This window comes from Schistocerca americana, chromosome 6 (assembly GCF_021461395.2).
Source record: "Schistocerca americana isolate TAMUIC-IGC-003095 chromosome 6, iqSchAmer2.1, whole genome shotgun sequence".
Classification (NCBI taxonomy): domain Eukaryota; kingdom Metazoa; phylum Arthropoda; class Insecta; order Orthoptera; family Acrididae; genus Schistocerca; species Schistocerca americana.
The window spans coordinates 319,538,792-320,115,507 of record NC_060124.1 but is presented as its reverse complement, the minus strand read 5'-3'; the positions used below and the strand labels follow the sequence as shown (position 1 = coordinate 320,115,507).

General features: G+C 39.7%; 1 protein-coding gene across 1 annotated transcript; it reads left to right on the top strand.

Annotated features, from left to right (window-relative positions):
* The first annotated feature begins 94,617 nt into the window (after positions 1–94,617).
* LOC124620111 (WD repeat-containing protein on Y chromosome) lies at positions 94,618–574,892 on the top strand. Its single transcript, XM_047146781.1, has 19 exons — positions 94,618–94,653; positions 95,728–95,907; positions 119,813–119,924; positions 135,769–135,902; positions 174,307–174,505; positions 205,730–205,935; positions 270,531–270,590; positions 271,817–272,017; positions 284,210–284,454; positions 356,211–356,468; positions 369,082–369,101; positions 381,313–381,397; positions 395,077–395,154; positions 401,248–401,633; positions 444,331–444,571; positions 513,355–513,526; positions 555,541–555,744; positions 565,387–565,558; positions 574,780–574,892. Exons 1-18 carry the CDS (start codon positions 94,618–94,620, stop codon positions 565,477–565,479), a joined length of 2,910 nt encoding a protein of 969 aa, XP_047002737.1. The 3' UTR covers positions 565,480–565,558; positions 574,780–574,892.
* The last annotated feature ends 1,824 nt before the right edge of the window (positions 574,893–576,716 follow it).

The window sequence follows — 576,716 nt, the reverse complement described above, 5'->3', positions numbered from 1 at the left end:
TCTAATTAATTATTGCGTCCTTTGAGTGGTAAAAGGAAGAGAGAGAGGGAAACAAAAAGGAATACGCTAGCTGTCCAAATAAAGGTCACATCTTGCGGACTATCAGCGAGGCGCGATGTGTTTTACGAGGGGTCGCGCTACAGCATCAATGTAGACTTCGTTTAAAACGAAGAATTATTACCGATAATAATTAGATCGGAAGTTGTTTTGAGAAAGCATATGATTCTGAACTGACTTTTAATTAACTATTACGAAAGATAATCAGTTCGCGTGAGAAAAGACAAATTTCGGGAATTAGATTTGTTTGTATGGTTGCATAGCAACGTATCAACAGTTTTGGGTTACGTGTAGCTGGAACGGAGTTATAAGTTGAAAATCCCATACACATACAGGTAAACACTATAAAAATTGGCATTAATTATGATTGAGTTCCGAATGAATGTGATCTTTTTTTTTGCCTTATCGGGAGCTCAGTAAAAAAGTTACATGAAAAGACAATTCATGTGTTGCGTCTCATTTCAGTAGAAGACCAACTGTAGAAACTACAGTTTCACATCGATTTTATCACTTTTTTCCAAAAGAGTGACATTTTTTTTTGTTTCCTGCCGTACTCGAAAGAGGGCTATAAATTGGAAGTGAAATGATAATTATATGGACACCCTAGCTGCAAACAAGCGTTGATATACTCCTTTGAGGACATGTTTAAAATGTGTGCCCCGACCTCTATTCGAACCCGGGATCTCCTGCTTAAATGGCAGACGTTCTATCCATATGAGCCACCGAGGGCACAGAGGATAGTGCGCCTGCAGGGACTTATCCCTTGCACGTTCCCCGTGAGACCCACATTCCCAACATTCGTAGTGCGCCTAATAGACGTTTGCCATGTAAGCAGGAGATCCCGTGTTCGAGTCCAGGTCGGGGCACACATTTTCAAAATGTCCCGTATGGAGTATATCAACGCCTGTTTGCCGCTAGGGTGTCCACCTAATTATCATTTCATTCTAGCGAAGCTGCATGATCATCAACGGTAACTATTCTTTCGGGAACAGATACTACCTTCATATATAAATTGGAAGTTCTTAATGTTTTGTTTTATATCATGATTTCGAAAAGATAAAAGGATTTTTCCCTTCCCCACTTCCTCGAAATATGACCCTGAGAATTTGCCGAGCGCGTAAAGAAGAAAGAAGAGAGAACCAAACAAACCACAACCACTACCGACGGCGACGACGAAGAAGACAAGAGGAGGAGAGGATACAATAGTCAATCCTTATTTTAGGCCTCAATGTCATCAAGACAGTAGCCCACATTTTACACTCACGGAAGAAGTCCGGAATGTGAGAGGTTCGAGAAAATTATCGACCGGCAGAGTGACCGGTCCTGCAATACGGACAATCTGAGATGTAACTGCCTTTGCTCTAAACTGAGTGGCTGTTTCTTCCTGCTAGCCCTTCATTCTACTAATAATACTAACTTACCTAGCTGGATCCTGTATCAGCGAATCAACGAATTCCATCTCTGGATTCCTGGGAATAGAATCGCGTTGGAACTTCAGTTCACAGGAGTCGTCGAGAAACGGGGTAATTTCTTCCGGAACATTTGCCACGTTTAGGCTCCCAGTGACCTGTGAATGGTTTGACCTTAGCATTACCGACTCAGCTATAAAGGCATCTTTCTAACACATAGATAGCCTTAGACATAGACTTAACTTTCTTAAACATATTATATGTGAAGTAAGCATCCCTAGGTATAGATTGTAATAAAGGTGAAGAACGGTGTTACAGTGAGATATCACATAAGCAAGAAAACTGAGAGGTACAGAAATGTATAGGCATAGAAAGTTTTTAGGGGGCTCAAACATCAGAATAATGTGTAGGTTGAAGTCACTACTGGGAAGACAACAAGGAATAATTATTCGGGCACTAGAAACTAAAAATTGTTAAGATATGCTCGAGTTACAATGTAAACGGTTATTGCTCATGCAGTGCTTGGTGCACACGATGATACAAAATAATTGGACCACGCGCATGAATGAAACCAGTTAATAGAATGATGATAAAAAATGTGACGCATTGTCAGTGGTCTATCTGATATGTAATGATTGTCATGGTTTTTCGTTTACTACAATATAGGACAAATAGATGTACAGCAAATACATACTATAGTACGCAGTCAAATGTCAACAAGGGAGCTTGCTATCAAAAAAATTGATTCACGTTTTTATTACTACTCTGAATCATGCGATAAAGTTACATGAGACGTACAATATTCGTTATATAGTTTGGAGTTAGTTATGAGACATTTGTCATTTACCCTGGTAATTAATTATTCTTTACAATATAAGTATTTAGTCACATATAAAACGTTCATGCGCCTTTCACGCTGTCGTATCATAGTACTGAACTTGTATTATTGCTCTGAAGTTATTAATGTTTTTTTTTTTCTTAACTCACTCCAACAACTTTACATCCTCTTCTTCCTACATACGTTGTTGTTCTTATTAATTGATTTTCTGTTATACGGCTGATCTCTTATGCTTCATCTCTAAGAAACGGAACTACTTCCTAATGCATTACTAGTATTCACCTTGCGATAACTTACATCTCATAAATATTTTTTTTGTAATAAATGTCTTCTAATTAATTTCATATCACGATTTTTGTAGTAATCCAGTTCTAGTACTTGTTCATCTTGCAATATTCCTATGTTGTCAGCTGGAACTATTTTGCATACATTTATATGCGTCATTGTCAAGTCATTCCAGCTGATAAGTGTGAGGAGCGTTTTTAGATATACCGGAACTATCCCATAACGCCTCATTCTATGAAGTTTTAGAATTACTTATAGGAGTTCATATGACCAATGTAACACGATCAATCAGAGAGTAGTTAATCTAAAATGTATTATCCGACGTCTACCTAACAGCCTAATTGTCGAAAGGCAGCATAATATGCAGAAGGTTCTGTAGTGATTTATGTCTTATTTCTTTTATAAATTGCTATCCAATAAAGATACCGTAACATACTTTCGGTATTAATAATGATCGATGCCGGTGTGGGCATACAGATGGGATGGCATCTGATTCAGTTCTCCTGGTAACTGTCAGAAACTGTAGCGAGATGTCTGCGCCATCCTTCATTCGCTCTTTCCTTCTGGCTTGTGCCATTAAATACACGTGGCCTTTGCCAACTGCTCTTATGCTCTTACAGTCTTTTATACTCTTGCAGTCTACTCGTCCACATAGTCTGCATTAAGAACCTAATTACAAAATCACGCGAGTCTCAACATGAAAACATCTTTGACAGTATCATAATAGGGCAAAACAGACTCCACGAAAGTGTAACTGAAGCATTTAGTGTATGTGGTATGTTCGAAGGTAGATGAAATCGTTCCCGTGGAATGCCTTTGAGTATTTCATAGAAAGTTTTATAACTTCATTTGGAACCTTTTTGACGTCACATTTATCCTGCTGAATTTTTACGAGGCACGAGTTCAGTATGCTTGTAACGGGTACGATGGTTTATCGTATCCGTTACAAGCATACTGAACTCATGTAACAGTCGTTACGCTTCTGTCGTGTATGTTCGGTGGCACGTTCACCGTATAGTCAGACAATCGTTGTTGTGTTGTATTTGTTTCCGTCTGCTATATCTCTCCTCAACTGCTGCAAAACATGTTACTTTATGGTATTAATAATCATTTATTTCCAGCTCTTGCTTTCACATCCCCAGACATCTCTATAACCGATTTAAGGGATCTGCTCACATGAAAGATGTACCTAACGTCATTTACACAATTATAGAAGTGCATCGCAGTTTTTCCCTCTAATGCTGATACGTCTTCGCAATAATATCTCTGTTTAGTGTGTGTTGTTGAGATGAGTTCGTGCATCTGCGGTCTATATTTACAATACAGTTAGACATGTAGCCGACGTCGCCTATTCTTGCCAGAAAATGCCTAAAGGAGCGATTCACAGGTCATCTTAAGCTCACATGCAAGCAACAAAACAATTATCTTTCATGCAGTCGTATGCTTCAGTAAAGTCTTAGATCCTTCTGAAAGAGGCAAGCTAAACAAAGATTTAATTTCGAAAGATGCTGCAACGTGGAGATGTGGTGAGTTGGTTAAGACAAAGGACCTCAAATCAGTACATACTCTGTTAATTTCACTTTTGCCACCCGGATGTAAGTCTTCCACTGTTATCTTAACACTGTTATCTTCGTAGTTACGTTAAAAATGAGGCAACCGGTTTCAGTCTCCCTCGGCCCGCAATTCTAAATCGGATTAGAGTATAACGCCTTCGTCGCAGACCTAAAGTCAGTTGTTAATTTTACACGTTCGCCCTGAACTTACGACCCCGATGGGCAGATGAGGGTCTGACCAGAAATAAAGCTCCTTCAGTTGTGACTCGACAAGACCATCGTCTGTGATCGGTGCATCGCAAGTGCTATTAGACTGCCGCATGTCGCGCTAGTGGCAGTACGAACTCATGGCAATTTTACAACTGAAGCTTATTGTCTCTCAGTAGTACTATTGCGTTTGTTGTTAAGTTTACCTTACAGTCTTGTAACCAATGGACGTAGTATTACTGGATTGTAATAAAGTGAATCTTTTGTATAGTTCTTCAGTTAGACCTGACAGTCAGCTGAATTTTAGGGTCTTGAAGGCATGTCTGGAGAGCGAGAGACCCGAAAATACATAAATAAATAAATCTCGTAGAGTGGGTTCAATGCATGTTATCAGAGGTGTAACTGGCTTTTCTCCGCTGTCTCCCTGTGAGGCAGTGTCTACTTGCTAGCTACTCATGTTAGTAATGATACTGACTTACCTCAGTACGGCCCTCCTGCGGCGCATCGAGCAATTCTATCTCTGGTTTCTTCGGGAATATTTCAGGTTGAACACTCAGTTGGCAAGTGTGGTCCTCAAAAAGTGGAATCTCTTCAGCCACATCTTCCTCACCGAAGTCCCAATTGAAGTCAATCTGTGAGAGGTTTGAGTTTATTAAGCAATCAAGTCTTAATTGTAGGCTGTAATGAACAGGAAGTACAGTCCTTTTAATGTATGTTGAAATTGTGCAGATATGGGCAGGTTTGAATAAAAGAAGCAGGTCATTGCCCTTGCAGTGGGTAGGGCACATGATGATATAAAACGATTACGCCATGCAGAAGAATGAAACCATTAAGCAGTATGATGATCTGAAAACATAATGCATTATGTGCAGTCAGTATTGTATATAATGTTATATTATTACTTCATACTCGTTTCGTGCTCTCCTACTATATTATAAGAGGTTGTACAATTCCTCTAAACTTAGTAATACCGTATTTTTGATTAATTTAAGCCAGTTATATTAGAGTCACTTCGTCATACACATATTGTTATTCATCTTCCTTTATGTCTAGTCTTTCCTTTCCACAGTAATATGCTTGCGTACAACCTTAGATTTACCTTAGGGTCTTGCAACTAATAGAGGGTAGTATTATTGGTCTGTAACAGAATGAATCCCTTTCACTGTCCTTCATGTAAATAAGAGTGTCAATTGCGGTCTCTCTTATCTTGAAAACATTTATGGAGCTTGAGCGTTTCTCGATAATATTGTTTGTATAATGGCTGATTCTGCAATGTGAGCCATCTAAGATACAAACTAGGCGTTCTTCCCTCTCGCCCTGTCTGGTTGTTCCTTCCTGCTTACTTTTCCAGGTATTAATGATATGGACTTACGTCAAGGATATCCTCCTGTTTCTTCTCTCGTCTCTTCCGTCGATTGCGAGGTGGTCCATTCAGCTTGCACTCGTGGACAGCAGAAGGTGGAATTTCTTCGGCCACATTTTTCACCTCGAAACGCCCGACAACGCGTACCTGTGTATGTTTTATTTTTACCTTCACTGATTCAGGCAAGAAGTCATGTATCTGTCCGATATAATAGTTTACATATCTGACCTATAACAATTAAACAGGTAACTGTGAAAATATGCTAAGTTTAAAATAGATGAAGTAGATTACTGTCGATATAGTGTGACGTACGACATGACTAAACCACAAGAAGAAACTTATGATCTAAAAACGCGATGAATTGTCTATAGTCCGTTTGGTATGTATCGTCTGTGGAGCTTTTTTTTATTACTTACCACAGTACAGAAACAAAATATGAAGTGCAAGTAATAAGAAATTACGCAGGGAAGTTCAAGGAAGAGTATTTACAAACAAAAATGTAAAAAATCACGTTTAAAGTTCTTTGATGCCGCCCAGTCAACTTCTAATTCCGATTCTGGAATACTGCAGAGGGACTCTACGACAGCATGGTCAGTCTTTTGCTTAAGAATCGTCACACTAAGAATCTTCGTTCCAGTTATTTATTTCCTTATCAGCTATTCTTCAAGTTTCTAAACCTTCTCCTGCATGGGGTCTTGGTAAGAGCCACTCACACTGGAACTGTAATCTACGTCACATCGCTCTGGCATCCTGTACATTTTTCCACAGCGGATTCGTACTACTTCCTCAAATTACTGCATACCAATTAAAAGTCATATTTCGTCTTCTTTTTTAAGCTGATGGCATGCGCTTTTACCGGTTTATAGGTGCTTAGTTTTTTGCATAGGTATTCAAACTAACACTACGCCCGTATCTTGTGTACTGGACACTGAGCTAGCACTTCGAAAGCGAGAAATTGGAGGACTGATTCTAATTTAACCTTGGTTTTATATTTGGCGAAGGACGAACGCCGTAGAGAAGTATTGCGCGTCAGACGAGTGATATATTCCGAACCCCCCGACAATTTTACAGGGGAAGCTTACTACCCTAGTACTATCACTGCGTTTCACCTCGCATTTAGCTTAGGTTCTTGTGACAAGTGCACGGTACTATTACTGAATTGTAATAAAATGCATTTCTTAATTAGTCCTTCGTGTACGAGTAAAAATGAAAGGGTTATCCGGCAGAGGTAATGATATGTAAAGCATACATTTTGAAATTTATTTGGTCGTTCATCGCTCTCACTCTTTCCTACCCTATTTTCGTGCTTACTTTACGTGGTACTACCGATAACGTCTTACCTCGGCACAGCCGTCCTTCGGCGTAAAGTCCACAGTCTTCCCTCCATACTTGATGAGACTGGCGGATTCAGGAGTCCATTGGCAAGGAAATATCTCGAAGACAGACGGAACATCTCTCACCCTCCTCTTTCTCAAGCGACCATACACCGGAAGATGTGGGGTGGTTTATTTTTACCATTACGATTCACGTGGGATGGCATAAATGTTGTTGTTGTTGTGGTCTTCAGTCCTGAGACTGGTTTGATGCAGCTCTCCATGCTGTTCTATCCTGTGCAAGCTTCTTCATCTCCCAGTACCTACTGCAACCTACATCCTTCTGAATCTGCTTAGTGTATTCATCTCTTGGTCTCCCCCTACGATTTTTACCCTCCACGCTGCCCTCCAATACTAAATTGGTGATACCTTGATGCCTCAGAACATGTCCTACCAACCGATCCCTTCTTCTGGTCAAGTTGTGCCACAAACTCCTCTTCTCCCCAATCCTATTCAGTACCTCCTCATTAGTTATGTGATCTACCCATCTAATCTTCAGCATTCTTCTGTAGCACCACATTTCGAAAGCTTCTATTCTCTTCTTGTCCAAACTATTTACCGTCCATGTTTCACTTCCATACATGGCTACACTCCATACAAATACTTTCAGAAATGACTTCCTCACACTTAAATCTATACTCGATGTTAACAAATTTCTCTTCTTCAGAAACGCTTTCCTTGCCATTGCCAGTCTACATTTTATATCCTCTCTACTTCGACCATCATCAGTTATTTTGCTCCCCAAATAGCAAAACTCCTTTACTACTTTAAGTGTCTCATTTCCTAATCTAATACCCTCAACATCACCCGACTTAATTCGACTACATTCCATTATCCTCGTTTTGCCTTTGTTGATGTTCATCTTATATCCTCCCTTCAAGACACCATCCATTCCGTTCAACTGCTCTTCCAAGTCCTTTGCTGTCTCTGACAGAATTACAATGTCATCGGCGAACCTCAAAGTTTTTATTTCTTCTCCATGGATTTTAATACCTACTCCGAATTTTTCTTTTGTTTCCTTTACTGCTTGCTCAATATACAGATTGAAGAACATCGGGGAGAGGCTACAACCCTGTCTTACTCCCTTCCCAACCACTGCTTCCCTTTCATGTCCCTCGACTCTTATAACTGCCATCTGGTTTCTGTAGCATAAATGTAACATGCGAATATTCTAGACACTTGACTTACCATCCTGGAACAGATTTTATATAACATAAGCAGTCCATAACTGTAGCGTTTAAAGAGTGTGAAGTATGGTGCTACAGATGGCATTTATAAATTAAGACATCAAAAAAGGTAGAGATCTGAGAGCTACAAGAATGACAAGGTGGGAGAAGATTTTTATGGAAAATGTGGCTACTGCTAAGGCGTCTTATAATAGGTAACATGGCACTTGAAAGCAAAAATTGTACGTATACAGAGAGTTAAGAACATGTGAAGCAAATGTGCACAAATATATACGGCCAGAGGCCGTATCACGAGAAGAAGAAAGTGCGGAAAGAAGTTCCCATTCAGTAAAAGGTTCGTTGTGAGATTCTGACTGACAAGGGGTAAAACGTAAGGCGGAAGCTTCGGCCCACTGTTTCTGGTGAAGGAAACCAGCTGGATAGCAGGCTGATGATGATGCTGTTGCAAAATGTGTCGCAAGATGTTCCGCGAGAATCAACGGGTCCGTGTAAAGACAATCCAGGAGGTGAATGCCCGGAAGGGTAGACTGCTGATGGCAACCTTGGAGAGAGCGAAGTGTAGCCCATACCCATGACAGAGGGACAGTAGAACCGAGGGAAGAAACAAAGCGTTCCCAACACATCCGTTTGCTCTGTTTGATTAAGTAGCGGGCATCAGCGTGAAGGCGTTTAAAGATAATAAGACAGGCAACGGATGGGTGCCTCTTAAGGTGTTGCAACGCTCGACGGCGATCACGGATGGCAAAAGCAATGGCCGTACTCCACCACGGGACTTGCCGGCGGTGAAATGGTCCAGAACAGCGCGTTATATCAAGGCTAGCAGCACAAACAATCGCGTCAGACACGTCACGTAGGACGTCATCAATACAGCCAGACAAAGAGAGAGAAAAAACGACCTGTGCAGTATATAGAGGCCAATCGGCGCTTTGGAAAGACCAATGAGGTATCTTGTCCATCAGCGAGCGGGAAGGGAGCGAGAAAATCAACGGGAAATGGTCACTATCGCAAAAGTCGTCGTCTGGTGACCAGTGTAATGAAGGGAGGAGAGAGGGAGAAGAAAGAGGAAGATCAATGGCAGAAAAGGTACCATGACCGGCACTGAAATGAGTAGGGGAGCCATCATTAAGAAGGCACAAGTCGTGGTCTGCAAGAAAGTGGTCTATGAGAAGATCCCGACTAGATGGAAATGCACAGCCCCACAAGGGATGATGAGCATTAAAAACCCCGAGAAGGAGGAAGGGAGGAGGAAGTTGCTGAAGAAGGGCAGTTAGGGCAGCAGGTGTAAGAGTCTTGTCATGAGGGAGATAAAGATTGCAAATTATGACCCAAGAGTCCAGGTGGACCCTAACAGGAACTGCTTCCATTGTAGTTTGAAGAGGAATCCATGTACTAGCAACGTCCGTACAGACCAACGTACAAATTCCACTAGAGGCCCGCAGGGGCCAACCTGATTCCGACTGAAATCACGGAACACATGGCAGGTCGGTGAGCGATCATCAGTAATATGATATTCCTGCAAAACCACACAATCTGCAGAGTAAAACGAAATACGGGATGTCGACTCCGGAATGTGAGGGTAATATCCATTACAATTCCATTCGATAGCCACAGAACGATGATTCAAATTGGGGGATAACAGGCTAAAGCAGTCATGCCGCCGGGTCACCATCCGTCACCAACAAGGAGGGGGCGACATCCATGAAAAGCAGGTCAGAGACAGGTTGCGAAGATGGGGACAGAACCTCTGGCTACACCAGTGGCTCCTCGTCCCTGGACTTACGTTTCTTCTTCTTTTCTGTTTGAGATCGAGGAGGGCTATGCTGCAAAAAGGAGCCAGCTGCAGCAAGATCTGGAACAGAAAGAGAGCGGGCGACCTGGGGCCCCACAGACTGTGGTTCTTGTGGTCGCCGTGTGACAGCAGACCTTTGGCCTGGAAGGTGCTGGAGTCCCTGGAGGGGCGCCCTTGACCAGCAGACACCGAAGAAGTGGGACACTTCTCCATAGGGGAGGGGGAGCGGCGCCCAGAGGGGGGGGGGGACCACAGGGGAGGGGGAGGAGAGGGGTGCGGGACTGGGGTAAGGAAGAGGGAGGAAGGGGTGAAGATGTATCTAAAGCATAGCTTGATGTCATTGACACAGGATGCAGACCCGTGTACTTCTTATGAGCCTCAGTGTAGATCAGAAGATCAAGGGACTTATACTCCTCTATCTCCTTTTCCTTCTTATAAACTGTGCAATCTGGTGAACGTGGAGAATGATTGTCATGACAATTAACACACACAGGAGGGGGAACACAGGAACTCCCCTCATGGAGGGGTTGTCCACAGTCACCACAGAGAAGGGTCTGCGAACAATGGGAAGACGTGTCCAAAATGCAGGCACTTCAAACATCTCATAGCCAGTTTTGATCAACAACAAACCCGACCGCATCTTGCTCATAGAGTCCACTTTGCCAAACTTGTCCTCAATGTCTTCCACAAAAAACAAAGGTTTGGTATTGGTAAAAGTATCCACATCAGTCCTAGTGCAAACCAGATAGCGGGGGAAAGGTTTCGCCCCTAGCTGACGAGCCTGACCCTCCTCCCAGGAGGATAGCCATGGAAGGGAAGGCCAGAGAGGCAGAGGAAGCAGCGCGAAAAGAATCCTTTTCATTCAAAGAGACGGCCGTAGAAGAATGGTAGGAGTTGTAGATCGGTAAGCGTTTCATTTGCATAGCATCCGCCCTGATACCACCCACTCCGATCAGGGACTCTCTCCAGGGCGCCACCCAACCACAGCAAGGGCCGTCTGGTACAGTGGCTATTGCTGGGAGTCCCGATGCTCCACGACGACAAGCAGCCAATCCTAGGCTTACATGAAGAGGTCACAGCTCAGGTATCAGAAGTGTGATCCCTGTGTTTTCAGGGGGCTCAACCAAAAGGTTACATAGCGACCCCACTACACGGGCTGGCTACCGTGCTGGGAACGAAAAGGTGGAAGGAACTAACAGGGCACACGTTGGAGACACTAGGTAAGGTGCTCTTCCCAAATGGCTCACACTACTGAATAGAAATTTAGTAATGGAAGTCAAACCTCAGAGGGGGACTAGAGAACTCCAAAAGCATGAGGTAATTACGCAACAAAACCAAACTGCAAAGCCAACATAACCAGAAGGATAGCGGGGCCAACATAAACAAGGACACCAAGAGAGGTAGAGGAGAGCGCGAAGGGGAAGGAGCAAGGGCAGGAGAGGAGGGGAAGGGAAAGGAAATGCAGCCCGGGAAAGAAGGAAGGCTGCAATAGGTCGGGGCCCCCTGCTCGCCACACACGTACTCACGAAAGGACCGTGTGCCCCCTGGGAGAAAATGACATATGTATGATATCTGTACAGTGTTTGGTTCTTGTGCAATAAATAACTGTAAATTTTCCTAGACTTTATGTACAATCTGTATGTAGCCACATATGATACACTGAGACTCATTACACGCCGTTCTATATAGGTATCTGAAAGTGAGTAGTTGCTTCAAATTTATTGATTCCAGCTTTCGTTTATCAGTTCAGACCCTTAATATTATCTCTCTATGTACATTGTCATTTTTATAATTGTTCTGTGATGCGTCGTTTCTTTAGACTTGGTGCCTCCCTAAGCATGCGCACTTTTCTGCTAGTTACAGAACTGCTTTCTTATCCCTAACACTTTATTAATATTTTTAGTGACTGTTCTGTTATATGCCGTTTCCTTAGTCTTGGTGCCTCCATAAGCATGCATACTTTCCTCTCAGTTACAGAATTGCTTTCTCACGAGTAACTCGTTATCAGGTTGTGAGTAAAATCTTTGTTCCAAAGTTGATTCTTCTTGTTTCGTTATAAAAATGGAAATGATCGTATGGCATTGTTGGCCGGGAGGCCATTCGGGGGAGCTCGGCCGCCGTATTGCAAGTCCATTTTAGTTGACGCCACTTCGGCGACTTGCGGGTCAATGATGATGAAAATGATGATGGACACACAACACCTAGTCCCCTGCCGGGAATCAAACCCGGGCCCCTTGCGTGCTAGGCAGTAGCGCCATCGCTACGCTACGGAGGCGAACGTTTGGATATAGTTCCAGCTATTGAGCCTCAGTGAAAAAATTCTGTATTTGTCCATCGAACTATGTACCCGCTATATCAGATGAAACAACTTCCACGTATTGGTAAGCGCCGGTTCATTCAGCTAAATGATCCCTATTCATAAGCCGAAGGAGCGTTCTTATCTATATGCCACAAACAGTTAGCCAATAGAAACTTTTAATTTCCATAGCATTTCGTATAATCTATGTTCTGCCCCCCCCCCCCCCCCCCTCCACCCGTCCTCCCCATCGGTAAACTCTAAGGCTAGGCAGTAATTCAATTTCACTCACCCACTTCTCCCGAAGGCCCCATTTGCTGATGAGTTGACGATGCCATCATACAAAATCCACAAAGTAGGTGTGGGGATACATGTTGATTGAAACAGTCAATGTCTTATTTGCGATAAAACACTCGTGTCGTGTCTACCACCCTAAGGTAAGATACGGCAATTCTGAAAACTGACCGCTTCGTCAAAATTGTTAAATGACACACTTGCACTGTTTACGATGCTGATGTCGAAACGGCATACAAGAAATGGTTGTCTGAGACGTAGTTAAGCCGTTCATCGTGGGTAAACGCCTATAAACCTTGCACAGCGCTGATTCGCTGTCTTCAGACTTCGTGCTTTGAAATTCGTGCCTCACTGTTTGATGCGTGTCGTTAGGAATGAGCGCCATTTGCACAAGGTTTCCTGTTTATTTTCATCCTTGAGTCATCATCGCCCCATCGTTCCCCTTGACTAATGTCGAAAAAAGGAACTCTACTGTAAGCAACGTCATCAGATTTCCGGGTCGCCTCACAGATCTGTCTCAGCCTGACAAGAGAATTCACCTAATGCTACCTACAGTCTCCCATTAAACAATTCTGTGTCGAAGGCAGCTTCCTACAGTAGTGAGCAGAGAAAGAAAATTCCATACGTCTCGTTACAGTTTGCTATCCGATACTGATTTCTCCATATGATGGCCATTTTTCTTAATTGAGTAACGTCGGTATTCCTGATGCCAGAACAGGGATTGGATCTCGTTTGGACCACACTTTAACTCGACCAGAACATGTACAAAGAAGCAAGCGCTACATTTCATTCACTCGAATGATTTCCGACTGCAGCTCTCTCGATTTACCCCATACAGTTCGTGTCTGCTACCATTAGCTCTTATTACTTCCTCCTCATCTCCTCGGGTATTAGCCAAAACTGGTGTTGGTGAACCCGTCTTTGCCTTGGTCTTCCTACAAGTCTTCTTCCTTCGCGTTCATAATTTCTAGCATTTCAGGGGAGTCTTCCACTCTCCTTTCTTTCTAGGTATTTGTTCCACTTTCTTCTATAATCTAAAATTTTATCACCAAGACCAAAAAATTTTAGGCACTTCCCTCTCTAATAACTTGAGGGGCAGATGCCTCGGCCGCAGTGGCCGAGCGGTTCTAGGCGCTTCAGTCTGGAACCGCGCGACCACTATGGTCGCAGGTTCGAATCCTGCCTCGGGCATGGATGTGTGTGATGTATTTCAGTTAGTTAGGTTTAATTAGTTCTAAGTCTAGGGGACTGATGACCTCAGATGTTAAGCCCCATAGTGCTTAGAACCATTTGAACCATTTGAACTTCAATTCTTGAGCATAAATACGGATTCCTTGCTCTTTGGTAATCGCCCAAGTCTCGAAACCGTAGAGCAGTGTGGAGACTACTAAATTTTACTACAATTTAATTTCAAAGCCTTTCCTAGATTTTTTAAAATGTTTCTCACGATTTTTCCACATATTCGCCTGAATTTAATAAGCTTAATTTCTGTATGTTTGCTATACCTGTATGCCTCCTCACGTCCTAGGTAGTTGAAGTAGTTTACTTGTTCTAAAAATCTTCCGATCAATCACTACTTTGGTTCTAATGGGATTTTTTCGCATTAAGGCCACTGCCGCACTTTTCCTGTTGAGATCGCCATGTCAAATATCGGAATCACGTGTTTCAGTAAGTAAGTTCCTTTCGGAAGGTCATTTTCCTTATATCCTAGGATCACTCCATCGTCGGCTCGCAGTAAGTTACACTCCTGGAAATTGAAATAAGAACACCGTGAATTCATTGTCCCAGGAAGGGGAAACTTTATTGACACATTCCTGGGGTCAGATACATCACATGATCACACTGACAGAACCACAGGCACATAGACACAGGCAACAGAGCATGCACAATGTCGGCACTAGTACAGTGTATATCCACCTTTCGCAGCAATGCAGGCTGCTATTCTCCCATGGAGACGATCGTAGAGATGCTGGATGTAGTCCTGTGGAACGGCTTGCCATGCCATTTCCACCTGGCGCCTCAGTTGGACCAGCGTTCGTGCTGGACGTGCAGACCGCGTGAGACGACGCTTCATCCAGTCCCAAACATGCTCAATGGGGGACAGATCCGGAGATCTTGCTGGCCAGGGTAGTTGACTTACACCTTCTAGAGCACGTTGGTTGGCACGGGATACATGCGGACGTGCATTGTCCTGTTGGGACAGCAAGTTCCCTTGCCGGTCTAGGAATGGTAGAACGATGGGTTCGATGACGGTTTGGATGTACCGTGCACTATTCAGTGTCCCCTCGACGATCACCAGTGGTGTACGGCCAGTGTAGGAGATCGCTCCCCACACCATGATGCCAGGTGTTGGCCCTGTGTGCCTCGGTCGTATGCAGTCCTGATTGTGGCGCTCACCTGCACGGCGCCAAACACGCATACGACCATCATTGGCACCAAGGCAGAAGCGACTCTCATCGCTGAAGACGACACGTCTCCATTCGTCCCTCCATTCACGCCTGTCGCGACACCACTGGAGGCGGGCTGCACGATGTTGGGGCGTGAGCGGAAGACGGCCTAACGGTGTGCGGGACCGTAGCCCAGCTTCATGGAGACGGTTGCGAATGGTCCTCGCCGATACCCCAGGAGCAACAGTGTCCCTAATTTGCTGGGAAGTGGCGGTGCGGTCCCCTACGGCACTGCGTAGGATCCTACGGTCTTGGCGTGCATCCGTGCGTCGCTGCGGTCCGGTCCCAGGTCGACGGGCACGTGCACCTTCCGCCGACCACTGGCGACAACATCGATGTACTGTGGAGACCTCACGCCCCACGTGTTGAGCAATTCGGCGGTACGTCCACCCGGCCTCCCGCATGCCCACTATACGCCCTCGCTCAAAGTCCGTCAACTGCACATACGGTTCACGTCCACGCTGTCGCGGCATGCTACCAGTGTTAAAGACTGCGATGGAGCTCCGTATGCCACGGCAAACTGGCTGACACTGACGGCGGCGGTGCACAAATGCTGCGCAGCTAGCGCCATTCGACGGCCAACACCGCGGTTCCTGGTGTGTCCGCTGTGCCGTGCGTGTGATCATTGCTTGTACAGCCCTCTCGCAGTGTCCGGAGCAAGTATGGTGTGTCTGACACACCGGTGTCAATGTGTTCTTTTTTCCATTTCCAGGAGTGTATTTAAAAGAGTCATATTCTCTAAATACAAACCTTTTTGAAACACTGATCTCCAGATGTGCATTAATTCATGTGCGCAATTGTTAAATAAATCTGGGGAGATACAGAAAACTCATTGTTCTCCGTTGTTGGTATCAAATATACAAGTCGTAAAGAACACCATCAAACAAAAATGCAGAGAGGCTAAGGATTCGTGAATAAGTATTACGTACGAATTAGGAACAGGTGTAAAAAAATGGAATAACTGAAAAAGCATATAGAAATGTTAAGAAACTACATTCAAACCAGGGAAGAGAATATCTCTGATAAGAGATAGACAAAGAAAACGTTACAGAGTGGGATGTGGATGGGCAGCAGGTGGAGGGAATATCTCGACGAACTCAACGAAGGGAAAGAGTTCACCAAGGTTGAAGAACACACCGAAGAAAGACAAGAAGTGCTGTCGAGCTGACGAAGAAGGTCCACGAATGATGAAACCAGATTTACTACGTACTGATCGACCTCAGACCAAATACAGCTTCTGGACCAGATGAGCTGCCAGATAATATCTGGCACAGTTATGGGAACAAAAAGCAGTTCAGACAAGAATAGAGCACTATCTTTTGAAATTTTGGTGTTACAGAAGAATTCTGAAGATTAGGTAAGTAGATCGCATAACTAATGGTGAGGTTGTGAACCAGTTTGAAGAGAAAAATTTACGGTACGACTTGATTATTGGAAGGAATCGGTTGATAGGACACATTCCAAGAAATCAACGAATACTCAGTATTATAATGTAGGGATGCGCGAAGGAGTAAAAATGATAGAGGGAGACCAAGTGATGAATACAGTAAGACGGTTCAAATGGAAGTAAGTTGCAGCAGCGATTAGATGATGAAGAGGCTGGCGCAGGATAGAGTAGCGCGGAGAGCTGCATGAAATCAGTCGTCGGACAGAGGCCCACAACAACAACAACTGCCACGTCAATGGGGAGCTAATTTCAAACGCTGAAAAAAGATTCGTCTACATGATTTAAAACAAATGGACTAAAATACGAAGTAGAACTAGGTCTTAAATTAAACAAAATTTAGGCCAAATACAGGGACAAGAGAAGCCATCATAGTAGTCAGGAGCCATCCTGCAGAGAAGGTTTAAATGATGTAGGAATTTTCGTGTAATCATTATTTGCCGAGAAAAGGCACTTCACAGTGTTAGCTGGAACAAATTCTGCAAGATCTTTTAAGATACACACTTGGACATGTAAGTCAAATGATCATTATCAAACATATACAAAAAACAAAGACAGATAGTAATGGAAATTGATGTATATCCCAAATTCAAGATGTGGTAAGAAGAGGTGACCATTATTTCTGTAATTATTTAACCATTTCATCACAAAACTCTGTGCAATGTCAAGGGAAGAACATCTTGAGTTAAAGTAGAGGGAACTCCTGCCCTGCAGAGGATTTACAGATGATATTTCATCAAAGGCAAGTAGTGAAAACCATGTGGAAAATACACTTTTTAACTTTTCAACAATTATAAGAGAGGTTGAAGATGAATAAATAGTCAAAAAGCGAAAATATTGAAAAGACAAGCCAGAAGAGAGGACGCCTCACATCGTAAATAATATAAAGAAAACAAATATATTGCATGAATGTTATTTAGTGATCTTAATAGCTGAAGGCATCCCACGAACGGTTTTCGATAAAAAGTACATTCGCTGAACAAAGCAAGTTCTAGAAAAAAACTTGTTTACTATCGAAGAGAAAAGAAAATTAAGTCAAGGCGTTCCTCTGTAGCCGATTAGGATAGAAGAGGAACAAAAGGAATAGAAACTCTTTGTTAAGGCGGTCACTAGTGTGTGCTCCTATACAGCTGTTCAGGCTTTCTATTCTGGAAGACATACAGAAGGCATTTATAACTGATGTGACGGGGAAATGTCTGTAGAAGGCTGATGAACTGCTAGACAGGTAGACAAATGAGTCAAGATGTTCTGAAAGAATCAATGACCAGAGAAAGCTCATAGCAACTACCCAAAACAGAAAATCAAATGTTGTAGGTCATTTTATGAGACAAAACAAGTTTTCAACATGTTGGAAGGAACGAGCTGGAAAGAAATTCGAGTGGAGGTAAAAAAAAAATCAAGTAGACGAAAATTCAAAGGTTATAATAAAGCGCCAAAGTTATCAATAAATGAAAGGGACAACACAAAATAGGGAAGAATGATAAGAGTGGCGTGGTATAGTCTTTAGAAGATGACTGTAAGGAGCTTGGAAGATATTCTGCTAATTGTTCATTTCCCTTTACTGCCTCAGTTTCACCTCACCAAAGAAAGTATTTGCTTCATCCACCGCCCAACAGTTGAATAGCTAGAAATCACTATCAATTCTCAGCCTATGCCCCCAGGGTATAACGGATGTCATCGTCGCCAGTAATCGTGAGGAGACGCTTTTACGCAAAGATCTGATAAATGAGCCCACATATCAATCCTTGAGGACACCATCCCTTTAAGATTATAATTTCCTTACAGTTTTCTACATTGATTCTGCTGCTATCGTCCCACTGTGATACCGTATGGTATTGGCGAATGAGGTGAAACCGAAGGCTCTTTAGGAACATACACATTGCAAGCCAGAAAACGCCTGCTACGTCAAACATTATGTAAGTAAAATATGTTGTTGTTGTTGTTGTGGTCTTCAGTCCTCATATTCGTTTGATGCAGCTCTCCATGGTACTCTATCCTCTTCATCTCCGAGTAACTACCGCAACGTACTTCCTTCTGAATCTGCTTACTGTATTCATCTGTTGGTCTCCCCCACGCATCCCTCCAGTAGTAATTTGGTGATCCCTAAATGTCTCAAAAAGTGTCCTGCCAACCAATCCCTTCTTCTACACAGTTTGTGCCACAAACTTCTTTTCTTCCCAGTTCTATTCAGTACCACCTCATTAGTTACGCGATCTACCTATCTAATCTTCAACAATCCTCTGTAGCACCACATTTCGAAAGCTTCTGTTCTCTTTATGTCTAAATTGTTTGTTGTCCACGTTTCATTTCTGTACATGGCTACGCTTCATACAAATACTTTCGGAATAGACTTCCTGACACTTAAATCTATACTCGATGTTGACAAATACGTCTTCTTCAGAAACGGTTTTCTTGCCGTTGGCAGTCTACATTTTATATCCTCTCTGCTTCGACCATCATCAGTTAATTTGCTTCCCAAATAGTAAACCTCATCTGCTACTTTAAGTGTCTAATTTCTAATTGATTCCCTCAGCATCACTTGATTTAATTCGAGTACATTCCATTATCCTCGTTTTGCTTTTGTTGAAGTTCATGTTATATCCTCCTTTCAGGACACTGTCCATTCTGTTCAACTGCTCTTCCAAATCCTTTGCTGTCTCTGATAGAATTACAATGTCATCGATAATCCTCAAAGTTTTTACTTCTTCTCCCTCGATTTTAATTCCTACTCCAATGTTTTCTTTTGTTTCCTTTACTGCTTGCTCAATATACAGATTGAATAACGTTGGGGATAGACTGCAACCCTTTCTCACTCCCTTGTCAACCGCTGCTTCCCTTTCATACCCCTCGACCCTTATAACTGCCATCTTTTTTCTGCACAAACTTTAAAAAGCTTCTCAATCCCTGTATTTTACCCCTATCGCCTTTAGAATTTGAGAGAAAGCTTTCCCTAAGTCTACAAATGCTAGAAACGTAGGTTGGCCTTTTCTCAACCTATTTTCTATGAGAAGTCGTATAGTCAGTATTGCCTTGCGTATTCCTATATTTCTCCGGAATCCAAACTGATCCTCCCCGAGGTCGACTTCTACCAGTTTTTCCTTTCTTCTGTAAAGAATTCGTGTTTGTATTTTGCCACCGAGACTTATTAAACTGATAGTTCGGACATTTTCCCGTCTGTCAGCTCCTGTTTTCTTTGCAATTGTAATTATTATATTCTTCTTGAAGTCTGAGGATGTCTCGTCTGTGTCATACATCGGATGTCTCGTCTGTGTCATACATCTTGCTCACCAGATGCAACAGTTTTGTCACGATTTGCTTTACCAAGGCTATCAGTAGTTGTAATGGAATGTTGTCTACTCCTATAGTCTTCTTTAGACATAGGTGTTTCAGTGCTCTGTCAAATTCTTCACGCAGTATCAGATTTCCCGTCACATCTTCATTTACATCCTCTTCCATATACATAAAATCACCCTCAAGTGCATCCCCCTTGTATAGATCAATTGTATACTCCTAAGTTTCTGCTTTCTCTTCTTTGTTTAGGACTGATTTTCCATCTGAGCTCTTGATATTCATACAGGTCGTTCTCTTTTCTCCAAAGATCTCTCTAATTTTCCTGTAGCTGACGTCTATCTATTTCCTAGGGATGTATGCTTCTACATCCATACATTTGTCCCTTAGCCATTCCTCCTTAGCCATTTAGCACTTCGCGTCAGTCTCATTTTTTAGACGTTCGTGTTCCCTCTCGCCTGCTTCAGTTGCTGCAGTTTATATTTTCTCCTTTCATTAATTAAATTCAATATTTCTTGTGTTACCCTAGGATTTCTACTAGCCCTCCTCTTTTTATCCAGTTCATCCTCTTCTGCCTTCACTATTTTCATCTCTCAAACCTACCCATGCCTCTTCTGCTGTATTACTTTCCCCTGTTTTTGTCAGTCGTTCACCAATGCTGCCCTGAAACACACTCAACTCTCGAACAACACATATCTGTGTTTAAATGTTCAGTAAACACAGATCCTCATTAGTGACGTCACGAACTGAATGCTCTGTCCCATAGCTCTGGTTAAGGTCATGGTCTCAGAAATGGTAAAACAAGTGACACTCTTCACAGATCCACGCTGGGAAGTTTACTGATGATGTAAATAAGCGTAGACGTATTACAGTCTACTGCGCCCCTATTTTATGACTGCTTAGTTTGCAATGGTGTGACTCGTCTGGGTTGCGCGTACTAATGGAAACTGACGTATCCGTTACAAGATATAAGATTTTCCTAAATAACTGAGCCGTTCGTCAATTGCTACTCCTACATATTGTCAAAAGGAGCGGCGTTTAATCCTAGTAGACTGATATGTTTACGGTTTGACCCAAATACCTTTAACAATATGGGCTAAATGTAATTTTCGGTTGGCTTCTGACGTACCTTCTTATACTATTTCTCAAAGACAGCATACTGCTGTCCACGTCGTTGTAAGCGATTGTAACATTCTGTATAGAAACTGCCTCCTAGTACAGCGAACTTCTTTCCTCATACCGTTAATGTCTGCATTCATGTCTGAAGGAAACTGTAATGTAATATACAGACACTGTGTAAATACAGACATTATGTAAATGATTGTTATATTTGCCTCGAAGGGATAACATGTCGATTGCAGAAATTTTTGTCTCCCTTTGCGTGAATCACAAAATACGAACATAGAAAATATGCACTTTACTTGATATATGGAAGTTTTGGTCGGTCAGATTGCGTACACGTATAGCCGAGATTATTATGGCGGCCACTCGCGATAAGTGATAAATCTGGAATCGAGCCCTGATCGGTCACAGATTTTCATGTGTCTCTACTAAAATATACAGCTGACGACAAACCGTATTCCGAAACTGTGAATTATTTCGTAATGTTAATATTCTGTTTTCATCATTTCAGTTTACTAGCTTACTTCCAACCATTAGTGTTGTTACTGTTTGTTATCAATTTTTATGAGTTCTTATGTAAGCGGGTATAGTTATGACGCTGATTTGAAGACCACAAGGAAATGAAGGAACCTAATGGGGCTTATGGGGCTGACGGATACGGAGGCATCTGCTTGCAAGCTGGGAACGTGTCTCGATCCACATTTATTTCACTGTCGCTATACATGCGATTACAAAACGGTGCGGTCAGTGTGCGCTAAACGCAGAGATATCGTTTGATGATGGCTTGTTTACAAAAATGAGTAGTTAAGACAGTTTTGCCAAGTCCAGAAGCTTATACAGTGGGATTCAGTATGTTGTTATGGCAGTGACCGTATGAAGTTGGATGTGACTGGTAGTTATCCTCATTGTGGCGTTTGCCGTACACCTCGGATTTTCTCAATGCTCACCTTGTCCATGTCCACTTCTCCTTCATCGTAGACATCCCTCGAACGTCTTTTCTTTGATTCGTCCCTTCTATCACGTGTCTTCTTCCTACAGGGAAGACACATGCAGCAAAATATGCTACATAGCACCTGCGAAGACAAAAGAACATTACAACACATGTGATTCAGGGTTTACACATTAAGACGGGAAAATGATGTCGGCTCAACCTTTTACTGCGGAGCAGTCAGAGACTTTGGAATTTTTTGTGGTCTGTGTCTAACAAGGACTTGACCCATTTCTCAGTTTGTTGGACAAATACACTAAAACTATAAAACATGTCGTAGTACATGACTTATTTTCCGAACGTAAAGTAAATAAATTATGAACTGCGCGTAATGCTGCATGTTGGGTGAGACTACGGATAAGTACAATGTCGAACAGTGGAGGTACCCAAAATCTGTCGGTTAATGTCACATGGAGAGTGGTGGAGGCTCACAGACCGCACCCCTGCTTTCTTTATCCCAGGTGAACAGGGTGTCATTCTTGTACTGTCATAAGGAAGGAACACCAGTTGTGTTCAGGCCGTCCACGACGAATGACAGCTGCAATAAATACACACATAACATCTGCATTATCATTTTAACAAATGAGGTACAGTTCAATATCGATGCGACGAGAGATCTAAGAAATGGGACTGCAAGCATTACTACCTACCACGGTTTTCGAGGTCCTCCGGTGGAGCGTTCGGTCAGCTATAGACAAAAAGAGAGCCTGCCAAGAGAAGTTATATCCAAATATATCTGCAGATTGTGTTTCCGAAACGACGTTCGCATTAGACAGACGTATCAGCTGTAGAAGGGTCTTTGTTACCAGGTCGAGTAGACCAGAGTGGAAAGGCGGTGTCACTGTCCTATTATGGAAAGAAGTAACTTTTCGGAGGCACAGATCAGTTCCCCTGTTGTAAGATTGTAGATATCGGAAGCACGAATAATATTACGTTGTGTTTACCCTGTTATCAGTGCATTACTCTCCGCAAAGCTACATAAGCGAACTGGAGTGCAATAGACTCTTGGTACAACTTGAACAACCTCTGGTGTTCTATGGGGATCTCAACCCTCACACGTCGCTAGTTGGGGAAATTCGTACCAGAGAAAAAGCTCCTATCGGTGCACAAAAAGTCAAATATGATCCTGTTTTAAATGACTCTAATTGAATTTTGGGGTACCAGGTGCCTCATTCTACTTTCCTGAGCATCTTTAAAATTTTCCCAAAGAATTTTGCATGCGAGCGTATTTACGCTATTTTTAACATGCAACTCATCTAACATTTCCACACGCTCTACTAAATGCAACTCGCTCATATACACTAGTCCATCGGCGTAAGCACTCATATACTTCTGCTCCACTTACCCATTCTCACTCATTGATACAGCCCAACTCAATGTCAATATCTCTTTGTGTCTCTCTACCACTGTCTCCCGTCTCGCAGCCATAGTCTCCTTCGTTCTGCCTTGCTACCACTGTTTTCCCTCACTATCGTTGTCTCCTTCATGCTCTCTCTTACTACCACCGTCTCATTCATGCCTTTCGACAGCTACTGCCGCTTCTCACTGTCGCTACCTCTCTCCTATTCGTTGTCATAGTCATAGAAACTGTCTCTCTTTATCACAGGCTATCACCCACTTCAACTTTACTCCTGCCCCACTCCTTCATTCTTTTCCTAGCACTGTCAACTATGTTCCAGTGCCTCTGTTTCACTCTCTTTCTCTCACACTACAATTGTCTCCTTCGCTCTTTCTATACCACAACCACATTTCACTATCTTGCAGTATTTATTACTTATTTATTTCTTTCCCACTGTATCATTCTCTCTATGCATAAAAGAGGCGCGCGCGAATATGTTCTCAGTCGAAAAATTTTGGGAAAATTTTTGAAGGTGCTGAGGAAGGTAGAATGATGCAGCTGGAGCTCCACTTTTGAGTCCGAGTCTCTTAGACAGTAGCATGTTCGCCATTTTTGTCCATCAACAATGTTCCGCTATTTCCGCCTGCCACAGCTGGGCACGTCATTCGTATGAAGAGAATTTTAATGTCAGTTATTTTAATGTCAGTAATATTTTGGTAGATTACTTATATGACACTGAAACAACGCACATCTGATTTTACACCTCAGACAGAATGTAATGTGCACAAAAATTTCCGTGTGCTTCAGTACTACAACATGGGGTTCCCAGAATTCCTCTGATTCTAATGAAGACACGTTACAGCATGTTCATCCGTGCTATGCCATTTTACAAACTACGTTTTCGGCTCACACCGAATTATGCACCTTAGTTACAGATTAACAACTCTATGATGAAGTGGAATACGTAGTCCTCACAAGTGACTGCGCAGCGTCAACTAGCGCCCAAGCAGTGTAAGATCTCCTTATCTTGAGAGGACAACATGCACTGCTGGAAGATGAATAGAGATATTAAGATGTCCGATTTGCCGAGTACAATAAGAAAACTTAGAAATCGTAACTAGATCTCTGACCAGATGTTATATGTGTTTGACAACTAAATTTTTCTTACCACTACGGTCCCGCTATATTAGTCTGGCCATATCCTGTGATCTATGTTTCAGCAGAAAGAGCAAGAGAAAATGTTGAAATCTTCGATGAACTTGTAAGAGGTTCACCGCACTGCTGGAGCAAATGTAATTTCGGTGTATTGCTCACGCGCTGCCTGCGACAGAAAATATCTTTGCTAAAATAGAGTGGCAGGTCAGAGCAGTCTCGGCAGTAGTTGCAGTCGATGGCTGCTACAGTGCAGTTGTAGTCTGTCGCTGGTACAGCGCAGTTCATAGCCACGTATTGTAAGGTAAATTTTATTATTTTTGTTGGCATACGTGTAGTTATTCACTTGTCTGGGATGTTAATATGAATTTGTTTCAATCTTTTTGCGATTCGTCAGCACCAGTTGGCCCAGATTTGTAATATTCAATTTTTCATATAATGGATTGCAGATCTTTATCAATAATGTAAAAGATTTTCAGAATATAATATTTACCAGTTTACAAAAAAAGGAAGGAATAATTTTTCCTGAAGTCATTACCAGTCCCGATCCAGTCATTTACACTACTGGCCATTAAAATTGCTACACCAAGAAGATGACGTGCTATAGACGCGAAATTTAACCGCCAGGAAGAAGATGCTGTGATATGCAAATGATTAGCTTTTCAGAGCATTCACACAAGGTTGGCGCCGGTGGCGACACCTACAACGTGCTGACATGAGGAAAGTTTCCAATCGATTTATCATACACCAACTGCTACGGTCTCAGGTTCGAATCCTGTCTCAGGCATGGATATGTGTGATGTCCTTAGGTTAGTTAGGTTTAAGTAGTTCTAAGTTCTAGGGGACTGATCACCACAGATGTTAAGTCCCATAGTACTCAGAGCCATTTGTACCAATCATACACAAACAGCAGTTGACCGGCGTTGCCCGGTGAGACGTTGTTGTGATGCCTCGTGTAAGGAGGAGAAATGCGTACCATCACGTTTCCGACTTTGATAAAGATCGGATTGTTGCCTATCGCGATTGCGGTTTATTGTATCGGAACATTGCTGCTCGCGTTGGTCTAGATCCAATGACTGTTAGCAGAATATGGAATGGGTGTGTTCAGGAGGGTAATACGGAACGCCGTGCTGGATCCGAACGGCCTCGTGTGACATGCATCTTATCTGCATGTCTGTAACGGATCGTGCAGCCACGTCTCGATCCCTGAGTCAACAGATGGGGACGTTTGCAAGACAACAACCATCTGCACGAACAGTTCGACGACGTTTGCAGCAGCAGGGACTATCAGCTCGGAGACCATGGCTGTGGTTACCCCCGACGCTGCATCACAGACAGGAGCGCCTGTGATGGTGTACTCAACAACGAACCTGGGTGCACGAACGGCCAAACGCCATTTTTTCGGATGAATCCAGGTTCTGTTTACAGCATCATGATGGTCGCATCCGTGTTTGGCGACATCGCGGTGAACGCACACTGGAAGCGTGTATTCATCATCGCCATACTGGCGTATCGCCGGCCGCGGTGGTCTAGCGGTTCTAGGCGCTCAGTCTGGAACCGCACGACTGTTACGGTCGCAGGTTCGAATCCTGCCTCGGGCATGGATGTGTGTGATGTCCTTAGGTTAGTTAGGTTTAAGTAGTTCTAAGTTCTAGGGGACTGATGTCCACAGATGTTAAGTCCTATAGTGCTCAGAGCCATTTGAGCCATTTGAACTGGCGTATCAACCGGCTGCCCTGGCCAGCACATTCTCCAGATCTCTCACGAATTGACGTCTGGTCAATGGTGGCCGAGCAACTGGCTCGTCACAATACGCCAGTCACTACTCTTGATGAACTGTGGTAGCGTGTTGAAGCTGCATGGGCAGCTGTAACTGTACACGCCATCCAAGCTCCAGTTGTCCAGTATTAGTAGACAGGCCAGCATTGCACTAAGCTGTTCCATTCTCCAGCAGATATATAGACAGCGTTATCCGGCGACATCATCATGAGGTAAGAATTTTTCAGTTTTTTCAGATTGATTTCAGAGGGCCATGGTGTAGCGCTGCTTACGTCAAAATTTATCAGTTTTCGTGAGTTAAGATATTAAAAAAAATTATCATTTTTATTTTTATACGGAAAGGTTACAAACTGTCCTTGGAGTGGATCATATTCACTATCCTACGCTGTGTAACACGCCAAATCGTGCACTGACACATCTCTACGATCTTTCAACGGTATCTGGATGAGACCTTTCTTCCTCATTGAACAATTCAATAGAGATTCCAGCCCCGTGTCCTAAAGCAATGACCGGAAGTACAACGTCGGCTTGAGCTACAAGAACCATCGAAATTTCTTTTAAAACCCGTTGGGGGTGATGGTTGCGATCGGAGTATTTGCTTTCAGAAAACTAGTATGGGTTTCCATACGGTAAAGAAACACTAACAATGTTTATATTACACACCCTGAAATTTTTCTAGCGTTCCACAATAAGCAACATTTTGCAGCAGCATTTATCGACACTAATAGTGCGTACGACAGTGTCTAAATTCCGCTTCTACTACAAAATTTAAGTGATATGTGTATTCCAAAGAAGTTTGTTTGGTATTCAGACCTTCCTAAAATACAATACTATGTGTGTAGGATTTCAGAACAAATTGCTCGTACAACCTCATGAGGACTGCCTTAGTTTTCTATACCCAGCCTTCATCTGTTTCAAACCACACACGAGATATCGAATACAGACAACATCATTCCACCAGATGTTGAAACTCTCCGCTTTTCAGATGATTTATACCATTTTTCTATACACCAGGATCTTGAATCTCTGTGGCTAACAGTAAACAGAGCCGTTTAAGCATTGACACGCTGGTTTAATACTAATGACCTAACAGTGTCAACTGAGAATTGTTCGGTAGTTCTCTTCAACCGCAGAGGGTTACGACTGCCTAATTAGTCATTTTATTAGGAAGTCTCTCATTCGCGTATGTGACTGAAGTGAGATTGTTACGTGTGATATTTGGAAGGCGCTTAAAATGGGCTATCACATAACTGTTGTAACCAGGAAACAGCATTAGCACAATGAGATCTGTAGCTGGAAATTTGTGCGGTGCAGACTCGGCATTCTCTTGAACATGTACTAGGATTCCTCCACTCAGCCATCGATTATGGATACTACTTCTATCACAACATTGCCAAAGGTACACTTCGGTAACTTGACCTAGTACAGTTCTGTTGCCTGCGGCTATGCTTTGGAGCAGTGCGATCGATTGTGACAAATAACTTACTAGTGCAAGCTGTTGAATCTCGGCTGTATAAACAACATTTTCGCCACACACCGTGTTACATGTGCGAATCTTACATGTACAAGTAGGATAACTTTGGGCCTCTGTATCTCGGAAAATGATTGAGATATGAAAACACCTTTCAAAATTGTCTGAGATCATATCTTGGGACTATATCGTAAAGAATTCAGTCATCTGCTGTGCATATCCATCTTGGAATCCGCAGCTCGGGTTTGATATAAAAAAATTGTGGAAAAAACATTTTTGGGGAGTTTTCTGACAAACAACCCATGAATTAAAGGTGTCTCCATAAGCACCTTAATGCTCACCGTAAACCAAATCAAACGCAAAATAGACCAAACGATTTACTCCATTTGTCTCTGTAAGACGAAGTGTGTAATATTCGTATTTTGACCTCGTATTTAGCATTGCGACACTAAGACGATGGTAGTGCTGAGTAAACAATATAGAAGAACATAGCACTTAACGAACAAATCTGTTCGTTAACTTCTTTGTACTTATATAATGACGACATGCTGAAGTTGTAATTGTGCCCTAATTATACGAATATTCAAGAATTTAATTTTTCCATTGAAGATGGTCACACAGTGACTAAAATCGATTTGTTGTAATAGATGACTTAGAACCTCATACGACCGCTGCTGCTGATTTTGTTGTTTACATATTCTTAACTCTCAACTATGGCTGTCCTATCCCGCTGTCTCTTACCCACAAACGCAGCTCTGTTGAGGCCCTCACAGTATGCTCGTCACCATATACCAATGTTTCTGCTTAACACTGCATTACGCTTTAGGATCAGATCATTTCCCTACTGTTCTCACAAAAAACCGACAGCAAGAGACGTGAAATTCTTTCCTTACAGTCACTGGAACACCAACAAAGGAAACAGACAACCTTTCAGAAAATAGTGGAAAATACAGTAGCCGTGGTGATACAATCGGGTCGGGTCTAGCGCACTATCTCACCAGACGTTCTTCAGGGTATTGAATGTGACCGACCTCTCTATTCCAAAATCGATATGTCTCTTCATTACAGCTTGACAACTGTGTGACAAGGTAGAATACGGAATGTTCACAAGTGATTGCGCAACGTCGACTAGCGCTTAAGCAATACGAGGTCTCCTTACCTTGGATAGACAATCTGTACTGCTGGAAGACAGATCCTAGAACTAACGAGTTGTAAAAAAAGTAAAAACTACTTAACAAGATAATTGTGAAACGATAAATAGAGATATTATGATGTCTTATGTGTGACAAACAAGGAAACTCTGAAATCGTAACTGGAACTCGGATCAGGGAGACCTTGTTAGATGTTGTGCTTGACCACTAAGTACTTGCCGAGAAAATTTATTGGCATAGAGCCAAGGCAGTAAAACAGTAGATTAATCACCCTTCTCCGGGGAATAATAGAGATTCTTCTGCTTCTAATATCCGCATTCGAAATGTGGCGTTTTTGCTCTCTATTAGTTTAAGCATTAGAGTCGGTGTGCGTCATCTACCGTTGGATTCAAACTGATACATACATAGGCCCATTTGGAATAGAACACCTATACCAGTTCGTATACCTCGAAATTCTCAATTACAGTTATACAGAAATAGCTTTTTATAATCAGTTCAAGTGTCCTTACTGGACGCATATTGTTCGTATGTATACTGATGGCTTGTGATTCCAGGAGATTTCAGCAGTACGACACGCATTTCTTGTCCCGAAGCTGAAATATTGCAAGCAGTTTCGTCTGCCTCTATGTTTTTCAATTTTTAGGGCGGAGACGATATAGATTCGGGAGACTCTCAAATCTGGTCGTCCTTCAGGGCTCCGGAACATTCTGTTGCTTCACGCTCCAAAATCATATACGGACGTAGTCAACACTGACTACGGATCAGTAGAACGACTATTGAGGTACTGGAAATTATGTGACAACATAAGGGAAGAGGTACGAGAATCTCCTTCCTGTGGTCCCAAGATCATTTCGGATTAGTTTACAATGACAAGGCAGAACAGGTGGCTCAGATTTCATGCTACGTTTGAGGAAACTGGCCATGGAAGAATGTGCAGGGCATTGGGGCCTCTCAGTATACCATAGAGGTCAATACTACACTGCCATACAAGCACTAATGACAAGCTAAATCTGGTTTCGAAAATTTCACGAAAGCATGAAGCCGATAACTGTATCAACCATCTTTCAATGCATTCAAACGTACGTCGGCTAGGTTCAAGTGTTACCCTTCCAGTGACTGGCAGAAAATAGAAGCAGGAGATGTAAGCAATTTGCTATTTTCCTACAATTACATCGAAACACAGCCTAACCATTTGCTGGAAAATCTTGAAGGTGTCCCTTCCTTAAAGTGCTCCGGTTTTATTGTATCATGAAAATCTTAAAATATCCTTCTCAATTGCTACGAAGCATATCCTCTGCATCCAAGGTTTATTTATTTTTTCCAGGTATGGGAATTAACCGAACTAGCTGTGCCTAACTTTAGGATGTACTTTACACCATGCGTTTTCGGTTCATCACTCATTTCCGTCTCTGAAATGTCCCAGTACGTTTCGGTGCCTGACTGAAGAAAGCTGTTTATCGCAGTGTTACCATGGTATGGAGGAGTAAAATAATTCCAGCTTGTATGTGTGTATATGCCCTAAGCTATAGAATAAGAGATTGTTTATTTGCTGACAACAATAAAAAGATACATTTTTTCGAGGAACCAGAGCGTTCTGAAAAGTAATGCTTCCCTATTTTTTATACTGTTCTCAATATCGGTTGACTTTTCCGCTTCACTGACAAGTTGCAATAGTCTGACGCTACAGTACTCTAAATTCTATCGTGTAACATGGCTGTGTGTAAAGTAACTATGTCGATGCCTGAGAAACAGGATCGCAGAAAACGTGAAGTACTTATTCGAAGAGGATGGAACACAGAAGAACGATGCGATATCTGCAACAGTCTGCCTACAGTCACGACTGGGTCCCATAAGATTTCCATCTGTTTCCGAAACTTAAATATTACCTTCGAGAACTTCACTTTGATAGTAATGGGAAGGTGCAAGCAGAGGTGAGGTTGTGGCTCCGTCAGCAAAGCGAAATATTCTGCAGTGACGGTAACAACAAACAAATGTCTCGTTGCGATAAATACGTTCGTCACTACAGTGACAATGAAGAGAAATAAATATGTAGGCATGAAGAATAAAGATGCAGAACGTTAATAACGTACATCTTATTTAAGAAGCTTTAAGAGTTTCAGATAAAAATTTCGGAGTCATTACGTTTCTGCAAGCTCCCGTAGCATTGGGTACACATTCGGCAACGACCTATACATTCATATTTAGAATAGAGAAGAGAGTGAGGAAGAAGTGGTGGAGTGTGATGACAAAAGTGGTGCATTCCGAATGAGAAAATGCCCCAGAATACCAAACCCTGAGCCAACAGTAACAGTAAAGGTGTTCCATGCAATGTTTCGTGTCCACCTGAGATACTGAATAAAACCGGGAAAAATGGATTCAGATGTGCGTTACTTGGATGTAGGGGTTTCAAATTATGCAGTGATTTAAATAAATTTCGTTCACAGAAGAAAGGACCTGCTTCTTGAAGTTCCATAAAAAATAGCAGAGTGCACCGTATACGCATCGACTTCAGAAAGGAAGCTACACTAATCGTCCCACGATAAGACAACTACGCAACAACAGTGCCGAATTGCCAGAGCAGAGTGCATGTTCTGGCTATCCTGCAGGCACAGATCCGCTGCGTAAAGCACAATAGCTGAGTCACAGTGTGAGAGTGAAATGGCGCGCCCACTGGAGAGGTGCTCCAAAGTTGAGCTGCGCGGAACAGTACGAGCCGTGTGAGCAAGACGCCTAAATTGCGCACAAGCTGACGTTGAATTCTGGAGGTATGTAGACAAAATGCGATGTCGCGCCACGCCTTATTGAATTGTTTTCATCAATTTGACCAGTGCTGATCAGACGTAGGCAGCTCTCATTAAAAAGGAAGGCCATCGATGTCGACATCAGCCACACGCCCCAATATCCAGGCTATCGACTTACTAAGCAGTCGTAATTTTTCGGTGATGAAGACATTGACATGGCGGTTGTGGTAACGAGCGGATTTCTATCGTCGAGTAATTGAACGACTGAGAGAAGGCTCCGAGGGTTGTTTACAGAGACTTTGTGAGGATGTAGCAAAACTGTCTCGTGTACTTGTGTCAGTTTGAAGTGTAAGGGAGCTTTCAATAAAAGTTACTTGACCTATCATAAAAATACGCAACTTGCATTTTGAGTGCTCCTGGTACGAAATATTTTCTCATCCTGTTTTCAGATGTGATAATAAGCTAATATTTTGTGGTACAGACACAAATAAATCAATGTATTTCAGTCGTCAGTTTATAAATAAATTGCAGCAACATGTCCGCAGAAACATGTCGTTACTAGGATGAAAAACGTGTGCGAGCCCTGATGTAGTGTATACCCTAAGCTTCCTAATATTTTGGTTAATCACAAGAATCTTTGTAGTTTAGTATTTCAGTCTTATTTCATCCCAGAACACAACGTTGGGCACCAATATAAAATTTTCACTCACAAACTCAAAACTTAGCTCTGAAGACGATATACAACTTTTTTTGTATTTACGTGAGGTAATAACGTGTTTTTATGAAACTTGGTGTATTATCTGTGGTTAAGAAATCATGATAATATCGTGTGTATGCTTCTCATTCTCTCCTGAGTTCTGTTTTGTATATTCTGTCCGTAGTTGGTAGGTGAAGATTCTACATCTATAAACATTCGCCGTAAGTGAAAATTGTAAAATAATTTAAAATCGTTGTACCCACTACTTACAATCTGCTTTCTCAGGACGTATTATTTTGCATTTGTACCAAGCTTTTAGCAGCATGACTCAATAAACCCAAGACAAATAACATTAGTAATAAAACTCATACAAAGTAAAGCCACGGTGCGTGTTGGCTGTTCTATTCGCGCCTTTTTCAAATAAATCCACATTTGCCCACCCTCCGCCCCAGATCTTTTCAGCCTGTTTGGCAGCTTAATATTCGATTACTGTTCTTTTATGAAGATCCGTTGGGTCATGAAATGAAACCCACGGTGATACTCAAAAATAAATTATTTGCAACAGTTGGCTAGACCTTCCAGGTACTTGTCTACGTAGTCTTCGTTCAGCCTTAGTCAATTGTCATAGCGTTATACTGAATTTCCAATACCCTCGACATAGAAGGCAACTGCCTGCGTTTCCCGAAAATTCTATACTCTTATATGCAGTCGTTGTCTGTACCAGAATGTGGCCTTCGTGGACAGCGGTTGATGTGAGCAGAAATGAAACTTAAGAGGGAGCCATTTCGGGCCCTAGGAGGGGGGGGGGGGGGGGGGGGGGAGAAGTGGGGCTGATCAAACGCTTTCCATCGAAAACACTGCAGGAGTATCTCCATTGCTCCTGCAGTGTGTGGCTAGAAGTGTCATGAAATAGGAAATGCCTGACAGTTGCGTTAGGTGAGCAGCATGTAATCAGACGAGATCACTCTGCAAGCACTTATACTTGGCGGGAGACGCTATTTTCTATGCATTTTTATGCTCTCTCTGGGCTCAGAACTAAAAGCAGCGACATGACGCGATCGACGCACATAGCCGGGACACTGCCTCAGACATCTGACCAAGGTTTCACCGGATTTCCGCTGTGGTTTAGACTTCGCAGACCTCGCAGATCTTAATAAAGGAATAACCTTCATAAGAGAGGACTACCTGGAACTAATTAGCTACGACGTATATTCTTAATGTGGACGAATAGGAAGAACAGGACATGTTGACAGGTTAACGTGCTGGAGTTTCTTATGATTCGAGCTCTTCAGCGAACTCAACTGAGATTTATTTCACTTCCTTCAGTCACCTCAGGCGGATTTCAGAATGATGCACCTGAGACGCGTATCATCCATTTTGTGGCACATCTTAGTCCAATCTCATCGTCAACGAGATGTCAATGCCATCTTTTCGTTTCTGCTACCTTGCGATTCACCGCATAGGCTGAAGTTCCAACGCAGCTCTAGATATCCTTTTAATCTGCTGACAAAATTTAGGATTCTTAATCGATAGTTTTGCGTCCTTGTGATCAAGTCTAAATCTTCCTAATTCGTACCTAGATCCTACGAAAATCACCCAGTATTTTAATTGGAAACGTAGACTGAAGTATATTAGTAATGCCGCATACAATAAATGTTTCACAGGTAACATCCATTTCCACCCGTTTATTTCAGTTTATGACGTCTCCCTAAAGAGTGAACGTATTCTATTATCAAAACGCTAAACAGCTAACTTCACTACATTAGTCACAAATTTCGATTAGTTTTTCAACGATAAATACATAGGGAACAAACAATGTGCACCTGAGCACAGAATGCTGCAGAAGCAGAATACGGTGGCGTTGCCACGCGCTTTTTATGGCCGTAGATCTTTTAATATACATGTACAAGAGACTTAAACGCATTTAACTGTTTGTGTTCCATATATACCTGTTTTGTTACTGATGCTTCGTTGTGTCCGAACAAATCAATAAATATCGAATTTCAGGAACATAGAATTAAAGAAAAATCTAAACTGTGTTGTTATTCGTAGTACTTAGCTAGAAAATACTATGAAAGGAAGATTACATTTAAATTATTTCACTGAGCATGTCAACCTGTATAAAATACACAAATTAAAAAAAGTTTTGCCTTACCTCGGTTCCGAGCGTTCCGGAACCTGTACAGAAAATTGGAATATAGATCAACATAAACATCATTTCCGCCCTTTTTATTGCTCATGAAAACCAAACACTGCTTGTTTTACCACCATACAGCGAGACCTTCAGAGGTGGTGGTCGAAACTGCTGTACACTTCAGTACCAGTAGCACGTCCTCTTGCATTGATGCTTCCCTGTACTCGTCGTGGCATACTCTCCACAAGTTCATCAAGGCACTGTTGGTCCTGATTGTCCCACTCCTCAGCAACGTAGATCCCTCAGAGTGGCTGGTGGGTCACGTCGTACATAAGCAGCCCTTTCCAATCTATCCCACGCATGTTCGATAGGGTTCATGTCTGGATGTCTGGAGAACATACTGGCCACAATTGTCGAGCGATGTCGTTATCCTGAAGGAAGTCATTCACAAGACGTGCACGATGGGGGCGTGAATTGTCCTCCATGTGCCAATATGCTGCCGATATGGTTGCACAATCGATCGGAGGACGGCATTCACGTATCGTACAGCCGTTACGGCGCCTTCCATGACCACCAGCGGCGTACGTTGGCCCCACATAATGCCACCCCAAAACACCAGGAGACCACCTTGCTGCAATCGTTGGACAGTGTGTCTAAGGTGTTCAGCCTGACCGGGTTGCCTCGAAACACGTCTCCGACGGTTGTCTGGTTGAAGGCTTATGCGACACTCATCGGTGAAGAGAACTGGATGCCAATCCTGAGCGGTCGATTCGGCATGTTGTTGGGCCCATCTGTACCGCTCTCCATGGTGTACTGGTTGCAAAGATGGACCACACCATAGACGTCGGGAGTGAAATTGCACATAATTCAGCCTATTTTGCACAGTTTGAGCCGTAACACGACGTCCTGTGGCTGCACGAAAAGCGTTACTCAACATGGTGGCGTTGCTGTCATGGTTCCAGCGAGCCATAATCCGTAGGTAGCGGTCATCCACAGCACTAGTAGCCCTTGGGCGGCCTGAACGAGGCAGGTCATCGACAGCTCCCGTCTCTCCATATCTCCTCCATGTCCGAACAATATCGCTTTGGTTCACTCCGAGACACCTGTTGAGAGCGCTTCCTGCCTCAAAGTAACAATGCGGGCGCGATCGAACCGTGGTATTGACCATCTAGGCATGGCTGAACTACACACAACACGAGCCGTGTACCTCCTTCCTGGAGGAATGACTGGAACTGATCGGCTATCGGACCCCCTCCATGTAATTGGCGCTGCTCATGCCTGGTTGTTTACATCTTTGTGCGGATTTAGTGACACCTCTGAACAGTCAAACGGCCTGTGTCTGCGATACAGCATCCACAGTCATCGTCTATCTTCAGGAGTTCTGGGAATCGCGGTGATGGAAACTTTTTTTTTAGTGTCTGTATTTCGAAGCACTTCAAGTAAATGACAATCTTATTGCTAAGCTGATCGTGACATCAGTATGAACGTAGTTACTGCGTAACGCTTCAGTTGTGTCTCCCACGATATATGATTCTAAGCAGCGGAGCCGGCCGGAGTGGCCGAGCGGTTGTAAGCGCTTTAGTCTGGAACCGCGCTACCGCTACGGTCGCAGGTTCGAATCCTGCCTCGAGCATGGATGTGTGGGATGTCCTTAGGTTAGTTAGGTTTAAGTAGTTCTAAGTCCTAGGGGACTGATGACCTCAGCTGTTAAGTCCTATAGTGCTCAGAGCCATTTGAACCAGTTTTTCTAAATAGCGAAAACACAAAATTCTGGTATTTTGAGTTAAGAATGATGATTTAAAGCAGTGATATTTTTTGTTTTCTATTCACTCCTACCTTCTTGCGGATTTAATACAAATTATTCGTAGTAAAAAAAAAAAACTTTTGGCATGCTCTTTTTACTACTGCAGTGAGACATTCACATTACATGTGATTCGAGAACCTTTGGATCGCATTCAGTCATTCCTGATTTTCAAAAGTTTAATTTGATTGACAGCGGAGATAAGGCAATCTGTTTGCGTAGCATATACGGCAAAAAACTTATCTCTGATGGCGGTAGGTCGGAGAACTACGGATGAACTATTTAACAGACTATGTAGGTTCACTACTGTTGGGAGAAACATGAACACACCAGAGACGGAGACATAAGAGTTAAAATTTAGCAGCTTGTACTCCCAATTACTGCATCTGTGTACTTGTAAAACTAGTTTCACGTGAATTAGCGCAAATAGCATACGATGCTCAAATCGGCAGTTTGGTGGAAGCCAACAGGCCCAAGTTAAGACTGCCGCAAGTGTTACTCCTTTGGAGACGTGTGAGTTCATCAAAAATCTCCTTAAATATTGAAATCTTATATTCGGTAGTTGGGTTGACGATATTGAAATCTAAATGGTAAATTATAAGGAGAAAACCAAAATAATGAATTCGATTTTCAGAATATGTTTCACCATGGATGATCGTAATACGGTTCCCTCCTTTCAATCGTTGCACTAACGGCTAATGAGCAGTTTCGAGACAAGTTATCACGAAAAATAAAATCAACTAAAATTGCTCATCAGAAGAAACGCATCGGGAGCGGATGAGTCGCTGAGACATTCTATACAGACTAAGCGAAGAACTTGCGACCCTGCAAGTGCCACTTTATTGTAGATCGCCGGAGCAACTGAGGGTACCGGCGGTCTGGAAAAGAAGCGCAGGTCATTCCTGTTTTCGAGACGGATCGTCGGCATAATTGTATGCCTATATTGTAACGACATTCTGTTGTAGAATAATGGAACATGTTTTGTGTTCACGCATTACGAAGTTTTTGCAGAAAGAAAATTCAAAAAGAATCTCTTGAAAACACAGATCTTTATCAACTTAGTCGTTAAAGTCGTATGTTATGAGGCTACACAGAGGCGAATCTACTGACTGTAGGACTGTTGCAATGCCAAAAGACAGCACGCGAAATGGAGAAATTTATGCGGAGAATTGATTAGAAGCACAGGAACATGTAGGACCTAAAAATCCTATTAATCATAACATACTGCGTATAAACAATTGAGGATGTAAGTTATTGTTCGATTATGGTATTGGCGATCAGTCAACGGAAACTGAAGTGACGATAAAATACCTGGGATTAACAGTCAGAAGCGACCTGAAATCGAATGATGACTTAAGACTGATTGTAGGAATAGCAGAAAATTGGAAATTTGTGGTAAGGTCTTAAGAGACCAAACTGCTGAGGTCCCTAGGCTTACACACTACTTAATCTACCTTAAACTAACTTACTCACACACCCATGTCCGAGGGAGGACGCGAACCTCTGACGGGATAGCCGCGCGGACCGTAACAAGACGCCCAAGACAGTGCGGCTACCTCGAGCGGCTAGGAATAGCAGATGCCAAGCTGAGATTCATTAGAAGATTCTTGGGCAAATATAATTAACCCATGAAAAAGCACTTAAAATATTTTTCGACCAATTATTAATTAATACTGATTAGTCTTGACCCTTTACCAGCTTGGAGTAATAGGTAAGTTGGAAGAGATCCAACGGAGGTGGGTAGGTGTCGTCACAGGATTGTTTAGTAGGCGTGAGAGCATTATGGAAACGCTCAACTCCAGTGGCAGACGCTACAGGAGTTGTGCACCACGGAGAAGCAATTCCGAGAGAGTAAGTTCCGAAGAGAAGTGAGCAGCATATTACACTATTGGCGATTAAAATTGCTACACCAAGAAGAAATGCAGATGGTAAACGGGTATTCATTGGACAAATATATTATACTAGAACTGACATGTGATTGCATTTTCGCGCAATTTGGGTCCATAGATCCTGAGAAATCAGTACCCAGAACAACCACCTCTGGCCGTAATAACAGCCTTGATACACCTGGGCATTGAGTCAAACAGAGCTTGGATGGCGTGTACAGGTACAGCTGCCCGTGCAGTTTCAACACGATACCACAGTTCATCAAGAGTAGTGACTGGCGTATTGTGACGAGCCAGTTGCTCGGCCACCGTTGACCAGACGTTTTCAGTTGGTGAGAGATTTGGAGAATGTGCTTGCCAGAGCAGCAGTTGAACATTTTCCGTATCCACAAAGGCCCGTACAGGACCTGTGACATGCGGTCGTGCATTATCCAGCTGAAATGTAGGGTTTCGCAGGGATCGAATGAAGGGTAAAGGCACGGGTCGTAACACATCTGAAATGTAACATCCACTGTTCAAAGTACCATCAATGTGAACAAGAGGTGACCGAGACGTGTAACCAATGGCACCCCATACCACCACGCCTGGTGATACGCCAGTATGGCGATGACAAATACACGCTTCCAATGTGCGTTCACCACGATGTCGCCAAACACGGTTGCGGCCATCATGATGCTGCAAACAGAACCTGGATTCATCCGAAAATTTGACCTTTTTGTCATTCGTGCGCCCAGGTTCGTCGTTCAGTACACCATCACCGGCGCTCCTGTCTGTGATGCAGCGTCAAGGGTGCCCGCAGCCATAGTCGTCGAACTGTTCGTGCAGATGGTTGTTGTCTTGCAAACGTCCCCATGAGTTGACTCAGGGATCGAGACGTGGCTGCACGATCCGTTACAGCCATGCGGATAAGATGCCTGTCATCTCGACTGCTAGTAATACAAGGCCGTTGGGATCCAGCACGGCGTTCCGTATTACCTTCCTGAACCCATCGATTCCATATTCTGCTAACGGTCATTGGATCTCGGCCTACGCGAGCAGCAATGTCGCGATACGATAAACCGCAATCGTGATTGGCTACAATCCGACCTTTATCCAAGTCGGAAACGTGATGGTACGCATTTCTCAGCCTTACACGAGGCATCACAACAACGTTTCACCAGGCAACGCCGGTCAACTGCTGTTTGCGTATGAGAAATCGGTTGGAAGCTTCCCTCATGTCACCACGTTGTAGGTGTCGCCACCGGCGCCAACCCTCTGTGAATGCTCTGAAAAGCTAATCATTTGCATATCGCAGCATCTTCTTCCCGTCGGTTAAATTTCGCGTATGTAGCACGCCATCTTCGTGGCGTAGCAATTTTAATGGCCAGTAGTGTATTTCCTCCCTTATAGCTTTCGCGAAATTTCAATGTCATGAAGCTCAGTAACTAGAGCCCTTACGGTAGTGTCTTTTTACTCGATCTAAGTATCGCTCGCGAATACAACAGGAAAGTTAGGAAGGCAGAAGAACTCTCCACCACACACCTTAAGGTGGCTGCGGAGTATATGTTTCTGTCTACGGGAATACGCGATTCACATTGGAGACTGCCCGTCCCACATACTATGTGCTCAGGAAATATCTGTAAACCTTCTAAATTACTTTGATGGACCTCGGATTAGAGCCGCATATGTCTGACTAGGACGTTTGAGATCACAGCATTCAACAGTAGTAGTTTATATAGTTCATGAACACAGTACGGGGTTTTACATGGACGTTGATGATGGCTGAGTACAGAGATTATTGGTGACTTACCTCCATCGGCTTCATGGTTTTCTATCTCTGATATCTGCCTTTCTTCACTAATAAACCACTTCTAGCGAAGCTAAGCGGGTTACTTCTGTTTTCGCGAGATTCGCTTTACAATACCAACGATAAGCACGTTAATGGTTCTGTTTACCAGGCAGACTAATGCTAGGCAACACACGCATCACGTCCCAAGATGTTCCATTGTTGTGAGCCTCGCCTGTGAACAGTGCTAAAGATTTGCCATCTCTTGTGAAAATTGTCTTTCTCACCTTAGGCGATTTGTTTATCACTATCATGGTTATCCATGGGCTCTGAGCACTATGGGACTTAACATCTTAAGTCATCGGTCCCCTAGAACTTAGAACTACTTAAACCTAACTAACCTAAGGACATCACAAACCTCCATGCCCGAGGCAGGATTGGAACCTGTGACCGTAGCAGTCCCGCGGTTCCGGACTGAAGCGCCTAGAACCGCACGGCCATCGCGGCCGGCCATAGTTATCCATTACAACAATCCTCATTCGCAAAGAAAATAACAGTAACAATTTATTTCTTCAGCGCCGGAAACCTTGAACGTAATTTCGAATTCATCAAAAAGTGCAAAATAAATGAATAGTAGAGACCTTGAGCAAATCACACATTTTTCACAGTAACTTTGACTAGAACCGTTCCTTGGTTTATACTATTATGATCATATCGAAACGTTTGCATATTTTGATATTTTGGCAACAACGAGCACGAAATATGATTGCAGGAACCATTCGCTTTGAAATTTGTAAATTTATGCACCAAAGCAATGAGGCAATGTATAGTTCGTTGCCGTGTATGGACATTTATTTCCAGTTTTGGAAAAAACAAACGACACTGAATGGGCCATATTTCATAGACGACTGATTGTGAGGCGTAAATGTCATGTTCAGAAGAGTGGACGGCAGCGCATTATGACGATATCTTCAACGTGTTAACGAATTAACCAAGAATTATTACATGCTGTTGTTTCTAGATAAGGCTGACTGGCACAGGCTCTGAGAACTATGGGACTTAACTTCTGAGGTCATCAGTCCCCTAGAACTTAGAACTAGTCAAACCTAACTAACCTAAGGACATCACACACATCCATGCCCGAGGCAGGATTCGAACCTGCGACCGTAGCGGTCACGCGGTTCCAGACTGTAGCGCCTAGAACCGCTTGGCCACTCCGGCCGGCTGCTGACTGGCACAGTTTGGGCGTATAAAGTACTAAATAGCAGAGCTCCCTGTGAAATACCCTTCTTAGAAAATACCATGTTCACACTGGATTGAAGGCTTTAAACGTGAAACGTCTACTAATGCAAAAGTGCAAAAGGTGGAAGGTTCATGCGCCCCTTTCTAGACCAGCGCAGTGCGTGGAAGGTACGGAAAAAATGAGGAGGAAGAAAACAAAGAAGACTGGGTTAAAAAAGGCTGAGAACGGAGTAACTGAATTAATAGGGAAATTTAATATTAAGCGAAAAGGAATGTATCAGGGTGAAAGATGCATAATACGTATCATACCAGAAATTACACCTGTACCCAAAGGTTGACAGTAATCGAGAATTGACATAACGATTTGAATTGGATGTCTGAATAGCTACAAAATTACCTGAACTTAATCGCCTGATGTTTAGCTCACAAATACATCCAAGTACGTAACGAACCACGTTCATAATTCACAAATACGCATTAAAGAAAAGAAATTTCTCCCCTTAACAACGTAACAATTAATATGGTATGCTGTTATCCACCGTGATTTTCTAGTGATGTGTCAGCTTTTCGGTCAATATTTCTCAGATTCGGAGATGTAGTTGTCATTTCAGCTTGTGAATAGTTTTCAATACATAAATCTTATCTCTCATCGCTTTTCGATGTGAATAGATATTATCCCAACGGAAAGTAACAATAAAATACCATGCAGCAAGTACGGCCAATCGTAACTGTTATACCGTAGCCAAGGTAGCCCCTGAGGGCCGGCAACCAAATAACACCACAGAGGACGAGGGTGTCTATTCCCAAAGGCGTACCCAAAAGCACCATGGTAAACACCGGCTATTTACACACAAGAGAATGGAAAAAGTCATTCCGAGCAGTACTTCCTGCAGGGGGAGCTCGAGCCACGGCCTGCAGGAAGTATCACTACGCCGAAACCTGATTGGCTGGAGACAGCTATTTAGGGGCTAGAACCAGGACCACAGTTCAGTTCACGCCGGATGCCGACCTCGTGCACTGCAACTGCCGAAGTTTACGTCTTCGTCTCGGAATTGTACTGTTACTAGTGTGTGTGTGTGTGTGTGTGTGTGTGCGTGTGTGTGTGTGTGTGTGTGTGCTACAACGAACCGTTGTGGAAAATAAGAAGTGAACTTTTGTTTGCCTCAGTCAGGGGACTTTTTTTCCTTATTGTTACCTTTCGTTTGTATGTTCAGTCATCAACCTTGTGAACTTACATCAATAAAAGTTGTGTTGTGAAAAATTGCGAATTGTCAGTCACAACATTATCAAGGAAAATTGTGCTTGTGAGAGCAGTATCTCACTTTTGTAGGCACCTCTAGACGTCAGCTTCTCTGCTGTGGCGAACCACTCTTCTGTGGCTAACCAACAAAGATGTACAGCTATGGAGGATAATGCCTTCCTCTACCAGGTCCCAATCATGACCAGCCCTCTATCTTGATATCAACATCGACGAAAAGAAAATTTTTCACGCACATATAATAAACGTCTGCCATAGAGGCAATAAAATGCTGAATGAAAGAGAAACTATTGCCAAAGAACATACCGCAAAACAATCTTAATCGCTATTGTGGGCTACAGGTTGAGCATTTGGGCTCATAGTACCAGAAAGGTTAACACAGCACTAGTTCTACGGCGAAACAGAGAAGTGTACTATTGCACCTAAAAAGCACGTGTAGATCAACACCATCTGAGGTGCTGCTGGTGATACTCGGCTTGCTATTTCTATATCCAACCATATGAAAGGCAGGTCCGCAATATTGGTTGAAAAAGGGTGAACATGATAAGCTAAAGAAGATACTGGGCATAAAAGCCACATCGAATAAGGAAATAAAGGCATGCACTGATTGAGAATGACAAGAAATCTGGGATGAGGCAGAAACAGGGAGGCGAACTTACCAGTTCCTTCGTAACATGAAAGGAAGTACCAGAGTGTCATACTTCCTTCCGACCAAAGGAGCTATACATTACCTGTACGGACATAGTTCATTCCTTACTGAAAGTACTACAACGCACGACATACTCATACACTAGTAAATGTGGAGTAATCGGCACCTGAGTCATAGCAACTAAGAATGTGCCATCGGAATTGATGTTACAGACGAGGAGAGGAACGTCTATGTTAATACAACAGTCTGTAACGTAATAAGGAATGAGGAATTGTGGCATCAGCTGAGTTCATTGAATCTAAAATATCGGTTTGTGAACTTCAAGCCTACATGGCAGAGAGACAATAAAGAAGAAGCCACACATTATTATAACGAGACGCAGTACGTCAGTAGATCAGCCTATGACAACTTTCTAGAAGCAGTGAGGAGATGAACCTCGAGGAAGACCCTAACAGCTACCTCCCAATCTCTGCGCCTTTGGTGATGCAGTAGCACAGCCACTTTGAATCTTGAGCTGTACCTCTGCGCCCCATGTAAGAGCTATCCAGACAAATAAGAAATGTAGCTTGGTTTTACCACACACATAGTAGCGTATTCTGCATACATAAATTACCAACTTTATGGTTCATCAATGCAGCACAGTGTAATAGACAAGTATTTCGGATGAAGATAGAGCTGTTTGACATATTTCCTGATGGTAGTAAGTACACTTCTTTTCTCTTTTTTACCTCCTTTTCTTTTTATGTAGGTATTTTATGTAGATTTTTCCACTTAAACATAATAATGCTTAGTTATATTAACACATCAGAAATTATGTTCTATATTATGTGCTATATTCATACCAATTCGTGTGCTACATGTGGTCAGTGGTGTGTCAACACAGCATGGAATTCAACTTTTACACAATGACACATCAGGTAACCAACATCGACAGTTGCACTGAACATTTATTTGGCACATTTAAACAAGACAAATAACAAATAAAATCATCAACACATTTTTTAAAATTAGCACACATCATTAAAATTACCATTTAGATGATAGCAAGTTACTTCAAAATTTAAACATTCATAAACCACGGCACTTATTGCCTATTACACATTTAGTGAAATTAGTTAAAAATTATTTACTCAAAAACTATGATCAACTTGAAGAACAATTTAGTAAAATTTAACGTGAAATTTCTTTATTGCAGTGACTGGTATTACCAAAGTAATTCAGAGTACAGCCAACAACAAATCAGATACCATGGCACACAACAACGTTACTTAAATGGCAGGCACCCTACAATGTAGGATATAAAATATAAAATTTCATGTGACCAAGCAACCTCGTGGGATTCAACAAACTACGCCCAGAAGCGGACGCCCGCTCACTCAGCTGTTACCAATACAGGCTCGGCATTGACCCCCAACAGGAGCAGCAACGGTCACGAATAGCCACGAAAAATCCCAGAACTAGTGGGTATCTACAACAGACTGACATCTGCCTTAAGTAACTAGAAACAATAATTCATCAGAGCACATCATCTGTAGAATTAATCAACCTATTAATGAACATCAGCTAAGCAGTACAAATCTATTATCTTATGTGCTCAAGACCAATTATGCATTAAGCCGCGAGCGAACTAGATACACGGCCAGCCGGCACGCTGGGGCAAAGGGGGCGGAAAATACACAACAACACAACCAGGAAGCAACCCAGGACCCCGCACCCGCTACCAAGACAAACAGCAAAAGTCCCGATAAAACGAAATCAAAATGCAAGTAACTGGCGCTCAGGCTAACGGTATATCGAGTTCCAAGTCCTAGCTAAGGTAGCGTCGATGAATTGTAGAGATTGTCAGGAAGAATGTTGAGGCATCTTGAAGAATGGACCCCGTGGAGTTGAGTGTTAGCAGCATGGAGCACCTACAACGGCGGCGATTCAGTTATTTTGGTTGTAGCCTGTCGGGTTGTCCCTCTTCCTGGATCATATTCTTTATTCTTTGGATATACTGTTCTCTTGATTAAATTGTAGTCATCGCTAAGGATCTTGCAGCCGCTGAGTTTATCGATCAACTTGGGGATCAGGTAGATAAATTACAGATAGAGGTAAATAAGCTCAGAGCGGCGGAGGGGGAGCAGTCACATGCAAGTCCACCAACCCTGGATGACACTGCGGCGGGGTTGCTTACCCTATTTTCAGAGAAACAGGTGAATATGCATTCATATTTTCTGACAGTTTGGCCACAGCCGCCAAATTGGGGGTACTGAGTAAGGAGCATTTATTATGTGTTGCCAGATTGAAGTTAACAAGAGATGCGAGAGCACATATTAGTGTAATGAGAATCTGAGGGAGACTAAAACATTTGAGGATTTTCAGGATGTGTTAATAGAGAAATATCGGAAGAAGAACACTGCAAGATATTGTCGGGAACAACTTACTAGGGTTTTTCGTAAGCAGGTGACTCAACTGAAAGTTTCGCCGACCGTAATCGTAAAATAAATGTAGGTACCTATGAGCTCACGGATGATGAAATAAAGCAGTGACAGACCTTTTTCTGACCGGCTATGTGGGAGAGAAATTATGTAAAATATTGTTGCATACCGGTTCTCAGGTATCGGTTGCAAGTAAGCGAGTATTTCGAGGAAACAAGTTAAGTGCTTCACGCTGGGCGGTAAGTGGCGCAGGTGGAGGGCGTGTAAATTCACTCGATGCTGGAGTGCCGTGTTCCGAGTGGGAGAGATTAAATGCCAAGTGGATACAGAAGATCTTCCCAATGGTTAGCGGTAGTTACTATACGATTCTCGAACTTGGTTTTCTGGTTGCACGACGCGCAATAATGTAACTGGAATGGCGTTCAGTAGAACTGGTTGGATGTTGGACTTGCATAGGCTCCGCAGCGTGCACACCGTTAAAGTTTCAAGGTCCGCCCCTTGGCAAGGGAAAACCAATTAAACTGCGACAAAGGCCCCTTAAGGTCAATTCGCGCGATCGCAGGCAGAAAGGCACAGGAAATACAGTCTTCATTGATGTTGGTACTGACCTTCCATAAAACAAGGTTGTATATCGTTGAACCTTTGAAAGATAACGAAGTATTAGATGCAGTTAGTTGTTTTATACGACGCAGCGTGTCATGCGTTTGCGAGATAGACGGCACGAGAGTAGTGCCAGGTAATATTGATAATTTTGGTCCCGAGGAGCAAAGTTGTCGCAGGATACACTATTTGCGAATTTAGAAGTGTTTGATGAGGATGAACTACACGGTGATTTTTTTTACAGCACATTATACAATAACGGTGGGGGGGGGGGGGGAGGGGGCTGTCGACTTGTCAGCGCTATGGGGTAAGGTAGCACATCTGGAAGCACATTGTACATCATTAGTGGAAAAACTGTTGAGTGAGTACGTGGAATTATTTAACCCTTCGCGTCCCACTCGCAGCACCCCTTGTTCAGCACCAAATACCTGCTGGAAGTGAAGCACACGTCTACATACGACCTTATCGAGCTCCAAGACATTTAAAGCCAATTATGGAACAGTTTATCTACATCTACATTTATACTCCGCAAGCCACGCAACGGTGTGTGGCGGAGGGCACTATACGTGCCACTGTCATTACCTCCCTTTCCTGTTCCAGTAGCGTATGGTTCGCGGGAAGAACGACTGCCGGAAAGCCTCCGTGCGCGCTCGAATCTCTCTAATTTTACATTCGTGATCTCCTCGGGAGTTATAAGTAGGGGAAAGCGATATATTCGATACCCCATCCAGAAACACACCCTCTCGAAACCTGAACAGCAAGCTACACCGCGATGCAGAGAGCCTTTCTTGCAGGGTCTGCCACTTGAGTTTTCTAAACATCTCCGTAACGCTATCACGCTTACCAAATAACCCTGTGACGAAACGCGCCGCTCTCCTTTGGATCTTTTCTATCTCCTCTGTCAACCCGACCTGGTAAGGATCCCACAATGATGATCAATACTCAAGTATAGGTCGAACGAGTGTTTTGTAAGCCACCTCCTTTGTTGATGGACTACATTTTCTAAGGACTCTCCCAATGAATCTCAACCTGGCACCCGCCTTACCAACAATTAATTTTATATGATCATTCCACTTCAAATCGTTCCGTACGCATACTCCCAGATATTTTACAGAAGTAACTGCTAACAGTGTTTGTTCTGCTATCATATAATCATAGAGGATATTTCTTTCTATGTATTCGCAATACATTACATTTGTCTATGTTAAGGGTCAGTTGCCCCCAAGTGCCTATCCGCTGCAGATCTTCCTGCATTTCGCTGCAATTTTCTAGTGCTGCAACTTCTCTGTATACTACAGCATCATCCGCGAGAAGCCGCATGGAACTTCCGACACTATCTACTAGGTCATTTACATATATTGTGTAAAGCAATGGTCCCATAACACTCCCCTATGGCACGCCAGAGGTTACTTTAACGTCTGTAGACGTCTCTCCATTGAGAACAACATGCTGTGTTCTGTTTGCTAAAAACTCTTCCATCCAGCCACACAGCTGGTCTGATAATCCGTAGGCTCTTACTTTGCTTATCAGGCGACAGTCCGGAACTGTATCGAACGCCTTCCGGGAGTCAAGGAAAATGGCATTTACCTGGGAGCCTGTATCTAGTATTTTCTGTGTCTCATGAACAAATAAAGCGAGTTGGGTCTCACACGATCGTTGTTTCCGGAATCCATGTTGATTCCTACAGAGTAGCTTCTGGGTTTCCAGAAATGACGTGATACGCGAGCAAAAAACATGTTCTAAAATTCTACAACAGATCGATGTCAGAGATATAGGTCTATAGTTTTGCGCATCTGCTCGACGTCTCTTCTTGAAAACTGGGTCTAGATGTGCTCTTTTCCAATCATTTGGAACCTTCCGTTCCTCTAGAGGCTTGCGGTACACGGCTGTTGGAACGGGGGCAAATTCTTTCGCGTACTCTGTGTAGAATCGAATTGGTATCCCGTCAGGTCCAGTTGTTTTTCTATTCCTTGGACACTTATTTCGATGTCAGCCATTTTTTCGTTCGTGCGAGGATTCAGAGGAGGAACTGCAGTGTGGCCTTCCTCTGTGAAACAGCTTTGGAAAAAGGTGTTTAGTATTTCAGCTTTACGCGTGTCATCTTCTGTTTCAATGCCATTTTCATCCCAGAGTGTCTGGATATGATGTTTCGATCCACTTACTGATTTAACGTAAGACCAGAACTTCCTAGGATCTTCTGTCAAGTCGGTACATAGAATTTTACTTTCGAATTCACTGAACGCATCACGCACAGCCCTCCTTACGCTAACTTTGACATCGTTTAGCTTCTATTTGTCTGAGAGATTTTGGCTGCGTTTAAATTTGCAGAGAAGCTCTCTTTGCTTTTGCAGTAGTTTCCTAACTTTGTTGAACCACGGTGGTTTTTTCCCTCACAGTTTTACGCGGCACGTACCTGTCTAAAACGCATTTTACGATTGCCTTCAACTTTTTCCATAAACACTCAACATTGTCAGTGTCGGAACAGAAATTTTCGTTTTGATCTGTTAGGTAGTCTGAAATCTGCCTCCTATTAGTCTTGCTGAACAGATAAACCTTCCTCCCTTTTTTTATATTCCTATTTACTTCCATATTCAGGGATGCTGCAACGGCCTTATGATCACTGATTCCCTGTTCTGCGATTACAGAGTCGAAAAGTTCGGTTCTGTTTGTTATCAGTAGGTCCAAGATGTTATCTTCACGAGTCGATTCTCTGTTTAATTGCTCGAGGTAGTTTTCGGATGGTGCTTCAGACCTCAGCATACAACATTACTACCTTCTCTGGAAGGGAATGGTCAGTTTCAACTCGTGGTTAATGAGAGCAGTGGCCGAGCGGTTCTAGGTGCTCCAGTCCGGAACCGAGCGAGTGCTACGGTCGCAGGTTCGAATCCTGCCTCGGGCATGGATGTGTGTTACGTCCTTCGGTTAGTTAGGTTTAAGTAGTTCTAAGTTCTAGGGTACTGATGACCTCAGATGTTAAGTCCCATAGTGTTCAGAGCCAATTGAACCAGCCATTACTGAGAGCACTAAATGGCTACAAACTTATAATCAAAACTTAGCGAGGAAAGTGAAAGGGATAAAAAAGGTTTATCAGAAAAATTAGAAAGGGTACCTGGTCAGGATGCAGTCACCTAAACTCAAGGGCGTATTTCGAGTCATGCTGCATTACTACAGAGCTTAGATGAGAACTGAGTCCTACTATGTGGAAAGGAAAGACAAACATTAAGGAAGAAGTTAACCAAACAGTTAGCAAGGCTGATGCTTGTGGTTGTTACATTTGTGATGAATTACCTGGTTTTGATTACAAGCATTCCCTATCGGTCAAAAGTTTAAAGTTCTTAGAAATTTAGTAAATTGTATTCATCCACGTGCATGATTGGATCAATCTGATTTTTCACTCTCATCCAATTGTCCTGGTAATTGTAAGACTGAATTTGTGAGTGGGGTGATTTCGATGATGAACCTGAAATGCGACTGTATGACTTAGCGTATAATTGCGCATCACATGAAGTTTATTTATTATTATTGTTATTATTATTATTAAGTAGTATTCTGCCTAGTGGTAGGTCCATGTCTTCGTACGGAGAATTTCTGATTCCACTGTTCCCTGTCTTCAGCATCTTCCTTCAGTCTGTTGTATCTCCTTCCAACTTTCATGTCGTCCAGATGTTGAATTCTTCTTCTTCCTCGTCCTGCGTTTCCTCTGAGTTTCCCTTCGATGACATCATGTATGAGTCGCTCGTGTATAAGTACATGTCCAATTCAGTTGGCCTTTCTCTGAAGAATTGTACGCAGAATACTTCTCTTCTCCCCTACTCTTCGCAGCACATCGTCATTTTTTATGCGATCTGTCCACTTGATCTTTTCCATTCTCCTGTAGCACCATATTTCAAAGCTCTCTAAGTATTTTTTCTCCTTCTTTCTCATGGTCCATGTCTCTGCCCCATACAGTGCAATGCTCCTAATGTAGCAAGTTTATTGCTATGTATTTCTTTGTACATGCTGGTCAGAGGCAGAACAAACAGAGTAAAGTGTGGTATATTACCTATGAAAAACTTTAACCAGTCTGGCTTCATAGACGTTGCTCGGTTCCTTAAGCGTATGATGTCGATGAAACTTCCCTCAGGGCAGTGTCAAATCATTGTTGCTGGTTGGAGTGAGTATAATCTCAGAAGAGTTCCAAGACTTAGTGCAAGAGATACACTCGTGGTGAACGGGATGGTGGTTGATATAATGATAATGTTTTGTCCCTTTAATCCGAGGTCACAGGGAAACGGAAAGTATGATTGTGCGTGACATAATTCGCTCGAGGCTCGACATGGCAGTAACAGATGATGTTCTTGGTTGGATTTCCCTGTTAGAAATGAAGGTGGTAATTTTAGGAGCGAACGGAATCTTAGGAATGTGTGACGGTATAAACCATCCTTTGCGGCTTCACTGCTCAGTGTGGTGTACTAGAGATTTTTATTTTTTAGGTAATTGCTTCATTTTGTGTGCAACCAAGTAACTGATACGTATTCATTAACAGTGTTGTATGTGCCATAATTCATTCCGTTGCTGAGTTCTTCTGTGTACTATTATTTTAATGCCACTATGTGTAAAGATGGAGCAATGTTTTTCACATGATAACTTAATCTGGATGTCTTATCGTAGAATTATTTCTTCATGTGCGCTACGTTATTATTGTTTCTTATGATGCTGAAGTTGAACGAAATACTGTGGGAGCCTAGTGTAACAGTACGGGAGAATGAATTTTCTGTGTAATGTGAAATTTAATTAATTATTTAATACGTTGGTAATGGATATTTCTGAATGGTGAATTATATAGTTAATTGATGCAGGATGATTTTGATTGGGTCTTGCCCCATGACAAGGGCCATGAGTGAAGATCTTTAGATGATGCGAGATTTATTATTTGGTATAGGTATGTGTAGGCATGGAGTGATATGTTGTGAGGGTTTGCAGTTTTTTTGTTCTGAATGAATGGTTGTTCAACACTTTAGATACGGTTCTTTTTTATCTATGTATGTTGGTGAGTTCAATTCGTGAGGATTGCAGTTTTATTATTCTGAATGAATGGTTGTTCAGCACTTTAGATGTTTTTTTTTATCTGCATGTGTTGATGAATGAAATTTGGTTTTGCATTTAGTGTAGCTTGAGTAACATGTGCCTATCGTACAGAGGATATTTTGCCTATCACTGATAAACTGTTATGAGTACACTGAGAGAATGCCTGTAAATATGAGGTGAGGATCAGGTTAAACGAACTCTGTCGAAACAGATGCTGAAACAATGTGACGTTGTGCTTTCACTTACTTTATAGGGTAAAGTATCATATTTATTCTGAATGCATACTGGAGAATTGATGACAGATGAAGTATAGCGACTACAGAAAGTTATGGGTGATTGAGAGACAACTACAGTTTGATGAGATGGGACTAAGCAGATAACCATCCCTCGCTGACCATTCTTTGCTGCGGAGGTGGTAATTATTTTGGAAAAGATCAGGTATAGATTTAGTAAATAAAAAGTGAGAAATATCAAGGTACATTTTGTTAAGATAGAGATTCTTGGGCATTCTTTTTGAAGTTGATTGTATGTGGAAGGCTAAGTGATTACATATTTTGTGTTTGAATAATGTTATGTCATTTCGTGGTGTTTGAGTTGGAGAATCAGTATGTCAGTCTGTACGTACGAATGTGAACTGACAGTGCGTTGATGATGATGAATAGTGATGTTGTAACACTTAAATGAGGGCTGTAATAGCATTTGTCCAAAATTTAATCTGCCTTTTTAGTCACACATCCATTCACAGGGTTGCACAATGTAACATTTAAATGAGGGGAGTTGCATTCTTTTGAAATTCACTGATTTTTAACGGCATTTTCACCGTGCAGGGGATAACAGTGTAACATTTCGGAGGGTAATGGGAGAAATGTTATCTGTAACAATTAGTGCCTCCTCGAATTTCCGGAGAAAACAATCAGCGTCCACTGTCTGTAAGCGCACTTTGTGTTAAACGTTCTGTGCTGTGAGCCCATTTCTTTATGCCGTGGGTTTTAGGTTGGAAGCAGAAAAACGATAGCTCCCAATGGTTAGCGATGTGGAATGTAAGATGTCCCCTATGACTTCTTTCTTATTAATTCGATAAAAGGAGTTGTAATTATTTAAAATGTTTCTGAATTGTGGACCATGTTAGGTTCGTTCGTTATGTACAGGGTGTTTAAAAATGAGTTATGCAAATGTAACCTTTAATTGTGAAAAAGGTGAATAACTTACAGAATTGTCTGATATAGAACTGAATCCAGTATATCTTCAAATTTTATTTACAAAAGTTCACTGTGGATACCTTTTGTAATTCTACTGCCGAATTTGTTCAATTGCTGCGTCAGAGACTACTAGCGGACGCTGCTCTGACTTCCTATGTCAAACACAATCAGTTTCGGTGAAATGATTATATCAGTCTTTGAAATGGTGGATTGCGATATTCGGTCCTCAATTGTCTCTAACTGTAGTAGCGGTATGGATTCATGAAACTGTAAGCAACGGTGTACATGCTCTGCATCGTTATGCGACTCCATGACGGCTGTTGGAATAACTTAGAGAGCCTGTATACAGAGACCATATAGGCTCTCTAGAATAACCTACTCAGTCATGGCACCTAGCGGAAACGTCGGAAACTAGGAGTGTTAAGCTGGAATAACACTTGAAGATATATTCCAATGAATGCTCTATCAAACTTTTCCGTAAGTTATTTACCCTCTTCACAATTACAGGTTACCTTTGTATAACTAATTTATAAATGCCCCGTATAAAAGGTGAGGGAATAGAGGGTATTTAGTCAGTAATAAAGGTGAAGCGAGCGTATAACTTCGTCGAGTGTCTACTTACAACTTCCTTATTCGTGTTAACGAACAGTCGCAGCTTCGGATCGAGCCCTGTTTGGGGTAAATTTTTTAATTTATTTTTCAAAATACAGTGCAACGCACCTCCCCCCCCCCTTCCTGCATGAATATCAAGAACTCAGATGGAAACCCAGTTCTAAGCAAAGAAGGGAAAGCAGAAAGGTTGAAGGAGTCTATAAAGGGTCTATACAAGGGCGATGTACTTGAGGACAATATTATGGAAATGGAAGAACATGTAGATGAAGACGAAATGGGAGATATGATACTGCGTGAAGAGTTTGACAGAGCACTGAAAGATCTAAGTCGAAACAAGGCCCCGGGAGTAGACAACATTCCATTAGAACTACTAACAGCCTTGGGAGAGCCAGCCCTGACGAAACTCTACCGTCTGGTGAGCAAGATGTATGAGACATGCGAAATACCCTCAGACTTCAAGAGGAATATATTAATTCCAATCCCAAAGAAAGCAGGTGTTGACAGGTGTGAAAATTACCGAACTATCAGTTTAATAAGTCACGGCTGCAAAATACTAACAAGAATTCTTTACAGACGAATGGAAAAACTGATAGTAGCCGACCTCGGAGAAGATCAGTTTGGATTACATGTTGGAAGACGTGAGGCAATACTGACTCTAAGACTTATCTTAGAAGATAGATTAAGGAAAGGCAAACCTACGTTTCTAGCATTTGTAAACTTAGAGAAAGCTTTTGACAATGTTGACTGGAATAATCTATTTCAAATTTTGAAGGTGGCAGGGGTAATACACAGGGAGCGAAAGGATATTTACAATTTGTACAGAAACCGCGTGGCAGTTATAAAAGTTGAGGGGTATGAAAGGGAAGCAGTGCTTGGGAAGGGAGTGAGACAGGGTATTAGCCTATCCCCGATGTTATTCAATCTGTATATTGAGCAAGCAGTAAAGGAAACAAAAGAAAAATTTGGAGTATGAAATAAAATCCATGGAGAAGAAATAAAAACTCTGAGATGCGCCGATGACATTGTAATTCTGTCAGAGAAAGCAAAGGACCTGGAAGAGCAGTTGAACAGAATGGACAGTGTCTTGAAAAGAGGATATAAGATGAATATCAACAAAAGCAAAACGAGGATAATGAAATGTAGACGAATTAAATCGGGTGATGCTGAGAGAATTAGTGAGTTTTGGTATTTGGGGAGCAAAATAACTAATGATGGTCGAAGTAGAGAGGATAAGAAGAGAAATTTGTTAATATTGAGTATAGATTTAAATGTCAAGAAGTCGAAACTTCCGAAATGTGGTGCTACAGAAGAATGCTGAAGATTAGGTGGGTAGATCACATAATTAATGAGGAGGTATTGAATAGAATTGGGGAGAAGAGGAGCTTGTGGCACAACTTGACTAGAAGAAGGGATCGGTTGGCAGGACATGTTCTGAGACATCGAGGGATCACCAATTTAGTATTGGAGGGTAGCGTGGAGGGTAAAAATCGCAGAGCGAGACCAATAAATGAATACACTAAGCAGATTCAGAAGGATGTAGGTTGCAGTAGGTACTGGGAGATGAAGAAGCTTGCACAGGATAGAGTAGCATGGAGAGCTGCATCAAACGAGTCTCTGGACTGATGACCACAACAACAACAACAACAACAATACGACGGTTGCTCGTCATTAGCCAGTAATAGTACCCTGACTTGCACGACATGCGGTTTTTCTCCTATCCCTAATTCTGTAAGATCTGTGCTAATGCGAAAACTTGAAAACAAACTTTAAGCTGTTTGCAGTTGGTGAGAAGCCAACAGGTTCACCCATCGTAACAAGTATGACAAAGAATTATACATAATCATCATTACCGCAAAAGTACAAATGATATATATGTAAGGACGCAAGGTTTCATGGCTGACATTTAGTTTGTGGGCTTAAGGCTTTGGTCCAAGGTACAGTTCTCTGCTGAACGTTTCGTCTTTCACTGATGGAGACAACATCAAAGGCTTTAACCACTCAGAGCAGTTACAGACACAAAAAAGCTAAGAAGGCAGAACTCTTTATACGAAGAACGATTCGCCACTTTTTTCAGACGGAAATTACGTACCAAAATAAAATACACCTTATACTATTTTTCAGCTTAGTCGTCACCGGCATTGAGACATTTGTCGCAATCTGCAATCAGTTTCAAGAAATCACTCTAGTAAAACTCGGTGCCCTGCGACGTAAAGAATTGTCGCGTAGTCAGAAACGTTGTTTTCATTTGTGGATGCAAAGGAATGCCCACATCGACCTTCATCATCCACACCCTGCCTTCCTTCTCTGAACATGCAACACCAGCGACCAACAACTTGACGGGACATGATGTCTTCGCCATACACGGTCTGTAGGCGTTTATGCATGACGTACACACTAGTCTCACGTGTCCATTCACACTCGAGCCATTGGCGACCACGTTGTCAGTACCCATCCGCCTGCCATCATGATTTGTACTCGAATGATCTTAGGCACGCCGGTCTGGTGCTACTCTCTCTTCTTTCGTACTCTGCTCATGGACATTCCGTCTCCAACGACGCCCTTTCAGTCGACGATTGTACTGGGTCACGCCTAGTCAGTTACCAGTAAAAGTGGTCGCGTTAACATGTTTTCAAATGGCTCCAGTGCGGACATGGGTTCCGTTTCAAAATATTACTACTCACTCCCCTCTACAAGTCATAGAAGTTTCTAAAGAGGATCTCCGAACGCCCTGTATAAAGGACCACGCTTCCTACTCACGTAGCTATTCTAATTCAGTTTCAAATCAAAAATTGTTCATTTGTAACGTGAAATAGAGGGATGTTGTAGTAAAGATAAAAAAACAGTGTTGCGCTAGACAACGCAATTTCCTCAACAAAGAGGAAAAATAAGAAAAGCACACAAGAAAAATATATCAAATATCGCTTCAATACTTCGTCGAACTTATATAAAACATGTTTCTGTTGTTCATAAATAACTTTTTCATTTATCAACAATAACAGCAAACTCTTGCTTTTTATCATGATGAAGAATGTTCTACTCAACAGTAATAACTAAAAGTTTACCGTGGTGCCAGCTGTAAATTTCCAGTCGATGTAATTGAGGGGTGGGGTTTCCCTCGGATAGCTATCGGTTTCGCTAGGAAGTCGGTACCTGGATAATTTGGAGGTCTGATTGTTCCTATAATTTCCGAGAACAGGATGAAAATTTGAGTTTTCAACAAGACAGTGCGTTTTCGCATTGGGACCCGCATGTAAAAGCACCTGTTCGACCATGGGTCAGCCGTAAGAGGTGTACCAAGCTCGCATTGCATCATACGTCCACAAGGCCATCTGGTCTCACGGTACGTGCTTTTTTATTTTGACTTTATTTTATTTTTGTGTTATTTTTAAGGGGGGGGGGGGGGGATTTGTGAAAGACTCCGCCTATGTGCTCGCCCTTCCAACAACTTTGGAGTGTGACTCAGCATGGTAACAGCAGTGATTGCTGTTAACTCCAGTCAAGCTGTCAAAGTGTGGAACGAGTTTGACTATCGCCTGGATGTTTGTCGCGTGTCCAGTAGAAAACACACTGGACACTTATGAAAGATATAAACAAAACTTTTATTCCAAACGTAACCCTAAAAAGTATCCATACGATATATTGTGCATGCGTGTTAAAGACATACCACTGTAAAATGAGATGATTCTTTTGAGAACAAAAATATTATTATCCTACGTGTACGTTAAAATTCATCCTAAGTTCCTGTCTAAATTCATACAGAAAAGAAAATCTTGTGAAACTGTATGAATCTTTTTGAGCCCCCTTCTACCTTTTGAAATTTTCTTGTGAACTTTTCTGAAAAGTCTTCTTTGCTTCCCTAAATTGCGAAAATCTTCTGTTATTGCATACTCTTAATGTCCTTCTTCTCTTCACGAACTACAATTTTCTCTTGAACTTCGTTACCTTTCATCTCTGTATATACGTCGAGTTCCGGGGTGTTCAATTACAATTAAATCAGATTATAATTTTATCATATTTAAACTAATAATTCTCCATCCTACAGGGTTTTGAACCGGCTTGTTAACTACACCGTTTTCAAATTCGCACTGAAATGTTCCAAATCAATTAATTTAGATTTTTGCGTGACAGATTTTCTACTTACTAGCTACAGTATCGGATTTTATGCTACATTTTTACTAGTCTTTAGTCTCTATCGATTCCAAACTGGGTTGAGAAGGACACATTTTCTTTTTTTACAGTAGACTATAATACTGTAAATCTTCTTCTTAATTCCATTTTATCTTTCGAGTTTGATTTCAATTCCTCTTTTTCTTAAAGAATGTATTTAGAACGTCATCCGCAGAGTGTAATGCGAAGTTTCCTATACAAGGCAAAATTTTCCCTTCGTCGCCAATTTTACATTAAATCACTTATTGTAGTGCAATCTATTGTTTTAATAGCTCTTGTTAACATCCTACAATAATGATTAGCTATGTCACCTGGTCGTGAGACTGTTGAAGTGGAAACATACCCCAGAAAAACATTACGGATTTTGAAAACTGTTCTTGGTACTTCGTCTCACATATGTTTGATTAGAATAACATTATTTTTTATTTTTCTTGTGCGTATTAAACCGTAACTCTGAATGTTGTACAACCATTCCAAATCCCATTCCTTCAGCGTTAGTACCCGTGTCACTGTGGCTCCGATGTGAGATTACTGACCCCTTTACTTCGATCCATCATAAGTGTTCCAGATGTACATTTGAGTATATACGACTATATCACAATTAACACTTACGAACTTGGCAGAGGGTACTTTGAAGCACCTTCATACTACTTCTCCCGCCGTTCCACTCTCTAATATCGTGTGGGAAAAATGAACACTTAAATCTTTCTGTACTTGTTCTGAATTGTCTTTCGATAATCATTTCTCCCTACCTAGGTTGGCGACCATAAGATATTTTGACATTCAAAAGAGAAAGTTGGAGAAATTTCGTGAAAAGATCTCGCCCCAACGAAAAACGCGTTTGTCCCAACTCCCTCATCATGTACTTGACACTCTCTCCTCTATTTAGCGATAATACAAAGCGAGCTGCCCTTCTTCAAAATTTTTGGATTTCCTCCATCTTACCTGATAGGGATCGCATACAGCACAGCAACACTCTGGCGAAACGTAGGTAGGCGGTCTTTTCAGTAGAGCTGTTGCTTCTTCCACACGTTATGCCAATAAAACGTAATCTCTAGTTTGCCTTCCCCACAATGTTATCTATGTGATCTACCAAATTTAAGTTGTTAGTAATTGTAATTCCTAGGTGTTTAGCCTTTAAACCTTCTTTAAGTCTTCTAAATCGTTCTCTTGCCTCGCTGATTAGTAAATAAATGGTTTGGATGGCTATCAAACAACTTGAAGCATCACAGCTGCATAGTTTTATTTTGTTTAAATTTATTTTATCTCAGGCACATTTACGACTATCAGCTCGAGTATGAATTGAAAAATATACAAGTCTTTAACACCAGTTCAGCGTTTTATGTAGGCTTCATTCAGTCTAAAGTTAGTCTACAAGCGGCAGTCATAGTCGTAACAGTGAGTATCCTCACTGAACGCATATCTCGGAGCCATATTATAACTACACTCGATGGTTGCCAGTCCTCGACAGCTGCTAGCTTTGTGCGCTTCTGATATTTGGGGCTTTTGTAAAGAAGCTATACTACATAAAAGTGACAAAAATTTCTGATACTATCTTATGATGAGTAATTTTGAACGTGCAATTTGACCATCCATGTTCGCCAAGAATTTTCTGGAAATATGAAATCCCTAATTTGTATATTTCATAAACTAACATGTCATTCTGGTGAAGTTATGCATTTTCAGATTCAGAGAAATGGCTGCTACAAACTGTGGCACTGAATTTAGGAAAGAATAGCTTTTATAAATTGTGAATTTCTAAATGTGACAATTTCAAATAAGGATAACGTTTGAAATATTAAGTATTTACTGAAGATAAAGCCTTTTTCAGAAAGAGGAGAGTGGGGGTTTTGAAACAATGTATGCTGATCTGAAAACAATCAGGGGTTAGAATTTTCAAGTGCACATGATTCATGGTTATCATGAATGTTGTAAATATATTTAAATAAAATATATCTACTGAAACCAATTATCCCGTTACCATCAGTGGCGTGTAAATTACTTTGTGAATAATAAAGTTTAGAAAGTATCGTCACAGATAAGAATGGGGAGGTCAGATAGGCACAGTACATTTATCGCGTGTATAAAGAGCCGAGAAAAAAAGGGAAAAAATATTGGTATCAGGAATAGCATAAGAAGAAACAGGAGGCCTCCCACCTTACTTTGTTACATCGTGAATTACAGTTTGGAAACTGCGGCACTTTGATCAGTTGATACTCAATTCTGCAGCCAATTGGCCAACGTTTTCCACTGCCTCAGTGCTGCCACTCTAGGTTAGCGTCTGCTGGCGTAGTACCCTACGCCGAATAATTCATTCCTTATTTGACATATCAACGTGTTCCCCAATGAAAACATGGAAAAGCCTGGAAGACTGGACACAGTGTGACCTGTGAAAATACAACTTCATCTGCCTCTGCACTATTTGATCGTAAGTATTCAGACACGATATGTAATGCGGAGTTGACCATTAGATGCGACGAGAGGGGCACTCAACAGCATAAAAACTGGCGGGGAGCAGCATTGAGTTTGTCAGTATAGAAGCGGTAACAGCAGAATGACACAATCTAAAGGCCTCACAGATTTCAAACGTGTCCTAGTCATTCGATGACAACTGAGTAACAGATCCATCGGGGACATTTTAACACTTCTAAAGCTGTCCTAGTTTCCTGTTCTTCTTCTTCTTCTTCTTCTTTTTTTTTTTTTTAAAAAAAACAGATATCCAATAGCCGTACATTTATTAAATAATTTTATAGCGCTATCAGTTTCAATGCCTCATCGGCACCATTCCAGGCCCTTGGGCTTGATTCCCTCTGATGGACATCTTCTATTGATAGAAATTTCGGCTGTCATTGTCATCAGCTTAATTTTACTATTAACAAATCTATTAAAGTGTCCCATCACGTGGTACAATATATCAAGCTTCTGTGATCACATCCCTGTATGTGAGAGGCAATGTCGTGACTGACTGACTCACTGACTCATCAAGGCCCAGCCCAAACCCTGGTAAGGACAGAAACTTGAAATTTCGAGAATGTGTGGATTTTATACCGTAGGCGTCGCTTAAGAAGGGATTTTTTTTTTTTTTTGAAATTCAAAACCTAAGGGGATGAAGTTTAAAAAAATGTCGCTATTAAGTCAGTTTTGAAGTTAGACCTACGAAAATTGGTATCTGGTTTCTCGGTTAGAAATAAAGAAGTTCGTGTTTCAGCATTTTTGAAAATTTAATCTTGTAGTGCAGAAATAGCCGGTGAAAGATTTTCTTGAAACTATGTCAGTATTAAAGAACCACTAAAGTATTTTTAAAGTTACATCTACGAACATTAGTAATTGATTTCTCGGTTACAAACAAAAAATGCGTGTTTCAGTGTGTCTGGAAACTGAACCCCTAAGGGGGTGAAATAGGGGATCAGATTTTTTTATGAAAATACTTTATCGCGAAAAAATGTTTAAAGCTAAATCCAAAAAGCTTTAAATTCGCGTGCTGAGTTAGAAATAAAAAAAAACTGTTTCACTGTTTTTGGACTTTCAACTCCTATGGGGGTGAAACGGAGGATGAAAGTCCTTACGGAAATATTTCACTGTGCATTCATTTTTTGAAGCTAAATCTTTGAAAATTGGTTTTTGGCTTCTGGGTTAGAGACGAAAAATTACATGTTTCCCTGTTTTTGGAAGTTGAATTCCAAAGGTGGTGAAATAAGGTCATACTGATTCACTGACTAATCATTGCCTGGCCCAAACAGCTAAGAATAGGAACTTGAAAACTGGAGAGGGTTTGGATCTTACACCGTAGGCATCATTTACGAAGGAATTGTCCAAAACTACACTCCTAAGGTGGTGAAATAGTGGACGGAAGGCTTTTTGAAACTAGGTCGCTATTAAGGGAATTTTGAAGCCAGCTCTACGAAAACTTGTATCTGGTTTCTCAATCAGAAAATAAAACATACATGTTTCAGCATTTTTGGAAATTCAACCTCTAAGAGGGTAAAATAGTGGATGAAAGTTCGTTTGAAAATAAATAATTGCTAAAGAACTACTAAAGGATTTTTGGGCTACATCTACGGCAATTGGTTCTGGTAGAAATAGAAAAATACGTGTTCAGTGTGTCTGGAAATTAAGACCTTACGGAATTGCAATAGGGGATGAAAAATATAAATATAAAGAAATATTTGTTATGGGATGAAAATTGGTATGGAAATTTCTCCACAAGAACGCAAAAGGCATGATTAAAAAAAACTCCAGCAACCAGAATCGCGTTTTGGTCAGAAGCACATTCCGAAAAACCATGATTATATGGCCTTAATTACGAGTAGCATGAAAAGCTTAGGTGTTGCAGTTTGTGAACAACATAAAAATTTGATTAAACGAAAACAAAAAAATCTCTAGAGGCCATACAGTCTACGCTAGAGAAGCAGAGGGTGCTAGGCTAGTCTTGTATAAAAGGAACTAGGTAGCTGCGGCCGGTCTGTGACTTGCAGAAAACAGATATCCAGCAGCCATATATTCATGGAAAAATTTCATTACGATACCAGTTTCGGTGTTACAGTGGCTCTTTGGCACCATCCATCCTCCGTCAATCCTATCTGGTAAGAATTAGATCTCTGGAAGGAATGATTTTGTCCATCTCTCTTTGACAACCCAATGGAAACGTACGGCTATGGCGAATGCATGGAAAACGTTTCTCGCCAACATGTGTAGTGCCAACATTGAAGTACAGAGCAGGTGATGTTACGATATGGGGGTGTCAGGCTGAGGTGCACTTATTGAACTTAAGAACACGCTAAATGCGAAAGGATATGAAACCTTTTACAGCCTTCGTACAGCGTAAAGTAGAGAACAGCTCGAGGACGGTGACTATTTACACTGAAGCGCCCAAGAAACTGGTACAAAAAGTGTTCAAATGTGTGTGAGAAACCTTATGGGACTTAATTGCTAAGGTCATCAGTCCCTAAGCTTGCACACTACTTAACCTCAATTATCCTAAGGACAAACACACACACTCATGCCCGAGGGAGGACTCGAACCTCCGCCGGGACCAGCCGCACAGTCCATGACTGCAGCGCCTTATACAAACTTGTACAGGCATGCGTATTGAATACAGAGAAATGTAAACAGGCAGAATACGGCGCTGCGGTCGGCGACGCCTGTATAAGGCAAGAAGTGTCGGACGCAGTTGTCAGATCGATTACTGCTGCTACAATGGCACGTTATCAAGATTTAAGTGAGTTTGAACTGGTGTTATACTCGGCGCGCGAGCGATGGGACACGATATCTCCGAGGTAGAGAAAAAGTTGGGATTTTCCCTTACAACCGTTTTACGAATGTACCGCGAATGTAAAACATAAAATCGCCGACATCGCTGCGGCCGGAAAAAGATCCTGCAAGAACGGGACCAACGACGATTGAAGAGCATCATTCCACGTGACAGGAGTGCACCCCTTCGGCAAATTGGTGCAGATTTCAATGCTGGGCCATCACCGAGTATCAGAGTGCAAACTATTCAACGAAACATCATCGATACGGACTTTCGTAGCCGAAGGGCCACTCATGTACCCTTGATGACTGCACGACACAAAGCCTCGCCTGGGCCCATCAACACCGAAATTGGACTGCTGATGACTGGAAACATGTTTTCTGCCCGGACGAGTCTCGCTCCAAATTGTATCGACCAGATTAACGTCCACGGGTGTAGAGACAACCTCATGAATCCATGGACCCTGCATGTCAACAGGGGACTATTCAAGCTAGTGAATGTTGTGTAATGGCGTGGGACATGTGTAGTTGGAATGATATGGGAACTCTGATACGTCTAGGTACGACTCTGACGGGTGACACGTATGTAAGCATCCTGTCTGATCACCTACATCCATTCATATCCATTGTTCATTCCGACGGATTTGGGCAAATCCATCAGGAAAATGCGACATTCCACATGTCCAGCATTGTTACAGAGTGGCTTCAGGAACACTCTTCTGCGTTTAAACATTTCCACTGGCCACCAAACTCCCCAGACATGAACATTATTGAGCATATCTGGGACGCCTTTCAACGTGCTGTTCAGAAGAGACCTCCACACCCCGTACGCTTACGGGTTGCAGGACTCATGGTGTTAGTTCCCTCCAGCACTACTTCAGACATTAGTCGAATCCATTCGACGTCGTGCTGCGGCAATTCTGTATGCTCGCGGGCGCCTTACACGATACTAGACATGTGTACCTGTTTCTTTGACCCTTCAGTGTATATCATCTATACAAAGTACCGTATCATAAAACAGCATCTATGTGGCAATAGTTTGCAGAGAATAACTATCCTGAAACGGACTGATCTGCCCAGACTACCGACCAGAATTCAAAGATACGTCTTTGAGATAAATTAGAAAGTCGTTTTCGCTCCAGTTCCCAGCGTTGAACACCAGTATCTTCCCTCGTACTGACTCCTGAGGAAGAATGGACTGCCAGTCCTCCACAGACATTCAGACACCTCATTGAAAGTGTCCCCAGCATAGGAGAGGTTGACATAAAGGTGAGAGTGGACATATCCCATGTGTCTAGATACTTCTGGGTCAGGAAGCGCATATTCCATAACTGTGTGCTGGACAGCAGTTTTGGTACCACTACCACTTTCCGTTTCGCGTTAAATCATGAATGGCATTGGAAAGAACAACTGTCTGTTTCTGTAAGAGTCTAGTTGCGTTATTGTGATAACCCTTACGTTCTACGTCAACGTGCAATAACCACACGCAGACTGTATGTGATAGCACAGCCAGTGGAGGGTATATTATGTGAGTCGAGAAGAAATGGAATAAAGTCCACTCGTTGTCGCAATGCGGAAAAGGAGTGATTTATCTGACATCCAAAAGGGATGATCGTTGTCTTTTGGGCCAAGGGTGAAAGCATTTCCGAAACGACTAAGACTGTAAACTGTTCGCATGCCGCTGTCGTTAAAGTAGACTGTGCATGGCAATATGGCACTATACAAAACTGGCGACTAGACACCTGTGGTCCATCACTGGGCATATGTGGTAGGAGTGTACATCAGCTGCGGAGATGTCTACTGGTGAATAGACGTGCGACCGTTGGGCAACTGACCACCCAGATAAACGAAGGGGCTGACAACAGTGTCTCCTCAACGAACGTTCAGAGACCTTTGCTGCGAATGGGTCTCTACAGCAGGTGCGTGGTTCCTGTACCCATGCTGACTGCTGGAAATGCACGCCAACACCGCAATTGGACTTCCGGTGAGTGGCGAAAGGGGACCGTTTCAGATGAATCACGTTTTAAGCTTCATTGGACAAACGGCCATTGGCGTGTACGACGTGAAACGTCTGAAAGCGAACACTCTGCAGGGATTATTGTCTGGAGAATGTTTTCGTGGCATTCCCTAGGTGATCTCGTCATTTTGCAAGCCCACTGGATCAACGCAAGTATACATCTATGCTTGAGGACTACGTCCACCCCCTCACCCGCCACCCACAACATTCAGTTTGGAATTTCTCAGCACGATGAAATCTAAAAACGGGACAATGCGACGTGCTACACAGGTCGCAGCAGCATATTTGCGTGGTTCGAAGAGCACCAAGATGAGTTTACCATAATCTGGTGGAAACCAAACTACTCGGATTAAATCTCATTGGAGAATCTGTGGGACCACCTCGATCCATCTCTTCGTGCCCTGGATCCTCAACCGAGAAACCTAGGGCATCTGGTCACGGCACTTGAGTCCGTATGGCCCCACATTCCTGTAGATACTTTCCAGAACCTCACTGACTGTCTTCCTGCGCATCTCGCAGGTTGGTTATTCTGGCTTTGACAGATGGTCACGCTAACAAGAGTTGACAGTGTATCTATGACCTCCAATTTCTGTAATTTTTCTAATCGTGGTGATTTCACAAGATATGTGTGGAAGGAAGTAATATGTCGACCGATTCATCTTAAAACTGGCGCTATCGTAGTTTCGACAGCAAACCTCTGCTTGATGCGGAACGCCTTTCTTCTAGCGTCTGCCGCTGGAGTTTGTTGGTCATCTCTGTAACGCTGTCCCACTTTCTAAAATATCCTGTGACGAAACATGCACTTGTTCGTTGGATCTTCTATATATGTTTCATTACTACAACAATGTGAAGGCTCCAGAAGGTTGAGCAATACTCAAGAATTGATATTACAAGTGCATTAATGTAGTGCCTGTTTCTGAGAGTGCCTGTCTAGTTAGATGCATCGAGCAACACAGACACTGTCAAAAACACACATTGACTAATGTATTTCATACCAAAGCAAGGGAAACCTTACTAGCAAAATAAATACGAGGCTTGGAACTTTAATAGTGGTAACTATTTATTTACAGCTCGTACAAAATAGATACGTGTTTCAAAGTTTTACTGACCTTCAAAGTAGTCACCAGCATTGTGTTTAAAGTATACTCTTAGCAGTGCCAGTTGTGTTGATAGTTCGAGCGGCGCGGTCTCTTGCCCGACGAACTTGTACCAGTTCTTAATCGAATGCCATGAAGTGTTTCCTTCAGTTTAGAAATCGAGTTGAACTTACGAGGGCTGCAAGCCAATGCTCTAGCACGTACAGCGCTAACTGTTACTGATTTGTTTGACTGATGGGGCTGCTAAATATAGTGCTATACCACCTACTGCACTCCCCTGACTTAAGCACTCGTAAGTTCAACTCGATTTCTAAACTGAAGGAAACACTTCACGGCATTCGCTTCAGAACTGCTACAAATTCGTCGAGCAAGAGACCGCGCCGCTCAAACTGTCAACACAACTGGCGCAGCTAAGGGTATCCTACGACTTCCACATCGCTGGCAACGGGTTATACACAATGCTGGTGACTACTCTGAAGGTCAGTAAAACTTTGAAACACGTTTCTATTTTCTACGAGCTGTAAATAAATAATTGCCACTATTAAAGTTCCTACCATTGTATCAGTCTTTCTCTGTGCTGGAATCATATAGCCTAATTGTGCGAGCACTATAGAAAGCAGACAGTGGGACATATAGAGATCTGAATCGGTCCTGGAAGCGTGCTTGAATAGCCGAACGGAAGAGTTATTTGAATTAGCATTTAGACTCCGTCTTGGTCTTCGTTGAACTGCAACGTCTTCAATTATGGTGAAAGCAGGCGAATTGTCTTAATAAGGACTCGTAGAAGAAACGCTACTGGTGGGCGGTGATACAGCCGCACATTTTGATATTTTGATACTGAAATTTTGGAGATTGACTGATACATTTGCACTCAGACATGAAAACCTTTCATCCAGGAGACAAGGTTTTGCGAAAGTTCGCGGACGCCCACTGTGACCTGCAAGAGTGGAAAATGTAGTAGCGTCAACTCCCAATAATGTAAAATACAATGTTTTCTTTTATGGTACTGCAGAGACTACTGTTTGTAAAGTTGAAGATCTGCTTTTGTATTATGAAAACAGAGAAAAATATGGAAAACCAATAAAGCGCAAAGGTTTTACCCAGGCCTTAGCACAGATTCAGAGAAGAGAACCTCCACCTCCAAATATGCCAGGTAGTATTCCAACTACACAACGTGCAGATGGTGAAAGTGAAGGTGAAGGAGTTTTGGTCGTTGATGAAGCACCGAGAACTTCTGTTCAAAGCCATCAGTGACTGGTACTGCAGAGGACAAGAAGCGTCCTGTGAAGCGTAAACGTGTGACTGAAATTGGTCGTGATGAACAGGAAACAAAACGAACAAAGCGTCAGAGTACTTCAGGTAACCGGAAGTGTATGAACAAAGAGCCTCTGCGCACTCCAGAGACTGTCGGAATACAGCCTTCTCCTTAAAGAGCAGAGATTGTAAGTAAATCTGGCCGTAAAATTAAACCAAAAAAGTTTGCAGATGACGATGACGATGACGCTGCTGCATTGGAAGAAGGTGTCATTCAAACCACCAAGCTTGCTGCTGACGAAGGATCTTCTCAAGAACAAAAGCCTTCAGTGAAAATTGAGGAAAGTATTGCAGAAATAGAAAGTGGTGCAAAAGAGCTTAAGAAAACTCTGAAAAAGAAGCAGTCGGTGAGGGCAAATGCTCCATCAGGTCAACCTGTTTGCATCCGTATAAATACAGATGAAGAGAAAGCTCTCGAAGGTGCCCTTAAATTGAAGGATTTAATAGAAGCAGGTGATATTATTCCGAATGCAAACATACCTTCAAGAATCAGAAAATACACATGGCCAACTGTTAATTGAAGCCGGCCGCGGTGGTCTCGCGGTTCTAGGCGCGCAGTCCGGAACCGTGCGACTGCTACGGTCGCAGGTTCGAATCCTGCCTCGGGCATGGATGTGTGTGATGTCCTTAGGTTAGTTAGGTTTAAGTAGTTCTAAGTTCTAGGGGACTGATAACCACAGCAGTTGAGTCCCATAGTGCTCAGAGCCATTTTTGTTAATTGAACGCCGGAAGAGTAAAATTAAATGGCTCGAAACAGAACTTCGCTTTGCAATAAAAGGATGTGTACGTTTATTGAGTGCAGATCCTGACAAATGTTTGCAACATTTAGATGAACTCACTGGTCTGTCTATCGATCCCTTGATGCTCCTCAAGCAACTGACTTTAGTAGAAACCATCAGCAGACTTCGTCATTATGTAGGAAATTTAGACAAGTGGAATTTCTCAGAGCAACAAAAAGCACAGTTCTATCCCAAGACAGCCACAATAATAAATAAAGCAGCCTACATTTACAGCCAGTTTGAATCGCTTTTTACTGTTCCTGATAATCAGTCATTTTGCGGTTCTTTTACAGAACTCAACCAAAAATTTCATCAGGTTACGACAGCATTCCCTAGAGTGTGTCCATTCCTTCATTCAGGATTCAAAATAATCAGAAGATTGAAAATCAGCTCAGAGAGCAAGTCTTCTGTTTATGTGTTAAATACTTGATTCTTCTTATATACTGATGACCCTCGTATACATGCTACTTATAAACAGTATTAATTGTTACATGAAAAACACTTGCGAGGTGCGAAAAAAATGTAAAAAGCAACTGTTTTCGTAGAGAATGTTTTAACAATCTTTTGTAGCTCTTTAAATTTGTATGAGCTGTTTTTTATGTCCAGCTGTCCCATCAGTTAAGAATAGAATATGATGTTTTGCATACTCTGTTGTATACTTAGTGAAGAAATAATGGATAGGTGATTGTTTCGTAAAATAATATGAATTTTGTCCCATCTTGATAATCAATAAAGATCTGTATCTATATGTATCTAAACTCTAAACTTTGGTTTCAGATAATCATATGCAGTGTGCAGAAACTTTCTTCTTGTCCTACACTTTGATGCATGATTTTTAATGTTCACATTAATGTTCACATTAATGTTCACTCCATTCCAGCCTGACAACAGGCTTTTGCTAGCAAACCCTATGACATGTTTTATTTGTTAAAGCAGTCAATCTTACCTGGATGAGATAAGTGATTGACAGCGAATTGTTTACCAAAACGCCGCCTAGGTTGTGCCTTCTCTTCTATTCCGACCACTGTCGTTATATCAGTTGTGGTAACCTGTCAGTTGTAGACTGTAATACGTAGCTAGTGAGTAATGGAGAGCGTGTTGAGATTCAGAACTGAACTGCACATTTCTTGCCGCCGTAATCATATTACATGTGTGGGTGTAGTATGAATCTGCCATTCCTCCTATCAGTTTATTTTGACTCAAGTATAAATATAAATTTACATTGTTTCCTAACCACACAGTAAATATGCTGAAACTACATAAATACTTACAAAGACCTAAGCATAGCGACAATACAATAAACCTTAGTTCTGAAAGGAAAAAAAAAACAAAAAACGGTTAAAGCAACCACTCACGATAAGTGAGAAATCTGTCTTCGAGTTCCGATCTACAACAAGTTTTCATATTTTCCCAGTAAACTATGAAGCTGTTATGATACTTTATTCGTAATTTGCGAGTACATATCATGGTATTACAAGGGTTTAATAAGCTAGTTCTTTCACATTTGAATTACATTTCTGAACCTCAGCTTGACTTCTGTTTTTGCTACTGTTACCTTCATGTTGTCATTCCGCTTTAAGTGACTCCGAACTGTTACCACTAAGTTTTATACGCTAGTTATTATTTCCACTGATCTGTCACCAACAGCATAGTCTAGCAGTGACGGATCTCTACGTCTATTTATATCCAATAATGTAGAATGATTCATGTTCAGGTCCGATTACATGCCCTTGCACCCCCGTAGGTCTTTCTCCATTTAGCTACAGTCCGCCCCCGGTAGCTAAGTGGTCAGGACGACAGAATGTCAATCCTAAGGGCCTGCTCAGGGACTGGGTATTGTGTTGTCCTCATCATCATCATTTCATCCCCATCGACGCGCAAGTCGCCGAAGTGGCGTCAAATCGAAAGACTTGCACCAGGCGAACGGTCTACCCGACGGGAGGCCTTAGTCACATGACATTTTGTTGAGTTCTATCTGCATTCGTCTCACAACATGTCAGCCACATTGCCTATTCAATTAAACTCAACAACAAAACCCATAAATTGGAGACTTCTATAAGCTGCAGACTATCGAGGAACATATTGTTCAGTTTCCAGTGCTATGGAGATTGCAAATATCCAGTGTAAGTTTTCACCTCAAAAGGTAAAACTCGGTTTGAAAATAGCGATTATCCTTGAGGATCTAAAGTCGAATATACAACGATATTATGAAAAGTGCATGTAAACAAGAGTCACAACCAATTTGCTTAAGTACTGCAAAGTCTTGCACTATACTGTTGAAGGTCCCCACAGAGACAAAACACGCGCTAGGAATTCAAGCTTTCTGACGCAACACCTCGTCCTGTGTACGGCTCAGGCTTCCTGCACCGCTGACGTAAATACAGAGAGCTGTATTTCACACTTGGAGATAAGCAAATCGTAAAAATTGCTCCACATCTTTCTCTAGTTTGTTGAAGTAAACTGACGTCCAGCAACCACCTGGCTGAGAAGTTTTCTGTTTGCTCGTTACGCGTATCTCATAAACGTCACCACCAAAGATGCAGTCTCATATTCTCGACATACTGTCGCTTGTAACAGCGATCAGTGCGTTTTTTAGAAATAATATATGTTTCAGTCTACAGTTGCAACCCTTTTATTTTGCCTACTGGTTAGTACGAGCGAGGTACAAAAAAAAAAAAAAAAAAAAAAAAAAAACGGATAAGATTTCCATGGGCGGAGCTTGAGGCGTACGCATTTCTACCGCTAGGAGTGTACTGTAGCACAGCCCATTACAAGTTCAGTGCCGTCTGTGTTGTCGACCTGGCTTATTCTGGAGGGTAGAGGGTGCGGTTTACGAGTCATTCAAGAGAAACGTACAAAAGTGATATTAAATGTGTTCTATCTCGTAAACTATTCGGAATAGGACATACGTCCATATGTAGAGCCACCACGTAACTTTTGTGCGAAAATAAGATACAGAAGACTATTCTTCCAGTGTCATCGGAAAGTAACCATATTTCCATCTAAATATGCTCTGCCACTAAACATGGCAGATGATTCCAATTTTCCTTCTTGCATATGCTAAAAGTGACTTATACTAAAAGCAGCTTACAGAGAAGCCGTTATTGCTTATCAGCAACACGGAATTCTCGAGTAACTAAGATTTTATTACCACCCGGTGATCAAGTAATCAGAGAGGTCACCCTTAGTGAATTCTTAGAACTGAACATAAATGAAAAGTTTCTCAGACATACCTCAATCAGGACCTTGTGTAGAAATTTCATGTCGCTTAACAATGAAACTCGAAAGATTTCCGATTTCTCTAATTTCACTCTATGGTCAGCCATGATATCGCTTAAAATATCTATACTTTCACGATATTGCTAGCCCAGAAAAAGTCGGGCGGAACGTTTTGTGCTGTCAATTCGCCAGTTTCGCGCAAGCCTTTCTTCAAGGGTCTTAGAATATTATAACTCTGTCAGCCTGTATAAATACTCCCTTATGGGATTAGTTGCTAATGAATTTATTTTAAAGGAACTGCAACTTTCGTTCAGTGAATACTTGATGTTTAAACGATTCTTAGTCGGATAATATTTTACTAACCATTGTACACTAAAGTACACTATTCAGTAAGCTACATTTTCAGTAGCCTTCTTGGAGAATTGAAAATTTACAGAGGCTAACCCTGGATTTCTAAGCGGATATTCAAATTATTCCTTGTGATACACTCCTTTCATGTTGTATGGGAGTCACACGCGGCCTTCTCTTATAATCCGCTATTCACTTGTAGATCTTTTGAAAAATCTTTTGTTTAACAACTTTAAAAATATTCTTTCTTTTTTGTAACTTTTATCAACATGGTATTAATTGTATAGTGATCTATTACACGTCCAAGTATTTTGCGTTCGCATCGACCCACGGAACCTGTGCAAAACAAATCAACATAATTCTAAGAATAAATATAATAGTTTCCGAAGTTGGGACAGTCTCTGGATTTTACACCATCTGATTCATTGTGAGTAGAATTACATATTCTTATATATGTGGGCGGCAACAAGTTATAGGTAACTAGTCTTTCAAGAAAAGCCCAAGATGGTGCAAGACGCAAAATTCGACGTAACCCCGTTAACTGCAGCGTAAGCAATACATTACTTCTGTTTTAATTTTTAGCGGTGCTACTGATGTTGGCATAATATTGCATTATACTGGTGACTTTTTTCAGTTATCAGGAGTCCCTAGCAGCCCGATATGAGATCGAAGCAGAATCATTTGAAAGAATTACGACTTTATCAAATCGGATAAGCAAAGAGACAATCGAGCAGATGTACAATGAATTTAAGGTAATTATCTGCCCCTCTCACAAAACTATGAGTACTTCTCTCTTAGTATTTTATTGAGCCAAAGCTTTCACTTTCACTTGTCGCAGATGGCGCCTGACGAACGGATGAGTAAAGCTGTTTTCAGAGAGACATTTGAGAGGGTCACAGACATCACAATGGATGATGAAGAGTACCACGTATTGTTCATGAAGGTAAGATGACTGTGGATCATGACTGTCATTCCAGTGTCTAAATGGTTATTAATTTTGCAGGGCTATATGCGAGTATGAGAATCACAGAAATATTAATAAGATAATTTACATTTTAAATGTCAAGTTCTAAAATCGTTAAAATTCATGTACTCCTTTTATAATAGTTTATCATCATCTTTAATAATAATTTAATTAACTGTTGAAGAGTGAATACCCCCACCCAGGGAGTATCTTAACTCAACTTAAGTAGACATGGTCCTATTGCACTGTGCAATGTAGCTTGCATCTTTTCTGTTTAAGATTTGCACCGCGAAAAAGGAGTTGCTGGCGCTCACGAATAGCGCGCATTGCTTAGGCGATAGTTTCCAAGAATGATTGTCTATCGAACGCGTGGGCTCCTAAAAATATATATCGAACGTGCGACTCGATGTCGACCACACGACTCAGGTGGCGCGAGTTATGGATATTCACTAGAACAACGACGAAAGACGAACGTTTATTCAGTTATAGTTATTAACAAATGAAAGTACGAGTAGTAACTTTACTTACTTTACTCGTCAGCCACGTCTTATTCAGGCGGTATTGCTCGTGTTGTGTAAGCCTCCAGCAGCAATTCTTTTTTCTATAACCTGGGTACACTCTTGCTATGTCATCAGAGATAGCAGGAGAGTATCAATAGGGTTAATTTTTCCAGGCAACCTCAAGTTGCAGAAATATAGATATCGGAAGAGATGTAACTTTCCACGCTATATAAACGAGGAATTAGATTTCGTCATATAACGCTCTAGGAACTCGAAACTGCAACGCTTTCGCTTATTGATATTCACACCGAAAACGATAAAATATGTTCCCCTGGCAAAGCACTCCACGTTTGCCATAATTCGCACCACCACAATCGTATGGTCGACATCGAGTCGCACGTTCGATATATATCGTTGGGAGCCCACGCGTTCGACAGGCAATCATTCTTGAAAATTACCGTTTAGGCTATCTACAGAGAATGGACAACATCTAACATATGCACAATATTTATTCATTACTAAGGTGTTGGGCCACCACTGGCTTTGAGAACAGCTGCAGTTCTTTGCGTAATAGGTTTACAACGGAATGTTGTTCACATTCTTGTACCAAAACATCCGTCATTTGCTTCAACGATGCTGGTGCTGGAAATTTACTCCCCACTCTTTGCTCTGATGCTCCCGATAACGGTTGAGTCATGTAGAACCGTCTGGGTGTGTGTATGGGCGTATTATCACCTTGCAATGTGGTAGTGTTTGGCAGTAATATGCTAGCGACAGTAAGGACTCCACTATAGAGGTTGTCGAGATATTCACTCGCAGTAATCCGGCCAGTGAGGGTAATGATAGGGCTGGGTGAATATCACGATATAGCCGCCAAAACCGTAACGGGACCTGTCCCGTTCCTGACTGTAGGAAACAGGCGGGCTAGATGGTAGGCTCCTTCTGGGGTTCTCTACACATACATCCGGCCGTTTGTAGGAAACAACGTAAACGATGATTCATCGAACCATATCCCATTCTTCCTGTTTATCAAGTTTCAGGTTTTATAATCATGGCACAACTTCTTTCGCAGGTCCGCGCTGGCGTCTGTTATTAAAGGTTCTACAATTGCAGCCCTTCTGTGAGTGTTAGCCTTGTGAAGTTCCCGCCATACTGTTTTTGTCGACACAATTTTACTCAAGTGAATTTTGGTCTCTGCAGTCGCTTTTGTAGTTGGTTATTGGGAGAATTTAAAGAAGGTGTGGTTTATCTGTAAAGGAGACCGCATGTAGGACGCTAGTACGACTGTACTGCTCGAGTGTTTGGTATCCGCACAAGGTCGGATTAAAAGAAGACACCGAAGCAATTCAGAGGCGGGCTGCTAGATTTGCTACCGGTTGGTTCCAGCAACACGCAAGTATTATTGAGAAATTTAGGAAATTAAAAAGGGAATCCCTGGAGGGAAGGTGACTTTCGTTTCAAGGAAGACTATCGAGAAAATTTAGAGAACGGGCATTTGAAGCTGACAGCACAAGGACCACGACGACAAGAGAAATTATGGCTTGTACCGAGGCATATAGACAATCCTTTTTCCCTCGCTCTATTTCCGAGTGGAACAGGAAAGGAAATGACTAGTTGTGTTACAGGGTACCCTGCGCCACGCAGTATTACTGTAGATGTAGATGTATACGTAGTTTAATGTTGTCCAGCCACAGTTCTTCTTTTTACTCGTCGACCTCTGTCAGTCATGTTCGGGTTACGCCCACTTTCCTGTTCGCCGATGATGTTTCACCATGTCTTGTGAATTCTGTCATTACCGTGGATACTATCGTTCGTGAAACTTTAAATAATTCAGCCGTCTTCTACGATAACGTTGGAAGCTGAAAAAGTGAATTAAAATTTGCGCTGCGGCCGGGACTCGAACCGAGGTCATCTTGCTTACTAGACAGATATGCTAACCATTACACCACTACCCAATTCAATACTCTCCTCAACACAAACTCCAATTCACATCTTCCCTTATATTGTCACTTTTACGAGGGCATCGGAATAGCACCCCAGCATTGGACGTAATGGAGAAAATTTAATTTAATTTAATTTTAGAGCTATACGATCACATGTAATACAGCACTTCCCCATTACGTCCAATGCTGGGGTGGTATTTCAATGTCGGAGAGCCCTGGTAATAGTGTTAATACAAAGGGAGATGTGAATTAGAGTTTGTGTTGGGGAGGGTATTTGACTTGGCGACTTGGGTAGTCCGTGCAGCTGTGTTAACTATAATGCTGTGATAATGTAATGGTCTGTCTGCGTGCCTAGTAAGCTAGAAGAGCTGAGTTCGAATCCTGGCCGCGATACAAATTTTAATTAACTTCTTCAGCTTCCAACGTTATCGCAGATAAATTAGAGACTTAAATGTCTCAGGGAAAATTTAAATTAAGATCAGCCGTTTTCGTCACATATGCTCCCGCTAAGTGCGCACCAACAAAGTTGCTCTTTAAAAAAAAAAAAAAAAAAAAATTGTGAGGTCACAGTTTTACCGATTGCTTGATCTAATCATCACAGAACAAAGTGTATAATACACTGAAAGATATTCTGTAAGATTGGCACGTCAGCTGTGCGAACACCACGTGGAAAACAGACCTGCAGTCACCCTGTCGGCGTTACACGTAGATGTGTACAAAATCTCTATTGGAACAGCGCTGTGACGGACGCTGCACTACAGTATATGAACTTCAAGAGTTTCATATCAGAAACTGCGTCGGTTTTTCCCTGGTTTCTTCTCCGACATAGCCTTGTAATTAAACTAAGTAAATATATGTTATAACGTGAAATACTGGAACAAAACTACTCCACGATTATTGAGCATGTAAAATTGTTTTCTCAATGTATTCTCCCTCACCTCAGGGATTCATCTTTTCTTGCAATAAAAATTCAGTTATATGCAAATATCAACAGATATTTCACTTCTGAAATCAAGTAATAGGGCTCCTCCAGAAACAATAATTTATTTTTCGAGTATTTTAGTAATTTTCCGGCTTCACTTATCCTTCAAAACGTTCTGGCTGCACACGAAACCCACATTATTCGACGAAATGGAGCATCTCCTGAGACATTGTTCATTAAATCAGGAAATATGTCAAAGATCTTTTATTTTCCTGCTTTTCCAGGCCTTTAGGAACATTAAACACGAAAAATTTGTATGGCTTTTATATCCCTCTCTAAATATTATGTCAGTGTGCTATTTATTTAATCATACCATAAGAAAATTACCTCGTAATTTTTCTTCCTACGTTGCTTAATCTGTGGAACATTGAATTAATTAAAACAAGTTTCAGAGATTATTTAAGTTCAAAATTATTTTGGAAATAGCTATATTTGTATAAATGAGCAAAATGATTCTGTAAATACTTGTATAATTGTCCAAAATGATCCTGCAGGTCTTTGAAATAAAAATCCTGGAAACTCGACAGTCTAGTTAGAATGATAAGTAATACTAAACATTTTCGAGTCACAGAGTGAATGAAAATTTATTCTTCACCACAGAAAAGCTATGTGCGAATATGAATCAGTAAAGCGTTACAAAATGTCATACAGATACGTAACACACAGTAATACAGTGCAGGATACTGAGATGTTTGTCTTACTGTAGAAACAAAGCTATTTCTGTGTATCAGGTGAAGGAAGTTCTGCACAAACCGCAACGCGAAACTCACCGAAGTGAAAATATGCTCACTTCTAAGTTTGTGGAACATTTTGTTGAAATAAATTTGGACATTTTCATAAAACATAACAAGCATGCTGCATAAGAAAGATGAACTTCTCATACAGCTAAATGTAACTGAAACATCGAAAGATAGTTCTACAGCTGTATTATGAGCAACAAAACATTATTTGGAAATCACAGAAATTGAACAGATGCCCCTAAAAGGATAATGGTCAGTATTAAAATACTGCAGACATGGTGTAGTGAAAGGAGAAGCGACTATATACGTAAAAAGTGGAACAATATTCTTGGCCATAGTCATAAATGAGTACTGCACATAAGTTATTTTAGTTCTCACAGATAATTTTTTTTAAACTTCACCAGGTAATTAAAGCGCTAATAATACTTAGCAGAAATAGCTAGGAAGTCATGGTATGTGCCTATTTAAATACTAATTTCATCTTGAATAATACTGATTGTGTGAAAGTACCTGTTGACGGCATTGTTGTCCAGCTTTGGCTTGTTCCCCGTAGTAATATTCCCAACTAGAACAGAACATAGAGCATATTATTAATCATTGCTGCATTAATTCCAACTGTCTTTCATGAAACATCTGTGGACTCCATGGTCATAAGGCAGCAAACCCATCCTCATCAGTTATGTTTAGCTAAAACTGTGAGAAGGTACAAATACTCAGAACCATAAATGCTGACTCAGCTACACCATTCAGAGAGAATTTACTATATGAACGATGGGAGGCAGTTTCCTAAGGACCACAGGAGATGAGAATTAAGATGCTCTCCAAGAAATATTCTTACAATGCTATGAATCCACTTTTCCTTTAAAACATTTCAGAGATAACTGAAGTGAAAACAGAAAATAAGTTGTGACATTTTCAGTCTTTGCCGACGTATCTGTTGCAAATACACTTCTCATGTTTGCCGCCTAATCATATTGTGCAGATCCCATAATATTTCGTACATGCAACTGTTCTAAATCTTCGGGAGGTGGTAGTTGCTGTTGTCACTGCTGCAAGACGCGACTGATGATAGTCGAGAGACGACATCGAAATTTATCGGGCCAGGAGCAGGCGTTACGCGTGCTCGGCAAGATGCTTCGCCGGCCTCTGTGGCCGAGCGGTTCTAGGCGCTTCAGTCTGGAACAACGCGACCGCTACAGTCACAGGTTCGAATCCTGCCTCGGGCATGGATGTGTGTGATCTCCTTTGGTTAGTTAGGCTTAAGTAGTTCTAAGTTCTAGGGGACTGATGACCTCAGATGTTAAGTCCCATAGTGCTCAGAACCATTTGAACCATTTTTGATTGTTGGATTAGAAATACGTTGACGTGAGCAAATGTTGAAACGATGCCACAACATTTTTCTCAAACTTACTGCTGATAAGCTCTAACGAGTCCTGCAGAGATACATTCGTAAATAAAGATACAACGTCAAAAGTAATCAAAAGATCAGATGGTTGCAGCGTAAGTGTCTTCAGGCGTCCTAAGGAGTACTCCGACTTTCGGATATAATAGTCACATTTGCCTACGAGAAGTTCTAACAGCAGAGTAAGATATTTAGCCAGGAACTAGGAAGGATCTCCAGTGTTGCTCACTGCTGGGCTAAGAGGAGGCCTATCCTTATCTATCTTCGGTAGGACGTACAGTCCTGGGGCAACTGCAGGAGCAGGCCCTTAAATGCTTTAGTCGATATAGAAGTCTTCTTGTGAATGAATGTTTTTCTCTTCACTTGTGATAAGCAAGGTCATCGAGCAGCAACAGTAAGACAGTCCTGCCTACCGCAAGCTAAGCTGGCAGCATAGCGCACGCGCGGGGGACCTTCCTGCGGCTCCCAACAAGAGGAACTAAGAACGCTGCTTTCCTCCAACTGCGAGCATCTTTCTGCGCGCGCGTAATGCCTGCTCCTGACCTGATAAATTTCGATACCGCCGCGCGATTATCATTAGACGCGTTTTGCACCATTGACAACAGAAAGTGATACCATCTGAAGATGTTGAACAGTTGTGTGTACGAAATATTGAGGGATTTGCACAATATGACTCGACGGCAAATCCGAGAAGTGCATCTGCAGAGAAGGAGACGCTAGCATAATTTCACTAAAAAAAGCTAACATGCATCTGGAAGACATCAGGTAGAAAATCAGAAATCCCACCATATTGCAGGGTGTTACAAAAAGGTACGGCCAAACTTCCAGGAAACATTCCTCACGCACAAATAAAGAAAAAATGTTATGTGGACATGTGTCCGGAAACGCTTAATTTCCATGTTAGAGCTCATTTTAGTTTCGTCAGTATGTACTGTACTTCCTCGATTCACCACCAGTTGGCCCAGTTGAAGGAAGGTAATGTTGACTTCGGTGCTTGTGTTGACATGCGACTCATGCTCTACAGTACTAGCATCAAGCACATCAGTACGTAGCATCAACAGGTTATTGTTCATCACGAACGTGGTTTTGCAGTCAGTGCAATGTTTACAAATGCGGAGTTGGCAGATGCCCATTTGATGTATGGATTAGCACGGGGCAATAGCAGTGGCGCGGTACGTTTGTATCGAGACAGATTTCCAGAACGAAGGTGTCCCGACAGGAAGACGTTCGAAGCAACTGATCGCCGTCTTAGGGAGCACGGAACATTTCAGCCTATGACTCGCGACTGGGGAAGACCTAGAACGACGAGGACACCTGCAATGGACGAGGCAATTCTTCGTGCAGTTGACGATAACCCTAATGTCAGCGTCAGAGAAGTTGCTGCTGTACAAAGTAACGTTGACCACGTCACTGTATGGAGAGTACTACGGGAGAACCAGTTGTTTCCGTACCATGTACAGCGTGTGCAGGCACTATCAGCAGCTGATTGGCCTCCACAGGTACACTTCTGCGAATGGTTCATCCAACAATATGTCAATCCTCATTTCAGTGCAAATGTTCTCTTTACGGATGAGGCTTCATTCCAACGTGATCAGATTGTAAATTTTCACAATCAAAATGTGTGGGCTGACGAGAATCCGCACGGAATTGTGCAGTCACGTCATCAACACAGATTTTCTGTGAACGTTTGGGCAGGCATTGTTGGTGATGTCTTGATTGGGCCCGACGTTCTTCCACCTACGCTCAATGGAGCACGTTATAATGATTTCATACGAGATACTCCACCTGTGCTGCTAGAACATGTGCCTTTACAAGTACGACACAACATTTGGTTCATGCACGATGGAGCTCCTGTACATTTCAGTCGAAGTGTTCGTACGCTTCTCAACAACAGATTCGGTGACCGATGGATTGGTAGAGGCGGACCAATTCCATGGCCTCCACGCTCTCCTGACCTCAACCCTCTTGACTTTCATTTATGGGGGCATTTGAAAGCTCTTGTCTACGCACCCGGGTACCAAATGTAGAGAATCTTCGTGCGCGTATTGTGGACGGCTGTGATACAATACGCCATTCTCCAGGGCTGCATCAGCGCATCAGGGATTCCATGCGACGGGAGATGGATGCATGTATCCTCGCTAACGGCTAACGGAGGACATTTTGAACATTTCCTGTAACAAAGTGTTTGAAGTCACACTGGTACGTTCTGTTGCTGTGTGTTTCCATTCCATGATTAATGTGATTTGAAGAGAAGTAATAAAATGAGCTCTAACATGGAAAGTAAACGGTTCTGGACACATGTCCACATAACGTATTTTCTTTCTTTGTGTGTGAGGAATGTTTCCTGAAAGTTTGGCCGTACCTCTTTGTAACACCCTGTATAAGGAACTAAAAGATTACCTTAATAATCATTCCTATATGTTATCAGAATCTTTGGACACAGTTATGTAACTTCCAGTTCACACTATTGCTCATATTAACCAGCTTTTTATTCCAGAGTGTAGACAGATGATTATGATCTTTAAAATAAATGCTTAGCATGAAATAGTAGATAAACATAGCAGCTGGATATTGCAAAAGGAATGCAGTGAAAATTTTTTTCCAAACCATGATTTATTATTTGTGTACTTGAATCCTTAGATCCAGAGAGCTGGGAAGAATTGAAACAAGCCCTGGTCAGAACAGCAAAGGAAACTGTTCCGTTTCTGAAACCGAAGAAGCATGCTTGGTGGATTAGTTATTGTGAGGCAATGGTGAAGCAAAGACAGTATGCGTGTCAGAGATGGAATGCCAAGAAAAATGAAGCTAACATAACTAACTTCCTAGATGCTAGAAAACATGCTGCAAATACCGGGTGATCAAAAAGTCAGTATAAATTTGAAAACTGAATAAATCACGGAATAATGTAGATAGAGAGGTACAAATTGACACACATGCTTGGAATGGCATGGGGTTTTATTAGAACCAAAAAAATACAAACGTTCAAAAAATGCCCGACAGACGGCGCTTCATCTGATCAGAATAGCAATAATTAGCATAACAAAGTAAGACAAAGCAAAGATGATGTTCTTTACAGGAAATGCTCAATATGTCCACCACCATTCCTCAACAATAGCTGTAGTCGAGGAATAATGTTGTGAACAGAACTGTAAAGCATGTCCGGAGTTATGGTGAGGCATTGGCGTCGGATGTTGTCTTTCAGCATCCCTAGAGATGTCGGTCGATCACTATACACTTGCGACTTCGGGTAACCACAAAGCCAATAATCGCACGGACTGAGGTCTGGGGACCTGGGAGCCCAAGCATGACGAAAGTGGCGGCTGAGCACACGATCATCACCAAACGACCCGCGCAAGAGATCTTTCACGTGTGTAGCAATACTTTTTTTTGTTTTTGTTTTTTTGGTTCTAATAAAACCCCATGGCATTCCAAGCATGTGTGTCAGTTTTTACCTCTCAATCTACATTATTCCGTGGTTTATTAAGTTTTCAAATTTATACTGACTTTTTGATCACCCGGTATCATACAGGGAGTGAAGCGTACATTTGAGAAAATGCAGTTGGCACAAGTTGAACAAGACTTCCAGAAGACAAATACACGAAACTTCTATAGCATTATTAATGCCAATCTCACTAAGTACAATCCTCCAAGCCTACATTTCAAAGCTCCAAAAGGGAAGCTAGCTCACAATGATAAAGACAACTGCCAGATATTAGCGAATTACTTTACAGCTCCCTGAATTGTGAATTTCCAAACTCCACATTTCCCTTTACTGATATGTAGAAGTACACCCAAATTCATCACCACCAACGAAAGAGGAAATCAAGCTGATTATTCACTCACTTAAAAACAACAAAGCACAAGGGGAAGATTCTATAATTGCTGAGCTTTGGAAATATGCAGTGGATAAGGCAGTAGATAAACTAACAGAAATTATTAGCCAAATTTGGGAAACTAAAAGACTCCCACGTGGGTGGACTTTCGCTCTAATTCATCCTCTTCATAAGAAAGGCGACAGAACACAGGTAAATAACTATCGTGGTGTAACTCTTCAGGCTTTCCCGGCGATCTAATGACATCTTGGGTTGTCGGGTGTTCTGCCGGATATCAGCGTCGTACTTGCACGATATTTCGGTCACGTAGCTCGAGACCTTCATCAGGTGCGACCTGAGACTGCTCCTCGAGTGGATCTGGTCCAGTATTTATGCCTATGGACTTCCCCCTCCACCAACGGCTGCAGGCGCTTCCTCTGTGGTCCGCGCCCATTCCCTGTGACCTGCTGGAGCGTTGCTGCTCCGTTTTCCGTCCGCTGCGGTTCTAGGTGTTCCCTCTGCGGTCCGCGCCCACCAAACCCGCTCCTGGGGGTTTCATCTACGGTCTGGGGTACCAGGCGTTCCCCCTGCGGTCCGCGCCCGCTCACCACGACCTGTTGGAGCGTTGCCGCTCCGTTTTTCATCTGCTGCGGCTCTGGATGTTCCCTCTGCGGTCCGCGCCCACCAGTCCCACTTCTGGGTGTTCCATCTTCGGTCTGGTGCTCCTGGCAGTCCGTCAGGGGCTCGTTTACCATCTCCATGTCTCTGGCTCTTCTGTTTGTGTAGTGTTGCAGCTGGCCCCATTGCTCCTTTAACAATTCCAGAGCCGGATCCCAGGCTCTGCTTAGCTGGTACCCTGTGTCACGATTCATAAGATCGTCAGCCATTTTAATCTCAATCGATTCTCTTATGACACTGTCCCAAAATCTGGGTGTTTGTGCTAGAATCTTGGTATCCTCATACTTCATGGCATGATCTAGCTCTAGACAGTGTTCAGCAATGGCTGACTTAGTCACCTGTCTTAATCTAGTGTGCCTCTGATGTTCTTTGCACCTGATCTCCACAGTTCTTGTCGTCTGGCCAATGTAGGACATGCCACATTGGCAAGGTATATTGTAAATCCCTGGTTTTCGTAACCCCAGGTCGTCTTTGACACTCCCCAGCAGTCCCCCGATCTTGTTGGATGGACAGAAAACACACTTGATATTGTGTTTACGCAGGATCCTACTGATTCTGGCAGAAATAGAGCCAGCATAGGGCAGATATGCCACCCTCCTTGCTTCATCTTGGTCTTCTTCAGGAACCTGTGGTATAGTGGCTGGTCGGAGTGCCCTCTCAATTTGTCTGTCCATGTATCCATTCTTGGAGAAAACTGTTTTGAGACGTTCTATCTCTATGGGTAGATTCTCTTGGTCTGATAGGGCACGTGCTCTGTGGACCAAAGTCTTCAGAACCCCATTCTTCTGTGCAGGGTGGTGACAACTGCTGGCCTGCAGATATAAATCAGTGTGTGTAGGTTTTCGGTACACACTGTGGCCAATTGATCCATCTGCTTTCCTCTGGACTAGTACATCCAGAAATGACAGCTGGCCATTCTTCTCCAGTTCCATGGTGAACTTGATATTAGGGTGGCATGAGTTAAGATGTTCAAGAAACTCATTGAGCCTGTCCATCCCATGTGGCCAGATCACGAAGGTGTCATCCACATACCTAAAGAAGCATGTGGGTTTAAATGTGGCTGTCTCCAATGCCCTCTCCTCAAAACTCTCCATAAACATGTTGGCAACCACAGGGGACAGTGGGCTGCCCATAGTTACACCTTCATTTTGCTCGTAATATTGGTTTCTGTACAGGAAATACGTGGATGTCACTGACATTTATATCTGCAGGCCAGCAGTTGTCACCACCCTGCACAGAAGAATGGGGTTCTGAAGACTTTGGTCCACAGAGCACGTGCCCTATCAGACCAAGAGAATCTACCCATAGAGATAGAACGTCTCAAAACAGTTTTCTCCAAGAATGGATACATGGACAGACAAATTGAGAGGGCACTCCGACCAGCCACTATACCACAGGTTCCTGAAGAAGACCAAGATGAAGCAAGGAGGGTGGCATATCTGCCCTATGCTGGCTCTATTTCTGCCAGAATCAGTAGGATCCTGCGTAAACACAATATCAAGTGTGTTTTCTGTCCATCCAACAAGATCGGGGGACTGCTGGGGAGTGTCAAAGACGACCTGGGGTTACGAAAACCAGGGATTTACAATATACCTTGCCAATGTGGCATGTCCTACATTGGCCAGACGACAAGAACTGTGGAGATCAGGTGCAAAGAACATCAGAGGCACACTAGATTAAGACAGGTGACTAAGTCAGCCATTGCTGAACACTGTCTAGAGCTAGATCATGCCATGAAGTATGAGGATACCAAGATTCTAGCACAAACACCCAGATTTTGGGACAGTGTCATAAGAGAATCGATTGAGATTAAAATGGCTGACGATCTTATGAATCGTGACACAGGGTACCAGCTAAGCAGAGCCTGGGATCCGGCTCTGGAATTGTTAAAGGAGCAATGGGGCCAGCTGCAACACTACACAAACAGAAGAGCCAGAGACATGGAGATGGTAAACGAGCCCCTGACGGACTGCCAGGAGCACCAGACCGAAGATGGAACACCCAGAAGTGGGACTGGTGGGCGCGGACCGCAGAGGGAACATCCAGAGCCGCAGCAGATGAAAAACGGAGCGGCAACGCTCCAACAGGTCGTGGTGAGCGGGCGCGGACCGCAGGGGGAACGCCTGGTACCTCAGACCGTAGATGAAACCCCCAGGAGCGGGTTTGGTGGGCGCGGACCGCAGAGGGAACACCTAGAACCGCAGCGGACGGAAAACGGAGCAGCAACGCTCCAGCAGGTCACAGGGAATGGGCGCGGACCACAGAGGAAGCGCCTGCAGCCGTTGGTGGAGGGGGAAGTCCATAGGCATAAATACTGGACCAGATCCACTCGAGGAGCAGTCTCAGGTCGCACCTGATGAAGGTCTCGAGCTACGTGACCGAAATATCGTGCAAGTACGACGCTGATATCCAGCAGAACACCCGACAACCCAAAACTATCGTGGTATCTCTCTCATATCAACAACCTATAAGATTCTGTCGAACGCTCTGCAGGCTAGGACAGAGAACAGCTAGACTCACAGCTGGGTGAGTATCAAGGAGGGGCGATCATGCGTCGAACAGGCAATGAACCTCAAATCCATCCTTTCATACCTGAAGCTCAGGAATAAAAATTTTGTTGTGACCTTTTTGGATTTCAAACAGGCTCGATTGATCATAAAACCATGATCAGAATTCTACAAGAAATTGGCCTAGACAAGAAGACCAAAGCGATAAACCAGTAAACACTAACCAACACAACCTCAAAAGTGAAATTTAGAGGAGAAACATCAGAAACTTTTCAAATAAAGACAGTGTGAGGCAAGAAGATGGGCCCTCACCTCTGCCCGCATCTCGTGGTCGTGCGGTAGCGTTATCGCTTCCCACGCCCGGGTTCCCGGGTTCGATTCCCGGCGGGGTCAGGGATTTTCTCTGCCTCGTGATGGCTGGGTGTTGTGTGCTGTCCTTAGGTTAGTTAGGTTTAAGTAGTTCTAAGTTCTAGGGGACTTATGACCACAGCAGTTGAGTCCCATAGTGCTCAGAGCCATTTTGAACCCTCACCTCTGCTCTTCAAATGTGCCCTCGAGAAGGTGATTCGTGAGTGGCGCAAAGAACTGGAAAACCATGGAATTAAAAATGGTGTCAGACTGAGTTACAAGAAACAAAATCTTGAAATCGATTGTGTAGCTTTTGCAGATGATCTTGCATTTTTTTCTGATTCCATGGAAACAGCTGAGAGATTAATGAGCCTAACGTAAAAGCACAGAAGACTAGCCTCCAAAATTCATTTGAGGAAACCGAGTTTATAACGAACATAAATTTACCACCAAGGGGACTTGCAGTGGATCAATGCAAAATTAAGCGAGCTGAAAAGTTTAAATATCTCGGACAATGGATAACAGCCACCTTATCGGAGAAAGAAGCCTTCGTATCACGCATGGACAAAATGGAAATAGCATTCTATTTAACCAAAAACATTTACAACAAAAGATCAGTATCGTTTGATGCAAAGTTAAGACATTACTGTAGTGTTATCCGTCCGGAGGTCTTTTACGCTTCTGAATTGCCCAGTAATGAACAAAAAAGACCTAATCTGAAAACTGGAGACCAAGAAAAGGAAGATTTTGAGAAAGATCTTAGGTCTCATCAAAGAGAATTCCCACATAGAGATGGTAACCGATACCATCCAGAAAAGAAGGATTATGTTTTATGGACCAGAATGAGCCCTGGAAGACTCACCAATCGTACGGTAACCTACTATAAGGAGAAGAAACCAAATTGGCCTGGTTCACAGAGGTGGAGAAAGATCTTAAAGAAGTGGGGATCACCCATGATGATATCTTGGAGCGGGTCCCACTCAAGGAGAAACTTATGGCGGGGCAGGGTTTCCAAGAAAAGCCAAAACCAAAAACAGGAAAGACTTGCACCCAGGAGAGGAAGGAGCAATACCGCGAACGAATGCGGGAGCACTGGGCAAACATCTAAACACGTAAGGCAAGACAGTTGAAACAACACCGTCCAAAGATGGCATATACGAAATGAATGAATGAAATAACTTCACATGAATAGCCTACAGAATCTCCTTATGGCTGTTAACGTACATTTTTATTTGCTCAGGGCCATGAGGTTTATGAAACATGACGTATCAATGAACGAATCAAGACAATAACAAAGAGCACATAGAATTTTACTTAAAAGACAAATGGTTCAAATGGCTCTAAGCACTATGGGACTGAACGTCTGAGATCATCAGTCCCCTAGACTTAGAACTACTTAAACCTAACTAACCTAAGGACATCACACATATCCATGCCCGACGCAGGATTCGAACCTGCGACCGCATCAGCAGCGCGGTTCAGGACTGAAGTGCCTAGAACCGCTCGACTACAGCGGCCGGCTACTTAAAATACAGCTTTATAAGAAAACCAGTCAGAAAATCCAACGCTTGAAATTGTGCTCTTATGAAATATTGTCTCAGTTATGTGATTGGATTCGTGATTTCCTGTCAGAGAAGTCACAGATCGTAGTAACTGACGGAAAGTCATCGAGTAAAACAGAAGTGATTTTTTGCGTCCTCCAAGGTAGTTTTATAGGGCGTATGCTATTCCTCATCTATATAAACAATTTAGGAGACAATCTGAGCAGCCGTCTTAATTTGTTTGCAGATGATACTGTGTTTTATTGACTAGTAAAGTCATCAGAAGGTCAAAACAAATTGCAAAACGATTTAAAAAAGTTATCTGTATGGTGCGAAAATTGGCAACTGACCCTAAATAACGAAAAGTGTGTGGTCATCCACATGAGTGGTAAAAGGAATGCGTTAAACTTCGGTTACACGAAAAATCAGTCAAATCTAAAGGCCGTAAATTCAACTAAAGGACATCACACACATCCATGCCCGAGGCAGGATTCGAACCTGCGACCGTAGCGGTCGCGCGGTTCCAGACTGAAGCGCCTAGAACCGCTCGGCCACACTGGCCGGCAAAATTGGAAGGAACACATGGAAAATGTCGTGGCGAAGGTTAACAAAAGACTGCTTTTTATCGGCAGGACTGTTAGAAAATGTAACAAACTGCCTACACTACGCCTGTTCGTTCTATTTTAGAATAATGCTGCGCAGTGTGGGATCCTTACCAGATGAGATTGACGGAGTACATCGAGAAAGTCCAAAGAAGGGCAGCACGTTTTGTATTATCGCGAAATAGCATAGAGAGTGTCACTGAAATGGTACATGATTTGTGGTGGGCATCATTTAAAAAAAGGCCTTTTTCGTTGCGACGGAATCTTCTCACGAAATTTTTATCACCAACTTTCTCCTCCGAATATTTTGTTGACGCCGATCTACATAGGGAGAGACGATCACCATAATAAAACAACATATATCAGAGTTCACATTTCCTGAGCATCCATGTTCTCTTCACAGCAGCTGCAGTTGACCCAGTGAACTCTAGTTATGGAACATTATACAAAAAGAATTAATAATTAAACAGTTGTTTCCTGGCATTCTAACTATGTATTCACAAAAAGGTCATAAATAAGAAAACATTAAGTGCTTTTCAAATAGCACTATCTGCAGTAGAATGGCAGGCTGGATTACAGGAAACTGCCCACGTGAAAGACAGGCCACGGCGCGTACGTCATACCACGTGACACAGCAGGTTTTACGACTGCCACCAGCCGTCTCCGGCAGGGAGCCAGTAACTGTTTCAGACGAGTTTAATAATTATTAACTGCGCGTTTAAATGCACATAAGTTCTCGATAGCACACGAAAAAATTTAGGACCTATAGTAGGTCCATTTACATTTAAATATTGATTCCCTGTGGACCCTACATGGAGTCGAGCGTTCGCGAAGGGTCGTAGACAAGTGTACTGGTGTGACGTTAGAAGTTCGTTGCAGGGCCTGTATATCTGTCAGCCCTGAAAAAACGAGGCCGCCCAACAAAATCGCCACATCACTCCGACGTCATTTCCAAACGGCCCATCCCGGGACTGCCAGCCGACTGGTATGAAACAGCGTTCCAATATGGCGTTATTTTTGTATTTCAGTTAGACTGTTAACTACGTTTCGGTTACAATTTATGGGCAAACACCAACTGCATCAAAAAAAGAACTAATATTCAACTACAAGTTAATTTCAACACTTAAACACGGGTAACTGAGGGTTCGCCAAGTGAATGCGGGGTGCCGCTACATTTCGTTGTATCCAGTTCACTGCGAGGTCCACGAGAAAGACAGGCTGCAGCCCGTTAACGTGACGTCAGCAACTCGGTCCTACCTAGTGGCTCACGAGATCGCCCGTGTCGAGGTTTGCTATTGTGGTTGTGATTCATGGTGACCAGTAACTGCTTTTCTATGCTAGTTTTCAGTGAATTGCACTCTATAATGTGAGTTACTTCTACCAAATTTTTTCTCGTCTGCCTCGGGTCCACTGCTAGTAACGTCATGTTCCAATACGACCTCTGTTCGTAGGTCTGATATGTAGAACGCATTGACTGTGCACTGCAGCTGCGTCACAGTATTTAAATGTACGCAGTGGTGCTAACTTGGGGCAAAATGTATTATATTGCGCGTTGTTGATAATATTTTGCTCATGTCTTGTTACTGCAGCCACTGCTTACAACACAATCGCATTTTTACATCTATATACATTTGCCGGCCAGGGTGGCCGAGCGGTTCTAGGCGCTACAGTCTGGAACAGCACGACCACTACGGTCGCAAGTTCGAATCCTGCGTCGGGCATGGATGTGTGTGATGTCCTTAGGAAAGTTAGGTTTAAGTAGTTCTAAGTTCTAAGGGACTTATGACCTCAACAGTTGAGTGCCATAGTGCTCAGAGCCATTTTGAAAGATGTGAAAATTACGCTGCAAAAAATCTGGACTGTTGAAAGGATGTTTCAGTGTTTCCCAACCAAATCGCTGAAGTGCATCCTTCGTCTGTTTGGCAGTGTGGGGGTGGCCATCATAGTGCAACACTATTATTTCTCCGACAGCCCTAGTGCTCAGAGCCATCTATATTCATTCATTGCAAACCGCTGTAAAGTGCGTGGTGCTGCTCATTATATCAGTTTAGGGCTTCTTGCCGTTGCATTCACGTATGGAGTGCAGGAAGAATGATTACTATGTGCGTCTGTGCACGCTATAATTAGTCTAATAATGTGTTCGCGGTCCCAAGTGGACCGATGTGTACGGTGTTGTATAATATTCCTAGATTCCTCGAGTACAGCTGGTTTTTGAGACTCTGTAACAAGGGCTTCGCGGGATAGTTGGCGTCTACCATTAAGCACCTGCCTTTTCAGGTTCTTAAAAATTTCCATGACGCTCTCCCATTGGTCAATCTAACCTGTGGTCATCTGACACATTTCAGAAATACTTGAAACTACAGTAAGGTCCGATTCCGTCCGTCTTTTTTGACCGATGAAGTCATATTCCGAGTGAAGGCGATCGTTTACCATAGTTACTAAGGCACTCACAGATAACTGTAACAGGCTGATTGCACTCTTCAAGATGGCGACCACAAGATAGATCGTTATGCCCATAAACAAAGGTAAAAACACGCGATAGGGACAAAGTTTTAAAAAATGTTAATGAAACTAAGACCGTTCCTCAGCAACCAAAAATTTGAAAAATAGGACACACAAATTCATCTGGAGTAAACGGAACGAAAATATATAGAGTAAATACAAAATCTGAATCGAATAATTCGTTTGACCTATACAGATCAAAGACAACGATACCAGACAACCGCTCACCACATCAACGACGATAAAAGAGAAATGACATATACGAATTTGTCTAGAATAAACGGAGCATAAAAATACAAAAAGTACACAACTGAAATCGGATTTTTCCCTTGACATATATTGCTGAAACGACGGGATACCAGACACTCCTCCACAAAGCAGCAGCCTTATCGAATAATAAGGCATGAAAATTCTTCCAAAACGATGCAAACGAAAATGTTAAAAATAAAAAATTACACAGGCGTCGTACGCTGCTCCTATATAGCTCAAACGAAAAGAACGATAACAGGTACCCGATCCTAAACCCCCTCCCAAAAATAAACCACGTAAAAGAAAAAATTGCACAATAGAATGCCTCGAAAATAAAAAAAGAAAAGAAATCGCACAGTTTGAATCGAATTATTCATTTGACTTATATAGCTCAAACGAAAACAGGGAAACCATACACCACTCCAAAAACGTAATTAATCAAAACACACACACACACACACACACACACACACACACACACACACAATGTCCTCCAGAGTAAACCGAAAGAAAAAATATGCAAAAAGATTAAAAGTGCAATACAAACGAAATCAGTAACTGAAAAACCAAAAGAAGAAAAAAAAGTAAGAACCAAGGAATCAATCCCATTTAACTAATCAGTACTATAAACCACATTACAAAATACATATCCAAGGCAAGGATGAGCCACCTGTAACAGCAATACGACATCTAAAAGAGCAACCGCTTTTATATAACAACGACTCATCGACATTACATTTTAGGAAAAACAACGAATTCTTCATCTACGTCTACATCATTACTCTGCTATTCACAATAAATATATTGTAGGAAAGAAACTAAAATTCTCAATAACATTAATATTAATTTCAGTCGCGACCATTTGGGCAATGCACGTATGTCCCCTGATGTTCATCTTATATCCTCCTTTGAAGACACTGTCCATTCCGTTCAACTGCTCTTCCAGGTCCTTTGCTGTCTCTGACAGAATTACAAAGTCATCGGCAAACATACTTCACATACTCGATATTTATTGCCTAAAAATATTGTGTCAGTATGTCACGAGGAAGTGCAAGACCAAGAACTGCATAATATTATTGCATGAAATTTATGTCCGGAACGAATCAGTTGGAACTCTGCCTAGGGACGTGTCAGTGATTTAGAGCTTGCATGTACTGCGATTGCAAAATACAAGCAGAAATTGTGCGGAACTGTCGTAATACGTCTGAAAACTTCCAGTAAACATTTCAGTTGACAACAGGATAATTCATTGCAGTATAGATCTGTAAACCACAACAACTGATTAGAAATTAAACAAGCGCAGTGTGTAATTTATGATGTACATATGCTGTTTTCTATGTATTTCTCTATTGTAACAGTTGCTTACTGGTTATTAATTGAAAGGTTATGTGATTTTGTTGTGACTTCGGTGTGGCAACTGTTGCAATGAAAAAAAAACCACGTATGCTGACCTTATCTTGTTTGCCAATTCTGAAAATTGCTGCAAGTGAAATAAACGCTTCTGCTTACTGTCTTCACACCATGAAGTTCAGTTTCCTCCAGTATTGTGGACAAGGGAGTATCTGGCGTTTCCCTTACAATCAGGAATTTTGTTTCAGAAAGTACAGAATAATGCAGTAATATACAGGGTGATACAGAAAAACGGAAGCATTTATACAGTCCAATAAGACTAGAAGGGATGAAGGAAAGAAATTTCATTCATAGTAATTGAAACCTTACAACTTTGCCATTTACGAAACATTGATGGCATTTACCATTTTTTAAAAATTACGCCCTTTAGATGGTGTCCTTCGGTACGAATATATTCGTGAAATCTGAGATTCCTCATTGACTGCTGCACCATCTCAGCTGGGATGCTGAGAATTTCATCCTGAATTCTCTGTTTTAACTCATCCAGGGTTCTTGGTCGAGTCATGTAGGCTTTGCTATTGAGGTTGCCCCACAAGAAAAAATCATAAACGGGTAAATCTGGCAATCTAGCGGCCCAGGGAATGTTACCGAATTATTTCAAACATTCCTGTTATTCTGTGTCACCCTGTACAACCTATAGTACACTCCCTGATCCTTTGTCACTTACTTTTTCAGTTCTTTGCGGACATTGGCTCGAAGTGAATTGAATTGCTCTCGGTCTCAGTCCCTGCCCTTTATTAAGCAATACTACTTTTCACGGTAGAATACTCAGTAATGCGAAATAAATATCGAATGTTTCAAAGTGAATATCGGGATTTTCAGGTTTTGTTGCATTTATACATTCAGCTTACAATTATAAATCTATTATCTAGTGACAGAGCAACTCAAAAAGAGTTGTACACTAAGCATGTACACACAAATGCACTATTTTCTGTGTCTTCCATTAGAAAACGCTAGTAGCAAAGATGGCGACTAGTGAACACAGAGAGCTTTTTGTGTTTTACAGTTTGCAAGAACTGAATTTGTTGTTATAGTACAACACGCATTCTCTGTTAAGTTTCACTATAATCCTCGAGGTGATATAAGATACATAGATGGCATCGTAAGTTCGAAGGGAGGAGTACGGGGCGATCAAGAGTGACTAAAAAACGTATTGAACGAGTAAGAGAGTCTTTCACACGGAGCCCAAATAATCAGCTCGATAGGCTAGTCGTGAATTAGAAGTTCCAGTGAAGTCTGTGTGGAAACTTTTAAGTAAACGCTTACAGCTACAGCCTTATCGTTTACAGTTGTTACAAGCCCTAAAGCCTACAGACTATGTACCAACTTGCTAACAATAAGGTGCTGTATGGTGATGAAGATTTTCTGGATAGTGTCTTCTTCAGTGATGAACCGACAGTTCATGTAAGTGGAAGTGTGAACACACACAATGTGCGGATCTGATGGTGAGCAAATGCCTACAAGGCAGTACAGTTGTAACAAGACTCCCCAAAATTGAATGTTTTTTGTGTCATATGCCAGCAGAAAGTTTATGGGCCTTTCTTTTTCTTTGAAACAACTGTGACTGGTGTTTTTTATGTTGATGAACTAGACCTATGGCTCTTTCGTCAAATGGAAGAAGCTGAATCACATAACTTTATTTGGTCGGAAAATGGTGCGCAACTTGACTGGCATGACTCAACACACGACTGGTTAAACGACGTTGCACTCAACTGGTGCATTAGCCACTAGAGGCTGGATGACAGAGCTTGTTTCACATGGCCTCCATGTGCACCGATCTGACGCCATGCGATTTTGACCTTTGGGAAATCATAAAGGATCATGTGTATGTGCCTCCACTCCAGCTGGTCTATCTGGCGTAGCAAACATGACGGAAGCAGCTGCTCCAACAATTACACAGTTTGGAAAAAAAAAAACTCGGCTATCGACTTGATGTGGTCTACGTGATGAATGGGGCTCACATTGAACAATTCTAAGAAAAGGTGATGGAGTTGCTCTTTCATTTGATGTACAATTTATAATTGTAAACTGAATATAATAAGTGCTACTAAGACTTAAAATCCCGATATTTATTTTGAAACACGTGGTATTAAGCATGTGAGGGCCCCTTTTTGTAGATAATTGTATCAGCTCCGAGAAGTCTGAGGTTCCTAGCTAACAATACTGTTTGCCATTAATTTACAACGAGAACACCAACACAGTTCCCTGGAATTCGCCTCAAGTTACAGCCACTTCGGTCAGAAACTCCTTTCAAGTTGACATTCTTCTTCCGCTCTATCAAGAAATCCTCATCCCACATACAAATTTCGTTTGATACCCAATATGATTGCACTTTCGCTAGTAAATATTGAGCTGAAATCAAGAGATCTGCGCCAGGATCAGTGACTGACAGTCAAACATAAAGATTGAATGTTGTCGGTTCGCCGTTAGGCACAAGTGTAATATTGATCCGGTAGCAATTACTACTGCTACACAGTCTAATACATACAGCCACGACACTCTGTGGTGCGAAAATTGTTCCCATTTGACAACTGGAGCAACACCAGCCTTACAAATGGTGAGAAAGCAGACACATGCGTCGTGGCGATAATGTTTGTTTTTAATTATTTTCAATTTAATTGACGGAATAATTGTTATCTTTTTGCTTTCCATGCAATAAGTTACCAAGAGACTTGAACTATCGTGAGATACATGTAAAAACAGCTGAATCACACTGATTCAGTGACATAAGCTACAACTCATTCATGAAGAAATATTTTGGAATATGTCTGTATTCCAGCTTACTCCACTGAAAGCTAGGGAATGTAAACACATACCATATGTGAGAAGCATATATCCCTGTTGTTATTTTGATAGGCACTTACCTTTTTTTATCGAGTCCAATGATTCGCCCTTTCTTGCACTTCACTCAACTTTCTAATTCACGAATATTTTTGTAAATGTAATTACTTTTGCTTCAAAAGTGTGTTGAGGATTCTTACCGTTTGTGGCTTAGATTTAGCTACAACTGTGGAACTGGTTTTTTCTGAATTGGGAAACAGTTTTATTGCTTTCGGCGAGCTATAATCTCGGCCGTGTGGTTCTCCCTCAAGCTACATTTGTAGTGGCTTACTTTATATGTTTGCAGGTGTTATGTTCCATATCGGTTTCCTACGCTCCTCACTCACTGATTTCGCTGAAAGTGTAGCGAAAAAAAATCTGCTTTGTTGGGTCTTCCTGCTACAGATCATGTCTTCTGAGTTTACTAGAAATTTTTTATTATTGAATGGAAGCGACACTATTCAGTAAATTTCTGTACGCTACAAGGGAATCATAAATAAACTGCTCCGTAATGCTCCATTTCATGTATACAAGAGTCCTTAAGAAACTAAATAATCACGTATGTTGTGCATTGTTTCAGTTATTGCCCATTTTTATGGTACCACATACACTCCCTATGGTAAAAAAATTATGTTACAATTCAATAAAAAAGTTAGTATTCGCACTCATTCGATATTGTATTCATAAGTGTCGCTTGCTGGCCGCTTGAGGCGCTGCTGTAGCTGTGGGTAACAGAAACGAAACGGAGCTTCATGATTGTTATGTTAGACTGTGACAGCTACGTAGCAGGACGGGTGCAATTGCGCGTGTGCAGAAGTCAGATTTTTCTCCTTTCTGCACATTACATTACTGCTGATAAGCCAGGCATAAGGGGCTCCGTTCATTACGCAAGCGCTCTTACATATTGAAGAGAGTAACTTTTCTGTTGTTCTTTGTCTTTCTGTTCTCTCGAGTCTTCCTTCTATTTCACGTTAATAATACCTAATTTGGGCTGTGGCTTCTCGTGAAAACTATGTTCAGAAAACTAATCATATTTTGTCCAAAGACAAAGAAACATGTTATCTGGCGGTTCAGATCTGTAGAAGAAATGATAATATTAACACTAAAAATGTTACTATCTGTAACGTAATTTTAAAGAGGGCGATTATTTACCTGATCTCCAGGCCGAATTATTGAATTATTCCATAAACAAAGACCTTAAAGTAGCCTGCAGTGCCTATGTTGCACCATATTAAAGCCAGTTGTGCTGTTGTTACATCCTCTAAGGTATCATAAAGAAATAAGAGTATGAAAGTTAGGGAAACTCTTAAAAATACGCTCAACACACAAGGTTGACTGCCACCGAAGGATAAAAAAGTAGAGCAAAGCACACAAACAGAAAAAGACTGTATCGATCCCTATCAACCTTAAGGGATTGGGGGGGGGGGGCGAGAATTACCATCCTTTGTCTAAGAGTATTGGTGAGGTTACCAACCTCAATGCAGTAATCTTGGCTATGTACTTCTGCACTAAGTTTGTTGTTTCCATATTTATTGATCACACTCTAGAGAGTAAATTTGATGCTTCTGTGATTATCTTCCTGTAAAGCAGTAGACTGTGATTACTTGTTTTGCTGGCACAGATGGATGAGAAGCGCGATAACTACATCGACTGGGATGAATTCCTGACGCACCTGATGCTGGAGTACCACGAGAAGGAGATGCTGATCAAGGAGCATCGTTTAAAGGAGCCCATATTGGGATTGCCCAGAATCTTACGCAGCGGCCACAGACTACATGTCACCCGTGCCACTTTCAATCCTGTTGTTACACCGGTAATCTTGCTTTAATTTTTGCTGTCACAATGGAAGCAAAAGGAGTGCCAGTCCTCACTTTGTCCAAAAAAGGACCAACTATGACCTACATACGAGCTGTCTACAAGATATTTTGCTTTCCTCTTCATACTGATCAACTGGCATCAATTAACAACTTTATTTACTTTTCTTTCTTGTAGTTTCTGTAGATATATGATATACGTCTCGTTTAACAGTTCTGTGTTCCATAGTGTGAGGACCAGGCTGTAGGTATTTCTTATAAATAGTAAATCAATTATATAGTTGTTAGAATTATGGGAATTTTCCATTTGAGTTCTTTACGCTGTAGTAATAGGATTGATGTGTGTGTATCTATTACAAATAATAAATTAAATTTATTATTATTCAAATCACGTGAGTTTGGTACTGCTGTTCTTGACGCCATATCAACATCACATCAATGTCATGTCACATCGACACCATAAAGCTCTCAGCCCAATAGTGTTAATATTATGAAGTATGACTCTTTGACATTATAAATAATGACTTTACATCATGTTATGCAAATTGGCGCCAAATATTGACGTAATTTATGGTGTAAGACACTTTGACAATGTAGATTATGACTATGTAATATTACTCAAAATGGCGGTAAACATCAATGTCATTTACGGTGTGAGTCACTATGACAATGCTGCATGAGGCTAAATTAATGACGTCACTGTGTATTAAGCAAAACGGTCGAAAATTTTGTCCAATGAGATAGAAGACTCAAACATATGCAATACAAAGCATGACATTGTATCTAAATTTGTTTCTTGTAAGTTATTAGATGTTTTTGCAAAAATGGTGGAAAGTTTTGTCTGTCCTCTCCTCTACTAGAACTGTGCGTCCATCACCTCCGTAAGGTTAGACTGGAGGGAACACCCAGCAGTTTCCTTGGGGAAGTGTTGGACAAAACTATCGTATTCCCCTGCATGTGGACCGTACCGTATCAGTAACAGTCATATCGGAAAAAAATTGTATGTTCTTTATGCTTACTGATGAATAATAACATCTCTTTATTTCTGTTTACTGGTGTCATGTATGGCTGACGAGAGACTGTCACAAAATGAAACACTCTCTCAGATGCCTAGCACCCAGGAGAATCCTCCCCTCCGCCCCTTTCTCTCTGGACCAATTGGGAAGCTTGAAAAAGGCAGGAAACGCGTAGACCAATAAGAATCAAGCTTTTTTATTACTAGTGTTAATGCGTAGGTGACATGGTTCTTGGCCAGCCAGCGTTCCCAGGTGGCACGAAAAGAGTAAGAAGACATGTAATTACAGCTAACCTATCACAACATGTGTTCAAACCAACTATTGCTACACCTTTGCTCCCTAGGAGTCTCTCACTCCCGAACTGAAAATCCTTCTCTTTGTCAGGATGAAGGCCGAGGAATCTGAGTGGGGTCGCCAGACGCAATAAAGCAGGATTAAATATTACTTCATTTATTTCTCTGTATACATCTCGTCGCTGTATCTTCGGCGGCGACTGGTGGCTTAGCAAGACATTGGGGAATCTGCTGAAGCCAGTGTCTAGCCCAGGTTGCCGTATCTCGCTCCATCAGCTTTGTGCTCAGGCCAATGGCTTACAGTAAGCAGGTTGGCACCTGTGGTGCGCAAGGTGTGCCTCGCAATAAGTTCTTCACGACGTGTGGTTGTAGTGTCTCACACGTTGTTCTGTGAGTACTCTGCCCCTTCCAGGTCAATGCCTGTGTTGTAACAATCGATAGTCCGCCCTGGTAGCTGAGTGGTCAGCGTGACAGACTGTCAATCCTAAGGGCCCGGGTTCGATTCCCGGCTGGGTCGGAGATTTTCTCCGCTCAGGGACTGGGTGTTGTGTTGTCCTAATCATCATCATTTCATCCCCATCGACGAGCAGGTCGCCGAAGTGGCGTCAAATCGAAAGACCTGCACCAGGCGAACGGTCTACCCGACGGGAGGCCCTAGCCACACGACATTTCCATTTCCAACAATCGATAAACCGCAATGTTCGATACTGTGGGGTTTTGTTGAATGTTGGTATTCATTCGCTGGTTTAGTAGGCCATGTGACCCAAGTGATGCTGGACTTTGGAGTAGTTTGTGCTCCAGGCAGCAATGGTGTTAGTAGGCCCCTGGACTACCCATCAGTGGTGGCTGGTACCGGAGGCTGGCTTCTGTCATATATGAATATGGATTGGTGGTCATCTCATAAGGTGGCATGGTATGACTGGTACTGGAACAATCTCATGCAAAGATCTTACAAGATCATTACAACATTCAGATCATCAAGTGTGAATATATGAACACCATACTACTGACTCCAGCCTAATGAGATAGAGTATTTATGACATTGAGGAGAGGATCTCCTTTTTGACATTGTTCATCTTGACTGAATTGGTTCTGATCTTTATGAGTTCTCAGTGGTCTTATGTCCTGCTACAGTTGCTTTATCAGTTTGTTTCAGCGCCTTAACTTCTTTGTCAACGCTTAATGGGTCTTGCTAAGTACTCCTTAGAGTTTCTGACATAAATTACCTGAGTGATAGAGGCAGATTGGTCTGCACTCATGTAACCCTTTTCCACTAAGCTTGCTCCCACTCACACACAGAAGTGTGTAGCACACTTGGTGACTGAATAGCCATGTTGTAATGTTTACACCTAGTGCCTGGCTCATGTTGATAGTTCCGTATGCTTGAGCAATGCTGTTCTGTTAGGACTTAGAAAATTTCACTTTCCTGTTCCCTCACATTATTGGTGCTTTGCAGCATTATTAGTGTGTGACCTTACTATAAAACTCATGAATTGCAATGGAAAATATCCAAAGTATACACTCATCCCCACTATCCAAATGGGACAGAACAATGGCCATAGTGCAGCAAAAATTAACTATTTCTATATACAAAGTAAACGACTCTCTGAAGCCATGGGCACCCTGCTGAACAATACATTTATACGTATAGACCTGCAGTGTTTGCACTCTGTCTGTTGATAATCCTTCTGCATAATAATTTCGTCGTTTCTCCATAAACAATATTCCAAAGACGCATGCATAAAATATAGACCTGAATAGTTATGTACAAGCACATGGGTCGTGCATGTCTCTGCAGAAGCTATAGTGTGCACAAAATGCCATGGCCACTATATACGCAGTCAGCTCTGGAAGCGTGGGGAGAAGGCAGTGGTTGAGGGCCGCTCAGAGCGCTGCAGGGAAAATGCTGAGCGCTGGAGGGGAAAGTGTCATTCTAAACTGAATCCTACACTCACATTTTTTGTAAACATTAAGTGAGGCCCCTCCATGCCGGCACTTGCATGGTGGCAGTTCAAAAAGATCTAGTGTCATCTGTGCTTTCGTTAGTATCTAAAAAAAATTCCGCCGAAAATGAGGCGATTTATTTTCGCTTGGCGTGCTAACCACTTGTTACTTTCACAGAAGCGTCGTGAGTGGCGAATTTTGAGTAAAACCTACACATTTCTCTGGTTGCCTAGTCAAAATTTGCTTCTTTTGCCAAAACAAAGCAGAATTTATGCTGTGTCAGCTCACTAATATGTTGTGCAGACTCAATTGCGAGAGGATTGTGAAACGGTGGCTTATTAGGTTTTTTAAGTGAGGAACTGAGGAAAAGTAAAGTCAGTAGCTTATGATACAGCACATCCTCGGTACAAAAAAAAAATAAATAAATAAAAAAGTGTAATATCTTCACATATGTTGTTCTAAGACCCATAGCGTTTCTCGTTTCACCAACAATCGATGGTCCTTAAAAATTACATTATTTCAACGAAAAAGTCTGTAGTTATTGAAATAATCCAGTAGATAATGAAGTTTTAAATAATTGCAATATGGTGAAATACTCTCCTCTTTGCGTAGTATCATTTGCTAGAATCTTATTTCGATATCTGAAACCGTTCATGAAATGTGAGGAGTGATGTGGATATTTCACTCTGGCTTTATCACTTGCGCGGCGCAATCGCAAATGAGTGTGCTACATCAGGTCAATCTTCTAGAGATTGGTGACAGATAGATACGTCTACCCAAGTTTAAAGAAAAATTCAGTATGTTAGCTAAATTTCATATGCCACAACATATCGTGTAATATGCACCAGACGAAAAATCATAGTGACCTCTAGTTTTCATCGCACACTTTCGCGAATTTCGCGCGGTGTCTTATTTTCACGGAAATATCTCAGTGACTATTAATGAAATGATGAGCGCATCATCATGGTACAATGCCTCAGTGCCATTGTAGCGAGAAGGAAGTACTTCCCTGGTCGCTGTGTCACTAACGTGGTGTCTTGCTGCTTCGTTAGTCCCTCGTCACACAGTAGTAGTGCTCAAGCGCCAGGTTCCATGTAGGCTGGGATCCTGCTGAAGTGGAGTGTTTAGCGCTGCCAGTTGTTAATTGTCAACAACGTTTGTACTATACTCGTTTTACTAAAGAAAATACTTTGGCACACTCGGCATAGAATGAACATTTACAATACAGCGGCTCTGGACTACGCCGTTATAATCGACCCTTTACAGACATTAACACCTTTTTCTGACTTTACATAATGATAGACACTGCCCACGACACGTGGCATTCTGATAACTAATAGCTTCACTTTATATCTTGTTTAACTGGTGAAACATGTACTCGCGAACGTTCCTTTAGAGCCGTCACGGTTACTCGACCGTGCGTTTTGAGCGGCTCCTCGCGACTGCCCCGCCCTGTCTTCCCGACGGGCAAGAGAGACCCCCTCCCCCCCTTTCTTCCTCAGCCAATAAGGACACTTCTCTCGTTCCCTAGATATATCCAAACTTTCAGCCAATGGGCGTTCAGGTCGCTGTTGCTAGGCACATCTGACGTCACGTTTGCGGACATTGTGACGGAAGTTTGTCTCGTAACACTGTCTCAGATTGTAAGATCCTACTCCCGATTAGTCGGATTTGTCCCTACTAAGGTTGTACAACATTGCCTCCTATGATTTCATCACTAATGCTACTTGCTGACGCTTAATTGTCAAATGTACATGTAGCCTGGCTGCTACTGAGCATTTCCGATCGCAAAAATGTGCGTAATACTTGGCTTAAACACGTGAAGGGAAAGCACGTATGCATTACAATGGACCTGACATACCTGACATATAAAGGTATAAGTAAAGCAAAAATGATTTTTTTTTTTTTTTTTTTTTTTACTGAATAGTTTCTGTGAAATCGTTGTTTCTGTGAAATCGTTTGAGAAAGATTGCAGGGCGCACGCCTCGATACTATCATCGGTGACCGGGCGAAAGGCGGAAAAATCGGCCTCCTCTTCTGAGCAAACGAATGAGGTCACCCAGCGCTTTGGACGAAAACTGTTCATTGCACATCGGCCACTGTATAAGACACTAGCTATACAGCCGGCGCTGGCACCGCTACCACTGCCTGTCTCTGTGGCTGCCGCAGCCATACCGAGTCACCAGCCAGCCCTGGGAATATCACTGAAGTTGCAATGCACCAGACACATCTCTTTCCGCGCAAATACGTATTGCCTAGCCGAGGGAACTACCCCCCCCCCCCCACCCCCCCCCCCCACGTTGGGTTGTGCAACAGATCTATTCGCTCTCTGGGTGTGCTGAATACGGTAGCAGATGACACATTAATGCCTACCTGTGCAATTATTACCCTCTGTCAGAAGTGAAGGAAGCAATAGAAAGGTACCAGCCAAAGTGTACTGCAGCAGAGTAAATGCAAGTAGTATTAAACACACTGTAATATCATGTATTACATATTTCTTGTAATTATCGGAGAACCATAAATGTTCGTGCCTTGAAAGATGGAAAAATTTTGACTTCATATGCATTATTTTCTGTGTGTATATTTTGCTAACACTCGCTTATTTAATCTCTATGCTTCTTTGTGTTTTGTAAGCTTGCTGTCCCCTGTCTGTAACGTGCACTTTGGAAACTATTTGCTAGCAGTAAATCTTTTGCTGCAGAAATGCTGTAACACACTCTTTAGGCACAGAAGGCTAACTGTAGAAGGCTTTCTCTAAAACGATCATGTAATGCTAAATTTGCTACTAGTAGGTTTGATCAATAAATGAGCATTACGTGAACTCAAACCAGAACCCAAGGAGAGAAGGTGATGGTCATTTCGCGAAAATACTGTTGAGGCAGGTTTTAGAATAGACATCTGTAGCTGACAACAGAACGACTCTAATATGGTCAAGGCACCTTTTGCGTCTGAACCAAGAAGATAAGCGAAAAATTTAGAATTTGTACAGAAGCAGATAGTTGATTTTTCCCCTCGCTCTATTTCTGAGTGGTATAAGGTATCCTCCTCAATGCACCATACACTGACTTGCAGAGCAAGTGTGCCTTCTACGGATTTGGAAGTTGTAACTGGTAATGACGCATGATCACATGACCAAGAGAGACCTACAGTTCAGACCAGCATTACAAACATATGAAGAATCTGTGATAAGTGTGCAGAATTAGAAAGGGTTTTAGTCTGATAGTTGTTCAGACATATCCATAGGTGAACTATGGACTGACTTCCAATCCCCAAGTAACGTAGACTTCCATGGAGGACTTCATATACATTAGTTTCTATATGTTTGTAGTTGTCTCGTAACTCTTTTGGACAATTTTTTAGGGATCATATGTTTGAGGTAGCTGGCATGTTAATTATATAGTGCATCTATTAATCCAACAAGGTTGTGGCTTCAGGCTGATAAGCACACCCTGTAACGATTGAAATGTAGTAACTGCATGTAGGATGAAAAAAGGAAAAAAAAAACATTTACAAAGAACAAATTCAATGGCAAACATAGTATTTAAGTTGTTATTCTCTCCAAGTTATTATGAATAAATCAATGTAGATTGACCCAGAATGAGATTTTCACTCTGCAGTGGAGTGCACGCTGATAGGAAACTTCCTGCCAGATTAAAACTGTGTACCAGACTGAGACTCGAACTCAGGCCCTTTGCCTTTTGTAGGCAAGTGCTCTACCAACTGAGCTACCCAAGCATGACTCCCGCCGTGTCCTCACAGCTTTACTTCTGCCAGTACCTCGTCTCCCACCTTCCGAACTTCACAGAAGCTCTCCTGCAAACCTTGCAGAACTATCACTCCTGGAAGAAAGGATATAGCGGAGACAAGGCTTAGCCACAGCCTGGGGGATGTTTCCAGAATGAGATTTTCACTCTACAGCGGAGTGTATGCTGATATGAAACTTCCTGGTGGATTAAAACTGTGTGCCGTACTGAGACTCGAACTTGAGACATTTGCCTTTCCCGGGCAATTGCTCTACCAGTTGTGAGGAGGGCACGTCAGTTGTGCTTGGGTAGCTCAGTTGGTATAGCATTTGCCCGTGAAAGGCAAGGGTCCTGAGTTCGAGCCTCGGTCTGGCACACAGTTTTAATCTGCCAGGAAGTTTCAATGTAGATGGTGTTTATAAATGAATGGTGCTGTTTTAAAAATTTATAATAAATCAGTTTATTCTTTTATATGGGCAAACTTTACAGAATAAGCAGTGGTAACTGTCAAGACATTATGATACATTAATCACAATTCTTAAATATGTGCACCCTTTGTTGCACAACACACAACTACATGGTAATCGAATTCTTCCCATATTTCGCATAGCATATCCTCTGTACTGGTCTGCGGCTCATGCTTTATCCAATAGTACACATCCTCTGCAGACACAGGTACTGGTGGTACACGAACTCGGTCCTTCACAAACCTTCACAGAGAGAAATCACAGAGTGTTCAATCTGGTTAATGGGATGACCAACGGAGAAGGTTGTTGTCCGCTGTTGCAACTCGTCCAATCCATAATTGGTGAAAAATACGACTAAGGAGCTCTCTTGCATTCCTGTGAAAATGGGATGGAGCACTCTCCCGTCGCACTGTATAGTGATCATAGCAGGTGTTCAGCTAGGGTAACAACCAGATATCCAATTTGTCTCGAAATGAGTTAACCGTCGCCGCTTGTTGTTCAAAGAAAAATGGGTCGCGCACTTTCTCACGCGACACCACACAAAAAATGTTCATCTTTGGAGAGTCACGTTGATGCCTTGTCAGCGTATGTAGTTTCCGCTTCTCCAGATATGGACATTGTGTATATTCACCTTGCCACTTAGATGTAAGGTGGCTTTCTACAAAACCAGCGTCCTCCATTTGTAACTACAGCTCTTCACAAAAGTCACTCCTTCTCACTTTGTCTGGTGGTATAAGGTTCTGCGCTAATCCCACTTTGTACAGTTTAAAACGAAGCTGCTTACGCAACGCCTTCCTCACCGTAACCCTTGGCGTGAATAATCCAATTGCTTCATTGGGTGACCTGCACTCTTTTGACGTTTGCATCAGACACACGAGGTCGACCAGCACGCTTCCCCGTACAAAGGTATCCGATTTTCACAAACTGTCGGTACCATCTACCTACATTATTCTTGTGTGGTGGGTCTTTTCTAAACCGCGCACAAAATTCACGCTACACTGTAACCACAGATCTGGACTCCTCAAACTGGAGCACGCAGGAAGCGTTTTCCTGTTGCGCCGCCATCCTGGAAACAGATGCTGTGACTACGCACTAAGCATTCCAAGCAAACAGCGGGTAGCACATCGATAACTTGCACAGTTGCCGCTGATTATGCTGTAAGATTTGTTCATATAAAGTAATAAATGTATTCATTATTAATTTTTGAAACGGTGACCATACATTTAAAAACATCTTGCACATAAATCGTTAGGAAAAAATTATTTATTGTACTTTAAATTTGTAAAGTCCATAAAAGATTGAAAAAGAACAAATTGTTCCTGCTACCTGCTACGTGTACCGTACGTGGGCGAGAGAGAAATATTCTCCTCACTAGCACTCTTGTCAGCACAGCGTAGCTGTAGATGACGATACGTGGATGCTTCCACACCACACATCTTTTGAATAAAGTGCATTTTCTATCCTGTGCTTTTTGTGGCGAAATTGTTTGCGTCATACTTGTAAGCGGTGTATTAATAAGAACATCCATTTGAAACGAGAATGGTTGGTTCATGCTGCCCAGAAATGCAAGACGATTTTGCTGTAGTAGAGATAAAGCACGAGGAACGTAAAGATGAGCAAAGTTACGCATTCATCATTACAAATTGTTTGCCTCATACAAAACACATAGTCCCGCTATAGTACCTCATGACCTCAGTATTTTGTCCTATTGGCAATAAGTCACCGCAATGATATTTTTACCCGTCTGGGTCAATATACGGACTGAAAAGTAATGCCTCCAAATTTTTTATGTGTAAACTCTTAAAGGTTTTTTAAATAAAACAAATGTTATTAACATTGTACATCTTTATGCTTCGTGTCTACATATTTATTTCTCAATTTAGTCACACTGGTGACTAACACATCTCTTTCAATGAGAGACAAGTTTATTGAAGCCGTCTATATCTGAGCCACAACTTCACCTCTGCTTGCACTTTGGCGTTATAAAAGTGAAGTCCTTGAAGGCGTTCTCTAAGTTTTGGAAAATAGATGACAATTGGGTTGGGCCAAGTCGGGACTGTATGGAGGATGATCGATGATAGTGAATCCAAGGCGTCGGATTGTTGCAGATTTTGCAGCACTCATGTGAAGTCTGGTACTGTTATGTTGAAGGAGAGGGCGTTCCGTGTGTGGAAGAACTTTTCATATAATTCGAAACTCGATAACAGGACGCTACTTCTCACGCACCAACATAGTTAAGTTATACATCATCATGTCACACGCTACAATTCAGAGCCTTCTAGTGGCAGAGGACTCCAAATACGTTGGCATGAAGAATAAAGGTGTAGAATGTTAATAACGTCTGTTTTATGTAAAAAGCTTTAGTTTTCACACAAAAATTTCGGAGGCATTACTTTTCAATGAGCCCTCATGATCTAGAATTATTATTGATCACTTGCGTTAAACATTTCGGAAAATGATTCGAATTTTTGTGGTGCCTTACATAAAAAAATACATCAGATTACCGGCTTTGCTTGTCAGCCTGAGACCGTTACCATGTTGGATTAATAGATGCGATGTACAATTAAAACGCAAGTTGCCTCAAGTGTGTACGTTCCCTAAAAAGTTATGCAAGCAGAGTTTCACGATAACTATGTTATAGCTCCTACACATGCAGGGTTCATCTATGCATAGGCCAGAACAACTGTAACGCTCGCTATTTCTGCACACATGTCGCAGAGTCTTCACATTTTTTTAACGTTAGTCCAAACTCTAGGTCACTCTATGCTTATAAGTTTGTCACATGATCATGACATCACTCCTGGTGAGGACTCAAAAATTATTAGAAGGCATACGTACCCACAAACCACCATACCTTCTGGAGGGCACCTTGTACCACTCGCAAATAGAGTGAGGGGAAAAACGACTATCTATATGCCTCTGTATGAGTACCAATTTTTTGCTCTTATCTTTGTGGTCCATGCACAAAATGTACGCTGGCGATAGCATAATCGTTCTATTGTCAAGTATGAGGAGCAATCACATGAAAACCAAACTCTTGCCATGATGGACCCATGAAATTTTTCTATTCAAAAGTAATCATCCACGCACTATGACATCAATTCCTGTTTCATACAACGCAGTCAGCCACCAACAACTCCACAACCTCACCCTATCTTACACTTCCTCACCCCACTGAAACTGGCGTCCATCCATGTCTCTTTTCAGGTTGCCAAAGATATGAAAATTACATGTTTCCCAACCAAATCGCTGAAGTGCAGCCTTCGTCTGTTTGGGAGTGTGGGGGTGGCAATCATCGTGCAACATGATTATTCCTCCAACAGCCCTAGTGCAAACGGCAAAGCAAACTGTGGAAACATTCCACATCCCTCCCGTCAAAGAAAATCCAAAGATATTCATACAGGTTCCAATAACATAATGATGCCCACTTCTTCGACTGCAGGGGGCCCTCTGTTCTCGAGTTCCTCGAGCGTCCAATGTGGAACCACAATCAGTGCACAGCACTATGAAGACACTTTGCATAAAGTCAAAACGCTCAGGAATGCTGTTGGATATAACCATCATGTTGCACGATAACGCCCACTCCCACACGGCCAGACATGCATTGATGTCGGTTTCTCCTGGACAAGGAAGTGCAAAAGTGGGTGCAGTTATGGATCTGTCAGTGGCTGACCGAGTTCTGTGAAAAAGGACTCGATCGTCTCGTCTCCCAGTGGGACCAATGCCTTAATGTGTGTCGTGATTGCTTTTGAACGGAACCATTCCATGGCCCTGTTATAGCAGGTGTCCGGTTTTCACCTGACTGTTCCTTATACAAATGCCCGTTCTCTAAAATTTCTCAGTAGCCTTTCCGCAAAATGAACGTTGCCTCCTCTCCTCTGATTCTAGTTTCAGTTCACGTAACATTCACGTGTTGATCAACTGTACCAGGACGAAATCTAGCATTAGCTGATTGATTTACAGAAAGCTTTCTAAAAATTTAGCCATCAGTGCCTCAAAAGTGTGTTACAGCATTTCTACAAGCAACAACAGATTTACTGCTGGTAAAGAATTTCCAAAGTGCACGCTGCAGATAAATGCCAACAACATAAAGTTTAAACCAGCAAGTGTTAACAAAATATGCACGTAGGCCATAATTTATAAAAATGTCAAAGCTTTTCCATCCTCCAAGGCAAGAGCATTTGTATGGATCTCTGATAATTAGAGAGATATTTAATGAAGAATATTACAATGTGTTAAATACTCTGCACAGAACACTTTGGCTGGTGTCGTCTTATTACATACTCTGCTTCCACTGGCGAGTGATAATTGTTTGGGTAGATGTTAATTGAATCTCTAATCTTTTTCAGCACACCCAGAGAGCAGGCAGAGCTTTTCCAGATACCGACGTGTCGGCGGGGGTGGGGGGGTGGGGAGGGGGGGAGCGCGGGGGGAGGGGGGGGGGGAAGTAGTTCACTGGGCTACAGGATTCAAATACAAGAGGGATGGGATGTGTGTGACCCATTCCAGCTTCGGAGATATACACTGTGTGGTCAAAAGTATCCGGACGCCACAAAACACATATGTTTTTCATATTATGTGCATTGTGCTGCCACCTTCTGCCAGGTACTCCATATCAGCAACCTCAACAGTCGTTAGACATCGTGAGAGAGCAGAATGGGGCACTCGGCAGAACTCACGGACTTCGAACGTGGTCAGGTGATTGGGTGTCACGTCTGTACACGACATTTCAACACTCTTAAACATCCCTAGGTCCACTGATTCCGATGTTGTAGTGAATTGGAAACGTGAAGGGACACATACAGCACAAAAGCGTACAGGCCGACCTCGTCTGTTGACTGATAGTGACCACCTACACTTGAAGAGGGTCGTAATGTTTAATTGGCAGACTTCTATCCAGACCATCACACAGGAATTCCAAATTGCATCACGATCCATTGCAAGTATTACGACAGTCAGGAGGGAGTTGAGAAAACTTGGATTTCGTGGTTTAGTGGCTGCTCATAAGCCACACATCATGCTGATGAATACCAAACGACGCCTGGCTTGGTGTAAGGACCATGAACATTGGACGACTGAACTGTGGAAGAAAGCTGTTTGGAGTGACAAATCACGGTACACAATGTGGCGATCCGATGGCAGGGGGTGGATATCACTAATGTCCGGTGAACGTCATCTGCCAGCACGTGTAGTGCCAACAGTAAAATTCGGAGGTAGTGGTGTTATGGAGTGGTCGTGTTTCTCATTGAAGGGACTTGTCGTTATGCGTGGCATTATCACAGCACAGGCCTACAATGATGTTTTAAGCACCTTCTTACTTCCCACTGTTGAAGAGCAATTTGGGGATGGCGATTGCACCTTTCAACACAATCGAGCACCTGTTGATACTGCGCGACCTGTGGTGGAGTGGTTACATGACAATTACATCACTGTAATGGACTGACGTGGACATAGTCTTGACCTGAATCCTACAGAACACCTTTGGGATGTTTTGGAACGCCGACTTCGTGCCAGACCTCACCGACCGACATCGATACCTCTCCTCAGTCCAGAACTCCCTGAAGAATGGGTTGCCATTCCCCAAGAAACCTTCCATCACCTGACTGAACGTATGTCTGCGAGAGTGGAAGCTGTCATGAATGCTAAGGGTGGGCCAACACCATATTTAATTCCAGCATTACCGATGGAGGGAACGACGAACTTGTAAGTCATTTTTAGCCAGGTGTCCATATACGTTTGATCACATAGTGTGCTCAGGGCTGGTTGGAGACTGTAGCAGTAGCTGAAGCAGGCAGCGGCGATGGTGGCGGCGCTGGGCTCCTGCAGAGACGTACGTAACTGTTTGATTCTGTATTTTACGTGTGGAGCCTTGGAATGTTGTTGAAGAATCAACAAAGTTATAATTCAGATGGTTTATCGACAGATGGCGCATGAACGATGCATCTCTCTACAGCCATGTGTATCGTATAGTGGCAAGCTCGGTAGATGTGGCCACGGAGAGTTGATGACTTTGTATGTAGAAATTTTGTTGCACTGTGGCCATTGTTAGGTCCTGCTTAGGGAGAGTGGACACGTGAATATTTTTGATTATTTCCATAGCTATTTATTAGTCTTATAGTGATGTTACACACAAATAAGGCAGAAGTGTAGCAACAGCTAATATGTTTAAAACTCGTGTATGTAGGTTAATTGTAATTACATGTCGTCTTACTCCTTTTCTCTACCTGGGAAGACTTGAGACTGGTTCACCAAGAATGACGTCGCCCACCCATTAGTTTTAGTAATAAGAAGCTGAATTCTTATTGGTCTACTTGTTTCCCACCTTTGTTGAAGCCTTCCTATTGGTCCAGAGAGAAACGAGGTAGAGGAGAGAATTCTCGTTTGTGGAGGGGCCTGACAGAATGTTTCATTTCGTGACAGATACCAGTAAACAGAAATGAACTGCTGTGATCATTCGAAATTGAACTTACAGAAGGTACAACCACGAGTGTTTTTTTGTCAATTTCTTTGCGATGTGTCTGTTGGTAATACAGTATAGTCCACATGTAGAGGAATATTGATAGTTTCGTTTCTGGAATTGTATTGCTCAACTCTTGGTCACGATTGAAGGAAAGTTCTTGGAGTTCCCTCCAGAATAACCTTAAGGGATCCTCACACGTTCAGTAATGTTGTCAAGCTGGCAATATATTGAATGTCTGAGAGCTTGTATTGACAAACTGTCAGTATTAGAAATATTGATGGGCAGTATTGACGGACCTCAATACCTACTGATCATATGAGATCAAATATTGATGGTGTGATAATATTCTCCATTTAGATGCTGACAGACCTTCTGAACCAACCACATGGCGTTAGTTTGCACGGTTTATTTTTTCAATTTGCCGTTGTGTATATCATAGGGGAACGGTGGGTACAATGGGCCATTTAAGGAAAAATGTAAATTACTAAATATATTTGTAGCCTAACTCAGTTATGAGCGAAAAAATCGTATTTTCAACTTCTTTCCTCTAAGTAATAAAATATATTTAGCAATATATGAAGAGAATGTAACACAAAATGTAATTAGAATTAACCTTGCACTCTGGGCATTTTAAAAATTGGCAGGTAGTATGGGCCACACCAATATGATTATGTTTATAAATCAAAAACATTGTTTTGAATAAAAGTTTTATTGTTTAATACTATACACACTGTATGATGTCTTATAGCTCATTTATCCAATGACTTATTTAGCTTACAGAGAAACAAAAATAAAACAGCAAGTCATCAATGTCCGCACAGTACTCACAGTGCCCAGCCTTCACACTTGTTGCACTGAATACAGCTTTCCTTATAGCTTTCTCCATACACAATGCACTTCACATCTACGTCTTGAGGAGTGCTTGGTGTAGGACTGTCATTATGAGAGATTTTTATTTGTTCATTTCGCTTGTTATTATTGGTCATCACTTATTCTTGTTTTGAAAATTTCATTTGTTCTTTTTCTGTTGTGCATTTTCCTTTAGCTCTTCTGAATCTTTCTTGTCTGTCAGCATATTTTTTTTTGGAGTTGACGTCAATATTTCGCTTCACTCTGACTTTCTTTTCCAACGTGTCAACCTCTTTTCGCTGGAGGAAGGCAAAGGCGACACTTCTTTTAAAACACCTGAAAAACCAGAATATTCACTTGAGTGTAATGCATTGGAGGAAGTGGTGGTCTCTCCAGAAGTGATTGTAGATTCTGCATGGGAAGCAAGCTGAGGGGGGAGGGGAGGGTGGCTATCAGAGCTGCTGGTGAGATTGATGTGGGTGTCCTAGATGTAACAACAACAGCCCAATCACATGTCATCTCGGGGAGAGGTTCCTGTACAATGTTGGTAACATCACTGCCCATAAAGTCGAAATCAGTAAATATGTCTGGGTTTGTCAGGTAAATGCCAGTGCATCTAAATCCATTTTCAGCAAAATCTAGTCGACACACTTGCTTGTAAGCATCAACTACCGATTTTGCAACATCAAAGTCATTAATTCTTAACCCTGGATTAGCCCTCATCCACAAACTGCAAGCAGTCTTGTAGCAGGTTTTGAAAGGTTTCATGAACGTCCTATACAGAGGCTGCAACTTATGAAAACTGTGTAGGGGAAAACTTAGCATACAGACATGGTTTTCCCAAGCAAACATGATGACATGTGACTGACATGCCCATCTACAATCAGCAAGACAGGATCTCCTGCTGAGGCCTTTGTGAAGGAAACAAAGTGTCAAAGCCACTTAAGAAAAGCCTCAGCTGTCATCCAGCCTCTAAAAGTTGGAAAACTAATGCTTTCGGTTGGAGCACCAATCATGAGCTGGTCATTCATTCGTTTCCTTGGGAAAATAAAAAGTGGACGAATAAATTGCCCAGTTGCACTCATGCAAAACAGAAGCGTAACATTATGTCCCCTCTCTCTGGATGTAATTTTCCCCATTTGACATTTGCCTTTCACTGTAATGACCTTATCATTTTCTTGCATGCATTAAAAATTCGAGATGGACGAAGGAATGCTTTTTAAAGAGGATTTCAAATTGGCTCAAGAACCTTTTGACCTGTGGCTTGTTAAACCCTACACACCACGTAAGACTAGTTGATTGTGGTTTCCTGTAGGTGAAATTTGGGTGCTTCTTCATAAAACTGGCATAAAAATATTTTCCATCCTCTTTTTTTTTTTTTTTTTTTTTTTGTTGAATCTGTGACTCAGAATTAATTTTTCTGCCAGATCATAGACCAGTTTGAAATATTCTGTTTTGTACAGGGGCATTAGTCTCGAATCTAAATCCATCAAATCAGCTTCTAAAAGTTTTTCACATCTTTCATTAAAGGTTGCTTTAAAAACCCCCATCTGTCGTTTCATATCAGTTGGCTCATTATTTGCTATAGATTTCAACTTCCTTTGCAGAGTGCTTCTAGGTACATCATATGGGTCAGTTGCAGCTCTTTCGGAAATTTTGTTTTCCAATACACTTGCAACAGCATTCTTCATATCTTTCTCTGACCATTCTCCCTGACCTTCAACTTCTGGTTTTTTCTTATGTGTTGGAATAGTATTCTAAAAAAAAAAAAGGAAATGAGTTCCGTGGCCCATACCACCTGAATGTTCAAAAAAGGTTCAAATGGCTCTGAGCACTATGGGACTTAACATCTAAGGTCATCAGGCCCCTAGAACTTAGAACTACTTAAACCTGACTAACGTAAGGACATCACACACATCCATGCCCATGGCAGGATTTGAACCTGTGACCATAGCAGTCACTCTGTTCCAGACTGAAGCACTTAGAACCGCACGGTCACTGTGGCCGGCACCTGAATGTCGCTGGCCCATGCTACCTGACTCACACTGGTATGAAAACTTGGTAGTAAGCGAAACATAGTTAGAGCAAACAAAATGCAATTATCAGTGTCTTATATTAATAGAGTAAACTAAATAACAGCTCTAGTTTCATAAGTATATTGTTACCTGTAATGATTCAGGGTGATGTTAGAAAATATTTGAGGCATCGACTTGTGCAAGCACAAACAAACAATAATCAGTTGCAGATGATACGACGTTAGGAGTCAAAAAAACTCTCTGCACATGGCAAAATGACACTGACGGCAAAGATTACACTGTGTACCATGCTGCTACCTAGTAGTGAATAGCTGAAATACCAACGGACCAATACTACCCCGCTGGCCCATACTGCCTGCTGTTCCCATACAACAGATTAAATTTTTAAGCAGCCTTTTAACAAAAAAGAATGTTAATAGGCCTAGGCAAGGGTAATCATTGTGAATGCCGCTTTAGGATGGTTACTGGAGGATTATCTATGACATTGCATACTTCATTAATTTGAAAATATGGTATAGATTTTTGTGTTACTGTTTGTGTTTTGAAAAAACACTCGTATTTCAAAAAATGCATCCTATCTCTGCAATGACTAGTAAGCATCTCGCATTCACCAAATTATCACAAAGCATAAGAAAATATTTTACGGTAATTGCCAGCAGATATAACTGCTAGAAAGGTTTCCATAGAATTTTGTTAATTCTGCCTGCTGATCTTACAGAACTAAGTTTTGAGAATTAAAATCACATGGCCATTGCAAGACATCTCAAAGTTACTCCTAATCTGTTGGCAAGTGTGAATGCCTCTCTCATTAATGTATTTTGCTTCTCTGTCTTATCTCGTATTAATACAAATAACTTGTTGTGAGATGCAGAACTCATCAGAAAATAATCTGTGATGCTGATTTCGATCAGTAAATTAACATGTGACCAGTCGCTCCTTTTTTCAACCAATACCACATCCATTTCTTCTTTTCCATTGTTTTCTCTTGCTTGCAAGCTGTAATTAATATAACTGCAACACGCGCCTTCTTTCGGGTGTTCGACATCTTAATCTTGTAAAGTCACCTTGTCAACTGACTATTTTGTCAATGTTATTGGTAGTGTGATGTTGCTTCAATATATTGAAGGTTTGACAAAAAAGTAGCTTACTGTCAATATATAATGAATGTATGTAGGCCTCCTTTCTGAGACAATGGAGGCACACAATTCTCCTAGAGAAATTGATAGACAAATATTTCCGCCATAATACGGAAGAAGAAAATTAATAACAATGTCATGCTTTGTAATGAATATGTTTGAGTTCACAACCTTAATGGACAAAATTGTCCACCTTTTTGCATAATGCACGGTACAGTGACATCATGAACTTAATCACACACTTCATTGTCAAAATGTCTTACATAATAAACTATCCTAATATTTGTCGCTATTTTGCATAATAAAGCATGATGTCATTAATTTGTTATAGCTATTAATATGTTCCATCATTTTGCTGAAAGCATCATGATGTTGACAAGAAGTGACATGACCTGAAGGGACATGACAGTGACGTGATATCAAAAGCAGTGCGATCGATCTCACAAAATTCAAATAATAATAAATTTAATTTATTATTTATAACAAATAAGCACACCCAAGTCCTCTCACTGCAGCATACATACCAGTACCTTAAATGGCCAAATTCACAGTAATTCAGATTGTTATGTATTTAGAAGAAATTCACTAATTCAAATAATAATGAATTTAATTTCTTAAAAACCCCGTTTTATAAAAGCCCACACCCTGGTCCTCTCACTGTGGAACCCAGACATAAAACTCACATAATCAGGATAGTAATATATATAATGTATTATTATTATTACTAACAAATACTCACGCCATTATCTCATAGTGAACAGTACAAAAACAGTGTAGTCACCACAAATGCTCAATTCATAAAAGACTGAGGAGGGGAAGGGGGATCTTGAATTTCAATGGTCCAGTGGTGAGCAGGGTGGGAGTGGGGTATGGGTGTTAACCTTCAATGTAATTTGCACAATTGCCTCAGGTGCATGAAATGAACAGAGTTTACTGTTGTCCAACTACCTATGGTGTAACCTGATATCAGAAATATAACCTGATACTCAAGGTCATTTTTATCCTGTACTGGCACTACAGTAATAGATTGTGGGTCTGTCTTGATGCAAAACATTTGTGTTTTATTTGTTTTCCTTCCCAAACTAGTTTCAGCAACAGTATCATCACTAGATAATTACTTTCTACTTTCCTTGAAGGTAAAATAGAGAGCTATGGATCTAGGTTTGAATCCACCTGACAGCTCAGTGATGGTGCTACTGGGAACAGTGGGATGTCACTGCCTTCATTCTCATGACCTATAGAAAAAAGCCATGGTGCCAACAAAGGCTGCAGCTTTCTGCTGTAGGAATCCAATCACTCCTACCTATGGAGTATTGATGGTTGCAATTTTATCACTTCCCCTTCTACTGCTACTTGTGAGGGAGAGGTGGTGATGACAGCAAATGAGGCATCTGTGGTCCAGGTCAAAGATCGTGTGGACTAAAAGGTCTAGCAAGTGATGTCTGTGTCTCAGATGAATTTCGTAATGCCTCTGTTAGTGTCCATCCATTTCCATGTGGTAGGGGCAGTGTTCGTTGGCTACAGTGAATGTTGTGGGTGCTCACCCAGCATGCTATCCTAATGGTTGCACCCACACCATGTCCCAATGTGAACATGACAGTGCGGTGATCCTCACTAAAGCTGCTGCAATTTTGGAGGAGTTTTAGTGGTTGCATACTGTGCAGTAACTCTGCCTGGCTCTACACAGGAATCTTTGCAGTGCTGTGGTGCTTAAAAATATTGTTGGGGCATCTTATTTAGATGTCAACTAAATCACTGTCTTCATTTTCTGTGTAGAAGCTGACCATCCATTGTCCCTCCCCATTGAATTATGGGTAGAATGTGGTAATAAAGAGGTGCTGAATGTCATTTTTTCCACAAAATTATGTAAAGGTGGGTATTTATTGCAGACCATTATCTGTGAGTACTGTTTCTTCACTTGCTTTCAATGGCAAATACTTGACTTATTCTCTTAATAGTGGATGTAAGCCAATAAATATGTTACAAGCAATGTATACTCACTTGAAAGTGCAAATAAGAGATCTTATACAGTGACCCTAGTATCAGCATGAGGCCGGTTGCCTGCCAACATGGGGTAACCCAGATGGCTGTGTGGAATATTCTCCATGATAACTGTCAATATTTATATTTATTATAATGTGTGTGTACCTTATTACCTATGGACTTGCCTCTGCAGTGACATTTTTGCCACTAGTTTGTCACACAGGCCATCAGAGTGCTGTGATATTTGCTGTACATTCTATTTACAGATGTGGCTACCTTCATGAGAAGTGGTATCATCAACATTCGCAACACCCACCTGTGGGCTATGGAGAATTGCCAAGCTGTGATGGCAGTGAACCATCAGTGCTGATTGAGCCTCAGTGTATGGGTGGGGATTATTGGTGACCATGTCATTGGACCAGCCATTCTTACATCGTGCCTCACAGGCAGGACATATCTGCACTTTCTGCAGGCGACCTTGTCTCCTCTTTTGGCAGATGTGCCTTTGGTAGTCTTCTTTGTCTTCTTTTCCTGCCACTCCCTGAGCCTAGGGCCTGTTCCAGTCTCACCATCTCTTCCTTGGCCTTCCTATGCTTCTCTTACCCCTTGGTTTGTTTGCAACACACTGCTAGTTCAAAATACACTCCTGGAAATGGAAAAAAGAACACATTGACACCAGTGTGTCAGACCCACCATACTTGCTCCGGACACTGCGAGAGGGCTGTACAAGCAATGATCACACGCACGGCACAGCGGACACACCAGGAACCGCGGTGTTGGCCGTCGAATTGCGCTAGCTGCGCAGCATTTGTGCACCGCCGCCGTCAGTGTCAGCCAGTTTGCCGTGGCATACGGAGCTCCATCGCAGTCTTTAACACTGGTAGCATGCCGCGACAGTGTGGACGTGAACCGTATGTGCAGTTGGCGGACTTTGAGCGAGGGCGTATAGTGGGCATGCGGGAGGCCGAGTGGACGTACCGCCGAATTGCTCAACACATGGGGCGTGAGGTCTCCACAGTACATCGATGTTGTCACCAGTGGTCGGCAGAAGGTGCACGTGCCCGTCGACCTGGGACCGGACCGCAGCGACGCACGGATGCACGCCAAGACCGTAGGATCCTACGCAGTGCCGTAGGGGACCGCACCGCCACTTCCCAGCAAATTAGGGACACTGTTGCTCCTGGGGTATCGGCGAGGACCATTCGCAACCGTCTCCATGAAGCTGGGCTACGGTCCCGCACACCGTTAGGCCGTCTTCCGCTCACGCCCCAACATCGTGCAGCCCGCCTCCAGTGGTGTCGCGACAGGCGTGAATGGAGGGACGAATGGAGACGTGTCGTCTTCAGCGATGAGAGTCGCTTCTGCCTTGGTGCCAATGATGGTTGTATGCGTGTTTGGCGCCGTGCAGGTGAGCGCCACAATCAGGACTGCATACGACCCAGGCACACAGGGCCAACACCCGGCATCATGGTGTGGGGAGCGATCTCCTACACTGGACGTACACCACTGGTGATCGTCGAGGGGACACTGAATAGTGCACGGTACATCCAAACCGTCATCGAACCCGTCGTTCTACCATTCCTAGACCGGCAAGGGAACTTGCTGTTCCAACAGGACAATGCACGTCCGCATGTATCCCGTGCCACCCAACGTGCTCTAGAAGGTGTAAGTCAACTACCCTGGCCAGCAAGATCTCCGGATCTGTCCCCCATTGAGCATGTCTGGGACTGGATGAAGCGTCGTCTCACGCGGTCTGCACGTCCAGCACGAACGCTGGTCCAACTGAGGCGCCAGGTGGAAATGGCATGGCAAGCCGTTCCACAGGACTACATCCAGCATCTCTACGATCGTCTCCATGGGAGAATAGCAGCCTGCATTGCTGCGAAAGGTGGATATACACTGTACTAGTGCGGACATTGTGCATGCTCTGTTGCCTGTGTCTATGTGCCTGTGGTTCTGTCAGTGTGATCATGTGATGTATCTGACCCCAGGAATGTGTCAATAAAGTTTCCCCTTCCTGGGACAATGAATTCACGGTGTTCTTACTTCAATTTCCAGGAGTGTAACTGTGTGGTAGCATATTTCCTCTTCATTTTTCATTGTATTGGATTGCCTTTTGGGTTGCTGATTGAATCCCTAATTCTTCTTTTATTACTTAATTTCTAATTTTGTATTCCTGAGTGCAGCCTTTCACATATCTTAGAAATTACATTTTTGATGCTTCTACTTTCCAAAAATTTTACTTATCAATATCAAACTTTCTGGCCCACATAATAAAGTGGGAACTGCCATAATCTTATAAAATTTTGGTCTTGTCTCTTTCCTTGTTTTATCCTTGGGTTTTCTCCTCATTTGCTGGTAAGTATCAGCTTTTTCCTGTATACCCATATCATGATAATATGGTATGTCACATCTTGAATATTTGAAATGGATTATTTATTCTATCATTTTATTATTGAGGACTATTTTTGTTTGTTTTGTGTGAATACCTAAGGAGATCATGGTTTTAGTTTTATTTGTGAGTAATTCAGGTTGTAGTGTGTGCATATCTCATTTAGGATGAGTAACGCTGCTTGTAATTTATCTTCACTGCCATTCATGATAACTTAATCACCCATGAATATCACCATCTTAACATATTTATTCCTCACAGTATTCATGCCTTGTGATGTTCTGTCTCTTTTTCATTCTCTGGTCAGGTCATTTATATAGATACTGAATAATGTTGATGACAGGCTACACCTTTTTTTCCTGGTGTTCACATATAGACTTTTTGTGACTTCTAATAGATGTTGACGGATTCTTCTTATTTTCATTATTACCCATAAATTATCTCTGGGAACTCTGTCAAATGCTTTTTCATAATCCACAAATGCTAGGTAAGTTTTCAGATCAAATTCTCATCTCTTTTGTATTATCTGTTCCAGAATGAACATGGTGGTATAAAGTCTAATGTCAGTAGTATGTGCTGGTGCTCAGCTCACTTTCCTCCTGAGTACACTAGTACAGACAGAACATTCCTAATTGCCTGATATGTTTTAAAGTGTGCTTTCAATCACTGAAGTGTACGCTATCAAAGATCTTTTATCTTCTCTTGGAACACATTTCCAACCATATATCCATATGAACCATTATCCTCCTCATCCTCTCAGAGATCATTGCATCTGCCTCACAAATGAAAATTTTGAAGAGTCCTCCACTATAAGCCACATCATGTTCAGAAGTGGGCCACAAACTTAATGTGTGACCCATGTAGAGAAAACATTTGAAGGAGATTCTTGTGGTGCACAGTCAGAATATGAGAAGGTTAGGTGCTGATTCTTCTTATTATAGCTGACCAGTAGACATGAGAGCAGGCTGGCCTCTCCATGTGGTTGATGCTTCAAAGTCTTGCCTGCTGCAATGAAAGCATTGTAGTGCAGAGGGCAAGAGAAACAATCACTTGGTGTAGTTCACCCTCTATGCCAAATAGTAGCATACCTTCTTGAGCTGTTTAGGAATGCCTTAGAGCAAAATAGCCTTTCAGAATCAGAATGGTTCATTCTGGTTGTTGCTTAGGCCAGCCTAACTTCACCCATTTCAAATTGTCTAAAAGTGTGATATTTTACTTTGACTAAAAGTTAAATATTAAAGGTGATAAGCTATTATCCCCTTGTGTTATCAGACTCTCACTTTTAGTTACAAATGGCTAAAAAATTTCTCTTTAAATTTGTATTTGTTAAAATTTCCCGAATTATCTGTAATAATACTGCTTCAATTCCAAATTCTCTAGTTATTTTTCTTGTCTACCGAATTAAACACTCTTGAAAGCAACAAATGATGCAGTTATATATTTACTGCTTCACTGCTGGACTATTCATTTTAATTTATAACCTGTTCTGTGCAATGGAAACTCTTTGACATTTTCCCAGTTGTTTCTCAAAAGTTTTTTCCCACTTCCCTGTAACCGTTGACATTTTGTTTGTTTCTTTTTCTAGGATCGCAAGTTTAGTTACCTCCAAGGAAAATATATAACTGTAAGTCATGATGGAACAGTTAATTATTGGTCACTGGAATTTGATTTAGAGAAGACAGTCCGCTCTGAGACACGTAAGTATTTGCTGAAAGAGACTAGTGAATTTCACATCTACTTGTATAGTTTACAAATGTTCCATAGAAAAGAAATTGGAGAAAATAATCAAAAATTTATAAACTGTTTTTCATTATCTAAGGTAAAACTGAAAATTTCCAGAAATTTATGCTCCTGACAAAATATGATATACCCATAAAACTGGACCTCCTTTAATCAATAATTTTTAGATTTGAGGCATATGTGTGTGATCATTTGATTCTACCACATGCAAATATGACTTTAAACTCATAATTTTATAATGTCCCAAATCTGAACATCCAAGAACTGGGAGTTACATGTACATGAGCATCTAATACTCAGGTAATTCTATCCTCAGTTAGCATTAATAGAAATTTTCTGGTTATGGCGAACCTCTTAATACTGTTGGAACTAAAAAGTCAGCTGAATCCAAATTATTGTTAACGAAAATGGTAATTTAATATTGGGAAATAGGGTTCACACAATTAAGTTTCATGATCATTCTAAATTTTATAATTAAATTAATACAAAATGAGTTTGTAGATGTAATTTAATTTAAGAAATAAAAACATTTCCTCATATCTGGTTCATAGTTCTGCATATCAGATAACGCTGGATTATTCATAAGTATCTCCAGAATTTCACAAGATGACCATGCAAAAACTTCGAGACATATATAAAATGGACACATATCAGTGGGCATAGCATCCTTCCAAGTTTTAAACTCATTTACAGGTTTTCAATATGGACACCATTGGTAATGCAGCAAATGTCAATACATGTATGCAGTCCATTGAATCACTGTTGTTGCCTGAGAAGGTATGATGATAACAGCACACTTTGCTAAATTGTTCATTGGGGTAACTCTCTGTAGGGATATGAAATGATCACATAGACTCATCTGTGGGTAAAGCAGGTAGACTTTAATTTATTGGTAGAATACTGGGGAGATGCAATTAGTCTACAGAGGAGACTGCTTACAAATCACTTGTGTCACCCATTCTAGAATATTGCACAACTCTGTGGGGCTTGTACCAAATAGGACTAAACATGGAATGTTGAATGTATTCAGATAAGGGTGGCATGAATGGTTACAGGGCTGTTTGACCCTTTGGGATAGTGTCAAAGGATGCTGAAGAAACTGAACAGGCAGACTCTTGAAGACAGATGTGAACTATTCATAGAATGTCTGCTAACAGAGTTTCAAGAACTGGCTTCAAATGTTGACTCTAGAAATATATTACAATCCCATACATATCACTCTCAAGAACTGGCATTAAATGATGACTCTAGTAGACCTCCTACATATTACTCCCATAGGTATCATGAGGACAAGATTAGAATAATTACTGCAAGGGCAGATGCATTCAAACAATCATTCTTCCTGTGCTCTATATGTGAATGGAATGGGGAGGAGGATGAATGTAGATGTAGATGCAGATACTTCTCTGTAGGCACAAACTAACAGAGTGGATGATTGGTCTATATCTTCCATCATGCCTGCTCCCTGGTGGTGCATTCTGCAACTATTCCATAGCAAGTATTATATGAATGGAAACTTGGAGAGATTTATTATCCATGGATTTGTGTCATTTTTCTGTATGTCTTATGAATAACCCTATGTACTAATGGTGTTCAGTTCCTTAGAAGGTGAACATATTCTTGTGGTCTGTGAGGTATGTAAATTAACATCTACTAGTAAAAGAAAAACAATTAATTCATAGGTGATCCAGCCATCTATAATCATGTCTTCAAGTTCAGCTATATGTGCACCACCTACCATTTGATTTGAAACAAAAGACAGAATTGGTTCTTACAGCTGATGGGACAATCAGTCTCTTACAGCTGTGGCTTCCTATTAACACATGAGGTATCTTGACTGGTTCTACATTGCTACACAAAGGTATTCATGGACTACAGTGTATAAATAGACTAATTATTATATATTATATATATATATTTTCGATTATTCCCAATTAAGAGAGCGTTTGAACTTGAATTCCTTTATGATGATTGTTTGTGTTTTTTCTGAGCCCAAATTTTCTTCATGTGTTCACTGTGTTGTTTCTTTCGCTCCACTGTCCATTTGCATCCTGGTCTCTTCTGTGTTGTGGTGTCAAATTTATGTTTTTTGATGATGTTCCTGAATTCAGTTCTATTTTCTGCATCGTTTACTGTTATGTGTGCTTGTCTGAGATCCTCTTCAACTTCTTTTATCTATTTCGTTTTTCCCCTGCCTGAGTTGATGACTTTAAGAATTCGCTTTGAAATTCTGTTTTCATTCATCCTGTGGATATGTCCGTAGAACTGCATTCTTATTTTCCTTATTGTATCCGTAATCTTGTCTGTGTATTTATATAATTCTGAAGTTGGTCTCTTCTTCCAGATTCCTTGCTCTTGTATCGGGCCAAAAATTTCCCTGAGAATTTTCCTTTCTTGTTTCTCTATTTCTTTGATTTTAGTTTGCCCACCTATTTGTGTTGTTTCAGATGCATACAGTGCCTCCGGAAGTACGACAGTGTTGTAGTGCCTCAATTTTGCGTTAATGGATATGGACTTTTTGTTATAATAGTTCCAGGTGAGTTTATATGCTTTCTGTAGTTTTTTTATTCTTTCCTCATTGGCCTTTAGGTTGATCCCTGATGGCTGGATGATTTCTCCCAGGTACTTAAAATGTGGTACTTGTACGATTTTCCCATGGGTTGTCACAATAGGCAATTTGTCTTGTGGCACTCTTTCTATGTACTGGGTTTTCTCATATGAGATTTGCAGGCCAGTTCTTTGTGCAATTTTGTGTAACTTCTCTATGGCGTTAGTGGCTTCTTTCCTATTATTTGTGAGGATTGCAAGGTCATCCGCAAAAGCTAAACACTTCACATTGAATCTATTATCTTTTCTAATGCCAATTTGGATTCCTTTGACTTCTTTTTCCCATGTCCTGATAATTTTTTCAAGAATGATATTAAAGAGTAATGGTGAAAGTCCATCACCCTGTCGCACTCCAGTTTGGATTTCAAATGGTTCCGAGATATCCCCCATAAATTTAACCTTGGAGACTGTGTCAGTTAATGTTTCCCGAATGATTGCTCTTGTCTTTCTGTCAATGCTGAATTCTTCCCAGCGTCTTGCAGAGCGCTACTCTGTCTATTGAGTCGTAGGCCTTTTTAAAATCTACAAAAGTAACCACTGTGTTTCGGGTGTTTCTCATCTGGAGAATCATTTTCAGATTCGAGATCTGCTCTATGCATGATCGTCCCTTGCAAAAACCAGCCTGGTATTCTCCTATTTGTGGGTCTGCTCGTTCTTCTAATCTATTCATGAGAACTTTTGATAGAATTTTATATGTGACCGGTACAAGTGAGATACTCCTGTAATTATTTGGTTCAGTTTTGTCCCCTTTTTTGTGGAGTGGATGGATGAGTGCGCAGTTCCATTCAGAAGGGATCTGTTCTGTTTCCCAAATGTTTAATATGATTTTGTGAATTTTTCCTGTTAATCTTTCATCATTTAGTCTCCATAGTTCTGCAATAATTCCATCTTCTCCTGGGGCTCTATTGTTTTTCAGTGTCTTGATAATTTTTACTATTTCATTGATGGTTGGCGGTTTAGCGTCAGGATTTGGTGTAGACGTCTCATAGTGAATATCCTCTGTAGGTCTTTTGCAGTTGAGAAGTTTGTTGAAATAGTCTGCGAGGATTTGGCAGTTATTCTTCGTGTTAGTTTCTAGTGAACCATCCGGTTTCTTGAAACAAAGATTGGGTGGCTGGTATCCTACAATATGTTCTGTAAACGTCTTATAAAAATTCCTGTTGTTGTTCTTCTTAAAATCTTGTTCTATCTCATCTAGTCGCCGTTTGTCATAATTTCTTTTTTCCCTCCAAATAGTTTTCGATGTTTGTTTTCGGATTACTAGAAATTGTTGCCATTTTTCTGATGTTTTGTGACTATTGAAGTTTTTCCAGGCATTGGTCCTTTCTTCTATTGCTTGGTCACATATTATATTCCACCACCTGTGTTTTCTCCTTCTCGGGGGTTGACCCAATTTCATCGTGGATTTGAGGACGTCCACAAGTTCTGTCCAGTTTGTGGTGTTTGTCTGACTAATTTCCTGTAAGATATTATCCTCGTTGAGTTTTATGTATTCGGGGTCTGGTCTCAGCGCTTTGTTTAGTTTTGGCTTTTTTCTATTGGGTTGTAATCTGGTCTTTATCTGTAGAAGATTGTGGTCTGAGTCAAAAAATCTTCTTCTCGTTTTCACATTCAGAATTTCTGCTGTGTTACACTTGGAGATGGCCACATGGTCTATCTGGAATTCACCCAACATTGTGTTGGGCGACTTCCAAGTATACTGTTTCTTGTTGGGTTTTTTGAATTGTATTGACATAATTACGAGGCCGAAATTTTCACAAAAGCTTATCATTCTTTCCCCATTCTTGTTAGTTCTCTTGTGAGCTGTATGAATTCCAGTGATTTTCCTGTATTTTTTCTCTTTACCTAATTGTGCGTTAAAGTCACCTACCAAGATTATTACATGGTGTTTGGCAATTTTGTTTGTCGTCTCTTCAAGGTCATTCCACAAGTCATCCACGTCCTGAGGGTTCTTCTTGTTATAGCTATTTGTGGGTGTGTGTGCGTTGATCAAGGTATATACTTTGTTGGCTGATTTGACGGAGAGCGTTGATATACATTCTGAGGCAGACTGGAAGTCAATGACAGAGTCGCTGATAGATTTGTGGACTGCAAATGCTGTGCCAAACAGTTTGAGTCATTTCTCATTAGTTTTAACTGCTGGTTTCCCTTTGTAGATCCTGTAGTTGTCTGTATCAAAATGGTTTTTGTCCATAAATCACGTTTCCTGGATTGCAAGGATTTTGATCTGGAATTTTTGCAGCACATCTGTAAGTTGTTTGATCTTGCCCAGTTTGAAAAGAGTATTAGTGTTAAGTGTACCAATGAAGTGTCTTTGTTTTGTGTGTAAAAATTTGGACGTCGTCTGGTTCTCAACCTTAGGCGTAACATGATGCTCCTGGTCCCCCGGAATCCGATGCCCTGGTAAAGCCAGCCTTGCGACTGGTGCCCGGGGTAGTGGATTCATTCCTTGTGTTATCATTAAGTTTGGTTTTCAAGTTGAAAACTAACTTGGTGGTGGTCCTTCCGAGGAAAGATCACGAGGAATACGACTTGATTGTTGAGATCAAGAAGGTTGATGCAGCCGCACCATCTAGGCGAACAGACGCTGACCCCTAACTGCTGGATACCAGGCAGATGTTAGTGGATTTCGGTTGATAGTTTTGGTCCACCCCGGGTATTTTATTTCCCCGGTACCCTCCATATCTGGAGAGCATTCCCCTATCCACCACCTGGGGAGGCGCCCGATGGGAGACTATCAACTCCACACGGGAATTATTATTATTATTATTATTAGTAGTAGTAGTAGTAGTGGTATACTAGTAGTTGTAGTAGTTGTATAAATAGTAGTATGAGCAATAGTTTAATTTCCTGCATTGATAATAAACATGACATTACTGTAAAAGAAGAAAATAAAATGCACCAGTATTTATAAATTTCATCAATATCACAAGTGATGGAAAGCCCAGGATGCGATAACAAACCAGCATTGAATCCTGCTTGACTGAGTTTTCTCCTCCATGCAATTGTGATTAACCCCCACTGCCCTCAAATCACTTCCTGTTAACCAGGTTGTTAACCTCTAAATTTGCCTATCAATCATTTCCCATGTCCATCCGCGTGGAAACCAACCTCACATTCACAGAAAAAACCAAAAGCCATCACCTTCAGACTGATACTAACTTTATAATCCTACCTGCCAACAAAGGCACTACAAGGATTACCGGCCAGTGGAACACTGCCAGCTGTCAGCTATGTCCATTTACAAACCCTGTACAGTGACACCATTCCAGAAATCCAGCAGGATCTCCAGTCCATCCAAAAATCCTTAGGTCCATCTTTGAACCTCTCTTTTGAGTATCTTGCCTCACCTATACTCCTCCATTATGCATGCTTCCTAAAGGTCAAAAGCCCATCCAACCAGGATACCCCATTGTGCTGATTACTGTACCCCCAAAAGAGAGAATTTCTCCTTTTGTGGACCAACCTACCCAAGTATTTCCACCACCAACTCTTCACAATCCCTCTTCTTATACCACCAGGTGACCTAGTGATCACTGTCAACGCCACTCCCTCTGCACTAACATACCCAATCTCCAATGCCCATTACTTGCCACTATTGAACACTGCCTTTCCCAATGCCCAGCTGCCTCAAAACCTACAACCTCCTTCCTGGTCACCATGGCCAACTACATTCATATCCATAGTAACTTCTCCTTTGAGATTGTCAGCAACAAAAAAATCCAGGGTACAGCAATGGCCACTCACATGGCCATCTAAAGGAATATTTCCTAACCACCAAGAATCCCAAACCCCTCATCTGGTTCAGAGCTCTTGATGACATCCTCATGATCTAGACTGGGAGTGAGGACATCATATCCACATTCCTCTATAACCTCAATACCTTTGTCCTCATTCATTTCACCTGGTCCTTCTCATACCAACACTCACCAATGCCATTCTTCATCTGAAGGATGGTTACATGCATACCGCCATCCACATCAGACCTCTCAACCACCATCAATATCTCTGCTTCAATAGCTGCCAGCACCAGCCGGGATGGCTTAGTGGTTCTAGGTGCTACAGTTTGGAACCACGCAACTGCTACGGTCGCAGGTTCGAATCCTGCCTCGGGCATGGATGTGTGTGATATCCTTAGGTTAGTTAGGTTTAAGTAGTTCTAGGGGACTGATGACCTCAGAAGTTAAGTCCCATAGTGCTCAGAGCCATTTGAACCATTTTTAGCTGCCAGCTATTACTCACCAATAAGTCCTTTCCATACACCCTTAGCCACCCATAGTTGTTTCATTTGTAGTGACAAGCAGTCCTTCTCCAAATATGCCAACACAAATCTTAATTATCCTCTCAACCATGTCCAGAGACACGTTTCAGGTCTTGTCTCATCAGTCACTGATTATCCCTCACACGCCCACACGCCCATTATCCAGCCACAAAGGAACTCACTTCTCATGAGTAAGTACGACCCAGGACTGAATCAACCAAATCACATTCTCTGCCAAGGTTTCAGTTAACTCCCAACATGCCCTAAAATGGGAAATACCCTACGCAGAAACATCCTCATTGCCCCTCTCACCCCCCCCCCCCCCCCACCCCTCCAAATCTATGCAGTATCCTTATTTGTCCCTACTGCATACCTCCTCCCAGTCCCTTGCCTCATGAATCATGGTTTTGCAATAGATCTAGATGAAAGACCTGTTCCATACATCCTCCCACTACCACCTACTCCAGTCCTCCCATCCTATCAAAGATAGGGCCACCTGTCATATCAGCCATGTGATTTACCAACTTATCTGGAACCATTGTGCAATATTCTATTTTGGCATGATAACTAAGAAGTTGTCTGTCTGCACAAATGTCCACTGCCAAACTGTGGTCATGAGACAGCTGGACCAGTTGATGACAATGCCACCCAAGACTTTACTTACTGCATCACAGTGCATTCCATCTGGATTCTTTCCACTAACACCAGGTCATCTGAATCAGGCAGGTGGGAATTCTTCCTAGAACATATCCTTTGTTTCCATAACCTCCTGTCTCCACTTACCTATCTTGTTTCCTGCTCCCACTTCAATACGAAACACATCTTCTACACTGCTATCACACCTACATAGTCCTTTCCCCATTCCTACTACTGAGCAAGGTGGTGCAGTGGTTAGTATACTGGACTCACATTTGGGAGGATGATGGTTCAAACCTGTGTCTGACCACCCAGATTTAGGTTTTCTTTTATTTCCCTAAATTGCTCCAGGCAATTGCCAGGCTGGTTCCTTTGAAAGGGCATGGCCGATTTCCTTCCCCATCCTTGACACACTCTGATCTTGTGGTCTGTCTCTAATGACCTCAGTGTTGACAGGACATTAAGCCCAATCTTCTTTCCTTCCTTCACTTCTGTAATTCTCTCCTATCCTGTGCCATCCCTCTCACACACCTTCCTGATGCTGCACCTAGCAGTCTCATCCTGCCCCACCACATTCCTACATATTCCCAAAGGCGGCACTAGAATTTTCCCTCACACCTACTCTGCTACCCCTATATCCATATTCTCTCCACTCCATGGCTCTCCTTTATCCTCTCTTCCCTTCCCACTAGATTGCTCCTTACAGCAGATGCAGCCACAGATGGACCTTACAGCATAGAGCCAGTGACCTTGTGCATCCACGTGTGTGTGTGTGTGTGTGTGTGTGTGTGTGTGTGTGTGTGTGTGTGTGTCAGTGTGTTTCCTCTTAGGACTACATTTGAAAGCTAACAATATTTCTGACAATTGTTTTAATTGTGCCTGTATGTGAACCAAGACCTCATCTATGTGGTGATTTGTAATCAATATTACATAAAGCTTGACAGGTCCAAGAATGTATAAAAGCAATCCTAATTTTCAATATAACTTTTACTTTTCTATTTTATTAATTGAAATGTTACAACAATTTCGATTGTACTAGAAAAAATTTTCAGATCTAAAAGGGTTAAACACCAGCAACCCTCGGCGAACTATGTGGTCACAGTCTGTCAGACACCTACCGATCCATGTTGCTTGACTCTCAGTCACAGTCAGCAGTACAGAATGTTTAGAAGTCACTCAAAAATAGGTAGATCAGCTGGAGAACAATTGGAGGCACTATGTAAGAACCCCCAACTGCCCCTCTTGTCTGTATAGATAAGAGTCTCCACTCGGCACCTGCTGTGGTGTGTAACCAGTCCTTTTGTTTATAATGACCTCTTATGTGAGCATAAGGATAATATTCACCACACCATTCTTAGTTTCCTGTTCTATTCAGTTCTCCATGACTATGCCAGTTCAAATGTCTCTACACAGATGGAACAAAAGTCAATAACGGATTTGAAAATACAAGGGTGGACACGAAGTATTCTGTTCTGAGTTTATGCAGTGTATACTCTGCAGAGTTGATCACTATATCTGAGGCTCTGCAATACATTAAAACTCTGACAGCATAGGACATTCTGGTTTGTAGCGATTAGCTTTTTACAAGGGATATTTCAGTGCTACCCCAGAAATGATTGCTGACATTCAAGACATTTAAGTTGACCTCAACAGCTCCACAATGCTGGTAACATTCATCTGGAGACTAAGCCACTTGGGTATCCTGAGAAATGAACTCACTGACAAATTAGCTAAAGGAGCAGCAACAGTAGACAAACTTGGACTCAGAGTACAAGATGCAGACCTACAATATTGCAACTGTGACATCACATTTTCGAAATCTTGGATATGGAATGCAGGCCACCACAACTCTCAACACGCTGAAGACAATCGAGAGAACCATAAGACATGGTGTGTTTCTCTTCAAGCTCTCCACAGACCTCTTGGAAAGATGCCATTGTACTGTACCGACTATGTACTGAGCACACCAGATTTAAGCATGTGATCCTTTTTTTTTATATAAAGAAGTATCCCCCAATGAAACAGTGGTAGTCATAGTAGTCCATATGGCTGATTTGAGACAAGCAATCAACTTGCCTATGTCTCTGCCTCTGAAAGTAGCAGACAGTAGGCTAGCAGCTAACAGAGTCCTACATTTTCTGAGAGAAAGTGGTTTTTATAACAAAATTTCATGCAGCTCTATGTTCGGTGTCAGAGGTGGATTTGGGGAGAGTCCCTCTCACTAAACCATGTGCTCTAAATTGTGTCAATCTGCTTTCTCTCTCTCTGCACTGTCATGCAGTTTTAAATTTGATGTACATATTTGTTTACCTAACTGTTTATGTTCATTAGCACTTTAGTCCATAATGTCTTCATTTGATCACTCCATTTTATGTATACTTACTATTATGAACCTTCAAGCTGTATCTTTCAATGTTTTTGGTATAGGATGGAAGTACAGGGTGCATTTATTACCAGAGATATATGGTGCAGGGAACTTCACAAATTCAACCATGTTGACAAAGTCACAGACCCTACATCTACATCTACATCTACATCTATACTCCGCGAGCCACCTTACGGTGTGTGGCGGAGGGTACTTATTGTACCACTATCTGATCCCCCCTTCCCTGTTCCATTCACGAATTGTGCGTGGGAAGAACGACTGCTTGTAAGTCTCCATATTTGCTCTAATTTCTCGGATCTTTTCGTTGTGATCATTTGGAAGTACAGGGTGCATTTATTACCAGAGATATATGGTGCAGGGAACTTCACAAATTCAACCATGTTGACAAAGTCACAGACCCTACATCTACATCTACATCTACATCTATACTCCGCGAGCCACCTTACGGTGTGTGGCGGAGGGTACTTATTGTACCACTATCTGATCCCCCCTTCCCTGTTCCATTCACGAATTGTGCGTGGGAAGAACGACTGCTTGTAAGTCTCCGTATTTGCTCTAATTTCTCGGATCTTTTCATTGTGATCATTACGCAAGATATATGTGGGCGGTAGTAATATGTTGCCCATCTCTTCCCGGAATGTGCTCTCTCGTAATTTCGATAATAAACCTCTCCGTATTGCGTAACGCCTTTCTTGAAGTGTCCGCCACTGGAGCTTGTTCAGCATCTCCGTAATGCTCTCGCGCTGACTAAATGTCCCCATGACGAATCGCGCTGCTTTTCGCTGGATCATGTCTATCTCTTCTATTAATCCAACCTGGTAAGGGTCCCATACTGATGAGCAATACTCAAGAATCGGACGAACAAGCGTTTTGTAAGCTACTTCTTTCGTCGATGAGTCACATTTTCTTAGAATTCTTCCTATGAATCTCAACCTGGCGCCTGCTTTTCCCACTATTTGTTTTATGTGATCATTCCACTTCAGATCGCTCCGGATAGTAACTCCTAAGTATTTTACGGTCGTTACCGCTTCCAATGATTTGCCACCTATGGCATAATCGTACTGGAATGGATTTCTGGCCCTATGTATGCGCATTATATTACATTTATCTACGTTTAGGGAAAGCTGCCAGCTGTCGCACCATGCATTAATCCTCTGCAGGTCCTCCTGGAGTATGTACGAGTCTTCTGATGTTGCTACTTTCTTGTAGGCAACCGTGTCATCTGCAAATAGCCTCACGGAACTACCGATGTTGTCAACTAAGTCATTTATGTATATTGTAAACAATAAAGGTCCTATCACGCTTCCCTGCAGTACTCCCGAAATTACCTCTACATCTGCAGATTTTGAACCGTTAAGAATGACATGTTGTGTTCTTTCTTCTAGGAAATCCTGAATCCAATCACAAACCTGGTCCGATATTCCGTAAGCTCGTATTTTTTTCACTAAACGTAAGTGCGGAACCATATCAAATGCCTTCCTGAAGTCCAGGAATACGGCATCAATCTGCTCGCCAGTGTCTACGGCACTGTGAATTTCTTGGGCAAATAGGGCGAGCTGAGTTTCACATGATCTCTGTTTGCGGAATCCATGTTGGTTATGATGAAGGAGATTTGTATTATCTAAGAACGTCATAATACGAGAACACAAAACATGTTCCATTATTCTACAACAGATTGACGTAAGCGAAATAGGCCTATAATTATTCGCATCTGATTTATGACCCTTCTTGAAAATGGGAACGACCTGCGCTTTCTTCCAGTCGCTAGGTACTTTACGTTCTTCCAGCGATCTTCGATAAATTGCTGATAGAAAGGGGGCAAGTTCTTTAGCATAATCACTGTAGAATCTTAAGGGTATCTCGTCTGGTCCGGATGCTTTTCCGCTACTAAGTGATAGCAGTTGTTTTTCAATTCCGATATCGTTTATTTCAATATTTTCCATTTTGGCGTCCGTGCGACGGCTGAAGTCAGGGACCGTGTTACGATTTTCCGCAGTGAAACAGTTTCGGAACACTGAATTCAGTATTTCTGCCTTTCTTCGGTCGTCCTCTGTTTCGGTGCCATCGTGGTCAACGAGTGACTGAATAGGGGATTTAGATCCGGTTACCGATTTTACATATGACCAAAACTTTTTAGGGTTCTTGTTTAGATTGTTTGCCAATGTTTTATGTTCGAATTCGTTGAATGCTTCTCTCATTGCTCTCTTTACGCTCTTTTTCGCTTCGTTCAGCTTTTCTTATCAGCTATGATTCGACTACTCTTAAACCTATGATGAAGCTTTCTTTGTTTCCGTAGTACCTTTCGTACATGATTGTTGTACCACGGTGGATCTTTCCCCTCGCTTTGGACCTTAGTCAGTACGAACTTATCTAAGGCATACTGGACGATGTTTCTGAATTTTTTCCATTTTTGTTCCACATCCTCTTCCTCAGAAATGAACGTTTGATGGTGGTCACTCAGATATTCTGCGATTTGTGCCCTATCACTCTTGTTAAGCAAATATATTTTCCTTCCTTTCTTGGCATTTCTTATTACACTTGTAGTCATTGATGCAACCACTGACTTATGATCACTGATACCCTCTTCTACATTCACGGAGTCGAAAAGTTCCGGTCTATTTGTTGCTATGAGGTCTAAAACGTTAGCTTCACGAGTTGGTTCTCTAACTATCTGCTCGAAGTAATTCTCGGACAAGGCAGTCAGGATAATGTCACAAGAGTCTCTGTCCCTGGCTCCAGTTCTGATTGTGTGACTATCCCATTCTATACCTGGTAGATTGAAGTCTCCCCCTATTACAATAGTATGATCACGAAACTTCTTCACGACGTTCTGCAGGTTCTCTCTGAGGCGCTCAACTACTACGGTTGCTGATGCAGGTGGTCTATAGAAGCATCCGACTATCATATCTGACCCACCTTTGATACTTAACTTAACCCAGATTATTTCACATTCGCATTCGCTAATAACTTCACTGGATATTATTGAATTCTTTACTGCTATAAATACTCCTCCACCATTGGCGTTTATCCTATCCTTGCGGTATATATTCCATTCTGTGTCTAGGATTTCGTTACTGTTCACTTCCGGTTTTAACCAACTTTCCGTTCCTAATACTATATGCGCACTATTTCCTTCAATAAGAGATACTAATTCAGGAACCTTGCCCTGGATACTCCTGCAGTTTACCAATATTACGTTAACTTTTCCTGTTTTTGGTCTCTGAGGACGGACGTTCTTTATCAACGATGATAATGTCCTCTCTGGTAAGCCGTCAGGTATTTTATCGTTTCGCCCAAGGGGGGGTCCCTCTAACCTAAAAAAACCCCCGTGTGCACGCCCTAGAGCGGAATGTTCTCCTTTTCCCATTTCATATACACTACCGGCCATTAAAATTGCTACACCACAAAGATGACATGCTACAGATGTGAAATTTAACTGACAGAAAGAAGATGCTGTGATATGCAAATGATTAGCTTTTCAGAGCATTCACACAAGGTTGGCACCAGTGGCGACACGTACAACATGCTGACATGAGGAAAGTTTCCAACCGATTTCTCATACACAAACAGCAGTTGACTGTTGTTGCCTGGTGAAGTGTTGTTGTGATGCCTCGTGTAAGGAGGAGAAATGGGTACCATCACATTTCCAACTTTGATAAAGATCGGATTGTAGGCTATCATGATTGCGGTTTATCGTATTGCGACATTGCTGCTCGTGTTGATTGAGATTCAATGACTGTTAGCAGAACAGGGAATTATTGGGTTCAGGAGGGTAATACAGAACACTGTGCTGAATCAGCCTTGTATCACTAGCAGTTGAGATGACAGGCATCTTATCCACATGGCTGTAATGGATCCTGCAGCCACGTATCGTCCCTGAGTCAACAGATGGGGACGTTTGCAAGACAACAACCATCTGCACGAACAGTTCGATGACATTTGCAGCAGCATGGGCTATCAGCTCAGAGACCATGGCTGCGGTTACCCTTGACACTGTATCACAGACAGGAGCGCCTGCGATGGTGTACTCAACGACGAACCTAGGTGCACGAATGGCAAAACGTCATTTCTTCGGATGAATCCAGGTTCTGTTTACAGCATCATGTTGTTCGCATCTGTGTTTGGTGACATCACGGTGAACGCACATTGGAAGCGTGAATTCATCATCGCCATACTGGCGTATCACCCGGCGTGATGGTATGGGGTGCCATTGATTACACGTCTTGGTCACCTCTTGTTCACATTGATGGCACTTTGAACAGTGGCTGTTACATTTAATATATGTTATGACTCATGGCTCTACCCTTCATTTGATTCCTGCAAAACCCTACATTTCAGAAGGATAATGCACGAGCGCATGTTGCAGGTCCTGTAAAGGCCTTTCTGGATACAGAAAATGTTCGACTGCTGCCCTGGACAGCACATTCTCCAAATCTATCACCAATTGAAAATGTCTGGTCAATGGTGGCCGAGCAACTGGCTTGCTACAACACGCCAGTCACTACTCTTGAGGAACTGTGGTATCATGTTGAAGCTGCATGGGCAGCTGTACCTGTACACACCATCCAAGCTCTGTTTGACTCAATGCCCAGGCGTATCACGGCCGTTATTATGGCCAGAGGTGGTTGTTCTGGGTACTGATTTCTCAGGATCTATGCACCCAAATTGTGCGAAAATGTAATCACACGTCAGTTCTAGTATAATATATGTGTCCAATGAATACCCATTTATCATCTGCATTTCTTCTTGGTGTAGCAATTTTAATGGCCAGTAGTGTAGTCTTACATGAATTTCCACTGGAGTGAGGGACTAATAACCAAATTGTTATTTCCTTTAAACCCATTGTCATCATCACCATCTACCATCATCTTGTATTTTAGCTTCTTCCTGTCAGGCTGTACCGTGTTTGAACTTTCACTAGGGCAACTAATTTAAAAAAAAAATCCCAGTCTTCTCCACAAAGCCCCTGTTTCCCATGTAGCCACCTCCAGTGTGTGGTGGAACCCTGTTCTGAATGACAGGTTCATCAAATAGAAGCACCATGAAAATGTTATGCCAACTCATGGAGTACAGATAACAGCACCATCACAAGTCTCTCAGTAACTGGAAACCACAGCAATCACTATCCTAATAGAAGTCCAGGCCAGTCTAGGTAATCGTAATTCACTTTATAGAAGCAAAGTCAGATGATAGCAGCTAGCAGTGGAAAAACTGAGGTTTAGCGATTTTCCATGTGGCTTTTTATTGGCTCACTGCAGAATTTGACACGACCAGCCCCTAGTATCAGCATGATTTCCCTGCAAGATGCACCTTTACATGACGTGAGTTATGTTATATATCTATATCTTCCATTTGCTCTTCAAAGGGGTTACTGAAATTATATTACTGAATTTTTTGCTTCTGCAATTGCTATTTGGAATCAGAGTAATGAATAATTTTATGTGAAGTTACAAAGTTAACCACTGTATCTCCTCTGTCCACCTGCCCATGCATAGACTTTTAATATTACACTTACTCCCTTTCATCTCCTACAGATTTTGATAAAAGTATTTTTGTTGTATCACTAAAAGCACTTCTGTTATTCCAATAAATTATTTTATTTTCCTCTTTCCACAAGTTTACTCAGTGTGGGTGGTATGCTAGCAGTTCCGAATGCCTCATTCATGACAATATGAATTTGATTAGACTGATCCATATTAACCACCTGCTAAGACAGAATGATGAAGGAAATCAGATTTATGGAAACTGTGCTTATAGAGAGAAGAAACTAATGTGTTTTAGTGTAATTCATAGCAGTCAACTTTAGTTTCATAGCTGCATCTCTTAGTGTTCGTCTTTACCTACATTATTTTTTCTGTATCTATAATAATTCTTTTTTAATTGTATTACTTTTGTATTGTCTTTTACATAGCTGAACTGAAGACTACTCAGACATTTGTGACAGATCTTGTGTGCTTACCTGATTGTGAGATTGTTTGTACAAGTGCAACTGAGGATTTGCGATTTTATGACACATCGGCCAATAAATTCGAACTCCGTGTTATGGTAAATCAGGATTTTTATTATTTATCAGTGAATTATGAGACAGGGTTGAGAAGAAACACACACAGTTACACTTAAAAATTATTAGTGAATGCTGTCCTTCAAAATTAAATCAGGTTATAGAGCTTAAAGTCATAGTTCTATCTTCTAGACACTGAAACTGTTTGTGTTTCTTAGACATCTATCAACAGCTTTCAGTTTGAGGACATTATGCTACTAAGTTCTATATTTTATTTCAGTATCCCACTATGGCTGTGTTTTGGTATGTTTCTTCTTCTTATACAGTAGAAAAGGTTTTACTGTTCCTTTAAACTTCATATGATAACATTTAATATTACTATTTGCTTGTAATGAATTTGCCCTTTTATGACATTTTGATGATGGATACAGTTAAGATCTTATAATTATTGAAAATATTTGTGCATGATGTTTAGCTATTTATGTAGGGATACAAGTAGATTTGAGGCTGCAGAAGGTGGTTCTTCTTAGAACTCGAAGAAGCTCTCATAATCTTAGTCATACTTAAGATGACAGACCAAGATAGATCCCAATGTCAAATTCAAATCTCAAGTGATGTAGCTGTAGTGCCCATAAGGCAACAAGCCTAATGGATTACTTTTACCTTTAGTTTTTGTCTGGGATGATAGATAACACTGACCCAGAAATAAATTAAAATAGTTCCATTCGCCTGGTCACAGCTAAGGTTTCTAAGAGGTTTCTCTTGATTGTCAGGTTATTGACAAAACTACAAATATTCCCCATGTGGGTTCCCTCGACCCCTCTTCCATGAAAGAGGGAGGGAGGGAGGGGGTTGGAGAGGGGGTAGTACAGAAAGAAGAAAAATAGGGGGATGGGATGTTGCTCTATGGGGAACAAATATAGATAGGCTTACTATCCAGTCAAAGTGGTGAGTCAAAAGTCTGCTATCCTCAAGATGAAATATGTTATGAGTGGTACATGACTGTCTGACAACTAAGTGGCATTGTTGCCTTCAGGAATCTTCTTATTTGTGACTGGCATGTGAACTGCCCAGGCCCCAACTTAAGCTGCTGTGACCATAGATGTTCAGAGGCTTATAACTTTTCCTGTGTCTAGCTGAATGTAAGAAGGAAGGAAATGAATACAGAAAAGGGCAGTCTATCAATTTCGTTTTCAATAGTTATGTATTGAGTCTGGATTCCTGAAGTGCCTCTTGCATTGAGTATGTCATGGATCATTTCACTGATCATGTAAAAAAAAAAAAAAAAAAAAAAAAAAAAACCTACTGACAAAATTTTGTTTACTTGAAATTTTATGATATATCTAACACATTTGAATATATAAATCACAACATTCTCTTAGAGAAGAATAAGGTTGATGGCTTTCAAGGTAGAGTGAGTACGTGGTTTGCTTCATATTTAATGATAGGAAGCAAAGCATAATGTTTGATAGCTCATACAGCTCTCATGATGAATATTGTTCTCAGCATGGATAATTAAAGAGACCTGCTGTATGTTTGGTGTCATAGACCATTTGGTTGTTGCCTTTAATTAGTAGAATGTCTTTTCCATGACAGATTCTTCAGTTTCCCTTCTAACTATTTTCCTTATTATTTTGAGTTTATTTTCAGATATTTTTTTAAAAAGTTTTCACTCATTGTGTGCCACCAGTTTTATGTTATGATAAGGAGAAATACACTTTTAATCACAAAACTTTGAAAAACTGAGGCTTGCAGAGAAGAAATGGAGTGGTGCAATTATAAGGGGACATAAGATAACAAATGAATTAGTGAAAAAATTGAAGGTAAGGACATGATTATGACTAATGTAAATGGAAAGTAGATGGAAGTGATTTGTAACCAGGTGAATGGATGGTAGAAAGTTCTTCAGTTGTCACCAAGAGGTAACTAAAGACTGGCACAATTACATAATGCAAGATGGATAGATGGTGTTAGAAACCACATGAGGTCAACACAGATAGGTATTTCTGAAGACTGTAATGCATGAAACATCCTATAGGAGACTGTTATGTAGGTTTGGACATCAAATGAATGCTGCTTTTGTTGTTGATGGTGATAACATAGTTTTGCAAGCTTACTTCATCAGTTCTAACTACCTCAGAATGCCAAAAGTGTGTACTGAGAAAAGAAATATTTTCTACTTTGCTTCCTCCATTTAATTATTATCACTTAAGAGAAGAATGGAATATCAGGTATCCATATCATTCATATCTAAAAACTGTCTAGACTTACACAGAGAGATCAAGGCTCTGAAATCCAACAGTAACTGAATCAGTACAGTAATCAACTATATTTTACCTTAGGTTATGTGGGCAGAAATTGTCCTGATAACCTTGCATGTTCAGAATTTGTTTTTCCAGTATCGTTGACACTTCTTTTCCCTAAACTTATAAGTATTGATGTGTAATTGGAAGGAGTGGTATTGCATTATAATATGTATTGACAATTAAAGCGTCCATTTGTTATAAGCAGTTCTTCATCCCTAACTCCCCATTCAATACCTCTCTCCTTTCCTCCCATTCTCTCTCTCTTTCTCAATCAATCTGTATACTTCTCCCAGCATATTTCTGCACTCACTTTTGAATAAATGAGAAACTGATCTTTTTATTCTAGGTACAAAGGAACAAGAACTTCATTTAATTAAACAGTAGGAAGTTCAGGATAGAACATCAAAAACATTATGAAGAGGATACATTGCTACTCACCACATAGAGGATGCACTGTGTCACAAACAGGGATAATGAAAAGACGAGGCCAGGTAGAGTTCCCACCCATGCGGCTCAGAAAAGCTGAAGTTTGCAGGAAGGATCCAGATGCTGCAGGCTTTGCGGCAGTCATTGAAGTGAAGCACATTGCATTGGGATGTATGTTCAGCCTCTGAGTGGTTCAATGCCTCTTGGCACCATTTTGCTGTGAGCTTTCATGTGGACAGAAAAATTGTTAGGTGTCACATCAACATAGAAAGCAGCACAGTGATTGCAGCTTATTTTGCAGATGACTGGTTTCACAGGTAGCCCTACCTTTGATGGGATAGAAGATGCTTGTGGCAGGACTGCAGTGGAAGGATGAGAACAGATCTTGCATCTAGACCTCTTGCAGGGATACCAGCAATGAGACAAGGGGTTGCGAGGAGGTATGGACAAGGATGTTGGGTAGCAGAATACCATTGGGAAATGGGTGGAGAAGATGATGGGTAGGGTATCCTTCATTTCAGGCCACAATGAAAGGTAGTTGAAACACTGGCAGAGAATGTGATTCAGTTGCTCCACTCCTTTATTTAATTAGATAGCTTGCAGTGTGCATAGATCAGCTGTCAATGTCTAAACGTTATGCGGTATGATAAAGTTTCTTGTTATTGGTTAGTGTAACTGGATTGCTTGAAGTAATGGTAAACTGATGGATAGCATAAAGTAAAGTAGAAGATATACTATGTATTAGTTACATATGAAAATATACGCTGGACCAGGACTCGAACACGTATTTCCTGCTTATTGTGAGCAGTCGCCTTAATCACTTCAGCTATCCATACACACCTCCTGGACTGACACAGATTTCCATAAGCCACACTCTTTCCCTATATGATAGTGCCCTATGTATGAAAACTTGGGTCAATCTGGGAAGTGTGGATGGATAGCTTAAGTGGCTAAGATGACTGCTCATGATAAGTGGGCTGTCTGGATTTGAGACTCAGTCTGGACAAATTTTCGTATGTCACTAGTGTATCTATACCTTATGCAGCTGATGCCAAGATATTCACAATCAGAAAATTTATTTTGAATTAATTTTGGATAGCTGTCAATCGTAATTAATGTCTATTTATCAAGACATGCAAGCAAACAAGTGGACGATATTTTCAAAAGCATTATTCAAAAATTACAATAAGCCACTAATTCTATACATGAATCAGTCATCTTGAGTTGCTGTGCTTATTCTCTCTGTTTTCCCTATATTAGTTACCACATAAATAGTTTTGTCAATGTGCTGTACACTTAGGTTATGTTATCTCATTTATATTTATTATTGTTTGGATGTATACTCGAAAGAGTAGGTGGAGTTTCTTCTACATGCCAAAATTAAATTGGAGGGCAAGACAATGTGGATAGTTATGCAGTTCATGCAAACTTAAGTCTATTGTAAGTGTATAATGTAAAATTCTAATGACCAAGAATATTTTATAAGTAGATGATACTTATTTATTTGTCTTAAACATACTATATTCATCAAAAGGGAGGACAATAGTAACGACATATGTATATTCACAAGAAAACAATCATTAGTCTCTGTCATGTTCTGCATAGTGACTTGTAGAGAGTAATTAGTAAACAATAAAACACTGAAACTTAAAAAGAATGAGTCATGTTGGTCACATAGTATTGGATATATAAAAATGGATCAATTGTTGTAAATATAACTGTAATCATCACTTAAACTTTGTATTCCTTTGCAGAAATCTGCCATAATAGCTTATGAAATGTTGGAGCAGCTCTATAGTGCACATGTTATTCTACATTCAACAATATTTTATTGATTCATATAGATTAACAAGAACCAACCATTGACTGCAAAACAAAACAGCTGCGGTGCTTCATGTGCCACACAAAATAGGATGGTTGTTGACGTGGCTAACACTACTGTAAATAAATAATGTTAAATTACTCAGAATGCAGTGGCAAAGATTTTGTAAATATCTCATGATAGTGTGTTCTCAGTTTTTCAAGACTGCCTATAAATGAAGTTCATTTCTGCCTAGTGGGTACTAAAGCCTGAACAGAAGTAACCTGTTTGGTGAGAGCTTCAGAATGACATAGTGGAACATGGTAAGGACTTTCTTAGTTAGATCATTGCTGGTGGTGATTATAACTGTAAAAACAAATACACAAGCACACTTTGGAATTCACAAGTTCAAAGGCACTAAAAAGACATTGATACTTGAGTCTTTATTTAGGGTAACAATTTCATCCTTCATTTATTGCATCAGAGTATTTAATGGTTGGGCATCCAGAAAATAAGTTCAGCTGATTAATTCTTTCTAGAATGGAATGAAGCCATTATTTTGTGAATGTACAATGCAACAAATGTTGTTTGGATTAGGCCAATATGCCATTTTTATTTAATTGTGCATTTTATATAGGTGATGACTACAAAAACATGTAGAACTGAAATGGTGAAATGGCAGTGGAAGAAGAAATTCAGGCAGTAGCTCATATTATGAATGATCACAACTTGACAGCAGAAGTATTTTATCATCTTATCTTTGTGGGAACTTGAGAGTAATGCAGTTAGAAAATAAGTAGTTCATGCGTGGGTGTGAATGTGCAGTCTGAGGTACGTGAATACTCATGAAGAATAGTAGAGTGGTTAGTCAGGTGGGGTGAGGAATTAGTGGAGCAAGACACTAGAAGCTAGTTTAGTCTTAAGAAAAAAAAAAAAAAAAAAAAAAAAAGGTGACAAGTTCCCATGTTCCACATCCATGAGGATCTCCTTAACATGGATCTATGGAACGAAAAACTAATCTTATCTAATCTAATCTATATGTGTCATGATGCAGATGCATGTATTGCAGCAAACAGGGATTCAGAAATTTCCCAATTCTACATATAATCATGGCTGTAAGATTAACTATAAGAGGTTATCAAGAAGTATCCATATGAGGATGTTGCTGCAGCATATCTGCAATGTAGCATCACTCTAATGTAGATATATAAGTACCACCATGTAGGCAACAGATTAGTGTGACATTTACATCTTTTTGATGTGTGTGCATTGCATGTAGAAAGGTGAACTATGGTGATATTATTATTAAATGCATCCAAACGGGACCATTTTGCTGTTATTATTTTTTCAGCTGCCAAAGGCTGAACACTGGTAGATATCCAATGGAAAATGAAGTATGTGTGTGGGGCTGCATGTTCTTCGAAAATCATTGTTGTAGAGTGGTATTCCAAGATTCATAATAATGCATATCCTCATATCGCAAAATATGTAGAGCAATAGTTACACCAACTTGGGTGGGAGACACACGAGCACCCTCCTTATAGTACTGACCTTTCCCCATGTCCAGTCCGTTAACAGGGGCCTTGAAGGATTGACAATTTCTGTCAGATTAGGGTGTGCAGCAGACAGTTACAGACTTCTTCATGCAGTAGGAAATTGTGTTTTACCAAACAGTAATCTTCAACCAGCTGCACTGGTTTGTTGATTACCTCAATGCTAATGATGATTTTGCCTGATTGGCATACAAATTCTGGACTGTATGACCTTCGAATGGAAACTTCTTAATCACCCCTTGTGATCAGAAGGTTAGTGCTTGGGAGGTTTAGATACTACTAACAGTGGAACAGTTGTCTGAGGTGACAAATTACTTAGCAGTACTAATATGACATTAAATGCTAATGTTCCCTCTTCCTTATTGCTGTAGATAATTCATTACCACATTATGTCATGTGCCATATTAAAACCACATGACTGCCCATGCACTGATAGCAATCTTCACCACCAATTCACATCATCACTCAAACATCCTGACTCAGTTTTCCTGTGCTATCTCTAAATTGCTTAAGGCAAATCCTGGAATGGTTTCTTTGAAAAGGCCATCATTGATTTCTTTCCCAAACTTCCTCAATCTGATCCTGTGCTCTTTATCTAATGACTGTGTCATGATGGGCTATTACACACAAATTTTCCTTCCGTTCTTGAAATCAATTCAACTATGTTATACCTTTCAGGACTTGACATGAAATCTACTAAAAGTAAGCCAAAATACCTGGATGGGTACACAAATGCAATAGTGATGTGCTGAGAGTTGTGTTAGTACAGTGTAGAATGAGTCATTGATTGTTTTCACAATAGCATGACTGGAATGTCATAAGATACTGGTACTGACAACATAGAAAATACTAACTGGACAATATTTTAAATATTGTCAATTTTTTTACTAGACAAAGGCTATTAACAAGAATTTGTACAATTATCTGGAAAAGGAAATAAGATCATAGTTTAACAAGCTTTGAAGATGAAGCCATTAGAGTAGGAGCAGAAGCTCATATTGGGGAGGAAAGCAACTGTGTCCTTTTCAATGGACCATTTTGGCTGTTTATTTTACCTAGTGATGTGCCACAGTGGTTAGCATACTGGAATCACATTCAGGAGGAACAGTATGATCCCTGTCTGGCCATCCAGATATAGGTTTCTGTGACTTCCCTAAACAGCTCCAATAAAAATCCTGGCATGGTTCCTTCGAAAAATGCATTGCCAATTTCCTTTCCCATCCTTTCATAATACAAGTTTGTTTTCCACCTCTGTTGACAGTGATGTCAACAGAACGCTAAACTCTAATCTTCATTTCTTAAAGCTATGTAAGGAATCCATAGGAAATCTAAATCTGCTTGATGATTTGAAACCCATTCAGATTAACTGGAGTGTAAGTGGTTCTGCAATTTTCAAAATTGTGTCTTTCCACATTCATTGGCGTGACTGATAGATACATTTTCCACTGCCTGTCTGAGTAGATGGTTCCATTCCTCTGCTCTGTATTTGGTAACATATTACACTCTCATACAAATTTAATTTTTGCAATTTTAGTAATATGAACTGTTTGGGGGAACTAACACTACTGAGATGGAGATTGCTTAGAATTTTGATAACCCAAATTAAACATCATGACATTATAAAATGCATCTGCTAGTGCATGCTAGATTGTTCTTAACCATTTGATTATCTGAATAAAATTATTAAGTAGGAGAAGTAAAGCACATGTGTGCTGTCATCCTGATGTATATGAACTCATAATGACCAAAACTTTACACAAAAAAAGATGAAAAATATTTTTTGTATCAAAACATGAATGGTGCACATTACCTGGAGTTTGAGTTATTGGAGATCATACTTATTTCCTTCTGTAGACCAGTTTTGATTTAATACAATTGTACACCATTCCACTTCAGTATTAATGTCATGGACAACAGGTACCCTGGCTGTTAGACTGTAAAGGAAGGTCTCGTCCCAAAGCCAGCGCTACTCTCATATTTTAACCCTAACATTTTTTTTCCTGTGTGTGTGTGGGGGGGGGGGGGGGGGGTGGTTACATGAAGTCTTAAGTGTGAAACACTGAAGAGAAACTGCTTGATAGAGTCCTAGCTGCCTGTCTTATTGTACAGCAGACAACAGGTGTGTTTGAGAGAGAGAGTGACAAATTTTATACCCTTTCATGATGCATGCATTTAGTTTTGTGCTCACTGTTTCGAACTTGAGGACATCAGATAGAATCAAATATTTCTTTCCACTTATAACATGTACACAACAGGTTACAAGTATGAGAACATAAGAGCAGTGGTGACAAGAACCACAACATTATCTAGATCTTTCTACTGAAAGAGTAACTGTGATAACACATTGGAACTGCAGTTACTGGAATGTTTATGTGTCACTGTACATTTGCACTTGTGAAGACAGAATGAGACAGTACATGACTTCCTCCTGTAGTGCTAACAATATCATATATTAAACTTCATGTGTTGTCCAGCATGTGTTACCGCTGCTTTCTTGTAACCTGGCATTGTGCGACTGGAGTCGGTGGTTCCAATGGTGTGTGAGGTACCAATCATTGGCATTGTTTCTTCATAAAGCCACCTGGTGTCCATTGTGTAACTTGGTGACTGTGATATACTGGAAAATTTCCTGATGCTGTAATCTCATATTTTGCACGTGTGGATCCTGCAGTGTTTGCAGTGTCCAATGTGTTGCAAAATGCAGGCTTGAGTTGATCGAACATGACAGTGGTAGGCAGACTTTTGATTCTAATTTGGAATGTGTTATTTCTTTTGCTAATCATAGGCTATCATGGCTGTAATGCTTGCATACTGCATTATTACATAAGAAAATGTATATACAATTGTTAAGATCTGCAAACACAAATTAGTGTCTTCCAACCTAACTTCAGGGTGCTGTTGGTCTATGCTGGCATATACGCTCCAAGAATCTGGTAATAGAGTCTGGTGCAGAGATTGTATCATCTCCCATGTTGTGCAAGAGTACCCATGACAGATGTAACATTTGTTGTATACTAATTCTGCTGCTCTAGACTTCACATCACTTTTGAATTATGTCCATAGACCAAGGAGTGCAGTAGGTAATGGCTTCATCCACTTCTGTGCCACATGACATTCCAGAGCTGCTTGTAGTTTTCAGTGCAGATGCTCAACTAAGCTGTTTGATGCAGTATGATGGGCTGTGGTGAGTAGTTGCTTCAAGCCTAATAACGTAGCTAATGCTTTGAACAGGTAAGCTTCAAATTTTTGCCCCTGGTCAATTGTTACTTGCAGTAGTACAACCACAAAAATATGTTTGCACTGTGGTTTCAGCTGCAGTATCTTTCACGGGGAAGCTTTGAGCCATCTGGTGAATTAGTCCACAACCATGAGACAATGACCATAGCTTTCTGAGACTGGAAACAGGCCTACAATATCAGGGAGCACATGTTCAAAACATTGATTTGGTGGTAGATATGCACCTAAAGGTTCCCTGACATGTGGTGTGATCCTGTTCCTCTAACATACTTTGAATCACTTGACAAATGGTTTACAATCTGCATGCATTTCAGGCCAGATGCAACTTTGCTTGACCAATCTAAGAGTGCCTCATACTCCTGGGTGTGCCAAGCTCTGTACTGATGCAATTTTTTGGGTTCAAAATTCCTGTGGCACAAATGGGTGTTCTTTCACTCTGGATAGACCATAATGTAATTCAACATTCACTTCAGGCATCACAATGCATTGCAACTTCAGTCCTCCCAATTACTTCAATAGATCATGTAACTCACCATGTTTTTGGGTCTGTGTGAGAGCATCAGATTCAGTGGCAGTTGCTACAACTTCAGTATGTGAACGTGCATCTGCTGTCACTTTCACAACCTCTACATGTGAGAGTACGTCAGCTGGCACATTCAGCTTCCCTCGTACATAGACAATGCAGGTAATGAAATGGCTAATGTAATCTAGATAGCATAGCTGTCTCAATGCTTTCTCTAATTTTACAGTAAAAGTGTAAGTTAGCAGCTTGCGATCTGTATAAATATTGAGCTGCCAGACTTGTAACAAATGCCTGAACTTCTTGACTGCAGCATAGGCAGCATATAGTTCATGGTCATACGTTGCCCAATGTTGCTGTGAAGGTGACAACTTATGACCAAAAAATACAACAGGCTTCCAACAATGCTCGACATGCAGTTGCAGAGTAGCACCAACAGTGGTAGATGAGACATCAACCATAAGAGCAAGGGAAATCTCTGCCACTGAGTGTACCAAATGTGCAGCCTCTGCAGTTGCTGCTTTCACAGCTTGAAAATCATTGTCCACATTGATTGTCCAATGCATCCTGTCATTTGGCTTTGGTTGATTCAGGTGAGCAGTTATCAATGCATTATTGTTTAAGAACCCATGATAACTAGAATTGGTATGGCTCTTTGACTGTATTGGGTTGAGGGTACTTGCTTATGGCTTCTACCTTACCCTGTAATAGTCAAAGCCATGTGCATCTTCCATGTACCAAGATATTGCAGCTCCTTCACTCTGAAAGTACACTTTGAAGTATAAATTATCAATACTTATGCAAGTAAGTGTTCAAATAATTGGGTCATCTACTGCAAATGCTCTTCTTCTGACACAGATATCACCAATATGTCATCTATTTAGACATGATAGAAGCCTGAGCCCCTAGTGATGTCATCCATGAAACTGTTGGCATGTCCATGCTGTGTCGCACTGACAAAAGGGCATCCTAGTGAACTGGAATAGGCTGAGCGGTGTTGGCACTGCTATTTTTGGAATCTCTTCCATCTCTCTGGTAGTATGCTCAGACTAGATCAACTGTGGAAAATATGGTCTTACTGTAAACACTGGAAGAAAAGTCTTCTAAGTGTGGCACCAGGTCCAACCTAGGGTGGTACTCACACTGAACAGATGGTAATTGCTGTAAGGATGCCATCTGTCTTTCTTCTTAGGTACCACATGGATTGGGTCTGAGCAGCTGCTACTCGAAACTCTGCAAATGCTCTGTGACACCATGCTACAAAATTCCTGCTTCACCACTTTCAACTTCTCTGCTGTCAAAGGTCTAGGCTGAGTGCGAATTGCTGGGTCTGGTGTGGTCAAAATGTGATCCACCATTGTGTGTTTAACTCCCAGGAGAGTAGGCAACTGCTGCTTGATTTCAGGAAATTCTTTCAATAGTTGTGTGTGCAGCATATTTCCTGTAACTGCATGTACCATCATCAGGGTGACACAACACACCTTCTCTGGAGTATTCAGGTTTGTAATCAAATCGATCAGCTGATGACATGATAGACCAGGTATAATATCATAAAAGGATAAGAAATCAGCTCCTATAATAGGCTGTGATGTATTAGCTACTGTGAAGTGCCACTCAGATATATGGTATAGACCAAGGTTAAGCAACAATGTGACCAGGCCATATGTTTTAATCTTAGGGTATTTACTGGCAAACACATGACAGTCATCACATCTCTGGCATGGTAGATGTGTTGCCGGGTACACTGACACTTCTGCCCCCATGTTCACTAGATGTTGTAACTTCGTGTTGCACTCTGTGACAAAAACTCAATGCATACTGCTGATAGAAGTGGCTGTTGTTGCTATGGTTTCTGTTTCATGTTTCCTCTTGCACAGAGCTGTACACTTTCACACATTGTTGCCAAACTTCTTGTGATACCTACAGATACTTGGTGGTGATGATGAGAGGTTGCAAATTTGTCATGGCCAATGGTGCAGTCACTGCTGAGTGTGTATCATTTGTAATGTGGCTACTTGTGTGGTAAGTTGTGCTCGTTGTGACTGTACAAATGCTAGTGTAACTGTAGGCACATTTTCTTTTTTGCAGTGTCAGTGTTGATACATTTTGTGGGATATATGTCATAAATCCTGTCTGCTGTCTGTGCTAGTGCAGTTAGATCAACTGTGCACACTGTCAGAATTTTTTGTGTCCAAGGGTAATAGGGATATCCAAATATTGTGCAGCTTGCCAATGTGTGCAAATGGTGTAAAAGTTGTGATGGGTTGCGATTTTTGAGCTCCTTAGACCACAAAAACTTCCCCAGTTCCTTTACCTCTGTCTGTGACAGGCATGTCACCAGTTCATTCTTGACTATGCATACCATTAAGTGTCCAGCAGTGCAGCTAGAATATCCTGTACTTCTGCAGCTAGGTCCTCTGTGAGCACTGTTACAACATAACCATATCTTGTGCCATCTGCTGATGTCTCTGCAAGGACTAACTGGCTTTCAAGCTGTGCAACTCACAGCCCTGTATTGCCACAATGGTGGCAATTTAACCATAACCCTATTAATTACACTGCTTGCAGCTGGTTCTATGGTGACTGATGAATTGGCCATTCTTGTGTGAGAATGAGAATGGCATGGCCAGTGCAGAAATGACAGACATTCAAATTCCAAAGCAGATAACATGTGCAGAACTACTTACAAGTATGAGAACATAAGAGTCATGGTGATACAAAGCATAGAATAATCTAGAATTCTCTAGTCAAAGAGTGATCAGAATAATACTTCAGAATTGCAATTACATGGTATGTGTATGTATCACTGTACACTCACACTTGTGGAGACAGAATGAGATAGTACAAACAGTTTCTATCAGCTTAAAATGTTACAATAATGTGATAACTGTTTGTGTTTTCAACTGTTGGTTCCTTATCTGATGGTACTCAAACCTATACCATTGACATTTGGTACATGTAAGCTTAATCTGGTGCCAGCACTCCCCTGTAGCAACTTTGTGGATTTATGAGTGCAGAACACACTCACCTGATGCTTCCTGCTTTTCCCTAATCAGCTGGCCGAGTTTTATTTCTTTCCTTTCTGGCATTATATTGGCAACTTTCTTGGCAACAGCAGAAATTCCCATTAATCATGTAGTCTGTTCACTGGTTATGTGAGGTGACCTTAATTGATGCTACTGAACCCAACTGTCTGATGTCCAGAACTATGGAGAGCAACACAGGAACCAGCTCTAAGGCAGCCACATCACTGAAGTATGTAATAGAAGTACGCTAGCCAATAGACCTTATCAACAGTGTGTTACCTGAGATTAGTAAACATGAAAAAATGTGGATATTGTATTTGTTATTGTATGTTTGGGTTAAAAAGATGGGGAAAGAGGAAAATAAAATTGTGGTTGAATAATACTAATGGTGTTAGTTCTGCAGTTATGTATGATGTCTGTGCCCAGAAGTACAAGGCAGATAGTGCTTTTGTACATGACATGTGCAAGAGACCAGTATGGAAATGTTTGCCATCTCAGTCAACAAATGTATGTAGTAACTTATCACACATGGCATAAGTTGTGTTCTGTTAGTCACTGCTGTTAACTTCAAATAATAACTGATGTACTAAATAACTCTTACTAATTTATTTTTAAAAAATAAAAAAAATAAAAATATTTTTAGCAGCATACTCAGAAATTATTTAAGGCTGAAATTATGCAGTAGTACAGAACAGTTCCAGATGGTGTAGAACCATTCCTTTCATCAATTAAGTTCAATGTTTCTTTTGTTACCCAAGGAGTTCTACTAGCCCTCGTCTATTTACCTACTTGATCCTCTGCTGCCTTCACTACTTTATCCCTCAGAGCTACCCATTCTTCTTCTACTGTACTTCTTTCCCCCATTCCTGTCAATTGTTCCCTTATCCTCTCCCTGAAACTCTGTAAAACCTCTGATTCTCTCAGTTTATCCAGGTCCCATCTCCTTAAATTCCCAACTTTTTGCAGTTTCTTCAGTTTTAATCTACAGTTCATAACCAATAGATTGTGGTCAGAGTCCACATCTGCCCCTGGAAATGTCTTACAGTTTAAAACCTGGTTCCTAAATCTCTGTCTTACCATTATATAATCTATCTGATACCTTCTAGTATCTCCAGGGTTCTTCCATGTATACAACCTTCTTTCATGATTATTGAACCAAGTGTTAGCTATGATTAAGTTATGCTCTGTGCAAAACTCTACCAGGCGGCTTCCTCTTTCATTTCTTAACTCCAATCCATATTCACCTACTATGTTTCCTTCTCTCCCTTTTCTTACTCTCGAATTCCAGTCACCCATGACTATTAAATTTTCAGCTCTCTTCACTACCTGAATAATTTCTTTTATCTCATCATACATTTCTTCAATTTCTTCATCATCTGCAGAGCTAGTTGGCATATAAACTTGTACTACTGTAGTAGGCATGGGCTTTGTGTCTATCTTGGCCACAATAATGTGTTCACTATGCTGTTTGTAGTAGATTACCCACACTTCTATTTTTTATTCATTATTAAACCTACTCCTGCATTACCCCTATTTGATTTTGTGTTTATGACCCTGTATTCACCTGATCAAAAGTCTTGTTCCTCCTGCCACTGAACCTCACTAATTCCCACTATATCTAACTTTAGCCTATCCATTTCCCTTTTCAAGGGAACATAGTAAAAGACAAATGAATTGCTTTGAGGAATAGTGCACACAGAAACAAGGACATGTGACCATCTCATTGTCCATTGTTGTTTCTCCAATGGTGATGCTTCATTCCAAGATGACAGGGCCCCTGTTCATGCAGCTTACATCATCCAAGACCGTGTTTGTGAGCATAAGGGTGAATTTTGCATATCATCCTCACTACTACAGTATTATTGAATGTTTGTGGTCTACTTCGGAGAGAAGGGTGTGTGGTTCCAACCCACTTCTGTCATCGCTACCTGATATTGAGGCTATTTAGTGGGAAGAATGATGTTTCCCTTGAAAACCATACAGGCCCTGCATTTTCCATTACATTAGATTAGATGTTCATTGGTCCACATAATCATGTAGTACACAAATGGTAAATTCTGGTATAGGGTAAGTAAGTGTACAAGAAATATATTATTACATGATTTAAACTTAGATTATTTACATTATTTTTACATTAAATGTGCATTAAGTTTTAATGTACAGGACATATATTGTACAAGTAGAATAAGATATACTGTAAAAACAGAATGAGTATATATTGTACAGGTAAATGATATTAGTTGGAATGGTAATGAAGTTCCATGCTCCTTGACAGACATGGGGAACAATGCAGGAGACCCATAGCACTGTACTTTGCAAGGTCGTAATGGAGATGGTTTGCCTTTGCCTTCCTCTGACCATAATCGGGATGAATGGTGATGATGAAGATGATACAACAACACCCAGGGACAGGTGAAAATCCTTGACCCCACCAGGAATCGAACCTGGGACCCAGTACTCGGGAAGCAAGAACACTACCGCAAGACCACAGCTGCAGACATATTTATATGACACTGGCATTTATGTAGTTGATCATTATGGAACTTAAGATAGAGTAACATGTATATAATACATCACTAAGGTACAGACATAAATAATGAGTGCACTTCCTGTGGGAAACAATCAGGAGTCGCATATGCCTTAGTAGCTAACTTGAACCTCAACAGGTCATTTATTACAGCATTCACATATCTCAAACACTTCACCAGAAGGCAATGAGTATGACACTCATCAAAAAGTCACAGTCTTTTAATATTGCAACCTGGCTAGGTGTCTGAGAGCTTTTTACCAACAGCTCATTTTTTGATTTAATTTCTGGAGGGAGGCTTATTATAAAAACTTTTTCTATAATGCACTGTTTCTGTCTTATATAGACTAGTGTTCACTGGTTCCATATCAAATTATTCTTTTGCATGGTTTTATTATCTCATACACATAGGTACATGGAAGTGGAAGGAATTCCAGATTGCTGAAGTGTATCTCTCCAGATTTTGTTCCATCTTACACCTTCCATTATTATTACAATCCTTTTTTGCAGTCTAGAGATATTTGGCTGAAAGAAGAGTTATCCCAAAAATAATTCAGTATTTCAGTTGTGAGGATATACAAGAAAAGAATATAGGTTTCAAACAATCTTTATTGCAGCATCCTTCTAATATTCTTATTAAATAGCATGCAGTGCTTCATTTCTTATAAACTTTTTCAAATATGTGTCCTCTATTCAATGTTTTTCTAAGCTATAAACATAAGATCTTTATGTTTAAAGTATGAAGGTTCTAACAGTTTCAGCATCAAGAGAAGTGGTGCAAAACTGGATTGCGAAGTTCACACTTCTCTTACTACAGTTGACTTACTTGAAACATTTAGCCAATCCTCTTCTCTGGATATGTGGCTGAGTTGATCTCCATAACCTCTTCTCCGAAAAAAAAATGCTGGTTAGAGGAACCAAAAAATTACTATCTCTCTCACTTGAAATAACTCGGTACTCTCATACTTTCATTTCTGCGCAGGTGTATTTTCCTTTACACAAGTTTTATATAAGCATACAAACTCTTGAAAGTCAACTACACCAATGCCCATTAGAAACAAATATAATCAAAATTGCCTGGTTTTAACAACCAAATAATTTATAGACGTCCCCTGCATCTTGCTTCATTCAGAGCTAAGACATGAAGTAAGTTAAAAGTCTGTAGTCAAATGTTTGTTTTCCTTTTTTTTATCAACAATTACATTCACTAACACAGCAAAGAATAGCATTTAATTACTCCGTGTCCTCTCACACAGTTTCTGTGGCTCTTGCAGCAAACATTTGTCGGCGTTGTTCTTCTGCCTCACTTATTGTCTTCTCATTACAAACTTCCAACCTGCACACAGAAACCGGCAGCACAGTAGATTCGTTTCTGCTCTCTTACTTACTTTTAAAATATTGGGCGTTTGAGACGGTGGAAGGCTGAGTGTCACTAGAATTTACACTGCACTTTTTGAGTCACTACATATCCCTCCCCTTAGCTTGAATACACAATATTTTATACATATTCATTACGTACTTTAATATCTCACATAACGCTAACTAACATTTAATCAGTATAAATTATATTTCTTTTAGTAATTGAGTACTTAATATCTAGCTCTTCTGTGTTTGTTCTGATAATAACTATCTGAGCCTGTCACCTAATGTTGGAGTTAGTACTTTTATATCTAATAATCATGTGAACAACATTCTTGATTTCCAATGACAATCTCCAGGTGTCATAGACATTTAATTATTTGTTTCTTAATTCTAAGTCCATGTACTAGTTTTTCTTTAGTATGTAATAGTTTCATTACCTACAGTTGCTTGTAGTCTGGAGGAACTCTGGGCAAATGAAATTATTCTTTCTGGCACTCATAAACATAAAATATAATAATGCTAGTGGAATACAGAATTCAAATTTACCAGAATAATTCCTACAAAACGTGTGACTTCTGCCACAATACTGCCCTTTTCCTTTTAGGAACAGTACCCATACCTTACATACGGGTTGACCCTAAGAGTCCAATTCCTTCTTCTGTTTCGGTAGGTATGCCCCTCTTAATTCCTATTTTCCTATGGTACAGGTCAATCCCCTTCTTGGTGCTCTTGTCCTCACAGTATAGGTCAGCCTTTCTCAGGTCTGCCTATCTGCCCTTTATAGCCAGTAAATGCTGGTTGCAACCCCCCCCCCCCCCCCCCCCTTTATCCTTCCTGAGTAGGACTTATGATTCATTTCCCAAGTATACATCTTTATGTACACTAAAATTAAATGTCCTCTGGAAAATAAAATCTATTTCACACTTAACACTCACTCCCTATTACTTCCCTTAATCCCCTAGAGTCCTCCACTACTCTTCTACTTCTAAGTTTCCAGTAGAAACCACATTTATATACACTATTCAATATATCATAAATTTACTTATGCTATACCTGTCCCACTATTCTACAAATCACCAGAACAAATGTTTGACTGACATTCCTGAATAATTATCACAATTAGTTCCTTCCTGGCTTGTGCTCAGTAATTCCTCCTTGACTTATGCTCTCCTTAATTACTCACACTTCCTTCTTATGTATCCCTGACATAGAAATATGAGAGTTTTTTTAATGTACATATGTGACATAGAATCATAATAGTTTCTTTCATGTATCTAGGCATCTACACAATGTAGAGCTGTCATAGTGAACGACAATGTGTGCATATTACCCTAAAGTGTCCCTATATAATCATGTGTGGGATGTAGTACCATCACAGTAAACGACAATGTGTGCATCCTTTCCCTATGTACACATTCCTTTCCCCCCACAACCCTTGATGGTTCTCCCCTTTTGATATGTAAGATTTTGTTTGTGTAATCGCATTTTTTGTGTGTACGCGTAAGTGTGTTTGTGTTGCCTGATTCGTCGGCCTACTTATAAAAAATAAGTTGAAGGTTATTGGATACCACAGAAAATGAGAAGGACTTCTGCTATACAAGTATATGAACATATAAAGAGGGAAAGATAGACAGTTACTCAAATGAGAAGTCAGAAAGGAAAAAGGAAGAAATGGTTGCTAAGATCGAAGAAGAGAAAGAAGATAGCGCCAAAGACAAGAAACCCTTCCCACCCCCTCCCCTAGGACCCCTACCTCACCAGTACTTGAGTGAGAAGCTGGAGGAGGTATGGTGTTAATCGTATCCTACAGAACGGACATTTTTACCTTCACCCTTGAGGTCCCCGGAGAAAAATCTTAGCAACACCTATGGAACGGCAAATGGTGAAGAATCAGTCACACTTCTTTGCGAGGGTCATTTGGGAGGTGTGGTGTGTATTCTGTGTTACCCATGTTTGTACTTACACTACCCACCTCTCCAAAAACTAATATAAACCCTCCCCTACACATCACATCTCGTAAAAGGTAGAAAAACATTCTGCATTACATATAAAAGTATGTATCATATTATCACAATTATATAATGATTCATACAAAATTATGTTTTCTATTACTCTAATATTCTTTGCAGTTTATTAATCTGCACCCAGGTTGGCATGGACTTTCTGGATAAGAGATTACTTTCAAAGAGTAGCTTAGGCAAAAATAAGACCTAACTATACGTGGATGGCAGGAGAGACTGGCTAGCTAGGCAAAAATAATGGAGACCACCGCTGACTAGAGCAGAATTGAAGGCAACTTAAATACTTATTGGCATGATCCTCTAACAACTGAGGATGACTTCTTCCAAATACTTAGCGGGCACACTCCTCCGGAGACTGCGTTGGCTGCTGTCAACATTACAATCGAGACCACCGCTGACTTGAGTGGAACTTGAAGGCAACTTAACAGGCACAATCCTCCAACAACTGAGGATGACTTCTCCTAATGGTGGATGATAGAATAGTATAAGAAGCAGAGTGATAGCATAAGAAGTATCGTTAGGTTTGGAAAAAGCAACAGTCGAAATGAGATTATCCCCGAGGCAACTTTTTGATCGATTATTTCCTCTACCTGTTCCTCCAGATTACTTATATTTATTAAGTCTGAAATGACTATTTTCTCCTTAAAGCCATGTTCCTCATTATCTACTTGGGTAGTAATACATGTATTATGCGATTGGACTAAAGGTATTAATTTGTCCTGTTTCTCAACACTTTCCTTTAAAGTGTGTAATCTTTGTTTTACAGCATCAAATGTACACTTTGAAATGATCCTAACTATTTGCCAAGTTCTGTTTATACATTATTACATATATCTTCAATATCAAATTCTAGTTTTTTAACTAAGTCCTGAAATTCGTTACTCTGTATCTGACTAGAGTCAGTGAACAGTTAGTTTACATGGATAGTCAGGGAATTACTTAATTCATTCTTTAAATCTATTTGCAAACTCTTCACTTTATCATTTAAGGCATTGAACTTAGCATTTAAAACCTCATCCTGTGCTTCTAGTTATTCACTTAAAGTAGCACTTAGCTCCTTTCTTATTGCAGCTGAATCTGCCTTCTGTTCATCTAATCAATCTTTTAACTGAGTATTTACTGAATCTAATTTAAGACTTAGTTCTTCTCTTAAAGTTAGTTGAATTTGCACTCTGTCCATCTAATTTTTCACTTAAAGTTGCAATCTGAGCATTTGCAGCTTCACTTTGGTTATCTAATCTAGCATTTAGTGAGTATTCACTGAGTCTAATTTAAGACTTAGTGCTTTAATTAAATTTGCTACCTCAGTCCAGTGTGCATTTCTGTCGTTATTGCCATGGCCATGGCTGGTTCTGATGTTTCCCCAGTTTTTTGAGTGTTATCCATATTTTTTCATACTTTTAGATCATGTTATTATTAAAAAACTCACCCTGAATATAATAACAGTCTATTATTGAACAGTGTCCTTAACTTCACACTCAATTGTCTTTCGCTCACCTGGTGTAGAGTTTTAGGCTGCATCAGTGAGCAAGTGTGGAATCAGTGCTGGTGAACAGCACAGGTGCCAGCAGCGTCAAAGGTTGGTTTCAGTGACAGTGTCGGTGAACGGATTTGTAGTCAGCACCAGTGAGCAGCAGCTGCCGTCGTTGGCGTTGGTTTCTGGTCATGGAGTCCATGCCCCCGCAATGTGTGTGAGGGCTGCTTACTCTCCATACTGGATCTTTGTCATCAAATAGATCTCATCAGAACTCTTCTTAGTCTAAACTGTTGAGATTTTCCTTGCATCTTTTCTTGTATGGTATTTATTAATTTTCACCCCTGTTTACTGTTTATGCAGAATCCAACTTTGCAAAACAATTTTGTCTTGTTACTATTGGTTGCTATGGCAACTCACAATATCTTCTTATCTTGATTTCATTTCAAAATGACTCTTTCTTTGAGTCCTGATCACGTCGCCCGACACGTTCTAATGGTTTCAGCGACAAGGGAAGCGATGCAAAACTGGATTGCGAAGTTCACACTTCTCTTATTATAGTTGAATTACTTGAAACATTACCCAATCCTCTTCTCTAGATATTTGGCTGTGTTGATCTCCATAACTTCTTCTCTGAAGAAATAATGCAGGTTAGAGGAACAAAAAAATTACTATCTCTCTCACTTGAAATAACTCGGAACTCTCATACTTTCATTTCTGCTCAGGTGTATTTTCCTTTACACAAGTTTCATATAATCATACAAACTCTTGCAAGTACACTACACTGATACCCATTAGATACAATTAAATACAATCACAATTGCCTGGTTTTAACAACCAAATAATTTATAGACTTCCCATGTGTCTTGCTTTGTTCAGAGCTAAGATATGAAGTAAGTTAAAAGTCTATAGTCAAATGTTTGTTTTCCTTTTTTTTTTTTCAACAATGACATTCACTAACACAGCAAAGAATAGCTTTTAATTATTTCGTGTCCTCTCACACAGTGTCTGTGGCTCTTGCAGCAAAACACTTGGCAGCGTCGTTCTACTGCCTCGCTTATCATCTTCTCATTACAAACTTCCAACCTGCACACAGAAACCAGCCTGCACACAGAAACCGGCAGCATAGTAGATATGTTTCTGCTCTCTTACTTACTTTTAAAACATCGGGTGTTCGAGATGGTGGAAGGCCAAGTGTCTCTAGAGTTTACACCGAAATTCTCGAGTCACTACAATGGTCTATATCAGTTATCTGGATCTGAACAGCTTGCTCATCTTTTTTCACATTATAGAGTTTTAGCACCACTGTCTTACTTGCATTTATTGCCAATCTGTTATGACTGATTCAGTTTTCATTATTGTTCAGTGTCTCTGTTGTAAACTTCTGAAGTGTTTCAATTTGTTTCCCACTAACTAGTACACTAGTATCAACAGCAAATTGAATGGCGTTTTCACTGAATTTGTTCAGGTCATTCACATATAACAGAAACATAGAAGTGGTTGGAATACTGACCCTTGTGGCACTCCATATTTAATGGCTTCATTGTTTGAAAAATGTAGACTTAATATGTTGAAACTTTGGTGTTGCACTTCAACCACTTGGTTTCATCCACTTAGACATTATTTTTTCCAGTTATTGGATGTTCCTCTAATTTTCATGTTGTCAAGCTTAAGCTATTGTTTAATGTGAACTATGAAATCAAAGTCCTTAGAGAAATTTACATATATTCCAGTGACATTTTCTTCATTATCAGTTCCTGAAAGTATTTTATTTAAAAGTTCATTCTGAGATGACTGAAAGCTATTTTGAATACCAACCATTTTCCTATACTGTATTAGGCATGCTAATGTGCTGTATTTTTTGTGTTTCTGTATTTTTGTCCACCTCTGTAGTTGCTTGTATGCACAGGAGTTGGAAAACTTTGCCTGTTTATTTTCCAGTAAGAAGCTAGATTTTCTTCCATTTTGCAGTTTTGATTTACACTATTGGCCATTAAAATTGCTACACCAAGAAGAAATGCAGATGATAAATGGGTATTCATTGGACAAATATATTATGCTAGAACTGACATGTGATTACATTTTCACACAATTTGGGTGCATAGATCCTGAGAAATCAGTACCCAGAACAACCACCTCTGGCCATAATAACGGCTGTGATACGCCTGGGCATTGAGTCAAACAGAGCTTGGATGGTGTGTACAGGTACAGCTGCCCATGCAGCTTCAACATGATGCCACAGTTCCTCAAGAGTAGTGACTGGCGTGTTGTAGCAAGACGGTTTCAATTACTGAGAGATCTAGAATATGGGCTGGCCAGGGCAGCAGTCAAACATTTTCTGTATCCAGAAAGGCCCGTACAGGACCTGCAACATGCAGTCATGCATTATCCTGCTGAAATGTAGGGTTTTGCAGCAATCGAAAGAAGGGTAGAGCCACGGCTTGTAACACATCTGAATTGTAACATCCACTGTTCAAAGTGCCATCAATGCGAACAAGAGGTGACCGAGATGTGTAACCAATGGCACCCCATACAATCACGGCGGATGATATGCCAGTATGGTGATGATGAAAACACGCTTCCAATGTGTGTTCACCGCGATGTCCCAAACACAGATGCGACCATCATGATGCTGTAAACAGAACCTGGATTCATCCGAAAAAATGACGTTTTGCCATTTGTGCACCCAGGTTCATCATTGAGTACACCATCGCAGGCGCTCCTGTCTGTGATGCAGTGTCAAGGGTAACCACAGCCATGGCCTCCGAGCTGATAGTCCATGCTGCTGCAAACATCGTTGATCTGTTCATGCAGATGGTTGTTGTCTTGGAAACATCCCCATCTGTTGACTCAGGGATCAAGACGTGACTGCACGATCCATTACAGCCATGCGGATAAGATGCCTGTCATCTCAACTGCTAGTGATATGAGACTGTTGGGATCCAGCACGGCGTTCTGTATTACCCTCTTCAACCCACGGATTCCATATTCTGCTAACAGTCATTGGGTCTCGAAGAACGTGAGTAGCAGTGTTGTGATACGACAAACTACAACTGCAATAGGCTACAATCCGACCTTTATCAAAGTTGGAAACGTGATGGTACACATTTCTCCTCCTTACATGAGGCATCACAACAATGTTTCACCAGGCAACATCGGTCAGTTGCTGTTTGTGTATGAGAAATTGGTTGGAAACTTTCCTCATGTCAGCACATTGTAGGTGTCGCCACTGGCACCAACGTTGTGTGAATGCTCTGAGAATCTAATCATTTGCATATCACAGCATCTTCTTCCTGTCATTAAATTTTGCATCTGTAGCATGACATCTTTGTGGTGTAGCAATTTTAATGACCGGTAGTGTAAATATCTCACCAATATGTCTTCTCTGTTGGAGTAAGACTATCCTTGACATCTGCCCACAAACCAAACTTGTGGAATTTGATGAAAGAATTGCTTCTTTGTGGCTCATATATTCCTCTCTCACCATAATACATCTGTCTGTTTGGAAAGATACAAATACATTTTAATACATTGTTTTGCAAGTGAACTCTACTCTGAATATGAAAGTTTATGGAAATAAAACCAAATGTTCTATTGTTGAAGGTATTTGAACTGTTTCATTGAAGGGCACCACCAGGTTCAGTTGGGTGATCTAATAAAGCAAGAGAACATTAAATCTGAGCCTTTGAGGTCTTCACTCGATACTGTGGCTGACCTGGGTCTTTTCACTTTGGAACTGACCACAAGGATTTATTAATATAGCAATAAACAAATTCTACATCTTACCTCTGCCATGACTTTGCGCCTCTTATTTTCAGATAATGAAATGCTGTAAGATAAAAATTGCCACCTCACATCTTTGGGCAATTTACTTTTCTTCTAAGTGTAGTATAAGTCATTTACATGGCAATCATATTTCAAAGGCTTCTCTGTCTTCAGGTGCCTGACTCAAATGCTGTAGGAGTGACATCTTCCATGGCAATAGAAGGTGCAGTGCATGTGACTTCTCCACTTCCAATTCCTTGAACGTCTCTTTGAAGGGCTTCAAAACTATTTGTGTTTTATAAGGCATGCTATAAATTAAACACCAATGTAGAAGAATTACAGAAACAGAATAGCATGCATATCATCAGAAGAGAAATTAGTTCACTCATCAGTGAAATATAAATTTCTTCAATTCAAGCTATTTCTCCCTTCTCAGAGAGCTTTTTGCAAAAAGCTGAATTTTGGCTTTCTACCAATTGTAACAATGTCAGCTACATATTCCAGTAAGTGTCATTGTGCTGTTCCAGTGATCTATTAGGAACATGGAAAAGACCCCTTTTCTTTGTGTACTTGACAACTGGTTTCACTGCAGTCAAAAGACCATGAACATGTTCACAATTGACGCATATATATGCTGCATTAAAAGCAGTTCATAGTGTTATATTTAGCATATAGCAGGAAAAACTGAATTATGAATAAACACCCAGTGCAGCAATAGCATTGATGGTCTCAACAATTCCCTTTTAAAGTTATCACTCATTATTGGTTCTTCTGGAAACAGGGTCTTGAAATTTCAGAGTCCAGTCTCAAAACAGGTGATAGTACATGTTAGACATATTTCTTCTTACACTACATTTCCACATACTTGTAGCTCTGAGCATTCGCCACTTGTGATATAATCAATTACCTGAGGCATAATTACACCTCTGGGCTTTTAGCACTTTCTGCCATGTGCCACAACATTGTTGTGGGATGAGGTATAATAGTCTTTGAAGATACTTCATCATAAGTTCTCCAGCATTGACTAATGCCTGAACCAGGTCCAAAATACCTTTACCTTCTACGGTTCCATATGAACTTAGGTCTTGCACACACATAGCCACTATTTATCAACAATTATCTGCTGGGCAGGTTTAAGAAGGCATTTTTTGTCCACACAAGACACTTGTTAGACATACATGGATGGTGAGATATGTGTGAAGTGCCACTTGATCTTGTAGCATGAGAGTAAATTTCACTGCAGAGCAAACATCAAACAAAATTAATGTTTTTCCCATCATTATCAAATATAGGCTTAAATAGCATCCAAATGGAACTTTTAAGATTTTTTTAAGGATGCGTGGTTCTATATTCACTAATGATTAAATTTTCTTTTACTTTACCTTATTTTGATACACTCTCCTTCCTTTGCAAACCATGTTTAGTTTCCTTGCTCATTTTCTGTGATAAGAAAAATATGGAAATCTACACTACTCTATTAAGAACTGCTTTTCTCACAATTTATAGACCATAGCCTGCAATGGTAGTCAGTGATACCACCAGCCTGTAAGCCGCAGTGCTTCCAACCAGCTTTGCCTTGCCTGCGTAGGGATGTCACAATGTTGCTGAGTGCAGCCATGGCCTCGGTCTCTATGCATACCTCTGCTGAGCCTGCAGCACACCAGTGCATGCATGCAGGATTTCTTGGCCTGTATGGTGATGTTACAGGCTTGTTTTGTCCAAACCTGTTGCAGTCCAGTGTTGTCGCAGTCTGCACACAAGCTGGACCTCTGTGCATGTCTCTGTCTTATATGACGTTCAGGTTCTGTCTGTACGAGGGATGCCCAATAAAGAATGGTCATAAATTTTTTTTTTTTGTTTTTTTTTTTGACAACATACCTTTACTCATCCTCATAATTTTGATGGTTCTTCTCAAACTTTTTGAGAGGTCCTTCAAAATCGCCTCCACAGTCTTCACCACTGCCTCTGATGATCGATAATGCCTCCCATGGAGGCGTTTTCTCACGTTAGGGAATAGAAAAAAGTCACATGAGGCTAAATCCTGACTATAGGGAGGATGAGGGAGCACTTCATGTTGATTTTTGCAAGATATTCAGCAACAAAATTAGCAATATGCGGCCGCGCATCCAGCCTGCTTCACAGAAATGTGATCTTTTGCACCTGATATGGACTTGCAATATTTTCAGGACATCCATGTAGTATTGTCCAGTTACTGATGTGTGTGCAGGTACAGCATGCTGATAAACCATTCCATGAATATCAAAGAATGAGGTGACCATAACTTTCCCAGCAGAAGCAATCACTTTTGCTTTTTTGGGGGTTGGTGATGAAGGAGATTTCCACACTGAGCTTTGCTGTTTGTTCTCAGGATCAACAAGTTGTAGCCAAGTTTCATCAGCAGTGATTACATTTGGAAGAAACTTCCTCTAACATCAAGTTTAATTGCATGCAGACCTGCACATGAATGTCCTTTTGTTGAATGTACTTGAATCAATAGTCTTGGAACACACTGCACGCAAACAGGTGTCATGTAATTTTTTGGTCACCAATGAGTGAGTGGCATCCAATGAAATGTTTAATATTTCAGAAAGTGATCTTAAGGTAATTCGTCGATCCTCTCTCACGCTGACAGCAGCAGCATTGATGTTATCTTCCATAAGAGCAGTAACTGGAGAATCAGGTCCACCTTCCTTTGAAATCGATTGTCTCTCCTCTTCAAACATTTTAAACCACCTTCAAGCTGTGCTATATGGAAGTATAGACTCTCCATTGTTGATGTTGTGGCCTTCAGTCCTGAGACTGGTTTGATGCAGCTCTCCATGCTACTCTATCCTGTGCAAGCTCCTTCATCTCCCAGTACCTACAGCAACCTACATCCTTCTGAATCTGCTTAGTGTATTCATCTCTTGGTCTCCCTCTACGATTTTTACCCTCCACGCTGCCCTCCAATGTTAAATTTGTGATCCCTTGATGCCTCAGGACATGTCCTACCAACCGATCCCTTCTTCTAGTCAAGTTGTGCCACAAACTTCTCTTCTCCCCAATCCTATTCAGTACCTCCTTATTAGTTACGTGATCTACCCACCTAATCTTCAACATTCTTCTGTAGCACCACATTTTGAAAGCTTCTATTCTCTTCTTGTCTAAACTATTTATTGTCCATGTTTCACTTCCATACATGGCTACACTCCATACAAATACTTTCAGAAATGACTTCCTGACACTTAAATCTATACTCGACGTTAACAAATTTCTCTTCTTCAGAAACGCTTTCCTTGTCATTGCCAGTCTACATTTGATATCCTCTCTACTTCGACCATCATCAGTTATTTTGCTCCCTAAATAACAAAACTCTTTTGCTACTTTAAGTGTCTCATTTCCTAATCTAATTCCCTCAGCATCACCTGACTTAATTCAACTACATTCCATTATCCTTGTTTTGCTTTTGTTGATGTTCATCTTATACCCTCCTTTCATGACACTGTCCATTCCGTTCAACTGCTCTTCCAAGTCCTTTGATGTCTCTGACAGAATTACAATGTCATCGGCAAACCTCAAAGTTTTTACTTCTTCTCCCTGGATTTTAAAACCTACTCCAATTTTTTCTTTGTTTCCTTTACTGCTTGCTCAATATACAGATTGAATAACATCAGGGAGAGGCTACAACCCTGTCTCACTCCCTTCCCAACCACTGCCTCCCTTTCGTGCCCCTCGACACTTATAACTGCCATCTGGTTTCTGTACAAACTATAAATAGCCTTTCGCTCCCTGTATGTTACCCTTGCCACCTTTAGGATTTGAAAGAGGGTATTCCAGTCAACATTGTCAAAAGCTTTCTCTAAGTCTACAAATGCTAGAAATGTAGGTTTGCCTTTCCTTAGTCTTTCTTCTAAGATCAGTCGTAGGGTCAGTATTGCCTCACGTGTTCCAACATTTCTATGGAATCCAAACTGATCTTCCCCGAGGTCGGCTTCTACCAGTTTTTCCATTCGTCTGTAAATAATTCACGTTGATATTTTGCAGCTGTGTTTATTAAACTGATAGTTCGGTAATTTTCACATCTGTCAACACCTGCTTTCTTTGGCAATGGAGTTATTATATTCTTCTTGAAGTCTGAGGGTATTTCACCTGTCTCATACATCTTACTCACCAGATGGTAGAGTTTTGTCGGGACTGGCTTTCCCAAGGCCATCAGTAGTTCTAATGGAATTTTGTCTATTCCCGGGGCCTTGTTTCGACTCAGGTCTTTCAGTGCTCTGTCAAACTCTTCACGCAGTATGGTACCTCCCATTTCATCTTCATCTACATCCTCTTCCATTTCCATAATATTGCCCTCGAGTACATCGCCCTTGTATAGACCCTCTATATACTCCTTCCACCTTTCTGCTTTCCATTCTTTGCTTAGAACTGGGTTTCCATCTGAGCTCTTTATATTCATACAAGTGGCTCTCTTTTCTCCAAAGGTCTCTTTAATTTTCCTGTAGGCAGTATCTATCTTACCCCTAGTGAGATAAGCCTCTACATCCTTACATTTGTCCTCTAGCCATGCCTGCTTAGCCTGTCACTTCCTGTCGATCTAATTTTTGAGACGTTTGTATTCCTTTTTGCCTGCTTCATTTACTGCATTGTCCGCCCCAGTAGCTGAGTGGTCAGTGTGACGGATTGCCGTCCTCTGGGCCCGGGTTCGATTCCCGGCTGGGTCGGAGATTTTCTCCGCTCAGGGACTGGGTGTTGTGTTGTGTTCATCATCATTTCATCCCCATCCGGCGTGCAGGTCGCCCAATGTGGCGCCGAATGTAATAAGACCTGCGATATGGCGGCCGGACCTGCCCCGCGAGGGGCCTCCCGGCCAATGACGCCAAACGCTCATTTCCATTTTCCATTTACTGCATTTTTATATTTTCTCCTTTCATCAATTAAATTCAATATTTCTTCTGTTACCCAAGGATTTCTACTAGCCCTCGTCTTTTTACCTACTTGATCCTCTGCTGCCTTCACTACTTCATCCCTCAGAGCTACCCATTCTTCTTCTACTGTATTTCTTTCCCCCATTCCTGTCAATTGCTCCCTTATGCTCTCCCTGAAACTCTGTACATCCTCTGGTTTGGTCAGTTTATCCAGGTCCCATCTTCTTAAATTCCCACCTTTTCGCAGTTTCTTCTGCAAAAAGAGTCTCCATAGGGCTCTTGTAACATTGTATAGGCCTCAGCTGAAGGTTTGTTGAGACGAAAGCAGAATTTCTGAGCTGCATATTGTTCCTCATATGTTACCACCATTGTAGCAGTAGGGCATACTGAACATGTCTGACCTTGCCAGCCTTTCACAGGCAGGAACCAGGAGTCCCAACAATGAATCTACTACAGCATGTTTGTTGCACATTAAGCTAACAGAATAAGAAAAGATTATATTTTAGTGTGAGAAATTATGAACATAAAGAAATTATGATCATTCTTTATTGAACAACCCCTGCAATTTTCAGTATGAGATGTCTGTAATACACTTTGGGTGTTTTGTAATGGCATGCATTGTAAACTGTTAGTATGTAGATATACAGTGGCTACTTCATTACTTCGTTTAGCATATTTTCTGTTCATCTCCTTGGGTAGCTTATTCATGATTTCTTCAGGTGTACAGCTTCTATACCCAGATGTTCCCACAGTTTTCAGACAGAAACTACGGCCATAGTCACAGTGCACATTACACTAAGGTGGCAAAAGTCATGGATTAACTCCTAATACTAAATTGGGCCTCCTCTTGCCTTGTGTAGTGCAGAATCTTGATATGGCAAGGACTCAACAATTGATTGGAAGTTCTCTGCAGAGGCACTGAGTGATGCTGCCTCTATAGCCATTGGTACCTGCGAAAGTTTTGCCAGTGCAGGATTTTGTGCATGAACTGACCTCTCGATTACGTGCAATAAGTGTTTAATGAGATTCATGTTGGGTGATCTGGGTGACTAGATCATTCACTTGAATTATCCAGAATGTTTTTCAAATCAGTCATTAATAATTGTGGCCTGTTGATAGGGTGCATTGTCATCCATAAAAATTCTATCATTGTATGAGAACATGAAACCCATGAATGGCTGCAAGTGGTCTCCAAGTAGCCAAACATAACCATTTCCAGTCAATGACTGGTTACCTTGGACCAGTAGACTCAGCCCATTCTATGTTATCACAGTCCACACCTTTATGGAGCCACCACCAGCTTGCACAGTGCATTGTTGACAACATGGGTCCAAGGCTTCATGGGGTCTGTGCCACAGTTGAACACTACCATCAGCTCTTACTAATTGAAGTCAGGATTCATCTGATCAGACCACAGTTTTTCATATATAGCGTGCAACTGGTATGGTCATGAGTCTAGACCACAGTTTCCCATGTCTAGGGTGCAATTTACATGGTCATGAGTCCAGGACAGGTGATGCAGGTCATGTCATGCTATTAAAAAAGGGACTTACATTGGTTGTCTTCTGCCATAGCTCATTAATGCAACATTTCACCACACTGTCCTAACAGATATGTTTGTCATACATTCCATGTTGATTCCTGTGGTTATTTCATGCAATGTTGCTTGTCTGTTAGGATATACAATTTTTACACAAACACTGCTGTTCCCAGTCATTAAGTGATGGACATTGACCACTGTATTGTCTGTGGTGAGAGGTAATAGTTGAAATTTGGTACTCTACACCTACATCTACATCTGTGTTATACTCTCTGCAAACCACCAAGAGTTGTATGGCAGAAGGTATATCCCATTGTACCAGTTATTTGGGAGTTCTTCCTGTTCCATTCATGTATGGAGTGTGAGAAGAATGATTGTTTGAGTGCCTCTGTGCTTACAGTAATTATTCTAATCTTACCCTCACAATCCCTCTGTGAGAAATTTGTAGGGGGTTGTAATATATCCATAGAGTAACCATTTAAATCTGGTTCTTGAAACTTTGTCAATAGACTTTCTTGGGATAGTTTATATCTGTCTTCAAGAGTCTGCCAGTTCAGTTCCTTCAGTATCTCTGTGATACTGTGTATTCCAGCACTCTCTTGACACTGTGAATCTCAGAAAATTGAATACCCTAATGGTGTCCAAAATGGAATGTCCCATGCATCTAGCTCCAACTACCACTCTGCATTCAGAGTCTGTTAATTCTCATTGTGCTGCCATGAACACATCAGTAACCTTTTCACAGTCACCTGAATACAAATAACAGCTGCATCAATGCATTGTCCTTTTATACCTTACATACATGATACTGCCACTGGCTGTGTGTGTGCATATCCATGAATGCAATACTACCACCATCTTTATATGTGCATATTGCTGTCCTATGACTTCTGTCACATCAGTGTGTTACCATTAACACTAATAATTCTCTTCAATTACTTTTATCTTAAGATAGTTAGTGTAACTGTTAGAAATGATTCTCTCCTTTATGAAGTGATGAAAAAAAGGATCTGTCTCTCTTTCTCCTAGTGTCATAATAAAGTTTCCTTTCTCGTCCTCATTTGTAATACTTTCAGTTCTAATTGTTTTTTAAAGAGTGTATTTTGAAATGTTGTAGCCAGTGTTGATTCATGTTGCATGGGTCATGATGCACAATAGCACTCACATAAATAAAAATAATAATACGATTCTCATTTTTAATGTAATATTTAAGGAAGATTAATAAATTTTCCATGATTGAAATAGTTCAAGAAAGATCATAATTAAGTGCATGACATTTGCCTCTAATACCACCTAATGGCTTAATACGTTTACTTTGTAACACAGCATGTGGTGGGAGCTTGTTTGGCCACTGATGTTCTGCATTGACTAGATGCAATTTTTCTATTAAGCCACATAATGCATCAACAGGACTTACACTACAACTTGTTACTATATAAAATTTGTTTTGTTATATCACTTCTCATACCACAGTTCTGAAGATGCTGTGTAGCAAAATGCATCAGATGTAAAAATAAAAGTATTTTGATGAGTAAGACAAGGGTAAAGTATTTGAACCAAACATGGTCACAAAGCTGCTCAAGGATTTCATGTCCAAAGGAATGTTTCTCCTCTTGAATGGTATCTACAGAACACACTGAAAGAATGAATTTGACTGGTGCCTGGCCTTGTGCTTATACATCTAGCAGCTTGCACTCACTTTCCACTGCTACTCCATTAAAATCAGCATGTTATTCCAATTTCAGATGAGTTGACAAACTACATTAAAAGTAAAACTGCTGTCATGATTCACATAATTTTGTGTGACATATGCTATCTCACCAGTCACTAGACAGATCACATATGTCTTTTCAAAATAAAATGTGTTCCCCTCCATCAAGCTGTTCTGAGCCAGTTCTTATTTCTATGCAGCATCCTTAATCAGCCAGGTATGAAATTCAATATCAAATTGATAACCAACATCTTTCTGAAATGAAGGCCTTGACCTTGTAAATACAGGTTTTTCTTCATATTGATTCATACTTTCATCATATTCTGTAGATCAAATTAAGAAGGAGAACATATTGGAATGTGGGATGATGTGAGTTATGCATTAACAAGACATAAGCAAGTGATACATTAACAGTACACTACCACTATGCTGCTTAATGCTGTTCATTACTAATGCCAGCTAAATGTAGTAAGTAAATTAACAAATGGAAAGCCCATGGTGGGATGTCAACAGTTTTTATTAAGTAAATTAGAAAAAAAATGATGCCATTTGAAAACAGCTGCTGCTTCCGCAACAGCACTAAATAGCTACCGGTACTGCTTATCTGCTATTGGTAACTTAATACTTACTGAATTACAATGGTGCTTTTCAAAGATAATAGTTATTTATATCTCTGAATATTGAGTCTTGTTTACTGTAAAATACTACTACATATGTAGCTTTACATTGAACGTTGGTACTTGTCTTGTAGCTAATGGAACTTTTCAAACCTTGAGACTAAATGTTCAGGTAATACGTAAAAAGACTAACTAATGAGGTACATTTTTAATATTCATTTGAATTGTTAGAAGTTCCTAATTTCCTGATTTGTTTTAAATGAAGGTTGCTGAATATCTTCCTAATATATAACTCCATTCTGAATCTAAGAAAAGGAGGCATTGTCTACTTGTAAACTATTTTCGTGTCTTCCATCAAGACTTTGTAAATGATAATTCATTTGAAACTGATTATCAGCATCAGCAACAAAAACCTTAAGGAGTAAATATATCAGGAAGTGAGTGTAAGAGTTCCAAGATCGTTAGAAAGGTTCTGCACTTTTCACTTCTGCTGAACAGACATTTTATGTAGTTCAGATGCATTATGTCAGAAGGTAACGCCACAAGGCAACAGAGAATATGCAGAATAACCCCAAACACTTTCTTTAGGTCAATATGACAAGAAATGCATCTAAGGACAAAACATGCTCAACTATGCTTTTTGACCAATTTATCTACATGATGACTCCATTTTAGCTCATTACTCATTATATGCAGGGTTTTTCATACAGTATATGACCATTGATGCCTACTTCACAGTGCTAAAAGGTCACTCTTGCTTGTTTGAACTGCATAATGTGAGTCTTTGTGAAGTTAAGACTTATACTGTTAGCTGTGGAAAATGTCTAGGCCTGATCACCTATCACCTGAGCTGTGTCTGCCAAAGCTGCATTTGGAAACTTGACTAGTGTGATTGTACCATCAGAAAACATTACAGTTTTGAATTGCACATTAAAGTCATGGGAAGAATGTGTATGCAGGTTATGAACATGATTGGGCACAGTACATCTACAGTTATAATGCAGTGAGGGAAAATGACTGTCTAAAAAACTTCTTATGTGCCCTAATTTCTCATATCTTATCTTCATGGCCCTTATGCAAAATTTATGTTGCCGGCAGTAGAATTGTCCTGCAGCTGGCTTCGAATGCTGCTTCTCAAAATTTCCAGAATAGTTTCTTGGAAAAAGGGCATCATGTTCCCTCCAGAGATTCCCATCTGAATTCACAAAGCTTCTCCCTAATACTTAAATGGGGATGAAACCTACCAGTAACAAATCTAACAGCTCACCTCTGAATTGCTTTGATGTCTTCCTTTAATCTTTCTTGGTGGTGATCCCAAATGCTTGAACAGTATTCAAAAATGTGTCACAGTAGCATTCTAAACACCATTTCCTTTTTTGAGCTACACTTTCCCAAAATTCTCCCAATAAAACAAAGTTGAGCATTAGCCTTCCCTACTATCAGACTGATGTGCTCATTCCATTTCATATTGCTTTTCAGTGTTGCACCTGGATATTTAAATGCTATGATTATGTTAAGCAGGACACTACTAATACTGTATGGGTTTGTTTTTCCCAGTTATCCACATTAACATATAGTTTTCCACATTTAGAGCTGGCTGCCACTCATCACTCACACTACAAATTTTATCTGTGTCATCTGGTATCTTCTTATCACATCATTTATCTACATAGGAAATAATAACAGTCCTCTCATACTTCCCTTGGGCACTCCGGATGATACCCTTGTCTTAAATGAACTCTCTCCTTGGAATACAAGATACTGGGTTCTATAAAATTGCTAAGGCATTCCTGGCCACTTGTTGACAAACTGACTGTTGAATTCTGACTTGGGTTCATTGGTCAATGTTCACCTGATAATTTTTCTGCCATTTAACCAGCATGAGTGGCTGGCATTGTCAAAGCTTCACCCTCCACTGCTGGAGGAGAATGGGGGCTGAGCTTGTGGCTGCAGGCTATATGTACCGGGCGTGTCAACATCCATGGGCTTCTCTGCTCTTATTTCTGGTGCAGTTCTCCTCTTACTACCTGCAATGGTCGTTCACTGCAGCATGGGAAGTCAGGATCCATCTACCCTCAGGTTTTCTTCTTTCTTCTTGATGCTGTTCTAATGTTTGTGTATTTCTATAGCTTCTCTGAACAAGTCACTGTGATAGCTCTTCTCTACAGCCAGAACTTCTACGTCAGCCAATTTTGGTATGTGGTCAATCTCACACAGTGTGTGCTCTGCCACAGCTGATTTCTCCACCTGCCCCAACCTGCAGTGTGGCTTATGTTCTGTGATCATGGTGTTGAAAGATTGTCCAGTCATTCCAATGTAAACTTTTCCTCATGTGCATACAACACAGAGATACTTGGCAAGAATGGATGAGGAACTGGTGGACATTTTCTGTCAACTAAGTATTGGAATGCATCGAGATGACTGAGACAAGATTGACAGCATCACTCACAGGAGCATACAGAATGTACTTGAGTGGTGAACTGAGCAACAGAATGAAAAGTTTGTAAGATGCCGGAAGCAGACTGGCAAGGCGATTCCTGACATGTCACACACAGAGGTCAATCTCACTGAACACCAATTAAATGAAGAGGAAGAGTCTGTCCTTCAAAAAGAAGGGAATTTTTCTATCATCCTTAGAATTATACTTCTTGAGAACATCATTGCTAAAACCGAAGCAGCCATCTGGCGGAGGAAGTATGCACCGAAACATACAAGCTATTGCATTGAGCAATACCACTGGCTTGCAACCTGAAGAAAGAAGAGGTACAAGCTATCAAGAAGCTTAATGCCCACAAGAGTATATTGGTACTGCCTGCCGATAAGGGGACTATGACCATCGTAATGAAGAACAAAGATTATGAGCAGAAGATCCGGTACCTATTAGACCCAACAACATACCAAAAACTAAGTGCAGGTCAGGTGCATCGTATCACATAGAATATGAATCAGGTTAATTAAATGAGGTGTCTTCTCTGCCAGCAGACATTCAGAAGAACCTGCATGACACAGAAGCCCTACCATCTCGGCTGTACAAATTACCGAAGATCCGCAAGAACAATATTCCACTAAGACCAGTTGTTAGTGCTATTGGCTCACCAACATATAAACTGCTAAAACATATGGCCTCTCTGCTCCAGCAGCACACGGGGAAGCTTGACACATACATAAAGGACTCAGGGTAGTTCACTGCGAAGCAGAAGAAACTAAAACTTCCACCAAATGACACCCAGGTCATCTTTGATATTGTTTCTTTGTTTATGAAAGTGTCACTAAGTGACTGTGGGGCACATTGGTTCCATTTTCTGCAAGGCATCACCAATCTCTTTCATGCATGTCTCACCATGAGCTATTTCACATGGAACAACTGTTTCTACAAACAGTTGGAAGGTATCACCATGGGCAGTCCTCTTAGTCCAGTGGTGGACAACTTCTTCATGGAATATTTTGAAGTGCAGTCACTCAGCTTGGCATCTTGTAAGCTGAAGGTGTGGTACAGATACATTGATGGTACCTCTGTTGTGTAGAGCCTTGCTGAGGAACAGCTCGGTGACTTCTTAAGACACTTGGAAAGCCTCCATTCCAACATAAAATTTACCATGGAAGTAGAAAAGGACAAAAAAAACTGCCATTTCTATATGTGCTGGCCACAAGGGATGGTGAAAGCCTGCGAGACAGCGTGTATTGAAAACCAACACAGAAGGACTGATACCTGCCCAAACTGTCAAATCAGAAAAGATGCATGATTAACATGCTCATAGTGTGAGCAAGATGAATATGTGAGCCACAGCACCTCAGACATGAAATGCAAACCTGGAAACTGTTCTGAGGAGCATTGAGTACTCCATAAGCTGTATTAGAAGTATAACAGAGTCAAACACTTGGCAAAGTGATACATCAGTAAATGCCAGTTACAGCCTTTCTACCATAGATTCCCAAAGTGGCGTACATAATCAGATGTATATTGTGCAAATTTGATGTAAAGACTATTTGCAGACCAACAGGGAAGGTCAAAGAGTGTCTCAGGTTAGTGAAGGAGAAAAGGGACCCACTTGCAGTGTCAGGAATATACTGCATACCATGCACATGAGGAAAAGTTTTTGTTTGAATGACTGGATGACCAATCAACACCAGGATCACAGAACACAAGCAACAATGCAGGTTGTGGCAAGTGGAGAAATTGGCCATGGCAGAGCACAAACTCTGTGAGATTGACCACATACTAAAATTCGCCGACATGGAAGTTGTGAAGAGCTATCATACCCACTTGTTCAGTGAACCTATAGAGATGCATAAACATGAGAACAGCTTCAACAATAATGAAGAAAGCCTCAGTGTAAATGGATCCTGGCTTCCCGTCCTCCAGTGAATGGCCGTTGCTGATAGCAAGAGGAGGACTGCACCGGAAAGGACCACAGACAAGCCCTTCAATATTGCCATGCCATGTACATCTAGTTTGTGGCCAAAAGCACAGCTCCAGTTCACCACCAACAGTGGAGGGTGAAGCTTTGACAATGTCAATGACTCGTGCTGGCAAAATGCCAGAAAAATCGTCAGATGAATATCAGCCAAAGAACTCGAGACAGGAGCTGACAAGCAGTTTCTTATACTAGGTTATATTACTTAAGAAATCTTTAAGCCCCTCACACATCTTGGAACATATTCTGTTTGCTCGTACCTTCATTAACAGAGTGCAGTGGAGCATTGTGTCAAATGCCGTACAGAGATCCAGAAACATTGAATCCACTTGTTGCCCTCCATCCATCACTTGTAGAATATCATGTGAGGAAAGAGCACACCAAGCCATGCATGAGTGGTGCACTCCCAGATCTGTGCTGATACATGAATCAATCATTTTGCAAGACGATGCAATGACTGTGGTTAAGGTCTTACGGTTTTGTGTCCTGTCCAATTTGTTGCCTCGGATTTTAGGGAGAGGATTTTGATGTGCTACTGGGTGACTGGCTCACCCAGGTTTTAGGTAAGAGGTCCGCTAGTCACAATTTCCTACTTGTTTCACTTCGGTTTCTGTTCTCTTTTCCTTGTGTTTCCTTTCCTTTTTTAGTACGTTTCTTCTCCTCTTGTTTTGCCTCTGTATGGGAGGATTTGGAACTGCGTCAGGTCTGTGTCTTTTAGCCGTTCTCCTTGTTCACTGTCCGTCTTCGTCCCTTCACCGCATGTGTTCCTGTTTCTATGCGTTTGGGCGCTGATGACCATGCTGTTTAGCGCCTGAAAACCTCAAACCACACACACACACAATTTGCCTCCCCCCCCCCTTTCACCTCTCACCCCTTCCTGCATATTATGGTCACCCATTCCAAGGCTACTTTACTCTGGTGACATAGACCATCAGCTTTCTGTTATTGAGAAAGACGCCATTCATGCAAGAGGTATGATATTAGTGCCATAACATTTCAGTTTGCTAAGTCAAATTTCATGATCCAAACAAAGGTATTGGCAGAGTTATCAAATATACCAATAGGATAATGTCATTACTGTTACACATAACATAAAGTACTGTACTTTGTTCTTGGTCAGTTTAACATAATGTGCGAGCAGTGAGGAAATGTTTTACATTAACTTTATGCATTTGTAGTATTAACACAGAAGATTAAATATCCTTCTTTCTGCCTTATAATTTTAATATTTTGGTTTCAGGTAACTCGTTGGCCATCAATTATTATGAAAATGTGTTATCATTTCTATGAAGATGTCAATCAAGAATCTATTCTCATATTAGGAGATGCTGATGGCAACATAAGAATACTATTAATTAAAGTTAAGAACAAAGGTCCATTTTATCATACACCTGGCACTGATGTGATTCACATACATTATGAAGGTCTTCTTTCTGTGAGTAATGACAACAATTTCAAAGTGCTATCTGTGATCTTTTGCAGGTCAAGTGTACAGTGAACTATATTTTGTTAAATAAGCTCACTGCAGAATGATATAGTGATCTGTGTGTTGGAGGTGCATGTAAAATCTGTTCTGGAGACGGGAAGGATGGGTTGACTGTTGGAAGGGGGGAGGAGGAAGATGAGGAGGATGAGCAGGAAAGGCAGCTCATATTAGTTTCATGCAGTGTGGAAGAGAGGAGAAAACAAAACAGAATTTCTTCCAAAATAAAATTCAGAACTGTAGGAAAAAGTGTTTATTATCACCAAATATACTAAAACTACCACTTTCTATTACTTACCTGCTAACTACAATACTCAATCAAAAGATCATAATTTTTATGAGATCTATAGACATTAGTTTGATCTTAGGCAGGTAAGACCTGTGAATGCTTTCTGTGTTCACATTTTTAGAACCTTATGACATTGTCACATAACACAATGGAAGAACATCGGAAATGGAAAGTACAATTCTACTAAAAGGTTTTTGAGCCAGAGTCATTTTGCATATTTAGTTGCAAGGAAAATATCAATGAACAATGTGATAATTTTGAGATTTCATGACTAATGGCTCTGGGTTTATTTCAAACTGATACTGAATTGGCAGGTCTGTGTGTGCAGTATATTAGGATGTGGGTTTGGTTCACAAAGATAATATTTATAATTTGAATATTTCTTATGTCATTGCCTTGATGTAAAATTCCATGATTTTTTTTTTGTAGGAGGAATCAATGTACATTGACATAAATTATTTAAAATGTCTTCTTTGTCACTATAGACTTCTTTGGCACACATAAAATTATATGGACATTTAACTGTTCATTAGAATTCTATAAACGTAATTATGACAATGATGTGCTAAATGTTGATTTTGTTATTCATTTATATAAAGGCAAGTGCTAGGTAAGTTTGTGTCAGAGGTTTATAGTGGGTTCTGTGGCAGTTTTATAGCACATTTTGAGGCAGATATGTATTGGCTATTGTGAAATTTCGACACTGTATTTGATCATATGACAATACAAGTTGACATGAGATGAAAGGGTGTGTTTCATAGTCTAGCTGAAAAACTGGACCTATTCCCATTCAAGCATCAAAGAACATCTCAATGAATCAGAATCAATGAGATAAGTGGTTTGAATTTCTACACACCCCTCTCTTGTAAAATTATGTACTACACTAACTGCATGTAGTAAGTGTCACTTTTTAGTATTTTGTTTACCTGTTGATGGCAGGGTATGTCAGAATATCAACATATCACCAGTTTATCAAACAATGTCAAATGTAAATACATATGTCAAGAAGACAAGCACACAACACAGACAAGAGAACATACGGACAGGACATTTATTATAAACATGCATCTTTTGGAAAATGAAACACAGAAAGTAGAGCTATTAGCTTGAAGCACTGTGCTCACCAAGCACATAACATACAATGATCAGATGGCCCCCTGAGTGTTTGTGACCAGATAAACCTCAATATTTCAGCAACTTCAAATGAGACATAACCATAAAATAAACACAAGTTCTATGGATTTTGGAAATTGGGAGAAGAGATACTGGTGGAGGTGGAAATGAACCAGTGTTTGGATTGTTCAGCTGGTAGAACACTTGTCCGTGAAGGGCAATGGTCCCAGATTCAGGTCCCAGTTCAGCACACAATTTTCATCTGCCAGGAAGTTTCAGATCAGTGCATAATCCATTGCAGAGTGATAATTCATTTTGGTCACATTATATCTCAGTCAAAGCATTATCAATCATAAAGCAATCAAAGCAATACTCAAGTCCTATTCCAAAACCTTATTCAGCATTATGTTTAAACAACAAAAAGTTTGTCACAAAATAAATCTCAAAGCCAATGGTTCGTTTAGCACAAATGAAGGAAAAGCCCTTATATCGTGATTTTAAAATTTTTCCAACAAAATGAGTATTCAAGGAACTCTTGTGCTTGCTGCTGGTCATCGTCAACTACACTCCATGACTTTTTGACTGGGCACCTGCCATTCATCCTCAGGTGAGCCATCAAAGGCAGAAAAAGGTGACCTCAATTCCACAATATATATTGCACTGTGAGTAACCCACCATTGCCTCAAAATTAAGTTGACTGATGGACCATACTACCCAGGCAGCACCCTCACTGGTGGAACTGCAGAACTCAGCTGGCCTCAGTGATGACACTCACTGTGGCCATCAGCACACTATGTTGTCTTTGATCTGAGAAAACCACGGAGATAGTAAGATCCCATGCATTATCCAGCTGGTAGCCACTGTCACAGTTCATCAGATTTTGCTCTGTGCATATTTCTGAGGGTTCTTTAAGAATGGAGTCACAAAACGGATTTTGGTGTATCCAAAACTATTCTTGAATAATTATACATTGAATGTCCAATAGAGATGAAATAATTGGCAATAGCAGACTTCAACAAAAATTTTCTGGGTTTGTGACTACATTGTCAATATGTAAAACTATTGATGTTTAAAGATAACAAAGGTAGCATCAAGATATTGGAGCCAACATTCTGGGTGTAGTGGTGTGGACTGGAGTACTGTTTCTTCAGAGGCTTCCATGAAGATGTCTGCTGCAATAGGTGAGAAAGGGGAGCCCCCAGCTACACCATCTCTCTGTTCATAGAAGTGACATTCTTCAGGATGTTTTTGTTTGCTACTGAATGAAAAAACTCTCTTTCTTGTATACCTGCAGACAAGGCTGTTATCTGATTCTAATAGGCTGTTAAGGATGAAGGGGAGGTATGTTAGAAGTTGTTTATTGGTGTTTTTTATTATTTCTTTTCACTGGTGGAAAACTGACATTATTATTGGTGCTTGCATTACTGCTTGTGATTGAAGGAAACCAGTAAATGGAAATCCAGGTGACAGTTGTGACTTGGTGCTGTTTTCCTGCTTTCTAGTGCCAGCTGAGGTGCATGAGTACTCCATGTACCTGTGGCTGCTGTGGTCTTCTGCATGCCTACATTTATTGCTTCACGTGAGCTGTTGTCCCATAACACTGCTATTGCTGACAGCCAAGATGTCAGATGTCAGTACCCAAATTCTCTATTCATATTGGTGGGTCACTTGGTTGTTTCTATTGCCTCTCTGATCTTCCTCCTGAAAGTAAGAGGCTGTTTTGCCAGTACGCAAGCTTCACCAAAATCAATCTGCTTACTGCACTCTTCCTGGTGTTCTACCACCACTGACTTGGTGTGTTGTCTTAGATATATCTTTCATGTTAAGATGTCTGATGCTGATGGGCCCCCTTGTCTCACCTGCATACACTAATTCACATTCACACCTGATTTTGTAAACTCCCACAGCCTGTAGTTTGTCAACTGCACCTTTCATTGTGTGAAGAACAGCTTTTATTCTGTTGCTGCTTAAGAAAATTGGCTTGATGGCTGCTCAGTGGAGAATTTTGCCTACCCATGCAGTGACACCTTGAGCATATAGTAATAGAGTGATGTTTTATGCTACCTTCTGTTAACGCCTTCATTCCTTATCACCATAGTTTTATCTATTACTTTCATTCCATAATCATCAGCACCAAAAATTGACTTGAGGTTTTGTAGTTCACCCTTTAGATATTCCTTGTTGCTGATCCTGTGAGCCGTTATGGTTAAAATATGCAGGGCAGATTTCTTCTGTGTAGGATGATGATGAGACGAGGCTTGAAGGTACCTGTCAGTACTGGCTTCCTATATGCTCTGTGACCTAGTTTACCATCAGGCTTTCTGTAAACTTCCATGTCAAGGAAAGACAGCACTCCATTCTTTTATATCTCCCTAATGAATTGGATTCTGCTGTGCCGGTGGTTGAAGTGTTGGTGGAAATTTCATAGCTCTTCCTCTCCATGTGACCAGATAACAAAGGTAGCATCAAGATATTGGAGCCAACATTCTGGGTGTAGTGGTGTGGACTGGAGCACTGTTTCTTCAGATGCTTCCATGAAGATGTCTGCTGCAATAGGTGAGAAAGGGGAGCCCCCAGCTACACCATCTGTCTGTTCATAGAATTCCCATTTCCACCTGAAATAGGTGCTTGTTAAACAGTGGCACACTAGCTTGCAGATATGGGGTGCCACTTGCTCCTCTAAGATGTTCATGGTACATTCATAAATAAAGACTTCAAGCTAACCATCAGGTCTGTGGCCAAGATACACTTTTCTTTTAAAAGTTCTGCAAAATGGGTGGAGTCCTTAACATATGAATTTGTTTGGCTCACCTAATGTTGGAGCTTTACAGCCAGTTCCTTTGCTAGACTGTACATAGGTAGATTAATTGTACTCACAATTGTCATAAAGGAAAGGCCTCTTTATGGATCTTTGGTACGCCATATACCCTTGGTGCCTGTGGAACTTGTGGGATGAACATTCTGACTGCGTCAAATTCATTGTAGTTTGCTGTAGCAGTGCTTGCATTGATTTGATTATCTTGGCTGTCAGATCTATCTTAAGCTTCTTATAGATGGGTTCAATCAGAAGATCCTCCATTCATTCATTACAATCTTCCATGTTCAACACAACACTTGCATTTCCCTTGTCTGCTCATGTTATTACTAAATGAGAGCTGTTCTTCAGTTCTGCAACAGCATGATGTTCCTCCTAGTTGATATTTTGTTTTGGAGGCTTTGCATGAGTTAGGGCCCATACTGTTTCTTGTCTAATCTTCTGCACCTCAGCTTGTGGCAAATCAAAGCCTCAACAGATTTGATGATGTCTTCTTTCGGAACTCCTTTTGGTATGACTGCAAAATTCATCCCTTTAGCCAGAATTTGTGTGGCTGCATTGCTTAAGGTGTGGCTGGAAAGGTTAACCACCATCCATCAAGTTTCCAGCATCAGTCCTTCCATGGTGGTTTTCTGCTGCAGTTTGTCAAATTTCCTCATCTGATGGATGGCAGTACTATCACTCAACCTTGTGGCCTGTTGACAGGTTAACATGTCAACCTTCTCTCAGTCATCCATGTCCAGATTTCCAGTAAGGAAGCTATACAGTTGACAAAGTTTCCTGTTGTTTGTATTGAGATTTACATGACTGTGGTGGATTCTTTCCCATAACAAAGCTTTTCTGGCTTGTACATAGATGTTCTTCCCATTGTTCGATTTTATATGGGACATCAGCATTAAGTTGGTTATTTATAATTGTAGGTCCCATAGCCATTGTCACAGTCCATAAAGTTTTTCTAGGTCTGTGACCACATTGTCAGTATGTAAAACTACCAACACTCCAGCCACTGTTGCAAGTGACCCTCTTTAGAGTGTTTTTGTTTCTGCTGAATGAGAAACCTTTGTTTCTTATATACCTGCAGATGTGGCTGTTATCTAATTCTGATATGCTATTAAGAATGAGGGGGCGGGATGTTAGAAGTTCTTTATTGGAGTTTTTATTATTTCTTTTCATTGGTGGAAAGTTTCTACTGTCTCTCTAATATCCTTCCTGAAAGTAAGAGGCTGTTTTGCCAGTATGCGAGCTTCACCAAAATCAATCTGTTTACCACATTCATCCTGGTGTTCTGCCACTGCTGACTTGGTGTGTTGTCTTAAGCAAATATATCTTTTGTGTTCAGATATCCATGTGCTGATGGGTCACCCCATCTAACTTACAGACATTAATCCACATTTTATAACCTTTGACACCATGCATCTTTTGTGCAAAGAACATCTGTCATTCTGTTGCTGCTCTGGAAAATTGGCTTGATGCCTGCTCAGCAGAGAATTTTGCCCACCCATTCAGTGTCACCTTGAAGGAAGCACAAAACATCTCTCTCTTATGATATGTTCAGATTTGTTTGGTTGCTAAACACAAGTGCATCACATATGTGCAATGAAATGTTCTTCGGTGGTGCCTGTGGTCTGGTCTACATAAGCCGTACCTCACCAGCAAGGTACTTAGTAAATTACAGCCTTCCACATGAACAAATTGTCCTTCACTGATCCCAGTGGGTCAATTATCTTAGATGGTGGGTGGAAAGCTGCTTTCACCTGAAAGTTATGGAGGATTCTTGCTATTTTAAATGAAATATTATCAGCAAAGGGAAGAACTGCTAGAGATTTTGCCATTGTACTCTCCTCTTTGCCCATTTCCAGGTTCTTGGCTTTAATTAACAGCACCCTTCATTTGTTTGCATGATAGAATATCCATCTTTTCTGACACTTTCTTTAGTTTGGCAGGCTCTTTAGGCAAGCTGAGACTGTGTGATCTCTGCATACAAGTGTTTTCAGTACACTTGTGGTTTACAACAGGTGATGATAATTCAGTGATTGGAAATATGAGATGGTTGTGTGGGCTTATGGTAAACTGAATTATCCAGAGAGTCAACATTCTTCCATCTAACAAAACTATGCAGGAAAGGCAGACAATCATCTGTTACTAATTCCATAATGAACCAGATATTCTTATGAATAGAGTTGAGGTGATGTAAAATCTCCACTAACTTATCTCCCCTCAGGCTGCACTGTGAAAGTATCATCCACACACCTTAAAAATACAGTTAATTTAAAGATCACTGACTCATGTGCTCTCTCATTGAAGTCCTTCACAAAAGTATAGCTGCTAGGGGAGACAGAGGGGTACCCATGACAATGCTGTCAATCTTTTCAGTATAGGCATGGCTGATCATAAAATAGATTAAGGAACGGGTGTGCCAAAACAAAATAGTGATGTCCACTTGAAACTTGTTACTAATTAGTGGCAAAGAATCTTGGTGAAATGGACCTTTGCTAAAAGAGATACTATGTCAAAGCTGACTAAATGGTCTTAACTACTTAGAAGCAAAGCCCCAACATGTTTGCAAGGTCAGCCATTTCTTATATGATGTGTGACTTTGCCTCCAATGACCTCAGCAAGGAAGCAACATATTTGCTAAATCATATGTGGAGCACCAATGTTGCTTATATCCCTTGAGGTAATGAGGAAGAATATAGGAGTGCATAAGTTTCCCACTGCACACATCCTGTAGGGTCATAAATGGATGTGGAATTATCTAGTAGATCACACACCTTATCATTCTCAGAAAACCAGTGAATATTTTTGGGCAGCCTTGCATCATTTTTAAAGTCTAATTCATAATTACACCAATAATTGTTACATTACTCTTTAAGGATTTTCAGTTATATTTCTGTCCTCTCGGAGATTTGACAGTGTTGTCCTTTCTGCAGAGGCCAGATTACTGTACTGATGTGGAGCTTTCAAAAGAACATGATAAGTTTCCTTTCTTATTTCCTCTCCAGCACCCAAAGGAAGGCATCATATGGCTTCTTCAACCCCATTCCCAAAATTTATCAAAGGTGGAGCTCTAATTGTAGGTGCAAAACTGAGTCCTTCAGTCAATGCCAAATTGTCCAATTTTTTCTCTGTGAAGTTGACAATGGAATATTGTATGGTTCATCTGGTAACTTGATTTTGAAACACATTTGAATTACTCACAGTCTGCTATATGTTGTGAAATTGATGATTTCCTTATCAGTTTGTGAAGACTCATCTGATGATGACTGGTGAGCATCCAGTCAAAATATCATAGAATGTATTTGAGGACAACCAACTGTAAGCCCAAATTTTCCTCAAAAATCTGAAATTCTCCATCAGAGATGAATTTGTATCATCACTATATTTCCCTATCACAAATTATTTTATCTGTTATTCTTGTTTCGTTCTCTTTCTCTTTTCCTTTTTTTTCTTCTGGATCTCCTAATTAATACATACTTTAGTAGCTTTTTCGTCCAAGTTTCATTGCCATTTGCAATCCTACTTTTACACATTTCAACTACTCCCTTGTAGAATTCAGCAGTCAAATCAAAATAGTATAACTTTACATTAAAAAAAAACTTACTTTCATTTAACTGAGTAACTATTTTTCTTAATGTTACTGTCAAGACAAAATTAAGTATACTCCAAGACAAAAGAAAATGACTCACCATGAAGGAATTACCTGAATGGGATGGAAATCAGTAGTTTAGATGTACATATACTGTCAAACAATACAGCTTCAGAAAAATTGGATGATTTATTCAAGAAAAAGTGCTTCACAATTGGGCAAGTCTGTAAAGCATTGGTCAACCAATGCCTGCAGATTGTCATGTTGTGCACCCCACAGCATGGGAAAGAAGTACATGCAGAGGAAACCTGCTGCTATGAAGGGTCCTTCTGTTGTGCAACTCACTGAGTCTGCTGACCAGGCAAGAAAGCCCCGAGAAGATGATTCGTGGCCTATCCCCCCTTTGTACATCAAGTGCAAAGGCAGGTGGACAGTGCTAGTTGACATTATGACGAATTGCGCCAAGAATGAGGTAGTCTACTGCAGTGGCCCAGTGTAATGTTAAGCTCTTACAGCTTAAGCATTTTTGTAGACTTACTTGTTGAAGAATTCTGGTTCTGCTTTCTTGCAGTGCTGATGTCTTCTGCTAGCAGCAGATGCTTCTCCAAAGATTTCACTGCTAGGAAGGGGAAATTTTCACTCTTTCGCTCTATCTCTTCTTATTTAAAGAATGCACTATCTTGGAATATTATTCAATGCACCAAAACATATTTATTTCCAGTTTGTACAAAAAACAACTAAACTTTATGACGTAAGCCCACACATTACCAGGCACCCAGAATCAGTTAATTACACATTTTTGAACACAATTAATACATAAGCTTTTATCATGGCTGACTATCCACATCCAGTCCATGTACTCTCAACAGCAGTTCAACATCTAATAAACAGTCTAGTCTCTCCATTTGTTTTTTAACAATACAATGCTACATTACTCTTTGCAGGCGGCCACGGAGCTTCTGGGCCATATTTGCTTATTCTTGGCAGGTTGCACTGAACACTTGCCAGCGCCAACGAATTATCTCCCTTCCAGTTTCTTCTGCACAAACAACAAATGGGTGCAGTATCCCATACTCATCCTTACATCCTGCTTTAAAATAATGCATGTTCAAAATGGCTGGAACACAAGTGTCTCCAGACTTTCGTAAAATTCTGGGGGCACTACACTATGAGTCTGCCAATACAGACTCGCTGATCTGTGTTCGGGCTGCAAATGTGGCTGACCACAAGGTGATAAAGGTTGCAGTGGCTGACCACATTGTCGATGCACCACCAGTGCATGAGAAGGCACCTTCCATTGGAAGGAATAAGATGACCAAGGCACTCCTAAGGGGGTTACCTTGGTACTGTGATGAGGCAGCAGTCTGGGAAGGGCTGCTGCAAGCTGGGTTTGGTAATGCAACTGCCTGGTTGCACAACCAGACCAACAAGAAGTGGGCGCCACTCTATGCCGAGACCCTGGAAATGGCCAATGGCAAGAGCAACATCTTAGGCTTGCAGAAGTTGCTGGGCTTCCTGGTTATGACAGAAGCTCTCCCGACCACCATGGACTCCCAGCCCCAGTGCTTCAGGTGCCAGGACGAGGACCATGTCGCAAAGTATTGCCACAACGTGGCGTGGTGCATCAAGTGCTCCAGTGAGCACGACAGCCACACCTGCGACTGCAGCAGTAATGTTCTGGCGACTTGCGTCGGGGTGGCGGCCCGCATGTTGCCAGCTCGCATGGCTGCCCGGCTTTCTCAAGCCGCAACCATGCTGAAGGCAGTGACGTGGCTGTGGCCTCACTGACGCAGTGGAAGAAGTGAAGATGACGTCACCAATGATGCAGGGTGCAGACAAGCCTGCCCCAGCTGAGGGACAGTGCAGAAGCAGCTGCCAGGAGGGGGACGACCGCCCAGAGACGGGTAGTTGGGATGCAGCTCGCACCCCCAAGAAGGACTGTGGCCTCGAACTCGGCACCGCCATAAAGGAGGTCACTGCAGCCCTCAAAGCTGTCATGGTGGCAGAAAGAGCTGCCTTCGCAGCAGAGGAGGAAGAGGCCTTGAGGCAACTGCATGCAGTCTTTGTCTAAAGCCTCCGTGCAGCAGAACCTGCGAACACTCCTGCAACCTCACAGAAAGACTTTCACGTGCCTGTCCCAGTGGCGCCGTAAGTGAAAGGTGCAAAGAAGACAACCACCACCCCAGTGGTATTGGCGGTGATGCCAACCGCCGCGTGGGTGGACCCCACAAGGGACCAAGAAGCCAAAGCGGCAGTCCTCATCCTGCAAGTGCGAGCGAACGGCCTGCATTACTCTGAGACTGAAACGGCACAGGTCACTGAACAAGTGGACCTACTCAAGTCTCAGATGTGGCACAGCTGTGCCATGCAGTAGAGGACGCTGCTCAGCACCAGCCTCATGAAGCTGCACTAAGTCACTGACGACATGGCGCAGTAGAGGGCGTAATGGCAACACATGCGTTGCCACACTGAATTCCTTTCTTACAGGGATGAAGCCATTGCAGCAGGTCCAGGAGAATCCACACAAACCCAGCACATACTATAGCACACTGAGCTGCAGCACTGTCTAGGACTGATCTCTTATGACAAAACTTGGCATGAGATGGTATCCGATTGCATGATACCCACTTCTAATATAACATAGCCTTGCATGACCTATCACAGTCAGCAAAGCATCTGCTACTGCTCTTACTACCCAACCTAACTACCACAGAGGCTTTTTTCCCCTTGGCGCTTGCCTTGGCACTTTTTTCCCTCTGCACTTAATCCGCTACCCTTTGTTCGACTTTCTTCCCAATCTATCTCCAGATGAGCACATATAAATGGCTAGCCTTAGCCATACATACGCAAACATTGCAGTACCCACATCCTGTGACACCTCACTTTAGTGAACACTAACCCTTTATTATGCAGAGATAGCAGTAGACCTTTTGAGTTGGTCATCATACCAGTGTGGGTGTGGAGGGGGTCCACCTCTCTCTCTCTCTCTCTCTCTCTCTCTCTGCTTTTTTTTTTTTCCTCCGAACGAGAGAGAGAGAGAGAGAGAGACCCTCCCAAACTCCCTCCCACCACCACACAGTACCCAGAACCTAAACAGACCCGCAATACAGTTATGGACCTTGAAACACCCCTGTTATGTCATTTATTCGGTTTTGTGTGATTTACCAAAGCCGCCTAACAGTTAATTATTATGATCATTTGACCATGTGCTTAATGGCTGAAAGGCCATAGGTTTTCTTGCTGTTGTTTTGGGGGTATTTCAACCTATTGTGGCTGTTCTGAGATGGAATAGTTGATGATTGAAAGTTTTTCTATTCTTATTGATCACGAAGGTTGCGATATACGAACTTATATGTATTTGCTGTTAATACACAAATTCGGAGGCAGTTGCTACCTTTGCCTTGCATATTTCATTATGGTTATATCTTTTGTTGGTTGCTGATTTTAAGTACTTCGTCACACACAGTAATAATGGTTAACATTCACAACAGTCCTCACTTCAATCTATGGTTGTTGCTGGCTGACACAATTGGTGCAAAACACGCAATTCAGCACTTGTTTACATCATTCGCGAATCAGTATTGATGAGGGTCAACCCCACAATGATCAGGGGGACGTGCTCATTTATCACACTTTGGTGAATTTACCATTTACTACTCACTCAGCACATCCGCCATTGACATCATACTTAGCTCAACCACCATTCTTGCCCATCTCTCTTGCACTGCCTTCACTTGACACTCATCTCACTGCCTCCTGCAGAGCTCGACAATCGACTCCTGTCTTCTATCAACCTGGGTGTCAGATGCTAATATCTATGTTCCTGGGATCACCTTCTTTGTAGCCACAGGCAAAAAAGAATGATAGAAAAAATTATAACACAACATATATATGAAGATGAGCAACATTAGATTCTGGTTCACATACTGAAAGTTACAATGTATCACAAACAATACCCTATTGACTCCAATAGCAAACTGCCCCTACAGAAACATCATACAACATCAATCTATCTTAATTAACATAGCATGGTAAATATTTTTACAAACTTTGTCTTACATGTAATTACCAAAAATCTTCACTTTCAAATGTTTGTATGGGCCATTAACTACATATTTGTTACTGGTCAATCTTTTATAACTTGCTACAGCAAAGACAAGAAAAAAAACCTAGTTGAATGCCAGCTACCCCTTTGATATGCCGTCCTTTCAGCGGGGTTCCTGCCATCTATACTACTATCACTCTAACTTATAATTCACTTGGTCAACATACATGAAAGTTAAGGAAGAAATTCACAACTTATACATTTGAGTCTTTAACACAAGCGAAACTGAATATGAGAACAAAATATAACATTTATACCTTGACTTATGCAGTTATTTTACAATTCCACATACCTCTACAGATTGATTCAATAATCTTAAATGCTCCATTATTGCCCTAAATATGTCTTACATAACTATTTGCATCACTATAACTAATGTGGTTGCTCAATGAAAACTTTTAAATTACTGATCATTTCATTTTGCCAAACATTTATACTGCCATATGTGAATTGTTATCACTAATGCTCAGATGAGAGATACAATATGTCCTGTTATATTAACATTAATCCAAATCTGCTGTGTGGGTATTTATTATTCATTACACAGTGCCAGAATTCTGCTTCTAAAGCTTGACCTAAGCATAACCATAATTGACTCTGATAGCTAATTGGATACATGAATTACTCACTACTCATGAGTTACACTTCCTGTTTTATCAGCATTTATTTATTTATTCTCCATAGACAAATACAAGGATTTGTTTTGGATAGTTTACATATTGATCATTTCCCCTTATAACATTGTGGGAAACAATTATATAAAGTAGGTCTAACAGATAAACAATTATGTTGCTATTTTTTTGTACATATAAATACTATTTATACAAATGAAAGTATTTTACTCCTCTGACAGGAATTCCTTAATACCATAAAAACACTTATTGCCGAGGAACTCCTTCAAGGCAATTTCAAGGCAACCTCCACTTAAGCTTTTTAATTTTTTTGAAGTTTGTTATCAAATTTGATCCCCATGTAATAGGGACTCTTGTATGCACTTTTTGTATTATTTATTTCCAGGTGATAGTCATCGTCCCTCCTAGTATTGTACATGTGCACTTCTCTATTTAGCTGATTGTACAGCTTATATTTTAGCACCACCTGAACAGTTTTATAAATATATAGTAGTTTCTTAATTTTAAAAATTGACCTGTAAGACTCATTATATCTAAGCTTACACACGATCCTAACTGCTTTTTATTGAAGGATGAATACCCTATTTACATGCTTGGCACCAGCACATCCCCATACTTCAATTAGATATATGTGGTATGGATACACTAAAGCATAGTAGATTATACTCATTTGCTCATATTTAAGAAATTGTGACATTGTCCACATTGATTAAATTGATTTGGTAAGTTTTTGGCATAAGAAATTGATATGATGCTCCCAAGAGAGATGCGGATCTAATATTATGCCGAGGAAGGAAGCTTTGTCTTTCAATTTTATTTATGGACCATCATCAGACACAACACTCCATTGCATTTCATCTTGTTTGTGGTGTATTTGAAATTCCATTAGATTTGTTTTATTGATGTTTAAGCTTAAGTGATTGTTTTGGAAGTAGTTCTTCAATCCAAATAAGACATCAGAACAATTTTGGGCCAAATCATTCTCGTTGGTTCCCCAGATAACAACGGTTTTGTCATCCGCATAGTTAAGTATCTTGCTGTTGTGTTCTGTGGGCAGATCATTAACATATAGTATGAACAATAAAGGACCCAAAAGTGACCCTTGGGGCACACCATACTTTACTATAGCTGGACTGGAACTGTACTTCTTAATAACATTGCCCACTTTGTGAGTGACTTGTGTGATCTGATATCTGTCCTGTAGGTATGACTGTATAAGACTTTTGGCTATTCATCTAATACCATAAGTTTCCAGTTTCTCAAGTAGCAGCTCATGAGGTACTGTGTCACATGATAAATCTAGGAACAAACATGTCACCCTTTCTTTTTCATCTAATTTCATAAGTATCGTATTTACTACATCACGTATGGCAGATGATGTTGAATAGCCTTTCCTAAAACCATGTTGGGTTTCTCGTAGCACTTTTTCTTTGAAAAGAAAGTTTTCTAACCATAGTGAAACAATCTTTTCTAATACTTTGTTTAGGGTTGGAATTAAGCTAACGGATCAGTAGTTTTCAACTTTGTTGATACTATCTTTTTTGTGCAATGGCTTGACTATTGTATATTTTAATCCAGATGGAAACGCATCTTTATTCAAACTTTCATTGAAGAGGTGGACCAGAACAGGTATGAGTGAATGTTTGTGTCGTTTTAATATAATGGAGGAGATTTCATCCCATCCTCTAGAGAATTTGCTTTACATTTTATTTATTATTCCCTCTACTTCAGTTGTATCTGTTTCATACATAAACACTGATTTTTTTTACCTGGTAAGGAGCTCTGTAGTCATCAGTGTCAGAGGTCACACACATGTTTCGTGAATTTGTAAAGTGGGTATTAAAGGCATTGCTGATCATATATGGATCTGAAATATTTACGTTATCAGTCGTTAGTTGGATATTGTTGACACTAGGCTTTGGTTTTCTGCTAATTCTCTCATTTACACAGTTCCATACTGATTTGCTTATGTTATTTGAGGTAGCAATTTTTTGCTGTATAGTTTCCTTTGTGTATACATTCAGTGCTCGTTTATAGGCTTTTTGACATGTTTGGGAGTTGTCTCTAGTTGATGTGTCCTGGAACTCTTTATATATTTTCCAAGTAATAAACATTTTCTTCTTCAGCTGTTTTACTTCTGAAGGAAGTCTTATGTGGTTTTGAGTATATTTCTTTTTTAAAGTAACTGGACTTGTTACATTCAAATGGGCAAAGAAAGTGTTATAAAAGTTATTCCATTTGTCTGCAACATTTTCTGCACAATAAATGTCATCACATGTCTCAGACTGCAGTACAGACCTCAACTTTTCTAAACATTTTTCATTTGTACATCTTGTTTCAATCATCTCATACTTACTTTGTGAATCATACATAATCAGTATTTCCATTGTCTGGCAAAGGTGATCAGACAGGTGAAGGTTTATTATGTCAACTCTGCAGTTATCTAAGTTGGTGTACTTTGGATCACCACATAAACCTACAAATACTTGCAAACAGATGTTGCTTGTTTGCTAAATGACATAGTTCATACATCTCATATTCAACACACCTCATTACACATAACTTTCTCAACTTAACAGCAAGTTCAACTGCAAATATGTATATATATCTTCAACATACACCAACCCTCCATATTCTCTGCAGTAACTACATAAAAATACTACTCCAGGCTCCTAGACCTCTCTGCATATCATATCTCACATCATTTATTCGAACAAGTATCTCATCATGTATGTTTCTTTATGTGCCTTCCTATTTACAAGCTGATACATTACTCTGATTCTCTTACAACTGCTTGACCTTTTCATGCCTCATAAAACAACTCTATAAGAAAACACAAACTCTTGTTTGACTAATTCGCTTCCCATCACATTTTATAAAAATTGGCTTTCTGATCTGGTTCTCATTTTATTACTTCTGGCACTATTAATTTTGTAATGTACTGGCACTAAACCGATTTTTAACTAATTGATTCTTTGACATCTCATCCTCTACATCAACTGTAACTACTTATCCTCATTTTAAGTCAACTGTAAATTTGTTACACAGTTCCTGACTGAATTATTTGGATGACCACTACCTATTCTAACTACTACACACTAACTTTCTTAACCTAAGGATAGAGAAAGATGGTAAAGGAGTGAAACTTGAAATAAGAAATAAAGTCTCACCCAGCTGGGAGTGTACCAGTTGCCACTTGGTATACCAGTGAAAGAGTTGCTGGTTCCCTACACCTCCTCTCACTCTATTCCATTATCTAGGTTGCTCTTTTCCTTACGTGGATAGTATCATTTTATATTCTCAACATGTTCCTTACTATGAGCTCTATTTGTTTGCACATATTCCAATTCAACTTTGTTTAGGTGATCAATTCTTGTGATCCTGTGTGGTCCTTTATAAACATGGTTAAATTTATGTATCTCAGAATTTATTTTCTTTGATTTGGCATGCACTTTTCCTAGCATCAGATCCCCCACTCAATAAGTTGTTGGCTTTACCAATTTATCATGTCTCTCCTGTCTCCTCTTTGCTTTCTCTTTCACACTCAGTTGCACTAACTCTAATTTCTTCTTCCACATTAAGTTATTTCCAGGTGGATAATCCAATAGCTCATGAAACTGACTATCAGGTTCTTGGTTAAGTAAGTTCTCACATGGTGCAAATCCCATGGAGTCATGTGGGAGATGATTCCCGATACGTTCAAATTCCCCCAGGTACTCCTTCCATGACCCATGCTTCCTGTGACATTATGTCCTACATAAACAATTTAATTCCTTCATTGATCATCAGCTGGGTTGGAGGCCAGTCTGTATCTTGAGATTGCAATTGGTTCTATCTGATGCTTATTTAGCATTTCTTTTCATTCCTTGGGTTGAAATTGTGACCCATTGTTGCTCACAATCCATTTCAGTACACATACACTGCTGAAATAGTCCTTTTCCAATTCAGTAATGGTAACATTGCTGGTGGCTTTCTTCAACGGATAAAACTTTACAAATTTCGAAACTAATTCTACAGCCACTATAATCTGCATATAGTTCCCCTGTGCTGCAGGCAAGGGTCCGAATTAATCTACAGCTACAATATCTTTAACTGCTGCTGGTACTATGGGATGCATATAACCCTTATGTTGGACTGTGGTTGTCTTAGCCTTCTGACAAGTGTCACAAGTACTTGACAATTTACATATACGTCTCCCCATACGTCTCTAATTTCAACTTCTCGAGACTTTTCTTGGGTCCATAGTGAGCATTACTATAATGAGTATACCAGATCAATTTGTCTACTACATGTTCCGGTACACCCAGCTTCCAATTCTCTTCATTCTCATTGCTTCTATTGTGTAGTATCCTGTTGTGGATATAATAATACATGCAGATCTTCTCTCCTCCAGCACACCTGTACTTGCTCTTAATCAGCTTCAGTCTGTCATCCTCATTCTGTTCCCTACGTACATTTCTCAGAAACCTCCTAATGAACTCTTCAAGTTGCACTCCCTTCATTAGGTTAATCCTAACTTCTTCACCTTGTGGTCTTCTCAAGGTTATTCCCTGTGAATCAAGCGGCAGTCCTGATAGCGCATCCTGTATTGTGTAGGTTTTACCAGTCTTGTATATTACTTCAAAGTCATAGTCTTGCAGGGCAAGGGCCCATATTATTAAGTGACCATGCCTCAGTTTACTGGTTGCTAAAAATGTCAGGGCCTTGTGGTCTGTGACCACTTTCACATGTCTTCCTGCTAAGTAGTAATGGAATAGTTTGAAGCCCCATACTATTGCAAGCGCTTCCCTTTCGGTAATAGAATATTGTCTTTCACATGCATTCAGGCTTCTGCTACCAAAGGCTATAGTTTTTATGATCTCATCCTCCCCATTTTTCTCCACTTGGTATAAATGTATGCCCAGTCCATAATCCAAACTGTCTGCCCCCAAATAGAAGTCTTAAATGTATGCCCAATCCATAATCCAAGCTGTCTGCCCCCAAATAGAAGTGTTCAGTAATGTCCGGATGGTAAAGTATCTCTGCATTGTATAGGGTTTCTTTAATCTCCTCAAATTCCTCTTGACAATCCTCATTCCAATGCCCTGACATCTTTGCCTTAGTCAGTTTTCTCAAATTTGGTGCATTTAGTAGTGGCTCCTTTATGAATTTCCTGTAGAATTCACAGACTCCGAAAAATGCTCTCAATTGTTTCTTACTACTTGGCACCAGAAACTGCCTAATTGCCTCCAATTTGCTTGGGTCAGGACAGATACCACCCTCTGAAATTATGTAGCCCAAAAATTTTAGCTGCGGTTTGCCAGACTCTGACTTATCTAGGTTTGCTGTTACTACTACTGACTCAAATGCTTCTAAATGGCATCTAATTTGTCCAAATGCTCTTCCCATGTTTCACTTGCAATCGGTACATCATCTACATCTACAGTGACTTTCTTAAGCAGCTCCTCACCTAAAATTTTGTCCAGTGTTCGAATAAATTACAAAACAGATACATTAAGCATGAATGGCAACACCCTAAACTGGTAACTCCTACCAGCGTCTGTAAAAGCTGTATACTGGTGAGACTCTGGGGCCAATGGTATCTGCCAGTAACCAGTAGTCAAGTCAGCACTACTGATAATCTTTGCCCCTCGAAATTTTTGGATTAGCTCCTCTGTTGTCTCCAGTTTGCCTCGCTCTGGCTCAATGATCCGGTTTACCATGCATGCATCCAAAACTATTCTCACCGTCCCATCCTTTATATCTACCACAAATAGGGGACTATTGTATTCACTATTCACTCTCTCTATGATGCCAAGGTCCATCATCCTCTGAATCTCTTCTTCCACTGCCCCCCTTCTTGCTTGTGGAATGGGGTATTGTTTGATATTGAACAGTTTGTGATCCTTTATCTTTAATTTGCACTCTATCCCTCTCATAACGCTGGGCTGTTGAGAGAAGACCTTCTGATGTTTACGCAGTATTGCAGCCAATTTCCTCTGAATATCTTCTTTCAAGTGTGTCATCTTTTCCAGTTTCTTGCCTATCATAGCTTCCCAGTGTTGAACCTCTTGTACTAATCCCTCATAGAATGTCAGCATACATTCTTCCTCTGGCTCTTTGTTTTGTTGTTCTGCTGCCGGCTCCTCCTCACAACATAAGCTCACCCATTTAAATTGTTCCTCATCTGCTGCTTCTGCTTCACACCTTTCTGTAAATGTCAACTTCTTCCATTCTCCTCCTTTTCTTTTTACCTCCACGATGCCTTCGTCAAACCTGACTATTGCTTCCACCTCATTCAACCAGTCTATCCCCAAAATGATCAGCAGCTTCAACACTGACACCACTAAGAGCGTCGCTTCATATTCTTCTCCATCTACTTCAAAGCTAACTAACACCTGCTCATTAATGGGCTTGCTTTAGGCACCAACAGCATTCACAACTCTCACACCCATCACTGGAAAACTTGGTAAACTGACTTTGGCATTTAATACTTGTTCATATAGTTTCTGGGATATAGCACTAGCTTCACTTCCTGTGTCTTCTAGGGCATCAACATCCAGATGGTACATTCTGTCTCTAACCATGGGTAACATAAGTTATTTGGAAATTTGCCGACTTTCTTCCATTAAGTCTTCTCTCAAGCCACCTCGCTCATCTTGTCTAATAAGATTAATGTTGGTCCTGGTAGGTCACACTCCTGATTGGACCACACACAGAGTGCCGTTTAGTTTATCGGGTCTCTTATTTCTTCAATTCGTACCTCACGATCCCTTCATCTATCTTCTCCCCTCTCATAATTACTGTCATCATCATCTCTCCTATGATTGTAGTAAAACTGTCAACCATTGAACAGTTCTTATGTCCATTACCCCCACCTCTACCTCTGTAATTCGCAGGGTCATTAAATTGACTTTGATGGTAATTATTTCCACCATGGTTCTGATCATGCATCTGGTTGTTTTCGTGTACATGAATAGTTTGTCATTGCTCCAATACTTCCACCCATTCCATACCAAGAAGTCCCTTCTGTACAACCTGGCTACCCATGGTCATTGCATCGGCAGTGATGAGCAGTCCCTCTCAAAATATACCGAGGGTCTCACTGAAGCCTTCACTGTCTGTAATTATCCTCCCATCCTTGTACAAAAACAAACCTCCCATGCCTTACCTTTCCAGTCTCCTGCCACTTCCCAAAGCCCCACAATCCGACCACAGAGGAGCTTTACCCTCGTAACTCAGTACCATCTGGGACTGGAGCACCTGAATTACACGGGGTTTCAATTACCTCTTGTCACGGCCTAAAATGAGAAGTGTCCTGCCCACTATCCTTCCCACCCCTCCTACCATGATATTCTGCTGTCCTCCGAACTTACACAATATACTCGTCCATGCTTACACAACCTCTGCTCCCAATCCCTTACCTCATGGCTCATACCTCTGTAATAGACCTGTGCCATACATCCTCCTACCACCACCTACTCCAGTCTGGTCCCATCAAAGGCAGGGCTGCCTGTGAAACCAGTCATGTGATTTACAAGCTAAGCTGCAACCATTGTGCTGCATTCTATTTAGGCATGACAACCAGCAAGCTGTCTGTCTGCATGATTAGCCACCAACAAACTGTAGCCAAAAACAAATGGACTGCCCTGTTGTTGAACATGCTGCCAAACATGCTATCCCTCATCTCAATGACTGCTTCACAGTCTATGCCATATGGATCCTTCCCACCCACACCAGCTTTTCTGAACTGTGCAGGTGGAAACTTTCCCTGTAATGCATACTACGTTCCCGTAATCCTCCTGGCCTCATCCTTCATTATTCACTGTCCTCACCCATCCAGCTCCCTCCCTGTCCCCATTCCAGCACTACACAGCCATCATTTCACCACCACACATAGTGTTTTAATTTCTTTTTATTTCTCTGCTTTCCGCTACATACCCCCTCCAGCCTACGCACCTTCTCTCCTGTCCTCCATCTAAACTACAACACTTCATGTCCGCCACTCCCGCCAAACATCCTTCCCCCTCCCTGCCCTTGGCTCCTCCTTACCCCCACCCAGTTACCACTCCCATCATGCACTGGTGCTGCTGCTCGCAGTGTGGTTTCAGTTCTCTGAGACTGCAGATGTGTGTGCAAGTCGTGTTTGTGTGTGTGTGTGTGTGTGTGTGTGTGTGTGTGTGTGTGTGTATCTACTGCTGACAAAGGCCTTAATGGCCGAAAGCTATAATTCTGTGAATCTTTTTGTTGTGCCTATTGCGACTCATCATCTCCGCTCTATGGTGAGCAGCAACTTCCCTTCTCTGGAATTGTTAAAATTAGAAAAATGTAAATTTGCAATGAAACAATTAAAATTTCTTGGCCATTGCATAAGTGGAAAAGGGATTTTGACTGATGGAGAAAAGATTGAGATTGAAGCCATTGTAAAATTCCCAAAACCTAAGAATAAAAGTGATCTGAAGTCATAATTTAGATTAATGAACTTTTATCATGAATATGTGAAAACACTGGCACTTAATTCATCATGTTTAAATAACCTGTTAAGAAAAAATGCAGTGTGGGATTGGTCTGATGAATGTCAATTAGCTTTTGAGGAAATTTAAGGAAATCAATGGGGAAATACACTCCTGGAAATTGAAATAAGAACACCGTGAATTCATTGTCCCAGGAAGGGGAAACTTTATTGACACATTCCTGGGGTCAGATACATCACATGATCACACTGACAGAACCACAGGCACATAGACACAGGCAACAGAGCATGCACAATGTCGGCACTAGTACAGTGTATATCCACCTTTCGCAGCAATGCAGGCTGCTATTCTCCCATGGAGACGATCATAGAGATGCTGGATGTAGTCCTGTGGAATGGCTTGCCATGCCATTTCCACCTGGCGCCTCAGTTGGACCAGCGTTCGTGCTGGACGTGCAGACCGCGTGAGACGACGCTTCATCCAGTCCCAAACATGCTCAGTGGGGGACAGATCCGGAGATCTTGCTGGCCAGGGTAGTTGCCTTACACCTTCTAGAGCACGTTGGGTGGCACGGGATACATGCGGACGTGCATTGTCCTGTTGGAACAGCAAGTTCCCTTGCCGGTCTAGGAATGGTAGAACGATGGGTTCGATGACGGTTTGGATGTACCGTGCACTATTCAGTGTCCCCTCGACGATCACCAGTGGTGTACGGCCAGTGTAGGAGATCGCTCCCCACACCATGATGCCGGGTGTTGGCCCTGTGTGCCTCGGTCGTATGCAGTCCTGATTGTGGCGCTCACCTGTACGGCGCCAAACACGCATACAACCATCATTGGCACCAAGGCAGAAGCGACTCTCATCGCTGAAGACAACACGTCTCCATTCGTCCCTCCATTCACGCCTGTCGCGACACCACTGGAGGCGGGCTGCACGATGTTGGGGCGTGAGCGGAAGACAGCCTAACGGTGTGCGGGACCGTAGCCCAGCTTCATGGAGACGGTTGCGAATGGTCCTCGCCGATACCCCAGGAGCAACAGTGTCCCTAATTTGCTGGGAAGTGGCGGTGCGGTCCCCTACGGCACTGCGTAGGATCCTACGGTCTTGGCGTGCATCCGTGCGTCGCTGCGGTCCGGTCCCAGGTCGACGGGCACGTGCACCTTCCGCCGACCACTGGCGACAACATCGATGTGCTGTGGAGACCTCACGCCCCACGTGTTGAGCAATTTGGCGGTACGTCCACCCGGCCTCCCGCATGCCCACTATACGCCCTCGCTCAAAGTCCGTCAACTGCACATACGGTTCACGTCCACTCTGTCGCGGCATGCTACCAGTGATAAAGACTGCGATGGAGCTCCGTATGCCATGGCAAACTGGCTGACACTGACGGCGGCGGTGCACAAATGCTGCGCAGCTAGCGCCATTCGACGGCCAACACCGCGGTTCCTGGTGTGTCCGCTGTGCCGTGCGTGTGATCATTGCTTGTACAGCCCTCTCGCAGTGTCCGGAGCAAGTATGGTGGGTCTGACACACCGGTGTCAATGTGTTCTTTTTTCCATTTCCAGGAGTGTAGAACATCATTCTATAGTGTTTTCAAGTAGAACCTTACAAAAACGTGAGAGAAGTTATATGATTACAGAAAAGGAACTTTTGGCAGTAGTATGGGAATTCAAAAAATTTAAAAATTATTTGCTTTGGCATGAAGTCAAAGTATATACAGATCATAAAGCATTAACTTACAAACAGGAATGTAAATTGTATTGTGTGAGAATTACCAGGTTGTCAATGTTCTTACAGCAGTCTAGATATACAGTTCATTTCATAAAAGGAAAGGAAAATGTAACTGCTGATGCCCTAACAAAAATGCCTGTGGAAAATGTAAATGATATTGAAAATAATAGTCAAGCAAAGAATTTCAAAATTATGTACTTTAAAGATGTGAAAGAAGATAATGAAATTAGGAAAATCTATAATCAATTGAGAAGATACCAAAATGGTGATGATTATTGGAAGCTTGTTAAAAGTTATTTGGAGGAGAAAGGTCATGAGAAGGTACAGTTTACTACCTAGTCTTCAAAGGAATTCTGTATTATAGACACAACTCAAATAGTGATGTATGGAAAGTTTGCTGGCCAGATTCTTACATCAATACTTTGATATCATATACACATGAAAGTTTTGGAAACTGTGGTGTATTGAAATGTATTCAAAAAATCCAGGAATGTATATATTTTCATAACATGTCTAGGAGGGTTAGTACTTTACTTACCAGTTCTGATCAATGTCAAACAACAAAAATTAGTAACAAAACTAACGAGGGTCTTTCACAAAATGTGATACCTTATAAACAATTGGATTTACTGGGAATAGATTTGTATGGCCAACTTCTGAGAGCTAAAGGAGGGTTTCAGTATATTTTTGTTATTTTAGATTTATTTTCAAAATACGTAAAATTTTATCCTTTAAAGAAAGCAACTAGCAAGAAAATAGCAACCAAATTTGTGAAAGACTACTTTATTAAAGTGGGCGTACCAAAAGCAATTTTATCAGATGGTGGGAATAAGTTTACTTCAAAGTTTTGGAAGGAATTTGTATAAGAATATAACATCAGACATGTCCTGACTTCATCTTATTCATCAAGATGTAGCCTGCCTGAGCATTATATGAGGGAAATTGGAACATTATGCAGAACTTACTGTCATAAAGAACATACTAACTGATTAAATTATATTAAAGATTTTGAAGATATTATGAATAGCCTACAACATACTACCACAGGATACTCTCCTTACGAGATTATGTTTGATCAAAAGCCACCTTACTTAATTAAAGAACTTGTAGAGTTTCCAGCATGTAAAAGCATAACAGCAGCTGAAAGAGAGGAAGTAGTTAGAAGAACCATGAATGACCATTATGAAAAGAAATGGCATGACAAACACATAAAAAACACAGAATTCAAAGCTGGAGATTTAGTTTTGAAAAATGTTACAGCAAATCTAAAGCTCTTAATAATGAAATTAAAAAATTCTTTGATATTTACATAGGACCATTTGAAATTGTTGAAAACCCACATCCAAATGCATGAAGACTTGTATATCCGAAGTCCAAAAAGTTATTTGGACTGAGGAATGTTACACAGCTAAAATTGTACAGACAACCTTATTACCCATTTAGCATTATGGTATTTGTTCTTTGATATATGACACACCATTGGAAATTTATTTGAAATTCATCTTACATTACACAGTCAAGATCATACTGTACAGTTTAGCAAATCCTATGGTGAGTACTTTGAACCAGTGAAAGTGAAATAACTAATAGAAAGAAATTGGAAATTGATTCTTATCTCTGCTATCACCGAATATTTGAACTTATATCCAACATGAATTACGAATTAAAAAGCCATTATTTAACTGGTGGGGGATCTGTAGTACTTTCATAGATACACCATGTGGCACATTGTGCCTTGCCCCACCCAGTGACTTCATATTTATTTTGTGGAATCACTCCTCTTCTACTATTCTATCTAGATAGTAAGAGCAGTTAGGTTTCTTCTACTATCCTGGGGTATACAGTGTGCAACATGTAAGACACAAGACTATATCTTGACCAGTCACTTGACTTACAGTGTGGGAAAAGTAAACAACACCAATTTCATTTTATAATAACCAGTGTTTTCAAAAATTATATCCATGTTCTTATTAAGATTCAACATGTAGTAGTTTGCCACTTTATACCAGTAAAATGTAACAGAGTAAGAAAGATTTTTGTGGTAAGTGGTGGTAAGATTTTATGCTGATTTTGTAAGCCATCCCTATGAAATGTAAGACAGAAGAACTTATTTTGAAATGAACTGATGTTGGATTATGATTAGAGATGTTTTTCTAATGGAGATGAGTACATGATAACTATTTATGTTACCATAGAAGTTATTGAAAATCCATAAGTCTATGAGAGATGATGATGTTGTTGTGGTAGCAGATTTGCAAATGAAGTGGATTATACATTGATATTTGCAATTTTGGTTTGATGATGATGATGATGATGTGATGTGTATATGAATGTAATGGATGTTGAGGTAGGTCAGGACATGATATTGGGGCATTCTGTTTTTTGCTGAAGTTTAATTTCTTTGACTAAGGAATACGAGGGGCATTTGAAAAGGCCATCCAAAGTTCAAGAGGTGCCACCACCAGCACATATCGAGGTCATGTTTAGTTAGTAGCATCTTTGGAAAGAATGCACACCAAGTTTCAGCTATATTGGTCTATTTCTTTGTGTTTGGCATCCATGTGAATCAAGGAAGTTGAGTGATTGTCAAAAAATAGACGAAAAAGGATTTCGTGTGCTGATTAAACATGGACTTATACTTTACATGTTCCTTGTTGATGGAAGGAGAACATATGTAATGCATGGACCAGAATTCTGTAATTTGATTTGTATCTCTCAGACCTGCCTCCTGAAAGAAAATACTGGCCAGAAATGATACATATTCATAAGTGTAACAAAAACATAACAAACTCAATAAGATGTGGTGACGACGCACGTCCATGTTATGCTGGAAAAAAAGTTGTTATATAATTTTTTTGTGTTGCTTCTCACACTTGACTTTAAGGTGTCTAGCAATTATACAAAAGTTTATGAATATTCAGTGACACTTACTACTAATTCTGACAAAGTGATATTCATCAGATGTTGTTTCTTGTGGTAAACACACTACTCATTTAAAATAGTTTTGAAGATGTTTATCTTACCTAATTATGCATGAGAAACTTCTTCTCAAAATGAGAGCATTTTTCGCACTTGAATCATTGGCCCAAAGAGGCACTGACTTTGTTTATTTATTGATCTGAAACTTATAGAGATTTGATATGATATTTGTGTACCTTCTTTCTATATTTTCATGTTTATGTATTAACTATGTTTCATCTGAATCAGATGTCAGAGGAACTGCTTGTAAGTTACCTAGTTATATCTAGCATTTGATACTTGTATTAAACAATGCAAAGTTAAATATTTCAATTACTCTCTCTATCAGAAAGCTATTGTTTACCCTTCATCAGTCAGTTAATAGGGAGTGTTGGGGTTAATTTTCAGGGACTGGTAAGGTGAAGCTGTGGCAAGTCCACTCTGTAGAGAATGCCGAACACACTTCTGCCTCCTGCGCCACAGTGAAGTACTTGAACAGTGAGAGTCCTGGGTAGGGGGGAAGGGGGGTTTCCTGTCTTAGGGGTCTGTCATCTTTCCTTCTTCAGCCCCAACACTCCAAATCTTCAATTTCATTTCTTCCTTCTCCCCAGAGTACCAAGCTGTCCTTCCCTGTGTCCACATGCGTACGCCTCTACTGCTGAGACCCTTCTCATTTGCCATGTCAGTTCTTACCTTTATGACTAAAACCTATTGTATAAGAGGATCCAGGAAACAAACAAGCATTTCTGCATTATTAAATATACTGAGTTTCAAAGATGTCACATGTATAGATTATCTTTGATATACCTGTAATTGGTGACACACTTATGCTAATTTGAGAGCAAGTATACAGTTTTTGACTTGATGTACTGGTAGGTTTTGATAAGGTTGATTTAAACTTGTGTTATGTATAGATGTATAACCACAGTTTCAAAGATGTCACATTTATAGATAATCTTTGTTATAATTGATGATACACTTTTGCTAATTTGGGAGCAAGTATACAGTTTTCAACTTGATATACTGGTGGTTTTTGATAAGGATGATTTAAACATTTATTATGTATAGATGTATAACCATATTTTCAAAGATGTCACATGCATAGACAACCTTTGATATAACTGAAATATTACTCACTTATGTTTCATTTTGTTGTATGTTGGAACCCAAAGTGGTGAAGGACCAAATTTCAAGAAATTTCTTGCATTATAAAGTATAGTACCATATTATAAAAATGTATTTGATGAACCAAAGATCTTGAAACAGTCTGTGTACTGTGATTTAATCAATATTTGTATGAGTAGTCCAAGTGGACTGTGTGGAGAATTGTTTTTTAGTCAGCCCCAGATGGCAATATGTGGAAGTGTGATTATTCAGTAATGCATGTGAACATTAGTGTTAAGTGCAGAGACTAGTGCAATAGCACCTGAGAATTTTGTACTAGTTATATAATTTGAAATCCAAAGTTGCAACTGCACTTCATGTAGTTAATAAGAATTTGTTTTTAGTGATATGTTATCAAAGAACAAGTTATAATTGCAAATTGAGATTTAAGACAGGAAATGTTTAAATACGATCAGTTGGAATTTTGCTGAATTGAACAATTCTGTTCAAAACAATCAATTATATGAAATATGATGGTCATAAAGAGTGGAATATGAACCACATTTCAGGTTTTGCAACGAAGAACTTCTGATGAGCAGAGAACCACAATGAGCTTCAGTTCAGTGCTCCTCAATACACATGGGGAAGACTGAACACTTTGGTATATTATGGTCTTATGCTGTGCATTACTAAGAAGAACTTGGTACACCTGACTACAATAGGATTTTGCCAAGAACAATCTAATATGGATTTTGAGTATTGTATTATGCGATACTAATGCTTGTTCCACAATGCATCGACAGTATTGAGTAAGAGTTATATACACCGGTGTCTCCTTTGCACTCAGGAGAACCTGGAGGCACTAATGACTGATATAATTATTCGGAAACAATACCAGTTCAGCTAACTCCCACTAGATAATTTTTCTGATTGAAATAGATTTACCTCATATTCATGCTGAAATACAAGCTACGGACAATCCTGTAAATTAACTTGTTGTTTCTTTTTGATATTAATCAATATTTTGTCTGATCTAGTTGAAACTTATACAAAATAATTTATGATAATATTACATATTTAATTGAAAACATAGTTTAAAGTTCATTATGATGTATGTGCACACTTCATTTTGGAGATTAAGCAGAAATCTGATCTCATATCATACGTAAATTGCTAATCCATCCAATTGATTGTAAAATGAGTATTCTTACATGGGGGGTTGTTGAGACATAACAGTCCACTGAAACCCATTTAAAACACATATTTTTGAGCCAATTTGAAGTAAACAGGAATCACTGATGTAAACAAAAGGTAGTGGTATAGGTAAACCTATACTTATAAAATTGTTACAGTGAAACTGTTTACTAAATTACAATTGTATTGAAGTGTATAAGTCTGTAATTGGTAGGAATATTTATGATTAACGTAATTAGGTGAAATCTGGAACAAATGATTGAGTACATTGGTCAAAGTCATTTCTTTGAAACTGAGATGGATTTGTGTTAAAACAGTATCTAAAATAAAGTCTGTGGTATTTAAATGAAAAACCAACTGAAAGAATCAAAATTGATTAGAAAATTAAAATGTAATTAGGGAAAATGTTGTAAGTGGCATGTAAACATAGTCAGTTCTTTAGGTGTTTTGTCAATAATAAATGAAAGACCTTTTTTGCCACATTCAGTGGGAGACTTGGAAACAATACATTGGTAGGAACATTTTCTGAACCATGTATCTTTTGCATTTTATAAAAGTAATAAAAGTATTGTTAATAGTTCATATTTGAGTATTTGCACAGTCCTAAAATGTTAAATGCTTGAAAATCAATAAATGTGTGTGTGTGTATATATATATATATATATAAAGGGGCAGCGATCTAAAAGTAATAAAAGTATTGTTAATAGTTCATATTTGAGTATTTGCACAGTCCTAAAATGTTAAATGCTTGAAAATCGATAAATGTGTGTGTGTCTATATATATATATATATATATATATATATATATATATATATAAAGGGGCAGCGATGTTGACACTGGATGACAGTGTCTTATGAGATGTTGTGCAGGAAGCATGCAATTGCTTATATATATATATATATATATATATATATATATATATATATATATATATATATATATATATATATATATATATAAAGGGGCAGCGATGTTGGCACTGGATGACAGCGTCTTATGAGATGTTGTGCAAGAAGCATGCAATTGCTTAAGTAAGATGTACATCAGTGTTGTAAACATGCCAGTATTTTTGAGTTTTGTTAAAGTAACATAATAATTATGACGTGATATAGAATGAAGGTTCTGAAAGATAATGTTTGTGTTGCTCATTCTTGGTGTAAAAACCAAGTTACAGTGGACATGAAGGAAGACAGTGCTTGTGGCAGCAGCAGATAAAAAGCAGTTGGATGAGTACACCCTACATAATTATAAGAATTTTTAATAATAATTTCACACATAACATAGGCAATGATGGGCATGCTTACCTGATTATGATAGGGATTTGAGTACTGATGTGATACTGTCCATATCCCTTTTTCGTCATAATAAACATCTGTAATCTAAACTTGAGAGATTCATAAATATGTGTTCCAAGTGTTATTCTTATACATCACAGTTAAAAAATACATGTATTCAAAATACATACATTCTTTTTGAGACACTCTGTATGCTAACATCCCCAATAACTATGGTCTTGCAAACATTAAGCACTCCTTCTCCCAATGTTCTGCCTACTTCAAATTCACCACTTCATGATTTCCACACTTGACGAGATACATCATTACCTATATCTGCTTCTCCTTTGAGTGGATAACATGTGAATGAATCCATGTTACTCTCATACACAAATATGTATATGTTTATCTTGAATTTGTAGGTTTTAGGTTATTTCATGGAGGGAAGCTGGTGGGAGGCTGTATGGTGAAATAAAGTCCAATTTTTGGGTTTTCTCTGTTGCTGGTATTTTGTTGTTCCCTTTTCTCTCAGCCTTTGCCATTGTGTGTCTCTTGATATGTTGTTCTGCAGGTTTTCTTTGTGTATTTACCTTCTCCAGTTCATATCTTTCATTGGTCAAAGGAAAGACTGCCAAGGTAATGCCTCTGTGGTTCCACAAGCTAACATTTTGCACAGTTTGCACCTCTGTCCTCTGCATATCACTGAGTGGATAACAGAATTCTTATTTGCTTTTGAAGCTCTGTATTGTAATTCTGATTGACAATTCTTACTACAAATTAATAATTTCCTTATAAGTAGATGTACCCATTGGGTATAATTAAAGTGCAGCTACTCACAGAAGTCCAATGTGAGCTATAATTATCACTTGACAGCAAAACTTGGTAGAAATATTAATTTGTTAATGCAGAACCAATTTATGCTGCAAAAATCTAGTTCCAGTTTTGGCCACCAGGTGCAAACATAATGCTGTGAATGCAAGAAAGACGTATAGAGATATTTCCATACGTAATGGATTAGGAATGGGATGTGGGCAGGAAAGGTCAAAAAAGTGAAGAAGGCATAAAGTTTATTTTATTATTAATCAACACTTACACAGTTTGTTCAATGTGAGTAGTGGGGACATTGATGAGATGCTGTGTGGAACATCAGATTTGCACCTGTTGGCCAAAATTGGAACTAATTTTTTTGCAGTGCAAATGCGTTCTGCATTAACAAATTAGTATATCTATCATGTTTCAGTGCCATATGATAATTACAGCCCACACTGGGTCCCTATGAGTAACTGCTCTTTAATTATAACCACCTGGTATGTTTTGATCTGTTCTAGGTTATTACGGTTAATGTTGATCTTTTCTTTTTAAATGTGTTAAAACATTCATATTAATTGATAACTAATATACTGATGGTTATATCACTGAAATGTCTTGAGTACTTGTGTTGCTCTAGAACATATTTCTTTTTCAAAACTTTCAGAGTGAACTTGAAGGAATGAGAGTTATTGAGCACTACTCCATTCATACCAACAGTGTGATGCAACTGGGATTCTATGCCAGTCTAAAACATTTTGTTTCCTGTTCTGCCTGTCCTAAAAATTCCCTGTACCTCTGTGACATTTTGGGAACAAAGACACACTATAGTTTTGATTTGGATGCAGGTGTTTCATGCTTTAATTTTTCAGAAGGTACATAATTACATGTTACTTTACTTTAATTATGTCACAAAACACTTTATAAAATACTTACCAGTAATTAATAGTTATTCATATATTTTGAATCCAATGTATTTAAATAAAAGGGTTGCCAAGGGAGCCCTTAGAAGATAGAGTTGATAGATTGTTATTGGTTACTAAATTGAATATATGTTCTAACTTGAAGAAAAAAAGAATATTTTACTACTATACAAACTTTATTTACATTTTTTATAGAAACTCATTTGATTGTCACTGGTGGGCGAGATTGTATCATCCGTGTGTGGAATGTATTTGTGCAGGCCAAACCAAAGTACTGCTTTTTTGGCCACAAAACAGCAATTGTCAGTATCGAACTCCAAGATTCTGGTCAAAAAATATTTTCTCTTTCTAAAGATAAAACTATAAAAGTGTGGGATTTAACTTTACAGTCATGTATTCAGGTATGTGTCTCATTTTCATTAATGATGCTGTTGTGTTGTTAAGCATACAATCGAGTTATATTATGCATGTGCTATCCAACAAGAGAGGGGAATGTAAGTGGTCTATGTGAGAAATGTTAAAAAAGTAATCGTTTTGCCCCATTATTCCAAGAATTGTTAAAGATGAATGTTGTAACCTCAGTAAAACTTACCATCTTTACTAACATGTTAAAATTTTTCCCTGTTGTTTTGCTAATCTTTTTTTGTACAAGTGATCTATGTGAAATATAATCATTATACTGTATACATAATGCTGTAATATTAATACAAGTGTGTGCTAAAATGTGTTGCTCTAACAGTTTTTCAATAAATTAGGCCATTTGTCACAAAAATGAAGTTTTCTGAAATGTGACAAACAGTGAAAATGCAACAGTATTGAGTCATTAATATCTTATGTACTGTCCAGCTCTAACCTTTTGCCCTCCTAGGTTGCATTTTTAATTTTAATTCAGCTGTTGCTATTTACTAAATGTCAAAATCCACAAGACATTTTGATTTATTCTAGACGATCTTTACACATAGTCTCTTCAGAGCTTTTATTCTTTTTATATTTCTATCATAAACTGTGACAACAGCATTGTTTACTCCAAAACTGAGAATGCTATATCCAGTAAATACATTTTCAAAATCATGACTAAATAACATTGTTGGGAGGCTCACTATTATTTGCAGTTTATCCTAGCTGATATTCTTCAGCAGATCTGGGTTTGCAAAAAACTATAAACTGGATTTGTTACCTTCAAAACAGCATTATGCAAACTGTTTTTGTGATTAAATTATCTGTGTGTAAATAAGATGCTGACTGATAGAGCCCTTGTGAAAGAACTTAAAATGTAGCAATAGAAAGTCCAAGATGAGATAACAAAAATATTTTGAAAAGGATAGAAAGCTACTCACAATATAGAGCAGATAATGAGCTGCAGGCAGGTACAAACAGACTGGTATGCATTTTAGCTTTCTTCCTAAGCACAAAATAAACACACATTCACAAAAGCACATGACCACTATCTTTGGCCACTGCAACTGGACTGCAACTGCACCTCATGGGATAAGTAATGTGGTTTGGGTGGTGGGGTAATAAGGTTGCTGGGGCAGTGAGGGGGAAAGACAGTGGTGTAGGGGTGTGTGGAGGTGCACTGCTGCTTGTGGGGCTTGTACAGTTCAGAAAAACTGGTGTTCATAGAAAAGATCCAGATGATACAGGATGTGATGCAGTCATTGAAGTGAAGGACATCAAGTTGGGCAGCATGCACACCAAGTGGGTGGTACAGCAGTCTCTTGGTCACAGCCTATTAATGGCCAGTCATGTAACCCACAACTTGTTAGTTGTCATAGCCATGTAGATAGCAGCACATGGGTTACATCTTAGTATGTACATTGCATGGCTGCTTCCTCAGGTAGTGCTGCATTTGATGAAGAGGGAGATGCCTTTGACTGTTGGTGGGAGGACATATGGGACAGGTCTTGTGTGTAAGTCTGTTACAGGAATATGAACCATGAGGCAAGGGGTTGGCAGCAGGGCTGGAGCAGGAATGGACAGGGATACTGTGTAGGACCAGTGGCTAGTGGAATATCACTGTGGGAAGGATAATTAGTACGATACTCCTCATTTCAAGGCATGGTAAGAAGTAGTCAAAACTCTAGTAGAGAATATGATTGAGTTGCTCCAGTCCTGGGTGATATGAGCCACAGTAGGAGTGCTCCTTTGTGGTTGGATGATGGTTTATGTGCAATGTGGTAAGTGACTGGAGAGACAAGGCATGAGATATCTCCTTCTGTACAAGGTTGGGATAGTTATTTCTGTCTGTGGAATCCTCAGTGAGACTTCTGGTATATTTAGAGATCATCACTACAGAAGAGGTGACCATGAGTTGCTAGGCTGTGTGAAAGGGACTCCTTGATATGGAATGGGTGAAGGCTGTGGAAGTAGAAGTAGTGCTGGTGGGACCGAGCGAGGTGGCGCAGTGGTTAGCACACTGGACTCGCATTCGGGAGGACGACGGTTCAATCCCGTCTCCAGCCATCCTGATTTAGGTTTTCCGTGATTTCCCTAAATCGTTTCAGGCAAATGCCGGGATGGTTCCTTTGAAAGGGCACGGCCGATTTCCTTACCAAACCTTCCCTAACCCGAGCTTGCACTCCGTCTCTAATGACCTCGTTGTCGACGGGACGTTAAACACTAACCACAACCACCACCACCAGTGCTGGTGGTCAGTGCTTTGATAGGAACAGAGAGATTGATGTAGCCATCACTGAGATGAAGGTCAACATTGAGGAAGGTGGCTTTTTTGGTTGAGGAGCAACAGGTAAAGAGAATGGGGAAGAAGGTATTGAGATTGTGGATAGGGTGTCCTCATCCTCAGTCCATAGCACAAAGATGTCATTTGTGAATCTAAACCTGTGTTGTGGTTAGAGATTCTGGTTGGGTAGGAAGGATTCCCCTAGATAGCCTATGAATACGTCAGCATAGGATGGTACCACGTGGGTGCTCATTGCTGTACCTAGGATTTGTTTGTAGGTGATGCTTTCCAGGGTTAAGCAGTTGTGGGTGAGGTTGTAGTTGCCCTGGTGACCAGGAAGTAAGTTGTAGGCTTAGAGCCAGTCAGGCATTAGGAAAGATGGTGTCTAGGTGTCTAATAGCAGCAAGGTCATGGACGTTGGGGATGCTATTATGGAGGTAGGTGGCATTGACAGTGATGAGCAGGGCACTTAGTGGTAAACGAATGTGAACTGTGGAGAGTTAGTGGAGAAAATAGTTGGTGTAAATACTAACAGAGAGATAGAGGGGCTGGCCAGTACTTGCCTCAGCTCAGTACAGCTGATAGATTCCAAAACAGAACAGAAAATTTACATTCCTAGCTTTTGGAACTCTTTTCCTTCATCAGGGAGGAGAGAGGGGAAAAAAGGGAAGAAGGGAAAGTGGATTCATTTACTCACAACCCAGGTTATGAAGCAACAGGGATAGGTAAACAGAGAGGGTAGCATGGATGGAGGCATGGTTGTCAGAGGGAAAACAAAGATATTCTACTGTTAAGTACTGTGCCAGCTTCAAACCAAAGAGGATGCATACAAAAATAAAGAGCTATATAGTATAAAGATAAAAACAACTGTGTAGGATGAAAAGATGCATGAATGGCTAAAGAGGAGAGGGAAAAAGGAGATGACTGAAGAGTAAATGGGAGTGAGGTTGGTTAACATAGGTTCAGTCCAGGGGGATGGCAGGATGAAAGGATGTGTTGGAGTGCAAGTTCCCATCTCCACAGTTCTGAGGGACTGGTGTTGGATGGGAGAAGCCAAATGGCATGTACGTTGTAGCAGGTTCCTAGGTCCCTAGAATTATGCAGGATGGCATGCTCTGCTACTGGGTATTGGACATCTCCTAGGTGGACAGTTCATCTGTGTCTGTTCATATGCTCAGCCAGTTTAGTTGTCGTCATACCGATGTAAAAGGCTGTGCAATGCAGGCATGTCAGCTGATAAATGACATGTGTTGTTTCACATGTGGCCCTGCCTTGAATTGTGTATGTTTTACCAGTAGCGGGACTGGAGTTGGTGGTTATGGGGGGATGCATGGGGCAGGTTTTGCAGTGAGGTCAGTTACAGGGGTAGAAACCGCTGGATAGAGAAGGTGGTCTGGGAATATTGTAGGGTTTGACAAGGATGTTACGGAGGTTAGGGGGGCGACGAAAGGCAACTCTGGGTGGCGTGGGGAGACTTTTGTCAAGGGATGATCTCATTTCAGGGGTTGACTTGAGAAAGTCATTTCCCTGGTGGAGTAATTTGTTGATGTATTCGTGACCAGGATAATATTGGGTGACAAGGAGGATGCTTCTGTGTGGTCTGAGGGTAGAAACAATGTTGTTGGATGGGGAGGAATGCATTGCTCAGGAGATCTGTTTGTGGACAAGGTCTGCAGGATAGTTGTGGGAGAGGAAAGCACTGGTCAGGTTATTGGTGTAATTGTTGCGGGATTTGTCACTGGAGGAGATACGTTTGCCACGAATACCTACGCTGTAGGGAAGGGAGCATTTGATGTGGAATGGATGTCAGCTATCAAAGTAGAGGTACTGTTGTTTGTTTATGGGTTTCATGTGGACAGAGGTGTGGATGTGAGCTTCAACAAGATGAAGGTCAACATCCAGGAAGGTGGCTTGGGTTTTGGAGAAGGACCAGCTGAAATTCAGATTCGAAAAGTAGTTGAGGTTATGGACGAACTTAAGGAGTGTTTCTTCACCATGAGTCCAGACCATTAAGATGTCATCTAAAAACCTATAGTGGGCCAGGGGAAGAAGCTGTTGAGTCTTCAGGAAAGCTTCCTCCATGTGGCCCATGAGGAGGTTGGCATAGGACAGAGTCATCCTGGTTCCCATGGCCATTCTCCTGATTTGTTTGTAGGTCTGGCCTTCAAAAGTGAAGTAGTTATGGGTGAGGATGAAGTTGGTAAGTGTGATAAGGAACAAGGTTTTTGGAGGAGCTTCGGGTCGGTGTTGGGAGAGGTAGTGTTCAAAGGAAGAGAGACCATGGGTATGTGGGATGTTTGTGTAAAGGGATGTAGCATCAGTGGTGACAAGAAAGGTTTCCGGTGGGAGGGGAGTGGGAGTGGGATACGTTCTGTTGGGGCTTTGAAGCCTGCCACAATTGGACGGCCAGGATGGTTCTCTTTGTGGATTCTGGGCAATAGGTAGAAGGTAGGGGTACGTGACTCTGGTGGGGTGAGTAGGTCTATGGAAGGTTTTGTGAGGCCTTGTGAGGGACCTTGAATTTTTAGGATTTTCTGCAGCTCAGTCTGGATGGACGGAATGGGATACTCGGTAACAGCTTTGTAAGTTGATGTGTCAAAGAGTTGACGCAGTCCTTCTGCCACATACTTCACATGGTCAAGTACCACAGTTGTAGAGCCTTTATCCTCTGGGAGGATGACAATAGAGCGGTCCTGTTTTCAGCTCCTTAATGGCATGTGATTCAGCCTGCCATGTTCTTTTTTGCACCATCTGTGATCTTTTTTGTGCCACCCGCAATCCCTTTTTGCACCACTCGCGATGCAACATGTGTTCGTTTCCCCTGATCTCAACATACTTGCTTGGTCTGGTCAACCTTTATCTGTACTTTTCTTATTTAGTAGTCTTCCTTTGGTATGGAACATTACCAACAGATTTCATTCTCTTTCTCGTCCTTCCCTTCTTGTTTTATTCCATCTTATTATTACTATTTTAACTGTAGTTATTTAATTTCCCTACCCACCAGTTACCCACTATGTACCCTAATCCTATACCACATTATTTACATTCGTTCTGGAAACATGCATTCACCCTAGCCAAACTGCAATCCCGCATACTTTTCCTCCAGTCCTGCTTAACCTTTGGAATTACCCCTGAAGGATTTACCTTAAAAGTTCCCATCTCTGGGTGCATTCCCTCCTTCCACCAGTCTCTCCTGGACTTCCAGAACTTTCAATCCTTAGCTCTTACCAAACTTGTCCTGAATCTCTACACTACTTCATGTAACCACCACTCCCAACAGCTCCTATCTCTCTTCAAAGTCCTCCATCTCTCAAACCCCTGCTTGGAGAGCACACTCAGGAACATCATCCTAGAAGCCAGCTGTAAACTTGAGTTCCATGCCACACACCACCTGAATAAAACTATCTACAGTGCTAGTGCAACACCTAAGAAGTGGGGTCCCTCTCCCTATCCCTCACAAACACCAACCACAACAGCACCCTCAACAAACCCCCATCATAGCCAACAAACCTAGCCTAGCCACCCTACTCAATCTCCCAATCCCAGCACATACCCCACACAGACCATATCTCAACTACGACCACAGTCAAATGCTACATATCACCAGCCCCAATTCAGTTCTAAACCTCTCATCCAGACCCCTCTCTACTCCAGAGATATCTGTTCTATCAAAAGGCTTAACCATTAGCCCCATGCCTAAATTCAACCACACTGTTCTAGTTAAAGATCTCCTCTCATTCACCCAGAACCTCAACTGGAAATATCACTTCACCACAATAACACAGCCCCCAAATACTAAACCCAGTGCTGAACCCTGTCTAGAACAGTTTTGACCACCTTCCTAAAGGGATCCTCCTCCCCTCCCACAAAACCATCCCTTGCAGACATTTCAGGAATTCCTCACATCCAGTGTTGCCTCCCAGTCCTTCTTGAAGAACATCCCGACAACCTCCAACATCACCCCAGCTGAATCCCGTGCCATTAAGGAGCTGAAAACAGACCACTCTATTGTCATCCTCCCAGCAGATAAAGGCTCCACAACTGTGTTACTTGACCATGTGGAGTATGTGGCAGAAGGACTGTGTCAACTCTCTGACAACTCAACCTACAAAGCTGTTACCCAGGATCCCATTCCGTCCATCCAGGCTGAGCTGCAGAAAATCCTAAAAATCCAAGGTCCCTCACAAGGCCTCACAAAACCTTCCATAGACCTACTCACTCCACCTGAGTCACGTACCCCTATCTTCTACCTATTACCCAAAATCCACAAAGAGAACCATCCTGGCCATCCAATTGTGGCAGGCTTCAAAGCCCCAACAGAACGTATCTCAGCTCTGGTAGACCAACACCTCCAACCTATCATCTGCAGACTCCCATTCTACATCAAAGACACAAACCACTTCCTAGAATGCCTCAAATACATTCCCACTCCCCTCCCACCTCAAACCTTTCTTGTCACCATAGATGCTACATCCCTTTATGCGAACATCCCACATACCCATGGTCTCTCTGCCCTTGAACACTACCTCTCCCAACACCTACCCGAAGATCTTCCAAAAACCTTGTTCCTTATCACACTTACCAACTTCATCCTCACCCATAATTACTTCACTTTTGAAGGCCAGACCTACAAATAAATCAGGGGAATGGCCATGGGAACCAGGATGACTCCGTCCTATGCCAACCTCGTCATGGGCAGCATGGAGGAGGCTTTCCTGAAGATCCAACAGCTTCTTCCCCTGGCCTGCTATATGTTTTTAGATGACATCTTTGTGGTCTGGACTCATGGTGAAAAAATTTCCTCCATAACCTCAACTGCTTTTCGAATCTGAATTTCAGCTGGTCCTTCTCCAAAACCCAAGCCACCTTCCTGGATGTTGACCTTCATCTTGTTGAAGCTCACATCCACACCTTTGTCCACATCAAACCCACAAACAAACAACAGTACTTTCACTTTGATAGCTGCCATCCATTCCACATCAAATGCTCGCTACCCTACAGCCTAGGTATTGATGGCAAACGTATCTGCTCCAGTGACGAATCCCTCAACACTTACACCAGTAACCTGACCAGTACTTTCCTCTCCCACAACTATCCTCCAGACCTTGTCCACAAACAGATCTCCTGAGCAATACATTCCTCCCCGTCCAACAACAATGTTCCTCCCCTCAGACCACACAGAAGCATCCACCTTGTCACCCAATATTATCCTGGCCTCGAATACATCAACAAATTACTCCACCAGGGATATGACTTTCTCAAGTCAAGCCCTGAAATGAGATCATCCCTTTACGATATTCTCCCCACGCCACCCAGAGTTGCCTTTCGTCACCCCCCTAAGCTCCGTAACATCCTTGTCAAACCCTACAATATTCCCAGACCACCCTTTCTACCCAGTGGTTCCTACCCCTGTAACCGACCCCGCTCCAAATCTGCCCCATGCATCCCACCACAACCACCTACTCCAGTCCTGCTACTGGTAAAGCATACACAATTCAAGGCAGGGCCACATGTGAAACAACACATGTCATTTATCAGCTGACATGCCTGCATTGCACAGCCTTTTACATCGGTATGACGACAACTAAACTGGCTGAGCGAATGAAAGGACACAGACGAACTGTTCACCTAGGAGATGTCCAATAACCAGTAGCAGAGTGTGCCATCCTGCATAATTCTAGGGACCTAGGAACCTGCTACAACGTACATGCCATTTGGCTTCTCCCATCCAGCACCAGTCCCTCAGAACTGTGGAGATGGGAACTTGCACTCCAACACATCCTTTCATCCTGCCATCCCTCTGGACTGAACCTATGTTAACCAACCTCACTCCCATTTACTCTTCAGTCTTCTCCTTTTTCCCTTTCCTCTTTAGCCATTCACGCATCTTTTCATCCTATGTAGTTATGTTTATCTTTATACTGTATACCTCTTTACTTCTGTATGCATCATCTTTGGTTTGAAGCTGGCACAGTACTTAACAGTAGAATATCTTTGGCTTCCCTCTGACAACCATGCCTCCATCCTTGCTACTCTCCCTGTTTACCTTTCCCTGTTGCTTCATAACCTGGGTTGTGAGTAACTGAATCTACTTTCCCTTCTTCCCTTTTTTTCCCCTCTCTCCTCCCTGATGAAGGAACAGAGTTCCAAAAGCTAGGAATGTAAATTTTCTGTTCTGTTTAATGAATCTATTGGCTGCACTGAGCTGAAGTAAGTACTGGTCAGCCCCTGTATCTCTTTGTTAGTATTTGCTTCACATCTTAATATGAGATTTCCATTAATCATTAAGATGGATGGTGTCTTTTATATGGGAGGATAGGTTATGGGTAATACACTGAAACTGTTGGTGCATGAGAGCATAGATTCTCTCTGTGGGGGCACATGAACTGGCCACAATTGTGAGAGTCCTGGGGAGTTAGGTTTATGATTTTGTGTAGCATGTGGATGGTAGGGGTGTGGGCGATGGTAGGGCTGAGGAGAGAGACAGATTCAGAGGAGAGATTGTGGGCAGTATCTAAAGATTTGAGGAGGGACTGGAGATCTTGTTGGATTTTTTGAATGGTTACTGTGGCAGGGGGTGTAGGTGGACGAATCTGATAGCTGATAGTTTGCCTCAGCCTGGTAATTTCTGTATTTATAAAGTACTGTGGTGGATCACAGGAGTATAATGTTGGGATCAACTTTTAGGTTGGGAAATGCTTTACTTCATGTGGCTGTAAGATTGGTATCCATGTTGAGGGATTTTGGGGTTTAATGGTTAGGCAAAGCTCACGATTAAGTAATTCTGGAATGCTAACAGGGGGTGATTTGTGAGGGTGTTGTTGGATCATGGTTGGCAGTGCTAAAAAAGGTGTACTTACTTTTGTATCAGCAAATAAAATTTTAGCAGTCAAATGGACTGATGGGGGAGGGGGGGTGGGGGGTTGCATATCCTGTCAACCATTCATGACAGACCAGGCTGTGATGTACAGAGAAAGAATGCAAGCTAAAACCAAAGTGCATCATTGATTGCAGTAAAGGAATGAGTGGTATTGATGCCCATGAGCAACATTTAGCATCATATCCACTGATGAGAAGATATAAAAAGATATGTGTTTGTATGATAGACATAGAAACTCTCAATTCAAGTTTAATACATCATATGCTAAGCACAGGTTCACTGATTTTCATCCCAACATGGCTGAACTGATTTTGAAAAATATTGGACTTCTAGATTACAGTGCTCAGTGACAGACAAGACAAATACACTGAAAAATGTTTATCTATACACACTGGATTGAACAAGGTGTCTACTGTTTCAAATGTTCTGTAAGAACAGACACAACATATACATCAATAAGATTATGACAACCAACAATCCTTCCTTTCAGTGCAATGCACACTATACCCGAGGAGTTAGGAATCGGTGAGTAAGGGGTTCGTGGGTAGTGGTGCTATGCCAGTAGAGTGTAACAGGCTGGGAATTTGGGCTAAAAGGGAAACATGCTCAGATGGATGAGGTGGTTAAGGCAACCACTTGCATTAAATGGGAAATCTGGGTTCAAGTCCGCGTCTGACACAAATTTTCATCTGTTACCATTGAATGATTTCAGTGGCCAAATGTGACTAATGTCAATGAAACTTTTCAAAAATGTAAAATACAATTCAGTAAGCAATCCTTGAAATATTTAGCCTCTGGGTTGATTCCATTACACTGGACCACTTCCAAAGATGTTAGACTAACACAATATTGTAATTATGGATAAAATTAAGGGGCATCAAGGCTACAAAACAAAACCGATGAATTTTTAATATTAAAATTCTACCTGCTTACTTTAAGACATCTTAAATTACCTCATAGAGTAATGGTCCTTCAAAACAAGGCAAATTGAAATATGTAGGAATCCACAATAAGAGAGACAGAATGAATTATTACACCTAGATCAAAGTAACATAGTCATTTCAGCTGGAAAAACTGTACACCATGTAAGAAGGAGTCAATACTCAGAGAAGGATAAAATAACAATATGTGGGAAAATGACAAATCAGTATTCCTTAGGATCACCAGATTCACACAAAATATAAATAAAAGTAAATACAATAATATTATGTTATGGAGAGATGTGTTCAAAATTCTGTTTTGATTGGTCAGTGCCAGCAGATAACTGTGCAAAATTTAGTGTTTAGGGTAACACACTGGCCTAATATTTTCCCTGAAAGGAAACTCAGCATACAATATCCTACAAATCTATTACAGTAATTATTAATAATCTGTCCCATATGGAGACAAAAAAGCTGACAAGCAAAACATGAAACAGTCTTGTTGGATTATTAGTAGGAAATGAGGATCAACTTCAACCTTATTTTTCGTTTCTGGGTAGCATGGTTAAAAAAAAGTATCTTGTCAGATGTTCTTAGGATACACAATTATTGAATTACGGGTCACCTTCATATGGGATAAAATAAGCTTTTCATTGGAGGTTTCAATTGATATTGTGCCTCTTATAAAACCTGTCTGATACATCAGGAAAGTACCAAATATAAAGTTATAGGCATGGAGAAACACAGAGGCAACACTCTAGAAAGGGTAAATAAAATATGAGTTTCCACAACAACACAAAAAACTTCACATACAGGAAGGGAAAGAATGTATTGAATCATTAATCAGTTCACAAAATACAAATATGATCATGGCCAAAGTGCAGTTTGGTGTGATAGAAGTGCACAAAGTATGTAAACAAGATTCCAGTTATGATGTATGTCAAAGTGGATGGTGTGGCAGGGAATGGTGTTAAGTGTGTGAGTCACAACACGTAATGGTCGCCCCTTTGTGGCTGCATGAGTGGGAGAATGACTTGTGTCACAAGACCTTAGTTCTGCAGGAGGGGAAGCAGGAAAAGGGATAAATACTAGTGCTGACAAAGGGTGGGGGTAGAGGGGAGGGAGAGCGAGAGAGAGAGAGAGAGAGAGAGAGAGAGGGGGGGGGGGGGGGGGGAGACAGACAGAGAGACATGTGATGATGGGGTGAGGGGGAGGGTTGGAGGACAAAGGGGCAGGGGCCCAGCAGTTGGGGGCAGCTGTGAGGCTCATAACTCATGGCTGTTGGTAATGACAGGAGTTTGACCACTGAATCAATGTACAACATTGTTTAAGGAAAAAGAAACATTGTGCTCTATTTTTGATTGGTTTACCTATTTAAGAACTGATATTATTAATTTTTAGACAAGCTGGGTACAAGGTAGTTTTGGTTGTACTGTCAGTCAGTCTCCGTGCAGCTGTGTATTGCAAGTGACATGGTTTAATTACTTGAGTCATATTACCGTATTTACTCAAATCTAAGCCACACTCGAATCTAAGCCGCAACTGAAAAATGAGACCCAAAATAAAGGAAAACAAAATTTCCAGAATCTAGGCCGCACCTGAAATTTGAGACTCGAAATTCAAGCGGAGAGAAAAGTTTTAGGCCACACCTCCAAATTGAAACAAAGTTGGTCCATTGTAATATGAGACACAATTTAGTTCGAATGAATGACGATACACCTACAGTAGTTTGGTTCGAGTCGTAAGCTTAGCAGTTAAGCTTTACCAGGTAGCCATTGCTATGCATCAGGCACTCCGTTCGTATTTATAAGTGTACCCTTCCTTTTTCACGTGCTTCGTCTGGTTTGAATCGATTGCTTATTTTGCTTTGATCTGATAAGTGCCGTTTTCTTTGTAATAGGTGTTTACGTCACTTTAAGCTGAAAATGCATTACTGTACTGTGTCATGCATTGTTTGTCGCTTTCTGATAGTGTGTCTTTATGGCCTGTCACGCTTTTGTGCACGCTAAAGCCGCTTACAGTTAAGAAAAAAAAAAGAGAGGGATCGTCTCATTAGCAAAACAATGGCAAGAGACTGCTATTTGTTGTTACTTACACTGCTGCTTTCTTTGATAATGATCAACAAGAACCAAATAATAGACCGCGTATGATAGAACATGTCCTGAACGAGAGTTAGGTGAAAATTTTTCTCTGTTTGAAAATCTTTGCGGCCGCTTCTTTAGTACATCAAATTCTACACAGAAATTAGAGTAATCTTAGATTTAAAAATCTAGTCAGTTGCCGTGCTTCATTTCTGACTGTATCACTACTAGGCAAAAGAATAATACAAATATAAACATGACACAATATGTATATACTTCCACGTTTGCTGTTGTCTCACTCTAGTTTCGTAGTTTATTAGGCAGACAGGATTTAAATGAGATAGCAGCAAACATGAAAGAATACATGGCAAATTGTTTATATTCGTATTATTCCTATGGTGAAGAGAATACTGCATGTGATTCACATTTCATCATGTTCCTATTAGCAACCATCTCTTCTCACAGGTAGGAAAAAATTCAGAACATAGAGTTGGCCATATTGACAAACATCCCGAACAGTCTTGCCAGTCGGATTTTCGTAGTACATTGAATTTCTGCTACATCTGAAGATGAACAATATGGAGTTTGTATTAACTTTGTTGGATAATGTACGAGAATGTAGTGGCCGAAACTTGGAGCGGAGAAAAAAAAGCTCGTTTACCACCTTTTTTTAAAATTTATTTACTGACGCAGAGGTTTTGGCGCCAGTATTTATCTTCGTGCCTACAAAGCATGCCTGTGTAGCGCTACATATATTCAATGGCAGAAGTTAGTGGCGGCACCTACCAACATTTTTCAGAACTTCGGCTTGCTTTGCACTCGATTCTAAGCCACAGGCAGTTTTTTGAATTACAAAAACAGGAAAAAAAGTGCGGCTTAGATTCAAGTAAATACGGTACATGTGGAGGTGTTTGTGAGAGCAGTAGCTACTCTGCAAATTGCACATAAAGGCTGTTCATCAATGACAGGAACAAGGAGGGTTGACACCCTGGCATTATGCACCAATGAGGGGACACCTGGAGACTGGAAAAAAGTGGGAGGTACAAAGGCTATGAGGCATCATCAGTGATCCACTGTGGTTCAACAGCAACTATTGCTTGTCAGAAACCAAGAGAAGAGTCACTTTGATGAGAGGTGAAATTACTGGGGCATAAAAGGTGAACTGTAGCAAAACCATGACATGCAGGACCACATAAGGTCTGCAAAAATTATATCAAACAACAAAAGTTACTGCCTTCCTCATGGAGAACTAGGTTGTATTATACCAACCTGAAGTTCACTTATGTACAGACAATGAGTGTCACTTACCAAATGGCAAGAAATAATCAGTAATCAGTGGCAAAAGCAAATGCTGTAATAAACTATGAGTTACTTCACAGGTAATAAAACAATAGAGTGTTCTCAGAAAGCAGCAGGTTAAGAAATATAGTGCAAAAAAGCACCACATTTAACTTGAAAATTAGGTTGCACACCATAGGCAACTCAAAACTTCCTGTAAACATGTTCACAGCTGCTACAATTGTAACAAAACAGTGCATAATGTTAAAAGAATGCTCATAGTCTTTGGCAAATTTTATGAATCATCTGAGCAGTGTAACCATTATTACCAGGAATTAATTGAAAATTCTCAGTATAATGACTCATATAATAACATCATAAACAAGCAGTGTAGGCAAACTAAAGTATAGATTAAACTTAATCCATTCTTTCAAAAGAAACACCAAAAGAAGCAAAGGAAAATAATTATCAACAAATGAGCTATGACAGCATGTCCAAAGCCCAGTCTCTACAGGAAAAATAGTGTAAAACATCGAAATCCTACAACAAAGCTGTATAATGTAAATTGCCTGATATCACCAAATGACAAAGACCTATACAATTGATAAGAGATGGTAACTTTCAGCATCTAAAAATCTTCAGAAATACTTAAAATCTACACAAAATATCAATAAATGTGTACCTGGACATGTCTCCTTATAAAACCATTAAAATTTACAACCTTTTAAACCTCATATAATATGGGGTCCAACCAAATAAGCTCACAGATCCACAAAAGTTCTTGCAACCAGATTCTTAACCTTATCAGTTTTAGATACTATAAAAAAAAACCTATACATTTCCATTCACAGACATAGAAAACTCACAGTAGCGTAATATAGTCAGTAAGAGTAGAATGAGAGTAACAGATACAAAATACAGGACAACAATTGTGTTGGCTTATCACAGATACAAAATACAGGACGATGGTCATGTCAACTTGCTACTGATAAAGAATTGGTATTTCTTCCTCATTATTCTTGGTACCTTTTTAAATCATCAATGTACAGTTTGAGTGTGCCTAACTGTCTCATTGTTAATGATTTCCACCTATGTCATAATGTACCGTGTAATATTTGATTAACCTTTGCTTGCCCTCTGGGGGTAACAACCAAATGTTATTGTATCATCACTTAACAACTTGCAGGGTACAACAGATCAATTTTCCTTGCACGATTCATTACATTTCATATTACATCATTTAATATATTGTAGCTTCATGTATTAATTAGTTTAACCCACTACTAGTTACTGATAGAAGTAAGAAAGAAAAAGGATAATTAAAACACACACTATTGGAAGTGGCATTAGAGAAAATTTAATCCTTACATTTTGCAATCGGGTAACAAAGCAGCATTGTAGCAATTTCAAGGGCAGCAGATGCTGGTTGCATTTTGATGTCTATACAGACATCTGCAGACCAACAGCTTCCTAATTCCTTTAGCAGTCTGATAAACACAACAGCAAATCTAAAACTGTATGGTCTATGGGTTTCATTCAAAACCTAGATGTGGGTGATACATATGTATCTGGTCTTGAAACAAAAACACACTCTCATCAAGGTTCAAGGGATTTAGTGCACCAATGATTTCGGAAACCTTGCAGATGTGGAAAGGAGTGACAGGAGGTTATTCAGCCCATAAGGTGCTCAATCATATAGGGCAATGAGTAGGTAACTTCTCTCATCAGGGGGTATGGAATTGATGCTCACAGGAAACATGAAAGAAAATAGGACAGATCATGGCACATAACCAAAAAGGAAGAAAATACCATTGATGGTTTGGGGATTCTGTGATTGCCAAACACATTTTGGTAGCTGTGAATCTCTGAAGATTAACTGAAAACTCCAGCCTGGAGCCATATTAGCATATAAAATTGAAAAACATACATAGAAACTTCTCCTCATCAGATAACAACCAAACACAAAATATTTCAGCAACAGTGGAGCTTAAAACCAGGATAAGCAACTGCAGTATACAGTTCCAATGGAAGCCTGCATCTAAATTACACAGGCATTAACTATACTCACAAAATTTAAAGTTCAAGAAATTGTACTGAGTACAGACATCTCCCACCTAAAATTTAACTCTGTACTATGTACTTCTAGGTATTGAGGACACGATGGCTTGTGGTACAAAATCTGTACTCTACAAAGGTTAAACAGTACAGTACCTCTCCATTTAAAACCATAATTTCCTAATCTGAGAGTCCCTAGCCGCTCTCAATGTTCTTCACTGAGCAAATAGCTACCATGCTTCAGGACATAGCAATACTTACAGCAAACTCCTCACTTCACAATGTGCACAACACCAGTGGCCATGGTAGGTGCAGGCAACTGAGGGCCATTTGCGCACATTGTCCACATAATTTGTGGCATGGGCAGTAGGGGTGACAGATAGGAAAATGATGGAAATGAGCATTCTGATTGAGGCAAGGACCCTCATGGGGATGGCAGCAGGAGGTCGTGTGGTGGTAAATGTTGGGTGGTGCCTCTGGGTGGCATGGTGGCAAGTGGGCCATGCTACTGGGTGGCTACAGTCACAGTGGCACACTGTATGAGCAGCTCAGCCTGCAGGCCAGGCTTCAGTGTGATATGTAGCCAGTGAAGCTCTCAGGCAGGATGGGCAAGCAGTGTGGTGTCAAACAGTGTGGTGGTGGCAGATGGATGGCACCAGTGAGCTATATGACTGGACAACATGCAGCTGGTGGGCACTGTCTTTGAGTGATGGGCACAGTAGGAGAGCCATGCTGACTATACACAGCACCCATGCACTTGACTCATCCCAAACAAGTGGTGGTGAGGCTGCAGAAACAGTACTGACTCATTGTGGGTTTTTCACACAATGGCGCCTGACTCAGCGTTAGTGCACAGCAACATCAAAGCTGCACTGGCTGCAACCATCAATTCATGGTGAAACACCTGTTGCATGTAGATGCAATGCATAGCATGGCTCAGTGAACTTGTTGAGAGACAGCCCACACTACAGTAGGCAGCAAGGTGGCAATGCAGCTAAACATGCATTAGACTTCATCCCGGGCACTGGTACATGTCAACACACTGTGTTGTTGGTGAGACTGGCATGACCGGGCAGCCAGGGTCTCTGTGGAGTGCAACAGAAACTTTCTGTAACCAGCCACACAATAACAGAAGTGAACCAAACATGGCTGCTTTATGGGCCAAATGGTGGGTTCTAATCACAGTTGTCACAAGTAAGTACAGACCATTCCTGGTGTGGGGGCAGACTGCATCAGGGATGGGAGAGGAACAGATTGTGAGTGGCGGAATGGAGGCAGGTTTGAAATAAAATCAGAGGATTAAAAGAAACTTATGGTATATTCTGAAACTTATGGAGTACCTGAAGGCTCATCCAGATTGGACTGTAGGGCAGCCACCAATCTGGTTGTTTGGAAAATGTGGAAACAGGAAGGAGAGTGAAATACCCTTCATGTTTGAACTAACTGGTGGCTGGTTTGAGAGAGCATAAATGGAAGCAGATGGCATGAGGTCATTGCTCTATCTGAAAGCTAGAAAGAAACCAAGAGTATCTGCTCTGTCTGGAAACTGGATCACAAGAGATTGATTTCACTGTCCTCCACCTTCCAGGATGTGACCAGTAGCAACCTCTTTCTCATGCCTTCTTGTTGACTAGCTGGTGGCTTGGGCACCTTAAGGGCATTCAGCAGAGGGCTGAATGTCAACCCTGTCAGTAGCTTTTACTGAAAAGAATCATTTCTGTCCTGAAGGTACAAGCCAGTTGGTCACATAGAAACTGCAAGAACTCATGCTATATTTCAAACCTGAAGCTTGGTTGCAGTGTCAGTAAATTACACCTGACAACCCAAGCTGGCTAGGCATCCTGTACACTATTACCCGTAACCAACCCTCCTATGTATAAGACACCAACCATGTCCTCCATGACTCTCCACAGTTTCTGCCCCTTTACCATGCAGCACACTGCTCATTACTGTCAATACCATCTCACTCTACACTAACATTCCCAATGCCCATGGCATTGCTGCTATTGGACAATAACTTTCCCAATATCCAACTCAAACTAAACATACAACCTCCTTCCTGGTCACCATGACCAACTATATCATCACCCGCAATTACTTCTCCTTTGAAGGTATCACCTATGAAAAAATCTGTGGTACAACAATGGGTGCCAACATGGCACCACCCTACACCAAACTATTCTTGGACTATCTACAGAAATCCTGTCTAACCACCCAGAATCCCAAACCCTTCACTTGGTTCAGATTCAGTGATGAAATCCTTGTGATCTGGACTGAGGGTGATGGTGAGGACACTATCCACTTTCCTCCAGAATGTCAACACCTGCATGCTCATTTGCTTTACCTGGTCCTCTTAAGCCCAACAACCCACCTTATTCAATTTTGATCTCCACCTCAATGATGACTACATCAGCACCTATGCCTGAAACAAATCTACCGACCATCAGTAATACCTCTGCTTTGACAGCTGCCTCTCATTCCATATCAAGAAGTCCCTTACATACAGCCTAGCCACTCATGGTTATCATGTCTTTAGTGATGAACAGTCCCTCTAAAAATATACCAAGAGTCTCACTGAGACCTTCACAGATGGAGATTACCCTCCCAATATTGTATAGGAACAGATCTCCCATGCCTTGTCTCATAAATAAACACAGGATTGCAGCAACAGAATCACATTTTCTGCCAGTATTTTGAGTACTTACCATTGTGCCATGAAATGAGGAATATACCAGCCACTATGCTTCTTGTCTCTCCCAGAGTGCTATTCTGTTGCCCACTGAACCTATGTAATATCCCTGTCCATCCCACCTCCACTCCATGCCTTGCCTCATGGCTCATATCCCTTTAATAGGCCTAGATGCAAGACTTACACCATACATCCTCCCACCACTGGTCACAGGCATCTCATACCCCATCAAATGCAGGGCTTCCTGTGAAAGCGGCCAAGTGATCTACAAACTAAACTGTAACTACCATGCTCCTTTCTACATGAGCATAACAACTAAGCCGTCTGTCCACACGAGTGGCAACCACCAAACTGTGACCAAGAGACAGATGGACCACCCAATTGCTTCCCAACACAATGTCCTTCACTTCAGTTTTTGCTTTACAACTTACACTACCTGGATTCTTCCTACCAACAACAACTTTCGTAAATTGCACAGGTGGGGAGTCTACCTGCAAAATGTCCTATGTTCCCCTAAGCCCCTGGCCTCAGCCTCCCTAGTCCCAGTCCTGCACCTACCTACCCCTTTTCTAGCTCCCATTTCAGTACTACACAGCCTTCTATTCCACCAATGTGCCCTCTAGTCTTATTTTGTTTCTCTATTTCCCTCTTTTATCAATCTCCTCCCTCCCTCCTCTCTCCAAACGACCCAATTGCATCTAGCAGCCCTATCCTGTCCCAAAAATTTCCCAGTACTATATCTTTCCCCACCATAACCTGCTATCCTTCCCCCTCCCAGTCCCATACCTCCTCATTACCCCACTACCAACATTAGATTGCTGCTTCCATCAGGTGCGGTCACAATCTGGCCACAACGGCCAGACACAGTAGTCATGTGCATATGTGAGTTATGCTTGTATGAATGTGCAAGTGTTTTCTATTTTGGAAGAAGTTCACTTGGCCATGAGCTTAAATGTATAGCAGTCTTTTGTTGTGCTGGCCTGCAGCTCAATGAAATGATCATATGGCACTGTTGGCCAGGTGGCCCCATTGGGAAAGGTTCAAATTGTTCAAATGGCTCTGAGCACTACGCGACTTAACTTCTGAGGTCATCAGTCACCTAGAACTTAGAACTAATTAAACCTAACCAACCTAAGGACATCACGCACATCCATGCCCGAGGCAGGATTCAAACCTGCGACCGTAGCGGTCGCTCGGCTCCAGACTATAGTGCCTAGAACCGCACGGCCACTCTGGCCGGCCATCAGGGAAGTTTGGCTGCCAGGTTGCAAGTCTTAATTCAGGTGACACTACATTGGGCGACTTGCACTTTTTTTGATGATGAGGTGATGATGAGAACAACACAACACCCAGTCTATGAGTAGAGAAGATCTCCAACTGAGCTGGGCATGAAACCCGGGCCCACTGCATGGTAGGCAAACATTTTAGCACTCTGCTAAGCAAGCAGACTGCGACTCAGTGTCTCCTCTATCTGGTGTGTAACAAAGTATCTTTTTCATAATAATGTTGTCCCTGAATGAAAACAGAGATCCGCAACCCTTGGGGCGGGGGGGGGGGGGGGGGGGGGGGGGAGGGGAGAAGTTTGAAATGCTTTCCCATTTTTTTCCTTTCCTCTGTATCAGCCTTCATTTTTTGTCTAGTCCATAGTGTGACAATATTATGCATATGATATGGGGGGACAAGGAATTGACACCAAGATAAAAAATATGGTGGTACTTATATTACTGTTAACAGAAACATTTGTTGCATCCAACAATGTTCTGAATTTTATTTTTGAATAATTTCTTTATCTTTCATAGCTGTGCTCTTAATTCAGACCCTGTTCAATATGTTCAAATACCTGACTGGTTCATGAATTTTCTCCACTTGGAGCTAGGAGTGCATGTTGTCTTTATCATTGTTTCATCATCATTGATGCCCAAGTTGCTGAAATGGTGAAAAATGCTTTGCACCAGGTGGCTGAACACCTTTAAAACACTTTTTACCTAGGAATTTACTTATATTTAACAATGTCTCCTACCCCATCACAATGCACATGTACATTGTAATTCAGACAGTTTATCTATCTGTAACACACAGTTGACCAGAGCTAATTTCTTCTCTGCAGTAAGCTGATGCCATTATGGGATTGTGTTTTCTGAAGGTGAACATCACACACAGTTGCAATGGGAGGCTACATTCTGTACTTATTTTGGGGTTATTGGACAATACACAGTCATAGGCGTTCTGTTGTTAGTATACTCATATTGCCTTGGAGAACAATGCAAGAACTGGTCGAGTCCCACTTAAGCTTTATTCCTCATAATCAGTTACTGACTATTTGTTGACAATGCATAATAGCTGTTATACCATTACCATGTATTTATGGTAACAACAAAGTGTTCTTTATTTGGAGTCATGTTGTGTGAGTGTCCAAGTGATTAATACTTATGCTGTTTGCTGTAGATTAACTGAATGTCTATTGAATTACTTCCTGACTTATGGATATTGCTATTACTTACTTACTTTAACTTAATATCCTTGTGTCATCTATGACATTATAGTCCTTGGAAAGTAATTTGTAACTGATAAGGATCCTGAAGCACATGCTGCAATAAGCTACTCAAAAGTTTATATTTTTATTTTTCAAGTGTATCATTAAATTCACACAATATACACAGCCTTATGGCTACAGTTAATATGGAAAATAATGTCAGAATTCCCATTTGAATAACTTACATCTCCAGAAGGACTACTGATACAGTTTTTGTTAATAATTATTTCACTCAGTTATTAAATGTTGAAAGTATTTCAGTTTGATTGTCAGAGCGCCAAGGGATCTTGTCTCCTGCGACAAGCCAAAAGTTACATAAAGGTTTTAATTTAATGATCCCAAAAATTTAGAATTCTTTAGAGTTACGTTGCATCAGAAATTCTGGAAGGATGTGTTCAATGAGGACGGTATTAATAAAAAAGCTAAAGTATTTCCTGACACTGTGGCCCATTATTTAAATATTGATTTTCCCATGAACATTCTGTCTCTGGTTTGTTCATAGATCTGACCAAAGCCATTGACTTAATCAATCATTCTCTGCTGCTTGATAAACTAGAGAAACTAGAGTTACTTAGTTACTTGGTATTAGAGACACTTGAAGTATGTGGTTTCAGTCAAACTCAATAACAGGGGCGGGGGGGGGGGGGGGGGGGGGGGGGGGAGGGGGGGGAGTTGGTTGAATTCTCGAACAAGGATAGTATTAAAGCTCTATCCAATGAAACTATGATCAGCTGTGCAGTCCCTCAGGATTCAGTTCTAGGGTCCTTACTTTCCCTCTTATTCATGAATGACCTGCCCCTGGAACTACCTAACACCTTACCTGCATTGTCTGCAGATGGCACAAATCTCCTTTTCCAATATTCATCTCTTCATGTTGTAAAGGATATAATAAAAGATTATACCAACAGGTTTACTTTCTGGATACACAAAACTAAACTATTACTAAACAAAAGCAAAACTGCTTATAAACTTTTCGCTGCCTCCAAGAAACACACTCTCTACATGGAATCATGTAATAATTGACGATGAAAGTATAGAGCAGGTCAATAAGATTAAATTTCTTGAGATGTTAATAGACAATAACTTACAATGGAACATCTACAGAGTAAATCTGCTAAGGTAATTGAGCAGTCTGTGCTATTCTTTTGGTATTCTTAGTCTGTCCTGTGATATTTCAACTTAAAAACAATTTATTTTTATTTAGTGCACTTGATTCTCTCTTATGCTCCCATTTTGGAGGCCAGTGTTTGGTAAAATTTTTGTAATGCAGAAAAGGCTGTTGAAGGCAATGCAGCAGAAATCACTTTGTACCTCCACTAAGTGTATCTTCATGGAACTGAAAATACTACCCATTCCAAGCATTTATATCTTACAAATTGTAACTTTAGTTAATAAGAATTTACACTTGTTTGAGGCTAATAAGTCTGTTCATGATCAAAACACTTGCTCTACTACACACATTCACCTTAATATTCAAAGACTGCCCAAAAGTTTTTGACAGTGTGCTTTATAATACAGTTCATCTATCAATTAGTGAAAGCAGAAATACTTTTAGGAATAAAGCAAAATATATCTTACTTACACAGCCTTTTTATTCTTGTTATAAATACCTAAAATCCAAATTGTTGTAACAGTTCTTGTACTTTTAGTCTACAGTATGACTGTACTATAGTGTGTCTAAATGTATAAGTTTAATGGAACAGTATATAATTGGTCTGAGTTGTGCTGTTATGAGTTTGTGTTTTATTTTTGGTTTTTAATATTGCTAACTTGCAGTTAATCATGTTTTTAACTGCAAATATAGTATGATGAACTGTGCTGTGCTTAGTTACTAGTGCAACAATCTGTTCAACAGTGGTGTGTAATTTGTAGGTAAAAGTTTGTATCTCATATCATAAATTGAATTTTGTTCTGAAATCTCAATTTCCTTCAGTATCCTTGCATATGACGTATATGTTGGATTTGATGATCCAAATAAATAAATAAATGGATGTAGATGTAGATGTAGTAATGTTTGCCCACTATTAGCTTAACTTCACTTCTGTGATATGCAACGTCTCAATGAAACTCTTTGGTTTCTCTTATGACAATAAGACTTCATCTGTATATGCCAGTTGCCATTAACATCAAAATATTTTAAACCTTCTCAGCTACAGTTCCATGATTCTTTTTACCTGTCCCAAGCAGGGACACAATTTTAGCTGTTTTTAGTGGGATGAACTAATGCTCTAGTGTTCACCTTGGCAGGCTAGTGTTGAAGTTGTCACTTGATCAGCTACGTGCAACACCCATTCATTTCGTATAATTATTTTTATGTGCAAGCTGACTTACCTTCTCATCTGATCATGATGACGTCTCACATAATTTCATTTAAAAATTATAGATTTTAATATTTTCATGTTGTTTTCCCACTATTCTTCATTTATTATATTAAAGCTTGTATGTTTGTGTGTGTGTGTGTGTGTGTGTGTGTGTGTGTGTGTGTGTGTGTGTGTGTGTGTGTGTATATGTGTATGTGTGTTATCCGTGTGATTGAAAATATATTTTTGGGAAATTTTGGAAGCTTACAGTTTTTGTGTGTGTCCTGTAAACTTTGGCAACAATATCCTGTTCAGAAAATTGTTTTCTTGTTCTTGCAGTAAGTAATTATAATGTCACAAAAGAAGCTGAATAGCACTGTGGTGTAGTGGTTATGATACTAAACTGTTGCATGAAGGGTCATGAGTTCAAAACTCACCTGGCCTGTACATTTAATTTTAATTTCTATATTCAGTTCGAGTATATTCTAGAAGTATCCACAAATGTCAAGAATCATTGTACTGGAATGTTCTGTTGCTGTATGTATACTGTATGTGCTCTGGCCAGAGGCAGTTCGCTCCGCGCTCTTGTATGTGCAACTGCTGAATAAACCTTCATTAAGCGAAGCTAGTGTTCATCATTCATCTGATTACACCCTCTTCTATGCAACATTATTCTGAGGGAGGCGCTGGGTATTGGAACTTGTGATAGAGCACATTATCGATGACACAGTGGCTCCAATCAGGCCACGACAGAGCTGCTGTTTACGTGGTGAGAAACCCGAGTTCGAGCCATATTCAACAGATCGCAATGTATCAGAGACAGAAGAAGAAGAGGACATCATGATGACAGCAACTGTGTGCCACCACATGAGACATCCTTCTGGGTTCTCTGGTGACGATGGCCAAAATCCGAACAAGTGGCTGAAGTTATATGTGCATATAGCCAAATTTAACAAATGGGATGACACCATGTGCTTGGTAAACATATTTTTCTACTTGGAGGGTACTGCCAAGCCATGGTATGAGAACAATGAGGAGAAGGTCACTAGCTGCGAAGTATCACATGCAGAACTGTGAAAATATTTTGGCGACACACGACGACAGAAGTGCAAGGCTGAAGATAAATTAAAGTGCAGGGCACAGCATCTAGGAGAAACTACAGCATCTTACACTCAAGACATCTTGGAGCTGCGTAAAATAGTGGATCCTAGAATGAAGGAGGAATATAAGGTTGCACATCTTATAAAGGGTGTTGCTGAGGACATGTATCAAGCCTACTCCTGAAGGAGGTTTTGAGAGCAGACGACTTCATAAAACGGTGCCAGTATATTGAGACAATGCATCAAAAAAGAATTACATGCAAGAAGTTTGAATGGCTTCCAAACATCATATTGATGTCTGTGATGGAATAAGCAATTGATTTCACAAATGTTCTTCATCAGATAGTGAGAGAGGAAGTTCAGAAGTCACTTGGATTGCACAGCGAGCAAAAAACTAAGATGCTTCAAGAGATCATAAGGGAGGAAGTGGAACAGACATTGAACCTAGTCCTTCATTTCCCTTTAAAACAGTGAAAAAGTTGAGACCCAGGTGGAGTTACATTCCTGCATAGTCATATGAGGAACCTGTTTGGGCACCAAGGAAGATGGACATCTGAAGGACCCATGATAACCAACCAGTATGTTTCGACTATGAACGACCGGGACAAGTGGTGTGCTATTGTCGAGAAAGGCAGCGGATATTTGATGACGCCCACACTAGAAGACAGCAGACCGATCTTAGCTGACACCAAGTCCGGGACGATGAAGATGAACAAGATGTGGGTGCAAGATGACACAGGTCACCATCACCGCAAGCTAGCAGCTGGAGAGGATGCTCCCCAACATGGTGATCAAGGTCTCCATTGCTGTTTAGAAGCTCCAACCAGTCACCTAGCTGCCGCAACCTGGGAAACTAAAGGATGCGACCATCCTTGGAGGTGAGGCTGCGGAAGAGAAAAATCCTCTGCCGTAGATCACTACAAAAATGATAGGAAACTATGTCAATATGCTCATGGATGGCTGACCAGCCCAATCTTTTGTGGACACTGGAGCATCATATTCAGTCATTTCAGAGAAGTAGCATCACCAGTTGCAGAAAACCTTATTCGTCGACAGCAAAACATCTCTGCTGAAGGTGGCTAATGGGAAATATGTAAAACCTACAGGAAGATGTACCACTTGTGTGGGTATAAGTAGCCATACACAGCCCTTAGAATTCATCATCTTAGAAGAGTGTAGTCATGACGTCATTCTCGGATGGGACTTTTTGAAGCTTCCCAGGCAATTATAGATTGTGGTCTGTTGAAGATTATGCTAGATGAGGTGAGATACTGTGGACAGTAAGATGTGAATCCGAGTGTGTGGAAACTGTGTGCTTGATGAAATGATCATTCCTGCAGTCAGCGCTAGAAAGGTAACTGTCATGTCATTCCATGCATCAACCCATGGATATTGTAGTGGAATGTAAGAGAAGCATACCACTGAAGAGTAGCTTGGTCATCCCAGCCTCTGCCAGCTCGTTTAAGAATGGATTTGGTGAATTGTGGATAGTTAACTCTCGCTGAGAACCGCAGATCCTCCCAAGATGCATGTGCATAGCAAATGCTGAGTCCATTAATTGAAGAACAGCTGAGCATCATAGATGCCTCCCGTGCTGAGTCTGTGGGTGAAATAAGTGCTACCACTAAGAGATAAGATCTTCTAGCTCAACTATCACCAGATCTCACTAAGGAACAACAGAAGAAGCCACTTGCCATTTGTCAAGAGTTCTGTGAATGCTTCAATTCACAGGTGAAGAGCAAATTAGACAAACTGACTGTGTAGCGCCAGATTGGCATTGGAGACCGCCAACCAATAAGTCAGAGAGCATACCGTGTGCTACCACTAAGAGACAAGATCTTCTAGCTCAAGTATCACCAGATCTCACTACGGAACAACAGGAGAAGCTACTTGCCATTCGTCAAGAGTTATCTGAATGCTTCAATCTACAGCTGAAGAGCAAATTAGACAAATTGACTGTGAAGCACTGGAATAGCACTGGAGACCATCAACCAATAAGCCAGAGAGCATACCATGTGTCAGCAAAGGAACATTGAATAATTCGCAACGAGGTAGAGAAAATGATGATGAATGACATCATTCAGCCTTTGCAGAGCCCATGGCCATCACCATTGGTCCTCATAAGCAAGAAGGATGGCAGTTGGCACTTTTGTGTTGATTACAGGAAGCTTAATAAGATTACTAAAAAGGACATTTACTCTCTTCCACAAATTGACGATACACTAGATTGTCTGTAGGGGGCTAAGTTTTTCTCAATTATGGACATATACTCAGGATACTGGCAGATTGAAGTAGGTGAGGCTGATCATGAGAAAACTGCATTCATCACCCCTGAGGGCCTGGATGAGTTTAACATAATACCATTTGGTTTGTGTAATGCACCTGCAACTTTTAAACGGATGATGGATAATCGTCTACATCACCTGAAGTGGACAATGTGTATTTGTTACTTAGATGACATTATAGTGTTCTCAAAGACATTTGATGAACATATAAAAAGACTGAGGGCCATTCAAAAGTGTCTCCAACAAGGCAGACTGAAACTTAATCCAAGAAAGTGTCTCTTTGGAACAAAAGAAATCAAAACATTCGGACACCTTGTGTCAAATGAAGGTGAAAGGCCAGACTCAGAAAAGGTGAGATCTATAATGGAATGTCCTATTCCTAAAAGTATTAGAGACATGAGAAGCTTCCTCATAATATGTTCTTATTACTGTCATTTCATCAAAGACTTTTGTATCACAGCTAGGCCACTCCAAGAGTTGTTAAAAGCTGATGCTAAATTTATCTGGGTTGGTGCTCAACAAGAATCTTTTGATGTGCTGTGAAAAGCTCTGATGACTGACCCTGTACTTGATCTGTATGATGAGAGAGCACCTACAGAACTACACACAGATGCCAGTGGGTATGGGTTCGGGGCTGTTCTGGTGAAAATTTTGGATGGAAAAGAGAAGGTTATAGCCTACACTTTAGAACACTTACAAAAGCTGAGAGAAAATACTCAAATACAGAAAGAGAATGTCTTGCTGTGATCTGGGCCATGTTCAAACTTAGACAGTATCTCTATGGAAGGCCATTCACAGTTGTTACAGACCATCACTCACTTTGTTGGCTGACAGGTCTTAAGGATCCAACAGGACGACTCGCCAGGTGGGCACTATGTCTTCAAGAGTATGACATTACCATAGTGTACAAACGTGGAAGAATACGCAAAGATGCTGACTGTCCCTCAAGAAACCCTGTGCAGGGCCATCAAAACTTTGATGAAGATAGTGACTGTCTCACTGCACTCCAGAATCTCTCTGCTGAACAGAAGAAGGACACCAAGATATCTCAAATTATGCTTGCCTTAAATCAGTCAGGGGATATGAAAGGACAATTTAAGGTGGTTAATGGATTACTTTGCAAGAAAAACTTTGATCCATTTGGAAAGAGCTGGCTACCAGTGATTCCTAAACACATGTGCCTAGATGTTCTATAGAAATTCCATGACACACATGAGGCTAGACATTTAGGATTTATTAAGAATTGCAAGAGATTTTTCTGTCCAGGTTTATTCAGGAGTGTCTGTCAGTATGTGTTCCACTTTTGAGAGTTCCAGAGGAGAAAGGCGGTTCCTCAGAAACCACCTGGCTGACCCATACCAATTCCACCAGCTGAAACGCCTTTCCAGCATGTTGGGATTTGACCTTCTTGGACAATTTCCAACATCTGCTAGTGGCAATAGACGGATTATTGTTTGCACTGATTGTCTGACATGCTATGCCATTACAAAAGCCGTGAAAACAGCTGAAGCATCTGAGATAGCCAAATTCATCGTGGAAGACATTGTATTAAAACACAGTGCCTAAGGCCATTAATTATGGATTGAGGGAAAGTTTATCAATCAAGTCTTGTGACAGAGACAAACTGTCGGTGCAACACTACTCATCACATGATGACTACCTACCATCCACAAACTAATAGGCTTACTGAACACCTTAATAAGACCTTGGCCGACATGCTATCAATGTTCGTCAATGTTGAGCAGAGCAACTGGGATGAGGTGCTACCTTTCATGACGTTTGACTACAAAACCGCCAAACTAAACACCACAGGATTTACGCCATTTTTCCTGGTGCATGGGCATGAGGCTACTACAATGATGTACACTGTGTTTCTGTTACATCCTGATGATGTGGATGATGATTACATCGGCTAGGTGTTAACCAGAGCCGAGGAAGCTCGGCAGTTAGCTCAACTCCACATGCTACAGGCTCAAGAAAACGATCATCGAAGGTATGACGTGAGCCACTGCCCTGTTATCTACCAGCCTGGTGACCTTGTCTGGATCTTCATTCCTGTTCAGAAGGGTGGTCTCTCTGACAAGCTCCTCAGGTGCTACCTTGGATCTTATAAGTTTTGTAAGACAGTCGTCTGATGTGATGTTTGAAATTTTCCCGGCATACTGATTGTTCCATAAAAACACGGGAGAACCGCCATAAGTCAGTAACATCTTGCCACCTATGACCTAGTAAAAGTTCTGGTTTCACTGCTTAAACCAGTTATAGGCAAATGCCCTCATCACATAAAAAACTCTAGTGTTTTTATCAGCGGTATTCAGTCTTTACAGCTGCAAAGTAATGACTTGCTGGTCAGCCTGGAAGTGGTTTCTCTCTTCACCAAGGTTCCTCTTGTAGATTCATTACACCTGATTGGTAATATGTTTGATGCAGATATTAAACGTTGTTTGACCATACTCTCTCTTCTACATATTTTACATTCAACAATGAATTTTATGAACAATCTGACAGTGTCGCCATGTGGAGTCCTTTGTCTCACTATGGAATCTGAAAAAGATGGTTTTTTGCCATTTTTAGATGTTCTGGTACGGCGCAAGAATGATGGCACACTTGGTCATTCAGTGTATAGGAAACCGACCCATACAGATTTGTATCTGCAAGCTACCAGTTGCCACCATCCGGCACAAACAATGGGTGTCCTTAAAACTTTAATCCACCGTGCCCATACTATTTCTGACGTCGACAGTCTTCAAGTGGAACTGAAACACCTGCAAAAAGTATTCCTGATTAAAGGTTTTGCAACTAAGCAAGTCAACAGAGCTATGCAGTCCTACAAATGACGTAACAAGGAAGAAGAAGAGGTCTTCAGGTCAACGGCTTATCTACCTTTTATTGGGAACATCTTGTCACAGATAGGTAGAATATTGAGGAAGCATCAAGTTAGAGTCATCTTTCGCCCTCCTCCTAAAATATCATCACTGGTGGGATCCATTAAGGATGACCTGGGCCTACGTAAATTAGGTGTCTACAATATTCCGTGTGATTGCGGCACGTCATATATAGGGCAGACAACAAGAACGGTGCAGGAATGTATTGTGGAACACCAGCGGCATACTCTCCTTCTCCAACCCACCAAGTCCGCAATCGCTGAACATTGCATTCTACAGGCCACTCTATGAATTACAATGATACAAAAATTGTGGCTCAAACATCAAATTTCTGGAGTTCAATTATAAATGAATCCATAGAAATAAAATTGTCAGACGGCGAGACTCTTATCAGTTGAGATAGCGGTTACCAGTTAAATTCCGCTTGGAATCCCATTGTAGAGAAACTTTGTAGTCAATGTAGTTATTGGTATAAAAATGAAGATCGATCTGATATCAAAATGCCAAGTTTTCACCGGGGAGGGTGCCAGGTGCAGCGCACGCAGTCGTGAACGTGGACGCTAAGCAGTATATGCACAGTGCATGCGCAATGCAGCCCCCTTTGGCTTTAAATAGCAGAGCTCAGTGCATATTTGCCAGTACTTCTACAGCTGTACTCACCTGAAGATGGCCAAAAGACTTTGTGCCAAAATATCGTGGCAAGATGTTACTAACTTACGGCAGTTCTCCCGTCTTTTTATGGAACAGTTGTCTGATGTTACTTATGAAGTTGAAGATTTCGACCCTGACACAAAACGGCGAAAGATCAGAGATACGGTTCATGTCCTTCAAATGAAGCCCTACAAGGATCCTGCCACCCAGGGTAAATTCGAAGCTCCAGTGACAGGCAACAAGTGGAAAGGTGACGAAGAGTGTAGCGGCAAAGGAAGTTCTATGAAGATCAACACCAGGGTGAGCATCAGTCATTGGGACTCGGAGTATGCAGGACTGAGGTCTCATTCCTGGAGTGGGAGGACATAACACAGTGATGCTGTTCTCTTAAGGAGGGAGCAATGTCACTGAAGAAGCTGAGTAACACTGTGGTGTAGTAGTTATGATACTAAACTGTTGCATGGCAGGTCATGCGTTCAAAACTCACTTGGACTGTATAATTTTAATTTCTATATTCAGTTCGAGTACATTCTAGAAGTATCCACAAATGTCAAGGATCATTGTACTGGAATGTTCTGTAGCTGTATATTTACTGAATATGTTCTGGCTGGAGGCAGTTCGCTCCACACTCTTGTATGTGCAAGTGCTGAATAAACATTCGTTAAGGGAAATTTTATTGTGAAATAAAATACTACAGATCTTCCTCTTTAAAATGATATATTAATCTTACCTGTAGCTCAACTCCAAGTATTGAAAATATTATTTTCAATAATATGCTGTAGAGGGCATGTCACGACATTGAATTTCCACGTTCATTGAAAACATCGTTTTTCAAAACTTCCGGTCTTTCCAAAGACTTTATATTATGTTGGCAACACGATTTGATAGGCATTTGTTTTGTCTGCATATTGTAGTCTTAGGATACTGTTTTTTTCATTGAGCATTTGGTGGTTATTGCACGATTTGTGTTGTATTTCTATTGCATAACTGGAACTTATCAAATATGCCTCGATTTAGTGGCAGAGTTTACAAGAGGAAGAAGCCTCCTCTGAGGCACACTAGTGGAACTGTGACAATTTCTCCAACCTTGGGAAATGATTCTGAAAATAGTGAGGTTATTCATGAAGTGAAATCTACTCCTGTCTCTAGCACAAGCAAGAAGTTGTATGGATCAACTGAAAAATACTGCAGTTTATTGGAGAAGTGTAGTGAGGATAATGTGAACAAAATAATTAACATATCATTGCTCTCAAAGGTGATTGAGAGTTCAGTACCATGTAAGGAATGTTGCATATTGAGTATGTCCATAAATGTCAAGCGACACATAGGACTTGCAGCAGAAATCTGTCTCCATTGTACTAGTTGTCATTACAGTGTTTCATTTTGGAACTCAGAATATGTCAAAATAGGCCAAGGTGAAACTGATAGTGAGATAAGCAAGTACTATGGTGTAAATATTAGATGTGTTTATGCTCTAAGGTCATTTGGTAAGGGATACTCTGCTGGTCAAATGTTTTGTAGTGTAATGAATCTACCACCACCAACGAAATTCTCAAAATATAACTCGGTTGTTGGATCCCGTGTTGAAAATATTGCCAAAGAATCCATGAAAAGGAGGCTGTGGCAGTGAATGAAGAAATTCCAGATGTTCAGAATCCTCGGGCCCTGACTGTCGCACTAGACGATACATGGCAGAAGCGAGGGCATACTTCACACAATTGGGTAAAAACGGCAATAAGTGCTGATACTGCAAAAGTTATAGATCTTGTGATTAAATCCAAGCGCTGTGGGCGTCCTAAAAGAGTGAAGGATGAGCATGCAGAAAACTGTCAAAGGAATTGCAGTGGGTCTAGTGGGGCCATGGAAGTTTCTGATGTGAAAGATATTTTCAGTTGCTCTCTTCTGTGGTACAAGGTCAGATACCTACAGTTCCTGGGTGATGGTGATTCGAAGTCTTTTGCTGCTGTATCTGAGCTGAAACCTTATGGAAATGAGTTACCATTACTAAACAGGAGTGCATAGGTCATGTTCAGAAACGTATGGGAACAAGGCTGCGTCGACTGAAGACCACAATGAAAGGCCAAGTACTCAGTGATGGAAAACCTTTGGGTGGAGCTAAAAGATTGACAGATGAGGTAATCAACAGATTGCAGAGAGACTATGGACTGGCAATAAGACAAAATACTCACAGTGTTGATGCAATGGAAAAGGCTGTAATGGCACTTTACTAACACAATTTATCGACTGACAAGGAACCACTACATGGACTATGCCCACAGGGACCCAATTCCTGGTGCAAGTACAACAAATATCAGGGATCTGAACATGTATACAAGCATCATCACAGTCTACCAGAAACTGTCATGAAGGCTATAAAACCAATTTTCAGAGATCTTTCTGCAACTGAACTTTTGAAGAAATGTCTCCATGGACATACACAAAATCAAAATGAGAGTGTGAATAATGTATTTTGGACCAGAATCCCAAAAAATGTGTTTGTGGAAATTCATACTATTCATTTTGGAGTATGTGATGCCATTGCTACGTACAACAAAGGTAACATTATAAAGTGCAATGTGCTGCAGAAGTTGGATGTGATGCCCGGAAAGTACATGGTGAGTGCAATGTTGTCGATAGACAATAAGAGGAAACAGGATGCTGAAACGAAAGAAAAGGAGTGTGAGAGGCAAGCCAGACAAAGAAAGAAAGGTGTGAAAAGAAGGCTAGATGGGGAGGCATCTAGTGACAGTGAAAACCCCTCTTATGGTGCTTGACTCCACAAAATGTTAGTGAACATTTTCTGCTAAAGTATTAGAGATAAAGACTTAAAATTTTCGAGGAATGTAAACAGTGCCAATATACACCTTGTATCATAGCCTTTATGTGATACATAATTGATAACAGATTTTATTTCAAAGATAATATGCCAAAAAATCAGTCAATTATTTTCAGTAACAAAATAATTAATATCTTCCCAAAACACACCAATAAATTAAAATCCATATGGTACATCGTATTAAATATATGCAATATTATACTTTAAAAGTTTCATCATTCTGGTGTTAATAGTTCATAGGAAAATGTTCCTTACATTTAACATTGGAGGTATAGGACGTTCCGGGTCCCCTTAAGTGAAGTTAGTGTTGGTCATTCATCTTATTACACCTTCTTGTATGTGACAATATGATTAGCAGCAATATTTCTACCTCTTTCCACTTGTTGACTAGTTTGTTCAAAGGAGGTGTTAAGTGTTCCATGATAGCAACATAGATACATTGGAACACCAAAGAAACTGGTATAGGCATGCATATTCAAATATAGAGATATATAAACAGCCAGAATACAACACTGTGATCAGCAATGTGTATATAAGACAACACGTGATTGGTGCAGTTAGATTGGACACTGCTGCTACAATAGCAGGTTTTCAAGATGTGAGTTTAAACATGATGTTATAGTCAGCACATAAGCAGTGGGACACAGCATCTCTGAGGTAGTGATGAAGTGGAGATTTTCCCATACGAGCATTTCACGAGAGCACTGTGAATATTAGGAATCCAGTAAAACATGAAATCTTTGATGTCACTGTGGCCAGAAAAAGATCCTACAAGAACTGGACCAATGACAACTGAAGAGAATCGATCAATGTGATAGAAGTGAAACCCTTCTGAAAATTGCTGCAGATTTCTTTGCTGGGCCATTAACAAATGTCAGTGTGTGAACCATTCAATTAAACATAATCAATATGGGCTTTAATAATTGTCATTACTGTGAAGTGTTAAAGACTTGGGTAATAATTTGACTGATTCAGAATACCATGTTGCAAAGTGTTGTAAAATACCAGTGCCCTTTAGGATAATGCATCTAAATGTACAGTATCTTAGGAATAAACTCAATTTGCTGCAAGTATTTGTGGATGAGAATTCACCACACCTGTTAGTAATTACAGAACATAGACTAAAAGACAATGAAATTGAGTATTACAAATTATATGGTTATGTGTTAGCAGATAGTTACTGCAGGCAACAACACAAAGGGAGTGGGGTGGTAATATTTGTAAATGAACATCTTCTGTTTAAGAAAATCTCATTTGCTGTACACTACTGCAAAGAAGGAACAATTGAAATGGCTGGTGTTGTGGTCCACATAAACACTCATTCAAGCAGGTTAGCTAAACATAAAGTTACTGGTATGTACCGCCCATACAGATATGTTGTACTATCTTGATAGACAAACAGGCCCTACTGACCTTAGAATAGTTGGAGACTTAAATATTGATGCAAACTCCTGTAGTATAACCTATTTGAAAATAACACCTATATTAAAGTCATATAATCTCACAAACATAGTGAACTCTGACACTAGATAACAGGGTCAACCTCCAGTAATATAGATTATGTAATAGTCAACAAAAAAGTAAAAGACAGTGTTAACTTTCAAAGTGTTGATTTTCATTACTCAGATCACTATTTTCAGGTGTTAGAATATTTAAAGTTTGCTGTACCAACAGCAACTAAGATAACCGAGAAGAAGCGGATCCTGAATAGCACCAGTATCAGCACCTTCAAAACTAAGTTAGCAGAAGAGAAATGGAACACTATTTACCAAACTAAAGGGTCAGAAAAAAGGGAAAAACTTCATAGGAGGGTGATGAAGCATTTCAACTGCAGCTGCTATCTCATAGAAATAACCAGGGTACGAACCAACTTTCATCTTGAAAGTAATACTAGGCTGAAACTTACACCTAGGCTGATTAAGTTAAGGTAAAACATATGTGATCTTGACTGTTTATGTAAGGAAACAAAGCTACTCATATTTAAGGAAAAGTATAATCAAGACAAAAAAACTTTTAAGACAGACCTTTTACACTTGAGGAAACAGATAAACAATGATGCAATAGAGTGTTCACCCAACATAGGTAAGGAATCCTGGAGACTAATGAAAAAACATCGTAAAGCCACCAGCAAGGGACAGAGTGAGTCAGTTAGCATTAGGCACAAGGGCCATCTAGTGAAAGATCCAAATGAAGCATGTAATTTATTCAATAAACATTTTAGCTCTCCTTTTGACCAACCAGCCCCTTTTATAGATCTACAGGCTGGCACACCAAATGATGGTATAGAACTAAAATTTATGGAGGTGAATCAACAGGAAATATTTAACACAAAACAAATTATAAAGAGCAAGCATTCATATGGATGGGATGGTATCTCGAGTGTAGTATTGAAGAAATGTGCCAATGAAATAACAGAACCCGTTACCTACCTTATCAACTATAATATTAATGAAAACATATACCGAAATGCCTTAAAAATAAGTGTAATTCAGCCAATCCATAAGAAGGGAAGTAAAGAAGTAGTTTCAAATTATAGACCATTATTGCTAATCCCTACCTTCAGTAAAATATTTGAAACAGTTATCGTATCACAACGCACAACATTTTTCTCAAGACATAAAATGATTACTGAATCGCAGCATGGGTTTAGGAAAGACCTAAGCATGGCCACTGCTGTTACCAATTTCTTCCATGAAGTATATAGCAATACAGAATGGGGTATGCACACAGCTGGAATATTCCTTGACCTGAGCGAAGCTTTTGACTTAGTAAACCAAGAGCTTCTCTTAAAAAAACTGCAGTCATTTAATATCAGTGATGCATCAATGAAACTTCTACCCACCTATCTGGAGAATCAGAAACAGTGTATCAAACATAAACATCAAATTAATGATAAGATGTTAACTTTTAAATCCAAAAGTGAAACAGTGACACAGGGAGTCCCTCAAGGCTCAATTCCTGGACCTCTCCTCTTTTTAGCATGTATTAATGGCGTAGTACACCCCATTAACTCGCAAATTGTAAATTGTGCTGGTGACACCTCAGTTTTGTTTTGTGGTAAAGATTGTGGGTAACTGTAATTTTCAGCAAGTAATGGGATACTAGAATTAAGTTCACATTTTCATGCAGAAGGATTAAAGGTCAATGTAAATACATCCTAGATGCTAATATTTACAACTGGCAGCTTACACCACTCATGCGTAAATGAGGTATGTGGCATAGTGGCATAGGAAGCAAACGAGTCTAAATTTCTGGGGGTCCATATGGACTCAAACTTCCAGTGGATTAGCGACATTAATGCTGTATGTAAAAAAGTCAACAATGGGCTGTATCTTCTTAGCCAACTGTCCAAAATGATGCCCACCCACATGCTTAAAGCTGTGTATTATGGAACAATCTATCCCCATCTTAGCTACTGTATAGAAATATGGGAATGTACAACAGATATTCACCTTAACAGAGCACTATTGTTCCAAAAACCAGGGTTAAGGATTATACATGGACTAGGCTATAAAGACTATTGCTGTGTTGTTTCCAGACAACGCAAGTACCTCACCATATACTCCTTGTATCTTTATAAATTAATTACTTTTTTGTCTCACAGAAAACTGAAGTAACTGAATGTAGTGTTTACATGACCACAACACCAGGTCTCAAGAGACTTACTACTGACAAACAACAAGATTAAAAATGACGGACCAGAGCCCATATATTAATGGGCTGATTTTGTATAATAAACTGCCAGAGTCCATGAAAAACAGTAATAGAAATCAATTCAAATCAAAACTAAAAGAATTCTTAATTGAAAAGCGTCTCTGTACACTCGACAAATTTTAAATGGTTAATTTTAAGAGCTGTAAAATAATGTATAAAAAATAATTGACTGTATTAATATGTGTAAGATGTAATTTATTTTGACAAGCATCAGTTTACTGTTTAATTACAACCTGTAAGGTTAAGATCTAAATGCATTTTATGTTTGTAACTGTACTTGACATTTGCAAAAGCCATCATATTGATGACTCCATGCAAAAAATCTAAATAAATAAATAAACATCAGAGGCTGCTGCATTTATAGCTGATGTTGTGGGTGATCTAGATTAGGTGACTCTCCTTCCCATACAATGATAATTACACAAGATCATAAAGTGTAAGTCCCAAGTTATACCTCTTGTAATGCATTTACTAGTTATATTCTCATATAAACCTTCATAATTCAATCCAATTGTGTATTACTAGAAATTACTTGTGTTTTGCAGTAGTATATCTACATTTGAGAACAGAAAGCAAAACATATTTTATATTTCTTTTATCTCACTGAAAACTCACTGTAGGAAGTCCATTACAGTACTTGATGATTTACATTTTTGTACTCTTGAAGAGTTACTAGTAATTCTCATTATTTTAGTAATTATCATCACTCTTTTTCATCAAACACAATAATTTCTTTACATTTAGTTACAATTTATTACGTTTAGCCACAGTATTAACATTACATCTGACTCAGACTAACACCACAACTGAACTGATCAAAATTCTTGACACAACATTCACCATGGTTGGTGTGTCAATCATGCAAAGATTTTATGTTGAGTGGTTAGAAAGCTGAATGCTCTTTAATAATTGTTTGCAGTTTATGTTTTGGTGTGTTGTCAGTATGTGTTGAGATGTATGTAAATGAAACTGTAATAAATTTTAGACATTATAATTTAATACTGTCATCTGAGAAATAAAAAGAAAATGTTAATAGCTGGTTTGGATATGGCAGAAATACATGCACAAGCATTATTACACAACTATTACTTCAAAAAGGAACTTATAATAATTATAATGGTGTTGTGTTGATACCTGTGACCTAAACCATGGCGGCGAGTGAGTGACATACGTTAGCTTGGCTCGCAAGTTTACGTGAAATCTGGAGGTGTTTTAAGCAGTTAGGCTAGTCTACATATACTAAAGCCGTATATCCACTGCCGAGTGTCATATTTTACATCACATACTGAGCACCAATTGCACGGTATCTCACTTAAAATGGAAAATCACCGAACAACGCGCAGTGCAGCCAACGGCCAGGCCGGCAACAGCGCAGGGGTGGAGTCTACATCGGGAGCTGCGGCTGCTCCACCCGGCATCGCTGACATTGCCTCACTCATGAAGGCTGAGGTGAGTGCCGCGCTGCAGGCTAAGGAGACGCTCGGGCTCATTGTTCAAATGATCACTGATGCTGTAACTGCAGCAGTGACGGACAAAATACAGAAAACTCTGGAGGCAAATGCGAGTGAGATCCGTGCACTGGACGCATCGTTAAAAGCAAGTGAGGAGAAAGCACGACTGTTCGAACAGAAATTGATCGAGGAGATGAACGAGCTTGAACAATATCAGAGACGCAATAATCTCAGACTGTTTGGCATTCCAGAGAGCACCAGAGAGAACACAGATGAACTTGTCATAAACCTTGTCCAAGAAAGGCTAGGCATGCAGGTGACTCTGAGTGACATTGACAGAAGTCATAGAGTGGGTCATAGGTCGCCAGGTTCTACAAAACCAAGACCTATAATAGTGAAATTTATGTCGTATAGGAAAAGATATGAAATCTTCAGCGCAAAGAAGAATCTCGCGAAGTCGGGTCTGACAGTATGCGAGGATCTGACCTCTGAAAGACTAATCATTTTGAAGAGCGTGATTTTGAAATTTGGGCTGCAGAACGTATGGACAAATGATGGCAGGATAATGGTTAAGACCGAAAATGGAAAGAAATCAATTTGCAGTGTTAATGAACTCGAAAGCCTGTGCTTTAGAAGCTAAATCATGTCTAATCTTGCTGCCACTAACCTGTATGCTTATATTGTTTACCCTATCAACCATATCTTAACTAATGTGTTATCAAATTGTTCGTTTCTCTACATAATTATTTTTTTTATCTCTAATTATTTTTTCTCGTGTAAGTTTTGTTATTATTTGTATCATCAACTTTTCGTTTCTCCACATAACTATTTTCATCTTTAATTGTTTTTCCCATGAAATTTTTGTTAATTATTACATAAGGTAGTCTCACTTCCATCCTTAATTAGCAACCCACCATCATACTTTAGTTGTTATCCTCATAAGTGCAATTAATAGCACACTCTGTCGTAACGTGCAGATTAGTCCCATTGTGTTTAGCGAAATTCCTTCCCCTGCCAGCCCATGGCTACTTCCAAAACCGTTGCAGACCTTGCTCATCTTGGCCGCAGATCCTGTTGCCTCACTGGGGACCTACCCCCTCCCCCTCCCAGGTGCTTTCACTGCACAGAACTGGGAGGATGCTCCCTCACCCCCCCCCCCCCCCCTCCTTCACACACCTTCTGCATTCCTCATGCCAGACCCTCTTGTCACCGCCAACCACAACCCGCGAACATCGGTCGGCAGCCTCCTCAGACAATCAAGCACCAAGCTGCATATTGCACATGCAAATGTCCAGTCTCTGCCAACTCAGTTCGACGAGTTCAGATATATATTTCAAACTGCTGATATACACATAATACTTTTGTCAGAGACTTGGCTCAAACCAAGTATTCCTACAACTTCCGTAAACCTAGATGGATATATCTTTCTCAGGCATGACAGATGCAACAGACGAGGGGGCAGAGTAGGGGCGTACATATGCTCTGATTCGTCACCTACAGCACTACACACATCCGACAACAATGTAGATAAACAAGTGGAATATATGTTCATAGAGATCAAATCACTTAACAGAAAGTGCTTAATATGTGTCCTTTACAAACCTCCTAAAGTAGGTGGATTCGCCTGCTACGAAGCTGCCCTCTCTAGCCTTGAATCATCATATGAACATGTAATTATAACGGGTGACACAAACATTAATTTTCTGTGCAATAGTCCTTCCACTGGGAAGTTTAAGAGGATGCTTTCTTCCTCAAATATGACGCTACTTCAGCTGGCACCTACTCATCACACGACTACCAGTCACACTTTCATAGATGTATTCACAACGAAATCTCCAAACAGAATAATCTGCACCTCTCAAATGTCTGCGCCTGGCATGTCTGCCCATGACATCATTTCCATGACGTATTTACTAGAATGCCCTAGGAAGAAACAAAAACTGTCTACATACTGAGACCTCAAACGCATAAATTTGCCTGAACTCGAAACTGAGGCACAAGAAATAGTTTGGGGGATGACCTCTACTCCCTTCATGGACATGAATGACAAACTCCAGGATTTCACTAACAAAATTACTCAACTATATGACAAATATGCTCCAATTTTGATCAGTTCATGAATCTCAGAGATGCTACACATCGAGCATACAAGATACACTCCACACCTGAAAATCATGTTGTATACAAGCAGAAATGAAACAAAGTCAGTCAAGCGGTGAGAAACGCTAAGCTCAGACATACCCATACATTAGCTGACAATAGATGTAGGCCAGCTATCCTGTGGAAAAATCTCCGTAGTCTCGGTTTAGAAAAAATAAAAGTTGCAGAAAATCCCATGGTCCCAGCTGAAGAACTAAACTGATTCTTCACATTACCTACAACCAAAATTGAACCGCAGAGGAAACAGAGAATCATTGATTACTTCATGGGGATGAACAACTGTGGCAAAGAAAAATTCTATCTACAGCACGTCACTTGCAGTACTGTCAAGAAAGCCATAATGCGGATCAGATCAGCATCTACTGAACATGATGGTATCACTATCCAGATGGTAAAACTTATAATTGACCAACTATTGCCCTCTATAACAGACATTTTCAACGATTCATTAATCACAAGTGTTTTCCCTGAGGCCTGGAAACTGGGACAAATTAAGCCACTGCCTAAAAAGGACATCGCCACAGCACCCTCTGACTACTGCCCCATCTGCCTTCTTCCTGCACTATCAAAGGCTTTAGAATATATAGTTCATGACCAGCTCACCAACTACCTAACTACTAACAACCTACAAGACGAATACCAGTCAGGCTTCCGTAAACATCGAAGCACAACATCTGCTCTGATAAAGGTGACAGATGAACTGAAACTTGCCATGGACAGACAAGAAGCGACTATTGCTTCTTAGATTTCAGCAAAGCATTTGATACTGTCGACTTCGACATCTTACTAGCCAAACTTAGCGGTCTAAATTTCTCACCAAGTGCAGTGCAATGGTTTCGCTCATACATGACGTCTCATCAGCAACGCGTCCTGTCTGGGAATATAAAATCACAATGGTGGCAGGTAGTGTCAGGCGTTCCCCAAGGCTCAGTATTAGGTCCTATACTCTTCTCTCTGTATGTCAATGATGTGTCATCGGTTCTGACCTATTGCAAATATCATATGTATGCAGATGACCTTCAGTTGTATCGAAGTGCGAAACCAAGCAATCTCAAGAAAGCTATTGAAAATTTCAATACTGACCTCGATGCTCTGTCAAAATGGGCACAGGACATAGGTCTAAAACTAAACCCATCTAAAACTCAAGCGGTACTTGTTGGTCACTCTAAGCTCATTAGCCCAAAACATCGGGAATCCCTACCACCTCTTATCCTAAATGGCACAAATATTAACTTCTCTCCCTCAGCAAAGAGTTTGGGAGTAATAATAGATGAAAATCTAAATTGGACAGAGCACGTAACTGCAGTGTGCAAAAAAGCATCATCATCGCTTCATGTCCTACAAAAATATAAAAAACTCTTCCCTTTCGATCTGAAAAAGAAATTAGTACAAATGCTTATACTCCCAATCATTGACTACAGCGATATTATCCCACAAGGCCTCTCTCAGGAAAATTCCTGACGTCTAGAACTGGTCATGAATGCCTGCGTCCGATATATCTGTGATGTTCGACTTTTTGATCACATTTCACCAGCATAAGCAAAATTGTCCTGGCTGCATGCAGACAAACGCAGAAATTTACATACACTCTGTCTCATCCACTGCCTTATAAATGTACACTGTCCCTCATATCTCTCCTCGTCCTTAATGCTCATGTCGGAACAACACGACAGAAAGACACATTCCCATTATAATAAAATCCTCTCCGTACCACTGCATCGCTCAGTCACTTTCTCCAAGTCCTTTACAGTAGCGGGAACCTGACTCTGGAATAACCTCCCTCGTTATGTTAGAGAACTTAAAAACATGTCCGGCTTCAAAAAACAGTTAATGATGTATCTACTTAAGCAACAATAATGCCTTCCTCTGTTACATGAATGCACTTCACCTCATTACTTCCCTCTTTCCCACTCCTTAAATCTCCCTTCCCCAAAACTCGCTATACTAGTAAACATCTACTTTACACACCAAGATATTAATGTACATCTGCACAAACCTTCATTACTATTGCCAATCTTTCTCATGTTTTGTCATTATTATTTGATTTTTTTTTTACTGTTATTATTATTGCTTTTATCATAATCTATATGTATAGCACCTGTTGTAAAAAGACTGCTGCATTTACTTTATTACATCTTAGTCAAGTTTATCATTATTATTTGATTTTTTTACTGTTATTATTATTGCATTTATCATAATCTGTATGTATAGCACCTGTTATAAAAAATACTGCCGCATTTACTTTATTAGGTCTTAGTCACCACTCTTTATTCATATTGTCACTAGAGTAAGCTAATTTTCTCATTTAAACTATGGTCATGATGTAACTCTGATGTGTGAAATGCTGCATGTGTGGAACACTGGTCTGATGTAAGAGAGGGCCTGATGGCCCTAATCTGATCAGGTTAAATAAATAAATAAATAAAATAAATAAATAAAATATATTGACATCAGTGTTGCAGAATGATCACTGTTATACAAAGAATAACATTTGCAGGATGTTGTGGGGGATCAGATCTTCTTCTAATTGAAGAATCCTTACTCAACAAAACATTCTTTATTACTTGATTTTTCTCATACAGTAGGTTGATGGCTGCAGCCCACATGCTGAACATGGCTTGTGGCAGTGAGGGAGCCTGCTGATGCAGCAGAATGCTTTGACAGAGGCTGGCAGTGACAGTGTCCTTATTGATGCAAAATTGGTATCAGCCATGCAACAAGTGTGGTTAGACTGCTAGGCAGCACATTATGCATGCTATGTTTGTCATTTGGCTCAGGCATCCAAATATTCCAAGTTCAATGCAGGGCACACAAAGGCTGACTGGAGTGTCAGGTGATCCCACCTACAGGGGCTTCACTTCAGTGGTACCTGTTCAAAGACAAAACTATCAGGGCTAGCAGATGGTTCATAGGCCAGTGGCTCTGCCAAGCTGACACTACTGCTTGATGTTACTGCTTGATATTCCTGTAGCTTCTTGGTTGCACATCTGACTGACAACTGATATGGAGAATGCATTGGATAAAGCCACAGCACTGATGGGATGAAGCTATCACCTGAACTGGGAGCATATATTGGGTGATTCTGATTAACTTTTAAAAACCTCTGAAGTGACATAGATGACAATGAGGTGAGTAACTTGATGTAAGACTTGTGGGGTCACAAACATCAGGAAATACTCCAAAAATGGATGAGAAACATTGAATAATCACATCACCAGATGACATACCTAGCTGCACTTGAAGTTGTTGAGCCTATTGGTCTGTTGCACCAGATAATCCTGAACCAAGTACTCATGTCGAGGTAGATATGGGCCCAAACATGAGACTTTAGTGCTTGAAGTTCAGGGTTCAAGTCTTGCATCTCGTAGGTGGTATTTTTTCATTATATTAGATAATTATGTGTTTACATTGAGGTAAGATTTATTATTTTGTTTGCTTATAGTTTCCTTTAGTCTATTGCAAAGTCCAATGCCGTACAACAAAAACCTACCATATTATGTCAGTCATAAATGAGCATAAGCTTCCAAATTTCATTTACCAGTAAATGACCTAGATTTTCTTCATTAAATAAAGTAAGTAAACAAAAACAAGAAGGGGAAAAAAGTAAAGAACAACAAATTAAGAACAGCTTTTATTTGATTACAGTGAGAACAATAATTCTGTAACTTTTACATTTACAAGAGGTTTCATTCACAAAAGGTGTTCAAAATTTGTCCCACTTCCTTAAGTGGAAGTATTGTATTGATCAATAATCCCTTCAAGTTCAAGCCCAACTGCTTCACATACACAAGAAACATTATCTGGTGATGTCAGATGTTCAACATTTCTCACCTATTTTTGGGTCTTTCCTGATGTTTGTGGCCCGATATGTCTTATATCAAATTACTTATCTCAGCATCATCCACATAGTTTCAGGGGTTTCTAAGTTAATGAGAATTATCCTGTATTTACTCCATCTGTGTATTTTATGATAAGAGGTAGAATGCTGTCACACTATCAGCTTTCTACATCTACATGGATATTCTGCAAATCACACTTAAGTGCCTGGCAGAGGTTTCATCAAACTACCTTCACAATACTTCTTTATTTTTCCAGTCTTGAACAGGAGAAATGAACACTTATATGTTTCCTTGTGAGCTTTGATTTCCCTTATTTTATTATAATGATCATTTATCGCTCTGTAGGGTGGTGTCAACAAAATATTTTTGCCCTTGGAGGAGAAAGCTGGTGACTGAAATTTTGTGAAAAGGTTCTGCTGCAACAAAAAAATATGCCTTTGTTTTAATTATGTCCACCCCAGATCTTCTATCATGTCAGTGAGACTACCTCCAAAATTTGGCAATAATACAGATTGTACTGCTCCCCTTTGAAGTTTCTTGGTGTACTCCATTAATCCTATCTAGTAAGGCTCTCAGACTGCGCGGTAGTACTCCAAAACAGGACAGACAAGCATAATGTAGTCAGTCTCTTTAGTGGATTTGTTACTTTTTCTAAGTGTTCAGCCAATACAATGCAGTCTTTTGTTTGTCTTCCCCACATTTTATTTGTGTTCTTTCTCTTTTAAGTTGTTTGTAACTGAAATTCCTAGGTATTCTTTGAGTTTACAGCCTTTAGATTTGGCTGATTTATTGTGTAACTGAAGTTTAACACATTCCTTTTAGCACTCATGAGGATGACCTCACACTTCTCATTATTTAGCATCAGTTGCTGATTTCTGTACCATACAGTATCTTTTGTAATTGTTTTGCAATTTGTTTTCATCTTCTGATGACTGTACTAGATGATAAATGACAGCATCATCTTTAAATAACCTAAGACAGCTGCACAGATTGTCTCCTAAATTGATAAGGAATAGCAGAGGGCCTATTACACTACTTTGTAGAACACCAGAAGTCACTTCTGTTTTACTTGATAACTTTACATCAGTTACTACAAACTGTAGCCTCTCTGATAGGAAATCATGAATCCACTCACATAACTGAGATGATATTCCATAAGCATGATTTCACAGTGTCAAAAGTCTTCTGGAAATCTAGAAATACAGAATCAATTTGAAATCCCTTGTCAATAGCACTCAATACTTTGGTGTGAGTAAAAGGTAATTGTGCTAGTGTGCTTTGAACCACTGTGCCATACTAGAGCATGTGGCTCTCTTCCACTGCTTAAGGTAGATCACTGTGTTGCAGAATACAATGACAACATTATCGCTGTGCTCAATTGTAGAGTTACATAGGTAGCGGGCCTGCATACCACTTGGTTGATTATGACAGCCTCTCTGAGGCCTATGCTCCAACACTGAGGTGACAAACGTCATGGCAAACCTAATATCATGTCAGACTTCCTTTTGCCTGGTGTGGTGCAACAACTCACTGTGGCAGGGACTCAACAGGTCTCTGGAAGTACCCTGCAGAAATAATGAACCATGCTGCCTCAGTAGCCATTAATAATTGTGAAATCATTTTAGCATCACCACCATTTAAGATAGGAAGGTTAGATTTGGTGCAATATTTCTGAGCGCACAAGTTACAGTCAGGCACAGGCCTGTTGACAGTAAGTTACGCTGACCAGTGATTGCGAAGTAGAATGGAGGCCACAGGGCTGTCAAACTGGTGAAAAGAGTAAACACAGTGGTTTGCATGATGCAACTTACAGGCAGAAGGGGCCCATTGCCGCAACCAAGGTGTTATGAGTACATTACTCTGAGTGACGCATTAGCAAAACAGAGGCGCACAGCTGCGTATAAATAGGTGCCGGTTTTCTAATGAGGGGGATTCAAGTATGGCAGCTCTCCTTGCGGTGGGGCATGTCACACCACTGGCTACACGCAGCAGCAGATGGGTCACCAGCGTTCCAGTCCACAGCGGGTCGCTAGTCCAACCTTCTGAGGCCAACGCATGGGCCCTAGCCAGACAGCAGCAGGCCACTCAATGACTTGCTACCGCTGGCAGACTTGTTGGCTCCCGATACACACCAGAGACATCCTGAGGCAAGGTCCACAGATTTGGCTGTTGGATCGCAGGTGCTTGTTGTCACCGTGATCTTAACCGCGATGGCTAAGAAACACGCAGTGGACCACCCTACGGCTCTCCAGCAAGCAGCACTGAGGCAATGAGTACAGAGGCTGCTGAGTTGGCTGCCGGTGCATCCTGACCTCATTAAAATACTGTGACTGTACACGGTCAGCACGCTGCAGTACATTGCATGGGTTGCTGAGGTCGCCCTTCCATGCCAAGCTGTTTTGCAGACAGCAAAGTGGCGTCCTTGGCATCACAGGACCCTGTGAGGCAGTCAGCAAGGAATGCGGCACTGTAACTGTGAACAATAAAACACTTGAAGATCAAAGCCTAGTTTTAATATGGTACACCTTGACAGTTTCCATCCCCGTCAGTTTCCATCCACGTCCAACATTCCTCCGCTGCACGTTAATGTCTACATTTGGCAGTGAAGACTACTTTTGGTGTCAGAATAGTGGACGTCACCTGTACAGTATGATGTTTGAGCCCACCACCTGCATTACAGTCACAAAATGTGGTGAGTGTTGACTAATTTTTGTTTTTGAGTATTGGTCGATTTATTTCTTTGCATTGTCAGAGTAAGTGTTAGTGTGTTTGGAGCAGCAAGAATTTTTTCTTTCATGGCATTTAATTACTTTTGTATTGGGTTGAGTATGATGTTTTACTTATCTCCTCCTAAAACATAAGATGAGATACTGAGCTGTAGGAAATCAGTTTATTTTTGTAGTTAAATGTTCTGTTTTTGTGGGATTTTATAGGTTGAATTGGGACTAACTGGGAATGAAAGCAACACAATGGCAGAGTCATGGACACAAGTTGTGTCAGAACCAGAAGCAGTACAAATTTTGTTGGAAAAGGTAGCACAATTGACAGTGAACAATACGCAATTGAGAAGTGAACTAACATCGAGGAGTGAGCGGGAAACCGCATCTGATCAATTGTCGTTACTTGGGGTGCCGCAGTAGAAGATTGATCCAGCTGCCACGAGTTTGATTATTCCATTTTCTGACAAGGCATCTGAGGATCTGCATTTGTTTATGGAGGACTTGGAAACTTCAGCTGTGATGAATGGTTGGTCTGATGAACAGTTCTTACACGTAGCCAAGATTAGATCAACGGGTGAAGCAAAAACATATGTAAGGTGTTCTCAGGCCTTACGGAAGGCAGGACAGTTCAAGCAGTTGAAGGAGGGCCTTTTACAGAGGTACAAGAAATAAAATAGCAATGGTACTTTAGGGAGAGGTTGAGTACAATGACAAAGAGACAGGGGGAGATGGTAGAGAAATTTGCGGACAGAATAAGAGAATTAATGAGTATACTTACGAGTTGTGTCAGAGCAATGAAGAGAACGGTGTTCTATTGCAGGATGCTGAGTAAAGGGCAGGTGATGTATTTTTGAGGGGGTTACCGGTGCATATGGCATGGAAAGTGCATGAAGGGACTCCAAAAGATTTGTATTATAGAGCATAGTAATAGTTGCTGGAGAGCGGGCATTGTCGTTGTGCCTAAAAAATCTATGAACGGAACTAAGAAATACAGGTTCTGTTGTGACTACTGATACCTCAATAATAAGACAGTAATGGATGCATACCCCATTACAAACATATTGGAGACTTTGTATCACATAGGACAGTGCCAGTACTTTTCTACGACAGATTTGAGAAGTGGTTATCATCAGGTAGAGATGGCTCTAGAGGATCATCCAAAAACTGCTTTATCTAGTCCTGGAGGCCATTACCAGTACATCAGAATGCCATTCAGTCTGAAAAATGCTCTGGAAAAATTTCAGAGGTTGCTGGACAGGATGTAAGGGGTTTGCAACCACAGCAGTGTCTTGTCTGTTTCGATGACATTATAGTGTTTTCAAGTAGTATAGGGCAGCATAGACAGCAGTTAAGGGAAGTCCTTATGAGGTTAAGAGCTGCTCATATGACATTGAGCCTGGAGAAGTGTCATTTTGCATTGGAAGAAGTGAAATATTTAGGTCATATCATCAGTAAGGACGGAGTGCGAACAGATCTGAAGTTGGTACAGGCTGTAAGGGAAATTTGGGAGCCGAAAACTGTTAAGGAAGTGCAATCATTCGCTGTAATTTGCAGTTTCTATCGAAAGTTCATGAAGGGTTTTGCAGATTTAGCACAGCCATTGATGTGGTTGTTACAGAAGGGTGTGAAATTTTTGTGGACAGAAGAGTGTCAGAAAGCGTTTGACAAACTGAAAGAAGTTTTAACATCAAGTCTGTTTCTTGTGTTTCCAGATTTTGAAAAGGAATTTATTCTAGCTTGCACTGCATTGAATCAAGCATTAGGGTGTGTTATTAGTCAGGAAATTGATGGGAAAGAACATCCTGTAGCCTATGTGCCGAGGCAGTTGAATGCAGCAGAGAGGAATTACTCAACAACAGAGAGGGAGATGCTTAGCATAATCAATGGAATCTCATATTTTAAATGTTATTTATATGGGAGAAGATTTCACGTAGTGACAGATCACACTGCATTGAAGTGGTCGTTGGGGTTGAAGGATCTGTCCACAAGACTTGCGAGGTGGTACATGAGGCTTAGTGAATTCAACTATGGGGTGATGCACAAGCCTGGGAAGAAGGATGGTAAAGTGGATGCAATGAGTAGGAAGGTGGAAAAAGTAGAAGTCATAGATTATGACCTAGCAGTATGGCAACAATTACAGGTTGCCGACAATGATTGTAAATTGCATTGGGCACAGCCACAATTTAATATGTATGATATGTATGATGGTCTTCTGTGCAGGGAAACGAAGTTAGGACCAAGGATAGTAGTGCCAGCAAAGCTGAGAGATGAGGTTTTAAAAGAAGCACATGATCATTTGTTATCTGGTCATGGTGGGAGTAGAGCAACGAATAGGAGAGTGGTAGGGAGGTACTGGTGAAGAGGTAGGAAAGTAGATGTGGATCAGTACGTCAAGAATTGTATACCATGTATGCAGAGAGCAGATTTGAGCTGGAAACCGATACAGCTACAATGATTGCTGGAAGTGACATATCCATTTTCTATGTTGGGAATTGATGTCTTAGGACCTTTCAGTCAAACACAATCAGGGAACAGATTCATACTGACAGTAATAGACTATTTTTTAAGGTATGTGGAGATGATGGCTGTGCCAAATCAACAGGCAGCAATGGTCATGCAAGTGTTAATAAACAACTGGATTTTGAAGTTTGGTGTACCAGAGGCATTAATTACTGACCAAGGGACCAACTTCATGTCGGATTTAATGAAGGAACTGTGTAAATTGTTGAACATAAAGAAATTGGGCATGATCATGTTGCATGCACAGGCAAACAGAAGGACAGAACGGGTACACAGAACAATCAGGAAGATGCTAAGTTTTTATGTGAGTTCTCATCACCGTCAGTGGGATGAGTATTTGAAGAATATTGTATGCGCATACAATGCAAAATTCCACACTGATACTGGTTTGTCTCTGTTTGAGGTAGTGTACAGGTGAAAAATGGTGTCACCATTTGATTTAGTGAAGCTACAGAAAGGAAGGGCCGGTGAATCTGTACGTCAATTTGCAAGGACAATTTGGGATATCTAGAAATGGGTACAAAAGGTGAATACAAAGGCTTTGGAAAGGCAGGAAGATGGAGTGATGTGGAAGGAAGTTTACCACAGTATAGAGTAGGGCTATGGGTCAGCTATCTAGCCCCTACATGCCTAAGAAGGAAAACGTAGAAGTTCATCACGAGGTATCAAGGGCCATACTAAGTAGTAGAAACCACATCCCCTGTTAATGTTAAGCTTCAGCTGCCTGAACAATGATAGTACACACTGGGCAGTTATGGCCATTTAAGAGTTGTCTGAATGTGATTCCAGGCATGTCACAGGAAGAGAAGAGTAAGAAAAAGAGAGTGCAGAAAGGTGTTAAGCACAGGGAAATCCAGGAAGATAGAATACAGTGTAATGTACCATATGCTTTGCGATCCAGAAAGTAGTAGAGTATTTGTAGTTTTTTGTTTTACTGTTACATATCATTGGGTTTATGTAGAGTAATTAGGCACTGTATTTTCATAAGTTGTACGCGTTTTCGAGTATTGTGAGCCTGCTGGGGACAGCAGAGGGAGGGAGGGTGATGGTGATTAATCTCCTCAGATCACTGAAAAAGAGATCATTCAGCAAGTTGGTAGAAGTAAAAAACTGAGGAGGTATCACTGATCTCGGAAGTTAACAGCCAGTACGCTGAGATGACAAGGAAGGAATGATGGATCTGCCATAGAGGGAAGGTAACAGTATGTCCAGCCATCCAGCACTGATCTAGACACATGCACACTGCAGTTATTTTTAGCCAGCAGGAAAGAAATAGACTGTCCAAGGGACATTGTGGAGCCAAAATTGAGCTTTCAACGGGTTGGGATGCATTGGATCTTCTCCACCTACAAAAAATTGATAGTAGTAGCAAGTTGTTTTGAGTAGGGTGTATTTGCAGAAGCAAAATGTATAGAGCTTGAAGGAAGTGGAATTTTAATCAATGGAACTGCATGTAACATAATAGGACCAACCTTCCATCTCCCAGCATCAATTTCAGGAGTCACCTAATTGAATGTTACACAGTCACAGCTGTACTGGCCAGAAGCAATATTAGAGTTTTTGACAAGGCAGAATCTGACCTTGTTAAATCAAACTCTAGAGTCAAGTCTGTTGAGATCTGTAAACCAGTTCATTTCAGAGCAAGGGGGGTGCATATCAGCTGAACAGCTTGTGCATCATGTTGCTCAATATAGTGAGAGGCAACAACAAGTAATGATTGTTTTGAGCACCTCTGGGCCAAGTGCCATCACAGTCTTAACTTTGTTGTGTGTTGTTTTCATTCTGATCAGGCAGAGAGCCAATTCCAAGAGGGAACTGACAGTAGTACAAATCCCAATGGATTGGATACCAAGGGCGTAAGACGGGTAGGTAAGGGATTGATTGAGCATTAAGTGGAGTGGTCATCCAGTAAGGAATTTTTACATTTTGTCTCAAGTCATGTGTTTAAGAGGACTAGACCACATCTAAATTTTCTAATAGTAGTAGTAAATTGGCATAAGTATGTGCCAACCCAAACAAGTTTAAGAGTAGTTAGAGGTCAACCCAGGGTGGAATAATGTAGTGGCACCACCTTTTAAGACAGGAAAGTTAGATCCGGTGCAATATTTCTGAGCGCACTAGTTACAGCCAGACGTGGGCCTGTTGATAGGAAGTAGAATGGAGGCCACAGGACCATCAAACTGCTGACAAGAGTAAACGCAGCAGTTTGCATGGTGTAATTTATGGGCAGAAGGGACGCGCTGGCGCAACCTAGGTGTTCTGAGTACATGACTCAGAATGGCATGTTAGCTAAACAGGGGCACACAGCCACATATAAATAGGTGCCGGTTTTCTAACAAGGTGGATTCAAGTGTGGCATCTCTCCTGGATGGTGGAGCGTGTCACACGACTGACTACATGCAGCAGCAGATGGGGCATTAGCATTCCAGTCCACGCCGGGTCGCTGGTTCGACCCTCTGAGGCCAATGTGGGACCCGTAGCCAGCTAGCAGCGGGCCACTTGATGGATTGCTACTGCAGGCTATGTTGTTGGCTCCCAACACACGCTGGAGGCATCCCGAGGGGAGGGCTGTAGATTGACAGATTTGGCTGTCGGATCACGGGCACTTGTTGTTGTCATGATCTTGACCATGACGGTGAAGAAGCACACAACAGGTCACCCTGTGGCTCCCCAGTGAGCGGCCCTGAAGCAACGGTGATGGAGGTTGCTGAGTCAGCTGCTGATGCATCCTGACACCGTTAAAACACTGCAGCTGTACATGGCTGGCACACCACAGTAAATTGCATGGGTTACTGAGGTAGCCATTTCACACCAAGCTGTTTTGCAGATAGTAAAGTGGCATCCTTGGCATCGTGGGACCCTGTGATTCAGTCAGTGAGGAAGGCGGCACTGTAGCTGGGAATAATAAAACACTTGAAGATCATGACTGAGTTTTCATATGGTTCACCCTGACAGTTTCCATCCACATCCAAAATTCCTCTGCTGCTACATTTGACAGTGACAGCTACAGTGTCAATGGTCCAAGATTTTGTGTACAAAGTGACTTTCTGATTATGTCCCACAAAAGTTTGATGGGATTCATAATGGTTGAATTGCATGCTCCAATCATTCACTCAAACTGTCCAGTGTGTTCTTCAAACTAATCACATACAACTGTGGCCCAGTGACATGGGTCATTATTGTCCATAAAAACTTGATTGTTGTTTGGGCACATGAATTCTACAAATGGCTGCAAATGTTCTCCAAGTACCCAAACATAAAAAAATTCCAGTCAATTACTGTTTAAGTTGGATCAAAAGACTTAGACCATTCCATGCAAAAACAGTCTACACCTCTATGGAGCCACCACCAGCTTGCACATTGCCTTGTTGACAACTTAGGTCCATGGCTTTGTGAGATCTGTGCCACACTAGAACACAACCATCAGCTCTTACCAGCTGAAATCATGAGTTATCTGACCAGGCTATGGTTTTCCATTCATCAAGGGTCAAAACAATATGATCACAAGCCAAGGAGATGCACTGCAGGCAAGGTCATGCTGTTAGTAAAAGCAGTCACATCAGTTGTCTGCTGCCATAGTCGATTAATGCCAAAATTTGCTGCACTGGGTTAATGGATATGTTTCTTGCACAGTCAACATTGATTTCTGCAGTTATTTCGTGCAGTGTGGCTCATCTGTTGGCACTGACAACTCTCCACAAATGAGCCACTCTCAGTGATTACATAAAGGTTGTTGGCGACTGTGTTGTCCATGGTGAGAGATAAAGATGAAATTTTTTTTTCTCAGTTCACTCTTGACACTGTGGATCTTGAAATATCGAATTTCCTAATGATTTGCAAATTGAAATGTCCCAGGGAACTCACTTCAACTACTATTCCCACTGTATGGCTGTAACCACACTGGACACCCTTCCAAATGAGCCACCAGAGTAAAAATGACAGCTCTGCAAAAGTGATGCAGGTGCAGGGTTTTGTGCATAAACTGACCTCTTGATTATGTTCCATAAATGTTCAGTCAGATTCATGCAAACAATCTGGGTAGCCCAATCATTTGCTCAGCTGGTCCAGAATCTTCTTCAAACCAAGCAACAACAATTGTGGCCTGAAGTCTTGTTGGGTAATATGAAGACAAGGCTGCAAATGGTCTACAAGTAGCTGAACACAACCATTTCCATTAAATGTATTCACAGTTGTGAATATGGACAACCAACAGCAGCAGACTGGAATGACAATAATGAAAATTTGTACCAGACCAGGACTTGAACCCAGATTTCCTGCTTGTCATGAGTAGACACCTTACCATTTCACTATCCTTGCGTGACTCATGGTCGGGCCCAAACTTTGATATTGTAGTGATTTGAGAATTTCTGTGTATATACTAGAACCACTCAGCCTTCTACCATCTCGAACACATGATATTCTAGACACAAGTGTGGAATGGTAAAATCCTACCTACAGTGTGTCACATGTTTGTGTGTGGAGGTTTAAAGTCAGTCATGAGAAGAAAGTAGACACAGCAGTCAAATGGCCCTGACAAGTACTTGTCAGGCAATTCATAGATGTCTTAGAGGAAGAATCATGGAGTTTTTATGCAGCTCTGTGCCTATTATGTCATTGACAATTGTTATGTGAAAGAAGAACAGTTGAAAAAGTAAGCTTGAGAACTCTTAATCCAGCCTTGTTAGAGGCAAGACCATTTTTATGGTTCATGTGAAGTAGAGTCATGGTTATTAAGCCAACTCTTTTATAAATTAATTAAATTTGTTTCTGACGTTGGACAGAACAAGTGATTTACTGAAAGTCATATATGTATGTGAAAAGTAAGAACTTTTTTCTGTATGGGGTCCAAATAGATCATTGGTTCATGAAAAGTGAAGTTCATGTATCTATTTATTTCACAAGAAGAGAGAGAGGCTTAAATATTCCTGTACCTAGCATCATTCTGTGGAGAAGAAGTCAAGAGAGTTTTCCTGCAGCCAGCTAGCCATCCAAGAAGATTGGCTGTGAATCTCAAGTAATTCATCTCGTATAGAAGAAGTGGGAAGTTTGTTCATCTACTTCAAGCTTTAAATTGGTGTCAAAAACGTTAGAATATGTTGTCTTCCATGTGTCTACAAACTGTACTCATACATCCATTATGTATCTCCCTGAACTGGTGAGACATTTTACTTGAAAGTTGCTTGTGTTGTGTCAGCCCATAAATGTGACAATGCAGTGCCTCTTTCTTTCTGAATTATGATGCAAAGGTGGTACTGGGCTGCCTACAGCCATTATGAAATACATTAAATGTAGACACATGGAAGTTAGGGTCTGGGAGTGAGTCGTGCTTGGACATCCAAATGGTAAGGCTACTGCTCACGATGAGCACCACAGTCTGGCACCAATTTTCATCATCATCATTCCATTCTACAGCTCATGATAGTCAATATATGCATCTGTGAATACACTCAATGTGCCTCATAATGACTGCAGTCACCACAGTGCCATGCATGTCCAAAGGAACTGTGCACTGTAATTCAGAATAACACAAGCAATGCAATATCATATAACCATTTCTAGTCAATGGTAAGTTCCGTTGAACCAGAGGACCCAGTCCATACTATGTAAACACAGCCTACACCATTATGGAGCAACCACCAGCTTGCACAGTGCCTTGTTGACAATTTGAATCCATCTTATCATGGGGTGTGTGCCACATTTAAACGCTTCCATCAGCTCTCACCAACTGAAATCAGGCCTCATCTGAATAGGCTACAGTTTTTGAGTCATGAAGGGTCCAACTGATATTGTCACAAGCCCAGGAGAGCCACTGCAGGCAATGTCAGACAGTTAGCAAAGGCCCTTGCACCAGTCATCTGCTGCCATAGCCCATTAATGCCAAATTTCTCTGCACTCTCCAATAGATATGTTTGTCATACATTGCACATTGATTTCTGGAGCTACTTCACATACTGTTGCTTGTCTGTTAGCACTGACAACATTGTTTTCTAATCATCTAGGTTCCAAATGAATATGGCGACAAGCTGAGGAGAGGTGCTGCAGCTGATGTGCTGTTAGCCAAGTCACCCTTATCAGTCATCTGCTGCCATAGCCCATTAGTGCCATATTTTTCTACACTGTTTTAGTGGATGTGTTCGTTGCACTGCCCACAGTTATTTCTGCAGTTATTTCATTCAGTGTTGCTTATCTGTTAGCACTGGCAACTCTATACAAATAGAACCACTCTCGGTCATTAAGACAAGACCATCAGCCACTGTGTTGTCTGTGGTGAGAGACTGCATTGTCTGTGATGAGAAGAAATACCTGAAAATTGGTATTCTTGGCACACTCTTGAGACAGTGGCTCTCAGAATATTCCCTAACAATTTATGAAATGGAAGTTCCATGCATACAGCTCCAACTACCATTCTGCATTGAAATGAACTACCCTTTTATACATTGTGTACATGATACTACTACTATCTGTATATATGCATATTGTTATCTCATGACTTTTTATCATCTCAGTGTAATCCAACAACAATCAGATGGGATAGTTATAGTTTTGTAAGTGATGGACAAGACAATAAATCCTGCACAATGATACAAAGTGCTTGCTCTAAAACCTACTTGGATCTACTAGTTCTGATAACCATTCATGATAAACACATATTAGATATAACGGTAACAAATATGGCTGTCCTCTTTCAGAAAGTCTACATGGAAACTGTTATCATTGACCATCAGGCAGTTACAGTGACAATGATTACTGAAGTAAAAATTATAACCAAAACAAGTGGAACATTTACATGTTCAGTAAGCTAGATAAAGAGGCGATCCTGTCATACCTCAAAGAGGGACACAGAATTTTTAATTGTGCATACGAGTGCATAGAAGGACTTTGGTGTGAGTTAAAAGGAACAGTTGACCATGCACTGGATAAATATATATCCAGTAGAACAGTCAATGATGGGAGCTAACCAACATGATGTACAGTCACTGTAAAGAAACCTCTAGAGTAACAGTGATGACTGTATGGCAATGGATAGAGAGTTGCTGAATGAAATTCATTTAGCTGTTAAGGCAGGATATGTCTGCCTGTGTCTGTGTATGTGCTGATGGATATGTGTATGTGTGCAAGTGTATACCTGTCCTTTTTTTCCCCCTAAGGTAAGTCTTTCCGCTCCTGGGATTGGAATGACTTTAACTGTTCATAAATGTAAAACTGTGCACTTTACAAAATATTAAACCATCATTTTCTGTACCAATGAGTTCACAATTGGAATCAGCTGACCCTTACAAATCTCTGGGTTTGGTAGTTTGTAAAGATATGCAATCGAATGATCACATAGGCTTATTTGTAGGTAAAGCAGTTGGCAGACTTTAATTCATTAGTATGATCCTAGCAAAATGCAGTGAGTCTAAAATGGAGATTGCTTGAAAAATAATCATTTGACTCAACCTAGAATATATGTTCGACCAATACCAAATGTGTCTAGTGGGGTATACTGAACATACACACAGAAAGTGTAACAAAGCAGGTGTATCCTATTCATCTCTTATCCCCCCCTCCCGCAGAATTGTTATTTTTTTGGAGATATCGGTATTATGAAAAGGAAATTTACCACTCACCATATTATAGAGATGCTGAGTTGCAGACATGCACAACAAAAAGATTGTCACAAATAAGTAAAGCTTTTGGCCAGTAAGGCCGTTGCCAAAAATAGATCACACACACACACACACATACACACACACACACACACACACACACACACACACACACACACACACACACATCCACACACACACACACACACTCATGCAAACACAACTCTCACACATGACTGCAGTCTCAGGCACCTGAAACCACACTAATTTACAAGGAAGAAGATGATAGTGGATATATTGATGAATTGCTTTCTGATGGAAAAGATGAAGTAATATTATCAAGTGATCATGATGGTGACTCTGAAATTGAATGCGATTAAAGGTTATCTTCCTTAGATAATAAAGACAATATATTTATTGATAAGGACAAACAAATAAAATAGATGAAAACCTGTTATGCATAAGCAGGCATCATGTATACCAGCAAAAAGTACGAGGGTTGGAACTTAAATAGTGGCAACTATTTGTTCACAACTGATACAAAAGAGTTACATGTTTGCACCTGTTACTGTCCTTCAAAGTAGTCACCAGCATTGTATAGAACCCGTTGCCAGCGATGTGGAAGGCATAGTATACTGTTAGCAGAGTCTATTCTATTGACAGTTTGAATGGAGAAGTCTATTGTCTGTTGAATCTCTGGAACAGTTCTGAAGTGAATGCCACTAAGTGGTTCCTTCATCTCCAGAATCAAATCAAAGTTGCATGGACTTAAGTCAAGGGAGTATGGTGGATGGTACAGTACTACCCAGTTCCATCGACTGAACAGAGCAGCCACAGCTTGTGCTGTATGCGCTCGTGCATTGTCATGCAAAATGATGAGTGGGTTGCGCAGAAAGTGTCGCTACTTCTTTCACAAAGCTGGTCACAAGTGATGCTCCAAAAATGAACAGTAATTCTGTGGACTGATGGTCTGTCATGGAGGAACATGATGCATTAGGATAACACTATTACTGTTATACACGAGAATCACCATAACTTTAGACTGCTCCATTCGCACCATCAACAGAACAGGCTCTGCTAATGGTATACCATGCCTTCCACATTGGTAGCAATGGTTTCTATACAACACTGGTGACTAATTTGATGGACAGTAACAGGTGCAAACATATAACTCTTTTGTATCGGTCGTGAATAAATAGTTGCCACTGTTTAAGTCTCAACCCTTGTATTATCAAGATTTTTCCAGGCCCTAAAATGGTAGCACAAGGTATTGTAGAAGAAATTGAATCATTCCATAAAGTCATCGGTATTGATATGATAGATGAAACTGTGTGTTGTACAAATGTATACATTCACAGAAAAAGGCCAGAAAAAAATTATTCTAGAGATAGGGATGCTAAGGTGATAGATCGTCATGAAATTTGTGCTGTATTAAGCATTCTTCATTTGATTGGCCTCAAAGGTGGAAAACACACAAATGTAATGGAACTTTGGTCAAATGCTGGAACAGGAATGGTTGGTGTGAGATCCTGCATGAGTTACAAGAGGTTTTATTGCTTCACAGGTGTACTGGATTTGATGATAAAGAAACTAGGAATATGAGTCAGATAAGTTGGCAGCTATTAAGAGGGTTGCATTTGTGAAAAACTGCGTGATTCGTTATACTATTGGTGAGTTTATTACTACTGAAGAGAAACTAGAAGCATTCAGAGGTTGTTGCAGCTTCAAACAATACATTCCTAATAAATCAGAAGCTTTTCTGCATTCCTTTGCAATATAAAAAATACATTAGACAGTAACCCTCTTAGTACTAAGAGATGTAACTGTAGCAATATGCATAAACTACAACACACAAAAAAGTGGTACACCCTGTACCTCAATAAAAGTAGAATCCTTCTACTCATGCTGAAGGACAAAATTGAAGGCAATCAAGAAAACAAGAATAGATATATAAACTTGAGAAAAATATACAAATCTTAAATTAAAGCAGCAAAAATGAAAGCAAATGAGGAGCATATATTAAATGTAAAGCTGCCTGGAACATAGTCGAAAGTGAGATAAACATGGGGAAAGAAGAATTCAGTAACCCACTTAATTGCAACACTCTTAACAAACACTTCATAAATTCAGTAAATACCCAGTTACCAAAAAGTGATGATTTAACTGATGTGGAAGCTTTTAAGCTTTGGAGTAGAAAAACTGCTACAGATATAAATAACTCTGTAAACAAGTTGAACAACTGTAGAACAGAAGACTGCAATGGATACAGTAACTCTGTAATAAAAGCTATAATTAAGGAAATGAGAACTCCTCTACTCTACCTTGCAAATAAAATCCTTGATGATGGCATTTTCCCTGACTGCCTTAAAATTACTGTTATACTCCCCATATACAAAAAGGGTGACAGAGAAATGCCAGATAACTATAGACCAATATCAATTGTCCCTATACTCACCAAAATCCTAGAGAACTGCTCACACACACAGATTTAAATGTATTTTAAGAGCAATAAATTACTTAATGACAGCAAATTTGGATTTAGAACTAATAAATCAACCATAAAAGCTATTGAATGCCTGATAACTGAAATTCACAACACTTTTGAAAGGAAACTGACCACCTGTGCAACACTCATAGACTTAAGCAAAGCATTTGATTCGGTATCACATGAGAAAATTGTAAAAAAATTAGAATATTATGGAATTGCAGACAAATCACTTAATTTGGTTAAGTCATACCTAAATAACAGGCAACAGTCAGTGTATGTGAACAATGAAAGATCAGAACTTCCTGGCAGATTAAAACTGTGTGCCGGACCAACACTCAAACTCAGGACCTTTGCCTATCGCGGGCAAGTGCTCTACCATCTGAGCTACCCAAGCACGGCTCATGCCCCGGTAGATAGAGTCGAGGTACTGACAGAAATAAAGCTGTGAGTCATTGTCCTGCTGGAATTGCCCAAGTCCATCAGAATCTACAATGGAAATGAATGGATGCTGGTGATCAGGCAGGATGGTTACATATCTGTCACCTGCCGGAGTCATATCTAGACATATCAGGGGTCACACACCACTCCTACTGCACAAGCCCTACACCATTACAGAGCCTCTACCAGCTTGAACAGTCCCCTACTGACATGCACGGTCCATCGATTCATGAGATTGTCTTCATACACATACACGCCCATCTGCTTGATACAATTTGAAATGAGCCTCGTCCGATTAGGCAACATTTTTCCAGTCATCAACAGTCCAACATTAGTGTTTATGGCCCCACTTGAGGTGTAAAGCTTTGTGCTATGCAGTCATCAAGGGTATTTAAGTGGGCCTTTGGATCCGAAAGCCCACATCAGTGATGTTTCATTGAATGGTTCACATGCTGACACTTGTTGATGTCCCAACATTGAAATATGCTGCAATCTGCAATTGGGTTGCACTTCTGTCAGGTTGAATGATTCTCTTCAGTCATCATTGGTCCCATTCTTGCAGGATCTTTTTCCAGCGATGTTGGAGGTTTGATGTTGTACTTGATTCCTAATATTCGTGGTACATTCATGAAATGGTCGTACATGAAAATCCCCACTACATCGCTACCTCAGAGATGCTGCATCCCATCACTCATGTGCCATATGTAACACAATGTTCAAACTCACTTGATAACCTGCCATTGTGGCAGCAGTAACTGATCTGATAACTGTGCCAGACACTTGTTGTCTTATATAGGAGGTGCCAATCACAGTGCCATATTCTGACTGTTTACATATTTCTGTATTTGAATATGTACCAGCTTATTTGGTGCTTCAGTGTACTTATCCAGTATACTACATTCTCTTACATACCTTTTCAGTAGAGACAGCCAAGATGAGATTAGACTACTCATTGTGCATGCAGAGGTATTTAATAATCATTTTGCCTGTATTCTATATGTGAATGGAATCTGAAAATTCTCATATCACTGTATTCCTGGGTAAGATAAGAAGAGAAAGAATAAAGACTGAAACAATACAAAGCACACTTTAGATCAATTCCCTAAAAGAAACTAGTAAAGAGATAATCTGAAATGGTTTGACCATTTCAAAAGTATGGGACAAGAAAGACTACCAAGAAGAGCTGTGGAATGGACATAATCTGGAATAGGCTATTTGAAAGAGCACAGACAAGATGGAGAGACCAGGTGAAGATGGTTGGATTGAAGGGGGAGGAGACCAGACAGCGAGGCCATTGGTCCCATCCGGTCATGCCTTTTCAGAGCAACCATCCCGACATTTCCCTGAAGCAATTTAGGAAAATCATGGAAAACCTAAATCAGGATGACCGGATGCAGGATTGAACTATCATCCTCTCAAATGCAAGCCCAGTGTGCTAGCCATTGCACCACCTCACTTGGTACCAGGCGAAGTATTTTGTGAACTGAAGAGGACTATAGTGGGAGGTAATGCTTAACAATAAACTGTGTGAGAAAAAGGAAAATTGTTTGTGTTTACAACATTCAAAGGTGTTGACAATATCACAGAAAATATCCACATGATTTTTTTTTTCTTATTTACCTTTACCAGGATTTATTTTGTTAAATATTTTATGACTTTCTTTGCAGTGAACTCTTATGAAAGACCAACTGAGAGGCAATTAATGAGTTCTGATCCAAAATGTGTTCACCATTTCATCATCTTATATATTTCATGTATTTAAAAACAAATATAAGGAATAGAAGAATTGAAATGGATCTGTTATTAGAGATGATACGCTTACTTCAATTTTTTAGATATGGTGCTACTACTGCATATTTGCTAGGAAATATGCTTTGAATCATTGACTGCATTCATAGGTACACTACTTTTTCTTATTGAATAGACATAGACTTTCAACACACGACTAGAAACACTGTCATAGCCAGAATTGTCACATTTTAGAGAGCTGAGACTGAATAAAATTCATCTAAATTCAATGTTTATTAACAACTCTAGTAATCACTGACAATGTTAATAAGTAATCAAATTAATGAGTAATCACTGAATTTATCAGTCATGATTTAATTTTGTTGTTATTCCTGCAGTAGCCAATGTCTGAGAAATCAGTTTCATCCTTTCTTATTCTGTTAGTTGCCTTTGTTTGACTGGTAAAGGTCAAAACAATTTTCATTTACTTTTATGTATTGTACATTTGTTTTAATTTGTAAATTACTGATATAAGGATTTTTAATACTGATGGTGATGTTCATTTTAACTAGTTAAAACCTATTCCTTTGGATTCAGTTAAGCAATTCATATTATTCTAAGAGAATACGTTTTTGTGGAATGCATGCTTTATCACTTCCTTAATTTAGTTCTAATCCACAGGATAAGATCATGGGCACAGTACTATTCTTGCTCTATGCTAATGGTGTATCATTTTACATAAAATGCATTATGACGATATTCCACTAGAGCAGTTTTTATACATATTTTTTTATTTATTGTTATTGATTTCAAGCATGGCTGATTTTCAAATGGCGTTCTTGAGAGCAAGCCATGTCTAAAACTGGTAGTAATAAATACAAATATATATTTAATATAGCACCTCTGGTGGAACATCATTACATTGCATTTATACCATTTGTAACTTCAAAACAGCACACAAAAGATAATTTTATTTGAACCTCACACAAAAGTAGTCCTTTTGCCAGATGATACATGCATTATTGTAAAAGTGCACTTCAAAGTTTGAGGAAACTCAGCTCATCCAGTTTTGTAAAAACCATAAAAACATCCACTCTTGTTGAAACTTACTGGCAGATTAAAACTGTGTGCCGGACCAAGACTCACACTCGGGACCTTTGCCTTTCATGGGCAAGCGTTCTACCTACTGAGCTACCCAAGCATGACTCACACCCCATCCTCACATCTTTAATTCCGCCAGTACCTCATCTCCTACCTTCCAAGCTTCACAGAAGCTCTCCTACCATGTTGATTGAATGATTGATTTATTATTTGCTTTTTCTCATCTGTAGAACACAGTACATTGTATGGATGTCATTAAATATTTGCACAATATATATTAATAAAAGAAACATTTCTCTTATGGTATTTACTTATTTTTATTTTTCTAATGAAATTATAAATTGTCACATAGTACAATTAAGTCACTATCTATAGTTATTTCAGTTGTTCTTAGTTCTGCTTTTCTAATCATGTCATAAATTGTTACATAGCACAATGCCTATGAACATTAAGTTACTATCTATAGTAAAATTGTAAATATTCTTTCAGGCTTTGGCTCAAGGTGCAGGGATTATTTCAATCTTTTATTTCTTGTGGTGGCCTATTGTACAATTTTATTCCATGGTATAATACACTATTTTAAGATTTTACTTGTTTATTTAGTTTAGATGTAAACAACCTCTGGATTTGGTTCCATGGTCATGTATTGTGCTGTTCGTGGAGTGAAGATTAAGATTTTTTCTTACATATGTTATGTTGTGATAGGTGCATTCACACAGAACTGTCAGTTTCTAGTTTTTGAATACTTCTTTACAGTGTTCCCTGTTATTACTATTTGTTGCTATTCTTACAGCTCTTCTCTGTTTGTTGAAAATATTTTGTGTGTTCCTAGCACTTTTCCTCCAAAGCACTATCACATAACTGAGGACTGAATGCATATATCCAAAGTAGGCTACTTTGAGGCATGAAATATTGCAGACAGGTGGAATGATTCACTTCTGCGCATTTCAGTTGCCAATATACATCCATCCCTGAGAATTTGGTATCATATACTCAATCTCATACATCATGGTCCACCTTCAGTGTGGTATCATTGGGCTTTTTCTTCAGTTGGAAGTTTATCTGGTTTGGCTTTTTCACATATAAAATTACTCTTCTCTTTCATGACAAGATGTGAACATCTCTGAGAGCTTCATTGGATTTTTCTGTTAACTGAGTTGAATTTTCGTCTATAATCACTACAGTGCTGTCATCAGCATATAATATTTCTTCTCCTCACCTGACCCTCTGTGGGAAATCAGTACTCCCTGGGGATGCCTATATTAATACATCTCAGATCTTTTACTTCTATTCTCTTAGAAATATGTGAGATTTCAACTCTTTACACCCAGTTCCACATATAACTTAAATCAGTTCTGTCCCATACCCCTCATTCCTAATAGTTCTAATTCATGAAATAAAATTCAGTGGCCAATTGTATCAAATGACTTTGATACATCCGAAATAAATAAATAAATTAATAGAAAATACCTGTTGCATTCTTGCCCTAGTCCAGTGCTTTGAATATTACCTTAGCAAACTGTGCTGTAGCTGACTGTGTACCTCTTGTGGGCCTGAAACTGAACTGTTCATTGCAGAGAAGATTGTATTTATTTAAGTACTTTATTAGTCTACTTTTCACTGTGGTTTCTGTTGAGTTTGCAATGCAAGATAACAAAGAAACTAGTCTGTGGTTTTCCATGAATATTTGTATTGGTATTACTTTTGCTTCTTTCAGGTTTCAGGAAAGCAGCCATATCTGAAATATTCATTAATTATGATTGTTAATGGGGTTTTCATGTTTTTTTATACATTTGTTAATGACACTTACTGGGATCTCATTTTACCCTGTGGATTTTTAATTATTCAATTGATGTATTACCTGCACCACCTGTTTCTTTGTTCTTGGAAAGACCACCATTCAGTGTGGTGGCTGGTCCTGGTGGTGTAGAACTTATGTGTCTGGAAATTTCTCTTGCAGTTTTTTAGCAGTGCCACTTAAGTACTCATTTGTAAAGTTTACTAGTTCCTTTGTGTTGCTGATTTGAACATCTTTCATTTTGATGTGTGTTTCCAGATGTTTCTGTCCAAAGTTGCTGTCTCCTGTCTGGATTGCTTTGCTTTTGTTATCTGCCTTGAGCAATGTTTCACTGTTTGTAAGTTTTTTTTGCAGATGTCAATACCTTTCTATAAGTTCTTCTGTAATCTTTGTAAAATTCTGAGGAAGCTGGATCAGTCTGACTGTTTTGATGGCTGTTAGATAGCTTAGAGTTTCAGAGGAATTTTTAATACTTCTGGTCCCCATACATTTTTCTGAAGTTCCAAAACAATGCTATGTTTAATTTTACATTAAATATTGTCATGAATGTAGTAAACATTACGTCTACATTTGTTTCTGCATAAACTCACTCCTGCCTTTCATGTTGTATCTGGGATGAGAATTGAAATAGGTCTGATTCTGAGAAGACTCCTTGATATAGTGTATTGACGAAGAATGTTACAAAACTAATTATAATGGGAATCACATACATACATCTTGCAGGAATCTTTTTAAGCAATTAAGAATGTGAACAGTATCACAACAGTACATTTATTCACTGATGAAATTTGTTGCCAACCATCTGTTGATGTTTGAGTTCAATAAATGTATTCATTAATATAATATTAACAACAAAAATGGCATGCACCACACTCTGCTAAATGTAACTTTGGCACCAGGGCGACTGAAAAACATAGCATTAAAACTCTTTCATAATCTGCCCAGGGAAATAAAATTTCTGACACACAGGACAATTGTGTTCAAACACAGATTTAAAAAAATGTTTCTCCTCAATAGCTCTTATTATAATACCAGAGGAATTCTTGAATAGAAATGCTTAGGTAGTTACAAAACTGCAAATATCCAGCATGTAACAATAGAAATATTTATAATTTATTTTATTGTCTCTAAAAGCCTTTGTTCAGTTGATACATTACACATTATATTGCTCATCATGAATATGATTTACTTAACTTGGAACTAGTTAACATTTTTGTAGTTAAAGATATTGCATCTTAGTTTTGCTGGCCCATTAAAAGTCAAATTAATGCAAATTAAGGTGACCTTTCATTCTGGAAAAGGCAATCTGTATTCAATGCCATAGCTATACATGTAATACAAGAAAGAAGCTTTAAAACACTGTTTCTAAAGACAAATAACTATAACTGCACTCATAGTGAGAGTTCAAATAGCAGTAGTTGTTAAATTTGGATTATGAATTCTGTTAAACAAGTGTCTATATTTGTACTCACTTGATCTTTGTAACTGAGTGGCAGTTAGCTATTGATTGAGAATACATTTAATAGAATGACAAAGTGTAACTAACAAATTCTGATGTTACAGACATATGTCGGTATTACTCCAGAACTTGGAGAGCTCACTCCAGCAGTGTCTTTCTACAATCCCATTAATCGCAACTTGTTGGTTGCCAGCATGAAACTAGCTATTGTTGTATGTCGTGAAGAAATTGATTTGACACAGACTGATGGGTTCACACACACAAAACCTGTGACAAATGCATTATACAATGAACTTTTTAAGATTGTAAGTTCTATAAAAATATAATGTTTGCATTTTCAGTTTGGAATTTAAGTATATTATATTTTTAAAAAATAATAAATGTAAAATAATTCATCAGTTTACTAGAATATTGTATGTACATTTATACTGTCACTGATAATACAAACAATTCTTCCAATATGCTAGGAATTTATTTTCTTTCATTATTATTCTCATGAGTTCTGCATTGTATATTGTTTCTGACAAACTAGTTCAAACATGTGAGAGAGAACCACTGTTTACATTTCTCTGTGACATTTTTGACAGTTTGACTACAGCATCTTCAGACTAAAACCATTCCCCGATATGAGATTCATTATACCTGACCTAAATTTTTATCTCATGAGTAGATTCTCCTGCTGGAGAAAAAATGATACTGAACACATCCTCATTGCCAGAGGGTCACTTGCCACCAACTCACTGCCCGAGTATCTCTGGCGAGGTCAATATCGACCTTAACAATCGTGGCCAGAACACAATCATGCCAGAAATCAGCACAATGATGTCATCTTCTAATGTCCATAAAGGCATGGGAGACCATCAAAAGGATTTTTGGGCATGATGGAAACGCCAAGTTACTGTTTTAATGATTAACGCTACTCTTCTGACCAGTGCAGGAGGCATACCCCAGATAGGGAAGCATTTTGCAAAAGTGATGGCTACCGTCACCCTGGATCCAGCATTTTGTTATCACATAAGTATAGCCAAGGGGAGCAAGTGTAGGATGACAACTCCTTTTCCTATTGTAGTATTACTATCCAGTCTTTTAGCAAAAGTAACAAGAAGTAGTGATGGCTACCATCACCCTGGATCCAGCATGTCATTATAACATAACTATATAACCAATAGGAGCAGGTGGGGGATGACAACTCCTTTTCCAACTGTAGTGTTGCTATCCAATCTTCTAGCAAAAGTAACAGACATAGTGAGGGAGCCACCATGAAGTATTCCATTAGTAGCTGCAGGCTAGTGGCTGTAGTGTGGCAGCATTTGGGTCAGAATAACATGCACATAAGGGAATTGTGAGACCAGCTCCACTCAGCAGAAAACTGCACCACACAGCAGTAATGACTGTAGCAGACAGGTTAATGCCACTACACTAGGGAAAGTCTCTTGTTATGAGTTACATGACTAGGTGACAGGTTTTAGTGAAACAAATATGCCTCAGAGTAATATAAATATGTCTGAATTTTGAGGAAGATGCACTCCCTTTTGCCAAAGTCCAGCAGCAGCACCACCATGACACCAGGGGCATGCTGGACATTGAGACAAATGGGCATTGCCAGCAGCAGCCATAGGTTCAAGACTGGGCTGTGCCTGTTGCCACCAACTCCTAGTTCCTCAAGGTACTTACTGCCCCAGCAAAGCCAACCTGCCATCCATGCTGGCTGCTGCCAGCACTGAGTTCTCCATGTCCACTATTGTGAACATGTGCAGGGCTGAGGGCTACTTAAGGCCCCATTGCCAGTGGAGGAGTAGCATGCTGCTGGCATAAAGCCTGTGGCCTATGGAGTCTACAGGCCATCCATGGGCCTCCTGTTAGCAATGTAAGGCACCTACACAGCGTCATCTCACCAGGATGAAAGCTCATACATAATAAGCATCAACCAGGGTCAACAGAGTGATGCAGGTTTTGCCTCACTGAGACATGATGAAGTAGTTTCCAAAGTGGACTAAAGCATACTTTACTGTCAGCAAGTCTATCAGCTTAGCTGACTAGTAACATGCTTGCCTACCATGCAACAGGCCTGGGTTTGATTCCCAGCTGGGTTGGAGATTTTCTCCACCCATGGTCTGAGTGTGTGGTGGCCCGGTGTAATGTTAAGCTCCCTCTACACAGATTACTTGTTGAAGAATACTGGTTCTGCTTTCTTGCAGCGCCGATGTCTTCTGCTAGCACCGGTTGCTTCACTGAAGATTTCACTGCTAGGAAGGGGAAATTTTCACTCTCTTATTCTCTCTCTTCTTATTTAAAAAATACGCTACTTGTGGAATATCATTCAATGCACTAGAATATATTTATTTCCACTTTGTACAAAAAAACAAGTAAACTTTATGATGTAAGCCCACACATTACTGGGCACCCAAGATCAGTTAATTACACATTTTTGAACACAATTAATATATAAGCTTATATTGTGGCTGACTATCCACATCCAGTCCATGTACTCTCAGCAGCAGTCTATTAAACAGTCACTATCTTGAGTCACTCCATTTGTTTTTCAACAGCACAGAGCTAAATTACTTTTTGCAGCTGGCCACGGGTCTTCCAGGCTGTATGTGTTTATTCTTGGCAGGTCGTGATGAACACTTGCCAGCACTGACGAATTTTCTCCCTTCCAGTTTTGCCTGCACAAACAATAAATGGGTGCAATATCCCATGCTCATCCTTACGCCCTGTTTTAAAATAACACGTGTTTGAAACGGTTGGAACACAAGTGTCTTCAGACTTTCATAAAATTCTGGGGGCACTACAAGTGTTGTGTTGTCCACATCACCATTTCATCACCATCGATGTGCAAGTCACCCATTGTGGACTCACCTGAAATAAGACTTACACCCAGCAGCCAAACTTCTCCAGATGGGGCCTTGGAGCCAACAGTGCCACACAATCACTTCATTTCGTTTTTACTGTCAGCATTGTTTCCATGAGGCCCCCTGGCTTGTCACCATGACCGAACAAGGTGGTGCTGTGCCTAGCACACTGGACTCGCATTTGGGAGGACGACAGTTCAAACCCATGTCTGGCCATCCTGATTTAGGTTTTCTGTGGTTTCCCTAAATCACTCCGGGTAAATGCTGGGATGGTTTCTTTGAAAGGGCACAACCAAATTCCTTTCCCATCCTTCCCTGATCCAATGAGACTGATGACCTCACTGTCTGGTCTCCTCCCCCAAACAATCCAACCCACTCCTGTCACCACCACCATTTACCTCACCGAGTGCAACTGTGCTCTTCAGAGTGGTCACAGGAGAGTCGCTGTCCACCCAGTCAGCAGTGGAGTGTGTGTGATTGCATGTCACAACCTACAATATTATCATTTGGGGTGAGTGAGAATATTGCTTTTCTTTTATGGTGACAGTCATACAGTTGAGGAGTGGGGTGTGTGATAATAACAGAGTTACTTTTGTAAAACCAGAAGAACCAGTGAACTTAACACAATATAAGAGTAATTACAGAGACGACTGGATAGAACCTGTGCACTGTACACAGTGAAGTTTGCTTGGGCATTCTGCCCCTTGTGCCATGTCAGTAGCAGTTGTCTGCTTTACAGGGTTATTACAAATGACTGAAGCGATTTCACAGCTCTACAATAACTTTATTATTTGAGATATTTTCACAATGCTTTGCACACACATACACAAACTCAAAAAGTTTTTTTAGGCATTCACAAACGTTCGACATGTGCCCCTTTAGTGACTCGGCAGACATCAAGCTGATAATCAAGTTCCTCCCACACTTGGCGCAGCGTGTCCCCATCAATGAGTTCAAAAGCATCGTTGATGCAAGCTCGCAGTTCTGGCTCATTGTGTCTGTTCACTTCACCATTAAGAAAAAATGTTGATTCATCACTGAAAACAAGTTTCGCACTGAACGCATCCTCTTCCATGAGCTGTTGCAACCGCGCCGAAAATTCAAAGCGCTTGACTTTGTCATCGGGTGTCAGGGCTTGTAGCAATTGTAAATGGTAAGGCTTCTGCTGTAGCCTTTTCCGTAAGATTTTCCAAACCATCGGCTGTGGTACATTTAGCTCCCCGCTTGCTTTATTCGTCGACTTCCGCGGGCTACGCGCGAAACTTGCCCGCACGCGTTCAACCGTTTCTTCGCTCACTGCAGGCTGACCCGTTGATTTCCCCTTACAGAGGCATCCAGAAGCTTTAAACTGCGCATACCATCGCCAAATGGAGTTAGCAGTTGGTGGATTTTTGTTGAACTTTGTCCTGAAGTGTCGTTGCACTGTTATGACTGACTGATGTGAGTCAAGCACGACATACGCTTTCTCAGCTCCTGTCGCTATTTTGTCTCACTGTGCTCTCGAGCGCTCTGGCGGCAGAAACCTGAAGTGTGGCTTCAGCCGAACAAAACTTTATGAGTTTTTCTACGTATCTGTAGTGTGTCGTGACCATATGTCAATGAATGGAGCTACAGTGAATTTATGAAATCGCTTCAATCATTTGTAATAGCCCTGTACATGTAATCATCTTGGGGAAATGGTCAGGTAGTGAAGTGAGTCCAGATAGCTCATGATTAGGCAAGAGAAGTGGGTTGGCAGAACAGGTAGCCTTGGAGTGTTCAATCTGTGTTATTCTTGGATTATTATTTCTGTGTTGTTTTTGGATTATTAATTCTGAGTTATGCAAATGAGTAATAGTGAGGCAATGGCAAAATTAGACGCACAAGGTGTCATGAGAGAGAAGGCTATACTATCATAGGTGAATCAGGTAGCTCAATTAAGGGTGAATAAATATTTTTTTCAAATAAACTAGCAGAGAAATATGAAGAGGCGGAGGAGTGTATTCAGCTGATGCTAGCCTTTTTTCTCCCTGTTCTGGTGGGTCTCCTGAGGATGTGTTAGCATTTGTGGGGGATCTCAGGTCATCAGCTGGCTTAGGGGGTTTGCCAAATAAGCAGTTATTACAGATAGCGAGGAGAAGCAAAATCGATTGTACAGTGCGCAGATGTTCTGCACAAGACATAGCATTTTTATCAACTCATATGTGGATTAGGACAAAGATGTAGGAAACAGAACAGCACACAGTTTTTCTTTAAATGTTTGAGCATAGTTTCCAAGTGGCCTAGTAAGGCAGTTGAAGGTTTGCATACAGAATCAGGAAATTTGATGTAAACACTTATAAGTTAACACAGAGTAAAAAGGTAAACAAGGTGTTGCTACAGGAAGCTATGGACATGTGCTTAATGCTTTCCTAAGAGGTTTAATACCAGAGATGTCTGGAAGAGTGCACATTCGGTGCCTGAGGACTTCCATACAGCAGTTAGCATAGCACTGGAGTATGAGGAATCTGATGTCAACAGGTGTGGGGAATTGGAGAAATATGCTCATGTTGAGTGGCATATCTTTTAATTTTGAACATTCAGGGCATATGCAGAGGCATTGCTACTGCCCGCAGAGGGGTAGTAGGGATGGTGGGGACTCCCAATGATTCAATAGGGCTAGTGGTATGGGCGGTCTGGGCTGTAGAAAATACACATTAAACTTAAGAGGAAACTTAGAGTTGCCAGCAGGAGTTCCCAGTAAAGATAATGCACTGAAAATGAATGCAGAGGTGGAATGTGTCATAGTGGGTGTAATAGGTGGTAGGAAATATAACGTTTTGTTGGTCTCAGGGGTGATGTGTCAGTGGCCGCAACAGAGTTAACTGGTTTGAGATACTAATTGCTCGGAGCACAGGAAAGTGGTATACACCCATTAGGATTAATAGCAATGAATTATTTGTTTGAAACTACTAAGTGTAGGCAAAGTGTGGAAGTGGTGTCTCATGTACTCAAGGGTTACAGCATGATTCTGAGGTTAGACTTTCTGCATTATCATGCCGTAACTGACATTCAGTGTTGTATAGTGGAACTTATCGAGAAGACATTCCAGCTAGAGGAAGCTGTCAATGTTCATCAGTCATGAGGAGCTTCTAGTGTACAGGACAATCCAGGTAAACTGCAAACACTGATATTAATACTTCATTCACATGACTGTTCATCGAATGGCACAGGAAAGTCACTATGGGTGAATCTGGAACTCGATTTCTCAAGTGATATGTTGTGTACAGTGGAACAGCTGGAGAATAGTGAGGTACTGCATGCACTGCATAGTTTGACATAGTGTTATAAATGTACAAGAGTGAGATGAAGGCAAGGTAGTACCCACCAATATGGATAATTTTGACACCAGAGAGGTCAAGTTTTTGAAGGCAACAATTTTGGCTACATTGGAAATTCCAGATGAGGAAGATTGCTGCACAGGAAGTATAGCTTGTGAAAGAGCACAGAATGCTGCTACAACTGCATTTTGTGAAAAATTCAGGCATTTGAAGGAAATGGAAATGACACAGGAGGAGGACCTGTTACTAGAATTTCAAGATCTGTTTTTTTATGTTATTTTATTTTTCATGAAGGTCATTGCCTACCACACCAGTAATGCAACGCAGGATTCTGACAGGGAGTGAAGCACTGGTATATGCTGCAATCAATACTGGAGGAATTTATTAATCAACAATTGGCTGGCAGTATAATGGAAAAATGTGGGGGAGGGGGATGGAATTGTAATTGTATCATATTAGTCTGTGGACAATTCAAATAAATACTGATTCTGTTGTGACTGCCACCATTTAATGGTAGAATTAAAGCAGATGCCTACCCAATTCTAAACATGGGACCTGAAGAAGGGATAAAATAGTTAGAAGTGACTCCTGCGGATTGAGTAAAAACTGTATTTTCACCACCTTGGGCACACTGTCAGTACAGGAGGATGCCATTTGGGTTAAAAAATGCACCAGCAATATTTCAGAATTTATTGGACAGAGTACTAAAGCTGTGTCAATGTCTGGTGTATTTCGATGACATAATCATCTTTTCGAGAGATAAGCAGTAGCATAGGCAATGACAGGGAAGCTCATTTGATTCTAAATACTGAGTAATGTCACTTTGCACTATAAGAAGTCAGCTATTTAGGCCATGTAATTAGTATGGACGATATAAGAACTGATCCTATATTAGTGCAATCTGTGAAAGATTTTCCAGTGACAGGAACAAACAAGGTGTTAAATCTTTTCTGGGTCTAACAAATTATTATAGAAAGTTCATGAAGGAGTTTGAAGATATTGCATGATCAGTTATGTAGTTGTTGAAGAAGGGTATTTATTTTGTGTGGTCAGAAGTATGTTAAGGAATGTTTCTCAGATTAAAGAAGTTCTTAATATCAAGTCCATTGTTGGTGTTCTTGGACATTCAGAAGGAGTTTATATTGTGATATGATGCATCAAACCATGCACTTGGGTGTGCTCTGAGGCAAGAGGTTGATGGTCAAGAATGTTTAATTGGCTTTGCATCAAGTTGAACAGAGCGATGTAGAAACATTCTACAGTTGTACCTGTAACTGTAACTGTAATAGTAAGTGGAGAGAGAGATTCTGAGCTTGGTGTACAGAGTAATTCAATGTTTCCTGTATAGAAGGAAGTTCAAGGTAGCAATGAACCATGCTGCTTTGAAGTGGTTATTAAATCTGAAGGACCAATCCTGTATACTGACAAGATGGTCCCTAAAACTCAGTGAATTTGAGTACAAAGTACACATAGTAAGAACGAATGATGAGCTTGAGCAATATCAAAAGTGGGGTTGTCATGATATGCCCAACTCATGAGGTTAGACTGAGTGGAAGCACAGGCATCATACAATTGCTAGGGGGAAAGCAGAGTGATGTCCATGCCAAAAAATGGTGATGGAACCAAAGCCATATTTTCAGAGAACTGGTTTGTGTTGGGTGTACTCCATTTAAAATGGTATAGTAATGGTTGCTAGTTACCACAAGCAATAAAAGCTCATGGGAATAAGACATGTGGAATTAGAAGACTGTGGACTGGTCATCAATGGAATTATATGTGACATACAGGATGTACATTTCTTTTACAACATTCAATGATGACAGTTAGTCTGTTAAATGTAACATAGTTGTAGCTCTATTTGCCAGACAAACATCTAGAGATGTCACAGTTTTAAATGTAGCTGACAACAGCAACGGTAAATAAATTTTCAGTATATAAAGCATACAGCCCACTGGTTGCGGAGATGTCCTTCAAACAAAACACCTCTATCCTAAATGACACCTGGGAACCAAGCCAGACCATTCACAAGCTCAGATGACAGCTGTGCATAAAGGGCAGATTACTGCAGATCACAGTTGTTGAGCATGTGGATCAACATCAGGATGGTAGACATCAGGTAACAATGACCCTGAGTGTTTCAGTTCTGTGTACCACAGTGACTATGATTTTGCTCTTTCTACTTTTTTTGTATCTGAAATGATGAGCTGTGCATAAACCTGATCCAGGGATAACTTGAGTTCTTGTAGAAAGGTTTCCCATAGTGAAGGATGGAAAATAGATTTATAAGGTATAAGATAAATATAGTAATTGCATATCAGTTAATAACTGAGATGCAAAGGGCAGGCTCTCCTCCATGGTTGGGGACAGTGTAGTGTCAATACCCAGTCTTTTAGCAAAAGTAAAAAAGAAGGAGTGAGAAAGCCACTAGGAGCACTGCATTAGCAGCCACAGGCTTGTGGTCACAATTTGCCAACATACAGGTCAAGATAACATGCATGTAAGGGGATTGTGAGATGTGGCTAGCCACACTCAGTGGAAAACTCTACCATGCAGCAGTAATAATGACAGCAGTTGGATTGACGTCACCACACCAGGGCAAGTCTCTTATTGTGAGCAACATGACTTGGTGCCAGGTTTAGTGAAACAAATGCACTTCACAGCAATATAAATGTGTCAGAATTTTGAGGCTGTTGCACTTCCTTCCATTAGAATACAGCAGCACCACCATGAACTCAGGGCTATGCCAGAAAGCAAGATGACTGGGCGTTACGAGCTGTAGCCATGGGTTCAGGATGAGGCTGCACCAGGTGCTGCCTGCAGTGTGTTCCTCACAGGACCTAGTGCAATGGCATCAAAAACCTACCATCTGTGCCTGCTGCCATCAGCACTGAGATCCCCACGGGGCTTAATTACTCAGTGCCAGCTCCTGCCCAACTCATGCCAGATGGCAGCAAATGGAATCCCATGCACAGCAGTCTTCACACACTGCTGAGGTGAACGCATGTGGGGCGGCTCCAGGTGCCATCGCTGCTGGAGAACTAGTGGTCTGCCAACATCAAGTCGGTGGCTTATAGGAGCCACCAGCTGCCCCATGGCCTGCCATCAGCAACTCAGGACACTTATATAGCAACCTCTCACCGGGACATAAGCTGCCACTCTTAAGTGAATGGTGGCCAGGGTCAACAAAGTGTGGCGTGTTTAGCCTTTCTGAACCACAACAAAGCAAGTACCAAAGTTGAATAAAACATTGTTTACTGCCAGCAATTCAAATGGTTCAAAAGGCTCTGAGCACTATGGGACTTAACATCATAGGTCATCAGTCCCCTAGAACTTAGAACTACTTAAACCTAACTAACCTAAGGACATCACACACATCCATGCCTGAGGCAGGATTCGAACCTGCACCCGTAGCAGTCACGCAGTTCCAGACTGAAGTGCCTAGAACCGCTCGGCCACTTCGGCTGGCCTGCCTGCAGTGTTGCTATTGGGCTCTCTGGCCTGTTATCATCACCACTCACCATACTGAGTGCAACTGCAGTCTTCACCACATTGAGAAACTTTACAACTGCCCCTTCTCTGTGACAAAGCTAAATTGAGTGTTGTCTGTGGCCTTTGACATAACACCTAGTCCAAGTAATGTGCACTACAAAATATTGTAGAATCATGTTGAGAATATAGAAGAAATCCTTATTGGACTTTTCAACTGTATACGGGAGACAGGAAACTTCTCTGACCCTTGGAGGGATGTATTCCAAATTCATCTTTTGCAACCAGGAAAAGATCAAACTTTTTATGTAAACTGCAGGTGGTGGGGTAGAAAGGAAAGGAAAGGGAAGGGAAGGAACTGATAAGATGATATCAGCTGCATCAGAACTTTATGTGGAATCAGCAGCAACAGGCGAAAATGTGTGTCATACTGGGACTCAAACCCAGGATCTCCTCCTTACTAGGAAATTTTATTAACCACTGTGCCATCTGGACATAGTGTTTATTGCAAATGCATGACTTTGGCCCCTTTGGGAATATAAAATTAGTGAGCATGGAGGACACAGACCGGGACTGCAGATAGGTGGCACTAGAAGGTAGTGTGGGTCAGCCAGGGAGATTGTCAAGATAGTCTGTGCATTTGCGATAAATACTGCATTCAGATGGTGCACTGGTTAATGTAACTACCTAGTAAGCAGGAGATCCCAGGTGATGAAGTGTTTCCTTATCTAGGTTCTCACCTGTAGGGAGTTCATTAGTCGTTTTCAGTATAAATTCAAAAAATATTATACCAAGACTGATAACATAGTTCTACTAGAGATGGCTACATAGTGGGATTTTCTATACAGTATCAATAAAGACCTCTTACACCGTTTGGAGACTCCATCATTGGGGTATTTGGGGAAAACTACCTATTTTTATGTGGTCCTTTAAGTGATGCTGATATTTCTGCTGTGGAAGAAAACTTGTATGAACTCAGTTTGAGCTTGAGAATGACATTTCACTAGGAAGTGTGCTGTCACCTTCCTCTTTTTCACTAATAACAAAGTAATTTCTATGTTAGAGTAACTGTAACAATGCTCTTCATTGGTGGAGAATTTTACTGTATTTTCTTCATCCTCCAAACCAGCAACAGCAACACATCAGTAGCAACTGACATTAAAGAGACTGAAAGACTGGTCTGCATGCAAAGAACTCAAGCTGCCAGCAGCAAATGGTCCACAGAGACTTACATCATTCAGCAAACATGGATAGTCCACTTGCATTGATAATGAGAAACTCCATTCTGAGTTTGCAATATTTGGTGACGTTTCTGGGCCTCATTTTTCATAAAAATATCTCATGATGCCACACCTGAAACCACAGTCCCTCAGAACACTTAACATTTAAAAATGCGTCAACTTTAAGTCTTGGGAAACTGACATGTCATCTAATTGAGTTCTAGGAATCTTTATTTTTTACTTCAGAGTTGATTATGGATAACAGGCATATGGATAACCAAGGCTTCCATGTTCAGAGATCTTAGATACCACACAGCATGAGGGTAGAAGCTGACCACAGATGGCTTCAGGAATATCTTCTTTCCCAGCCACTTTGTTAATGCTGGTAGCCATTAGTAGCCATACAGTGGCAACTCCTCATGGTAATTCAGACCTGGAAAGTTTCCAAGTCCTTGGGAAGACATCCAGTATGGTACTAAACTTCCACAGACTCACCATGTCTGCCAGTTGGCTGCAGATTATATTTGTGCTCAAAATCAATGCCTTGTGGCTGTTTGCTCATAGTGGAATATCATTACATTGTGAAAATACAACTTGTTATAGAATATTATGTATTATTAGTTGACTTTACCATCAGGGACACTATCCAATTGAGTAAACACTCACCATAAAGCCACCACATGTCAGTGAGTGCTGTAGCCCAGCTTCCTGAAATTAATGCTGAATGTCATCCACTGACCCAAGTAATTTTAATGCAGTTTGCTTATGGTGTATTACACAATTTGTTATCCTGGCTTATGGTGTAACAAATGCCAAAGTCCAGTTCTTGCATGCTTAGTTGATTCTGTAGGAATGTTACAAGCAGTACAAAGTTCTTTGTTACAAGACTTACGTAATACTTTATTTCTGAACTGTGCATTAGATTATAATTGAATGTAGGTATCATTTTGTAGTTCTTGAATTAGCAATACAGGTTTATTCTGTGACTAATTTCCTTTCAACACAGTCCCTCTACCACAAAGAGAAACAGAATTGATTTCCTTTTTCTGTTTACACAATTATTCTCACTGCAACAATTTTGTATGTCATTTCAGTCCAGCTTTTGATGTTGGGCAGAAGGGGAGAAAGAAATGGAAAAAAGTACTGGTATACTTAAAATAATGAGAAATGTGAGACAACATATAGTCATAGCTGCTTCCCGTGATGATGTGTGATCATTGGTCTGAGATATTGCTGTTCCATAACTTCATTGATCAAACAAGTACTTTTGTCTGCATTTGGATGAGCTCTCTCTGGGTATTCCTGTATTCCTATCACCAACCACAGCTGACCTTTTCTCTCTCTATCCTTCATCTCTATGTACTTGTATCCCCTTTAAAATTCACCATACCTTTCCTGTCTAAGACAACTGCTCATTTGCACATCTTCTTAAAATAACACAAATCTGAAAGCTTTGTCACACTGTTACCTCCTTTTTATTTCAACTATGTATTGTTTTGGGTTTCTTTTATACACTAAATGCTTGTACTTTTTCAAATGTCTTGTAATAACTAATTGGATGTTTTTATATTAGTGAAATCTTGAACAAAAAGGAAAAAATTATGCTGAATTACAAAATTTATTTCATACTATTTCAGCTGATTACAGTTGGTCAAGATTCGAGTATTATGGTTTGGGACCCATGGATTGGAAAGAGACTCCTGTTAATACAAAATGCCCACCATTATCTAAAATTTGGAGAGATTCATACTGTACAAATAACTGCAGCCACATACAGTCCTGATTGGCAACTTTTGCTAACAGGAGCTCGTGATGGATCCATAAAAATGTGGAATTTCACCACTGGAATGTGCCTGCTTACCTTAAATATTGAAAAAGACTGGTTGGTGCATATACAGTTCTCTCAGTATCTCACAGTACATACAGGTTTCAAAGTATATTTTGTAATCTGTTTATGTCTACTCAAAATACAAATATATGTGGCCTTTATTTTCTTTGGTAGCTTAGCCAAGACACACTATCACAGTATTCAAACTGAAGTTCTGCTTATGCTGTTGTAATTCCAGATACAAATAAATCATGCATGAAGTTCTAAATTATTTTATATAAACACAGTTCCGATAGCCCATACACACTCAGATTACAAAGCCAGGTTGAGTCCAACATAAAAATGCAATTCATCATGAGAGTGAAGTTACTATGGGCAAGTAAAACAGCAAAATCTGAGAGTCCACTCGAGTGTGGGGTTATGAGAAGCTAGTTTGTTACTCAGTATCTTGAGGTGACCCTGGCTGCTGGTGGCTGTCTTCTGATGTGTGCCATGTGGCCACCATGTGGTGGCCGGCCCTGTGCCTACTGGCACTGGGGCAAGGGAGTTGAATCATGATGGCTTGTGTCTGTACCTTGTGAAATTTTGTGCCAGCCATGTCAGTGTTGCTGGTACAAAACAACTGCTAACATGATGGGTTACAACAGTCCTCTCCCTTTGGGGAGGAGGGTGGGCACCGTGGGTTGGTGCAACCCCAGAACCCCTCTGCCACACGGAAGGCTACTGTGTGATATGTAAGAAAGCAACATACATGGCCTCCTGAGCATTGGAGACTGCCACCCATGGTATGGGCAGCAGCTCCCTGTCTGCTGCCATTGGAACACAGGGCTGGTAGCATTCTTGGTAATGATGAGTACACTGCAGCCAACTGCCGTACAGTGTGATACCAGCCACCTAGGATGCTGACACTGAAATGGGTGTCATGTGGACATCTGGCTCCTCAGGTGTTGGAACATGACCTTGTAGGGGCAATTCTTGCAGTTCATCTCTCAGCTCTGCCCACTTATGGATCTTATCTACCGCTAGCTCCTGATGGTCCTATGGGAAGGGGCGGGGGAGGTGGGGAGGAGGAAGAGGCTGAAAAGACAACAGATGAGAAGGCCAACAGGCAAGGACAAGCTTAGTGCAGGATGCTGGATTAGGGAAAGAAGATGCACCTGGAGAATTGGCGGCAAGGATGGAAAACTTGGTTTCAAAATGTAGGCAAGCATGGGAGGGGTATGCAGGGACAGTGGAGGCTAGTTCCCCACCCACAGACATAATTTGTTGCAGTGGTGGGCCACCAGATTGTCACTGATCTGCACAGTGAAGACTCACCAAAACTGTGCTGGCTGTGGATACCACCAGAATCAAACGAATGCAGAGAGCAAACATATAAGGGTCATTCAAAAAGAAATGAACTGGAGGCATAATTACAGAAACCAGTATCTGTATGTTTGGAGTATTGACCCTGGCTGTTGAGACACTTGTCCCACTGTGCCACTATGACACAAGGTGGTGAATGGCATTCTCATAAGATTCCCGGGGCTGCAATGTTAACCAGTACCACATGCACAGCTGAATGTCGTCGTCCAAGGTGAATTGGCCCCTCAGAGCCTTTTTAAGGGGACCAAAAATGGCTCCCTTTTAATTCACTTTCTGCAACAGTGATTGCCCAATATTACTTGCAAACCTTGACCATCCTTCACCAAGTGATCCAATCAAAACGACCAGGCAATCTCACTTGTGGGGTCATTCTGCTTTATGACAGCCCAAAACCCCATATGGGCAATACAGCCATGGCATTCCTGCAGAAATTCAAATGGGAGGTCCACAGCCACCCTCCAAACAGTCTAGACCTCTCTCCCTGTGATGATGCCATTTTTGGTTCCCTTAAAAAAGCTCTGAAGGTCAAACAATTCACCTCGAATGACGAGATCCAGCTGTACTTGAGGAACTGGCTAACATCGCAGCCCCGGGAATTTTATGAGACATCCGTTCACCACCTTGTGTCACAGTGGGACAAGTGTCTCAACAGCCAGGGTCAATACTTCTAACATACAGGTACTGGTTTCTATAATTATGCCTCCGACTTATTTCTTTTTGAACGCCCCTTATATATGTCCAGATGTTGGTAACAGGTGTGTATTGCAGTGACTGAGGTGCATGAAGTGGGTGAAGAGCCAGCAGCAGGAGGTGTAGCACTCTGCATGTCTGGCACCTGTGCACCAACTCTGCTGGGCTCTTAACCCCAAAAGGAGTGGATCTTTAAGAACTTAGAAATTGAGAAAGCACCACTTCTCTTGGGGCATCCCTGATGTACTTCTTCATCAGCATCCTGCCTGAAGGTCTGTACAAGGCATTCTACCTCCACATTGGACCATGGGTGTAACAGGGTTTCTCTGATGTCGTGTATGCCATGACACAAACAAAAGTCGTGAAAGATATGGGAGGTGAACTATGTCCCCTTATCCATCACCAGGGTGTGGGGAAGGTCTTCAAGGGGAGAAGATCTAGGTGATGGCATGCACAGTAGAGTCTGTCTTCATAGAGCACCAACTACAGTGTATGGGAAGTGGTGTAAGCATCAATGATGAGGAACCAAACTTCACTTAAGAAGGGACTCACAAAGTATCCATGGAAGCAGCCACATAGCTGGGTGGGTGCTGACTTGGTAATAACATTGGCACCGAGACAGCCTGGCATTCTCTGCACACACAGCAATTAAGTGCTCAGTTTTCTGGCTGGCACCCGGTCAGTAGATGTAGAAGCAAGGAAGTATCTTCATCACTGATGCACCCAGTGCAAGAACCAAAGGACATCCCATCAGAGAGAAGGGAGAATGACCACCCAGGCAGGAAGTGTTCCACTGTCAACAAGGTCTGCCAGTGATGATAGTTGGTCTGTGGTGCAACACAAAATAATTATAGATGTTTTCTGACATCTGGGGTGCAAGTCAGTCAGACTGTTCTCACTGTACATGTTGCTGCACCTGTCAGACAACAGGATCTTTGCTGATAGCAAGAGCAATATGAAATGTTGAAATAGGAAAGCCATCCACAGTCTTCTGAGTATCTTTATCAAAACAAAAGTGGAGTATTTCCTCCTGGCAGAGGCCATGTTAGGGACCAATAGGCAGACAATAGAGTTTGTCCACATTGGAGCGATGGGATCAAGTGAATCTCATAATGGTAATGGCTGATGAACTGACCCTGTTGTAGTCTGTGGGATGTCTTATCCAGAAGATGTGCAGTAGGGCTGAAGAGAGAGATTAATAGCTTGTGAGCATGACAAGATGAAATTTCATACCATATAAAAACTCATGAAACTTCTTGGTTGCATAAATAATAGTAAGGTCCTCTTTCTCAATTTGGAAATAATTTTGTTGCACCATATTGAGCATCTTGGAGGTGTATGTTATAAACTGCTCCGAACTGCCATGATTGCAATGGGCCAGTGCAGTCTACAGCCAAAAGTGAGACACATCAGTAGCCAAAGATACTGGTCAGCTGGCTGAAACATGGTGAAACAAGGGGCCAAATAAAGACGATCCTTCAAAGTCATGAATGCCGGGTCACAAGCAGCTGCAAAATGAATAGTGCGCTCTTCTTCAGTAACTGATTGAAAGGATGCACAGTTGTAGCTGCTTGTGGGATGAATTTATGATAATATGCAACTATACCCAGAAAAGCATGGAGCTTCTTCGTGTTAGTGGCTCAATGTAGAGAATAAGTGGCAGTGATGCAGCTGTTCATTGTCTGTATCCCCCACATGGAGATGACATGTCTGAGATATTCAGCAGAAGATTGGAAACATTGAAAATTATCCAGATTGCCTTGAGACCTGCATGCTGCAGAGTTTGAAACAGAAGCCAAAGGATCCACAGATGACTCTCAGCGACCACAGTACTGCCAATATAGTTGATACAACAGGGAGTATGTTGTGTGAGCTGCCTCTAAAAACATTGAAAAATAGCTGGAGCTCTTGTTACCCCAAAAACTAACCATTTATAACTGTAGAGACCATACAGGCTGTTGACAACAAGTAACTCCTGATATTCTACATCAAGTTGGAGCTCCAGATAATGTCTCTGATAAATCCATGTGCAAAAAATATTATCTCCCTGCCAGTCTTATCACCAGTTCACTGGAGGTGGGATGGGTTACATGTTGATCACAGCCTGTGCATTAAATGTCACTTTAAAATTGCCACATAGATGAAGTTTGCCAGGAAAGTAGTCCACTGGCTGGACAAAACAGGATCAATCACATCCAAAGCTCTCAACATGTTGAGTTCCTCCTTTGCTTGATTTTGGAGTGCCAGTGGCACTAGTCCGGCCCAAGAAAACCCAGGCTGTGCCAAAGATTTAAGGGTGACATGAGCAGTAAAATCCTTAGCCTTGCTAAACTCGGCTGCATTTGGTCATTAACTGGGTTAACTTGATTGGCAACTATGAACACAAACATCATAGAAACATTCAAGCCAAACAAGTTTTCTATAAAATTACTGCCCACCACAACATAGATAAATGGATGGACTACTGACTTGTATGCCATGTCTTCCATAGATTGTCTAAGAATCAGGATTTTTTGTCTTTTGTAGCTTATATTATGACTATATTTAATTAGATAATAAAAAAATCTACTCACCAAGCGGCAGGAGAACATACACGTAAAAGAGAGAAGGAGAGCCTTTCCTTCTCATCCCATACAGTAAGTATCCCCTGACCCACGGTTCTGGGTGACTTTCGCAAAATCTGCACCTTTTCCTAGACCTCTCCAGTCCTTTTACTACACCTCTCTTCCTTCCCCTTCCCTCTTATTGCTTGAAGGAGGAGCCATTGGCTTTGAAAACGTGCCAATTATAGCCATATTTTAAGTATGAGTTATGCCTCCACTTGGTGAGTAGATGTTTTATCTATCTAAGTAAATAATTTTGTCAATAAGTGATTGTTTTTGTTTTTATATTATGACTTGTAATAGGAGACAAAGACAATGCACTGTGGCACAGATATGTGTGAGAATTACTAAGAGATGCTGTGACACCCATATCTACCTGCAGCTGAAGTGAATTCCTATTGATACAGTGATTGATGAACAACTTGTTAGAAACTGTAACATTAATGTCTATCAGTTTGGAGCCCAAGAGAGTGGCACAAGTGGGCAGTGCATGACATACTGTCAAAATGTGTCCTTTCTTCTAAAAGTGATATCAGGAGGAACAAATCTGGTGGCAGTAAGGCCGACCATGGTAAACAAAATAAGCAGGACACAGGGAAAGAGCTTGTGGGAAACAGATACTATGGATGTGTTGGTGCGGCTTGTGGTTCCTGTGTGTGTTGCACTGCCACAGCTTCTGCCTATGAGGATGTGGCTGACTTGAGTGCTTGCTGTCATCTAAGGCAGCAGTGGCCACATACACCCAGAAATCAAACTGACCTGCTGGACAAGAAACTTAAAACATAATGATAGCATTCTGAACCATAGTATCAGTGTAAGTCTCCAGATGTTGAGATGTAACAAAGCAGCATTTCTGACTAAGACCCTACAATTCTGTAGGCCAAGTATGACATGAATGATGAAGTTGTTTCCTGCCCTGATAATACTCCACCCTGAAGGAAATAACATGCATACACTGGCGATAATAAGATGACAACAAGCTACACATTTTGTCAGATGAGAGGAACCAAATTTAATATAGGTTATACATGCAGGGTTAGATCCTAAAGTGAAAAAGAGCCTTAATGGTAGCATCTTACATTACCTGGAAGTTGGTGGAGTGTTGCCATGAGTGCTTTTGCATGGCCCCAGTCCTCTGCAGACTCAACAGGCAGAGAAGGGAGATAGAAGGCCCAGCAGTTGCTGTGGTTTTGCCAATAATCTAGTCACTGCTCTGTCCAACATGGCTGTGTGCTCCTGCTATTGTAATTCCAGATGCCAATGGCTTTCCAACTTCTGCTGGAGCAAACTTGGAAGCATCACATCCAAGGATGCACTGAATGTCAGCATCAGATCAGTAAGAAACATGCATTAAAAGTTCAGCTGCCCTGATTGCACTATATGTTTTACTTTGAGAAGCAAATAAGAACATGCACAAAACACTAAACATTTTAGTGTGAATACAGTTCTGATAGACCATACAAGTCCAGAGTAAAAAGCCAGGCCAACTCCAAGGTACAAACACAATTCATCCTGATATTGGAGTTCAAGTTACTATAAACAAATACTATAGCAAAATGAGAGTGAATTATCTCCACTCCATGGTTTGTTGCTCGGTGTCTGCAGCTGGCAATGACCATCAGTGGCATGTGCAGGCCCTGTGGTGGAGCTGTCTTTTTATGTGTGGTTGTGTCGCAACCTAGTAGCTGAGCCCTCACTGCTGGCACTCTTGCAGATTACCTGAATCATGACAGCTTGTGTCTGCACCTTCAGAATGTTGTGGTAGCCACTGCCTTAGCACCAGTACAAAACATGAGTTAACCCGATGGGTTGCCATGGATACAATCAAGATTTTAGATGTACTAGTAAATGTTGGAGTAAGTGTTGTGTTGTGGTGAATTGTAATGTTCTGAAACTGATCACTTTACAAATTAATTGTTGCTACTAATGTGAAGCTGAGTGGAAAGAAACAAAGCTTCATTGCTTTAAATGCTATTTCATATTTAAATATCCACAATACTTAAAACATTGTGGATAAATTAACAGATACAATAAAAGTAGTTCATCTGCTGAAAGACAGGCAAAGATGAACAGTGAAATGAAAGTCAAAATAGTAAAATGTCTCTTTAGGTCTATAAATTAAAGGCAAAAAATTTAGCCTTCTTTAACTCTCTGACCATTAAAGAGTCACATAGTGGAAAATTTAAACAGGAAGTATTTGAGGTATATTTAATTAACTCTTTAATGAAACAAATTTCATTCTTGTTCTTAAAGAACTTGTATTTTTTGTGGGGGGGAAAAATTATATTATTAGCAATGCCATTATGTTACATAATTTTAGCATATACTGTATCAACAGTAATTTCAATATCAAGCACCAAATTGCCAATAAACATCTGGAAGGTTACAGTTCATTAGTTAAGTAGAATTTATAGAAGAAATTAATGGTTGTAAGTTATTTAATATTGCTCAGGAATAGCCACTGAATAGCCACTGACAGAATAAGGACATTGATGCATAAGGGATGAGAAGCTTGATAGTGAAATAAGCATTTTGGGCATTTAAATATGATGTATATGCACTTTGGCTTTTGAGAAGAGGTTCAAATATTACTGTAAAAAGTTAAGAGCAATGTTGCAAAGTGATAAAATTCTGGATTGGTGCTCAGGAGAACCTGATATAAAATCAGGCTACCTGTTCCTGATACGAGGACACATGAGAAGACATAGCTCCCTATTCAATAAATACTTGGAACAATAGCAGTTAATAATACAGCTTTTAAGTTCCTAAGCAGCAGAAAATAAATCAAAATGAAGTAAAGTAGATCCTAGCCCTTAACTAGGAATTAAATGGTAGCAGGTACATTAAAAAAATCTGGAACATAGTATTTCTCCTAAGAAATGTTATTTCAGAATGAATTTTCACTCTACAGTGAAGTGTGAACCAATTTGAACATTGAAGCAGAGTGAAACTGGGTTCAGGATGGGACTTGAAAGCTGAACCACTGTTGGTACAGTAATTGCCCACAAAGGTGAATCCAGTGTTAAGTCCCAATGGGAACCTAGTTTTTAATTTCCAAGAAGTTTAGTGCACTTTCAGTAGTTGAGTGAAAATTCATTCTGGAAACATTCCCCTAGGCTCTGGGTAATCCATTTCTCTGCAGAGCTCTTTCTTCCAGGAATAACAGTCACACAAGGTATCCAGGAGAACTTCTATGAATTTGGAAGATAGAAGCACTGACAGAAGTAAGGCTATTGGAGAAGATTGTGAATTGTCCTCTGATAGCTAAGTTGGTAGAGCAGTTGCCTGTGAAAGCAAAGGTTCCAGTTTCAACTCATGAACCAGGCCACAGTTTAAACTGCCAGGAAGTTTCAAAACTGGAATTCTTCTTGTGTGTACAAGCATCCATTTGTCCTTTTGCTGGGGTCTGAGAAGACTGTAGGCTGAATCAAGTGGAATAGACAAGATGAACAACACTACCAAGATGAAGGGATGATCAAAGAAATAAGGAGGACAGAGCAACAAAGGGCTAGGGTAAGAATGCAATACCAAAAATATCTTGCACTAGTACAGGCAGTGGTGCAGGTGTGTTGCATATGCTAGAAAAGTGGGTAAATTTTTTGGTGGTAGGTGCAGGATAGAAAAGAGTTATAAGGAGGCCTCTAAGTATGGGGGAAGATTATAAACTTGTACACCTATGAGTAAGTCTAACATGACGGGACAACAATGAAATGAAGGTAATGAATGTGTTGGGGGATGAGAGAGGGGGGAGTTTGATTGGGACAAGTGTAAAATGAGAAATGAGCCCACAGGAAGAGTGGAACTAAAGCATGCCTTGGAGAAACATTTCCCACTTACACAGTTCAAGAAATATGGTGTTCAGAGGATCCAAATGGCACGGGTTGTAGTGCTGGGCAACCATGTTGTGCAAACAGTAAACCCAATTTGTTAGTAACCTATTGGCCAGTCTTTTTTTTTTTTTTTTTTTTTTTGGTGTTGTTTAGTAGGTTTTTTCATTAGAATCAAATGACTGAATACAACTAATCTTCACAAACACTGTGGGTTTGAGGGAATTACCTCACATACTTTTTCAACCTTTTCAGTTATACGGGAACGATGACTAAAGTTATCAAATTCTTTCAGAGACAAATAACATAGTATCTTACTTAAATGAGGTGTGGATAAAAGAAAATTTCTAAAAATAATTTTTTTTAGTTAAATACTGCAATGGCCTTACTGCAGTGGATACACCGGTTCCCATGAGATCACCGAAGTTAAGTGCTGTCGGACCTGGCTGGCATTTGGATGGGTGACCATCCAGCCACCATGTGATTTTGCCATTTTTTGGGGTGCACTCAGCCTCATGATGCCAATTGAGGAGCTACTCAAGCCCGTATAGTAGCGGCTCCGGTCAAAGCAAACCATCATAACAACCGAGAGAGAAGTGTGCTGACCACATGCCCATCCTTATCCGCATCCTCAACTGAGGATGATTCAGCAGTTGGATGGTCCCGATGGGCCACTTGTGGCCTGAAGATGGAGTGCCACTTTACTTAAAAACAAATTTTTCATACTTCTGGCATTAAATACGAATTATCCATTGGTGTCAAAGATTAATAACTGGTAAAAATGGAAATGTCGTGTGGCTAGGGCCTCCCGTCGGGTAGACCGTTCGCCTGGTGCAGGTCTTTCGATTTGACGCCACTTCGGCAACCTGCGTGTCGATGGTGATGAAATGATGATGATTAGGACAACACAACACCCAGTCCCTAAGCGGAGAAAATTTCCGACCCAGCCGGGAATCGAACCCGGGCCCTTAGAATTGACAGTCTGCCACGCTGACCACTCAGCTACCGGGGCGGACAATAACTGGTGATATACCATAGACATGTCTTTAAATATATGAAAAATTACCATTTAGTTTAAATTAATTGAGGCTCTATCTCTCTCTTTCTTCTCACTGGTTTACATATCTGACTGATTAATCAATTTTGGTAAATGCTGAGATGACATAAATAGAAAGCATAAAAGATACAGTTTTTTATTGTTTGATGACTTGCTTTTAAAGCACATACCATTCCTTGTTGGAAGTTTTTTCCACAAGAAATATTCATCTTTATTTGCTACTTTTCTTTGAATTTCTTTAATTAATACAGTTCCAAATATGGATCATTCTTGCATATATCATATATTGCATTGAATTTATGCAGTCTTACAATTTCTTCCATTCCAACATCACTGAGCATTTCAGCATTCTGATCCAGACACAGCATTCACTATTAATAAAACTGAACCAAAAGTTACTTACTGACCCTCAATGAAAAGCAAATACTGGAGCATCAGTAACGCTAATGATAGGCGACAACAGTGTATAGTCAACGGTAATTTATTATCTATGGCAAAACAACTGAATGCTTCTGCTCGAACTGAGTGTGCTAGATGGTGTTGACTGTTTTCATTTGGTTGCTTCCACAGAAAGGTTTCACTCTAAAGAATAAATGAATAATTCAATCCATAAAATGAATGCATAAAGCTACAACTGAGTGAGGTGATTGTTTACCAACACCTGACTGAATAGATTGTTTTTCTTTGGTTGTTCCCTTCACTAATTTTCTGTGAAGCAGCCACTGAACTTGAGGATTCTGTACTGACCTGCTTGTTGTACCACTAAATGGTCAGTCTTGCTCTCTCCCATTATGTTTTGGTGGCAGTTCATAATGGTGAACATCTAATTGGTGCTCTTGCCCTCTTAAATGGCTATGCAGTTCATACAGTGAAGTTGGTAAATGGCAGGCCATGGCTTTTCTTCATGTGGGATAAGATATACCTGTGATCAGACTGGAATGTTGTTGGGTGCCTACGACAGCTCTCACACCTGGGTCCTGAAAATGTGTGTCGATCTTGTGCTACTGGACGCTAAGTAAATATGCAATTGGAATGGATCACATTATTTAGTATATTAGATGGGTGGAGGTTGTCAGTTTGGGAGAGGTAGGAACCATTTGAGGGATAATATTTCTCATTTTAGGGCACAATAAAAGGTAGTCATAGGCCTGGTGGAGAATGTTGTTCAGCTGCTCCAATCTGGTTTGATATTGGATAAAAAGGAAAAGAAGTGGATCAGCTGGGTGTATGGTTGGGGAGGGAGGGAGGGGGGGAGGGAGGGAGGGAGAGAGAGAGAGAGAGAGAGAGAGAGAGAGAGAGAGAGAGAGAGAGAGAAAACCTTCATAACTAGTTATTAGGCGAGGTTGAAGAATGGGATATGGAGAAATGTAGCATGGGAGATCTCTTTGAGGATCTGGTTTGAAAGTCAACATCTTCAGCACACTGGATGTGGGATTGCTATTGCTTCTCCATCACTGTCAACAGCATGTATACATTTTGACATTTTCTTCTTCTATTCAAAAGGTGAATATTTATGTACAACTATGGTGCAAATATACTGCAGTGTACTGCTGATTATTCATGCATGAATTATCCATTTATGGACGACACATGCATAAAAAAATGAAAAAATGTGCAATATTTTTCTATACCAACAGAAATAAACAATCCCCCCATGTAGCAATAAGTGCCATTTCTGTTGTTGAAACCGCATCATTTCCATTGTTACTGACCAGCATCTTCTACATACAGTCATGGGTGACTGGAATTCAAGAGTAGGAAAAGGGAGAGAAGGAAACATAGTGGGTGAATATGGATTGAGGGAGAGAAATGAAAGAGGAAGCCGTCTAATAGAATTTTGCACAGAGCATAACTTAATCATAGCTAACACTTGGTTCAAGAATCATAAAAGAACCCTGGAGATACTAGAAGGTATCAGATAGATTATATAATGGTAAGACAGAGATTTAGGAACCAGGTTTTAAATTGTAAGACATTTCCAGGGGCAGATGTGGACACTGACCACAATCTATTGGTTATGAACTGTGGATTAAAACTAAAGAAACTGCAAAAAGGTGGGAATTTAAGGAGATGGGACCTGGATAAACTGACTAAACCAGAGGTTGTACAGAGTTTCAGGGAGAGCATAAGGGAACAATTGCCAGGAATGGGGGAAAGAAATACAGTAGAAAAAGAATGGGTAGCTCTGAGGGATGAAGTAGTGAAGGTAGCAGAGGATCAAGTAAGTAAAAAGACAAAGGCTAGTAGAAATCCTTGGGTAACAGAAGAAATATTGAATTTAATTGATGAAAGGAGAAAATATAAAAATGCAGTAAATGAAGTAGGCAAAAGGGAATACAAACGTCTCAAAAATGAGATCGACAGGAAGTTCAAACTGGCTAAGCAGGGATGGCTAGAGGACAAACGTAAGGTTGTAGAGGCTTATCTCACTAGGGGTAAGATGTATACTGCCTACAGGAAAATTAAAGAGACCTTTGGAGAAAAGAGAGCCACTTGTATGAATATCAAGAGCTCAGATGGAAACCCAGTTCTAAGCAAAGAAGGGAAAGCAGAAAGGTGGAAGGAGTATATAGAGGGTCTATACAAGGGCGATGTACTTGAGGACAATATTATGGAAATGGAAGAGGATGTAGATGAAGATGAAATGGGAGATATGATACTGTGTGAAGAGTTTGACAGAGCACTGACAGACCTGAGTCAAAACAAGGCCCCGGGAGTAGACAACATTCCATTGGAACTACTGACGGTCTTGGGAGAGCCAGTCCTGATGAAACTCTACCATCTGGTGAGCAAGATGTATAAAACAGGCGAAATACCCTCAGACTTCAAGAAGAATATAATAATTCCAATCCCAAAGAAAGCAGGTGTTGACAGATGTGAAAATTAATGAACTATCAGTTTAATAAGTCACAGCTGCAAAATACTAACGCGAATTCTTTACAGACGAATGGAAAAGCTGGTAGAAGCCGACCTCAGCGAAGATCAGTTTGGATTCCACAGAAATGTTGGAACACATGAGACAATACTGACCCTATGACTTATCTAAGAAAATAGATTAAGGAAAGGCAAACCTACATTTCTTACATTTGTGGACTTAGAGAAAGCTTTTGACAATGTTGACTGCAATACTCTCTTTCGAATTCTAAAGGTGGCAGGGGTAAAATACAGGGAGCGAAAGGCTATTTACAATTTGTACAGAAATCAGATAGCAGTTATAAGAGTCAAGAGGCATGAAAGGTAAGCAGTGGTTGGGAAGGGAGTGAGACAGGGTTGTAGCCTGTCCCTGATGTTATTCAATCTGTATATTGAGCAAGCAGTAAAGGAAACAAAAGAAAAAATTGGAGTAGGTATTAAAGTCCATGGAGAAGAAATAAAAACATTGAGGTTCGCCGATGACATCGTAATTCTATCAGAGACAGCAAAGGACTTGGAAGAGCAGGATATAAGATGAACATCAACAAAAGCAAAACGAGGATAATGGAATGTAGTCTAATTAAGTCAGGCGATGCTGAGGGAATTAGATTAGGAAATGAGACACTTAAAGTAGTAAAGGAGTTTTGCTATTTGGGGAGCAAAATAACTGATGATGATCATCGAAGTAGAGAGGATGTAAAATGTAGACTGGCAATGGCAAGGAAAGCGTTTCTGAAGAAGAGAAATTTGTTAACATCGAGTATAGATTTATGTGTCAGGAAGTCGTTTCTGAAAGTATTTGTGTGGAGTGTAGCCATGTATGGAAGTGAAACGTGGACAATAAATAGTTTGGACAAGAAGAGAAAGGGTAAAAATCGTAGAGGGAGACCAAGAGATGAATACACTAAGCAGATTCAGAAGGATGTAGGTTGCAGTGAGTACTGGGAGATGAAGAAGCTTGCACAGGATAGAGTAGCATGGAGAGCTGCATCAAACCAGTCTCAGGACTGAAGACAACAACAACAACAACAACAACAACATTAATTTTATGTCAGTATCAATGAAGGAAGTAAAAATGAATTTGCTAAGGAGATGATGGAGAAATGAAAGAAACATATGTTGACACTAAAACAAAAATTAGAATTTGTTGAAAGATTTGAGAAGGAGGAAACTGTTGCAAAACTAAGTGCTGGGTATGGCATTGGAATGAAAACTGTTCAGGATCTTAAAAAGAATAAGCAGAAAATATAGGATTTTGTCAGGAAATGTCATTCTAGTTCTGGACCATCTGCACAACAAAGAATGAAGATATCTATATTTGATGAATTAGATGCTGTTCTTTTGCAATGAATTAGCCAACAACAATCACAATGTGTCATTGTTTTCAGGCTCAATGTGGGCTGGAAAAGCTGAATTTTTTCATGAAACTCTAGGGGTAGAGGGAGAATTCAATGCCTCATCTGGGTGGCTAATCTGATTCAAACATCAGGGGATTTGCAGACTTACTGTGCAAGGGGAGTAGCTTAGTTCAGACATCACAGCAGCTAATTCCTACTTAGAAGAGTTCCAAACATTTGTGAAAGAAGAGAATTTCATTCCAAACCAAATTTATAATGCAGATGAAAGTGATTTGTATTGAAAATGTCTACCAATGAGTACCTTTGCTTTGAAGAGTGAAGGTAGTGCTCCTGGATATGTCATCAATATTACATGTTAGAATTTTTTTGCAACACTACTGCTTCTGGGAACCAAAAAGTCAACCTGCCAGTGACCAGAAAAAAACCAATAATAGGAGGATATTGCAGCTAAGAATCTCCCTGTGCAACCAAAAATGAGTACGGCAGATAGTGAAATTTTCAAGAACTGGTTCACATATATTTTGTGCCATAAATTTGGTGATCTCTAGAAGAGAAAGAATTGCCACAGAAGGCTGTTCTATTGCTTGATAATACAGCTTTATACCCTAATGAGAGGATTCTTGTATCTGATGGTGATCTCACTGTAACTGAGCTTTTACCACTTAATGTGACTGCCATTATACAGCCAATGGGCCAAGATGTAATTCCATTGGTAAAATGGCACTACCGAGTAAGTCTACTGAGAATGCTAGAAGTATGCTGGAAGAATTTGACAATTGTAGATGTTGTACATGGGATTTCTGATACCTGGGAGGAAGTCAAGCAACGTACACTGGTTTGACCAGGGAGGAAAATTCTTCCACATTTAAAAGAAAGTGATTTTCAAGGTTTCGTTGATGAAGAAGTAACAGCTGCACAAATAATTAGTCTAGCAATGGGTTTGAATGGTTTTGAAGACCCAGCTTCCCGTACATGAATGATGCTGAAACTGTGACCAGTGCCTCGCAACAAAACACAGAAGAGAACAGTGAAGGTGTAAGTGGGGATGAAGTCAGTGACCTTCTCAGTCATTGTACCACATTTCAGTATGTAGATACTCTTCTAGATTATATGGGCCAGAGGGGGTTTCAGTACAAAGACATTATTGCTGAAAAAATAAAATAAAATGCCATGCAAAAAACTGTCATCTCCTCTCAGAAGCAGGCAAAAATAACATACTATTTTAAGAAATAAACAGGCCTACTGTATGAATGCAAAGAAATTGGATAAACTTCTGAACAAAGAATACATGTTTGAAAATATCTTGCTTATTTAAGGTTCAAATGGCTCTGAGCACTATGGGACTTAACTTCTGAGGTCATCAGTCACCTAGAACTTGGAATTACTTAAACCCAACTAACCTAAGGACATCACACACATCCACGCCCCTAGGCAGGATTTGAACCTGCCACCGTAGCGGTCGCACTGTTCCAGACTGTAGCGCCTAGAACCCTCGGCCACCGCGGCCTTTTGCTTATTTATGTTTTTGATTATTCATGCATCTTGTCTCTGACATTTCCCCGAATAATTAGGAATATCAAAGACTAAAAAATTGGTGTTATATAACTGAAGTACATTAAAACATACACTCTTGTGCAAATCTGTTGCATTTCCTTCTACATAAAAAAATAGATAATTGGTTTCCTGCCACTCTGGCGCAACATGCAGAGAATCATGAAATTTGTAAATAAGAAATTGAGTAGCATCCTTTCTGACTATACAAAAAGTAGACATGTATTTAGACAAACTTTGAGTCTGGTTTCTGATAGCAAACTGAGAATAAAATATGTATCATAGTGTTCATAAATACTGTTTTGGAAAATTAATGTTACCATCTGAGGTTAATCTACTGATGAATTAAATATAGTTTGTGTGGTAGTGTGATGCCTAATAGATGGATTTCCATATCCCATGTATGTTCAATTATTTTTAGCTAGTCTGTAACATTTTCTTGTGTTGCACAAGTACCATAGTTATAGCTGTTCTGACATTTCTGACTTAAAGTGTGAGTGTGAATCTCGGTTTTTTCGATTTAATCCCACAAATCACCTTCCACTTCTTTATGAGGTGACTTACTTGGAATTAGCAACCACTCTTCTTTACTGGATAGCCGATGCTGGAAACCCTCTTCACTCCTTCTACATTGAAAAATGCTAGGTACAGGAATTTTTAGACTCTTTCTACTTATGAAATAAGTAGACATACAAACTTTGCTTTTCATTAATTAATGATGTATTTCACTTTCATACACAATAAAACTCTCACTTTCAACATAAATATATAACTTCTTGTAAGTCCCTCATACAGTCAAATGTCAGAAACAAATTAAATTCCAGTTAAAAGAAAGTTGGCTTTGATACCATAACTTTTCTTAACATAAATCAGAAAATAAGTATTGCCTATAGCAAGGTTACATCAAGAGTTTTCAAGAGTTCTTTTTCAACTGTCTTTGTTTTAATAACAATAGTCAATGACCCAGTAAGCACAGAGCTGCATATAAACTGCATGGTTCCTCCTTACACACGCACTAAAACATCTATGGATTGCCTGACAGGTACTTGTCGGTGCCGTTTGTCTACCGCATCTACTTTCTTCCCGTGACTGATTTTAAACCTGCACACACAAATACACTCCTGGAAATTGAAATAAGAACACCGTGAATTCATTGTCCCAGGAAGGGGAAACTTTATTGACACATTCCTGGGGTCAGATACATCACATGATCACACTGACAGAACCACAGGCACATAGACACAGGCAACAGAGCATGCACAATGTCGGCACTAGTACAGTGTACATCCACCTTTCGCAGCAATGCAGGCTGCTATTCTCCCATGGAGACGTTCGTAGAGATGCTGGATGTAGTCCTGTGGAACGGCTTGCCATGCCATTTCCACCTGGCGCCTCAGTTGGACCAGCGTTCGTGCTGGATGTGCAGACCGCGTGAGACGACGATTCATCCAGTCCCAAACATGCTCAATGGGGGACAGATCCGGAGATCTTGCTGGCCAGGGTAGTTGACTTACACCTTCTAGAGCACGTTGGGTGGCACGGGATACATGCGGACGTGCATTGTCCTGTTGGAACAGCAAGTTCCCTTGCCTGGTCTAGGAATGGTAGAACGATGGGTTCGATGACGGTTTGGATGTACCGTGCACTATTCAGTGTCCCCTCGACGATCACCAGTGGTGTACGGCCAGTGTAGGAGATCGCTCCCCACACCATGATGCCGGGTGTTGGCCCTGTGTGCTTCGGTCGTATGCAGTCCTGATTGTGGCGCTCACCGGCATGGCGCCAAACACGCATACGACCATCATTGGCACCAAGGCAGAAGCGACTCTCATCGCTGAAGACAACACGTCTCCATTCGTCCCTCCATTCACACCTGTCGCGACACCACTGGTGGCGGGCTGCACGATGTTGGGGCGTGAGCGGAAGATGGCCTAACGGTGTGCGGGACCGTAACCCAGCTTCATGGAGTCGGTTGCGAATGGTCCTCGCCGATACCCCAGGAGCAACAGTGTCCCTAATTTGCTGGGAAGTGGCGGTGCGGTCCCCTACGGCACTGCGTAGGATCCTACGGTCTTGGCGTGCATCCGTGCATCGCTGCGGTCCGGTCCCAGGTCGACGGGCACGTGCACCTTCCGCCTACCACTGGCGACAACATCGATGTACTGTGGAGACCTCACGCCCCACGTTTTGAGCAATTCGGCGGTACGTCCACCCGGCCTCCCGCATGCCCACTATACGCCCTCGCTCAAAGTCCGTCAACTGCACATACGGTTCACGTCCACTCTGTCGCGGCATGCTACCAGTGTTAAAGACTGCGATGGAGCTCCGTATGCCACGGCAAACTGGCTGACACTGACGGCGGCGGTGCACAAATGCTGCGCAGCTAGCGCCATTCGACGGCCAACACCGCGGTTCCTGGTGTGTCCGCTATGCCGTGCGTGTGATCATTGCTTGTACAGCCCTCTCGCAGTGTCCGGAGCAAGTATGGTGGGTCTGACACGTCGGTGTCAATGTGTTCTTTTTTCCATTTCCAGGAGTGTATGTGACCTTCAGTAGGTAGGATTCTGCCATTACACACTCACGTCTAGAATATTGTGTGTTTGAGATGGTAGAAGGCTGTGTGGTTCTACAATTTATGCAGAAATTCTCAAATCACTACAAATCCGCCCCCCTCCTCCCCCTTCCCCCCTCCCTCACCCCTCCCACCTCAGATTGAACACGCAATATTTTATACATAATCATTAAGCAAATAATATCACTCATAATAACATTTCAAATCTTAACAGTATACATTTCTTACATATGTTTATATACAGTTTCTTACATATGTTTATATACATATCTTTCCTTTCAATGGCAATCATCTGTCCTCTCTTGATCAATCTTTTGCTTAGTGTTTCGCTACTCTTGTCTTATTTTACTTTGTTACTAAGACATGAAATTTACTCATGGTTTTAGCCAGCTTTACTAATATTTAGGAATTGTGAGGACCCTTTTTCTTTTCTTTACTTCCTTTTTTGCAATTGTAAACTTCAGGTGTTTATTACGTATGAATAATCTATTTTCTATTCCCATCTTTTGTGCTCCATTTTTCCTAGTACATACTATTTTCATTTTTGTAGCTTGGAGGAACTCTGGATGAAATGAAAGTGTTCTTCTGACACTCATTTATTTCCGTGAAACATAATAATGCTAGTCGATCATAGAATTCACACTTCCCAGAATAGTCCTTATAAAATGTATGACTTTCTTCATGATAATGTCCCCTTCTCCTAGGAAAAGCACCTATGCCTTGCTTGTGGGGTGACCTGATGAGAGCACTTTCTCTTTCCATACTGGTAGACACACCCCTTACAAAACATTCCTATTTTTTAGGCCACAGATTGTCCTGTCTCCACATAGGTAAGATTGCCCTTTATACATAGTGAATGCAAGGTATGTCCCCCTTATCCTTTCTGAGTAGGCCTCATGGTTCATTACCCTAGCATACATTTCTATGTATACCATAGTTAAATATCTTCTGGTAGAGATATAAATATATCTTAAGCCTCAAATTCATTCTTTAATATATCATTTACTCACTAGAGTCCTTCTCTATCTTTCAATGTCTATATTTTCAACAGATACTATGTCTACATATACTATTTACATCCCACTATCCTTCAGTTCATCAGAGTATTTATTACACCGATGTTTCTTAATGATCAACACGACTAATTCCTCTCCTACTTTCATTTTCTTTCTTTGCTTGTGCCTCACTTTTATTTATCCATCACTCATTGCTACTTTATACTTGTTCATTATGTATCATTTTCATTCCACAAACTTATATGCTTTTGTCTCTCTTTGCGTGTGAGTTCATTGTGCCTCTTCTAATCTCTATTTAGAACTGTCCATGTTCTTTATTTATGTGCACTTCTTCTTATGTACATTCAATGTAAAACCATCATAGCTTCCTATATATGGGCGCATATTTCCATATGTACACACATTTTCCCCTACAACACCTGGCAGTTCTCACATCATGACAGGCTTCGTCTTATGTAATTTAATGTTTGTGTAGAAGTGTATATTTATGTATGTGTGGAGGCGTGTTCATGTAGTCTGATTTTTTGGCCTTCTTATCTAAAGATAAGATTTAGGTTTCAGGTAAACATGGATACAAGGAAGGACTTCAGCAATAGAAGTTTGTGAATATGAAAAGAGGGGAAAAAATAGACAGGTACTCAAATGAGAAGCAAGAAAAGAAAAAATTGATGGGAATGCTAGGATCAAAGAAGAGAAAGAAGATAGCCCCAAAGACAGGAAACCTTTCTAACCCCCCTTTCCTAGGATCCCTACCCCTCAGATACTTCAGTGAGACGCTGGAGGAGGTCTTGTGTTAAATTGTCCCCTACAGAATGGACTTGTCCCACTTTCACACTTTGAGGTCCCTGAAGGAAATCCTAGTAACCCTTTGGAAATGGAAAATGATGAAACATCAGGTACACTTCTTTGTAATTGTTCTTTGAAAGGTGTGCTGTGTGTTTTGTGTTAGACATGATTTACCTGTTCTTGTAAATCATGCTTTTAGCTACAATACCCACCCCTTTCAAAATTTATACAAACCATCCTATCTATATCACATCTCATAAAAGGTATAAAATACTCTATACAAAATAGAAAATGTTTACACTAAGGTATGACAGTTGTTCAGCTAGTCACATCATATTATGTTTTCCACAAATATAATACTCTACTCAGTTAATTTCCTCTAGATATCACTTTTTTTCTGTGATACTCTTAAATTTTTTCTCTATTTTATAGTCATATCCAGTTTTCCAATCAATAAGATTACAGGATAGTTCTAGATTTTAAAGGAATTCGGTGCAGGAAAACTATTTTGGAAGAAACACCGAAGACGGCTCAGAATCTGACGGTCGTTATTCAGTCCGTTAACTCAGAATGTTAACATCCCTGGGTGATATACATTGTTACATCCTTTACATTTTATTTTTATTTCCCCTTCTCTAATCCAGTTGTGGGATCTACTAAACATAACATCTTAGGATGGACAACCGTTTGTACCCGGTGTGGTCCCTCATAATTTTGGAAAAACTTATGAGACTCTTTCTTCAGAGTCAAGCTGTGAAGATGTTGTTTTATAAGAACCAGGTCATCGACTTGGTACTGAGGTTTCACAGCCTTTTTGTTATACTTACTTACACTTTGAAGCACCTTTTCAATTAATTTCTTAGAAACTACTTCTTGATTTACTTCGTAATTGACACTAGGTTTTTCATGCCAATTAAAACACTTAATAAGAGGTTCTCCTATAAAAGGTTTCCCTATAACTTCTAAAGCTGCCAATCCAGTTCATAAATGGGGTAATCCATTTAGGATAAGTTCAAAGTCGTTAATTTTCGTTGCCCACGAAGAATGATTTTCATGGCAGTAAGTATGACATAATTTTCCAATTTCCTTCATTACACATTCACATGGATCTGATGATGAGTCATAATTGGATACTAACACTTGTTGAATGTTTTTCCCTATTAGGAATTCTCTAAATTTGTTACTTACAAATTGTGGTCCATTATCAATAAGAAACCATTTTGGTTTACCTACTTCTAGAAAGTATTGTTGTAAACAGTGTGTAACTGTCTGTGTATTTGCTCTTTTAATGGGATATAGTTTAACATATTTTGACCAGCATTCTATGATAACCAAAATATATGATACTCCTTCCTTTCCATGTGGAATTGGTCCAAAAAAATTCTCTGCTGTGAGGTCGTGTAATGACTTAGGAATAATAGATTACATTTTTTATTTCACATGAGCATTATTCTCTTTTACTTTCTGGCAAGTTTCACAGGTTCTAATCAATGATGCTATTTTATGACATAGTTTCTTGAAATAATAAAACTTATTCAAATGGGATGTACATTTTTTTATTCCGAAAGGTCCATATCCTGTGTGAACATACCACACAAGTTTGTCTTCCATTACCTTCGGAATACATAAGCACCAACGTTGTGATGTTACGCTGTCTCTCCAAAACAAGTTATGACCTATAATTTTCCATTTTCCTAATTGATTAGGAGGTAATGAGCTCTAGATACACATAGAAAATATTTCTGTGAAATAAGGATAATGATGGATATTCCCTGTTATTCTTTGAGCCATTTCCTTTACAATGACATTTGGATATTATGCCGACATAAAATTAATGGCAAAAATAATGCTGGGCTCTTCCATATGTTTCATTTCTTCCATTCCTATGGGTAGCCGCAAAAAAGCATCGGGTACAATATTTTTGGAACCTTTTACATATAGTGTCTTAATAACGTATTCCTGTAGGAAAATCATCCGTCGCATCAACCTACTGTGTAGTAATTGACTACTCCTCAGAAAGGATAAAGCTCGATAATCTATATAAATATGGATTTCTGATCCCCATACTAATGTTTGAAACTTTTGAATACTCCGCACAATCGCCAATAGTTCCTTTTCAGTAGCTGTGTAATTTAGTTCGTGCTTATTTAGGCTATGGATAGCAAAAGCTATGGTTCTGTGTTCTGCATTACTTGGATCACATTCTCCTTGGAAAATTACAGCAGGAACACCATAATCAGATGCATCTGTAAAAAATGTGAATGGTTTGCCCATAATTTGATGATATAATATGGGTGACTCAAGAAGCACTCTTTTAACGTTTTCAAACACATCATTTGAATCTTGAACCCAAGTGCACGGTACTCCCTTTCTTAATTAACTTAAAATTCTTGGGTCATTTAACTCTTGCCCTCATACATACTGTCAATAGTATCCGGCCATACCTATAAATCCTCTTAAGTGTCTTACATTTCTGGGGTGTGGACATTCTTTGATAACTTTTACGTGTTCAGGGTCCAGTCTAATCCCTTTTACCACTATAATGTGACCTAAGAACTTAAGTTCTTGGCACATGGCAAAGGATTTAGACAGCTTCACCGTAATACCTTTTTCTTTCAATTTTTTCAGTCTTGCACAAAGTTAGACAATGGTCCTCCCAAGTAGCTGATATTATTGAGATATCATCTACGCATATTATCAAATCCTTTAATAAGTCTCTTCCTATTGCTTCATCTAATGCACATATAAATACGGACACAGAGATATTAAGTCCAAATGGCAATACATTAAAATGTTAAGATATTGCATCAGATAAGAAGGCTGCATACTTTTTGGATTCTGGATGTAATTTATCTGCCAATATCCCATGGTCAAGTTAATCATACTAAAGAATCTCGCCTTTTCAAATTTGGATAACAATTTGTTGGTATTAATTGGTCAATCTCTCTCCATTTATATTGGTCAATTTAATGTATGAGCGTCTAAGACTAATCGTACCCCTCCTGTAGCTTTCTTCACCATGACTAGAGGATTATTCAATACTCTGGAAGTTCATTCTTTAACATTATTATCAATCATTTTGTTAATCTCATCCCAAACTGCTTTCTTCAAACTCACTGGTAATGGATACAGTTTGCAAAAGAATGAAGTGTCATCTTTGATATTGAACTTACAGATATAGTTGCTGATGTTACCAGGACAATCGAAAAAACACCACTTCATACTCCATTAAAATTTTATACAAAATCTCATCTTTGTTGATCAGTTAATATTACAGATTCATTAACTTTATCTTGTATATCAGTTTGTTGTGTTACTTGATTCACATTATCGATTTTCGGTGATAATTGTGCTGTAGCTGTTAATCATAGACACTGACACTCAGTTGTTTGTTCCTCAATGTTCATCAATGTTTAAGATGACTTTCAACTCTAACAGCCAATCTAAACCAAATGATACTTCTCTATTAATATTCTCTACTATTAATAGCGTTTGACGAAATAATATATGTCTAATACTACAGTTCACTTTTTGTTCCCATTATCCCAATTATGTGTACTCCAATCACGGGCAATAACAGTAAACACTGTTTATTCTGTATTGAGCTAAAAAATGTGTTTGAGATTAGTGATACCTCACTCCCTGAATCTATAAATATGTTAAGCTCAAAATTTTCCACTGTCCCTGCTATTATAGGTTGTGGGTTATTAGTAGCTAAGCTTGGTTCTTCAAGCAGAACCATTCCTTTGTGGGTATTTTGTGTGTGAAGTTAACATACTTATATGGAATAAGGCCTTCTAATGTATCTCCATGACCTTGGCCCTGGGCCTGGATCCAGATTGAACAACGTTTTCCTCAGTACTATTAATTATGGGTTGGTTACCAAAACGAGATACTACATTTCCATTCTGTGTTTTATGGTTACTCAGGACAAATTATTGAGAAGCTACCACATCTAAATTTGAAGATGGCTGTTTCTTTTGATAATTGTCGTTACAACTTTTCTTACTGAACCAGTGTACTTTTACTAGGTTTGCCTCATGCTTTTTAAAATTATTTCCGCTATTTCTATTATATTTTGAGCTTTCACTTTGGTGTAAGGTTTCATTGTGGTCCTTATTTACTGCATCAAGTGTGCCAATGAAAGACAACAACTCTTCTATTGTTTTCCAACCACTACACAAGATGTCTTTTCTCATATAGATTGGCAATCGTCTAATTAAAATATGTACTAATCCTACTTCTTCCATTGGCTTATCTAAATACTTTCCTCATGTTAAATGCTAATCAAAATATTTCCTTTTACTACCCCAAGTAGTATTATAATATTTTCGGTCCCTTAGATCTGATATTAACTTTTCTTGAGCACAGGCAGACCAGTACTTCTCTTTAAATTTCTTTTGAAAGTCTCCCCAAGAGGAAAAATTTTCAATATTTACTGTTCTCCATTCTGAGGCTTCTCCTAGAAGGTACCCCAAAGTAAATTCAATCTCCAGAATGAGATTTTCACTCTGCAGCGGAGTGTGCGCTGATATGAAACTTCCTGGCAGATTAAAACTGTGTGCCCGACCGAGACTCGAACTCGGGACCTTTGCCTTTCACGGGCAAATGCTCTACCATCTGAGCTACCGAAGCACGACTCACGCCTGGTACTCACAGCTTTACTTCTGCCAGTATCAATCTTCTTGGAATATTCTCAGTTTTTTGGTAAAGCTTCGTTAAATCTTTTTAAGAAATGGGTTGGATGTACATCTCTGTCTGGCTTAAATTTAGGGAATTGTCTAGATAACCCTGAATGGGCTCTCCGCTGCAAATCAGTCACTGCTTTACTAGTTAATAGAACATTAGGTGAAGTTACCCTTTTTTCTACATTGTCTTGGATAAGCTTAAATTCTCTCCACAGAGTCGTCCATACCCTTCCTGGTATCACTGAATTCGGAAGAACCAATAGGTGATATATTTCATGATGTTATTCTCTCAGTAACCTTTTGATCTATAATTTCTCCAAATTGTTCCTCCAAACTAATACATTTATAATATCAGAGTTAGCTATTGTCTCTTTGAAATTTCTTTCTACATTATCTACCCGTGTACTGACACCTGTAATTTGCAATTGAATGACTGGCATTCATTCATTCTTCTTATCTACACTCACTTTCAAGTTATTCAACCCTTGCCTCACATCATTATACTTAACATTGAACACGTTTTCAAGAGATCCTAACTTTTCGGTAAGTTCAGATCCCATGTTATTACATTTGCTCTCAATGTTAAGTTCCAATATTTTCAATAAACCTTGAAAATTGTTACTCTGTTTCTGACTAAGATTAGTCAACATATGATTTATGTGATTGGTGAAAGAATTTGTTAACTCATTCTTTAAATCTACTTTTAAATTCTCTACTTTATTACTTACTGCATCACACTCAGTATTCAAAGCACCCATGCCTTTGCATAGATTACTAAATTCTTTGCTTTGAGAGTCAACTTCAGCATTAAATAAACCTAAATTTTTCATTTGAATATTTAGAGTTTCACTCTGTGCATTTTAAACCTTCACTCTGGGTATTTAATTGAGGATTTACTAAGTCTAGTTCTTTACTCAGAGTCACACTCTGAGCATTCAATTGAGAATTTAATGAGTTTAGCTTAAAAATCTGAGTTTTGATTAAATTTATCAACTCAGTCCAGTCAGGCACTTCTTTGCTAATTTTCATGGCCATAACTGGGTCTTGAGTTTCCCCAACCCGTTGTATATTTTCCATACTTTTAAATGCCTTAGCTTTTGTAAGCATTTAAAACTAACTTTAAATATGATAATTACACAATAAAAGTCAACAGTATCTTCTACAACTTCATACTAAAGTAATCAAGTTTTGTTTCATGCACACCAGTGTAAAATTCGCATTGCATAGGTGTGTGGATGTGGAGGCAGGTCAGCACCAGTGAATAGCAGCTGGGGCCGGGGTGTCGGGTTATGTTGGTTTCTGTGTCTGTGTCCCCGTGATGTGTGTAAGTAAGTGCTGTATACTACTCAGACTGGATCTTCTTGATTGAAGCATTCTGTGCATACTTCTTAGACAAGTACATTGAAATCTTCTTTGCTGTTTTAATCAATGTGAAGTTTTCATTTCTTCAGCTTTTTTACATTTGAATTATGCTCCATTGTATACTTGAACATATTCCAATTTCTTGGAGTAATTCTCTTGTCGTATTACGTTTGGTTGCTATGACAACAGGTAACAGCTTCTTTTCTCATTTTTTTACTTAAAATCCCTGTTTTCTCAGTCCTTTCACACATGTTGCCACAATGTGATGTTTCCGACTTAAAGTGTGAGTGTGAATCTGATTTATTTCAGTTTATTCCCCCAAACCACCTTCCACTTCTTTATGAGGTGAGTTACTTGGAATTTGCAGCCACTCTTTTTTACTGGATAGCTGGCTGCTGGAAATCCTCTTGACTTCTCCTCCATCGAATAACGCTAGGTACAGGAATTTTTAGACTCTTTCTACTTGTGAAATAAGTAGACATAGAAACTTTGCTTTTCATCAATTAATGATGTATTTGACTTTCATACAGAATAGAACTCTCACTTTCAACATAAATATATAATGTCTTGTAAGTCCCTCGTACAGATTAGATTAGATTAGATTAGATTTACTTTCATTCCAATTGATCCGTAGTGAGGAGGTCCTCCAGGATGTGGAACATGTCAGAAAAACAACAATACATGACAAATATTTAAACTAAAACAAATAAGCTAATGTACCATTCCACAGGTCCCAAGTGGAATGATCGTCATTTTTTAATGAACACTAAGAGTCATTTTACAAATACTATTGCACTGAATTTAAAATAAAAAAGTTTTTTATTTATTTATAAGGTAAGAAACATATAATACAACTACTGTAATACTTATTTACAATGAACACATTACTGCACTGAAATGGTGCAGAAGTTAGATTATACTTACACATACACACACACACACACACACACACACACACACACACACACACAAATTTTCAGTGAACACATTACTGCACTGAAATTGTGCAGAAGTTATGTTGTACTTATGTACAAATCAGTTGGTTTTCCTCAGAAATTCATCAATGGAGTAGAAGGAGTTGGCCACCAATAAATCCTTTAGGCTTCTCTTAAACTGAATTTCATTGGTTGTTAAGCTTTTTATGGCTGCTGGCAAGTTATTGAAAATGTGTGTTCCTGAATAATGCACACCTTTTTGTACAAGACTAAGTGACTTTAAATCCTTGTGAAGATTATTCTTATTTCTAGTATTGATTCCATGAATTGAGCTATTGGTTTGAAAAAGTGATATATTTTTAATGACAAATTTCATTAAGGAATAAATATATTGGGAAGCTGTAGTTAGTATCCCTAGTTCCCTAAACAGGCTTCTGCAGGGTGTTCTTGAGTTCACACCACATATAATTCTTACTGCACGTTTTTGTGCCCGGAAAACTTTAGCTTGGCTTGATGAATTACCCCAGAAAATAATCCCATATGACATTATGGAATGAAAGTAAGCATAGTATGCCAGCTTTTTCATTTTTATATCCCCTATGTCTGACAAAATTCGCATTGCAAACAGAGATTTGTTAAGACGCTTCAGCAGTTCTGTGGTGTGCTCCTCCCAGTTGAATTTATTATCAAGCTGTAATCCCAAGAATTTAACACCGTCCACTTCTTCTATCTTCTTGTCATCATATGTTAGACATATACTCTTGGGACACCCCTTACAAGTTCTGAACTGCATGTAGTGTGTTTTTTCAAAGTTTAGTGACAAAGAATTGGCTAGGAACCAGTGATTAATGTCTACAAATATTTTATTGGCTGATCTTTCTAAGACTACACTTGATTTGCTATTTATTGCAATGTTTGTATCATCAGCAAACAAAACAAACTTGGCATCTGGTAATGTTACTGATGAAAGGTCATTGATATACACAAGAAAAAGTAAGGGCCCCAAAATGGAACCTTGTGGGACCCCACATGTAATTAGTTCCCAGTTGGATGATGCCTGATAGCTTGATACATGTCTCTTTCCTAATAACACCCTTTGTTTCCTGCCAGAGATATAAGATTTGAACCATTTTGCAGCATTTCCTGTTACACTATAATATTCTAGTTTACTTAAAAGGATATTGTGATTTACACAGTCAAATGCCTTTGACAGATCACAAAATATACCAGTTGCCTGCAATTTTTTGTCTAATGAATTAAGTACATTTTCACTGTAAGTGTAGATAGCCTTCTCAATATCAGAACCTTTTAGAAATCCAAACTGTGACTTTGACAGTATGTTATTTGAGATAAGATGGTTATAAAGACGACTGTACATTACTTTTTCGAAAATTTTTGAGAATGCTGGCAACAGTGAAATTGGACGGAAATTTGATGCTATTTCTTTATCTCCCTTCTTAAACAGTGGCTTAACTTCAGCATATTTCAGCCATTCGGGAAATATTCCACTGATAAACGACTGGTTACACAGATAGCTTAATATGTTACTTAGCTCAGAATCACATTCTTTAATTAACTTTGTTGATATTTCATCATACCCACTAGATGTTTTTGATTTTAAAGATTTTATGATGGACATTATTTCTGTTGGGGTAGTGAGGGTCAAATTCATATTATGGAAGTTACTTGAAATGTCTGGTCTAAGGTAATCCATAGCAGCATCTACCGAACCTGACAACCCCATCTTTTCAGTAACAGTTATAAAATGTTTGTTAAAAAGTTCTGCAACACTATACACATCTGTCACCAATGCATCATTTACTCTTAATGCTATTTGTTCCTCTTCATGTCTGGTTCTACCGGTCTCCTCCTTCACTATATCCCATACAGTCAAATGTCAGAAACAAATTCAATTCCAGTTAAAAGAAAATTGGCTTTGATATCATAACTTTTCTTAACATAAATCAGAAAATAAGTCTTGCCTATAGCAAGGTTATATCAAGAGTTTTCAAGAGTTCTTTTCCAACTGTCTTTGTTTTAATAACAATAGTCAATGACCCAGTAAGCACAGAGCTGCATACAAACTCCATGGTTCCTCCTTACACACTCACTAAAACATCTATGGATTGCCTGACAGGTACTTGTCGGTGCCGTTTGTCTACCGCATCTACTTTCTTCCTGTGACTGATTTTAAACCTGCACACACAAATATGTGACTTGCAGTAGGTAGGATTCTGCCATTCCACACTCATATCTAGAATATTGTGTGTTTGAGATAATAGAAAGCTGAGTGGTTCTAGAATTTACACAGAAATTGTCGAATCACTACACTGTTTGTCATACCAGGATATCCATTTTCTGAGTGGTTGGTGACTTTTTATACATTTTTGCAAATCATGATGGACAAGAGACTGCACTGCTGCATTAGTTGAAATTTCCATGCTGAAAGAAACTTATTATGAACCCGACTTACAGAGAGGGGATTCTCAGCGTGGACAACTCTTCAGCAAGAATCACTCAGACTGCTGACCAGAAAACATATTCTGCATACTACCAAATATCAGAAGAAATGCAGGTATCAAGATGGCATCTAGTATATCTGTTAATAAAACTTGACACTTCAAAATCTGCATCAGTACTCAACAGGACACCTTATGACATATGACATGGGCCAATTTGGTACCACTTAAGATATATGTAAAAATGATACAGTCAGTTAGTATAACTTTTCACCAGTCAGGGTATCTTTGTACCACTTACTTCCTTTATTTCAAATGGCTCCTGCTCCACCTACTTGCAATGTAAGAGTTTTACTACCTGTGTGGCTGAGAAGAGAGACCCTGACAACAGTGATTTGAGCAGAAAAATTCCAAGTTAATAAAATATTTTGATATTACAAAGTAAACTGCAGTATTGAATTAACAATGTTTGTTTGATCAGCTATTGAATTAACAGGGCATGATATCTCCAAGAAATTAATCATTTTGTGTGTGTATGGATCTGCCAGTGGAAGTGTGGACACTTTTTTCTATAAGTTAATAGAAGTTCTAGATAAAGTCTCAAGTACAAAGATCAACATAATTCTGTGTGGAGACATTAACATCAACACTAACATCATAAATGAATCCAGTAGCACCTTCATAAACATCCTTAAAACTTTTGGCATGTCCCTATTGGTCAATAGTGCAACAAGGGTTACCACAACGACTTCATCAGTAATTGACCACAATAAATAGCAAGAGTTGAGATCTGAGAGAGCAGTTGAGCAGCATTCTTGTTTGAGTACAGTCTATGTCATACATATTGGTAAACAATTTATTTATTTATTTATTTATTTATTTAGCATCCAATAGGTCACACATGTGATATAGGATTTGCCATTTGATTACACGTAACACATAACAACACATACACATAATAAATGGACAAACATATACAAACAGCAAAACTAATTAAATAGACATAGTACATAAGTAGTGTACAAGAACTTATTACACAAAAACAAAAGTACATGCTAATGATAAACAATTATAGATCATGAACTACACCTTATACACAAAATGTGTTATGGATATTTAACAGATTCTTCATAAGTACCATAATTATGAAGTTGAAAATATAATTAAATTATTTTAAATTTTTTAAAAGATAAGTACAGGTTTCAATTCACAGTCTGAGACAGGTATTCATTTACACTGTAGTAGCATTTTTCCATCAAGTACTTTTTTACTTCACACTTGAAATTATTTTTGCCTTTCAATTCTTTAATTTGAGATGGAAGTGCATTTAAAAACTTTATTCCTAAGTGGCTAACATGTTTCTGACTTCTAGTTTTTGCTACATACGGAATGTGGTAGCCTTTACAATGCCTTGTATTGTGATCACGGTAGCTTGAGTTGGTTTGGAGAGTGCAGTTATTTTTACTGATCATTTCCAGGCATTTAAAAATATATAGCGATGGTATTGTCAGTATTTTTAGTTGTCTGAATAAGGGTCTACAGTGAGTTTGTTGTGGGCTGTGTGTCATGATAGGAATAGCTCTTTTTTGCATAATAAAAATGTCATTTAGTCTTGACCTGGTTTTTCCCCAAAAACTTATGCCATAGCTTGCAACTGATTGGAAATAACTAAAGTACACCACTCTAATACATTCCTTGCTACATACCTTGGATATTATTCTTAAGGCAAAACATGTTGAGCTAAGTTTCTGAGTAAGATATACACTGTGTTCATTCCAGTTTAAATCTTGGTCAGTTCGCATTCCCAGAAACTTTGTGGTGCACACTTTTTCTATTTGTTTGCTATCCAGCATAAGGCACATATTTTCCCCTTGACACTATCTTCCATACTGTATAAAGGTTGTTTTCTTTGTATTTAATGTCAGCTTATTTGAATAAAACCATGACTGTATGTAAGAGAGCATTTTTTCTGCTGTAGTACACAATGATTCTTTTATATCACTAATTATGTTACTTGTGTCATCTGCAAATAGTAGAATTTTGGCTGAGCTGTCTGGAGCCTGTATATCATTGATATACATTAGAAATAACAATGGGCCTAGAATGCTGCCCTGTGGAACACCTATTTCAATTTGTTTTGGTACAGATATGAGTTTAAAATTGTGCAGGTTGTTGGATGACCTCAGCTCAACAACTTGTGACCTGTTTTGCAGATAAGATTCAAACCATTTTTTAACAGTACCCCTGATGCCTATTGCTTCAAGTTTCCCTAGTAGTATTACATGGTTCACAGTATCGAAGGCTTTGGATAAATCTAGATTAATTCCAACAACCTGTTTTTTTGACTCCAAATTTCATACTATTTCTGTTGTGTAGTCCAATATGGCGGTTCCTGTACTGTGTCCTTCTCGAAAACCATGTTGGCAGTTATTTGTTAGTTTATGTTTTTCTAGATATTTTGTAACCCTGATTTTCATTAATTCCTCAAGTATTTTGGAGAAGGCCGGGAGGAGAGATATAAGTCGGTAATTTTCTATTTTATGTCTGTCACCATTTTTGTATAGAGGTATCACTTTAGAGATTTTAAGTTTATCCAGAAATGTCCCTTCACTAAGGGACAAGTCTGTTATGTGCACTATGGGTTTGACAACACATGGAGCAATTTTCTTAATTATTGATACAGGTACATCATCCAATCCAGAGGACATTTTGGATTTCAAGCATTTAATGACTTTTAGAACTGTTGGGATTGCCATCATGCTGGTAGTTATCATTGGAGTTGTCACTGTTGGTAGTTGCTTAAAGTTACTACTTAAAGTAAGGGGAATATTTACAAAATAATTGTTTACATAGTTTGCCATGGCATCTTTTTCTATGGGGATATTATCATTATTTTTAAGATTGATTTCCTGTTCTTTAGTTTGACCCCCAGTTTCTTTTTTTACCATTTTCTACATCATTCTGGACTTGTTACTAGCCTGCCTTATTAATCTATCATTACTTAATAATTTTGCTTTTGCTATTACTTTGTGGGAAGTCTTTTTTGTATACTCAACAAACTGCTGATCATGACATGTTTTTAACTTTAAACTTAGTAATTTCATGGTTTCACTTGACGTTTTTATTCCGGGTGTAATTCAGGTCCCTTTGGATTCACATGATCTATAACTCAAAACTTTTTTGGGAAACACATTTCAAAGTATGTCATAAAACTGGAAGCAAATGTATTGTAAGCATCATTTGTGTTTGTTTGTGCCAAGACCTCTGACCAAAGTGCATTTTTTAAATTATTTTTGAACTAATTACAATTTTCAGTAGAGAAAAGTCGTTTGTACTCCTTCTTATTTTCCTCCTTCTTGGGAGTTGCAGTGAGATTAAAGGTTAGTGCATTATGATCTGATAATCCTATATTCACATTTGTAACTGCAATTTCATGTGTGAGCACATATGAGAAGATGTTATCCATTAGGCTTTCACTGGACTCTGTTGTCCTAGTGGGAGCTGATATGTGGGGGACCATGTTGAAGCTTTTTAGTATGTCTAAAAACTTGGTTTTTACTGAACTCTGGACCAATAGATTAATATTAAAGTCACCACAAAGAATTATGGTAGAGTTCTCATTTGAGAAAGTGTTGAGCATTTCTTCCAAATTCTTAAGAAAGACTTCAGTATCTCCAGATGGTGATCTGTAAATTGCTGCAACAATTATTTTCTTCTTTAAACTATATAACTGAATGGCTACTGCTTCAAAATCCTTTTGTATGATTAATGGTTTAGCCTCGTATCTTAACTGAAATTTAAGCTTGTGACAGATAAATGCATACACCACCACCTTTGGCATTTTGCCTACAGTACTGACTGAAAAGTTTATATTGGCTTAAGTTTATGCTGTTTAGTTCACTGTCCCTGCACCAATGTTCCATAACACATAAACAATCAATATGGTCACTATTTGCTGCTACCTCAAGTTCAAGATACTTGTTTTTAAGACACTAATGTTCAGACTCATAATTCTTAGCTGATTTGAACAATCCAACTGACCTGTGACTTTACACTCTGTTGAAACATTTTCTCTTACACCGTTACAAGATTTCATGCCTTGTTGTAGATTCCTCTGCTTGCAAACATTTACCTGTTTTCCTGTTATGCGCTGTTGTTCACTGTTTTGCCCCAGCAAAAATCCTGGCTTCTCAAGGGTGGCTGCTTCTTCTGGTGTGATGTCTGCTCCTATTACCACTGTTGCTGCTGTGTGCTGTTGCAGTGAATGCCAGTGATTCTGGTTGGTTGGTTATTGACGTTGGAACTACTGCTTCTGATGTTGCTGTGACTCCTAATGATTCTGGCTGGTTGGTTTCTGATGCTGTGACTATTGCTTCTGATAATAGTTCTGCTGCTGCTAATGTTGGTTCAGTAGTATGTTCCTCTGTTGCTACTGTTTTTTGGATGGTCCATTTGCGTGTTGCTGATGTTTGTGCTGGTGTTTCTGCTATTGGAGATTTATACCATCCCAGTTCAATGGTTGTCACTTTGGAATTGCAATTAATTGCTTCCCTTATTAAGTTTCCTAACCTGGCCTTATCATTCTGTTAAGGTGAAGCCTATGTTTCATAAAACATTCTCTATCAAGTGTGCTTGAGTCAATTAATTTCACATTACTGAATAGCCTACAACTACTTTTAAATTTCACATTAATTCTGTGAATTTCCTTATTCACACATGACCATTCAGGTAAATCATGCCTGTGGGTAAAGTTCACCAGTAAAATGTTTGTTTTTGACAGTACTAGCAAAACACTCAAGAGCTGCTTATACATTTTCATAGAATGTAGCAATGTGTGGCTTGTGTTAATACTGTGACAGAATACAAGCACTCTAATACTACAAAGCAAATGGCAGGTGAGCTTCTGAAGGAACAATAGGGTTTAATGCCCCATTGACATTAAGGTCATTAAAGATGGACGTGAGCTTCTGTTAGTTTATGGTTGTATTTTGTCAGGAAGTTGTATTGGCATCATCACAGTGTACACTGTGAGTGAATAAACTGCCCAAAACCAGTCCTTTTCACTTTATTTCCCTCTTTCTTTGATTAACAGCAAAACTGCCATGAGCTGCTGTTCCTACAATGGGGCATAATGGTTAGCACTGCTGGGTTTTTCTTTCTACATCTTTCCAATTCAAACCTGACCAACTTTAACTATTTAGTATTTAACATTTCTGGAAGATTCTGTACATGTCTATAATGTTTGTATATTCTGGAATATTTGACTTTTGTATAAACACCAGCATTCTGCAATATTTGATATTTGCATTAATAGCTGCAGGAATTCAGTTCAGTTTTGGCTGTAAATTGGAATATACTTTCAGTGCTAAGTGTTGTAACTCACTGGCAACCCTGCTTTCAAATTTGGCCTTGGTTGTGGTTACAATGTGACATTCTTTGGCAGAGATGATGGGTGTTTCAAAACTTCTACATCACTGTGGCTACACCTAGGCAATGTAAAAGCCTTTGCCTATATGGACAGGAACCCGAATACCATAAATTCCCACTGTGTATGTATTCATGAAAGCAATGGATTTCAAGAGAGCAGAAATTCAGCTGCACGTCAGGCATCCACCAATGTTCTACATAGATGTTTGTCAGGACCTGACAATGTGTTGAAAGGATTTGACTGATTTGCCAGATGCAGCAGGTAGGATGACAATGTGTTTGGAAAATGTGTACTTTTACTTAGATGCCACTGTTATAACCTTTAATCACTACTAAAGTGCGTGGAGATACAAAAGTAGAAACACTAGCGGGTTACATGTTACTAACTCCGTAATTGTCATTCGACTGCCGGGCCGTGACATGCGGCCGGCGCCGTTCATAACCAGGTGGCGCTCCCGCGCTCGGCCGAGCTGCGGAGCGCCTCTATCGCCGTGTTCGCGTACTAACGTAGCGGCACTTTTGAATGTCGTGGCACTGTCACAACACTTTTCCCCCCTTGAAAAAAAAACGCTCACTTTCGTGGAGACACGGACAGTGCGGAGACATCCATGGCCTCTTGGGAGGTCCCGAGAAGATCCCGCGGAGAAACACGAGAGTATGGTCGAAAATGTCCAGGACGGAAGCTGGCGCGTGGAACGTGCCTCCTGGACGAGATGATGGGTGAAAACTCCGGAGCAGCATCCATAGGTGTCGTGGACCTGGGGGTGTGCTCCAGCGAGATGGGTCCCAGAGAAGGCGGCGTCGCGACTGGGGCCGGTTCCGGCGTACTCAGAAGCGGTAGCGACGGCGGCGGCAGCAACACGCCCGGAAGATCGGCAGCAGCGACAGGACTGGCTTCTCGGGCTGGTGGAGACGAAAAAAGGGGCGGTGGTACCGGCGTGGCCACCACTCGTGGGCGCATCTGGTCGTAATGGCGAACAACCATGCCGTCGTCCGTACGTATTTCACAAAGCCGGCGGCCGCGAAGAGCCTGGACCACCCCTGGAATCCATTTAGGGCAAGATCCATACCCCCGTGCCCACACGTCGGCGCCCACCTGGTATTTTCCCGCACTAGGGGACACAGTACAAGGCCTGACAGGGTGAAGCAGATGCAGTAGGGTGCGCGGTTGGCGGCCATGCAAGAGTTCAGCAGGGCTGCGATCACCCAGAGGCGTGAAGCGATAAGAACTCAGAAATTGCAACAGAGCGTCATCTGTGGAAAAATCACTAAGGAATTTTTTCATTTGGCTTTTGAAAGTGCGGACAAGGCGCTCGACCTCCCCATTCGATTGCGGATGGAAGGGCGGTGCTGTAACATGATGAATCCCTTGTCCAGTACAAAAATCACGGAAGGCCTGCGAAGAGAACTGAGGGCCATTGTCCGTGACAATCGTGGATGGAAGACCTTCTAGCGCAAAGATTTTTGACAAAGCCAGCGTCGTCGCCGCAGTGGTGGGCGATGGACAGCGAACAACAAACGGAAACTTCGAGAAGGCGTCAATCAACAGTAGCCAATAAGTGCCGAGGAAGGGGCCGGCAAAGTCAGCGTGCACCCGTTCCCACGGCTGCGCCGGATCAGGCCACGGAGAGGGCAGAGTACGAGGCGCAGCCAGTTGTTGAACACACTGATCACACGCAGCGACCATGTGGGCGATGTCCGAATCGATACCGGGCCAATAAACGTGCCTGCGGGCCAGGGACTTAGTCCGAGAAATCCCCCAATGGCCCCCATGCAATAGTTTGAGAACAGCTGTGCGAAGAGAGGCGGGCACCACAACCCGTGGAGATGCGCCATCCGTGGCCAGAAGAACAACACCCTCACGAACAGACAGACGAAGGCGCAAGGCATGGTAGTTGCGAAGGGGATCCGACGCCCGGCCCTTGGTCCTGTCCAGCCAAACAAAACTGATCACCTGACGCAGGACCAGATCCCGCGCAGTAGCCGACACGACCTGCGAACCTGTAAGTGGAAAACCCTCGACCGCACGACGTTCTTCCTCATCAATGTGGAAACAGAGGAGTTCATCGCGATCGAAAACCGGGTCGGGGCCCATCGGCAAACGCGACAATGCGTCAGCGTTGGCGTGCTGGGCCGTGGGGCGATAGTGAACCTCATAGTGAAAACGAGACAAGTATAAGGCCCAACGTTGCAGGCGGTGAGCTGCCTTATCCGGAAGCGACGCCGAGGGGCTGAACAGAGAGACCAGCGGCTTGTGGTCGGTGATGAGGTGAAACTTAGAACCATACAAAAAAACGCTGAACTTTTTCAGAGCATAAATGATAGCGAGCGCCTCCTTTTCTATTTGAGAGTAACGCCGTTGGGCATCGTTGAGGGTCTTGGAAGCGTAGGCGATGGGTCGTTCCGACCCATCCTCATACCGATGGGCGAGAACAGCCCCTAGGCCATACTGTGACGCGTCAGTCGCCAGAACCAAGTGCTGACCCGGACGGAATGTGGCAAGACAAGGCGCCGACTGCAAATGAGCCTTCAGGCGGACAAAAGCCTGCTCACACTCGGCGGTCCAACAGAAAGGAACGTTTTTGCGTAACAGCTGATGCAGAGGATGAGCCACCGCCGCCGTGGAGGGAATGAATTTGTGATAATAAGCAACCTTGCCTAGAAACGCCTGAAGTTCTTTGACCGTAGACGGCCGGGGTAGAGCGGTAATGGCCGCAACATGCTGTCGTAGAGGGCGTATACCCTCACGGGACAAGTGGAAACCAAGATACACAATGGAGGGTTGGAAGAACTGAGACTTGTCCAGATTGCACTTCAACCCTGCTGAATGCAGAACCCGAAACACTGAACGCAAATTGCGAAGGTGCTCCTCAGTGGAGGCCCCCGTGACAACAATGTCATCCAGGTAGTTGATGCAGCCGGGAACGGAAGCCGTGAGCTGTTCCAAAAACCGCTGAAAAATGGCCGGCGCGCTAGCGACGCCAAATGGTAACCGCTGGTACTGATACAGCCCACAAGGAGTGTTGATGACGAGAAATTCCTTGGAAGATGCATCCAACAGCAACTGATGGTACGCCTCCGATAAGTCAAGTTTGGAAAAGAACTGGCCCCCAGCGAGCTTGGTAAATAACTCCTCAGGACGGGGAAGAGGATAAGTGTCAATGAGGCTTTGAGCGTTGACAGTGGCTTTAAAATCACCACACAATTGCAGACTCCCGTTTGGTTTAGAAACCACCACGATGGGCGATGCCCATTCGCTGGAGGTAACAGGAAGGAGAATCCCCAAAGCTGTTAACCTGTCTATCTCAGCTTTGACAGGCGCACGCAACGCCATGGGAATAGGGCGTGCCCGGAAAAACTTAGGGCGAGCCGTAGGTTTAAGAGTAATGTGGGCTTCAAAATCCTTGGCACGACCCAGACCAGCAGAGAACACGGACGAGAATTCAGAACACAAGCCATCCAGCTGTGGATACGGAATGTCCTCAGATATGAGGTGCACATCATCAGCAATGGAAAACCCGAACAACTGGAAAGCATCATAACCAAACAGGTTTTCAGTGCCCGCATGATCCACCACATAAAACGTGAGGGGCCTAACAACAGACTTGTAGGCAGTGGAAGCATCAAACTGGCCAACAATAGGAATTTTCTGCTTATTATAAGTTCGTAGATTTCGCGTAACAGGAGACAAGGGAGGGGACCCCAACTCCAAATACGTGCGAGAATTAATGAGAGTTACTGCAGAGCCAGTGTCCACTTGCATGCGAATGTCTTTATCCAGAACACAAACAGTAACAAACAACTTATTCGTTTGAGAAAGCACACAGTTAACATCCATGTCCGATGCCTCGTCCTCGTCGACAGGAGCTTTAGGGGACTGACACACAGAAGCAATGTGGCCTCTTTTCCTACAGGAAGTACACGTGGCCCAATGTTTTGGACACGCGGCTCTGTCATGCTGTACGAAACAACGTGGACAAGAAGGAAGGGCGGAACGAACCTGCTTCTGTGGTTGCTATTTTCGCTGCGAGCGTGGCGGCCCAACGCGACGTTGTTGACGCGAGTGCACCGCCACCACATCGTCGTTTCCCTGTGAAACAGGCACATTGTCTGCGTCGAAAGTGGTCTGGACAGCGCCTACATCACACCACGCGTCTATTTGCGCACCAGCAGCGTGAGACACTTCAAAGGATTGAGCGATGCTGAGAACTTCCGACAACGACGGGTTTGGCAATTGTAAGGCACGTTGCCGAACTTCTTTATCAGGAGCAAGCCGTAAAATAGCGTCCCGAACCATTGAATCAGCGTAAGACTCATGATGAGTGTCCGTGACAAACTGACATTTCCGACTCAGACCGTGTAGTTCCGCCGCCCAACCCCGGTAAGATTGATGGGGCTGTTTACGACACCGGTAAAAAGCCACGCGGGCGGCAACGACATGGGTGTTTTTTCGGTAATAGTTAGACAATAAGTCACACATTTCTTGGAAGGACAGAGAGGCAGGTTCCCGCAGAGGGGCTAACTGAGATAGCAGCTGATAGATCCATGGGAAATCCAAGATAGAAATAACGACTTATACATAGGAGCGTCGACAACGCCGAAAGCCAAGAAGTGTTGCTGCAAAGGCTTCTCATAATCCTCCCAGTCTTCAGCGGCCTCGTCATAAGGAGGGAACGGAGGCGGAGAAGAGGAAGACAGACGATGAGTAAGCGACATCGACAACGCCTGAATAGCAGCCGTCAGCTGTGTTTGTTGTTCAATAAGCGCTTGCATAAGCTGTTCCATGTCTGCCCCGACACGAACACACAAGTCTACAATGCAGGAAAAAAAATATCCCATCCTCGTCGCCAAAAAGTGTTATAACCTTTAATCACTACTAAAGTGCGTGGAGATACAAAAGTAGAAACACTAGCGGGTTACATGTTACTAACTCCGTAACTGTCATTCGACTGCCGGGCCGTGACATGCGGCCGGCGCCGTTCATAACCAGGTGGCGCTCCCGCGCTCGGCCGAGCTGCGGAGTGCCTCTATCGCCGTGTTCGCGTACTAACGTAGCGGCACTTTTGAATGTCGTGGCACTGTCACAACAGCCACAGCCCAGCAACAGTTTGAAAACAATGAATAGAAGCTCAATAGAGGGGATAAATTCCAGACTGAACTGAAGAAAACATTTGGTGACACTGTACATCAAGTCCACTTAATGAAGAGAAATTTAAGTACAGGGACCAGTGTCATGAGGAAACAAGACAGTTGTACATACTGAGAGTTCTGAACCTACACTGCACTGAGTTCAAATATGACAGAAGCTGATGAAATCTTGCACTTGATGGAAGGAGTGAGAGAATACATGTACCAAGCTCTTCTAGTACAGTATGTAAGAATTTGCCAAGCATGCTAATGCAAACAGAAAAAAAAGAAATATAACCAGTTCCTGAATGTGGTCCCTATGGCAGTTGTGGAAAACCGCCATGACCTCACCTCTCTCACACACCAGGTGATAAGGAAATAACAACAATGTGGAAAGGATAGTTTACAACTCACAAGCTGGAGGAGGCATTAAGTCACAGATAAGAACATAAAAAAATTTAAACTTTCAGAAGTAGAGCCCTCACACATTAACACAACAACTCACACACACATGGCTACTAGGGCATAAGGCCCGACCGAGAAGGGAAGAGATACAGCAGTTCATGTCAGCTAGAAATGATGAACCAAATACACAGACATGAATGTCAGCACCAGACACTAGGAAACGATAGAGAACATTGTAGAAGAGAATAATAGATCTTTAGTGCCAATCTCCCCCATTTCTCAAATATGCCACAGACAATGGGCTCAGTCAATGCTTATTTAAGCAGCAACCATCAAATGACATCCCAGCTTCTGATCAATGCAGGTTTATTCAACATCTTTAGCCCATAGAAGAACATATTTTTGGAAAACAGAACACCACATGTTGGTATGTTTCCACTGTGGAGACCCTGGACATGTTATATGCTACTGCAGAGAAAAAGAGGATGCATTTTGACAACTACTATGTTCCCAGAAAACACCCATCACAACACTTCATGTCTGTAAATTGCAGACAGTTATAGTTGCCCTGTGGGATAAAGTCCGCAGCCATAAATGGGTGAAGTTGCTCCACATCACACCATAGCTATGCCCAGTCACTGTACAGCGGTACTAGGAGCTCACCTAGCCACTGATTCCAGGAAAACTAAGTGAGATGATCATCTATGGAGGTGAGGCCACACATATGACAATCACCAAGACGTCTGGAAATCTCATTGACATCATGATAGTCAATCCAGGGACTTCCTTTTCCGTAAAACCTATTTTCTTGTAATATTTAACCTGTTTATTACAATTAAATACATCAAAGTGGCAACACCTATAATAATGTTGCACACATTTTTCACCCATTTTTTTGGTCCTGAAAATTATTTACATACTACATTATACCCATATTTACATTTTTCTCTTAAGTATTCATGTTATCAAGTTATTTACATATCATATTATGTTCAGTTAGTTACAGTACCACTATAACAGTAATAATAGCATTTTTCATTCATTGATACACATACTCTTCAACACTATAAAATTCTTTTTCCATTATATAATCCTTTAATAGTTTTTGGAATGTATTTTTGCTCACATTGTCCTGTAAACTCTTTGGAAGGCACTTTATGAGTTTGACACCTGAGCATCTAGGATCTTTTTCAGTAACTCTCAGTCGGTGTAGCATGCTTCTCAGCTGGCCTTTATTTCTTGTTTCATATGTAGGAATGTCTGCATTTCTTTCTGATACCACTGAATTTCCTTTTATTAGTGAAATACTGTTTTGTAAATGTATAGAGATGTAAATGTCAGTAATTTTTGACTATGGAAAACAGTTTAGCATGATTCTCTTTGTTTTTTGTTCAAAATGGTTCTAACAGCTTTTTTGCAATTTAAATATCCATTTTATATTTTTGCTCCTGGAATTTACCAAAACAGTAATTCCATATTGTAAATACAGCTAAAATAGAGCATGGTACACTGTACATAGAAGCTCCTTGTTGGTATAATGTGAAAGCTGTTTCATAACAAATATTACAGTGCTTAATTTGCTGCAAACATTATCTGTATGTTGACTCCACTGGAGCTTATTGTCAACTGTAATCCCCAAAAATTTAATAGTGGTAACTTCCCACAGTCTTGTTTCATCTTGATTCTTCCTTTTCTCTATTTTTGAACACCATGAACATTGTCTTTTTTAGATTTAAAATTGTCATTTTGTATAAGCCACTGTACTGTGTTATTTATTGACATAAATGCACTTTTTTCCAGTGTTTCCAGATTTTTTATACAGTCATTAGTGTCATGTCATCTGCATGTAGTATTTTTTTATCTTTCTCAATGACATCAATATTGTTTGCAAATAGGTTGAAAAGAAGCGAGCCAGGTACAGATCCTTGAGGCACTCCATACTTAATATTCCTGATTTCAGATCTGCATCCAGTTTCTGTTTTCACATACTACTTTCAGTTGCTGATGTATGATTTTATCCATTTGTCTGCCTGTTCACAAATACCATAGCTTTCAAGTGTTCAATAAGTGTAGTATGGGTGATTGTGTCAAATGCTTTAGACAATCCAGAAACATAGGAGACATAGAGTTCCTTTTGTCTAATTCATCTATAATGGATTCTGTGAGGCATGAGATGGTAGTTTCTGTAGAAATTCCTTTCTGTAAACCATGTTGTGCTGGAATTGGAATACTGTGTTTCTTCTGGAATGTGGACAACCTACTATGCATGAAGATCTCTAGTGTCTCTGAGAAACCAGTAATTAAAGACATTGGTCTGTAGTTATTTGGATCATTTTTGTCTCCAAAATGAGAATTCAAATCAGTAAATACAACATTATACAAGAGGAACAATGCTCCACTGGGGTAGAAATGGTTACTCATATCCCCTCTTATTTATGGTCAGCTATCTTGAAGTATTTCTATGACAATCTGACATCTGGGCACGGCTGAAGCTCCATAGATTGCAAAGATCCTTGTAGAAGACGTCATTTTGAAGCATGGGACACCCTATATGATGATCTCTGACCATGGAAAAGTTTTCTAGTCAAGATTAGTATCAGAGATAATTCCGCATGAAACATAGCCCACAGTGGTTCATGGTGTGGGTTCCTGTAGTCATGACCTAGTTCATGAACCATGGGCAATGTATGAGTGGCCAAGTAAGTGGTCCTGACAATCGGGATACCAGCTACTTTGGAATAAGGCTGGGCATTTCAGACATATTCTGAGTCGTGATCACCTTTGTGCTCATACGGCAAAGACTACCAAATCCACCGGTTTGTCCCTCAACCATTAGGGGTAAAACTCAATGGGACTCAGGGCAAGTAAGGCTAGCAACCTGCTTCCCTGGTACTTTAAATATGATGCTGGCAACAATCAGAGCAAAATGCCTCAGATCTTTGGAGGTGACGGAGTCCCACCTCTAACTGACAAACCAGGGACTCCTAAGATACGACTTGGCAAACAAATGGTAATGAGATGGGGAGCCATTAATATCAATGGGGGCTACTCTGGGAAGAAGGTAGAGCTGGCAGAGGCTGCAAGTAAGATGGGGCTGGACGTTTTAGCTGTTAGTGACATTCAGGTAAGGGATGAGAAAGAAGAGGAAGTGGGAGAATACAAGGTCTACTTGTCAGGAGTCAAAGCAGGAATAGCACAATGGGGTGTAGGGCTTTACATCAGGAAAGAAATGGAACCTAGCATAGTTGCAGTAAGGTATGTAAACGAACGACTGATGTAGATAGATTTGACAGTGTCTAGCAAGAAAATTAGGATTGTGTCAGTATATTCGCATTATGAAGGGACAGATCAAGATAAGATGGATAGTTTTTATGAGGCACTTAGTGATGTAGTTGTTAGAGTAAAGGACAAGGACAGTGTTCTGCTCATGGGTGATTTTAATGCCAGGATTGGAAATCGAACAGAAGGGTATGAAAAGGTTATGAGTAAATTTGGAGAGGATATGGAGGCCAACAGGAATGGGAAACAACTCTTGGATTTCTGTGCCAGTATGGGCTTAGTAATCAGAAACTCCTTTCTTAAACATAAGAACATTCACCGGTATACTTGGGAAGGCAGGGGAACCAGATCTGTCATTGACTATATAATAACAGATCAGGAATTCAGGAAGGCTGTGAAGGATACACATGTATTCAGGGGATTCTTAGATGACACTGATCATTGTTTAATCTGCAGTGAAATTGGGATTGTGAGGCCAAAAGTGCAGGAGGTCAGGTCCTTATGAAGGAGGATAAGAGTGGAGAAACTTCAGGATGAGGAAATCAGGTACAAGTACATAACAGCGATCTCAGAAAGGTACCAGTTAGTTGAATGTAGTCAATTACAGTCATTGGAAAAGGAATGGACAAGGTACAGGGACACAGTACTAGAAGTGGCTAAAGAATGTTTTGGAACAGTAGTGTGTAAAAGTAGGATGAAGCAAACAGCTTGGTGGAATGACACAGTCAAGGCAGCCTGTAAAAGGAAAAAGAAGGCGTATCAAAAATGGCTACATACTAGAACTCAGGTAGACAGAGAAAGTTATGTTGAAGAAAGAAACAAAGCCAAACAGATAATTGCAGCATCCAAGAAGAAATCATGGGAAGACTTTGGAAACAGGTTGGAGACTATGGGTCAAGCTGCTGGAAAACCATTCTGGAGTGTAATTAGCAGTCTTCAAAAGGGAGGTAAGAAAGAAATGACAAGTATTTTGGACAGGTCAGGAAAACTGCTGGTGAATCCTGTGGATGCCTTGGGCAGATGGAGGGAATATTTTGAAGAGTTGCTCAATGTAGGTGAAAATATGATCAGCAATGTTTCAGATTTAGAGGTAGAATGGGATAGAAATGATGATGGAAATAGGATCACATTTGAGGAAGTGGAGAAAATGGTCAATAGATTGCAGTCAGAACTCATCAAATACAGTGGAATGTCAGGTCTTAAATGGCTACACAGGATAATTGAAATGGCCTGGGAGTCAGGACAGGTTCCATCAGACTGGACAAAAGCAGTAATCACACCAATCTTTAAACATGGAAACAGAAAAGATTGTAACAACTACAGAGGTATCTCTTTAATCAGCGTTGTGGGTAAAATCTTCTCAGGTATTGTTGAAAGGAAAGTGCGAGTATTAGTTGAGGACAAATTGGATGAAAATCAGTGTGGGTTTAGGCCTCTTAGAGGTTGTCAGGACCAGATCTTTAGCTTACGGCAAATAATGGAGAATTGTTATGAGTGGAACAGGGAATTGTATCTATGCTTTATAGATTTAGAAAAGGCATATGACTGGGTTCCTAGGAGGAAGTTATTGTCTGTTCTATGAGATTATGGAATAGGAGGCAAACTTTTGCAAGCAATTAATGGTCATTACATGGATAGTCAGGCAGCAGTTAGAGTTGACGGTAAATTGAGTTCATGGTTCAGAGTCGTTTCAGGCGTAAGACAAGGCTGCAACCTGTCTCCACTGTTGTTCATATTATTTATGGATCATATGTTGAAAACAATAGACTGGCTGGGTGAGATCAAGATATGTGAACACAAAATAAGCAGTCTTGCATATGCGGATGACTTAGTTATGATGGCAGATTCGATTGAAATTTTGCAAAGTAATATTTCAGAGCTAGATCAGAAATGTAAGGACTATGGTATGAAGATTAGCATCTCCAAAACGAAAGTAATGTCAGTGGGAAAGAAATATAAATGGATTGAGTGCCAAATAGGAGGAACAAAGTTAGAACAGGTGGACGGTTTCAAGTACTTAGGATGCATATTCTCACAGGATGGCAACATAGTGAAAGAAATGGAAGCAAGGTGTAGCAAAGCTAATGCTGTGAGCACTCAGCTATGATCTACTCTCTTCTGCAAGAAGGAAGTCAGTACCAAGACTAAGTTATCTGTGCACCGTTCAATCTTTCGACCAACTTTGTTGTATGGGAGTGAAAGCTGGGTGGATTCAGGTTACCTTATCAACAAGGTTGAGATTATGGATATGACAGTAGCTAGGATGGTTGCAGGTACTAGTAGATGGGAACAATGGCAGGAGGGTGTCCACAGTGAGGAAATCATAGAAAAACTGGGAATGAACTCTATAGATGTAGCAGTCAGGGCGAACAGGCTTAGATGGTGGGGTCACGTTACACACATGGTAGAAGCAAGGTTACCCAAGAGACTCATGGGTTCAGCAGTAGAGGGTAGGAGGAGTCGAGGCAGACCAAGGAGAAGGTACCTGGATTCGGTTAAGAATGATTTTGAAGTAATAGGTTTAACATCAGAAGAGGCACCAATGTTGGCACTGAATAGGGGATCATGGAGGAATTTTATAAGGGGGCTATGCTCCAGACTGAATGCTGAAAGGCAAAATCAGTCTTAAATGATAATGATGATGATGATGATGTGACATAACCCACAGGACAAAATCTGCCTACCATCCACAGACAAATGGCCTCACAGAATGCTTTAAGAAGAAGTTGCAAACATGCTCTTGATTTACATTGATGTTGACTAGAGATTCTAGGATACAATAATGTCCCTAGTGACAATCGCATACAACATAGCAAAGCAAGAAGCTACAAGTGCCACAATATTTTCTCTGCTCCATAGTCATGAGGCCGAAATGACAGTCAATACAATGTTCCCATTTCAAACATATGACACTCAGGTCACCACCTCATCACCAGGGTCAATGAAGCAAGACAGTTGGCTCACATAAAGGCCCCCAGATGCCCATGTGAAAGACCAAGAGTGCCATAATGGCAGTGTCCAGTGAGAAACAGCCCAGGACACTTGGTATGGATTTTTATGCCCGTGCAGAAAGTAGGAGTATCAGAAAAATTGCTGATGTACTGTTCTGGACTGCGTTATATCCTTCATCACTTACTGGGCAACACATATGAAGTCCAGGATTACACCCTTTCATCAAGAAGATGAAAGCACAGACCCATCATCCATGTCCTCCATAGGAAGCTGTACTACAGTCCATATATGCTGATTGACAATGAAAGATTCAAGAAAACAGAAGACCCACTCAACAAATGTGAAATATCAAAGGAAGGGACCAGAATGTGAGGATCTGCCAGTCCTGTCATGCAGAGTACCACCGACAAGATTTAGATTGAGGGTGCTATAGTTGGTTCCAATAAGAAGCTCAGTAGCTGTTTCTCCAGGAGAAGAAGCTATACCTACAGTGTGGCATAGTGATTAACATCACTGGCTGGCTCACTGCAGGTCATCAGGTCAAACCCCACCATCAGTAATTATTTGTTTCTAGTATTTATCATTTCTGGAAGATCCTTGAAAAATCTTGTGTTTATGATCTTTGTATATTCTGGAATATTGGATGTCTGTATGATGGGTAGTTAAATTAAAACCTTAATTTGTTTTTTTATTTAATGAAAGTGGATTCCAAGTGGCTCATTTTTGATATAGTCTTCGTGTTATTCAATACACATCCTCCAGTATATGGAAAGTGCCTGGATTCTTTGGGGGGAAATTTAGCTGTTTGCTCAGCCACTTGAGCACCACCTGCAGCACTTCTTCACTGGAACAAAATTTCTTTCCTCCCATTGTGTGTTGGCAGAGAGGCTCTAGACATTTCAGTCTGGAACCGTGCAACCGATTCGGTTGCAGGTTCGAATCCTGCCTCGGGCATGGATGTGTGTGATGTCCTTAGGTTAGTTAGATTTAAGTAGTTCTAAGTTCTAGGGGACTGATGACCTCAAATGTTAAGTCCCATAGTGCTCAGAGCCATTTGAATCTCCCATTGCCTCTGTGAGTGGTTCAAATGTGTGGTAATCACTTGATGAGACGTCTGGTGAGTATGGCAGACGTGGCAGAGTATCAAAGTGCCGGCTATTGATGGTTGCAAGTGTTGCAAGAGCCTGATGACACCAAACATTGTCATGTTGCAAAATGACATCTGTAATCAGAAGTCCATGTGAATTGATCTTATTGCAGGCTGAAGCTCATTTTTTAATTTAATGGAATATGACACACTGGTGATGCTGTTTCCCCTAGTCATCTAGTGTTCCAAAATAAAACCTTATTCACCCCAAATGGGAGTGAACAAGAATTTCCCTGTAGATGACTGTGTTCAGATTTCCTTGGGTTTTGGTGATGAGGAATGGTGCCATTCCTTGCTTGCTATCTATGTTTCAGGTTGTTGGTTGCGTAGAGCTCTCATGAAGAAGCCATCATGTTCTCCTTCAAAGCATTGCAAAAGTTCTTCACAGATGTCAATGTGTGGCTCTTTGAGTTCTGCCATGGAAACCATCTTCTAGATACTTTGTGAATTATGAATGCTGTGATGTACTGTGTCATTACTAATGTCCAAATTTGCAGCTATTTCATCCACTACCACATGGCAGTTTTCCATCACAATGGCTTCAGATGTTGCAGTAAACTGTGATGTCAAAATATTGTGTGCGTGACCTGGGAGCTGAGCACCTTCACAAAAGTCATTCAGTTTTTAAATTTTATAGTCCACTCGCACTCTTTAACTGATAGATTTCAATAGGTTTCATACCCTCACCGCTCAGAAAGTGTCTGACAGATGGATGTTCTTCCTTGATGCATTTAACAGATGGGCAGCCATTGTAAACTGGTTTTGAGACCATGTTTTGCTTGTCTGTTGTATGCTGCCACCTGTATGGCATTCCTTACACCACTGGTAACAGTGCTGCCAACTTACACAACAATGGCATGGTATGTCAAATTTTAGTTACACTTTTAAGTTTTTCATCTGACTCACTGTCCTATAAATACCAGGATTCTGGAATGTTAAATATTTGTGTAAATAGTTGCACTCTCCTTGCAACTGTTCAGTTGTGTGGAGAAAGTAGGTAATCTGACTAAATCTGACCATTGGTTGAGTGCTCAACTGATTGCTTCATTCTTGTGAAACACAAGAATTTCTTTACATACATGAGGTGTTGAGTGCTATTGTTTAGGGATTTCAAATTGATTCAATATTTCTAGATTTCCAGAATGCTTTTGACATTGTACCAGACAAGTTGCTTGTAGTGAAATTGTGTGCTTATGAAATATTGCCACAGTTTTGTTATTGGATTCATGATTTCCTGTTAAAGGTCACAGTTCATAGTAACTGATGGAAAGCCATCAAGTAAAACGGTGGTGAGTTTTGGCATTCCCCGAAGTCAGAGGCCCTCTGCTATTACTTATTTATATAAACAATTTAGGAGACAATCTGAGCTGGTGTCTTAGGTTGTTTGTGGATGATGCTGTCATTTATCATTTAGTAATGTCATTAAGAGATCAAAACAAATTGCAAAATGATAGACGAAAGATATCAGTATGATGTGAAAATTGGCAACTTACCCTAAATAATGAAAAGTGTGAAGTCATCTAGATTAGCACTAAAAGGAATCTGTTAAACTTCAGTTACCTGACAAATCAGTCAAATCTAAAGGTCATAAATTGAATTTAATGCCTAGAAATAACAATTTTGAACAACTTAAAGTGGAAAGAACACATAGAAAATGTTGTGGAGAAGGCAAACCAAAGACTTTGTTTTATTGGCAGAACACCTGGAAGATGTAACAGATCTACTAAAGAAACTTCCTACACTACACTTGTCCATCCTGTTTCAGAGCACTGCTGTTCAGTGTAGAATCCTTACTAGATAGGATTAACAGAGTACATCAAGAAAGTTCAAAGAAGGGCAGCGCATTTTGTATTATCATGAAATAGGACAGAGAGTGTCACTGACATGACACAGGATTTTGGGTGAAAATCATTAGAACAAAGCCATTCTTCATTGTGGTGAAATCTTCTCACAAAATTTCAGTTACCAACTTTCTCCTCCAAATGCAAAAATATTTTGTTGATGCCAATCTACATAGGGACAAATGATCATAATAATGAAATAAGGGAAATCAGAGCTTGCACACAATGATACAGATGCTCATTTTTTCTCCACACTGTTTGAGACTGTAATAATAGAGAATTATTGTGAAAGTGGTTTGAGGAACCATTTGCCAGAACTTAAGTGGGATTGCCAGAGTATCCATGTAGTTGTAGGTATTGATAAAACAACCCCACTTTTTTTAAAGAGGCTCCTTGAGAAAAAAATTATATTTAACATATTTTGACTAATCAAAATGACTAACAGTTTTACTGACAAAAATTGTCTGCCAGAAAGTTAACATTATACCTATTCTCAAATTATGGCATTTATTGGTTGTCTACATTTTGACAGTGCAAGGAGAAACAATATAAACAAAAGGAAATGGTTTACATTAATTTTTAGTCCGTTTTCTTTATTACTTTTTTCCTTACTAACTCTGTAGTCTTTAGTATCACTTTTTTTAAATAATAATAATCCTAGTAGCATAGCTGTGAAACTTATATCTTTGTTGTCACAAATATTTGGTTGTTGCTTTCAAATATGTTGCTATTTCTGAAGTTGTTGTTAGAGTGGGACCTGAAAAAAAGCTAATAAATATCAGGTATCATTTATATACTGAGGTGGTAATGTAGTCTGTTGCTTCAAAACATATTGCCTGCCCATTGGTCTCTCATTGGCTGTGTAGAGGCAACTGACACACCCCCTTTCATTCCTGTCATTTGTCACGGTAAGTTTCAATAACATTGCAGCAAGAAATGCCACTGGCTCACGTCTAGACTTTTACCATCTCCAGCAGAAACGAATACTACTGGTGAATATTTGTCTAATTTTAAATTCCCATTGATGCTGACTATAAATGAATTCAGGCAAACTGCAGTTCAAACATTGCAGATGTTCATAATGAGCCAAAGTACATGGTATGGATTACCATGTTTGGCAAGATGATGAAATTTGCTCCTCACTCACCACTCCCCTCCCTGCAGTTATCTAAGCTCTCAACCAAGCTTGTGACACTGTTCCTCTTCCACTCCTTCTGTAGTACTGAGCTTGAGCAACTGCAAAAAGCAGACTGCAGTATCTTCTAATGTACAGCACAAATATAAAAGCAACTAATACACAAATAGAAGATAGCAATTAGGATTCACTCCATTCTAGAACTTTTGCTGATCCTGCAATCCAGTGACATCTGTTGGTACTATCTACACAACAGGTCTTGCCACTGTAATTTATTCTAAGTATAAAAATTACAGTCAGTTCATTATGATATTTATTTTGTTAGACATTTCGTTCTGGATTGATTTTTCTACTTGTTTCAACTGAATGTCACTATTATGTTGTAAAGCTGATTAAAAACTGGTAATGTTTTTTCCTGGTATTCTGCCCCACATTATTTTAAAAAGCCATTAATATACATAGACAAATGTCCTGGGTGATGCTTCACATTTGATGTTTGCTCTGTGCACCGGTGAAATTTTGAACCATTCTGGCAGATTGCAGAGCCATAGTACAGCATCAAAATGGCATCTACATGCAACTCATGCGTGCAGTGTATGGTAATGCTGCAGTTGACAGGAGTACAGTTGGGTGAATGGTAAAGAAAGTTACAGTTTCAGGAAAAGGCAGAAACAGAGCTCCATGATCAGCCATGCTTGGGACATCCTGTCATAGCCATTTCTCCAGACATGCTGAATCATTTGGATGCCATTATTCATGCCAACTGACACATCACAACTTGACAAACAGCTCTATAGTTGTCAGTTGGCATTGGAAGTGCATCTGAAATGATCAAGACTCTCGGATGTTAAAGGAGATCCTAATGATGGGTTCCATGAATACTTGCAGTGAACCACAAGATTCAAAGAAAGGACATTTCATCCAAATTGTTGGAGCATTTTGAGACTGACAGAGAGGCCTTTCTGTCACACATTGTTATGGGGGACGAAAGCTGTGTGCATCACTTTTCACAGGAAATAAAAAGGCAGTCCGTGAAGTGCTATCTTCCCCATTCACCATGGAAGAAGAAATTCCAGACAACCCCCTCTGTTGTAAAAGTCATGGTGGCCACATTCTGGGATTGTGATGGCATCAGTCTTGTGGATATGATGCTAAGAGGGTCAACCATCAATTCAGAGGCATATGTAAAGGTTCTGAATAAACTCAAGAACCATTTGCAACATGTTCAATTGGACAAGAATCCAGCAGAAATCTTTCTCCAATATTAAAATGCACACCCACACACAAGTCTGAGAACACAGGAACACATCACCAAATTGTGTTGGACATCATTGCCTTAGCCACTGTACAGTGTAGACCTGGCACCCTTAGACTTCCATCTCTTTGGACTGGTTAAAGATTAACTACAGAAAACACACTTTGAAGATGATGAGATTGTCAGTCATGTGGTGAAAACATGGCTATGACTTCAGGACAAAAGCTTTTACCAGCAGAGAATACATGTTCTTCCATAACATTGGCATATGGCCACAGGATGTGATGGAGACTACGTAGAAAAATAGGACATGGACAAGACATGTTGACGTATATTGTCACCAAATTCTGATGCTTAACAATAAATATGTTCTCAGAAAAAATAGTAGGAGATTACTTATTGAACGACTCTCATAATACATGAACAGAGACCAGATGTCCCATTTGTAATCCACTTAGTAAATTGCTACAACCTCTCATAATGAAATAAAGTATTTGTGTGGGTTCTGAATCAACTAACATCCTTTGAAGGACAACATTTCCATTTTTGAATGTTACAATTACATAAAGTATGGCTTTAATGTTTGGGTACGGAATCCACACATGTATGAGAATGTTCGAGTATATTGCAAACCTGTTCAAAGACAACAGAAGTTTGTAATATGATAGAATTTAATGCTACCTCCTCCTATGTTTCGAAAAGATTATCAAATTTTGAGTCAGAGAAATAGACTGTTATAGTGGCTTTGTGATAGTTTTTCACATTCTCTTGCACTGGTACCTTGTAAGTCAATGTCACATGATTGTTCGAGCAACATTGATACTACGTCAAGTGCTTCAGTGTATTGGGAAATCTTGAGCCTATTGGCATGTGAGTACTGTTTGTTGAGCCCTGCCTTTCCAAATTCTTCAAAATAATAGCTTAAGCTTCATATCAGAAAAACGTAAGTTGAGCCCTATAAATGTATAACCACCCTTACATACTCTACTAAACGAAATAAAAATGTTGACCTCAGCAGCAATAGTATAATCTGTGAATATAATGCTGTATTTATTGAATGATGAATTTGGGAAAAAACCTTATCTCATAATTGGGGAAATACAGTAAAAACAGTCTCCATCTTGATTTGGGAATAATCCTTCTGTGCTATGATGAGCATATTGGAGGCAAACACTATCAGCTTCACTGAAATATCAGGACTGCGACAGGCCAGCACAACCCGCAGTCCAAACTGGGATGCATCAGTAGTGAAAACAAGCTGCTCATCTTGAAGAAATATGGATGGGTAAGAGGTTGATTTAATACTATCCTTCAGAGTCATGACTGTCTTTTCGCATGCAGTCATTCAAGCAAATGTTACACTCTTTTTCAGTAACTGATCAAGAGAATGCTCATTGGTTGTTGCCCATGGGTGAAACTAAGATAAGAGTGCTTTTACCCAGAAAATCCAAGAGTTCCTTCAGATTAGTGGGTCAATGATGAGCATAAATGGCAGTGACATAACAGTTCATTGACTGGATCCTCTTGGGAAAATGATGTCTCTGAGGTACCCAATAGGGGGCTGAAAGAAGTGTGATTTATCCAGGTTAAAACTGAAATGAAGCTGAAGGTTCTGCAGCTGTTCCTCAGAGGAAAGACCTGTGATCACAATATTGTTAGTGGATACAACAAGGAACACATTGTATGATTTGCTTCGTGGAAGGCTGTAGAAGAGTGGCACTGCTTATTACCATGGAAACAAACTATTTATACTTGTAGAGATAACCATTTGGATGCCTCATCATGTGGGAGCTACAGATATACCTCAGACACATCAACCCATAAAAACCTTTGCTCTCCTGCATTTTGCTATGAGTTCTTCTAGAGATGGAATGGGGTACACACTGATCGCAGCCTATGCATTGAGTTCCATCTTAAAATTGCCTTAAAGACAGAGCTAGTGATGTGGCCCATTGACAGTATGAAATATGTTCAATCACCTCCAAAGCCTACCAAGTTCCTCTTTTACTTGACTGCTAAAAGCTAGTGGCACTCATCGGACACAGAAAAAAATGGGCTGTGCCAGCCATTTAAGGGTGATATCAGCGGTAAAATCCTTAGCCTTGCCAAATACAGAAAAAAAGGAAAAAAATGTATAAAAACACTTGCAGTGTTCATCAAGTTCCTGGTAGGGTAATTGCTCAGAAACCAGCTTAACCGAATCAGAAACTGTGAACCTGAACACTATGATAGCATCCAACCCCAACAAGGTTTCCAAAAAAGCACTGTCCATGTCAACAAATGTTGATGGGCAGGCTACCATCTTATATGTTGTGTCTACCATAAATTGTCCAAGAATATGGATCTGTTGTCTGTTGTAGCTTTTCAGACAAGGTGTAGCAGGAGACAACAGTAGTGCATCAAGATGCAGATATATGTGAGGATTAATAAGATATGCTGCTGTGGTCATATCTACTTGTAACTGAAGTGATTCCCATTCTGGGTGTATATGTCCCAGGACAATTGCGAAATCTGGGAAAACCTTGGAATTTTTTCATCCAGGTGAAAACCTGGAAAAACTCAGGAATTTTTTTGATTTCTGGGAGTTTTTCATTGCTCTAGTTTAAGTCAGATTTTTGTAATTTTTACTGGTGAAAACAGATACTCCTATAAAGGGTTTTATTTTAGCCTGCTACTGGAGAATAATACTGCAATGATAAAACATAGAAAAAATACCATTATAAAACTTAAGACATAAAGAAAAAGCAACATTTTTCTTTATTTGTCCATATAAATCTCTTTCAGTACATATATCAAACACAGGATATTAGACAGAGGAAAACCTTTTTATCCATTGCGTTTTCAATTGTCAAACATAGATTATTTAAATTTTTATAACAAATTGGATCTATACAGTAAATAATTACATTTTTATAAATACTGAATATTTATAACTTATTACTACAATTAAAGATACAAATTACATTTTTTTCTTGTATAAGATACTGTGTGATTGAATAGTAGCAGTTTTTCAAAAGGTAAGCTGTCAGAGACTTTTTAAAGCTCTGTAGTTTAGGAAGAGATTATACTTCTTGGTAATCTTTTGTACAGTTTTGTTCCTGCATGATATACATCTTTTTGGCATAATGTAGTGTTACAATGATTAACATGTATGTCACTGTCTGACCTGGTACTGTAATCATGGACACTTTTGTTTTGCGAAAAAGGTTTTCTTTTCTCAGTGTATTTTGTTTAGACTTGCATGACTACTTCCAGTATATAAATGCGGGGAAGGGGTAGGTTGCATGTTTTTCTGCTGCTCATTTGTTTCATTATTCTTATAATTGCCTTTTGCTTCCTGAAAACTGTTATTGCCTGATGTACATTTCCCCAGAAAATGGTACCGTACTTAGTACTGAATGTACATGAGTGAAGTATACAGCCTTACCTGTTTCTGCACTAGTATTGTTGCAAAGAATTCTTACTACATAGCTCATTTTTGCTAGTTTTCAATTTAGGGATGTGATATGAGTGCTCCATTTAAGATTTTCCTTGATATGAATCCCAAGAAGTTTAGTTTCATTGACAGCAGTAATGTTTTGATTATCTATACATATTATGGAAATTCATGAGTACCGTTTTTTGGGGATTAACTACTAGCCTGTTTCTTGTAAAGCATTTAGACACCTTTTTTGTAATATCTTTTGCAGATGCAGTACGATTTTCTTCTTTATTCCCTTCAATCAATAGACTGGTGTCATCTGAGAACAGTACTGGTTCAGTATCCCTAACATTGATGGGAAATCGTTAATATACACCAAAAAAAGAAAGAGACTTAAAATGGAGCACTGTGGGACACCATGACTTAGTCCACATGGTTCTGAAAGGTGTACCTGGAGTTCATTTCCTTCCATGTACTTAATTTCAGTTACCTGAGAGCGATATTCCAAATATGATTTAATCCATTGATTTGGCACACCTCTTACACCATACCATTCAAGCTTCCTCAGCACCACAGAATGATAAATCACATCAAAAGCTTTTGATAAGTCCAAGAATAAACCTGAGATATTTTTGTGGTTGTCCACTGCATTTAAGACATGGTTTATCAGACTGAAAATGGCTGTTGCAATTGATTACTGTGGACCAAAGCCATGTTGACATCCAGAAATAATATTATTCTTGTCAAAGAATGTAGTTAATTTTGAAAGGAACACTTTTTGAATAGTTTTTGGAAACCCTAACAATAGAGACACAGGCCTATAGTTACCCATACATTGATGATCACCTACTTTATATAGGGATATTACTTTTGCTATCTTCAGTTGCTGTGGGAAGACACCACATAATAAGGATGAATTGCATACGTCAAATAAAGGTGAAAGTATTTGTCTTGCTGATATTTTTATAATATAATCTGGAATATCATCAATACCAGTTTAATAATTACTCTTCAGTGAATTAATGGTATTTAGGAGCTCGGTTGGGCATTTAGACTGAGGAACATGGATATATTATTTATTTCAATAGATGAAAGTTCTTTCCATGTTGTATTAGGTGGATTACCAAATTTTTCCTTCACTAATTTTCCAGCAACAGTTGCATTATAAGAATTGAAACTGTTTGCAACTGCCCTAGGGTCAGTGACATTCTTGCCATCATGTGACATCACAATATTTTTTCAGTTGTCTTTTTCCCTGTAAGATCCTGCACAGCTTTCCACATGGACTTAGTTTTACTGGATGACTTCATAATGTATTTGTCATTTTCCTTAATTTTTGCCTCTTTTATGACACGTTTGAAAATTAGCTTCTATTTTTTGAAATAACTAAGAACTTCTGGACTGCTGTCAGTTTTTGACTGCAGAGAAAGTTCCCACTTACTTTTACAAGATACTCTAATGCCTGATGTTTTTGAATCTATCTGTGCATTTGGAAATCACTTTCCTTTGTGGAATAGCTATCTCAAAGCTATGCTTGAAAATGTTCAAAAAACTTTCCATCTTTTCAGTGGTAATAGAGGTATCATATACTTCTCTCCAAGATTGTTCACTGATTAGATACTGGAAGTATTCAATATTTTTCTTACTATAAATCCATTTATGGATAATATTTTGTACACTGGTCAAAATGTGATTTACAGGTATGGTTAGTAATTGCACAAGGTGGTCACTATAGCCAGTATTGAAGTTTTATGATGTACTCTTGTCCATGTTTACACATACCTGATCAAGGAGAGTGACACTAGTTTTTGTTACATGTGTTGGAGAACTAATAGTCAGACAAAAATTGTAGGCTTTTATAATATTTAATAACTTTTCCCTGTGACGGCTATGGTTCAAAAAGTCAATATTAAAATCTCCACATACTACCACTGTTTTCCCAGTTGTCTTAAGTTTGCCTAAAGCAAGGCCCAGTTTTTTGAAAAAAAAAAAAAAAAAAAAAAAAAAAACACACTTATGTTGCTAACAGGAGATCTATACACATAAACATATAAAATAATAGCTTTTTTCAGATATTAACTCAACAGCTGAGATTTCAAAGTCTCTTTCACAACCAAGTTTGCAAAGAGAGGCTATACTCTTATAATCAACTTTTTCTTTTACTTATATACAAGTTCCCCCATATTTTGATTCTATTCTACAAAAGCAGTTTACAAGTTTAAAATGCAATATTTTTAATTATTGAAAATACTCGTTTTGTAACCAGTGCTCACGAAAACATAAAACTGAGACTTCCTTCCATTCACTATTGAGAAGTATATTTATTTCATCAACTCTGTTTGTTAATGACTGTACATTCTGGTAAACCATCTTCAGTGTGTATTTGCAATTTAATTCTGCATCACATTTCTTTTTGTGATACAGTCTACTTCCCTAAAAAATGTCTTTTGCCCTTCATATAAGACATCACATCTTTCTTTATGACCCATTTGTCCAAAGTACTTTGAACTGCTTCTGTATTATGCCTGTTGGGACTCAGGTTTGCTAAATGACAGATTTCTTCAACCAAAAATTGTTTCCCACTGTGATTTAAATGAAAGCAATGGCTGGTATGCATGGACTTGTCTAACATGCTTACATTTATTAATTTCACATACAGAAATTTTTTGCATATATCATCTGTCTCTTTGTTTACTCTTCCTTTTAATTTCTTTACACATGACCAAGGAGTAGGTCATGTCCGTGTGGCTGATTTACAACAACTACATTTGTGTTGCCTAATTTGGGTGGAACACTTTCAAGAACAGTGTTGAGTTCACTACCTCCATCTCTGGCAACATCATTTGCACCTGCACAATTATGATACAGTATTTTGGGTTAAGGTTTTCACAAGATTTTACCACTGTTTTAGTCACTTCTGCAATGCCTGCTTCTGGTCTGACGAGGGCTTGGACACTTGCATTAGTTTCTGTATCCACTACTTTTTCTGCTATCTGACATCCATGATTATTGGCAAAAATTAAGACTTTTTGTTCTTTTTTGTAGACTTGAGGCCGGTCGACTGATTTTTTAATGACATTTCTTTGTTTATGATGCAACACATGTGAAAAATTTACAGTGCACAGCTGTTGTTGCTTGTAATTATTATCTGGACTCATATGTTTCTGGGGGACATTTAAAACAACAAAACACAATGAGCACACAGGAATATGTGTCAAAGGCTTTGGAATGAAGACTATGCAATATTTCTTAACAAGAAACTGCTTTTGTTGAACATGCCATCACAACTGTTTAAATTAGGTTCATTTGATCAGTTGCCATGGGGCTCATGCACATGAGCAGAGCTGAAGCCACTTATGAGGAGCATCATCTCCTGCTTCTGGCTACTTGAAGTGTGGCTGTTAGCCGTATAAGCAATAGCAGCAAGCAGCCAGATGCTACCCAGAAAATTTTTTCCTGGCACACCCTAGCTGTCAGATTTGTGCATGTGCAGAGCAATGGGGGTTGGTAGTCTCCATGGGACCCATGTTTATGCTTTGTGATTTTTCTATTTTCGTTTATTGCCCTCATTTCAAATGAAAACTAAATGGATTTCTGTGGCTTGGAGGTATCAAATGAATCAATATACATTTATATAATTCCAGAAGGCTAAAATATATGTTATCAGTTTCAGTTTACTGATTTTGTTTTGTTCAAAATTGTTGGCAATCAAATATCAACCACCATGCAGAACAATGAAGTTATTTTTGTCAATTTGCTAAAAAATTTGGCTTTTATTAATCTTTTCCACAGAGGCAGTCAACTTATTTGAAACAAAGTGTTTCATTCTACAGTGTTGGCTAGTTTCAACTGTTCATTGAATTTCAAATGCACACTTTCATCTTCCAGCATGTACAGCCTTATGCCATAATAAAGACCCAACATGAGGTACAGTTACTCCAAGAAAATTGGCGCCCCAAAAAACTACACTGAAATGCTAAATACAGGTTAGTGACCTACTTCACTGTTAATTGGCACATATGAATGTGAAATTAAGGCTGAATTATGCATTTTTGTAGTATGGTTGACAAAATTCTGATGCTCTTGGAGTGTTCTCTGATGTCCTGTTTCTTTTATGGCTAATTGTAAGATATCTTATACACACACACTTGAAGATGAATAAGCAGGCAAATTTCATCAGTACTATTGAATAAAATATTTTATTACAAATATATTGACAGCTATAGCAGAATTTCAGATATCTGCCTTCTGTGAAACACAATATTTTTTGGTCGTGAGACATGCTTCAACACTTGTTTGGTACCTTCTGTAGGCTTCATGTTGTTTCTTAATTTGTGTTGCTTACATCTTAAATTTACAGAATGCCATTCTTCAGCAAATTATAGACTGCCAGCAGACCATTTTTTATCATTGTGACTCACCACAAGGCTTTTTATTTACTCCTGGAGTAGAACTTAAACTGCCAGTTATACTGTTTCTTGGTTTCACAAATAATCTTGTAAATTTTTATGTGGTTTGAAAAAGAAATGAAAGACATATTGTTCTTAGTTCCGGTGAATACAAACAACTGAAATGTTACATACAGTATTGCAGAGTATGAATTTTAAAAAAATCTATGTTAAAATCACCAATTAGTATACTTTGAGATGTAGTGTCTAGTTTTGAAATGCGTATCATGCTGAGGACTGCTTTCTTATTTTGCATTCCTTATCTGGATAGGATATGATAAAACAATTACCCTATGTACAGTAATTCTGTATGTTCCCTCAGAACAACACGCTGCAGTGCTGCTACACAAGGTCAAACAGAAATGTGATGAAAGGCATATGAGCAGAGCAAACACCAAGCATGTGCTTCACATGTAATCATAGCTGCACATGTGCAGTAACACTAGTTTTCTGGCACTCCCTGGAAGATGCTCAAATGTGCGTTACAAGAAGCAGGAAAATATTGCAAATGGTAGTGTGAGAAGCATTACTTTCAAAGTAAATTTCCTTTTGCACACAATGAATTATGTTACATGTGCAAGTGTGTGACGAATTTGTTAAATCTCAGAGCACTTGACTCTCATTCAAAACTTAACAATTCAAGGACCAGCAACTAGGAAAAATTTCAGGCCCAGAAGATCAGACATTTATGCAATTATTTAAAATTTTACTCCCACATTTGAGTTTGGTGTACCTTAAAGCATAACACATGCAAAAAAGACCAATAATTGTAAATGGAAACTTAGCTTCACTTACAGCTATGCTCTTTCCCTGTTTGTGTAATTGTGCTACTTAACAGTGACACTGCTATTGGCTGACTACATCAGATGTTCCATGCTCTGAATACCTGCTGCCTCTAACTGACGGGGTCAAGTGACATGAGCTATGACTGGCTGACAAAAGTGCATCCCAATCTTGAATTAAATGCTTCAGAAACTAATGTGCTGTATTTGGTGGAACTCGTATTTCTGCTCCCATAATACAAAAATATGCAGTGTACATGTTGCTGCTCATCAAAGATCTTTCTAAAGGACATTGCTTTATTTGCTTGGTTTCGTTTTATATGGTGCTGGGAAGTTCTATGCTGGTGTTAAAAACCATCACCGTTTAAAAGATTGACAAGTTTCAAAGTTCAAAGAACAATTATACTGTCATTTAAAATCGAAAATGTGCCTTTTCACCAGGGAAAAAGTGTATTTTTAACAGGAGAAAACGAGGAAAAATCAGGGTTTTTTTCCTTTTCTGTTTATACACACTGTCATTGATAGACTCGTCTATGAACAAGTTGATCACAAGGTTTTCACATGCAGGGCAGATTATTTAATGCCCATCGGTTGGGGGTCTCAGCAGACAGTGTGTAAAATTCTGCCACAATGTGTTCTTTCTTCTGACAGTGATACAGTGATGGCTCTAAAACCAATGCTTGGGGCAGTCAGGCTGGTGGACAGAAGTGTTTGTATGGCATGTGGCTTATGGAATTGTTGCACTACACTGATTTCTGCCAATGAGAACGTGCCTGAACCTGAGTGCCTGCTGTTGTCAAAGTTGACAGTGGCTATATTCCTTCAAGAATGTAACTGGTCTGTCACCAAGAAACTGCAAATGATTGAGCAATAGAAAGTTGTGGCCTTCAGTCTCTAGGCCCCGTTGTCAGATCTCCTTGTCTGAGGCTGACCTAATGATAGCCTTCCAAAAAATATATCAGTGTAAGACTCTTTATACTGAGACCCTGTAATTCCTCATCACAGGCAGGATACGATTGATGAATTTACTTCCTGCACTGATAAAATTCCACCCTCAAGGAAATAACATAAATATGCTGGTGATAATAAGATAACATCAAAGTTCGTAAAATGAGAGGGAAGCAGCTTCCTCAACTGAAGCCAATTTTCCTTACAAATGTTACATATGGTAAACTACAACAGAAAAAGAGCCTTAATCTTATTGACAGCCATTGACCTTTAATGCAGCAAAGTGTTGCCGTAAATGCCTCTTGTATGTTTCCCATTCCTCTGCAGACTCATCATAGGTGGAAGAGGGAGACAGATGGGCTGCTATTTACTGTGGCTTTGCCAGCAGAACAGTCAATACCCTTACCAACATGGCCATGTGTTCTTGTGATCACAATTCCAAATGCCAATGGCTTTCCAGCTGCTGCTATAGTAAACTTTGAAGCAACACCTCCAAGTACATGCCAGTCATCATTGTCAGTCAGTGAGAAAAACACATGGAAGTCCAACCACTTTCATCATCACTTTTGTCATAATTCTGACACAAAGAAGAAGTTTCAACATTTTAATGTGAACACAAATCTGGTATTACATACAAGTCCAAAGCAAAGACAAGCAACATCCAACATCCAAGATATAGATCACATTTCATACCTGAGAGCTGATTCTAAGTTACTAAAGGGAATTACAATAGTGAAATGAGAGAGAATGTTCTCTGCTCCAGGGTTATATGAAGTTAGTTTGCTGACTTTTTTTTGAGGTGGCACTGTCAGTGGCTCATGCGGGTTGTGATGCTGTGCTGTCTTCTGATGTTTAACCACACTGGGGGCCACACCCATGTCCTGTGTCTGGTGACCTGAATAGTGACAGCATTCCACTAACCCTGTTTTACTTTTGTTGATGTTCATGTTATAACCACTTTTCATGACACTATCCATTCCATTCAACTTCTCTTCCAATTCCTTTGCTGTATCTGAGAGAATTGTAATGTCATCATAGAACTGCAAATTTTTTTTATTCCTTTTGCATGTGTTTTAATTAATTTTACAAATTTCTCCTTTATCTCCTTCACAGTGTGTTCAGTATACATATTCAATAACATCAGGGATAGATGACAGGCACTATGTCACTCTCTTCTCAACTGTTGCTTTCATTTCATGTTCTCTGACTTTTGCAACTGTACCCTGTACAAGCTGTGAATAACTTTTCACACCCTGTATTTTATCCTTGTTACCTTCAGAATTTCAAATAGGTTAGTCCTGTCAATGCCATAAATTTTTTTCTTAAAATCCACAAATGCTATAAAATCAGACTTTCTCCAACCTGTCCTCTAAGATAAGGCACAGGCTCAGTATTGCCTCATGTGGTTCTTACATTCCCCCAGAATCATAATTGATCTTCCTTGAGGTTGGTCTCTACAAGGTTTTATATTATTCTGTAAATAATTTCTTGTCAGGATAGTTGGTAATATTCACATCTGTCAGCCCCCACCTTTTTGAAATTGGAATCACTGAATTCTTCTTGACACCTGATGGTATTTTTACTATCTTACATATTTTGCACATCCATAATTCTGGAGAAATGTCTACTCCAGGTGTCTTATTTCAACTTAGGCCTTTCAGTGCTTTGTCAAATGAAGTTATCTATGAGAAAATTCAGTCTGGTAAAAACTACAGCAACATCTGTTTACAAAAAGATTAATCTGTTGCAAGAACTGGCGACTATATAGTGGAAAATGAAGTTGTGCTGTTCGCAAATTATAAACTATGGCATCCTTTTTTGACAACATGATGGCATTACAACTAGAGCCTGTCATGTCATACAAGTATTTGATAGTAAAAAATGTGTAGAGACATGAAATGGAAGAAGACATGAAATGGAAGAAATGTGTAGCTTAGCAGTAGGTACTGCTAATGGCAGGCTATAATTCATTTCATTGTGTCTACAAAGAGAATGCATACAAAACACTAATAAGGCCCTACTTCATTATTATTGAAGTGTATAAGTTGCATATCAGATTTAACATACACAAGATATCAAGCAAACACAAAGAAGGCTGATGGAAATAGTCATAGGCTTGTTTGGCTAATAAGTGAATTTAATGGAAACAGTTGAAAATGTTGAACTATTCTTAGTTTCAAAACTGTTGGCTCCTTTCTGAGGGAAGAAAGAGGTTTTGAGTGGGAAAGGTTCATACAGAAGGGATGGGTCATTCAGATCTCAGTATGAGATGAACCCAGCTGTTACAAGGAAGAAGAAATCAAATCTTAACTGGAGATGCAGGAAGAGTTGCACAGTACATTTCACAAGAATTTCTTTTGATAAGTTCAAGAACTGTCTTCATGGGCAGAAACTATAAATATTCTTCAGCTCTCCATATTCTTATCCCATAGAGATATTACAGACAGAATGAGGAAAAAAGAAAAAAAAAGTAAATTGCGCAGAGGTATACAAGCAGTCATTACTGCCATGCTCCATTTGTTTTATTTGTTTATTGGACCTGTGAATCTGGGACTATATAGTATACAAATCATATTGGACCATTCCTTAAGTACTACACACATTTCTTGAATTTTTTTATACAGTAATAATAAAAACAAGAAAAATTACACAATATTTTATTATTGTAACATTTTACAAATACGGTCTTAATTGGTGCTACAGTTTTGTTTCTTTTAGATAATCCTTTACTGTATAGAAACTGTGCTTGGCCAATCAATCCTTAGCAGTTGATTTGAAATAGTTTTTGCCCATTATTATTTTTGTAGATTTGGGTAATGCATTACACAATATGATGCTAGGATGCAGTATGTTTTTCTGTATTTGTCTGTTAGGCATATAGGCCTACATCATTTACTTGTCTTGTATGGTAGATGTGTACAGCTTCATTATGGATGATGCATGGACTGATACTGCTTAATTTTGCTTTTACAATAATTACATTTTCCTCTGTGAAAACATTTGAAAGTAGTGGTATTTTATTTTTCCTAAATATTGCCTGCATGGTTATGTTCAGTCCATCCATTCTGTTCTTGTGTTAATACTTTTCTATAGTCTGAATGATTTGAAAATTACTCCACAGTTTCTCCAAAATACAATATCGTATTTCAATACCAAGTGACCATGAGCAAATTATGTGACCCTGAGACTATTATATGGTATAAGGTTTCTTAGTATCCATATTGTGAAACATGTTTTGCTCCAGTTGCTTGTTTAGTCTAAATGAATATTGTATTCATTTTTTGTTGTATCCATATACAGAGAAAATTTGTACTATCTTCTTTTTCAGTTGTTGGTCCAGATTTATAATCAGACAGTTTGGGTAAAGATAGTCAGCCACGTTCTTTTTGATGACCTTGATGTTGTTTTCAAAGACCGTTTTGGTTCTTCCTATGGTTAAGATGCTAGTGTCATCAGCAAATTGGTATAGTTTTCTATCACTAATTTTTATATCCAAATCATTTACATAATAGGAAAAATCGTATAGGATGTCATGGAACCTTAGGAAACTCCATTTGACCACAAATCTGTCTGATGGGTATTAACTATATCATTTAATTCATGTGCTATTTCTATAAGCTGTTTTCTTTTGAGGAGGTGTGGTTTAATCCAGAAGTGTGCTACTCCCCTAGGACCACAATTCTGAATCTTATTAAGTAATTTATAATTGTTGTTGGTATCAAAGCATTTTTAAAGGCCTAGGTATGTGCTTGAGGTGTGTTCCTGCCTGTCTGGGACCTGTAGCATTTTATATAGAAAAGAAAATATTGCTGTTTTGGTTGAGCAACTTTTTTCTAAACATAATGTTGTGAATTTGTTAGTATTTTATATTTATTTTAAGAAATTAGACAGTCTGTCATTAAAAAAGTGTTTTTTTTAAGAAAAAGACTGTAGAAAAACAAGTTATAGTATGACATCTCTTCTTGGCTTTTTCTTTTGTGGAATGGTTTCATTTTAGCAATTTTTAACAATATTGGAAAGTTGTCAGTTGAGACTGACAGGCTTGTGAGATAACTCAGTCATTCAGAAATTTTGCGTGCAGAGTTTTCTTCAATAAAATCTAGTGTGTTATGTGTTCTGGATGAGTGTTTCGATTTTAGCAGCTTCATTTGTTGCTGTGTATCCTGTACATTTGTTGGCATCTACTAGTTCACTTCATGATGTCAGATGCTGCAAAGTCTATCCATGAAATTTTGCCTTCCTCCCACAGTTTGATTGAAATGGATATTATTAATTTAATTTTGTTGCTTCCTGTTTCTTTCATTACAAAAGATCATACAGCTTTCATTTTATTGGATGCATTTCTCATGTGTCTGTCATTTTCCAGCATTTTGACACATTTTATTACCTCCCTGAGTATTGTTTTACATTTTTTAAAACATCAGTTAAACTCAAGTGATGTGTGTTTCATTTTGTATTGTATTGTTTTACGTACAATTTTCAGAATATTTGTACATAGATATAAACTGATATAAGACAAGTCACTTGTTAGAGAAAATGAGATGAGACAACATGAATTAATGTGGTGATTGTAAACTTCATTTCCTTTACAAATATGCAGGAGTTAATGGAAAAATATCCATATATATGAAAAATCTACTCACGAGGTGGTGGCAGGAGAACACAGATATAAAAAAGATTTTATGTAAGCAAGTATTTGGAGCCAGTGGCTCCTTTCTCTCACAAAAGGGCTGAAGAGGAGGGAAGCGGGGTGAAGAAAAAGGACTGGAGAGGTTTAGGAAAAGGGATAGAGTTGAGAAAAGTCACTCATAATACCGGGTCAGAGGAGACTTACCAAACGGGATGAGAGGGAAAGACTGATAGTTGGGGACTGCAATGGGTGACAGATCAGAAAAGGAAAGATGAAGAAAACTAAAACAGAGTGCAGAAAGGAGTAGTTAAACTGCTCCTTTCTTCACTCTTCTTTTAGTTTACCACATCTTATGTTTTTCACCATCCCCTCCCACCTCTATTACATAAAATGCACTTAGATTTTTACACTTATTAACTCATGGATGATGTTTTAGAAGTAATCTCTGTCTTGCATATTGCCCTGTCTTCCACCTTTAAGCTCTCAGGTTTTCAAATTTTGTCCAGTGCAGGCCCCAAATAATCAGTTCTTCCTTTCTCATCCTATCCAGTAAGTCTTCCCTGACCCAGGTTCTGGGGGAATTTTCTGAATTCTGACCCTTTCCCTAAACCTCTCCAGTCCTTCTCCTTCAGCTCTCTTCCTTTCCCTTCAACCCTTCTGCCAGAAGGAGGAGCCTTTGTCCTGAAAGCTTACATATGTAAAATTATTTGTACGTGTGTGTACTCTTGTTGCTGCTTGGTGAACACACACACACACACACACACACACACACACACACACACACACACACACACACGCACATGCACAAATATACACTGAAGAGCCAAATAAACTGAGAGACCTGCCTAATATTGTGTAGGGCCCCCCCGAACACACATACATGGGGTAACGTGCACTTCACTAGAGTCTCAAGTAGTGCTGGAGTGAATTAACACCATGAATCCTGTAGGGCTGCCCATAAATCTTTAAGAGCATGAAGGGGTGGAGATCTTGTCTGAACAGCTCTTTACAAGGCATCCCAGATATGCTTAATAATGTTCATATCTTGGAAGTTTGGTAGCCAGTGGAAGCGCTTAAACTTAGAAGAGTGCCCCTGGAGCCACTCTGTATCAATTCTGGACGTGTGAGTTGTTGAATTGCCCTGCTGGAATTTCCCAATTTCCCAAGTCTGGCCATATAAGAAAATCCCCACTTTTTCAGTGACATAAATTTGCTGCCATGACTCATTTCTAAAATAATTTTTAATATCCTAATCATTACAAGTTTTGCTCTGACGTGTGCTTGTCAGTTTGCTGGCCTTGTTACTTTCAATGTGGAAACATGGTTTGGCTATAGTGATATCCAGGTCCTGTATTCACTATATCTGTTTTGTAATGTTATTGGTTAGATTTAATTATTAATTAATCTGTTGTAGATTTTGAATAGTGAATTTGTTCTGTGGTGGTATATGTAATGTGTTTTCCCACTTATAGGAGACTCACAAACTCTGTACTTTATTGAGTTTGCTAAAGTCTGTGCTGAAATGCCACAGATGAAGATGGTTTACTTTTTTTTACAGTATCAAGTATCAATCAATCAATCAAATCATGTTTGCCATGTATTGAAGAGTTTTTATGCGTTCATCATGAGATCTGTATAGGCATTGAGTGATGGTAATTGTATGGCTAATAATTCAAAATTTCTGTCATTGTTCAGTTCCTTTAGTTGTCCTAGTTGTTTATAAACCACTCCTGTTTTAATGAAGATGCTTTTTACACCACATTGGAGTTGTTTTCTAAATGTGTAGGCTGCCAATTCACATTTTGTTATGTTCACTGTTTGTAATGAAACCTCTCTTAACCATTGCTTATTCAGACACAGTACAGAACCATTAGTGAAATCATTTGAAAGCATTATTTCCAATCTGTTAACTTATTGTCCAAGGATTCATCATTCTGATGAACAACATAAAATATCAGACTATTTTTTCTGGCTATGAAATAAATTTGCTAGATGTGAATAACTTGGCTTCAGCTGTTAGGCAAAGATGCACTATCTAATGTATTTTATGGGCTATAAGGTGCTAAAGACTATAAGACACACCTAATTTCTTAACAAAACTAAAAAAAAACATTTTTGCCATTTTTTAGTAGATTGGAAAGTCAGGCTAAAAAAAATCCTAGTTAATATAACCGAACTGGCCTTTAAAATCCCTAAAAATTGTCATCTGAAATTTCCTCTTCTACTTCTTCTTTCTCTTTGTCATCATCATTGTCCTTTTCTTATATAAGATTATCTTCACTGTCATTGGGAGCATTAGTTACACAGCACTACTTGAAACATTTAACAATAATGTCTTCTTTTACTCTAGGCCATGACTGTTTTATCCACTGACAAATGTTTGGTTTTATATCATTTTAAAGCTCCCTTTGGTGTGAATTCATGTTGGTTTTCATGCATCATCCATTTGTTTCATTCCTCTCTCATATATGCTTTAAATGGTTTCAATATGAAAACATCAAGAGGTTGCAATTGTGAAGTAAGTTCTCCTAGAATAACAGCAAGCTCTGTATTTTCCTGTCTCAATTTCTCTTTCACAGAATTTTTCAGATGAACACTAAACTGATCTAGCACAAGAAGAGAACTCTTCCCCAATAAGGCACCTTTGCTTCTCTCCAATACTCTGTTAGTCCATAATTTCATACCAGCCTCATCCATCCAACCCTTGTCATGCATGTGAACAACACCTGGCAGTATTTCAGAAGGTTTCCCACGGCATCCAATATATTGCTGTTTTTAAGACTGGCAGGAATTTTAAATAAAATACTAGACATTTTTTTATTAATTTCAAGTATAAGATGCATCTGAATTTTGGAGGCAATTTTTTGAAGAAATAAGTGTGCCTTATAGTCAGTAGTATATGGTATTGGTGACATGAAAATTTGTGCTGCACCGAAAGTCAAACCTAGATTTATTGTATATCAGGAGTGGTCACCTTAACCATTATGCTATGCATGGGAACCTTGCTGACTGATTCAATCTTATATATGTCATGCTGTGTACTTCTCTGTACCATGGTCTCCTACATTCACCACTAAATGGTTGCAGCCATACCCTGTGTTCCCACAGCAGTGAGAATGATACTGTGTTCTCCCTGCCTCAGCATGTACTAACTGCTGGAAAAAAAGAACACCTGGAAAGACTACATTGATTTTGATCTTATGATGACATATGCCACCTGTATGATAGTAGATGTACTGATAATGGTTTCAACATCATCTACCAACAGATAACATAATGGCACAGCTACCAGAGTGCCATCTGTAGCTATACTTTAACAGGGAAGCTCACAGCCAGAAGCCTCAATATAGCACAAACATGTGAAGCAAGCAGGCAACCATGCCATGCAGACAAACTCATGACTCCCACAGCCAAATGAGGAGTTGAAAAGGGGTCACAAGTTTAATGCGCCATGTCGATTGAACACATGAATATTCTCACATCTGTAGGTGAGTTTTGGGACATCCACACAGCATAGATGCTCATCAGGATCATCATACCGTAAGGGCAGCAGTTGCAGTTCATACAACTACCATAGCACAGATAAACAGATAAGAGGGCTTGTGAGTACAGATGTGTCAACATGAACTGTTGTGAACTGATTATTGGCATTGGGACTATGGGCACGTACGTGCACCTCAAACCCATCTTCAACTCATGTCACAGCATCGACATGCTGTGTGGGTGAACAGATATTCATGATGATAGACAGCTGACCTCAATTGTATTGAAATAAAATGTGAAGAACTTGGCTTCAGCTGTGTCAGGCACTGATGCAACCTAATGGTGACATATGAAAATTTGTGCCATGCTGGGACTCAATCTTCGAGCAGTTGCCTTAACCATTAGGCTACCTGTAAATGCCTTCCAGACAAACCCAAACTTCCAGTCACACTGTCTACCTCCCTGCACCATAGTCTTCTACATTCATCACTAAGTGCCCCCAGCTATACTCTGTGTAATGGTTAAGGCGACTGCTTGCAATAAGTGGGAAATCTGGGTTCAAGTCCTGGTCTGGCACAAATTATCATAGGTCACCAATACATAGCACAGCTGAAGCCAGTTTATTCACGTTTAGCAAATCTATTTTGAAGTAGTTTCAGTCAGCTGTCTATCATCAAGAATACCTCTTCATCCAGACATGCAAGTAAATATTTTTTCTGGGTTGGTTGGTTGAGCACTATAATGTTCTGCTCAGCTAGTTACATTTAACTTAACTTTCTATTGCCTGGAGTTCATTTGGTGAAAGAATATAAAAGCTTCCAACTTCACAAAATTTATTGACAGCTGAACTGCATACTCGCCACGTTAACAAAAACACTGACTACATACTTCACAGACTTCTTTGACTGACTGACAAAACAACAACTCAGCAACTCACTTGTAGCCTTGCTGCATCACTTTATATAGAATTTTAACAATAAATTTCAAAATAACCCATTATTAATTTTGTAAAATTTTGATGTTACAGTTAAAATTTACTATACATAAAGAAACTCATGTTAAAGCTGAATAAGGTATAAAATACAATACAGTATGACATATATTTTTTAGTATTATCTGTAGTTTTAAACATAAAACTTCAATCCGAACTTTAATTACAATAATGCCTCTTGTATTATTTTAGTTACATAATTAATTACAGTTTGGATTTGGTTACTAACATTCAATTACAGTAAAAATCTCATGCTTTATCCGATTACATACATAAAATGCACAAATAAGGCCACAAATTCTGAAAATCAGAAAGTTGTGTGATGTAAAAAATTGGAGAGTTAATTAGAAATGTAATTACAAAGGATATTAATTACAGAGGAAGACATAAAAATAGATAACAAATGAAAATACATTGCTTGGTAATAACTTCCAGTTTCTCAAGGTAATTATGTTCTCTGTGTCAACCCACCAGTCTACTGCAATTAAGGTAATTAGTGGTGCCAGCCACTTATGCCAACATTTCCACAGCCTCTTAATATTTGCTGCCAGATATTTAACACTTCACTTTCTTGATTAAACACCTAACTCAGCACCTGTACATAATTTTGTTAATGTCAACAATCCCCTGACAATTATGATAATATACGTCCTTCCAGATATTCTATATGCTTTCACAATGAATATCAAGTGTTTTAGCAAATTGGACAGAATGATATACATAAAGACACACATACAAGGCCCTAGGAAGCACTGACCCATCTGCCAGCCACCTGGATGCATACAAAAAAAAGGTGGTATCAGTCTTTTCATGAGAGTCTTGGGGAAGGCTGTATCATTTTAGCACTTACCTTTGATTTGCTTTCTGGTTTCTGTTTCTCATTAAAAATATGAAACAAATGGAAAGAAATGTTAATAAGTAATACAGTAAAAAGTATCCTCTGCCATGTATTTCAGATGATTCACAGAATATAGATCTAGGTGTGGATATGCTCACATGACATTTTTTATCTTTTTGGTCTGAGGAATCAGTTCCCAAAGTTTTCCCAAGTATTTGGATACCTACTGCATACCAGGAGACTTGATCCACAAATACTGTAAATTGTCTTGTGAACATCAATTTCTCTTTTTAGAAAACATGTGTTCCTCATTTAACTGTTTTCACTGTTAAGTGAATATGTTGATAACAGCTAATTTGTTTGTTTCCTGATAAGCAGTTTATCAAACAAGTCTAGTTATAGTTGCTTAACATGTTTACTGCTTTTCGTCGAAAAGGTTTTACATTGTAATTTGTAGGGAAAGCCAAGTAAGAAAAAGTAAAAGAGACTTGACAGCATAAATATATGATTATCTTTCAGTGAGGTAACCAGCCTTGTATGGCTTAAAAATCGGATATTGGCTACCGGATGGAATTTGCACATTGTAGAGTTTGATGACAAGGGGAAAGCTATGAAAGGAAAGGACTGGGAAAGTTTACACACTGATGATGTAGTATGCATGGTGTGCCGTGAACCAGAATCTTTGGCAACACTCTCTTACTGTGGTGAGCTTGTTCTTTGGAGGCTTGAAACAGGACAGCCATACAGCTGCTATAGTGTTGCAGATCCCACAAACAGGTAAGCTTTCTGGTTTCTATTTTGACATGAGTTTGTATTTAGCATGAGTTACAGAAAACATGAAGAAGTAAATGAATTAACAATAATGGGAGGATGACACCAATATTGAGATAAAACAACAAACTGAATAAAATTAAAGACAAAGTTAGCTCTCCAATTTCTGACATATTTTGCAAAAGCTTACTTTGTGGAAACTGTGAAGTATACATACTCTTTGAAAAAAAGAATTCCATTAAATGTTGAAGAAACATTTAGTTGGATTTTTTTTTTTTTTTTTTTTTTTTTTTTTTTTTTTTTTTTTTTTTTTTTTTTTTTTTGTCAATTTCAATGCTATATTCCTCAGTTTTGGAGTTATTCCTTGCCAATTTTTGTGTAATTTCTCACCAACAGCCCAACAGCATTTTGGAAAAATGAACTCTTAAATATTTGGTACAACACTAGGCATTTGACATTTTCTGTTGACATGGAAATCTACTTGTCCACTGAACTGTGAAGGGATTTGTCTCCCTCCAGGATATCTACACTGCCATTTCAGATATGTGCAGCTAGAGCCTTCTCCATGTCAGCATTAATGCAGTTCACTATTATGACCATATGGCTGAAATGAAATCCAGGGCTTTGAACAGAGGCTTGCATGGATCTGTGGTAATAATAAGAATTTATATCCTAATTTGAGACTTCATATGAGTGTCTTTCAGGGTTTCCTTCAGTATTGCCTGAAGAATTTGCTCTTTTATACGTCTTAAAAGCTTTCAAGTTTCATCACCAAAAATTACTTTCCCATGATAATGAATCAATCTTTGACCTCTTTTCACTTGAAAAAGAGGTAATAGTTTTATCTGGCAACTGAGACTGTTACCAGAATGGTGTTCATTGGAAGAAGTGTGTTTTTGGTTGATATCACATCTAGATGAATATCTTTCATTTTGGAAATGAACTTCCAAGATTTTATGCAAACCTCAGCCTTAAGAAAGAAAGTCAAAATTCAAAAAGAAAGTCAAAATTCAAAAAGAAAGTCAAAATTCAATTCCAACATCAGTAATCATCAGAGACCAATATTTATAAAATGCTGCCCTCTGTAGAAGCAGCTGCTTTTGAATTATTTCTCTCTCTCTCTCTCTCTCTCTCTCTCTCTCTCTCTCTCTCTCTCTCTCTCTCTCTCTCTCTCTCCCTCACACACACACACACACACACACACACACACACACACACACACACACACACACAGAGAGAGAGAGAGAGAGAGAGAGAGAGAGAGAGAGAGAGAGAGAGATCCCTATTATCCAATTTGATGTGGGCCCAAGACTGTATGGATAACAAAAAAAAACAAGGCTAATGCAAATAAACCAAAATGCACAAGTTTTTAACAAAAATATTGCTGTTTAATGTACTTACAAAATGTGCTATGTCACATTTGAGAGAGCATTTCATTATGAACAATCTGTACATTGGAACATTGGAAACAGTTGTCTTGAAATTATTGAATGGAAAGCGCTAAGTGATTTGTTGACTCGAAATTGGCTGTAAACATGTCCCTGCATTTTCCTGAAGATGAAATGGGCAACTGTGGAAAAATATTTCAGAGATGTTTGAGTATGTAATTGGCTTTGCATCATTTACTTGCAGTAAAAGACGCCACATACATAATTCTAAACAAAAATATTCACTATAATCATAACAATACTTCAGGCTTCTTTTTTATAGAATTACCAAACTATATACAAATAATCCATAAACCATGTGAACCACACCTTTATAATTGGAATACTGCTGTATCTGTGTGTGTGTGTGTGTGTGTGTGTGTGTGTGTGTGTGTGGGTGCGGTTGTCCTTTAATGTATGAGGCACTAAATTTATTTCAACTGTATCTGGTTCTATTTCCTCTACATTTATCTCATCATTTCTTGCTGTTTCTCCATTCTTTCTGGTGTTCAAGCGGTCCTTAAAGGAAAGGCACATCGTGTCTATTTTCCTCTAAGCCCCACATCAGCCCACATCAGATACTGAAGTGTGGACATGTGGATACAAAATGGTAAGTCTGTACTGACAGACATAGTCCACTTTAGGGCACAGTTAATACTGTGCAGTGAATGTCAGATAGTAGATTTTGTGATATTTTTGTGGGAAGACTTTTTTATTCTCGAATCAGAAACATACAAATTTACAGTAGCCATACACATCAACAAATATATACATATGTATATATATATAAAAATAGAGGGAAACATTCCACATGGGAAAAATATACCTAAAAACAAAGATGATGTGACTTACCAAACGAAAGCGCTGGCACGTCGATAGACACACAAACAAACACAAACATACATACAAAATTCAAGCTTTCGCAACAAACTGTTGCCTCATCAGGAAAGAGGGAAGGAGAGGGAAAGACGAAAGGATGTGGGTTTTAAGGGAGAGGGTAAGGAGTCTTTCCAATCCCGGGAGTGGAAAGACTTACCTTAGGGGGAAAAAAGGACAGGTATACACTCACACACACACTCATATCCATCCACACATACACAGACACAAGCAGACATTTGTAAAGAAAAAGAGTTTGGGCAGAGATGTCAGTCGTGGTGGAAGTGCAGAGGCAAAGATGTTGTTGAATGACAGGTGAGGTATGAGTGGCGGCAACTTGAAATTAGCGGAGATTGAGGCCTGGTGGATAACGGGAAGAGAGGATATATTGAAGAGCAAGTTCCCATCTCCGGAGTTCGGATAGGTTGGTGTTAGTGGGAAGTATCCAGATAACCCGGACGGTGTAACACTGTGCCAAGATGTGCTGGCTGTGCACCAAGGCATGTTTAGCCACAGGGTGATCCTCATTACCAACAAACACTGTCTGCCTGTGTCCATTCATGTGAATGGACAGTTTGTTGCTGGTCATTCCCACATAGAATGCGGGAATGTGGGAATGTGGGAATGACCATCAACAAACTGTCCATTCGCATGAATGGACACAGGCAGACAGTGTTTGTTGGTAATGAGGATCACCCTGTGGCTAAACATGCCTTGGTGCACGGCCAGCACAACTTGGCACAGTGTTACACCGTCCGGGTTATCTGGATACTTCCCACTAACACCAACCTATCCGAACTCCGGAGATGGGAACTTGCTCTTCAATATATCCTCTCTTCCCGTTATCCACCAGGCCTCAATCTCTGCTAATTTCAAGTTGCCGCCACTCATACCTCACCTGTCATTCAACAACATCTTTGCCTCTGCACTTCCACCTCGACTGACATCTCTGCCCAAACTCTTTGCCTTTACAAATGTCTGCTTGTGTCTGTGTATGTGCGGATGGATATGAGTGTGTGTGCGAGTGTGTACCTGTCCTTTTTTCCCCCTAAGGTAAGTCTTTCCACTCCCGGGATTGGAATGACTCCTTACCCTCTCCCTTAAAACCCACATCATTTCGTCCTTCCCTCTCTTTCCCTCTTTCCTGATGAGGCAACAGTTTGTTGTGAAAGCTTGAATTTTGTGTGTGTGTTTGTGTTTGTTTGTGTGTCTATCGACGTGCCAGCGCTTTTGTTTGGTAAGTCACATCATCTTTGTTTTTAGGTATATATATATATAAAACCCGGACGGTGTAACACTGTGCCAAGATGTATATATATATTATATATATTCACTATGTAGGGATATATTTTTCCTACGTGGAATGTTTCCCTCTATTATAACCATATATATATATATATATATATATATATATATATATATATATATATATATATATATATATATATATATATATAAAAAAATAGAGGGAAACATTCCACATGGGAAAAATTATATATTGTGTGTCTATCAACCTGCCAGCGCTTTCGTTCGGTAAGTCACCTCATCTTTGTTTTTATATATACACACACACAAATTGTATTTATATTACATGTGCCCAGTACTTTGCAACCTCCAAGGTGCTTGGAGCAGCTTACAGGAGATCAATCTTCGTGCAGGATGTAGGGCACAAAAGGCACTGGAGCATGTGGTTTGTGGTTTGTTCTTGTCCACAATCTCAGGACGTATCTTCTGTTATGAAGCCCCATCTCCACAGGTTGTCTCTGGATCGACCAACTCCTGATCGTAATCTGTTTAAAGATTTCCACACCAGCCAGCTCTCATTTTGTCCAGGTGGTAGTTCTTCAGCTTCTGGCGTCTGCAGGTGAGGCGTCGACTTCTTCTATAGCTCCAGCCTTGCCTTCTCTGGGGAAATGGTGAGCTTCTCTGATGTTCTCAGGAAGCTCTTTCGCGATCTCAGCCATTGCTGTGGTGGATTATGTCCATGCAGTGGATGGGCACTGTCCTGTTCCACGTTCAGTCTCTCCTTGTTGGCAGCCACTGTTCTGCATATCCATGGTGGCACTATTCTAGCCAGGCAGTAGAGCTTATGAGTTGGGGTAGGTCTTAAGCAACCTGTGATCAACCTGCAGGTTTCATTGAGAGCAATGTCTACTTCTTTGGCATGAGATGACCTGTACCAGACTGGAGAAGCATATTCAGCAGTAAAAAAGCACAGTGCCATTGCAAAACAGTGAATAGTTTGTGGATGTGATCCCCACTGTGTCCCCGCTAGTTTGCGAATTAGGTTGTTTCAAGTGGAGATTTTCATTTTGGTGTTCTTGCAGTGAGTTTTGAATGTCAGAGCTCTATCAAGAGTGACTCCCAAGTATTTAGGTGCATGATGATGCTGGAGTTGGATGCCTGACCATGCAATATGTAGCTCACGATTAGCTTCCCTGTTCCTTAAACGAAACACACACACACTTGTGTCTTCGAATGGTTTGGTCTGAGTTGGTTCCGATTGTAGTAGCTTGACAGTATTCTAAGTGCTGTTGTCAGGTTTCTTTCCACTCTTTCAAAGCATGAGCTCTGCATAGCAAGGGCTAGGTCATCTGCATATAAGAATCTCCTTGTGCCTGGGGTCAACAGCTGGTCGTTGGTATAGATGTTGAAGAGAAGTGGAGCCAAGACGCTTCCCTGAGGTAAACAATTTTTCTGCACTCTCCAGCGACTGCATTGTCCTTGAAATTCAACAAAAAACCTGCGGTTTTTGAGGAGGGTGCTGAGTGGTCTAACGAGGTGGGCATTCTTGATCATATTGTATAGTTTTGCATGGAGTAACCAATGATGGACAGTATTATACGCTTCTGTGAGATCCACGAAATTATTAAATTTGAGAGAACTTTTATGAAGGAGAAAGTTAATAATCATATTCATTTTCCCACAGTTGGAAGGACCAGATCTAATACTTCTAATTAGGTTGAAATGTGATCATCATGTTTTTGGGTTTATTGTTGGAATTCAGTTTTGTCAGAAATAGGATGATGAAAGGTATAGTGTGTGCTTCTTGAATAGCTTTTTCAGACAAACTGTGCTACTTTTCTGATAACCAGGTGGAGTTTTTTGTATCCAGCGTTAGCCACAACTGTACTAATGTCAGAAATTACAAGTAATATGAAATATTGTTAATAGTTTCATTAAGTGATTGTAAGAAATGATATAATCATTGTATTTTATGTTCTTTTCACATATCAATGAAATTTGTCTGAAAACTGATTTACACTGAAGTATCTACTCAATTAATTTTATACAAAATGATGTTTTATTAGCTAACTAAACTTCAGAGTTGTGTGTAACTATACTTACTATGACCAATAGAATCAGTTTTCATTTTTTGTCATAATTGCTGCAGCATCATGACATTAATTTTGTAGTTATTAGTGGTATTTCTCACCAAAGAAACAGCTATTACTCATTTTGCTACTTAGCTTTTTGTTTCTTTTAGCATTTTGTCTGTTTGTCTCCTTTTATTAATATTTTATGTTGTCTTCACAAGGAAATTAAATAATTAAAAAGTACACAAGACATGGACCAGGTTGGTATGATAAATTATAGCAAATGCCCCCATAGATTATTAATTTATATTTAGTTACATTTGAGAATCAAACAGAATTGTAAGGAATTGCCCCATACATCACAATTGTTGTTGACATGCATCAAATGAAATTATAATAAATTGCCCCATACGTCATGATTGTTAAAGATAAACTTCAAACAAAATTGTAATAAATTGTCTCCATATTTTTCCATGCATGTGACAAAGGGGAAATGTGAAATTTGTTTTATTCATCTCATAATGTACAAAATTTCAGAACATAAGTCTAATGTACAAGGGACAGCTCAAAGTTACGATTCAGTTGTTTTAAATTTTATCACACTTACAGTATTCCTTGGTGAAGAACCTACATATTTAAAATTTGTCAAAGTTACAATATTTGCATCCACCATAACTAGGATAAATTATAATTCCACTTTAGGGATCCAGCTCAAGGTATCACTTCATCCTTTGTCAATCTTCCACTTAGTGGTAACATCTTTCATTTAAAAAATCATGTAATTTGCTTTTTAAAATATTTAGCTTCATATGCATTATGTCACAAACTTTTAACATGCTGTGTATTTTCATGGCTTTATAATGAGGAGTCTGAGCATACAGTTTTAAATGATGTGAGGTGAGCATAAAGTTTCTACTGCATAGGAAAATAATTATCTCAAAGATGTATAATGAGGGGACAGTTAATATTTTCAGGTCTCTAATAATGGTCAACATGATGCCCTTGGCTGTGCAGTGCTCAAGTTACAAATGATTCTTTCATGCAATGAATGTTTCCCAAGTCTCGACACCCCCCCCCCCCCCCCCCCCCGCCCAAAAAAAAAAAAAAAAAAAAAAAAAAGCCATATCTAATAACAGATTCAAGATAGCTAGAGTATGCTATTTTCCTAGTGTCCACATGAGTGACACTGTCTAAAACTTACATGGCAAATGCAAGGCTGCTTAATTTATTCGCTAAATATTCTACATGTGAATTCATACTTCAATTTCTGTATAAATTTATCCCTTGAAATGTGACTGAGTCAAGTTTCTCCATTTTTTGTTATTGTGAGTAACACAGATTTCTCCAGTTTTTCACTGTTTGGTTTTATAACTCATCATGTGGGTTTTGGAAATGTTTAGCTTTAAGCCATTCAGACTTAACAATGTTTCCAAGTTACATAATGTATTCATGACACTTTGTGGCATATTGCCAGAATTTTCATTTTCAATTAGGCAGAAAGTACTATACGCAAACAAGGTTAGATGAATATTTATATTGAAAGGCAAGTCATTTACGTACAATAGGAATAAAATTGGTCCAAGGACTGAGCCTTGAGTAACATCTTATGACACAGTTTTCCTCTCTGAGAAGTAATCTACACTATTTGATGTGATTATTACTATTTGGTTCCTCTCCATGAGATGTGATTCAAACCATTTCAAAGCAATGTCACTTATTCCATACATGCTGAGTTTGAAAAGCAGTAAGGCATGGTTTACAGAGTCAAATACAACTGTACCTTTCCAATGTGTATGGCACATCCTTCTCTAGCATTACTCATCCTCAACAGAAGTAGTCAATACCAGAACTAATTTCTCGAATTTTGAACAAGTCAGTATTATCTCAGCTGTTTTTCTAAAGAAAATTCATATGATTTTGTATACAATGCATTATATTTCAAGCTAAAATCTATAAAAAGAAATTACTTTATTTTCTTTGTTACTATTGATATGTACCAGCACCATATGTACAGTTAAACTTATATCTTTTTTGAAACATTTGATATTCCAAAATATTTGCCATACATAAAATTTCTATTATACTTACACAATTTCATGCTATTTATTATGGTTATTTATTTATAAAATAATAACATAAGCTACCGTACATTCATTTGTCAAGAAAGATTGTAAGCCATTTGTAATACTGTTATTACCACAGACTGAATGCCTCTGATGTGATCGGACTTGTTTTTGTATTTTGGATGGACAACATAATTTCAGTTTTGTCAATGTGCAAATTCAAAAGACAGAGTGATATAATAAAATGTGAAACAAATAAATTATCATGAAAATAAAAAAAATCTGTGCAGGCTTTCTTCAGAATTATTTACATTAATTGGAATCCTGAGAATGTAAAATATGAAAATTTCATGGTCAACAATCATACCCATAGACATGAAGAACTGGAGCCAACAATGGGAAAAGAACATAAGTAAAAAATTTATTATAAATCTTACTTCTCTCAAAACTTATTAAAAGAGTGAACCATAAAGACAGCTGTGACAACAAAGGAGGGAGGGGTAGATTACAAGTGGTGCGGTTGTCTGGAATCAACTGAATAATAATGAAGCTCTGTCTTTTGTGGAAAGGAAAGTACTTTCTTGCATTTACAATTTATGTGTGAATGAATTTCTGATGACACAAAGAACGGAGACTAATTCTGCCCAACAAAACAAATCATATCAACTGTGATGATGTACTACCAATAATGTCAGACAGGATCGAATAAAAGAGGACTTTAAAGCTATAATCAGAGACACTGAAAAGAAAAAATAAGTACAAAGTATTTGTGAAGTTAATTTATTTGTGGAATTGTGTGCTTGTTAACAAATGAAGTGAAAGCTGTAGGATCCAGTCAGGACATGTCTGAGCCAAGTGAAATTGCAGTCAGAAAAGAAACAGTAAAAACTGATATTTTACGCTTAATTTTGGCAAAACTAGAAGAAATGAAGACAGATACTAATAGCAAATTGAGTGCAGTTAATGGTCAACTAACTGAAATGAGAACAGATAATGATAGTAAATTTACTTTACTACAAGGAAAATCAAATGACTTGAAAACTGAAAAAATATTAAAATGGACAGGATACAAGATCAAATGGACCAACTTACTAATCAAGCTTCAGAGCTAAAAAATGGGTTGGCAGATAGTTTAAAAAGTCTGAATGAAAAAGTTGATGTTTTAGAAAAAAAATATTGTTTTGGAAAATGAGCTAGTAGTTGAATCAGCAAGACAATTTAAGAATGTTGATGGTGTCAGTTGAACAGAAGGCCATAGAGGAAAAAATGGTTCAAAACATCAGCAGTTTAAACCAAAAAACAATATGCAAACTAATGTAACTGTTTTAGATCAGGAAACATCAGCACTTCTAGAAATTCATGTGAACCAATGACTGTGTGCAAACAATGGTACTGCATGGTCCAACACACGTATCAAAAGTTTTCGATCAGACAATTTACATCCAGTGGATTTTCTGCACCATTGTAGAGATAGTTTTGTGTCAAGCATTAATGACAATCAAAATATTAAATTTGTTGAAAGATGTCTTAAAGATGAGGCCCTATCATGGGTAAATTTAAATTTAATTCAGTTCTAAACATATCAGAGTTTTGAGAAGTTTTTTAAATAAATTTTGGTCAGAAACTGAAGAGGGGAGAATTAAAAGTGAATTTTTGAATGGTCCTAATTATAGGCATAGAGATGGTACTTTGAAAGAGTTTTGAAAGAACCAACTTAAAAAATTAACACACCTTGATAAACAATTTGACATAATGACATTGATTGAGCACTTAACAGAAGATTACCAGAGTAGTTGCAGTCGGATTTAATTTATGGATTTAACAATTCTATGGAACAATTTTTATGGTATGTTGACAGGCTTGATAGGGCAGTAGAAAGAAGTATGTACCATAATAATCAAAGTGATAGAAATCACAATGGGAATAATTACAGAAACATAGATATATGGTAACTTCTATCAGGATTAAAGTGTCAATAGAGAGAGAAATTATCATTAGAATAGGAATAGTGGTGATAACCATGGGCATTTTAATTGAAGAAACAATCACAGAGGTAACTATTTGGCAAATGACAGTTCACCTCCATGACGGTCCACAGTTTTGAGGCAAGGAAACACAACAAGCACAGGTCCTCGAAGTTACACTTGCAATTAGGCAATAATAATAGTGTCAATAATATGGCACATGTATCTGAAGCTGAACAGAAGGAATATCAGATTTCCCATTTATGGTTTGATCAAAAGTTTTGGGATACTATGTTTAATTATGGTGATGTAAGTGCTAATCACAAACCACAATGTGAGAGTAGAGAATTCTGATGTAGTACATACTAATGATTTCTTCTCTTGGTTGGAAAACAATGTTATTGATGTATTTAAATCAGGTGATGACTGTACTGGATCCCAAATAGGTAATATTTTTGATGTAGATGTGAATGAGAAGTGTGAAGTAACTGAAGTTGGTGAGTCTGAGACTTGTGGCTTATTGCAAATGAATGTAGATGAGGCAACTGACTTTGATGAAGATGAGACTTGTATTGTTAGTAATGTTGTTGATGAGGTAATTTTGGAGGAATATGATGATTATGATGAGTATCAGGTATTTGTGAAGTTTAAGAATAATGAATTTTCAGAGTTATTTGTGAATGATGCTGACAATAGCAGTAAGGTAAGTAATATATGTGATATTGTAAGTGAGAGTCATGGAATACCAGTCCAGTTGAAACAGTTTTTCATTAATGTAATGCACAGTAATGATCTAAACAATAAAGGTGAGTTATCTGTGAGCCTAGAGAATAAAGGTGAAAACTTTTTGAAGTTTGTTTGTGACTGGATGGATGATAACATATATAAATGTGCATTCTGGAATAGGTTAGCTGTGGTTACTGAGAATCTGTATCCCAATTGGTGGAATGAAGTGAAAGAAGATCTAAGCATTAAGTGTAATTTTGACAGTAATGTGTTTTGTGTTCCTTCAGTAACTAGTGATGTTAGTTGTTTCAATCTTTAGCTGGCAACATGAGTAACCAAAGTAATGTTATGATACCAGTGAAGTTGATAAAATCTTGTAAGACAGTATGCATCTAGTATTGATGACATTGAAAGTGTTCTTTTGCATGAAGTGACTGACAACAGAGAAGGTGTTGCAGATTTTGGGTCCCGTTACATTAAAATTCAAATTGATCAATGGGAGGGTAACTGTTTTGATTGGTACAGGTAGCCAAATTTGTGGTATATCTGAACAATTTAGAGACAAGTTCAAGTATAGTAAGAATTTTGTGGAAATGCCCATTGTAGGTGTAAAGATACAAGAAGCTACAGGCAAGCAAAGCAAATTGACAAAATCTCAGGTACTTTAGCTTTTAGTATGGAACGCAAAAACTTTGAATATGGATGCTTAGTGATCCCTAGTCTGGAAGAAAATATAATTCTTCATATGGATTGGATAGTGAAAGTTGAGACTTGTTTTGTATGGAATGTTAAAAAAATTGTCTATTTTGAACCTAAAAGTAATACTTATGTGAAAACTAATTTCTTTTTTTTTTAAGCTGTGGGAAAAGTTGTAACTATTTGCAAAACATTGTGAACCAATGTGAATATGAGGTATTTGATGATGATATAAATTTTGATGAAACTGAGGATCAGGATTTTGAAAGTGTAGTAGATTCGAATGCAAGGGAAGCTATAACTGTTAATGACCAACAATAGGAACAGCTTAGGAATTTGTTATAGGAGTTGAGAAATGTGTTCAGTGGAAGACCAGGGAAAGTGAGAGGCTATCAGTGCATGCTTTACGTTAGAGATCATCAACCTTTCCTTCTCACACCATATAATTACCATCTTCAACAAGGAAATACGTTGAGAAAGAAAGTTAGAAATGAAACATGGGGTATAAATGAGAGAAGTAGGAGTGTTTACAATAATCCTTTAACTGTGATATGTGAGAGAAGTGGTGGAGCGAGAATTGTTTTGGACTATAGATATCTTCTTAGTAAATTTCTTATTAGAAGGACTGACCATTCTGAGAACATGGACAAGCTGTACACTGATCTTTATATATATAATTCTACTGTACATGTGTATGTCACTGAACTCCTCCTTAACAGCTGAATGATTTTTTTGTATTCGTTTGGGTGGTGCCCTGGATGGTTTGGATTCACAAATCAGCCTGGCAGATGGTGCTGCAGTTGGTATCTAGGTCATTTATCTGTACTGCAACCAAACGGCTGGATCGACTTGAATGAATTTTTGTGTATGCATTCAAGTGGGGGCCTGGAAAATTTACATTCTTAAATCAGCATGGTAGGTGGCATTGCATTTTTGTGTGTGATATTGAGCATATTATATTCAGATATAAGTTAATCATCAAATTGGTTCTTTAATGCCGATGCCTGATACCGATTCAAAATTTCTTCAAATCTACTTCATGGGTGATGAGGAGCAGCAAATAAATGCATGCTGCCATAACAAACATGTCGAGCAGGTGAAGCAACGAGATATTGTGGGTATTTTAGAACAATTTTTACAGTATAACTACCAGTTGGTCCAGCTGTTCAATACTGTTTCAAACAGACTGCAAAACAACAACTATATGAGCGTCATCAAAGCAAACAAAGTACCATCTGGACAGCACACTGGCTGATATAATGCACTGACCATTAATGAAGTTGCTGTTGTTATGGTTGGCGACTCATTTGAACGTCGAGATATATGAATCCAAAGCAGAGATAACACAGTGCATACGATTGAAGACAGTCATTGCTCTTACAATGCTTTGCAATATCCATTGGTATTTTGGGGAAGGAGAAGATGAGTATCATTTAAATATCAAACAAAGAAATTCAGCAACAGGTACAATCTATACATGTCATTACTTAATATTTTATTTTTATGCATGATTAATTTCTTTTTGTCTTAATTATATTTTTACTTTGCAGGTGCAGAAACCAGCAAGAAAGTGAGCATGATGAACTTCTATTCATATCAGTTGATGATTCGTGCCAATGAAGACAATAATATTCTCCAATGCCACCAGCTGTTTCATTAATATATCGTTGATATGTATGCAAAAATTGAAAGCGAGCGATTATGATACATAGGGGATAATCAGGCGAAACTTCGAGCTGAGGAATACATTCATTTACACGATGCTATTGTTGGGATGACCAGATTTGTTCATTGCATTTACGTGTAATCAGAAATAGGGAAGAAATTAAAATTGCGTTATTGCCAGGTCAAACTGCAATAGATTGGCATGATTTCAATGCATGTGTCTTTAGACAAAAGTTAAAATCATTGATGAACTTGATTATACATTCCTCTGTATCTGGTAAAACATGTTGTTGGCTGTTTTCTGTTGAATGGAAAAATTAAGGTTTGGCACACCCACATATTTTGATTTGGTTGGTCGACAAAATACAGTCTGCAGAAATTGATAAAATTATCTCAGCAGAAATTCTGGATCGGGATATCGATCAAGAATTGTATGAGATTGTTACCGCTAACATGATCCATGGTCCATGGGGTGCTATAAACATTACGGTACCGTGCATGGACAATGTAAAATGTATGAAATGTTTTCCAAAAAATTTTATAAAGTATACAGTCACTAATATCGATGGTTATCCATTGTATTGCCATAGAGACACTGACCACAGTGGTCAATCACATCAATTATGCACATCAAACGGTACAACAGTTGCCATTGACAATCACTGGGTGGTTCGGTATTCACCATTGCTGTGTAAAATCTACAAAGCACTCATAAACATTGAGCTCTGCAGTTCGGTGAAGTCCATAAAATATATATGCAAATACATCCAGAAGGGCAGTGATATTGCTGTATTTGCTGTTCACAACGTTAATGAAAATGATGAAATAACACAGTATCAAATGGGCTGATACATCAGCAGCAATGAAGCAGTTTGGTGTACTTTGGGATTTCCAATACACGAAAGAGACCCTGCTGTTATACATTTGGCCATCCACCTTGAAAATGGACAGTGTGTTTAATTCACGGAAGAGACCGCTCTACAACCTGCATCAATTGCCCCAAAAACAACATTAACTGAGTTTTTCGAACTATGCAACTGACCAGGTATTCCCGGTCAATTGGCAAATACATTAATGTATACTGATGTGCCATGATATTTCACATGGAACAAACAGTCAAAAAAGTGGGAACCACAAAAGCGAGGTGTTCTGGTTGAAGGATACAATGTCATATTTATTGGAAATACATTAGGCCAATTATACACAGTCCATCCAAAACAATGTGAACATTTCTTCTCACCTTTGTTGTTGGTTAATGTTCCTGGACCAACGTCCTTCCAATACTTGGGAACAGTCAATGGCATTTTGTATGACACACATCCTGATGCATGTCATGAATTACATTTGCTGGAAGATGACAACCATTGGGATATTACACTTGCAGATGAAGCATTGAGTTCCTCTCCTCAACAAGTTCACCAATTATTTGCCATATTATTGATGACATGTTTTTCATCTCAAGCTTCTGTCCTCTGGGACAAATATAAAGATTCCAAGGGGCAACGACATTCTGCATTGCAATCGGATCATTGATCAAGATTTCAATATCGATTTTTCACCAGATATATATAACAAGATGCTAATAAAGACTGAAAATATTTGCATTCTGATTACGAATAAGCCACTCATTCATTTTGGTATGCTCTCACCTAACTGCCCAGTAACAGACATCATCGACAGTGAGATTCAGCATGAACAACAGTTCAATACGGCCTCTTTTACTACTTTCATTGGAAATAATGAGCAACTACTCACTGATGAATAAAATAATATATACAATCGAATTAATTTGTCAGTTGCAGCAGAACAAGGTGGATTCTTATTTTGGACGCACCAGGTGGCACTGGAAAAAAGTTTCTCAACTCACTAATACTTGCATGCATTTGATCACAAAATCATATTGCGTTAGCAGTTGCTTCATCAGGTATTGCAGCCACTTTGCTTCATGGCAGATGGACTGCACACTCAGCACTTAAGTTGCCATTGAACATTCACACAAATCCAGATGCAGTGTGCAACATAAAAAAGCTTTCCGGCATGGCTAAAGTTTTCCAAAAATGCAAAATTATTATCTGGGATTAATGCACTATGGCCCACAAGCATTCACTTGAAACTCTTGATAATATGATGGATGATCTCTATAATAACTCCAGGCTTTTCGGTGGTGCCTTACTGCTGCTGTCTGGTGATTTTAGACAGACATTGCCAGTCATTCCACACACTACATATCTGGATGAAATCAACACATGTATAAAACAAACTTATCTATGGCAAAATATCAGTACATTACGTCTTAACACAAATATACATGTTCAACGGCAAAACGATCCATTGGCAATATCATTCTCTGAGCAATTGCTCAACATTGGAAATGGAACAATACCATTGCATGGAGACACACAATGCATCAAATTGCCAGACAATTTCTGCAACATGTTAAATACGAAATATGCTTTGACTGAAAGTATATTTCCAGATTTATAAGCTAATTATATTAATCATGTTTGGCTTCATGAACGAGCTACTTTAGCCACAAAAAATATCCATGATGATGCTATTAACTTCAAAATACAACAGTCATTGACCAGCAATGAGATATTATTCAAATTGATTGACACTGTTACCGATCCTGACAAAGCGGTCAACTATCCAGTTGAATTTTTGAATTTGCTGGATTTACCAGGAATGCCACCACATAACTTGCAATTAAAAATTGACTCACCTATCATTTTGATTCAGAATTTAATGGTACAAGATTAGTCATAAAAAAAATTATGGGCAATGTTCTTGAAGCCACAATTTTGAACAGCAAATTTGAAGGTGAAGTTATTCTCCTGCCACGTATCCCAATGATCCCTTCAGACTCACCCATTCCATTCAGATATCTGCAATTTCCAATTTTCTTGGCGTTTGCCATGACTATTAATAAGTCACAAGGTCAAACAATGTCGATTTGTGGGTTGGATCTAAAAAATCCGGTCTTTTCACATGGCCAATTATAAGTGGCGTATTCTCGCATTGGAAAACCGTCAAGTTCATTCATTTATACTCCTCAGGAATTAACTAAAAATATTGTTCATCAGCTCACATTAAGATAAAATTAAACAAACATTATTGATTATAATGAATTATTTTTAGAAAAATTGATGTTATTTCAAAATAAAGAACAGGGAAATTAGTATATTATTTGTCTTTCATTTCATTTTTTGTGTAATATCCTAATCGCTTGAAATATTATGCAGGTCAACATCTGTTGGGTCAGCTAGTGTGTGTGTGTGTAGCAAGAAACATTCCACATGGGAAAAATATATTAAAAAAAGATGCTGTGACTTACCAAATGAGAAAGCTCTGGTAGATAGACACAATAAAAAACACGCAAACACACACACACACAAATTTCAAGCTTTTGCAACCCACGGTTGCTTCATCATGAAAGAGGGAAGGAGAGGGAAAGACGAAAGGATGTGGGTTTTAAGGGAGAGGGTAAAGAGTCAATCCAATCACAGGAGTGGAAAGACTTACCTTAGGGGCCAAAAGGGACAGGTACACACTCGCACACACACACATATGCATCAGCACATATACAGACACAAGCAGACATATGTAAAGGCAAAGAGTTTGGGCAGAGATGTCAGTCAAGGTGGAAGTACAGAGGCAAAGACGTTGTTGAGTAACAAGTGATGTACGAGGGGCGGCAACTTGAAATTAGCGGAGGTTGAGGGCTGGTGGGTGACGGGAAGAGAGGATATATTGAAGAGCAAGTACCCATCTCCGGAGTTCTGATAAGTTGGTGTCAGTGGGAAGTATCCAGATAACCCGAATGGTGTAACACTGTGCCTATATGTGCTGGATGTGCATCAAGGCATGTTTAGCCACAGGATGATCCTCATTACCAAGAAACACTGTCTGCCTGTGTCCGTTGAAGTGAATGGTCAGTTTTTTGCTGGCCATTCCCACATAGAAGGCTTCAAAGTGTAGGCAGGTCAGTTGGTAAATCACGTGGGTGCTTTCACCTGTGGGTCTGCCTTTGATCGTTTACACCTTCCGGGTTACAGGACTGGAGTAGATGATGGTGGGAGGGTGCATGGGACAGGTTTTATACCAGGGGTGGATACAAGGGTAGGAGCCAGAGGGTAGGGAAGGTGGTTTGGGGATTTCATAGGGATAAACCAAGAGGTTTCGAAAGTTAGGTGGATGGTGGAATGACACTCTTGGTGGAGTGGGGAGGATTTCATGAATGATGGATCTCATTTCATGGCAGGTTTTGAGGAAGTCGTATCCCTGCTGGGGAGCCACATTCAGAGACTGATCCAGTCCCGGAAAGTATCCTGTCACAAGTGGGGCACTTTTGGGGTTCTTCTGTGGGAGGTTCTGGGTTTGAGGGGATGAGGAACTGGCTCTGGTTATTTGTTTCTGTACCAGGTAGTTTCACGATGCAAAAGCTATTTTCAGGTTGTTGGTGTAATGGTTCAGGGATTCAGGATTGGAGCAGATTTGTTTGCCACAAAGACCTAAGCTGTAGGGAAGGGCCCGTTTGATTTGGAAAGGGTTGTAGCTGTCATAATGGAGGTACTGTTGCTTGTTGGTGGGTTTGATGTGGATGGATGTGTGAAGCTGGCCATTGGACAGATGGAGCTCAACGTCGAGGAAAGTGGCATGGGATTTGGAGTAGGACCAGGTGAATCTGATTGAACCAAAGGAGTTGAGATTGGAGAGGAAATTCTGGAGTTCTTCTTCACTGTGAGCCCAGATCATGAAGATGTCATCAATAAATCTGTACCAAACTTTGGGTTGGAAGGCCTGGTAACCAATAAGGCTTCCTCTAAGCGACCCATAAATAGATTTGCATACGAGGGATCCATCCTGGTACCCATGGGTGTTCCCTTTAATTGTTGGTATGTCTGGCCTTAAAAAGTGAAGAAGTTGTGAGTTAGGATGAAGCTGGCTAAGGTAATGAGAAAAGAGGTTTTAGGTAGGGTGGCAGGTGATTGCCGTGAAAGGAAGTGCTCCGCCACAGCGAGGCCCTGACCATGAGGGATATTTGTGTATAGGGAAGTGTCATCAATGGTTATAAGGATGGTTTTCAGGGGTAACAGATTGGGTAAGGATTCCAGGCATTTGAGAAAGTGGTTGGTGTCTTTTGTGAATGATGGGAGACTGCATGTGATGGGTTGAAGGTGTTGATCTATGTAGGCAGAGATATGTTCTGTGGGGCTTGGTAAGCAGCTACAATGGGGCAACCGGGATGTTTGGGTTTGTGAATTTTAGGAAGTAGGTAGAAGGTAGGGGTGTGGGGTGTTGTGGGGTCAGGAGGTTGATGGAGTCAGGTGAAAGGTTTTGTAGAGGGCCTAAAGTTCTGAGGATTCCTTTAAGCTCCACCTGGACATCAGGAATGGGATTACCTTGGCAAACTTTGTATGTAGTGTTGTCTGAAAGCTGACACAGGCCCTCAGCCACATACTCCCGATGCTCAAGGACCACGGTTGTGGAACCCTTGTCAGCCGGAAGAATGACGATGGATCAGTCAGCTTTCAGATCACAGATAGCCTGGGCTTCAGCTGTGGTGATGTTGGGAGTAGGATTAAGGTTTTTGAAGAAAGATTGAGAGGCAAGGCTGGAAGTGAGAAATTCCAGGAAGGTTTGGGGAGTGTGATTTTGAGGAAGAGGAGGTGGGTCCCGCTGTGATGGAGGACTGAATTGTTCCAGGCGGAGTTCAATTTGGGTGGTGCCTTGGGGAGTTAGATCATTAGGAGTAGGAATAGGATTATTTTTCTTCATGGCAAAGTGATATTTCCTCATCATTCTTCCAGCTGACAAGTATTCCCCAACCGTGGTACTTGATCGTCAGGAGTATGTGGCTGAGGGACTGTGTCAGCTTTCAGACAACACTACATACAAAGTTTGCCAAGGTAATCCCATTCTTGATGTCCAGGTGGAGCTTAAAGGAATCCTCAGAACCTTAGGCCCCCTACAAAACCTTTCACCTGACTCCATCAACCTCCTGACCCCACCGACACCCTGCATCCCTACCTTCCACCTACTTCCTAAAATTTACAAGCCCAAATATCTCGGCTGCCCCATTGTAGCTGGTTACCAAGCCCCCACAGAACATATATCTGCCTACATGGATCAACACCTTCAACCTATTACATGCAGTCTCCCATCACTCATAAAAGACACCAACCACCTGCTCGAACACTGTAACCCCCGGAAACCATCCTTGTAACCATTGATGCCACTTCCTTATACACAAATATCCCGCATGTCCAGGGCCTCACTGTGGTGGAGCATTTCCTTTCACGCCGATCACCTGCCACCCTACCTAAAACCTCTTTCCTCATTATCTTAGCCAGCTTCATCCTAACTCACAACTTCTTCACTTTCTAAGGCCAGACATACCAACAATTAAAGGGAACACCCATGGGTACCAGGATGGCACCTTCGTTCGCCAACCTATTTATGGGTTGCTTAGAGGAAGCCTTATTGGTTACCCAGGCCTACCAACCCAAAGTTTGGTACTGATTTATTGATGACATCTTCATGATCTGGACTCACAGTGAAGAGGAACTCCAGAATTTCCTCTCCAACCTCAACTCCTTTGGTTCCATCAGATTCACAACGTTGAGCTCCATCTGTCCAATGGCCAGCTTCACACATCCATCCACATCAAACCCACCAACAAGCAACAGTTACTCCATTATGACAGCTGCCACCCATTCCATATCAAATGGTCCCTTTCCTACAGCTTAGGTCTTCATGGCAAACAAATCTGCTCCAGTTCTGAATCCCTGAACCATTACACCAACAACCTGAAAACAGCTTTTGCATCCTGAAACTACCCTCCCGACCTGGTACAGAAACAAATAACCAGACCCACTTCCTCATCCCCTCAAACCCAGAACCTTCCACAGAAGAACCCGAAAAGTCCACCACTTGTGACAGGATACTTTCCGGGACTGGATCAGACTCTGAATGTGGCTCTCCAGCAGGGATACGACTTCCTCAAAACCTGCCCTGAAATGAGATCCATCATTCATGAAATCCTCCCCACTCCACCAAGAGTGTCTTTCCACCATCCGCCTTACTTTTGTAACCTCTCAGTTCATCCCTATGAAATCCCCAAACCACCTTCCCTACCCTCTGGCTCCTACCCTTGTAACCACCCTTGGTGTAAAACCAGTCCCATGCACCCTCCCACCACCACCTACTCCAGTCCTGTAACCCGGAAGGTGTACACGATCAAAGGCAGAGCCACAGGTGAAAGCACCCACGTGATTTACCAACTGACCTGTGAAGCCTTCTATGTGGGAATGACCTGCAACAAACTGACCATTCGCATCAATGGACACAGGCAGACAGTGTTTGTTAGTAATGAGGATCACCCTGTGGCTAAACATGCCTTGGTGCACGGCCAGCACATCTCGGTACAGTGTCACTCCGTCCGGGTTATCTGGATACTTCCCACTGACACCAACTTATCAGAACTCCGGAGATGGGAACTTGCCCTTCAATATATCCTCTCTTCCTGTTACCTATCAGGCCTCAACCTTCACTAATTTCAAGTTTCCGCCCCTCGCACATCACTTATCACTCAACAACATCTTTGCCTCTGTACTTCCACCTTGACTGACATCTCTGCCCAAACTCTTTGACTTTACATATGTCTGCTTGTGTCTGTATATATTCGGATGGATATGTGTGTGTGTGCGAGTGTATACCTGTCCCTTTTTCCCCCTGAGGTAAGTCTTTCCACTTCCGGTATTGGAATGACTCCTTCCCCTCTCCCTTAAAACCCACATCCTTTCGTCTTTCCCTCTCCTTCCCTCTTTCCTGATGAAGCAACCATGGGTTGCAAAAGCTTGAAATTTGTGTGTGTGTGTGTTTGTGTGTTTTTTATTGTGTCTATCTACCAGGGCTTTCTCGTTTGGTAAGTCATAGCATCTTTTTTTAATGTATTTTCCCATGTGGAATGTTTCTTTCACACACACACACACACACACACACACACACACACACACACACACACACACTATGACAATGATGATTGTATATCGTTTATGTGCATAAAAAAACTCTCATAATTCTGCATCAGGGATACATAAGAAGGAAGTGTGATTAATTAAGGAGAGCATAAGGCAAGGAGGAATTAATGAGCATAAGCCAGGGAGGAACTAATTGTGATAATTATTCAGGAATGTCAGTCAAACATTTGTTCTGATGATTTGTAGGATAGTGGGAGAAGTATAGCATAAGTAAATGTACGATATATTGAATAGCGTATATAAATATGGTGTTTACTGGTAACGTAGAAGTAGAAGAGTAGTGGAGGACTCTAGGAGTTTAAGGGAAGTATTAGGGAGTGAGTGTTGAGTGTGAAATAGATTGTATTTTCCAGAGGATATTTAATTATAGTGTACATCAGGCAGTATACTTGAGAAATAAACCATGAGTCCTACTCAGGAATGATAGAGGGGGGGGGGGGGGGGGGGGGGGGTGCATCCAGCATTTACTGGATACTAAGGGCAGATAGGCAGACCTGACAAAAGCTGTCCTATACTGTGAGGACAGGGTCACCAAGAAGGGGATTGACCTGTACCATAGGAAAATGGGAATTAAGAGGGGCATACCTACCAAAACAGAAGAAGGAAGTGCGCTCTTTGGCTCAACCCATATGTAAGGTATAGGCACTGTTCCTAAATGGAAAAGGACAGTATTGTGGCAGAAGTCACACATGTTGCAGAAATTATTCTGGTAAATTTGAATTCTGTATTCCACTAGCATTATTATGTTTTCTGTTTATGAGTGTCAGAAAGAACAATTTCGTTTTCCCAGAGTTCCTCTAGACTACAAGCCACTGTAGGTAATGAAACTATTATGTACTAAAGAAAAACTAGTACAGAGAATTAGAATGAAAAAGAAATAATTAAGTGTCTATGACACCTGGAGCTTGTCATTGGAAATCAAGAATGTTGTCCGCATGATTCCTAGATATAAAAGTACTAACTCCAGCATTAGTTGAAAGGCTCAGATAGTTATTATCAGAACAATAAAGAAGAGCTAAACAAAGAGAAATTTGTTGCTATTGCTAATTTTCCTACTCATCACAAAAAAAGCTTAAATCATTTTTTGCATTAACTCTATTTTATAGAAAGTGTTGTAGCTGCCAAGCTTTGAATGCTTCATGCTTGTGTGAACCAGGAATGTCAGGATAATTTTGATGAGATAAAAGGATGGTTGTGTCAAGGTCAGATATTGGTCAGATTAGATTTGTCACTCCCTTTTTGTATTATGACAGACAGGAGTGAGTTGGTTTGGGTGCTCATTCATTTCAGGAAGTCGAATTTGATGGTGTTATTGAACATAGATCTCTTGCATTTGCTAATAAAGTGTTGCAGAGGTGTGAAAAGACATACACTGTGACTGAGAAAGAGCTTTTGGCTGTATATTTGGTGTTCAACAAGTTTAAAAACTATCTACTAGGTCACAAATTCATCATTTATGCTGATCACAAAGCTTTATGTTATTCCCAGGTGTGCAAGCTGTTACATAACAGAATTACTCATTGGGCCTCGTTTTTACAGCAGTTCAATTATGAAATCAGATACATTAAGGTCACATATAATGTAGTTGCCGATGCTTTGTCTAGGCTAACTTTAGGGAGTGAATCATGTAACAACTTAGGAGAAGGAGAGAAAGAATTTAAAATTATGTACTTGAGAGATGTGAAAGAGGAAAAAGTGATCTTGAAAATTTGCAAAGACATTTGCAGGTGTCAAAATCATAATAAAAATTGGAAATTGGTTAAGAGCATGTTGGATAAGAAAGGAGGAGAGAAGATGGAACAATATTATAATGTACACGAGAGTATTTCATTCAGGAGACATTATACTTACTCAGATGATTGGAAGCTATGTTGGCTGGAAGAATGTACTGATACTTTAATTACCTACACACATGAGAATTTTGGTCATTGTGTATCACCAAATCAAAAGATTCAGGAAAACATCTATTTTAATAACATAGGAAGGAGAATCAAGATGAAGTTTGTCAGCTGTGACAGATCTCAAAGAGTGAAGGTAAGTAACCAGACAAATAGAGGCCAAATGCAAAACATTCTGCCAAATAGTAACCTAGATCTCATATTTGTGGACGTTTATAGACCTTTGCCTAAGTCTAAGAATGGTTTTTGTTATATTTTTGTGGTGATCAATGTATTTTTGAAGTTCATAAAGCTGTTTCGTTTTAAGAAATCTACTAGTATGAAAATCGTCTCTTAGCTTGAAAACACTTATTTTAAACGGGTGGGTATTCCTAAAACAATTTTATCTGAGAATGGTTCTCAGTTTACATCACAAGCTTGTAAAGATTTTGTTGATCACACAAAAAAGTAAGGCATATTCTACCCTCAGTGTACCATCTATTGAGTAACCCTGCAGGAAGATATATGAGAGAAATTGGAAGACTGTTTAGAACATATTGTATGAGAGTTGCCCAGAAAGTAATGCATCACATTTTTTTTCTCCAGCAATTCTTTATTGAACATAATGAGAATTATACACATGAAACAATGGTGTTATATCTGCACACACTATTTTTCCACATAGTCTCCATCCCATTCCGCAGCCTTCCTCAGCACAAAACAAGGGCATGAGTGCCCTGTCAGTATCAATCCTTGTCCTGTTGGCAAATCCAGTGCACACAGCTGTATAAATCACCTCCTCATTGTCTTCAAAATGTCTACCAACTGCTGAGTCATAATGCATCTGTCCTCACAAATGACAACATCAGCTTCCTGTAACATGTCAGGTGTGACAGCCATGGATGGCCTCCTCAACTGCTGCAAATCATGGAGGCCTGCCTTCTGATGATCTCACCCTCGGTGTCAAGCACCTAACTGTACTTCGGTCAACAGCAGATTCTCCATAGACTTTGCACAAGCATTTTTGAGTATTCCCAACAGTTTCTTTCTCTGCAGTGAGAAATTGAACAATAACGTGTTGCTTGTACTGTAAATCATGTACAGACGCCGATTTGAAACTGTCCTGCAGCTATGCTATCTGTCGGAAGTGACAGAAACTTGGTGCACTCACTCAGGAGTCTTCAAATAACACATACATAACGCTTTGCATTCGTAGCATTGTTTTTGGGTGAGAAAAAGTGTGTGGTGCATCACATACTGGGCAACACTCGTAGTAAGAACCATACCAGTTGGACAGATTATGTCAGTGATTTTGAGGATATTATGAACAGCTTACAACATTCTTGAATAGCTTCTTCACCATTTGAAATCATGTTTAATTGCAGACCAGCTAACTTGATTTCTGAGAAAGTTGAGTTTCCTCCATGTAAAATCCTGTCATTGCAAGAGAGGGAAGAGTGTTTCATGTAGATTATGAAAAAGCAGGGAAACAGGAGAAAGGGACATGATAGTAAAGGCAGATTTTCTAGGTTTGAGGTAGGAGATCTTGTATTGGTGAAAGCCAAAGAGAAATCTAAAGTGTTGAGATCTGACATAAAGAAATTTTTCAGTATTGATGTAGGACCAATCAAATTCTTGAAAATCTGCATCCTAATGCATACAGACTTGTGTATTGTAAATCTAAGAAGTTGTTTGGATTATGCAATATCACTGAACTGAAAGCTCATAGATGTGATCTGTAAGTATCTAAACTCATTTTTCCTTTCTTTTTCCATTGCCAGGAATGTAGTATGCAAGATGATGTGATTTCTAAAGTTCTGTTTTATCTATTGACTGCAATTAAATCTATGACAAAGTATGTTTGGAGGACGATACAAGTATATAATTATGTTTTGTAGTAGATTTGTGCTTTAGAATTTGGTACATATATTCCATGATACTAATTGAGTAGATGCTTTTATAATTTGAAATGCATTAAATATCTAATAACAAATTATCATTCTTTGTACTGTACAAATTAGAAATAGTATCTTAGTATATATGTATCACCTTACTAGCTCATTTTCTCACTGCATTTAGTTCTGTTTATTAAAGTTTCATACATGAACACTTTTTTATCCCTTCTGACATAAACCCTGTAAACTTTTTTTTTCTTTTTTTTATATGAGCAGAGCATATGCTGTGTGATATGAGGGAGGTACTGACCAGCATACTTGCCGGCCGGTATGGCCGTGCGGTTCTAGGCACTTCAGTTTGGATCTGCGCAACTGCTACGGTCACAGGTTCGAATCCCGCCTCAGGCATGGATGTGTGTGTTGTCTTTAGGTTAGTTAGGTTTAAGTAGTTCTAAGTTCTAGGGAACTGATGACCTCAGATGTTGAGTCCCATAGTTCTCAGAGCCATTTGAACCATTTTAACAGCATACTTAGTACATTAGTACACAAAACAATGTTGCAGGATTTTATGTAACTTCATGAAAGGAAGTAACCTATCCATTGGCACATGTGATGAGAAATCTAGGGAGGAAACTGAAAGATGTGGGTTAATCCACTCCCACGCTGCTGTATGACTGTAACCTTGCTGGTTTAGCAAACTTACAAGAGATCATACATAGGTGCTGAGACTTTTAAATTGTTAGTCAAGAAATTATCCTGTATAAAGAATTCATGGTACTATTTTTTTTATATTTTTTTTTATTTTTTTATATCATTTGTAAATGAATCTTCTAGGCCTCTTTGTATGTAGGTTAGTTTGTATGAACAATTAGCAAATAGTGTGGAGGACATTTATGAATATAGACAGTATAACAACATGTCCCCCCCATGAACCATGGACCGAACCGTTGGTGGGGAGGCTTGTGTGCCTCAATGATACAGATAGCCGTACCATAGGTGCAACCACAATGGAGGGGTATCTGTGAGAAGCCAGACAAACGTGTGGTTCCTGAAGAGGGGCAGCAGCCTTTTCAGCAGTTGCATGGGCAACAGTCTGGATGATTGACTGATCTGGCCTTGTAACGCTAACCAAAACGGCCTTGCTGTTGTGGTACTGTGAACGGCTGAAAGCAAGGGGAAACTACAGCCATAATTTTTCCCGAGGACATGCAGCTTTACTGTATGATTAAATGATGATGGCATCCTCTTGGGTAAAATATTCCAGAGGTAAAATAGTGCCCCATTCAGATCTCCGGCCAGGGACTACTCAAGAGGACGTTATCAAGAGAAAGAAAACTGGCGTTCTACGGATTGGAGCGTGGAATGTCAGATCCCTTAATCGGGCAGGTAGGTTAGAAAATTTAAAAAGGGAAATGGATAGGTTAATGTTAGATATAGTGGGAGTTGGTGAAGTTTGATGGCAGGAGGAACAAGACTTTTGGTCAGGTGAAAACAGGGTTATAAATACAAAATCAAATAGGGGTAATGCAGGATTAGGTTTAATAATGAATAAAAAAAATAGGACTGTGGGTAAGTTACTACAAACAGCATAGTGAACGCATTATTGTGGCCAAGATAGATACAATGCCAACTAGCTCTGCAGATGATGAAGAAATTGATGAAATGTATGATGAGATAAAAGAAATTATTCAGGTAGTGATGGGAGATGAAAATTTAATAGTCATGGCTGATTGGAATTCAAGAGTAGGAAAAGGAAGAGAAGGAAATGTAGTAGGAGAATGTGGATTAGGGCTAAAATATGAAAGAGGAAGCCGCCTGATAGAATTTTGCACAGAGCGTAACTTAATCATAGCTAACACTTGGTTTAAGAATCATGAAAGAAGGTTGTATACACGGAAGAACCCTGGAGATACTGAAAGGTTTCAGATAGATTATATAATGGTAAGACAGAGATTTAGGAACCAGGTTTTTAGCTGTAAGACATTTCCAGGGGCAGATGTGGACTCTGACCACAATCTATTGGTTATGACCTGTAGATTAAAACTGAAGAAACTGCAAAAAGGTGGGAATTTAAGGAGATGGGACCTGAATAAACTGACTAAACCAGAGGTTGTACAGAGTTTCATGGAGAGCATAAGGGAACAATTGACAGGAATGGGGGAAAGAAATACAGTAGATGAAGAATGGGTAGCTTTGAGGGATGAAATAGTGAAGGCAGCAGAGGATCAAGTAGGTAAAAAGACGAGGGCTGGTAGAAATCCTTGGGTAACAGAAGAGATACTGAACTTAATTGGCGAAAGGAGAAAATACAAAAATGCAGTAAATGAAGCAGGCAAAATGGAATACTAACGTCTCAAAAATGAGACAGGAAGTGCAAACTGGCTAAGCAGGGATGGCTAGAGGACAGATGTCAGGATGTAGAGGCTTATCTCATGAGGGGTAAGATAGATACTGCCTAAAGGAAATTTAAAGAGACCTTTGGAGAAAGGAGAACTACTTGCATGAATATCAAGAGCTCAGATGGAAAGCCAGTTCCAAGTAAAGAAGTGAAGGCAGAAAGGTGGAAGGAATACATAGAGGGTCTATACTGGGGCAATCTTCTTGAGAACAACAAGAGGATGTAGTTGAAGATGAAATGGGAGATATGATACTGCATGAAGAGTTTGACAGAGCACTGAAAGACCTAAGTCAAAACAAGGCCCTGGGAGTAGACAACATTCCATTAGAACTATTGACAGCCTTGGGAGAGCCAGTCCTGACAAAACTCTACCATCTGGTGAGCAAGATGTATGAGACAGGCGAAATTCCCTCGGACTTCAAGAAGAATAGAATAGTTCCAATCCCAAAGAAAGCAGGTGTTGACAGATGTGTAAATTACCAAACTATCAGTTTAATAAGTCACAGCTGCAAAATACTAACGAGAATTCTTTTCAGACGAATGGAAAAACTGGTAGATGCCGACCTCGGGGAAGATCAGTTTGGATTCCGTAGAAATGTTGGAACACGTGAGGCAATACTGACCATATGACTTATCTTAGAAGAAAGATTAAGGAAAGGCAAACCTACATTTCTAGCATTTGTAGACTTAGAGAAATCTTTTGACAATGTTGATTGGAATACTCTCTTTGAAATTCTGAAGGTGGCATGGGTAAAATACAGGGAGCGAAAGGCTATTTACAATTTGTGTAGAAACCATATGGCAGTTATAAGAGTCGAGTGACATGAAAAGGAAGCAGTGGTTCGGAAGGGAGCTTTTAGTCTCTCCCCGATGCTATTCAATCTGTATATTGAGCAAGCAGTAAATGAAACAAAAGAAAAGTTTGGAGTAGGCATTAAAATCCATGGAGAAGAAATAAAAACTTTGAGGTTCCCCAATGACATTGTATTTCTGTCAGAGACAGCAAAGGACTTGGAAGAGCAGTTGAATGGAATGGACAGTGTCTTGAAAGGAGGGTATAAGATGAACATCAACAAAAGCAATGGCAAGGAAAGTGTTTCTGAAGAAGAGAAATTTGTTAACATCAAGTATTGAATTAAGTGTCATGAAGTCATTTCTGAAAGTATTTGTATGGAGTGTAGCCATGTATGGAAGTGAAACATGGATGATAAATAGTTTAGACTAGAAGAGAATAGAAGCTTTCAAAATGTGGTGCTACAGAAGAATGCTGAAGATTAGATGGGTAGATCACATAACTAATGAGGAGGTATTGAATAGAATTGGGGAAAATTGGAATTTGTGACATAACTTGACTAGAAGAAGGGATCGGTTTGTAGGACATGTTCTGAGGCATCAAGGGATCACCAATTTAGTATTGGAGGGCAGCGTTGAGGGTAAAAATCATAGAGGGAGACCAAGAGATGAATGCACTAAGCAGATCCAGAAGGATGTAGGGTGCAGTAGGTACTGGGAGATGAAGAGGCTTGCACAGGATACAGTAGCATGGAGAGCTGCATCAAACCAGTCTCAGGACTGAAGACCACAAGAACAACAACAACATGTCTGATTTCACACACTGATTTTTATCCTCAAGCTGCTCCATTTTGCCATCATTCAAAGCTATTTATGACTCTGATTACCTGTATTTATCCTGAATGCTGGAATATTGTATCTCATTGGAACTTGAGCTGTGGCTAAACTTATGCCTAACTCTGTTTTTGGCACCCTGGTCAACACGACTGTGTGTGTACTGAAGGAGAACATGCAATTATTGATTGAGGCTAGATGCTTAATACAGTTGCTCTTTATGTATGATTATGAATTTTATTCATTTTGTTGTGATAAAACATTTTTTGCTGGTGTATACCCCATGTGGTTTGGATTTGTGGGTCAGTCCCCACATCATAAGCTTAGGCCCCAATATTTTTTCATTATTTTGTCCTTTCATTAGTCAACATATCCTTGAATACTCTGTTTTATGTGGCTGATTGATTTTGTGTTATATTTGTGCTCATGACTGAGTATATTCTTCTGGTCTGTACCTGTTGCTATTAATTTTTTTGAGTCGGCTCACTCATCATACATTTAGGCTCTGAATTTTTTTTTCTTCTCATATGAAGGTTTTGAAGGTGTGCCTTTACAGATGTAAACTTGCACTTTGTAATTCTAGTGATTTACATTGTCTCTGCAGTTATTTCTATAGTTTAGTGTTGCAATGTTGTAATTTTGACTTTGTATCATTTGTCTTGTGACAGACTGCTCCACAGATCTAAAAATCTGAATGCTATGTTCTGTATAAATTATGACTTGCATAGTAGATATTTTTCTTACATTTTCTCTAATATTTTGTGTATCAGATACTTTTATACATCTGTGTTCTATCTTTTGGCATCATGTAGTATGCCATTTGGCAAACATTGTAAACAAATTGATTCCAAATTTTGTGATGGGGATATTGTAAAGAGACATCCTCCTCTATCCGTACTTTTCCTCAACAAAAGTATTCAAAACCAGAACTAATTTTCGATTTTGAACAGGTCAATATTATCTCAGCTGTTTTTCTAAACAAAATTCATATGATTTTGTGCATGATGTGTTATATTTCAAGCTAAAATCTATAAAAAAGTTACTTTATTTTCTTTGTTACTATTGATATGTACTAGCTCTGCCTGTAAAGTTAAAATTATATATTTTTTGGAAACATTTGAAATTCCAAAATATTTGACACACTTAAAATTTCTGTTATTACTTACACAATTTGATGCTATTTATTACGTTTGTTTCTTGATTCATTTATAAAATAATAATATAAAGTATTAGAAATTCATTTGTCAAGAAAGACTGTAAACCCTTTGCAATACTATTATTACCAAGAATAAAGGAGTGGCAGGCATGCCTCCCATGTGATTGGATGTGTTTTTGTATTTTGTAAGAACAATGTAATTTTGACTTTGTCAGTGTGCAAATTCAAAGAAAGTGTGATATCATAAAATGTGACACAAATAAATTATCATGCAAACAAAAACCCTGCATGGGCTTCCTTTAGAGTTACGTCAATTGGAACCATGAGAATATAAATATGAAAATTTCAGCTTCAAGAAGTGACCCTTAGACATGAAGAGAAATGAAGATAAGTAAAAAATTTATTGTAAATCTTAGTCTTCTCAAAACTAATTAAAATAGATAACCATAAAGACAGTTGTGATAAGCACCACCTCCCATATTCTGTGAAAGCAAAGCTGACTCATTGTCAAAAGGATTGCTGATCTCTTCTGGTGCTGTAATTGTCATAATCAAAATATGTGATGGACCAGGATTAGATAGTTCACTAATTTCAATAGAAGAAAAGAAAACAATTAGCAGTGCATAATTTACATATGCATCTACATCTACATCTACACTTTTCAAACCATTGTGAGGTGCATGGCAGAGAGTATGTCCTAATGTACCAGTTGTGTGGGTTCTTCCTGTTCCATTTACATATGGAACATTTGAAGAATGATTGTTTGAATGCCTCTGTCCATGTGGTCATTATTCTAATTTTATTCTCACTATCTTATGTGAACAGGCTTAGGGGGTTGTTGTATATTCATAGAGCCAGTTCTTGAAACTTTCTTAACAGACATTCTTGGAATAGCTTTCGTCTGTCTCCAAGTCATCCAGTTCAGTTCCTTCGGTATCTCTATGACACTCTCCCACAGATAAAACAAACCAGTGCACAGTTGCATTGCCCTTCTCTGTATATCTTCAACATCCCCTGTTAGTCCTATATGGTAGGGGTCCTACAAATTTGAGCAATATTCTAGTTGCATGATGGATTTGTAAGCAATCTTCTTTGTAGACTGCTTGTGCTTCCCCATTGTTCTACCAATAAACTGAAATTAATGACCTGATTTACCTAAAACTGAGCCTATGTGATCATTCCATTTCATATCCTTATGAAGTCCTATACCCATGTATTTTTGTAGGCTGGCTGTGACTCAATGATATTCTAGTTATAGGCTATCACATTTTTTTCATTTCGTGAAGTGCACAGTTTTACATTTCTGAGCATTTTAAGTAAGCTGCCAATCTTTGAACCTCTTTGAAATCTTATCAAGACCTGACTGAATATTTATGCAACTTCTCTCAGACTGAACTTCATCATAGATAATTGCGTGATCTGCAAAAAGTTGCAACTTACTATAATTGTGTCTGCAAGGTCATTAATACACAACACGAACAGCAAGAGTCTCAACACACTACCATGGTGCACATCTGAAATTACTTCTATATCTGATGAAGGCTCTCCATCCAAGATTTTGCATCCTTCCTACCAAAAAGTCCTCTATCAAGTCACAGATTTAGCCTCATACACCATATGACTGAGCTACTGACCATAAATGTGGGCATGGTACTGAGTCAAATGCTTTTCAGAAATCAAGAAATATCCTATATATCTGACTGTCTTGATCCAAGGTTTTCACTATTTTATGTGATAAGAGTGCAAGATCTGTTTCACATGATCAATGTTTTCAGAACCCTTGGCATTGATGTCATTCTGTTCAAGATACCTCTTTATGTTTGAGATCAGAATGTGTTCTAAAATTCTACAATAAAATGTCATCGATATTGGACAGTAGTTTTGTAGATCACTTCTGCTACCCTTCTTATAGATGGGTGTGGCCTGTGCTTTCTTTCCAAGAACTGGAAATGGTTTTTTGTTCAAGAAATCTACAATAGATTATAGTTAGAAGAAGGGCTACCTCAGTTGAAAATTAGTTATAAAATCCGTTAGGGATTCCATTGGGCCCTGGAGCTTTGTTCAGTTTCAATAATTTCAGCTGTTTCTCAACATAATTGACATTAATAACTATTTCATTCATCTTTTCAGTGATACAAGGATTAAATTGGGGCAATTCTCCTAGGTTTTCCTTTGTAAAGGAACATTTGAAAATGAAGTTAAGCATTTCAGCTTTTGCTTTGCTACCCTCAGTTTCAGTTCCTATCTCATATACTAGTGACTGTACACTAACTTTGGTGCCACTAACAGCCTTTACATACAACCAGAATTTGTTTGGGTTTTGTGATATATGATATGACAATATTCTGCTTTGTTAGTCATTGATGACATTATGAGGTTACTGTCTTGAGAGACAAATGTGTTTCATTCAGCATCTCCCTGTCTATAGCTGTATGCTTTGTTTTACATCTATTATGCAGTGATCTGTGTTTCTTTGGATGTTTCTTTACAGTGACTGTATACCATTGAGAGTCCCTCCCATTATGAACTATTCTGCTGGCTACATATCTGTCCAGTGCCTGGTCAACTACTCTTTTCAGCTTGAGCAGCAGTTCCTCTACATGCTCCTGCCCTGTGTTGAAAGTTTCAACTTCCTCACTGAAATATGACATTACTGATTTTTTTATATAGTTTGCTGAATGTATATATCTGTCTGCTTGTTATAGTTGTTCTTTTTGGTTTGGTAATCATTGTGGCCATCACTGCACTGTGGTCACTGATACCAGTTTTGATACTGATATCCTCAAAGAGGTCAGGTCTATTTGCTGCCATTAGACACAATATATTTTCATCATGAGTAGGGTAACTATCTGTTGTAGGTATTTTATAGAAAAGGGATTTAGTAGTGTTTCATGGGACACCTTATTATGCCTGTCACTAACAAAGCCGTAATTTTCCAAATTAATTGTTGGATGATTGAAGTCTGCATTGATGATTACAATATGATAGAGGAATTTACATACACGTGAACTGACGTTTTCTCTAAAGTTTTCAGTTACATGAGGAGATGAGGTGGATGGGTAATAGAAGAATTCCATTATCATTTTCTGACAGTCCCTGATACTAAGTCTAGTCCACACAATCTCACATGCAGCTTCAGTACCTAATTATAAAGAATGTAGCAACCAGCCATGGAAACATACACTCCTGGAAATGGAAAAAAGAACACATTGACACCGGTGTGTCAGACCCACCATACTTGCTCCGGACACTGCGAGAGGGCTGTACAAGCAATGATCACACGCACGGCACAGCGGACACACCAGGAACCGCGGTGTTGGCCGTCGAATGGCGCTAGCTGCGCAGCATTTGTGCACCGCCGCCGTCAGTGTCAGCCAGTTTGCCGTGGCATACGGAGCTCCATCGCAGTCTTTAACACTGGTAGCATGCCACGACAGCGTGGACGTGAACCGTATGTGCAGTTGACGGACTTTGAGCGAGGGCGTATAGTGGGCATGCGGGAGGCCGGGTGGACGTACCGCCGAATTGCTCAACACGTGGGGCGTGAGGTCTCCACAGTACATCGATGTTGTCGCCAGTGGTCGGCGGAAGGTGCACGTGCCCGTCGACCTGGGACCGGACCGCAGCGACGCACGGATGCACGCCAAGACCGTAGGATCCTACGCAGTGCCGTAGGGGACCGCACCGCCACTTCCCAGCAAATTAGGGACACTGTTGCTCCTGGGGTATCGGCGAGGACCATTCGCAACCGTCTCCATGAAGCTGGGCTACGGTCCCGCACACCGTTAGGCCGTCTTCCGCTCACGCCCCAACATCGTGCAGCCCGCCTCCAGTGGTGTCGCGACAGGCGTGAATGGAGGGACGAATGGAGACGTGTCGTCTTCAGCGATGAGAGTCGCTTCTGCCTTGGTGCCAATGATGGTCGTATGCGTGTTTGGCGCCGTGCAGGTGAGCGCCACAATCAGGACTGCATACGACCGAGGCACACAGGGCCAACACCCGAGATCATGGTGTGGGGAGCGATCTCCTACACTGGCCGTACACCACTGGTGATCGTCGAGGGGACACTGAATACTGCACGGTACATCCAAACCGTCATCGAACCCATCGTTCTACCATTCCTAGACCGGCAAGGGAACTTGCTGTTCCAACAGGACAATGCACGTCCGCATGTATCCCGTGCCACCCAACGTGCTCTAGAAGGTGTAAGTCAACTACCCTGGCCAGCAAGATCTCCGGATCTGTCCCCCATTGAGCATGTTTGGGACTGGATGAAGCGTCATCTCATGCGGTCTGCACGTCCAGCACGAACGCTGGTCCAACTGAGGCGCCAGGTGGAAATGGCATGGCAAGCCGTTCCACAGGACTACATCCAGCATCTCTACGATCGTCTCCATGGGAGAATAGCAGCCTGCATTGCTGCGAAAGGTGGATATACACTGTACTAGTGCCGACATTGTGCGTGCTCTGTTGCCTGTGTCTATGTGCCTGTGGTTCTGTCAGTGTGATCATGTGATGTATCTGACCCCAGGAATGTGTCAATAAAGTTTCCCCTTCCTGGGACAATGAATTCACGGTGTTCTTATTTCAATTTCCAGGAGTGTAATTTATTTATCTTGTTGCAAATCGATTTCAACTGATATCAGTCATCATCGGTGCATTTTTCTAACTGATACATCCCATAAGTAGAGGTACTGTCCTTGGCAGATTTCTATCATGATTTCTTCAATATCTATCTTAGTGGATTTGAGTTTCTTGTCCACTGCAACAAATACATCTCATCCATTTCCCATTTGGCTATCTTTCTGACATACACTCAAACTTACCCCAAAAATTTCACCACTTTCAATTTAAGGTTTCATCCAGGTATCTGTATCTAGTATAATGTGAGTGTCACTACTTTTCAGAAGTGCTTCAAACTCTGACACTTTGTTGCAAAAACTTCAGTAGTTAACTATTAGGATTTTAATACTCTCACCTCTGGGAGGTATATCTTTTAATTTTATATTGTTACTTTCATATTTCCTACAGCTACCTTTATCTGGATCAGTTGCCTAATCTAAAAAACCTCCTGTCTGCACCCCTTACACAGTCAGCTATCTGAGTAACTGTCTCTGACATGTAGTGCACACTCGACCGATTTAGGAAGCCTCTACAGTTCTCATCCCTATGACACAAGTCCAGGAAGTCACAGCCTATTTTGTTACAGAACTTTGGAAGTCTCTGGTACAGTCCTCCCACTTGACTCACAACCAATGGGTCATGATCAGTTTTGGGGACAATGCTGCAAATGTTGTGCTTTGCTGAAACTCCATGCACAATCCTGGTTTTCTCAACCTTCTTTGCCAGTCACTGCAATGGCCAAAGTATGACCTTGGGGCCCAGATGACAGGCATCATATGTTCCAATGTGCATCACTGTCTGGAGATGGTTGCTCCTGTTCTCTCAGTGGCCACCGGAATAGCCTCCTAAACATGTTGAATGCCCCCGGGCATACACACTGAGTGCACCTGGTGTCCTTTCTTGTCCCTTGCTGCCGTTTCCATAAGGGATACCATCATTTGCCATATGTTTGAACTGATGATGGGTAATAGACCCCTACTCTCTTTTATTTGTCTCCTCTTCACACTAGATGGAACACATTTCCTCAAACAGGTGAAGTGAGTCCCAATGGCTCATTTTCAGTTTCAATATAAGACTGCTCTTCAAACTTGTTGGTTAGTTGGATTGGTACAATCCCCTGAGCCCTGCCTGTCCCCATCCACTCTGTACAGGATGTCTAGATCTACCATTGGCACACCACTTCTAGTCAGATGGACAAGCAGATCCCGTACTTTTTGCAGAGGAGATATAATCCACAGAACAGGTTAGTATTTGAGGTACCTTTGGAATCAGTATCACAGGTACAAAACTCTCAGGGGTTGTTTCAATATACCAGTTCACAACAGTTACCAGTTTTCTGACAGTAGTCAGTGCGACTTGCAGCTGCTTATGAATGTCAACCAACTCATCCCATATTAAAGAACAGAATTCACAGTGGGGACTCATTTTGGCTGGTGCAATGTATTACAAGGCAAAGAACAAATAACTTTGAACTAAGTCCATTCATTATCTTTTAATTTATTGGGCTAAAAAGCATTTCTTAAAAACTAACATGCAATTACTTGTTGAGGTTGGCAGGATATTGTTAATTATGTAGTTTAGGTCCAAAGTCTCACTGTATTCAATACAACCACAGTACAAAACATCCACCACCTAATTTGTCATGTTAAAAGCATCTGCATTATACAAATTTTTGAACTTTAGTTACCAAAGAAATGTAGCCTTGTGCATTTCTTTGTTATAAAATGCTAGGTCCCATACCTGAGTACCACATTGCACTATGTGGCATGTGTCATAAATGGACTGTTCAACCACTCATAATTGGCATAGCACAAGAACAGTTTTTGATGTAGGCCTGCTGTCTATCAACAGATGCTATTTATCAGTTGCATTCAGTTTTTTATTTACTAAAGCAACTTCATCCCTTAGACAATGAATTTCACTTACTTAATTTTCAACCAAAGCTGATAATTTGCTCATAAAACCACTTTTTTGAGTTTGTTGCTTTACCTGGAATGAAATACGGCATTCCCTACATGTGACGCCAGTTTACAGCTCTTTTTTCCTATATTCATTGTCTAAAGAAGAATTTTTACATATAAGCTACAAAATGATGCATTACTACATGCTGCCATGTTGCTCTCCTTTCTCTCTAGGTACCCCTTATTCTTGTTTTGATAATTTTAATGGTATGCAGTACTGTTCTCATAGCTACAAAACAATGTAATGTGGACAGTTTATCAAAATCAAGTATTTCAACCAAAGCCTTCTAAATGTTACTGCTTCAAAGACTGTAGTTTTGGAATTAACACCAGGAAACAATAATTTGCTATGAAATTATCCATAGGAAATGACTTTGTGAAAAGAAAAAAAATGGACAAAATTCTGGGGAATCATAATCCAGGACAACCTGAAATGGATCATGCCTACAGAACCTTTTAACCTGTAAGCTGCCTAAAAACATATTTTCCGTAATCATGATTATCTAATATTGTAAGGATATGTACGTACCAAAAACTGCTCAAAATGCATTATTCTCATCTAATATAAATTATTCAGTGTAAATAACGGATGCAACAACACAAACCAACCTAGTATAATATAATAAAAATATATATAATAATAAAAAATAAAGTGTGTGGCTTTTTAGATATATCGAATTTATGAGATTATTTTTTTGGCCCTCGAACGAGCACAAGAAGCTGGGTTATGCCTGTAAGTGGGTAAAGAATCCTTTTATATTAGTGTCACATAAATGAAATAGTCTTTCTCTTGTGATATATTTATGCTTACCAATTAATAATATTATGTCCGATTGACATATCCACCTACATAATCTTGACTGTGTCCATGTTGCATGAATCAGATCTTTGTAAATTTTATGATGTAGACAGGTGTGCTTCAGTTCTTCTTATTACATTACTATTTGAAATAATAACTCACACAATCTTTCAGTTAGTAAAATAATACTATATTCTTCTGTTTGCTGCGCATGGAAAACACATACTCTTCACTTACTCACATCATCCAAAACTGCGGCCTGTGATTACACTCTACAATGACTTGGGTCAACTCTGTTCGCTAGCAGAGAGCAAGTCCTTCCTCCTACTGAGGGACAGGAAAAACATCTTATGTTTTTTAACATTTGAAGATCAAAAACACATGGTGGTAGGCACAGGTTCTACACTGGGCTAATGCTTCACCTATTCTATTTGCCTTTAAAGAAAATGAAAACATAAAAGTAAGAAATACAAAAGGTATATCACACTAGGCACATTATTAACACTACAGAAAAAAAAAAAAAAAATTATCAGAGTTATTTGCGGTTACAAACCTGTTTAAACGTGTCTTCAAAATTAGATGTGCTTACAGTTATGGAGGTAAATGTATTGAAAGTAATACTGCTTGTGAAAACAATAAATCCAAACTTCAGCTGTGATCTACACCAGCATGATACAAGACAAAAATTCAGATACCATGTAAATAGTCATAGAACAGCTTTATATGAAAAAAGAAATGCACCTCATGCTGGGCTGAAGCTAGCCAATGTCCTAGCAAAAAGTCTTGCAGCCCTTCCTTTTAACAGATTAAAAGACCAACTAAAAAGAATTTTAATTGAAAATTCATTTTGTTCCCTAGATGAGTACTTTATCTTCATGAAAAGTGCTTCATAAGTATGCCAAGGTCATAATTTAAAGTGATACACAAGTGATTTAATGGTAATAAAAGTAATAAAAGTATATGTAGCACTGCTATTTGTATATTAACATATGTAAAATGCATTCAAATATACAATTTATTGTTACCCACAAGCATTTAGTTTGTACTTCGTAAACTGACTTATTCTCAACAATGAGCTGTATGATGTCCCGAAACTGTATTATTTCTAGGAATTGTATTTGATTATTCTGTACTGAATAAATGTTCAACTATTACTATTATTATTATTATTATTATTATTATTATTATCTCTGTTAAGCTAATTGATCTGGATACAGCTATGAGACAGTGTCAATTAACTGCATGTTTTTGCATTTTGAGATAGAATTTGTATTTGTTTTGCATTTATCTCAATATGCAAGTTTTTGTGTGGTAAATAAAACTGAACTAGAATTGAGGAAAAAAGGACATTTACTAGTAGTGTAATAAAACTAATTTTATATATAGTTCTATCACCAGCAGTCATTCCCAAGAATACTCTTTCTTTACAACGATATTCACTTGTAATTTACTAGTTTATTTATGTAAATATCCTGTCAATATATTTACATTTTTTTCTTTCAGAATTGTGTTGCAGCAGGAGGCAATGGGTGCCGTTCAACTTGCAGCATCGACTACTAGTTCATTTCCATCAACAATAAGGTATGTTGTTTTTAAGTATTTTAAGTGTGTGTATCTAACAGAAAATACATCTTTGTAGGAGACACATTGGAAATTGTAGAGTGTATGCAGGTAACAAATAATGACATTCAACATACAACTTAGGGAAAAAAAAATGAGAAAAGGGAAGAATACAGTTTTCTGCACAGAGGATGATGTATACTTCCATTTGCGAGCAGAAAAGGGGGTAAACAAGGAAAAAGGAGGAGGATGGGACAAGGAGAAGAAAAGGAGGAAGAAAAACAAAAACACAAAATTTTGAAATCTAGAGGCAATGGTCAGAAACATGAGGTCCACATTAATGAAAGAAGTGAGAAACCACAAAGAATCAAGAAAAATAAAAACATACATGAAAAACAGTCAGAGGTAATGCAGGAAGTGTCTATGTTTATGAGAAGATTGGGAGGCATATGACACATGTAAGGTGACTTGGAGAAAGTGGTACAACATAAATACATAAAACTACAACCAATCATTTTTTTGAAATGGTTATTTTTCCCAGGACAGCACCCAGTGTTATGCTTGAAACAGCTAAGTAACTTCTGGAAAACATCTGAAGATGATCCTGAAAAGGTTCAAAAACCAATTCATGGAATGAATAAATAACTATTCCAAAAAAGTGAGTATTTGCAGATTTATGTATTTACATTGAATAAACAGTCATGGGTTCTAAAACATCTGTAATGGATAAGCTTAATCTAGTGAGTGGTAAAGTTTGTAGAGACTTAATTAGATCTGCACCATGGCATACATGACAAGTATGAACTTTTCTGTGTCCTATCTGCTTTGTATTTAGCTACTGGAAGACAAAACAATGTTGTTTTGTGACTGGAGAATGTCAAAATCCAAATGATAAAACTTTTTTATACAGTGAATTTGTGGGTGTCTTATGCTCTTCCTATTATTTATGTTGTAAGTCAATCTCATTTAAATTTCTTCCTTAGTCACCCACTGAACTAAAACTGCCTCATTGTTTATCTGAAACTGATAAAAAAAATTTCATATAGAAACTTATGGTAGCTATCTAAAATTTTTTATTACAGCTTGGGTCACTTTTACATTGTGAAATTCCACATCTAAGAAATTTTTGAATTTATATTCAGAATATGAAAGATATAGCTCTTTAATACATGTTTACTGTACCACAGAGCAGCATAACTATTTTGCGATTGCAATCACAGCATTAAACCCTTTTCAAGAATCTACAAAACATAATACAATGTAATGAGAACAATTTACAGTGAGATTAAGAGTAGGTACAACCAAGTTTGTAGTTTTTTGAATTTCATATATTGTACTTAACAAGATTTTGACATATAGGTACAGATAATAACGTCATATGCACAACTGTACATCAAAGAACAACTCGTCAGTGATATTGGTCAATATTTCATTTTACAGGATACAGCTTTGAGTGGATTGTATATATATTACACAACTGCAAGTGTGCATTTAACAATATCTCATAATAAATGTCTGGAACAGTTGAGAATATTTTTATTTCTGACATCTATTTGTTCATTGAGTACATTTTGAGGTTACTCTTTGAAGGTGTTATAAATTTCAGTTTCTTCTAGAGCGTCCATTAATTTCCCTTTCAATACCCTATAATTTGCCTTTCTCTACCTTATGTAGCACCTTTAAAGATTCCTTGATGTTGTTGGTCTTATGGTAACAGTTTTGTAGATGTGCCATAAATGAAGAGTTAGGTTCTTGCTCATATGTTTGTGTGCTCTCTGGATCTGGTGGAGAAACATTTAACTGTTTGCTTAAAGTAGAAATTTCACATTAACCACATTTCATTTTGTAAACTCCTGATTCTGTAAATGTTTTTGTTTTATGAGTCATGTATTTGATTATTGTCCCTATGTTGTTGTTTGCACAGAGCCAGATTCATACATCAGATTAACGAAAATTGTAGCCTAATCTGGCTGATATGGCACCATAATAAGGTAAAGCAATGTACTTCATTTTTTTCTGCTTATGCTTCTCTTGTTAATGTTATTTCTTCATATATATTGATGCTTTTGTTTTGTAATTTGGTAGCATAAATTTTGTCTGTCTTTTCAGCATTGTAGCTGTTATTTATTGCTTCTTCAGTACACGTAACTCTTTGGTAGTTTCTTTCTGTGTGATGAGAGGTTAATGGTTCTTTTGCTCATGCTTTCTTATGTATTCCTGAGTGGCTGCACATAAAATGGAATATTGACTAACATCACGGAGTACGTAGTTGTTCTTTGATATGGAGTTGTGCATATTACATTGTTATCTCTGCCTGTACATCAAAATCTTATAAGTATGAAATCTGAATGTAAGAAAACTACAAACTTGGTTGTACACATTGTGAATCCAATTTTAAATTTATCTCATAACCTTATATTACCTTTTATAGATGCTCGAAAATGGCTTAATGGTGAAACATCAATTGGAACATAAAATTCTAACAGCTGAAAGATTGATGAAATCCACTAAAAAATTTATAGAAGCTAGGGACCCATTCTACAAGAAAATATACACTCAGAATTCTGGCAAATATGTATGGTATATTTTTAGCTGTGCACAAATTGGCATGACGAACATAAACTATGGAAGAAATTAATATTTCATCTTAACAATACCCTAATAGTAATGCCAGATTGAAAGTGTGTTTGTTTAATGATTTTCTTCCGACTTAAGGCATTAAGTTTCCATATAATTGACAGAATGTGAACTTGTTCCAAATGGAATATAACAACAGCTTCCATTAACTACTTTTTCATACCATAGACAGTCTTTGTTTTAACTTGAAACAACTAAATAACTCCAAAAATATGTGTCAGCCAAAAAAATCTCCCATATGAAAAGCAGATATTATGAAAGGGGATTATTATTACAACTGTATTACAACTGACCACCCCTCCCTCCCCAACTGCCACCACCCCTTCCCAGTGTGGGCCAACTTTTTATTGTAAAATGGGACCCCCTCCCCCCCCCCCCCCCCATTTGTATTGCAGATTCAGATTCTACATCAAAAATATGTAGAGTTTACCCGAAACATTCTTTTTCCATTTGTGATGGACGATGCTGTAGTTGACTAAATTCAGTTTTTCTGATTACTGCAATTAAGAAACGGTGCAGCTGATTCTACATTACATTAGTGATAAAAATGTAAACTTTTTTGTTCTAAACAGCCGATATTTTCATTAAAAAATTAATTTAATTTTACAAATTTGATTACATAGTAAACCTTTTATAGTCAAGCATTTAAATATCTGGTAAATAAACTACTTTTAGCATGATCCACAAAAAACAATGTATACATAATAGCTTTCTACTGCTATCAGGTTGCTTGATTCTGTTGAGTCCCCTTGCCTTTCATCATTGGGATGCTTGATTTTGTTGACTCTTCTTGCCTCTCACTACTGCGCTGCTTTATTTCATTGAATCCCCTTGCTCCTCACCATTTTGGTATGCTCGATTTTGGTGAGTCTCTTTGCCTTCCACGAGCATGATGACCTTCAGTTTCAGTACATTTATTAATTTGTGCTTCTGTTTCAAGTGCACAACTTGTGGGCATATATGGTGCAATTTTTGTGCAAGCATTTCTGCTGTCATATTCTGTTGAGTAGTTGGTACTCCTGCATACATTTTGTCCTTAAAATAACTGCACAAGAAAAAATCCAAAGATGTAAAGTCTGGTGATCTGGCAGATCACTTTACCGGGTCACCTCTAGCCATGCAGTGAGAATTGAAATCATGATTTAAAGCTTTTTGGACTATTGTGGAGTTAGGTGTTGGACAACCATCATGTTGAAACCACATGCCCTGTCACAGTACAAGGGGTACATCTTCCAGTGGAAACAGTAGCTCACCTTGAAATAACTTTGTTCTATGTGCCCTACAAAAATAGGAAACTAATTAGTTAGTTGCCTGTGGTACTGCATCAAACATTAACAGATGAAAGACATGATGATCAGATTCACAAATCCTGTGTAGGTTTTCCGCATGCCAACACTGCATATTATGCTTTTGACTGCACGGTTTGCAGAAGCTGACTAATCAGAGAATATTACTTGGCAAAAGAATAGTGGATCTCTTTGCAACTACATGTGTGCCCAACTGCAAAATCCTATTAAGTTCTGAATATCATTCCCATGAAGTTCTTGATGCATGGAGGTATGGTAGGGATGGTATTGGTGATGGTTTAGGATCATCGAAACTATTGCATTAGGAATTCGTGATTGGTGAGAGTTTTCTTGGATACTCACAGGTGGTTCATGTGCTGCTGCACCTAATACAATAATTACATTTTTGTTGTTCCCTGTAACAGTTGTTCTATGAGTTCTTATCTTAGGAGTCACATTTCCACTCTGCAACAGAGTGTTTACTGATGTATAAATTGCCGGGAAGTTTGCTACATAACCTTGTCTATGGGCCACGACATTCCACAAAAATTTTTCTGAAATGTATTACAAATGTTAAAATAAAAGGTGGTTATAATACCTTGTTTCTTGAATTTTAAATTTAAGTGTTATAAAGCAGTTTAATTTGGAAACTGCTATGGAACTTTCTGGAGTGATTGGCTATTGAAATCTTTCTTTAAATTCCAAATTTTGTATATACTGCTGTAAATATATTATTTCCTGTGTATATACTATGTTTTTTCAATTACCAAAGTGAAGAGGAAGTGATACATAATAAATATAAGATTTTATGCCTTTCAGATAAACTTTGAATATTTTGAATAATTACATACATCTCAGTTAGCGGTTCATGAAAAAATATAAAATTAAAACTGCCATTCATTAACATAACTATGGCTCATTTCTGGTGGCTGTTATTTATTTACTCAAAAATGAAAGAGTAGGTTTACAGACATTTGCTGTGAAATATTTTGTCTGTATTTGACATTAAAATCATAAATGACAGAAATTACTCTTGACTGAAATACAATGCTGTACCAGCTATAATTTCAGTGTGCTCAGTGACTCATTAGTAAAGTCATATTGTCAATTTCGAGACTGAAACTGAATCAGATATTTCAAAACAATTGTGGTATCGAACAGTTAATGTTATAAACCTGGTCTGTTTCATGGCGTATTACAGTCAGCAAAGCTTTAATAATAATTACTTTAAACAAACAAAATATTGCCCATTCAACAACACATTTTAGATATAAATTCTGTGCACCATTTTCAGCTTAGTATGTGACATATACACATTGATAATGGATACAAATTGAATATGTTAACATTTCTGTGTACAAGACCAGTATAATCTCAGAAGTTCATCACACTTCCATTCTCCATTTTCCTTTTGTTGATGTAACAGTTCTTGGGAATTCTGTCCATTTTCAGAACAAGGTGGCAAGCTATGGAATACTTATTGCAACACTGGAGCAGTTATTTCCCCTTGCTAAGTCTCCATGGCTGCTGTCCCATGCTAAAGACATACATTATCCCTCAATATCAGTCACCAAATGCACAGCAAAACTAAAACCAATGTAGAGTATTTCCCTATGTACATTAGATAAATTATTTTATGTTCTTATTTTCTTGATGTGCAAATTACTTTGATTTCAAATATCACTTGTTGGTAAAAAGGTGTAGGCATATGCCTCACTCCTCTGGAGTCACTAAAGCAAGGCAGATTTCCTTTCATATTGCTATAATTTGCTTTTTTCTTGGCTTATTTAGCTTTTCATGGTTATAGTCTTGAATGTTACTATTGACTCATTGCTTATCATATGAGGTTCTCCCCATAATGATATTAGTAAATAATAGCTATGTGAAAGAATGACACTGTTACTACTTTTTTTGAGTCCTGCATGTCACATTTTTGCATTTTTAATTCATGTAAAAATGTATGTCTTGTGAAAAAGTTGCTGGTAACCCATTACTGTCATAATAATTGAGTTTTTCTATCAGTATCTTGTGATACATGTATTTGATTGGTAATTGTCAGGTGTCTTCCATCTCATGCTACCAGCGCTATTCACAATGTACCTTAGAACACATTGAGTTAACTTTGATCTATAATGATAAAACCTGTACCATTAACTGTTCTTACTGTTGTACATTTTCTTTTGTTTTGAAGTGCCTTTTCCAAAATCATGGATGCACCTTCACAACAACTATCACAACACTCAAAAGATTTTAGTTACAAGAGGAGGAAGACATATCTTGAGTTGCCAGAGGGCCCCAAACTTACACGCCAGTTGTCTAGAATAACATTGCCTCTGTTGGGAAGTGGATCTCGTGTATTGGAGAAAAATCTGAATGCTCACACAATGATGTTTCTCAGTGCTCGGCCTATGCAGAGCAATATTGGAACATTGCTTATAGCTTTGGATAATGGCTATGTGCAACTGTGGGCTCATCATCAAGCTGGAGGTTTTATTAGTTCATTTCTTTGCATACATGTGTCTGGAGACTACATTCTTTCCATGGCAACTGATCCGGAAAACTCATATCTTTTCACAGGTAAAACAGATTTGATGTAGAATTTATTACTTTGTGAATATTTTTTTTATTTTATTCTCTCACAAAGCTAATTGTTATGTGTTTGTTAATAAATTCATGAAAATGTTTCAGAATGGAAATTTATACAACACAATATACAGAATTATCTTTCCTAAATATTATCTTTCTGATGCACTTTGAATTAACACTACCAGTAAAGAGAGATCACGAGTCAAGGTCTGGCAAATGCCTCATCACACTTCTTCTACTGTAAATAGTATGTATGCAAGGATTTTACTCATATTACCAAACAGGCAGTAAATAAAAAAATGTGGCATCCAATTACTATGTTTCAGAGGATCCAATGTTCTACCTGTAACCATCCTTTGACATTATGAGGAACTGTATCTACTGCACAGAATGTGTTGCTATTGGAAATCAAGTGACATGTTAACTAAAGATCATAGCAATGTCATAAATAAAGAAGTTAAGAAAAATTTGTCAGAATGTAAATTAGTTATGAAAATAAAATCCTTCACACTAATTGGGAGGTGCCCTAAAAAGTCACTACTTTACATACTGCTAGACGGTCTTACAAGAAGCCATCAGTTTTTGATGCCATATGCCTTTCTTGTCTGTAGGAGACCAGACAAATATCATGTTACACAAAACCTAGCTACAGACCAAAATTTGATTAAAATGTCAATATGAGTATGAAAGTGTAAAATGTAACAAATATAAAAATACTGAAATGTGCCTAAAATACCTGAAAAGCAAGTGATATGTAGTGTTGAAGCTTTATTTAGTTTAACCTTGTATAATTTTATGAACATGTACTTGTCTGTATAATTCGTGTAACTGTATCCTTAATTTATACAAAAACAAAGATTGTCAACTATCTGCACCTGCAGCACCATCAATATCATGCCTGTATGTAGTCTTACAATTGATGAGCCACCTGAGTCATAATCTCCAGTTGTAATGAGGCAATGAAGATTTTTTATTTTTTTATTTTATTGGAATACTGACAATTCAACATTGTGTTGGGGGGGGCAGGATGGGGGAGCTCTGCCAAATCAATAGCATACACTTGCCAACTGAGTAGTTTCAAATGGCAAGTACTTCAAGAAGCTCTGCCAGATCGAGATGTATTTGGGTTTCTTGAAGTTGGGGTTCTATTATTGAAATCTCTTTGCACACTTGATCAACCACCACTAGTTGTGACTGTGAAGCATGGTATAGAGAGCAGATATGTAGGAAATGCTTGGAATATTTGGATGGTACAAAGTGCTATAGAACAAGTCTCAATCCAATAGCTATTTAAGCACTGTATATTTGAGTGGTTGCTATATTAAAAGTGACATTAATGGACAATCTTTTGGGTAGTGTCAAGTTCTAATTATATCAGGTTAGGTCGAAGCTGCAAGGCTCTGGTATTGTCAACTGTCTTTCCTGTCACTTCTTTTTGTGTAACTCATATGGAACTTGATATTTAAGTGCTCTCATCAATTCCGATGGCCCAAAGCAGTTGCATATATCCAACCAAAAATCTTGAAAATGCTTGAATGGTTAGTCTCTCTGAGAAAGCTTATACATGTATACACCAAATAGTAGTAATGGATCCCATCCAGTAGCCTATTATGCATTTATCATTACTAAAAGAGAGAAATCATCTCTGAAAAAAAGTTCTGTTTTACAAATATGAAATGTTAGAAGAATTTGCCACTTTACTTAATTTAATAAAGAGGCTGTAAAATATTAGCTTCCTAGTGCAGGTAGTGAGAGCTGTCCAAGTATGCAGTTGTGTAACTCATTATGCAGCATAGCATCTATTTGTAAAAGTGAACGTAAGCAAGTGACCTCTAACTTTAAACACATCACATTTTTCCTGTGTTCTTTAAAATTATGGGAAGGTATGAAAGGACAAAGTACTGAACCACCTTAAGGATACTGACATTTTAACAACAGTTCAATGTGGATTCCACAAAGCCTTCTTCACCACAAAAGTAATGTGTGTTCTCACAAACTGAGTTTTGGTCAGATTAAACAAGAAAAACTAGTCTCATCATATTTTCTGTGATCTTGCCAAGGCTTTTGATTGGGAAGACCGTAGAAACCAACTTGGGAAAATAACATTATGTGGCATTAGAAGCATTCCTCTTGTATAAGAGGAGTCACATCTTAACAACAGAAAACAAAGGTTACATTGATGAATGATACAATAGAAAGAAGATTAGATTCAGAGTAGGGGAACATTAAATCTGATGTTCTGCAAGGTTGGGTGCTTGGACTGTTACTATTGTTGGCTTACATAAATGATTTATTTAGAATATTGGAGGACTCCTCAAAAGCTGAGACATTTGTTGATACCTCAAGTATAATGATAAAGGTCTCAAGTACATCTGTACCAGGAATAGCCAGACGAATAGTGGAACTGGCTAAAAGGGATGAACAGCAAACAGCAAACCCATAACCATACGGAGACTCACATTTTGCAATTACAAATAAGCAAAAATGAATTACATGTACTAGAAGAGCTCAATCACATCAAACTAACTGAACCTCTTTATCTGATGTCCCCTGACATTCAGGTGGGTGGTAAACTATGGTAGCACCATCAACCAGATAACATAACCAAAACAGTCAGTTATGTCTATTTTGTATGTAGAAATGTCTCTCATTATCTTGACCCATGGATTGGGTTTCTAACATTCTTTGCATACTTTTACTCAACATTGTCCTATGACATGATCATTAGGTGCAATGCAACTAAAGTAAAAACTGTATCTCAGAAAGTGAGCAGTAAGAATATTTTTCTTATGTTTGAAAGCAAACATATGTACAGAAACCACTTTAGGGATCTTGGGTTTCTTACATTTATGTGCCAATACATTTCAAGTTAATAGCAAGAGTAGAAATAATTCACATAGACTGTGCATCCTTCTCTAGGTTTCGGAATGGAGGTTTATTTACTGGTGTTAAAGTGTATAGCAGGTTACTAGTGGACATCAGTCAAGACACTGAAAATCCCCAGTTAGTTAGAATCAAAGTAAAACAAATACTTGATGACTAATTAATCTCAATTTATCAAAATATATAGGCTTAGCAATGTGAATTCTTCTTCAATCTAAGGGTGGGTTTATCTACATCTGCATCCAAATGCATAATCCACAAGCCACTATATGATGTGTGGTGGAGGGTACCAGTACTAGTTTTTTTCCTGTTCCACTTGCAGACACAACCTAGGAAAGATGACTATCTATATTCCCCTGTATGTGCCCCAGTTTTTTGTATCTTATGTTCATGGTCATTATCCACAATGTATGTTGGTGGCAGTAGGATTACTCTACAGTGAGCTTCAGTTGCCAGTTCTCTAAATTTTCTCATTAGTGTTCCTCAAAAAGCACATTGTGTTCCCCCAGGGATTTCCATTTGAGCTCCTGGGCATCTCTGTAACACTTACATTTTGTTTAGACTTAGCAATAACAAGTTTAGCAGCCCATAACTGAATTTCTTTGATGTCTTCCTTTAATACGACCTGGTGTGGATTCCAAAATACTCAAGCAGTACTCAAGAACAGGTTCCCTTTACAAATGGACCACACTTTCCCAAAATCCTCCCAGTAAACCAAAGTCAACTATTTATCTTCCTTAGAAGATAAATGCTTGTTCCATTTCATATCATTTTTAAATGTTACACCCAGATATTTAATTGATGTGACTGTCTCAAGCGGGACACTGCTGATACTGCATTTGAAAATTACAGTTTTGTTTTTCCTACACATCTGCAATGACACATTTTTCTACATTTAGAGCCAGCTGTCATACATCACAGCAGCTAGAAATTTTTTCTGAGCATCATGTATCATCCTACAGTCATTCATTGTCAATGCCTTCCCATACATCAAAGCATCAACAGCAAACAACTGTAGATTTCTGCCCACCCTGCTTGCCAGATCATTTATGTATATACAAAATAACATCAGTCCTATCACACTTCCCTGGGACACTCCTGATGACACCCTTCTCTCTGCTGATCACTTGCTGCCAAGGACAATATGCGGGGTTCTATTACTTGAGTTACTCATATATCTGAGAACCAAGTCCATAAGCTCATACCTTCATTAATAGTCTGCAATGGAGTACTGTGCAAAATGATTTTCAAAAATCTAGAAATATCTAACCTGTTGCCCTCCATATAGCAAATGGCAATAGGACAAGCTGAGTTCCACATAAGTGATGCTTTCTAGAATGATGCTGATTCATGAAATAAGCTTTTCAGTGACTAGGAAATTTATTATATTTGATCACAGAATATGTTCTAAAATTCTGCAGCAAACCAATGTTAAAGATATTGGTGTGTGATTCTGTGAGTCCATTCTTTTACCCTTCTTGTATACAGTAATCACCTGCACTTTTTTTCAGTCACATGGTAGACTTTGTGCTGGACAAGAGATTCATTATAAAGGCAAGTAAGAGGCCAGTGACACAGAGTACTATTTGTAAAATTGAATTGGCTATCCATCTGGACCTGGTGACTTAATAGTTTTCAACTCTTTCAGTTGTTTCTCTATCCCAGGGATGCTTATTACTATGCCATCCATATGTAGTACTGAGCATGATCAAATGATGGAATTTATGTATTATTTTCCTGAATGAATGATTTCTTAAATTCAGTACTTAAGACTTTGGCTTTTGTTTTGCTATTTTCAGCTGCCACACCAGATTGATCAATGAGTGACTCAATGGAAGCCTTCAACCCACTTAGCAATTTTACATAGGACCAGAATTTTCTCTGTTTTCCATCCAGATCTTTTGCTAAGGTGTGGCAGTGATAGTTTTTCTCTGCTTCATGCATAAATCTTATCACAGATGCTCAAATCTCTACCAACCTTTGCCTGTCATGAGTTGACATAGCCTCTTGTGAACCAACAGTGCAACAGCCTTTGCTTTCTTAACATTTTCTGAATTTCATTGCTAACCCATGTTGGGTCTGACTTACTAGGCACTTACTAGGCACATAACTGTCCCGAGCATGATATAAATCTGTTTAAATTTTTTCCACTATACATCTGTCCATCACACTGCAACGTAATGATTGTAGTCTATTGTCTAGTGAGATGCTAACATCTGCTTATCTGCCCTGTATAGCAGAAACACTCTCCCAGCTTTCTTGTCTGAGTTATTAACTGTCATAACCATAGTTGCTATGATGACATCATGATCACTAATCCCCAACTCTATACTGATGCCATTGATGATGTCCAGCTCGTTTGTAGCTTCAAGGTCTAAGATATCTCCACTGCTTGTGGGCTGTCGAACTAATTGCTCAAGACAGTATTTGGAAAACTTCTTCAAAAGTACTTCACAAGACAGTCTGCTTGTACCCCCAGCAGTGAATCCATAGACATGCCAGTCTACACTCTGTAAGTTAAAGTCACCTCCAACTGGTATTGCTTGATCTATGTATCTATGTGTTATTGTCCACAGACTTTCTTTGAATGGCTCTAGAAATATGATTGGATGGCCAGTAAAAACATCAAACAATTAACTTTATTTAACCTAGAGCTCTTATCCATAACCCCATGACCATATATGTTAACTGTTATACTCAATATCAGCCTTAATAGAGACACTCAAACAATGGAAAATCTGGGATGGAATGTAACAATATTATGAAAATGGTAGATACTACCTACCATATAACAGAGATGCTGAGTCACAGATTAGCACAACAAAAAGGCACAAAGCCACAGTCGTGTGTGTGATTTGTGTGTGTGTGTGTGTGTGTGTGTGTGTGTGTGTGTGTGTGTGTGTGTGTGTGTGTGTGCGCGTTTATCTATAATCTGTCCTCCTTATAAATGTTCCATGACTCACGAAACATCTCAGAGCCTTCTACTGTGGATTTTAGCCAGCTCTCAATGGCACGTATAATTTGAGTGTGACAACTTTCCTGGAGGGCACTAAATTGGTGAACTTTGTTACAAATACTTTGACCATTTACTAATAAAATTTTGGCAGTGAAAGTGTTTTTGCTCTGAATGTGGTCTGACATACCTGTCTGAGAATTGACTGGTGAGTGTTCATTACGGTATTTCAATGTGCTGCCTTGCCTATAAAGCCCGTTTGCTACCTGAATAACCACTTCCATTGTATAGTGCACATCTGATCTATCAAAGGAAGGTCTACAATTCCCCACCCTATAATACAGGTCCATAAATCTGCAACCAAGACTGTCATCAAGTAGTCATAGCCTTTAATTGATACCCTCCACCTGTCTCCAAACCAAAGAACACCTGATCAACCATGGGAAAAATGCTATAATTGCAGATATGCTTGCACCCCATATGCAAGAACATCATCCTTCACTGCCTCAGCCAGCCTCCTTTATGATCTGAGGGTGGGCTCAGAACCCATGGGACAGGTATTGTTGGTTGCAACATAACCCACAAATTCCAGATGACTGCACTCTATATGCTCAATAGCCACAGACAAGGCCACCTCCACATCGTGGATGTGGCCTCTTGACAGACATAGTGAATATGCATGGGCCTTCAGTTCAGTTCTGAATGTTATATTCCTAAAGGGTGTCATAACATGCCTAACATTGGAGCTCCTGATAACTAGTCTGCTTGGACACTGCTGAAGGAATGGCCAACTGTTCACTCACAGGGTGAATTGGCAATGCCAGATAGCAGCCTCCACATTAGCCCTCCACTTCGAGCAATGCCAATGTGTTACATCCCACCACTCACCTTTCTGTGAGGGTTGATACATCACACCAGATACACTAGAAGGTGCTTTGGCAGCAGAGCCCATGGGCAAAACAAGTGATGTCTGAGGTATCCCATGTGATGTGCCAGATTCTCAATCACTGTTATACCTTTAGGCAGCAGCCTGAAGGCAGCTGATCATAGCCAAAACTGCATTGAACTGTTCATGAACCGTGGCTAGCTCCTCCTGCGTCTGCATGCAGCATGCACATATCCTACGATCCTAGCAAGACTAACTAGAAAAGTAAACTATAAAAGCTAACAGATATCTATATATGCAAATTTTTATCCTCCTGATGTGTTACCAATGGATGCTGATATCTTTATAAACTGTGTGGTTGACTGTTCAGGAGGACTATTGATTCAGCTACAGACTGCCAAAGTAGACACTCACAAAATGCAAGATTAAACCTCTTAAACACAAAAAATGCACGAAGTTTAAGCAATATATACTATTAAGAAAACACAGGAAAAGCTAAATACATAAACTGCAGCTACAGAGGTGTGCAAAAGGTGACAGCTGGAGCCAAACTAAGTGGCTAAATGGCTAAACTGAATAGTCACTTGTCTTCAAAACAAACAAATGAGCAACTATTGCAGTGCTGACTACCAGAATATACACTTACAAAATATGAGAGTAAACCCTTTAAATACAAAAACATATATAAAATTTATCTAATATATATTACTAAGAAAACACAAGGAAGCCAAATATGTAACTTGTGCCATGATGTGTCAAATGTAACAGCTAGAGATGGACTGTGCTCTCACCTTGTTGTTCTCTGCTTGCCAAATGGCACAGCAATGGTGAAACATACCTACTGAGTCTTCCTGATACATTTAAGCTGCACACTGCTGCTCACCCCACTTCTTTCAGTATTTTATGCCAGGAGATATTATCGAGCTGATTTTAATACAATATCATGATGATCACCACATGTCCTGAAATCTGAGCCATGAGTGCCTGCTTTAAGGTCAGTCTGGCATTTCTGTGTTTGGCTGTTCCTTGTTGCATGATTTCTTACACAGTGTACATCTACTTTTACATTTCCATCTACATCCATACTCTGCAGAGTTCTGCAAAGTGCATGGCAGAAAGTGGTTCCCATTATACCATATATTAAGATAAGGAGCAATTTGTAGATGTATTAAGATAAGGAGCAATTTATAGATTCATACTTGAAACATTTTAAGTACTCTTTTGACAACTAGTTTATGTGTAACTTCAAACATCTTCCAGCTCAGGTTTTTCTGCATTTCTGTGACACTTTCTCATGTTCAAACTAACATGTGACAATTGGTGCTGCCAATTTTTTGTGTAATTTCAGTGTCTGCTGATAGTCTTATTTGGTATGAATCCCACACATTTGAGCTATTTTCTAGGGTGGGTCATGTGTAAAAAATCTCCTTAGTAGACTGACTGCATTTTCAAGTATCCTACCATGTGATAGAGAGGGGTGTGGAGAGGGGAGGTGAAGGAGAATGCAAACTGCCAAGGATAAATTTATTGGTCAGGAACATCGCACAAGATGTTATTGATTATTTTCCAGCAGACAGTTTCAATGATTTTCAACTGAACAATCAATAGATAACACTTTAAAATCACTGAAGAAAATTTCAAAATGATAACAGGAAATGTGAAAGGCATTTTGTCACACAGTTAAAATACTGATCAAAAGATAATTAGATAACTTTTTTAACATTATTAAAGAAAAATTGCAAAACTGTAACAGGAAATGCAGAAGGCATTTTAACACACAGTTAAAAATAAAATTGTAGCAAAAGATCATTAGATAACCTTTTTTAAATTACTGAAAAAAATTCAGAAACAGGATTACAGAATTCACGTTAGGTAATTAGAAACCAGAAAGCAGCACAATTTATGTACAATCAATATTTTGCAAGATTCTGTATAAGGTGACATTACATTTAGAGAATAATACACTCATAAAATTTTTAGTGAAAGTGCATCCATATTAGCAAATCAGTATAATGAACAACAGGCAAGCAGATTAAAAGAAAACACAAGGACTGCTCACCTGAAGGCTCTTAATTTAATGAAAGACACTATTATTCAATTACAGTTGTGCAAGGAATACTATTTTAAAAGAAATGTACATCCAAGGCAATCCTGTTGAAATGCAAGATTACTTGAATTGTGCAGAAGCCGACTTAAAGCATTACAAAATAAAAAATAAAGCATTACAGAATAAAACAGAGATACCAGAACTAGTGAAATGCTAAATTACAATGGAAAGAATGTTAAATGCCTCACGTAAACAATGGAAAGTAGTAAAATTAATTTTATTTCAGCTGCGCAAACGTTCAAAATCCAATCACCGCAACTTGTTTCCACTTATTGGTGACAATTCAAAATTCACAGTGAACTATCTGACTCCCCATCAGTAGCCTTTCGGAAGCTTATCTTTTCTAGTAACATCAGATTAATTACAGTTGAATGGCCAACCAGCAAAACCCTCAAAACAACAGCAATTTCAGGATAATTTTATTGTCATTAGACCTTCACAGCAATAGTCAATTTTTTAATGCATATAACACAATCATTACATTAGCAAATAAGAACTGAATGACCAGGTCAGTTGTTAGCCTGTAATTCTGTGTTGGAGACAGAAAATTCTTTTAATTTATAGAAGGGGTTGGCAACAAGGTAGCTATTTAATGTTTTCCAAAGTTCACATTCTGGTTGGTCTTGTACCAACTGCAGATGCTTATTAAATAGTTTGTGGCTTACTAGCTCATAGTTATTGATTGGCTTTGACAATCTATGGTATCACATATGTATGGAATTATCTTTTCTTGTGTTGTAACCCTGGATATTATTTCTATTTTCTACTTCATGTAGATTATTTTTGTATAGGTTAACGCTTGGTATATATACAGATTTATAACAGTCATTACTTTCATTCAGAGAACAAGGGCTTACAATGTGATTTTATGCTGAGAACATGTAATGCCCCTGGTTGCTTTCTTCTGCAGTAGTAATATATTTTGAACATGGTTTGAGTTTCCCAGACACTAAGTCCATATGACATAATACTTCGAAAAAAAATGCAAAATAAAATGTTTTAACATGAGCTTCTGGTGCACATTTCATAAGACCTCTTAATAAGGAAACTACTCTGGATTATTTAACACTACTGTATTTTATGTGTTGCTCACAGGACAATTTGCCATCTAAGTATATGACCAAGAACTTTATATAACAGGGATCTTTAAAAGTACTTTTGTCCTTTAGATAAATACCATTTTTTTGTGTTTTGTTCTCATTCAGGACAAACCCATTTGACCTGGACCACTATGACACTTGCGCAAGTATTTTGTCAAGAGAATCTTTTAACTCGTTTAGATCATTGTTATAGTTTAGGAAGTTAGTGTCATCTGCAAATAGCACTATATTGGAACTTATAAAGAAAGGTAGGTCATTGATCATTATAAAAAACAAAAATGCTCCCAACACAGATCCCTGTGGAACTCCCACCATAGTTTTTTTCTTGGTAGACTTTCTCTGCCAATACATACAACTTTCCTATGGTTTTGGGGTAAGACTTTAGTAGTTTTCAGCTGTTATCCCCGATGCCATAAAAATGGAGTTTCTGTAGGAGTGTGTCATGTCCTACATAGTTAATGGTTTTACCCAGCACACAGAAAGTGGCCTGAGAAAATCCATTTTCCTCAAACACTTGAACATATTCAGTTACAGAGTCTATTGCATCAACTGTTGATGATTTTTTTCCAAATTCATATTGTGCTACGTTATACATTCCAAATTTTTCAAAATGTGGAGACAATTGATGGTAAATGATGTAGTCTATTATTTTGCCCACTACTGGGATATTGATATTGGTCTGAAACTTGCAATGTTATTTTGTCACCCTTTTTACACACAGGAACCAGCCTAGATAATTTCAGTTCCTCTGGAAAGTATCCCTCTGATAAACATTTATTTATGCAGTGAGTCAGTGGATAAACAATAGAATCAATTATTTTCTTCAGCAAATTGCAAAACATGTCTTAAATATAAGCATTATCTGATGAATTAAAGTTCCTTGCTGTTTCTAATACAGTATGAAGAGTAACCTCAGAGAAAGTAGGAATATTATTGTTGGGTGTCCCATGATAACTTTTTTCTAAGAGATTTGATGGACTTGTACCAGGTTTACTGATGCCATTGCTTATTTCCTCCACAGATTTAATAAAATAATCATTAAACTCCCGTGGAGAGACATTGATTTTGACCTTGTGTGGTTCTGTTTGTGAGATTTCAAGCAGCTCTGCATTTATTGTTAGAAGTCTCAATGTACTGGGCACTGTACTACTTTTTCACTTCAATAACTGTTTTTTATAATCATTTCTCTATCTCATATACAAAGATTTTGTATTTTCAGAATTGGTATTATTGTGTATATATAACAGCATCATTACATGATCTTTCATATCAGCCAGCATTGCAGTGTACCAAGAATTTTTCTTTTTTGACACCTTCTTTTTACAGCCTCAGTCTGTTACTTTACATTTGTAATGGAAATACTATCATTAAATATTTGCATGAATGAGTCAAAGCAACATTCAAAATTTGTTTTATCTGATTCATTATTTGATAGATAAAGATTACTATCATTTCTCTGGCAGAAATAATCTCCATCTTCAATGGTTTTCCTGAACTTGTCAATTTTTCTATTGGTCATTGGCCTAGTGATCTTCATTTTTGAACTGGCTATGTCACTGCTAGGATTGGCTGAGGCGATTCTCTTAGCACATATTAAGGACACTGATTTGTGATCAGGAAAGGGAAACATTGATATGTCACAATGTGCTTGGGCACATTTAAAATCAAAAAATACATTGTCCAAGCACACGTGTTCCCTACTAGGTTTATAGTTACCACACTGTAGGCTGAACTGTTGTAATAGGTTTTCAACATCACTAACACTGCACTTTTCAGTTGACACGTCAAAATCAGAATTAAGATCACCACCACCTATTATAATGTTATAGTTGGTAAATCTGTTCTCAGTGAGTGCACATAAAAGAATGTCCAATTTTTCTAAGAATATACTGCTAATACCATTGGGAGATCTGTACAATGATACTACTATTACCTTCATACTACTTACGACCATACCAGTGGCTTCAAAATTTGGTTCTTCACATAAATAATTTAGATTTAAGTTAGCAATGGTGCAGTCAATTGATCTACCAACACAGATTGCTGCATCACCTCTCTTGTGAATTCTCCTGCCGTAACCATAATTTTTAAACTTAAAAACTGGATTTTCATCTTCAGTGGCCCAATGTTCACTTAAATACAATATATAAAATTTATTCTCTTGTCCCTCAAGCCTTGGATGTTTAAAACACCAATTTCAGGTCTATATTCTGGACTCCCTTGTTTTTTGGAAGATACTTATTTTTGGATTTTTTTTGCTGGCCTATCCACTTTTTCACCCCCACTAAGTCATTTTACTTTTCCTTGTTTTTTATTATTTTGCAACCATCTGAAAACATCCTCCTTAATGTCAGACTGGAATTCATCCTTTCCTAAGCAGCTTTTATTTAGCAATTTGTTTGGATCTATGAACATTGCTCCAAGTCTATCACACTGTTATTTTATGGCACAGTTTATTTTACAGACATTGATCACTTACAGATCTTCTTTTTATTACTACACTGATTATGTGGTAATTACCTGCATAGACACTTCTAGCCGAACAAATCAAGTTTCTTCTATCATTGGTGATTTCTTCTTCACTGCCAATTTTTATCAGATGTGTCCCAACACGTATAACCACACAACTAGAATTACTCTTAAATTCGTTTTCTGCAGAATATTGTTTTGAGTTTTCCATATTGTTAGATGGTTATTTAGTTGTGGTATTCTATTTCCAGGTTGGACATCAACTTTGCATCTTGCAATAGCAACATTTTCCAGTAATGAACTGCCTATCAACAGAAATTCATTTTCATTCCTTTGCACACAGTGACCAGAACTACAACAGGTAAAACACACAGTTAAACAAAGGCTTAGAATATACACTATTAAACTCTATAGAATTAAGATGGCAAACCCAGGGGCGCACATATATCCAGTTAATACACCCAGAAGAAAATAGCGCTATCATAATTGCTGAACTGCAGTATTACTTTTGCTTTAACAAGTTATCCACTCAGTACTGAAGGTGAATCAACTATTAATCTGGTGACGGCAACTGCAACTGTCTGCCATGCTGAGCATTAAAAATCAGCCTTGTTAACCATCTTCAGCAGCACAGTAAATATAAGTTTCACAAATTGCTCACCATGCAATCTTTTCTTGGCAACAGCCACTCGACATTCATTAGAGAAGTTGATCAATATTTCTAAATACAGGTTGTCTCCCTTTCTGAGAGATGATTCCATAGAAGATCCATATAAGATCAGTGAGTGAGCAACTCTAGTTCCTGCTGCTAATATGGCAAGTACAGTGTTCTAACAAAGAGATAGTGCTTACCTCAGATCAGTACAGCCGATGGATAAACAAAAGAGAACAGAAAATTTATGTATCCTAGCTTTCGGAACTTTGTTCCTTCCTCAGGAAGGAGAGAGTGGAAAGAAGGAGAAGAAGAGAAAGTGGATTCAGCTACTCACAACCCAGGTTATGAAGCAACAGAGGAAAGGTAAACAGGGAGGGTAACAAAGATGGAGGCATGGGTGTCAGAGGGAAGCCAAAGATATTCTACTGTAAGTACTGTGCCAGCTTCAAACCAAAGAGGATGCATACAGAAGTAAAGAGGTATATAGTATAAAGATAAACACAACTATGTAGGATGAAAAGATGCATGAATGGCTAAAGAGAAAAGGGAAAGAGGAAAAGACTGAAGAGTAAATGGGAGTGAGGTTAGTTAACATAGGTTCAGTCCAGGGGAATGGCGGGATTAAATGATGTGTTGGAGTGCAAGTACCCATCTCTGCAGTTCCGAGGGACTGGTGTTGGGTGGGTGAAGCCAAATCGCTTGTAAGGTGTAGCAGGTTCCTAGCTCCCTAGAAATATGCTGGAGGGCATGCTCTGCTACTGGGTATTGGACATCTCCTAGGCGGACAGTTCATCTGAACCCGTTCATGTGCTCAGCCAGTTTAATTGTCATCATACCAATCTAAAAGGCCGTGCAGTGGAGGCATGTCAGCTGATAAATGACATGTGTTGTTTCACATGTGGCCCTGCCTTGAATTGTGTGTTTTACCAGTAGCGGGGCTGGAGTCGGTGGTTACATTTGTTACATTTGTGTACAAATGTCTGTTTGTGTCTGTGTATGTGCGGATGGATATGAGTGTGTGTGCGAGTGTATACCTGTCCTTTTTTCCCCCTAAGGTAAGTCTTTCCGCTCCCGGGATTGGAATGACTCCTTACCCTCTCCCTTAAAACCCACATCCTTTCGTCTTTCCCTCTCCTTCCCTCTTTCCTGATGAGGCAACAGTTTGTTGTGAAAGCTTGAATTTTGTGTGTATGTTTGTGTTTGTTTGTGTGTCTATCAACGTGCCAGCACTTTCGTTTGGTAAGTCACATCATCTTTGTTTTTAGGTATATTTTTCCCATGTGGAATGTTTCCTTACCGAACGAAAGCGCTGGCAGGTCGATAGACACACAAACAAACACAAACATACACACAAAATTCAAGCTTTCGCAACAAACTGTTGCCTCATCAGGAAAGAGGGAAGGAGAGGGGAAGACGAAAGGAAGTGGGTTTTAAGGGAGAGGGTGAGGAGTCATTCCAATCCCGGGAGCGGAAAGACTTACCTTAGGGGGAAAAAAGGACAGGTATACACTCGCACACATGCACATATCCATCCACACATACAGACACAAGCAGACATATTTAAATATGTCTGCTTGTGTCTGTATGTGTGGATGGATATGTGCGTGTGTGCGAGTGTATACCTGTCCTTTTTTCCCCCTAAGGTAAGTCTTTCCGCTCCCGGGATTGGAATGACTCCTCACCCTCTCCCTTAAAACCCACTTCCTTTCGTCTTCCCCTCTCCTTCCCTCTTTCCTGATGAGGCAACAGTTTGTTGCGAAAGCTTGAATTTTGTGTGTATGTTTGTGTTTGTTTGTGTGTCTATCGACCTGCCAGCGCTTTCGTTCGGTAAGTCACTTCATCTTTGATTTTATATATAATTTTTCCCACGTGGAATGTTTCCTTCTATTATATATATATATATATATATATATATATATATATATATATATATTTGAGTTCTAACAAGAGCAACTTATATTTACAGATACCTGTGTAGTTACTAGTTCATTTTTGCAATTTCTTGCATGTTCGTGTGCTTACTAGGCACAACCTTTCATTTTAATAGCAGCGTAGCATACAGTACCATTGTTGTTATTGATCCTTATATCTACCCTCATACAGGCTTTTGTTTGTTTTGGTTTGTATAGCTCAATGTCAGTTGAACTGTCAGGGAGGGAGCAACTCGAGTTCCTGCTGCTAATAAGGTGTTTGTTACATAATTTTATAAGCTTCAAATAGGAGCAACTTCAGTAATGGAATGGGAACTGTGATTGCTGTGTATGGATGTGAGCTGAGTTGGTGACCTTTGCTCACAGCTCCAGGCTGTGTTGGCTTCCTTCATACAGCTTGAGGCTGCTGCCAAGGGGCATCACTGTGGAGGGTCGGACTCAGGGATGCAAGGGCCGCCCCGGGTAATACCTGTACTGAGGCTGTTCCTTCACCTGTGATTGAGTGGGAGATCATTCCGAAGTCTGGCAGGCAGCAAAAGACTTTCCAAAGGACCAATCATTGAGCCTTCCTGGTTCATTTGATGAACAGGTTTCGGGTGTTATCTGTGTCTCTAATCCAGATGCAGTCATCCATCCTGTTCCAGAGGAAGCTTCTCAGCATGCAATGTTTGGGTGTTCACAGAAGGTGGGTTTGCTGATAATTGGGAGCTCCATCGTTAGGTATGTATTGGGTCCCCTTAGGAACATGGCTGCCAAGGAGGGGAAGGAAGCCAGAGTGCACTGCATAGGCATACCAGGGAGAGTCATTCCGGATGTGAAAAGGGTGTTTCAGGATGCCATGAAGAGAACAGGTTGCAGGCATCTGCAGGTGGTGGCTCATGTCGGTACCAATGATGAGTATTGCTTTGGATCACAGGTGATTCTCAAAAAATGGCTCAAAAGGCTGCGAGCACTATGTGACTTAACATCTGAGGTCATCAGTCCCCTAGAACTTAGAACTACTTAAACATAACTAACCTAAGGACATCACACACATTCGTGTCCAAGGCTGAATTTGAACCTGCAACTGTAGCAGTCACGCGGTTCCAGACTGAAGCGCCTAGAACTGCAATACCACTGTGTCCGGTGGAGGAGATTCTCTCTGGTTTCAGGCAGCAAGCAGAAATAGTAAAGACTGTCAGACTTGCTTGAGAGTTTAAGGCACAGCTTGCCATCTGCAGCATTGTTGATAGAACTGACTGTGGTCCTTTGGTGCAGAGCTGATGGCAGGGTCTGAATCAGAGGCTCAGGCAGTTTTGTGACCATGTAGGCTGCAGATTCCTTGGCTTGCACCATTGGGTAGTGTGTTTCCAAGTTCCGGCATAATAGATCAGGAGTTCACTATACACAGGAAGCACCTACATGGGTAGAGGGGGCCATGTGAAAGAGACTGGGCAGTTTTTTTAGGTTAGAGGGTCTCAGGAAACAACAGAAGGGGCGTTCATCTAAAAGAGGGCAGGTAAAACACAAGAAGGTAGTTGTAGAAACAACCAGTATTGCAGTTTCCAGAATGAGATTTTCACTCTGCAGCAGAGTGTGTGCTGATATGAAACTTCCGTGCAGATTAAAACTGTGTACCGGACCCAGACTTGAAGTCAGGTCCTTCCAAACTTCACAGAAGCTCTCCTGCAAACCAGACTGCAGGAGAGCTTGTGTGAAGTTTGGAAGATAGGAGACGAGGTACTGGCAGAAGTAAAGCTGTGAGGATGGGGTGTGAGTCATGCTTGGGTAGCTCAGATGGTAGAGCACTTGCCCGTGAAAGGCAAAGGTCCTGAGTTTGAGTCTCGGTCCGACACACAGTTTTAATCTGACAGGAAAGACAAAGGTCCCGAGTTCGAATCTCAGTCCAGCACACAGTTTTAATCTGCCAGGAAGTTTCAGTATTGCAGTTGCAAAATGGTCATAGCTATGTTGGGAAAGAGCTAGATCTCCAATCCCTAATAGGAAGCACTGAAGGTCAAATTCTTATAGATACAGAAAGCTGGCTAAAGCCAGATATATGTTCAGCTGAAATTTTTTCAGAAAGGATAGATTAAATACAGTTGTGGTGGGCTATTTATTTCTGTCAGAAGTAGTTTACCTTGTACTGAAACTGAAGTAGATAGTTCCTACAAAACAGTATGGGTAGAGGTTTTACTTGACAATCAGACTAAACTGTATTTTCTAAGGTAGTTGAGAATGTTATTTATACTAGACTAATGACATTCCTGAGTCAACACAATTTAATATCTGAAAATCAGAATGGCTTTATGAAAAACAAGTCAACATCAGTAGCAGCAGCACAATTAATAGACAAAATAACAATGGCCATAGAGAACAAGGAGTATGTAACTGGAGTGTTCCTTGATCTAGAAAAAGCTTTTGATTGTGTTCTACATCATTATATTACTTGACAAGCTGTGAAACCTGGGTATCAGAGGAACTGGCTATGAGCTAATAAAATCGTATATGAGCAATAGAAAACAATTTGTCTTGCTTAAAACAAACAGTGGGTCTTACAAATCTAAAATTACTGATATCAAATATGGAGTGCCTCAAGGTTCTCTCTTGGGACCCCTTCATTTCTTGATTTATGTTAATGATATACAGTATTGTTCTCCTGACTGTACAAAAATATTCTATGCATGACGCATCAATACTGTGTACACACAAAGACTATGTGTGTCTGGAGGTACTGTGCAACAGTGTAACTAATGAAATAGTCAAGTATTTTAATGAAAGCCATCTAAATGTTAGTGCTTCAAAGACTGCAATGGTGGAATTTAACACAAGGAAACCAATAGAATTTGACATGAAATTATCCATAGAAAATGACATTGTAAAAAAGGAAAAATGGACAAAGTTCTTGGGAATTACAATCCAGGACAGCCTCAAATGGGACATGCATATTGATTCCTTAGCATGTAAGCTGTCAAAGAATGTATTTGCTATAAATATGATTAGCAAATATTGTAAGGACATGTGTGTAGTAAAAACTGCTTATCATGCCCTATTCTCATCAACCTTAAACTATGCTGTAGAAATATGGGGTGCAACAACTCAAGCCAACCTAAGTACATTATTAATACTACAGAAAAAAGTTATCAGAATTATTTGCCAAACCTCGACAATCATGTTGGAATATGTTCCCAAAATTAGGTGTTCTTACCATTATAGGTGTATACATATTGACAAAGATGAGGTGACTTACTGAACAAAAGCGCTGGCAGGTCGATAGACGCCAACCTATTCATGGGTCGCTTAGAGGAAGCCTTCTTGGTTACCCAAGTCTGCCAACCCAAAGTTTGGTACAGATTTATTGATGACATCTTCATGATCTGGACTCACAGTGAAGAAGAACTCCAGAATTTCCTCTCCAACCTCAACTCCTTTGGTTCCATCAGTTTCACCTGGTCCTACTCCAAATCCCATGCCACTTTCCTTGACGTTGACCTCCACCTGTCCAATGGCCAACTTCACACGTCCGTCCACATCAAACCCACCAACAAGCAACAGTACCTCCATTATGACAGCTGCCACCCATTCCACATCAAACGGTCCCTTCCCTACAGCCTAGGTCTTCGTGGCAAACGAATCTGCTCCAGTCCGGAATCCCTGAATCATTACACCAACAACCTGAAAACAGCTTTCGCATCCCGCAACTACCCTCCCGACCTGGTACAGAAGCAAATAACCAGAGCCACTTCCTCGTCCCCTCAAACCCAGAATCCCCCACAGAAGAACCACAAAAGTGCCCCACTTGTGACAGGATACTTTCCGGGACTGGACCAGACTCGGAATGTGGCTCTCCAGCAGGGATACGACTTCCTCAAATCCTGCCCTGAAATGAGATCCATCCTTCATGAAATCCTCCCCACTCCGCCAAGAGTGTCTTTCCGCCGTCCACCTAACCTTCGTAACTTGTTAGTTCATCCCTATGAAATCCCCAAACCACCTTCCCTACCCTCTGGCTCCTATCCTTGTAACCGCCCCCGATGCAAAACCTGTCCCATGCACCCTCCCACCACCACCTACTCCAGTCCTGTAACCCGGAAGGTGTACACGATCAGAGGCAGAGCCACGTGTGAAAGCACCCACGTGATTTACCAACTGACCTGCCTACACTGTGATGCATTCTATGTGGGAATGACCAGCAACAAACTGTCCATTCGCATGAATGGACACAGGCAGACAGTGTTTGTTGGTAATGAGGATCACCCTGTGGCTAAACATGCCTTGGTGCACAGCCAGCACATCTTGGCACAGTGTTACACCATCCGGGTTATCTGGATACTTCCCACCAACACCAACCTATCCGAACTCCGGAGATGGGAACTTGCCCTTCAGTATATCCTCTCTTCTCGTCATCCGCCAGGCCTCAATCTCCGCTAATTTCAAGTTGCCGCCACTCATACCTCACCTGTCTTTCAACAACTGCTTTGCCTCTACACTTCTGCCTCGACTGACATCTCTGCCCAAACTCTTTGTCTTTAAATACGTCTGCTTGTGTCTGTATGTGTGGATGGATATGTGCGTGTGTGCGAGTGTATACCTGTCCTTTTTTCCCCCTAAGGTAAGTCTTTCCGCTCCCGGGATTGGAATGACTCCTTACCCTCTCCCTTAAAACCCACTTCCTTTCGTCTTCCCCTCTCCTTCCCTCTTTCCTGATGAGGCAACAGTTTGTTGCGAAAGCTTGAATTTTGTGTGTATGTTTGTGTTTGTTTGTGTGTCTATCGACCTGCCAGCGCTTTTGTTCGGTAAGTCACCTCATCTTTGTTTTTATATATAATTTTTCCCACGTGGAATGTTTCCGTCCATTATATTGTATACATATTGAAATTTACATTGCTTGTGAAAGCAATTAATCCAAATTTCAACTGGCACCTGCACCAGTACGATACAAGGCAAATGTTCAGATACCATGTAAATAGCCACAGAACAGCTTTATATGAAAAAAATGCACTTCATTCTGGGCTGAATCTAGCCAATGCCCTACCAAAAAGTCTCACAACCCTTCCTACTAACAAATTAAAAGATCAAAAAGATCAGCTAAAAAGAATTCTAATTGAAAACCCTTTTTATTCCCTAGATGAGTATTATATCTGTATGAAAAGTGCTTCATAAGTATGTCAAGCTCATAGTTTTAAGTGACCTACAGCTAATATAATGTTGATAAAAACAATATTTGTAATACTGTGATTGTATAGTACTAAATGTAAAATCTATTAAAATATAAAATTTATTAATACAAACAAATCTTTAGTTTGTAATTTATAAACTGACGTATTCAGAAGAAAAATCTGTATGATGTCATGAAACTGTATTATTTCACTGTATTATGTCAAATAAATATTGTTATTATTATTATTATTATTATTATTAACTATTAACCGGATCATTTTACTGACCCCCTGACTCAGAAGATATAATTGCTGAACTGTTCAAATAAAACTTGAGTCTCATTTCAAATTATAGTAGTGGTGACTTCAGTCTACTCTTGATATGGTGAAAAATTATGCATTTAAAGTCGGCAGCAGGCATAAAGTGTCATCTGAAATTGTACTGAATGCTATCTCAGAAAATTATTTAGAACAATTAGTTCATGAGCCCACTCAAAGCATAAATGATTGCAAAAGCATACTTGACCTCTTAGCAACAAATAATCCTGGAAAAATATTGGGTATCACGACAAATACAGGGATTAATGACCACAAGGCAGTTGCTACTAGGCTGAATACTGTAACACCTACAACCATCAAAACGAAACACAAAGTATATCTACTTAAAAAAGCTGATAAAAATGCCCTTAATGCTTTTTTTAAAGAGACTGTTTTCACTCCTCCCAATCTGATCATGTAAGTGTAGGAAAGATGTGAAATGATTTTATAGAGATAGTATCAATGGCAATTGAGAGATATATATCACATAAATTAATAAGTGATGATACTGATCCCCCATTGTACACAAAATGGGCCAGATTGCTGTTGCAGAAGCAATGAAAAAAGCATGCCAAATTTAAAAGAATGAAAAAAAAAAAAATTAAATGAGATGAGCATATGGCTTTGTTGGCCAGAAGGCCCCAGACGGGGAAGATTGGCTGCCAAATTCAACTCTTATTTGAACTGATGCCACTTTGGGCAACTTGCATGCCAGTGATGGGATGAAATGATGATGATTACAACCCAACACCCAGCCCCCATCAGAGAAAATCTCCAACCCAGCCAGGGATTTAACCCATGCCTGCTTGCATGGGAGGAGCACATGTTACCGGCCAGCTAAGCAGGCGGACTAAATGAATGTAAAGTTCCCAAGTTTAGCAAAGTACTGCAGAAGTTAGAAATATAGCATATACTTCAATGCAGGATGGTTTTAATAATTTCCACAATGAAAATCTGTCTCAGACTCTTGCAGAAAACCCAAAGAGATTCTGGTCATACATAAAGCACACCAGTGGCAAGATGCAATCAATACCTTCACTATGCAATAAAAACGGTGAAGTCACTGATGACAGTGCCACTAAAGCAGAGTTATTAAACTTGGTTTTCTGAAGCTCCTTCACCAAAGAAGATGAACTAAACATTTCTGAATTCCAATCAGAACAACTGCCATGATGAGAAACATAGAAGTAGATATCCTTGATGTAGCAAAGCAGCTTAAATCACTTAATAAAGTCAGGTTCCTTTAGAGTACACTGATACAATAGCTCCATATTTAGCAATTATATACAACTGCTTGCTCACTGAAAGATCTGTACCTAGAGACCAGAAAATTGCTCAAGTCACACCAATACCCAAAAAGGGAAGTAGGAGTAATCCACTGAATTACTGCCCCATGTCACTAATGTTGATTTGCAGTAGGGGTTTGGAATAAATATTGTGTTCAAACATTATGAAGTACCTCAAAGAAAACAATTCATTGACACATAGTCAGCACAGATTCAGAAAATATTGTGTGTGAAACACAACTAGCTCTTTATACTCATGACATAAGAAGTGCTAATGACAGGGGATGTCAATCTGATTCAATGTTTTTAGATTTCCAGAAGGCTTCCAACACCATATTGTAGTGTCTCGAGAATTTCGGTGCAAATTCTAGAGACACTCAGCCCTCCTACATCTTGAACACCCAATATTTTAAAAGTAAGTAAGAGAGTGGAAATGTATCTACCACACCATTAGTCTCTGTGTGTAGGTTGGAAGTTTGTAATGAGAAGCCGATAAGCAGGGCAGTCGAACAATACCGACAAGCATTTGCTGCAAGAGCCACAGATGCCGTGTGAGAGGACACAGAGTAATTAAATGCTATTCTTTGGTGTGTTTGTGAATGTGATTGTTGAAAATAATAATTAAAAAAAAAAAACAAGTTTTGACTATAGACTTTTAACTTACTTCATGTCTTAGCTTTCAACAAAGCAAGATGCATGAGATATCTATAAATTATTTGGTTGTTAAAACCAGGCAATTGTGATTAAATTTAATTATATCTAATGGGTATTGGTGTAGTTGACTTGCAAGAGTTTCTGTGCTTATATGAAACTTGTGGAAATGAAAATACATGTGAGTTGAACTGAAAGTGTGAGAGTACCAAGTTATTTCCAGTGAGAGAGACAGAAATTTTTTGTTTCCTCTAACCAGTATTATTTCCTCAGAGAAGAAGTTATGGAGATTGGTGCAGCCACATATCCAGAGAAGAGGATCAGCTAAACATTTCAAGTAAGTCATCTGCAGTAAGAGAAGTGTGAAGTTTGCAATCCAGTTTTGGACCACTTCTCTTGTAGCCAAAACCGTTAGAATATCACCTCATTTTTGCAACTGGTTTCATGATTTCCTGTCAGAAAGATCACAGTTTCTTGTAATAGATGGAAAGTCATTGAGTAAAACAGAAGTAATATCCGCCATTCCCCAAGGAAGTGTTATAGGCCCTACATTGTTCCCGATCTATATTAACAACGTAGGAGACAGTCTGAGTAGCCATCTTAGATTGTTTGCAGATTCCACTGCTATTTATTGTCTTGTAAAGTTACCAGATGACCAAAAAAATTGCAAAATGACTTATATAAGATATCTGTATGGCGTGAAAAGTGGCAAAAATTGAAATACACTCCTGGAAATTGAAAAAAGAACACCGTGAATTCATTGTCCCAGGAAGGGGAAACTTTATTGACACATTCCTGGGGTCAGATACATCACATGATCACACTGACAGAACCACAGGCACATAGACACAGGCAACAGAGCATGCACAATGTCAGCACTAGTACAGTGTATATCCACCTTTTGCAGCAATGCAGGGTGCTATTCTCCCATGGAGACGATCGTAGAGATGCTGGATGTAGTCCTGTGGAACGGCTTGCCATGCCATTTCCACCTGGCGCCTCAGATGGACCAGCGTTCGTGCTGGACGTGCAGACCGCGTGAGACGAAGCTTCATCCAGTCCCAAACATGCTCAATGGGGGACAGATCCGGAGATCTTGCTGGCCAGGGTAGTTGACTTACACCTTCTAGAGCACGTTGGGTGGCACGGGATGCATGCGGACGTGCATTGTCCTGTTGGAACAGCAAGTTCCCTTGCCGGTCTAGGAATGGTAGAACGATGGGTTCGATGACGGTTTGGATATACTGTGCACTATTCAGTGTCCCCTCGACGATCACCAGTGGTGTACGGCCAGTGTAGGAGATCGCTCCCCACACCATGATGCCGGGTGTTGGCCCTGTGTGCCTCGGTCGTATGCAATCCTGATTGTGGCGCTCACCTGCACGGCGCCAAACACGCATACGACCATCACTGGCACCAAGGCAGAAGCGACTCTCATCGCTGAAGACGACACGTCTCCATTCGTCCCTCCATTCACGCCTGTCGTGACACCACTGGAGGCGGGCTGCACGATGTTGGGGCGTGAGCGGAAGACGGCCTAACAGTGTGCGGGACCGTAGCCCAGCTTCATGGAGACGGTTGCGAATGGTCCTCGCCGATACCCCAGGAGCAACAATGCCCCTAATTTGCTGGGAAGTGGCGGTGCGGTCCCCTACGGCACTGCGTAGGATCCTACGGTCTTGGCGTGCATCCGTGCGTCGCTGCGGTCCGGTCCCAGGTCGACGGGCACGTGCACCTTCCGCCGACCACTGGCGACAACATCGATGTACTATGGAGACTTCACGCCCCACATGTTGAGCAATTCGGCGGTACGTCCACCCGGCCTCCCGCATGCCCACTATACACCCTCGCTCAAAGTCCGTCAACTGCACATACGGTTCACGTCCACACTGTCGCGGCATGCTACCAGTGTTAAAGACTGCGATGGAGCTCCATATGCCACGGCAAACTGGCTGACACTGTCGGCGGTGGTGCACAAATGCTGCGCAGCTAGCGCAATTCGACGACCAACACCGCGGTTCCTGGTGTGTCCGCTGTGCCGTGCGTGTGATCATTGCTTGTACAGCCCTCTCGCAGTGTCCGGAGCAAGTATGGTGGGTCTGACACACCGGTGTCAATGTGTTCTTTTTTCCATTTCCAGGAGTGTATGTTACAGAACTCTACCCAGAGTGGTGGAAGCTATCTTTAAATGAGCAACCCAACCAAAATCCATTTTGACAGTTACTACCAGAGCATAGAGATGTGATGTAACATGCTGGGATCTTTTTATTTCCTCTCTTTCTTTTGCCATCATTCTCCTTAAATTAATTTTAGTTCAATTTTTGCCCAATCACCATTAACAAACATGAGTATAATTTACATTTCCATAAAAGAGAAAAGTTGGCCCTCTGTTTTAAGGAATATAGCACCAGATCTAATTTTGTGCTTAGTTTTGTGTATATAATCAATTTCCTAATTTATATGGATTATTCCTAGTTAATATCTTTTGATATATGGCGAAATCAGTAATCGTTTTGTGACTTAGATTCTATTGTTGTCTTACAAACAAATATAAATTCTGTAATAATTTTTAAACGTTTTGAAGAAGAATTACTAACATTCTTAAAGTATTTATTTGGCTCTATTCAGAAACATAATAGCAAAACCAAACCTTAAATAATTCCAAAATAATTACCAGGTTTGTCAAAAGCATTGTTTGCATAACTATATCTGTTTATTCCATTATTTCAACAAATAATTTGTCATAACCTTGGTGGTAGAAGAAACTGTTATAAATAAGGAAATATTTGATGTATTCAGTTAATTGAAGGGGTTATGTTTTAATTGTGATTTCTTTAAATCAAACATCAAACAGTGTATAATGCAGTACCTATTATTGTGAGGATATATAAGAGGCCTGATGTTTGGTCCTGAGACAGTAAGTCCATGGCCTATTTTCAGAGGGAAATTATGTACTGTTTCAAGTAACAAAAATGCGTCAACTTAACAGTGAAATAATTGTAACGCAAATAGGCCATGTGTTAGATCAAATAATCATGATGTCTGTTCAGATTACTTAAGAAATAGTGTCACATGTACTTTATTATTCTGCAAGATCTGTCAACTGTGTGGTTAAGTTTTTAGTACTCATAGATACTCAACAGCAAACTATTGTAGCAGTATGCTGATGCTTGCCTGCCATATAACTGTGTAATATTGTGGGGGTGGTGGGGGGGGGGGAGGGGGGGGGGGTTGTGAACAGTGAAAGTAAAGAACTGTGAAACACAACTGTGCAACCGTCAGCTACCTCATTTACAGTAGTCAGTATTAAATTTCCACACCCTATTTTTCACCCAGTATAAAAATGCAGTACATCAACACCGAGGATTATCAATAAAGAAATGAAGCAAGTGAACATCACAAAGAGTAATCACCTGTAAACCTAGTTCATTGTGAGAACCAAAATAACAGACTGACTGGTGTGCACTTCTACTGAAATAAGATTGTGTATCTCAACAATGCACATGTGCTGGCAGCAGTTGCAGCATGTCCATGAGAGTGCAGCGAGTGCAGCCATGGAGCCCTGCCACCAGAGTGTGGTTTTCAGACAGGGTGGCCATGTAAGTTGCCAGAAAACTACAGAAGGCATTAGGTGCTGTGTTGGACATCAATTCTTTGCGGATCTGTGTCTTGAAAGTGTGAACAAAGCATTCTGCCAAACTGTTGGATGCTGTGTAAAAGAGTGCAGAATAAAGGTATTGAATCCCATCATGGGCACAAAACTGTTCAAAGTTATGGGAGATGAATACTGACCAAGTATCTGAGACCATATTATATGAAATGCCTTCAAGGACAAAGATTTTTTTATTAAGCTGCAATAGTAGTAGCTGCTACAGCAACAACCGCTACCTGGACTTTGCAACTCAAGAGGTGGGCAGGGAAGCTGCCTATGAAATCCTGCCATAGGGTGCCAGAATACTGTTGGTGCAGCTTCCTGCAATGCAGCAGATGGTGGGTTGAATTTACACATGCTGTGGAACAATCCTGTGCTTCCACAGTCACAAACATGGCCAGATGTGGGCTTCTACCACAACATAGATGGACAGAGCATCTATAAGACTCGCCAATGAGCCCTTAGCAGAACTTTTACTTTTGCTATGACTGGTTCCAGGACATCTGATTCTCTGATAACATGAGTGTCTCCATATCAGCTGTTGGTTCAGTATAGGACAAAGCAACTTCAGTGTTACCTAGCAGCATCATCAGCTAGCCCCTGACAGACAAGCTGTTGCTAGATGTGATGTGTCATGTCTCATGCCCATGCCAGTGAGTGAAGGCCTCCTCTAGGGTGTTTTCGTCTGGTACTCTGGGCAACTTCAAAGATCCTGAGTTCAGTGTAGGACATTTGTGAACCTGACCTACTATTCCTAGCCACCCCATTGCAAGCCTATCAGTCACCCGGGATGCCTTTCTTACATCAGCATGGCTGCCATGATTATCAAAGCTTTGCTGATGCACACATGTGCACTGTATTGGGGCCAAGCAAGCTGCTAGAATTTATGATGAGGTACCAATGGCTGCCTGTATGACCAAAAACATCATTGGGACACTGGCAAGAACCTCTGTGTGGATTTCTTGCAGAATGAAGCCCAGATTCTGTGTTCAGTATGCATTGGTAGAATGCAGCTCTTAGTTGCACACTTGGCACAAATGGAAATACACAAAACTTTAATAAATACATCTGTTGTAGATTATTGGACTTTTCATTCATCTTTATACCTTAAAAGTTTTAACACCTGTATGTAAACACCTGTGTTACACTGTATTAATGGACAATCAATTATGTACAATACATAAGAGTTGACAGAAAGCAATGGTACTAATAGGGTCCTACTGTAAGAGACCAAACAAAAAGCACTAGTGGTGGCTGTATGAAAAAGTATGAGCAGAGTTTCATAAACAATTAACTGGAGCATAAGAACAGCAACAGCATTGAGGAGATAGACACAGTGATATGAGTTCAGAATAAAAGGGGGACTTTTTTCTGTGGAAGTCAAGTGTTACCATTTGGGCAAGCAGGAAACATGCAGTGGGAGTGCTGTCAGCTGCAGTGTAGGAAATGTGGCTGAAAAAGGGCATCAGGAGATGAGACTGTAGACAGAATAAGGGTAATGATAGAAAGACACAGGATGGGAATGGTAAACCATGATTTGGGAATGATAGAAAGTCAAAGAATGGGAATGGTAACTCTTCATTAAACACCAATTGGAGCTCCAGGACTGCTTACTGTCCCTCCCAGCACATATTAGCACAACTAAAACGTGTGCAGTGGCAGAACTTTGCTTCATTGGTTTTGTGGATGCAAGAGCACAGTTTTTATTGGACACAGATTTGCACTTGCCTGTGACAAGTTTGAACCTCATGTGTTAAAAGAGGTTGGGCTCACCATGATACAGGTTGTGTGGAATGGGTGTAAGTGTTGTGCATTCACTACCATCAGCAATATTAAGTTTTTGGGTAAGGGAAAACCATTTTTGTAGATGTATGGGTTGTGATCCAGTTGTGCAGTTGTACAATTTGCCATAGAAGTCAGAGGTCACTAACATCAGCAGGGGCCACAATTCTTGGATGCCCACAGAGCCTCTCCACAGTGCACTGTACTGGCCATTCAATGGCTTATAGAGTGGGGCCTGATAAACCTCAATCTGTTATATGTTGACATTCAGCATATGTTTATCAGACTAGCAGTGCAGCCACTTTTTGGCAAGTATTTTCTTGTACAAGTATTCTGCACACAATAAAGTGTTGTGTCTGCTATTATCTGTGTTTTCTTGTGGCTAAAACACATTGGTGATGAGGATGGGTTATTTTTTCACATTTTGTTGTGCAGTTGCTTTTCATATCTTGCTGTGACATGGAGTCTCTGCTTCAAACATTGGTGCAACATCAGACAGAAATTCATACCATTATGTGACAAGCTGTGGTAGCATTGTTTTCTCTCCCTTTGTCTCCAACTATGTTTCTCCCTCCATTTGATGGGGTGGCAGAACATTGGGAAGCATACGAACACATTTCCACACCTTCCAGGGTATAGATGTGGAAGTATTTCATCTACTGTTTTTTTTCATCAATTTTTCCCTCCATATATCAGTTGTTGCAGCTGCCCTCCCCTCCTTCCACACAGGGACCTTCCTTGTTGTTGTTTGTCAATTTATGCTCATTATTGTCTTCTTATTATCATGGCCTCTTGCACATCATGCCCACTAGACTTGAATTTTACCAATACATGTCCAGAACATAACATATTAAATATAATTTCTCATACATAGCATATCATACATATATTACAAAGAATATGTGCATATTTATATTCCATGTGCTGCCCAGAATTCCGCTGCACAGACTGCCTTATCATTGGCGATAATCAGATCGTCGATGGACACAGGTTCTGACAGTTTCCTGCAGTTGAGTACCGGTAGATGCTGATGATCTTGGGGTTCACCACACTCACATAATTCGTCCCCTGATATGTATCCCCAATTCTTCATGTTCTCCTACCACCGAGATACTCCAGTTCTCAGTCCATTGAGCACCTTCCGTGTCATGTATGGGAGATGATGACCTGTAGCAAGTTCTTCCTTGGGGTTGTCCCAATATGTCTCTGATGATGAGCTATGCCAGAGTTGTATTCTATGGTCTGCAGATGATGTTTGAATTGGTTGCGTTGTCCAGAGAAAACCTTTTCTCCATTTGAGTCTTGGTGTTTGATGTTCACATCCAAACAGGGTGAATCTCTGATCCACCTCCTGCTTCTTTCTTTCCACTTCAGCTGCTGTTCTCCTTTGGATGCCAAGAAGCAACCCCATCAGTCTTATCATGTCTGGACTGTGACACTCCATGGACTTCATCAAAGTGCCATTCTGTCATGGCCAAGTCAAGAGAGTAATATGTAGATATCATAGTCCATAAGGTACCATCCACTTCACACTGGACAGTGTGGCAACAGTCCCTACAATCAGAAAATCCCTTCCTCAAAGAGGTTTTGTCCTGTTGTGACATCCCAGTGGTACAGGGCAGCCCAGCTGTGTCCACTGCATCCAAGGAGGATAACATTGTGGCTGTGTAAGCTGTCTGATTTGGCAGCTCCTACACAGCATGTTACCAGCATCCTAGTTGTCATTTGCTGTTGCTGTTGTGTGTGTTTTCTTACTCTCAACATGATAGATCAGTGCATCCCTGCAATGAACCACCTGTTGTAAGAGTGAAATAAAAGGCTACATTGTGGTAGTCTGCAACTCAACTGCACAGATTGCACATCAGAAAACATGGATATGGAGATCCATGAAGTGTCATCATCAGGGATGGTTCCTGATCAGAATTCCAACAAGTTTTTTTAATCAAGATTTCTCTCATGACAGCTGTGCCTGCAGGTAGAAACCAGCACAGCAATTTCCCTGCTTAACACCCAAACATATTCAGACCTTGTCTCTCCACCACTGCTGCTTGTATTCTTAGGGGAATGTGGTGAGCAGCAAATCACTTTACTTGCCCAATTCATGGCTGATCTTGCCTATAAATCAGTGAACTGGCTTATTACCATTATTATCATCCATGATGCTAGTCAGAAAACCATTCAGGTTTGATATCTTTCAGGCCTTTGAATTTTTTGTCATGGACAACCAAACAGTTGGTATGAGCAAAAGTCACCTGTCAGTCAATGCAATCTCTGTGCTCAGAATTTCAGGGTATCTGTATGGAAGGATTAGGGTGCACCACAGAGTATCAAGCACACATAACCTTGAAGCAGTTGGCTAGGCCTAAAGTTTTTTACACTAGGCAGATTCCTATAGCCCTATCCTTGCAAGTCAAGCCAGACCTGGACTGGCTCACATCTCTCAGTGTCACGTTTCCATTTCCTCTTGTTATGGACCAGACCTCTTGTCATTGTGATGAAACCCTCTGATAAACTGTAACTTTGTGGCAATTTTTAGGTCACTGTGGATTCAGGGTCTGTGGTCAATATATACTCATTGGCACATACAGATTAGCTGTCCACATGCCTAGTATGGGGCCAGTTCTTTCCCAAGCTTGATCTTTCCATGTGTGTCATAGTTCTTAATACAAGAGGTTAATGTCTGAGATGGAAATCGCCACTGAAATTTTTGAGCTGTATCTGGAAGAGGTTGCACAATCTATTCTCCACTGTTAGAACTACCTGGATGAAGCTGTCATTACTGTACATACTATAAGTGACCACCTGCACAATCCCCAGGCCCTTTTTCAAAAACTCCAGGCCCTGGGTATGCATTATGCTCACTCTGCGGAAGTCCAGACCCCCCCCCCCTCCCATAGTTGCAAGAACTGCGGGATTGCATGGGTAAAATTACCTAGAACCTCTGGTTAATTCCAGGGGTGCCAACCACTGCATGCCCTCTCTATCTCTTTCTCCACAAAGGTGCTTCTTCTGTCTCTGGCATGCAACCAGCCATTCACCATGTAGAAGAAATGCCTCAGACCAGAACCATGTCTAGGTGCTTTTGATCCCAGAAAACGACTGACTATGGTTAAGGATGCCTTGCAGTGTGGTGTGGGAGCACTCCTCACCATCAGAATACAGATGGCTCAGAGCAGCCACTGGCGTTTGCAAGACTCTGTGTCCAGCAAGGGTCCAGTACTCTAAAGTCTAGGAAACTCTGGCCATTGTGTATGCAGTTACCAAATTTTAAATTTTATTGTATGACAACAAATTCCATTTCATTAAAGACCACAAGTCATTACTTTCATTATTTAGTCCATCTGCCCAGGTCCATGATAAGGTGGCCCACAGGATGCTGTATGTGCCCATGTTCCTCTCCAAATACCACTATAATATCCATTTTCACCATGCCAACAAAGACACCTTACCCCGGCTGCCCATCAGCCTAGGCTCAAATTCGACTGAGAGGAGCTCCTGTGTTTTCACTTGGATATTGCCTCTTACCAAGTGGTAGATAGGTTTCCAATCACTAGCACCCAAGTTTCCAAGGCCACAGTGCCTGACCCCATCCTCAAGCAGGTCATCTGCCCAGTCCGCCATCAAGTAGTGTGTAAGCTTAGGGACTGATGACCTCAACAGTTTGGTCCCATAAAACCTTACCACAAATTTCCAATTTTCCCAGTGCAGCAGGGTCGTTCATCTCATCTTCTGGGCCATTCTATCTATTCAATTTGTAATTACTCTCATTTGTAGATGGGGTCCTTCTTATCTCCATCAACAATGCATCTCTCAGCTTGGTTATTCCAAGGAGTTTGTGGCTGGAAGTCTTACAGCTGTTACATGATGGTTACTGGAATATTTCCCACACAAAGCCTTGACGTTGACCAGAGGCTGGAGCATTTGGTTGCTGCATGCCCCCTTAATGCTAGTCAACATGTGGGTCACAAGGCTTTGTTCTTCCCATGGCCTCCATGGATTTTGTGGGTCCATTTCTGAATGTGTTTTGACTGATTGTCACTAACACATTTGCATTCACTATACATGGTCCACTGCTCCTCAGCCACTACTGAAACCACTATTTAGGCTCCCTCAAAAATGTTTTCTGTGTAAGATCTCCCAGTTATTTTTGTTTCTGACAATGGACCTCAGTTCCTGTCCCAGGCACTTCATAATTTCTGTATGTAGTCAGGTATTCAGCATATTTGCTCCTCTCCCTTTCACCCTCATGGTAACAGGAAGACTGAGTAAATGGTTCACACCTTTAAGACCCAGATGAAAAAAATATCTGCAGGACTTTCCCACCAAGGAGACATTACAATTTTTTCTGATGGCCTACAGGACAACTCCTCATGGTTCCCGCAGCCCTTCCCAGCTTCTCCATTGGTGTCAATATGAATGCTGTTACACCACCTCCCAGGATCTCACCCACCATTGTGTTACACTGTACTGAGTATCCCACTGTGGATGCCAGTCTGGGTGTGTGGTTTTGGTTGGCACCCCTGCTGATGACCATCAGTCATCATGCATCAGAATGGCCACCATGTCCACATTCTCAAGACTGGAGACTGGGTGGTTTGGCAACATCAAAATCAGCTCCAAGTCTAGGTGAGCACTTACTGCCCCATTTCAGCCACCCCACAACCTCTACTGGTACCGCAGTCGCTGGGAGTTGCCTATCTGTCTGGGAGTTGCTCTTGTCCCTCGCCTCTGGGGCCTCCATGGACATGAATGCTGTCTCCACACCTGAACCACCCACACATTGCCTGGGGAATCAGTGATGCTCTGTCCCCATGAGGAAGGTGCATAGTGATCCACACCTGTGATCTGGGCATGTAGTTGAATGGTGCACTTAGGAGTCAGAAGATGCTACCACCAGCATAGGCTGCCACTCTTGGATGTGTGCACAGTCTCTCCACAGTGCACTTTACCTGTCAGCTGGTGGCTTGTAGAATCAGGCTCAGCCAGCCTTGCTCTCAGCCGTATGTTGACACTACTTATGTTTATCAGACTAGTAGTGTGGCCAGTCCATGTCAGGTGTTTTCTTGTACAAGTGTTCTAGACAGAACAAAGTGTTGTGTCTGTTATTATCTGTATGTTCTTGTAGTCACAACAATGTGGAAGTTTCACCACATCTAGTGAATAGTCACTGCACAATCATAAGGTTAGATTTCTTACATGAACATTGCGCTAAAATTGGCCTTGGCCAGCATATTATTGAATGTAATGGGATGTAGCTCCATAGGAAAATACTGCTGTCAAGGTACACTGTCACAAAGTTCATCCCTGCCATGAGGGTGACCAATTAGACTGTGTGCAAGGCCACTAAGCATTAATTCGCATGATAAAGTATCACAAGATACAAGAAAAGTACAATGGATGAGTGCAAGAGTCGATTTACTGGTAAACATAGTGTACGTGGTTCAACCACTGGAGCATAACAAGGAGTTGTGTTAGGCATGGTGTTTCTTACACAGGAATATGGTAATCATACAAGATTTGGACAATGGGCAATTAGTGTCCATCAGAACAGATAATTCTGAGACTGAAATATCTGAAGGGTTAGTTATCAGCAAATTGGAATCTTAGAGTACGATTATCTGGACATTATAAGCTGCATTATGAAAAAAGGTAAAACCCTTGAAAGGAACATGAAAGTTAATAATGGAATAATAGTTAATAGATTTTGGAGCTCTGTTTAATCCTCATGGAGCTGTCCCAGTAACCCCAATGACACAGTATAGCATCCGCACTAGGAATGAACCTCCAGTGTATTGTAAACCAGACAGAATACCATGTCACCTGCAAACAGTGATGGAAGAGTTCATTAACCAACAGTTAATGGACAGTATCATTCAGGAAAGTGCCAGTTCTTATGGAGCACCATTAGTGATCATTTCCAAAGGGAGTGTGGATGGCACAAAAACACTTCACTTTTGTTGTAATTACAGATATCTTAACAGCTGTATGATTGCAGATGCTTCTCCAATCCTAAATATAATGGATACTTTGGATAATTTATGGCAGTGTCAGTATTCTTTCATCATGGATTTGTAGAGTGGCTATTATCATCTAGAAGTAGAGCCACAGGATCTCCCAAAATGGATTTATGGTTCCTTCGAGGCACCACCAATACTGATGCATGGCATCTCAATTACAGAGTGCACCGGCCACATTTCAGCAATTCTTAGATGTAGTTTTGTGAGGTTTAAAGCCAAGCTGATGTATTTTACATTTAGATGACATGATTAGCTTTGTGAAGAGCATGGAACAACTTGTGCTGCAACTAATGGAAGTGTTTTGCCTTTAGGAAGGATATGGAAGAACATGTAATATGACTGACATAGATGTTTAAGCAATTGTGTGCACCACACCTCAGACTCAGCACAGACAAATACCACTTCACACTACAGAGAGTATATTTAAGACGTATAATTAGCCAGGAGAGAGTCTGGATGGACTCTAAAATATTAAAAGCCATACACGTTTTCTGGACACCATGTACAGAGGAGTTACAGTCTTTCTTCCACCAAGAAAATTACTATAGAAAATTTGTTCTTAAATTTTCAGAGAAAGCACAAACTCTCAATCACCTATTGAAAAAAAAGGAGTGAAGTTTCATAGATCACTGAAATGTAAAGATGTCTTCATTAAATTGAAAGAATTGTTGATTAATGGTTTTGTGTTGATTCTTCGAAATTATGATAAGGAATTTATATTGTCATCTGACACAAGTAATCATGCATTTGGCTGTGTGTTAAGAACTGGATGGAGTGGAGCATCCAGTTGTGTATGTCTCACAGCTGTTGAATAAAGATGAAAGAAATTACTCTACAACACACAAGGAAATGTGTGCATAATATAATGGCATAATGTACTTGTGATAGTATTTATATGGTAGGAAATTTAAAGTAATAAAAACTGTGTAGCACTGAAATGGCTGTTATGTTTGAAAGACCCATCAAACAGGTTAACACTTTAAGCCTCAGTCAAAAAGTTTATGTGTTGTGAAGAATGGGCCACATTGTGTGTAGTGGCAGCAAGCACTAGCAGCTGACAAAGACTGTAAGCTATCCTTAACACAGCCACAATTTTTTGTATGCAACAGAGTGTTATGTAAGCAAGCAGAACTCAGACCTCAGATGTGATTCCAGCTGTACTGTGGAAAGAAGTATTAAGACAGGCACATGTTCATGTGTTAGTGCACTGTTTTGGTCAAAGAACCATGGGACAACATGTAGCCGTACAGTACTGGTGGTGAACACATAAGTAGGAACAGTATGTGAAGAACTGTGTACCTTGCACACAGTGAGCTAAATTGAGCCAACACCATATTCTGCTACAAAGATCACCATAGGCTAGTAAACTATTTGATGTCAGCCAGTAGAAGGCCTCCGGCTGTAGAGTAACAGTTCAGCTCCCAGAAACATCAGGACTAGGTGCATCTCAAAGACCCATGGCTAGTGGAGGCAGTGTCTAGTTGTAGTTGAGGACTGATGACCCACCAATGGAGTACTTTCAGTGTAGGCTGTGATGAATGACTAGTACTGCACAGCTTTTATGGGCAGTATTTCTAACCACTCAGCCTGATTCAGTTGTGAGGGTATGTCACTTCTGGTGATGAAGACTACAGTAGCGGTGCAGTGCTTAGCCCCAGAATTGTGTAACCCAGATCACTACTGAGATGGCATGGCCCTTGGCTCATGGTGCGTTGACAATGTTGTGGCCCTGGTAGTAGGTGAAATTACTCAATGTGCTAACTGTGCTTCCTTCAGTGCCACAGCATAGGCTTTTGTTATGTCAACTCAAAACCTTTCCAGCTTCTGGCAGGGAAGTGCAGTAGGCAGCCTTCTGCCTTGCCTGATCACAGGTTGTGGGTGCTAATTTGGAAAGACAGTGGCATGACATTCCATATTGCTCTCTTGAGTTATCTTCTGGCACAGTGAACCTAAAGTGAATAATGTATTTTCTTCAGAAGAAGTGAACAAAAGAATATTACATAAAGGACATAACCATACTCCCCGCAGAGGGCTTTTTAAGGATTGTGGAGTCCTTATGCTTACTTCCTAAAACATTTGCAACTTAATGGATATTGTTGCTCAACATAAAAATCAGTTTCATCTCAACTGTGATTTATACAATCAAAGCAAGACACACAAATACTTTTCATGTCAACTGTTGCCTCCTTGTCTAGGGTACAGAAAAGAATTTAGTACTCTCTTGGGAAGATATTTAACAAGCCCCCATCTAACATTAAGCAATAAATTGAGGATCCTTGTCAATTAAAAAGAAAATTAAAAATCTTCATGCAAATTATCTGCTGGCTCGTGTGGCCGAGCGGTTCTAGGCACTTCAGCCTCGAACTGCGCAACCGCTACGGTCACAGGTTCGAATCCTGCCTTGGGCATGAATGTGTATGATGTCCTTAGGTTAGTTAGCTTTAAGTAGTTCTAAGTTCTAGGGAACTGATGACCTCAGATGTTAAGTCCTATAGTGCTCAGAGCCATTTGAACCATTTGGACAAATTGTCTAACTATCTGAATTCAGGGACTGGAAAGTGATGGAATATAGTACAGTAGACACCAGATACACTGTGATCTAATATACCACAGATTTGGATATAACTTGCTATGAATGATTTTTACACTCTCAGTATATTTTATAATTTTGAGAAAAACCTTATTACAGTCTGTATGTAGCCGTTCTGCAGTATAATTTACTGCTGCAACCTCAAAGCTCTGTAAACAATAACCAAAACAGCTGGACATAATTAAACTCAACCTTTGGTTTTTCTTATCAACACATAAGAATTGCTGCTGGACAGAAGCTTTGGATACACATCTCATTAACATCGTGAAGCAGTCAACAAAGTGACTGCTCAACAGTGATTGGCAATAATCAAAATGAGCACAACTATTATGTGCATCATAAATTATCAAGTTCATTGTCCAGGTTTTTGTGTGCTTTTTACAGTGCATATTCTGTGTGTGATGAACTAAAAATTTTTGACTGTGTGAAGGTTTGTGAAACTAAAGGAAGTGTATCACGTGAGCGTGGTGTACCTAAAAATCAATCGGGGATGTGTGAAAGAAGAGAATAAACTTAAAAGTTTTGCAAATTGAGTTGAAGGTCTTGTGGAATTGTACCAAACAAGGAAAAGACAATTAACTCAACAACTGCCTTTATAGGGGGCTTTTAATAAAGAGAACTGAAGATGTATCACTTTCTAGGCCAATTATTAAAGCCCAACATGAAAACTTTCACTTTGATTTACATAGCAAGAATCACAGTATAGCTTCCAATGGACGGCTTTCAAAATGGAAATATCACTACAGAATTTGCCAAACGACGATTGAAGGGGAAGCGAGGTCTTCCAACAGTGAATCTGTTTCTACAAAAAATAATGGTAGCTGAAAATTTAACAGGTTATTGAGTGTATAATTGTGATGAAATGGCACTTTCTTCCAACTAGAATTCTTGATACAAAAAAATCATGAAATAAGATGGGTTTGAAAATGAATAAAGACAGAATAATTCTCCTCTTTGCCACAAGTAAACTGGGCAGGTATAAGCTGATACCTCCTTGTATAGGTGGAAGTAAAAGCCTGAGATGTTTCCAACACATAAACATGTCATCATTACAATTCACTTACAGGCTTTCAAAGAGTGCTTGGATGACATGTGACATTTTCACCAACTGGTTCGAAGAAGAGTTTTCTCTGTCAGTGAGACAGGACCTACAGCCACTTAAGCTAAGAGAAGAAGCTCTACCAACCCTTGATCACTGTCCAGCTCATCCACCTGCTGATGTGTTGCAATCAGAAGATGGAACCTTTGTTTTTGTCAAAAAACACCAACAGCATTAATTCATCTGCTCGATCAAGGCATCATACAAGCATTTAAGGCTCATTATTACCATGAATTGCTCATTTCTAATGTTCTTTAAATTTAAATACAATATGGTACAATATGCATAAAATTGGATTACATGTTCCTCCTAACTCTCCATGCAAAGTTTATCAAAGCAGAACTCACTCTTGATATATTGTGCACATGCTACAATGCGGGAGTGAGGCAGGTCCAGCAACAACCATGTTATGTTGGGCTTCTCCTGTACATTTATATCAACAGTATTGACAGTGCCAAGAGTGCTCTCAGCAGTGAGTGTATATACATGTACAATAGTCAGTCAGCTCCTTGCCATCCATGTGTTCACTGTGTAAAAAGAGATGTACTTTGTATTTAACCTTTCATTAATAAATGTTCATCACGTGTTAGCAGAGTGTGGTTGTTAAGTAAAAAGACTGTTATTCAGAAAAGTGGGGATTGATTGTAAACTAAAAGGAAGGCTCTTACTCACAAATGGTGCTTTGTAAAAATGGACGTGGCTGATATTAAGATACCAGCATTTGATAGAGAAGATTACAGGAACTGGAAATTTTGAATGGAAATGTGTCTGAAAATAATGAAATTACAAAAAGTGGCTTCAAAAGTGAAAACTAGCATGAACAATGAGGATACACAGGAAGAAGTAAATGTGACCTGAATGAACTACGTATGTCAAGAGGCAACAGGAATTTGGGAGTGATAACAATATTTGAGATGAGGGAAAAGTTCAACACAATATAGTCCAAGGTATCAAGACCACTGTAAGTTGTGTGCAGAAACACATTGGACAAACTGGGGTTAAAAGACTATAGCGACATGACAACACTTTTCAGTATTTTTGAGGAAAAAAAAGAAAAGAAGTTAAAATTAGCAAGTGTGAGAGTGACGGAAAAGGAGAGAATAAACTACATGTTGAGAACCTTGCCAGAATCTTTGAGCTGTACTGAGGACTTGATCAATGTTTTGCAAGAAGAAGATTAGAGAGTCAAATATGTTAAAAGTAAAATTCAATTGATGTATTTAACAGACAAGAATGGAAGTGAAGGTGCAAACACCAATGCATTTCAGGCTGAATAAAATACCAGTATAAGGTATCAGGAGCAGTTTGTGATGGAAGTGACAAACCAGGATATTTCAAGAGGAACTGTTGCCAGTCAGGAACAAGCAGAAATTCATTGACACAGACATATTCAAGGAGGTAGTCATGGCAGTTAGCAACAAGGGCCAAGTGAGCAGTAGAGCAGGGATAACAAAATCTGGTCTGTGATTGGTGTACATAATAAGGTTCAAGAGATGGTAATCATTCAGGACACAGAGGATATCAGCAAAATGAAAACAGCTTCAGCAATTTGGTTATGAAGGTATAGGCCTAACCTACATTAGCATGTAGTAAGTTTGAGTCAGGTAACAGTGTACAGATTAATGGGTTATTTTAGACCGTGATTGCATAGATCATGTCAATGATAATGAAAAATATTTTTATGACTGCATATCTTTAAAAGACCCCGTGAATCTAAAAATTGCAGAGAGTTAAGTTTTGCAGACTACAAAAATAGGACACACATGGTAAGTTATTTTATAAGTTTATAACTTTGTGAAGACATGTTTCAATTGAAATTAAAAATGGAATAATGTATTTTACATACAGGAAATTTGATTAGGTATGTTAAATTAATATAAAAGCATAAAATTGTGGCTGTAATGCAATATCCAAAAGAGAAAATGGCATCATACATTATGACAAGTAAATTTTATAAGGGGCATTCAAATGGAAATGAGCTGGGATCTGGAATGTGCAAATCAGTGACAAGAGAGTAATATTGTGGTGTGTGTAATGAGGTGTGCTTCCAACGAGAGCGTGGAAGTTCACACCCTGTCACTAGAGGGCACGCGTGCACATCACGTGACTATACAGAGCTAGCAGCAGCATGTATCAATCATCCAATGCTGCCAGTCTCATTGCAAACAGTGACATGGAGGCATCAACAGAAAAGCAAACAGGTGTTATTTGTTTTCTGACAGCGAAGGAGTAGGAGGAACGGACATTCATCGACGAATGTCACAAGTGTACAGTGAACACTGCATGTCCCTTGCAAGAGTCTATGCTCTGGAGGAGAATGCATTCCTGGCACAAGTGGTGGCTGGAGATGAGTCATGGTGTCATCACTTCAAACCAGAATCAAAATAACAGTGTCCGGTGGAAGCATCCAGGGTCACCACCACCAAAAAAAGCCTAGGCCATCCACACGAGTGCAAGAAATGTGCTGATGTTCTTCTTTGACCAAGATTGCCCCCTTTTGATTCACTTCCTGCAGCACAGGAGAACAGTGAATGCCCAGCATTACTCAAAAACTTGACCATCCTTTGCCAAGCGATCAAATCAAAATGACCAGGCAATCTCACCTGTGGGGTCATTCGGCTCCACGACAATACAAAGCCTCATATGGGCAACACAGTCATGACCCTCCTGAAGAAATTCAAATGGGAGGTTCTTGGCCACCCTCCATACAGCCTATACCTCTCTCCCTGTGATTATGCCATTTTTGGTCCCCTTAAAAAGGCTCTGAGGGACAAACGATTCACCTCGGTCGACAATGTCCAGCTATATGTGTGGAACTGGTTAACATCGCAGCCCTGGGAATTTTATGGGACAGCCTTGTGTCACAGTGGGACAAGTGTCTCAACAGCCAGGATCAATACTTCTAACATACAGGTACTGGTTTCTGTAATCATGTTTCTGGCTCGTTTCTTTTTGAATACCCCTTGTAATAATGTGACTGCACTGCAGTTACAGAGGAATTAGCTACAAGTTTAGAATAAGTATTTATGAAATGTAAAGTGTACAATTTACCATTTTAAAAGAACTGAAGCAAAAGAAATGAAACATTAGAGACTATTCACACTGATATGAATGGGTCTCACTCAACTTATGGTTTATGAGGGAAAGATATTATGTTACTTTGATGGATAAGTGTAGTAAAGCTGGTAGAGTCTACACTATCAAATCTAAAAGGCATGTTTATGATTGTTTTGTGGAATATTTATTGAAACTGTGAATGTAACTGGTAAAACTATTAAGAAATTGAGATGTGGCAATGGAAAGGAATATTTAAATTCAGATACTTATCACTATATAAGATAGAAATGAATCATTTTAAATGCATGCCTTCACTATGTACATAAATTAAATGGTACAACTGAAAGATGCATCAGGTCAGTTATTGATACATCAAGATGCCTGGTAGCTGAAGCAAAAGTAAATAGATTTTGGCCTTAACTAGTTTGTGCAGTTGCATGCCTTACTACAGAAATTTAGCTAATACTATTGAAAGAATAACTCCTTATGATGTATTGTTTGAAAAGAAACTTAATGGCAAACATTTAAAGTATTATGGAAATTACAGAACAGAGCATGTTAACCAAAAATTTACTTGTTTAGCAGTCTTTTTGCCAAACCTACCTGTCACCTCGACATCTCCACTACCGGTACATGGTGAGTAGTGATCTATCCTTTTCATAATACTGACATTTTTCCATCCTGAATTTTCCATTATTTGATTTTATCTAAAGGTATCTGATTCACGGTGTGAACACTTTAGTGTTCTGAGTGCAAAAGCATAGATAATGAATATGTAAATGAGCACATGAAAGAAAAGGTTATCAGGGAGTTCAGGCAATTGGAAACAAGAACAAGAATGTGAGTTGAGAAGGTCAGCTAGAGAACATAGTGTCTGATACGTTTGATCATTATGTCAGGAGTAATTTTATTTATGCTAACCTATTTATTTCTGATATTCCAGAAAATATTGAATGGGTGATGAATAGTTATGAGTCAAAAGTTTGGGAGCAAGCAATGGATAAGAAAATTGAATACTGAAGATCAAGATAGTCAGCATCAAGATACTTTAACCCATCCATCCTTATAATTTTAATACTATTTGTTGAATTTTTTATACATAATGTGTTATGTTTTGGCATTTTCAATAATACATATTTTCATATTTTACAACATTTTATGTGACTTGCTGACAAATCTGGCACTGCCTGTGTATTCATTTGGCCAATTTTCAATTAGAAACAAAAACTCTCTGAGTTTGTAGTGTACTAATACTAAACAAAATTCATTTCCTTATATCTTTGGAGACAGCTCTTTTTGAAAACAGCTTTGAAATTATGAAATAATCAAAAAAATATTCGTAATGTACAAATGTATAAGTACAGTTTCCAAATTAAGAAACACAGACCGTAGAATTTAACTTCTTAGTAATGTTTATGTTATGGAATGTTTGTGACATCATGTCTCTTGAACTACGTGTTTTACAATAATATGCGTGTGTTGGTACTTTCAGTGACATATGTTTATTGTGTCTGTAAAATAATTGTGAATGGAATTAGGAATAAAGAAATTACAAATTTAAATGCCTTGCATAGTGGAGCAGTTTCTCATGCATCTTATTGTATATGACATGATATATTTTCTGAACTATGACAGGCAGTTAGTTCTTATCTCAGAAGGAATTGTTGCCTGATGGTAAGGTATATATGTACTATGTTGGTTGACATCAGTTCAGTGGTTTAGGAGGAGATGTCAGACATACACACATTTGTGCTCCAAATTTTATATGTATGTCTTTAGTCTTGCACCATAATAAAAGAAAAACAATTTTGTTGGGAAAATGCTAAAAACTATAAAATTCAAAAGTATTGCGTGTTATCAAAAGACTTTTAAAGAATATGATAAAAGACATTTGTGTAAGAATTTGACCTACATCTCTTTGCACTAATTAGTCAAATACATATGTGTTACTATTGTTCACTAATGAATTTCATGAATGAAAATTTTAAGTTGCATTTGTAATCATGCCTTTGTCCTTCCAGAAAAATAGGATTGATAACAGTAGTTTGTTACTGTTTGAATAAGAGATGTGATTTATATTACAATCCAAGTAACTGACTATTATCCTTTACCAGGTTCATCACTGGGCTACATAAAAGTTTGGTTGATGGAGAATTATGGCTTTCCACATGATGTGAATATATGCCTACCCAAACTCAGACTACAGTTTCCATTTCTCCTGAAGGATCGTATTGAGGGGCGTGCAAAACGCATACTGTATAATCAGCCACTGCCTCTCCTCCTGTCATCATACCGAGGACACCTGCGGGGCATCAACCATCTTGAATACCTTTCTGGATGTGAGCTTTTAATTAGGTATCACATTTTCTTAGTATGTTTAACAGTCATCATTAAACTGATGAAATAAAAGATTTTTTTTTTAATGAAATGGACCTGTAGAACAAAGAAGTTTGCTGTTACATGAACAAGCAGCACTGAACAGATTATTATGAATACAGTAGTCAGGTATTATGATTTAAAGTTAAAATATTTTGAGGCAGCCATTCCAGGGCAATTATATTGGCAAATTAAAGACAATAGTGAGCAGTTGTTTCAGCTTTGTGGAAGAATAATGAAGTTCATAAGTATATCTGAACAATTCACTTCGTCACTCATATTCTCATCTTTCTACAAATACATCTATGTCTATGCTCTGCAAAGCAGCATGAGATGAGCTGCATGCCAGAGGATACATCTCATTGTACCAGTTGTTAGAGATTCTTTCCATTTCATTCACATATGGAGTATGGGAAGAATGATTGTCTGAATGCCTCTGTGCATGCAGTAATCAATCTTATTGTCATGATCCCCACATGAGCAATACACAGGGGGTTGTAGCATATTCATAGAGTCATAATTTCTAGACAGTTCTCAAAACTTTGTTAATAGATTTTCTTGGGATAGTTTATGTCTGTCTACAACAGTCTTCCAGTTCAGTCCCTTCAGTATCTCTGTGAAGCTCTCCCATGGATCAAACAAACCTGTGGCCGTTTGTGCTACCTTTCTCTGTATACATTCAATATCTCCTGATATTCCTATTTGGTATGGGTCTCATACACGTCAGCTGTATTCTAGAACCAGTCACATGAATGATTTTTAAGCAATTTCCTTTGTGAACTGATTACACTTTCCCAGTATTCTACCAACAAACTGAAGTCTATTAACAGCTTTACCCACAACTGATTGTATGTGATCATTCCATTTCGTATGCCTACAAAGTGTTACACCCAGATATTTGTATGAGTTGGCCAATTCCAGCACTAACTCATTGATAATGTATTCATAGAACACCAATTTTTTGTATTGGGAAGTGCAAAATTTTACATTTCTGACATTTAAAGCACGTTGCCAATCTCTGCATCCCTTTGAAACCTTATCAGGATCTGACTGAATATTTATGCAACTTCTTTAGACAGTACTTCATCATAGATAGCTGCATCATGTGCAAAAAGTCTCAGGTTACTATTAATAGCTTCTGCAAGGTCATTAATATGCAACATGAACAGCAAGGGTCCCAACACACTTCCCTGGGGCACAACTGAAGTTACCTCTACATCTAATATGACTATCCATCCAAGATAATATGTTGCACCCTTCCTACCAAAAAGTCCTCAATCCAGTCACAAATTTAGCTTAATACCATGTATGATTAAGCTGTTGACAATAAACATAGGTGTGGTAATGAGTCAAATGTTTTTCAGAAATCAACAAACATTGCATCTAGCTGACTGTCTTGATCCAAAGCTTTCAGTATTTTTTGTGAAAAAAGTGCAAGCTGCATTTCACATGATTAATGTTTTCAAAATCCATGCTGGTTGGATACCTCATTATGTTTGAGCTCAGAATATGTTCTAAAATTCTACAACAATCTAATGTCTTGGATACTGGACAGTAGTTTTGTAGATCACTTCCTCTACCCTTCTTATAGATGGCTGTGGTCCATGCTTTTTTCCCAAGAATTGGGCATGGTTTTTTGTTAGAGAGATCTATAACAGTTAGAAGAGACGCTAACTCAGCTGCAAAAATCTAGTAGAGATTCCACTGGGCCCTGGAGCTTTATTCAATTTTAACGCTTTCAGCTGTTTCTCAATACCACTGATAACTTATACTTATTTCATTCATCTTTTCAGTGGTATAAGGATTAAACTGGGGCAATTCTTCTGGGGTTTACTTTGTAAAGGAACATTTGAAAATGGAGTTAAGCATTTTAGCTTTTGCTTTGCTATTGTCAGTTTCAGTTCCTATCTCAGTTGCTAGGGACTGTACACTAATATTGGTGCCACTAACAGGCTTTATATGCAACCAGAATTTGTTTGGGTTTTGTGAAATATGATTTGACAATATTCTACTGTGGTAATCACTGAAGGCATCACACAATTGCTCTCTTGACAGCCAAATGTGTTTCATTCAGCATCTCTCTGTCTACAGTTGTATACTTTGTTTTACATCTATTATGCAGTGTTCTGTGTTTCTTTAGATGTTTCTTTACAGTGACTGTATACCACTGATGCTCCCTCCCATTATGAGATGTGTTACTGGGTACATATCTGTCCAGTGCATGGTGAACTATTCTTTTAAACTTGAGCTATAGTTCCTCTACATGTTCCTGCCCTATCTGAAAGATTCAAGTTCCTCACTGAAGTATGAGATTACTGATTTTTTTATCTAGTTAACTGAAGAAATATATCTTTCTGCTTTTCCTAATGGTCCTTCGTGCTTTGGTAATCACTGTTGCCTCAACTGGGTCATGGTCACTGATACGTTTCAGTGTGGACATCCTCAAAGAAGCCAGGTCTACTCGTTACCATTGGATCTAATATATTTTCATCATGAGTTGGGTTCCTAACTATCTGTTCAGAGTAGTTTTCAGAGAAAACATTTAGTAATGTTTCACAGGATGTCTTATCATGCCCACCACTTACAAACATGTAATTTTCCCAACTAATAGTTGGATGATTAAAGTCTCCACAAAAGATTACAGTATGACTGGAGAACATCCATGCAAGTGAACTGAGGTTTTCTCTGAAGTTTTTGATCAGATCAGGATATGACTCTGCTGGCTGCAGAAGGATCAAATTACTATTTTATAACCAACCTTGATACTGAGTCTTGCCCAAACAGTCTCACATGCAGCTTCAGTTTCTATCTCAGTGGGTCTGAGTTTCTTATCTACTGCAACAAATACATGACATCCATTTCCCATTTGCCTATCTCTCTGATATAAAGTTAAATTTTCCCAAACATCTCACTGCTACCAATTTCAGGTGATGACCTGCTTCCTATACCTGGTATTATGTGAGCTTCACCGCTTTTCAGTAGTGCTTCAAACTCTGGCACTTTGTTATGAATGTTTCAGCAATTAACAATTAGGATTTTAATACTCTCACATGTGGGAGGGATTTCTTTTGATCTTATACTGTTGCCTTCATGTTTCCTACAACTTCCTTTACCTATACTGGATGGAAAGCTGCCTAATCTAAAACAGCCATTTGTACACTCCCCACACAGTAGCAGCCTCTCACATGTAGTGCACACATCACCCATTTAGGAAGCCTTTAGAGTTCTCAACCCTCTGACACAAGTCCACGAAGTTACAGCCTATCTTTCACAGAACTTTGGAAGTCTCTCGCTCAGTCCTTCCACTCAACTCACAATCAGACATCCATGATCAACTATGGGAAAATGCTGCAAATTATGAGCTTTGTTAAAGCTCCATGCACAAGGCTGGTCTTCTCAGCCTGCTCTGCCAAGTGCTGGAATGACCTAACTATGACCTTGGAACCCAGACAACAGGCAACATTTGTTCCAGTGTGCAGTACAATCTGCAGTGGTTACAAACTGTTCCTTAAATGACTGATGGAATAGCCGTTTCAACATGTTGAATGAGGCCACACCAGGCATACACACTGAGTGCACCTGGTGTCTTTTTCTGTCTCTTGCTGCCAGTTCCCTATGGGAGATGATCATTTTCCATATGTTTGAACTGCTGATGATTAATTGACCCCTAACATTTTGTGTTTGCCGCCATTTGACACCAGGCAGAACAGCCTCTCCTAAAACAGGTGAAGTGAGTCACACTGGCTCAGTTTCAGTATCAAGAATTTCAAGAATTTTCAAGAATTTTATTCACCATAGATCATTTTACAATGATATTGGCTTCGTCATACAAGATGTACTAGTACATACAGAATAACAAAATAAACTTCTGTCAATACATTATAAATACATTTGAAGCATGGCAGTGTACCAAATTACAAAGGATAGCTTTTAAAAGCTAATGCAACAAGCTATCTTATAATCTAATATAATATGGTATTTTATTGTTTATAGTATAAACTTTGTAATTACACACGATCAACCACAGCACAAAATAATATGTTTAACTACAGACAACTTTTACATGCTTATATTCTCCTCAGGCATCTCAAAGAATTCTTTAACGTCATAGAATGGATGATCTGACAGCCAGCTGTACCACTTAATTTTAAAAGAATTTGTATGCATAGACTGAACATGAATTGGCAGTTTATTGAACATTTTGACTGGGTTAACTTTGTGGGAATTTCCTGTTCTTGCTAATCTGTGGTGCGGTATGTCTAAATTACCGTTCACCCTGGTGTTGTGTTCGTGTATTTCCTTTCTGGCAATAAATTCTGAAATATTATTTTTAATATAGAGTACAGACACATAGATGTATAAATTTATAATTGTAAGTATTCTGAGTCTGGAGAAAAGAGGACGACAGTGCTCCCTATGACCTCTTTTACATATTATACGTATGACTTTTTTTTGAAATTTCAATTCGTTTTTGATGTGAGGGGAGTGCCCCCATATAATAAGACCATATGAAATATGTGACTGGAATAGCCCAAAGTATGTCACCCTAAGGTACTCCAAGCTCACTACCTCCCTTAGTTTCAAGAGAAGGTATGCCACCCGAGATATTTTTTCACATACATGATTGACATGTTCCTCCCAATATAGTTTTGAGTCAATGTGAATACCTAAGAGTTTTACCGACTTATTGCCTACTTCATTTGATGTTACCATTAAAAGTTGTTGTGTTTTGTCAGGGTTGCATAGGAGCTTATTGGCTGCAAACCAGTCCAGGGCCTTATCTAGTGTTTCTTTTGTTAGGTTATTCAGATCTGAAATGTTCTGATGTGTGGTAAGTAGTGTTGTATCATCAGCATAACACACAACAGGGTGAGCTATATTTTTAGGTAAATCATTAATAGCGACAATGAAGAAGAAGGGTCCAAGGATAGACCCTTGTGGTGCACCTGTGCTGATTTCCATGATGGAAGAATTTAAATTTCTGACTGAAACGAATTGTTTTTGGTTACTTAAATAAGAATTTATCACAGATAAAGTGCTCCCTCTCACCCCATAAAACTCTAGTTTCCCCAGTAGTATGTCAACAGGAATGCAATCGAAAGCTTTGCTTAGGTCACATAATACCAGTGATACCATGCTATTATTTTCAAAAGCTGTTAAGGTTTGGTCAATGATTTCCAAGATGGCCCCTGCTGTGTTCTTCCCTTTTCGAAAGCCAAACTGATTGTTACATAGGATATTGTGTTTTTCAAAGAAGTTGCTTATTTGTGTGTGTATCAGCGCCTCAAATACCTTTGAGAATATTGGAACAATGGAGACTGGTCTGCAGCTTTGGGGGAGATGTTTGTCTCCTTTTTTAAAAACTGGGACAACTTTTGATACCTTGAGTGCATCCGGAAAAACTCCAAATTCTACACATTTATTAAAAATATAAGCTAATGGTTTGGCGATTGAGTGTATTGTCTTTTTAATTATGTTATTTGATAACCAATAACAGTCCATACTTTTAGAACCTGAAAATTTGGATACAGCTCTTATAACATCAACATGTGTGACAGCCCTCCATTGAAATGCCAGGTTAACAGGCAGTGGTGTTCCAACAAGGTTCATTGCAGATGAATTTGTTGCTTTGATACTGTTACTTATTTCTTTAACTGAGTTTAAAAAGTACTCGTTTAATTCTTCAGGATCAAGCAGAGCTGTTTCTGTGTGTTTCGGTGTATTCTCTTGTTTTATTATTTGCCAGGCTGCCTTACATTTATTGGGAGCTCTTTCTATATAGTTCTCCACTGCTTTCTTTTTTGCCAGAAGAAGTTTAGCTTTATAGTATTTTTTGCATTTCAGATATGACGTATGAATGTTCACACTCTGTTCTGCCCCTTGGTCAGAGGCTTGTTTATGCATCTGGTACAGCATATGCAAGTTTCCTCTAATTTCTACTAGCTCTTGTGTGAACCAGTTCAGACTTTTCTTTTTCATTTAATTTGGATATCTAATTTTTTTTTACTGGTGAGCAAGAATACCATAAATCTGTGTACTTTTTAAAGAAGTTACCAAAGCTAATTTCAGCTTCCCTTTTTCCAGATTGACAATTATATATAAAGTCCCAATCTGCACTTCCTAATCTATCAACAAAGATATTTATGTACTCTTCCTTCTATCTTCATACCACTACTACTTTAGATTCTTCAGTTTTAACTGGCTGCCTCTTACAGAGGGTAAGGAGTAGTGGCTCATGATCTGCAAATCCACTTCCTGCAAGTCTAACTGCAAAATCCTCCCTATGGAAATTCACAATAATATTGTCTATACAGGCATTCTTACTTGTGGCACAGTTATTTGTACAATAGAGGTCTAATGATCTTAGCATATTCAAAAATGTCCTAGCAACTGGTCTCTGTGTGTTTACCATTTCTATGTTGAAATCACCACATATAGCAATTCTCGTTTTACTCTTCAATATTTTTTAAATTATTAATTCACATTTTTCAATAAACAAATTTACATCACCATCTGGCGACCTATATAGACTAACTACCACTATATTTTCATTCATTAGTTTTACACAACTAAACTCCCCATCTAGCTCTGAGGAGTATGTAAATACATCAATTCTGGAAAACATTATTCCTTCTGTGACAAAAATTCCCGCCCCACTTCTTTCTCTGTTTTCTACATATCATGTCTCCCACAACATACCCTTGGGGAATGAACATATTTACTTGTTCTTGTGTTAACCAGTGCTCAGATACACATGTAACATCTACATGCTCAGTGTTACATAAATGTTATAATTCTAAAATTTTATTTCTAATACAACGTATGTTAACTTGTAGAAAAGTAAGTAGATTGTCTCTGTCTGTATTCCTCTGAGAGCAATTTGACCTTATATTTGAAGTTGTAGGTTCCGTTAATGTCTTTAATCTTGATGCACTGTGATCATGTGTGTTATGATAGTCACATACCTGTTCATCCATTTGATGACTCACTTTGTTAACTGCTTTCATCTGTGAAACCACTGCTGATACCACCAAAAATCCTGGTCCCTCGGTTGTGGTTTCTTTTTTTCGGGTAAACTAGTTGGTTAGGGGGATTGGTGTCAGCACTTGTGCATGGTGTGCCCTGTCACCTGTCAAACCAGCACACATCAATCTGCAGTTGGTTGCACACTGTTCCTTCAATGATGCACACTGTTCCTTCAATGACTGATGGAACAGCCTCTTCAAAATTTTGAATGAGGCCCTCCAGGCATACACACTGAGTGCACGTGGTGTCTTTTCCTGTCTCTTGCTGCCATTTCCCTAAGGAGGATGCTCAACATGCTAATGATTAATCAACCCCTAGCATTTTGTCTTTGTTTCCACTTGTCACCAGATAGAAAAGCCTTCCCCAAAATCAGTGAAGTGAGCCCCCTGGCTCATTTTCAGTTTCAGTGAAAGACAGCACCAAGAAACTTGTTGGTTTGCAGGATTGGTACAAACCCCTGAGTCCTGCCTGGTCCTCATCCACTCTGTACAGGACACCTAGATTTACCATTGATGCACCACTCACAGGTGGATGAGTAATGAACCATCCTATACTATCTGCGGAGGATACAGAATCCACAGGAGAGGACGGTACTTGAGGTACCTCAGGTATCAGTATCACAGGTATGCAACTCTCAGAAGCTCTTCCAGCACACTGATTTGCAGCAGCTGCCAATCATTTGACAGCAGTCAGGGTGATTCCCAGCTGCTTGTGAACATCAACCAACTCATCCCGTGAATGAGAACAGCACCTTCAGTGTGAGTAGTGGTTTCACGTATCTCCTTTTTGAAGTAAGTTTCTGTTATAACAACAATCCAAGAATTTAATAGCCACTGATATTTTTCACAATATGGTACTACATTTGTCACTCATGAATTTGTCAGTATTACAATAAAACTGACACTTTAACTTGTTCAGTACCAAAATTTATCCATGTCTGGTTACAAATATTCTTTTATTTGCTAAAACAGCTCAAAGTTTAATAATTCTGATATTTATATCTAATACTGTTTAAGCACTATCTTTTTCCTTGATACAACTTAAATTGAGCATATTAAGTTCAGCTTCATGTTGTGCCACCAGTTGGTCAACTTTGTTATTGGCAACTCAGTAAGTGGTCTCTTTTACTCATAAATTATTTACATTCTACCAGAACTTTCCCACTTAACTATGGCATTTAGATGTTAATATTTTCTTAAGTCAGTAGGTATTTTCAAACCTTATTTCTTTAACATCTTAAGTATTATTCTGCTTAACAAATTCACATTTAGACACACTTTCTCATCTCATTTTTATGTTTCACTTGGTGTCTTGCGTGTTTTGTAACTTCAATAGTTTTGATTTTATTTGTTTTCTGGCTGCAAAATGAATTTTCTGCCTTTGACTCAGTGCTATGGTGCCACCTCACACTACTAGTGTCCAACTGCCACACAGCCAGGAAAGACCCAGTCCCAGCAACTCTCCAGGCTACTTACTACTCTGTTAGTGCCGCGCAGGGTAGCCACGTGGTCTGAGGTGCCTTGTCACGGTCCATGTGGCTTCCCCAATCGGAGGTTGGAGTCCTTCCTCGGGCATGGATGCATGTGTGTTGTCCACAGTGTAAGTTAGTTTCAGTTAGATTAAGTAGTGTGTAGGCTAAGGGACCAATGACCTCAGCAGTTTGGTCCCATAAGACCTTACCACAAATTTCCAATTACCCTGTTTGCCAGCTTACTTTGTGGGTTTTATTTCCACCAATTGGAGAAGCTGAAGTGTCATCTGCTGGCTAGCAGACAGCTTCAGGTGTAACCTCCTCCTGAGCTGTGCTCCCATGTGTCATGACTTGCATGTGCTGTGTCCAGTCACAAGTCAAAACAGCACATGTCAAATGCCAAAAGACCTGGAGTGTAATAAACTCCATTGCTCACACTAAACACAAAGAGGATATCACCATTACCCCAGAAGAATTTAATAAATATTGGATTCAGTCCATTGAAGAAATTAGTAACTCAATAAACAAACCCCCTGAAAATGCACTTAGTATTATGGACAGCTGCTTTGAAAAGCTTCCCCCAAGCACCTTCACTTTCACAAAAGTGAGTCCAGATAATATCCTAAAAACAGTGAAAAATTTCAAACCTTCAGTTAGTGTTGATTACTATGATATGTCGTGTAATTTGTTGAAAGATGTTATTGATTGTGTGATTTATCCCTTAACTTTTTGTATTAACAAATGCCTAGTTGAAAGTAAGTTCCCCAACATACTAAAAATTTCTCGAGTTGTGCCCATATATAAAAAAGGGGAAAAGAACTGTCCCGCTAGTTACAGACCTATATCCATAACCCCAGTTTTTTCAAAAATTTTAGAAACATTTATGTATCAGCAAGTTAGTGTCTACTTGTGTAAACTAAACATATTTAGTGATAAACAGTTTGGATTTAGGAAAGGTAAATCCACAACAGATGCAATGGACTCCCTCATAAAATTAGTACTAGATGTGTCCGAGGCTAGGGACTACACCCAGGCTACATTTTGTGACCTGAGCAGAGCCTTTCACTGTGTAGAGCATGACAATCTGCAGAACAAGCTAGTTTACTATGGTTTTGATGACATTAGTATAAATATGTTCAGGTCTTTTCTAGAGAACCTTCAACAAGTTGTGTGCATTGGTAGGGAGAAATCAAATTTGGTTAATGTTAGGTACAGAGTGCCTCAAGGGTTGGTGCTTGGACCTTTACTGTTTATACTAATGATTAATGACCTGCCCTTGTTCATAAATTCTCACACAATATTGTATGCTGATGACACAACCTTTATACATAAAAACTCTGATATAGGTACACTGAAGACACTGACCGAAAATACCCATGCTCAATCCTCATTATGGTTCAAAGCTAATGGCTTCTTACTAAATGAAAACAAAACCCAGACACTTTCCTTTAGCCTCAAAGAGATTCCTAACTACCAAGAACTAGAAACTGTCAAATTTTTAGGTGTTACTATTGTCAATAAATTGACATGGAAACCACACATTAAAAATATATTGGCTAGTCTTTCAAGAGTTATTTATGTAATTAGAAATTTAAAAAGACATGTTCCCAATTACTATGTGAGATCAGCATATTTTGTCTTCTTCCAAAGCATAATCTCTAATGGAATCTTACTGTGGGGTATTAGCTGTCATGTAAATGACATTGTGCTTTTACAGAAGAAAGTAATAAGAATAATAACAGATTCCGATAAAACCAAACACTGGAAACCTCTGTTTATTAAATTGCAGTGTCTTACAGTGGTAGACTTATTCATCTACAATGTTTTATTGTACATTAGAAACAATGTCTCTAATTTTGTGCTGAGAAGTGATATTCGTAGCCACAATACTAGAAACAGAACATCTGTAGATGTGCCATATCATAGGTTATCAAAATCGCAGAACTCCCACCTAGTTCTTGGACTAAAGATGTTTAATAGATTAAGTTCTGACTTTAAAGAACTGCTTGTAAATATTTTTAAAGCTAAATTATACAAGCTACTAGTGAACAATCCATTTTACATCATTGATGAATTTTTTGAACATGAAAATACTGTATTATAATGTGTATCCAATTTATGTAAACCAATTTACATCCATGTAGTAGTTTATGTAGAAATACATGCACTTGACTTTATCTATTGCTGTAATCAGCCAAATTATTATTGTCTTCACTTTCTCAGACGTTAAATCCGGTTAAAAATGGAGTGACACGGACCTTGATCAAGCTTCACTTCCTTTTAACTGTACGGTATGTGTTATATTGCATTTAGGAACTTTCGGGTAATTGAACATGTATCAATAATTACGGATTTCTGTAGCTGTATATATATGTTTGGATGTAGCTGTATTGCATTGATGTACTGGTGGATATTGTGTGGTATGACTCCTGTAGTTGATAGTATAATTGGTATGATGTCAACTTTATCCTGATGCCACATGTCTTTGACTTCCTCAGCCAGTTGGATGTATTTTTCAATTTTTTCTCCTGTTTTCTTTTGTATATTTGTTGTATTGGGTATGGATATTTCGATTAGTTGTGTTAATTTCTTCTTTTTATTGGTGAGTATGATGTCAGGTTTGTTATGTGGCGTTGTTTTATCTGTTATAATGGTTCTGTTCCAGTATAATTTGTATTCATCATTCTCCAGTACATTTTGTGGTGTATACTTGTATGTAGGAACGTGTTGTTTTAAAAGTTTATGTTGTAAGGCAAGCTGTTGATGTATTATTTTTGCGACATTGTCATGTCTTCTGGTGTATTCTGTATTTGCTAGTATTGTACATCCGCTTGTGATGTGATCTACTGTTTCTATTTGTTGTTTACAAAGTCTGCATTTATCCGTTGTGGTATTGGGATCTTTAATAATATGCTTGCTGTAATACCTAGTGTTTATTGTTTGATCCTGTATTGCAATCATGAATCCTTCTGTCTCACTGTATATATTGCCTTTTCTTAGCCATGTGTTGGATGCGTCTTGATCGATGTGTGGCTGTGTTAGATGATACGGGTGCTTGCCATGTAGTGTTTTCTTTTTCCAATTTACTTTCTTCATGTCTGTTGATGTTATGTGATCTAAAGGGTTGTAGAAGTGGTTATGAAATTGCAGTGGTGTAGCCGATGTATTTATATGAGTGATTGCCTTGTGTATTTTGCTAGTTTCTGCTCGTTCTAGAAAGAATTTTCTTAAATTGTCTACCTGTCCATAATGTAGGTTTTTTATGTCGATAAATCCCCTTCCTCCTTCCTTTCTGCTTAATGTGAATCTTTCTGTTGCTGAATGTATGTGATGTATTCTATATTTGTGGCATTGTGATCGTGTAAATGTATTGAGTGCTTCTAGGTCTGTGTTACTCCATTTCACTACTCCAAATGAGTAGGTCAATATTGGTATGGCATAGGTATTTATAGCTTTTGTCTTGTTTCTTGCTGTCAATTCTGTTTTCAGTATTTTTGTTAGTCTTTGTCTATATTTTTCTTTTAGTTCTTCTTTGATATTTGTATTATCTATTCCTATTTTTTGTCTGTATCCTAGATATTTATAGGCATCCGTTTTTTCCATCGCTTCTATGCAGTCGCTGTGGTTATCCAATATGTAATCTTCTTGTTTAGTATGTTTTCCCTTGACTATGCTATTTTTCTTACATTTGTCTGTTCCAAAAGCCATACTTATATCATTGCTGAATCCTTCTGTTATCTTTAGTAATTGGTTGAGTTGTTGATTTGTTGCTGCCAGTAGTTTTAGATCATCCATGTATAGTAAATGTGTGATTTTGTGTGGGTATGTTCCAGTAATATTGTATCCATAATTTGTATTACTTAGCATGTTGGATAGTGGGTTCAGAGCAAGGCAGAACCAGAAAGGACTTAATGAGTCTTCTTGGTATATTCCACGCTTAATCTGTATTGGCTGTGATGTGATATTATTTGAATTTGTTTGGATATTAAGTGTGGTTTTCCAATTTTTCATTACTATGTTTAGGAACTGTATCAATTTAGGATGTACTTTGTATATTTCCAATATTTGTAGTAACAATGAGTGGGGTACACTATCAAAAGCTTTTTGGTAATCAATGTATGCATAGTGTAGCGACCTTTGTTTAGTTTTAGCTTGATATGTCACCTCTGCATCTATTATCAGTTGCTCTTTACATCCTCGTGCTCCTTTGCAACAGCCTTTTTGTTCTTCATTTATAATTTTGTTTTGTGTTGTATGTGTCATTAATTTCTGTTTAATGACTGAAGTTAATATTTTGTATATTGTCGGTAGGCATGTTATGGGGCGATATTTAGCTGGGTTCGCTGTGTCTGCTTGATCTTTAGGTTTCAGATATGTTATTCCGTGTGTAAGTGTATCAGGGAATGTGTATGGGTCTGCAATGTAACTGTTAAATAATTTAGTTAGATGTGAATGTGTTGAGGTGAACTTCTTTAACCAGAAATTTGCTATTTTGTCATTTCCAGGGGCTTTCCAATTGTGAGTAGAATTAATTGCTTGGGTGACTTCATGTTGCAAAATTATCACTTCAGGCATTTGTGGTATCATCTTGTATGTGTCTGTTTCTGCTTGTATCCACCGTGCATGCCTGTTATGTTGTACCTGGTTTGACCATATGTTGCTCCAGAAGTGTTCCATGTCTGTTATGTTTGGTGGATTGTTTATTTTATTGTGTGTGTTATCCATTGTCTGGTAAAATTTCTTTTGGTTTGTGTTGAATGTTTGGTTTTGTTTCCTTCTATTTTCACTTTTTTTGTATCTTCTGAGTCGTTTGGCTAATGCTTGTAATTTCTGCTTCTTTTCGTCTAATTGCTCTGTCGCTTCTTGTTGTGAGATTTTACCTAACTTTTTTCGTTTTTTTTCCGAGATTTCATTTCTTATAAATTGTGTTAGCTGTTCGATGTCTTTTCTCAGTTTTTCTATTTTGATCTGTAGCCTGTGTTGCCACGCTGGTTTTGTGGGTTCCTTCTGTGTGTTGGGTGGTTCTGATCTCTGCATAGTGTGTATATTTAGTGTAGTGAGTGCTCCTATATAAACCAGTAGTTGTAACTCTTCCATAGTTGTGTTTTCATTTATTTTGTTGTGTATGATTGTGTTGATAGTTTTTATTGTTGTTTCGACTTGTGGGTTATTTGGTGGTCTACGCAAGAATGGTCTAATGTCTGTATTTGTGTCTTTATATTCTATATATGTTAGCTGAAATTTTTCTTCTATATCTAACATCTGTGTCACTACGTGTTCTATTTGTGCTTGTTCTGGTGGCTGTCTTAAGATTTTGTTTTCCTCTGATTGTTTAATTGGTGCATGTTGTTCTTTGTTTGTTTGCTCTGGGATGTTTGAGTCCATTACTGTATTTTCTTCTTCTTCTGATTGCACATTATTTTGTTCCAGTATTTGTTGTACTTGTTGTTTGATGTTTTCTAATTCTGACTGGGGTATCCTGTTATTTTTTATTATTACACGGATCTGATCAGCTAATCGTTGTTCTGTTAAAAATTTTAATTCTGGGTATCTGGTAATAAATGTTGTGTATAGTTGTGATCTGTATCCAGTTGTGTTGGTTCCTAGGTTTGTTGCTTGGTAATAACAGAACATGAGGTGTCGATTAACTTCATCTGACCATCTCATCCTCTGTCTTTGTTTTCCTTCTAGGGTGGTTACAGGAAGCATATCCTGCAAAACACCTCTATTTGGATTTACATCATTTTCCAGTTGGCTAGCAGTGTCGTTACCATTGTGGGCGGGCATAGGGTTCAAGCGTCGTCCCCGACCATGACGGCGCTTGTCCGAGGCTTCTTTAGTTCTGTCCTGAACCAACTAATCACACTAAAAGGGGGGTTAGCCCTATTAGTGGTTTGTTCTTTTCGTCGCCTTTTACGACTGGCAGAACATACCGGAGGCCGATTCTTTTCCCGGGCCTTTATTATTATTATTATTATTATTATTATTATTATCATGTCTTTCTGTCATGTCTCAGTATTTGACATAAAAATCATACTGTGGATCTTTGCAAAGATTATTTGCAAAGAGGGTTTGCCACAAATGATTGACATTGACAACAGCCCACAGTTTACCTCTGCACTATTTCAATACTGCATCACAGGCAGAGGCATAAAACATTTCAGAGCCACATCCTTTCATTTGGAACATAATGGAAAACTGAAACTGGGCATGCCTCCAGGCTTAACCCTAAGTTTCATTCTCACTGTTATATCCACTTTTGATTTTTGAATACAACTATCATAGGTCTTCACAGGGGCTATACAGCATAATACCGCAGGAAAAACAGAGTTGGTGCAGGACTATGGCTTTCACAACAACAAGAGATATATTTAAAATGGATTAAATGCGCTCAAATGTAACCAGCCAATCAATAGCGATGAAATAAATAATAATGACATGAAAGTTAAGTTTACAGTGTAATGCAACTGACTGAGACTCACCAACTGAATTATATGATATATCCCTTCAGTATACATCCTGATATACTGCAACTACGTTGCCTGGACATATATTTTCGATTGTGTCATGATTTTCAATTTATATTAATATAGCTTAGATGAACTGGACCTTCAGAATGAAATGTCTTAACTGAATTTTATAATATGAGGAAACATATGATCATCATGTAAACCAATGTAATATAGTATTCAGTAGGAATTAGAACAACTTTATTTGGGATTTTAGTCAATTCTGTAGTGAGTAATTGGAGTGGTGATGTGTTTTTGATTAAATCTTAGCTCACATGTTTTTATATTAATTGTTAATGGGGCTTATTTTACAAAATTTATGCAAAAACACATTTTTACAAAATAAGTTACTTACAATCTGTTATTCATTCCTGCTGAACATGTCACTTTTAGATTAGTTGGAACAATATTGTTCTCATTGTATATTATGACAATGGCAACTGCAAAAATATAAAAATAGTTACTCATCGTGACAATAGAAAGCAATTGATTTCTACTCACCACATAATGGAGATGTTGAACTGCAGACAAGTGGATCAAAAAAACTGCTAAACAAGTAAGATTTGGGCTGAAAGGCCTCCTTGTAAAGTTGACAACACAAACACCTGTTCACACAAGCAAAATTCACACACAAATGGCACTGGCTCAGGTCACTGAGGCCGGACTGTGAGCAACTGCACATATCAGGAGAAGCAGCCTGGGTGGTGGAGGTAAGGAAGAGGCTGGAGCAGGAAAAGGTAGGCATAGCAGGGTGGGGGTGGGGGACAGCAGAGTGATACTTGTGGGAGGATTCAGCGGTATGGTAGAGAGAAGGTAGGGCAGTTAGGTGAAATCAGGAGATTTGACAGGGGATGGGGAAGGGTATGGGGAAGGGAGCAGAAAAGGAGAGAAATAAAGACTGTGGGTTTGTTGGTGGGATAGAAGGCTGTGTAGTGCTGGAGTGGGAGCAGGAAAGGGTATACGTGGGTGAAGGACAGTAACAAACTGAGCGTGAGGCCAAGAGGTTTGCAGGAATGTGAGGTATGTTGCAGAGAGAGTTCCCACTGGTGTAATTCAGAAAAGATAGTGTTGGCAGGAAGGATCCAGATGGCACAGGTCATGAAGCAGTCATTCAAGCGAAAAACATTGTTTTGGGAAATGTGCTCAGCAACTGAGTGGTCCACCTTTCTCTTGGTCACAGTCTGTCCGTGGCAATTCATGCAGACAGCCAGCTTCTTGTTTTCATGTCCACACAGAAAACAGCACATTAGTTGCAGGTTATCTTATAGACAGCATGACTGTTTTCACAGGTAGCCTTGCTATTGATGGGGTAGGTGATGCTGATAACTGGACTGGAGTAGGTAGTGGTGGGAGAATGTAGGGGATAGGTCTTGCATCTAGGTCTGTAAGGGGAATATGAGTTTTGCAGCAAGGTGTTGTGAGCAGGGGTGAATTAGGTATAGCTGTCCCTTGGCCACAGTTTGGTAGTGGCCATTGATGTGAGCAGACAGCTTGTTAGTAGGAATGGACAAGGGTTTTGCATAGATATGATGGTCAGTGGAATACTACTGTGGGAGGGGTGGGAAGTATAGAGGGGAGGATATTTCTCATGATGAGAGGTAGATAAAACCCTGGCAGAGGATGTGAGCCAGTTGCTCCAGTCCTGGGTGGTACTGAGTCAAGAGTGGAATGCTCCTTTGCAGCTAGATGGTGAAACTTTGGAAGGTGGTGGGTGACTGTAGAGATGAGGCATCTGAGATCTGTTTCTATACAAGCTTGGGAGGCTAATTTCAGTTCTGTGAAGACCTCAGTGAGACACTTGGTATATTTGGAGAGGGACTGCTTAGCACTACAGATGCAATGGCCATGGGTGGCAGGGAAGTGTGGAAGAGAATTCTTGGTATGGAATTGGCTGCAGCTGTTGAAGTGGAGGTACTGGTAAGTTGATAGGTTTTACATGGATAGAGTTACTGATGTAGCTAACATTGAGGTGGGAGTTAACATCAAGAAAGGTGGCTTATTGGGTTGAGGAGGACAAGATGAAGTGTATGGGGATAGAAGGTGTTAAGGTTCTGGAGGAATGCAAATAGGATCTCCCCACCCTTCATCCAGATCAGAAAGATGTCATCAATGAATCTGATACAGGTGAGGAGTTCAGGATTTTGGGTGGTTAAAAATGATTCCTCCAGGTGGCCCATGAATAGGTTGGCACAGGATGGTACCATGTGGGTTCCATTGCTGTAGCACAGATTTGTTTGTAGATGTTGTGCTAAAAGGAGAAGTACTTGTGGGTGAGGATATAGTCAGTCATAGTGACCAGGAAGGAAATCGTAGATTTGGGATCCAACAGATGTTGGGAAAATTAGTGTTCAATAGCACTTACATATGGCAAAGCTACAATAAAAACCAGGAAAATAGAAGAAATGTGTGGGGAAACATCATCACAGATACCAGAAGATAAGTAATTTATTGTTATATATTATTTGTTCAGATGCAAAGACAGTGTTCAGGTAGTGTGACTTTTTTTGGAATGTTTCTTTAGTATTGTTCAGTATGGTAAATAAAAACAAGGCATCAATCAAGAATCAGTTTTAGACAATAATATGGAACTCAATTTAGTCTTGATGAGGCAGCAATAGTCCATGATGCTTGAAATGTTCTCAGTTGGGAGGAGATCTGGTGACCTTTCTGGCCAACTAGAAGACAAGCATTAGAAACTCTCACCATGAGCTTCAACAAGATTCCAGGCCAAAGACATATCTGGAGACACTTGGGACAGTAGTGGGATACCAAACTGAACATCACCCACCATATGGCCTTACAACCCAGAGTGATGGTCTGGAGTGCCATTTATTTTTGTAGCAAAACCCCTTTCGTTGTCATCTGCAGCACCCTTACAGCACAGCAGTACATCAATTATATTCTGTACCTTGTTTTGTTCCATCCTGGGCTTACATTTCAGAAGGTAATGCCCACCTGCACAAGGCAAAAGTTTCTACTGTGTTTCCTCTTTCTTGCCAAATCCTACATGAGAAAGTAATGCCCACCTGCACAAGGCAAGAGTTTCTACTGTTTTTCCTCCTTCTTGCCAAATCCTACATGAGCCAGCAAGGCCGCCAGGTCTCTCCCAAAATGAGAGTTTTTTGGAGCCTTAGGGGCAGGGCCCTTCAACAAGCTCATGATTTTGACAGTTTTATGCAGCAACTGGATGGAATTTGGAAATTTAGCCTTCAGGAGAATGTCCAACAATTCCATCAATACCATGCTGAATAACTGCTTGCTGAAACTATTTCCCTCAAATAAATGATTCAGTTTTTCTGAAACTGTAATTGTTTGTTTGTCTGTACATGTATATCACATCTATCAATTTGCATCCCATTTGGATAATTCCTTTAAATGTATGTTCAGAAATTTTACCTCCACTTTCGTTGACATTTGTGTGAACTTTGGGTACAGCATCATGAAAATTTTCTAATTCATTCATGACATAAAAGATTGCAGTCAAACATCATCCACTTCTTTCAAATCTTCTGCTGTGAAACTTAAATTATTTTGTTTGTTCAGGCAAAGGTTCAGCTCTTACGTTGTATATGTTTTCAACTTCATATATGTGGTTGAACTTGCCTTTACAAAATTATTCTCAACTAAATTACCTGACCACTGAATTATTTGTGCTCTGACTCAGTGAAATGTTCTTTTCTTAAATTTGCAACATGAGAGATGTTATTTAAAATCTCATTCTTCAACTCTTTTGACGCATTGTTTGTAGCATCGATTTGGGCCCACTTCCCCCATCCCCTCTCCCAAGTCCACGCTAAGATAGCTTTTTGTCTATTTCATTTGATCTTCGATTCTTCCCAAATCACTAATTCATGGTTCAATTGTTCCTTCATAAATCTCATTAATTTTTCAAAGAAATCATTGTTAGAGCTTAAAAGTTCTCTGTGGTTGAACTCTCGGAATGGTCTATAAATATTACTCACATTTCTGCCTATTGCTGCCTCACCCAAACTTTGGTCAGGTTTTTGATGACCTAATGTACCAATTGGACAGAATTTGGCATAATATCCTCAGGAGGACATCCAAAAACTCTATCAATCAATGCCGAACCGGATAGCTGCTTGCACAAAGGACAAAAATGGACCAGTCCTTTATTGACTTGTCAAGTTTGTGAACCTCTTTCTTTTGAATAAATCAACCAATTTATCTAAAATTATAATGTTTTGTTTGTCCACAAATACACACCATGTCTACTGATTTCCAAACCATTCAAATAATTGCTTCAGTGTGTGTCATTTTTTCTCTTGTCTTAGTAATGTTATCTCTTGAATGTTGAAGTAAAATGAGTTTGTGGAATGGTAAAAAAAAAAAAAAAAAAAAAAAAAAAAAAAAAAAAAAAAAAAAAAAAAAAAAAAAAAAAAAAAAAATGGCTATTCAGTGTACAGCTATCTCAAGAAACATAAAAAGTCAGAAGTTTCTTCTATTTCATTTCCATATTTTTCAAGGTGTATATACAGCGCAGTGTCAAAGCAAGCATTCAAAAAAAAATAGAAAGGTGTGATGTTGAAAATAGTGATGATTTATGTTGACCATAGCTTCTGATCCCTCAGAGTGGTGTACACTGTTTTGTATACCATGAGACTGCTTATTACAGGGCCCCAAGTTAAAGTGGAAATTTTTCCAAAGTTTTCATTTTTCCTAAAACACATTCATTCTCCAACTAACCTGCAAATCTTTCATGTTATCATCTACTATCATGACATATGTCTTCATTAGGTAGTATGTGCACATGTGCTGGATATTTTGAAGTATAGTCTCACTGCATATTAATTAAAAGTTTGTGTTCAAAAACGTTAAAAAGTGTGTGAATTCATAAGGGACCAAACTGCTGAGGTCATCAGTCCCTAGACTTCCACACTACTTAAACTAACTTAAAATAACTTTTGCTAAGAGTAGCACACACACCTAGTCCCGAGGGAGGACTCAGACCTTCAGCAGGAGAGGCTGTGCAATCCATGAAATGGTGCCTCAGACCGTGCAACCACTGTGAAAAGTTTATGTACTGATTAGTCTAAGAGTTGGAAAATTTTCATTTTTTGAAATTAAATTAGTATCCTATTGGTTCACAGTGGGAATGCTTGGAACAAGGTCCCATTTATGGTACTTTAGACTGCTATGGTGGAACCCGTTTGCCCAGTAACAAATGCTTTCTCTGATCATGATGCACTATCAGTTGGAATACACAAGATAGTGTCTTACACTATGGATACTCTTTAGTGGAAATTATTTAGAGTAATTAGTGACCCCAGGGCAGAAGATTTTAAGAATAATTTATAAGAGATGACCTGGTATGAACTTTCTAATGAAAAATGCTGAAATAAAATTTAATTTATTCTGTGATAAATTCTGATAATTATTTTAAAACATCTTTCTGAAAGGACTTTAAATAACCATGCAAAAAACCATTGATCAGAACAGTGCTTAAAGTATCTTCTGAAAGGAAAAGGCAAATGTATCTGTTGGAAAGAAACATTAGAGATCTTGCAGTATTTGTACTCCACAGAAACCACTCAACCTTACATTAAAAGTATTTAAAAATCAAGGTACATACACATAATGTCAGAAACTAGTAATTCTGACAACAGATTTAAGGCTATATGGAATGTAGTGAGACAAGAGACAGGACAGCCACCCACATTACAGGAAAACAGCACTACTGAACTGAATTGAAGGACTATAAATGATGAGTTACAGATAGTAAATATATTTAACAATCATGTCTTAAATATAGAGGAAAATATGTGAACAAACACTTCAAGGGAAAAATCACAGCAGTACATTAAAAGAGCAACTCTCATAAAATTCAACCATATGAATGGATCAACAATCTCTCCTTCAGAAATTAAGGCAGTTATATGTTCCCTCAAAATTAAACTCATCAGATTTTGATGGTATTTCCAGTAGAGTAGTAAATATTTGTTCCCATATAATAATTCTTGTGTTATCTAAAACATGTAATACATCACTAACTCAAGACATTTTTCCAGGACGACTGAAATATGTCACATTTTTGTTTGAAGGGTGTAGAACTTGTCTTATCTTTTGCAAAGAAACAATTTACTGTTTTTGAGGAAAAACATAGTTATACTTTCCATTTCCATGCTGTCTGTTTTTACAAAAAGTACCTAAAAATTATGAATCTTATTTGTGGAACACCTGCAAAAAGTATTTCTGAAGAATGGCTTTCCACCTAGGCAAGTGAACAGAGTGACGCAGACCTACAAACAACGGAACAAGGAAGATGAAGAGGCCTTTAGGTCGACTGCTTATCTACTATTTCTTGGGAATATTTCTTCACAGATAGGCAGAATATTGAAAAAGTATCAAGTGAGCTTTTGCCCTCCTTCCAAAATTTCATCACTGGTGGGATTTGTTAAAGACGACCTGGGCCTGTGTTTGCAAAATTCCGTGTGAATGCGCCAAATCATATATATAGCAAACAACACGAACTGTGCAGGAACGCATTGTGGAATATCAACGGCATACTTGCCTTCTCCAACCCACAAAGTCCGCAATCGCCGAACATTGTATTTCCACAGACCATTCCATGAATTACAATGACCCAAAAATGTTGGCCCATACATCAAACTTATGGAGCTCGATTATCAATGAATCTGTGGAAATAAGATTGTCTGACAACAAGACTCTCATCATTTGAGATAGCGGTAATCAGCTAAACTCTGCTTGGAATCCTATTATAGAAAAACTTCATAGTCAACGCAGTTATCTGCATAAAGATATTGATACGCCAAGCTTTCACCATGGAGGGCGCGAGGCACAGCGCACGGAGCTGTTATGAACGCACACGCTGAGCAGCGCGTGCACAATGTCAACTCAGTATGGCTTTAAGTAGCGGAGCTCAGCGTATACTCACCGGTACTACTACAGTGGCACTCACCTGAAGATGGCCAGAACTCTGCGCCAAAATATCATGGCAGGACATTACTGATATCCAGCAGTTTTCCCGTGTTTTTATGGAACAATCAGTACGCCGGTAAAGCTTTAAACATCACATATATCAAACGTTATCTACACATATGACATCTTTGAAACTATGGTTATTTAATAATGTGGAAAAGCTGACTCGTTTCCTGGATCCTCCTATACAATAGGCTTTAGTCACAAAGACAAAAACTGACACGACAAATGAGAAGGGTCTCAGCAATAGAGACATATGCATGTGGACAGAGGGAAGGATAGCTTGGTACTCTGGTAAGAAGTAAGAAATGAAACTGAAGATTCAGAGTGTTGGAGCTGAAGAAGGAAAGATGACAGAGACCAAAGACAGGATACCCCCTAACCAGGACCCCCACTATTCCAGTACGTCACTGTGGCGCCAGAGCAAGAAGTGTGTTCGGCATTCCCTACAGAACGGACTTGACACAGCTTCATGTTCCCAGTCCCAAAAAATTAACTCCAACACTCCCTATTGACTGATTGATGAAGAGTAAACAATAGCATTCTGCTAGACAGAGTAATTAATACATAAACAAGAAAATACACTCCTGGAAATTGAAATAAGAACACCGTGAATTCATTGTCCCAGGAAGGGGAAACTTTATTGACACATTCCTGGGGTCAGATACATCACATGATCACAATGACAGAACCACAGGTACATAGACACAGGCAACAGAGCATGCACAATGTCGGCACTAGTACAGTGTATATCCACCTTTCGCAGCAATGCAGGCTGCTATTCTCCCATGGAGACGATCGTAGAGATGCTGGATGTAGTCCTGTGGAACGGCTTGCCATGCCATTTCCACCTGGCGCCTCAGTTGGACCAGCGTTCGTGCTGGACGTGCAGACCGCGTGAGACGAAGCTTCATCCAGTCCCAAACATGCTCAATGGGGGACAGATCCGGAGATCTTGCTGGCCAGGGTAGTTGACTTACACCTTCTAGAGCACATTGGGTGGCACGGGATACATGCAGACGTGCATTGTCCTGTTGGAACAGCAAGTTCCCTTGCCGGTCTAGGAATGGTAGAACGATGGGTTCGATGACGGTTTGGATGTACCGTGCACTATTCAGTGTCCCCTCGACGATCACCAGTGGTGTACGGCCAGTGTAGGAGATCGCTCCCCACACCATGATGCCGGGTGTTGGCCCTGTGTGCCTCGGTCATATGCAGTCCTGATTGTGGTGCTCACCTGCACGGCACCAAACACGCATGTGACCATCATTGGCACCAAGGCAGAAGCGACTCTCATGGCTGAAGACGACACGTCTCCATTCGTCCCTCCATTCACGCCTGTCACGACACCACTGGAGGCGGGCTGCACGATGTTGGGGCGTGAGCGGAAGATGGCCTAACGGTGTGCGGGACCGTAGCCCAGCTTCATGGAGATGGTTGCGAATGGTCCTCGCCGATACCCCAGAAGCAACAGTGTCCCTAATTTGCTGGGAAGTGGCGGCGCGGTCCCCTACGGCACTGCGTAGGATCCTACGGTCTTGGCGTGCATCCGTGCATCGCTGCGGTCCGGTCCCAGGTCGACGGGCACGTGCACCTTCCGCCGACCACTGGCGACAACATCGATGTACTGTGAAGACCTCACGCCCCACGTGTTGAACAATTCGGCGGTACGTCCACCCGGCCTCCCGCATGCCCACTATACGCCCTCGCTCAAAGTCCGTCAACTGCACATACGGTTCACATCCACGCTGTCGCGGCATGCTACCAGTGTTAAAGACTGCGATGGAGCTCCTTATGCCACGGCAAACTGGCTGACACTGACGGCGGCGGTGCACAAATGCTGCGCAGCTAGCGCCATTCGAAGGCCAACACCGCGGTTCCTGGTGTGTCCGCTGTGCCGTGCATGTGATCATTGCTTGTACAGCCCTCTCGTAGTGTCCGGAGCAAGTATGGTGGGTCTGACACACCGGTGTCAATGTGTTCTTTTTTCCATTTCCAGGAGTGTATATAAATAAGGTACACAAATATCATATCAAATCACTATAAGTTTCAGATCAATAAAGTTGAATGCCTCTTTGGGCTAACCATCACATATGTTCTCCTTCAAATTGACAAGACACATGTAAAGTATAAGTCCAATGACATATTACATGTAATTAATACATAAACATGAAATTATAGAAATAACGTATACTAACATCATGTCAAGTCACTATAAATTTCAGATCAATAAGTGGACAAAATGGAATGCTTCTTTGGGCTAATCATCACATATGTTCTCCTTGCAATTGACAAGGCATATGTAAAATATAGACAGAGTAATTGAAATATTTAACTTTGTATAGGTTTATACACATATCAAATGCTAGATATAACCAACTAACTTACAAGCAGTTCCTCTGATATCCTGTTCAGATCAAACATAATTAATATATTAACATGAAAATATAGAAATATGGTACACAAATATCATATCAAGTCACTATAAGTTTCAGATCAATAAATAGACAAAGTGGAATGCCTCTTTGGGCTAATCATCACATATATTCTCTTGTCTTAGATTTCATAGCAATGGCTTACAAAATCAGCATAAAACCTTACCACCTCTTACCACAAAAATCTTTCTTATTCTGTTACATTTTACTGGTACACAGTGATAAACTACTACATGTTGATTCTTAATAAGAAAAATGGATATCACTTAACTGTGTATCTTGTGTCTTACATGTTGCTCACTGTATACCCTAGGATAGTAGAAGAAACCTAATTGCTCTTACTATCTAGATAGGATAGTAGAAGAGGAGTAATTCCAGAAAATAAATATGAAGACATTGGCTGGTGCAAGGCACCATATGCCACATGGTGTATCTAGGGAAGTACCATAGATCCCCTACATGTTAAATTGCACCATTATATTACTGAAAAAATGTTTCTGAGAGGATTTTCCACCCCCAGATTTTTCCTTGTCTATATAGTGCACAGAATGTAGTCTCAACTATTTAAAATCACTGTTTAATTCATAATTCATGATGGCTATAAGAATTCAAAAAAATGTTCAAATATTCAGTGATAACAGAAATGAAAACAAATTTCCTTTTATTAGTTATTTCACTTTAACTGGGTTCAAGTACTCATCATAGAGTTTGCTAAAGTATACACTATGATCTTCACTGTGTAATGTAAGAATAAATTTCTGATGGTGTGTCAAATATCAAAGAACAAATATCATGATGCTAAATGGGTAATTAAGGTTGTCTGTACAATTTTAGCTGTGTAACATTCGAAATAACCTTTTGGACTTTGGGTACACAAGTCTGTATGCATTTGGATGTGGATTTTCAACAATTTCAAATGGTCCTACATAAATATCAAATAATTTTTTGATTTCATTGTTTAGAGCTTTAGACTTGGTGTAATTTTTTGTCAAAACTAGATCTCCAACTTTGAATTCTGCATTTTTTATGTGTTTGTCATGCCATCTCTTTCTTTTTTCATAATAGTCATTCATGGTTCTTCTAACTACTCCCTCTCTTTCAGCTCCTGTTATGCTTTTACATTCTGAAAACTCTATAAGTTCTTTAATGAAGTAAGGTGGCTTTTGATCAAATGCAATCTTGTAAGGAGAGTATCCAGTGGTAGTACGTTATAAGCTATTCGTAATATCTTCAAAATCATTGATATAATTTAACCAGTGCATGTGATCCTTTTGACAGGAAGTTCCACATAATCTTCCAATTTCCTTCATATAATGCTCAGTTGGGTTACATTTTGATGAATAAGATGAAATTAGGATATATCTGTTATTATATTCTTCTACAAATCTCTTTTAAAACTTTGAAGTAAACTGACTCCCATCATTTGATAAAATTTCTTTTGGTATACCCACTTTAATAAAATAATCTTTCACAAATTTGGTTGGTATTTTCTTGCTAGTTGCTTCCTTTAAAGGATAAAATTTTGCATATTTTAAAAATAAATGTGCAATAACAAAAATATACTGAAACCCTCCTTTAGCTCTCGGAAGTTGGCCATACAAATCTATTCCCACTAAATCCAACTGTTTATGAGGTATCACATTTTGTAAAAGACCCTTGTTGGTTTTGTTACTAGCTATTGTTCTTTGGCAGTGATCACAACTGGTAAGTAAAGTTCTAACCCTCCCAGACATGTTGAGAAAATATATACATTCTTGGACTTTTTGAATACATTTCAATACACCACAGTGTCTGAAACTTTCATGTGTATATTTTATTAAAGTATTGATGTGAGAATCTGGCCAGCAGATCTTCCATACATCACTGTCTGGGTTGTGTCTATAAAATAGAATACCTTTGAAGAATTGGTAGTACATTTGTACCTTCTCATTACCTTTCGTCTCTAAATAACTTTTAACAAGCTTCCAATTATCATCACCATTTTAGTATCTCCTCAGTTGATTACAGATTTTGCCAATTTCATTTTCTTCTTTCTCATCTGTAAAGTACATAATTTTGAAATTCTTTCCTTGACTGTCTTTTTCACTATCATTTGCATTTCCCACTGGCATTCTTGACAGGGCATCAGCAATTACATTTTCCTTTCCTTTTATGAAATGAACTGTATATCTAAACTGGTGTAAGAACATTGACCACCTGGTAATTCTCCCATGATACAATTTACATTCCTGCATGTAAGTTAATGATTTATGATCTGTATAGGCTTTGACCTCATTCCCAAACAAATAATCTTTAAATTCTTAGCATCCCCATACTATTACCAAAAGTTCCTTTCCCATAATCATATAATTTCTGTCATGTTCCTGTAAGATTCTTCCTGCAAATGCTACAGAATGATGTTCTATTTCCCCACTGATTTCCTTTTTGTGGAACAAATGTACCCCTAAACCATAATCACAACTGTCAGTCATCAAGCAAATTGCCAATGATAAATCAGGCCTATAAAGGATTTCACTTTCTATCAACTCTTTTTTAATTTCCTCAAAAGCTAATTGACATTCATCGGACCAATCCCACACTGCATTTTTTCTTAACAGGTTATTTAAAAATGGTGCATTAAGTGCCTGTGTTTTCACACATTTTCAATAAAAGTTCTCTAATTCAAAATATGACTTCAAATATTTTTCATTCCTAGGTTTTGGGAATTTTGTGATGGCCTCAATTTTTTCTCCATCAGGCAAAATCCCTTTTTCACTTATACAATGGCCAAGAATTTTTAATTGGGTTGTATCAAATTTACATTTTTCCAGGTGTAGTGTCATTACCCCCTGTCTCATTTTCTCTCCAATTTCCTTTGAAATTTGTTTATGCTCTTCCCAGGTTCTGCTTGATACTGAAATGTCATCCACATATATGATTAATTTTTCCAAGCGTTCTTTACTCAAAACAAACTCTAATACCCTAATGAATTCTGCTACAAGTACATTTAAACCAAATTGTAAAACACAATACTGAAAACTTTTTCCACTAAACAAAACTGCAGTGTATTTTCTAGACTCTCTCTCCAGTTCAATATGATGAAACCCAGAAGTTAAGTCAAGGCTAGTCATATACCTAACATCTTCAAACTTGTTAAGCAGTTCATCTATACTTTCAGGATGGTCAGCTTCTCTCACTAAGTATCTATTTAGATGTCTTGAATCAAGAACTAATTGGATACCACCATCTTGTTTTGAACCCACTACCAATGGTTATTGCATGAACTACAACTTCTGTCTATTATTTTCCACTTTTCCATTTGCTGAAACTCTCTTTCCACTTCTTTTCTCTTGCAGATGGGAATAGCATATGGTTTCATGAAGAATGGATCATGCACTTTTAATTTCAGTTCACATTGATACCCTTTTACTTTCCCAGGTTTTACACCAAATGTGTCACTATAATCCCACAAAAAAATCCTCTAGTTCTCTTATGTTCTCTACATTAAGGCTTTCAGTTTTAGACACTTTTTAGCTACCAGTTCACTATAGGCATCAACACTGTTATCATTAATACAAAATTCTTCCCCTTCCTCACAATAACCATCACTGTTAGTCTCTTGCAACCCCTTAATCAGATTACTTTGGCCTTGATCTTCTATTACAATACTAGCTTCCCCATGAATTCCACTCTTTGGTTCAACAAAATGTTATTTTCATCTCAGCCAAGATAAAATTACTTTTGCCTTAACTATCCAGTTCATACTCAATATCATGTTTTCATTCAAGTTATCAATCACTAAACATCCTTGTACAAATTGCACATAATTAATCTTAAATTTTAGTAAGACTTGTCTGGTAATCAATTTACTACTTTTTCCTGTTGCACCTTTTACCCTTACCCCTATTACTGGATATTATGTGAAATTCTCATTATTCCTTATCCTGCTTTGATAATCTTATAATTGGGCTACCTGTGTCCAGAAGACTGTTTCCTATCCAATCAGAAATCTGTACTACAATATATATGGTCTTACAAATTCTTTACCAATTTCATTGACTTCATTTTCAAATAACAGATCCTCCTCTATATCCCAGAAATTCACCCCTTTGTCACAATCATGGCTTTCTTCTACTGTTTCTACACATCCACTGATTATTTTTCTATTAGATGACTGTTTTAGATTTTCAAAACAACTTTCCTTCCCTAAATACACATTGTGACAAATTTCATTTATGATTTTAAAGGATAAAATTTTGCATATTTTAAAAATAAATGTGCAATAACAAAAATATACTCATTCTCATTTTTATTAACACATTCAGACACAATATCACTAATATCTACTGGCAAAATTAAACTATCATGTACTTTTCTACTTGTTTCAAAATCATCACTCAACCTTACATAGGAGTTTCCAAAATCATTTAGCATACAATCATCAACCTTAACTTCTACATATACCATTCCATCCAATTCTGTGAGCAATATAGTATCATCAACCTCATCATCATCATCATAATAAATATTATCATCACCCTTAATATTATTCTCAACACTAAATTCATTTACATCTTCACACACTTCTTCAAATACACCAACAACTTCACAACTATGATCCTTCTGCTCTACCATATCATCATCCTTTTTCTGTGTATTGCTTACTGAAATTTTGTCTTAAATAACACTGTCATCTTCACTTTCATTTCTAAGTACATGATTTTCAGCTTCCATACATACAACACCAGTATCAGTTCTTTCACGCATTTCACAATCACTCAACATTTTAACTAAACCATACTCATTAGATTTGTTCTCATCACTATCAGTAACTATATTACATTACTACTATCAAAGAAATTTGTCAAAATGTTTTCCTCTATTTTAAATTCAGATTTTATTTTCATTTTTTGTTCATCCTTGTTCTCATATAAAAAATTCTCCCAAAATTCCCTATCAAAATTCTTTCTGTTCACTTCAAGTTGTCTTCTGGGTACATAGTTTTGGTATGCGCTATTTGTTCTACCCCTTCCCTTTCTGTAATCACCACAATGTGCCTGATTATAAATACTATTTCTATTTGTCTCACTCCAAACAAGGCAGGCCTTAAGTTTTCTGGACCATTCCTTGTGTTATCAAAATTGTTACCATCATTTCCTTGACCTTGTCCCCACTGCCTATTTCTTGGTTCAAAATTTCTGTTCTCTGGTCTCTGCCTACCATTTCTTTCCCCATTTTTTCTGTCATCATTTCTGAATCTACTGTTCCCTTGGTACTATCCCCTATAATTTTCATTTCTAAAATCTCCCCTATCATTTTCATTTCTAAAATCTCCCGTCCTACCCCTATGTTCAGAATGATCATTGAAAGCTCTGTTATTTCTACTACTACTGTCGTCTTGCCTGTCATTATACCTTTCATTTCTTTCCCAGGCTAAGTCTAATTTGTGATCATATCTAAAACATTTGTCAATAGTGTCATCAGGCTCCACTGTACTGTTTGTGGCAAATGTCTTTTCAAAGCATCAATTTCAATCATCTCATTTTTCGAAACTATCTTCTTTTCTTTCTACAGAATTTAACCTTCCTTCAAAATCCTGCTGATCTTGTTTTAAAGTTGAAATTTCGCCCTCTACAACTGACACATATTTGGTATTTTTGTCTACCTGAACCCAATATTTTTCTGAGCTATCTTTTGTTTCATGTATTTGGTTCTCATAGCCATCTAATTTCTTTTCAATAAAGTCAAGTTTTTGATCAAGAGAAATTTTATGTTCATCAATCGACTTTTTCTGTTCCTCCATTAGTTGAACTAATCTATCCAAAACAGACACACTTGATTCGAACTCATGAAAAGGTGTACCTTCACTTAAATTATTGTGGTCAATGTTTTCCCCAATTCCACTGTTTCGAGGTGTACCTTCACTTAAATTATTGTGGTCAATGTTTTCCCCAATTCCACTGTTTCGATTAACTACATTACCTTCATCATGGACTGATGAGCAAATATTTGCATAATTATCATTTTTTCCTCCCCACTAATATTTGCACTAATCTGAATATTTGCATCAACCTCCCTGTTGTTGTCCATATTAACAAAGCTAGTGAAAAAATTTTCAAATATATAACAAAAAATTCTATGCCTTTTTTTATTACTTCAGTTTAGTTCGTTTTGATGATTATCATTCTGTTCTTCGTATTGTAGTGCTGGTGATTACCATCTCATTGTTTTCCTTGTGCAATCCTTAAGCACAATATGAAGTTACAAGCTTTTTCTGAAACAAAATGTAAGATTAATTTACAGAATTATGACCAATCCCAGTTCCTCCACCACATGTGAAATTATTATTATTTAACAAAGCTTACAATTTTGTAGGGTGTACTCATCCATTTTCTTTATATCTGATGCTGCCTCAGGCTCATGTTGTCAACTGCACATGGTTATTATGCCATGAATAATAAATACAAACATTAAGTTTCAGAACTTATTCTGTCACTTCATAATTGTACTGACATGCTTATAACACTGACGTACATCATCCTTAAGTCATTACATGCTTCTTGCACGGAAATTAATAAGACACTGCTCTATCGTGCCAAATGGCTGCCCCATTATATGTAAATTCGAACACTCCTCGGTATTGTTATAAAGGTTTTTTTTTAATAAAATTGCAATTAGAGCTGTTGTCTTACATTAATGACAAATTTCAACAGTTGCAGTGGCGCTTATAGAGCAAATACATTTACTGAATTTTATGCATTTAATATTTTAGGAGTGTGAAAATATTCAAATATGAAATATTAACTATACTTTTACTATTTTTATAAAATACAAATGATACATGGATTGGAAAATGTCCCTACCAATATATTTGTTTCCAGGTCTCCCTTTGTGTGTGGCAAAATTGGTCTTTTATTTATTATTTACAAAATACCTAAAGAACCACCTATGTTTACACACCACTTATAACATTTTTGCTAATTACATTTTAATATACTAATCAATTTTGATTCTCTCAGTTGATTTTTCATTTAAATACAACAGTCCCTAATTTAGATATTGTTTTAACACAAATCCATCTCAGTTTCAAAGAAATGACTTTGACCAATGTACTCAACCATTTGTTGCAGATTTCACCTAATTACGTTAATCCTAAATGTTCCTGCCAATAACAGCACTTATATACTTTAAATGGGTTCAATGGACTGTTACATCTCAAAGTTTTCGGTGATTCACCCTGTATAGTACATTCTAGGGTGTTAGAGCTGAGGTGCCCTAGCTGAGGGATGGCTTGTGAAGTAAGCACTAGTAAGGAAGGTGATGAATGATAATGGTAAAGTGTAGAGGTGAGAGGGTGACCCAGTAAGAGGTCTTTGTAGCAATTTGTGGGATATGAATATGCAAGAGAAAGTAATTAATTGTGGCTGATGGAAGTATGTGTGGTGGTACATGATAGTTACTAATTGTGCAATAACTGTTGTATAAGAAATGATTGAAGATTTGCTTCGTGTGAAAAGCACAAATTTTCTAAATAAAAAAGCACATTTTCTCTTCCATAGTTAATGTAGTGCAGTGGAAGAATTCAGCTTATTAATATTTATGGCTTTATGAGCAGCTAAGTATTGTTGCATTATAAAGGATCTCTATAGTAAATGACATGTTTGTCCTCTAGCTGCCAATCATCTTTCAATATTTTATCACACTTTGAAAAAAAATTCTAATAATGACAGTTAGGCTAGTAACCTATGGCCATTATATATTTATGTAATTATTTTTATGGGGTAAAAAATTTCAATAATTTTTTGTTTTGTTTTCATATTTTGATAAGTATAATTGTTGATTGTGGGTTTGTACACTTTTCTAGCAAGAATAATTGTTAAGATTCCAAAGGACGTAAGTTTTTCAAAGCATTTCTAGTCAAATAGTGTTTGACTCTTGAGGTAATGGAAGCCTGAATAAATTCCTGACCCATTTAATGTAAGTTGTAGCTAGTTCTTAGGAGATAGTTGATGGTAGAAACAACATCCTCCTTCATATAAATGGAAGAAACTTGTGCTGGCTTAAGTTGTCACTAGCACATTGGTCGACAAAGTTGTAGCATGAAGATTGGCCGTAGGTGCTGGATCAAGTGCACCTATCAGGAGAGAGGCCAAAGACACTCTCACAAACAACACCCTGCCAACATCCTCTTGACCAGAAGTATTTAGGCTGCTGCCACTGCTGACTGGAGGGTCTCAGTCACTAGCTCATCTGGCTCACTAGCTCAGTTACTGATGCACTAACTCGCACTCCAGTTTGGCATCTGTCAGTCCACTCACTGAGTGGGTATAGCACATTGCAGATTCAGTAGTACATAGCTATAAGAATTGTGAACATAGCAAGATTACCAATATTGTCTGCAAGAGGACTATTACAAAAGAGCTTGTACCACATCACATGGTCTCTATTAAAGTTAAGTAACAGCTGTCTGTTCATGTGAATAAAGAACCATATTGGTGATCAAAGTTAATCAATTTGGCCAAAGATTTTGCTGGCTTCTCTTGTGTTTTAGCTTGCAGGGATACCAGTTTCTATTTGCTAATTTGTTGTTGTGTTCTTGCATGTATTTCAGGAGGGCTTGATGAAAAAAGCTGGGATATTTTTACTTCCCTTCTTGTTTTGCCATCTGCCTCCTTAAATTCATTTTTTCACTTTTAATTAATTACCATTAACATTCGTGAGTATAATCTGCATTTTCATAAAAGAGAGAGATTGGCCATCAGTTTTAAAGAATATAACATCATATCTAATTTTGTGCATAGTTTTATGTATGTAATTCATTATAGGGTGAAATCAGCGATTGTTTCATAACTAAAATTCTATTGTTGACATACAAACAAATAAAAATTCTGTAATAATTGTAAACATTTGGAAGAACAACTAATAAAATGCAGTAATCCAACAGATGACCCACTGTACATTTATTGTAATATAAGCTAAAATATTTCAGTAGTCAATACCTTATCACATTGTATTATAAATTGTAACTTCATTTGACATTGTCAATTGCTGTAATGGCCTAAAGAGAATAAAATCTTTATTATTATTTCTCTTTCCTGTCACAGACATTACGTCTGGTTAAAAATGGAAGGTGACGCGGACCTTGATCAAGCGTGACTTCCTTTTAACTGTACGGTATATGTTACATTGCATTTAGGAACTTTCGGGTAATTGAACAAGTATCAATAATTACAGATTTCTGTAGTTGTATATATAAGTTTGGACGTAGCTGTATTGCATTGATGTACTGGTGGGTATTGTGTGGTATGACTCCTGTAGTTGATAGTATAATCGGTATGATGTCAACTTTATCCTGATGCCACATGTCCTTGATTATTATTATTATTATTATTAATGGTATTCCTAAAGGATCTATTTGCCTCTATTCGAAAACATGTTAGCAAAGCCAGCCCTAAATTAATTCCAAAGTAATTTCCAGTTTGTGTAACTATATTTGTTAATTTCATGATTTAAACAAATAATACAGCTTAATGCTTGTATTAGAAGAAACTGTTAAAAAGATGCAATTTTTCAGTGAATTCAGTTAATTTAATGAGTTAAGTTTTAATTGTGATTTCTGTAAATTAAACATCAAACAATGTGTAGTTTCAGTCCCGATTATTGTGATAATATATAAGGACCTGATTTTTGGTCCTGACACAGTCAGTCCACGGCCGAGTTTCAGACGCAGAACCTGTATTGGTTAGATCAACAACAGTGCATCATGTTAACTGTGAAATAAGTATTACACCAATAGGCCATATGTTAAAACAATGACAGTGTCTGTTCAATTTCTTTAAAAGACTGTGAAACGTGTGGTTACGTTTTTGTAGATGCTCAACAGTAAACTATAGTAGCAGTGTGTAGATGTTTGCCTGCAACCTATGAGGCTTATTGAAAGTTAAACAATAGTTAACTGGCCATATTAAATGTGAATATTTGGGGGTTATGAACAGTGAAAGTAAAGAACTGTGAAATGAAAATGTGCACCTGCCAGCTATATCATTTAAAGTAGTCAGTGTTGAATTTCCACACCCATTTTTCAGCCAGTATAGCAACGCAGTAGTTCGACACTGAGGAAATAAAGCAGGTGAATGTCACATATGGCACCCTGGGTTAGGACTATTGTAAGTGGACACAATACATTGTTACTTGAGAACTGTGACTGTGAATTCTAGAACGGGTTCCAGTACAGTGATTGTATGTGAAGGAGATGCAACAACTAATCAGCGCTTGGGTTCTATGGAAGCAGCCATCGCGTATAGGGGCACCCAATCAGCATGCAGGTGGACACAGCTGACTGGAGATAAACAAGATCCCTCGCCAGGAGAATTACAACTTGCAACAGCCTTGCAGACAATGAATCAAGATGACAATCACAGCAGCAGGAACAGCACCAGCAGAAGAAGAGTGAGTAAAGGTAAGGTAATTCATAGCAAAAGCCGTTTCATATTAAATGATACATAATGAGTGGTCTTAATGAACAAGACAGTGTGAAGGGACAACAGGGGACTGGTTCTGTAGATGATAGTGTTTGTAAATCAGATGTGAATGTAACTTTCAATGATGGGGATGATAGTCCTGTTGTAGATGAAATGATAAAAGCATCATCTACATTGTGTGCTGATGTGAGTGAAATAGATGGAAACAGTACTGAAATGGGTGAGATCATTAAGGTTAAGGAGGAGGATGTAGCAAAAGGCAGCAGGGGCAAAAGTTTCTGGCAGACGGAAAAATGGAAGTGATGTTAATGAAAATTATGAATAGTTTGAGTAGTATGTGTACAAAAAAGACATTACTTGTATTAAAACTGACATGACTAACTTAAAAGATGAACTGAAGAAAGAAATTAAAAAGGAAGTTAAGGTAGTTAGCTTTAGTCTTTCAGAATTAAATAAGAAGGTTGAGGTGATAGTTAAATATTATGATGAAAAGATAAAGAGAGTAGAACAGAATACTAATGAGAAATTGACATTACTGAGTAGTAAATGGCTAGAAGAGAGAAAGAAGCTTTGGAATGACTGTAATAGGAGGATGGAGGCTTCTGAAAAACAGTGTAAAGATGAAGTCAAAGCGGCCAGGAAATTTTGTGCTGAAAACAGGGTTCAATTTGAGAACCAAATCGATCAGATTAAAAATGCTTTTGAAATGGAGGTATAAACCAAGTAGTGGTAGAGAGAAACTGGTAAAAGTAAATAAAAATGTAGATTCAAAATTGGCTGAAATAGAGAAAAAGATGGAAGAGGTACAAAAACTAATGCATAGAGTATGTAGTGTCCCAAAGAGTCCTGCATTTGTTAGTTGTAAGAAATTTAATAACTTTTGAACCATATGATGAACATTCACTGGATATCATTAGGGAATTTAATGATTTTTCTGAAACTTGGAATGACAAAGAGAAAATGTCATTTGTGAGAGGTTTTTCAAAAGGGAATGGTTATGGATGGGTAGCTCAGATAGATGATATTTATACTTCATGGCAAAGCTTTGAGAAAGCATTTTTAGATAAATATTGGTCCAAAGAGAAGCAGCAGAGAATTTTGATAGAATTTTGGGAGGAGTGAGATTTGACTCTAGGAAGGAGACTGAAAAGTTTCTGTCATCTTTGGAAAAATAAACTGAAATATTTGGACAAAGAGCTAGGTAGTGAATCAATAATTATATGTTTAGAAACTAAGTTGCCTCAGTATGTTAGAGAATTGCTTGTGCCCGCCCCTAGGGGTAATATTAGTGATTTCTTGAATTATGTCGATAAAGTGGAGATGGTGAAGCCATCACTGGAAGATCGTAGGAGGAATTTTGATGACAATAATCAATCAGAGAGAGAATTTCAGGTAAATAAAATGAACAGGACTAATTTCAGTAGAAATTCAAGGAATGTTTGGGTGGAAGATAGCCAGAATGGGCAAGGAAATGGTAGGAGAAATTCAAGTTAAAGAGATGGAGGAGATCATTTTAATTCTGGATTAAACCATTTAAACTACATAATGCTCCAGTTTTGGCTTGCACTAGAGCAGGTAGTGATCAAGAGCCATGTGTGTATAAATGTGCTGTAATAAAAGGTAAAGGTAATGCAAATGACAGTAGTGAGATGAGTGTCATTGCTAATTCTAGCGAAATGTTGAATGATGGTGCATGAAGCAATGTTTATCCTGTAAAAAGAGAGAAGGAACTTACTGTAATAAAATTAAGTGATGAAACAGAGTGAGTTGATGTTGCTCAGGGTGTCCAAAGTGTCAAAATGGATGGTAAAGTTTTAAGGGAACATAAGGAATTCAGGTGTTTTGCTTTGTGGTCTAATACTGGAAACAAGGATCAACTAATTAGCCAACTATTTGAGGACAATGAAAGTGACAGTGGGTCTGATTCTGACAGTAGTTGTAATGATAGTAGTGATGAATCCAGTAGTGTCGAGTATGTGGTATTTGAATTTATAATTGATAATGATGACAATGTGTTAAGTAAAGAAAGAATAAAAGAGGGTAATATTGGGCCTAATGAAGAGTCAAGAGCTTGAGAGTGGCACTGGGGAAGAGGACCATGCTATATGTGGTTTGACTAGATCTGATAAACATTTTGGTAAGCAGAATGAGAATTTTTCCAGGGAAATGATTAATGAGGATTTGTTGTATAAGGTAACATGCTAAGTAAGAAGGAAGTGTGACACCCTCTAATAACAGGAACTCTACAAGGTATACATGATAAGTGTTTACTGGACATTGGTAGTGATTGGAATGGCATTTCACAGGTATTTTTTGAATCTATTTAGAGTGCAGAGGGTATAGTAGTGATGCATGTTTCTGGAATAAAAATGATTGGTGCTACTGGTAAGCTATCAAAGAGTGTGAAACAAGAGGCACTATTAACTGTGGAGTTGGCAGGACAGCTGTTGGAGTGCAACTTCATGGTAATTAAAAATCTCAACGCTGATGTAATATTTGGGACTAATTTCTTATGCAAACAGTGTGTAAATATTGAGTTTTCTTGTCGTAAGTTTAGTTGTAAGTACAACAGAAGTACATACAAAGTATCATTTTTGGGAGGTATGGACGGGTGTGTGCAAACTGAATTAGTTTTGCCACTAAGAGTTTTGACCACTGAACAGGTTACTGAGTAAGAAGAGGAGGAGAGAGTAAGGTTGGAAATAATAAAGGGAATTGAGGACTGAAGTTATAAATAATCAAAGGGAGAAATTAAAAAGTATTCTCCTAAGCAACTGTAAGGATGTTCAGACAGGCTGGGTTTGGTAAAAAATTTTGAGTGCAAATTAAAGTTTAAGGATCATGAAACATTTTTCAAGAAACCTTATATTATTCCATTTTCAAAAAAGAAAGCAGTGAGAAAAGAACAACAGTGGTGTCAGGTTGGTTCTGGATGCCAGGAAGTTGAATGAAATTTTTAATGGGGAAGAGTGAGAGACCAGCTAACATAGATGAAATTTTGTGAAAGTTCCAGGGATGTAAATTTCTGACTTCTGTTGATGTGACTTGTGGCTTTTGGAATATCAGTTTGGCCAAGGAATCTAGGCCATTTACAGCATTTTGCATGAAGGTAAGTGTTACCAGTATTGTGTGGTGACATTTGGTCTGCACTTGTCTGTGTGTGTGTGTTTGTCAGAGCTATTGATAAGGTGCTAGGTGAGATATTAACCAATGAAATAATGGTCTATGTAGATGATACCCTTGTAGCAAGAGCAGAATGGTTCAAGCACTGTAACATTCTAAATGAACTACTGGGACCTATGTGTAGGAAAGGTATGAAACTAAAACAAAGTAAATGTGAATTTGTAAAGAAGTAAATTTCATTTTTGGATCACAGGATTAACAAAGAAGGTATACAGCTGGATACAAAAAAGCTTGCTGCTATTGCGGATTTCTCACAGCCAAAGAACGAGAAGGATCTTAAAGCTATGTTTGGCTTGTTTGGCTTCTACCCAACATTTGTATCAGATCAATCATTTAACCATCCTTGTCTTGGTATTTTGTTGAAAAAGAGTGTTGTGTGGAATTGGACAGAGAAGTGTGAAGAGGCATTTCTGAGTTTGAAAAAAGAATTAGTAAATAGTAAGATGTTAGGACATCCAAATTTTTCACTGCCTTTCTGTATGAGTACTGATACAAGTTTTTGTGATTTGGTAGTAGAAATTTTCCAATTAGTACCTACTGAGATGGTGTTTGAACACAAAACTATTGCTTTTGCTAGCCACATGAAATGAACTATTATATTTCAGGATTAGAGGCTTTGGCAGTTATTTTTGGAATTTGAAATTTTGAGTACTGGTTGCTTGGACATAAGACTGTAGTCTATACAGATCATAAGGCTTTGAGCTACCTTCAGAAGAGCAGGCTGAAACATACCGGGTTAACTAGGTGGGCTTTGTATTTGCAACAATTTGATTTGGAGGTAAGGTATGTAAAAGGAAAAGACAATATTGTGGTGGCTGCATTATCTAGGATGCCAGCAGGGAAGAAGGATACTGACAGTAGTGAGAACTGTGAAGAACAAGTAGGGTTGTTTTATTTGCAGGGAGTGAAGGATGAAAAACTGATTAGGAAAATTTGCAAGCAAATGAGAAGGGAGCAGAATGAGGATCCAAATTTAAGGTTGGTTAAGCAAGTATTACAATTCAGACAACATGCCAAAGGTGAAACAGTTCTATACTATACATAAAGTTTTGTTGTTTAGGAGGAAAAATTTGAATGATCAGGACTGTAAGTTATGCTTTCCTGACCAAAATGTTGATAAATTTATTGACTACTTGTATGAGAGTTATGGACATTATGGAACCAGAAAAACAGTAGCTAAGATACAAGAGATATTTAACAACATGTGGAGAAGGGTTAAACAGAGACTAGAAAGGTGTGATAAATGTCAGAGAGTAAACACAACTGGCTTAATGCATTCTGTCCTCACTAGCAAACCTAAAGAGCTTATAGCCTTCCAGAAGTGTTGACTGCATCTACAGGAGGTTGTAAATACATTTTTGTTGTTTTGGACACATCTTCAAAATATGTAAAACTGTATCCAATTAAGAAGGCAAATACTAGTACTATAATCGAGAAGTTGACAACTGATTGCATTCACAATGTAGGGGTACCAAAATCACTTTTGTCTAACAATGGTCCACAATTTGTTTCAGAGAGGTTTGAACACTGTATGGCAATACACAAGATAAAACACATAAAGATTTCTGCCTATTTCCCATAAGGTAACAAGAGATAAGGTTACAAAAGAGATTAATAGGCTGTGCAGGACTTACTGTAGTAAGAAGCACACTGCTTGGGCTGGTTATATCCAACATTTTGAAAATATTATCAACAACTTATTGAACAAATAAATAGGATATGCCCCATGTGAGCTTATGTTCAATGAGAAACCCAGCAACATCATCAGAGAAGATGTGGATTCCCCTCAGGTAAGTGAAGTAGCACAGGATGAAAAGACCTGATTGGCTAAAGAGATGATGGAAAAAAGAAAGCAGCAAGAAGGAAGAGAAGGTATGACAAATGGGTGAATCCGACTAGATTCAGAATAGGTGACATTGTCCTTGTCCAAACCAAAGAAAAATCTAGCAAAGTAAATGAGGAGATTAAGAAGTTTTTGCATGTATATCACGGTCTTTCAGAGTGGTATACATTGCCCATGACAACTCTTATGAATTGGCTTACACAAAGACTAAGAGGATTTTTGGATTGAAGAATGGTATTGACCTGGAAGCCTATGTACCACCAATGAGATGTTTGAATATTGATCCACAACAACTTAAAATGTTTCTAAGCTTGGATAGTATTGTTTTTGTTAGGACAATCGAGCTTGCATTGAACCATAAGTAAGACCTACAAGCAAGTAGGGGGTTAAACATTTTGTGTTGGATTCATTATGTGGCAATAATTCTTACCTCAGCTGGCTGTCTCATTTTTTGTTTTTACTGAGGCAGTCAAACTCTTCTCCTATCCTATCTGTAGTTTATAAGTAAATCGAAACCATTCCATATCTGACTTTATTGTGATTTTGTGCAGTAGGATACTTAAATATAGAAATATTTTAAAAAAGTTTTATCCAGTGTTATCTATGTATATATTATGTTGTGTTAGTTATAAGTAAGGGAATCATAAGATGATAGAAGAAAGTGAATTGGTACGTACTATGGTTAAAGAATTTCTGTCAGGAAGGTAAGGTAAACTGAATATGAAAGGTGTTAGCATTATGTGGAGGAGAAGGTGCAGATTATCTGAAAACTATAATTAACATCTGAAGTAATCAGCTTGAGGAGGTTGTTCGGGTTGGTTGCAGCAATAATCACACCCATTTAGCAGTAGTTCATTTATTAACCTTAACACATACAAGGATCACAAAGAACTGAACATGGCAGAACAGCCAAAGATAATGCTTAGAGTCCAAAGATGAACACGTATCGATGTTGGTGTCGCTTTCATTGGCACCGCATAAGGCCCCCCCCCCCCCCCACAGTCCGGAGTTCTGTTGAGTGGTCGGGGGGGGGGGGGGGGGTGGGAGGGGGGGTGACTATGGCATCAGCAGGGGTGGTCCGCAGGAGCCGGAGACCACGGTCAGCTCGACAGCGTCATTGGGGAGCAGTGTGGGTAGATGTTGTGAAGGAAGGTTCAGCCACCAAATCTGGAAGTTGTGGAAGTGAGCCAGGAATCATTCTGGGCATGCTGGTTGTGCAGCAACAGGTAGGCAGGCGGTTTGTGGGTGTAACAGAGTGACAACGACAATGTCTCTGGTGGGCATGGTGAACACACGAAGCATGTCCAGGTCAACGTCGAGTGGAAGGGGGACACATTTCACCAGGTGGCAGGGAATGGCAGAGGTTGTGTCATGAGCACTGGATGAAGAGAAACACACGACGAACAGTGTATAATCGTGCAGTATTATTGAGATGTCGTGGATTATGTCCAGGGTGACAGGCACAAACACCTTGAGCAAGGGCATGTTCAATATTGGGGGGGGGGGGGGGGGGGGGCCTGAGAAACCTCGACAGGGTGAGGCAGGTGATGGTGGAGAGGTTGAAGGAACTGGCAAAGAGCCTGCTGGTGAGGGCATGATCGTAAGTAAGCTCGATGTGGGGAGCATGTGATCATTGACGGAGTGCATGAGACTGGAGTAGAGGGCGAGGTCGGAGGAGAGCTCGATGATTGGAGTTGGAAGTCACTCAACGGAGTGTGTGAGACCGGCGTAGATGGCGAGGTCAGAGGAGAGCATGACAATTGGAGCTGTAAGTCACTCAATCGAGTGTGTAAGTCTGACATGGAGGGAGTGGTTGGAGCGTTGTGAGCCATGACAGTGAGTGGCATGGTCGTGGCCTGAAGGGGGGTAGAAGAAGGCTCAACATGAGCAGGCTTAAGTCTGTTGAGAGGGACTGTAACAGCAGAATCTTTCATCTGGATATCATAGGTGTTGGCTGAGTGCCGGAGAACTCAGTACAGGCTGGTATATGGGGGTTGGAGGGGAGCACGGACAGTGTCATCTCGGAGCATGACGTACTCACATTTGTCCAGAGATTTTGGGACGTGAACCTTAGGGCAGGAGTGGCTCGTGGGTGGAAGGATATGGAGGTTGATGAAGTGGCATCTGATGTGGTCCATGAAGGAAGGTAAGTCAGACAGAGGGAGAGAAGCGGAAGGGCTCACAAGTTCGCCAGGGAGAACAATGTTCTGGCCGTATACAAACTCGGCTATTGTGCCTTTGAGGCCTTCCTTATAGATTGCACGAATGCCGAGTAGCACAAGCGGAAGGGTCTCTCTCCATAGAGAGTCATGGCGTCGAAGAGACGCATTGAAAGTGTGGTGCCAGTGCTCGACTAACCAATTACTTTGCGGGTGATATGCTGTAGTATGGATGCACCGGATGCCGCAAATGTTACAAATCCCATTGAACAGGGCTGACTCGAATTGTCTGCCCTGGTCAGTCGTGATGATAGCTGGACATCCGAAACACGATACCCATGACTCAACAAAAGCTTGAGTAACAGTTTCTGCAGTAATATTGGGAGGGGGACAGCCTCGAACCAGCAAGTTGTTCAGTCGATAGACAAGAGAACATAACGAAAGCCGTTAGAGGGGGAGAGAGGGCTGACAATGTCAATATGAATCTGCTGGAAACGCCCAGCAGAGATCAAAAAGGCGCCGAGGGGGGAGTGAAATGTGCTTGTGTACTTTGCACCATTGGCATGTGATGCAGGAGTGTGCCCACTGCTGGCAGTCCTTGTTGAAATTTCTCCACACAAAATGCTCAGTTGCGAGGAGGGTGGATGCAAGAACACCGGGGTGGGCTAAATTATGCAATGCTTTGAAGACAGCTCGACGGAGCATGGTTGAGATTAGGGGGCGTAACGTGCCTGTACTGTCGTCGCACTAGATCTCACCAGAAATGCCAGGGAAGGTGGTGCGGATGAAGTGTAGTGAAGAAGTAGAGTCTGAAATCAGGTTTTGTGTTTCCTCATCAGCGGGTTGGAGGTTAGGCAGTTCAGAGAGGTCTAACAGCGAATGGATGGCGTCGACTCATGAAAGGAAATCAGCAACTATATTGTCAGCAACCTTTATGTGCTAGGTTAGGTTAGTGTTTTTTTAACGTCCCATCGACAACAAGGTCATTAGAGACGGAGCACAAGCTCGGGTTAGGGAAGGATGGGGAAGGAAATCGGCCATGCCCTTTCAAAGGAACCATCCCGGCATTTGCCTGAAATGATTTAGGGAAATCACGGAAAACCTATATCAGGATGTCCGGAGACGGGATTGAACTGTCATCCTCCCGAATGCGAGTCCAGTGTGCTAACCACTGCGCCACCTCGCTCGGTCAACCTTTATGTGTCTGACATCAGTGGTGAACTGAGATATGAAGTCCATGTATCTGAAGCGGCAAGGAGGTGGGTCAGCTGGCAGGTTTGTAATGGCCACAGCTAGGGGTTTGTGGTCCATTAAAATATAGAAAGGGCGTCACTCAACGTCAGTCTTAAAATGCTTGATCCCTTTGTAGACTGTGAGCAACTCCCTGTCAAACTTCTGTTGTGCATTGATGAGCTTGAGCTGTGTTTTGTGGAGCTGGAGGGAGAGCTCAAAGTTTTCCTTGCGTAGGCAAGTGACTTGTTCAAGTTTGACAAGGCACTTGTGCATGGTTTCTTGTAATGTCGTCGACAGAGGCAAGCATGTACGGATGAGATGAGCCCAGACCGATGTGTCATGGGGGGCTTGCTCGACAGAGCACAGGGGAAGTGAGTCTTGGATGGATGATGAAACACAGTGTTTCGCACTAGGTCCAGTGAAAGTTTGTGGTGTTACAAGAAGTCAATGCCTAGTATAGGTTCATCAATTTCACACACTACAAAAGTCCACTCGAGTTTGCAGTTTGTGGAGAATGAGACGACAAGGGAAGTTGAACCCAATCATTGTAGTTTAGGTGAATTCACGGCTTGCAGTGAAGTATGACGAGGGTGGATGTTCGACGACACTAAGGACGTAGGCAGCAGTGGAACATCAGCACCTGTGTCCACTAGGAAAAGGTATCCCAACGAAATGTATATAATGTAAAGTCGTCCGCAATTATCCGGTCGTTCCGGGACAGAATGGAGTGCTGGGGGGTACCTGTCATGTTGTGTGCAGGAGGCAGCACCCAGACCTACCTGCGATTGGCATTAGGGAAGTAGCAGGGTAGTCTGCAGTTCTGTGCCGCCTCACCAAACTGTGTGTGGAAGTAACAGTATGGGTAGTGCAGTTGCATTTCCTGCGGAACGTTCATTGCGAGTGGCAGTGGCCAAGGTTTGGTGGTCGCAACAGGTTCAGTTGCAGGAGGGGCCGTGACCATGGGCAGAGCCAGTTATGTCCCAGTTGCTTGTTTACTGGTTCCCGGAGCGAGCGGAATGGTCGGCACAGTACAGCCCTGGCCGCATCTGGCTGCAGGACGATGAGCCTAAACCTGAGGCTTGTCAGGTAGGCAGTGGCTCTCGAAATAGAGCAGTGATGTCTCATGTAGATTGTCAGCAATTGTCATTCTTTGCTCAACAGGTTCAGGAGACCTTTGAGCCAGAGCAAAGCGGATGTGAGGAGACAGTTTATCTGACCAGATGACGAGGAGAGCTGTGTCAGAGAGTAGATTGGCGCTGACCAGGGCACGTAGCCATCTCCAGAGCTGGGAAGGTTTGCCGTTGCCTAGTTGCTTGACATGGAGCATTTGCAGTATTGCTGTCTCAGTTGAGCATGCAAGCCAACGTAGAACTGTCGTTTTTTGCTACAGTGTAGCGGGTAGATGAGTCCGGGGTGTCGACCAGGTCAGCAATCAAGTCCTCCTGGTCGTGCAGGTGAGTGATGAGGCACAGAAACCTGGTTGACTCATCGAGTTTGTAATGGTCAAACACTTCATCCACAATTTTGAACCAGGTTGTAGCTCTGTCGGGATTAAACGGCAGCAGTGTCGGTAAGCGTTGTAGAATGTTCGGAAGAACAGGTTGAGTTGAGTTCGTCGGGGCACTGCCTGAATCGAGCTGTTGTTGCTGTAGTATTCCAGGAGAGTGTGCCTCCAGGGGATGTGGCAACAATGGCTGTTTGGGTGGCAGCGTGAATGTTACACATTGTGGTTGAGCGTGATCTGTTGCGACGCCGAAGGCCGACACGGGTGAGACACCATAATGTGTTGATTGCGGTTGCAGATGCTCAACATGTTGCGGGTGTGTTCGGATTGATGTGTTGCAGAAGGCCGACATGGATGAGGCACCGAGATGTGCTGAGAATGGTAGCAGAAGCACGACTGGAGCCGGCGCAGGGGTGACAGGTGAGAATAAATTCAAAGTTGGAGGACGCGTGTTAGTCCGCAGAAAGCTCGACGTATGATCAGAGCCGGGGCCACCTGTGTTCCAGGGAGGCTGCAGAGGTGCAGGCTGTCCAGAAGCACAGTGAGGAAAATGATGTCGAATGTTGGGTGGAACATGTGAATGTTAACTGTTCATAGTCACTTCACTCAAAACGGTGTGCGGATAAGGTGAATGTCGTGGCACAAAACACTGAGGCGTTGCAGTGGGATGGAGGTGGATGTCAGGCACAGATAACAAGTTATTGTTCCTGTTGCAGGCCGAGGTATCAAAGTAGGAAGGCATGTGCTGATGCTGAACCAAGGCAGGTGTGGGCTTGGTTGGATGCTGAGGAGGTTGACCTGTGAACGAAGCAGTTCCGGCCATGCGACAGGTATCCACGTGGTACTGCACGGATTTCGGCGTGGCAAATCATTGTCCTGGCGGTAGTAGGTTGTCCGACAAAGCATTTGCGGAAATCGGCATTGGTCCCACACTGCACAGAGATCCTTAAGAGGTAACTGAACAGTCGATGAGGGAGGGCACATGTGGTGGGAACAAAGGCTTTTGATAGCCAGAGTCATGCACACTCCTAACCTCACTTATTGCTGCAGGCTTGAAAACTTCCAGCGAAATCGGTGGAATCATCGAGTGAGAGGCATTGTGTTGCAGTCCTGGTGGGTGTACATCACCCGCAACATGATGCATGTGGATCACAAAATCCGGCATTAGGCGCTGGGCTGAAGTCATTGTTCAAATGCTGTGTCGATGTAACACATGCAGGAATAACCAAAGCGGAGGTCGCAGACACAGTAAAATGGCGAAAACGGAAGCCATTACAGCTCAGGTTCACCAGTGAGGAGGGTGTTCAGGTTGGTTGCACCAATAATCACACCCATTTAGCAGTAGTTCACACAAGCTCGTTGGTGCAGCAGCAGAGGCAATATGCAGTAAAATCCATCCTGAATATTAGATCTTCATATTAATTGTGGTATAATAGAAGTATTTGTTTCCAGAGCAGTCAGTATATTGAGATAACTATCTACCCATAGAAATGTGTCATGGTACAGCTTTTTCTAACATTAAGGAATTGCAACTTTAAACATAGTTGCCTGGACTAATGTAGGTGGAAAGAATAGGCAAGATTTGTATATATATCACCCTTCAGGCTAGAATCTTAAGCAATTTGATGGAATTCAGTGAAGTAATAGTTTTTCTAAGTGATAATCTTGTCTGATCGGTAATGAGAGTAAAGTTTGCCTTAGCATAAGGATCCAATATTGTGGAGTGTTTTTCAGTAAAATCAATTTTGCATTGTATAAGTAGAGTTGGTGTTTATTTATTAGTTAATGAAGTAATAATGAAATAATAAAATGTTAGGTTCTTAATGGTTAGGGAGCCTTTATCTGCAGTAGTGGTGTTTTTTGAGAATGCACTCCACTAGCTAACAGGATAAGAAAGGTAAGTAAAAATAATGGAGCTGACAGACATGATTAATGAAAAAGATGAATGTATACAAATATATGTGGTGTAACTGTATTGATGATCTAATTTTGAACTAGACAACACTTGTGTACTGTTTATATTGTGCAATTCATGACACTACAGCTGGGAATGAGAATTTAACAGAAAGAGCAAAATTTTAGTGAGGAGGTACAAGTCATATAATGCTGCATCATTGGATCCATACATTATCTGAAAACTTCTGTTTGTGTTCTGAGGAATTATAAGCTTAAAGTGGTAATACTGAAACAAAGAACAATAAGTTTGCTGATTAATTTATAACTACGGTGCTAGAGTAATGTGAATGTTTGGACTCAATTATTTGGTAACATTTTGTGATTCTGTGAAGATTTAATTTTCTGGTTGAGTGAGAGTAGTGCTCAGAATTGAGTAGAGAAGTGGGGCAATGATTCAGTACAACTTCCATCCCCTTGGTTTTGATCTGAGTAGTAATTACATTATGTGATGGTGACTATTCTTTTTACACAACATAATGATTATTAAATCTATGCTACTCCACATCTTCAGTTTTTGCTATTTTGCAAATGGGAAAGAAACAAAAGTCTTTCAAGTTTAACAAGTTTCAGACTGAGTTATGACTTAGAGTAAAGTTTTTTGGTGTTATGTGCACTTGATTTTAAATTTTTACTAGTCACCACCTTTTGTACTACAGTCAATTTTAGTGCTAATTATTGTAATATTATGAGAACTATGTAATGTATTTATTTATGAAGTAATAACTATTATTTTCCATTAATGTGAAATGTTTTTTATACTAAGTTAGAAGTAAAAGTAAATGTACTGAAGTAGGGTATTCCATCTAATTTCTTCATGTACTGTGGCATAGGAGAACCACCTCCAAGGGAAATGTTGCAGTGCATTTCCTTAGTGACTGCCACTTGGAACTGTTGAAGGTGTGGACAACTTGGTGAGAAAATGTGTAAAAGCTCTTTAAAAATGTGAAAGTGCTTGTGAAAAATACAAAACATTGATCGAGGGAAATTTTCTGTCTAAAAAGTGCACTGCAATGTGCAGTGTTATTTAACTTTTTGCAACCCATAAGGATTTATTTGTTTTGGAAAGACAGGACTTGTATGAAATGATACGAATCTTTGAATGGAATCTTTGTTTACTGAAAAAGGACATCACTTATGATGAAGATGCCCAGGTTCTATTAAAGGTATAACTCATGGATATTTTGTGAGAGTGTACAGTACACTGTATGTAAATATGTTGTATGGGGATTTTAATATGGCCAGTTCATGTATGAACAAATTTGAAAAAAACATATGTACTGAAGTTTTGATAAGATTTGTATGTAATATTTTTTTGTGTGTAGATCATTTAACCCACTTTCTGGCTTCACATGTGGTCTTTCAATTGCCAAGTTAGCTATTTGCAAAGTCTCAATTCAATGAGGGGGTGATGTGACAAAATAACCTGGGATATTTTTACTTCCCCTCTTGTTTTGCCATCTCCCTCCTTATCTTAAAGATCTTAAAGCACTTTGATCCATCACTTCCCCAAGTCTTGCAAACCTTAGAGCAATATGATTCAGGTGCTATAGCAGCTGATAAGTTTGACCAGGCCTTGATTTGTTGGGTCGAGTCAGTCCTTGTTCACAACCACCCCAAATAGCCTCAACAATGAGCATGTACACAGCCACATGGACAGCCATGTGGACATGTAAACAGGCCTCTGAATTTAGTGATGTCTTGCTGTAGATGTTTTGCTCATCATAAAAAACAGGCCTGTACATCACATAATACAACAGGCTACACGCGTGGAAACCAAGGCCATGTCCAAGCACTGTGTTTGCAACAGCACAAAACTGTCACTTTTGCCTGCTACCAGAAAAGCTTGGTCAAATCCAGTGAACACTGTGTTTTCAAAACCTACAACAGGTTCTGACAAAAGTAAGTTTAATGTTGTGCCTGTTTCTCACCCTAGTGCTGTGCAATGAAGTTCTAACAAACTGTTTGTCCCATTACAAACTGCTGCCCATGGTGTGAACTTTCAGTTAGGCACAGGCGCCTCAATAACTTTGCTTAATCATGCCACATACAAACAATTAGACTCACTATACTTTTCTACATCTAGCAAGCACCTCACTGCTTACAAGAAATTCCAGCACTCAGACAGTGTAGTTTGCCTGCCACTTGCAAATCTTACATTAGGACAGTGAATTTTACTGTGTTGAAATCAAGAGACAGTGAGAACATATTTGGTTTAGATGCCTTTGATTTGTTTGGACTTAGCATACAAGACAATGTCCTTTCCGAGACTGTGTTTGAACCAAAAGACAATGTAGCTAGCCCCTCAACTATTTTCAGAAGGAATGGGAAAAGCTAATAACTTTGTAGCACATGTTATATTGAAAGAAAATGCACACCCTAAGGTTTTTGTGTCTGCCCTGTTCCAATTGCCTTAAGGGACAAAGTAGGCAGTGAACCAAAAGAATTACAAGGTAATTGTGTAATTGCTCCCATTGAAGCTAGCCTGGGTAAGTCCTCTCTTGTTTTGTTGCCTAAGCCTTCTGGTTGCATTGGCATTTGAGTTGACTTCAAGTCTACAGTCAACCCATAGACAGTACTTGACACTTATTTGTTACCTTGTCCTGAGGAACTCATGGACAGGCTTGGTGCAGTGCGTTAGTTTCCTAAGACAGATTAGTGTGATGCCTACTTGCAAATTCCATTGGATGCAGAATCACAGAAAGTGTTTATTATAAATAAACACTTGGGACTGTTTAAGTATTTGCATTTGCCATTCAGCAGCACTTCTGCACTCGCAATTTTTCAGCATTACTTGGAACAGCTGACTGCACAAGTGCCATTTTGTTCAAACTACCTTGATGATATTGTCATCTCAGGTCATACATCAGAGGAACACATTGCCAATTTGCGTACTCTTTTTCGAGTGTTGTCAGAAGCAGGACTCAATGTGTCATCTAGAAAAGTGTGACTTTTTTTTAACTGAACAACAGTACTTAAGTCATGTGATAAACAGTCAGGGTGTGCACCCCCTCCAATCTCACTTGCTTGCAATGCGTGACCTGCCAGATCACAAGCCTTTGCAGTCCTTGTTTCATCCTTCAAATGCCAGTTCCTACACTCACAGCTCAAAAACTGCAACGTTTAGCTTTGTTGATTTCACAGTATCAGTATGACATTCTGTACAAACCTACGGCAAAGCATGGCAATGCAGACACCCTATCTCACCTTCCAATAGGCCTAGGCTCTGATTTTGATGCATCTGCCATGTCTTGTTGCCAATTCAATGTGCTTGTCTCTGAAATTCTGGAATCTTTTCCCTTGCACTACATCAGAATTGGCCAGGCCATGGAACAGACCCAGACTTCAAGGTTTTGTTGCATTACATTCGCACATCTTGGCCTCGTTCATTGAACAGTATTCAAGACTCACTTGTGTGCCTATGTTTTATACATTGATCTAACTTTCAGCCCAATAGGATGTGATTCTCATTCAGAATGACAGTGGACAATTGAGTGCACTTACTACCAAAGTGTTATAAAAGGATGTGTGGTGACTGCTGCACCAAGGACATTTGAGAATTGTCCACACTAAACAGTTATCACACTGACACTGTACTTGCCAGGCCCTGGGTGCCCAAATTGAACAGCTAACATCACAGTGTCACACATGCACAGAAAGCCAATCTACTCTTGACCTAAGACTCAATCATCATGGCAATGAGTGCACATTGAGTTTGCAGGACCATTTTGGAACATACATTGGGTCATGGTGGTAGACTCTTTTAGCAAGTTCCCATTTGCAGTGCTTGTGGCTTCTATGACATCACATAACATCATTCAATCATTTTCCTCCATATCTTGTATAGAAGGTTTTCCAGAAGTACTTGTACTGGACAAAGAACCACAGTTCGCTTCACGTGACTCAAACAGTTTTGCGAACAAAATGGCATTTGTCATCTAACAAGTACTGCATTTCACCCCCAGTCCAACAGAGAAGCATAATATTTCATATGCACTTTTAAACAACAGATGGCCAGGCTTTGCACCATCCACACGCAGGAAGAGGTGCTGCAACTCTTTCTCATCTCCTATTGCTCCCACCCACGAGACAGACCATCACCAGTGGAAATTCTGCAGGACCGTTGCCGTTGGATGCTGCTACACTTGCTACACCCACCACCAGTGTTCACAAGTATCTCTTTGTGCCACATGAATCTTCTTCTTTTCAGGTTTATGGAAACTGTGTGCACTGGAAAATTGTCATGATCCATTAATGCATTGGCTCTTTTATGTACTTCATTGCAGGCCTTGATGGTTTTCAGTGCCACCACCTGAACCAAATTCATGCATGTCATCTGCCCCATGATTCTGCTGCTTTTCTTCCCCCAGATTTACTTCCTCACAGGACTGTGTGGCCATCGCAGCCAACCGCTGGTGCCACCAGGGCATTCCAGGAGGAGTAGATGGACAATGTGCCATTGAGCCCACCATCCCCACTCAACAACCCAATGGATGTGGACCCGTAATTGTCATCGCCATCACTATCATCACTCCAGACATGCTCTCAGGCCTGGACTTGTGCCCTGGCAGCAGTTTTCTGTAGGATGGTCCTGTTGCCTCATGAACCAGATGGCGGGGTATGGTCAGGAGTATGCCATCCTCCACAGTCAAGGCACCCAGCCCATCTTGATGTTCAGTGTCCTGCCTCCATCCCTATTGTTGTTCACATCCTCCCGACACAACAACAGTGTGACATTTCTGGGGGGAGGAATGTGCTAGTGTAAGCTGTCAGCAGCACACTGGTCAGCAAAGATGTCCTGTGAAAATAGGTAGTAGGTGCTGGATGAAGTGTGCTTATCAGGAGACACACTCACAGGTAATATGCCACCAACACCCTCTTGATTGCAAGTATTTAGACCGCTGCCGCGGACTGGAGGGTCTCAGTCACTAGCTCATCTTGTTCACCAGCTCAGTCAGTGACACACTAACTTGCACTCCAGTTTGGCATCTGTCAGTCCATTTGTGGAGTGGGTGTAGCACATCACAGGTTACAATAGTACATAGCTACAAGAACTGTAACCATAGGAAGATTATTGATATTGTCTGCAAGAGGATTATTAAAAAAGTGTTTGTACCACAACACATGGACTCTATTAAAGTTAAGTAGCAGCTATCTGTTCAGGTAAATAAAGAACCATGTTAATCAAAATGTGCATTTGTGTTGTAGAAAGAGGATACCAGCCACCCATCATAACATCCTCTCCCTTATCCTTGGTACAAGACTTTACAAAGCTGTTGTCTAGTATTAACCTTCCAATTCATGTGGTATGTGTCAGATATGCAGCGACAATGTTCATTACCTTTTCATGGAAAGCCGAAAGGAGGGAAATCCCCCTTTTCCTTTTTTATAGCCTCCTCTTTTGACCCCACCCTACTTCAGTCCTGGCCACTGCTCACTATGGTAAACAGCATGTTTTGCTTCTGAGGAATATCAGCGAACCCCCATGTAAGTTTTTAGCTTTTAATTTTCCATTATTTATTGTTAAATGTTTAATGCTTATTATTAGTCATTTAAAGCAGAGTAAATGGGGAATTTACATATGTCTTGAATCAACAATGAAATTAAACCGAATTGTATGTGTCAGATACACACGACCTTCAATGCTTGTATCACATTATTTATTGTTTCATTTCATATTTATTTCTTAGGTACTATGGGGGAAAAAGAGATGTACAACTTAAACAATCCTTTTGATGCTGAAACTGTGATAAATGCAACTGTGCGTGATATCGACAATGAGGATGGTCAGGACAACAGCTTTATAGAGAAGAGAGACAGTGATGGAGAACAGCATGTATTGGAAAGAGATGGAGATCCTGATATGAAACTGAGTACTCAGTCCAGCTCAGAAGATAACAAAGATTAGAGCAACAAATCCACATTTCAAGCTGTTCTAAGACACTGCCAGCACTGAAGATGATCACCATATGATCGAAAATCGATTCTGCTATCAAATATTATGGCCAATGCTGACCTTCCTTTTAATTTAACATATATGATCATTGTGCACAAAGCACTCCATGGAGTCGTCAAAAAAAAAAAAAAAGGGCAAATGTGAAATGTGGCATAAAAATTCATGCTTTGAGCAACTCTTGGTTATGTTATACATATAATATGGAAATATATGCTGGAAACTAACCATAAGGTCCATTTAGCATAGGCAATAAACCATTCAATGTTGTGAAAAGGTTAGCAGCACCCATTTTCTACAGTGGGAGAAATATAAAGGAATTGGCATAAAAAAAATTTCATACATTGGCATGTTACATAAAAATAAACCTCAGGTTCCTCCAGAATTCACAGCAACCAGAAACCAAGATCCCCACACAAGTCTGTTTGCTTTTTGCTTTTCCCATGTGGCAAAAAAGTACAAGAATGTTTTGTTGATATCCAGCCTTCACATCAATGGATAAATCGATGAAGAAATGGGTGATAACAAGAAACCAGTAGTTATAACTTTTTACAGTCACACAAAAGAAGGCATTGATACTGTCAACAAATTTTGTGGGGTCTTTCAATGTCACAAGAAACACAAAGTGATGGCCTCTGGTGGAGTTTTTTTCGATGATGAATGCTACTGCCATAAATTTCCTTTACAATCTGGAAAGGAAATACCAGCAATAATCTCAAGAGAAGAAAATATCTCGTACATCTTTTGAAATTACTTGTGCAGGAACATGTAAAAAGAAGAAGTACTAAAGTAATGAGACCTCCATACAAAACTTTTAAATGTGTCACACACAGAAGACGAACACCAACAGCAAAAACAGAGAGAAGAAGCTTAACCTCAGGAGCATCTGCAGAAAAGATGTAGGCCATGTTTGGTTAGCAAGAAAACGAGAATCACCCATTTAAAATGCGAAATATGCGGAAAGTTTATTTGTTTACAGCATTCAAGAAATATTTGCAATGGTTGTATTTCAGCTTATAAATAATCAGCTGTGAGATATATAGATGGTATGTTTCGTTTACATCATTCAAGAAATGTCTGCATTGATTTTACTTCAACTTTTAAATACCATTAGTATTTTGAGTAACCAAAATTTCAGACATAATCCTGTATAAAATTGACATTTGTACACAGAAACTAAATATCAGTACCTCGAAATGCTGTGGGAAGAAAATGAGTGTTTTGAACCATAGTTTATTTTTAAATAAATTTTTTACCTTCCTTTTGTTTGTATAATCCATGAATAATATCTAATATTACTTTTATGATAAAAATTTAATGTTTTAAAAGACATAAAGTTTATTAACGCCAGGTGGTATCTGCAAGATACACACGACTGCCCTTGACCGACTAGAAGGTGCACGTATCATAAGGTTAGTAACTAAAGTAATACTATAGAGAACCAAATTCATTCCCGTAGGGGAACATATATTTATATTTAGTTTAGAGCAAAAGATCATAATAAAAGTGATTAATTAAAGACATCTAGAAGCAGAGTGTAAGTTGACCCACAGACAGTGTTGTACATTGTAGTGAGTTGGTGTAATGGTAATCATCCTTAAGGAATCTGAACCACTGTTATAAGAACAATAAATGAGATGCTGATTTACCTGTAGTAAGTTCGAATTGTGAAGAGTGGGAAGTAATAATATTTAAGAATTGAATTATAATGTATAACTGAACTTCGAATATTACGCAATTCTCTATTAAGCAAATAAGAAATTAAAAAAAAACTTTTATGAATACATCATAATTACTATATACAAATCTAAATATATTGCTCATGAAAATCACTTATTTTTATTACGATGTAGATGCCACATTTAGCACACATAGTTAGTTCATAAGGTTTTATGTGGAGAGAGAGAAGGCAAAAAGAGATGTGGTGATATGAATCATTGTTTCTATGACATGTTAGTTATGGTAATAATTAGCTTAGTGTTTCCTATGCTTACTCAGTCATAGGGGTAGCAGATACAAGGGTGAAGCTTTTTATTTTTTTGTATGAGTATTTAAGAGCATTTGTACCCTCAAGGATCTTGTATGGTTGATCAGGCATGGACATTTCAAACTGTGTTTGTCCAAAATGTAATTGGCATTTATTAATTATGATATTAGTCTGATGCAATTTTTGTTTGATGGTATTTTTAATCTGAATTTATTCCAGATATGCAACTTAACTTTAATAGGTATACATGTATTGCCTAAAGTGACATATGTAAATCTGTGCTGAACTGGAACTCAAACCTAGAGTTCCCATTATCTTACATTAATGATACTAGGATTAATGCAGTTTGTATGTTGCTTGGGAGCTAATCTTAATTTCACAATTATTACTGCACTGAATTCAAGAAGGAACTTCGAAGAAGTGGACTTCACTGTATTGTTCTGTGTGTCTTTGTCTGTGTGGAACTAAGTTAACAACTAATTTAAAAAATTAAAAAATTAAAAAAAGAAAATGGGAACAAGAGCAGCCTCAGGGTTCTATTTAATTCTTTATACAACACTGGACAGATGTACGAGGGTTGGAACTTAAATAGTGCCAACTACTTATTCACAGTTGATACAAAAGAGTTACGTGTTTGCACCTGTTAAAGTCCTTCAGAGTAGTCACCAGCATTGTGTAGAACCCATTCCCAGCAATGTGGGAGGCATAGTATACCATTAGCAGTGCCTGTTCTGTTGATGGTGTGAATGAAGCGGTCTATTGCCTGTCGAATCTTTGGAACAGTTCTGAAGCAAATGCCACAAAGTGGTTCCTTCATCTTTGGAATCAAATGAAAGTCACAAGGACTTAAGTCTGCAGAGTATGGTGGATGGTACAGTACTTCTCAGTCCCATAAACTGAACAGAGCGGCCACAGCTTGTGTTGTATGCATCTGTGTACTGTCGTGCAAAATGATGGGTGGGTTGAGCAGAAAGTGTCACCACTTCTTTCACAAAGCTGGTCACAGGTGATGCTCCAAAAATGAACAGTAATACTGTGCATTGACAGTATGCCATGGAGGAATGTAATGCATTAGGATAACACCATCACAGTCGTACACGAGTCACAATAAAACATTGATAGCACCACTGAGAGAGGTGACTGTTGATGTGTTATTATGATAGGCTGTGGGCCAGAAATTTAATAGTATTGAAAAATAAAAAGTTTTAGTCTGGCAGTGTGCAATGGTGTATTTGGACTGACATTATAGACATATTTTTGTTGAGCGTTTTTGTATTCTAATAAACTACTCTGTAACAACCTGATTGGCCCTATACTGCTGACTTAGTTGTTCAAGATTATTATTATTATTATTATTATTATTATTGTAGCTTGATCTGAAGCACATGGACACAATTTGCCAATGTTATCTTGACCCATTTTATTTTGTACACTGCTGTAAATGTACTTGTGTTACATGCTTTTAAAAGTTTGAAAATTGTACTTAATTATTTTGAGTTGTTTTTTGTGTAAAGGTCATTGTCTCTTCCATGTTAATTGTTAAACTTTGCTGTGAAGAGATTATTTTGTTTAAGAGGTACCATTCTAAATTGTTATTTATGGAAATACAGTTTAATTTGCCCAGCATTTTACCATTCGCCAGCCAGCTCCCTACCACCTCTAATGTGACATGAAAACACGACAAAATCATGAGGTCTAGGAATAAATACATCTGCTGGTTATAAAAGATAAACATTCAAATTTATCACTCTTACTTCCTTACTGCCATGTATTTTCTTATTTCATTTTCTGCACCTTCCTATGCCACAGAAACTTGTTGGACCTCAACCTTACCAACCCCCTGCCTCCATCCATCTCTCGCTCTCTTCCTTTATTCCAGCACTAACCTCACCTAGTCAGTTTAGACCTACACACATATTCACCCATTACCCTACATACCTGCATTTATATCTTCCGCTATGGATCCTTGCTCCTTCCATCTCCACCAATTCAGAAATGTTCTCCATTTTGTAGCCAGAACCCAGTCCCACATACATACTGTTCTTGTGTTGTTGCCTAGCTAATGGAAATCCCCCCAAGGGCCTGACCATCAAGCTACTCCCACTGAAATTCTTGCCCTCCTGAACATAGAGCAACAAGCACAACTCCACTACAAAATATCTCCAAATTGTTTGCCTCCTACTCCCACCTTGGACTACCACTATTCATCACCTCTACGAGAGCCTCCAAACCTCCCCCACATCGTCTCATAGCTAAGAAACCTTGCCACACCCTCAGAAACTCCCTCTCACTACCAACTATCATCCAGAATCGAAACAGAGCAGGAACAAAGTCATCAACCTTTCCTCCAAAAGGCATCACCTAAAAAGAATCCACTGTACAGCAATCCTATGCCAACTTATCCATGGGCAATTTAGAGGAATCCTTCCTAACCACATGGAACCCCAAACCCTTCAGCTGTATCAGATTCACTGATGACATGTTTGTGATCTGGACTGAGGGTGAGGATATCCTATCCATATTCCTCCAAAACCTCAAGACCTCCTCAACTATTTGCTTCACTTGGTCCTCCTCAACCCAAAAAGCCACATTTCTCAGCGTTAACCTCCATCTAAAGCATGGCTACATCTATACCTCCATCAACATCAAATCTAACAATCACCAGCAATACCTCCACTTTGACAACTGCCACCCATTTCACACCAAGGAGTCCCTTCCATACAGCCTAGCAACCCATGGTCATCACATCTGTGTGTGAAGAGCAGTCCCTTTCCAAATGTAGTAAGTGTCTCACTGAGGCCTTCACAGACCAAAATTACAGAAACACATCTTCCATGCTTTGTCTCTCCAGTCATCTAACACCACCAACTACAGCCACAAAGGAGCATTCCTCAGGTGGTTTAGGATTCAGTACCACCCAGAAATGGAGTAATTGTATCACATTCTGTGCCAGGGTTTTGATTCTCATCATGTGCTCAATTCCATTTCTACTCCTTTACTACTGAAAAGCTGTCCATCCACATGAATGGCCAGTGCCAACTTAAGTCTGGAACCACGCAACCACTACGGTCGCAGGTTCGAATCCTGCCTGGGGCATAGATATGTGTGATGTCCTTAGGTTAGTTAGGTTCAAGTAGTTCTAAGTTCTATGGGACTGATAACCTCAGATGTTAAGTCCCATAGTGCTCAGAGCCATTTGATCCAGCCAGTGCCAAATTGTGGCCAAGGGACAGCTGGACCACCCAGTTTCTGAGCATGCTTCCCAACAAAATGTGCTTCACTATGAAATGGGACTATCTTCCCATTCCGATCTGAAATTCCTTCCTCATGTCAACATTCTCTGAAGAGGTAATATCAGCCCAGATTTTATTATCTGTGCTTGAAATTTTCTAGTTTTAACTTGTCTTCATACTTGTGAATGGTGGAGGCCCAAACTGTTACGTTGATCTTATGATATGACTGAGAATTCACTATTACCATTGTCCAGATATAGATAGAACAAAAGACTGTATATTTTATTCACAGTTGGCATCATTGGTAGTTAAAATGCTTTCCTCTCACACATTAAGGGTGATGTTTTAACTGCTAGACAGACTGTGCCATCTGGGCCCTTCCTATCAACACTGGCTCTTCTGAATTGTGCTGATGGGAACTCCCTCTAAAACATATTCTACATTCCTGTAACTCCCCTGGCTTCAATCTTCACTAGTCCCTGTCTTTCACTTACCTATCCCCTTACCTGCTCCCACCTCCAGCATTACACAGCCTTATACACTGAACAGCCAAAGAAACTGGTACACCTGCCTAATATTATGTAGGATCGCTGGGAGCCTGCAGAAGTGCCACAACATGACATGGCATGGACTCAACTAATGTCTGAAGTACTGCTAGAGGGAACTGAAACTAAGAATCCTGCAGGGTTGTCCATAAATCCACAAGGGTATGAGGGGGTGGAGATCTCTTCCAAACAACATGTTGCAAGGAATCCCATATGTGCTCAGTAATGTTCAAGTCTGGGGAGTTTGGTGGCCAGCATAAGCATTTAAACTCTGAAGAGTGTTCCTGGAGCCACTCTGTAGCAATTCTAGATGTGTAGGTTGCTGCAGTGTCTTGCTGGAATTGCCCAACTGCTTTGGAATGCAAAATGGACATGAATGGATGCAGGAGATTAGACAGGATGCTTACATACGTGTCACCTGTCTGAATCACATCTAGACATATTGTGGATCCCATATCACACCATTACATAGCCTCCACCAGCTTCATGAATCCCTGCTGTCATGTAGGGTCCATGGATTCATGAGGTCATCTGCTTAATACAATTTGAAACGAGACTCATCTGACCAGTCAACATGTTTCCAGTCATCAACAGTCCAATGTCAGTGTTGACAGGCCCAGGTAAGGCGTAAAGCTTTTTGTCATGCAGTCATCAAGGATACATGAGTGGGCCTTCACAAGCTCATATTGATGGTGTTTCATTGAATGGTTTGCATGCTGACACTTGTTGGCCCAGCATTGAAATTGATAGCAATTTATGGAAGGGTTGCACTTCTGTCACGTTGAACAATTCTCTTGTCATTGTTGGGCACAATCTTGCAGGATCTTTTTCCAGCTGCAGCAATGCCAGAGATTTTATATTTTACCAATTTTCTGATATTCACACTACACTTGTGAAATGGTCATACAGAAAAATCCCAGCTTCATCGCTGCCTCAGAGATGCTATGTCCCATCGCTCATGCACCAACTACAACACCACGTTCAAACTCTCTTAAATCTTGATAACCTGCAAATGTAGCAACAGTAACCAATCTAACAACTGTGCCAGACACTTTTTGTCTTATATAGGCATTGCTAACAACAGAGCTATATTCTGCCTGTTTAAATATCTCTGTATTTGAATATGCATGCCTATACTAGTTTCTTTGGTGCTTCAGTGTATTACACCAACTCACCCTATAGTCTTTTTCCCTTCTTGACTTTTCTCCATTTGGCTTCCCCCCCTCGCTGCCCCTTAGCCACATCTCCCGACTGCACCTAACAGCCCTGCCCTATCCCCCTCATGTCTCTGTGTGCTGCCACAACCTGGAACACACCTTCCCATACCTCTACCCTTTTATCATTCCCCCTCTCTGCCCATACCTCCTGAAAATCACACCAAATCACTGGTTTGATCCGTTACTGTTGCAGCCCTCAGTCTGGCCACAGTGAATAGGGACAATCATCATGTCTCTGTGTTTTGTGTGCTTGTGTGTATACGTGTGTGTTTCCTATTTTGGCCAAAAACTTAAATGTGTAGCAGTGTTTTCATTGTGGCTGTCTGCATCTCAGTTTCTCGTCCATCTCATGAGTACCAATCTATCCTTTTCACAAATTCTGGTGAAAGTTGGCGTGTTTGGAACCAAAAACTCTGGGCTTCAAAACTATATTACTAAATTTTGATAATGGTCACTATTTGTGATTGGAATTTTACTGAGCACATGAATAACATGTGAGACTTAAATGTTTGGAAGAAGTAAAATGTTTGCTAAGAAGAGGACAATAAGTGCCTTGACATAAGCTGTGCCAATTTAGAAATAAGCAACTATCTGCTCACTGAATTTTCACCTTTGCTTGATTTGTACAGAATATTCTTTCAAGGAAAATACTATTGTAAGCATCACATGTACTATTATCACCTGTATTTTGAAAACTGTCCACTGAATATTACATTTTAATGAAATAGAGCATTTATAAAAAAAATAGCTATTTTGTGTAACTTTGTATATGAGGTCTTAAAAGTATGAGATCAAAATTATATTACTCAATCATAGTCTGCTTTGATAATTCCAGTGCTCAGAGTAAAAAATGTATGTGGTGGCAGCAACTTATTGATGGAGACAGAACACTTAAACTAGACTTTTGTTTCAACAGCTAGAGAAATGAGGAAACCAAGATGGAACTTGCAGACACACAGATGAAATGACAGGAGTAAAGAAGGAGAAAACTATGAGACAGAGTAGTACATTGCATTCCTGAAATTCTTGGTGCAGCTTCTACAAGAAATGTGCAAGACCTTGTAGTGTTACATGACATTTTGTTAGTAAATACCATGGTATGTATTTGTATTAAACTGGGGACCTAGAAATGATGGAGAGGCTTTGCCCCACCATAGCTCTCAGTTGCTCAGAACTCCACAACAGGCAACAGCAGTCCACCCACCTCCCTGCCGCCCCACACCGAACTCAGGGTTATTGTGCAGTTCAGCCCCCAGTGGATTCCCTGGGGAATGTCTCGTACCAGACAAGTGCAACCCCAAATGTTTGCATGGAAGAGTAATTATGGTGTACGTGTACAGGGAGACAGTGTTTGTGCAGCAATCGCTGACATAGTGCAACTGAAGTGGATTAAGGGGGACCAGCCAACATTCACTGAGGTAGATGGAAAAATGCCTTAAAAACCATCCATAGGCTGGTCGGCAGTCCGGACCTCGACACTAATCCACCGTGCAGATTTGTGCTGGGGACTGGCATGCCTTCCTGCTCGGGAAGAATTGCATTAGACCACGTGGTTAGCTGGGTGGGGTAAATGCGATAGTGCACTCTCAGGCTCTTTGAGAAATGCAAATATTGACATGAGTATAGAGAGAAAAACTATTAACAATCCTGTTGGAAGAACATCCGCAACTCAGCATTATACCAGGGGTTGAAAATACTGCTTCAGTTGTAAATCTCTTTTATTACTGTGATAATAATATTTTCAACCTCTAGAAGAGCTATTATTTTAAGTTATTTTGACTAGGGTGGAGCAAAACACTGTCACTAGCTTTCTGTTTACACAGAGCCAAGAATATATTTAGGAGTTACACCTCTCTTGGGCATGTGTGTTGAATGGAAATCATCACTTGCTGTGGTGGACATGTTATTCTGTGCAGTCACTGATGGAAGGTGCTGTGGTGGACTGCCAAGGAATTACCAAAGACCCTGCATTAGCAATGAATTTTATGTAAAATTAATGTACCTGACATGTTCTATTGTATACAGACCAGAAAGGAGGAGGAACCTGGTGCTCTTTGTAAAATATATTGTAATATATCATTGAAATGATGGAACTCTGGTTACCAGTGCTTTACGTTTTCTGAAGAGAGAAGTGAGCTCTTTCTCTGGCTAATTCACAAAATCTTTGGGTAAGAGGATCCAAGCTAGGTGGAGACTGAATAGAAAGACTGAATAGAAAGACCAGCTGTACAAGAAAATTTATAGGCGACCGTAGTATCCAGCAAACATTAGCAAACAAATCAAGTCTACAAGCACTATGTGCTATTCCAGGAGGACGTATGTGTCTGTTAGGTTTGATGTCTCCCTGTGAGCACTAGGTACATGACATCCTATCTAAAAAAGGAATCAAGTCCATATTTTACCCACTTGTAGAAATAAGGGAACCTCTGGTCAGTATGAAAGATAACCTCAGACTTTGTATGCCTGGAAATGGCAAATATCATGTGTGGATGTGGAAGAGCTTATATCAAACATGTGCAGAGTTGTGGTTTCCTATGTTGCATGGAACATGTATACAACATGAGACTGAAGCAAGAAAATAAATATGCACTGACCAAGAACTGCTAAACAGAAAAGCACATTTGATTCAACAAAGATTTCTGTTGTCTGCTCAGTTAATGATTTACGGGACTGTTGTCTGCTCAGTTAATGATTTACAGGACAGCAATGTTAAGGAAGCATTCAAGATATCAGTGTTGATGAATATTTTTAATTGTGATATGTATTTTGTGCTCAGCACCACTTTCCAACCAGCCTTTAAAGCAACAAGATAGGAGAGACAGAACTCTGCATCACAGTGGAAGGCAGACATGAGTTGTCAGCTATGTAAAGATGCAGCTGGGCTGTTGTTAGGCTGTTGTGGAGTGACTGTTGTGAGATTTTAATGCCCAATGCTGATACCTATACAAAGAGATGGACTCTGACACACTGGCACTTTGCCAGATGATGGAAGGAGAGAACAGCTTTTCCAAAATGTTGCACTCATACTCAATGATGGCATCCCCCCCCCTCACCCCTCCCTCCTTTGGTACCACAAAACAAAAAAATACCGGGTGTCCAAGAAGAGTAAGGACGAATATGAATTTTGCTCCATTTTGTCATATGATGGCTGGCAGCCATAGTTTTTTCATGTTTGTTATCTGCAATGCTTCTCATTAGTTGCCTGATAGTTGCCTGATAGCTTTTGTGTGGTGAGATTGTTTTCTGATGTTCATTTTCATTATGGAACAGATGACCACTGAACAATGTAACCAAGTGATAAAAAGTTATTACAAAAACAGCAGAAGTCCCATGGCAACCATTCGTGAACTGTGTGTGACACTCTGACGTAATACTGCTCTAACTGAATCATCAGTTCGGAAGTTGATCCAGAAGTTTGAGACCATGGGTTCTGCTTCAAACATTAAGAAACCAGGATGAACATGTTCTGTTTGAACACAAGAAAACATTGCAGTCACATGTGACAATGTGATCATAAGCCCCAGAAAATCAGTTTACCAATGAGCTTAACAACTGAATTTATCACAAAGTTCACTGCATGAAACCCTTTCAAAAAATCTGAAAATGCATGCTTACAAGATTCAACTTACATAAGATTGTGGAAAGAGACATTGATTTGCTCAATGGATTTTGGCTCAACAAGTGGAGAATGAGAACTTCACAAAAAGATTAATTTTCTCAGATGCGACACACTTCCACTTCAGTGGGTACATCAACAAGCAGAACTGCAGAATTTGGGGTAGTGAAAATCTGTGAGTTACAGTGAAAGATAAGATGCATCCACAACCCACAAGTGTGTGGTGTGGTTTCTGGGCAGAAAGAGTGATTTGCATGTACTTTTTTGAAAATGACAAGGGTGCTGGCACCACTGGGAATGGTGACCATTACCAAAACATGATTTCTGATTGGTCTTTCCCTCTTATTGACGAAAATGATGATTTCTGGTTTCAACAAGATGGTGTGATATGTCACATATCCCATGAAATGATTGCTCTGGTCAATGAAGTTTCCTCAAAAAATTATATCTTTGCATGGCAATCAGGAATGTCATGCCAGATCATGTGATCTTACACCTTGTGCCCTTTTTTGTGGGGATTTATGAAATCAAAAGTTTACGTGAACAAACCACAAAGAACACACCAATTGAGGAATAAAATTAAATTGGTTATTAATGGCATTCCGCCAGATGTTTGTGAACATATCATTGAGAACTTTAATGAATGCATATCTCATTGCCACATGGGCTTGGGTGGTCATATGGAGGGGATTTGTGAAATCAAAAATTTACATGAACAAACCACAAACAATACACCTATTGAGGGATAAAATTAAATTTGTTGTTAATGGAATTCCAGCCAACAGCCTTGCCGTAGTGGTAACACCAGTTCCCGTCCGATCACTGACATTAAGCACTGTTGGGCTGGGCTAGCATTTGGATGGCCTGCTGAGCACTATTGGCAAGTGGGGTGCACTCAGCCCTTGTGAGGCAAACTGAGGAGCTACTTGACTGAGAAGTAGTGGCTCTCGACTTGGAAACTGCCATATGGCTGAGAGAGCAGTGTGCTGACCACATGCCCCTCCACATGCATATCCAGTGACACCTGTAGGTTGAGGATGACACGGTGGCCAGTTGGTACTGCTGGGTCAGCTAGGGCTTGTGGACAGAGTTTATATTTATTAATGGCATTCTACCAGATGTGTGTGAACATATCATCAAGAACATCAGTGAATGCATAGCTCATTGCCACATTGCCTTGGGTGGTCATATGGAGGAGATAATTTTCATACATGTATGAGAGAAATTACTTAATGTGTTTGTAAAAGAAATTAAATTTTCAATAAATTTTGTATGTTCTACAGCACTTTATCATTCATCCTTACTTCCCAGACACTGTCTCTAATATTATCAGGTGTTTTCATTCCAAGAAAATGATTTAAATGTCGTTTTAGACCTCATAGCAACAAATAGACCGGAACTTTTCGACTCCGTGAACGTAGAAGAGGGTATCAGTGATCATAAGTCAGTGGTTGCATCAATGACTACAAGTGTAATAAGAAATGCCAAGAAAGGAAGGAAAATATATTTGCTTAACAAGAGTGATAGGGCACAAATCACAGAATATCTGAGTGACCACCATCAAACGTTCATTTCTGAGGAAGAGGATGTGGAACAAAAATGGAAAAAATTCAGGAACATCGTCCAGTACGCCTTAGATAAGTTCGTACCGACTAAGGTCCAAAGCGAGGGGAAAGATCCACCGTGGTATAACAATCATGTACGAAAGGTACTACGGAAACAAAGAAAGCTTCATCACAGGTTTAAGAGTAGTCGAATCATAGCTGATAAGGAAAAGCTGAACAAAGCGAAAAAGAGCGTAAAGAGAGCAATGAGAGAAGCATTCAACGAATTCGAACATAAAACATTGGCAAACAATCTAAACAAGAACCCTAAAAAGTTTTGGTCATACGTAAAATCGGTAAGCGGATCTAAATCCCCTATTCAGTCACTCGTTGACCACGATGGCACCGAAACAGAGGACGACCGAAGAAAGGCAGAAATACCGAATTCAGTGTCCCGAAACTGTTTCACTGCGGAAAATCGTAACACGGTCCCTGACTTCAGCCGTCGCACGGACGCCAAAATGGAAAATATTGAAATAAACGATATCGGAATTGAAAAACAACTGCTATCACTTAGTAGCGGAAAAGCATCCAGACCAGACGAGATACCCTTAAGATTCTACAGTGATTATGCTAAAGAACTTGCCCCCTTTCTATCAGCAATTTATCGTAGATCGCTGGAAGAACGTAAAGTACCTAGCGACTGGAAGAAAGCGCAGGTCGTTCCCATTTTCAAGAAGGGTCATAAATCAGATGCGAATAATTATAGGCCTATTTCGCTTACATCAATCTGTTGTAGAATAATGGAACATGTTTTGTGTTCTCGTATTATGACGTTCTTAGATAATACAAATCTCCTTCATCATAACCAACATGGATTCCGCAAACAGAGATCATGTGAAACTCAGCTCGCCCTATTTGCCCAAGAAATTCACAGTGCCGTAGACACTGGCGAGCAGATTGATGCCGTATTCCTGGACTTCAGGAAGGCATTTGATACGGTTCCGCACTTACGTTTAGTGAAAAAAATACGAGCTTACGGAATATCGGACCAGGTTTGTGATTGGATTCAGGATTTTCTAGAAGAAAGAACACAACATGTCATTCTTAACGGTTCAAAATCTGCAGATGTAGAGGTAATTTCGGGAGTACCGCAGGGAAGCGTGATAGGACCTTTATTGTTTACAATATACATAAATGACTTAGTTGACAACATCGGTAGCTCCGTGAGGCTATTTGCAGATGACACGGTTGTCTACAAGAAAGTAGCAACATCAGAAGACTCGTACGTACTCCAGGAGGACCTGCAGAGGATTAATGCATGGTGCGACAGCTGGCAGCTTTCCCTAAACGTAGATAAATGTAATATAATGCGCATACATAGGGGCAGAAATCCATTCCAGTACGATTATGCCATAGGTGGTAAATCATTGGAAGCGGTAACGACCGTAAAATACTTAGGAGTTACTATCCGGAGCGATCTGAAGTGGAATGATCACATAAAACAAATAGTGGGAAAAGCAGGCGCCAGGTTGAGATTCATAGGAAGAATTCTAAGAAAATGTGACTCATCGACGAAAGAAGTAGCTTACAAAACGCTTGTTCGTCCGATTCTTGAGTATTGCTCATCAGTATGGGACCCTTACCAGGTTGGATTAATAGAAGAGATAGACATGATCCAGCGAAAAGCAGGGCGATTCGTCATGGGGACATTTAGTCAGCGCGAGAGCGTTACGGAGATGCTGAACAAGCTCCAGTGACGGACACTTCAAGAAAGGCGTTATGCAATACGGAGAGGTTTATTATCGAAATTACGAGAGAGCACATTCCGGGAAGAGATGGGCAACATATTACTACCGCCCACATATATCTCGCGTAATGATCACAACGAAAAGATCCGAGAAATTAGAGCAAATACGGAGACTTACAAGCAGTCGTTCTTCCCACGCACAATTCGTGAATGGAACAGGGAAGGGGGGATCAGATAGTGGTACAATAAGTACCCTCCACCACACACCGTAAGGTGGCTCGCGAAGTATAGATGTAGATGTAGATGTAGATGTATTATGGGGGTTCTTATCAGTGTCGGAAATGGAACTTTTTTATGGCTATGTACAAATTGCCACTCAGCTTCTAAAGAATTAAAGGTACTCCACACATCCAGGTCTAGCTGCCCCTCCCCCTACAAACTATCATATGGGCAATGTTTCTCACACTGCAGTCTTATGCAGCAAGAAACATGTGAAGATTTTTTTGCACTGCCATGCTGCAAAAACCCTCATAGATTCACACTTACTTCTGGTTAAGTGATTTTTTTCATACCAGTTTCTAGAGTGAATTTTGGTTCCCTGGTATTGTGGGCTTTGTTCTAGCTACATAAATTAAATGAGTTTTAGTTTTTAGTACTATGTTTTGCAGGTTCTTCATTAACTGGTATCATAAAGATCAGTTTACTTACATAAGTTAAATGAAAATGATACTACCAAATTTGTTAGATTTTCAGGAGATTTATTTAGTGTTGGCATAATGGTAATTTGCATAATTTTTTGTTTGGGTGTTATGTTGTGTATTTTATTTCTTTCCATCCAATATCTAATTCTTTCAAGACTCCTGCTACTTTCATATTCTTCTTGGAATAATCTCAACTAAATTTTTTGCTATGCAGTTGTTTCTGTCTACTTGATTGTATTGATCTGTGTTCTTATGATCACTACATTGGATGAAGGTGTTAAGATTCTGTCTGCTATCTTGATGACATCATGTGAAAGCTGATGGCTGCTATCTGATGTTTCAGTACTTATCCACCTTCACATCCTCTCTCTCTTTCTCTCTCTCTCTCTTACACACACACACACACACACACACACACACACACACACACACACACACACACACACACACACAAAATTGTTACAGCCTACAAATACACAAGGACCATCAAGGATAGAGGCACTGGCAACTCCTTTCAGTTTGTTCTTCGTGACACCCACTCCATTGGTGTCTCAGAGATGTTTTGTTAAATGTCAGAGGGTGCAGAGGGTGTCTTGAGGAACAAATTGAGGATAGGAACACATGACCAGAAAAGTTACCCAATGATGGTATAGAGCAATGAAATTTTAGGTGCTGGCACCTACCATTAGGCTGCCCCTTCAGCAGAAAACATGACTTTGTATGCAGTCGGACTGTAGGCAGAATATCTTGCAGTAGTATTTCTTATTCAGTGATTGGGACTGCCATGATCACCATTGGAGATGACAGAGCTAACTGGTATGTAGACATACCTTGTGTCCTATGCCCTATTGCCTTGATGAATGATGGTTTCAGACACAGGTTTCCATCTGCAGTTTAATTTTCTCCTGGATATTGAAAATTACTGGAGATTTTAGAGGGTCTCAGCAGGAAAATAAACTGCAGATGGAAACCTATGTCCAAAACTGCCATCCACCAAGGCAATAGAGCATCAAATTCATAGGAGACAAGGCCTTCCTATGCAGCAGCTAGCTCCATCAGTCAGTATCAGTCACTGAATAACAAACAATGTGAGACATTCCATCTAGGACTGTCAACATACAAAGTCACATTTGCTGCCAAAGAGGAGGCCTGGTGCACAGGAGCTGGTGAATCATTGGGGATGTTTCTGGGTAAGGTTTCCTATCCTTGCTTTGTTTTTCAAAATACCCTCTACAACCCCTCAAAGTTTGTTGCAACGTTTCTACTATACTCTCTTTGTATATATTCACTCAGTCACACACCGTCAAACAGTTCCTGAGCCAGTGGCTGTAGCCAGGAATTTACATTACCGTGCTGTCTCCATTAGTTTTGCCTCTCAAATGATGATACTTATAAACTGAAAGTGTCAACTAATTAAATATTTCTAAAAAGTATTGTACTGGATTCAAACAAATGTGAGTTTGTCATCTTTGTGTTTTTAAAGCTCGAGTGCTGATAATACTGTTCGCATTTGGACCTTAGCTGGACGCTATGTGGCTGTATTGGGTACACCAAGACCATGGGATCAGTTATTACCCCACATACCGCTACCAGCTAAACATGCTTTCATATTGCCTCCTGATGTTCGAAAGTATGCTTCTTCAACAACACTTAAGGTATGTAGTATTTTTCTCTATTGCAAATTGTGTGATTAATTATGATGGAATTCTGAATATAAAATTGTAAAGAGTCAGAATGGCTGCACACTAATTATGTTCAGGATGATAAATTCCAGTATTGCCAAAAGACACATTTAAAAATTAACAATTATCCTAGCTTTAAGAACTATTAGTTCCTTCCTCAAGGAGAACAGAGGCAAAATTAGAAATGAGCAACAGATCACTCAGATCCCAGGATGGGGGACACCATCTGTTGTGAGGCTGAGAGGAAACAAATATGAAGGATAGGCATAATAAAGAATGAGTGGTGAAGGATAGTATATTGGTCAGCACTGTGACAGACTGAGAACTGAAAGATGCATGGGGAAACAGAAATGATTAACTAAATGAAACAGTGCAATTAAAAACTGAAAAGGAAATGACAAAATGATAAAATGATGAGAGAGGAGACTGCAATGAAAATAATAATTATCAATTAATAATGAAAGCATCTGAGTAAGTAAATAAGTAAACGATTAAATTAAAAAAAATATAGTAATGATTTTAAAAAAGGACTAAGACAGTTGTATATTAGTGGTAGTTTAAACCAGTAGGGTGGCAAAATGTGAGGATATGTTGGAGTGGAAGTTCCCATTCCTGTACTTCAGGGAACTAATGTCCAAATAGCCTGTGAGCTGTAGTGTGCTCACAGGGCCCTTGAACCATGCTGCGGAGCATGATCAGCATTTGGATACTGGGTATGCCTCAAGATAGTCAGTTCTTCTATGTCTGTTCATTTATTCAACCAGTTGGGTGATGGTCATCCTCAAACAAAAGGCCATGCAATGATCACACAAGCGTTAGCAAAAAATATGTATTATTTCACATGTTGCTCTTCCTTTAACGTTAGTGTGTAGTCATGGATGCTTGGGATGTGCTTCAGAGAAGGAACAATTGCAGGTGTATAAAACTGGGGGTGGGGCTAAGGTCTAGAACCATCTTATTGTCTGACAGGGATGTTATGGAGGGTATGAGGTAACAGAAGGTGACAGTGGGTAGGGATGATTTATTTTTAAAGTTCTAGCCTTGATGGACCAAGTATTGACACATTTGTGGCCTGGATGGCAAGAAGGGGTGCTTCTGCAGTTCTTGGAAGTAGGAGTTGTATTAGTCAGAGGACAAGAGGAGGATAGTGCCAGGAAGGTTTGTATTGTGGATAAGATTTATGGGGTAGTAGAGAGAGAGAGAGAGGTTATTTTGTGTAAGTGTTGAGGGATTTGATGGTGGAGCAGATACATTTTCCATGGATGAGTAGCTGTGTGGAAGGGAATGTTTGTTATAGAGTGAGTGGAATCTGGCATGGTGCAGGCAGGTTTTGCTGTGAGCTTCAGTGAAATAGAGATCAGTGTCTTGGAACATGGTTTTGGATTTGGAAATTTGAGCTGGAAAAAGGAGTTAAGCTATTGCATAGAATGAAGGAGTTGTTGTTTGCATTGTGTCAGGGCCCAATGACACTAACAGTAAATCTATACCAAACCAAGGAGTCCAGTTTCTGAGCATTGATGATTACCTCATCCATGCAGTCCATGGAAATGTTAGCATTCAATGGGGCCATCCTGGTTCCCACAATATTCTATCTGTGTGTGTGGTCCTCAAAGTGAAGTAGTTATGCATAGGGATGGAATTGGTTGTTTGTTGTTGTTGTGGTCTTTAGTCCTGAGACTGGTTTGATGCAGCTCTCCATGCTACTCTATCCTGTGCAAGCTTCTTCATCTCCCAGTACCTACTGCAGCCTACATCCTTCTGAATCTGCTTAGTGTATTCATCTCTTGGTCTCCCTCTACGATTTTTACCCTCCACGCTGCCCTCCAACACTAAATCGGTGATCCCTCGATATCTCAGAACATGTCCTACCAACCGATCCCTTCTTCTAGTCAAGTTGTGCCACAAGCTCCTCTTTTCCCCTATTCTATTCAGTACCTCCTCATTTAGTTATGTGCTCTACCCATCTAATCTTCAGCATTCTTCTAAAGCACCACATTGTTTAGGGTAGCAATAAATGAAGCTACACTACTGGCCATTAAAATTGTTACACCACGAAGAAACCATGCTATAGATGCAAAATTTAACTGACAGGAAGAAGATGCTTTGATATGCAAATGATTAGCTTTTCAGAGAATTCACAAAAGGTTGGCACTGGTGGTGACATCTACAACGTGCTGACATGAGGAAAGTTTCCAACCAATTTCTCATACACAAACAGCAGTTTACCAGTGTTGTCTGGTGAAATATTCTTGTGATGCCCCATGTAAGATGGAGAAATGTGTACCATCACATTTCCGACTTTGATAAACATTGGATTGTAGCATATCGCGATTGCAGTTTATTGTATTGCGACATTGCTCCTCGCATTGGTCGAGATTCAATGACTGTTAGCAGAATATGGAATCGGTGGGTTCAGGAGGGTAATACAAAACGCCATGCTGGATCCCAACGGCCTTGCATCACTAGCAGTCGAGATGACAGGCATCTTACCTGCATGGCTGTAACAGATCGTGCAGCTATGTCTCAATCCCTGAGTCAACAGATGGGGACGTTTGCAAGACAACAACCATCTCCATGAACAGTTTGACGACATTTGCAGCATCATGGACTATCAGTTTGGAGACCATGGCTGTGGTTACCCTTTATGTTGCATCACAGACAGGAGCACATGCGATATGATTTGGCGACATCATGGTGAACGAACATTGGAAGCATGTATTCGTCACTGCCATGCTGGATTATGGTATGGTATGGGGTGCCATTGGTTACATGTCTCGGTCACCTCTTGTTCCCACTGATGGCACTTTGAACAGTGGATGTTACATTTCAGATGTGTTACAACTTGTGGCTCTACCTTTCATTCAGTCCCTGCGAAACCCTACATTTCAGCAGGATAATGCACGGCCGCATGTTGCAGGTCCTGTACGGGCCTTTCTGGATACGGAAAACGTTCAACTGCTGTCCCGGACAGCACATTCTCCAGATCTCTCACCAATTGAAAACAATGGTGGCCGAGCAACTGGCTCGTCACAATACGCCAGTCACTACTCTTGATGAACTGTGGTATCGTGTTGTAGTTGCATGGGCAGCTGTACTTGTACATGCCATCCAAGCTCTGTTTAACTCAATGCCCAGGCATATCATGGCTGTTATTATGGCCAGAGGTGGTTATTCTGGGTACTTATTTCTCAGGATCTATGCACCCAAATTGTGTGAAAATGTAATCACATGTCAGTTCTAGTATAATATATTTGTCCAGTGAATACCCATTTATCCTCTGCATTTCTTCTTGGTGTACCAATTTTAATGGCCAGTAGTGTATATGGAGTGTTTTCAGTAGGCATTTACATATGTAATGTTCTAGGGTTGAGAGGCTGTGTGTATGAGGGAGCAGATTTGAAACATTCCAGAAAGTGGTTGGTGTCTTTTGTGTAGGCTGTGAAGCTCTGAGTGATGGGTTGGAGGTGCTGGATTTGTTAGTAGCTTAGAAGCCAGCTACAATAGAATATTCATCCAGTTTTATGTACTTTTGGAAATGGTGAAAAGTGGTGGGAGGGGCGTAGGTAAGTTAGGAGGAATATGGAGACCTATGAAAGCAATTGTGTGAAGCTGAGGGTTTTAAGATTCCTACACCTGCAATCATTTAAACTGTAAAACTTTCTCTAATACCAAACAACTACCACTTACTCTAGCAGCATAACTGGTAAACCAAACAACATAAAAGGCAGAGCAACATGTGGAAATTTACATGTTGTTTACCAATTTACATTTGTTCACTGCTTGGCATTTTGAACAGGGATGACCACCAAACTGGCTGAGCCTGTGAGTGGACATACGAGGGCAGTTCAATAAGTAATGCAACACATTTTTTTTTCTCGGCCAATTTTCGTTGAAAAAACCGGAAATTTCTTGCGGAATATTTTCAAACATTCCCGCTTCGTCTCGTATAGTTTCATTGACTTCCAACAGGTGGCAGCGCTGTACGGAGCTGTTAAAATGGCATCTGTAACGGATGTGCGTTGCAAACAATGGGCAGTGATCGAGTGTCTTTTGGCGGAAAACCAGGGCATCTCAGATATTCATAGGCGCTTGCAGAATGTCTACAGTGATCTGGCAGTGGACAAAAGCATGGTGAGTTGTTGGGCAAAGCGTGTGTCATCATCGCCGCAAGGTCAAGCAAGACTGTCTGATCTCCCGCGTGCGGGCCGGCCGTGCACAGCTGTGACTCCTGCAATGGCGGAGCGTGCGAACACACTCGTTCGAGATGATCGACGGATCACCATCAAACAACTCAGTGCTCAACTTGACATCTCTGTTGGTAGTGCTGTCACAATCGTTCACCAGTTGGGATATTCAAAGGTTTGTTGCTGCTGGGTCCCTCGTTGTCTAACCGAACACCATAAAGAGCAAAGGAGAACCATCTGTGCGGAATTTCGTGCTCATCATGTGGCTGAGGGTGACAATTTCTTGTCAAAGATCGTTACAGGTGATGAAACATGGGTTCATCACTTCGAACCTGAAACAAAACAGCAATCAATGGAGTGGCGTCACACCCACTCCCTTACCAAGAAAAAGTTTAAAGCCATACCCTCAGCCGGTAAAGTCATGGTTACAGTCTTCTGGGACGCTGAAGGGGTTATTCTGTTCGATGTCCTTCCCCATGGTCAAACGATCAACTCTGAAGTATATTGTGCTACTCTTCAGAAATTGAAGAAACGACTTCAGCGTGTTCGTAGGCACAAAAATCTGAACGAACTTCTCCTTCTTCATGACAACGCAAGACCTCACACAAGTCTTTGCACCCGAGAGGAGCTCACAAAACTTCAGTGGACTGTTCTTCCTCATGCACCCTCCAGCCCCGATCTCGCACCATCAGATTTCCATATGTTTGGCCCAATGAAGGACGCAATCCATGGGAGGCACTACGCGGATGATGAAGAAGTTATTGATGCAGTACGACGTTGGCTCCGACATCGACCAGTGGAATGGTACCGTGCAGGCATACTGGCCCTCATTTCAAGGTGGCGTAAGGCCGTAGCATTGAATGGAGATTACGTTGAAAAATTGTGTTGTGTAGCTAAAAGATTGGGGAATAACCTGGTGTATTTCAATGCTGAATAAAACAATCCCTGTTTCAGAAAAAAATGTGTTGCATTACTTATTGAACTGCCCTCGTAGAAGATCTATCAGTTTTGGCGACACCAAGTGCTCAGCTGCTGAGAATGCTCTGCAGCAGGACTCAAGAGACTTGGATACATGTACATTTCATACTCTGAAAACTACTGTGAGGTGCATGGTTAAGAGTACTTAACATTTTGCCACATGTTATGATTTCTTCTCATTTCAATAAAATATGCAGCGAGGGAAGAATGTCTGTTTTAAAGCCTCTGTGGAAACAGCAGTTAGCCTAATGCTGTCTTCAAGGTTCCCTTGGGAGCCATATATATTCTTTGCTTATCACTGGTTCTTAAAATTTTGTATATAGCATTTTGCTAGATCTGTCCTCAAGCATACAGGTTTTTAAACTTTTCCATGATGCTTTTATGTGAATCAAACAAACTTGTAATCATTCATGCCACACTTCACTCTGTGTGTTCAGTACCCCCTTTTGGTCTCAATTAATATGTCCCTCATAGATTATAGCATTATTTTTCAGATGTGATGCACAAGTGCTTTGTAAGCAGTATCTCTTCCAGACTGACTGCATTTTTCCAATATCCTGACAATGAATCAAAATCTGTAACATGCATTACCTAAGGTTTAAATCTTGTAATCATTTCATTTCACATCCTTCCAGTTTATTATACCCACAAATTCAAATAATTTGATTGATTCCAATTGTAACTTATTGACACTGTAGTCACAAGAATTTACTTTTCCACATTTTGTGATGTGTTTCATTTAAAACAACTTGCCAATCTTTGCACCACTTTGAACTCTTATCAAGATTTAATTGGATATTTTTTCATATAGTACTTCATTACATATAACTGTGATGTGCAAAAAGTCCAAGCTCACCATTAAATTGTTTAGTCCAGTACATTTCCCTGGGGTACACCTGACTTCTGTCAATAAGTATCCATCTGATTTAACAGGCTGCATCTTCCCTCAGTTCTTAAGCCACACAAATTTTGTTTGACATCATACATGATCATATTTTTGTTAGAAAAAATTAGTGTGGTACTTTCTTGGAAGTCATGTAATACTGCATCCAACTGATGGCCTTGATATGTGACTTTCAGGTTGTCAGATGAGAAAAATAGAAGTTAGGTTTTGCATGATGGATGTTTTCAGAATCCACATTGGTTGTCATGGAGGAGCTCATTCAGTTCAAGGCACCTCAGTAAGTTAGAGCTCAGAAATATTTCAGAATTCTACAACATATGAATGTCAATAAACTGGATGCTAGTTTTGTGGATCATTTCTGATACCCTTCTTGCAGATGAGAGTACCCTTATTTTCTTGCAGCCACTGGGCAAAATTTTTTTCTAGGGATCTATAATATCTTATGGTTGCAATTGGAGCAAACTCAGATTTAAAATCTGACAGGGATCAATCAGACCTCCGAACCTTGTTTTAGCTATGTCTCAATAACACTGACACTGACATCTATATCACTCACCTTCGCAATGGCGAGAGAAGTAAACTGGGACAGTACTTCTGTGCCTTTATTATTAAAGGAGCATTTGGAAACAGAATTCAACATTTCCAATTTTACTTTGCTACTCACAGTTTCAGTTCTTCTGCCATTCATGGCTGTTTAGACACTAAATTAGGTGTCAAGCAGCCTTTAAATATAAACAAATTTTATTTTGGTTTGTGATACATTTTTTAATAAGATTTTGCACCAGCAGTCACTGAAGGCTTGAGGAATTGCCCTCCTTACAACCTGCTACACCAAAGAGGCTGTTTGGGTCATCTCATCCAACACTAGCTTCCTTGTACTTTAGAAATGGGAATCTGTTCTTTGACACAACCTCACATCCTGCCACTTTCCTGGACTTAATCTCTATTAACTTAAAATCCTCTAACTCCATTTACATTTTTAAAAATATTTATTCATTTAGTTCCTTATCTTCTTCTTTTTTTATCTACATTACTCTTCCTCCCTCTTTTTTTTTCTTTTTCCCACATCTCTTTTGAAATTTTTAATTGTACTATTTATTTGACTACACATTTATCTTCCTTTACCCATATTTTGTTTTCCATCTAGTCCTTATATTATCTCTGGACTGCAGGTGGCATAGTGTTCACCCATATACTATCTCTGACTGCCCATTCCCTTTATCTTTGTTTCCCCCCGTCTTCACAAAAATGTGTCCTTTAACCCTGGGATTTGAGCACCCATCCTCTCCTCTGTGGCCTGCGCCAACCTATCCTTCTTTCCTCCTTGTAGAAGGTAGTAATAGATCTGAATGCCAGTATTAAAGTTTCACTTACAAATGAGTCTCCTGGCAGTACTGAAATTTTGCTTTCTGACAAAAATTACTGGCAAGATATTCTGTCTGTACATAACTTTGTAGTATTGTCAAGTCAATTTTCTTGTTGATAGAATTGTGTAAACAGAGAACTAGATTACGTGCTGCCAATAAACAGTCTTATTGTGGCCATAGGAGTTTATGTTTCGGTGCCTGTACAGTTGTGTGCGTGAATGTTTTTGCTCAAAAGCTAGTGTGATACTGTTTTTTGTTATGTATTTCTGTGCTCCGATTATCAATCTGCTGTAGGTGAGTGGTTGTCTTTCTCTCATTTTACAGACTAAATTACATATGAATTTAGAGGTTTAGAATCTAAAGCAAAATGAGAACTTTGAAAACAATGACCAATATCGATAAAGAATCAAAAATCTAAACCAAAAATTCACAATCTTTTATTCAAAGCATTTCAGTATGTATTTGTTTCAAAAATAGTAAGTACTTCAGTAAAATCACGTGAGTTTAACAGAGAGACCTGCTACAGATCCAAAGATATTGAAGTAACCCACACCAAGGAAAGCTTGCAGAAATTTAACTTTCTGATGTGGACATTGTTCCATTTTTTGAAAAAGGAACAATTATCGTAGTGAACTGGATGACATTACATTCAAATCCAAATTTAAAGGTGACAGAGTAGGACAAGAAGATGTAGTATTCAGTATTGAAAAATTAGGGAAAGATTAATTCATTTATTTACTTATAAATTTTAGTAGGTGAGACTGTATAAATGCCAGAGAGTATAAGCAGGAAATCAGAAACATCGAGGGGAACAAAATGGGAATGTGGCAGAGGTGAGACAAAAGTAGACATTAATTCCAAAAAAGAAATCAAGACTTCTCAAAGAAGAAAATGTAATTAAAGAAAGATAGTAAGAGAAACTGAAGAGCTAGAAAGTTAAATGAAAAAGCAGTATATAAATTTGATATACAGGAAGGGAATAGCAATTTAGAACTGAATGTAGGGAGCAGTAGTAACTGAATAGGAGGTCAAAAGAGGTATTAAATATAAATTGAAGTCAAGGGGAGGAGAACTGAAGAGAAGAGAAAAGGACATCAGAAACTACAAGCAGATAAATCAGTTTTAAGTAATATCACTGACTGAGCAGCTGTGACATGCTTTTGGGTGAAGTCACATGTAATAAATATTAAGTGTAATATTTAAGAAGGTTTTGTTTTTTATACACATATTAGTGTCCTGCCTAGTTGAGTGATTGATGGTATTACTTTCAGAGTTAATTTATTTGTGTTATCACATAGAATGTGTACAGTGTTTTGTGTCTGTATCTCTAAGCATTAATTTTCACTTGCCTAAGGTTATTAAATCGCCATATAACTGCATTTTATTTTCTTGTCATGTTATAACAATACACATAGCATTACATGTTACACATTTGTAATCTAAGTGTGTTTATAAAAATCATGAATAAACATGTATATAAAATGTTTGAGCTTTCATAGGAAAGATGGTTCTGGACTGACGTCCAACTTGGTGCTAGACAGTGTCATTCAAGGTATGAGTGGATAGTGAGGGCAGGAGGAAGGAGGGGGTGGGGGGGGGGGAACAAATGTCATAGCTTCGAAACAATGAACTAAGTGGAGCTCTTCTGTCATATTCTAGAGTCTATGCCAAAAATATCTGAAAAGGAGGGAAGATTTAGGACCCTTAAAACTGAGCTGTGTGGTGCTGTCAAGAAACTGGAGGATTAGCCACGGAAAGAGAACAGTGTCCACTACTTTTATCACCAACAGAAAGTATATTTCACCTATAATGTGGACTATTGTAACATCATCAACATGACTTAAATAGTGAATTTACTTCAGTTTTATCAGAATAGTACTTAGGTCACAGTAATCCACAAAACTATTTATCATTTAGTGTCAATCATCTATTCCATAATCTAATGATGATGATCAACAAAAAGTCTCTTTTTTGGTTAAAGGAATAATATATACTGTTTCTGGAATATAATTTATCCCTGGAAACATACCTTATTTTGAAATTTATATGCCAGCATTTTTTAATGCTTTCAACAGCCTATGTGTTATATAATCTGGCAAAATTACATGCTCTTCCATCAACATTTTCAAATGCCAACAGCAAAAAATCTTTTAGTATACAAAGGAATCAAAGAAATGAGTAATAAAAGAGTAAAGAAAAGTAAAGAAACATGCTTAAAAATTTTCTTTCCTGTTTTCCTGCACTACCTCTCAAATGTTGATTCGTAAGGACCATCAGTCTTTACTGGTACTGCATGTGCCTTGATAGTGGTTTTCCATTTAAGAAACATCTTGATGGAAGTATCCTCCATCTCTGCCATCAATGGCACCAAGGTTATACAGGAAGAAGTCCATATGATCATTCAAGAAACATAGTTTAACTGACATGTTATGCTTCATCAGGTGGTATGATCTCAGTTGTAGATGTACAATTTCACAATAATGCTATGCCATATAGTTGCCCAAAAATTTCATTCACTTTTGAAAGACAGCCATGATATTCCTTAAGCATCACTCAACAAGTCAAGGAAATGTTCATCAGGCATTAATTCCATAATTTGTGGTCCTACAAATATTCCTTCTCAGAGTTTTCCTTCACTGATCCTTGGAAACTTCTCTCACAAATACTTGAATGCACATAAAGTTTTGTCCATGGCTTTCCCAAAGTTATTTGTGAGACCTGTTTAATGTACAACAGAGATAGATAGACATTTCTGGAGTCACCAAAAGGAGTGTTCTCCGCATTCTTCAGTCCAGTCACAGGTTCAGCCCAAGCAGGCCATTTTTTCCATAATAGTGGTTTTTCTGTTTCTGCTGTCCACTTACGTAGTAAGTAACAATGTTTTGTGTATTTGAGCTGCATGCTGAGAGGCCCTGTTACACTCTCCAAGTGGAAGACATGCTCTGTTGGTGCTGTATGACTTTTGTTGTTCTGGATGTGATAAACTGATGCTACAGTGATCATTTTGGCATACTAGTGCAGAAAAAGTCACATATTGGGTTAAGTAAGAACTATCCATGCACGAAGTCAGCTTCTAGAATTTTTGTGTGTGATTTTCCATGTGTGATAGAGCTGATTCACAATTCTAGAGTCTAAAATTTTTGTGCATTGTCAATCATGTTATTGTTAAACTGTGCAAAGTTCATACTATAATGTCAGTCATAAAAAAAACTGTGCTTCTTAGAAATTATCGGCAACAGCGCACTCATTTTCATGTCTTCTGGAATGTTCCATGGATCATTATTTTATATAAAATGATAATATTAGGCCATCAAATAACATGTTCCTTAATTCTCATTACATTTGAAACCTGGTATAACACAGAAATTATGAATACAAGAAAGTTAACAATAATTACAAATGTTGTCGTTCTCATGTGTCAGATACTTTACAAAAGGTAGTGGATCAGAATGTATACTAGACTGTACCATTATATGTTCAGAATGGGAGGGAGCCTCAGTGGTACACAGTAACTGTAAAGAAACAGCCAGTGAAAACGTGACTACTGCATGGTAAATGTAGATAAAGCAAAAGGCTATAGACAGAGAGATGTTGAAGGAAATGCAATTGACTGTCAAGAGGGGCAATGCATGATGACTTTAACAACTACCATAGAAGACCCTTATCAAAAATCTGAATCCCAAGGAAACTGTGGCTGTGGCTTAAAAATTTAGTGTCTTGTCACTCATTAATGCCACACAAAATGAAACTGAGGGAGCAAAGCAAAATCATAAATGCTGAATTACATCTTAAAATGTCCCTTTATTACGGAAGATAAACAAGTACTGACTCATTTTACTTTTCACACCACTTCATAGATAGTTGATTAAGGTATTTGTGCCAGTAGAATCGAAAAACAGCTAAAATTGCTAAAATTGATTGAATCCCAGTTAGGCATGTGAATTAGCTCCCATTTTAGCCATAATTCCATAGATCTCTATACCAAAAATCTGTGCCAAGTGATTGGAAGAACACATAGGACAGACCCATCTATAAGAAAGCAAGCAAAAGTGATCCACACAACTAATCCAATTTCACTGTTCCCAGTTATAGTACAATCCAAGAACATATTCTGAGCTCAAACATAGTAAGGTATCTTAAACCAAATGATGTCCTCCATGGCACCCAGTAAACATTCTGGAAACATTGATGACACAAAATCCAACTTCCACTTCTCTTAGATGATGTCCGGAATGCTATAGATGAAAGTAGTCAACTGGATGCAGTATTACTTGGCATCCAAAAAGGATTTGAATTGATAGTAAAACAATCTTTGTTACCAAAAGTGTGATTACATGGAATCTAGAATGAAATTTCTGAATAGACTGAGAACTGACATATGATGGAGTGTCACTGACAGAAGTAGAAGTAATTTCGGGTGTGCCCCAGAGATGTGTTGGTATTGTTATTGTTCATGTTATTTATTAATGGCCTGACAATCAAAATTAATAGTAACCTCACATTTTTACAGACAATGAAATTATCTTAATTAAGTACTATCTGAAAAAAAACTCCACACATAATCAGTTAGATTTTGATAAATTTTGAAGTAGTGCAGAGGTTGGTAATTGGTTTTAAAAGTCCAAAAATGTTAAACTGTGCACTTCTCGAAGTGCAGGAAAGTGTATCACCTGATCACAACATGAAGAAGTTCATAATTGGAACCAATGTAATATGAAATGGAATAATCACAAAGACTCAGTTGTAGGTAATGCACTTGTCAAAATTTAGTTCATGGCCAGGATACTGGGAAATGTGATCAGTCTACACAGTAGACTACTTACAGATCACATGTGCATCACATTTAAACTATTGCTCATGTGTGTGGGACAAATAGCAAAAAGAACCAAAAGGTGACATTGAATGTGTACAAAAAATTGTGGCATAAATGGTCACTGGTTTTTTTGACTCATGGGAGAGTGTGACAGAAACCTTGAAAAATCTGAACTGGCAGATGCTGGATGGTAGATGCCAATTATCCCAATAAGTCCTACTTTCAAAGTTCTGCTAACCGAGATTAAGTGAAGAATCTAGAGATATTCTTCATCCCCTAATCAATCCCTCATTTAGGGATCCTGAAGACAAGATTAAATAAATTTGTGATTTTTCCCATGTATTTGGGCATATTTTTGTGAACATTTTTGGACATAATCCTATGTTATTTAGGTATTTTTTCACATTTTGTCCACCACCATGGATAGTTGCTCCTTCCATCTGTGTCAATGCAGAAAAGTTACCCTCTCAGCCTTGTACAAAAACAGATCTCCGATGGCTTATCTTTCCAGTAATCCACCACCTCCCAATGTCCTGCCATCTGGCCATACAGGAGCACTCCTCTCGTGACTCAGTACCACCCTGGTTTGGAACCACTGAATTACATTGTCCTCTAGCTTGTAGCTGTACATGTAGGGAATATGCAGCAGTCCTCAATAGTTAGGAGGCCTACATTAGTTGCAAAGTCTAACAGAAAGAAGAAGGTTCTACTGCTAGGTAGTTTACATGGTTGAGGTGTGGGCCAGTAGTTGCAGGAAGTGGTGGGGAGTGAGTACTAGGTCACCAGCATTGTGAAGCCTTGTGCAGGGTTGGCTCAGGTGACTGACAGAATAGGGGAGTTATGTAGGAATTTTATGAAGGAGGATCAGATAGTGACAATGGATGGAGCAGGGAACAGTCTAGATAGGGACGGGGAATATGATGTAGGTGGTTATCTGGTAAAGATAGCAACTCAAACTGGTGGCACTAATGTGTATTTTGTGCAACTGTTTCAGCGTCATGATTGGCCTCATCTTAACGCAGCTGTTAGGCACGTTAACATGGGGCTGGAAAGGGCACTTATGGCAGAGGGCATGGGCCACATTTCAGTGGTGCCAGTTGGGTCTATCAGTAGATCGGTTTTTCACTGGGCATGGCCTGCACCTCAATGGATATGGGAAGGGCAGGCTGGCAAAGCTTTTATGTGACAGTGTAGTGAGTGGTTGTGGGACCACTCATGGATAAATTCCTGTAGTAGTTGGTGTTGGAGCTACACCTTTTTTAGACTGAAGTCAAGACAGGTATACCTGCTTAAAGGAAGTCTCTCTAACTAAGGGTTCACCTTCAGAGGATGTCATGTTTCCAAACAGAGAAGCAATTAGTATATTTAATCAAATTATAAGAGGTATTAGAGATAAAGTTAATGAACTGATTATAGATGTTGACTCTGAAATAATTGGTATGTTGGAGCACCACTTAAATAATTTGACAATTTTGAGGCTTCATTTTCCAGGATACAGATTAGCTGGCTGGTTTTCAAGGAGTTCTTTGTGGGGTAGGGGAGTGGCTATATACATAAAAAGCAATATTTCATTTGAGTCCATGACATATCATGGCACTGCACTGAACAGATATTTGAATGTTGTACAGGGACAGTTGAATTCAGTGAAACTAAACTTCTAGTTGTTGTAGTTTATAGATCCCCTAACTCTGACTTCAGAGCATTTCTGCTCAATCTAGAGAGGGTTCTTCATTTACTGTGAAGTGAAATATGGCTTCCCGGCTAAGACACAAGTTGAAAATATGGTCACTATTTTTTATTTACTTAAATTTGCCATATTTCGTGACAGTACCTTTTCCGTTAGACGTTTGCAAAGTGATATTAGTCTTGGCTTCAGTTGTCTAAGTATGATTCCACAATGCATCTATGTCGGCTGCAGGAATGACGTGGTTCAACGTGTTTCTCTCATTTTGGTGTTTCAAATACAGTTTCTTCAAATGTAGTTTCTTCTTTTTAGTTAATACAAAAATAATAGTAACATAATTCAAAATTATCTATGACGGCGACCTTCACATTGTTCTTCCATCAACACACACCAAGAGTTAGCTGCCGACTGACTAGAGTCAAAGACGACTCCAACGTCAAAGATATTTTACACAATTCACAAGTTTCCACTTGTAATCAGTCTCTTTGCTATTCTTCGATACATTTTCTAATAGTAATCAATATGCTTTTACTCTCAAAAACAGAAGTAAATTAACATATAATAAGACAAATTATAATAAATTCTGACAAAAATATAAGAAAACATTTACAATTCGGTATCGACAAATATGGTAAAAAAAAATAACATCTCCCAGATCCATTACAGAAGGAAGTACCAGAAATTAGTTATATGTTGTGACTTCAATATAAATATTGTAATAGGATGTTGGTAGATCTCCTAAATTCATATGATCTGATGGAGACATTTTTTTTTTCCAACTAGGGTGCAAGGGAACAGTAGCACAACCATTGACAATATTTTTATTCATCCGTCATTACTAGATGGGCATTCAGTTAGTAAAAGGGTGAATGGCCTTTCAGACCATGATGCACAAATTTTAACACTAAAAGGCTTCTGTATTCAAACAAATGTCAAATTTAATTACAAACTATGTAGGAAAGTTAATCCAACAGCAATAGAGAGTTTTTCAAAACTCATCAAGGAACAAGAGTGGCAGGATGTTTATAGTACTGATAACATGGATGATAAATATAATGCTTTCTTCAACACATTTCTGATGCTCTTTGAGAGTTGCTTTTCATTAGAACATTCTAAATGGCATACTAGCAGTAATAGGCAACCAGGTGGCTGACTATTGAGATAGGGATATGATGTAAAACAGAGCAGGAATTATATCAAAATGTTAGAAGTAGTCACAATAAGGCTACAGGAGCCCATTACAAGCAGTATTGTAAGGTGTGTAAAACTGTTATTAAGAAGGCAAAGAATATGTGTTATGCAAATAGAATAGCTAATTCACAGGATAAAATTAAAACCATATGGTCAGTTGTGAAGGAAGTGTTTGGCCAACAGCACAAGCTTGACAATATAAAGTCAGTTCATAGTAAAGAAATTTCTGTTACTGATAAATCAGATATATGTACAGTATTTGACATTCATTTTCTGAGCATTGCTCGTGAATTAAAGGGTGTTTATAAATGAAAATTGGCGTTTTAATGCTTTATAATATATATTATTTTAAACTTACAGTTATAAATGATATGTCAAATGAAAGAGCAACTCAAACAGTTTTACCAAGAACCATATAAATGTTCAATGTGAGCACCATTTGTCACATGGCACACATCAAGTCTATAGCCAAGTTCTTCCCAAACGTTGATAAGTGTGTCTTCAGTGATTGTAGCAACAGCTGCTTCAGTCTGGTTTCTTAATGCAGGGGGGTCTGCTGGTAGCAGAGGCATGTACACATGATCCTTGATGAAGCCCCAAAGGAAAAAATTGCATGGTGTTAGGTCGGGTGAACGTGGAGGCCATGCAAAGCAAGCCCCTTGTGGCCTATCCAGTGCTTGGGTACAGTGAAGTTCAACCAATCGCATACTTTGCTATGCCAATGAGGTGGTGCACCATCTTGCTGGAAAATGAAGATCTCTGGCCCATCTTCTTACAACTGAGGGAAGAGCCATTGCTCTAGTGTATCAAGGTAAGAAGTGCCAGGTTCACCAAAAGAGAAAGGCCCATAAACTTCCCCCCCCCCCCCCCCCCCAGTGACTGACACCCTTTCTTCCACAATGACCTCCATCTGTTCAGATTCCAGATTCTGCCAAACCTTAGTCCTCCCAAACATAGTCCTGCAAAACCATATCAATCAAGCCCAAAGCAACCTGCAATATTTTCTCTCCATCCATAAAATTCTCCTGCTGTGCCATCTCAAATTCCTGTTTCTCACAAAACACATTGAAATTCTTGCCCTGCAGCAAATAGGGCAACATGCACAATACTATCTCAAAAAACTCTCTACCCTGCTCACTTCCTATTCTCACCTTCGATTACCACTGTCCACCCCCTCTACAACAACCACCAAACCTCTCCCATGTCCCCTCATTACTGACAAACCCTGTCTCGCAGACCTACTACATTTACCCTAGCCTCCAAAACTCCCTCCCACCGCCACACAGAACCTAAACAGATCCAAAACATAGTTGTGAAGCTTTCCTCCAAAAGCATTAGCCCAGCAGAAATATCCATTCTTTCCAGAGGCCTCACCTTTTCCCCACTTCCAAATGGAATCATGCAGGATTTGTTAAAGACCTTCTGCCTTTCTCCCAGTTCATACAGTGGAAACACTTTTTCACTACCAGTGCTACTAATCTACTAACCTGAATCAACAAAGACCTATGTTGAACCTGCCTGACTCAGTTCACTCCTCCATCCAACCGTGATCCACTCACACTGCACCCAAATCACCCCTGTTAACTTTCCAGAATTTCTTAACCTCAAACCTCATTCCCCTATTTCCTCATCATGTAAACTAACCTTACGTCCACAGAAAGTCCTACAATCCATCACCTAAAAACTGATCCTGACCTTATAAACCTACCTGACGAGAAAGGCTCCACCACTTTTGTTTTGAACCACAAGTATTACCTGGCAGAAGGACTCCACCAGCTGTCAGATTCATCTACCTACAAACTCTGCCATAGCAACCAGGTTCCAGCAATCCAGCAGGATCTCCAGTCTCTTCTCAAATCCTTAGACCTATCCTGGAACCTCTTGCTGTAGTCCGTCACTCTCCTCACTCCTACCACTCCCCACACTCCTACCTTCTACATGCTTCATGAAGTCCATAAACCCAACCACCCAATCATCCCTCTGTGGTGTGTTATTGAGCCCTCACTGAGAAAATCTCTGCTCTTGTAGATCAACACCTTCAGCCTGTTACACAAATCCTACCCTCCTATATAAAAGATACCAACCATTTCCTAGACTGACTCTCCACAGTTTGCATTCCTTTACCACATGGTGCCCTACTCATCACCATTGATGACACCTCTCTGTACATTGAAGTTCTTAATACCCATGACTTATCACTACTGAACACTACCTTTCTCAATGTCTGAGAGATTCCAAAACAACAACCTCTTTCCTAGTTGCCATGACCAACTACATCCTCATTCACAGTTACTCCTCCCAGGCATTACCTACAAATAGATCTGGGGTACAGCTGGGCACTTGCATGGTACCGTCCTATGCCAACCTATTCATGGGTCATTTAGAGGAATCCTTCATATACATCCAGAACCACAAACCCTCAACTGCTTCAGATTCATTGATGACATCTGAGTGAACAGGATTGAGTGTCAGGACATCCTGTCCCCATTTCTCCAGAGCCTCAACACCTTCTTAACCATTCACTTCACCTGGTCCCACTGAACCAAACAAGCCACCTTCCTCAATGTTGACTTCTACCTCAAAAATGGCTACATCAGTACTTCTGTTCATATCACACCTACTTACCTCCAGCATCACACCCACTTACCTCCAGCAATACATCCACTTCAACAGCTGCCACCAATTCTGTACCACAAAGTCCCTTCAATACAGACAAGCCACTTGTAGCTGTCACATCTGCAGTGACAAGCGATCCATCTTGAATTATACTGAGGGTCTCACTGACACCTTTACAGACCATAATTACTCTTTCAGCCTTGCACAAAAACGGATCTCCCCTGTCTTGTGTTTCCAGTCACCCACCACCTCCAAAAGTACCACCATCTAGCCACAGACTCACGACTCAGTACCACCCAGGACTGAGGCAACTAAATTACAGTTTCTGCCAGGGTTCTGACTACCACTCATCATGCCCAGAAATGAGAAATGTCCTACTCACTATCCTCCCCACCCCTCCCCCAGTGGTATTGTGCTCACCAGACATACAGAATATCCTTATCCATCCCTACACAACCCTTGCTCTCAACATGTTGCCTCATGGCTCATACCCCTGTAATAGCCCTAGATGCATGGCATGTCCCATACATCCTCCCAACAACACCTGCTCCAGTGTGGGCTATCCCATCAAAGGCACCTGTGAAACTAGCCATGTTATGTACAAGCTAAGCTGTGACCACTGTTCTGCATTCTACATGGGCATGCAAACCAACAAGCTATCTGTCGACACGAATGAACACCAAAAAACTGTGGTCAAGAAACAACTGGATCACCCTTTTGCAGAGCATGATACCCATCACAATGTCTTTAATTTCAGTGACTCCTTCACAGCCTGTACCTGGATCCTTTCCACCAACATGAGCTTTTCTGAACTGGTGCAGGTGGCAACTTCCCTGCAGTATGTCCTATGCTCCCAGAACCCTCCTGGCCTCAACCTTCATTAGTCATTGTCATTACCCATCTAGCCACTTCCTTACTCCCATTCCAGCACTACACAGTCCTCTATTGCACAATACACCCAGTCTTTTTACTTCTCTTATGCCACAACATGGGGTGATTTGGGATCAGTGGGGGTGGATCATGGTTGGATGGAGGAAGGAAGTGAGTCAGGCAGGTTCAGAATTGATCATTGGTTGATTCATGTTGGTAGGGTTGGTGATGAAAAAGTGTTTCCACAGTAGGGATGAGGAGAAAGACAGAAGGTCTTTCACAAATCCTGCATGATTCAATTTGGAAGAGGGGATAAGGTGAGGCCTTTGGAAGGGACTGATATTTTTGTGGGGCTAATGCTTTTGGAGGAGAAGTTCATGACTATGTTCTGGGTCTGTTTAGGTTCTGGATTCTGTATGGTGTTAGGAGGGAGTTTTGGAGCATGGGGTAAATGTAGCAGCTATGCAAGACAGGGTTTGTCAGCTATGAGGGGACATGGGAGAGGTTTGGAAGTTGTTGTAGAGGTGGTGGACACTGCAAGTTGAAGGTGGGAGTAGGAAGTGAGCAGGATAGAGAGGTTTTTGAAGTAGCATTGTGCATGTTGCCTATTTCCTGGAGGTCAAGAGTTTCAGTTTGTGTTATGGGAACCAGGAATTTGCGATTGCATAGCAGGAGAATTTTATGGATGGAGAGAAGGTATTGCTGGTAGGTTTGAGCTTGATTGATATGCTTTTGCAGGACTGTGTTGGTGTGGGCTAAAGTTTGGCAGAATCTGAACAGATGGAGGTCATTGTGGAAGGAAGCATGGCAGCCATTTGGGGGGATTCCATGAGCCAAGCAACAACACAGGAACAGTATTTGGGACTGGGTTCTGGATAAGGATAAGGAAACTCTTCTGTATTGACACAGAGGGAAGGAGCAAGATTCCACGTTTTTGGAAAAAAAAAGCTAAAAAATGTGAACATAATGTAGAAGTATGTCCAAAAATGTTCGCCAAAATGCACCCAAATACATGGGATAGAACACAAAAAGGATGAAACAAATGAAATAAGGGAAGGGCATACAGTGATAGTGAAAGGTGAAAAACAATTGAAATTGATGTGAAGTCACAATGAGATCAAATAAAAAAATATAAGTGGAGGAGAAGGGGCAGGGGTTCAGGAGGAGTTGGTAGGATGAGATACAAGATCGTGTGGCACAGGAAAGGTGCAGCAAATAACACACAAAAATATGGGAGAGTGACGCAGGGACAGTGATCTATTTGAAGGTGTACGATTAGTGATATCGGCAGGAGTAATGTGAGATATAAGATGCTGCACCAACAATCAGTGTGGTCTTGTAGCTACCTGTTGTGCATGGCTGAGACTGTTGATACAGTGTGGTTTGTATGTAGAGTATGCCATATGGTTTGTAAGGCAACAAGAGAAAAAAGGAAATATGGGAAGATTGACAGACATTGAGTATAGCAATGCATCAACAAATAGTAACAAAGTAAAATTGCACTTGGATAGTTGTCAAAGAAAAGCTGTAAGGCAAAATCAAACAATGGAAAATCCTGGATGGGATATTAGAAAAGGATAGTTGCTACTCACCATAATGCGGAGATGCTGATTCACCGATAGACGCAACAAAGAGACTGTCATAAAATGAGATTTTGTCCAAGACCTTTGTCAAAAATAGACAACGCACGCATGCAATCACATTCAAAAACACTCACACACTCATGAAAACACATTTCACGCCCAAATGACTACAGTATCTGGCAGCTGGAGCCAGAATGTGAGCACCAGTGCATGATGGGAGAGGCAACTGTGTGGGTTTAGGATAAAGTTGGGGCAGTTACAGCGAGGGATAGCAGGGTGGGGAGGAGGATCTTAAGGTGCTGCTAGTGGGAGTGTGCAGGGATGAGGTGGAGAGAGTTTAAGGCACTTCAAAGATGGCTACATCAGTACCTCCGTCTATCTCAAACCTACCAACCACCAGCAATTCCTCAATTTCAACAGCTGCCATCCATTTCATGCCAAGAAGTCCCTTCCATATAGCCTAGCTACTCATAGCCATCAGATCTGCAGTGACGAGCAGTCCACCTCGAAATACACCTACGGTCTCACTGACACCTTTACCCTCTAAACCTTGTACAAAAACAGATCTACCTTGCTTGTTTTTCCAGTCACCCACTACCTCCCAATGTGCCACCATACAGCCACAGAGGGGCATTCCCCTCGTGACTCAGTATCATCTGGGACTGGAGCAACTGATTTACATTCTCTGCCAGGATTTCAACTACCTGTCATCATGCTGAGGAATGAAAAATGCCCTATCCACTTTCCTTCCCATACCTCCCACAGTGGTATTCTGCCACCCACCAAACCTACAGAATGTCCTCAACCATCCCTACACTACTCTTGCTCCCAACCTCTTGCCTTGTGGCTCATATTCCTGTAATAGATCTAGATGCAAGACCTGTCCCATGCATCTCCCATCACCACCTACTTAAATCTGGTCACAAGCATCACTTATTGCATCAAAGGCAGTGGTACCTGTGAAATGAGTCATGTGATCTACAAGGTAAGCAGCAACCAGTGTTCTTCATTCTTTGTGGGCTTGACAACCAAAAAGCTGTCTGTTTGCATGAATGACCACCAACAAACTTTGGCTAAGAAACAACTTGACCATCCTGTTGCTAAGTATGTCACCCAACATGACCGTCTTAATTTCAATGACTGCTTCACAGCCTGTTACGTCTGGATCCTTCCCACAGACACCACCATTTCTGAAAGCATAGGTGAGAACTCTCCCTGCAGTATATCATACATTCCTATAACCCTCATTGTCTCAGACTTCATCAGTCATTGTCATTACCCATCTAGTCCCTTCACTGTTCCCATTCCAGCACTGCACAGCCCTCTATTCCACCAGTTCACTCAGTCATTTTTACTTCTCTCCTTTTCTGTTACCAACTGTCTCTGCCCCACCCTCCATCTAACCTCCTGACTGCACCTAGCTGCCCTCCCCTCTTACCAGCTCATCCTACACACCCCCATTAGCAGCATTTTACTCCTCCCCCTCACCACTCTGGCCTCAACTGGTTGCCTCTCCCATCATGTGGTGCTGCTTGTAATCTGACTTCAGCTCCCAGAGATTGTGCTCATGTCTGTGTGAGCTGCATTTGCATGTGTGTGTGTGTGTGTGTGTGTGTGTGTGTGTGTGTGTGTGTGTGTGTGTGTGGTCTATTTTTGACAAAGGTCTTGTTGGCCAAAAGCTCATGTTGTGTTTATTTGTGAGTCAGCATCTCTGCTTTATGATGAGTAGCAACTCTTTTGTTCCAATATTTTTGCTAATTACAACACAGTAATTTAAGCAGTTATTCTACCAATAATCCATGCATATTTGTTATTTAATTAGCATATTTCTTACAGAACTATATTTCCATGCATAGTTGGAATGGTTAGAAAGCCTAACATACACTTCTATGCCACCATGCTAGCTACCACCTGACATATACTTTACAGTGATTTGCTGAGTATGTATGTAAATGTATTTGATACAGATGAAGAACTGCAATGTCCTTGAGATCTCCACATACAGACGTTGGACAAAAATATGGAAACACCAAGAGAAATGCCTTCTTGAACATAAATGCAAGTGTTAGCCAAGCCTGCAAGAAGCACTGTTGCATTTGACCATGAACAGCAGCTATATAATGTTCTCAATACATTGAATATGTCAGTTGTGATCAGAACAGTGTTCTGTGTGGTTTTGAGTGCATAATATCAAAGCTAAGTGAATTTTAACATGGATAAATTGTTGGTGCTCATATAGTGCATACTTTTGTACCCAAGGTAGGTGATGTGTTGGTGTTTCAGTAGGTACTGTGTTGAAGATTTATGCTGTGTGTAGGGAAAGCCATAACACAGACAAAAGTGTGTGCTGAATGATAATGACAGATGGTCACTGAAGAGGATTGTGACAGCTGTAAAAGTCACTGCAGAACTGTATGGCACATTCACAGACTCTTTCAGCAACAAAAAGTTTTGCTAATTTTATTCACAGTGGCCTTGAAATTTTGTGTCAGCATTTATATCTTCTGTGCTGTCTTCCACATGTTTGTCTTTTCTCATTGTCACATTATCAGAAGGCACTGATACTGGGAATTCTTGACTGTGACATACAGATCATAAAGCGAAGGATAAATTGGGATATTGCACAGTATTCCTTGTTTTTGAGGTGATGTATCTATATAATAGGATGTAACAGTATAGCAGGACCTGGAGGGAGGGGGCGGGGTAATTGTTGTTCTGGGTGCCAACCTTACACTTGAAATATAAAGTTCATAGCACTTCTTTATAAGAGGATTAAATTTTCTACTTCAGAATTAACTCCCCACAGATATAACAAAAAGACTTTGTGATATCTACTTAGGTATGAGACATTCCTCCATCCAGAAAGCTTTATGAACTTACATGAACAAGCAGTCACCTCTAACCATTATCAGAATTCTCAATATTGAGATGTAACTGGCAACAAACACAATGTGATTGTACACGTTCAAGCATGACTCATTGGCAGTGCTACCAAACCACTTTTATTTCCTGGAGGCAGATTTCTGAACTGGAGGTCATGTGTGGTGATTCCTTGCACATATTTCAATTGTTTTTCATGAATTAAATCTGAAGAATAGTTAAGTTGAGCCAAAGAAGAATAGTCAATATCTAATGTTTTAATGGATTTTAACAGATAGAAGATATTTTGTCACCATATAACTGTGCCCAATAGCCAGAATCTGATACTGTATTTGAATTCAGTGCCCAAGTGCCCACATAACTCAAATTTTATGTAATAAGAATATATTTGACCAGTGTAAGCAATTCATCAGCCACAATTTCCATCATTAATTATTCCTTACATACAAAAGGTGTTAGCTCAGAGGACAAAATGTTATTCATCTTTCTAATAGATAATGCTGGTCATTTTGGGCCACTGTAGATGGTGTACAATGGGTACCAGGCAGTTACATTACCCTACAGCACTGGCATAAGCCATGGCAGTTATCTGGTGTGTAAGTAACATTTTGTTGTTCATAAACAGTACAGTGAAATGGGTCAATGTGGAGACATGACAGAAAGACACAAGGAAGCTATTATATTTGAATGTGCACAAGGTCACACAATGAAATAAGTTATTCAATTAGTTGGTGAATCAGCACAGGCTCCCCAATGTGCCTACAAGTAGTGGTGTGTCATGTATTGTCATGACAATTGATTTTGAACTAGATAGGAATTTGCTGCTAACAGTGAAGGCTGGTCTATCTTAACCAGTTGCTCAGGAAACAATGCAGAAAAAACTGCATGCAATGTATTTAGGGCTGGTAACCCACAAAAGGCCATAGTGAGTGAAGGGTTTAGTTCAAGCTGGAGGTGGTTCTTTTTTGCACCATGACATGGAGACACCCATCTGAGTTATTATTAACCATGAACTAGGATGTTTATTTCAGCAATGCAGGTGAGGAAGCTTTACATGTCCTTGCATATCTTCACAATGAGCATGCTGTGGAGTCTCCTGTCTTTAAAGATGATGTGTTCACAGGGCTGCAAGGGTACATTCCTGGTTTGATAAACACACAATCATCTTTTCACAAGTGGTTCACTATGTTGCCTGACATCAGTCCTGTAGAAAAGGCCTGGGACTATTGGGAACAGTGAGTGAAACATAACAATCAACATCTCTGCAATTTGGCAAGTCTGTAAGATCTTATTGTTGATGAATACCTTGAGCTGGATATGTCATGTCTGAAGAAACTCTCCTCCTTACTGAACTGAGTTCATTATCAAGACAAGAGGTAGTGTTACATGATATTAGTGTGATGTCTCTTGGGGGATGACCAATTTATTTTTTAGGATTCTATTGTATCAGAGGCAGGGTCATCAGCGAAACCAGTCATATCATTCACAAGCATTGCTATAATTTCTGCACAGCATTTTATTAGGACATAATTGTCAACCAGTTGTCCAACCTAATCAACAGCTACTGCCAAACTGTGGACAATTCCACAGTTGACCATTCAGTGACAGAACATGCTACTGAGCTCAAGATGGTAGATTTAAATGGTTGCATCACAAGTCATGCCATCTTCATCTTTCCCCAATATAATCTTCTCTGATTTACAAGGAAGTAGTCCTTGCTGCAAATTCTTTGATACTTTAGTCCTCCTGACTCCAATCTTTGGTAACACCTGCTTCAAATCCACCCCTGCCCAATGACCCTAACGTCACTGATAACACACTCACACCCTCCTCACAATAATCTCCCTCTTCCTTTGTTACATTTCTCCCTCCCAATCCATTCATTTATGTCACTGTGTGCTGTGCTCAACTTCCCCTGCCTCTGGCTAGAATGGGCACACTGGTACCCCATTCCTATCTCATGCCCCTGCAGCTCTCCCTCCCACCCATTAGCTAGCTTTTTCCAATCCTCCCTTTCACTTTCTTCCTTCTCTCTTCCCTCACCCAATCTACGCTACACACCCCCTCACTCCTCCCGCTTCCCTCCTCTTTTCTTCCTTAGCCCATTCTATGTGACACATCCTCTCACCCCTTTTGAACAAAAGTGCCATCACAATACAGCCTACTGCAACAGTGTACCTACGCACATGGATTTGTGTGTATGTAAGTGAACTTAATAGCTCTGAAAAAGGATTTGACTAAAAGCTAGAAATGTTATATATGTGGCTATTGATGGTTCATCACCCAACTACTTTGAGAGCTGTAACTTTCACTCTTTAAATTATTTATATTCCACTAATGACATCTTGTTACCAAATATGTAGAACAATAACTACAACACACCATAAAATCATAAAGAGAAAGTATTTTTGTTTGAACTCTACAGAACTTCATAACCATGTAAGTTGTGTGGCTCTTATAATCATAAACTAGGCAGCTAGACAGAACAAGATAACTGTGACAGATGAAGAGAAAAGATGAAGTGATGTAGCACAGAAGAACAAAAATGGAAAATAATACCACATGACTCAGAGCTCCATGCTTGCATAAGCACTTAGCTCACAAAGAGTGTGGGTCTCTGTCAGTGTTATCATTATTACTTATCAATATTTATGAATTTACACATCAGTCCATTGGACTACAATATCTCAATCTAATAAAACACAAAATAACCACAAATTGTATTGTATAGTGGAACTCAGTTGTCTGTGTATGACACAATGTAACATAATTAATGGATCATCCGGTGAAAATTTATCTGACACAGACAGATTTGTGTGTTTAAGTTTTGCTGTGCTATTACAATGTTCAATGTAATTTATAGTTTTGTTCCTTTCAGCTGCAGCTTTCTGTGGGTCCTTTTTGCCACAGTTCCATCATCACACATAATCTAACTATTTCACACTTCAGTCATTCTCTTCCTCAGATTAATAGACAAATAAGACATTTTAAATAAATCACATTATTGACTACATGTTTACCAAATTCCTGTCACTTGTCTTTAAAAAAATTTCAAAATATTTTCAAGCCCTTCTCCTGCCAGTGAAGATGTAGTTATTTTGAAATTGTAATGAATCTTTTCCAGATTGATTCTTTGGATAAATAAATTTTAAATTAACCTTCAGTTCTCAGTGAAGGAAACCTGGCTGTTTCTGACAGCTGCACTACGCCAGATACCTCACTTTCTCTTCTTTCTTCTGACAAAAATTCTTATTTCAAACTGAGGAGATATTTTATATCCTTATTTGCAGTTACTGCTTCCTACCACTTAAATCTGTATTGGATGTTAACAAGTTCTATACCTCTAAAATGATTTATGCTTTTCTTGCTGTAGACAGCCTGTGTTTTGAATCCTTTCCACTTTGTCAATCATCAGTTCTTTTTCTAACTAAACACTGAGAGTTATCTCCTACTCATAGTGTCTCATTTGCTAATCCATCAGCATCATCTAATTTAATTTGACTACATTCCATGACCTATGTTTTAATTTTGTAGGTATTCATCTTGTAATCTCTTTTCAAGACACTATCCATTCTGTCCAGTTGCTCTTCCAAGCCATTTTCCATCTCTGACAGAGTTACAATGTCAAACAATAATGTTTTTATTTCTTCTCTCTGAACTTTGATTCCATTTCCAGATTTATCATCAATAAAATTCTTCTGGGTTTGTGACCACATTGTCAACTATAAAATTCTGACATTTTGAGACTTTTTCAGGATGCCTTCACCGGGGTGTATTGCTAACATCTGAATCGGCACTAGGTTTATTACTTATATACTGTGGAGGAGTGCTGTCATTGGACATGAGGGTGAGGAATATAGGTATTAGGTGTTCTTTTATTGGTCTTTAGATTTCGTATTGTCATTGGCAGAAATAGGCATTTTCCATTGGAGTTTCCTTTATTGCTTGCCATTGGTAAAAATTAGCAAATAGGAAATTGAGCTGTGACTACAGCGTAGTGCTGTTTACTAACTGTCTAGGTTAGGGCACGTCAGACTCTGAGTACCCTCCATGACTGTGGCCTACTGCATGCCTGTTGCTTTGTCAGAGCTGTCCTTCCACAAGGCTGTCACTGCTGGCAGCCAAGGTGCTGGGAGTCAGTACCCATCTTCTCTATTCATGTTGTCTGGTTGTGTGGCTATTTCTATAGCCTAAATGATTAATGGAAAATCTCATATAAAGATGTGAAACAAATACTAACAAAGAGATAGAGGGGCTGGCCAGTACTTACCTCAGCTCAGTACAGCCGATAGATACACAAAAAACAGAACCAAAATTTACGTTCCTAGCTTTCGGAACAAATGTTCCTTCATCAGGGAGGAGAGAGGGGAAAGAAAGGGAAGAAGCGAAAGTAGATTCAGTTACTCACAACCCAGGTTATGAAGCAACAGGGAAAGGAAAACAGGGAGGGTAGCAAGGATGGAGGCATGGTTGTCAGAGAGAAGCCAAAGATATTCTACTGTAAGTACTGTGCCAGCTTCAAACCAAGAGGATGCATACAGAAGTAAAGAGGTATATAGTATAAAGATAAACACAAATATGTAGGATGAAAAGATGCGTGAATGGCTAAAGAGGAAAGGGAAAGAGGAGAAGACTGAAGAGTAAATGGGAGTGAGGTGGTTTAGCGTAGGTTCAGTCCAGGGGGATGGCAGGATGAAAGGATGTGTTGGAGTGCAAGTTCCCATCTCCGCAGTTCAGAGGGACTGGTGTTGGGTGGGAGAAGCTAAATGGCACATACAGTGTAGCAGGTTCCTAGGTCCCTAGAATTATGCTGGAGGGCATGCTCCGCTACTGGGTATTGGACATCTCCTAGGCGGACAGTTCGTCTGTGTCCGTTCATGCGCTCAGCCAGTTTAGCGTTGTCATACCGATGTAAAAGGCTGTGCAGTGCAGGCTTGTTAGTTGATAAATGACATGTGTAGTTTCACATGTGGCCCTGCCTTGAATTGTACATGTTTTACCAGTAGCGGGGCTGGAGTAGGTGGTTGTGGTGGGATGCATGGGGCAGGTTTTGCAGCAGGGTCGGTTACAGGGGTAGGAACCGCTGGGTAGAGAAGGTAGTCAGGGAATATTGTAGGGTTTAACAAGGATGTTACGGAGGTTAGGGGGGCGACGAAAGGCAACTCTGGGTGGTGTGGGGAGACTTTTGTCAAGGGATGATCTCATTTCAGGGGTTGACTTGAGAAAGTCATATCCCTGGCGGAGTAATTTGTTGATGTTTTTGAGGCCAGGATAATATTGGGTGGCAAGGGGGATGCTTCTGTGTGGACTGGGGATAGGAACATTGTTCTTGGATGGGGAGGAATGTATTGCTCAGGAGATCTGTTTGTGGACAAGGTCTGCAGAATAGTTGCAGGAGAGGAAAGCAATGGTTACGTTATTGGTGTAATTGTTGAGGGATTCGTCACTGGAGCAGATACGTTTGCCATGAATACCTAGGCTGTAGGGAAGGGAGCATTTGATGTGGAATGGATGGCAGCTATCAAAGTGAAGGTACTGTTGTTTGTTTGTGGGTTTAATATGGACAGAGGTGTGGATGTGAGCTTCAACAATATGAAGGTCAACATCCAGGAAGGTGGCTTGGGTTTTGAAGAAGGACCAGGTGAAATTCAGATTCGAAAAGGAGTTGAGGTTGTGGAGGAAATTAAGGAGTGTTTCTTCACCATGAGTCCAGACCACAAAGATGTCATCTATAAACCTATACCAGGCCAGGGGAAGCAGCTGTTGGGTCTTCAGGAAAGCCTCCTCCATGCGGCCCATGAAGAGGTTGGCATAGGACGGAGCCATCCTGGTTCCCATGGCCGTTCCCCTGATTTGTTTGTAGGTCTGGCCTTCAAAAGTGAAGTAATTATGGGTGAGGATGAAGTTGGTAAGTGTGATAAGGAACAAGGTTTTTGGAAGATCTTCAGGAGGGCATTGGGAGAGGTAGTGCTCAAGGGCAGAGAGACCATGGGTATGTACGATGTTTTTGTAAAGGGATGTAGCATCTATGGTGACAAGAAAGGTTACAGGTGGGAGAGGAGTGGGAATGGATTTGAGGCATTCTAGGAAGTGGTTTGTGTCTTTGATGTAGGATGGGAGTCTGCGGGTGATAGGTTGGAGGTGTTGGTCTACCAGAGCTGAGATACGTTCTGTTGGGGCTTTGAAGCCTGCCACAATGGGACGGACAGGATGATTCTCTTTGTGGATTTTGGGTAATAGGTAGAAGGTAGGGGTACATGGCTCAGGTGGAGTGAGTAAGTCTATGGAAGCCGTTGTGAGGCCTTGTGAGGGACCTTGGATTTTTAGGATTTTCTGCAGCTCAGTCTGGATGGAGGGAATGGAATCCTCAGTAACAGCTTTGTAGGTTGATGTGTCAGAGAGTTGACGCAGTCCTTCTGCCACATACTCCACATGGTCAAGTACGACAGTTGTGGAGCCTTTATCCGCCGGGAGGATGACAATAGAGCGGTCTATTTTCAGCTCCTTAATGGCACGGGATTCAGCTGGGGTGATGTTGGGGGTTGTTGGGATGGTCTTCAAGAAGGACTGGGAGGCAACACTGGATGTGAGGAATTCCTGAAATGTCTGCAAGGGATGGTTTTGGGGGAGGGGAGGAGGATCCCTTTGAGAAGGCGCTTGGAACTGTTCTAGACAGGATTCAACACTGGGTCTAGTATTCGGGGGCTGTGTTTGGGTAGTGAAGTGATATTTCCAGTTGAGGTTCCGGGTGACTGAGAGGAGATCTTTAACCAGGGCAGTGTGGTTGAATTTAGGCGTGGGGCTAAAGGTTAAGCCTTTTGATAGAACAGATGTCTCTGGAGGAGAGAGGGATCTGGATGAGAGGTTTAGAACTGAATTGGGACTGGTGATATGTGGCATTTGAATGTGGTTATAGTTGAGATTTGGTCTGTGTGGGGTATGTGCTGGGATGGGGAGATTGAGTAGGGTGGCTAGACTAGGTTTGTTGGCTATGAGGGGGGTTTGTTGAAGGTTCTGTTGTGGTTGGTGTTTGTGAGGGATAGGGAGAGGGACCCCACTTCTTAGGTGTTGCACTAGCACTGTGGATAGTTTTTTCAGGTGGTGTGTGGCATGGATTTCAAGTTTGCAGCTGGCTTCTAGGATGATGTTCCTGAGTGTATTCTCCAAGGAAGGGTTTGAGAGGTGGAGGACTTTGAAGAGAGATAAGAGCTGTTGGGAGTGGTGGTTACATGAAGTAGTGTGGAGATTCAGGACAAGTTGGGTAAGGGCTAAGGATTGAAGGTTCTGAAAGTCCAGGAGAGACTGGTGGAAGGAGGAATTGCACCCAGAGATGGGAACTTTTAAGGTAAGTCCTTTAAGGGTAATTCCAAAGGCAAAGCAGGACCGGAGGAAAAGTATGTGGGATTGCAGTTTGGCTACGGTGAATTCATGTTTCCGGAATGAATGTAAATAATGTGGTATAGTATTAGGGTACATAGTGGGTAACTGGTGGGTAGGGAAATTAAATAACTAAAGTTAAAATAGTAATCATAAGAAGGAATAAAATACAGAGGGAAGGACGAGAAAGAAAGAAATTGTGTTGGTAATGTACAATACCAAAAGAAGACCACTAAATAAGAAAAATACGGAAAAAGTTGACCAGACCAAGCAAGTATGTCCAGATCAGGGGAGAAGAACACACGTTGCTCAAAAACAGAGATAGCGAGTGGCGAAAAAAAAAAAAGAGATCGCGCGTGCCGCAAAAAAGATCGCGAGTGCGCAAAAAAGATCGCGCGTGCCGCAAAAAAGATCGCGCGTGGCGCAGAAATGTCCCAAAAGAATTTTCCTGTGGCAGAGAAAGATAGCCAATGGCACAAAAAATCGCCAGCAACACAAAATCGACGGAAATGAGTGATACTGGTAGGTGTGGAAGAGATTGTTTGCCGTGATTGTTGGCTGGAAAACAGCGAATAACGAACGTTAAAACTATGGAATGTTAAATAAATAAATCAATAAACAAAAAAAAAAAGAGAAGTGGACTATAAACGGAACAAGATAATAGGAGGAAGATGAAACTAGCACAGTTGGTGACGAAAATATTTATTCATGTATATGTAAAACACTGAAGAAGAGAAAGTGTTAAGATGACAGATGTAAGTGATAGCTAACAAAAGGGACAAAACGATGAAGGATGTTGACCATATAGGTGATCTAAATGATTAATGGAAAATCTCATATAAAGTTGTGAAACAAATACTAACAAAGAGATAGAGGGGCTGGCCAGTACTTACCTCAGCTCAGTACAGCCGATAGATACACAAAAAACAGAACCAAAATTTACGTTCCTAGCTTTTGGAACAAATGTTCCTTCATCAGGGAGGAGAGAGGGGAAAGAAAGGGAAGAAGGGAAAGTAGATTCAGTTACTCACAACCCAGGTTATGAAACAACAGGGAAAGGAAAACAGGGAGGGTAGCAAGGATGGAGGCATGGTTGTCAGAGTGAAGCCAAAGATATTCTACTGTAAGTACTGTGGCAGCTTCAAAGCCTGATGGGAAGCTTGGACACAGAGTTAACAGAAAGCCCACCAACACGGACAGATACCTGCATGCATCCTCCCTCTACCATCCTACGCTAAAGATATCGGCTCTGCAAATTTTAACTAAGAGGGCCTACAGGATCAGTGATGAACACAACCTCAAAGCTGAACTACAGAACCTGTGGTACATTTTTGGAGCTAATGGCTACAACATGAGGATGATACATAAAACAATGACGCCAAAGGAAGAGGGAAATAGGGAAACACAGGGTGAAGCATGGAACACCATCCGGCTACCATATGTACAAGGGCTAATTGAAAGTCTGGGCAAAATTCTCCATCAGGCAGGTGTTAACCTGATTTATTGTAATAACAACAAAATAAAAGACGTTCTGGGCTCAATGAAAGATACAATTTGCAAGTTTCATGCTGTCAGAGTTTATAAAATCAGGTGCAAGTGTGGACTGGTGTATGTTGGCAAGACTGGGTGTCCAATAAGCACAAGGTTATCTGAACATGAGAGATATATCTGCCTCAAACAATACAGCAAACCAGTGGTGGCAGAACACTAGGAACAGAGTAGGATGCAGATTGAATTTCGAGATGCCCGCATACTAGTGAAACAGGTGTTTAGCTTAAGGAGGAAGATCAGAGAGCATATGGAAATAGCATGAATAGAGAAGATGGGTACCAACTCCCATGTCTTGGCTGCCACAGTGACAGCTTTATGGAAAGGCAGCTCCCAAAAAGCAACAGGTGCATGATAGGCCACAGTGGCAGAGGGTACACAGAGTTCAAATGTTCAAATGTGTGTGAAATCTTATGGGACTTAACTGCTAAGGTCATCAGTCCATAAGCTTACACACTACTTAATCTAAATTATCCTAAGGACAAACACACACACCCATGCCCGAGGGAGGACTCGAACCTCCGCTGGGACCAGCTGCACAGTCCATGGCTTCAGGCACCTTAGACAGCTCGGCTAATCCCGTGCTACAGTATACAGAGTCTAACATGCCCTATCCAATACTAGGCAGTTGGTAAACAGCACTACACTGCAGTCACCACTCAGTTTCCTATTCACTGATTTCCACCAATAGTAAGCAATGAAGGAAACTCCAAGGCGAAAACACCTATTTCCGCCAATGACAATTTTTAAAGTAAAGACCAATCGAAGAACATCTAATACCATTCATCCTCAGCCCTCATATCCAATGACAGCATTCCTCTGTAGTATATAAGTAATTATATTAGCACCCATTCAGCAATTAGCAATATACCCTGAAGAAGGTGTCTTGCAGAAGTCACTGAAATGTTGGAATTTTATAGGTGATAGTGTGGTCACAAACGCAGAGGAATTTTATTGACTGTGACAACAGCTGTGGAAGCCTACATTTATACCTCCAAATTTATCCTTTATTTTGGTATACTTACTGCTTGCTCAATGTACAGATTAAGAAAGAATGAGGATAGGTTGCAATCCTGATTCATTATCTTCCCAATTACGGCTTCTTTTCATACCCTTGGGCTTTTGTTCCTTGTGTTTTATTCCTGCAATCTTCAAAATTTCAGTCATTGTTAACATTGCAAAATGCTTTTTATAATTCTACAGATGCTATAAGTGAGGTTTCTCTTTCTCCAGCCTGTCTTCTAAGGTAAGACATAGAGTCAGTGTTGCTATGTGTGCTCCTATATTTCTCTGGAAGCCAAAATGTCCTGAGGTTGGCTTCTACAATTTTTTCAATTCTTCTGTATATCATTTGTCAGTGTTTCACCACTGTGGCTTACTAAACTGGTGGTTTGGTAATATTCACAACAGTCACCATCTGCCTTCTTTTGAATTGGAATTATTACAGTCTTCCTGAAGTATGGGGGTATTTCCACTGTCTCATACATCTTGCACACCAGGTAGAATGGTCCCATCATGGCTGGCTTTCCCAAGGATCTCAGTAATTCTGTAGGGATTTCGTATACTTCAGGGGTCTTGTTTCAACATAAGTCTTTCAGTGTCCTGTAAAATTCTTCTCATAGCATATCATCTACCATCTCATCTTCATCTACTTCCTTTTCTCCTACTGTCAAGTTTGTTTCTCTTAGAGAGATACTCCATGTATTTCTTCCAACTTTCAACTTTCCCTTCTTTCTTAATACTGACTTGCCATAATGGCTCAAACAGCAGTTTCTGTTTTGGCAAAAAGTATCTTTACTTTTGCTATGGAAAGAATATATCTTGCCCCTAGTGATGGATGTTTCCACACCCATGAATTTGTCCTGTAGCCATTCCTGCTTAGCCATTTTGTATTTTCTGTCAGTCTCATTTTTTCCATGTCTGTATCCTCTTTCACCATTTTCATTTCCTGTATATTTCCTCTTTACAATTAAACCCTTAATCTCCCGTGTTACCTTAGAATTTCTACTATCTCTTGTCTTTTTGCCTATGTGATCCTCTGCTGCCATTGCTAGATCATCTCTAAAAGCTTCTCATTCCCCTTCTATTACATTAATTTTCACTGCTTCAGCCCCACATTGGCTATCGTTCATTATGAATTTCTCAACTACCTCTCGTTGTTTCACTTTATTCAGGTTCTGTCTTCTTAATTTCCTATCTCTTCTTTAATTTCTTTGGTTCAGATCATCAGAGTCCACACCTGCCTTGGAATTTTTTTGCATTTAAATTCAAAATGTTGTGAAAAGAATAGATTGCTACTTGCTGTAAAGATGACATGGTGACTTTTAGACAAATGTGATGAAAAGACTATTACAATAGGAATAATAATAATAATTTTTTTTGTACAATTATGTCAATATCATGTCATTCCAAGAATGAATATATACATCAAGGAGCACATTGTATATCATTCCATGCAATAATGTTATAAACACATTAGCACATTATAAGGGTGTTACAAAAAGGTGCAGCCAAACTTTCAGGAAACATTCCTCACACACAAATAAAGAAAAGATGTTATGTGGGCATGTGTCTGGAAACGCTTATTTTCCATGTTAGAGCTCATTTTATTACTTCTCTTCAAATCGCATTAATCATGGAATGGAAACACACAGCAACAGAACGTACATTGTTGGATGAACCATTCGAAAAAGTGTACCTGTGGAGGCCAATCAGCTGCTGATAGTGCCTGCACATGCAGTACATGGTACAGAAACAACTGGTTCTCCCATAGCACTCTCCATACAGTGATGTGGTCAACATTACCTTGTACAGCAGCAACTTCTCTGATGCTGACATTAGGGTTATCGTCAACTACATGAAGAATTGCCTCATCCATTGCAGGTGTCCTTGTTGTTCTAGGTCTTCCCCAGTCATGAGACATAAGCTGGAATGTTCTGTGCTCCCTAAGACGCCGATCAATTGCTTTGAACGTCTTCCTGTCGGGACACCTTTGTTCTGGAAATCTGTCTCGATACAAACGAACCACGCCACGGCTATTGCCCCATGCTAATCCATACATCAAATAGGCATCTGCCAACTCTGCATTTGTAAACATAGCACTGACTGCATAACCACGTTTGTGATGAACACTAACCTGTTGATGCTACGTACTGATGTGCTTGATGCCAGTACTGTAGAGCAATGAGTCGCATGTCAACACAAGCACCGAAGTCAACATTACCTTCCTTCAATTGGGCCAACTGGTGGTGAATCAAGGAAGTACAGTACATACTGATGAAACTAAAATCAGCTCTAACATGGAAATTAAGCGTTTCCGGACACATGTCCACATAACATCTTTTCTTTATTTGAATGTGAGGAATGTTTCCTGAAAGTTTAGCCATACCTTTTTGTAACACCCTGTATATCACTCCATACATATAATTATTATGTACATCAATTAGCCAATTATAACAATACCACCACTAACTAATATACTGCAGTATGTAAAAGAATAAACTAACAGTACTGCAGCTCAGAATTCTTTTAATGAGTATAAACATCTTTTTATTAACAAATTTTTCAACTTGCCCTTGAAAAGATTGCCTTGGAGTTGCTTTATATTTTTTGGCAACTTATTATAGAATTGTCTTCCAGTTACATATGGACTGTGGACTGTAGCTTTCTTGTTAGTCCGTTTGCTAGTATAATCACTTTTGGCTCAAGTATTGTAATTATGGGTGTCACTTTTCTTTACACTATTTTCCTCATTCTATTTTACATGTGGTCTTAAATACATACAGTGAGTACACAGTCAGTAATTTAAAATTTTTGAAATAGTCCCTACAAGGCTGGTGTTTGCTTATATTAGCAATTATCCTAACTTCTCTCTTTTGAAGCCTGAAAATGCGATCCATATAGACAGTGAGTGCACCACCCCAAACCTTGATCCCATATTGCAGATGTGAGCGTATTAATCCAAAATACACCTGTTTAAGGACAGGGGGAGCTATTATATTTGCAAGACGTTTTAGTAAGTAAATATTACTAGAAACCTTTTTACAGGTGGAGCCAATATGCTCTTTCCAAGTGAGATGTTCATCAATCAATATGCCTAAAAACTTATGTTTGTCAGATGTTTCAACTGTAGAAAGTGATTTAGTATGAGTATCATTAAAATGTAGCAAGAACTTTATTACTATAGTCTTGTCCTTATTCAGTGTAAGCTTATTCACTGTTAGATATTCTGTGATCATTTCGAAGTTCTCTTTGTTGCTTTGAAATGCTGCCCCCTCTGTACAGCCCCAGCTAATAAAAGCTGTATCATCAGTGTAGTTCACTAGTTTGGAGTTTGTGGCTGAATTAATATATACTATAAACAAGAATGGTCCAAGAATACTTCCTTGGGGAACTCCACAATTGAGAGTTCTGTATGCTGACTTTACTGTTTGAATCTTACTTTCATTCTTATAATTTGGTTTTGTTCACTGTCTTCTATCACAAAGATAAGAACTTAGTAATTTTAGAGCTACTCCTCATATCTCATAATTTTCTAACTTGGATAACAATACTGCATGATTCACAGAATCGAATGCTTTAGATAGATCTAGGATAGTCCCTATAACTTTGTTTCCTTCATCCAGCCTGTTCAGTAGTTCATGGAAAAAAGTTGCTAATTCTGTTATTGTAGATTGTCATTTTCGAAACCCATGTTGTGTTTTGTTTAATAGCTTTCAGCCAAAGCCATCTTCAGAAAAGAGAAATGCACACATGTTCTCTCAAGCATGCGCACCCACCCACCCACCCACCCACACACACACACACACACACACACACACACACACACACACACACACACACACACACGACTGCTACCTGTGGCAACTCCAGCTGGACTCATGCAAGCAAGCATGCCTCACACACACGTGACTGCTACCTCTGGTCACTCTTTATGGTGAGTAACAATCTGTCCTTTTCAGAATATTGTTGATATTCCAATTTGACCTTCCCATTGTTACATTTAAATTCTCATTTCAAAATCTCTGTGTTACAATTTTATAATCAATCTGAAATCTTTCAGTATCCCCTGGTCTCTTCCACATATGCAGTCTCCATGCATGATTCTTAAACAACGTGTTAGTTATGATTAAATTATGCTCTGTACAACATTCTACCAAGCATCTTCCCCTTTTATTCCTTTCCCATCTACCATTTTTCCTCTTATTCCTTTTACTAATATTAAATTACATTCCCCATCACCTCCTTTAACCAACTGCATAATTTTTTTGTCTCATGATACTGTCTGCCAAATCTGTTCATCTGCAGTACTAGTTTCCATATAAACTTGTACTAGTGTAGTTGCCTCTCTTGGCAATTGGTAATTTGCTCACTGTGCTGTTTACAGTAGTTCAGTTGCTTTCCAATTTTATTATTCATTATTAGATCTACATCTGCATTACCTCTCTTTGACTTTGTATTGATAACCCTCTACTCACCTAACAAGAAGTTTCAGCCTATCCCTTTAACTTTTTAAATTCTCTGTCCTCCCAACCCAATAAAGTAATCTAACATTCCACACTCTGACCCACAGAATACAACTTTCATTTGTCCTGATGACAATATCCTCCTGAGTAGTCACCACTCAGAGATCCAGATGGAGAACTATTTTACCTCTGGAATATTTTATCCAAAAGGATGCCATCATCATTAAGCCATACAGTAGAGCTTGGAAAGAAAAATAATGGCTGTAGTTTCCCCTTGCTTTCACCCACTCACAGTACCAGTACAGAAAGACAGTGTTACCTGAAGTTACAAGGCCAGAACAGCCAAACATTGAAACTGAAATTACTGAAAAAGGTGTTGTCCATCTTCAGGAAACATAGATTAGTTTGGTCTTTTCATAGATATTCCTGCAAGACACCCACTCCAACAAGTTCATGGTTCATGGGAGGACCAGGACTGTATATTTGCTCATTGTATATTAACACTGATAGCATTTTATCATGTGATGTATCACACAGTTGGTAAATGTATGTAAGTTTCATTCCTTCAAAACCAAGCACAGCTCATATTCTCATTCATACTGATGACTGATAGCTTCCACCTCCATTGCCTAATAAAACATATTGTAAAATAGAGACATGGTTTTCTCAGTGAATTTCAGTGATGAAGTCTTCTTGGATTATCAGCTGAATCAATGTGTCATTCTGGAGCAATATTTAGACAAGTTTCTGACCCAGCCTTGACAAGGAACAGCCGGTAACATTGGGAAACATGAGTACAAACTCCTCTCAATCTAATGTCAATAATTTAAAAATAATGAGCCTTAACATACAATGCATTACAAATAAAATATTAGAACTTGAGATTGCAGCCAGTGAAGCTAGTATAGATTGTATTTGCATTCAAGAACATTGGTGCATGAGTTATGAACTAGAAAATATTTGCATTTCCCCATACAAATTAGTAAGCCATTTTTGCAGGAAGGAAACAAGACATTTATGTAAAACCTGGAGTAAAGGTTAAAAATATGACTGTAACTGAATCCTTGAATGAAGAAAAGCATTTTGAGGCTGCAGCAATACAGTTGAATATGCAAATGAGTAAATTAATAATAATGTCAGTGTAGAGATCACCATGTGGTGATCCTGAAATTTTTAGAAATAAATTAGAGGCATTGCTCAAAATATTACATCATAAAAAATCAACAATAATTATAAGTGGAGATTTTAATGTCAACTCATTTACTGAAGGTGCATCCAAAGATCAGTTCCTGAATGTTTTACATAGCTTCAATTTGTATCCACATATAACTAACCCTACAAGAATAACAAACTCTTCAAAAAGTCTCATAGATAATATCTTCACAAATATAGATGTAATAAATGTTGACCTAGGAATATCTGATCACAATGCACTTATCCTTAAATTTCCCATAGCCCCTGTGACCAAAAATAGTTCATATCAAATGTACAAAAGAACCTTCTCCACAAATAGTTGCAGTCACTTCACAAATACACTGACTAACCAATCATGGGCAGAAGTACTGTTACAAACTAGCACAAACACTGCATATAATGTTTTTTCTTCCCTGTTTATGTTGAATTTTGAAATGTGTTTTCCTAAGAAACTTGTCAAAACAAACACATATGGGCATTCACATGCTAACTCCTGGATCACAAAAGGTATTAGAAATTCCTCCAGGACCATGACAATGCTTAACTATAGACTGAAAAGTTGGACTGACCCCAAGTTTAAAGAATATGTAGCAAATTACAAAAAAATATATAGAAAAGTAATTACAAAAGCAAAATTACTAAGTAATGATAAACTAATAAGAAAATCAGGAAATAAATCAAAAACTATTTTGGAAATTGTGAAATGGGAAACAGGTAAGGGCCTCAAGGATCAGGAAATAGTACTCAAAAATAGTGAAAATATTGAGTTAAAAGATGAAACTCTGGCAAATTACATTAATAATTACTTTTTAAGTGTACCAGTGTCATTAAGTAAAAACTTTACTAAACATGAGAAATTAACAGCCCCAAAAGTAGACAGTAGTATGTTGTTAATTCCCACAAATGATAATGAAATATTAAAGGTGATAAAGAGTCTAAAATCAAAAATGTCTGCAGGTGTGGATGAAGTGCCTGTGTCAATAATAAAAAAAGTTGCCCAACAAATTATAAAGCCCCTGGTGCATATTGCCAATTTGTCTTTCAGTGAAGGTGTGTTTCCTGAGAGGTTGAAAATCTCTAAGGTTAGACCTCTGTTTAAAAAAGGAGATCCATACAAGGTAGAAAATTATAGACCAATATCCCTTCTCCAATCATTTCCAAAAATTCTAGAGACATTAATGAAAACCAGACTCATAAATTATTTAGATGCTCACAAACTTCTAAACTGCAATCAACATGGCTTTCGCTCAGGCCACAGCACAGAATCAGCTATCCATGCCTATACCAAAGAGATTGTCAGGAGTCTTGACACTAAAAAATGTGTAGTGGGAATTAACTTACATTTATCTATAGTTTTTCATACAGTAAATCACAAAATTCTGTTAAACAAGATGGAGGCAAAAGGTGTAAGGGGAGTTGTGAAGCAGTGGTTTGAATCTTACCTTCAAGATAGAACTCAGGTGGTAGAAATCATCGCAGAGCATAAAAATCAGAAAATCAAGTGGGTCTCAGATGCAAAGAAATTGGAAATAGGTGTCCCACAGGGCAGTGTTCTCGGTCCTTTATTATTCTTGCTTTATATAAATGACATAAAAAATCCTAATATTTCTACCAAAATAATGTTGTTCGCAGATGACACTACCATAATTATAAGTGATGATAAAAAATCATTAACCACCACAACTGATATAGTCCTGAAATATATTCAACATTGGTTTAATGCTAATGAGTTAACACTTAATCTAAGTAAAACAAATTATATACAGTATGGCAAAGCAACTCAAGATATGGACCTCCAGTTAAAACTAATGGATAAGAAGATAGAGAGTGTACAATCCACAAAGTTTTTGGGCATGCACATTGATCAAAACTTAAGCTGGAAAGACCATCTCAAGTACTTATCCCACAGGCTCAATTCAGCATGTTTTGCATTGAGGATATTATCTAGAGTATGCAGCACAGACTGTACTAGACTAGTGTATTTTGCTTACTTACAGTCCATCGTGTCTTATGGCATAGTGTTCTGGGGTAAAACTAAATCAAGCTTAACAGATATCTTCAAATTTCAGAAAAGAGCTGTACGAATCATAACACATAACTCTGCAAGAACTCATTGTAGGCCCCTTTTCAAAGAACTGCAAATACTCACAATACCGTCACTGTATATTTTTAAAAGCATTCTGTGTACAAGAGCACATATGAAAAATCTACGTACAAATGAGGACTGCCATAATTATAATACTAGAACTCGTAAGAATTTGTATGTAGAAAGGGTAAGGACAACACAAACCCAAAAGCATGTAAGTTATTTTGGAAGAAAACTCTACAATGCTCTGCCAGTGTACATGAAGGCAATAATAGATGAAGCAAAATTTAAGACTGAACTTAAAAATTACCTTTTAAGCAAAACTTTCTATGACGTAGATGAGTACTTTGATTGTGTGTAAATTTATTGCCAAAAATTTTAATTTGTATGTCTAAACTTGTACTTTTAAAAAATGACTTGAAAGTGATATTCCATTATTATGTCTGTAGTACTTGTACTAGTATGATAACTTTGTTGTGACAATTCCTACATCATGTAAATGATATACAGGAAGATAATAAAATGAAATGAAATGAAAAATGAAATGAAATGAAATACAGGTGAAATTGCTTTTCCTGAAGATGATGAGTAGGTAACTTACATTCTGCCATTTTATGTTTACATTTTATTACTATTTTTTGTTGTTTTTTTTTCAATATGTTCTATGAGTGTTGTGACATGTTCAGTGACATTGTGTCTCTGGAAAGAATTTGCAACTGAGTAAAAATTAAATTAATAAGTATGCTTTCTTTGATCAAACACTTGAAGTGGCTGCTCCACTTGTTGCTATCACCTATACTACTTCCTTTATTGACACCTTTAATGTTTCCTATTTATCATTAATGATCACACATGTTCCTATAAAATTATAAAATACTAATGGTTACAGTTTGTTTTGGGTTTGTCGAGCTGAAACTCGTGATAAATGCTACCTATGAATATATTTCTTAAATGTAGTGGTCATTTTTTATAACTACACACTGTTGTAATTTGCATGTGCAAGAATCTGTTAGAATGTGAATTTGAATGTTGCAAAGGTTTTAGTGTTTTTACTTACAACATTGCAGAAGAACTTCTATGTAACTTTTGCATAGCATATGTAGCAGTGCACTCGTTTTTGTGTTTTTTCTTCATTTATAATCCCAGAGGAGATCATAGAGAGCAAAACAGGTGCTCTTGATTCAGAACATACTTCTGAAGAGTGGGAAACATTTTTCACAAAACCATTTCTTTCTCTTTTACCTCAGGTACTCCGAGGTGGATGGGTTGATTATGCATCACATAAGAAAAGAGATGAGAATGAAGCACTAAGAGAAATGCCAAAGGACCTCATAGAAAAAGGAACATATGGTAAAAGGGTAAAATCACCAATTCTTGGAGATCATTTTAGAATGCCTAGCAGAGTGATGAGCCCAAGCCACCACCCAGTTCTTGATGTTTCATTGCCTGTGGTAAGTAGAAAATATTACTTTCACAATAAAATACTATGATTTACATAGATGTTTTGTAAAACCAGTGAAGTGGAGAAAGGAAACATTTTTTGAAGAAGCATTTAGAAAAGTATATTTTATCATGTTCTGTTGATCCAATCAACCTACAAGTTATAGAACAAGACATGAAATATGTTAACAAAACAGTGGCAACTCTTCAAAACTTGATATGTTCAATATATTAAGAATAAACTGCCAGCATCATTATACAGTACTTCTTAATATTATTTTTACTTATACCTTCACATGCTACCTATTAGATTAGCAGGAAGTTCACTATTTTGAAAAAGGGGTTGCCTCTAGTTCCTTTAAATTATGTAGCTGTTATTTATGCCCTACTGGAAACTTAATTTTTACACATGTATAAACTAACAATTTTTGAAGAAAATTATCACATAATTCTGAAACAGACAGAGACTTTTGCAATACACTGCTACTTCTCATGCAATTTTACGATAGACATTGTTGCTGCTTGAAATGTAGCTAGCAGCAATTATCAACCGATGAATCTAGATAATTAGATAATTTGTAAGAGTGCCTAGTAAGGCACTAGCATTATTTAATTTTCTGTTTAATTGGTAGGGATTCCCAAGTTCTTGCTTTGTGGTAGAGGGAAATTCGTTAAAGACCTTTTTACCACTTCAATTTTTTATCTATCTGGGCCCTAAAATGTTTTACACACACTGCTTCATTTAGTGGAAGTACAATAAAGGGGGAGCACACTGTACATTTGAGTCTCACAACATAAACTACAGTATTTGACATTATGAAAGTGTTGAGTTCCAGCCATCTCCTTTGAGCCATGACATCATCAAAGTGGTGATCACACATTGTAGCAGTTCTGGCCTGCTTTATTTATTCATTTTCTCTCCTCGGTGTTGTACTGCTTTGTTACACTGGCTGAAAAATGGTGTTTGTAGTTTGGACACTGACTGGTGTAAATGATGTAGCTGACAGATGCACAGTTGTGTTTCACAGTACTTTAATTTCACTTTTCACAACCCTCTAATAATACACAGCTATATGGCCAGTGCACTGTTGTTCTAACTTCTGATAAGCCTCATTAATAGTTTGCAGGCAAACCTCCACATACTGCCACAGTAGTTTACTATTTAACATCTATGAGCAGAAAAACCTAATCACAAAGTTCACAGATATTTCAGAATAATCAGGTACATATGGAACAGACACTGTCATTGCTTTAACACATGTCCTATTTGTGTAACACTTATTTCACTGTTAAACTGAAGCATTGTTGTTGTTCTAACCAGCACAGTTTTCTCGTCTGAAACTCGGCCACGGACTGACTATTTCATGACCGAAATTCAGGCCCTTATATATCATCACAGAAATAGGTGCTGAAACTACACAATGTTTGAAGTTTGATTTACAGAAATTACAATTAAAGCTTGACTCATTCAATTAACCGAATACATTAAAAAAATGCTTCTTTTTAACAGTTTCTTCTACTACAAGGGTTAAGCTGAATTATTTGCTTGAATGATGAAATTAACATATATGGTTATGTAAACAATACTTTTTATAAAGCTGTTAATTACTTTGGAATTAATGAAGGGCTGGTTTTGCTAACATGTTTTTGGCTGGAGCCAAATAGATACTTTAAGAATACTAGCATTTCATCCTCCAAATGTTCAAAATGATTACAGAATTTATATTTGTTTATATCTCAACAACAGAATTTAAGTTATGAAACAATTACTGATTTTGCCCTGTATCAAAAGATACTAATTAGGAATAATTGAAATAAATTAGAAAATCAATTACATACGTAACAGTAAGCACAAAATTAGATCTGGTGTTATATTCTTTAAAACTGAGGTCCAACTTTTCTCTTTTATGAAAATGCACATTATACTCATGTATGTTAATGGTACTTAATTATAAAACGAAAAAATGAATTTTGAGGAGGCACATGGTAAAACAAGAGGGGAAGAAAAAATATTCCAGCCTTCTTTGTCACAACCTACTTCCAGCATATACAGCGTGGCAACCATAATGTTGTTACATATTCACACAAACAAAAATAATAACAAAAACTATTTCACTCCAGCAATAAAATGAAATTATAGGGACAAACATTGGATGTAGGGGGTTTAGGGCAGGGCCAAGCTAATTATATAACAATACAAAAACAGTGTCATTAAAAAACAAATATTATTCACAAAATCAAACATAAGGAATTCTCAACATGTGACATAATGTTACAAACATGAAAACCACAGTAATTGGACATTTCACTTGACCTATATGTAGCTTAAATGAAGCCCTCTATACCCATAAATCTACACATGCAATTCTAAAACGCAATATCAAAAAATTCCCATCACTTATACAGCTCAAGCAAAGCCAGTGATACCAAAATCCCACACAAAAATTGAAAACCTGCAACCCCAGGTTTACTTGGCAAGTTAAAATAAAGAAACCTTTACACTAAAACAAACAAACCATAAATAATGCATTAAAAACCAAATAAAAAATAGTTGACCAGTCATAGGCACTGATAAGTACACCTAGGTTAACAGTCTCCCCCTCCTACACACACAACTTATGAAAATGAAATGAAATCTTCCAAACAGCTCCCATCTCCCAAGCTGCCCCCTCCCCCTTTTAACCAACCCCAATCAGCCCAACACCACTCCTAAACAGAACACCTACAAGGAAATAGAGCAAACAAAAACTCTTCCAGCAACAACACAGAAAAATTACACATAGCCAAATGACCATAAATAAGATAAACATCTTCATTCATGAACACCCACCACAGGTGTACACCATCAAATACAACAACATACTATCTAAAAAGATGATCTGCTTAAAACACACAGCACCCCAAGAATGTCATCCAACATAACATACATATGTCATGGCTCAAAGCATATGGATGGAATTGGGCACTTCCCTTGATCCAACTATTTATATCTGAATGCTGACAACAGAATCCTCAATGGTTCTCAAACTTTAAAATCAATAAGTGCATATAAATGCATGACAATGAAGCAAATTTTACTGCACCATCCAGAAAGCATACAGCACCTTTATGGAGAATGAAATGAAAACTTTTGGTGACAAATAAAGGAAAAAATTTGTAAATATACAGTGCTATAGTCAACTGACTAATTTTGCCATGGTGGAGCAATGAGGACAATTAGCTTTTTCATGGCTAGTTCTCTTTTAACAAGAACATGGACAATATGATATCCATCATATCAAAGCTGATCATCAGCTTTGGGGGTGTTCTCCATACAATACTGAATGTTTTAGACAAATTACAAAAGTTTTCTACTCTGAAATACATCTTTCATTACAAACCTCCTTATTAGTTAATGGAATGAAAGGTTTCTTTAGTTTTTCATTTCAGCTCAATTTACATGTGACTAATGCTAATATACTCACTTCAATAATAATGAGAATTACTTCCAGATTTTTTATGTATGTGTATGACTATTAAGAGGATAGAGTGAAACACATCTATGACAGATACAGGAAGGAGCATAATGGGATGGGTTTATAGCTTGTTCACAGCAAACAGCTTCAGTGTTAATATGAAATGAATTAAATGTATTGATAGGAAATGAATACATTCATGGGAATGGCATTACTTAAGGTTCACTGACATGTATCATTGAAACAGTTTAGATATACTGACCCTGCAAAGAAATGAGTTGTCACAACAGTTGAAAATCCATGCAAGACTAGAATGTGGACCTAGAGTTCCTGCTTTTAACAAGAATTTACCATAAACATTAATACCTTTGATCACATTTCGTGGCCTATTCAAACTTTTGTTGTCACACGTAGTGGTGGTGCTATTGTCACATACCCAATGGGAAAAACTCTGGCAGTAGTATTCTGACATCTTTGGTGGTCTGGAATAATGTTCAGTCCAATGGTTGTCACTTTTCAATTGTGTAACATCAGTCTTCTGAGTTGTTCGATGCAGCCTGCCATGAATACTCCTTCTTTGCCTCTCTTCATGTCAGAGTAGCATCTGCAACCTACATCCTTCATTATCTGTTGCATGAATTCCAATCTCTGTTTTCCTCTAGAGTTTTTATTGCATACAGCTCTTTCTAACACCATCAAAGTTACTCTGTAGTGTCTTAAAAGGTGTCCTAGCATCCGATCCCTTCTTGTTGCCAATGTTTTCCATTTATTCCTTTCCTCCTTAACTCTATGGAGAACCTTCTCATTCTGTACCTTATCAGTCCACCTAACTTTCAACATTCTTCTGGAGCACCACATCTCAAATGCCTCAATTCTCTTCTTTTCAGGTTTTCCCACATATCAGTTTTCACTATCGTACAGTGCTGTGAAAATTGATCTGTGGGAAAACCTGAAAAGAAGAGAATTTTCACTTCTGTGCGTTGCTGTGCCTCCCTCCATGAACCATGGACTTTGCCATTGGTGGGGAGGCTTGTGTGCCACAGTGATACAGATAGCCATACCATAGGTGCAACCACAATGGAGGGATATCTGTTGAGAGGCCAGACAAATGTGTGGTTCCTGAAGAGAGGCAGCAGCCTTTTTAGTAGTTGCAGGGGCAACAGTCTGGATGATTGACTGATCTGGCCTTGTAACATTAACTAAAATGGCCTTGCTGTAGTGGTACTGTGAACAGTTGAAAGCAAGGGGTAACTACAGCCATAATTTTTCCTGAGGGCATGCAGCTTTACTGTATGCTTACATGATGATGGCATCCTCTTGGGTAAAATATTCCAGAGGTAAAATAGTCAGCATTCTGATTTCTGAATGGGGCTACTCAGGAGGACATCATTACTGGGAGATAGAAAACTGGCATTCTATGGATTGGAGCATGGAATGTCATATCCCTTAATTGGGCAGGTAGGTTAGATAATTTAAAAAGGGAAATGGATAGGTAAAAGTTAGATATAGCAGGAATTAGTGAAGTCTGGTGGCAGGAGGAACAAGAGTTCTGGTCAGGTGAATACAGAGTTATAAATACAAAATCAAACAGGGGAATGCAGGAGTAGTTTTAACAATGAATAAAAAAGTAGGAGTATGGATAAGCTACTACAAACAGCATAGTGAATGAGTTATTATAGCCAAGATAGACACAAAGCCCATGCCTACCACAGTAGCACAAGTTTATGTGCCAGCTAGCTCTGCAGATGATGAAGAGATTGAAGAAATGTATGAGGCAATAAAAGAAAGTATTCAGACAGTTAAGGGAGACAAAAATTTAATAGTCATGGGGGGCTGGAATTTGATAGCAGGGAAAGGAAGAGAAGAAAAGTAGTAGATGAATATGGACTGGGGGTAAGGAATGAAAGAGGAAGCCACCTGGTACAATTTTGTGCAGAGCATAACGTAATCATAGCTAACACTTCGTTTAAGAATCATAAGAGGAGGTTATAAACATGGATGAGGCCTGGAGGCTTTGATAGCTTTTAGATAGATTATATAATGGTGAGACAGAGATTTAGGAACCAAGTTTTAAATTTTAAGACATTTCCAGGGGCAGATGTGGTCTCTGACCACAATCTATTGGTTATGAACTGTAGATTAAAACTGAAGAAACTGCAAAAAGGTGGGAATTTAAGGAGATGGGACCTGGATAAACTGACTAAACCAGAGGTTGTACAGAGTTTCAGGGAGAGCATAAGGGAACAATTCACAGGAATGGGGGAAAGAAATACAGTAGAAGAAGAATGGGTAGGTTTGAGAGATGAAGCAGTGAAGGAAACAGAGGATCAAGTAGGTAAAAAGATGAGGATTAGTAGAAATCCTTGGGTAAGAGAAGAAATATTGAATTTAATTGATGAAAGGAGAAAATATAAAAATGCAGTAAATGAAGCAGGCAAAAAGGAATACAAACATCTCAAAAATGAGATAAACAGGAAGTGCAAAATGGCTAAGCAATGATGACCAGAGAACAAATGTAAGGAGGTAGAGCCATATATCACAAGGGATAAGATGGATATTGCCTACATGAAATTAAAGATGCCTTTGGAGAAAAGAGAACCACCCGTATGAATATCAAGAGCTCAGATGGAAAACCAGTCCTAAGCAAAGACGAGAAAGCAGAAAGGTGGAAGGAGTAGACAGAGAGTCTATACAAGGGCGATGTACTTGAGGGCAATATTATGGAAATGGAAGAGGACGTAGATGAAGATGAGGTGGGAGATATGACGATGCGTGAAGAATTTGACAGAGTACTGAAAGACCTCAGCCAAAACAATGGCCCGGGAGTAGACAACATTCCATTAGAATTACTGATAGCCTTGGTAGAGCCAACCCTGACAAAACTCTACCATCTGGTCAGAAAGATGTAAGAGACAGGTGAAATACCCTCAGATTTCTAGAATAATATAATAATCCCAACTCAAAGAAAGCAGGCGTCTGCAGGTGTGAAAATTACAGAACTATCAGTATAATATGTTATGACTGCAAAATACTAACACAAATTCTTTACAGGTGAATGGAAAAACTGGTAGAAGCCAAACTTGGGAAAGATCAGTTTAGAGTCTGTAGAAATGTTGGAACGTGCAAGGCCATACTGACCCTATGACTTATCTTAGAAGATAGATTAAGGAAAGACCAGCCTATGTTTCTAGCATTTGTAGACTTGGAGGAAGCTTTTCACAATGATGACTGGAATACTCTCTCTAAAATGCTGAAGGTGGCAGGGGTAAAATACAGGGAGTGAAAGGCTGTTTACAATTGGTACAGAAACCAGATGCAGTCATAAGAGCCGGGGGGTGTGAAAGGGATGCAGTGGTTGAGAAGGGATTGAGACTGGGTTGTAGCCTATCGCATATGTTTATCAATGTGTATATTGAGCAAGCAGTAAAGGAAACAAAAGAAAAATTTGGAGTAGGAATTAAAATCTATGGAGAAGGAATAAAAACTTTGAGGTTTGCTGATGACATTGTAATTCTGTCAGAAACAGCAAAGTACCTGGAAGTGCAGTTGAATGGAATGGACAGTGTCTTCAAAGGAGGATATTAGATGAACATCAACAAAAGTAAAATGATAATAATGGAATGTAGTGGAATGAAATCAGGTGATGCTGAGGGAATTAGATTAGGAAATGAGGCACTTAAAGTAGTAGATGAATTTTGCTATTTGGGGAGCAAAACAACTGATGATTTTGACCATCATAGAGAGGATATAAAATGTAGACTGGCTATGGCAAGGAAAACATTTCTGAAGAATAAAAATTTGTTAAAATCGAGTATAGATTTATGTCAGGAAGTCTTTTCTGAAAGAACTTGTATAGAGTGTAACCATGTATGGAATTAAAACATGGACAATAAATAGTTTATACAAGAAGAGAATAGAAGTTTTTCAAATGTGGTGCTACAGAATAATGCTAAAGATTATATGGTTAGGTCACATAACTAATGAGGAGGTACTGAACAGAATTGGGGAGAAGAGGAAATTGTGGCACAGCCTGTCTAAAAGAAGGTACTGGTTGGAAGGACACATTCTGAGGCATCAAGGGATCACCAATTTAGTATTGCAGGGATTCATGAAGGGCAAAAATCATAGAGGTAGATCAAGAGATGAATACACTAAGCAGATTGAGAAGGTTGTGGGTTGCAATAGTTACTCAGAAATGAACAAGCTCGCACAGGATACAGTAGCATGGAGAGCTACATCAAACCAGTCTCTGGACTGAAGACCACAACAACAACACAGTTCTGTGCTTCAAATGTACATTCTCAGAAATTTATTCCTCAAATTTGGGCCTATGTTTGATACTAGTAGACTTCTCTTCACCAGGAACACCCTGTTTGCTGCTGCTAGTCTGCTCTTTATGTCCTCCGTGCTCCATCTGCTCTGGCAGATTCCAGTGACTAGAGGAAGCAGTGTGGTGCTGGTGAGCAAGACTCACATGTCCTAGTCATCATTGAACTTACTTGGAGGTGCTTTGCTGATCTTCTTTTCAGGATAATCAGCTACGATGATCTGCCCAACTTCTTCTCCAAAGATATGATGCTGTTTGGAGGAATTTTCTCTACTCTTAAAATGATTGCGCACACTCAGGATACTATTAAATCAATCCTACTATATTTCTCTTGCACAAATAGAACACCACATAACAGTTTTCACATAAATGAATCACATTTTATAAGCCCAATGACTCATGGTCTGTCAGAAACTATTATGTACTTCTACAATAAATAAAGTTCCAAAAACCTCTCAAGGTCCTCACAAGTCCATCACTCGCAGCTCTAGAAAGTCAGTAAGGGAGTAAGTAAAAGTAAGTGTCTTTTATTTTTTTTACACAGTTCAACTGTTCACAATAATGACTGACGTAGCACTGTCATGCAGTAAGGTGCGCTTGCTCCTTGTGCTGGGCATGTAACTTCTGTGACAAGCACAGCAATCAGTTGCTCATGTTGATCAACTTTCCACCTTGTAGCATTCTCTCGACGCGTGTCCACCCTGTGCATACAGAAAACAGGCACAAGACAGACACTTCCCATCTCTCATGCTCGTACTTCAAATATAGGGTGTTCGATACGGTAGAAAGCCGAGTGTCTCTAGAATTTATGCTGGGATTCTCGAGGCACTACACTGTCATGGGTTGTTTTCCTGCCTAGGTATTAGAATTCCTTAACTTCATCTTCTTGGTGATCAGCAATCCTGACATTAAGCTTTTGGCTGTCCTCATTCCAGCTACTCTTGATTACATATGTCTGCTGGCGTTGGACATGGAAGTTAATCTTATTGTGTTGAGCTGTATATGAGAATGCTAGAATATTTTCAGTCAGTACTGTCCTATGGCATAATCATCTGGTAAATGTAGCTAAAGTCAAACAAGTATTTGCAGAAATGTACAGTATGACTACTTGTAAAGTGGATAACATCTTGCAGAAGTGGTTCTTGAGCTCTTATGATTCTTACACTCATGTGTAAATATATTAACACCTTAATGGTATTTATGGCTAATATTAAGAATGGGTATGGGATTTACTGTGAAATTTTTTACTGTGGTATTAGAGCCAGAAACAATGTCCTTATAGACTGTAAATGACTTTTTAGGGTTCAGAAGGGAATTATTTATTTTAGTGCAAAAGTCTTAAACAAGTGGCTAGTAAACATTAGGCAGGTTGTTGAAAGTCCCTTGATACTCAAAAACAAAGAAAAATATTAGCTTGTTAGCCATTTATTGTGTAATTTTTCAGAATACTTGAATTGAGAATTTAATTCTGGCTGACACTAACATTTTAACCGTGCAGATTATTAATTTTTTAAGGATGTAGACAACTGATAGTGATCTCTGAAATCAGTAAAGGTAAATCAATAATATGGGTGAATAAATGCTTAGTTTGAACTACCAGAACGAAAACTCAGGAACTCATATGTGTAAGTCCAAGTTTCCTCTACTCCTTCTCATTTGTGTCCCATGTTTCTAATTCATATAATGAAACGCTTTCTGAAATATTTTTGTAATACATTTCCTCACAAAAAATCTATTTCAGTAGCAGATTCATGACATATGTTATATATTTCTGAAACATCATTTACAAAAACATCTTGTAACATTTCTCCCAAACTTTGTGGTTTTTTTGTCCTGTATAAAAAAAAATCAACTTTTTATTTGTATTACAGACTCCTGTGTACCGTTTCCTAGAATATGATGAAATTAAAGAGCCCCGAACTATTCCTACAAACCAAAAAGCATTTCTTACTTTTGCAAAATGAAAATGATGTCACTGGAAACAGAACAGCAGCCAGTCTTGATTTTTGGCTCATAATTTCTTTGCTGGAATATATATTTGATGTGAGTATTTTGATATAATGCATTATATACTGATGAGATACCCAGTACTAAATTGTCTGCGCCATTCCTTTCTGTAACCTCATTTTTATTTTCTTTTTTCCTTTCAATAGCAAATGAGAATAGTACAACATCTTTGTTCACGCTTCTGAATTTATTTCATGCTATGGCATTTGACAACAGGATGGGCATCAGAAATATGACTAACACAGTATGAAAGAAAATAGTGGGAACACCTTCAAGGCCAAAGAGACAAACCTCTGCATATTCCATAAAAATATAGAACCTTTAAATAAAGTTTTGACATTTTTTATTAAGTATTATATAATTTTAAAATATTTTACTTTTATATTAACTGAATGAAAACAATTTTCTGCTTTGTTTCACAAACTTTATTATTATTGTTTCTATTGATTATTATTTTCCTTTTATTTTTATCATTCAGTTGTTTCTGTGAGAATATGGCTTACATTCCACCAATGAGAAAGTCTATGAAAGGTACACAGAGCTATATGCTATGAGTATTCATAACATGGTTATTAAGGAACTCTGCACATGGAAATGATTTCTATAATCATATAGCAAAAGTGTGTTACATGTTCTTGGTTTACTTGTCATGTCAATTTTCAGCAGAAATCCAAGTTTCTGACAATATCCACTGTTGTCTTCAACAGGAAAGCAACTGATAATGCCCATGCACCCAGAGATTACTTCTGTTCCAACAATGAAACATCATCCCCAACATCTTTGTTTCCATCACTCTGTATAATATGAGATATACACCTACTGGTACCATGTGATGTTCCTACACTTTGCAGAGAGTGTATCTCTTAATTTCCACTAACTCTCTTATAATTCAGATCCAGTTGCTTGAGCTAGAATCCATGTTTGCCCAAACAAGATCTTGTGCATATTGTAATGCTATGTTTGCTTTCTTGATGAAGATAATGGTGGATATTGTTCAAAACTCAAATTTATGTAGAGAATTAACCTGACAGCTGCACTGTGTAAATTTAATACAATAAATCTGCCATGATCACTTCTTGCCTCTACATCCTACAAATGTTTTCTGCATTCAAGCTGTGCTATCTAGGTGATAAGCCTTTTACTGTAACTGTTAAGAATGCTCTACAAAACAATTTTAAACAACTGCTGCCTTTTACATAGCATGTTGTTGTCATGGAAAAACCATTATTGATGAGTATAGTCCTTGACAAAAATCCTTGTCATAGACTACCTGCCACAGAGACTAAGACTGAGTCATTCACTTAAGGAAGTTTTAATCTCAGCTGTCCTTCAGAACCCTAATTCTAATATATACAAGAACTGGCAATATTGTAGGATACAGAAGTTACTGTTGTAAGAGTTTTCTTTTGTTTGAGCTGTTCTGTTGCTATATATGTGGTTTAGTGATAAAATATTGTGCAGGGTAGAGTTCAAGTCCCTCTCCTTTCCTGATTTTTAAACATAAACACCACTCACAGATTAGGCCTTTGACCTGTTCAAACTAAGTGACTGTTGCCTCCAAGGCAGTATTAGGAGTATTCAATGTTTGTGAACATGTGACCACCATGTCATCAGTCTCTCTAGCCATTATTACCAATAGATGAATCCTGATGATACCTTTGTTTATTTGTTTAAGAAGCTTCTCATTTGGCCTCACAGAGCTGAATGAACCCTGTCCCAGATCTACCTATCTTGAAAACATATGTGGTGGTACTGGGAACTGAAGCAAGGTCCATTGGCATCAACATTAGTGACATAATTTGTTTTACTTTTGGCCATCCATCTCCCTTACAGTGACTTTTTAAAATTTTACAATTCTTATTTTCTAAATTCTATGTCTTTACACTTATAGAAATTTTATTGATTTAAACATAATTAAAATTTCTACAAACTTCAAGTAAGAAACGTTTCTTCAGAGTGTATAATAATTCAAATGAAGTTTTTGTTCTACTTTTTTTAATTAAAAGAAAATATGGTTTGAAATTAGATACATTGTGTCCACAATGCCCTTAATTCTGGTGTGTTTGACTAAAATAAGTAGTGACACTTTATGATAATCCTCTTAAAAATAAATATAAAATTAACTGAAAATTCAAATTCCCATTACTAAGCATCGCCTCCTACATCTTCTTTGTTGTAGCAGCACCACCGTTTAAGATGGGAAAAGGTTAGCTCTGGTGCAATATTTTGGAGCGCACAAGTTACAGCCAGGTGCAGGCCTGTTAACAGTAAGTTACACTACAAGTGGTTGTGAAGTAGAATGGAGGCAGCAGGGTGGTAGACCTGCTGAAAAGAGTAAATGCAGTGGATTGCATGGTGCAAGTTACAGGCAGAAGGGGCCCACTGGCCCAACCCAGGTGTTATGAATACATGACTTAGAGTGGTGCGTTAGCAAAACAGAGGTGAACAGCCACATATAAATTGGTGCTGGTTCACGAACGAGGCATTCATTTGTGACAGCTCTCTAGGATGGCGGGGTGTGTCACACCACCGTCTACATGCAGCAGCAAATGAGGCGCCAGCATTCCAGTCCATGGCAGGTCACTGGTTCAACCATCTGAGGCCAATGTGGGGTCTTCAGCCTGCCAGTGGTGGCCCACACCATGGCTCGCTACTGCGGGCAGTCTTGTTCACTCCCAACACATGACGGAGGCATCCTGAGGCAAGGGCCACAGATTTGGATGCCGGATCGCTGGTGCTTGTTGTCGCTGCGATCTTAACCACACCGGTGAGGAAGCATGCCAGGGTGCCTTACAGCTCCCAGTGAGTGGCACTGAGGCAGCAGGGATGGAGACCACTGAGTTGACTACCAGCACATCCTGACATTGTCACAACTCTGTGGCCATATGAGGCCGACACACAGCAGGGTGTTGCACAGGTTCCTGAGGCAGTCATTCCATGCCAAGCCATTTCACAGTCAGCAAAATGGTGTCCTCAGCCTTGCGGGACCCAGTGATGCAGACCGAGAGGAATGGGTGCACTGTAGCTGGAAATAATAAATCACTTGGGAAACTCGGACGAGTTTTAATATGGCGCATCCTAACTGCTCATCCTCATTCAACGTCCATCTACATTCGGTGTCAGAATAGTGGGGTGTCATCTGTACAGTATGACGTTCAAGCCCACCGCCTGCATTACAGTCACAAAATGTGGTGAGTGTTGACCAGTTTTTCTTTTTGAGTGTTGGGCGTTTTTTTTTTTTTTTTTTGTTTTTTAGTATGGCTCCTGGCAGGCCATTTTAGATGTTTTGCATAGGCATGGGTCAGTAAGATGTTGTTTTTCATGGCATTTGATTACTTTTTTATTGGTGTATGATGATAGTGAATATGATGATACGGATCTGTAGGGAGTCAGGTTATTTTGTACTTAAATATTTTGTTTCGAGACTAACTGGGAACGAAAGCAACACAATGATAGAGTCAGGGACGCAAGGTGTGCTGGAACCAGAAGTGGAATGGATTTTGTTGGAAAAGGTAGCACAATTAACAGCGGACAATACGCAGTTGAGAAGTGAATTAACATATAGAAGTGAGTGGGAAACCACATCGGATCAGTCGTTTTTGCCTAGGGTGCCACAGCAGGAGATTGGTACAGCTGCCGCAAGTTCGATTATTCCATTTTCTGACAAGGCAACTGAGGATGTGTGTGTGTTTGCAGAGGACTTGGAAACTTCAGCTGTGATGAATGGTTGGTCCGATGAGCAGTTGTTACATGTAGCCAAGATTAGATTAATGGGTGGAGTGAAGACATATGTTCTGAAGCCTTAAGGAAGGTTCAAGCAGTTGAAGGAGGGGCTTTTACAGAGGTACAAGAAACAGAAGTGCCGAGAATAGTGCTCAGTACTTCAGAGGGAGGTTGAGTACAATGACGAATAGGCTGGGGGAGATGGTAGAGCAATTTGCAGACAGAAAAAGAGAAATTAACAAGTGTACTTACAAACTGGGTCAGAGCGATGAAGCAAATGGTGTTCTGTTGCAGGAGGCTGAGCAAAGAGTACTTGATGTATTTTTGAGGGGGTTACTGGCACATATGCCACAGAAAATGCGTGAAGGGACTCAGAAAGATTTATATTCAGCCATTCAGCTGGCAATTCAATGTGAGGAAATAGACATGGCAATGGGGGTACATGATAGACAAGCATTGTTTACAGCTGGTGTAAAACGTTATAAGTGTGGTCGTATGGGACACATGCAGAGGCAGTGTACTCAGTCACCAAGGAATAGAGAAATGTGTGGAAATCAGCATTGCAGAGGATGGAGAAGTGGAGTTAGTAGAGGTGGACAGTCGTTAAATGGCAGAGGGGGCCCAAGACCCACCTAACGAACCTCCCGTTTAATTTCAATGCTACAAATATGTATGCAGAGGTGGAATGTTCAGCGGTAAGATCCATAGGAACTAAAATGTTTAAGATTTTGTTGGATACAGGGGAGCAAGTATCAGTGGCTACTAAGAGTTTAATGGGATGAAGGAAGTTAGACCCACCACGTTATAGGTTGCATGGAGTGGGGGATAAGAAGGTCATACCTTTGAGGTCAGTGACAGTTGACTTTTGCATAGGGAAAGTCCAATTTGGTGCATGCATGGAGCCAGTACCATGGGTATGCGAGGGCTACGACATGATCCTAGGAGTAGATTTCTTGCATCAAAATCAAGCCAAAATTGACCTTGGACAACAAACTGTGGAACTTGGTGGAATGTTATTTCACCTAGGGGAAACTGTTGTCAATGCAGAGCTGTCACGAGGAGCGTTCAACATAATGAATAAACCAATTGAATCATATACATTAGCATTGAGGCTTAATTCACATTAGTGTGTGTCTGATGGCATCGGGAAGTCGCTTTGGGTAAGTGTGGAGTCGAATCTACCTGTAGATACAGTATGTCTTATTGAACCATTGGAGGATAATGAATTTTTGGATCCATTAGGTTGTTTTGTGGAACATAGTATTGTACGCATACAAGAGGGAAATGGCTGGCGAGTAGTCCCCATGAACGTGGATAATTTTAGCACTGTAGATGTGAATATGGGAAAAGGAGTACCAGATGATGAAGATTGGTGTCTGAGGGGTAGGCATAGCAATCAACCACTGACTGCCAATAGAACTGCATTGCGTAACATAGTTAAGCATTTGAAAGGAGGAGAAAAAGAGCATATGGAAGAATTGTTGTGGGGAATTTAAGTATTTGTTTTGTTCGTGAGGGCCATTACCAGCAACCCCATTAGTTCAACATAGGATACCAACAGGGAACGAAGCACCTGTTTACTGTAAACCATACAGAATACTGACATATTTGCAGCCAATTGTGGAGGATTTCTTTGATCATCAGCTTGAGGACAGTGTTATAGAGCATAGTAATAGTTGCTGGCAGTTAGGCATTGTTGTTGTGCCTAAAAGATCTACAGATAGAACTAAGAAATACAGGTTCTCTTGTGACTACTGATACCTCAATAATAAGACAGTAATAGATTCATACCTCATTCCAAACATATCAGAGACTTTGGATCACTTAGGACAGTGCCAGTACCTTTCTACAATGGATTTGACAAGTGGTTATCATCAGTTAGAGGTGGCTCCAGAGGATCGTCCAAAAACTGCTTTCTCTACTCCGGGAGGCCATTACCAGTACATCAGAATGCCATTCAGTTTGAAAAATGCTCCAGCAATGTTTCAGAGGTTGCTGAACAATGTATTGAGGGGTCTGAAACCATGGCAGTGTATTGTCTATTTGGATGACATTATAGTGTTCTCAAGTATTATGGAGCAGCATAGACAGTGATTAAGGGAAGTCTTTGTGAGGTTAAGAGCAGCTCGTTTAATGTTCAGCCAGGAGAAGTGTCATTTTGCATTGGAAGAACTGAAATATTTAGGTCATATCATCAGTAAGGATGGAGTGCGAACAGATCCGAGGTTGGTACAGGTTGTAAGGGATTTTTGGGAGCTGAAAACAGTTAAGGAAGTGCAATCATTCATCAGAATTTGCAATTTCTATCAAAAGTTCATGAAGGGCTTTTCCGGATGAAGATGATACATTCTGATCAATTCACAACATGACCATCCTATGTCTCTCTGACACCGCCACTTCAGTGAATTGCCCACGTCCTGTCCTCAGCACAGCCATGACCATCACTGCCAGGTGTTTATGTCAAGAGCTCCCATAGGACAGTTTCTTGGGGGAGGGGGTTTGGGGGTGGGTGCAAATCGATTGGGGATGGTTTATGAAGTATTTTTAATGTTTTGGAAGACAAATGGCAGCTTGTAAGTAGCCATGAAAACATTTCAGTTTTGATCCTGTTAAAAACCTGCATAATAACAATTTTTAAATCATTTTCTTGGAAGAAAATTATCTGTTTACACTATATTTTTTTCCTTTCCCTGAGAGCCAGCAGTCGCCTCCCCTCCACCTCCCCCACTTGTCCCCCTCCCTTTCCACTAGGTATGGACGTCCTTGCTTCACTCCACACCATTTCTGTGTGAATTGGGCTGTACTAATCTTTTTAAACCACCAGTATGCCCCTAATATGCATTGCAATGTTGCTGTGATGGCAGCAAAACAGGGAAAAGTTTACTTTACTAATCGTTAATCCATTACCAAAAAATTTAACTTCATTAAACATCAAAGCATTACTTTGCAGGAGATTTATTATAAGTTAATTGTTAAGTCATAATAGTAAACTTTATGCTGTGGGTGTAGTGAAATGAACCAGTCAATTAAGTGTATTACCACTGGTTAAATAAAAATACAGGGTGTACATACAACTTCAAAATCTTATTTCAACGACAGTTGTTGAAATATTTTAACAACATTTCTTTTATTGTAATCAGTGTTTATAAAAATTTTTTTGACAGTGTTTAATAGACCTCTATATGGGCGCCTTTACTTGCATGAAGCACATCAAGACGGTATTTGATTTCTTGACATGTTTGGTGTAGCATAGTGTCATCAATGGTGGCAATAGCATTATGAATCAGTTGCTTCAAGTCAGTAATGTCCTGTATCTGTGTTTGATACATGACACCTTTTACACACCGCATAAAAAGAAAGTCTAAGGAAGTGATATATGGTGAATGTGGTGGCCAAGGAAATGGCCCATTCTTCCCAATCCATCTGCCTGGAAATGTTTCATTGAGGAACCAACGAACATGCAGTCCCCAATGTGGTGATGCACCATCTTGCTGGAAAATGATAGCTAATTGTAAGTCAATCAGTTTTGGTGCTAGATGTTCAGTCAGAAGGTCGAGATAAACATCTGCAGTAATTGTTGACTCGTTGAAGAAAAATGGACCAATAATTCAGTTGCACATGATTCCACACCACACATTCACTTTTTGGCTACCCCAGTGAAGCTCCCTAGTCACATGGGGGTGTTCAGATCCCCAGATTCTCACATTGTGTCTGTTTAAAGTCCCAGAAATATGAAGATTTGGCTCATAACTGAAAAAACTTGCTTGAGGAATGTTTCATCCTCCGAAAGGCGTTTCATCATGTTGATTGCCAACTCTGTCCATTTTGGCTTGTTATTTAGCTCAAGTGTCTGTAACAGTTGCACTTTGTAAGCATACAACCATAAGTTCTTGTGGAGGACCTTGTCCACAGTTGAATGTGATACTTGCAACTGTCTGGCAGCAGTGCTGATGGACTTCGTAGGTGAATGAGTAAAGGCATTTAAAACATGATTGATATTTTCCTTGGATGTTCTTGGTCACCCGCTCCTCCCTTTATCCAACACTGTCCCTGTCTCCATAAATTTTTTGAGCCATGCACTGATTGAATGGTGCGATGATGGAGCTCTTCCATACTTCATTCTGAAGTTTCATTGAGTCTGAACATCCAATTTTGTTTCAATAAACCAGGACACACATTGAGCCTTCTCTTGAGAAGCTGCCATTTTATAGAAGTTCAGTTCCTTCCATTAACAGAGTATCTGAAACACAAAATTTTTATACGTATAAAAACTTTAGTAAACAGTGATTACAATAAATAAATTTTGTTAAAATATTTCATCAACTACTGTTGTAATAAAATTTTGAAGTTGTAAAGGGACTTAGTGACACTTTGTATTTTGATTGGGGAGCTTTAGGTAGGACATTGAAGATAAATAAAAACAACAGTTTAATCAATTAGTTACCAATGAGAAATTTTAATCGTATGCACACCAGCACTGCCCGCATTTGGGTTCTTGTGTCAAGATCTAAACAGTGGATAGTCATGCCCAAATAACATTTGTTGTTATCTGACCAGCAGTGAGTGGTAGTTGCCAGTCAATTGGTTTTGCCAAGTAAATTAATTATGAGAGCTGTAAAGGACTGGAGAGATAGGGATGAATCAAATATTGCATTTTATAATCTGCACACTTCATAAGAAAATCTAAAATTATTTAATGCTACACCTCCAATGTAGTTCACAGTTCATAAAAATAAAATCTAAGATCATATTTGTTGCCAAAATAATTTTTTTAAAGTAATGATTCCTACACATTGGCTGGTTAATATGAATTTGAATGAAAAAGTGCCACATCTACTTACTTAACATGTTGTTATAATCGAATATGCTTATTAACAATCCATCTGCCCAATGTTCTCCTCAAAATTTAACTTTTGCATGGATTTAAGGAATTTATTAGCTTCTCAAATGACTTAGATTCCATGACATTCAAATAAATCATGTTCATAAGTGAAAAAACCCATCAGCTAGTGGAAAAGGAAGCAACAGCCATACAGGCAGAAATTTTGTGGCACCAAAGATTTGGACACAAAGAATGCTTATCCAAAGTATGTGGAGTCACAAAGTATAAAGGAAATGTGAAGAATCTGTGCAAGGAAAAATGAAAAGATGACCTTTCAAACCAAGCCAAACTACTACTGAAAATATGCAGAAACTGATAGATAGTGATGTGGATGATTTACACAGACCTCCTTAGATGGAGCACATACTATGCTACTTACCTCGATGGTCACTCAAGATATTCAGCAGTGAAAGTGCTAAAGCAGAAAAATGACGTGTTTGACTCTTTTGTGGAGTTTAAGGAGTGTGCAGAGTGAGACAGAGAGACAACTGAAAAAGTTTCCAGTTAGACGATGGGACTGAGGACATATTACACCGGAAAAACAAAATTTATTCTCCTCCATCCAATGGAAAAGCTGAGCAACTGAATCAAACACTTATATACATTGTGATGTGTTTATTATTCTAAGGCGGTTTGTCGAACTCCTTTTCAGAAAAAGCTCTGATGATGGCCTGCTACATGCAAAATATATGTCCAACAAGATCACTTGGTGGAAAATCTCATATGAAGTGTGGAAGCAGTGTAGGTACATGGTGCAAGACCCCCTGGGTATGGTAAAATTAAAATTCATTAAAAATAAAAAATTAAATAAATGAAACAGCATTCAACCGTAAGTGTCAGTAAAGACATTAATTATGAATGCACAGTAAGGCACAGACAAATGACTAAAACACATCATTCACTTTTTACTCTCTTGTATGTAGGATGGTTAAGATGTATTGCTCAAAGTATGATGTGATATGAGTGTTATGTGTTATATGTGATTCCGAATAAAAGAAGACTTAACAACAGTATTAAGTGTTCTTATTGAAGTGAAGTGGAGCCAAGTTGGGAGAATTTTCTTCATTTTTTGAGAAACACTGCTGTCCTTGGGGTTGACTACCTGCATTACAATTGAAATGTAAGAGAGGAAGTCCACATTGCACAGTTTCGTACATGCAGACGATTACTAATAATAAAATTGTACTATATTTTACATTTTTCCATTAATATATATTTTTATTTATTATAATACAACTGGCAACCTGAGTGTCATGACCACAGGGCACCGGTTGTAAGTAGGGTTTGTTAACTATTGTTATAGTAAGAAATTTCTATGTTATTAGTCACAAAAACTAATTGTCTGCATTTTCTGTTTGCAAGAATCACAATGGGGAACAAGTAAAGCAAAATGGCAAAAACAGAGGAGAACATTTTGGAAGGAAATAAAAACTGGACACAGGTTATGTAAAATGTTTCATAGTAAGCTGTTTTGTTCGGCACAGCAAAGGTAGGACGGCTATGCAAGTTGCTTGCATGGTTATGCTTTGTAGCACCTCTTTTGATGTAGACAGAAACCTTTTCCTCATTATTCCTTTCCTTGAATTTTATGGTGGAAAACTTACAGGATTTTTTCAGTGTGCTATTCGTTGTCAGGAAAACATAAAGGACTGTGACGCAATAGTTTGCATATCATACTAGATGCAAAACAGGCTTTGATATCACCTAAATTACAATTATAAAGTGTATTAATTAGCATATGAAATTTTAATATTTTTTGTGAAATTTTTATTTTTGTATATTCATACAACATGGCAGAAAAATATATGTCCATTGTTGATAGCAATAGCGAAAACACAATCAGCCAACATGGCATAGAATTGCAAGATCGAACAACTGAATTTCAGGTGCCATGCATGCCTACTGCACAGGGTTTAAGTAGGTCAGAGATGAATGTTGCAGGTGTGACAAATGATAGCGATGCTCCACAGCAGGATAACCTTGATGACACAATGTTTACAACTGACAAGACAATGTCATGAATCTCCCAGAGTAATATTCAAATGGTTCAAATGGCTCTGAGCACTATGGAACTTAACATTTGAGGTCATTAGTCCTCTAGAACTTAGAATGACTTAAACCTAACTAACCTATGGACATCACACATATCCATACCTGAGGCAGGATTCGAACCTGTGACTTTAGCGGTCGCTCAGTTCCAGACTGAAGCGCCTAGAACTGCTCGGCCACAGTGGCCGGCCCAGAGTGATATACCGCTCATGAATGAAACATTGGAGAACAATACAAATATGAATATTGACAATTTGTTACAAACACCACTTGTTCATAACACTAACATTAACTTGGAAAGTTGAGCTGACAGCAACCACAGTAGTACAACTGACACACTGCTATAGCTGTTACTATCTAACATAAACATGAAATTAAGTAGTATCAACACAAATTTCAGTGATATGAAACAAGACATGAATACCGAAATTGATAATTTGACACAAGATACGAACATAGTAAAACAGCAATGAAACACTGTTACACAAGATCTAAATACAATGAAACAAGAACAAAAACTATTCGAGGATTTGCAAAAGA

Excerpts from the sequence above, each read along its gene's own strand:
- LOC124620111 (XM_047146781.1), top strand. The coding sequence starts at position 94,618 with ATGTATACAAGAGTCCTTAAGAAACTAAATAATCAC. Across the intron at positions 272,018-284,209 it reads ACAATGAACTTTTTAAGATT|CTGATTACAGTTGGTCAAGA; the intron begins GTAAGTTCTATA and ends ATACTATTTCAG. Across the intron at positions 555,745-565,386 it reads TTGATGTTTCATTGCCTGTG|ACTCCTGTGTACCGTTTCCT; the intron begins GTAAGTAGAAAA and ends TTTGTATTACAG.